The 476,500-nt window shown below is 44.2% G+C and overlaps 2 protein-coding genes across 3 annotated transcripts; both read right to left on the bottom strand.

Annotated features, from left to right (window-relative positions):
* Positions 1-12,105: 12,105 nt before the first annotated feature.
* On the bottom strand, positions 12,106-17,718 carry LYSMD4 (LysM domain containing 4). The gene is made up of 2 exons (XM_082839595.1): positions 16,657-17,718; positions 12,106-14,556 (listed from the first exon to the last, which is right to left on the bottom strand). The coding sequence occupies exons 1-2, from the start codon at positions 16,936-16,938 to the stop codon at positions 13,945-13,947; spliced, it is 894 nt and encodes a 297-aa protein (XP_082695721.1). The 5' UTR covers positions 16,939-17,718; the 3' UTR covers positions 12,106-13,944.
* A 61,348-nt stretch (positions 17,719-79,066) lies between these two features.
* On the bottom strand, positions 79,067-431,218 carry ADAMTS17 (ADAM metallopeptidase with thrombospondin type 1 motif 17; the record flags this gene model as incomplete). 2 transcript variants are annotated; one of them, XM_082841528.1, is made up of 23 exons in its annotated part: positions 79,067-79,233; positions 80,431-80,608; positions 97,157-97,309; positions 101,323-101,527; positions 141,278-141,413; positions 143,563-143,722; positions 146,887-147,044; positions 155,558-155,638; positions 171,253-171,373; positions 183,099-183,226; positions 191,889-192,055; positions 206,577-206,722; positions 207,734-207,835; positions 230,941-231,091; positions 233,048-233,188; positions 264,198-264,303; positions 328,578-328,621; positions 336,090-336,247; positions 336,955-337,038; positions 354,388-354,560; positions 418,546-418,699; positions 430,303-430,673; positions 431,140-431,218. In XM_082841528.1, 23 exons carry the CDS (start codon positions 431,216-431,218, stop codon positions 79,067-79,069), a joined length of 3,363 nt encoding a protein of 1,120 aa, XP_082697654.1. The 2 variants fall into 2 exon arrangements, with proteins under 2 accessions (XP_082697654.1, XP_082697655.1); XM_082841529.1 differs by lacking the exon at positions 155,558-155,638.
* Between the last annotated feature and the right edge of the window lie 45,282 nt (positions 431,219-476,500).

Raw genomic sequence — 476,500 nt, 5'->3', positions numbered from 1 at the left:
AAGAAAAAAGAATGAAAAGAATGGAACACAACCTCAGAGACCTCTGGGAAAACACTACATGCACCAACATTCGAATTATAGGGGTCCCACAAGAAGAAGAGAAAAAGAAAAGGTCTGAGGAAATATTTGAAGATATTATAGTTGAAAACTTCCCTAATATGGGAAAGGAAATAGTCAATCAAGTCCAGGAAGCACAGAGAGTCCCATACACAATAAACCCTAGGAAAAACACACCAAGACACATATTAATCAAACTAACAAAAATTAAATTCAAAGATAAAATATTAAAAATGGAAATGGAATGGAATGGAAAACAAAAATAACATACATAGGAATACCCATAAGGTTATCAGCTGATTTTTCAGCAGAAACTCTGCAGGCCAGAAGGGCATGTTAGGATAAACTTAAAGTGATGAAAGAGAAAAACTGACAACCAAGATTACTCTACCCAGAAAGGATCTCATTCAGATTCGATGGAGAAGTCAAAAGCTTTTCAGACAAGCAAAAGCTAAGAGAATTCAGCACCACCAAACCAGCTTTACAACAAATGCTGAAGGATCTTCTCTAAGCAGGAAACACAAGAGAAGAAAAAGACCCATAAAAACAAACTCAAAACAATTAAGAAAAAGGTAATAGGAACATACATATTGATAATAACCTTGAATGTAAATGGATTAAAGGCCCCAACCAAAAGACACAGACTGGCTGAATGGATACAAAAACAAGACCATATATATGCTGTCTACAAGAGACCCACTTCAGACCTAAGGACACATACAGACTGAAAGTGAGGGGATGGAAAAAGATATTCCATGCAAATGGAAATCAAAAGAAAGCTGGAGTAGCAATACTCATATCAGATAAAATAGACATTAAAATAAAGACTATTACAGGAGATAACGAGGGACACTACATAATGATCAAAGGATCAATCCAAGAAAAAGATATAACAGTTATAAATGTTTATGCACCCAACATAGGAGCACCTCAATAAATAAGGCAAATGCTAACAACCATGGAAGGAGAAATCAACAGTAACACAACAATAGTAGGGAACGTTAATACCCCACTTGCATCAATGGACAGATCAACCAAACAGACAATAAATTAGGAAACACAAGCTTTAAATGACACAATAGACCAGATAGATCTAATCGAAATTTATAGAACATTCCACCCCGAAGTGGCAGAATACACTTTCTTTTCAAGTGCACATGGAACATTCTCCAAGATAGATCCCATCTTGCATCATAAATCAAGACTCAGAAAATTTAAGAAAATTAAAATCGTATCAAGCATCTTTTCTGACCACAACACTATGAGATTGGAATCAATCTTGTGAACATGATTATACTACCCAAAGCAATCTACAAATTCAGTGCAATCCCTATCAAACTACCAATGGCATTCTTCACAGAATTAGAACAAAAAATCTTACAATTCGTATGGAAACAAAACGAACCCCAAATAGCCAAAGCAATCTTGAGAAAGAAAAACGGAGTTGGAGGAATCAGGCTCCCCACCTTCAGACTATATCACAAAGCTACAGTAATCAAGATAGTTTGGTACTGGCAGAAAAAGAGAAATATAGATGAATGGTACAGGATAGAATGCCCAGAGATAAACCCATGCACATATGGGCACCTAATTTACAACAAAGGAGACAAGAACATACAATGGAGAAAAGACAGCCTCTTCAATAAGTGGTGCTGGGAAAATTGGACAGCTACATGTAAAAGAATGAAATTAGAACACTACCTAACACCATACACAAAAATAAACTCCAAATGGATTAAAGACGTAAATGTAAGACCAGACACTATAAAACTTTTAGAGGAAAACAGAGGAAAAACACACTTCGACATAAACCACAGCAAGATGTTTTTGACCCACCTCCTAGAGTAACCGAAATAGAAACAAAAATAAATGGGACTTAATTAAACTTAAAAGCTTTCACACAGCAAAGGAAACCATAAACAAGACAAAAAGACAACCCTTAGAATGGGAGAAAATATTTGCAAATGAAACAACAAAGGCTTGATCTCCAAAATACACAAACAGCTCTTGGAGCTCAATATAAAAAAACCAAACAATCCAGTTAAAAAATGGGCAGAAGACCTAAATACACATTTCACCAAGGAAGACATACAGATGGCCAAGAGGCACATGAAAAGATGCTCAACATCACTCATTGTTAGAGAAATGCAAATCAAAACTACAATGAGGTATCACCTCACACCTGGTCAGTATGGCCATTATCACCATTATCAAAAAAGCTAGAAACAATAAATGCTGGAAAGGGTGTGGTGAAAAGGGAACCCTCCTATACTGCTGGTGGGAATGTAAATTGATACAACCACTATGGAAAACAGTACGGAGGTTCCTTAAAAAACTAAAAATAGAACTACTATATGAACCAGCAACCCCACTACTGGGCATATACCCTGAGAAAACCATAATTCAAAAAGAGACATGCACCACAATGTTCACTGCAGCACTATTTATAATAGTCAGGACATGGAACCAACCTAAATGTCCATCAACAGATGAATGGATAAAGAAGATGTGGCACATATATACAATGGAATATTACTCAGGCATAAAAAGAAATGAAATGGAGCTATTTGTAGTGAGGTGGATGGACCTAGAGTCTGTCATACAGAGTGAAGTAAGTCAGAAAGAGGAAAAAAAATTCCATATTCTAATGCATATATATGGAATCTAAAAGAAGAAAAAAATGGTACTGATGAACCTAGTTGCAAGGAAGGAATAAAGAGATAGACATAGAGAATGGACTTGATGACATGGGGTGGGAGTGCCAAGCTGGGGCGAAATGAGAGTAGCATCGACATATATACACTACCAAATGTAAAACAGTTGGCTGGTGGGAAGCAGCAGCATAGCACAGGGAGATTGGCTCGGTGCTTTGCGATGACCTAGAGGGGTGGGACAGGGAGGATGGAAGGGAGGCTCAAGAGGGAGGGGATATGGGGACATGTGTATGTATATGGCTGATTCGCTTTACTGTGCAACATAAACTAACATGGTATTGTGAAGCAATTATACTCCAATAAATATCTATTAAAAAAAACAATGAAGCCCTACCATATAGAATAGAGAACTATATTCGATACCTTGTAATAAAACAATAATAGAAAAGAATATGAGAAAGAATATATATATATATATATATATATAACTGAATCACTTTGCAGTACACAAATATTGTAAATCAACTGCACTTTAATCAAAAATTAAGAAGAAAACAAATAAATAAAACTTTTAGGCCAGGAATAATATATTCAAAATACTGAAAGAAAAAACTTTCAGCCAAGAATTCTATACCCAGTAAAGCTGTCCTTCAGAAATAAAGGAGAGACAAAGACTCTCCCAAACAAACAAAAGCTGAGGGAGTTCATCACCACTAGACCTGTCTTACAAGAAATGCTAAAGGAGTTCTCTGAGTGAGAGTAAAAGGACACATATTAACATCATTAAAACATAGGAAGGTAACATAAAATTCACTGGTAATGGTAAATATATAGTCAAAGTTAGATCCTGTAATATGGTAATGGCATGTAATTCACTTGCAGCTCTAGTTTAAAAGTTAAAAAACAAATGTAGTAAAAATAACCATAACTACAATAATCTGTTATTGGTTTACACAATATAAAAAAATGTAAACTTTAACATCAATAACCTAAAATGTGAAGGGGAGAAGTAAAAGTGTAAACTTTAAAAATCCTATAAAAGTTAAGTTTTCGTCAGTTTAAAAGAGTGTTATAATTTTAAGATATTTTATGCAAGCCTCATAGTGATCACAAGGGAAAAACCTATCGTAGTCACACAAAAGAACATGATAAATAAGTCAAAGCATAATGGTACCAAAAGACACCAAAACATGAAAAAAGACAGAAAGCAGGATAAGAAGCAAGGAAAAATGGATCTACAAAACAGTCTGAAAACAATTAATGAAATGGCAATAGTAAGTCCTTACCTATTAATAATTCCTTTAAACATAAATGAATTAAACTCTCTAATCAAAAGACAGAATGACTGAATGGATAAAAAACAAAAACAAGATGCTTACTTTAGCCTTAAAGACACACATAGACTGACAGTGAAGGGACAGAAAAAGATATTTCAAGTAAACCAAAACCAAAAAAAAAAAAAAAAAAAAGCAGGGTTAAACTAAAAATAGTAAAAAGTGACAAAGAAAGTCATTATTTAATGATAAGGGCTCAATCCATCAAGAAGATATGAAATTGTAAATATTTATGCACCCAATATCAGAGCACCTAAATGCATAAAGCAAAAACTAACGGAGCTAAAAGGAGAAAGTACAGCAATGCAATAATAGTCACAGACTTTAATATCTGAATCACAATGGACAGATCATTCAGACAGAGAATCAATAAGAGCAGATTTGAATGATGCTATATATGGATCTAAGACATATATAGAGAACATTATATCTAACATCAGAACACACATTCAAAGCACCCATGGAACATTTTCTAGGAAGACCATCTGTTAGGTCACAAAACAAGTCGTAGCAAGTTCAATAAGAATGAAATCACACCAAGTATTTTCTCTGAATACAATGGTATAAAACTAGAAATCAATTACAGGAAGAACACTGGAAAATTCTTGAATACATGGAAATTAAACAACACTCTCCTGAACAACCAATGGTACAAAAGAGAAATTAAAAGAGAAACAGAAATTTCTTGAGACAAACCAAAATGGAAACACAACATACCAAAATGTATGGGATGCAGGGAAAGTAGTTCTAGAGGGAAGTTCATAGCAATAGACACCTACATTAAGAAATAAGAAAGAGCTCATATAAACCACCTAAATTTACTCCTCAAGGAACTAGAGAAAGAAGAGTAAATTAAGCTCAAAGTTAGTAGAAGGAAGGAAATAAAGATTAGAGGAGATTAAATGAAATAGAGACTAAAAAGTTAACAAGAAACTAAGAACCAATCACAAGCACTGAAATTGAAACTGTGATTAAAAATCTTCCAACAAAGAAAAGCCCAGGACCAGATGGCTTCACAGGCGAATTCTATCAAACATTTAGAGAAGAGCTAACACCTATCCTTCTCAAACTCTTCCAAAATATAGCAGAGGGAGGAACACTCCCAAACTCCTTCTACGAGGCCACCATCACCTTGATACCAAAACCAGACAAGGATGTCACAAAGAAAGAAAACTACAGGCCACTATCACTGATGAACATAGATGCAAAAATCCTCAACAAAATACTAGCAAACAGAATCCAACAGCACATTAAAAGGATCATACACCATGATCAAGTGGGGTTTATTCCAGGAATGCAAGGATTCTTCAATATATGCAAATCTATCAATGTGATAAACCATATTAACAAACTGAAGGAGAAAAACCATATGATCATCTCAATAGATGCAGAGAAAGCTTTTGATAAAATTCAACACCCATTTATGATAAAAACCCTGCAGAAAGTAGGCATAGAGGGAACTTTCCTCAACATAATAAAGGCCATATATGACAAGCCCACAGCAAACATCATCCTCAATGGTGAAAAACTGAAAGCATTTCCACTAAGATCAGGAACAAGACAAGGTTGCCCACTCTCACCACTCTTATTCAACATAGTTTTGGAAGTGTTAGCCACAGCAATCAGAGAAGAAAAGGAAATAAAAGGAATCCAAATCGGAAAAGAAGAACTAAAGCTGTCACTGTTTGCAGATGACATGATCCTATACATAGAGAATCCTAAAGATGCTACCAGAAAACTACTAGAGCTAATCAATGAATTTGGTAAAGTGGCAGGATACAAAATTAATGCACAGAAATCTCTTGCATTCCTATATACTAATGATGAAAAATCTGAAAGTGAAATCAAGAAAACACTCCCATTTACCATTGCAACAAAAAGAATAAAATATCTAGGAATAAACCTACCTAAGGAGACAAAAGACCTGTATGCAGAAAATTATAAGACACTGATGAAAGAAATTAAAGATGATACAAATAGATGGAGAGATATACCATGTTCTTGGATTGGAAGAATCAACATTGTGAAAATGACTCTACTACCCAAAGCAATCTACAGGTTCAATGCAATCCCTATTAAACTACCACTGGCATTTTTCACAGAACTAGAACAAAAAATTTTGCAATTTGTATGGAAACACAAAAGACCCCGAATAGCCAAAGCAATCTTGAGAACGAAAAAAGGAACTGGAGGAATCAGGCTCCCTGACTTCAGACTATACTACAAAGCTACAGTTATCAAGACGGTATGGTACTGGCACAAAAACAGAAAGATAGATCAATGGAACAGGATAGAAAGCCCAGAGATAAACCCATGCACATATGGACACCTTATCTTTGACAAAGGAGGCAGGAATGTACAGTGGAGAAAGGACAGCCTCTTCAATAAGTGGTGCTGGGAAAACTGGACAGGTACATGTAAAAGTATGAGATTAGATCACTCCCTAACACCATACACAAAAATAAGCTCAAAATGGATTAAAGACCTAAATATAAGGCCAGAAACTATCAAACTCTTAGAGGAAAACATAGGCAGAACACTCTATGACATAAATCACAGCAAGATCCTTTCTGACCCACCTCCTAGAGTAATGGAAATAAAAACAAAAATAAACAAATGGGACCTAATGAAACTTCAAAGCTTTTGCACAACAAAGGAAACCATAAACAAGACCAAAGGACAACCCTCGGAATGGGAGAAAATATTTGCAAATGAAGCAACTGACAAAGGATTAATCTCCAAAATTTACAAGCAGCTCATGCAGCTCAATAACAAAAAAACAAACAACCCAATCCAAAAATGGGCAGAAGACCTAAATAGACATTTCTCCAGAGAAGATATACAGACTGCCAACAAACACATGAAAGAATGCTCAACATCATTAATCATTAGAGAAATGCAAATCAAAACTACAATGAGATATCATCTCACACCAGTCAGAATGGCCATCATCAAAAAATCTAGAAACAATAAATGCTGGGGAGGGTGTGGAGAAAGGGAACACTCTTGCACTGCTGGTGGGAATGTGAATTGGTTCAGCCACTATGGAGAACAGTATGGAGGTTCCTTAAAAAACTACAAATAGAACTACCATATGACCCAGCAATCCCACTACTGGGCATATACCCTGAGAAAACCGAAATTCAAAAAGAGTCATGTACCAAAATGTTCATTGCAGCTCTATTTACAATAGCGCGGAGATGGAAACAACCTAAGTGCCCATCATCGGATGAATGGATAAAGAAGATGTGGCACATATATACAATGGAATATTACTCAGCCATAAAAAGAAACGAAATTGAGCTATTTGTAATGAGGTGGATAGACCTAGAGTCTGTCATACAGAGTGAAGGAAGTCAGAAAGAAAAAGACAAATACCGTATGCTAACACATATATATGGAATTTAAGAAAAAAAAAAATGTCATGAAGAACCTAGGGGTAAGGCAGGGATAAAGACACAGACCTCCTAGAGAACGGACTTGAGGTTATGGGGAGGGGGAAGGGTGAGCTGTGACAGGGCGAGAGAGAGTCATGGACATACACACACTAACAAACGTAGTAAGGTAGATAGCTAGTGGGAAGCAGCCGCATGGCACAGGGATATTGGCTCGGTGCTTTGTGACAGCCTGGAGGGGTGGGATAGGGAGGGTGGGAGGGAGGGAGACACAAGAGGGAAGAGATATGGGAACATATGTATATGTATAACTGATTCACTTTGTTATAAAGCAGAAACTAACACACCATTGTAAAGCAATTATACCCCAATAAAGATGTTAAAAATAAATAAATAAAATAAAAAAAAAATAAGAAACTAAGAGCTGTTTCTTTGAAAAGATAAACAAAATTGACAAATCTCTGGCTAGACTAACCAAGGAAAAAAGAAAGGACCCAAATCAATAAAACTACAAATGAAAAAGGAGACATTACAACTGATACAAAGATATATGAAGGATCATAAGAGGCTACTACAAACAATTATATGCCAACAAACCAGACAACCAAGAACAAATGGAAAAATTCTTAGAAACATACAACCTACCAAGACTGAATCAGGAAGAAATAGAAAATCTGAACAGACCAACTATTAGTAAGGAGATTAAATTAGTAATCAAAAATCTCCTAACACAGAAAAGCCCAGATGGCTTTTCTGGTGAATTTTACCAACCAATTAAAGGGGAATTAATGCCAATCCTTCTCAAACTATTCTCAAAAATCAAAGAGGGAAAACTCCCAAACTTATTTTACATGGCCAGCATAACCTGTCCTGAAAAGGACACTAAAAGAAAAGAAAACTACAGATCAGTGTTCCTGTTAACTACAGATGCAAAAATTCTCAATAAAATATTAGCAAACTAAATTCAGCAGCACATTAAAAGGATCATTTACCATGATCAAGTGGGATTTATTTCAGGGACTGAAAAATGTTTCAACATTCACAAATCAATGTGATACACCTCATTAATGAAATGGATAAAAATCATGTAATCATCTCGACAGATTCTGAAAAAGCATCTGACAAAATACAACATCTGTTCATGATAAAAACTCTTAACAAATTAGGTATAGAAGGAACATACCTCAACATAACAAAGACCATATATGACAAGCCCACAGATAATATCATGATCAATAGTGAAAAGCTGAAAGCTTTTCCTCTAAGGTCAGGAACAAGACAAGGGTGTCCACTCTCAAAACTCCTATTCAATATAGTACTGGAAATCCTACCCAGAGCAATCAGGCAAGAAAAAGAAATAAAAAGTATCAGAAGTGGAAAAGAAGAAATAAAAATGTCAATACAAAATTCTAAAGACTCCACCAAAAAACTGTTAGATTTAATGAACAAATTCAGTAAAGTTCCAAGATACAAAAGTAACAGTAGTGTTTCTATACACTAACAATGAATTATCTGAAAAAGAAATAAAGAAAATGATCCCATTTACAGTTGCATCAAAAACAATAAAATACTTAGGAATAAATTTAACCAAGGACATGAAAGATCTCTACACTGAAAACTATCAAAACAAGACATCAATGAAAGAAACTGAAGTAGATACAAATAAATGCAACGCTATCCTGTGCTCATGAATTGGAAGATTTAAAAAATTTCCATATTACTTAAAGCCATCTATAGATTCAATGCTATCCCTATCAAGATTCCAATGGCATTTTTTACAGAAGTAGAAAAAACAACACTAAAATTTATACAGAAGCACAAAAGACTCTGAATAGCCAAAGCAATCCTGAGAAAGAAGTACAAAGTGGGTAGCATCACATTTTCTGATTACAAGCTATATTATAAAGCTACAGTTATCAAAACAGTACGGTAGGGCTTCCCTGGTGGCGCAGTGGTTGAGAGTCCACCTGCCGATGTTCATGTCCCGGTCCAGGAAGATCCCACATGCCGCGGAGCGGCTGGGCCCGTGAGCCACGGCCGCTGGGCCTGCACGTCTGGAGCCTGTGCTCTGCAGTAGGAGAGGCCACAACAGTGAGAGGCCCACGTACCGCAAAAAAAAAAAAAAAAAAGTATGGTAACGGCATTAAAACACACACCAATGGAACAGAATCAAGAGCCCAGAAATAAACTCAGTGATATACAGTCAAGCAATATTTCACAAGGGAGCCAAGAATACTCAATGGAGAAAAGACAGTCTTTCCAATAAATACTGCTGGTAAAATTAAATATTCACATGCAAAAGAATGAAAGTAGATGCCTATCTTACACCACACACAAAAATTAACTTGAAATGGATTAAAGACTTGACTGTAAGACTAGAAATGATAAAACTCCTAGAAAATAATATAGGCAGTAAGCTCTATGATATCAGTCTTTGCAATGATTTTTTGGATATGACAAAGCACAAACAAAATAAAAAATAAACAAGTGGGACTACATCAAAAAAAAAGCTTCTGCACAGCAAATGAAACCATTAACAAAAATGAAAGGATAACCCACAAAATGGGAAAAAAATATTTGTAAACCATATATCTGATAAGAGGTTAGTATCTACAATATATAAACAACTTGCAACTCAACAGCAAAAAATAAATAAGTAAATAATAATAATCTAATTAAAAACGGGCAAAGGACCTGAATAGACATTTCTCCAATGAAGAAAGATATGAAAGGCCAACAGGTACATGAAAAGCTGTCACCATCACTAACCATTAGGGAAATACAAACCAAAACCATAATGAGATACCACTTCACACCAATCAGAACGTCTTAACATCAAAAGGACAAGAGATAATAAATGCTGACAAGGATGTGGAGAAAAGGGTACCCCTGTGTACTGTTGGTGAGATTATAGATTGGTACAGCCACTATGGTGAACAGTATGGAGGTTCCTCAAACAATTAAAAAACAGAACTACAACATGATACAGCAATTCCACTTCTGGGAATATATCTGAAGTAAATGAAAACACTATGTCAAGGAGGTATCTGCACCTCCATGTTCATAGCAGCATTCGTTTACATGGAAACAACCTAAGTGTCCATCAAGGGATGAATGGATAAAGAAGTTGTGATACATACACACACACACACACACACACACACAGATGTTATTCAGCCATAAAGAAGGTGGAAATCCTGGGACAACACAGACAGATCTTAAAGGCATTATGCTAAGTGAAATAAGTCAGTCAGAGAAAGACAAATACTGTATGATCTCATTTATATATGAAACCTAAAAAAAAGAAAAAAACCAAACTCGTACAAAAAGAGATCAGATTTGTGGCTACCAGAGGCAGGGAGTGAGGTGGAGGGGAAATTGGAAGATGTGGTCAAAAGGTATAAACTTCCAGTTATAAGATAAATAAGTACTAGGGAAGTAATGTACAACATGATGACTATAGTTTACACTGTTATATGGTATACATCAAAGTTGTTAAGGGAATAAATCCTGAGTTCTCATTACAAGGGAAAAAATTTTTTCTTTTTTTTTTTTTTTTGTATCTACATGAGATGAAGGATGTTAACTAAACTTGTGGTAATCATTTCACAGTGTATCTAAGTCAATTCGTTATGCTGTACATCTTAAACTTATATAGTGCTGTATGTCAATTTTATCTCAATAAAACTGGGAAAAAATGTTAAAATCCCCTTTATAAGCCATCATCTCAGGGCGCATAGCATTCTCCCTCAAACTCAGGCTTTCACAACTAATTCAGAGGCAATGTAAAGAACTAGATTGCTGAGGAGGGGCTGTTTCATGGCTGTGGCTGGGTAGTCCTGCTCTGGGTGACCCTGAGGCTTCTGCTTCGTTTCTGCAGCCTTGTCTCCCCAGAATAAAATGGGAGCATCATTTGCCTGATGACAGATTCCCTAGGCTTTTGCAATATTAGGCACTACAGTTCAACAAAAAGGACTGAAGACTATCTAACAAATCTAATTATTCCTTTACAACATTAACTCCCAAAACACGCTAAAAATGCAGTAAAATACATAGAAAATGAGCTCCATGGTATCTCTTATGTATACCTAAAACAATTTTAATATTTATTTATTATTTGGCTGCGTCAGGTCTTAGTTGCAGCACATGGGATCGTTTCTGTGGTATGCAGGATCTTTTGTTGTGGCACATGGGCTCTTCTTTGCAGTGCCTGGGCTCAGCAGTTGCGGTGCACAGGCTCTCTAGTTGTGGCATGTGAGCTCCAGAGCATTCAGTGCAGTGTACAGGCTCTCTAGCTGTGGCGTATAGGCTCCAGAGCGTGTGGGCTCAGCAATTGCAGCACACAGGCTTAATTGCCCCCCAGCATGTGGGATCTTAGTTCCCCAACCAGAGATCGTGTCCCCTGCATTAGAAGGTGGATTCTTAACCACTGGACCACCAAGGAAGTCTCCTTAATAAAAGTTTTAAAGTATGTTATGCAGACCAATCAGCAAGACTGTACTTGTTACTACCTGTTCTTCACCTGCTGGGGTAACCTTGGGCCCAAGCCCTGGACAGGCCTCATCCCTTGGATATGGACACTTCCATTTTCTCCAACATCATCCCACATCTTTTAACTCTGAATTACCAGCTCCCTTATTAAAAAGGAGGAATCAATTTTCCTTCACAGAAGAAATTATTTTATTCCATTTGAAAAAAAGTATACAGATATTCATTCTTTGCCTGGCAAAAGTCATTTTCTCATGAGAGTCTGAGTCCTGCGTGGCGAATTTAATGGTGACAAATGGTTAGAGAAACCTGTGGCCCTCAGGGGCACAGTGCACACAAACGTTTGGCTGGAAAAGCATTTACATGATCAAAACATTTCCTGTAGCAAAGGCTGATAAGTTCATTTTATCCTGAAGACCATTTGCTTTTGAAGAAAACATTTAATTTTGAAGATAATTTAAATTTGCTAATTGAATCCAGGGCAACATAGTTTTTCACATAACTGAGAGGAGAATGAAACTGGAAGCCCATCTCAGGTACTTCTTCGCCACATTCCCCTCCTCTTACATGATGAGCTCTTTTAAATTGATCTCTAGGCTGAATGTGTCAAATGCCTTAAACCTGCCTAAAACCCAAGAGCAGCATGTTTTCCTCCCTGGAGACAGACCTCCCTAAGGCTGAGCCACCAGCCACCCTGGCCAATTTCCACTCCTTCAAGGGACCGAGGCAGGCTCCTGCCCTCACCCCATTCACCCTTGCTCCACCAGCAAGGTCTCAGAGGCCAACCCATGCCCTCCACGAGCCTCTGAACTTAGCACCACTGCTGCCTTGTCATAGAAGGAGACGGGCAAACCCCCAGGCCACTCTTTTTATGGTCTTCCACAGCAAGGGTCACCTCTAGGCCCTCCATTAAGTGTTCAATATTTTAACATTATGAGCTACACTGTATTCACTCAAGGAAAAGTGACTGAGCACCGTTCCTGTTCTGTGGCTCTAGAAGTCCTAAGGATGGAGTCAAGGAAGCAGCAGAAAGCAAGCCCATTCTCCCTGTACCACTCTTCCAGACACATATAGGGGCCAGCAAAAGCTGGATTGATGACTGTTCAGCCTTAGAAGTGTCACATGTTGGGACCTCGGTGAGAGGCACTCATCCTTCTCCCTATACCTACTCCACTCCAGACACTGACCAGAAAGAGCTCCTTCCAAGAATGCTGACTTGGGGGCTCCAGTTAGCAATCACTGTGGAAATGCTCCTCAGGTGAAACAGGGCCATGGCCTCCAAATGTCCTGGCCAGGAAGTGCTTAAAACATGCCTGCGTGTCAGATTAAGGAGCTCTAAAATTACAAGGAACAGAAGTGCTATTTATTCAGTATTATAGCAATTTAGATTTAGGGCTTTTTAAATTCTAGATATGACATTGCCTCAAAAAGGCTGTCTGAGGGGGCAAATGTGAAGCAGGGCTTATTACAATGTCATGTGTCACACTCTGAAACAGGGTGACATCCCATCTCTATTGCACAATACCTTTGTTGGGGGGGACACAAAACTTCATTTGTCACAGCCAGTCACTCCTCCACAGCAGGCAGGGGACAAAGCAAACATCCAGACAACCAAAGCTGATACCACGGGCTCCCATACTGCAGGTCCATCTGCCAAGGCCATTCATCTCCCTCCAAGCATGTCCAGCTTGGGGACCTACACAGTGCTATTGTGAAGACACTCATGGCCAGTCCACTAAATGCCTTCAAGGAACAGCATCTGTCATGTGTAAATGTCTCTCCTGCCGCTCCTGTTTAGATGTAGGAGGTTGAGGACGCTGGTGTTTTGGCTCCCGCAGCCTTGGATTAGGCGAGTCTATTCCCCATGATGACTGTGATTGACATGATGGTGGCTTCTGAAAACGTGTCCATATGTCACAGAAAAAATGCAGCACGCTAAGATATGGCCAGTGTCGACTGATGCACATTAGGAGCCCAAGTGCTAAAGCTGCCCTGATTCCTTAGAAACAACAAGAGCTAGTTCTTCCCGTGGGTGGTCTGACTGAACTGGCTGTCTGAAGAGGGGATGGTTGGCAATGGAATCGCTAATTTGGGGGATTGCCCTAGAACTGCACTCACTGCCATCGAGCCATTAGGGACAGCAGTTGTATTCAAGATACTAGGGATCTCACTAGTAGTTTGTATTTTAAAATAGACCAAATAAAACACTGGTAAAACAATTCCAATCAGAAGCATGATAAAAACAGCATTCCACCTCTGAATTCCACAGTCTGCACCGTTTGTAGGTATCTTCGGAGGAGTCGGAAGCAATGGCTGACTGGAGGTCTCTATGCAGCAACTTTCACTCAAAAAGATTTCTGACTGCACTGTATGCTCAATATTCTGGTCAATGCCCTTAAAGAAATCCGTCAGTGTGTTAGACGAGGCACCGGCACTGACAGCTGCTCTGTCTGGGTCTGGCTGCTCCTCGAAGGTCACTCTGGTCTCTGTAGATGAGCTCAGGAGGGGTCTGAGTTCTTTGTGGGTCTCTGTTAGTATCCCGTGGTTTTTCACTGGAATCTTAACAGATTTCAAAGCATATAAGTCTTGTTCTCTGATGAAGTTGTTGACTTTCTTGATATCTGCAACCTAGGGAAGCCATGAAGACAAACATCACGAAATGATGTAAAGCTCCTTAAAACTAATATCCAAAAAGTGGTGCTTAACCTTTCTGCGTGATGGTCCAAGCCCACACAGCTTAAGAATCTGATGAACACTGGAAAACTGTACCTACACACAAAATTTAGTTTAGGCTGAATAACTTCGTTTTTTTGGCTTTAACTCAGCCTTAATGTATAGCTTAATCATAAGATTTTTTTATAGACTTACAAGTTTGAACAACTCAAGATTAGTTTTGGAAAAGACTTTGTTTGTTTAAAGTGTGCCTTCAACAAAATGCTTTTAGGTGAAACACATCATGGTAAAAGAAGGCTGTACCCTTTCTACATTTAACTTTTGAGAAAACAGTGCCCCCATCTGGGTGACTCTCTCCTGCATCAGAACTTAATTTAGTAGCTGTAGTAGACATTAGCATTCAGCAAACACAAAGCCTCAGCCAGCTCTACAAACACTAGAACCTAGTTCACCTGTAACAACATTTTAAAAGGTGTGCCCTCATGATTATACGACGTTTTCTTCCCCAGAAGCACTGTATGGCCTATAAACTTATTTTTAAAATAAAAGCTACCTAGAGTTAATTCACTTCAAGGATTTCACAACACTTCTTTTCACTAAAAACATGCAGAGAATATGCATCAACTTGAAAACTATAGATTGAAATCTTCTATTCCAATATTAGGACTTGAGGAGAAAGGAACACGACTGTGAGTTTTAAAAAGTAACAAAGTTTATGACAAATTCCTCTCATAATCAAACCTTAATTTTTAAAAAGTAGGGGGAAATATAAGTCAAAGATAGATCCTCCCTCAAGTTATTGTTTGAAAACTTACCAAAAGCATCAGAGATGGACTCTAAGGTTCTAACTCCTAAGTCCACTTAAACTAGAGTGTAAATACAGCCAACAGACTTTATTCAAATCAATCATCTTCATTATTTTCATTACTTAGCAAGTGCTTTTATCATTTAATTGAATTGGGGTGGTGGACATTTTTAATTTATTATATCCCGAAACTTAAGGTGCTTGAGATATTTTTGTTTTTGATCCTAATAAACTAACATTAAATTTATTTACTTCAAATAGGAAAACTAATCACTTCTTAGATACATTATATAGTCCTTTTGGATTTATTAAACATCACTGTTCCAAGAAGCCCACTGCATCTATTCAGGTCTTTGTAGGAGAGGATTCAGTTTTCAACCCTTGCTCGATAAACCATATAGTATGTCTACAGAAGCTGATTATAAGAGTCAAATATAAATCTCAGTACAGTTTACAGACCACTATGTGTCCCTGGAGACCAGTTTATTTCCCTGGGAAACAACACCTCCACACAACATGTTGAGTCATTTGATCCTTGTTAGGTAAATGACAGACCCTTCAAGGATGAAAAGATTTTTTTAAATAAGTAGCTTATATAGCCTTAGAGAAAGCCATAGTAGCAGCACAGTGCTAGCAAATTGAAATAGTTTCTATCTAGGAGAAAATGCAGCAATTCAATAAATACCTTCCTACTTACTTTGCCATTGTTAATCACGCTGAATGCTAAAAATATAATTAAAGAGAGAAACAGGGTTATATAGATACACAGCATACAAAGGATAGATCATGCAGTTCTAAAAGAGAGAAGGCAAAACTTTACCAATCAAATAAGCTAAAACCAGCAAGAAAGGTTTAGAAAAAGAAAAGTAGTAAAAAAATAAAGCAAGCATACCAAAGAAATCTTGGATAAACTCTGCGTGGCATCTCTGGCCCCATTAGGTCTTAAATAAAATGTGCTCAAAAGGAAAAAGGTTTCAGAATTTCATTTTGGAGGGACAAGGAAGAGGTGCAGAGAGGGAACTGCCCTGTCACCTGAAATTCCTGACTAATTCCCTCTCTCTCTGAGGAACGGAAGGTACTTCCACCTGCCTTCCATCTCTAGCTAGACAGGGGTATCTTTTACTCTAGAGCAGGCTTCTTCCAACCACCTCTGGGGTCAGAAAGGGTCCCCACCCTTCAGTGAGCTCCTCTGTTCCTCTAAACACAGGGGCTGAAGGGCAGGTGGCGCCTTCACCTGTGGAGTTTCTTACTTTGCAGCCATACTGAAGAGCGAGTTTGTTGAGGCTGTCCTCCTGGGCCAGCTCCCGCTGCAGCAGCACCACGTCCCCTGCTCCTGGCTGGTGAGGGTGGTGGGCACCCTTCTTCTGGCGCTCCTTGCCCCGGGGCCGCAGAGCTACTTGGTGGGACTCTTCCTCAGAGGAGTCCCCGGAGTCCCCAACACCATTCTCAAACATGTAAATGTGGCTGGTCGGAGTCCTACAGACCATGGCTGGGCCTTGGAAGGTCTTGGCTAACACTTCCTTCTGCCTCATTTTCTTAACTGAAAACCAAACCCCAGGGTTAATTCCACACAAGGCATATTCATTCCTCTGTGGCTACACTGAAGATAAGTGTCTTCTTGTTAGAGATGACTCCTTTCCCTAATATAAATACTCAACACATACCATCGGCACAAAAAATGTCAAAACGTGTTTACGCTGGCTGAGATGAAGGGAGAGAGACAGGCAAATAAATACACTCTTTTTTTTCTAATTGCATACTTTTTACGCAGAAAACAAGAGAGTCCTCTTTCTTCTCCCCTTATTCCTCATCCATAGCTACGTCTCCCCAAAACCCACATATGCCGATAAACAACTTCTCTTTTCGGTCCCAGAGTAGTAAAGAAGCAGCTGGGATCACTGCGATGAGAGGTGAAGACTGTTCCCAACTTCCTTCCTTGCACAGACCCTTTGTACAAAAAAATTCTTGCTCAACACTTCAAGCATTCCAAAGTAGCTTCACTTAAGGTCAAGACTAAGGTCACTTACTTAGAAGAACAATGAGACTAAATAATCTTGATTTTGAAACGACTTGAATTATATAACATGTGAGGCAAGCTGGGGGAAGATTTCTGCCAAGCTAAGAAATTCGTCCGGTTTCTCACAGGTCCCTTGGCCTTCAGAACCTCCCCGTGTCTGGTTATTTTCACTTCCCGGCCAGTGCGGAAGCCACAATACAAGCCTTTCCCCTCTCCAAGTTGCTCGAATGAACTTCCAGAAATGAAATCTCCAACCCGGGAACGAAAGCCTCAAAAAGAGTTGGCTCCGGGTTTCTTCGGAGCCAGGAAGAGATGCGGCCCCCTCGGGACAGCGTGGCCACGGAGCGACCCCCCCCCACCTCGCCCCAGCCCCCTCCCCGCACTCCGGGGGCTCCGCCGGCCCGGATGAGGGAGGGAGGAGGCGGCTCTCCGGGTGCCCGAGGGTCACCTGCGACGGCCCGAGCTCGGGCGGACCCTCCCGTCGAAGCTCAGCGCCTGCCAGGAGCCCCGGCGGCTCGCAGGCCTCAGTTTCCCTCGGAGCTCCTTCCGCGAAAGGGAGCTGACTATAAAAAGCGAGAGCGGCCCGCCTCTATGCTTAGACGGGTGGGGCCCCAACATTCCACAAAGGCACGACCTCCGACCTCTGACCTCCACCCCAGAAATCTCGGGGCAGTCCTCGACGGTCTGGGACGCTGCACCTCCAGCTGCAGGACGCTGACCTCAGAGACCCAGGAGTGGCGGCTCGCCACCCAGCCGACGAGCTGTGCGACGCCGCAGCACCGCAACAGGCGCACGCAATTCCCCCTCCCACAAGCCGGGTACCTCAGCGTCCGGGATCCGCCGAGACCGATCGCAGCCGCCGCTGCTGCGCCTGCCGATTGGCTGCGGAAATCAGCAGGTTCCCGGGGGCGGGGACGGCGAGGCAACCAATGAAATCAGCGGTGGGCAGGGACTGGGACGAGCCGGGCAGTGCTGAGAGGTCAGCACAGGACCTGCGGGGAGCGAGGCCCCGGGGGCGGGGCCGGGGCCGGGGCCCTGGGTCTGGGGCGGGGCCTCAGCTCCTGGACTGACGCTTGCCACACCCGCCCGCCTGCAGCTGCTGCACCGGCTAGTTCTGGCTCCAGTTTGTGCCTCTGCTCTCTCTCCCAGCTTTCCGCTGAGCCTCGGCTTTTTCACCCCGCCCTATGTCCATGGTCTGTAACGAGAGCTCAGATACCCAGTAGAGTCGGTGTCACCAGCTGAGGCCTCCGGCGGAAAAGGAGCCCCTCTGGCTCGGTCTAGGAGGGTGAGGGGTCTCCGCATGCTGAGCCATCTCTGGCCAGAACACAGGAGGAGTTTGCTTCGCCGCGCCCCGCCCAAGAGGATAAAAAAGAAAAGTCCACCAATGTAAAACACTGAACCACGCAAACACGGACCAAGGAAACATAATTTATCAAGTGTCAGATGGCAGAGGACTCCTTAAGCTTAAACGTGCTGGATGAACTCTTTCACACACTAAAGCACAAAAGTTTAAAACTGCAAAAGATTAAAATCCTTAATTGAGAGAGACCTCATTGAATTAATAAGAAACACACTAAGATTCCGGTAGATAAATAGATGAAAAGCATTGAGTACACAATTCTGCAGAAGCAGAACACAAATGGCTATCAGGGAAGAGAAATTAACCCTCACTAGCAATCAAATTAAACCACAAAGCAAAAGGATTAAAACAGTAAGATCTCAGAAACCCCTTCTATGGCTTTCCATCCCACTTAGAATAAAAGTCAAGTTCTTTATCTTGGCAGACAAAGTCCAGGGTGGTGTGAGGGCTCCAACACAATCTACCTGTTCCTTTCAGCTATGCCCCACTTTTCTCTGGCCTTTAAACACCCAGATCTCCCACCTCTGGCCCTTCACAGGAATGTCCTTCTCTCAGCTGCTGGCATGGCTAGACCTTCTGACCCTCAGGCCTCAGATAAGTCACCTTCTCAGCAGGTGTCCATCCTATATACATGTGTGCTCCCTCCGTGTTCTGGCAGATCAATTTGTTTCTTCATTGCACTTCCCACTTAATTTACTTGTTTTATTGCCAGAATCCTCCTGCCCCTAATTATCATCTCTGTTTTGCTCACCACTCCCAATGCCCAACTCTGCTTGCACTTAGTAGGTGCTCATTAAGTAGTGGTTCAATAGGAGAGACATTAAGTGACCTCAGTAAAGTACACAGGAAGGAAGTAACAGCACCAAAATCCAGTTCCTTCTGTGTTTGATTCCAAAGGCCCAGCTGTCTGGTCCAGAGCACCTAGCCATGGCCTGGTAGATTTGGCAAGCCTAGGAGTCAGAATTTAAAAGTGTGATTAATGGGAGAGGAGTCAGAACAGAACGTGCAAATCTGAATTAATATAGTCACACTCTGATCAGTTATAGTTGCTTCTTTCATTCAGCTGTCCAATAAAAAACAAATCCAGATTCAGGAGGGACTTTTTTCAAAAGGATTACTGCCAGCAGAGAAAGGGACTGTTGCAGTGGGGGAGGAGGACTATTGCAATAGAGAGAAGGTCTATAATGCCTGCAAGCATCTAAGAGTTAGGCAGAAAGGGTTGCTCTTTTACAAAGAGGAATAAACAAGACTAGAAAGAACCAGGTGTGGGGAAGTGGGATGAAAGGGTGGCAGGACTGGATAGTAAATCCAGCCTATTCTCAGGTGGGACTGTATGCTGGCTCAGGCTGAGGCTGGGCCAAAGTTCATTCAGGGGCCTGGATGATGGAGAGAGGCTTAATGCAAGTTTGGTTAACAAGCATTTGTTTCCAATTGACCAATGGGGACAAGAGGCTCAGCTCATCATTTATGAGGCAAAGAAAAGAAATTTGTTTCTGACCTTGTCTTAGGTAAACAAGGGGGGCATCTGTGAGTCTTTAAGTCATATGGGGAAGGAAGGGTGGTTCTTTGCAATAAGCCGTTTTCCAGAACACAAAAAGTTTGGGAGGTTGGTCTTAACCTTCATTGCTTTCCAGGAGCACATGGCTTGGGTAAAGTTCAACATTGTCCAGCTTATATCAATGAATCTCTGTCTGCGTGTTGAGCACTGGGGCACAGTAGGAAGTAAAGCTGGCAAGTCCTAATGGGGCTTACATTTCTAGAGGGAAGATGGGCAAAAACAAAGATATATACAGAAAAGAGCACTACAGATTTCACTAGAGCTTCGATGGTCGTGTCTGTTAACAAAAATTATCCAAACTTCATAAGGGCAAAAGGATGGCTGTGTATCCTCTCAGCACTAACCAAGTCCCAGCTTGGTTAGCAGACCTGTGCAAGAATTATCTGATTCTCTAAGGCAGAGGTTCCCGAAGTGTGGTCTAGGGACTCTGGGAATTCCTGAGACCTTTTCAGGAGGTCTGTGAGGTCAAAACTATTTTCATAGTAATGCCAACATTATTTGTATTTTCCACTTCATTCTCTCTTGATAACCAGTAATTGAGCTAAAGTATATTGAGTCCTTCCTGAGTACCAAGTAACACAACAACAGTATATGTAGGTATTATTATAATCCCCAATTTCCAGATGGAAAAACTGAGTATGAGAGAATTGCAAGTTGCATATCCAGTATCCATTCTAACCTTTTACTTAGGAACAAAGCCCTAACATTATTTGGGGAAACAATGTGCCAAGCTGAGACTACATTTCCCTTCCTTGCAATGGGGTGTACACATGTGAATAAGTGCCAGACAATGAACTGTAAGAGGAAAATGTTGGATGGGACTTCTTAAAATGCTTTTTAAAGGAAGACATCTGCAAAAGCTCTGTAAAATATTTTTACCCTTGCTCCTGCTGCCTGGAATGTGATGGCTAGAGCACCTACAGTCATCTTGGATCATCTTGGCAACATTGGAGGTGGAATCCATGTGCTAAGCACGCCAAAGCAGAAAGATGGAAGGTGTGTGAGGAAGAAATAAATACCTCTGTTGCTTAAGAGGTTGTGAAGATCTCTGTTAGTAGCAGTTGAAGTATTTCCTAATTTATATACTTAGGCACAGAGGTTAAGTTACTTGTCTAAGATATCATAGCTAGGAAGTACAAGAGGCAAGATATAACCCCAGACAGTGACTACAAAGCCCACGGTCTTATGAAAGCTTCTGAGCAGGGTTCAGTTTTGCTTTATCTGCTGCCCCAGCCCAGCCAAAGAGACCTGCTAACCTGGTTAACAGTTTCCTCTGAAACATACCCTAGTTTGGTTTCTCCCCTAGTTTTTGCCCCAGGCCCTTGGCTAGACTGGTTGAGATGCAGTTCTTCAGGGCTGAGTGAAGCCAGATAGGAGGTGTTGGAAAAACATGGCTCATCTACTGAAGTGTGCCAGAGTCACATCCACCAGAGACAGTCCCACTTCTTCAGCCCTGAAAAAGCTATGACTGACCAAACATCCACAAGCAAACCTGCCTGCTCAGATGTCCCTCATACTCCTGCCAAACCTAGGCCATCATGTCCCTGTGTCAGCCTGCTATGGACTGAATTGTATCTCTCCCCTAAATTCACGTGTTGAAGCCTTAACCCCCAATGTGACTGTACTTGAAAATTGGGCCTATAAGGAAATAATTCTGGTTAAATGAGATCCTAAGGGTAGGGCTCTGATCCAATATGATTAGTGTCCTTATAAGATGAGACCCCCAGAGAGATCACTCTCACTCTCTCGCTCTCCCTGCTCACACTCAGAGGAAAGACCATGTGAGGCTCCAGCAAGAAGGTGGCCATCAGTGAGCCAGGAAGAGAGCCTGCACCAGAATCTGAACCCTAATGGACCTTGATCTGGGACTTCCAGACTCCAGAACTGTGAGAAACAAATTTCTGTTGTGTAAGCCACCCAACTGTATTTTGTTACGGCAGCCTGAGCTGACTATGACACTGACCTTGTCCCCAGGACGCCCCAGCGAGGGCAGGAGAGATGGATGGGAGCAGATGCTATGTGGCTGTTTTCCTGGATGTTTCAAAACACCAGTGAGTACAGAGCAGAGAATTGTATTTGCAAAGCCATTAGAATTTCTTACATCACAACTTCTTATTTTTTAGAGAGGAATTTAAGATCTATAGACACAGGGGACTTGCCTGAGGGTGCGTAGCTGGTTAGCAGTAGTTTTGAGGCACTATGGAAAATGAATGGAGTCCTACGCCAGCTCTGCATTTACCAGCTGTGCAACGTTGATCTTCCTGTAAGCTTTCTGGACCTTTGTCCCCTCTTCTACTGTGTTGTCCCCTATGCCCAGGATGGCCATGCATTCCCTCTGCCTGGAACAATTCCAGGTTATGCCTATTGTCTCAACACAATTATAATTAACACCCCTTCCCTTCTCATAGTGTCTGGACACACCCTCTACCCCTGTGGCAGTTTTCAAAGCACATACTCTCCACCCACCACCTGGCAGACATTGCTAGTTCATCACTGAAGCCCAGACAGCTGTTAGGCCTCTGCATGGAATATACAGGACAGCCATGACCAATCAAGCAATATTGTCAGAGGAGGTGAAGTTGGTTTTCCATGCCTACTCTGTGGAATCTGGTAGTCTTGATCTGGTTTCTTAGGTTGTGGTTTCTCTAGTGACACAGGAAAATCCATTGGTCATTGTGGCTCAGTCTCCTATCCACAAAATGGAAAAATCAAAACCTCCTGACTTCTTCCACATGTTGTAAAGTCATCGTTAGAAAAGAAGCACTTGGAAGAAACATGGCAATGAGTGTTAAAGCTCACAGCTCCAAAGATGTCACCAACTATAGGAATTCATGGGAAAGTGTAGAAAAAAGGTTTAAGAAATAGATTGCATTTGGTACAGCAAAAAAGTCATTAAAAAGTTAAAAGGCATATGACAAATCAGGTAAAAAATTTGTTGTCTTTGATATGTTAATATCTTTAATATATAAAAGGCATTCAGACCTTAATAAGAAAAAACAAACATTCCGTGGAATAATGTTGTAAACAATTCACTAAAGAAATACACATAGAAAAAGGGTGTTAACTTTACAGATAGTCAAATCAGTAGAAACTCAGATAGCTGCAAGAAGCTGAAAAACTCAAACCTAAAAGGATTGTATAGTTGCACAGGTTGGGATAGGGTACTCTCAGGCCCTGCTTGTGGGAATGTCCACTGGGACATTTGTAGCAATAGCTTTTAAAATGTGCATATTCCCTGATTCTGCCTCCCACGTTTAGGAATTTACCAAGGAAATAATTAGGACATGTAAAAAGATTTGCTATAAGAGTATTCTTAGTGGTGAGAAATGAGGGGGGGAACCCAAAAATGTCCAATAGAAGGGGATTAGGTTGAACTCATTTAGGTCGTTTATGAAATGGAATAAAATATGTACACTCATTTAAAATACTCTTGTAGAAGAGTAGTTATAGACATGGAAGGATGTTTATGAATAAAAAGCACTGTTTTAAAAATCTCTAGAAAACAAAGTAAGGGGCAAATACCCAAGCATCACCCTACATCCATCTGAGGTTGTAAAGCAGAATGTTCCTAGTAGTTCTTCCTAGGTGACTTTAATTGCCTTATTTGTGTGCATTTGCATTTTTAAACTTGTCTCTGCTCCACACATTTATCTTGTTATGAGGAGGTGATGGACCTGCCAAGCAGCAGCTGAAGCAACAGGTACTCAAGTTAGTCGTCCAACTTTGAATCTAGAGCCATACCTTAGGACCTGTAGGAAAATTCTGTGACCTCCACAAGCCTCAGTTTTCTTGTTTATAAAATGGGATCTGAAAAAGAATATATATATATATATATATATATATATATATATATATATATATCACTTGCTGTACACCTGAAACTAACACAACATTGTAAATCAATTATACTCCAAAATAAAATAAAATTTAAAAAAAAGGATCTGTGATAGACCCTGCTGTTCTCCAGATGACTGGCATACAGTGAGCATTCCGGGAATGTGGCTATCATTGTTACCAAGGGGGAAACCATAAAGGCATAAAAGTCATTTTTCATTAAAAAGTACATTCCCACCCTAACTTAGGTAGCTGGAGGTGGTTTGTGAGGCTCAGAACTGCTCTGATCTGGAGACAGGTTTCTCAGGTGAGTTTTTGTGTTTTCTTAAATAAATTTATTTATTTATTTTTGGCCGTGTTGGGTCTTCATTCCTGCTCACGGGCTTTTCTCTAGTTGTGGCAAGTGGGGGCTACTCTTCGTTGCGGTGGCTTCTCTTGTTGCGGAGCATGGGCTCTAGGCACGCGGGCTTCAGTAGTTATGGCTTGTGGGCTCTAGAGCACAGGCTTAGTAGTTGTGGCACATGGGCTTAGTTGCTCCGTGGCATGTGGGATCTTCCCTGACCAAGGCTCGAACCCGTGTCCCCTGCATTGGCAGGCAGATTCTTAACCACTCTACCACCAGGGAAGCCCCCAGGTGAGTTTTAAGTCTGTTTGTCAACAGCTTTATTTGTGTCAGATTTCATATCCCCGTGGGCCAGGGTGTGGGGAAGTGCCTGCAAACTGCAAACAGGGCTCTGACGAACCAGGCAGGCTGTCATAGGCAGCGTCAGCGGGGACACCGCCCTCAGACCCAGTGAGCGCCTGCCTGAGAAGACCAGTGCCTGGCCCGAGCTCCCAGGCCATCCCAGGCTGACTCCCACCTGGGGCTGCTCTGTCACCTCCACCTTGGCAGGAAATTTGGTCTCCAGTTTTGGTTTCCCAGAGTAGCAACACCCACAAGACCTTGGTGTATACAACAGGGTGTTTAAAATTTTCATAGACACATCTTAACACCTCTCAGGAGCAAAACCTCAGTACTCCTCCACCCTCACCATTTTCCAATCTCCTTGCTTTCTCTGGTGCCAACCTTTAAACTCAGCTCAGGCTCCCCTGGGCATACCTGGGAGTTATGCCTAGGGTCAGAGGGCCTGCTCCACACCTCCATGGTCCCCATCTCCTCCCAGTCCCCTGGGGTTGGATGGGGGACAGTTCTCGTTTATAATTTTTAATATGACTTACATGGTAAAATCACACTATATTAGATATATTAAGTTACAGAAAATATTAAAAACAACTTCACCTCTTAGTTACTTTTTAATGTGGCTACTAGAAAATTTAAAACTGCATCTGGTTCACCTTATATTCCTATTGGACAGTGCTGCCTGCAGTGCCTGAAATCCAGTGTTCAGAGCCTGCATTTGTCTGGAGGCCTCCGTGTTCTCTAAAGGTTAACATGCAGGTGTCCTGACCATTCGAGTCAGTTCCAAGCTTGGCCAGAATGTCAACAGCGGGGCAGGGATGAAGGGAGGCAAGGATGGTGCCAAAGGGACTTCTTTGGCATGCCCACCCCCTCCCTCCCCAGACATTCCAACCAGAACCCTTTGACCTGAAGTTCCGCTCAGGTGGTGGTAGGCTGGGAGCAGCAGGGCTGGCTGGGCAGGTGGGAGGTCTCTCAGATCAAGACTCAGGGCACCTGTACCGGGGGAAGGTCCAGGAGGAAGCCGCACTCAGTGATATTTCAGACTGCAGAGTGAGAATGGGCCACCCAATTAGAGTGGGGGGCCAGGGGCAGCTGTTGGAAGCAGCGCCTGGAGCCAGGGTGTGGGACTGAGGGAGACGAGAGGCCAAGGGCAGCCAAGGTAGCTGAAGGAGGGCCCTGGACTCCCCAGCCCAGCATTCTGCCCAGAAGCTTCCTCATGGTGCCCTGGTGGGACCACCAGGGTTTTCTGCCTAGAGAGACTTTTCGGCTAGTGTTCTGTGTTACTGCAGGTCAGAGCATGAACCTATGGAACTGTAGGCACCTTTGGTAATGCCGCTCCGCCAGGACCCCTGGGCTACAAAAGCTTTGATCACACACATGAGCATGTCGGGCCCCTCAGCAGGACTGTTCTCACCTCCAAACAGACATCAAACTAATGCATCCTGTATGTACAAAGTAGGTGCTTAAAACCAGGTTGTAAACATCTTCTTAACCCCATGATTAGAACCCAGAAGGGGCTCAGCAAAACATCTATGTAACTGATTTGAATATGTACCTGACTAATGCTCCTAAAGCATGAAGCTACCATCGACTGAGGGGCTGCTGTGTCTCTAACCAAACCTTTCAGCATCATTTCCAGCCTCAGGTCCTTTCAGGAACAGTGGACCTCTCTACAGTCAGGATTTAACCAAGAAACAACTCAGAGTATTCACATTAGAGGGAACTGCATTCAGGGATTGGGGTCACTGGTAATGGATGAACCAGTGGAGGGCATTAGCCACCATGGTGGAGCCACCATCCCCCTAGGCTGGGGGGCATTAGCAGGAGGTGATGTCATGGGAGCCTACGCAGTGGGTGCCGGAAGCTTGGAGGAGACAAAAGTGCTGTGGAGCTACCTCGTGAGGCAGCGAGGGAGAGTAGAACAATGTCTTCAAAATTTTAAAGAGAAATGGCTTTCAATCTAGAATGTCTAGATCCAGCAAAACTATCAATGAAGCGAAAAGATGAAATAGAAGTATTTTTGAATATGTGGGATCTCCCAGAATTTACCTCCCGTATACCATTTCTCAAGATGCCACTGAAGGATTTGTTACTCCGAAAACAAAGGAGTAAAACAAAAGTGATGAAAAGGCATCCAGGAAACAGAGACTCCATCACAGAAGGATGGGTGGTGGTGAAGGGTATGCATGAGATGGCGGGGGGAGCGGGGGTGGTCACCCAGTCTAGACTGAAGCAAGTCAGATATGTCTCAATGTATTGAAAGAGATTGGGAGAGAGTTTAGGATTAGATTATTGATAAAAACATAGAAAACTAAATAGATGTTTAAAAAATCCAACAATCATGATTCAAAACGACCCATAGAAACTAGTGCAGGATCTAAAATTAAGAGTGTCATACTACATGACTCAGTTGTGAGGAGTGTGCTGATCCAACCCGGTCATAACCCTACCTGACGTGGGGGTGAGGAGGGTCTCTGTGGCATACTGGGGCACAGAGGACACCCACACTGCACAACGTCAACTGCCATTTGCGGCAGACAGTGGACATGGTACGTAATGGGTTGAATTATGTCCCCACAAAAAATATGTTTTTTGGAGTCCTAATTCCCAAAACCTGAGAATGTGACCTCGCTTGGAGACACGGTCTTTACAGAGGTTACCAAGTTAAAATGAGGTCATTAGGGTGGGCACTAATCCAATATTACTGGTGTCCTTACAAAAAGGGGAAATTTGGGCACAAAGACAGATGTATACAGAAGGAAGACAACGTGAAGAGACACAGGGAGAAAACAGCCATCTACAAACCACGGAGCAAGGCCTAGAACAGATCCTTCCCCCATGGCCCTCAGGAAGAACCAGCCCTGCTGACGCCTTGGTCTGGGAATTCTAGCCCCCAGAACTGCGGAAAAATAAATTCCTGTTGTGTCAGCCACGCAGTTTGTGGTACTTTGTTACAGCAGCCCTAGGAAACTAATACATGATATATTGGGAAGTTGCTATAGACTGAATGATTGTGTTACCACAAAACTCATATGTAGAAACCTAATCCCCAATATAAGGGTATTTAGAGGTGTGGCCTTTGGGAGGTGATTAGGCCATGAGGGTGAAGCTTTCAGGAATGGAATTAGTGTCCTTATAAGGAGAGACAGGAGAAAGAGGGTCTCTTTCTACCATGTGAGAACAACAGCAAGAAGACATCTGTCTGCAAACAAGGAAGAGAGCTCTCACCAGGAACCAAATTGTCCAGCCCCTTGATCTTGGACTTCCCAGCTCCCAGAACTTCTGAGGATCTTGGGGGAAGGATCTGTTCCAGACTCTCTCTGTGGTTTTTTTTTTCTCCCTGTGACTCTTCACATCATCTTCCTTCTGTACGCATCTGGCTTTGTGTCCAAATGTCTGTTGTTTAAATCTGCCAGCCTATGGTATTTTTGTTAAAGCAATCTGAGGTAATACAGTAACCCACCCATGACAGTTGCCCATTGCACCGTAGCAGCACGCCAGAGGTTACTAGCGCTCCAGCTCCCACCAGTGATGTGGTCTTCGTCGCTGGCCAGAAGGTGATCCAGCTCCAAAATTCCAGGAAAAGAGACCCACCAAAATCTTGAAGGATGAAATGAACTTACCACACAAATCCAGTGGACCCAAGTGACACAAGGAATAGACAGTAGTGGATGCTATGGTGCCCCCCACCCCTCCAACTGCCAGGATTATTGGTCAGGGTGGCTCACAGCTGAGTTTCACTCTGCGGATTGCTGTCTGCTGAAGGTTAAGTCCCATCCTGGGGGCATCCAGGTTAGTGGTTAGTGTGGAGGTGGGACAGGCTGGGACCTGGGACCTGGGACCCTCTGCTGCAGTGCTTGCACCTGGACAAACATCTCCTCAAGCAACAAAATACAAAGAAACTATACAGGACTAAGAATACCTGTGTGCATGCACGGTTGGGGCAAATTGTGAACAACAAGATACAAAAATACCAAAAGCCCAACTGCCACTTCTGAGGAGCCAGGAGCAAAAGCAGGGTACTGTGCGTGCCCCCCTGCACACACCACCACCTAAGCCAGCCCACTTGCCCGACCCCTGGACACACCCCCACCCTCACCCCACATCAGGAACCAGCTCGCCCCCCACTCAGTGAGCAAGCATGGGAAATTTTACTTGTTTTTACTCCCCCATGCTGCAGCAGGAATCCCAATAAAGCCTTGCCTGAATTTCTTCTCTGGCCTCTTATCAATTTCTATTGATTAAGGAGGCCAAGAACCCTGGTCAGTAAGAGAGGTACAAAGGCCTGTCCCCTTGAGCTCAATTCTGGGCAACGCTGAAAAGCCTGTCCAGCGCCAGCCCTTTGTGGATGGCAGAGACTTCTCTCACAGGGTAATTCCCAAGGGCATTTCCCAGTAACCTTCCTGTTCGCCAATCCCAGCCTTAGAGTTTATTTCCTGGGGAATCAAACCTGAGACGATGTTATTCAAGTTGTGAATGAACCGTAAGTCGTCCAACCATCTCCCTGTCAATAGCATTCACTTTGTCTCCTATTTTTCCAATATAAAGTTAATATCCATGCAAATATAGCCCTATATATATATGGATTCCTTTATCACTCTCATTCCCAGGAATGGGATTGCTGAATTGAAGAGTTAATTTAATTTTTCTAATAAATTGAATTGAATTGAAGTTAAGAGTAGATTTAATTTTACTAGGTATTACCAAGTTGCTTTGCAAAAATGCCACAATTCACATTTCAGCAACTCCTTTCAGAGTACCCCTTTCCCTGCATCTTTGCCCACAATACACATTAACACTTATTTTTTTTAAATCTATCTGTTGGTTATAAAGTGAAATGTTGTTTCTTTAATTTACATTTTTCTAATTACTAACAAGTTTGAGCACCTTTTTATGTTGGTCATTTAAATTTGCTCCTCTGTAAATTGCTGTGTTAGTTGGGTTAGGTTCAGCTGCATACAGCAGAAAACCCCCAAAATAGCAGAGGCTTAAACTGGATAGAAATTTATGTGTCTCCTATAAAAGGATTCTGGGGCTTCCCTGGTGGCGCAGTGGTTGAGAGTCCGCCTGCCGATGCAGGGGATACGGGTTCGTGCCCCGGTCCGGGAAGATCCCACATGCCGCGGAGCGGCTGGGCCCGTGAGCCATGGCCGCTGAGCCTGCGCGTCCGGAGCCTGTGTTCCGCAACGGGAGAGGCCACAACAGTGAGAGGTCCACGTACCGCAAGAAAAAAAAAAAAAAAGGATTCTGGAGGTTGGAAGTACATGGTTGGAATCATGACTTTACAAACTTGTCAGTGAATCAGATGTCTTCTGGTGCTCTGTTTTGCTCTCTCCAGTATGGCTGTGGTCCTCAGCCCCCTGTTCCAAAATAGCTGCTGGTATCATACCCTCATTCCAAGCAGCAGGAGACAGGCAGGCACAAAGGATGGCACACTCCCTCCCTTTAAGGAGATTTCCTGGACATAACACACAATACTCCTGCTTGCATATATTCAGTCAGAACTTAATCCGGTGGCTACACCTTGTTGCAAGGAAGGTTGGGAAATTTAGGTTCTGAGTTACTACTCTGAGTAAAATCAGAATTTTATTACCGAGAAAGATGGAGGTTTAGGGAGATGGTAATTGGAATAAGCAACTAGAAATCCCTGCTATAATTGCCTTCTTTTTGCCTGTCATTTCCATTTTTTCTTTTGCCTTTTTTTCCTGTCAATACTGTATTATGTTGAACTGTATGAAATTGTTAATATTTTACTGTTATGACCAATGAAAACAGCAAGTTCATATGATTCACCCTAGTAGATATGAACGTTTTGCCTTTTAGCATGGCAAACCTTTTTTCTAAAATTGCTGTTTGTATATCAAATTTGTTTGTGGTGCCTTTTGCCATTCAAAATTTTTTAATTTTTATATAATCAGATGTGATTTTTTTATAGCTTCTGGGTTGGCTGTTTTGCCAGATAAATTTTCACGTAGATTTAATCCCTTATATTTTCTTCTAAGATTTGAACTGCATTAGTATTTCTTTTACATTTAAATCTTTCATTGTTCTGGAATTAATTTTTGTGTATGATGTAAAATAAAGTCCAACTTGATGGTCTTCAGCTGGATGGCCAACTGTGCCAGACCCATTTATTAAGTAGCTCATCCTTTTCCTGCTGGGTTGAAATACCATCTTTGGTGAACATTAAAATCATATGCACAAGGGGATCTATTTGGAGACTTTTTCGGTAACGTGAACTTTTAAACTTTATGACTTATTTGAAACGAACGAGCTTCCCGCCCTCCCTTTCTGCCTCATCAAAGGGTGGCTGGTGTGAGACTGGTGATGCTCTGGAGAAGGTCAGATGCGAGTCAAGCAGCCAGCTTCTTAAGTCATCCATGGCTTTCTTTTTTTCATAACCTGATTTAAATCCTTGGCCCATGTCATAGATAGTTTTGCAACAGGCCATCAGTTTGTGTGATGAATGGCCCATTGATTCACATTCAAGTGAATCACGCTCTAGCTTCCTTGCAATGCACCCCCCAGCCACCCGGGGCTCCATTGTTAAAGGGTAGATGGGCCTTGTCAATGTGTGTCTACACTGCAGCAATGGTAGCGAGCACCAGCTTCCTCTATCCTCATAACAGCTGTCCGAAACAGGCCTTCTTGTTGTGATCTCCATCTTACAGATGAGGAAACTGAGACTTGGGATCACCCAGAGGCAGAGCTGGATGTCTAACCACAGAGCCTGGGCAGTTAACTCCATGCCAGGCTTGCCTGTTCACCATGAAGACAAACAGGCAGGAGGGACCCAGGCCCTAGTCCAAACTCAGGTCAGGTTGCCGTGTGGCAAAACAGGGGGCAGAAGTGTTACAGAGCCCTGAAGGAGATGCTGACGTGGCTCCTTGTGTTTGCTGTGTGGAAGAAAAGTAGGAGAGGAAAAGAAAGAGGGTGACCGGCCTGCCTATGGCCATGCTCAGCTCAGGCCTGCATCACGTGTGCTGGGAGACAGTGGCCCCGGATGTCCTGGGCTCTGGAGCATCACACCAGCCTCTCTTGTTCCCCTGCTGAGAAGCTGCTCTGCCATCCCCTCCCCAACAAGCCTGTGTCCCATTGGGAGACACTTCTCAAGGAGTTTCTCCCGATCTTGCACATCTTGTGAGCAGCGGCACCCATAGTCTTTGACTCTGGACTAACTTTTCAAAGACGTTTGTAAACATCCTTGGAAGATGGACCTAGTGTCTCTCTCAATCAAGCAAGGGCAGACATGTGCTGCTGTCCAGTATAATGAAGATGATTTCTCCCTCTGCAGATTGGGCAGAATTGCTTGCAGCTCATTACAAAAGAATGAGGATTCCTGAACTCAGGGTTCCTCAGCTGTGATGCAAACCCACTAGATGCACAGAAGCCACCTGTACCTGCCTTGGCATCACCCTGTGGAATCTGTGAGTATAGTGGGTTGAATCATGTCCCCACAAAAGACATGTTCAAGTCCTAACCCCCAGTACCTGTGAGTGTGATCTTATTTGGAAATAGGGTCTTTGCAGATGTAATCAAGTTAAAATGAGGTCATGGTGGATTAGGGTGGGCCCTAATCCAATGACTGGTGTCCTTATGAGGAGAGCCGTAGAGGCGATGCAGGGGCAGAAAGCCATGTGAAGACAGAAGCAGAAACTGGAGTGATGCCAAGAAGTAGCCAGTAACCTCCAGAAACTAGGATGGAGGCATGGAGCAGATTATTCCTCAGAGCCTCCAGAAGGGCTCAGCCCTCCTGACACCTTGATTTTGAACCTATGGCTCCAGAACTGTAAGAAAATTAATTTCTGTTGTTTTAATCCACAAAGTTGGTGGTGATTTGTTGGGGCAGCCCTGGGAAACTAATACAGGAGGGCAAGAGAAATGGTGCCAACATGAAGTTTATGGTGCTGCTGTGCTGTGAGCAGCAAAGCCCCTTTCCTCTGATCCAGAAGGCTTGTATCTTTGGCCAGCATGTACGTAATTGTGGCAGGTTGACTTGTTATCTTGCAAGTAGTGTGAAATCTCAGACTCTTGTATAGATCTGGACAGTTTTTGGTAGTGAGGATGGGATGACAACAGAGACAGGGCTTTCTGAAGAGAAAGGACCAGAGCCTCTGTGGCCTGGGTGAGGGGACATGAGGAGGCTCCCTGGGGTCCAGTAGACACTCTCCCCCAAGTGATGGGTGAGGGTCAAGGGAGTAAGGGCCCCCACTGCTCTACCTGTTAATGAATGTTTAGCAGCTGAGCAGTGATGGGGAGGATGGGAAGAAGCAGCTGGAATAATATGCTGCTTGTTGTTGGCTCTCCTCTGGGAGGAAGGAGGAAAGGAGGTGATCATGACACTGGGGCAGCTCCACCCCCCAGTCAGTGTGGTTATGGCTGCTGAGTCAAGGAGTCCCCAAAGCTGAACACAGCAAGAGGGAACTTGCTCTGCAGTGTAGAGCTTTGGGTAGACCCCAAACAAGTTCCTTTAGTTGATCCTAGTCCACTATTGGCCACTTGAACCTGAAAGTAAATGTAAAACCTTGCTAACTGTGCAGAGCACTCTCTCCCTCTGTGCCCCCACCCCCTCCCATCCCCTCTACTCTGACCTCAGCCACTTTAAGGAAAAAGCTGAGTATTTGGGGGAACTTCCAAGGGGGGAGGGACTCAAACTTTTATGGCTCTATTGGATAAATGTGCTCAAGTCACCATCACACCTGATCCTGTTGCGGAAGGAGGTGCCCATATTCCACTGATGGGGTTTGGAGTCTTCTTCATCGAGGAAAATGCCTGTCCTGGTGTGGTTCTCCCAAGTGCCTTAAATTTAACTGATGCTAGAGGTGCCATCCCTTGCCAGACAGCCCTAACCACGATTTGATGGCTGCTCCTCTAAACCTTTGTCTTTGTTAACAGCGGATGATGGCCCAGCTACTGCATTTTGGGGCAGTCATGAGTTAACTCAGCAGGCCTTGGTTGCCCAGACTCTGCACATTCCAAAGGTCTTCAGAACTGGCCCTTGACCAGCTCCTGGGGGATACCCTCTCAGCCCTTGAATACTCTACCTGAAAAAAGTGTCTTTGATTACCCGGGGCCTGGGGCCACAGCAGGCGGTTGGTGCTAACAATGTGATTTATGGTGGGTGCTTGGGCCACGCTGTATCAGTCTGACCTCTGGGAGGCTGAAGAGTGAGTGACTAAGGTCAGTCACATGGACACTCCATGCCTACGTAACTGGCCCCCAGTAAAAACCCTGGACACCGTGGTTCAGGTGAACTTCCCTGGTTGGCAATACTTTGCACCTGTTGTCACATGTCATTCCTGGGAGAATTAAGCACCGTCCGTGTGACTCCACTGGGGGAGGACAATTGGAAGCTTACACCTGGTTTCTCCTGGACTCTACCTTATGCACCTTTTCCTTTGCTGAGTCTAATCTATATCCCTTTGCTATAAAAAATTGTAACTATAACAGCTTTTCTGAGTCCTGTGAGTCCTTCTAGCTAATCATTGAAACTGAGGGTGGTCTTGAAGTCACCCTGACACAATACCCCATGCCAACCACTTCCCTAGATGTTCATTCGGTGGAGTGGACAAATGCCACCCAGTTGGTGGTGTGGACAAATAGGACACATAAGACAGGTGGCCTGAGGCCAGTCATCCCTCCAAAACAAGGGCTCACTCAGTTATTCAAATGGAACTGGGACCTGGAAGACCATGTTGGAGGCTCTGCCCCCTGTCCCCTGATTGACGGAAGTTTCACTTGGATTGTTGGTAACAATTATAAACACATTTTCTCTTCAGGGACACCATGCACACCTCGGAATCCTGCTTATGTGAAATCCAGGCATTAACTTGTCTCTCTTCCCCAAACACAGGCACTTGCACCCTAGAGGTGTTCATAAAAGACTCCAACTATTTAAGGGAACACCACCAGCAGAGCGTGTGGCCCTCCAATGACTTCAGAGATCTCTCCAAATGAGATGACCCTTGGTTTCTGAGGGCAGCTTCCTGGAGGGATTAGTGATCATTATTCAAGTACAGCCTGCAGGCAGTTTTCCCTACAAGGAGTGCATCCGATAGAAAGGGTGGTACAAAATTTGCCCCTGACTTTAGCTGAAATGATAAGTGATGCCACCTCTGCCCTGGAAGTGTTCAGTCTCAATGTTGGTGTGCCTGGGACAGCTCTAAGTGACTTGAGCATCATTTCAACAAACTTATCCTAAGATACTTAGGGAGGGACCCCAAGACCACCTCTGAAGCCTTGGGGCCAGATACACTTTAGAATTCTAAAATTTTGATTTTAGACATGATTTTAGAAGCTTTTATTATATAAAACCCTGGCAGGATCCAGAAGAGCAACTTGTTAAGCACATTCATATTTTTGCAGCAAACTTATGAATAGACATACCAAGTGGGATTAAATGAGGGATATTAATGTCCTCAGATCAATGTAGTGAGGTCTTCCCCAACTTATTACAACCTTTTTCATTTTTTTGAGACTTTTTGGATTTCGAAATTTTGACCTGTATTATCACCCCCATTTTACAGATGAGGAAACCGAGACACAGAGAGGTGAAGTAACCCCTCAAGGTCACAGAGCTGAGGCCCAAGTCAGGATTCATTGTAAGATGCTGGCAGTCTGGCCCAGAGTCCTGGATTTGTCCTCTTTAGCGACATGCTGCCATTGCAATGGCACAATCGGCGACAGGCCCATCTCTGGCCAGAAGACGTCCCCTCAGCCCCTCCCAGCTAAGAGTGAGCCCTCTGGCCTTGTTGCACATGCCTGGCTCCAGGCTGCAGGACCTCTCAGCTGGCTGGCTTCTGGGGGAGCTCTGTCCTCCTAGGAAGAACCAGCCCAGCCTGAGGGTTCAGGGCTCACCCGATCCTGTAAATCTGTGCTGTGGAAGCCCCAAGCAGCCTTAGGCAGCCCCCACCCTTGGAAACATGCTTCCCAGACTCTGGCTTCCACCCCTGGATTACAGATCGATGGTGTTCCCAGCACCAAGCCCAGGTCATTTGCTTTGCTCAGAGGCCATATATATTTACTTAAACCACTGCTTGGGCTTTTAAGAAACTTAAAATTCCCTCATCCCACAGCCCTTTTCCTTTGTGACTCTGCTGGGGACAATGGCAGTAAAAAGGGTGAGTAGACCCTTAATCCATACAGGAACACAACCCTGTGCTCTGGTTCCTCTACCAAGAGTTGCTCCTCCTCTGGTCACACCCTCTGCTGGATGGAAGGGTTTCCATCCTCCTTCTGGGTGCCTGCAAGTGGTCCATGACTGCTCTCAATGAGCCCATTCTCTGAGCTTTCTCCATTTATGATTTTTTTTAGATCTGGATGCCAGAATTGGCAAGGTTATTGCTAAAGTACAACACGGCAATAATTGGGGTTGGGAGGAATATTTATGACACCTTCCACCCTCCCCACCCACCCCCACCTCCGCCTGCTACAATCCTGATGACATTGCTTTAGAAACCTAACCTGGTGGTGTCAAGTAGAAACTTATGGGGCTCTCACGGAGGAGTGGGCGGGGGGGGGGGGGCACCCAGGCAGACCACGGCCTCCCAAGCACATGCCTGCAGTATCCCAATTGGAAACAGTGTTTTTCAAACTGTTATGACCATGTCCCAACCATCCTTTCGACCTGGGACTCATGTCCACACCAACAGAGATCTGTTTGAAAGAAACCATCCCTCCCCTGCCGACATGTGATGGTGTCCTTTGTTCTTTTCTAGCTCATCATTTTCCATTTTGTAAGATGCCGGCTGTGACCCACTCATTCAATTTCATGGCCCAGAACTGGGCATGTCTGCAACAGCTTGGAAAATACCACCCTTGGCTGAGAGCCCTCTGAGGACAGAGCCCTCTGTGACTGGCCCTAGGCCTGGCACACAGTAGGTGCTCAGTGAAGGTTTGAGGATGTCAGTGAACAAGGAGGGAGGCCAGGGGAGGAATCTTTGAGGTGTTATCGTAATGAGAATTATGAAACTTGGGATGTGTCCCTTGTTGCCCTAGCTGCCAGAAAGTTCAGGGCAAAACCTAAAGCTTAACCCAGAGACTAACTCTCATAGCTTTTTGTTTTTTAATTTTATTAACCAATTATATGTCAATTTTATGAGTTGCCTCATGTTTTTTTGAAAAAACTGGGTATTTATAAGCAAACACACACACACAACAATAAACAAGTGGATATGTTGCCAATTTGGAAGCACATTCCTGGATTTCTATTTGGACCTATTTCTCAGTCTGGCAAAGGCCAGGTTCCCAGGCCTCCCGTGTAAAAGAGGATGCCTAACTGAGGCCCTTATCTACGTTAGAAAAGGCAGGATTAATCTCTATCAGATTAAACCCCAAAGGTTCCAGCTTCCACTGGGGCTGCTTCTCTGACAATAAAACTCAGAGAACTTCCTCCCGGCACCAAGACAAGTAACCTCGGCTAGTTGCAGCCCCTGAATTGCCCCAGCACAGTCTGGAGCTGATTCACAAAGCTGTTCAATGAACCCGGAGGCTGGTCCACACCCCTTGCCTGAATGTTCCCTACACCCACTTCCCCAGATTAGCTCAGATGTGGTAAACACTCAAGCTTAAAATCAGGTCAGTGTCACTGGCCCAAGATGCTTGTATTTTAATGAGAGACAGTTGTGGACATGATCCAAAGGGTGAAATGTCAGGATCTAGTGACCAGCTAGTAGCACAGCTTAGCACCCTGCAAATTAATCCACAGAGGCGGCTACCTTCTCAGTATGTTTTAAAACTCATTTCTAAGTAAATGGAAATGAGTTTATCTGTGTTAACGGAAATTATGCATCTTAGTATACCAAATGAGCCTATTCAGATGATGGTATCTAATATTATGGCAAACTTCCATTTCTTGAGATTTGCACTTGGAAGTAAACACAGCTTTTACAGAGGGAAACCTCTCATTGGCCAGCCCAGCCCCCAGCATGTCCCCCTTACTTCCTTCTCCCTGGGTCCCCCTCAGGTAGGGCCCCGGCCTCAGCAGTCCTGCCTGCAATTCCTCCTCTGCCAGGCCCTGCCTTCTTGCTTCAGCTGGACCTTCTCATGCCTTTTCACATCTCCCTTTTGTTCTACCAGGAACACCCTTTGCCTTTGGTCTGCTGGAGGGGTTCTGATTTCCTTCTCAAGACTCAACTTAACTGATGTTCTCTGAAAAAATCCCTGAGCCCTCCAAGAAGAGTTAACGCCTCTGCCCTGGGCTCCTATTAAAGCATGGGCCACAGAGCATTGGGCAGGAGGGGGTGACCTGAAAAGGCCTGTGGCTGCTGCTACTGCTGCTGCTGCTGCTGGGGGAGGATTTGGCTGTGTGCCCTCTGGGGAAGATGACCCAGCACGGATCAGTGGGCTGGATGGACCTGGACTCCAGGGTACCCAGTTGCCCCTGTCAGCTGGCCCCACATGACCGCTGTGCATTGCAGACACTGAGAAGGAAGCAAAGCCTGTCCAGAGATGGCTGGACAGCCCAGGACACACAGATCATGCCCAGGGCCTGTGGTCCCACAACTGTGGGAGGAAGCCTGGCCTAGGAGAGTCTGTCCTTACTTGTCCCTTCTTCATGATGGGAGCTGATGCTGGCAGGAACCCCACACCTCCTTCCAGTCAGAAAGAGGGTGGCCCCATTTCAGAGTTGCTGTTCTTGTCATTCTCAACACTCCCTTTGTCATCTGCACAAAGCCCAAGTTAAGATATTAGATGTCCTTACTGATGGCACCTGGGCTAGGCTGATAGCCCTTAGTTAGTATCCCCATCCAGGGGTCTGTGCTGTGCCTCTGTCATGGCTACAGCTGTCGCACAGACCACCTATATTCACATCAAGCACAATCCACAGCTTTCCCTTCTACACTTCCAGGGCCCAGCCTGGGGCCTCAATGATAAGCATAGTAAAGGTTTGTTGACTGAGTGAGTGAATGAAAAGTTTCAAAACTTCCTGTTGCCTCAGGAAATTTCCACCAGGAAAAGCAGCTTTAACACATATCTGTTGGAGGATGGCCTGCTCTGTGTCTCTGGCTCCAAGACTTACATGGCTAAGGAAGTCTGTCTGTCTGGGGTGTGTTACTGGTTCTCCTGTCTGCAGATGTAAGCCACATTTTACAATTATGGTGACATTTTTACTTCCTGTTGGTTGCCTCCTCTGGCTCTCAACAAGTTCTGGACTTGGGCAAGATTGGAGCAGCTTAATGGGAGGAGGCCCCTCCTCAACCCCAGCTCCTGGAGGGCTGTTGAAAGGAGAGAGTCTGGCACAAGTAGCTGCTTGGCAGATATTATCCTGCTGTATGCGATTTTCCCTGTGCAGGTCCTACTGCTGATGGGATAAGCGACTCCCTTTCCCTCCTGCGGGTCTCATGTGACACTCAGGGGCATCTGTGATTCTGCTGGAATGGCATCTTCTGGCTGGGAAAGGGGCCTTTGTGGAGGGAGGTGTTAGCATGCCCTCTGTTTGTGAGGGAGTTAGGAGCAGATGCCGGGGTCTGCAGTGGGGACCATGGGTGCCTCTGCAGTCAGGGGAGGGGGTGGTGTGTAAGGGAAGGAAGCAGGCTGAGGTGGGTGCAGCATCTGGCCCTGTGGAGGAGGGCCCGCAACGGGAGTGCAACATGAGAATCACCCTCAGAGCACCTGGCAGGGCAGCAGAGGGTGGGCACCGTCCTCCTTGACCAGGTCACTGAGCCCTTACATGTGCCAGGTGGTGCAGGGCCACTACATGAGTTACTTCACTCTGCATGTGAGGCTGGCATTATCCTCCCCAGGTTGCAGATGAAGAAACTGAGGCTCGGAGGTTTGCTCCAGCCCAATCCATCCATGAATGTGTCTCTAGCCCCACAGGCTGAGGCCTCAGAGAAAGAAATGACAGTGTCTTCCGTGACACTTGCCGAAGATGTGGAGACCGTCCCACAAAATGCTTTGTAAACATCCTAATTTTTTTTCATAGACTGGGGATTTCCCAGAGAAAAGCCACTTAATATGGATTCCCAGGTTTTACAACACTTTCTCTAACTCTGCTTGGGTCAGTGGTTGTGGAATTTATGTCATAAAACCCACCTTTCTCAGATCCAGTTTCTCCTGGGGGAGGGGCAGTCCAGATCCTTCCTTCACTGTGATGCGTTGAATTGTGTCTCCCAATAATTCATATGTTGAGATCCTAACACCCCAGTACTTCAAAATGTGGCCCTATTTGGAGAAAGGATCATTGCAGATGTAATTAGTTAAAAGTCATACTGGAGGGCTTCCCTGGTGGCGCAGTGGTTGGGAGTCCGCCTGCTAATGCAGGGAACACGGGTTCGAGCCCTGGTTTGGGAAGATCCCACATGCCGCGGAGCGGCTGGGCCCGTGAGCCACAACTACTGAGCCTGCGCGTCTGGAGCCTGTGCTCCGCAACGGGAGAGGCTGCAACAGTGAGAGGCCCGCGCACCGCGATGAAGAGTGGCCCCCGCTCGCCACAACTAGAGAAAGCCCTCGTGCAGAAATGAAGACCCAACACAGACAAAAATAAATTAATTAATTAAAAAAAAAAAAAGTCATACTGGAGTGGAGTGGCCCCTAATCCAATATGACTGCTGTCCTTATGAAAAGGGGATATTTGGACAAAGAGACAGACATGGACAGAGGGAGAACACCGTGCAAACATGAAGGCAGAGACTGGGTGATGATTCTACAAGAGAAGGACTGTTGAAGTTTGCCAGCAAACCACCAGAAGGCAGGCAAGTGGCCTGGAACAGAGTCTCCCTCACGGCCTCAGAAAGAACCAACCTGCCAACACATTGGTCTCAAACTTCCAGCATCCAGAACCGTGAGAGAATAACTTTTTCTTCTTGAAGCCACTCAGTCTCTGGTACTTTGTTCCAGCAGCCCTAGGAAATGAATAATAATCTTATCACACACTCCATGGGCCCCTCAGGCCCTCAGGCTCCCTGCACAGTGTTTCTCTGCTGTGGACCCAGGAAATGCTGTGTTGCTTCTGGGAGGTGCTGACAAGGCCTCCTGTCTGCTCTGGCTGCCTTTCCCTCTTTGACTTTTCCCAAAACAAACTTGGCTGTCTCCCAAGGCTCATTAATCTCTGTGTCTAGAAAAGCTCAGCATATAAATACTCCCCTTGCTGTTGAAAGTGCTGTTTCTTTTACCTCAGGGTCCTTGTGTCAAGTTGATTATCCTGAGGAAATTTCCAGGCTCTCCCTTTCCAAACTGACTGTTCAGCAGCTTCAGTGTGCAGCAAAGCCTCCCCGGGCACCCCCCAACAGTGAAAGGGGCTGAGAGGTACCCTCCTCCTTGCTAACAGACGGAATTTCGGAGAATGTTGTACATTTCGGCTAGATGCTTTAACAAACATCACTACTGCTGAGAGTCCTTCTGAACTGGCAAAACTGAAACCACAAGGTTCCCCAATTGTCAGATAGGTCTAGAGGACCCATCCCACAGGCATTGTAAGAAACGACATGCACAAGGTGTTACTGGTTAGTGTCCCTCCCCAGGGGCTGGTATAACAAACTGCACATCCATGCAGTGCAGCTTATAAACAGAAGAAGCGTTTTAGGAGCAGATGAACAAACATCACCCAGGGTATTGTTAAGTGAAGAAACAAGGTGCAGAACAGTGCATAGCGTATGCACTTCCCAACTCACATAAGAGGGGAAGTTGAAGTATAAATTTGTATTTCCTTCTACTTGAATAAAGAAATAGTGAACGGTCAAGCTGAAAATTAATAAAAGGCATTATGAAGGTTAATTTTGTGTGTCAACTTGACTATGCTCTGGTACCCATGGTACCTAGCTGTTTGGTCAAACATTAGTTTAGATATTGCTGTGAGGGCATTTTTTAGATGAGATTAACATTTACTTTTCATTTATTTATTTATTTTAAACACGTCTGTCTCTTTTTTAAAATTTTATTTATTTTTGGCCGTGTTGTGTCTTCGCTGATGTGCACAGGCTTTCTCTAGTTAAAGCGAGTGGGGGCTACTCTTTGTTGCGATGCGCGGGCTTCTCATTGTGGTGGCTTCTCTTTGCTGCAGAGCACGGGTTCTAGGCACACGGGCTTCAGTAGTTGTGACATGCGGGCTCAGTAGTTGTGGCTCACAGGCTTAGTTGCTCCACTGCATGTGGGATCTTCCTGGAGCGGGGGTCGAACCCATGTCCCCTGAATTGGCAGGCAGATTCTTAACCACTGTGCCACCAGGGAAGTCCTGAGATTAACATTTAAATCAGTAGACTTTGAGTAAAGCAGATTATGCTCCATAATGTGGGTGCAAAGACTGAGGTCCCCTGTGGAAGAGAGGATTCTGCTTCCAGACTGACTTTGGATTCAAGCTGCAACATCAGCTCTTCCCTAGAGTTGGTCTCTAGCCTACTGGTCTACCTTGCACAATTTGGACTTGCCAGCCCTCACAATCGCATAAGCCAATTCCTAAAACTCTCTCTCTTTCCCTCTCTCTCTCTCCTCTCTCTTTCTCTCTCTCCCACTTGCAGAACACTGACCAGTACATGCATTACCTAGAGTAAACTACTGGGGTCAGGGCAAAAAGTGGGAGTGGGATCGAGGAGGATTGCTCAATGTATTCTTTTTTATATCATTATTTTTGAAGCTTATGCATGTATTTCCTATTAAAATTTTAATTATGAAAGAACTTAACGGATGAATGGTTAAAGCAACTGTGGTATATATATAATGGAATATTATTCAGCCATAAAAAAGAAGGAAAACCTGCTATTTGTGACAAACATGGATGAAACTTGAGGGCATTATGCTAAGTGAAATAAGTCAGACAGAGAAAGATAAATACTATATGATCTCACTTATACGTGGAAGCTGAAAAAGCAAAACTCATAGACACAGAGAACAGATTGGTGGTTGCCAGAGGAGGGGTGCGGGGTGGGTGAAATGGGTGAAGGTGGTCAAAAGGTATAAACTTCAGACATAAGGTAAATAAGTCATTGGATGTAATGTACAGCATGGTGACTGTAGTTAACAATACTGTAATTGCATATTTAAAAGTTGCTAAGAGAGTAGATCTTAAAAGCTCTTATTACAAGAAAAAATTTTGTTAACTATGTGAGGTGATGGATGTTAACTAGACTTATTCTGTGATCATTTGACAACGTGTGCCTATGTCAATCGTTATGTTGTACACCTGAAACTAATACAATGTTATATGCCGATTATATCTCAATTTTTTAAAAAGGGGAAAAAAAACTTAAGAATGATGGGCACACAACTTGTTGAGACAAAGCTGTTCTGGAACATGTCAGGAGGTAGGGCAGCTTTCCTTGTTTTATGGCAATCTGGGATCTTCTCTAGAGCACATGATGAACAGAGGTGGGTGGTTTTTGATTCTATTTATCAAAAGGGGCCCCAGGCAGGCTGGGCTCAGTGGGAAATGAAGAACCCCAGGACTGTGGCCTTGGCTTATGTAGGGCAACACATAGGCTCTTTCATCCTCCATTTAGAGAAGGTCAGGCATACCACCAAACACGTACCTGTCTTGAGTGTTTTCAGAGGTGTCAGCCAGCACCCTTCCATTTCAAAATATCGAAACAATGGGCCATGATTTTGCCTGACATCATCGCAATGCATCCTACCCTCGGACCCACCAGCAACTCCTGAGAACTTGCCACAGGCTGGGCACTGCACTAAGCCCAGGGACTCAGCAGCATGAGAGAGACCACTTATCCTCACGGAGCTCACAGACTAAAGAAGAGGACAGGAGATAACGTAAACATGATGGATGGTGAGGATGATGATGCTCCAGGAAGATGGAAGACAGGCTCCAGGAGTAAGAGGAGGCTCTTTTACGTAAGGGAGGAGAGGGACAGCTTACGTGGGCAGAAGACATGAGAAGATGAGAAGGAGCCAGACTGGTGATGATTCCAAGGAGCAGGGACCCCCTTGCTGCAGGTTGAGGGATGCAGAGGAGGTGCAGACACCTGTCCCCTTTCTGCTCTCCAGGTGCCTGAGACATCAGGGTGATTGAGGACAGGGGAGAAACCAAGGCCTGGAGGAGAAATGAGCTGTCCAATGTTCCTGGGCTCCCACCCACACTGGATGCGGGCACCCTGTTGTGTTTACTACTAATTTCAACAGAGGAGTGGTTCTCTGCTCATGTCCTTTTGCAGCTTCTGGAATTTTCCTGAAGCCACAACTGTGCACACTTGAGAGGCTGGGTGTGGGTTCTAGAGCCAAAGCTGCATGGGTTCAAACCCTGGCTCTGCCACTTCCTAGCTGTGTGCCCTTGAGTTGGTCATGGGTCTTCTCTGGGCTTCAGTTTCCCCACCTGAGAAATGGAGGATTGTTAAGAGGATTAAGTATGAAATCGCAGTGTATGATATGCCGTGGGTCTTCTCTGTGCTTCTCTTGCTCTGTTCATGTCATTTTCATAGAAAATAAAATGAAACAGGAGAGGGAACATGTGTGAGGGGAGGGCATGGGAGATGTTTTGTAGGTGGAATTTTGAGAAGAGATTTCAATTGGTTCTTTGGAGCCTCTGAAATGGGGGATCCCTCCAAGGACAGTTCTGGGGGCAGCATCCCTGGCATCCCCAGGAAGTTAGAAATGCAGAACCTCTAGGCCCCACGCAGAAAGGTGAACAAGAATCTGCATCTTAACACCCAGGGTGGATGTGCACCTTAATTATAGCTGAGAAGCCCTGCTCTACTACTGGAACTGTTACCCATGCACTTTGGCCTTGGCTGGACTGGCGCCTGTGCGATCTCTCCACTGAGCCAGCATACCCAGCTCCTCTCCGGTTTATTCTCAGGAGTATTTTTCTGCTTCACTTGGTGTTGCCTCATGCATGCTCTAATTCATTACCCTTTGCAGATCCCTCCCTCCCCAAGCAATATGAATTGGAGAGTGGTGAGAGAAGGAGGGGCCTCAGCTGTGGGGACCATGGTGAGTGTGAGTAGAGCCCATTTCCTCCTCTCCTGGTGACGAGAGAGTGGGCGGGAGATGTGTCCCCTGAATGGGTCCATGGATGAGGAGCCTCAGGCCTTCCTTGGTCTAAAGGGTTTTGGAGGGAGGTTCCCTAGAAGAAGTCATGCCCTCAAGGCTGAAAAATAGGGGCATGGCATGTCTGGGAAGGAAATGGGGGACCCCCCCCACCACCAGCCCAGCACTCTAAGCCCTCAGAGGGAGCAGAAGAATTCCTCATGAAGGAACTTGGGCAGAGGGACAGAAGCCATGGGGCCACTGGGGTGGAGAGGAGTTTTATATGGGAGTTTGAGAGTAAAGATGTAACAAATGAACAGGATTGAATCAAAATCCTTAGAATGAGTAACTAAAGGAGGCCGAACGGTTATAGCTCCCTAACAACATCTTAAGGAGCTGCTATCCAGTGGGAATGGGGGTTCTGCAGTTGGTGGCAGGTGCTGGAGGAAATAAACCATTTCATGTATAAACTAAGGGAATAAGGACTCCTCAACCACATGGCCTTGCTGACCTGTGGTGAGCATGAAATAATGGATGAGGACTGAGGACCCTGTAACTGGATCAGTAAATAGCTCTGCCCCCTCAGGGCAGTGTCCCCTCCTCTGGGCCCCTTCCACCTACTATTTCTCCTGTTCAACTCTTCCATCTGTCCACAGAGCCCTTTCTTTCAGCCTGAAGAAAGGCTTTATCTTCCTACCACTACCATTCCCTAGGACCCCCTGTATTAGTCAGGATTTTTCAGAGAAACAGAACACACACACCACACACACCCCCAATACCACACATATACATTATAAGGAACTGGCTCACACAATTATGGAGGCTGATATCCCCAAATTTGCAGTTGGCAAGAGGAGACACAGGAGAGCTGATGGTGTGGCTCCAGTCCTAAGGCCAGCAGGCTTGAGACCCAGAAAGAGCCAATGTTTCAGTTCAAGTCTGAAGTTGAGGAAAAAAACCCTCCAATGTCCCAGTTTGAAGGCAGTCAGGTAGGAGGAATTCCCTCTTACTCGGGGGAGGGTCAGCCTTTTTGTTCTATTTAGACCTTCAACTAATTAGATGAGGCCTACCCACATTGGGGAGGGCAATCTGCTTTACTCAGTCTACCAATTTATATGTTAATCTAATCCAAAAACATCCTAATGCACACATTTAGAAAAGTGTTGACCAAATGTCTGAGTACCCTGTGGCCCAGTCAAGTTGACACAAAAAATTAACAATTACATCCCCAAAACAACCAAGCAAAACCAAAACTAAAAACTTTTCCCTAATCATGGCTTCCTGCTGGCCACTTCCCCTCTCTACTCTTGGTCCTCATCAAACTTCTGGAAATGTTGTTTTCCCTTGCTCATCCACTTCCTCACTCCCTGCCCCTACTCTGGACTCCTCAGCCCACTCCATTCAGGCTTCTGCCTCCAGCACTGTCCTTGAGAGAGTGGCTCATGGCTCATTGCCAAAGACAATGGACATTGGCAGCCTCATCTTATTTGACCTCTTTGAGGCCCTTGGTCAAACTGACCATACCCTGCCTTGGATCCCTTCCTTCCTTTGGCCCTTGAGGTACTGCTCCCTTTCCCAGTGTTCTAACTATGCTGATTGCTCCTCTCTGGCAGTCCCCTTCAGCTCTTTTGCTGGCTCCTCTTCTTGTGTTCAAACTTTAAACATTGGTGTTACCAGAGGTGTTTTAGGTTCTCTTCCATCCATGGCCTTTTTCCTGGGGTGGGTCACACTCCTTCTGCTTATACACCAAAGGCTCTCAAACCTGTCCCCATCCTTGACTTCTTCCCATGTTCCCAGTCTGTGTCTCCCACTGTCCACTGGATATTTCTATCTGGATGCTTCAAGACACCTTGACACAAAACCTGCCCCAAATCTAAGTCCTCTTCTTCCCCTTTCCTCTCCCTTCACATGACTAATGGCACCACCACCAGCCCCATCACTCAGAAAATCCAGTCATCACCACCCTGTCCATCTCCCTCTCCTCAGGGTCAATGGTGCATCAACCCTGCCAACTGGGCCTCTAAATCCCCATCATACACATTCCTTCTCACCATCCTCACCAATACTGCAAGACATCCACTGCTACTTCTTGTCTCCTTTCTCACCTCCCTCCCACACATTTCCACACATCCACTGGAATGATCTTCCTAAAATATAATTCATTTGTACATCCCCATCCTGCACCATTGGTTCTGCACTGTCCACTGGACAAAATCTAGACTTTTCCTTGGCATTGACTACAAAGCTCTTCCAGATCCGCTTTTCCATCTCCATTTCCCCCCTTTCTTCCTACTAAACTATGGAACAATTACACAGAATTTCCCACCATTCTATGAAAGTGTTGTGCCCTTTCACATATCTACATACCCTTAGCTCATGCCATTTACCCATCCTGGTATGCCCTTTTAACTTTTCTCTGCCTTGATGTAAATGCCTAGAAATAATAAAGATTGGAGCAGAAAAAAAAGAGAGAAAAATAGAAGAATGATAGAGAAAATTAATGAAATCAAGAGTTGGTTCTTTGAAATGATCAAAAATGACCAAAATTAAGCTAAGCTGACCAAAAGAAAAAAGAGAAGACTCAAATTACTAAAATCAGAAATAATATAGGTGATTTGACTACCAGCCTTCAAAAATAAAAATGATTAGAAGGGAAGAGCATGAACAGTTGTATGCCAACAAATTACATTAACTAGACAAAATGGACAAATCCCTAAAATGACATGAACTGCTGAGACTGACTGAAGAAGAAATAGAAAACTGAAAAGACCTGTACACTTGAAGAGCTTGAGTCAGTAATAATAATAAAAAAGCTTCCAAAACAACAACAAAAATCCAAAGCCAGATGGCTTCACTGTTGAGTTCTATCATATGTTTAAAGAATAAATAATGCAAATCGTTTATAGACTCTACCAGAAAATAGAGCAGGGAGCTCTTCTCAAGTCATTCTATGAGGTCAGTATTACCATGATACCAAAACCAGACAAAGACTTCATAAGAAAACTACAAACCAATGATACTTGTGATTGATGCAAAAATCCTCAACAAAATATTAGCAAACTGAATCCAGAAACTTATCAAAAGGATTACAGACCATGTAAATTTGGGATTTGTCTAAGAATCAACATATTAAAATGTTGATTCAACATATGAAAATCAATCAATGTAATATCATATTAATAAAGGAGAAGGCCCACATGATTATTTCAATAGACACAGAAAAAGTATTTGATAAAATTCAACACCTTTTCATGAGAAACACTTTCAACAGACTAGGAATAGAAGGGAACTTCCTCAACCTGATAAATGGCATCTATGGAAACCCTATATCTAACACCATATTTAATGAGGAAAGACTAAAATCTTATCCCTTTAAGATCAGGAAAAAGACAAGGATACCGGCTCTTGTGGCTTCTATTCAACAATGTAGTGGAGGTTCTGGCTAGGGGCAGCTAGGGAAGAAAATGCAATAAAATGCATTCAGATTAGAATTAAAGAAGTAAAACAATCTCTATTTGCAGATGACATGATCTTGTATATAGGAACAACCCCCCTCAATCCATGAAGAAACTATTAGAACTAATGAGTAAATTAAGCAAGGTTGCATAATACAAGATCAATATGTAAAACTTGATTGTATATCTATATACTTGCAATGAACATTCCAAAAATGAAATTAAAAAACAATTACACTTACCATTAGCATCAAAAAGAATAAAATACTTAGAAAGACTTGTACACAAAAACCACAGAATTAAAAAGGGCTTAAACAGATGGAAAGATACCTTATGTTCATGGATTTAACGATTTAATATTTTTAAGGTGGCAATTCTCCCCAAATTGATTTATGGATTCAATGCAACCCCTCTCACAATTTCAACTGTCTTTTTATTGTAAATATGGACAATCTTATAATTCATACAGAAATTCATGAGACCAGAAGAGCCAAAACAATATTGAAAAACAAGGACAAGATTGGTAGACTCACAATTCTCAATTTCAAAACTTACTACAAAGTTACAGTTATCAAAATTGGCATAAGAATAGACATATAGATCAATGGAATAGAACTGATAGTTCAGAAAAATCCTCACATTAAAGGTCAATTGATTTTTGATGAGGGTGTCAAGGTCATTCAATAGACAAAATAATAGCCTTTTCCACAAATGGGACAATTGGATATCCACATTAAAAAAGAAATTTGCATCTCTACTGTACATCATACATGAAAAATTAACTCATAATGGATCAAATATTTAATTTAAGAGCTAAAAGTATAAAATTATTATAATAAAACATAGGTTAGAAGATTTGTGATTTTGGATTAGGCAAAGTTCTCTTAGATATGACACTAAAAGGATGAGTAATCAAAGAAAAAATAAATTGGAGTTCATCAAAACTAAAAACACTGTATATCAAATAACATTATCAAGAAAGTGGAAAGACAATACACATTCTAGAAGAAAATATTTGCAAATCACATATCTGATAAGTACCTAATAGCCAGAATATATAAATAATTTATACAACTCAATAATATAAAAAGATAAATAATCCACTTAAAAATGGACAAAGGATTTGAATAGACATTCCTCCAAATACAACATAGAAATTATCAATAAGCACATTAAAAGATACTCAACATCACTAATCATTAGGAAATGCAAATCAAAACCACAATAAGTTACCACTTCATACTCACTGGGATGGCTATAAAAAAAAAAGTGTTGACAAGGATGTGGAGAAATTGGACCCATCATACATTGCTGATGGAAAAGTAAAATGGTGTAGCAGTTGTGTAAGTTTGGCAGTTCCTAAAAACATTAAGCATATAGTTACTATGTGACCCAGCAATTCCACTCCTAGGTTTAGATCTAAGAGAACTGAAAACAAATGTTCAAGTGTATATGTACATATGTATAAAAACATGTATGTGAATGTTTATAGAAGCATTATTCACAATAGCCAAAATACAGAAAAAAATCCAAATGTCCATCAATTGATGAATGTATAAATAAAATGTGGTAAAACCATAGAATGGAATATTATTCAGCCATAAAAAGATATGAGGTACTAATAAAATGCTACATCATGGATGATTTTGAAAACATTAATGAAATGTTCATGAAAAAGAAATGAAAGAACCCAGACACAAAAGGCCGTGGATTGTATGATTCAATTTATGTGAAATTTCAAGAATAAGCAAACTCCTAGAGGCATAAAGTAGATTCATGGTTGGCAGAGCTTAAGAGGAGTATGGAATGGGAAGTGACTTCTAACAGGTAAAAGTTGTGGGGTTTTTTGGCGGGGAGTGATGAAATATTTGGGAATCAGATAGTGATGCTGTTCATACAACTTGGTGAATATACTAAAACCCACTGAATTTTATCCTTTAATATGATGAATTTTATGCTATGTAGCTTATATCTCAAAAAAAAATCTAGAATCCAATTTAGGCTCACACATTGCATTCACTTGCCATATTTCTTTAATATTTTCTAATTTAAAACCTCGCTCTCTCTCTTTCTACTCATTTTTTTTTATAACTTTGACATTTTTTAGGAGTCTAGGCCAGTTAGCTTATAGAATGTCCCACAGTCTAGATCTGGCTAGTTTCCTTATGATTAGTTTCAGTTTAAACATATTTTGAGGAAGATTCTTATTTTCTTAATACTTGTTATTGGTATACAGAAATACAATGTATTTTTATAGTGATTGTATAGCCAGTGACCTTGATGAATTCTTTTATTAATTTTAATGTTTTACCTGTTTTGTTAAATTTTTATGCACATAATCATGTTATCTGTAAATAATGACAGTTTTACTTCTACCTTTCCAAGCTTTACATTTTAATTGCTTTTCTTGCTTTATTGCAACAGCTATCTCCCCAGTCTCCTAATACTAACCACAGGCAACCACTGAGTTGTTTTCCATCTCTGCAATTTCATCATTTCAAGAATATTATATAAATAGAATCAAATAGAATGTAACCTTTTGAGATTTTTGTTTTTCTTACTCAGCATACTCCCCTTAAGGTCCACCCAAGCTGTTGCATGCCAATATCCATATGATTTTTAGAAGCATATTGCACAGATCTATTTGAGGAGAATTGATACCTTTCAATATTGAGTATGCCAACTCATGAACATAGTATGCCTCATGAATTTATCTTTAAATTTTTCTCTCAATGTTAATTATCATATGATTTTTCTTATTCTTTTTTCCTGTTAATGTGGTAAATAACTGGTTTTATTCTCTCTTTTCCTATGCTTTGGAAGATTTTGTAAAAGATTAATATTTTTTCTTCCTTAAATGTTTGGAAGAATTCACTGGCAAAATTGTCTGCATCTGATTTGTGGTAAGATTTTTAACTGGAATATCTTTGTAAAAGTTTCTACTGGTAATGAGTTTCTTGGTGCTTTTCGTCTTTAAGCCTCTTTTTTTCTCCTTCATTCTTTAAAGGATATGTCACTGGATATAGAATTGGCAGCTATTGTAAGTTGTCATTCCTTTGTTTTCTGGTTTCCATTGCTTCTATTTCAGTCAGTTATTAGCATTAGTATTGCTCCTTTAAAGGCGATTTTTAAATTGCTTTCATATATTTTCTTTTTGCCTTTGTTTTTCATCAGTTTATTGTGCCTAGATATGGTGTTGCTTGTTTTCATTCTTCTTGGGAATTATAGTGCTGCTTTAATCTGTGGCTTGATATCTTTTATCAGTTTTTTCAAATTCACTGCTTTTATCTTTTCAAATAGTACTTCTGCTCCACTCTCTTTTCTCCTTTCTTTCTTGGATTCTAAATTACAAATATACTAGATATTTTCACATATCCCAGATGCCTCTCACATTCCTTTCTCTGTTTTCCAATTCTCTGTCTTCCTATGCCTCAGTATGGATGTTTTCCTCTAATCTATCTCCCAGTTCATTAATTCTTTCTTCAATTGAATTCAAACTCCTGTTACACCCATCTATCAAGGTCATAATTTTAGTTATTTTTAAAACTTCTATTTTGAACTCTTTTTATACTTTGTAAAATTCTGCTAAAATTCTGTGTATTTTAATTCTTTTTTTTTTTTTTTTTGCGGTACACGGGTTTCTCACTGTTGTGGCCTCTCCCGTTGCGGAGCACAGGCTCTGGACGTGCAGGCCCAGCGGCCATGGCTCACGGGCCCAGCCGCTCCGTGGCATGTGAGGTCTTCCCGGACCGGGGCATGAACCCGTGTCCCCTGCATCGGCAGGCGGACTCTCAACCACTGCGCCACCAGGGAAGCCCTGTATTTTAATTCTTGAACCAATTAATCATAGCTATAAAGAGGTTTGTTTCTGATAACTTCCAATCCTGGATGATCCAATGGCCCATTTCTACTTTTCATTGATTATCTTGTGTTTTAATGATATCTTCTTTTGTTATGCTTGGGTCCTTTTGATTGAATGCTGGTCATTGTAGGTAAAAAATTTAAGAAGTAATTTGAGGCTCTGGGTTATTGTATCTAAATTTTGAGAGGATTACTTTTTCTGCAGGCAGCTAGACTAGAGGCACTAGTGATCTCAGGTCATCTTAATCTAATCAGGGATTGGCATAATTTTTGAAGCTAGGCTTCAGTTCCTATGAGGAGTAGTCTCTTTTTAGTATCCCATGGTCAAAATGGCCTCAAATTCTGGGCTGTCTTCTCTGGAATTCTCTCTTTTCCCCATAGTTTCTCACTGACTTGTTGGCTGTCCAGTGATGTCAAGATCTCCTATTGTTATCAGAGAAGAGTTGGTCTGATCCACCTGGTCTACCATTACTGGACACACAACCTATCTCACAGCAGTTTGTTTCTTCATATGTTTGTGACTTTTTTTGTTTGTTTGTTTAGATAGTTACTCTCTTTTTATTTGTTTATTTATTGGCTGCCTTGGGTCTTCATTGCTGCTCAGGGGCTTTCTCTAGTTGCAGAGAGCAGGGGCTGCTCTTCGTTGTGGGGCGTGGGCTTCTTTTGCTGCGGAGCACGGGCTCTAGGTGCACGGGCTCAGTAGCCGTGGCACATGGGCTCAGTAGTTGTGGCGCGCGGGCTTTGTTGCTCTGTGGCATGTGGGATCTTCCCGGACCAGGGCTGGAACCCATGTCCCCTGCATTGGCAGGCGGATTCTTAACTACTGCGCCACCAGGGAAGTCCCTGTTTGTGACTTTTGATTATGAAGTCATGGTCTTTGAAAAGTCTTTAAGGCCTGGACTTAAATCTTCCCCAGAGAACTTACATTTACTTTTGCTAGGTGCCTGGAAGCACTACCAACTTCAAATCACTCTCAACTAAAATTTCCATTTTGGAGTGCTTCAGTTTTCACAGAGAATGTGAATTCTTACTACCTACCCACTTGAATACGTACAGTCAAGGATTTCTCAGGGAGAATGTTGTACTACCTTCTTTCTGTGTTCACCCACTGAAGGTGGTGACTTTCAAGAGTCCTGGCTTTACACAAGGGACTCTGACTAGAATTCTTCCCCCAACCAACCCACTACTTTTACTTTTGTCTCTTGTGTCCAGCATAGCTCTGTGCAACTGTGGCTCTAGACTACCAGGAATCAGTGGACGCCTTCAGCACAAAAGTTAGTTCACTTCTATGAAATTTTGATTTCATTGTGATTCCTGCCCTCTGATTGTTTTCCTTACTTTATTGCTAGCTCTGCCAAACTTTCAATATGTGTAAGCTAAGTAATTTTATTTGTCATTTTAATATGTAATGATCTGGGAGGAATTCTTGAGCAGATGTAGTCTGCCATTATGCTGTATGAATTTCATGATGTTAACTCATTTAAAATTAATAAAATAAAATTAAGAACAAACATGGTAATAGTGGTTTCCTTTGCTCCTCTCTACTTTATCCAGTAATCAGCATATTGTGGGGGTCAGCACTCGGAGCACAGGATTTGGAGTCAATAAACCTGAGTTTGCCTCCCAACTCCACCGGAAACAGTGGAATAATTTCATGCAAACTACTTGCAGTTTTAGCATCTATAAAACAGAGAATATAAACCCCTCAATATTAAGGGAAATTTGAGGGATAAGTCAGATTACTAAATCGTGAACTCCTTCAGTCAATAAATACTAACTGAATACCTACTATTTCTAAGGCACTTTTCTTAGTGCTAGGGATACAATAGAAATGTGTGTGTGCACACATGTGTGGTAACAGATATTAAAATGAGAAAAAGCAAATTAAATGATATTTTAGATGGTAATAAGTGCTATGTCAAAATATAATGCAGATGAAGTAAAGGGGAGAGGAGTATGTGTGTGTGTAGGCGTGCTCGTTGTCTCTGCATCCCAAACACCAGAACACGACCTGGCACGGGGTAGAATCTCAATGAATGCTTGATAGATGAATTACTAGCTCACAAGATACCTATTACTTGTATGGCAAATAACAGTAGCATTTGTTTATAGAATGGATATAATTGCTACTGGACTCCCTCTTTATGCCCAGTTGATGGCAGGTTTAGGGGTCCATTGAGGCTCACAAATCTGTGCTTGGCTCAGAAGTTATCCTGATGAAAATTGGGGTAGAAATCCAACTCCCTTCCTCCTGTCCACCGCCCTGCAGGACTGTTGAAGAGCCCCCTGTAGCTTTCCTCCCTCAGGGGCTGACACCTTCCTGTCTGTGTTCTCTCTTCCCTTTTAGGCGACGCGGGAAGACTTAGGTCCAGGTTGATGGCCCTGACGTGGCATTGCGTGTCCTGGTGCTGGCTCAGGTGTGGGCCCAGGTGTGCGCCCAGGTGGATGGAAGGCGGAGGAGCGTGGCGACTCAGCCTGGCCGAGAGCACGGAGTGAGGGCGCCCGGCCGGCAGGGGGCACTGTGACGTCGCGGTGGGTCCAGCCTGGCAGAGCCTCCTCACTGCCTGCTTTTGCTGGAGATCAGGCAGCTGGTGAGTAGCAGATCTTGGATTTAAACTCGCATATCTTTGATACCAATGATCGTGGTTTTCCTACTGTCCATGGCTCAGTTTCCTCCAAGGTAGGCTGCGGCTTGTCACTCAGAAGGCTCCGGGTTCCAGCACAGGCCTTCCTTGTGAGAGACGCAGGAAAGCTGACAAAGGAAGCTCCACCGGTTTTGCCAGACCTTCTATGCTCCTTCCCCTGGATCTCACCTTTAAACTGGGAACTTTCAAGAGATGTGTTTCTGAGCAAGCCCCTGACCTTTAGGGCCTCTGATTTCTTATGTGTTCCCAAGTCTCATGCTGGGCAGAGACTCACGTGCTTGAAGGCTGCAGGTTGAAGCTGGAAGCACGGAGGGATTTAAGGGCAGCAGCTCCAAACATCTGGCCCACAGGGTCTGAAGGTGTCCCGCTGTGGCCCTCCCTAAGCCAAGATCCTGGATTTAAATCTGAAATCTCTGTTGTGGATCTCATAGATGAATTGGTCCCAAGCCAGGGAGACTTGTGACACTCTGATGCTCCCATGAGCAGACTGGGGAGCAGAATAATGCTCTGCTAGGGGAAGGTCACAGACTCTGCCTCAGGTTCTACAACTAATTGCCCTGGGCCCAGCCAGGGGAATGCCCTTGTTCTTCTGCAATTGTTGGCCTGGCTCTTTCTCTTTCTTCCCCTGCCTCCCTCTCCCTTTCAGTTGTGGAAGCTGCCTACCACCCCCCCAAGTCACTGGGTCCGAACGTCAGAGGCCAGAGGAGGTTCTGGTCTCAGCTTAGCCACTCCCTGGAGGCAAATCACCTGACTTGCAATGAAGGTTTTCATCTTTTCACACCCCTGTCTTTTACGCGGGCTGCTGTGACCATCAGATGGATTCCTGGGCAAGGGAGGAGGATTTGAAGGCTTCTCCTGATGGCTCATTGTAGGCTATACCTCATCTCTCTCCTGGTGCAAACTGCAAAAGCCACTGTCCCTCAGATGCCAAGTGTGTCGTGGGGAGGGAGTGCAGGGGGATGGGAATGTTTGGGGATGAGGAGAATTCTGTCCATCAAGGAAGATCCTAGGATATAAAAAGATGGGACAGGATGTCCACTCAGAAAATGCCACCTTTCAGGAGAAGAATGGCAAGAGCAGACATCCTTGTCTTATTTCTGATTTTAGGGAGAAAGCATTCAGTCTTTTACCATTAAGTATGATGCTAGCTGTGTGTTTCAATGGATGTCCTTTATCAGGTTGAGGGAGTTCCCTTCTCCCTAGATTATCAAGTTGAGGGAGTTCCTTTATCAGGTTGAGGGATTTCCCTTCTCCCTATATTATCAGGTTGAGGGAGTTCCCTTCTCCCTAATCCCTAGATTATTGAGTGTTTTCATCATCGAAGGATGTTATATTTTGTAAAATGCTTATTCTGAATTTATTGAGATGACTATATGTTTTTTTCCCTTTTATTCTATTAATATTTACTTCCATCAATTCTATCAATATCTAATAACATTCTATTGATATTATCCTATAAGCACGTGGTATGCTAAATAATGACACCTCAAAGGTGTCTGAGTCCTAGTTTCCAGAACATGTCAATATGTTATTTTACATGGTAAAAGGGAATTTGCAAATGTGATTAGGTTAAGGATTTTGAGATGGGGAGATTTTCCTGGATTATCTGGGTGAAACTAATGTAATCTCAAGTGTCCTTATAGAAGTAGCGTAGGAGGATCAGAGTCAGAGAAGGTGTTGTGATGATGAACAGAGAGAGAGATATTTAAAGATGCTTAATCAATTTGTGTTGTTTTTAAGCCACTAAATTTGTGGTAATTTGTTACAGCAGCAATAGGAACTGATACAATTACACTGACTAATTTTTGTATGTTGAACCAACCTTGCATTCCTGTGATAAATCTCACTTGGTCATGGTGTACAATCTTAATATACTGCTGGAATCTGCTAGTATTCTGTTGAGGACTTTTGTACCTGTATTCATAGGGAATATTGATCTGTAGTTTTTCTTGTGACGTCTTCATCTGTTTTGGTGTCAAGGTAATACTGGCCTCATAGAATGAGTTAAGAAAAATTTCCTTTTCTATTTTTTGGAAGAGTTTGTGAAGTATTAGTGTTAATTCTTCTTAAACATCTGGTCCTAGCCTTTTCTTTGTTGGAAGTTTTTGATTACTGGCTCAATCTCCTGTAGATCTGTTTAGATTTTCTACTTCTTATTGAATTAGTATTTGTAGTTTGTGTCTTTCTAAAATTTTGGCCATTTCATCTAGGTTATCTAATTTTTTGGCTTTCAATTATTCATAATATTCCCTTCTTAATTCTTTGTATTTCTGTAAGTTTGGTAATAAAGTCACTTCTTTCCTTGTTTTAGTTATTTGAATCTTCTGTTTATTTGTTTATTTTTTTTGGTCATTCTAGCTAAAAAATGTCAATTTTGTTAATCTTTTCAAAGAATTTTTAAGTCTTGATTTGCTCTTGTTTTTATGTTCTTTGCTTTGTTTATTTTTACTTTCATTTTATTGTTACCTTCCATATGATTGCTTTCAGTTCAGTTTGCTCTTCCTTTCTATTTTCTTTCCTTTTTTTTTTTTTTTTTTGGCCATACCATGTGGCTTGTGGGATGTGGAGTCTTAGTTCTGCAGCCAGGGATTGAACCCAGGCTTAGGGTATTGATTTGAGAGCTTTTTTCTTTGTTGACATAGACATTTGTAGCTATGAATTTCTCTCTGGGCACTACTTTAACTGCATCCCATAAGTTTTGGAATATTGAGTTTTCATTTTCATTCATCTCAAAGTATGCTCCAGTTTCCCTTTTGATTTCTTCTTTAACTCTTTGTTTTGTTTTGTTTTGTGGTATGCAGGCCTCTCACTGTTGTGGCCTCTCCCATTGCGGAGCACAGGCTCCAGACGCGCAGGTCTACGCAGGCTCACGGGCCCAGCCGCTCCGCAGCATGTGGGATCTTCCCGGACCGGGCCATGAACCCATCTCCCCTGCATCGGCAGGTGGACTCTCAACCACTGCGCCACCAGGGAAGCCCCCATTGGTTATTTTTTTTTAATCTATTTATTTATTTGGCTGCATCGGTTCTTAGTTGCAGCATGCGGGACCTTCGTTGCAGTATGCAGGATCTTTTGTTGTGGCATGTGAGCTTCTCTCTAGTTGTGGTGTGCAGGCTCTAGAGCGTGGGGGCTCAGTAGCTGTGGCAGGTGGACTCTCCAGTTGTGGCGCATGGGCTCTAGACTGCGCGGGCTTAGTTGCCCCATGGCATGTGGGATCTTAGTTCTCTGACCAGGGATCAAACCCGCATCCCCTGCATTGGAAGGTGGATTCATAACCACTGGACCATGAGGGAAGTCCCCTCATTGGTTATTTAGTAGTGTATTTAATTTCAACATATTTGTTGATTCCCTAAATTTCTGTTATTGCTCTCTCATTTCATTGTGGTAGGAGAACATACTTTGTATGATTTGAATCTTTTTAAAATTTACTTAGACTGTTTTTATTGGCCTATTGGTCTTTCCAATGTACACATATGTTCCATATGTACTTGAGAACAATGTGTAACTGATTTTGGGTGGAATATTCTATAGAATTTGTTAGATTTAGTTGATCAGTAGTGTTGTTCAACTCTTCTATTTCCTTGCTGGTTTTATATATAGTTGGTCTATCCATTATTGAAAGTGGAGCATTGAAATCTGCAATTATTATTGTTGAATTTTCTGGTTTTACTTATATTTTGTCAGTTTTGCTTCATGTATGTTGGGACTCTTGTTAGGTGTGGATATAACTGTTAGATATTCTTGATGGACTGCCCCTTTTATCATTATAAAGTTTATTCTTTGACTCTAGTAACAGTTTTTGCCTTAAAGTCAATTTTCTCTGATATTAGTATAGCCACTCCAGCTCTTTTATGGTTACTCTTTGCATGGTTTATCTTTTGCCATCCTTTTACTTTCAACCTATTTGTGTCTTCGAATCCAAAACAAATCTCTAGTAAGATTTATATGCTGTAAATCTAACATATAGCTGGATCATCTTTTTTAAAAAAAAATTTAGTCTGACAATCTTTGCCTTTTAATTGGAGAGTTTAATCCATTTATATTTAATGTAATTACTGATAGGGTAGGATTTATGCCTTCCATTTGCTGTTTGTTTCCTATATGTCTTATGTGTTTTTATTCCTCAATTCCTCCATTGCTGCCTTCTTTTGTGTTAAAAAGATATTGTCTTCTAGGATTTTTATGGCATCATCTCTTATGTTTAAGTCTTCAAGCCATTTTGAGTTTACTTTTGTGTATGGTGAGATCACAGGCAAAACATTCTCTGACATAAATCATACCAATGTTTTCTTAGTTCAGTCTCCCAAGGCAATAGAAATAAAGACAAAAATAAACAAATGGGACCTAATCAAATTTACAAGCTTTGGCACAGCAAAAGAAACCATAAACAAAATGAAAAGACAACCTACAGAATGGGAGAAAATATCTGCAAACAATGCGACTGACAAGGGATTAATTTCCAAAATATACAAACACCTCATACAACTCAACAACAAAAAAATAACCCAATTGAAAAGTGGGCAGAAGACCTAAACAGACATTTCTCCAAAGAAGAAATACAAATGGCCAATAGGCACATGAAAAGATGTTCAACATCACTAATTATTAGAGAAATGCAAATCAAAACTACAATGAGGTACCACCTCACACTGGTCAGAATGGCCATAATTAAAAACTACAAATAACAAATTCTGGAGAGGGTGAGGAGAAGGGAACCCTCCTATACTGTTGGTGGGAATGTAAGTTGTACAGCAACTATGGAAAACAGTATGGAATTTCCTCAGAAAACTAAAAATAGAATTACCATATGATCCAGCAATCCCACTCCTGGGCATATATTCAGACAAAACTCTAATACATGTACCCCATAGCAGCACTATTCACAATAGCCAAGAAATGGAAACAACCTAAATTGTCCATTGACAGATGAATGGATAAGGAAGATGTGGTACATATATACAATGGAATACTACTCAGCCATAAAAAAGAATGAAATAATGCCATTTGCAGCAACATAGATGGACCTAGAGATTATCATACTAAGTGAAGTAAGTCAGACAGAGAAAGACAAATATCATGTGATATCACTTATATGTGGACTCTAAAACATGCCACAGATGAACATATCTATGAAGCAGAAACAGACTCACAAACATAAAGAACAGACTTGTGGTTGCCAAAGGGAAGAAGAATGAGGGAGGGATGGACTGGGAGTTTGGGGTTAGCAGATGTGATCTATTACATATAGAATGGATAAACAACAAGGTCCTACTGTATAGCACAGAGAACTATATTCCATATCCTAAGATAAACCATAGTGAAAAAGAATATATATATATATATAAAACAATGTATGTATATGTATAGCTGAATCACTTTGCTGTAGAGCAGAAATTAACACAACATTGTAAATCAACTATACTTCAATTAAAAAAAATGTTTCATACTTGGAAAAAAAGATATTATCTAGTGTACCATTTTAATTCCCTTGTTTCTTTTATTATATATATTTTGAGTTATTTTCTTAGTAGTTGCCGTGGGAGTTACCATTAACATCATAATTTATAACAATCTAGTTTGGAAAAATACAAACTTAATTTTAACAGTATGCAAAAACTTTGCTTCTACATAGCTCACTTTCCTCTTCCTTTCTTTATGCTCTTGTCACAAATTACACCTCTATACATTATGCACCCATCAACACAGACTGAAAATTACTGTTTTATGCAGTTGCCTTTTAAATTATATAGGAGAAGAAAGGAGTTACAAACAAACAAAAAAAATTAAATTCTACTGTTGTCTTAGTCAATGCAGGCTGCTATAACAAAATATCATAGACTGAGTGGCTTAAAAAAACATTTATTTCTCACAGTTCTGGAGGCTGGGAAGTCCAAGATCAGGGTGCTGGGATGGTTGGGTTTTGGTGGGGGCCCTCTCTCTGGCTTGCAGATGGGCACCTTCTAGTTGTATCCTCAACATGGTGGAGAGATCTCCTGTCTCTTCTTTTTTGTATAAGGGCATTAATCCCATCACGAGGGCCCCACCCTCATGACCTAAACTAATGCTAATTATCTCCAAATATGATCCCATTCCACTGGGGATTAGGGCTTAACATATGAATCCTGGAGGGATACAAATTTCCATTTCATAGCAACTGCCTATTATATTTACCTATGTAGTTACCTTTACCAGTCCTCTTACTTCTTCATGTGGATTCATTTCTTTGCCATCTGCCTCTTCTGCCTTCCTGTTCATTCCTCTTCACTACTTCATCTTCTTTCCCCACAGCTTCAGGCATCCTGTGGGGCTATAAGAGTTTTACTTCCTATCTGTGCAACCACTGACCTCTGCTGGTTTCCAAGGCTGCCTTCTCTCCCTGCCTCATCCCAAGTGCCATGTGAGGACATCTATTTCCCAAGCTGTAGGAACATAACCCACTTGAGGGAAAATTGACTTTAAAAATATAGTATTTTCCATCTTGTCTTTAGAAGGCTGGGGCAGTAACCTCTACATTGTCTATACTCCTCTAGCCAACTGCACATATTTAGTAACCATTAAATAAAGCATTTGCCCCCTTTAGTAGATATTGGGCTCCGGCAGGGATGCTGTAAAACACAGGGTAGACTTAGTAATGGGTTTCTGGTAGGAGCAGACCACCAGGGCTGGCCATTAACACCACATTATTCAGGGCCATTGTTAAAGAACTAATCAATTGTATATTAGAGTTTGAGCCATGTATAACTTATTCATGGCATGGTGTCACCATTAATCATGTTCCTGAGTGCTGAGAAAAGACTAAAATGAGCTAAAAGTTGAAGGTTTAAGGTTTCTTGAAACAAAGCTCATTTAATGATATTCATGAGTAGATGACGTATTGTGGTAACCAGTCCTTGGTATTAGTCCAATTCCATCGGTGATCCCAGGGGCTAGATAGCTGCCCAGATGCTGAGTTTTCTGGAAAACAGTGATTAGTATTCAGCATGTGTCTGGGGAGAAACCATATACAGCATATCTTATATATTCAAAGCTCTAAATGGAGACCAAATGAGAAGGAGTGGTTTAAGATTTCCACATAAAATTCAAAAGTTGTATTAGGCTGGAGAGAAGGGCCAGATTTCCTTGCAGTTGGGGACTTAATTCCTCAGAGCCCCACAGGACCAGAAACTTTGGAGTGGCAAGACACAAAGCAAGCTTGGAGTTGCATACTGCTAAGGCACTTTTTAATGCTACTGGTCTAGCTATGATTATTATCTTGAACAATAACACCGACAACCATCTCTTTGGATCTGCTGTGTCAGGCTCTGTCTTAGGCTTCTTTACCAGGCTTTTGTACACATCAACATATGTAGTTTAATTTTCAGAGCAATCTTTCATGGTAGGTTGTATTATCCCCATTTTAAGATGAAAAGACCATGCACCTCACATACCTGTGGCACACAAAAACTCCATGGTTGGGGTGATCATGAAGCATCTTACTGCTGCCTCTTCACTGTTTCTGTAAATCCACTCTGTGGGGCTCATTCTTCCCATGGCCCTGGATGAAAATTTTGGCCCATGAATTTTCTAGTCTCTCCTAGGTAATAAAAACAGTTTTCCAGTCACTTTCTCAAGTCAATTTAAGTTGCAAAATATGGTCTCAATTCAGTAATAAAAATATCTAGTTCCATTTAATAATCCAAGCTCTGAACTTATTTAAAGTTGAAACGACTCCTCCTTCTCTGGTTTGGGCCGCAAACCTGCTTGGGGGAGGGGGTCCATGGTAAGTCTCTTTGAGCTTTCCCCACCTGGGCATTCTTTTTCCTCTGTGGACATGGGGAGGATGGAGAGAAAAGGGAAGCAGGAAAGTTCCTACTGATGCAACTATGGGGTAGAAGCATTCTTTGAGCCTTGCAGTCACTTAAGGCTAGCCTTTCTCCTAGAGCACATTCACGGGTTGTTTGGAGATACACACCTATCACCCCATCATCTGCTGGGATTTCTCACCTGTCCAGCTGTGTGGGAGACATACTTTTCTCCTCTTGTGGCTGACATTCCTTCTTCAGCTCCTGGGATGTTGACAGCTCACAGTTGGACCCTTGTTGTGGTCCCCTCACAACACAGTCTTCTTGGACAGGATCCATGGCCCCTACCCTGGCCCTCTTTCATACAGAGCCCACACATTCTGACACTCTCTGGAAATGCAGGCTGATCTTGGTGCAGCTGCCTCTCATTTGCTCTGCCATCAAAGCAGCTGGCAGCCTGCTATGAACTGAATTGTGTTCCCCTGCCCCATTCATATGTTGAAGTCCTAAGCCCCAGTATGACTATATTTGGAAATAGGGCCTACAGGGAGGTAATTAAAGTTAAATGAGGTCATAAGGTGGGACCCTGATCTAATAGGATTAGTGTTCTTATAAGACAAGATACAGAGCCCTTGTTATACCCCTCCCTCCCTCCATCTCTCTCTTTCCCGCTCTCTTTCTCTCACAGCACACCAACAGCTCTCTCCAAAGAAATCCTTTAGTCATTAGTGCTTTTAGCTAGATTAAGTAGGTGAGGGGTTTAAGAGACATGTAACTGGTTTTGCCTCTTGGTTTGACAATTTTGGTCAGGCATCTGGTCTTTCTAGCAACCCAAACTTCCATTATAACACTATATAATAAATAGCTGTAAGAAGCTAGATCTGTGTCTTGAATCCAGGTCTTTTAAGATGTGATCTTTCCACTATATTGCACTGACCCTCTGAAATGGGAGGATTTCAGACCATAAGCTCATGAGGCAGGACTATGCTTGTCGTATTTCCCATGTATGCTCTGACTCCTAATGCCCTTAGTACAGAGCCTAAACTATTGTGCAGGTGACATCAGCTAGCACAGTGCCTGGCACACAACAAGCACTCAACGAATATTTGTTAAAATTATTGAGTGGAACTGGGCAGCCAGCTTTCCAGCGCCAGAATGAGGGATTGGGAATCACATAAAGATGCTGGAGCCTTCCAGAGGGTCCAAGGAGGTGTTTGTGAAGGGAGCCTCCACGGGACACAGCTGGGAAATGTTACCACCTGAACATTGCCAACAGGGCTGGGCCAGGCCCATAGTCACTTGGGTCCAGCTCACACCTCTCCTTGCTTTTTTCCAGACATACGTGAGCCATCTCCTCTCCCTTCAGGGGCTGTAGTCCCACCTGCCCCCAAAGCAGACAGTCACAGAGGACAGAAGCACACTGCTGTGAGCTGGGGGAGAGGGACACTGTGCCGGGCCTAGACGTCAGATAGGACCTTGGCCATGGTTGGTAGATCAGCCTTGGCCCTTGGCTGAGGCAGGGGAAAAAAACCAAGAGAAGCATAGTTAAGATAGAGGCTGAGGATCTTTGCTGCTTTTACCCCTAATGTGCTGTGTGACCTTGGCAAAAATCTGTACTCTCTAAACAAGCTGGGGAGTGGGAGTCTGCTGGCTTATGCTTTGCATGTGTATTTTGCAAGGAATAATGAGACAAGTTCCATGAACCATATTTTGTCCTTGAGGGACAAACAGTACAAGCTATTTATTTTAGGGACATGGCTTAACCAGCTCCCCTCACTCAGCCCAGAAACACGCATGGCTATCCTGGCATGGGCTCTCAGAAGCAGCGAAGTCTAATCAGGTGTCCTTTTCTGCCTGGAGCCCAGCCAGCCTGCTTCACGCAGAAGGCAAAATGCTGTTGCTCAGGCATTCATGATCCCATGTGTCTGACCACAGCCACCTCTTGTCCTTGTTCATTTATCCAGAAGTCTTTATTGAGCCATTCATCTGTGCCAGGCCCAGTGCTGGGCCCCAGGGGTGCAGAACTAGGAACATACTGGTCTTTGCATCTCCAGGTTCAACTCCTGTCACGTCCACAATACTGCAGCCCGAGTTCCAGCAACTTTCCATCCATCTCCGTTCCCCAGCACGGTCTGTCCTTTCTGCCCAGAATGCCCTTTCTTCTCCTCTGCCTGCCAAATCCTTACTTCTCCTTCAATAACCTCTCTGTGAGGTTTTTCACATATTCTATTAAGCAGAGCAAATCAGTCTCCACTCTCGTTGTTTTGTGAGAGGTAAAGACAAGAGCGCCTCCCTGGTTGGGGCATCCCTGCTGGTGAAGGTGGTTGCATCCACTCTTTCTGTAGAGTGATGGATGCCCTGGGTGTCTCTTTATTACTCAAAGCTAATAGGACTTCATTTTGAGGTGCTTTCACCCAAAAATCTATCTCTAGACCTAGACCCAGCAGCCAGAATTCCTTCAGGCCTCTGGGGGGCGGTTTTGAATTCTGAGAAGTGCATTGTGGCTTACAGGTGGCTGGAGTCCAGGGTGGGAGACAGAAGGTTCAAAACACCAGGAAGCTTGCATGATAATGAGATAGAATAAATATTTTGGTATTATTTATTAGTATTTTCTCTTTCAAAGGAGAGCCACCACGGCTCAGGTGCATTTCTCATACCAAGAAGGAAGTGCAGGCCATGGGTCAGCTGAGACCGGGTGGGCTGAGCGTGGCAGGGCAGGAGGTGGCTGTTGACCACCTGCTTAGACACAAGCCCTTGACCCTTCTACTTCCCTTCCATGGAACCAGGCAAACAGGCCCAGAGTGTCCACCTGTGAGTCCTGTCTTCATCCTCCCAAGAGTCAGGACCACTTTCCTCTTTATGTCCTGTTGTAAAATACAGTGTATTCCCAGAATTCGTGAGGTACAGCAAGGCTGACAGATTAGATGATTGCCAATGACAAGATAGTTTGTGACTCACAAAGTCACAAGAGGAGGGAGCAGGCTATGCCACTCAGGGCTACATGGGAAGCACCGGGGCTGGTCAGGAGGCAGAGGGTGTGGGGGGCAGATAAGGGATAAGCCTTTTTTTTTTTTTTTTTTTTTTGGCAAAACCCTTTATTGTGGTTTCTGTAGGAAGGAACAGGGGAGGCAGGGTAAGCAGGCTTAGGATTCCCTGGTTAAAATAATATCAGCTGGGAGTGTCTAAGGGCTGTCCCTAGTTTTCTAGTACCTGGCCCTGCGTTTTAGGGCAGGTGGAGAGTGGCCCTGAGTGTGAGAGCCTGATAGAGGAGGTGGCTGGGGGTGTGGGCTCTGGACAGGTTGGTTTGCACGTGAGGAGCACGCTCTCAGACTAGTCTAGGAATTGGCCAGCCCTGGGAGGGGCAGGCCCTCCAGGCTCAGCAAGACCCCAGATGTCAAAGCACCAGAAAACAGAAAAGACATGGATAATACACGTCTCACACTGAAGCACACGGCTCTCTGGCACTGCACCTCAGCTCTGGTAGCCTGGACATCCTTCACGGACAGGCACAGTCCTCAAGTCACTCCCCAGCTGTGCCTTGAATGGGGGGACCTGGGGCCACGCCCCTACCTTGCCCAGCACCTGCCAGGCTGTGGCCTTTGAGATACTGGAAAGAGGAAGGGGTGGTTGTGGTGCCGGGAGGGCCATGAGGAGGGGCACACAGGGCAGGAGTGTGTGTGGGCAGAGGGGTGGGGGGCAGCATTCAAGGGAACAGGTGAGAAGTTGTGCCCCTGCCTGGAATTATTATGCCTCACGAAAAGATCAACTTATGTGGAGGTAAAAATATATCGCATGAGATTCTCAGGAGTCAGGATAATTGTAAGTATTGTACCTAGCGTTACCTAGAAGCTCGTGCTGAGAGCAGTGGTGTGGCATCGCTGGGCACCAACCCACAGCCAGGGGCTGGGCAGAGGGCACGTCCAAATAGGCTGCAAGAGAACGGAAATAGGCAGCATCTGTGAGGGAACAAGGCTTGCTTTCTTTAACCATCTTTAACCCTGTCACATCTCAGTTAAAGGTCTACAGGAAGCTGCCTCCACTGGAGTCTGCAAGGATGAGGTGTTACTGGGGGGTAAAACTGTTATCTCAGGAGCCACTCTTGGACTGGTGACCCTCATAGTCCAAGCTCAGACACATTTCCCACTGTGTCATTAAGAACAGGACAGAGAAAAGGAGGCACCATTGCTGACCCGGGAGCCTGGAGTGCCCAAGTGTTTCAGCCAGTGGAAGTGACCAGAGACCCACCTGGCGTGACAGAGACACAGGCCCAGTACCTTCCTGAACGCTGAGCTCACAGTGCCACGGTGACAGATGCCAGCAGCCCGTCCCTGGAATGACTGTCCTCTCTCTCATGCTCTCTCTCCTCTGCCAGTGGGTTCTCGCCCACCCAGTGTCCCCCTGGGCCGGGAGCTGAGCCCAGGGAGGCCCAGAACCAAACCCGTAGCAGCTCGCGGCCTCATGGGGAGATGATGTAGCCACCGGATGGAATGCTGGGATCCGAGCACAGCGGCCAACGCAGAGCGGCCACACGGGGGGCAAGGGCACGGGGCCGCGCAAATGGGCAGACAGAGGAGAGGCAGTTCAGGCTGAGGGGACAGCCTGTGGAAAAGCTGGAGATTTCAGAGCGCTTAGAGTGGGGCTGGCAGATATTTTCTGTGAAGAGTCGCACGTTATGTATTTTAGGCTTTGCAGACCGTCCAGTCCTCCTACTGGGCTCTGTCTGCTGCACACAAGCAACCGCAAGAGGTACACAAACAGGTGGGCGTGGCTTGTTCCAAGTAAACTTTATTTATAACAAAAGGCGGTGGGAAGGAATTGGCTGGTGGGCCGTAGTTTGCAGACTCCTGGCTTGGACAGTTGGGGGTCCACAGACAGGCCCAGGCAGGGTGCAGGAGGGGGAACAGAGGGACCAGGCTGCTATGAAGCTGAGCCAGGGATGGGCTTTGAGCAGGGAAGCAATAAAGGGAGCCCTTATTAGACAGTGGTCTTCCAAAGGTCACTTTAGTATTGGTGTGGTGGCTGGAGGCTGCTGCCATGGGCCTGAAGCAGAACAGTACCCCCGTGGGGGTGGGGAAGAGGGACAGACTAAAGAGAGTTTTAAAGACAGAAAGTGACAGGCCTTGGGGATGTTCTGTCTCTGGGTTGATTCTCAGGTTTCTGTCTTTTGTATGAATGGATGGATGGGGGGGCCAGGAACATGAAGATGGACCCCTGTCGATTATTGGAGACTCTGGAGAAGGACGGCATTCGTTTCCCACCGTGTGTCCCATGGGACCCTAATGGAGGACTGAACAACAGTGAAGTCACCCTGGCTGCTCTCAGCCCTTTAGAGATATGGCTCCATCCCCTCCCAGCATCTGCTGTCAGCTAACTGTTGTTCCTTTGCGGTTATCCCTCTTTTTTGTTTGGTTGCTTCTAAGATTTCCTCTTCATCCTTGGTTTCTGCAGTTTCACTACTATGTGTGAGGTGTGGATTTCTTTCTATTCTGTTCACTATTTGTGATGTCTTTTGGTATAAGGACTCATGTCTTTCTTCAATTCTTGGACATTTTCAGCTATTATCTTTTCAAATATGGCTCCTCTGCTATTTCTTCTGTTCTTGTCTCTGGAGCCCCTATTAGACAAAAGTGGATACCTTTCAACATATTTCACTCTTAGCTTTCAAAAGTTTCATTAAAAAAATTCCTTTGTTTCTCTGTACTGCTTTTTGGCTAAAATTCTTCAACCCGACCTTCCAATGATGAATCCTCTCTTTGATTCTTTATCTCCAGAGTTTATCCAGTGTTTTGAGTTTTTCATTTTCATTTTTGACTTTGCTTGTCAGTTCTGAGTTTTCTTGTTGTTTTTTTTCTTATCTACTTGATTTTGCTCATGACCTACTGTTTCTTTAAAATGTATGTTACTCTTTGATTTATCTCTTTGAAAATCCTAAAATAGCCGTGTGAGAGTCCAGCTCATAGCTGCGACTGGCTGTGTGTGGACAGATATCCATCACCATGGCCAGGGAACTTGGTCTGGACAGAGAAAACCACCCAGGACTACTCAATATCGTTTGGCCCCTAATATGCTTGGGAAGCCCAGGTGACGTCATTATGAAGTGTGGTCAATGCAATGTCAGAGTCACAGCATGCTTTTGAGGGAGCTTATGAGGGAGGCACTCCAATTTTGAGAACTTGGCTTTGCTGAGTTAGACCCATCTGAAAGGCAGAGGATCTGATTTCTCCTTGGGCAGAGGTTTGTTTACCCTGAATTCAGAGCCAACAGCCCTAATAGTTTTGAACCGACTTAAATATTTTTCCACATTTGGGCAAAGCCTCTATTTGCCAAAAGAAGGTACAACGACATATTGTTATGATTCTCTGAGGACAGGGGACTGTGAATCATTCATCTTTCCCTCCACCCTGCATAGACCACACTGCTCAATAAAAATTTATGGGCTTATGTTGTAAAATGATTGTTTAATATATAAGTCATGATATGAATAAATTTTATATACCATAACTTATAAATTCAGATGGGTGTTGCAGCTGCCTTGGGGTCCTCTGTCCTAACTGAGTGATGTGGATGCAGGGATGCTGCTGAATTTCTCTCAGGCCATGATATAGGCCACAACAGATTGTCCCAAGATACCCTGTGGTCATACTTCACATGCATGCATTATATGTGTGTATGGATGTCCATTAGGTGTATATAGAATAAAAATGGAATATATCATAATGTAATATGTGTGGATAAATTACATACTTATTTTGTAAAAACAATATTGGCAAAAACCATTAACACATCAAACCAGCCCTGTTGCAACACTTGCAACAGGCTCTCTTCCCTTTACCGTATTCCAGTTTAATAACACGGCATTTGGCTTCCAGCGAGGTTTCCAAATCTTTCAGTATTTGATAGGTCAACAATTACAATCGTATGTTGACTTTGCAATATACTATTTTAATGATGTGTTAATACATAGCAATCCTTGGACGGAACTTCCAGAATGCTGTTTTATAACTATCAACTGGCACATTAAAACTAACCTCAGTGATAAGAAAGCCAATAGCTGGAGATACATCATTAGCCAAAGGATTGCTGAATGTGTGACTGGCACACACAGAATTAAGCTGGAAGTGAGACCCCAGAGACCTCTAAAACCTCTAAAGAGCAGTTAGTTTGCAAGGATCCTGGGTGAGTGGTTTGAGAGTGAATTTTTAAAGGGTACTTCATCATCTAAAGGCTCAGTGGAAATTCAGCCCCTAGAGGAGCTCGTCATTCCTTGGGGACCTATGAGTGGGCCCTTGGTGGAAGTTCCTACATGGACACTAGGTCCAAAGTCAGAAGCAGAAAATCATCTGAAATTGGAGAGAGTGGGAAAAAAATGCAGGCAGTGGAAAGGGATGGAAGAGAAAAGGAGAGATGGATATAGGGAGGGAGAAAGAGAATAAATAAATACTAGCCCAAGAAGGAGACAGAAAGTGAGATAGCAAGGTGGAAAGCATGAATAAGAGAGAGAAGGAGAGACAGATTATGGAAGAAGTAGGAAGGAGCCTGTTGGAAACTGGAGGGACATGCCCATTTTCCCTGAGCCTCATGTAAGCTGACCTCCACATCTGTGTGCATAAGTTCTGTGCACTGGACTGTAGTAGATAAATATCAGAAACTGGGCAGGTCCCCAGGCAGCCCTGGTAGTGTGCTGGTCCTTCTCATAGCTCTGCCAGAAAAGAGTTTTGCTTTGGCTCGACTGGGCTCTGTCTACCGAGGGATCCTTTGATTAACTGGGTCATTTACATTTTTCTTACAGTGGGATGGATTCCTCAGACCTGAGTATCTAGTCTTTTCCAAGGGAAATCCCAGTGTTATAAGAAATTCCAGGAGGAAACCTTCTAATTTCTTGGTCATTTTTGAATGCTATACCCTACAATGCTGAAGCTGCTCAGGATCTGAAAGGGGTTGTTAGAACTGAGAAGGGCTTCAAAGCCAAGGGAATGACAATTTCGTAGTGCATGGGGGGTGGGTGGTAAGAGGGGTCCTGGTCACGGGAATCCCACAGCGAGCACTTCTGTCACACTAGAACCCAGCCAGGCACAGGGATTTGTCCTGATAAGTCCATAAACCCTGTGGTTAAACTTTAATTCCAGAAACACCAGATGGTGGTGCCACCACAAGCTTTACAAAATCCTCAGCAAACCAGGGACTTTCTCGGCCTCCTGATCTGTCACTCTCCTCTTCAAAAGATAAAATGAAAAGGAGAGAAAACAGCTTCTAGATCACCATGGAAACCACCTGAAAATACCTGTCTCTGTTGGCAAGGGGTGGTTGACAAGGGGGAGAATTTGAAAAACAGCCAACATCTTGTTCTCATTGACTTACAGCTAGTTGTCCAAATATTTGTATCATTTAAGCCATATGCAAAAGAATCATTGAATTTAGAGTGCACTTTTCTTATCCAGTATAAACATCTTCTGGTACAATCGTGAACTTATCTGAAAAGAAACAAGATAAGTTGTAACCAACAATGGATAAGCATACTCACTTGGGACATGCATGTGCTGGGAACCAGGGATCCAGCCATACCCAAGAGGGACCTGTTTTCTCCCTGGTGGAATTCGCTTTCTAAATGGGAAAACAGACAATATGTAAGTTAAAAAGTTAACAAAATAGTGATAGGTTATGACAAGTATTGAGGAGGGAGAAAAGATGGCTGCTGGGCCTGGGAGGGAACATCTGTCTAAGGAATAACATTTCAGCTGTGACACAAAGGATACAGATAACCAGCCACGGGAAGAACTGGGGGCAGGTGGCAACATTGCAAAGAGAGGGAAAGACACCTGCAAAGGCCCAAGGGTGGGGACAAGGGTGGAGGATTTGGACAGAAAGTGGAGTGTGTGGGGTGGGAGAGGACAGCAGGAGCCGGATCACACAGGGCTTGAGATGAGAAAACTCCAGGGGCAAATGAAAGGTTTTAAGTGGGGAAGGCCATGATTTATGTTTCTGAAATCTTACTCTGACTAGGGTGTGGAGAGAGAGTCAGGAGGGAGGGAGGTCGCTGGGAAGCTTTTGTGTAGTCCTGGGGTGAGGTTTGTGACTTAGCACACAGTGGTGGCCAGTGAGACAGGAAGAAGCGGACAGATCAGAGACTTAATTTGGAGGCAGAACAAATGGTATTTGTGGTTGCATTGGACTGGGTGGAGAGCAAAACTGAGGAAACAGGATGACTTTGAGGTTTTGATGTCAGACATTAGTGGATACTGGTGCCCTTTACTGAGATGGGGAAGCCTCTGGAGTAAAAAGAGTGTGTGAGAGGGAGGAGATTGGGAATTTTGTGTTGCAAAATCTAGGTGTGAGGCATGCAGTGGATGCTGTGGTGTGTCACGCTGATGCCCCTTATGGCCCTCATGCCCCCAGCTGCCAGCAGCATTGGCTGACTCACGGCTGAGCCCATCCCCAGCCTCACTCTCAATATAAGGGAACTGACTCTCGAGATTACACCCCTTTTCCAGAGCAGCTCGCAGACAATGATACTCCAAGGCCTTGCCTCAACTTTGAAAGAGCATTCCAGCTCCAAAATTCCCTACGGGATCATTTGAGCCCCTGTTACGGATGTAGCCATTCTACATTCATGCCCAGCCTGCTTCTCTCACTCCATCAGTGTTCCTGAGGGCACCTCCCAATGAACCTTCTGCCCAGACATCTCCACACATCTTAGTTTGGGTTCCCAAGAATGCAAACTAAGACAGCTGGTACCAGGAATAGTCCTAGGAACTAGAAATCCTAGGAATCTAAAATCCTATAGGATTTTAGACCTGCGTCACCTGCCAGCTACAAGGACCCCATGCCCCTGGCATCCGAAAAGGGTAATGGTTAAAACTTTCACTGGTAGTGCAGTATCTCAGTCATTTGAAAGAAACAGGGAAATAGAAATTATAAGGTAAAGAAATTCAATGGCTGTTGCTGAGTGTTATGGATGCACTGGAGAAAGATAATAAAAATGCTGAGAATGATTAATCATTAATCAATTTACCTGCTGCACACAGGATCCAAGTTGATATTGTTGCTGAGGTCCCAGAGTGTTATCCTGGTCCTTCTTAAAGAGTGAAGGGCGGTGGAGTTCATGTAATAAATGGAGTCCTGATTCATGTTTGGTTCACAGTGGACCCAGTGGGCCCTTGTGGTCAACCAGTGATTATTTCCCCTGTCCCTGAATGTACACTTGGAATGGATGAAAGCTGGTCCTTGGCCAGTGGGATAGAGAACTGTCATAGGAAGACACACGTTATACTGTGAAACTGCCTCCCTCTCCTCAGGCAGGATAGTAAATCAACAGCAATGTTGTAACCCGGTGAGAATGGAGTATTTTAGTGAAACACTTAAAGACCCCATTATATCCCCTTGTAAGTCATCAGTCTGGCCCCTACAGAATTTAGATTGGGTCCTGTCACATGACAGTGGACTAGCACAATCATAACCAATAATTAGCCCCAAACGCACTGCTGTGTCAGATTAACAATGTTCAGACACAAGATGTATGACTGTTGAGCTGGCGAGTGCTTTCTTTTCCATCCCTTTAGAAAGGAGACCCAGTTCACATTCATGTGTGACAGACACCAGTACCCACTTATGCTCAGTCTTCCCCAGGGCTATGTTAACTCTCCCACTCTGTTACAGTGTAGCCCCAAAGGGCCTGGACTGTACACACCCTCCACAGAACCTGCATTGACCCGCTGTGTCCATGGCATTCAGTTAATCAGACCAGGCGAGGAAGAATAGGCCTTAGTACAGTATCTGCACTCTAAAGGGTGGGAGATAAGCCCCAGGACGAATCAAGGAAACATTACATCAGTGAAGTTTTTTAGGAGTCCAGTGGTCTGGGGCATGTCAGGGTATCCTCTCCAAAGGAAAGGGCATTTGATTGAATCTTGCTTCCCTTTCCATTAGGAGTGGATTACAACAATCAGCAAGCCTCTTTGGGTCTGGAGGCAGCCCAGGGAGAATCATTCCCAGGCAGCAGGGCTGAGCCTAATGGGACTGGCCACATGCACCGGGCTGGACTTCAGAACTGTTACGGAAAGGGACTGCGATGTGCTTCCCCTCCTTTTTAAGTAGGGAGTGTTGACAGCAGTGCTCCCATGCTGTCCCACCATTTTCTCTTCGGTGTTGGGAACTGGGTGGAGATCATGTCTCTTTTGAGTTCACTGATCTTCCGATTGAGAGAAACTGCTCAGGAAGCTGTATCTGAGGATCCACGGGAGGAAGCCCGTCTGCACGCACCTGCACTTGACTTAGATGATGCAACCCTGGATTTTGAGTCTGAACATAATGCTGAAATAGGATGAGACTTTGGGGGTAGGATGGGAGAGGGGTGAGTGTATTTTGCATATGGGGGTGTGTGAATCTTACCCCAAATGACCACAACAATTTTTCCCATCTCACCTGCTCATCCAGAACGTTTCCATTCTCTCGGTAAGAGGTTGACTCTTTGTCCCCTCCTCTTGAACTTGAGTGGGCCTTTGTAAGGATGGTGGAAGTGATGCTGTGTAACTTTTGAGTTGTCATATGAGGTGACACGGTTCTCATGAGTGTCCCCATCTCTCTCTCTCAGGGTGTTTGCCGCTGAAACTCTGCCATCATACTTCAGGGTTGCCAAGCAGCCCCTTGGCGATGCCACTCGTAGGTGTTCTGCAACAGTCCTGGCTGAAGTTCTAAAGGCTGGTATCAGCTGCCAGATATGCAAGTGTGTGAGTCTTCTGATAATCCCAGCCTCTACTTGTCCTTGGAGCCACCCCAGATGATCCCACATGGAGGAGAGGTGAGCCATCCCCACTGAATCTCAGATCTGGAATGACTCGGAAGGGCTGTCCCAGTCCCAGGGCTTCCCATGGGATTGACTGTGCATATGGAGAGGTCATGTATGAATACGGAGGTCGAGAGAGAGGCCAGGACAGAAGAGGTTAATTTTGGAGATACCAGAATGCACCTGGTTTTAAAAGCCTTGAGTCTGGCTCAAGCCTTGAGCCAGACTCAAGCCTTGAGCTTGAGTATACTTTCTCAAGCCTATATACTTGAGAAAGTATATAGAGAGAAGGGAGTGTAGGGCTTAGCTCTGGAGTGCTCTGTCATCTAGAGAGCTGCCAGAGGAAGGGGAGCTAGGAAGGAGGAGGAGAAGTCAGGAGAAAAGGATGTCCCAAGGGAGAGGGCTGCTGAGAGGTGGAGAATAGGACCCTAAAATGTCTGCAAATGATACCCAGAAGGTCACTGGTGACCTGTCAAGAACAGTGTCAGTGCAGTGCAGGGGGCAAAAGCCAGGGGAGAGGTCTGGAGAGTTAATGAAAGTTTGGAGATAGAGACAGAGTGTAGAGAAGCAATGGGGGATGAATTAAAGGTGTGAGGGCTGGCCTTCCATGAGGATGGGGTCAGTTGTCAGACAGAGAAGGAGGACATAGATGCAGGCAGATTTGTGTAGAAGTACAAACACAGGGGCTTTTGCCAAAAGCCTTTGCGGAGGGCGAGCGTCACTGTAAAGGATTCCAAGGCCGAGCCTCCTGGCCTGTATCCAGAGGGCAATCAACAGACCCACAAGGGAAGTCCTGACCTTTCTTTTTTTGAGTTCCTGCAGCTCTCACTCATTCTCTGTTGTCCAGGACTCCAGGCTTGTCTGAGGGGCTGTGGGCTCCAGAGCAGGTCTTGTGTCCATTTGTGTTCTCGGTGGCTCCAGGAAGTGCTTGTCCTAATAGAAGCTCACTCAGCACTTGCTGATTGATTGCTTGTCAATTTCGTCTAACAAACTGGAATCCAAGCAGCTTATAAAGAAATCACATAGCATCAGGGCTGTTAGAAGTTAACCCAGAAGAGCGATCAGAACTCTCAGAGCGAGGAAAGGGTTCTAATGGGTCCCAGAGGCAGGTGGCTGATGGTTCTTGGGAATTAACACAAACTACAGGTTTCTTGGTAACCAGGGGGCCATGGGCAGTTAGTCGTCGATTAAACAAATGGTCTTTATTTTGTGAAATTTCTGGGTGTTGCTCCAACATTAAAAAGAGGCGCTCCATCTAATGAACCTCCAAGTTCTTGGGTGGGGAGCCCTTTCCCCTTGACACCGGGAGGAGACAACCCCCTCCAAGAGCAGGAGCTGTGACATCCCTGCTCCATGTCAGGTCCAGATGGGGTCCAAATGGCTGCAGTGGTCCTCATTATGATGGTGTGGTGCCCTTGCTGTGTTCCCAGACTGGGAGGTAGGAAGGGCCAGGTCTGGCTCACACCTGCAGGAGTGGGGAAGCTGTTGGGCTGCCAGCAGGATTGGGGTGGGGTCTAAAGCTTGAAGAGGCAAGGTTGTAGAGAGCAGGTACCCATTCTGGCATGATAGAGGCCCCCTGCAGAGGGGTCACTGCACCCCCATGGAGCCTGGGCAGCTCCACCAGTGAGGTAGCTGCTCTGTATCAGACTCACAGACTCACTGTACAGCTGTCACACTTTCATGTCCCCACCCAGGGTTTTGCAACCACACAGGGATGAGACCCAGGACTGAATGATTTGTTAGCACTCACTTGGGGAGATGCAGCCACCCGCCAGAACTGCATTTACCAGTGACCTTTGACACTGTCCACAGCTGTGGTCGGCAGGCTACAGTTCTTGCAGCCAAGTCCTAGGCAAGTGGTGTGACCACTGCAGAAGGAAAGGACACAGCCTCCCTCTGTCAGCCCTTGAGGACTGGTTTTTATCTTTTACTTCACAGACAGCTTAAAATTGTTATGGAAGAACATTTTATTAAACATATTCAACTCACTTCCAATGAAATGCTTAATTTTTCATTTACAGTGGTGTCCAATGTTTGTCTTCTGTTCTTTTTTTTTTTCTTTTCTTTCAAACCAGCACCAAAAAGTAAAACAAAAATACCATGGGTACAGTACGTAATGTAAGTTAGCTAATGGAAAATATATACATTTGACTCTGAAATGAAGAAAAGAGAACAAAGCAATGATATTACTGCCATTGAGGATCTTTCCCTGTGTTCTGATAATATCAAGCCATGGTCAACTGAGAGGGTTTCATTTGCACCAATGAAAATAGCACCATAAGATTGTGAGACTCTGTAGTTAGTAACACATTTGTGCAACCAAAAAGGTACAGTACTTGAGTGACAGTACAGGGTATTGTTAACCATAAAGAAACATCACTGTTGTAATGACAGGGTTTCATTGTCTTCTGTACAAAGTGGAGCAAGAGTGCTATGATGGCTTCACTGAAATTGATCATTGCTTGTGAAGGGAACAGAAGGCGGGCTGGTGAATTTCAGAGTGACAGTGCCAGCATGAGCTAAAAGAGCTCAGAAAGACCCAAACTTTGGGGAACCAAAGGGATGTTTAACAATAACTGAATCAGTCATTTGCATTCTGAGGGTGTGGGGCCCTTGCCAGGGGCGTCCAGTTGATACCGTCAAGGTGGCCAGGGGGGAGATTCAGAGGCACCAGGCAAAGGGCTTGCCTCTGGGCATGTGCATATGCTTGCCCAGCTCAGGTGGGCCCATGGTTCCCATGCAGACAGTAAGCAAGGCTGCCCCGGCTTCCTTAGCTTGCTGCCCCGACTCTGCTCCTCAGCCCCCGAGGCTGAGAGCTTTCTGTTCATCTGTGGTAAAGTACAGCCCATTTGGGGCTGGGGGAAAACTGAGCCCTAGCTCCCCAAGACTTTGAGGGGCCTGGGGAGTCTGCTCGTGGCCAAGCCAGAGCAGGGAGGACAGCGTTCTGCACAGGCCCTGGGCAGCCGCTGGAGGTTACCTTGCAGGTGGGCTGCCCCAGCCTGGTACCCTCTGGGGTCTTTCCACAGAACATCTAAGGGGTTTTCTCAACACTTCTCACAGATTCAAGTGGAACTGAATAGATTCCCTGCCATCCCTACCACTTCTCTGCCTCTGGGGCAGTAAAAAATCACAAACCAAAACACAGCCCATAAGACGGGCTTGGGTGGCAGAGTGTTTCTTTTTCTTTCTGATTTAAGCTGACTCTAAAGTTGTGACATCAAAAACTCAAACACAGATACATAAACACAGCACCAGTAAATCAAGAAGCACTTGGAGATGATCCCATGGAGATTAGCCTAAGTAAGATCCCCTCTGAAATAAGGGAGGAGAGGGTGGGTTTCTCATGATAAAGTCCTTGAATATAAGCACCCAACAAAGGCCCACCGAGTTGGTCAGCAGACCAGACCTCCCAGCATGTCGGGTCCCCTCCTCCCAGCTCCCGGGCGGGCAGGGTCCTACCATCTTCTGTGCTTTCACAGAGGACACTCTTTTCATATCCCTGGGCTCCAGAGAGGGCACAGTTCTGTTTTGAGGGGTGAGGTGTCTGTAGGAGGCAAATACCTTCTTCCGAATTTTCTGAGTGTCATTCTTGCCCCACTAAGACGGGTCAACAACGACAGCATGACAATGACGAGCATTGCAAGGTCTGGGCCACGGGAAGGCTGGGTGGGTATGTGGCCATCCTGGCCATGGGCCACTCCTCCACCCATCCTGGCACTAGGCTGAGCAGTCCTGGAGGAAACCTGCCCCGTGCCAGGGTGAAGGGCCAGGCCTGAGCCTGAGTCTTCAGAGGTTCTAAGAAGAATCAACTTCAGATAGATGGCCAAGGTTAATGGGAAGCCATCTCTAAGGTGCAAAGCTTTATGAAGTACTGGCTAGAACAGAGGTCCCCAGAAACAGAGGGGGAGCCCCTCCACCCCTCCCAAAGCTGCCCTGAGCTCACCTCTATGCCAGGAAGCAATTCCAAGGCCAAAATTAGCACGTGCCTCCTCTCACAGCACCTTGAAGAGAGGCTCTTCTGTTTCCCTGTGTGGGGGACAACAGAGATCTGAAAACTAGATACGTCCCCAAACCCAAGCCCTTCTGGAATATTCTCCCCCACATAGGTGGTATGCAGAACTACACAGCCCTAGCGTCCTTTTTAATTCACACAGACTCAGACTCTCAGGGACAAGACCTCCAAGGAAAAGCCGCGATCTAGAGAGCACGTTCCTTGACAGGGTGGAGGGGCCACGTGCTGGTCCTTGTGGTGTCAAGGGGGCTCCAGCAGCCCGGCCTCTCCAGAGAAGCCTCCTTCCATCCAGGGTGTCACGGGCTTTCAGAATAAAGCCTGCTTTAAAGTAAAACGTCTCTGTTTTTGGATATCCTCCCCCTCCCCCGATACACCAAGCACTGGGAATTCAAACGTCAGAGGAAAGCCAAGACAGGGGCGCCTGTGACGTTTCTCTTGACGATTTCTGTCAGAGGTGTTCCCTTTGAGGTACGTGGAACCTTAGAAATTACAGCTATTTTGTGACTCATGCCTATTTTTTCCTTACCGTAGAAAGCCATCCAGTGGCTGTTAACAATATATTAAGTATAAAAGCACTAAGCAAACGTCAAGTCCACTCTCAGGTTCTAAGCAATTGGGTTCTTGGGACAGCCTCCTGGGTGAGCCGTGGTGTGCTTTGGGGGTCCCAGCCGCAGGACTGGTGTGCTCTCAGGTGGGTGGGCTTTCAACTAGCCATGTCGTCAGGACTCAGACCTCATGTCAGAGCATCGTGGGACCACTGGCTGCCTGTCATGAACTTGGTGGCGGCAGTGGCTGGCGCATCTTGTTTGCATAGAAGTCCCTGCATGTCTGGCAGCAGCGCTGGTACCACCGCATGTCCTGGCAGAGGTTCTTTTCTCGGATGACCCTGCAATACACTGTCCACTGGTCCCGTGTGCATTTGTAGGTCAGAGCAGCTAGGGGGACAGTGGAGAGAGAAAGCCCAGAGGTTATGGGTGGCCTGGGGACGTCATCATGTGCACACAGATGGCCTGTAGTCTGACATAGTCGGGGTTGCCCTTACCCATGTGTACACTGGAGCCTTGCACAGACCGGGGAAACCATGCCCCTGCCAGAGCCACTGTGGATGTGGCTTTCTTATACAAGGGACACACTCTGGGTCCAACCTGACCACTTGGCAGAGTTCAGTGGTCTGGCTGCCTCCTCAAGGCGAGGGAACTGCCCCCCCCCCACTTCTGAGCTAAGTGGTGTATACTTTTATTTTATGGTGGAGAATGTTATCTGTTGGCATTGATAAAACAGAATGGCACAGGGCAGTAGATATCAAAGGGCCCACAAAAGTACAAGGTCACAGCACAGGCAGGTGGTCTGAATCTCCTTCAGGCTCTTGGTAGTGCAGAGAGATGGTCCAGCCTGAGGGCATGCAAAAGCCTGGTGTACACCTCTGCAAGCTCAAAGACCCCCCCAGTGAAGCTGCTTAGAAATCCCCTTCATGTTGGTGGCATTCTAGCATTAGGGAAAGGGACACTGGGTGGGGAAAAAGTTCCCTAGGAGTTTCTAATTGGAAAAGCAGAAACTCTTTTCAATAGAATCATCAGATCAGTGCTAGATATTCTTCTTTTTGTGCCACCACTGGCCGGGGATGTGGCCTGGTAAAGGGCTGGGTTTGGAACACTCAGGTCCAAGCTGCTCACACAAAAGCTCCCTGCTGAATTAAATAAAGACTCCAACCTGTCAACACCTCTGTTTTCTTCTCAAGCATTAGCTTGAGGAACATTCCATGCACACATCACCAAGATTTCATGAATGACACCCCCAGATCCTTCATTTCCTGAAGGATGCACCTCCCTTTGCCTCCTTCATGCACAGGAATCCCAAAACACTTGAGGAACATTCTCCTGTGTTCCTCATTTGTTGGCAGAGGGGCTCAAGTGTTTGAGACCACACTAAACAAACATCTTTTTCATGACAAGGATGAAATTCCATCTCTGAAACCTCAGATCCTCTACAAAACTGACACGTTAGCCTCTCCAGAACTCAAATAAGCCCCAAGGAGGGGGCTTTTTGGCTTATAGAACTCCCACTGCCAGTGGGGATTTGCTGGCCAGGGGATGCAGCAGCCCCAGGAGCTGGGGGCCAGCAGAGGCACTCACCGAGGCGAGGGGAAGTGATGGTGTTCACGTTGATCTTGTCATTGCAGACTTCTTGGTGGCACTGTTTGTAGGCTGCTGGCTTGGAGAGCGTAGGGCACTCATTGCCATGGCGCCCAGTGACCTTGTGCATGCACTGCACCACACGGGACTGCAGGCCCTTCCCACAGGTCGACGAGCACTGCCAGAGACAGGGAGAGCTAAGCTGGGGACAGCTGAGCTAGGGGCCCATCCCGGGCTGAGGGGCTTTGACAATGGCCTCACATCATAGCACCCTTGGGTCAGGGCCCTGCATGTCATTCCTACGTGCTAGAAATAATTGCAAGACAAGAGAGCTTGGCTGCATACCAGCTGCCTGATGGAAAACTGTGTCAAGATGTTAGGGACTGCATGTTTGTGTCTCCCCAACATTTACGTGTTGAAGCCCTAACCCCCAGTGGGATGGCATTTGAAGGTAGGTCCTTTGGGAGGTAATTGGGTTTAAATGAGGTCATGAGGGTGGGGCCCCCATGATGAGATTAGTGTCCTTATAAGAAGAAGAGAGATCAGAGTTCTCTCCCTCCACCACATGAGGACACATGACAAGTCAGCCATCTGCAAGCCAGGAAGTTGTCCCTCATCAAGAACCAAATATGCCAGCACCTTGGCCTCAAACTTCTCAGCCTCTAGAACTGTGAGAAATAAATGTCTTGTTGTTTAAGCCACCCAGCCTGTGGTATTTTGTTACAGCAGCCTGAGCTAAGACACAATTGTTGAAATATTAGTTTATGCTGGTTGCATTTCACCTCCCACCCTCTCATGCCTGTTCCAAGCAGAGAATCATCTGGGTTTTGAAATTCTCCAGTGAGCAGGGTGGCTTGCTGGCACCCAGGAGGGACTGAACCTGATGGCCACAGGGATCTCCCTGGCACTGTGTGCCACATGAGGCTCCTGGGCCTTTGTCCAGCCCTGGGTGTGGAGAGGAGCCCAATAATGATGGGGCTGAATTTCCACAAGCCTGGAGGGTTGGGGGTCAGAATTAAGTAAAGTTACAGAAAATGAAGAAGTGCAACCTTTCTTGCATAACGGACTCATGGACTAATATTGGGGCTAACAGTTTTAATTTAGACACCCAATCCCTAGTTGGCATTTCCAGCATTTGCAGATGTGGGTGTGCTAAAACCAAACCAATGTATTTAGTTCAGCAGACCATCCTGCATTCCCAGTGAGTGGCCTTTTAAGACTTTACTATGTGTTCTGTCTCCTGCTCTTCTTCCCATTCTTCTTCAGGCTCCTTTAAAGTGTTTGACAGGGAACCTGCCAGGTATCCAGCACCACTCCCCCATCCTGCTTGCTAGCCCCTTGGCCCTTGTTTGTTTTCCAGGGAGCCGTTGGAACCGTCTCTCCATTAAGTTGGTCTCCTCCCAGCCAGAGAGCCTGGTCCACATGTGTACTCTCTCCACCTGGGGTCCCCCAGCACACATGCTCACAACCCATGATTTACGGGGTTCTGAGAGCACTCTGCAAAACTTTAATAAAGCAAAGACCACAGGTGTAGTAGCCCAGCTGGAGTTAACACTGGCACCTCAGGGTAGAGAGAGGGGAGCAGGACCTTTCCTCTGAATGCCACATGTGGTGAGGATGCCAGGTGCCATCTGGATCATGTGCCTCCCTCTCTCCTCCCCTTGGGTCTGACCATGGCCTGTGCCGGAGGAAGGGCCTTCCCTGGGGGTCTGTGAGGGGTTACCCTGCACAGGCTCAGCATGGATCCCTTCATCCATGAGAAGTGGCCATCAACTGCGCTCCCAAAGGGGCTTTTGTGTCGCAGGTGAATTCCTCTGCTTTCTAGTCTAACAAGCAGGATCACATTTTTTTTCACTTTAGAAGGATAAAGAGCTCAGAGGGCATGGTGCTCTGATGGGGCCCAGTCTTTTCAAATCACAAAAGAGGTAGGAAAACCACAAGTGCCCCATCGCCTCCACTGCCAACGCCCCCACCCCCCTTGAGAGTCCTGGCATGTTCAAACCAGAATGGGCTCTCCATGACAGGCAAGGCTGTGTGCCTGGCTTCATATCCATCTTCTGGATAAATCCATCAAGGGCTGCTCACAGCCTTGAGAATCCTTTGTGTATGATAAACGCACATTGCTGGGTTCCACCCCAGACCTCAGGAGTTGGTACTGGAGCATTTGGAAATTTGAGGGGTGCTGCAGTGGAAGAATGATGTCACATGAGTAGGTTCCCACCAACTGGAGACCTGGAACATGGGACAAGTGTCATAGCAACGTGATTTCCACCTGGAGGGCGTCTCGGAGGGAGTGGCTTCAGGTTGGGATCTGCTGCATGGGATTACCTGGAGAGCGTTGAAAGGTCTTGATGTCCCAGACCAATCAATCAGTATCCCTGGAGGATGCACTGGGCATCAGTATTTTTCAAAGCTCTCCAGGTGACTGCAACAAGCAGCCAGAGCTGAGAAACTCTGACTTACCCTGAACTTCTTCCCTGTGTCCTGTGTAGGGTGTGAGGAGCTCTCTTTTCTTATGATGAAGTAGTCAAGTATTTGTATACAAATGTGTAATTAAGCAAGAACAGACATCCGCCTGCAGCCCCAACTGCTGAGTTTATATACAGGCGACAGGTATGCTCAAATACAAGAGATGAAGCCTTTCACTCAAAATTATTCTAGGAAAAGAATAAGTTGCCTTATAATTAAGTAAAAATAAAACCTCTCATAGTTCAGGGGCGAGGTAAGGGATACCCTCAATTATTTGTAGCAAGACCACCTGGGGGTTAAAAGAAAAAGGGACACAAAGAAATTTAACTCTCTTCTCCTGGAAGTAGAACACCATAATCATAAATGAGGGAGGATGGTGTAAGAAATTTATACTCTCCAGGATAGATCACATCTTTGGTCACAAATCAAGCCTCGGTAAATTTAAGAAAATTGAAATCATATCAAGCATCTTTTCTGACCACAATGCTATGAGATTAGAAATCAGTTACAGAGAAAAAAATGTAAAAAACACAAACACATGGAGGCTAAACAATATGTTACTAAGTAACCAAGAGATCACTGAAGAAATCAAAGAGGAAATTAAAAAATACATAGAGACAAATGACAATGAAAAGACAATGATTCAAAACCTATGGGATGCAACAAAAGCAGTTCTAGAGGGAAGTTTATAGCAATAAAATCTTACCTAAAGAAACAAGAAAAATCTCAAACAAGCAATCTAATTTTACACCTAAAGGAACTAGAGAAAGAAGAACAAACAAAATCCAAAGTTGGTAGAAGAAAAGCAATCATAAACATCAGAGCAGAAATAAATGAAATAGAAACAAAGAAAACAATAGCAAAGATCAATAAAACTAAAAGCTGCGTTCTTTGAGAAGATAAAGAAAATGGATAAACCTTTAGCCAGACTCATCAAGAAAAAGAGAGAGAGGACTCAAATCAATAAAATTAGAAATGAAAAAGGAGAAGTTACAACAGACACCACAGAAATACAAAGCATCCTGAGAGACTACTACAAGCAACTGTATGCCAATAAAATGGACAGCCAGGAAGAAATGGACAAATTCTTAGAAAGGTATAACCTTCCAAGACTGAAAGAGGAAGAAACAGAAAATATGAACAGACCAATCAGAAGTAACGAAATTGAGACTGTGATTAAAAATCTTCCAACAAACAAAAGCCCTGGACCAGATGGATTCATAGATGAATTCTATCAAACATTTAGAGAAGAGCTAACACCCATCCTTCTCAAACTCTTCCAAAAAATTGCAGAGGAAGGAACACTCCCAAACATTCTATGAGGCCACCATCACCCTGATACCAAAACCAGACAAAAGTACTACAAAAAAAGAATATTACAGACCAATATCATTGATGAATATAGATGCAAAAGTCCTCAACAAAATACTAGAAAACAGAATCCAACAATACATTAAAAGGATCATACACTGATCAAGTGGGATTTATCCCAGGGATGCAAGGATTCTTCAATATACTCAAATCAATCAATGTGGTACACCATAGCAACAAATTGAAGAATAAAAGCCATATGATCATCGCAGTAGGTGCAGAAAAAGCTTTTGACAAAATTCAACACCTGTTTATGATAAAAACTGTCCAGAAAGTGGGCATAGAGGGAACCTACCTCAACATAATAAATGCCATATACGACAAACCCACAGCAAACATCATCCTCAATGGTGAAAAACTGAAAGCATTTCCTCTAAAATCAGGAACAAGACAAGGATGTCCACTGTCGCCACTATTATTCAATATAGGTTTGGAAGTCCTAGCCACGGCAATCAGAGAGGAAAAAGAAATAAAAAGAATCCAAACTGGAAAAGAAGAAGTAAAAATGTCACTGTTTGCAGATGACATAGTAATATACATAGATAATCCTAAAGATGCCACCAGAAAACTACTAGACCTCATCAATGAATTTGGTAAAGTTGCAGGATACAAAGTTAATGCACAGAAATCTCTTGCATTTCTATACACTAACAATGAAAGATCAGAACAAGAAATTAAGGAAACAATCCCATCTACCATTGCAATGAAAAGAATAAAATACCTAGGAATAAACCTACCTAAGGAAGTAAAAGATCTGTACTCAGAAAATTATAAGACACTGATGAAAGAAATCAAAGATGACACAAACAGATGGAGAGATATACCATGTTCTTGGATTGGAAGAATCAATATTGTGAAAATGACTATATGACCCAAAGCAATCTATAGATTCAATGCAATCCCTATCAAATTACCCATGGCATTTTTTACAGAACTAGAACAAAATATCTTAAAATTTGTATGGAGACATAGAAGACCCCAAATAGCCAAAGCAATCTTGAGGGAAAAAAAACGGAGCTGGAGGAATCAGACTCCCTGACTTCAGACGATACTACAAAGCTACAGTAATCAAGACAATATGGTACTGGCACAAAAACAGAAATATAGATCAGTGGAACAGGATAGAAAGCCCAGAAACAAACCCACACACCTATGGTCAACTAATCTATGACAAAGGAGGCAAGGATATGCAATGGAGAAAAGACAGTGTCTTCAATAAGTGGTGCTGGGAAAACTGGATAGCTACATGTAAAAGGATGAAATTAGAACACTCCCTAACAGCATCCACAAAAATAAACTCAAAATGGATTAAAGACCTAAATGTAAGACCAGACACTATAAAACTCTTTGACATAAATCCCAGCAAGATCTTTTTTGACCCACCTCCTAGAATAATGGAAATAAAAACAAAAATAAACAAATGGGACCTAAAGAAACTTAAAAGCTTTTGCACAGCAAAGGAAACTATAGACAAGATGAAAAGACGACCCTCAGAATGGGAGAAAATATTTGCAAACGAATCAACGGACAAAGGATTAATCTCCAAAATATATATGCAGCTCAAGGTTACAAAAAACAAATAACCCAATCAAAAAATGAGTAGGGCTTCCCTGGTGGCTCAGTGGTTGGGAGTCCGCCTGCCGATGCAGGGGACATGGGTTTGTGCCCTGGTCCGGGAGGATCCCACATGCCGTGGAGCGGCTGGGCCCATGAGCCATGGCCGCTGAGCCTGCGCGTCCGGAGCCTGTGCTCCGCGGCGGGAGAGGCCACAGCGGTGAGAGGCCTGCGTACCGCAAAAAAAAAAAAAAAAAAAAAAAAAAAAAAAAAAAATGGGTAGAAGACCTAAATAGACATTTCTCCAAATAAGACATACAGATGGCCAAGAGGCACATGAGAAGCTGCACAACATCACTAATTATTAGAGAAATGCAAATCAAAACTACAATGAGGTATCACCTCACACCAGTTAGAATGGGCATCATCAGAAAAGCTACAAACAACAAATGCTGGAGAGGGTGTGGAGAAAAGGGAACCCTCTTGCACTGTTGGTGGGAATGCAAATTGATATAGCCACTATGGAGAACAGTATGGAGGTTACTCAAAAAACTAAAAATAGAATTACCATATGACCCAGCAATCCCACTACTGGGCATAAACCCAGAGAAAACCATAATTCAAAATGACACATGTGCCCCACTGTTCATTGCAGCAGTATTTACAATAGCCAGGTCATGGAAGCAACCTAAATGCCCATCGACAGATGAATGCTTAAAGAAGATGTGGTACATATATGCAATGGAATATTACTCAGCCATAAAAAGTAACGAAATTGGGTCATTTGTAGAGACATGGATGAACCTAGAGACTGTCATACAGAGTGAAGCATGTCAGAAAGAGAAAAACAAATATTGTATATTAATGCATATATGTGGAATCTAGAAAAATGGTACAGATGAACTGGTTTGCAAGGCAGAAATAGAGACCCAGATGTAGAGAACAAACGTATGGACACCAAGGGAGGAAAGTGGGGCGCTGGCGGGGATGGTGATGGTGGGATAAATTGGGAGATTGGGATTGACATATATACACGAATATGTATAAAATAGATAACTAATAAGAGCCTGTTGTATAAAAAATAAATGAATAAAATATAATTCAAAAAAGAAAAAAAAGAAAGACAAGTAATCTGGTAAGTGGCTATACCCAGAGACTGGGGGTCCACACCAGCAGGGTAAGTAAAGGAAATGGCCAAGGGTCCTAATGCAGTGCAAAATCCTATAAAAGTAAAGCAAAGTCTTGCCTATGCAAAGTCATGCCAACACAGAGCAACATCATGCCATAGCTTGCAAGGCAATATCCAATGAGAACAGTACATTCAGAAAAGGCGGCATCTCAGTGAACTGGGATGGCAGTGCCCTGTACACTCTGGCAAACAGGTGTGAGTGATGACGAAGACAGATGCTGCAAATATTAGGAGGCACTTTACAAAACTGCTTATATTCAACCGTTTTCAACCCCACAGAAACAGGAATTTTATCAGGTTCAACTTCATAATATGATAAAGACAGAAAATAGTAATATTTTTAAATTAAAACATAATATATAAACTTTAAATATGAAATACAACTACATGAATAAGTTACATATTTTAAGTAGGCATTTGACTAGTCCACCTACACCATTAAAGACTTTTATATCTAAATTGGTCGTAAAATTTTTAAAAAGCCCTGCTCCCTGGGAAAGCATGTACGTGGGGCCTTATTTCTGTGACTACTGGGCACTTGGGGAAGAAGGGGCCATGTGTCCTGCTCTACAGACAGCACCAGCCCTTGTCTTCCCATCTTGACTTGGCTCACTGGCGCCACCTGCTGTGGGAGACACACCAGGAAGAAGAGCGGGGTGTCTTCATAGTCCTTCCTGGAGAAAGGGTGCATCCAGGGTGGGGCAGGTAGTGGTGGGGTTTCTGGGTCCCCAGGAAACTCTGCACAGGCTAACAGAGAAGGATCTGGGATTATGGTCTCGCTCCCATGGGCCCCCCTGACCATGAGGTCTGCAGACTCTGCCGGCGGGGCAATTAGCCTGGCTGGGTCACTTCCTGCCCAGGAACACCAGGTAGGGTTTCAATGTCTTTTGCAGGTGTTGTTATTATTTATGTGAAATCAGAGCAAGGGCTCAATCCTATAGATCTACTAAAACCAAATGCAAAATTGACAAGGTCTCTGGCTGGAAAGGATCAATGACCATTGTAAAACTCAAGAGTTTGGGGTGACCTCAAAGACTAGTCTCCCCTCTGAAAGTTCTTAGTCTTGTTTAACATGTTCTGTGGTTGGGTGGGGGGAGAGCATTCATGACACCTCCAGACTATGTGGGCGGCATGCTTGTTCTGTCTGTAAGCTCACCTGTAGGATTCCACGACAGTGTGGAACATTCCACAACCATCCCAAGGGGCTGACCTTGGCCACTGAGCTTGATGGGGGTCAGTGTCTTGCCCAAGGTCACAGATTAGTGAGTGGCAGAGGAGCGACAGGACCCCAGCTGCCCCATCCCAAGGACTGAATTCCATCCTCCTGTATGAATTAGAGGTTGAACTGGATGGAGCTTCTATGGGAGGCCACGAATTAAAAAACCAGGTCACTGCCCAGCTCCACCATTTCTTCATCATCTTTCCCAGCCTGAGTCACCGGTTTTTAATTTTTCAGTCTGTAAACAAACCTGCCGCATGAGATCATGGAGGGTGTCTCCAAAGTTCTGCAGAGACTCAAGCGTCTGTCCTCATGGCTTTCCAACACCTCTGAGAGGCAGGGCTGGGCCTGGTGAGAGGCTGGGGCTGACCCTCAGCTGCTGTCGGGGCCATGTGAGACCCTGCAAACTCTGCCCCTGGGATTAGGTTTTACAGAATTTTAGCTGCAGTCCTGGGGGCTGCCATTCACACAGCTCTGGGCTGTGAATGGCTTGTGCTCACTTGGAAGAACCTTTGAGAATATCGGGTATTTGCTTAGCCAGCCCCACAGAGGCTGCTTCAGAGCATCAGGTGAGGAGACAGGTTACAGAGTAGCACGTACAGAAACCACCCCATTTTTTCTAATACCTGTGTGCGTGTGTGTGTGTGTGTGTGTGTGTGTGTGTGTGTGTGTGTACCTATATAAAAGTTTGGAAGACAAACCATTAAAAAAATTTACTGTGCTGTCATCTGGTTTTGTAGGACTAGTTTTTCTCTTCTGTGTCTTCCCAAGCAAGATAGAATTCCTATGTAATTAAAAATAAAAGTGGAAAATTCCACCAATGACCCTTTGGTGCAGCTGCCACCTTCCAGGCCTGCTGCATTTTCATTTGAGCCGAGTTGGTGCCTAGCCTGCCCCTGGCCTAAAATCCATGCATAACTACCCACTCCTTGGCCGGAGTTTCAGCAGGACAGTGCAGTGGCGACAGGACAGGCCTGTCAGTATGCTGCATCCCCCTTTACTAGCTGTGTGACCTCGGGCAAGTTACTTAACCTATACGAGCCCCAGCTTCTTTATTTGTAGCTTGAGGATAATAAAATCTTTTTTGCAGGATGATTTCCAGGATTAGAGACAGCTTAGAGCAGGTGCCTAGCAGGGAGTCTGGGAAGGACAAACGCTGCTACAATTATTAACAACAATAAGCACACGGCCAAGAGCAGAGAGAGCTGGCCCGGGGTCCCTGGAGGCCGGGAAGGCGCCCTGAGTCACCTGGCCTGCTTAGCCCTCCCTGGGCTGCCATGCCAGTCACCAGGCAGGTGTGGACATCCACCTTTGCCAGGAGCACAATTAGAGATTGATTTGGCCCTGAAGACACACGTGATTCCAGAGAGGCTGCAGGGCTGCATCCTCCTTGTAACCTGAGCTCGCTGCATTAAGGGTAGCACAGGCACAGACAATGAATCTCACCTCCATCGGCCTCCCCTCAGCCTCCACTTTAATTCAACAGTGAGGAGACGGCAGTGTCTCCTGATAGCATCAAATTAGCCCCTAAGCGTTGCTGTGAAGCCATTTCTCAGGCTTTTAAAATCTAAGCAAATAGATGTATTAAAAAACAGATCTGGTCTTCTTTGAAGCACACTGTCACTGTTGGGTAGTTTTTTCAAGCCACTCATGACATTAACATTTAATGTGGTTCCCCGAGACTCAGGAAACCAAGACAAAATGGAGCAGTAATAAATCCGCCAGGAAAGCTCCTTGCCAGATGACCTGGAATAAGTGCAGCCCCTCTCCAGCAAGTGCCTGCAGCTGCACATCACACACAAGGTCTGGGGACCTGCCACCCATCCCATGGGTGGTGATGATGATGATGATGATGGTGGTGATGGCAGTAGTAACAGCAGCAGGGTCCACCTTTTGCCTGCCTCCCGGTGCTGGGCACTGGGCTCACACCCATTCTCATGAGTCCTCATTAATCTTCACACTAACAGCCGCTGTGGCAGGGCCAGGTGCTCAGAACACAGTGGGTGCAGAATACATGTGCACAGACTGCAGGAATAGTGTCTGCAGGGCACAGCACCGCCTGCAGAGAGGCGGAGCGTGAGGCTCAGAGGGTCCACGCTCTTCCCCATGATGTAGCCCCCGGGCCTCCCATCCCGGCGGCTGCCCGGAGGCCTGCACTCCTCTGGAGCCATGCGGCTCTCCAGCAGGGAGGAACCAGGCCTCTGTCACCATGTGGAGGCCCAGCGCTGATGACGTGCTCCACCACGGCGTGGACCCCCTCCTCTTCACTTCTCCCAGCTGTAAAATCACGACTATAAATGACACCAGATTCCAAAGGGATGTTTTGAGAATTAGCTAAAGGAAGTTGTAAAAATCTTGGGAAGAGGAAAACGTGACAGGAATGTTTAATACACACATGAGCGTTGGTTCCTACAGAGTGGAGGACGGGCAGGGGCTCCCTGCACAGGCTCTGGGGTAAGCAGGAATAGGGTTAGGGTGAAATAATGCAAAGATGAACCCTCACTGCACAGTGTGCCCACCCTACGCTCTCACAGAGCCATCCTCTGAGGGGCCAGCCTGCCTCTGAGGGGCAGCATGGGACAGCCCCACATGACAGTCAGGGGGGCAGGGAACCCCCTAAGGGAACTCCATTTTCTGCTCGTGTCTGAAAGGTACTAGGCTGGTAAAATGTCAAAAGCTCCTCAAAAGCATTTTTGACAGATTTCCCGCAAAACTTGGCACGAGCAATGCAAATCTCGGAAGCTGTTGAAACCTCAAATAGTAGGCTTAAACAATGATGAAAATCCCCACCGTCTTTGCTCCAGCCTTGAAACTGTAAATGCTTTCTTAGACACACACACACACACACACACACACACCCCTTCCCCCCTCAACTCATACTTTCTTTCAAACTGTTTTTGAAATCCTCAAATCCTTGAATCCTATCCTCAGCCTTAGCTTTGGGCTCCCCTCAAACTCTCTGAATTCGCAGCCTGCTGACCTACAGGTTCTGGTTGGAACGTTATAGTCAGGGAACCAGAAGGCCCAGGTGACTCCCCGTGACTTGCAAGGGCTGGCTGTCCCAAGAGCTCTTGCTTCTTGCTTCAGATGGGCACCAGGAGCACAGAGAAGGCTACAGGAGCTGTCTCACTGCCTCCCCTCGGGCAGGAGCTGCTACCAGTTTCGTAACTTAGCTCTCCCAGCTTATCAGAGACTGTTTGAAAGACCCCCCACCACCCCCACCGCCCCGCAGAAGGATGGCCTACATGCCCAGCAAATACTGCACAACCGTCTCCTGCCCTGAGCCATGCTGTCATCACGCGAGCCCCAGGTCAGGGCACGTGCTGTTTCATGGGGTCCACACCACATTCAAAGAACTCATCTCCTGTGACATAAATATTTTACAGGCCTGTGTAAGAAATGCAATTCTGATCAGAGATAAGAGACCTGTGACTGTACTGGATGATGATGGTGAAGAAAATGATGATAAAAATGAGCACCTATGCCAAGCACTGCACTAAGTGCTTTACATGGATGCCCTAGGAGGTAGGTACCCCTAAACTCATCTGACAGAGGATGATGCTGGTTCAAGGTTAGATGAGGTCACTGCAGAACAGGGACGTGCACCTGTGTTGTCCTGACCATGTGCCCTGCTCTGAGGTCGCTGATAGCGTGTGTTGAAACCAAAGTGTTCCTTAGGGATGACAGCTTCTCTGATTCAATGGTCATGTCTAGGCAGTGGTTAAAACTTAGACTGGCATGTGGGGGAGGCATCCCCACTCTCTGATCTCTCATTCCACACTAAGGCAGCTGATTTGAGGAAGGACACTAGGTGAATGGAGGGGCAGCAGGGAAATGGAGGGGGCAAAGGCATTGGCCTTTAGACTGCAGCTGACCCTTGAACAACTCGGGGGTTATTCTAAGTGTAATGTACAGTCGGTCCTACGTATCCCCAGTTCCTCTGCAACTGAGGATGCAACCCCGGACCACATACACTGTAGAATTTACTATTGAAAAATACCCACGTATAAGTGGACCCATGCAGTTTAAACCTACGTTGTACAAGGGTCAACTGCATTCAGTTCACTCCCATGCAGGCACCTCTCCTGGCAATTTCTGGGGACCCCACTGCTCTACAACCAGTTCATTTCTCTCCTCTGAGCAGGTGTGGGCCCTGGACTTTAACTCCATGACTCAGTGGCAGGCTCTGTTCACCCACACAAAATGCTCCAGACCAAGGGGATATCTGCCCCCTCTCCCTCCTGCCCTACCCAGAAAAGTACTTAAGTTTGATGACCCTCCTTTCACTGCAGCTTACACTCCCAAGAGTAGTACGGAATGGAGGATTTGCTGATCCCTATCTGCATGCAGAGTGCTGACTGCCTGTGTTGTATGGTTTCAGTCCCAGAAAAGGGCCCTGATGTCCCCAGTGTCTCTTATGTTTGCTCCTGGATGCTCAAGTTTCTTTTATTAAGGACTCAACTTTTTATTTCACAAAGAAGGGGAGACAACATGCATGATCTCCTATAGAGACAACAGATTTATACCACAGTGTAAGTGATTAATACAAAGCCCTTGGGAGAGAAGGTTTTGATTGGTGGGCTGGAGAGAGAGTAGATAAATACTTGACTTTACAACAAGCTTATGCCTATGATGGTTACACCTGAGGCATATAACAGTTCATCTACTTCCCATTTCAAATTAGAAACCTAAGCCTCTGACATTATTATGTACCTGAAGGAAAGGTGGATTAAGAGCCAAAAGGCAGGGACCAGACTCCTAGCCCTTCCATTTACTAGTTTTGTGACCTCAAGAAAAAAGTCACGTTGCCACACTGAGCCTCAGTTTCTTCACCTGTAAAATGGGGATAGGGTCAAATGGGAGAATGTGAGTGAAAGTGTTTTATAAATTCTAAAGCACTGGTGAATGTCAGGGCCACTGTCACTGATCCCAATAGAAGTAGCATCACTCTCCACCAGCACCCTTGTTCGGGGCTGCCCCTGGGAGGGGCTGCATTCATACCTGCCCAGTGGGACTTAGCGTGGCCTGGTGTCTGCAGCTGGCTCCACCTGTCTGTATCTAGGCTGGGTCATTGTCCACTCTTGTACCCTCAGTGCTCAGCACAGGTTGGCACAGAACAGGAGCTCAGGAAATGCTGATTGAATCACAGTGACTTGGTTGCAGGCCCACAGCAAGTGGGAGCCCCAGCCGGGCTGGCTGCCCAGCCTTGCAGGGTTGGGGGGAGGGGTCAATCCCCACCAAAGCAAGTGTAGGCTTCAGAAGTGGTGCTGGGGCTGAAAGCTTTCTGGAACAAGCCCCTGTAGTGACACAAAGTCTGTTCATTTCTGAGGCCATGGAACTTGAGCTCCCATCTCTGCCCACAACACAAGAAGGCAGCTAACAGCAGTCCTGGGAATGCACCGACACAGCCATGTTTGAATGGGAGGCTCTCCCTGGCTTCTTCCTAGGGCTCTGCAGCTACAGGTACGTGCATGCTTATGGCTTCATTTGATCTCCTAAGGCCTCTGGGAAGTGCTGGGGCTCAGGTATGAGGGGCACATCTGGGGCTTGACTGAGGCCTCGCAAGTGAGGTCAGTCCCCTTCCAGGGGACCTCCACAGGCACCAGGAAGTCAATGACCACTTTTGATCTTTTCTGTAAAAGGGAACGCCATACTCTTAACACAGAGAGCCAATGGTTTTCTTTAAAAACACTGTCTATTATAATCCCTCCAGAATAATTTGCTTCTAATTAGAAACATCCCATCACTTCAGTGGTGATTAATGCCTCTGGTCTTGAAACTGAAACATCTCAACTTCTGATTAAAAGACACGCTGTCCTAGAATGAAATGTGATTTCCTCCTCTCCCAGTTTCAGTGACACCTCCCTCCCCACCCCACCCCCAGGTTGAATACATGGGCCCAGCATTTAGTGGGAGAAAACAATGATTTGCACAGATCTGGAACTAGCTAATATCCCAGGAGGGCAGGCAGCTGCATGGCAGTTTCCAAACAGAGCAGAGCAGTAATACTGCCCTCAGCAGGGTTGGGAATGTGAAGTCGGTCTCTCGGATGGGATCCTGGTTAGGGTTCGGCCATTTGCCGAGGCTGGGGGAGGGAGAAGGGGCTCCAAATCCCCTCCAAGCCTGCCCTGCCTCAGCAAGGTTCTGTACAGGAAGGGCTGGATGCCAGACCCCTCCCGAGGGATGCTTGGTCCTCTCACTTCAGGAAGTGCAGGACAGCACATGTGTTGCATGTATTTGGGCTGGCCTGTCCATCATCTCCCTGGAGATAGGCTTATCTTTCTCAACAGCACCTTAGGGCCAAGTGATAGGAGATTGCTTGGAAGGAAGATGTCAAAGTGTCCAGATACACTGGAAATCTGACAGTGTTCAGACTTCTTTCTACTTTCCTTTTGGGCAACTTGTTTGCTACCTTCAAAGCCTGGCATGTGGGAGGTTTGGATGCTGGTTACAGGAGCGTCATCCACGCTGATTGGTTTAAAAGTGCACTGACCCCAATTGTGTGACAAGGGCACAGCAAAAATAACACATCGATCAGAAAGCAAATCCAGTCTGAACAAGTGAAAATGTCAGGGGAAGATCCATCCCCTGGAATCCACTTCTGTCGGCCTGGTCACGCAGTGAGTGAGGATAAGGGCCCCATGGGACCGGTATCCGTTCCAGTTCTCCAGAGCAGGCACAGGGAAAAGCAACGGACAGATTTCTGCTGCTGTGCTGGGGTGGGGGTGGGGGGCGTGCCAGCCTACCCAGTGATGGCGGCTGAAGAAGGCAGTGGCAGTGAGGTGAACAGCTGGCGTAGGGTCTCTCGGTTCAGTTCTATGCAGTCCCCACCACCGCCAACCCTCGTTTCCAGTGCGTGCACACGTGCACACACATATATACACACACGCTGACTTCCAGGTCAGTGTCCCTGCAGTTCTCAGCCGGGAAGAACTAGTCTGCCCTGGGCCCTGGCTCTGGCCAGACCTGCTTGGGGGGGAGCAGCTGGCACCAGTCCAGGCCCAGTGCTCGTCCCAAAGGCTGGATGCACACTGATTGGATGCCAACCCCTGACAAGAGCCCAAATCTGTACATGCCCTTGATCTTTCTTGTTCTTACTTCCAGGGATAGCTGATCAAGCTGGCTGTGGCAAAAGCAGGCACTGCGGCCTTCCAAAGCCCTACTGTCCTGAAGGCCAGGAGGTATTATTCTCTTCGGCTGGCTAGGAAGAGGAAGGCCAGCTAAAGGCTCTATTTTCCTGGAAGCCATGCCCGATAGGCTGTGGTGGGGGGAGTTTGCTAGAATGTGTGCCCACGTCCTCGGCAGAGGAGGGGGCCAAGTGCTGCATCGAACTCCTCAGGCACTATTCACATCCTTCCTTGGATGTTCTGCTGCTCCCAGGACCAGGAAGTACAAGACACTTAGGAAAATAAAAGTGTCCACCTGGTCCTCAAAACCAGAACGATTAGGCTGGAGAAACCCAGGTAACGCCCATCTGCAGGGCACCACCCCATTACGGCGACTCTGGAGCCCTCACTCACTCTGTGTCCACCATGTGGACGGAGCTCTGAATTGGGGTTCAGAAGCTGGACTCTGTCAGAGAGGAGTGGCCAAGTCACTTAACCTCTCTGAACCTCTCCTCCCTCTTCCATAAAATGGGGATAAGCACCCTCAAAGGAGAGGGCTGGTGCTGGGCCGCACAGGGGTCACTGCAAAGAGAAACCAATGCTGGGGCCCCAGACCCCCCATGGGTCTGTGCAGCCCAGGCCTGAGCTGACCCCTCTCCCTCACCTCTGCTCCCTGCCCAGGGACACCTGTGGCCACGGGAGTCACCCTTTACTAGTACAGGCTGTATTTAGGGTGTGACCACAAAGACCCCTCAACTATAATGACAGCTTTATTTTAATTCACACCTGCACATATGGAATCCAGGCAACATTATTCTGCCTGGCCAGGCAGGTAAATAAAAGCATAAAGTGGCTGAAGGAGTCAGGGGAGCTGGAGGACCGCAGTCTGCGGAGATGCACCCGCCCCTGCCAGGCCACAGGTCACAAAGGCCATGTGTGGATATAGGCCATGTTGCGAGATTTCTGTAGAAAGTTCCAAATCCAGATTTTCAGGTGAAATTTTCCCATTTTTAAATGCTAGCAATAAATTCCAAACTGTTTAAGATATTGCACAGGCCACACAAAGCCAGTGGCTCTCAGGCTGCCAGTGTGCAGCCTTCGAGCACAGGTATCAAGAGAAACAAACGGGGAGCTTCCAGTTGCTGAGACCAAAGGGAAACACACTCTAGGCTCTTGTTGGAAGTTTTCATCAGAAAATCAGACATCAGAAATTTTACAGTGTTTGGGAAAAGGCTCTAGAAGACCCACTGGATGGTTCTCAGGGGTGACAATGGTATCTATCTCAGGTATGGGTCAAATATATCAGGTGAATGAATAAAGCAAGGGTTAAACAGCAGAGAACAAATGCTGTTTACTTAAATTCTGTTTAACTCTCCTGCCCCAAGGCTCTGGGAGATGCTGTCGTCAGTCCTCACCCCAAGGGCCCTTTCTCCTCCTGCATCCTCCAGGCCCTTGACCAAGGGTCCTGGAAACAATGAAGTGCTATTTGCCCATAGCCCCCTCTGCATCTGCTTGAGGACAGACTCCCACCACTGAGTCTCTCTCAATGGCAGGGTGGCCAAGCCCACTGCAGGATGCACACGGGTCCCAGACTGGCACCCATTGCACCCCTTCCTGCTTTGGGGGCACTCAGTGCCCTTCTGAAGGCACACCATGTGGGGTCACCAGCAGGTGCAGAGTTGGGAGAGAAAGTGAATTCACCTGGTGAGACTGGGACCACCTTGTTAACTTGGGGCCCACGGTGAGAGAGCTGAGTTCCTTCCTCTTGAGTTGCAAATGCTGCCCAGGGCAGGATGGAAGCGCACACACCACACTCACCTTGGACCAGCCCCCTGTTCTCCACTCATAGCAGCCGGAGTAGTCCTCACAGGGCTCCTCAGCTCTTGGCCTCATGGATGCGTCGCATTTTCCTTGCGAGTTGGTGCATGTCACAGTTCGTTTCTTTGTCCCTTTACCACAGCTGGCAGAACACTGCAAGATACCATTCCAGAGACTGAATCCAGTCCAATCTGGTCAAGTCCATCAACACCTGAATATCTGTTAAGTACCTACCATGTACCAGACCCAGTGCTGAGAATGCAAGGATGGGGATGCTACGTTTCAGACCTCAGAAAGCTCCTGGTCTTTTAGAGTCTTATGCACATGTTCCGAGCTGGCTCCTCCCAGCTGGCCTCTAGGTACCCATGCTGAGCCAGCCTGGGGCAAAGGCACCAGTTCAGGGGGGAAAAGGAGGAGATGGAAAGCAAAGACACAGGTGACTCTGACATAAGGCGGTTGGCAAGCCCTGAAGAGAGCTCTAGCGATGGTTTTAATGTCAATGCCAAGAATGGTAACAGGGCAATGTTCCCTGTGCTATTTTTCTTCCTGGGAAACATAGCAAGAGATGGTGTGGGGAGGGGACCTGAATAGTGTCTGAGGGGTGACAAATGATGTGTGAGCCCTGAGAGTTCAAGATTCCCATGACATCAGGCAGCACGATCCACAGAAACAGTGACAAGAGGTGGAGGGGTGACAAGGCATAAACATGGCAGACTTGGGGGTGGGTCTGGAGCCTGTTCCTGGAGTGTTCCCAGCCTACCCGCTGGGCTTGGGGAGGGAAGGTGCCTGGCTCGCAAGAGTGAGTGCTGAGTGCTTACCCACTTCAAAACAAAGCACAAGGAAGAGTGGACCCTTGACCTTGGGAGAACATGACTGACTTGACCAGCAAGCAGAGGTGACATGGCCTGGGAACCTGGGGAGCCCACCCTTTGATTTATTGTGTGCGGAAGCCTAGTCCCTACCATGGAAGCAAATACGTAGCTCGCAGAGATGGTGGGCTGAAGGCTGGATTCCACCAAATGCACTGACATGATGAGACCCACTCTGCCTGAGGAAATTCTGAAGGGGATTTCCTCCCAGCAGCTGGGTCCCAGAGATACCATGGGGGGTGCCCAACAGCCGTAGTAGCACAAATGGAGCCCCAGCAACTCTAACTTCTGTTTTTACACTTGCTTGATTTACCAAAAATATGGGAGGCTACAGCAATGATTTTTCTTGAGCTACAACAAACTTGACTTTTAAAAAGTTCCACTATGCCCACTGAAAAAATGCACATAAAGGACAAATGTCATTCTTTATATTTGTTATTAACATTTACCTCAAAATGCTATCTAGCTTTATTTTTCCTATGAATTCAACCTAGCTCTTCATCTGCTGATCCTGTTCTTATTTATTTATTTATTTATTTATTTATTTGAGACTAATTTAGACTAGTTTGTTTTAGAAGAAATACACATGCTTCAAAGGCAGTTGTGGTATAACCTGGGGGGAATTTGGAGAGCTCACGTATTTGATCTTCTGTGTGGGTTTTAAAGGGACTTCCTTGGTGCTCCATTGGTTAAGAATCTGCCTTCCAATGCAGAGGACGTGGGTTCAATCCCTGGTCGGGGAACTAAGATCCCACATGCTGTGGGGCAACTAAGCCCGCGCGCCTCAACTAGAGAGCCTACGTGCCGCAAACTATAGAGCCCACGTGCTCTGGAGCCTGCGCACCACAACTACAGAGCCCACATGCCGCAAGTACTGAGCCTGCACACTCTGGAGCCCACATGCCACAACCAGAGAGAAGCCTGTGCGCTTCAACAAGGAGCCTGCGCTCTGCAACAAAAGATCCTGCATGCTGCAATGAAGATCCTGCATGCTGCAACTAAGACCTGACGCAGCCAAAAATACATAAATAAAATATATTTTTTTAATTAAAAAAAATAAAACAAAGGGACCTCGAATGCAAGGAGTCAGTCCCTGGCAGGCTTTACCCACAGGGCCTCCCAGGGCAGAATGGGTGGGGCCTGGAGGGCTGCTGCAGGAACCCCTGGGTTACTGCACTGAAGGCCCATCTTTCTGCTTCTCTACGCGGCAATGCTTTCTGACCATTTCATCAGCTCCACGCTCACCGTCTGCCTCACGGGCTCCTCCCTGGCAACAGCACCCATACCACTGGCTCCTTATGCAACTAGGGGCCTACTCACCACTTCTGCCTGAGTTTCTGCTTGGTCTCTCTGTACTCTGTGTTCCTTGCCTCTTCCCTTGAATTTTAAACCCTCAATATCCAGCCTGTTTCTTGACCAAACCCTGGGCTGGCCCCTTTTGACCAGAAGCCTATTGGTTGGAAGCCTTCAGGAAGGGCAGTGCTGCAGGCTGGGGTCACCTTGGAAGGGACCTAGGAGGGTCATGTTCTGCTTCTCTCTTGGCTTCAGATCCAGGGATGGGAACAAGAAGTCGAGGACAGGAGAGAGCTGCTACCTTTTGCTTCCTTCTCAATATTTTTTTCCTCATTCTAATGAAGTTGGGAAGAAGTTGGGGAGTAGTGGTGACAGTGATCAACACTGCTGGCTGAATACAGGCAAGCCCATCAATAAAAACTCACCCACGAGAAATTTAAACCCATTCATTTCCAGAAGAAGAAATGTTAGAGGGGCTTCTGTACTTGGAAAAGTGGAAGGAATACCAGTTTTGTGAGCATCTCATGGAGGAAAGATTTGATTCTGAGTCAGATGTTTAGAAAAAAGCATTTTGCTTGAGCCTGAGCTGAGCCAGAATTAGACTGATTGGTGTGGATACTATTTCAGGATTAGGATTAGGCAACACATAGATATAGGAATAGGGATGGAGATATTTCTTTAAATCTTGCTCCAATTGCCTCACACTTTCCAAAATGGTGCTCTTCAATACTATAATGATAGTTGATTATGTCAGTCTCATTTATTTTGTTAAGGAGGCATTTTTCCCCCATAAGAGACCTATAAATGGAAAATTTATGGTTTTGATCTGATAAAGCATAAATCTTGTTTGGATCAAGAACCAGGTGATCAAGGCCCTAAGGCTCATGGAAAGAGAGAGAGACTGCACACCTGCCCCTAACCTTCTAGCAGGCATCCCCCTCCCCAAAAGTCCATTGAATGTTAAACTTATGAACCTAGGTACATGTAAAGAAAAAAATTTTTTTAATGTTAAAACTCTGTCCTTTTTCTAAAATATCTTAAAGGATAGGCAAAAAACGCCCATCTTTAAATGGGTACATGTCAAGATCTGCCTAAAACGTAAACTCAGTTTTAGTACAGCCAAGGGCAGACTTTTCGTTCATTAAAAATGGGCTGAATACTTTCTTATTCAAAATAATTCCAACTGCTTGGCAATAAGAAGGAACTTTAAAAATATTTTCCACACTGAAGAGTGTCTTGGATTTAGCCTGACTTTCCTAGAACACGTTTGATGGAGGACCTGAGGGAAGCTTGCCCTTTATTCAGCTATTTTTTTTGTTTCATAGCCAAACAATCAAAATCATTAATGCAAACTCAATGCCAAGCCTTGAAGGATGATATTACCGAAGATAAAATATTTCTAGGATCAATCTTCAAAGTTAAAAATTAAGGCTTAATTGACCTCTTTCCAAAATGTGTTATGGCATGAGATTTGTAACCGGCTCACACACTAAACGCTGTCCCTCCCAACATCCTCCTGCCTCTTGCAAAGGCAGCTCCACAAAGACTGCCATGAAACTGCAGGGAAGCCTTTGAAACCACCTTCCCAACCTGACCACCCTACAGTTCCAAAGTGCACAAAAGAGATTAAAAAGTGTCTATTTGTCTACCTGCCTACCTACCTATCTCCTATGTATCTATCCATCCACCCACCCATCCATCCATCCATCCATCTATATTTACATGAGAATCTTCACAGGAAATGGGACCAAACAGTACTGTGATATACATTATCAAAAAAACACACTATCCATGTTTTTTGGCCACGTTGATATCTCTCATGGAATTTGAGAATATGTGACTTAGAACATGGCTTTGCGCTCCTCTGGGGTCTGGCTAGGACTGTGATATGTGGGGGTTTGTCAAAAACAGCAGGGAGGGAAAGGAACCATTTTGGGGTTGCTACAAACAAGGCCCCGAGGCCCTGGTAGTGGTTTCAGCACTGGCAGCAGCCCAGGCACCCACCTGTGACCACTCTGACGCCTCCCAGATGGACAGGCAGTCCTGGCCTTCGCAGCTCTGCACTGCCGATGGCCGGGGCACTGGGCAGTAGAGGGGCCGAGTGGCGACGTGTGTGCCATTCTGCAGCTGGTACATGCAGGTCACTTCCCGGTGCTGGATGCCCTTCTCACAGGTCGCTGAGCAGGGGCTCCACGGGCCTGCCACCCACCTACCCGGAAAGAGAAAAGACAGTGAGAGAACAAAGGGCCTTCCAGACAGATGGTGGAATTGTGGGCCTGCTGTGGGAGGGAAAAAGACAGACTCAGCTTTGTAGTCGGCTTTGGAAATAATTCTGGAATATCAGAGCAGAATATCAGAGCTATCTGAGTAGAGTGGTTCAGTGGCCTACTCAGTACAGAAATCTTTCTGCAACTGCCCGCATCCCCCGCCCCCGCCCCACGCCACAACGGCAGACTGAGTTATTGTCCCTACGTCCCCCTCTTGCTGTCTTGTGCCATCTTTGTTCAGTGGGGTGTGAGTGGATACGAAGCTGGCCACATCCCAGCAGAAGCTGTGAGTTACTATGTGGTTTGTCTCTCACTCTTCCTGTCCTCTGCCATGAGAACAGCAGGTCCAATACAGGGGCTTCCTGACTGCTGGGCTCTGTAATAGCATGATGCTGTTGTGCCCCACAGAGATATTGGGGTTGTCACTGCAGCAAAAGCTGACTGGCACAGCCCTCGACAAAGGACACCCCAGTCCCAGCTTAAACACACCAGGACTCCCTGCTTTCCAAAGGGTGGCGGGCCCTCCTAAGTGGGGACTGTCATTCTTGAGGAGGCAACCTGTGGGCCGTGGGAAGACTAGGCTGCTGAGGCCATCAGCTGAAAGTGCTCAACTAAGACTTTGTCTACCTGCCTAATATTTCAATGATCCCAATTCTCTGTTGGCCTTAGGGTGCTGGAAAGGGGCTAGGCAGTTTGGGAGTGATGATTTCTCAGGACACAAATAGGGCTTTGAACGCCCTTTTAAAGACTCTCTGTGCTCTGGTTCCTGGACGAGCCTCAAATATTCCCAGCTCCCAGGAGCTCACTACTTAACAAAGCAGTTCCACCTGGATGGTCAGCCCTGATAACCACTCAGTTCTCACATTAGTCAGACTCGTCCTAAATTTCACTTGAAACCAAATCTAATGAGGCTATCCCACTGTTTGGAAACATCTAGGTTCTGATGATGAGGCAGTGAATGAAACAAAGCCCTGCCCTCTGAGTCTTCCTATTCTAATGGGGACAAACAGTAAACGGATGAACAATGTACAACAGAATACAACATAATGTAATAGAGTGTATATAACATATATGCAGAGAGAATATGCAACACCATAGTAAGTGCTTTAGAGAAAAGTAATACAGCACAGGGCAGATCTGCGAGGAGATGAGGGAGGTTGGCACTATTTTATTCAAGGTGTCAGGGATGGCCTGGCATTTGGGCAGCGACTGGAAGGAAGTGAGGCACGAGCCCTGTGCTCTGTGGGAGAAGACTTGCAGGCAGAGGGCATAGCAGGTGCAAAGGCCCTGGTGGAGGGGTGTGCTGGCAGGGCCGAGGGGCAGCCGGGAGTCCAGTGTGGCTGGGGGAGGGGGTGAGCAGGAGAGGGAGCAGGGGGAGAGTACACAGGGCCTGGCTGGCTGCTGTGGCTCTTGCTTGAATGAGATGCAGTCCTGGAGGGTTTGGAGAAAGGAAGACACGCCTTCCAGGGCCACCCTGACTCTGTGTGGCTACCAGCCTACAATGGGTAGGGGTGGCAACGGGAAGAGTGGGGAGGAGGCTACTGCAATGGTCCAGGTGGGAGATAAGGGTGGCTTGAACCAGCTGGGGGTAGTGGAGGTGTTGGACTAATTGTTGAGAAGATGGGGCTACCCAGGCCCCTCCCTTCATCCCGACATGGTTTCTCCTTGTCCATTAGGGCAAGCTCAGGCCACCTCATCCAGAGCTCATCTCCAGTCCCCTTGGCAGAGCTCATCACTCTGCCCTTCATGGCCCAGGGACTAATGCTAGTGAAGCTCCTCTTGTCAGACCCCTTGCTCATGCTGCACGGGATGGAAACACAGTGCTGGCCTCGGGATATGAGGACAAGTAACATACTGCCTGCAAATTGCTTATGGCAGCACCTGGCACACATAAGCCCTATAACATAACTAGTATTGTCATTATTTTGTGTTTCCTTGGTGGGAAATGGAGACTTCCCACATGCATGCAGCCTTGCTCCCATTTCAGTACCTGACAACTGCTTAAACATCACCGAAAGAATCAAACCAACTTCTACCCATTTTGTTCCCCTTTTAAGTTTTCTCTTCTCTTGATCAAAATAATTTGCAGATTCTCAATCCGTTGTAAGTCTCTAATCAGTCACTACTGTTCTTAAAATTGACTGATTTGTCATGGACAGTATGGTCCAGATGTGATCTGAAAGCAGCAAGAGAGAATGTGATGATCTTTAAATGGGGACTTGTTTTCATGAATACTCCCCAGCTCTGTACTATTTCTTTTCTTTTTTTAAAGCAAGCACATTGTACCTCTGTTAGCGCCTACTGTTTTTCTCTCTCATGAACTGACTCTCAGCCAGATCTCCTTTGTCCTGGCCTTTTACAATTAACTTTGTGAATATAAATGTTAGGTTTTAGGTTGAGACCTGTTTGGCATTATTGTGCTGACCCCAACTGTGAAATGGCTTAGAATCCTGCTCCTGTCTTTTGTATTTCCTGTGCTTCCCAGGGCCAAGCCTCGGAAGTGGGACCTCTATGTCACACACATGGGACTGTCACTGCCCTGGGCATGCGTGCCATTGCCATAGGGTACCAGCATCTCCATTCCTGGCCACACAATCAGAGCATGTGTTCTAGGGAATGTAGACGCCAACTCTGTTCACACAAAGGTCACATCCAGGACACCTGGGGGAATGGTGAACTGCTGGGAGGACTCAGCAGTCCTGCCTCAGGGGCTCCTCCAGCCCCATCACTGGCTGGAAAAGTCAGATCTGTGGGGGTCAGATTCCCGTAGAGCTGGGAGGGACCGCCAGCCCTCCAGGTTCTCCTTTCCTTTACCTCTGGTGTCTGGTGCTTTGCAAAAGGATGACAGAATGGAAAAGAGCCCATGCATCCCTCCTCCTCTTTCCAGAAGAATCCTCAGACCTATCCCCGCCTGAAACGCGTGACGAGCCGCCGACAAGAGGGCTCTTTGTCACAGGTGCACCTGCTTCAGGTTATCGGAGCTATTTTTCAGCTGGACCTTTTTGCTTCTGATCTTGAAAAACACCTCAGTGAGGTATGGGGAGAAAAAGTGGCCTTCCTAAAACTTCATTTTTGGTGGCTGAAAGAATCCACTTCCCCTGAAGGACCTTGGCTGCAGGAGGCCCATCTAGGGCAGTGGGATGATGTCACACACCCAGACATCAGAGTAAAATCCCATTGATCCCAAGTCTAGTAACTTGGGAAAGGCCTGCAGTTCCACACAACAATGTATATTACAATTACAATGTAAGCCTGAGCTTTTTTCACTCTTATCCTCTAAAAACCTTAACAGCGACATTCATTAGCCAAGTTTGAGTTAGCAGTCCTTCTTAAAAGCAATGAAACTGTAATTCTTGCTGAAACCACCATTAACACTTCCCTAATCCAGGCCCCTCCCCTGTTCCCACGGGGTCAGGACAGCTTCTCCTGTCCAGCACAGGTGTAGCTCCTCTGTACATACTTCAAGTTCAATCCTTCTAATCAGGTACAGTTTTCCACCATTATCTGTGGTTTCACTTTCCCCAGTTTCAGTTACTAGCAGTCAACCACGGTCTGAAAACATTAAATGGAAAACTCCAGAAATAAACATTTCATAAGTTTAAACTGCATGCTGTTCTGAGCAGTGGGATGAAATCTCCCACCATCCCAATTGGTCCTGCCTGGGATGTGAACCATCCCTTTGCCCGGCTTATCCATGCTGTATAGGCTCCCTGCCGGTTAGCACAGGAAATACATAGTATATAAGTATCTATAGGGTTCAGTACTATCCTGGGTTTCAGGCATCTACTGGGGGGCTTGGGATGTATGGCCCACAGATGAGGGGGGACTACTAGGCTTTGGACAGCTCTGTCACTACCTGAGACCCTATATTCTTTTTTAATTGCTGCTGTAGCAAATTGCCATAAACTTAATGGCTCAAAACAGCACAGATCGATTATCTTACATTTCTAGAGGTTGGAAATCTGATGTGGGTCTCACTGGGCTAAAATCTAGGTGCTGGCAGGGCTGTTCCCTTCTGGAGACTCCAGGAAGACTGCTTCCTTGCCTTTTCCAGCTTCTAGACACTGCCCCAATTCCCTGGTTTGTGGTGCCTTCTTCTGCCTTCAAAGCCATCAACTCAGGCCAAGTTCTTCTCACATCGCATCACTCCAAGCTCCTCTTCTGCTTCCATCTTCTGCTTTTAGGACCCTGTGATTACACTGGACCCACTCAGATAATCCAGCATAAGCCGGCTGATTAGCAAACTGTATTAGTTTGCTAGAGCTGCCGTGAAAAGTACCACATGCTGGGTGGCTTAAAACAACAGAAATTTATTCTCTTACAGCTCTGGAGGCCAGAAGTTAAAAATCAAAGTGTTGGCAGGGTGGGTTCCTTCTGAGGACTCAGAGGACCCTGTTCCATACCTCTCTCCTGGGTTCTGCTAACATCTTTCACGGGAGACCCATAACAACCTAATTCCACCTGTAACTCTAAGTTTCCTTTGACAAGTAACCTAACATTTTCATCCCACTGCTCAGAACAGCGAGTTCCAGGGATTAGGATGTAGACATCTTTGGGGGTCATTATTTTGCCTACTACACGCATCACATTAGCAGTCCTGAGAAATTTTATCTTACGTTCAAAATTCAGTTTCTATTCAAGTCTTGATTTGGCTGAGACTTAAACTAGGTAAAGATCTCATGAAATCTGCTGAAATGTGACAGTCTCACAAAGAAACAATGGCATCTTCAGGATCGCATTCTTCTAACACAGTTATTTTATGTTGAATATAAAGTGAATCTCAAGTATAGATAACCAAAAAGAGTACACTGGTGGGTCATTTATTTTCAACAACTTCAAATTGTAAAAAAATGTGAGCTGTTGTATTTCAACACAACAAGTGTTCAAGATAACAAGTGGTCTGTCCGTGGTGTCAACTTTATCCATCTCCAAAATGGGTCAGTAGTAAGGATCTGGCATTGACTGAGCACCTAATCTGTGCCTATCTCTGAATCAGGAATGTTCCTTACATTAGCTAAATTAATCAAAGTAAGGAAACTAGATGACTGTATGTGATTCTCTGAGCATCTGTTATAGAGACATGCAAATTCCAAGCATATCATCAAATATGCTTGTAAAATACCATGTATTTTACATGTAAAATGTAAAATACCACAGCATGAAAAGAAGGATATGAAACAGTTCAAAAGCTCCAGAAAGCTGCAGGGCAGGTTAAAGAGATTTCTGCTACTGGGATGGTTACTTTGTCCAACCTCATCTTATCTGTCCCCCAGACACATGGGTATCAACTTCACACCAAGCCCTGAATCAAGGGCCAGGGCACTCAGCTCAGCGTCCCACCTTCACAAAGCTCAGTCAAGTGTGTGGTCCTTGGGGGAGAGGGAAGCGTATAAACAGGCAATGTCTTCACTATCTGCTAAGTGCAGTGGAGGAAATGGAGCTTGAGTTGGGTCCTGAAGTCAAAGTGAAGTTGGCCAACCAAAGAAGCAGGGCTCAGTGCTCTGACAGAGAGCCCCTGCCCATGAAATGTTGAGGAACAGCTGCGAGTTTGGGATGGCCAATCCTTGGAGGGTACTTCTGGGTGGGTAGGAGGGAGGTTTCCTTGGGTGGTCTCCGTTAATCATGGGCTCTGGGGCAAGATGATGGCGTTCATGAAGGCAGTGGAGAAATGGGAAACAGGCACCGATACAAGACTATGAAAGGGTTTTGACAGGGCTTTGGGTATGTGGGGTCATGGAGAGAAAGGAGGCAAGAATCAAGCTCAGGATATTGACTGGCCCAGAGGATGCTGGTGGTGCCTCCACTGGGAGGGAGAACACAGGGAGGGGAGTTGGCCTGGGGGCAGAAGGGTGGGCACCACTTTGAAGGCGGCGCTGGGTCGCTGAGTGGTGCTGGGAAGGGTCTGCAGGTGCAGTTCTGGTGTTCAAGGGTGCTGCCTGATTGGAGACACAGGGTTGGAAGTCAAAAGCAATAAATCCTGGTAGACATCAAGGGTAAGAACAACTCACCCAGGGAGCTTATACAGGAGGACACAGGGCAGGGGCAGGGGCTGGGGAATACAAGCACCTGGGGTTGGAATCAGTCATGGGAGGCTCTGAGGAGCAGAAGAGGTGACAAGCAAGGCTAGGGAGGGCAGGAGGACAGTGCAGGAGATGCCAGGAAGGGTGGGGTTGGATGAGGCCTGAAGAGCATCCCCAGGATTTAGCCATGAGGACAGGTTGCTGACCCAGGGGAGAACTGGGGAGAAGGGTTGCCAGTGCTGTAAATGCAGAGAGGAAGGAGGGTGAAGAGGAGAGGCCTTGCGGGCGCCCCTTAGCAGATTTGGTTTGATGCCTACAGAGTGGGCTCCACAGACCCTCAATCCTGGGGTGACACCCAAGCTTTGGAAACAAGACCTGATGCGAGCTGTCTCATGACTTGGGAGCCTCTGGTCAAGCAGGCTGTGCGTGGGCGGGAAGCATGAGTGAGAACGTGAGAGGGCACATCTGCGTGAGAATGAAATGCTGAGAATGGCTGAGGGCTGGAAGCAGTGGCTCCGGGACAGACAGGGAGCTTCCTCCTGTGGACCCATCTGTCTAGAAAGGTCACCCCTGCTCACTGGCAGTGCCTCATGGAAGTCATCTGGGTCAAATGGCAGAGCAGATGACCCGTGGGAGACCTGTGCCACGTCCGAGACTCTGGAGGCCAGCAGGGGAGGGAGGCCAGGGACCTGGCGGTGGGCAGCATGTGTGAGGGGAAGGCTCGGCCTCAGCCAGGGCTTGGCTGCTGTCTCCCCTTGGGATTTGGTGACCTGGGTCAGTGGGCCAGTGGGTCAGTGCATCTTGATAAAGAGTCTGGCCTGAAGAGTGATCCTGTCCATTCCTAGCCCAGGGAGGCTCAGGCAGTCTGATTTGGAAAGCAGACAGATCAAAGATCTCACTTCTCATTTCTCCTCTGCCAAGAGAGAGTTTGAAGGAACAGGCCTGCATCTCCCCCTGTGGGTCAGCCCCATGTCTCCAAGGTGTCCCTCCCGTTTGTGCCCAGTCCTTTCCCACCACCATCTTGCCTTCACACCCACCTGAACTCCCAGAGGAAGGTGGCTCAGGGCCTGCTGGTCTTGCTTCACGGATGGGGAAACCAACTTGGAGGGACAGCAAGACTGGCCTAAGGCCCGCTAGCTATTAAGTGGGTGGGTCCTCTGTGCCCCAACCCAGAAGCTTCCTTTTTGTATTTATACAATCTTGCTCTGGTTAGGGAACACCTGACCAACCTCATCAGGATGCCCCGAGAGTGAAAGGTGCCCACTTACTAGAATCAGACATTCTCAAAGTCTCAGAAGGTCACATTCAGGACGCTGGTGTCAGATGCGCCTGGACTTGAGTCCACTCCACCAACTTGCCAGCTGTGTGACCTTGGACAAGTCAGTACTCAAGCCTCTGCCACACAGTCAGCACAGGCCTCACACTCTATGGGCCTGATAACTAGCAGCTGTTATTATTGCTGTAACTATTATTCTCAGTCTAGGCATCCATCTTATTCAGAGGAGCTGCTGTTCCTCAAAGCCCTCTGGAATGGGCAGTCTATGTGGGCATTCGGAACCAAAACAAATTAGTTTTAATTTTTAAAAAATTTTCAATAAATTTGCATGATTCAGATGAGAGGAATATGAAAAACCTGTTTGAATGCTGAGTCCTATAACTTGGTGCGAGTTATCTCTCTCCTCTGAGCACCTGGCCTTCATCCATAAAGCAGGGGCAAGAACTGGGCGCACAGTTGTAAGGACCTGTTGATGACCTTACGGCAGGTAAAGGCCCCAGGGAGAGGCCTGCAGGGGAGCTCCAAGGATGGGAGTCTCTTCCCTCTCTCCCTGGTGCAGGGCTGCTGGCCCCTAGGCTGTGAACATCTGGCCAAGGTCAGGCTAACACCGCTCTGCCTTCCCGTGGATGACAAGGTCTCTCCCAGGGCACCCGGGCTGTGGTCACCACGTGTGCCGCCAGCCTGGGGTGAGGAGACGTGGCAGAGGCTGGCTGGCCAAGAGCCGGACCTCCTGGGCCTCGTCCCAAAAACACCACGGAGGACTCGGCAGCGACAGACTCTCTGTCTGCCCGAGCCACTCTCACAGCTCAGGGCAGATTGGAGCCAGCAACTCCGTTATGAGAACAATCAAAACACATGTGCCATTTAAAGTCTCCGAAGATACGTGGCTGCTTTTATTGAACAGATGTCTGTGAAAGGAGTGGGGTAAGGAGGTACAACTGGGACTTAGCAAGCTGGGCTGTGATGTTCTCCCAGGGGACAGAGGGGGACGCTTTAGAGCTACACACGAAGTTTCAATTCAGCATTTCTCCATTTAAAACTCGAGAATTATGAGTTCTCATATATATTTCCCTGAAAAGTAATATTATTCACATATTTGTTTTTTATAGGAGGAAATGAGAGCCTGGAGTGCATGATGAGGAACGAATACATCGGCCTATGCATGTGAGCTTCTGCTGGAGGACATAATTCCATCCTGAAATCAGGCTGGGTCAGGGTCTGAGAACTTGCTGTGTTTTCCTGAAAAGGTTCTTGAGTCACTGTGGTTAGTTTTCATGTGCTGGGGAAAGGAAGAGAAAGGAAGGAAGGAAGGGAGGGAGGGAGGGAGGGAGCAGGGAAGGAGGGGAAGACTTCAATGCTTTGCTAAAACATGGCTTAAGGGAAAATGTTTTAAGAATGGTTTCTCTAGATATTGTACCAGCTAACCGTTTTGGGAGCTTCCTATGTGCCCGGCATGTTCTCAGCACTTAACATGATTCAAATTATTTGATCCCTGTAACAATCCTTTGGTGAGCCATTCTACAGGTGAGGAAATCAAGGCACAGAGAGGTTAAGTGGCTTGCCCAAGGTCATACATTAGCAAGTAGAAGAACTATTTTAACAGTTCCATTGAGACATAATTCACATACCATACAATTCATCCATGTAAAGAGAACAATTCAGTATATTCTGAAATATATTGTGGTGGTGTGAAATCACCACCGCAATCAATTTTAGAATATTTTTATTACCCCCAAAAGAAACTCCACACCTCTTAGCTGTCATCTCCAAATACATGCCCCCCTCCTATCCCTCTCAGCCCCAGGCAATCACTAATCTACTTTTTGTCTCTATAGATTTGCCTCTTCTGGACATTTCATATAAATGGAATCACATAACATGCGGTTCTTTGTGCCCAGCTTCTTTCACTTAGCATAATGTTTCCAAGGCTCATCCATGTTATAGCATCTATTAGTATTTCATTCCTTTTTGTCATTGAATAATACTTGATTGTATAGATACACCATGTTTATTTATTGGTTCATCAGCTGACGGACATTTGGGTTGTTTCCACATTTCGGCTATTACGAATAATGCTGCAATGAGCATCTGTGTACAATTTTTGTGTGGACATATGTTTTCATTTTTTTTGAGTATATACCAAGGAGTGGAATTGCTGGATCGTATGCTAACGCTATGTTTAACAATTTGAGAAATGCCAGACTGTTTCCAAAGCAGCTACACTATTTTGCATTTCTACAGTAGTGTATGAAATTCTAAATTCTCCACACTCTCATAAATTTTTTCTATTATCTATCATTTTGATTATAGCCATCCTAGTGGGTGTGAAGTGATATCCCATTGTGGTTTCATTTTACTGTGGTAAAATGTATACAAAATTTACCATTTTTACCACTTTGCAGTGTACAGTTCAGTAGCATTAAATACATTCACATTGTTGTATAACCCTCACCATTCTCTCCCAAACTCTTCATCTTCCCAAACTGAATTCTAGATTCATTAAACAATAACCTCCTATTCCCCTCTCCCCCCAGCCCCTGGCAACTATCATCCTACTTTCTGTCTCTATGACTTTGACTGCTCTAGGTACCTCATATAAGTGGAATCATACAATGTTTGTTCTTTTGTGACTGTCTAATTTCACTTAGCAGAATATCCTCAAGGTTCATCCATGTTGCAGCATGTGTCAGAATCTCCTTCCTTTTGAAGGCTGAATAATATTCCATTGTACACATGTAACACATTTCATTTATCCATTTGTCCAGAGAGGGACATTTGTGCTGCTTCCACCTTTTGACTATTGTGCATAGTGCTGCTATGAAGATGGTTGTACAAATTTCTGTTTGAGTCCCTGCTTTCAGTTCTTTTGGGTATATACCCAGAAGTGAAATTTCTGGATCACATGGTAATTCTGTGTTTAATTTTTTGAGGAACCACCATACTGTTTCCCACAGTGGCTGTACCATTTGACATTCCATTCAACAATGTAGAAGGGTTCCAATTTCACCACATCCTCACCAACACTTATTTGCTGTTTTTTAATAATAACTATCTTCATGGGTATGAAGTGGTTACCTCATTGTGGTTTGATTGGCATTTCCCTAACGATTAGTGATGATGAGCATTTTTTCATGTACTTATTGGCCATGTGCATATCTTCTTTGGAAAAATGAGTAAACATGTTCTTTGCCTATTTCTTAATGGGGTGCCTTTTGTTGTTTAATTGTAGGAATTCTTTATACATTCTGGATATTGCTTCTTTGTCAAATATATGATAGCAAATATTTTCTCCCATTCTTTGGGTTGCCTTTTCACTTTGTTGATTATGTCCTTTGATACAAAAAAGTTTTTAATTTTGAAGTCCAAATTATCTATTTTTCCTACTGTTGCCTATGCTTTTGGTGTCATATCTAAGAAGTCATTACCAAATCCAATGTAATGAAGATTTTTTCCTATGTTTTATTCTGAGTTTTAGCTTTAACTCTTATATTTAGGTCTTTGCTCCATTTTGAGCTTATTTTTGTACATGGTATAAGGTAAAGGTCCAACGTCATTCTTTTGTATTTTGATATCCAGTTTCCCCAATACTACTTGTTGAATTTCATTGTGGTTTTGATTTGTATTTCCCTGATGGCTGATGATGTTGAGCATCTTCTCATGTGCTTATTGGCCATTTGTGTATCTTCTTTTGAGAATGTCTGTTCAATTTGTGTTCTACTAAATGTGTGAAAAACATATGTTTCCTATTGTTAGTGACTCAATACTGTTTTACTAAAGAATTGCATAATCTGAGAAAGTTTCAATAATAAAGAAAATTCACATTAGCAAAAAAAAAAAAAAGAATGTCTGTTCAGATGATTTGTCCATTTTTTAGTCGGGTTATTTGTTTTTTTTATTATTGAGTTGTAAGAGATTTTGATATGGTCTAGATAAAATTATTTTTTCAGATATATGATTTATGAAAACTTTTTTTCCCTTCCTTGGGTTATCTTTTCATTTTCTTGATGGCCTTGAAGAACAGAAGTTTTACATTTTTATAATGTTTAGTTTATTTCTTTCTTTTGCTGCTTGTGCTTTTGCTTTCATATCTAAGAAAGCATTGCCTTTATAGCTTTAGCACTTACGTGTAGGTGCTTGATCTATTTTGAGTTAATTTTTTAATCTATGGTATAAGCTAGGGATCCAACTTCTATCTTTTGTATGTGGACATCCAGAGTCTCAGTACCGTTTATAGAAAAGATGATTCTTTCTCTATTGCATTGTTGAAAATTAACTGATAGTAAATGTGAGAATATTTATTTACTCATTTATATTACATTGTTCTATATGTCTCTCTTTATGCAAGTCCCATACTGTCTTGATTACTCTAGCTTTGTAGTAATCTTTGAAACTAAGAAGCATAAGTCCTCCAACTTTGTTCTTGTTTTTAAAGATTGTATTGACTATTTGGAACCCTTTGCAATTCCACATAAATTTTAGGATCAGCTTGTTCATTTGCACAATAAAGACAGCTGGAATTTTGATAGGGATTTATGTTTTATCAGTAGATCAATTTGAGGAGTATTGCCTTCTTAACAACACTAAGCCTTCTAATGGGATGTATTTAGATATTTATTAACGTCTTTCAATAATGTTTTGTCATTTGCAGTGTATAAGTCTTTTGTTAAATTTATTCCGAAGTACTTTATTGGTTTTTTTTTTTACATCTTTATTGGAGTATAATTGCTTTACAATGGTGTGTTAGTTTCTGCTTTATAACAAAGTGAATCAGTTATACATATACATATGTTCCCATATCCCTTCCCTCTTGCGTCTCCCTCCCTCCTGCCCTCCCTATCCCACCCCTCTAGGTGGTCACAAAGCACTGAGCTGATCTTATTGTTTTTGATGCTACTGTAAATGGAACTATTTTCTTCATTTACTTTTCAGACTATTCAGTGCAAGGGTATAGAAAAAGAATTGATTTTTGTATAACATTCTTACATCCTGTAACCTTGCTCAACTCATATGTTTAAAACAACAAGCCCAATGTGGTGTCATTTGCTCCCCATGACAACAAACAAAGACTTAATTGCAGCTTCAATCCCTTCCAGCAATATGACCTTTAAGAGTCAATCTGAAATTTCCTGATCAACACTAGTGAGGTAATGTTATGATAAAGCCCTTCCCGTCCCCCAGAAGAAGATGGTCTGGATTGAAGCAATCTTTTCTTTTGTTAATACTTTTCTTGCCCACCCTCTTTCTGCCAGTAAACATCTCCCATTTTGTACAACCCCTTGTGCTCTTCTAGTTGCTAGATGGGATCCTGACTGATTCATGAATTGATAAATAAAGCCAATTAGATCTTTGAATTTACTCAGTTGAATTTTGTTTTTCCAGCAAATATATTAGTTGTAGTAGCTTTTTACTGGATTCTTCAGAATTTTCTATATGGAAGATCATGTCATCTGCAAATACATATAGTTTTACATCTCTAACCTAGATGCCTTTTTTTTTTTTTTTTTTTTCATTTTCTTGCCTAATTGCCCTGGCTAGAACCACCAGTACAATGTTGAATATAAGCAGTGAAAACAGACATTCTTGTCTTGTTCCTCTCTTAGGGGAAAAGCCTTTAGTCTTTCACCATTAAGTATGATGGTTCCTGTGGGTTTCTTGTAGATCCCTTCATGAGGTTGAGGAAATTCCCGTCTATTCCTAGTTTGTTGAGTGTCTTTATCATGAAAGAGTATTGAATTTTGAAAATACTCTGTGTGTGTTTGTGTTAATTGAGACAATAATGTGGTTTTGTCTTTTATTCTACTGATGTGATATATTATTTGATTTTCAGATGATAAATGGACCTTGCATTCCCAGCATAAGTTTCCACTTGATCATGGTATATAATCCTTTTTATATTGCTTGATTCAATTTACTAATATTTTGTTGAGGATTTTTGTGTCTATATTCATAAGCAATATTGGCATGTAGTTTTCTTGTGATGTCTTTGTCTCGTTTCGTTATCAGGGTAATACTGGCCTCATAGAATGAGTTGTAAAGTGCTTCCTTTTCTACTTTTCGGAGGAGGTTGTGAAAAATTGATATTAATTCTTCCTTAGATGTTTTGTAAAATTCACCAGTAAAGCCATCTGATCCTGGGCTTTTTTTCTGTGGGAATTTTTTTATTACTAATTCAATCTCTTTACTTGTTATGGGTCTGTTCAGGTTATCTGTTTATTCTTGAGTCAGTTACAGTAGTTTGTATTTCTAAGAATTTTGTCTGTTTCATCTAATTAATATAACTTTTTGTTATACCAGAATATTTTTGGTTTTTCAATATAGTAACACCAAATCTCCAGATAATAAGAGGAACAAGTAGAGGCTGTTTGAGGGTCACATGCACTAAGGGCACTGTGTTGTTTGGGAAGAGGCTAGCGATTCTGAATACTCTGGACTCTACTGAAACCATTATAGTTAAGGTACCTGGGTCACATTTAAGGATAACCATCAAAAGAATAGAAATATAATCCACAGCTTCCCAAAAATAGGGAGAAAAAAAGAAATGTTAATTGTTAGTTCTGAAAATTTTGTAATTTCCAATATCATTTCCTCCTAACCCATGAGTTATATATATTTTTAATTTCTAAAAATATAGAGAAAAGTGGGTCACTATTCTTTTTACTGCTTATTTCCAATGTAATTTTCTTGTGGTCAGAAAGCATGGTGTGTTTTGTTATCTTGGTTACCATAAACACAGCCTTATCAATCAGTGGGAACGGGGTGAACTAGCCATTACATATTACAGAGGAGAGGCACAGGTTATCATATGGAAGAAATTAACTCATTGTCTCAACTCATACTATACAGAAAAAGACATTCTGGATGTGTTAAAGTCTTCTTATATGCAAGAAAAGCCAAACCTTAAAAGTTCTGGAAGAACACACAGGAAAACATATTTGTAGTTGAAAAGTCAGGAAGAAATTGTCGAACAAGACAAAAGAAGCACAATTCCTAAATTTAAAGTTAACCAATTTAACTAAATTAAAGATAAAAGCTTCTACTCAAAGATACCATAGGTGAAAAAAGAGGCCTCAAATAAGGGAAAATATTTATAATCCAAGATGTATAAAGAATGCTCGTAAATCAATTAGTAAGAGATAAGTAGCCCAACAGGATAATGCGCAAACAACAGGAGGATAAAACACAGAAAAAATATAAATATCCTCTTAACATATGAAAACGCTCAACCTCACTACAGCACAGGGGAATTTAAAAAATCAAACAATGAGGCACCATTTCCTCCCCATCAGATGGCAACACTATAAAGTCTGACTAAACCAAATTTGTTCATGACTGGAGCAATGGGAGCCCTTACCGTGCTGGTGGCATGGTAACGCTAGGTTAAGCCTTTGGAGGAAAGCTCAAGGTGTGCAGACCTATGACTGTGTAATTACTTCTGGGATACAACTTGCACATGTGTCTAAGGAAATTGGAAAAGGATGTTCACTGCATAATTGTTTACATAAGCCCCAATTGGCAAACAACTCAAATGTCCATCAATGGCAAACGACTAAATACCTAAGATGAAATCACATAGAGCAAAGAAAATGGGTGTACCAGAGCCACAGTGGCAACGTGGCTAGATCCCAAAGGCAAGATGAACATACATATGCTCAGAGCCTGTTTAAATGCACCAAACAATACTCTCTTGTTTGTGGATATATGCATATATGGTAAAAGTTTGAAAATTAGCGGGGGAAGCATACCCACTAATGGAGGAGGGGAGAAGAATAGCGCTGGGAGGGGTCAAGGGGGACTTTTAATGTATCTGTATTATATTATTTTAATAACATGCTATTACTTTAGATTACTTAAAATATGGCAATCATGAAAATTTGTTAAAATTGGGAGGTGCAGGCATAGTTGTTTATTAGTTAAACTCAGACTTTTCTGTACATATAAACATTTTTGTAAGAAAAATGATTACACAACCCAGAGCCAGGTCGGTATGTACTAACTGACCTTGACTTCTGAGAGTGGCAGCGACTGTGGTCAACTGAGAATGAAGACGGTGCCTGTCCCGGGAGCCACCGGGCTCCAGCCCACAGTTGCCATGTGGGTCAAGTATTGCCACATCTTTCCTTTTTAAAAGTAATGTTGAAAATTCAGAGTCTTATGAAATCTGGTTTTAAAATGTTGGAAATGAACTCTAAAACCTTAAGACGCCTGTGCAGGCCAAGCCATGTCTGCTGTGGAATTTGGTTCCGCAGCCTCTGGTCTAGGACTTCTCACTTTAATTTTCCAAGGAGGGAGCTATGGTGGTTCTGAACCTAAACCAGAGAGGCTGGATGTGTGTCTTCCTCTGGCTCTGACCTGAAGAGGCCACTCTATACCACTGGCTCGCCACACGGGTCCTCCGTCAATGCTTTGACCCCACCTTCCTGTAATTTGTCTTTTGGTTGGCTTAATAGGTGAGTCCCAAGAATTTTGTCCTAAAAAGATTAGGAAAAAAAGACTCCCCAGATTCATGATGTGACATGGTTTTCCCAAGACAGCAGTCTGAGTGGTACCAATTCGAAACCAACACCAAAATCCTGAAGAGTGGGCTGTAGAAATACGCAGAGGTCTGAGTAATGCCAGCAGGAGCCCCTGCCCAGCTGGCCCAGCTGCCCAGCCCCACAAAATTATTCAACATGAAAACATGCAAGCAGACCTCCCTGACATTCCATCCCTGCCACTGCCTCGCTTTGGCTATGAAAATGCTCAGAATTTCACAAGATTCTCTGAAAATGTTCCTAGGGGGAGTTCTCCAGAGTTAGAGTGAGCCAGCTCTGTGTCTTCTGGAAAGGGTACAGAGGGGAAAGGCCGTTGTGTTCAGAGGGGCAGGGGCAGGGCTCCAACACGACCAGCCTGAAAAGCTGGCTGACTCTGTCTCTGAGCTCGCCCTGCAAGGGTTCTGGCGTGCAGCTTTATGAGCAAGGGAATTTACAGCTCTGCTCGCTTCCCCACACACGACTATCTTTAATTGCAAGCCTCACATTTGCTCCCTGTGCCCCTCCTGCCAAAGGCGCTTCTGGACACCCCCAGAGCAGACAGGAGCCAGCCAGGCCCCTGGACAACAGCCTCCACGGTTACACTTTGTTGGTCTGTTTCGAATCCCTGGTGCCTCATAACATGCTGCTGTATTAGAAGTGGTGGCCCTGCTGGTGTGGCTTGTAAAGGTCATGTCCACAGTGAGCCTGGGAAGAAATTCCCCAGGGGTGACAGACATCCAGGCCAGAGCCATGTGGAGATGGCCAGTGATGCGGGGCCCCAATCCTGCTTGGTGGCTGGCATCCTGTGGCGTCTTCCTTCCCGCATTAACTAAAATGACTAAGGGTCTTTGGTGAGCATAACTTGTCATAACAATCCTTAGTGTAGATGACAGCTTTGACACTTCTGACCCTGGCAACAGCTCTGCCTGATTTTTGCTCGTTCCTCCTTGACTTCTCAGGTGCTGGGAGCTCTTGCCCCCTGCCTTCTGCTTCTCTGAAGCCTCCTCCTCCCCTGTTCTCCAAGGAATCTCAGCCCTCCCCTTGTTCAGTCTTGGGCTCCTTTGTTCCCATGGCCCTCCTTTCCTTCCCTTCCCTTCCTCTTTCCTTTTCGCAGAGCTTACTTATGATTTCCATCAGTATTTTGATGCACAGGCCTCCTGACTCTCCACCTTGGGAACTCCAGGCCTGTGTGATTGACAACCTAGAGGACAGCAGGGGTCCCACCACACCTCTGGTTCTGGGTGGGCAAGGTCATAAACCATTCCTCTTTGCCCCACTGCCAAAACTGGCGGCCCCTCCTTTTCCAGAGACCAGCCATGCAGGGTTATAGGGCAGCTTGGACTGCTCCCTGAGCCATGTCCAAGCAGCTGCTAAGTCCACCAAGCCAACTCCCATAAGGGATCTCAAATCTACCTCTCTTCCCCATTTCTGTGGCAACCCTTGCCTGGGGTATTGTAACAGTCTCCTAACTGGCCTCCCCACCATGGGATCTCTTTTTCCTTCCAAGTAGTCTGTGCACCTCTGCCATGGCTTCAGTCATGTGACTTCTTCACTCTAAAACCTTCGATGGCTCCCTAGTGCTTACTGTCTTTCACATCCTGAAGACCCACTCAAGGGGCCAGTTGCACTCAAGGCCCAGTCCGATAATTTAGTCATTCCTTCATCCCATGCTCCTCCAGCATCCCAGTAGGGATTGCAGATGTTTTCATGAATATATGAAAGCAAACAAAATAAGACTCTGCACTAAGGAAAAGAAGACTTAGGACAGATCAAGGTAGGAGGACCAGCCTTACCACCCTGGCTTTGGTTGGCCCCATGTGCTCCTCCCTCTCCAGACTGCTTGATATTCCCAGACCTGGAGACTCAGACACTATTCTCTCTGCCTGCACAGCCTCCTCACTTCTCTCAGTTGTCCAATCTCAAGTACTTGCCCCTCCAGGAGCTCTTCTGGTGGTCCTGGATATGCCCTCTTCTGCCCCTGGTTCCCAAAACAGTGTGAAGGATATTGTTTCCCCTAAGAATATCCTCACCTCGTCATGGCCAGGAGCCTCCTAGGAGGCAAGAGGCTCGGTTCTAGTCTGGGCTCACTAAGTCTTTGATGACCTTGGCTGCTGAACTTCTGAAACTTTGTTTTTCCCTCTGTGAAATGGCTCCTATTCATTTCTCACATGGATATGCCAGTGATTGGTCATATATGGTCAACCTGTTATCAACTTGTGCCCCCTTCCAGATGGACCTGGGTCTTAGCAGGCACATCACAGAACAGTCCAGGATCTGCACCCCCCGCTCCCAAACACTGACTTAGCCACATATTTCACAGACCCACCCACCTCCTCCTCAGGGGCAGATCTCGCTAAGGCAGTGTGTTCTGAGTACACCCTAAACCTTGGCTCCAGCAGGAGAGACACTGTCTATTAACGCTGCTGGCTAATAAAACAACCAGCAGTTTCCTATAAAAAGTTACAGTGGGATAAATCCACAATAAAATATTCATGCCCCTTATTTCACTTCACAGAAAAATTCAAACATCCCAACCAAATGGAGTCACAGCAGATGCTGGGCAGATGTTCTTCAGGCAAGGCAATGAGAGATAATAATTAGTCTCAATTAAGTTCTCAATAAATTACGTAACGGATTCCTTTAGCCACTCAACCCTGAGTGGCTTGCTGGGCCAAAGTCAGTGAACCTGGTCCAAAACTATTTAGAAACTTTGGATTGCTTTGGACAATTCATGTTCTGAGTAGACTAAAGAGAGTCTTGGCATGAGAGGAAATAATGAATACCATAACCACTTTCAATTGAAAATAATAATTTGTTAATAATTTTAATAGCTAATGAGCTACAGAAACCATGTTCCTGAGGCTTCCAAGCAGAAAGTAAAGAGATTCATTTTATTTCTGGCATTATTAAGTCTATGGCATGAAATCCCCCTGCATGCTTTTGAGATTTTTATTCAGCAAGTATCCTGTCAGAATGATCTATTTTCACTAGATCATTGTTGCTTCTCCTTGATTTGTAAAAACAGGTTCCTAAGTGTCTGTTCTGCAAAGGTGTCTCTGTCTAATTGGGCTTTAAGGATTTCCCACCAACACGGGCATACGAGACTGGCCGCCCCCCACTCCACCATGGAGAACCAGAGAGAAAAGACTTCTACAGCAAGTTTTGTTGGACTGAGTTCTGTGACATCTTTTCCCCCCTCCTCCAAGCGTTGCATGTTGTCAATTTTTACTTTTAGGAAAACGAAAGAAAATTTTATTTAGAAAATTGTAGGGAATGTCCCAGTCCCTGGCAAAATATTTGGAGTCACTCAGAGTTCAGACTCCCTTCCCTTCGCCCTCAAAGGCCTGGTCACGTTTTGCTGTGAATGATCCTTGTCTCTGGCTCTTCTGAATGAAAGTTTCTAGCACAGAGCCTTGTGCTTGTTAAGGATGCAACAAATGTTTTCTGATTTTAATTGAATTCCATGGTTGTCAATGAAGAAAACTGAGAAGTGATCCAGAGCTTCCTAAAATTATCTTTGTGCTGGTCCCCAGGGTATCTCTGTCTACACTTGCACTCATTTTAGGAATCTCTTCTAGAGCTATATTTTTTGTTTACTTAGTAGAAATGATAAGTATAATTCATGCAACATTGTAGAAAATCTGGAAGGTACATAAAAATATAAAGCAAGAGAACCAAAGAACATACAGGATCCTAATCTTCTAAACATATTTTCTTTAATGATGTCATACTATAAACAAATCATTTACTATTTTGCCTATTTCACTCTTGATAGCAGAAGCAATTCCTATGTGATCAAAAATATTTTCTCAAGAATGATTTTTAATGCTTGCATAACACTCCATTGTGTAGATAGAGCCATATTACTTAACTAGTGCATACTTGTTGGACATTTGCGTGGTTGCCAATTTTGTCCATTATATTTTGGATGATTTCCAAAGGGCAGAAGTTGAAGTCCTGGATCCAAGGTGATGAGTGATGCATTCAGAAGACCAGCAGGGGCTGCTCAGATCTGTGTATGACAGGGAGCTCATTACACTATGACTGGGATGTCTGTCCCACTAGCCTGTTGAAGCACCAGAGTAGGTATGCTTGTTCTCAAGATGATGACACAAAGTATGTAAAGGCACCAGGGCAAGAAGGTCTCTGAAATCCTTCGAGGTCCCTTTAGTCTTCTTCTTTTTTTTTTTTTTAATCAATGTACATACCCTTTGTTGTTCTTCATGAGGCAGCAGTATCCAGGCCATTCACCCTTGACCCCCATCTCCTGCTGTGGACATAGCCAGCCAATGTTTCATTAGAATGTGGCCCTAACAAATACACTCTCCAGTTATAACCTGACCAGCTTCAAGTCAATAAGCAGTAAGAACACAGTAATTGGACCCTTCTCCATGCCAGATGTTGATTCCCAGTGAGATGAGGAAAGGGGGGGGCTCCTGTGAAGTAACCTGCTCAGGGTCACACAGCCAGTGAGAAGTGAGGGGGGCTCTCCCCCACATTCCACCCAGTCCTATTGTGATATGGCACAGCTACTGCTTCCTGGTACCTCAACACATCCACACGAATCCCAGCTGGGCATCTGTCTCATGCCCTAGTCACGAGCTCTCCCACAGGGCTGGAGCTGCCTTATTTTCCTATCAGTCTTTCCTACCCAAAGCAAGCTCTGAAAGGCAGAGAGGAGCCTCTTCATCTTCAGTTAGTCTCAACTGTTGCTCAGTTAAATCTGTTAAATGAGTGAATGAAGGAACAGCTTTAAATGCTCAGGCTGAGCTTAATGTCAGTGGACATCTCCAGGTCTCCCCACTTTTGAGTTACTGCCAAATGTGGGTGTTGTATCCTGTAAATTTTTATTTCCAGGTAGAGGGGACTTCTGCACTTTAAAAATCTTTTTTATTAATTTCCAACTCTATTGCTTTGTGATCAGAGGCTATTGTTTTTACTATTTCTACTACTAGGAACCTACTGATGTTTTCTTTGTGCATTTGAGAAAAAGGTGTGTTCTATATTATCAGGGTGTAGTATTTGATATATCTGATTTATCTTACTGATTATGTTGTTTAGGCCTTTTATATCCTTCCTTATTTTTTATTTACTTGCCACTTGATCTGTCTTATACTAAGAATCACATATACCCAATAAATTTCTATCTATATTTCTTTGCACGTCCTGTGGTTTAGGCTTTACAAAGTAGTTGCTGTGTTATTTGGGGCATAAATATTCATTACTGTTATATCTTCATTGTTAAATATTCCTATCTCCATCTTTGCTTTAGTTTTACCTCTAGAATTAAACATTTTAAAATGTCCACCATCAGCCCTTTTATCAAAGTGTCCCCAGCCATCTCTGTTAGATGAAGAGCATCCTATCATACAGGAGTTGGCAAACTATGGCCTGAGGGCTCAATCCCTTCTGACACTTGTTTTTGTAAATAAAGTTTTATTGGAACACAGCCCTGCCCATTTGTTTATCTATTGTCTATGGCTGCTTTTGTGCTACCATGATAGAGTTGAGTAGTTATGACAGACATCACATGGCTTACAGAGCTAAAATATTTAATATCTTCACTTTAAAGAAAAAGTTGCTGAGTCCTGGTCTGGCAGCTTCCTCAAGAAGGGCTCATGGGCTCAGTATCCTAAGTTTCTGCATATTTAAAACTGTTTTTCTAAAGCCTTGATACTTGAAGGACAGTTTTGCTAGCTATAAAAACTTCAGTGCACATTCTTCTTCCCTGTCTTCTGTCCTGTATCAACACACCCTTATGATCACTGAGAACTGGGAGTCTGTGTGCCCCCCACTGGAACCACAAGGAGTGGGTGGGGGATGGAAGGGAGGGAGAGCAGAGTGGGTGCCGGGTTCTGGGAGGAGCCCTACGACTGAACAGCCACAGGTTTCTGTGGAGCTTCCTGATCGCATGGCAGCCCCCACCATGGAGCCCTGACCAGAAGAGTCACATGACAGGAGGCTGACAACTCCACAGGCAGCGCTGCAGACAGACCCACCGGGGCCACCCTAGACACAGATGGAGGAGATCTGGGTCTAGTGGCAGCCCCATGGTGATAGGCCATCAGCCCGCCTGTTTTCCTGCTTCATCCACAGCCATATCATGGAGATCTGCTAAGTGTTCTGCCAACCTGACCCATGCCCCAATAACACTGTCTGACAGGCACTGAGTGTTCTCATTAACGCCTTCTTTTCTAAAGTGCACACAAACCATCCGTCTAAATTGTTGATTTGTCCTCCAGTTGTGCCAGGGATTGACAGCAGGCTGACGCTGCATTCCTCGGACTTGCCCATTTATCCAGTTGGGAAATTGAAACCCACCCTCAGATTTCTGGCTCTTCTTTCATCAGCCACAATTTCACAGAACCAATCGGCAGAGCCTTGGAGGTAACATCTGTAGAGTTCTGTAGCATCTTGGATTGAATTTCTTCCTGGAATGGGGTTTTGGACACTTCTGAAGAATCGTGATGATGACAGTGATCATAAAAAAGACATATTTAGCACTTACTGTGTGCCAAGAGCTCTCCTAAGCAATTTATTTCTATTAACTCATATAATTCTCATGACAGCCTTATGAGGTGGGTGCTATCTATGTCCCCTGTTTTACAAAGGCTGATTGAGGTCCCCCAGTGGCAACTGTGAAGCTGGGATGGGAACCCAGCAGCTGAGCCCTCATTCTTGAACTTGGATACAAACTGTTTCCTGGGGCTCAGGCTCCACCTTCTCTGTACTGCTCCTGGCCGCCATGCTCTGGCACTTTCTTTTACCTGTCCTGGTTTTAATTCCATTCTCTTATGTTGAAAAGCAGCAGTGGGTTGGAGCAGGATTTTGGCCTTCCTTGGCTTATCTTCAAGCATTTCTTACTGTGAAGGTTAATTTAATAAAAAACAAAAAGCTATCTTTGTAGACACTTTGTAAGTAGGGCTCAGCTTGCAGGCCTCTGCCTGTCTGGCCTGAGCTGAGCTATCTGCTGAGGTTCCAAACTGTTTTCTACCTGCCCTTGCCCTCTGCCCCTTTCTCTGGTGTTCTTGGGCCTTTACATCTGACTAATCCAGGGCTGTCAGGTAGCCCCTGGCTCTGCGTCTGTCTCCCCCTTTATGTGTTATTGGGTCTGTCCATGATTATGGCATCTGAATTGAATCTTCCAGAATTTCCCCTACCTGCTGAGCTGTGTTGACTTTCTTTAGCTACGGAATCAGAACTAGCTCTACTTTGACCTTTATTTATTCTCTTTTCTAAAAGCAGAGGGGTCTGTGCTGAATCTTGCTCAGAGTTCCCTTTCCTTGCTGTGGCAAACTGCAGAATGATACAATCAGTCATAGCTTCCCAGGTTTTGGTCACTGTCCTACCAATGACTCCTCCTTCCTGGTTTGTAAGAATTAAAGTCAGAGTGATGAACATTTTCACAGCATCCTTTATATTCTGAGAGAAGAGCAAATGGGGAGTGCTTTGTCTATAAACTTGGGCGACCAGCTGCCTGACCCCCCATCTCCATCTCCAGTCATGGGAGCCTCTGCTGTGTAAGTCCTGGAGCCTCCTTGATAATCTCGCCTGTATTTCACTTTGGTAGGGTCTCTGGTTCCAGCTGCCCTCTCCCCTCAATGGTCTGGGCTCCGGACCTTCTAGTCCTCCAGCCCCCAGAAGATAAGATAACTGATTACCTTTCCTTCCCAGATTAGCCACACACTTGTTCTACTGGAGGATTTTTGCATCTGCTGTCAAGTTCCAGTCACAGGATCCAATTCACCAATCTTGATTGTTTCATCATACTTCTTGAGTTAAAATTTCAAGTAGCCTTTGTTACCATATGCCAGTGGCTCTTGGTATGGTACCTGAACCAGCATCATCGGAAGGCTTGTTAGAAATGCAGAGTCTCAGATCCCTCCCTAGATCTGCTGAATCAGACACTCTGGGGGTGGGCCAGGCACTCTGTGGGTCAACAAGACCCCAGGGGGTTTTGGTGCAGGAGAACCACTGCGTGTGCTATAGGATCATCACCTGAAGCCCACACTTGTTTCTGACTAGCTCTTGGAGCATGGTTGTCCCTTAGGTCAACATTTGTCCTCCTTGACAACTCAGTGAGCAGGTGCAGCTGAAAGTTTTTCCCTCCCTGCTCTCAAGATTTAGTGTCAAGCTCTCTCCAAGTGGCCAGGGAATGCTCCCTTCCAAGGAAGCAGATTAGGAGTCACAGAAAGGAAACACGCCTGAGCCATGTGCTTGGTGTGGGTCAGAGCACATTCATTACCTCTGTGGTGTTAATTTCTGCTCTGAACGCCATAAGGAGTTCCTCTTGGAAATTATGTACTTATATTTCACCAGGCTCCTTCCTTCAGTGGTATTTAAATTCAAATATAGGTTAGCAGGCAGAGGTGCTGGCAGAGGCCAGCATTTCACATCCAACCACATCAAGTAGGACCTCATCACTCTCACTCCCACTGCCTCTCCAGCCCGCTTTGTACTGAGCCACTGAGGGGGACACATCTGTGAAGCTTCCAGTCACTCACTAAGCCATAACCCAACTTTGGGGTTTGAAGGATGCTGAAACCTTTCATAATCCCTTTTCCTCCCCAAGTCCTACCCTCATCCTGCTGACAATATTATCTGAAGTCCACAAATACAGAGCTCAGAAATATTCATAAGGTTAGAAATGAACCACTCAAGACGGTTCTGCTGTTTTACTTACCCTAAAATACATGTAAATTATATCAACTTGTTCTGACAAGGGAATGTTAGCATAAACTAGGACCTTCCCCCAAACCTTCATTACCTGGAAAATACCACCATGGGTTATTTAAATTGTGTAGTTATACACTGTATTAAAAGTCTGTGTGTGTGTGTGTGTGTGTGTGTGTGTGTGTATGTGGTGCCTTAAGAAATGATGGATAACACATAAATGCTGGGGTCCAACAGATGGCTGATGTTTATCATTAATAGAGTTTTGTAGCTTAGCAGGGATGATGGTTTTGGCTAGCATTCATCGAGTACTTACTCAGGACGGAGGAATTTATAGGCATTACTTCACCTAATCGTCTCAAGATTTCTATGAGAGAGGTTCTAATTTCCCAATTTATAGGTGGTAAGATCAGGTAACCTGTCCATGAGTTTGCCTGTAGCTAGTGGTGGCTCTGGAACCTGAACCCATGCTTGCCTCGACAGAGTCCATGACCTCAGTAACCCCCCCATGTGAGGCCACCTCTGGGTAATATGGAGAGAGCATTTCACTCTTTTTCTGATTAGCTACTGAGCCTAACAAATTGTGTGCCTTGGTTCCTCCACATAATAAGGATATAATGCTCTTTTGTTCCCAACTTTGAAACAAATCTATTTAAATAAAGGCCATAGTAAAGCATGATGGGTGAAGGAAAGATTTAAGAGATTTCTGCAGGAACTGATGCTAAGAGAATGGAATGGGAAGGGCTACTGGGAGGGTTCAGGGTCGAGTCAAAGTCAGAGTCAGATCAAGATCAAGTCAACGTGGGCGGGGGCAGGACACAGCATGGATAAATCCACCATGACTGTGCTGAGGCAAGGTGAATGATTTTACCAGGGGGTCCCAAGCCAGCCTCTGACTTCCACCCTCTGTCAATGGAGCATCTGCCCCCGCAGTGTGTAAACGCTCACGGCCCTGGAATGAAACCTCATTTTCAACACAATGCCACTGACCATGGATGTGAGCAATTCTGGGGTGGCTGAGGCCCTTTCCCTCCACCGGTGCTAAACAATCCGTCCATCTGTTCAAATGACTCACCAGCCCCCCTAAACCCTGGATGCTACTGGGCACTGGAGAGACAGCAGCACACCCAAGTTTCCAGTGCCCACCTGGCACACGGCAGGTGCTCTACAAATGTTTGCTGAGTGAATGGGACACTGACAAGGTCCTTGCCCTTGTGAGGAAGAAAAAGAAGGCAAACAATAAACAAAGGGGTGACACAGGTGTCCTGCCTGTACATGGCGCCCAGCCCAGGGGAATTCATTGTTCAGCCCCAGTGGGCACGTCGGAGGTGTCAGAGGCTATGGGTTTGAACCCTGAATAGGCAGGTTTAGTTTCTTACCCAGAAAATCTTGGACTTGTGCCATAGACGACCTCTCACCTGTCCCGTCCCTTTAACTTGTGCCACTGCTCCCTCGGGTCTGAGGGTCCCTCCCAGCCTCTCTGAGCCCAACATCACCTGGCTGGGGGTCAAGAGGGAGCCATCATGGTATTCACAGGATGGCACGCCTGCAAGCACAGCTCCCTGCACCCCAACACTCCACACACACACACAGGCCTCCTGGGAAGCCACCTTCACATTGAAACCCCTCATCTTAGACAGCAGAATTCCTGAATTTTAATTTCTTTTCCAGCATGGGTCCAGATAACACTGAGAATAAGCCAGAAAACTGAGCAGCTACAGCATTTAGCAAAATTGCTCTAATGTTTAATTTTAAAACCATGTGTTTCACTTCCAGATAAGGCAGCCACCACGGCTTCCCCTCAACCCCCCTCTGAGCCGAAGGCCACTACAATGCCATCTGCTGACTTCTCCAGTCCCATTTTAAAATATCTATTTACAGGTGCCCTGGTCAAAAAGGGTTCTTTTTTATGCCATGGTAGAAGCAGGTTGTACTACTTTTAAAATGAGAATGGTGTAGCAGAAAGTACGTAAGACTTAAAGTAGGAAAACCTTGGTTTGAGTTCTACTTGCTATGGGTATGACCTTGAGTAAGTTACTTAACAACCAACTGTCTCGACTTCTTCATCTGTAAGATAGGGTGATGACTCCAACTTCCAGCTCCTCTCCCTTCTCTCCTTACTGCTGACAGGCAGGAACGGACTGGCTCACTCCCACCCTGCCCTGGATTTCTGCCACCTCCATAATTTACATCTTAGCATGAAGCACACAGGTCCTCAGTTTTAAGATTCTCTGTTTCTACAATAAATTCATTTTCAAATATTCTTTTGAGAGGAAAAAACGTTTCTCTGGGATTTATAGGAACAAACTGAATTTGCAGTAGGGAAGCAGAAGGACAGTGAATAGAGCTTAACCAGCAGTTGATGAGATCACAACCTGGTGGCATTTCTTTTCAGCCATCACACCTGATCAGGTTACACTCCAGGAACTGGCACTTTTGTTGGTACAATTTTGGGGGTAAAATAACCAGGAGAAGCCTGGGTTTGGTAACAGGTTGTACCACACCCAGGAACTGAGAGTTTGGAAAAAAACTCTCATGCTTTGAGAATCATATGGCTGCTGATGTTGAAAGTTCACATCCAAGAGTAACATTCCCGTCAGGCTGCCTCTCTCACCAGGACACAGGAATTTTCCAGTACAGTAGCCCTCCTGCTAATAGACTTGCCGGCACTCGTCCTAGCTGGACAGCGTCCGCTGGATGGTCTTTCCTAGTCTTTCTTTGATCATGACGTCAGCATGTCTCTATGTGTTCAGGGTGGAGGACACGTCTGCTGGTTTTTACTGCCCAGTGTCGTCTTTTTTCTGGTAACAACACGTCGGTTTTCCTTTGGGTGTCTACACCATGCTGCTGGAGAGCATAGGTGCCAAGCCAGGCCCATCAGACCTTCTCCATGTGGACTCTCAGTGGAGAAGCTCCTGGAGGGGAGGCAGTGTCTTGTCCACTGGAGGTGCCTCCGAGATCCCCTCCCCAATATGCTTTTCAGCATCTCTTCAATTTTGGGAGCTACTCCATATCTTTTCTATATACTCTTTTATCTTTTTGGTACATTTTTAGATTCAGTTCCTGTTGCCTGGGATCAAAGAACCTCAGATGTTCTTGAGTCTAGCATTTGCTTTACCAAAGAAAAAGCCCAGTGAGCTTTAGAAGTTGGTGGTCCCAGGGCACCTCTTTCACATTTCCATGCTACAGCCAAGGCTTCAGAGCAGGTGGGAGGCTGGTGGAGCAGGAGTTCTGTTTGCAGCCATGTCCTTAATGAATCAGGTGGTCTCCTGCCTCCCACTACACTTGATCATCTTCAATGGGAGGAAGAGGTTGGTGGAATGTACTTTTCTGGTGCAGGTGTAGGGGCACCCTGGGCAGTTCACCTTGCAGGGTAGGGGCACGTTGAGCCTCCTGCTGGGAGCACCTGTCTCTAGAAGCTCTAGGAAGGGTGGTTTCTAAGACCAAAATTCTACTGGGGAAAAAGCACAATTCTCATAGTGATTCACAGGACATGGTGGCACATCAGAAGTGAATTGGTGAGGGACCATGCAGTCATAAGCCCCACACGGAACCAGCACTTCCCTTTCTGACATGACCATGGAGAACTCCCTCCCTCTAAGCTTGCTGTGGGCCCTACTGTGGCAAGAACAGATATTGCACCTTATTCTTGACCTTAGGGTAAAGCATTCAGCCTTTCACCATTAAGTATGATGCTAGCTATGGGTCTTTTGTAGATACCCCTTACCAGGTTTAAGAAGTTCTCTTCCAATCCTGGCTTGTTGAGTGTTTTTATCATGAAAGGGTCATGTATTTTGTCAAAGTCTCTTTCTGCATCTACTGAAATGATCATTTTGTTTAAAAAAATATTTTATTGATAAAGTGTATTACTTAATTGATTGTTCAGATGATACACCAACCTTGCATTCCTGGGATAATCTTAATTGGTCATGGTGTATAATCCTTTCAATACGATGTTGGATTCAGTTTGCTTGAATTTTGTTGAAGACTTTTGCATTGATATTCATAAGAGATATTGGTTTGTAATATTCTTTTTTGTGATGTCTGTGTGTGGTTTCAGTATCAGAGTAGTACTGGCTTCACAGAATGTGTTGGAAAGTGTTCCTTCCTATTCCACCTTTTGGGAAGAGTTTGTGAAGGATTGGTGTTAACTCTGCTTTAAATATTTGGTAGAGAGGGCAGAAAGCAGAAGGAAGAAGAACTACAATCCCGCAGCCTGTGGAACAAAAACCACATTCACAGAAAGACAGACAAGATGAAAAGGCAGAGGGCTATGTAACAGATGAAGAAACAAGATAAAACCTCAGAAAAACAACTAAATGAAATGGAGATAGACAATCTTCAAGAAAAAGAATTCACAATAATGATAGTGAAGATGATCCAGGACCTCAGAAAAAGAATGGAGGCAAAGATCGAGAAGATGCAAGAAATGTTTAACAAAGATCTAGAAGAATTACAGAACAAACAAACAGAGATCAATGATACAATAACTGAAATGAAAAATACACTGGAAGGAATCAATAGCAGAATAACTGAGGCAGAAGATAGGATCAGTGACCTGGAAGACAGAATGGTGGAATTCACTGCTGTGGAACAGAATAAAGAGAAAAGAATGAAAAGAAATGAAGACAGCCTAAGAGATCTCTGGGACAACATTAAATACAACAACATTCACATTATAAGGGGTCCCAGAAGGAGAAGAGAGAGAGAAAGGACCCCAGAAAATATTTTAAGAGATTATAGTTGAAAACTTCCCTAAGATGGGAAAGGAATTATCCACCCAATTCCAGGAAGCGCAGACAGTCCCATACAGGATAAACCAAGGAGAAACATGCCGAGACACATAGTAATCAAACTGGGAAAAATTAAAGACAAAGAAAAATTATTGAAAGCAGCAAGGGAAAAACGACGAATAACACACAAGGGAACTCCCAAAAGGCTAACAGCTGATTTCTCAGGAGAAACTCTACAAGCCAGAAGAGAGTGGCATGATATACTTAAAGTGATGAAAGGGAAGAACCTACAACCAAGATTACTCTACTCAGCAAGGATCTTATTCAGATTCAATGGAGAAATCAAAAGCTTTACAGACAAGCAAAAGCTAAGAGAATTCAGCACCACCAAACCAGCTCTACAACAAATGCTAAAGGAACTTCTCTAAATGGGAAACACAAGAGAAGAAAGGACCTACAAAAACAAACCCAAAACAATTAAGAAAATGGTAACAGGAACAGACACATCGATAATTACCTTAAACGTGTATGGATTAAATGCTCCAATCAAAAGACAGAGGCTTGCTGAATGGATACAAAACACAAGACCATGTATATGCTGTCTACAAGAGACCCATTTCAGACCTTGGGACACATACAGACTGAAAGTGAGGGGATGGAAAAAGATATTCCATGCAAATGGAAATCAAAAGAAAGCTGGAGTAGCAACACTCATATCAGATAAAATAGACTTTAAAATAAAGAATGTTACAAGAGACAAGGAAGGATACTATGTAATGATCAAGGGATCAATCCAAGAAGAAGATATAACAATTATAAATATATATGCACCCAACATAGGAGCACCTCAATACATAAGGCAACTGCTAAGAGCTATAAAAGAGGAAATCGACAATAACACAATAATAGTGGGGGACTTTAACACCTCACTTGCACCAATGAACAAATAATCCACACAGAAAATTAATAAGGAACAAAAGGTTTAAATGACACAATAGACCAGACAGATTTAATCGATATTTATAAGACATTCCATCCAAAAACAGCAGATTACACTTTCTTCTCAAGTGCTCATGGAACATTCTCCAGGATAGATCACAACTTGGGTCACAAATTAAGCCTCAGCAAATTTAAGAAAACTGAAATCATATCAAGCATCTTTTCTGACCACAACGCTATGAGATTAGATATCAATTACAGGGAAGAAAACGTAAAAAAGACAAACACATGGAGGCTCAACAATATGTTACTAAAAAACCAAGAGATCACTGAAGAAATCAAAGAGGAAATCAAAAAAGACCTAGAGACAAATGACAATGAAAACACGATGATCCAAAACCTATGGGATACAGCAAAAGAGTTCTAAGAGGGAATTTTAAAGTTATACAAGCCTACCTCAAGAAACAAGAAAAATTGCAAATAAACAATCTAACCTTACACCTAAAGGAACTAGAGAAAGAAGAACAAACAAAACCGAAAGTTAGCATAAGGAAAGAAATCATCAAGATCAGAGCAGAAATAAATGAAATAGAAACAAAGAAAACAATAGCAAAGATCAATAAAACTAAAAGCTGGTTCTTTGAGAAGATAAACAAGATTGATAAACCATTAGCCAGACTCATCAAGATAAAGAGGGAGAGGACTCAAACCAATAATATTATAAATGAAAAAGGAGAAATTACAACAGACACCGCAGAAATACAACGCATCCTAGGGAGACAAAAGACCTGTGTGCAGAAAACTATAAGACACTGACGAAAGAAATTAAAGATGATACCAACAGATGGAGAGATATACCATGTTCTTGGATTGGAAGAATCAATATTAGGAAAATGACTATACTACCCAAAGCAATCTACAGATTCAATGCAATCCCTATGAAATTACCAATGGCATTTTTTACAGAACTAGAACAAAAAATCTTAAAATTTGTATGGAGACACAAAAGACCCTGAATAGCCAAAGCAGTCTTGAGGGAAAAAAATGGAGCTGGAGGAATCAGACTCCCTGACTTCAGACTATACTACAAAGCTACAGTAATCAAGACAATATGGTACTGGCACAAAAACAAAAATATAGATCAATGGAACAGGATAGAAAGCCCAGAGATAAACCCACACACCTATGGTCAACTAATATATGACAAAGGAGGCAAGGATATAAAATGGAGAAAAGACAGTCTTTTCAGTAAGTGGTGCTGGGAAAACTGGACAGCTACATGTAAAAGAATGAAATTAGAACACTTCCTAATGGCACACACAAAAATAAACTCAAACTGGATTAGAGACCTAAATCTAAGACCGGACACTATAAAACTCTTAGAGGAAAACATAGGAAGAACACTCTTTGACATAAATCACAGCAAGATATTTTTTGATCCATCTCCTAGAGTAATGGAAATAAAAACAAAAATAAACAAATGGGACCCAATGAAACATAAAAGCATTTGCACAGCAAAAGAAACCATAAACAAGACGAAAAGACGACCCTCAGAATGGGAGAAAATATTTGCAAATGAATCATCAGACAAAGGATTAATCTCCAAAATATATAAACAGCTCATGCAGCTCAATATTAAAAAAGCAAACAACCCAATCCAAAAATGGGGTAAAGATCTACATAGACATATCTCCAAAGAAGACATACAGATGGCCAAGAGGCACATGAGAAGCTGCTCAACATCACTAATTATTAGAGAAATGCAAATCAAAACTACAATGAGGTATCACCTCACACCGGTTAGAATGGGCATCATTAGAAACTACAAACAACAAATGCTGGAGAGGGTGTGGAGACAAGGGAACCCTCTTGCACTGTTGGTGGGACTGTAAATTGATGCAGCCACTATGGAGAACAGTATGGAGGTTCCTTAAAGAACTAAAAATAGAATTACCATATGAACCAGCAATACCACTACTGGGCATATACCCAGAGAAAACCATAATTCAAAAAGACACATGCACCCCAATGTTCATTGCAGCACTATTTACAATAGCCAGGTCATGGAAGCAACCTACATGCCCATCGGCAGACGAATGGATAAAGAAGATGTGGTACATATATACAATGGAATATTACTCAGCAGTACAAAGAACGAAATTGGGTCATTTGTAGAGACATGGATGCATCTAGAGACTATCATACAGATTGAAGTAAGTCAGAAAGAGAAAAACAAATATCGTATATTAACGCATATATGTGGAACCTAGAAAATGGTACAGATGAACCAGTTTGCAGAGCAGAAATTGAGACACAGATGTAGAGAACAAATATATGGACACCAAGGGGGGAAAGTGGCGGGGGGTGGGGGTTGTGTTGTGATGAATTGGGAGATTGGGATTGACATGTATACACTGATGTGTATAAAACTGATGACTAATAAGAAAATAAATACATAAATATTAAAAAAAATAATAAAAAAAATAAATATTTGGTAGAATTCATAAGTGAAGAGTTCTAGTCCTGGGCTCTTCCTTGTGGAAAATTTTTGATTAGTAATTTAATCTCTTTGCTTGTTATAGGTCTATTCTTTCCATTCTTTATTTAGTTTTGGTAGTTTGCATCTTTCTAGGAGTTTGTCCATTTCATGTTCATTATCTAATTTATTGATGCACAGTTCATTGGCATATAATTGTTCATAGTATTCCTTTACAATCTATTTTATTTCTGCAAGCTCTGTAGCAATGTCTCCTCTTTCATTTCTGATTTTAGCAATTTAAGTGTTCTCTCATTTTTTTCTTGTCAATTAAGCTAAATGTTTGTCAATTTTTTGTTCCCTTCATGTAATCAACTTTTGATTTCACTGATCTTTCTCTAATATTTTTCTATTCTCTATGTCATTAATTTTTGCTTTAATCTTTATTATTTCTTTCCTTCTGCTTCTTTTAGGTTTAATTGCTGTTCTTTTCCAGTGTCTTAATGTGGAAGGTTAATTATTGACTTGAAATTTTTATTTAATTTTATTTTATCTTATCAGCCACACCATGTAGCATGCAGGATCTTAGTTCCCGGACCAGGGATCAAACCCGTGCCCCCTGCAGCGGAAGCGTGGAGTCCTAAGCAGTGGACCACCAGGGATTCCTCATCTTTTTTAATACAGATGTTTACAGCTGTACCTTTCTCCCTAAAGATTGCTTTAGCTGCATTCTCTAAACTTTGTGACTTCATTTTCATTGATCTGAAAGCACTTTCTGAATTTTCTATGGTTTCTCTTTCACCCACTGGTCATTTAGGAAGTGTTTTGTTTAATTTTCATGAATTTGTGACTTTCCAAAATTTCTTTCTGTTCTTGAATTCTAATTGTATTTTTTCCTTTCCTGTAATTGTGACATAAAAATCAAATGCAAATATTGAGTGCTTAATAACTCGGAAAAGAGAAGGACCTCTGTTTTTTTTTTTTTTTTTTTTTTTTGTGGTATGCGGGCCTCTCACTGTCGTGTCCTCTCCCGTTGCGGAGCACAGGCTCCGGATGCGCAGGCTCAGTGGCCATGGCTCACGGCCCCCCCACCCCCACCCCGGACCGGGGCACGAACCCGTGTCCCCTGCATCGGCAGGCGGACTCTCAACCATTGTGCCACCAGGGAAGCCCAAGAGAAGGACCTCTTAATGGGCCCCAGGGTCCACAAGCAAAGCATTACTGAACGGGAGAATTTGGTTACCTGTGAAACTGGTATCTGGGAATTCTCTTGTCCTCTGTAATGATCAAAGGGAGGGATGTTCAAATGATCAAAAGGTTTAGGTATGGAGGAAAAGAAGAAAACAGAAGTTTTAAATTCAAGACAAGACTCTGAAATGCTTTCTTTCTCCATTTGGAATGTTTCCTACTTTAGACAAATAAGTAAAGGCTTCAAAACTTTACTATTTAATTTAAATACAAGTGAGGTTCTAGAATTTGGGTAGTATCAGAAAGAAGTTCTGGAATTCTTTCAACTAAATTTTTCCTCACCATTCACATACTACCTATTAGCCATATAATAGATCACTAATGCTATTCATTTTTCCCCTCAGGCACTTTTTCTTTATTTCACATGGACTGTGGGGCACCCCTTATCCCAAACCTCTGGCCACATGTCCGAGTATCTGGAGAGTGGGCCGAGCCTGAGAGATGGGAGCCCCACTCTAGAGATTCCTAGGCTCTTACTGCTGACCTGTGGGGACATACAACCCTAGGCCTTGCCCTCCCTACTGGTGAGCAGTCCTGAGTTGCAGGCTCCTGTTCTGAAACATGGGGCAGGCAGTGCCACCAGCGGCCTCCTCCAGACTCCCACATTCAAGGCATGGTGAACAGAGGAGTGACAATTAGATTTACCTATTTTATTTTAGAGGAAAGCAGGAAAGAAAAGCTTTAAGTTTCATACCAGCTAGAAATGGATTAAACAATGGTATCTTTTCAGATTTTGGCAGTCCCTTAAGAGCCACGTGTTACAGGCTTCATTCTTAAGTCAGGAGCACATACACACACAGACCATGCTTTCATAAAAACATGAGGGATTCCATTTGGTTTTAACCTAAAATAAGGCAAACTGAGCAAAATTGAGCAAAGAGGACAAATTTAAAATCCAAATACACTTCCTTGCAGACAACTATTCAATTCAATTGCCAGTAAGATATTGAATATTCTTTTTTGAATCACCCTAATTCAATGTACAGTACCGTATATACTGCCTAGGAAGAAGTTCAAATCATAAATATGATAGGGAAATATCTAATGGCTCAGAATGGCCTTTTCAAGTAGCCAATAAGCTCTAAAAGACTGCAAAATATTAAATCTGGTGAAGCATGAGCTATATGTTCCAGAATGAGCCCATCTCCCTGTCATAGTCCCCCTCCTTGCTCCAGGACAACCTGGAACTGGGTCTTAAGGAGCTAGCACACAGGGCTACTCTCCGGATGCCAGATGATGGCAGGGCCACTTCCCTGCAGACAGTAGTCAGCAAGGTGAAGGCTGCTGGCCGTAGTCATGACAGCTGAGCTGATCTGTGATTTCATCCTCTCCTGCCAATGTCAGGTCCAGGTTTGTCGATATGTTTGTGCTGCTGTACAAGATACTGGAGAGAGGCCATCTGCCCTGTGTGTCAGATTCCAGACTCCACATGGTTATGGCAGGGTTTGAGAGAAGTATCCACAGAGTGAGGAGCAGGATTAGAATAAAGAGGTGTTAATGGTGTGAATTGGGAAGGTAAAGGAAACTGTTGGGAACTCAGTGGAAAAAGAGGGTTGAAGAAAATTAAAGGGGGAATCAGGGGAAATAAAGAAAAACAAGGGAAAAAGACAACCATCTCTGTTTGCTTAAAGGTCAAAGACTAAAAATAATATAGAAACCTTGCCAGGTTCATCTTGCCAGGTTCAACAGCGTGCTGCATTTTGGCTTTTTAAATAAAGTTTACACCATTGGGTTCTGGGCTCTTCTTCCAGCTGACAGGCTCTGTCTTCCAATCATGTCCACCCCCAACCCCCTGAAGCACCCATTTTTTCTCCAGACCCCACACTTCTCCAAACCCCACCCCCGACCCAAGTTCAGTTTCCACTTATGGATTACATCTCTGTCTGATTGTCTAGCACTCATTTTCTAAGATCAATCTCTTTACTCTTTTTCACTTACTAGCCTAAATCCATATTACTCTATAGTTTTAAGAAAGATTCATGACAACTAGATCATGCTATTCAGTAACTCAAGTTTTACTGTCCAAATATGTTTGTGTGTGTATATATATATATAATATCTGTACATAATATATATACACATATATGTATATTGTGTATATATGTGTGTGTATATAAATAAATAAAACTCGCATTTGCAAGAGCTTTAAAATCTATCAGACTGCATGTTTCTTTAGCCAAACAATAAATACTCTGATGAGTCATGACACTTCACTTCCATGTGTCCACTTTAAGAAACAGTTACAAAGTCAGATGGTTCAAAATAAACAAATAAACAAACCAACAAATAAAACCAGACTAGAGTAGGCATCCAGGCATTTCTTTTCTAGGCTCTGAGGCAAATTCCAGGTGCTGTCTTCTCTTTTATCAATTTTATTTTCTCCTCTGCTTTTGGAAATTCCATTCATTCTTTAAGTCTGATCCACATGACTTTACAGAGTTGGGAAGGGGATGAAAGGGGGTGGAACAGAAAGGAGAGTGGTGGGAGGGAGAAACCTAGTATTTATCAAGTTACCTGAGAGTAAGGACCTTGCCTGTCTTTCTCACCTCTAAATACCTTGGTACCGAGAACAAGATCTAGTGAATGAGAAGATGCTCAATAAACACGTTTTGAATAAATGAAATTACTGACTCTGTACTGTGTGCTGAGGGCCATGCTGGATGGTTTTAAAAACAGTACTGAATGATTGCTCAATAAAAAGTAACTCAGTATAACAATGTGCCCTCCTTTGTGTAATAAGAGAATGCATTCCCTGAGGTGGTACCTTCAGAGCTTGGGCTCATGCTGAGGCTGTGATCCCAACATCTCAGTGGGCAAAACCATGGTAGATAATAACTTAAGGCAGTGCCAGCAAACTATCACTCATACGCCAAGTCTGGTCTGCAGATTGTACAGCCCAGGAGCTAAGAATGGTTTTTATATGTTTAAAAGGATTATAAAACAAAATGAAAAATAGACAGCAGAGATCAAATATGGCCTACAAAGCAAAAATATTTACTATCTAGCCCTTTACAGGAAAAGTTTGCTGACCCTTGTTCTAAGGAGACACTAAGAATGTGCTTCTGAAGTTAAGTTTTAATCTAAAGTGTGTTTGGCTTGAACTTGTGTTCAAACATGGTGAGACTGCAGGCCTGGGCTCTGTGAGCACTCTGGAGTCACACACACAAGCTCGACGTTCTTTGTCCAAGCTTAGAGCAGCTCCATGGCACCAATATGTAGAGTCTGCACCTTTGTTAACTCTTGCTTGTTCATGTGACTCTTCTGTAGGTGTTTTTCTACATAATTTTCTGGTTAGTTTTGCAGTGCAACAAAGTCTTCTCCTAGAAAATCTATGGGTGGCAAAATCATAAAGGTGTTTCATCAACCCACTTAGTGTAATGATTAGAGAGCTTTGTTATGGAGCTTTGAATTCATCTGGCTCTAGCTGAAGTACTCAGGATGTGACCTCTCTTCCGTCTTTTATTAACTCTAGGTAATTTTTGGTTGTTTTTAATTCATTGATGATTTTCTGGTCCATTCTTCCTCTCCTCTCCTTCTGTGATTCCAATTATACTTATTTAAAATGGTTGATATTTTCCCACAGGTAAATTATCAACAATCTTTTCTTTCCATTTTCCAGATTGGATAATTTCTATTGTTAGACCCATCAAGTGATTTTTTAAAAATTTCAGATACTGTATTTTCTAGTCCTAAAATTTGGTTCCTGTTTAGTGTCTCCTTTTTGCTGCTAAGATTTCATATGTGTTCATTGATTATGATCATATTTTTCCTTATGTCTTTGAGCATAATTACAATAGCTGCTTTGAAATTCTTGTCTGCTAATACCAACATACATGTCATTTTGGAGTCAGTTTCCATTAATTGCCTTCTCTCATGACTATGGGTCACATTTTTCTGTTTCCTTGTATGTCTAGTAATTTTGAATTGTATCCTGAACATTGTACATGTTATGTTAATCTATAGCAGTGCTGTTCAATAGAAATAAAACATGAGCCACATATGTAATTTTAATTTTCTACTATCCATATTTAAAAAGTAAAAGAAACAGGTGACTTTAACATATTAATAAATTTTAATAATATATTGTATTTGACCCAATGTATTCAAAATGTAATTATTTCAACATGTAATCAATATTAAAAATTATTAAGATATTTTACAATATCTTTCTATATTAAATCTTTGAAGTCTGGTATGTATTTTACATTTAAAACACATCTTGATTTGGACTAGCTAGTGGCTACCATATTGATCAGCACAGTTCTAGAGCATCATTCTAGGAGAATACTGAGGTTTGGTCCAATACGAGCTACTCCATCATTATGGGAAGCAGAATCATTGACTGCCAGTTTTTAAACTTTATTCCTTGGTGTTTCACAGAGGTCCTGTGGGCCTCCTGTGAGATGAGGGGAAGGCCGAGTACACTGGGCTACTCTTCTCCATTATATATACATCTCAATTCAATCAGAGCAACTCTGATTTCATGTTTCATATATTTCATTTCTGTGCCTAACTTAAAAATATTTTGATACTAAAACAATATAAAAACATAAATGACTGTAAAATATGATTCTTGAATGGGTCCCTAGGATCTTTCTTGCTCAAATCATGCCCTTGAACCCATGCTGACCTCTCCTCTTCTAGAGTCACTTATTCTCCTTTCTAATCATATCACAAGAACCAGCTGTTTCTGCTTTCAGGAAAAGCGACTGTGGTTTGTCTGCTATTTAAGTCTTCATGCTTGCAAGTCCTTCCTTCTTTGGCCCCACATGTGTGTGATTGATTGACTGATGGATAGATTGATCAATCAACTGATAGGTTTGCTGGATGGCTGTTCACACCCAGCATGCTCAGGACTTGCAGAAGTGAGCTGTTCCTCATGGCCATCAGCATTAGGGTAGGATTTCATTCTTAATTTAAAAGGACCACATAAAATCAATGAAACAAGTCTCACCTCACTTTCCTTCCTGTCTTCCCGCTTTCATTCATACACATTTTACCAGTTTGACAAAGAAAAGAAGGTCAGCACGAAAACTAAATGCTTTGTGAAACCTTTTCACCAGGCAAGTGGTACGGATCAAGCTTAAGAAACCCAAAAAACTGCCAGGTTAAAAGTCCAGCCTCCTTACAAAAGCTAAACATGCCTAACCTGATGCACAGAACCACAAAACAAAATCCATGCACCTCAACCCAAGGCAGAACGGGAGGCCAGTGATATTACATAATATAACAGAGTCAGATGCAAAGACCCACTAAAGTGGAAATAAGGAGGCTTAACTGATGAACACATTTCACACAATTCTTCTCAGCTGACAACTCAAGAGAATTCGCTTCAGAGCACACAAGTACACGGCCATGAAAGCTAGGGTTGGAAACAGAAGTTCTGATGGATCCCAAACAACAAATAACTTACTGACATTAATTTCAGCCACTGAAATAGACCAATCACAAACACTAACTTATGTACACCTACTCACGGGTGCTCATACTATGACACTGATTTCCTTTTTCTCCAAGACACGGTAATTTGCAGGAGGAGTTGACACGTACCAGTTGAAAGTGTGCGGGATGGCTATTTCTTTTTTCACGAGATGGTCTTAATGGCCCCCTATGAGACGCCTTCCAGTGAGCACTGTACATTTCTATCAAAGTTCTGGTTTAGCCAGAAATTCAGTATTTTGAGCAAGCAGAAATCACTCAGCAACAACAATGGAACACAGACCAAGACTGTGGTATTAACTGTGCATCACCATCCCCCATTCATGGGCGTTGCTGTTTTACCCTGGAGGATCCAAGCTTGAGAACACAGCTCCTTACCGTGACTGGCATGGGTGCAAGTTGCACCTTCGGATCTGGGGCTCCGGACGGCTGGCTTGAGGGCAGTCACTGTCGTTCACCAGAGTCGTGGTCTTGTTAACAATCCGTGTGCAGGACACGATGGTTCTGCGTTCCCCTGGAAACCAAACCACACAGAACTGAGAGGTCGTGGTACACACACCTGGTAAGGCCATTTATTCACCTTATGGAGGAGTGTTCAGGTGCATCTTTTGATCAGTTTGTCATTTAAAGTGACTGTTGTAATGCCTTGTTGTTTGTCAGAGAGGGAGAACCATAATCTTTGGGATGAGGGTGTGTAAGACATGGCAGGGGCAGCATGGGGCAGGAGAAAGATTCTAGAACAGGATCAGAAAGAAGCAACACTTTAGATCAGCCATGTCCTTGGAAAGCTTGGGGTTCACTGAGGTCAAAGTTGTGATTTGGGTCTTTAATTTCCAACAAAGATTGCCAATCTCTGTATCTGTTCATTTGATGTTTAAAGTCTATGGAGATCTGGTCTTGATTAAACAACTGTATATCAGCCCTCACCAGAGATGATGGCTACTTATTACAGAACTCCTACTTGCTGGAGAGAAGTGAGAAACAGGAAGGCTAGTCTGAAGGACACAGACCCAACCTGAGAATTTGTCTCTCCATCAACTGCCGCTCGTGCCTAAGCCTCACGTGCTCTTGGGAAGCTTCACTAACCGGCCACCCGAGCTGGATGTAGTCATTCTTTTGGGTGTTCCCAAAGCACCCTGCACACTAGTTGACCATGACTTTGTTAGGAGTGGGGGCGAATGATTGGGAGCTAGAAGGGCGGCCTTTGGAGCCAGGCTGTCTGGGTTCAGACTTGGCTTACTCACTAGCACAGTGAGCACAGGATTGCTACTTAGCCCTCACGTTTCTGTGCCTTTGTTTCCTCCACTGGACTGACTCGCTTAACTTCCCTATGCCTTAGGGTGCTTTAGGGATGGTTAAAATGAATTGATACATATAAAATGCTTAGAACAGAACCTGGCAGGGGTTAACACTTCCTGTTAGCTATATTCCTATTGTTATTATTTGGGAAGTGTCATAATAAAAGATTAACAGGAAGTCAAGCACGACTATATGGATCCCACACTCCTAAATCAATCTGTCTCCTGGGGAATTTGTCATGAAGAAAGGACTCAAAATTATGGAGCCCTCAACTTGTGTAAGCATAGAAAGCACGGAGATGCCTCAAGCCAGATTTCTGTTTGGACTGCAGGTCAGGGAGCTGGCAGTCAGGGAGCCATAAAAGGATGCCAGTAGCGACAGCAGCAGAACAGTACCCCCTTCCCCCCCAGCCAACGGAGCCTGCTAACTCTTCCATTTGGGCCACGCTTACTTTGTAGCAAGCTGCCCCAGTGGAAAAGGTCGGTGCCATCAGCTCCGCAGGACTGAGTGTCGGTGAGGCCATGCCCAGGTCCCACCTGCCAGCCCACCCTCTGGGTTGGCATTCCAGAATCCAGGTCAACCTTCTGTTCTAACTCTGTGTCCATCAAAATCCACCCATCCTGCATCCATCCCCCATCACCCCCCTGTGTGTCCCGTCAGGGTGATAGAGTACGCTGTACTAAGGGGGCTGCTGGCTAAGAGTTCAGAATGCTTCCAACCGCTCCTCCTAAACAACACAGTAATGACTACGATGCCTTTTGTTCATATTGATTTTTGCAGTATTTGAGTCTCCTCCCTGCAGTGGGCATGAGGGCTGATCAGTATAGAGAGAGTAAATCATCTGCTAATATATGGAGGCAAATCATGAAGCCAGGACTCAGGCTCTGAACGTTTCACTGGAGTTGGAGGACTTTTTCTTTCCATTGTATTACTGTCGGTCCCATTGGTTTCCCTGTATTTCCATTGGCCACTGGGGCAAAAAGGAAAGGGTATTTGAGGGTCAGAAACATCTTCCAGTGCCCCTCTACCAAACAGCAACAGATGGAAGTCTGTTCTGTTCATTCCCAGGGTCACCTGTCACACTTGTGACACAACCATTCATCGGCCAAACCTCCACTCGGATCAGCATCCAAGGGCCCCATGCCATAGGCAAAGCTGGGCACAACTCCAGCATGGAGGAGTTTGGAAGACTCTGCCCAAGTGTTTTGCAGAGAGATTTGCAGTGGGATGTGGTTACATTCCATGGAAATACAGGTTATGTGGCCAGCCTTTCCAAGGCTCTGTGCACCCGCCACGGAGTGCCCTGAATTCACTTCTGTTTGACAAAAACCCACACCCCATGAGCCCATGACCCTACTGCTCACCTCCTCCGCACTGCACACTGCAACCTTCCCAGCTGCTGTGGGTCCAGATGAACAAGGAGTCCTGCGGTTTTTCTGGTTCACTTTGATTTTCAGCAGTGTAGTTTACAGGAATGGTGTATTCGTAATGAATTCCATAGTTTTGGTCATGAAATAACAACACCTGGATCAGCAGCAAAATAAAAGACCATTTTGAAATAAAGCGAAAGCTCCCAGGATTGCTGAACTTGCAAGCCAAGCTGTGCTGTGGCTGTCTCCCTACCAGGGGTAACCTGTTCTTTTCAGGGTTTCAAAACAGGTTCATTCCAGGGGCACACCTTTATTTCAGTCTTGGGTTCCCTAGATACTCAAATTCAGGGCAGGAGCCTATGTAAACCATCAGCAGGGAGTTCTACTCTTTTCCACTGGAGAGAGGACTGGTTTAGAAGAGGGATTGGGGATTAGCAAATCTGTGGGCTCTAACTGCACTTTACATGGAGAGCTGCTCCAGGCAGAGCAAAGTACCCGTTCCCACAGTCACCCACGAAGCTGCCCTTACAGGGAGAAAGACACAAATATACTGCTTTTCTTAAACAGGCATCTGAACCAGTAGGGTTACTCTACTTTGAAAATGAACACCACTCTTCACACCCCGAGCACCAGTCACTGCTATGTGTAAGGCAGGCTCAAGAGTAGACACAGCCCCCTGCAGGGGAATCTTGGGGATGCCCGTCAAGGATGTAGGAGCCTTCCTGCTGCCATGGGAGCTAGGATGATGACGATGCCCATGGGGTGGCACAGCCTGGCGCAGGGCTTAAAGCTGGGAGTGAGGGGAGGGGAGCCATCATCGTGCAGCTTGGGGACCCCTGGTTCTGCAATCCTGGTAAGTGGGAACTGGAAGGGCCTGCTCTTTGTTTGGTAATGCATGTTTCTAGCCCTGTAGAGAGAGACGTGCTCTACTGGCTTTATTTCACTACGTGTATGTAATGGTGCAAAAGAAGCACTCTTGTGGGAGCTTCAAGTGGCCTGGCTGTGGGTGGTATGTCCTTAGGCTACGCTTGGAACCAGGGGGCAGTCCTGGGTCTAAGCAGCTAGCAACTTCACTTCCAGCCCGGGGTCTGGGAGAGCCGGCCCGCAGGAGCTGGAGGCAGAGGGTGCTCCACCTGACCTGGGGAGGCCAGGTGGACGGTGTGCTGGACAACAGGAGCCGTCCTCCCTCCCAAGCATCTCCCAGCCCTCCAAGGGCTGCAGTTGCAGGCGGGGTGGGGTGGGGTGCTAAGAGCAGCCCAAACTGAATAAACATCCACTTCTCCAAGAAAGAGACTTGCAGTAATGCATTTGGAAAAATGCCTCCAGTTTAAAAAAAAAAAAGGCTTTAAAAGAGATCTTTATTATCTCAGTATGGGAATAAGACTGGTGAATTGAGAATCCATATGAAACCAATTTCATGCAATTTTGTAGCCACGTATAATTTGTATGCGTGTGCATAATTGCTTTCAAATGCAGGTCCCCGTGGCTCTACGGGCGCTCCTGACCCTACAAGCAATGTGCACACCTCAGTTAGGGGACAATGGATTTTCCTTCAGAGGCAGATGGGCTCCTCTCGTTTCTAGGTTTAAAAACTGGTAGTAACAATTATATTTCAAGAGAGAAAAGTGATTAATGTTCAAGAGGGCAGGAACTTCAGCTTGGTAGTTATTGCTTTCCCAGAGTTTTGTTTATTATGGTCTGAATGAATCCAGGCTGTGCATTTGCTTTAATGGGCTGACGATTCACTCACAGTTTATGAAAGCTTTTGGGAAAGAAAGGAAATAGGCCCATCTTGGTGTTTGCTAGAAAAGCAAATTCACATGCTAAAGGTGATGCTGCTATCTTGGGTTTTATCTTGTCTTTTACTTCCTCTTTTAGTCCCTCTGAATGACTGCTTTTAACTCAGGACAGGAGGATTTGTTCCAATGACTTAGATTAGGAAACAATCTAATCACAGAGAAATGATTTAGGTACCGGTCCTTAGGTCCCAGAAATCAACTTGCAAGTATATACCTGCAGTAGATTTAGTGTGTGGAGTGTTGCACTGATAGATTTCTGGACAGTTTATGTCATCTGTGGAAACTGGCTCCCCTTACTCTTATCAGGAATTGTAACAGGGTTAGGGCCATTGTGGGTGACATCTCTGCTCACATGTAGAGCTGGTCTCCTCAGGAGAGTCCCTGGGAAGTGGTCTGGGAATCTCTTGGGTGTCACCTAATCTTGAACAGCTGCAGGTTGCCAGTGACCACAAATTAATGGGGAGATAAGAACTTCCAAGTAGAGACTTTGGCAGGCATGGAGGACAAAATGTGCTTTGATTGCAGACACACAAGCTGTCACAACTCCCATTCTTTGGAAGGAGACATGGATTCACTAATTACAAGCTATCAAAAGTTAGTCACGAGAAGTCCTAAACCCTGAGAAGGCAACGGTGGCATTCCTGTCCCTGGAGATCTTTCATATTCTTAAAAGGCAGCATAACCGGATGTTTCAGTGGTTTGCATGGGGTCCTCCCTGAGACAACACACAAGACCAGAGTGCCCTGATCTGGCCTTATTGTACAATTTCTCGAGACCACCTGGGGACTGAATAGGCCTGTAGAATCTGGTTCTCCCTTGATTCCTGAATCCTTGTTGCAAGCAGAGTCTGGAAAACCTGAGTGGTATTGGTTTGGAAACAGTGTCAACAGTTCATTTCCAAAAGGTAGTTTCCGATGTGGATATACAAACTGTGGGGCAAATCTAAGCCATCTGATATTAAAACATAGACTGTGGGGCTTCCCTGGTGGTGCAGTGGTTGGGGGCCGCCTGCCGATGCAGGGGGCATGGGTTCGTGCCCCGGTCCAGGAGGATCCCACATGCCGCGGAGTAGCTGGGCCCGTGGGCCATGGCCGCTGGGCCTGTGCGTCTGGAGCCTGTGCTACGCAACGGGAGAGGCCGCAGTGGTGAGAGGCCCGCGTACCGCAAAAAAAAAAAAAAAAAACATAGACTGTGAGTGGGGCTGTCTGCTTAATAATGTCAAGTCTCCCTGGCGGCCACATGGCTAAGCATTTCCTTCCTGGAGGTGGTTCCTTTTGGAAAAGATGGGAGTTCTGCCAGTAAAGAGCTAGGGCAAAATTTTGAGAGGGCAGAATTTTGAAGCATGTGGCAAAGGGATTAGATAAGAAAAGACCAAGAGAGAGACTTGAGCAGCAGGTGGCCAGGCAAACCACCAGGAACCAGGTGTACCTCCTGCCCACAGGGTCTCAGGGAACAAGTCAACTGGTAGACCTCTTGGAGCCGGTGGTCTCAAGACAAATGCAAAAGCACGGCAAATTACCATCAAATGCAGAGGCATTTTGGTTGGTCCCTTGGCGGAAATTTTCTCCCACAGGCCCCTTCTAACATAGCGGACGGTCGTGCCTGCAATCTGGAACTCTCCGGGGAGCTCTATCTTCCAGTCACTGTTGATGGATCTCTTGCTGGAGTCTTTGAGAGCTAGAAAGAAAATGGAACACCATGGAATCAGGGGAGTCAGTCTGTCTTTGAAGGAAGTCAGGGTGTCCTGAGCGGTGGGTTGGAGGTCTCACTCTCTACCTCCACAGGGGAGAAGAGGGAGGCCTGCAGTGAGAGAAAGGGAGCTTTCTTTGAGAACAGAAGCCTGGCTCACAGGGAGAGAACAGCTCCTGACCCCAGGACCCTCCGAGAGAGAGCTGTCGTGACTCCTGCACCTCTTGAGCATGGGCCGCTGTCTCAGAATCAGCTCACTCCGTGGGGGGTGCCGGGAGGAGTGCCAGAGAATGGAGACAGCCACAGCCCAATCACATTTCACGAGATTTACAGAGTAGGGGGTTTTCTACCAGATGAACAGATTCTATTTTAACGTGTCCAAGGCTACAAAACAGGATTTGTAACTTTAGCAAAATTCATCCTTCATTTTACTCTTACCCACCTGGGGCTTTTTAGAGGGCAGCCTAACTCCAATGCCCCTCAAGGATTTGATAGCCCTGGATTAGTAAAGCAGATGCTCCTTCAAGAAACAAGTGTCATTCTACCAAACATGAGCGTCTGGAAGCCTGAGCTGCCTACAGGCGTGGCAGTAACAGTGAGCTGATGTCTTGTGGGTGGTGGGGGCCCTCCCACCCTCAGCTTTGTGGCCTTTGCTGGGTTCACATTTTGCTCTCTCACACTCCGTACAAAGTGTGTTGGAACTGACAAGGAATTGACATCTTGCTGATTGGCCATAGCAAAGATTTGGTTTTCCACACAAGCTATTATTATCTGAGTGCTCACCAGTGACTTTCTTTGTTGTTTCCTCACTTAGGTTTTAGAGTCATGTGGTTCTCATGAGGGAGCATTCTGCAGTGAAATTCTGTTTTTTTGTGCTGTTTTGTTATTTAGGAAAGAAAGAAATAACTAGAACCTACTCTGGCATTTTGGAGGAGGTGGCAAATGAAAATGGGTGACAGTAAGTCTTTATGTCACTCAAAAAATAAAACTTTCTGTGCACCCCAAGTCCAATGCCATGCTCTCTGCCAGTGCAGCTAGAGTCCCCTGAGAACCAGATGCTCTCAATCACCTTGGGACCCTGCTCAACCCACAATCAGCGAAATCAGGTTCTATCCCATTCCCTACTCTCTGCTTATGAGGCCAGAAATATTAATAAAATGCCCACATTTAATACCAATTTTGGATAATGAGACTTGAAACCCAAAAGTGGTTTCGGTTAACCCTGAGTCCACGAACCCCTGGCTGGGTTAGGACCTGGTGGGTCCAGTCCTGGTCAGGCCACAAGCAGCTGGGGGATGCTGGCCTCCGCTTCCTCGTCTGCAGGACACAATGGTCCCAGCAGGCTCTCCTGGCCAGTAAGGGGGAGGTGCATGCTCAGGACTCTGTGCTTACAGGAACCGCCAAGAGAAACCGAGGGACCTGGGAAGGGCTGCTTTCCAGCAGGATGGCTTCCAAGAGGGGGTTCATACTCAGGGTGGCTGCCCAGTGAGTGGCTGGGGATTACAGGACTCCAAGGAAGGCTTCGAAAAGAGAAAGCTCTACCACTTAGAATCGAATGCTTCCCTTCAAGAAATTCTACCTACTATCGAGATTTCCTGGCTACTGGAAGGAAGTGAGACTGTTGGGATGCTCACAATTTCTGAGCCTTTTTCTCTTCCTCAGCCACTGCCTGCAAGTCCCCATTTAAGGGGCACATTCTCTGGTTTAGCTCCTCCATATGCTTTTACCCATTTAACCTTCCCAACAACTCTCTAAGGTAAAGGATTATTTTCCTGTTTTCACAGATGTGGAAATGGGGGCACAGAGAGGTTAAGTAACCTGCCTAAAGTCACACCGCTATTACATCGTCATGTGGAGACCTGAACCTAAACACACCAAGCTCCCACATTCTTTAGGTTATAGCATCAGTCTAGAGTTTTATGACAGACACTGAAATGTGCAAATGTCATATTCTCAAAGAGAACAAATTCCAAGCTCAAATTGCTGTGGGGGGTGTCTCACGTTCTACATACCTTCATAAAAATAACTAAACTTATGGTTTTCCACAGCTTCCAGTGAACTAATAACCTAAAAATACGTTTGGTCATGTTAGCTACTCGGGTATCTAGGCTAAAGCTGTATGGGTGTTCATTGTTCTTTCAATTTCTCTGAAGGTTTGGAAAATTGTTTCTTGCACATGCATATGTAAATCTGGTTTTCAGAATCAGTATGGGCTGGTGGGAAGTAGCAGACAGACAAATGCGGGAACAGACGCCTTTAAGAAAAGCCTCAGTAGGGGCTTCCCTGGTGGCGCAGTCGTTAAGAATCCGCCTGCCAATGCAGGGGACACGGGTTCAAGCCCTGGTCCAGGAAGATCCCACATGCCATGGAGCAACTAAGCCCGTGCGCCGCAACTACTGAGCCTGCGCTTTAGAGCCTGCGAGCCACAACTACTGAAGCCCGTGCACCTAGAGCCCGTGCTCTGCAACAAGAGAAACCATGACAACCAGAAGCCCGCACACCACAACGAAGAGTAGCCCCTGCTCACTGCAACTAGAGAAAGCCTGCGTGCAGCAACGAAGACCCAACACAGCCAAAAATAAATAAATTAAATTAAAAAAAGAAAAGCCTCAGTAAAAACAAGTCAGGGAAGCACAGGGAGCAGACACATCCTTACACCAATCCCTCACCTTTATCTGAGGGCCTTGTAGCTGGTGATGGAGGCACAGCTCCTGCCCTTGGGAGCTCAATGTTTGAAAGGGAGACTGGTGAGAAGACAGATAAACACGATACACTTCCAGAAGCTCAGTGACAGAGGCCAGTCTGGGGCCCGTGCACAGTCGTGTGGGCAGAGACTGGGGCAGCTGGGGAAGGCCTTCTGAAGGAGGAGCCCTGAGCTGAGACTGAAAGAAAAGCAGGGAGAAGAGGTGGCCTGGAGCGTGTGGGCAGCTTGGGCTGTTGCTCCTTGCCTCCTTGTTAAGCTTAGTTTCTGTGCAGGGTGGTGGAGGGAGAAAGGTGCCCTGCCCCGTGTGGAGAAGCAAGTGGAAGGTGAAGGAATACTGGAAGTCTGATTGGGAAGAGGAGGTGACAGAGAGGGGCTATGGAGGTGGAGAAGGAAAGAGAAGGCTCACTGTCATTGTCATTGGGGTGGGGACACAAGCATGTTGAGAACCCTTGAAACTGAGAATCAGAGAGATGAGCAGAATGAGTTTCTGTAAAGCTGTCTGCTGACCCCCGTCATACTGGGGTCACCCCACAGAACTCATTTCCCACACAGAGACCAGGGGCACCTTGGGGTGGCCCTCTCCTCCTGTCTCAGCCCACACGTGTGCCCCAGTCGACTCCTGCATTCAGTGCCCTAGGCTGGGCCCTGGCCTTGTTCTGTCTTAGGGCTTCTGTGAGCATCTAGTGTGTTGCTGCCTGCCATCTCTCTCTCCTTCTGCAAGTAACAACGTCCAGAGAGCTTTTGGGGATGTGTTCTTCCCCCAGTCACGTGGGGCTGACCCCAAACTCCACCCCAGCTCCAAGAGTGCGTCCATCACCCAACCCTGGAAGGTAAGAGTCAATTCTAAGACTTTCATTCACCTTGGGAAGAAGGAGCTTTCTTTCCACAGGTTGCCCAGAGACTTGATGTAAGTCTTGCCAGTACATGGCAAGAGGTCCCTAGATTAAAGTCAACTGAGAAAGGACAGCAGTGCCAGGACAGAGACTATTTCCCATGATATCATTTTAAGCCCCTGGATCCAGCAGTGTCTGAAGCCAATAACACAGAAACTGAGAACTGGGTTTAGCTTTCACATGTCACATTTGGAGGTTGGTTTTTAAAAAATACTAACCATGATGGGGCTAGGGCAGGCTGAGAAAGAAAATTACTAGTATGGATTCCTAGAAATCACGCTAGGATCCTCACTAATGTCAGCTTAGTACCCCCTGAGATTCAGAAGGCCTGGTATACTCTATCCAGGCTCTCCTGGGCCCTGCTCCTGTCCGGTGCTTTGTTCAGGATGCGCGGCTCTTTCTCACTTGGCCTTGTTTCTAAGGTGCTCTAAAAGGACTTTATTGGATTATAAACAGAAAACCACCCCGCCTCCGTGCCAAAAGTCAAACACCTGTGAGGTCAAGAGTGGGAAGGACTGGGAAAAGTGCAAGAGGGCACACCTGGGGCCGATCATAAACCCATCCACAGAAATGCCCGCGCAGAGGTGTGGGGGCCGCCTGGGGAAGCCCCACTTCTGCCGGCAGAGGCACTCGCTGTGAGTGACACAGGGGACAGACGAAGACCCCGCTGGGCCTGGTGGCATGCCACCCTCTCACCACCAGGGGAGTGTCCTGCTTGGCAGCAGGGGTTGGGGGAGGCGACATTTCAGGAGGTGGCCCGCAGGGTGGGTGGGGGAGGCCGTGGAAGAGTGAGTATGGTCAGAGAAGGGGGGAGGGCAAATGAGAGAGGCAGGCAGTGGCTCACCGGCTCTTCCAGAAAAGGCCAGCAGCAGGATGGGGAGGAACACGCCAGACAGTGCAGTGCTGGTGGCAGGTTCTCTGGGGAAAGCAGCCTAGATTTATAGTGCTTGTCACTATGGAAGGTGTAAATGTGCCCACATGACAGGTTTCAAGTTATCCACGTGAGCTCTGTGAAGGCAGAGATGGGAAGAGATGCGAACCGTGACCTCTCCAATCCACATACCGCTGCTGGGCACTCCCAGGACTTCTGAAGTCACCTGTCTTTGCAGTCACCTGACCCCCAGGTCTTGGCCTGGGGCTGCTGAATTGGCAAAATCTCATACTGTCACAGCCTCAGGGTATGTGTGTGGTCGGGGTCGGGGCTCTCACGGTTCCAGAAAGCATCTACTTTGCTCGTCCAAGCTCTGCGGCTGCCATCTGCACGACGGCTGCAAACTTCCAGGCACCCCAGTCTCAGCTTTACAACTGCCACTTGACCCCTCGTCTGAAAGCCGGAGCCCCTTCCTCTGGACAGTGTGATCGTGATGACACCCCTTCATGCATTTTGCAGTGGGATGAAAACTCAGAGGCAGAATTATAAGTAGCAGGCCAGCAGTTCCAAGAATCATGGGGATCTCTGCAAGCCTGTTGACTCTGGGGTGAGTCATTTAGTCAGCAGGATTCAAAATTTGCAGGTTGCCGTGGTCCATGCTGAGAAATCAGAACTTCCTGCTAAAATTGGAGTTTAGCACCTGACATCCCTTCAAAAGGGTAAGACTGCAGCCTCAGAAGGTCTGTTGGAACATCAAGATCTGAACATCACTGACAGTGAATTGATAGGTTCAATGCGGAGTCTGATGAGAAAGCCACCTTGTGGGGCCATGTCAGCCCCAAAGAGAGAGTGTACAGGTCACTCCTGGCCCATCTGTAGCGGCCTCCACCCCGGAGCAAGCTTCACAGAGCAGGGTCTGTGAGAGCCGGGGAGGCTGAAGCTCCGGGGCCCCTCTCGTGCACCAGTCCTTTCCAAGGCCCTATACGTAGTGTATTCTTTCCCGTAAAGAAGGCCTTCCGGGCTTCCCCGGTGGCGCAGTGGTTGAGAGTCCGCCTGCCGATGCAGGGGACACGGGTTCGTGCCCCAGTCCAGGAAGATCCCACATGCTGCGGAGCAGCTGGGCCTGTAAGCCATGGCCGCTGGGCCTGAGCGTCCGGAGCCTGTGCTCCGCAACGGGAGAGGCCACAACAGTGAGAGACCCGCGTACCGCAAAAAAAAAAAAAAAAAAAAAAAGAAGGCCTCCCAAATTAAATAAGTTTTGGGCCCCAGAAATTCCCGTTCCTCTCCATCCTTTGGCATCAATGGTATATGCAAGCCCCCTTCGTCTGTAAGTATTTTGAGATTAGTTTATATTTGAAATTAGAATTTTTAGGCCTAGAAACTCAACAGGGGCCATTAAGATGATGACAAATGCTCTGCTTTGATAGGGAAATATAAAGTTAAGAACAAAGGGAATTCCTGAGCGACTTGATCCTATCTGTAATGTCTGTAGTTCTGATTTGCTGGGGAGGATATTTTCACTTGCTGATCCTGCCTCAGTCAGAGGGTGGATGTTTTAAACCCTGTCACAAATATAGCAGCACTTGCTTTTGTGTGTGTTGCTTAGGAGCCTTCAGAAGCCTCTCAACAGCTGGAGAGACTTCTGCAGGGATGAAGATGGCACACGCTCTCCCTCGTTACCACAGCAGAACCAAACCTCCTCAATGGCCTGGAATGTGAGGTCATATGGTGACCGTCTGTTTCCCTCAGGGCCCTTCTATCTCTCTGTGGACATTTATACAATGTCCCTGTAGTTCCCGGCACTGTGAGAGATCCTGAGCCTTTCCAGGGAGCAGGGAGGGGGCATTCCTGCTGGGATGGCTCGGCTCCTCTCTGGAGCTGCTTGGGGGCAGGCACAAGAGCTCGGATCCTGTCTGCATGCCCACTCCCTGCATGGCGCTGTGAAGAAGCCAGGCTCCTTTCTGTCTCTCTCCCTCCTGGATTCCACTGGAAGACTTGACCCACGTTCAACCTGCTTCTAATCCTGGCGTTGAGTCAGCTCCTTTTATTTCCACTCGGAGTTCTGCCAGCTCTGCTCTCAGCTATGGATGCAAACTGCAGAGGCATTTCCTGTTCCAGGTGGTTTTGAGCAGAAAGCCAGGCAGCATGGGTTGAAGGTAGGTGGGGTGAATTCTTTAGGAACTGCTCCCGCAATGTGAGAGTAATTCAAAGTTACACAGGGTTGACTTCCAAAGCACCCAGCCCCGAGTGGAAACAAGGCTTGTTGAGCTAACTTTAGAAACATAACAAGCATGGACCACCTTCGGATTTCCCTTGTGCACACACCAGACCCTGCGATTTCCAGATAAGAGGACAGAGGCTGGCTCCAACCTCCCAGGGAGGTCCAGTGCTTCTGGGGAGCTGAGAATTCATCCTGAGACATTCAACCAATCTCTTCGGGATGGACATCTGCTTCTCTGAAATCCACACACCAAAGCAGTAGCAATGGGCAGGTTTAACATATGTTCTCCAGTGAAAAATCGTCCCCACTGCATCTCTGGCCATGACTGACACCTCAGAGCAATTCTAGGAGGCTCCATGAGTTGCAGCAGACCCAGCTGCAGTGAGGAGCTTGGACAAGCTGGTGAACTCCTAGAGCCTCATTTTCCTCCTCTGTGAAATAGGCACATCAATTCTCTGCAGTACATTGTGGGGTTAGGGGTCAGATCTGCAAAGCAGAGCAGGGCTCAATGACTGGGAGTCACAACGTCGATGTCACTGTTATTATTGGAATGTGTGGCCCTCAGACTTCAGGAGCGGAGAGGGACCACCGTGAGAGCTGGCTCCCCGGGGCACCATCCACTAGTTGTTATTTGTTGGCCCTAAGATGGGTTCCAGTGAAAAGTCATTTTTACTACAGGAATTAGGTGTTGAGTGATCTAAGAGATTCTGACATCCTTCTGTCATTCTTACATCACGCAGAAACATAGCAGTTAAAATAATGTTCCCATTTTCACCAGATACCTTGGGCTGGAGGAACAGTGCTGGGAAGTCTCGGAGGGCAGGACTGGAAGCTGAGGAACTTATTTGCAGGGCACCTACTGGTGCTTTATGGAAGGGCCAGTAAGCCGACCTCGGAATTGCCCCAGCACCTGAGATACTGGGATCATGATTTTGAATATGATAAGGGTCAAAGGTGATGGCAGACTCCCACAGAGGCCCAGTGCTTCTGGGGAGCAGGAATGTCATCTCCAGGTCTGGGAGGGCCAGTGTACCAGTTGGAAAGGCTAACTTTGGGGGTGACACTGGGTGATGGGGCTCTGAAGCAAATGCTGGTAAACTTGACCAAATTTCCTGAGGTGGGCAGAAAGGAGGGGGACTCTTTGAGACTTTAGTAAAAAGGCCATCACTTTGAAGAAGGTGCCGAGAGCAGCACAAGGCCCAATTTCGGAAAGCATTTACGAGCATTGCTCTAGTTGTAGAACAACAGCTGGGACAGTTTCAGAGAACAGTGCCAGGCGGGACTGGGCCAGTGTCCATGCCGGGGAGGTGGAAAAAACCACAGACGGGGCTGATGAAAACTGACATGGATGTCAACCCGAAGGACAGCAAGGTCCTAGGCTGGCAGCAGGAACAGCAGCGGCCATTATGGCCTCCAGGACACAGGTGGATGGGAGGCAGGTAAGAGAATTGGGAGGAGGGGGCAGGGCTACCTGAGCTCTCCTGGGGTTACTTTGGGGACTTAGGCTATCCCAATTCCTCACAACTTCTTTCACTCACTCTTCTGTCACCCGCTTTCCTGTCCGAAGCTGGTGGTTCTTACTCACCCCTTCCCCTCGCCCCTCATCTACCTTGGGGATGGCTGCACTTGAGCCAAATACGACAGCACTGTTTGGTCCATGCTGATTAGTGATAGCATTACACCTAAAATATGGGTATAAAACCAATGGCTTGAGAGCACCCCTTCAGCATTTTGCTGAACCAAATTAGTAGCCTGATTGTCCAAATCAATGCTCAGAACATAAACTATGAGTCAAACAATTTTTTGTTTTACCCAGAAAACTGTGGGCAGGTTTATCTTCCACCACGCGAATCCTTCGAGCTCCAGCTGGAATGATAGCAGCTTCAATATAACCTGTAGTGACAAGATAACACACAGGTGAGCCGACCAGACCTCTACCCTCCATCAGAGGCCCCGCAGCACCCCCCCCACCAAAACCCACACTGCTGCACCCCCATGGTAATTTCAGAGCCCGCAGGCTTGCAGAGCTCTGAGAAATCAAGACAGTCAAGAAGTGTGCTAGGGCCAGAATCTCCTGGCTGCCCAAATTCCAGAGAGCACCACTTGCATGTATTATGAGTTGAACTGTGTCCTCCCACCCCCAAATCCATATGATGAAGTTCTAACCCCCAGGACCTCAGAATGTGACCTTACTTGGAAATTGGGCTGCTACAGATGTAATTAGTTAAGATGAGGTAATACTGGCGTAGGGTGGGCCCCTAATCCAATATGACTGGTGTACTTATAAAAAGAGGAAATCTGGACACAGACATGTACACACGGAGAACACCATGTAAACATGAAGCAGAGATCGAGATGATGCATCTTACAAGCCAGAGACTGCCAGAAAACCACCAGAAGCTAGAAGAGAGGCACGGGACAGATTCTTCCTCACCTTCACAAGGCGCCAACCCTGCCGACAACTTGATCTCAGACTACTAGCCCCCAAAACTGTGAGACAATAGGTGTCTCCTGTTTATGCCACCCAGTTTGTGGTACTTGGTTACAGCAGCCCTAGCAAACTAAGAGCCTGGAGTTCTTTGTGAAGAGCACCTCCCTAGAGCACGGGTGTAGAGTGCCCCTGGCTGTGTCATCTATTGGATTCCTTCACTCTTTGCTGTACTTTGAACTTTTTCCTGATTCCATGGGATGCCAGCAGAAGCTAGGCTACTTGCCCTATGACAAAACCACTGCCTCAATACTGGGTACCATTTCCTGCTTTCAGTGCCGTTTGGGTGTTTCTGCAACCGTTGCAGTATGTACTTTTGTCCATTTCCTTGAGTACTTCCAAGTATAATGGGGTCCCTCAGAGGCCAGGGCCTTCTGCCCATGCTCTGACCCCACATGTGCCCAGAATGGCAGGTGGTTAGCAAAGATTCAGGAGGAAATGATTGAGGCTGTCAGGGAGGAGGTCAGGGGCTGGCTGATGCCTGGTTAACTGGGCAACTGTGTCAATTAATGAGTCCAACATAATGGTGAGATTCTGAAATGCAGGCTGGTAATCATTTTGTTTTGGCTTACATTTGGGTTTTAGACAAAGGTAATGTGCATTTGCTTCAGTGATTTAGATGATGATACCAAATTAGATGATAAATCCTACCCCTGTGGTTCCCAAATGTGATCATCAAAATCAGCAGGGGAGTTTTAAAAATGAGAGATTTCTGGGCCCAGGTATGTAGAGATTATGGAAATATCTATTTTGAGGAGTTTATTTCCTCATTTTCTCATAGTAAAAATGGCTTTATTTTCATTATAAATATAGTACATGATAATTCAAACCACAAAAGGGGAAAAACTAAAACCAACCTATACAACATAGCACCAAGAAAATTACCCATATTTTTGATGACCAGCCTTTTCAGCATCTCTTAATGCATATAAACATACACACATCATTTTATGCCAATAGGGTACTATATATGGTTTTAAAAGATCACGGATAACTTTAAAATAATTAAACAGTTTTGCTAGGCAATGTGTGCCCAAGGTGTAAAATTCAAAAGTTATAAAAGGATATAGTAGAAAGTAGATTGATCTGATAAGATACATCCTGTAGCTGGCTGTCTTTCTAACACTCTTATTGTTTACAATAATTTGTTATTTTTTGGCTAGGTTTCTATGTAATTAACTGAAATGTGCCCATATGACAGTTTTGTTTCTTCCTTTCTGATCTTTATGCTTTGGATTTCTTCTCCTTTCACCATTCTGGTTGGAACTTACAAAACCACGTCGTATGCCACATGAGATAGTGGCATCCTTGTCTTATTCATGATGTTGGAGAAACGCCTCCAGAGTTTTCCCACTGAAAATGATGTCAGCAGTGAGAATGTGATAGGTATCATTTATCAGGTTAGGGAAGTTTTCTTTTACCCTAGTATGTTAAGAGCTTTTGTTATGAAGAGGTATTGAAGTTTATCAAGTGCTTTTTTGCATCTACTGAGATCATCATATTGTTTTTCTCCCAAACAATACAAAGACTTCAGAGCAGTTTAACTGTAATCACACTTGTCATGGCTAACATGGTGTGTGGGTCGGTATCTCAGTCTTGTTTTTCCTTCACCAATACATTTTAGTTCATTGTTATTTCTTCTTTATTCTGATGTTTTCCTGTAAACCTTTAATTATATTTATATTTCTATTATGTGACTTAGCTGTAAGTAAAATATTTTAATCTCTGGATATTAAAAGATGAGGAAATCAGCATAAGTATACCGCCCTCCACTCTCTTACACCCCTCTTCAACTTTTACTGAATCATTCCTACATTGTATTAGTTTATGACATTTATCTTTTGGTCTCTAAGATAATTCCTGCAGTTGTTTTAGTTTTAGTTCTACAAATTAATTTAATGTTTACTATGTGTCTTTTTTCCAGCTTTTCCAATAAATTCCTGCTTTCCTCAAGTTTGTTCTGAGATGGGCTCAAAGAAAATTACAGTTTCTGAATTGTAATATAGTGAAAAAAAATACTGTTCATTATCCTGATACTTGAATACCAGTTTGGCTGGTATAAGATCCTTGAGTCACACTTTCTTTCTCTGAGGCTATTATTTGAATTGTTCCATTGAATGCTAGTGTGGAAAAGTCTGAGTCCAATCTGATGTTTTCCCTTTATTAGCTTACCTAAAATTTGGATCAGATACTCAAAAGATTCTTAACTCTAAAATCTAATAACTGTTAGGCTATTCATAGTTTTGTGTAACTTCTTCCTGGGACACAAAGCTATATTATTATTATTAGACTTAAATATATATATATATATATATATATATATATATATATTTATTTATTTATTTATTTATTTATTTATCAATTTGTTTGGTGTTCTTTTTTCAGGGATACCAAATTATTTGTGTTTGACCCCCCCTTTTTTTCCATAGTGCTCATTTAATCTCTTATCCTTCTGATTCTTTGTTTCCATTTTGCTTTGCTCATTTTTCTCAGTCCTGTCCTCCATGCTTCTCATTGTGTTCTCAGCAGTGAGATTTCCTTTGCTTCCATGCAGACTTGGTTTCTGTGATGGACTCATTTTCTTCTTCTACACTTTTCCTCAGCTGAGTCACATTTCATCTCCCTTTGTTGCTTCACTGCTTATTCCTTGAGATCTCATATCTTATCAATGAGTTCTTCTTTTATTGAGGGTATTATTTAATCAGTTTTTGGAATTTATGGCAATAACGTTTGGTCAAAATTTTCATCTTCTCCTTGGTAACATTTTGCTGGTGAGTTTTTTTAAATCAGTCATTTGTTCTCCTTGTCCCTTTTATCCTTTTCCTATTGCAGTATACGTGTGTTGATCCTGTACTAATTTTCTTTCTAAATTTATTACTAATTTTTAAGTGACACAGGTTCTAATTGTACCAGCTTCCTCTATGTTTGTGTGGGAAGAACAGGACAATGTTGTGGGCTAACAGAACTTTCCCTTAGTTTACAGTAAAATTTGTTAGGACATGGGTTTGTGTGTATCAGTGAGTTAATTTTTATGTTTGTAAACATTTATGTATTTTAAATTTACAGAAATATACATGTGTATTTTCCCATTATCAAAATTTTAATAATACAGGTAAATCTCAAGTCCTCTTAATCCCACTCCCCTTCCCTGTGGGAACTGCCACTATTAGTTTGGTATATATTCATTCAGATATTTTACTATTTATCCAAATATCTACACAAATATAAATATGAAAATATCACATGGTATATTTTTTATTTGTCTATATTTTATATAACTGTTAGGAATAACATTTATGACTACTGTATTATACTACAATTTTTTAAAAAAGCACGATGTGTCTTGGAAAGCTCTCCATGTGAGTATGTATAGCTCTCCTTATTTTTCATTTAAATTGCTATGTAGTTTATGTAACTACGCCCCTACTGATTTAGGTTATTTCAAAATTGTCATTTAGAACATTTAGGTTGTTTCAAAATTGTCACTTTTGGAAACAATGCTGTATCATGTATGAATAGGCACACAAAACCCCTCAATTAAATACCAGCAACCTATTCCAACAACATAAAAAAAGATTATATACCATGATTAAATATAATTTATCCCAGGAATTCAAGGTTGGTTTAACATATAAAAACCAATCAGTGTAATTTATTCAAAAAAGGGCAAAACCCACATGGTCATTTCAGTGGATGCAGAGAAAGCATTTGGCAAAATTTAATACTCTTCCATGATAAAAATACTCAACAAACTATGAATAAAAGGAAACTTCCTCAGCCTGATAAAGAGCATTTACAAAAACCCCACAGCTAATATCAAACTTAATGGTAAAATAATGCTTTCCCCCTAAGATCAGGAAGAAGCAAAGGATGTTCACTCTTGCTATTTCTACTCAACATTGTACTGGAAAGTTCTCTCTATGTCAATTAGGCAAGAAAAAATTTTTTAAAACGCATCCAAATTGGAAAGGAAGAAGTAAAATTATCTCGATCTGCAGATGTCAAGATCTTATATATAGAAAAATACTAGAAAAGCCACTAAAATCTGTTAGAACAGGTTCAGAAAGGTTGCAGGATATAAGATCAATATACAAAAATCAACTGCATTTCTATACATTAGGGGTAAACATTTCCAAATAAAATTAAGAAAACAATTAGAATTAAATAACATCAAAAAGAATAAAACACTTAGGAATAAATTTAACAAAAGATGTGCAAGATTTCTACACCAAAGACTGCAAAAACACTGTTGAAAGATATTAAAGAAAATCTAAACAAATGGAACAACATTCCAGGTTCATGGATCAAAAGACTTAGTATTGTTAAGATGGGAATACTTCAAAACTGACTTACAGATTCAAAACAATCCTTACTAAAATTCCAGCTTGTTTTGCCCAAAATGACAAGATGATCCTCAAATTCATATTGAAATGCAAGGGACCCAGAATAGCCAAAACAATATTTAAAAAGAACAAAGTTGTAGAAGTGACAATTCTTGCTTTCAAAGTTTTCTAGCCAGCTCCAATCATCAAGACAATGTGGTACTAGCATAAGGACAGATATTTCTATCGATGAAATATAATTGAGAGTCTAGAAATAAGTCCCTTATTGATTTTTTAAAACAAAGATGTCAAGAATATTCAATGGAGAAAGAATATTTTCAACAGTGTTGGGATAACTGTATATCCACATACAAAGGAATGAAGGCAGACTCTTACCTCAAACCATACAAAAAAACCTAATCTAAAATAGATCATGGACCTAAATCTAAGAGCGAAACTATAAAACTCTTAGAAGAAAACATAGAAGTAAATCTTTGTAACCTTGGATTGGGCAATGGTTTCTTAGATAGCAAAAGCACAAGCAACAGAAGGAAAAAAAATAAAGTGGATCATATCAAAATTTTAAACTTTGTGCTTCAAAGGACACCATCAAGAAAGTGAAAAGGCAAACTCATACATTGGGAGAAAATACTTGCAAATCATTTTGATGAAAGAACTGCGTCCAGAGTATATAAAGAAAACTTACAACTCAATAATAAAGTGACAATCCAATTTAAAAATGGGTAATGGATTTTAATAGACATTTCTCCAAAGAAGATATATGAATGGCCAGAAGCACATGAAAAGATGCTCAACATCATTAGCCATTAGGGAAATACAAATCAAAACCATAATGTGATACCACTTCACACCCATTAGGATGCCTATAACAAAATGATAAACAATAAGAAGTGCTGGAGAGGATGTGAAGAATTTGGAACCCTCACTTATTGCTAGTAGGAATGTAAAATGGTGCAGGCATATTGGAGAAGAGTTTGATAGTTCCTCAAAAATAGAATTACCATATGACCTACCAATTCCACTTCTATGTATACACCCAAGAAGAATGAAAAATATGTCCATGCAAAAACTTATACACAAATGTTTATGTCAGCATTATTCATTCTAACCAAAAAAGTAGAAACAACTCAAATGTCCATCAACTATTGAACGTATTTTTAAAATATGATATAACCATACAATGGAATATTGTTCAGCAAAAAAATAAAAAAGGAATGAAACATTGATAGACGTTTCAAGGAAGAACCTTGAAAATACTATGCTAAGTTACAAAAGCCAGTCACAAAGGACCACGTATTATACGATGCGACTTATATGAAGTGTCCAGAATAGATAAGTAGATGGACAGAGAAAGCAGTTGCCTAGGGCTGGGGTAGGAGGGAGATGGGGAATGACTGCTAATGGGTGTGGGGTTTCTTTCTGGGATGATTGTGGTCATGGCTGCAAAACTCTGTGCATGTACTAAATCTCCTTGAATTGCACACTTTAAATGGATGAATTTTATGATGTGTGAATCATATCTCTACAAAGGTACTAAAAATAATACTGCAATGAACAGCTCTGCACATGTCTTCTTGTGCATATAAAAAAATGTCATACCAGGCCAGCTGTGAGAATTGCTGGGTCAAACACACATGTAGTTTAAATGTTAAATGTACATCTAAATCGCCCTCCATTATGGCTTAACTAATATAGAAGTCAGCCAATACTACAGGAGAATACATGTTTATTCACAGGCTTCTTAATACTTGATATTATCAATCCTCTGGATATTTGCTAGTTCAAGACGTGAAAAATTGTTACATCATAAATATAATTTGTTTTTCCCTCATTATCAATATGGCCGTGCATCTTAGCACATATTTATTGGTCGTTCGCATTCACTCTTCAGTTAACTGTCTTGCTCATAAGTGTTGCCCATTTTTCTACTGGCTTTTTGTTTTGATTTAATTGATAAGCAGGAGTCTTGGAAATATATGTTAATATCTATTAATATGTATTTAATACATTTTAGACTCAAACTCTTTACTCACTAGACTTGTTGCACACATTTTTTTCTGTCATTTGTCATTTGTTTATGGTGCCTTTTATTACAAGGTTTTAATATGATAGTCATAGTTTTAATATTTGAGATCTTTTTGTTTTCTGATTGCTTCTTCTCATGACATTCTGTATTGGTTTTATGCATAAACTCACTTCTCAAATCTGAGAATAGTTAATACAGATTTTGAACTTCTATTATTTGAGTTATCCTGCTTTTCCCATGGGTCATCTTTTCAGTTATCTTGGTCTTTCCCATTTGTGTTGCAGACTCTTTCAAGAAGGATGCCACAGATGGGTTGTCTCTATATACAGTAGCCCCCTTATCTGCAGTTTAGCTTTCTGTGGATTTAGTTACCTGTAGTTAACTACAGTCCAAAAATATTAAATGGAAAATTCCAGAAATAAACAATTCATAAGTTTAAAATTGCATGCCATTTTACTAATGTGATGAAATCTCACACAGTCCCACTCCATCCTGCCCAGAACATGAATCATCCCTTTGTCAACCATATCCTGCCTGTCAGTCAATTAGTAGCCATCTCAGCTATCAGATTGACTGTTGTGGTATCACAGGGCTTGTGTTCAAGTGACCCTATTTTACTTAATAACAGCCCCAAAGCGCCAGAGGAATGATGCTGGCAACTCGGATGTGCCAAAGAGAAGCTGTAAAGTGCTTCTTTAAGTGAAAAGGTGAAAGTTCTAGACTTAATAAAGAAAGGAAAAAAAAGTTATATGCTGAGGTTGCTAAGATCTATGGTAAGAACGAATCTCCCATTTATAAAATTGTGAAGAAGGAAAAAGAAGCTTGTGCTAGTTTTGCTGTTGCACCTCAAACCGCACAAGTTATGGCCATGGTGCGTGATAAGTGCCTAGTTAAGATGGAAAAGGCATTAAATTTGTACCATAAGATATTTTGAGAGAGAGAAAGACCACATTTACATACATTTTATTACAGTATATTGTTATAATTGTTCTATTTTATTATTAGTTATTGTTAATCTCTTACTGTGCTTAATTTATAAATTAAACTTTATCACAGGTATGTATTTGTAGGAAAAAAGCATAGTATATATAGGGCTCCGTACTATCTATGCTTTCAGTCATCCACTGGGGATATTGGAAGTTATCCCCCAGGGATAAGGAGGGACTATTGTATATGGGCGGTGTTTGCTGATGGTCAGGAGTGGCTTTCAGTTAGGGGGCAGGGAGTGTTTTATGTGTTGGCAACCGAAATACCAGAATGAAGAAAAGTTTGCTATAGGTGATGTGTCATGATGCTGGCCACTAAATATTTCCAGGTCTCTCTCTGGAATCATGGTAGGAATGCATTTCCTTGCCCTCTTAAAATTGTGTGACCATGTAACTTACTTTGACCCTGAAAATGTGGGTGAAAGTGATGTGTACATAGAAGCTTTAAGAGCACCAGCACCTGATTTGCCGTGTTCCCTTTTTCCTGCCAAGGTGACTGTGGCAGTGTGTGGACAATAAAATCTCTGTCAGCCCAGGTCCACGAGTGGTTACGGTATGCAGAGCTTCCTGCCAACCCATGCTGGACATGCAGCGTGAGCAAGAAATGAACTTTTGTGTTAAGCCACTGATTTGGGGGGTATTTACATTGTGTTTTGTTTTTTTGCTTGTTTACCACAGCAAAACCAAGTCTATTTATTCTGATTCAAACACATATGAACATCCACTTGAGGTGTCCTTGTTCTCCCTAGATCTTTTAAAAAGTTCCTGTTTCAGGGGGTGGGGGTGGGCAAAATGGGTGAAAGGAGTCAAAAGGTATAAACTTACAGTTATAAAATAAATAACTCATGGGATGTAATGTACATCATGGTAACTGTGGTTAATAATAGTGTTGCATATTTGAAAGTTGCTAAGAGAGTAAATCTTAAAAGTTCTCATGCCAAGCAAAGAATTCTGTAACTATGTATGGTGAAAGATGTTAACTAGACTTACTGGGGTGATTATTTCACAATACATACAAATATAAAATCATTATGTTGTACATATGAAGCCAATATAATGTTGTATGTCAACCATATCTCAATTAAAAATTAAATGGTCTTTGATAATGGAAAAAAAAAAGTTCCTGTTCATTCATTTTAAAGTGATCTTGAGAAGCCAAGGAGATAAACACCTGTGTTCAACCAGCCATTCTGCATGGAAAGTTTAGCGGGGTCCTTTAGTCTTGATAGCAAATGTTTTGGTGTTGTTACTACAGATCCAGCCTCGGACACTTACAAATAAATGTTCTACTTGAAGACTTCACAGGTGGCAACATAGTCCGGTTTGAGTTGTTTACTTCTTATGCCCTGATCCATCCTGATTCCCAAGCAGGATGACTTCTTGAACCAGATGGGAGTGTGGTCCTCCAGGGGATCCCTTCCAACCACCTCTGACTTAGAGAAAGCAGCAGCACTAACATGCCCACACAGTCCCTCCACTGTCCTTATAGTGTGAGGCAAGGTTTTTTGATTAAAAATAGTTTTTGCTCCAGGAATATTTCTCTACTTAAAAAGGGTGGCCACAAAAAACATCTTTGAGAATCACAGTACTGGATTTTGTACCATAAATTTCTCTTAGAGAAATCCACTTCTTCTGGGAGAGTTTGAAGAATTATTGGATTCCAGGCATACAGGATTGTGAATTACCAAAAACAAAGACAAAATTGTCTGAGTTCAGTGGTGATTAAAACCTTTTTTGGAGGAATCTCCACTTAAAGCACAAAACTGACCTGGGAACAGAATCTGCTTGGGGAGCTGAATTATTCTCTGAGAGCTACTGCTGTTACAAGGACTTTTCCTATTTTGTGACTAACAAACCTTGGTGTTAGCGTCACCAGGCTGCAGAATCTAAGGCAACAGACATATTCGCCAGGGTCCAAATTAGTTAATTTTCCACATTCCACAGCAAGGGGCATCTGCAACTAGTGCACGCTCACCATGCCTATTTTTAAGCTTAAATTTGGCACAAGTAGCAACACTGAAAATGTACCTGTTTCCTCTCCTTTCTCATATACCCTCTGGGGCAGAGGCAGATGAACAGTAAAGAGCTCAGCGTAGACACACAACTCAGGTGCAGCACATCCTCAGGTGAACCCTGAACAATGGGTCAGGTCATTGTTGTGCCTGGGCTCTGCTAACCTTTCTTTCTAAGATGAGCCTCTCTGCTCAAGATATGGAGGGAAGTAATGAAAGAGAATATCCCTGAAATGAAATGCGGGGCCTCTGTCCTCAAGCCAAAGAAACCATCTGTCACTCACTGTCCTCTTTCTAATGGCCCCTACCCTACCCAGAGCTCAGAGCCCACCCTGAGGTTGTTGTGAAGAGTGACCAGCAAGGGAAAGAGCCCTATCACCAAGTCCCAAAGCACCTTGTCATCCCTCATACCAGATGTCCCCCTATGCAGATGCCAGACATCACCATGTTGACTGGGCATGAAATATAATTAAAGGGGGGGCTTTACTCTAAGAATTCACAAGATAGAGTCATACTTTAGGTAAGATAGCTAGACTATCTTTGGAATGATTTTTCATTCTAGTCTCTGCCATCAAGCAGGAGAAATCCAGTTAGAGGGACACGATTTGGGGTCATGAGGAAGCCAAGGATAAAATTCAATACTGTTGCCATTATTCTAGGAGAACACGTAATTTTTGCCATAAGGACAAGTAGTCAGAAGGAACTTCAAAGTAATGTTGACCTTAAACCTGCCTCAAATGTTCTGAAAAATTAATATCATCAGGCTATATTTCCCTGCAAAATACTTTTTGTCTGAATTTCACAAGTAGATGATTTAGATCATATTTTTCCCTTGTTTCAGGTTCAGCAGCAATAACTTTCCTTGGAAGAAAACCATTGAGCTGGTAAGGTACCATGATGGAACATAGGTAACATCCTGGCTATGAGGACTGGGCTACTTTCAAAAGGTTGTATCAAACACATACAAAAAAAAAAATCAAAGTTCTTTTTTTTCTGGTAATAATCTTTAAAAATGCTTGTTGGAGGATTTGTATAAGTTTCTAGTTTTCTCTTTTTACAAAAGTTGTTTATGAGAGTATTACTGTCTTTATGTTTATCCCTAAAGGTTGTTCTGATTTCAGTGGAAAAGGATTTGGGAAGCCCAGGAGTCTAGACTAATATTCTGGTTCAGTTCTCAGAATGTGAGGTCAGCACAGGTGGGCCAAAGCAAGGCCATGGTTTTTATCTCTAGCACGAAGACCAGGAGGGTCTTACCAAGTGCTCTCTGCCCTTTGGGAAGCCCAACCCTGTAATATGGAAACTTCCTTATGGAAGAAAGCATCATCTGTGGCTAAATTCTCTGGCATATCTTAGCATTTTCTGCCGAAGTGCCAGGTGGGGCTGAGGAGAATGAAGATGCATCCCTGGCACACTAACATGTGTTTCTGTATGGCCCCTAATCTCATGACTCTTTATCTTTCGCAGCCTTAAAATTGGTTTTATTCTATATTTTTTCTTTTTGGTAATCAGTCTTAAACATCAATTACACATGAGCAATAAATGGCCTCAGTGTTTATCCGTGGCTTCATGCATGACTCACTCCCACTGACTCTACTCCGCAAACATTCAGGCACGTAAGTGAGGTAAAAGCCCCACACCAGGCATGTCACCACTAGTTCTGCACAGAACAGCCAAACATCTTACATGAGAAACACCTGGGAACAGCCTTTGCCATCACACACGTGGACACCTTGGTACAAAGGTTATTCTTGACTAAGAAAAAGAAATACATTGTAATTGGTTTACATGCACATTGCAGGAACTGATACTGTAGTCTGTAGTCAGTGCAGAGAAGAGTCCTGTGTCACCATCAGACAGTGGTAAATTTCCCCATGGAACCTCCACACCCCATACCTGAAGACTGGAGCACAGAACTTGGCACAAGGCAGAGGTTCTAAAGCTAATTATTGAACAAACGTGTGACATGTGGATCTGTCCCTATTCAATTGGGATAGATCACGTCACTCTCCCTTTTAAGAATTGATTGTTTGAGAAGGTTCTCTTTGCGAAAAAAGTGCAAAGGGATTCAGAGCCCATGGGGCATCATGGCCAACGGTTCTCGGTGGGGTCTTCAGTCCAGGTATGTTCTGGACTGAGTGTCCATGGACACCAGTCACCTTTCTAGTGTCAAAGAGCAGCATGAAATAATATGAAAATGACACCTTAATGAAACAAAAGCATCCTATCAAGAACTTTCAAGTTACTAAATTTAAAGAAGTTCAGCTATTTCAACTCAGCCAAAGGCTTGGGCATTTTGAAGCCCATCCATCAGAAAAGTAATATGATAGCCAATTCAAGTTGATTCCTCCTAGAGATGAGTGGCCCAGGACCTCATCTGTTCAAAGCTGGGAGGCAACAGGCCAGAGGGCAATAAACAACCTCACTCAGGATGCTACACTGGGACCTCTCAAGGACACCCTGGGGGCGTGGACACTGTCCCTGTGTGGGTCTGCTCTGGGTCCTCAGCTCAAGTACTTGGGTTAAGGACCCAGAAGAGTTCAGGCAAGGGTCAGGGCACATATATAATTGGGCACAAATCCTGCATTTGATTCCTCTTTATCTTTCTGGTATGGTATTTTCTTTGATATTCACCCTCAGGGTGATAAGGCATTCCTCCTCTTCCCAGTCTTTCGAGCTGGGCAGAGATGAAAGTTACCTTCCTATCTAAACTGACAGGATTCTGAATCCATCCGGCTGCACTTGGAGTCACCTAGATATTACATGACCCGGGCGCTTTATACCGTTTCTAAGCTGGGTTTTTCCTTCAGCCTGAAATGTCCTTCTCCCACCCCCACTGCCAGTTAATTCCTACTTGTCCTTTAGGGCTTGGGGGCCATTGTCATCTGCCCATAGGGCTGGGCGAGGAGCCCCACCAGAACTTGGGGCCCCACAGCACACCCGCTGAGCACCTCCCTTGACTGTGACCAACTCAGTGACAGTTAACTTTTATTTCTGCAACACCTTGCTCTGAAAATACAGCAGTGCTGAATGAATGTTTACTGGGTGAATGGCCACCTGGGTGAGCACGAGCAGTATCTCTCGTACATGCCTTCCAGAATGCCAGACCTGGGTTACAGGCTAGTGTTTGATGAAATTTGTTAGCTAGTGATTCATTCACGTGTGAGCGAGCATTCCACGGACATCTTCAATAAACAGCATCCACAATGACATGAGCTTATGCTCACAGACCCCAACCACAAGGATTTGGAGAAAACAGCTTTAGACTTCAGAATGAAGGTGCGACATTTGGCAACTCTTCAGAAGGACAGAACTTTTATAGGTGCGTGAAGCTAACTGAGCTTATCTTTCTCTGAAGGTTTCCTAAGGCTTTTGTGAAGGAACACTAAGCTGCATGTCAGGGTGGGGACCTCCCCCTGGAGGATTCCAGCATCTGCCATTCTATGGGGGACTGGCTGCCACAGCCCCAGAGGCCTGATCTCCCCAGGAGGAAGCCTGCACATTCACGCCCATCTCCCTTCTGTGTATGGTTGGGGCCAGGAATAGGGTGGGATGGAGAAGGGAGAGAGCAGAGGAAAAGGACATCGCTGTGATCGGAGGAATGGATGTGTTCATGCCAAGATCAAAGGCCAACAAATGGATTAGACACTGGGGGAATGCTTTTGCCCTGATCTGGGTTCTCTTGAAGTTGTCTGCTATGTGGCATACAGTGGAAGTTTACACAGGTGTATGGTGGAACCTTCCTTAATGCTCTACAGAATTGCCCAGGGGGCAGAAGTGGGCACGGCTGTGCTTGACCTGCCTTCCACAGAATAGAGCAATTGTAGTCAGTCCAGTTTATTAGAGCTCAGCACAGCATTCAGTTTACATAAAAGGTTCTAATGCTGCTTTTTTAAAAAAATCAATAGTAAACACTTGCCAGCTGCTGAGGTCTCGGTCCTAATAACTGTCCTTGCTGCACAGTTGCAGCAGGCAAGGTCAGTCTCATGGCAAACTGGAGTTAGGGTCCATATAGAGAAAGTAGCATCAGACAAAACAAAGAGCAGACGTTACCAAAGGTTCAGAGCAGTGCTGTCCACGAGAACTTTCTGTAAGGAAGAGTTCTCTCTCTGCATCATCCAACATGGGACCCCCCCCCAGTCACATGTGGCAATGGGGCACTTGAAATGTGGCTAGCGGGACTGGTGGCTGAAGTTTTAAGTTTGTTTAACTTTAACTAATTATATTTAAAATTTGAATCAATGCCAGTGGCCTGTGGCTACTGTCCTGCATGGTGCAGCTTTGGAGGGCACCTCCCCCACACCGACTTGTTCCAACATCAGCTCCTTTAGCTTTCCTCGGGAGCCGGGCAGCAGGCACAGGTTCTCACTCAAGCTTCCTGTTCCACAGCCTGGGCACCTATCTTTAAGTCCTGAAACCAGCCCTTACGGGGCCCGAAGTGTAATTTTTAATGTCATTTTGTATTTGCATTTGCCCCTGGTTTTGCTTTCACAGGATCCTGCAAAGCATCTGTGCAACAGGCCGCCCTTTCCAAAGTATCTAGAAGGAATGTTTCCTCCAGACCAGGTCTTCTGTCCAAATAGAGAAAAGGGGGATGTGCACAGGCTTCTCCTCTCTGCCTTTCCTAGAGGCCCACTCTGTGGGACAGGGAGGAACAACTGTGATTCTATCCCCTTGTTGGGTGGAACTGGACTGAAACACTTCTCTTCAAAGCAGTTGTGGGAATTAGAACAGAAGCTTTTCAGCCCAGCTCCACTCAAGAAGTTATCTTGGTGATGTCACTCTTGGTGACGTCGGATGAGGGGACACTCGCCCTCCGGGTGACTTGCCCGCCTCACGCTCCCCTCATTGAGTATCAAGCAGGTACTTCCCTGTACATCATAAGCTGGTGGCCATCAGGACGGGAAATCAGAAATGCTCTCCCACCTCTGGGCGAAGCAGCCCACAGCTGTGAGGATGGTTCCAGCGGAAAGACTGTGAGGTCCATCAGCTGAACCCCGCCGACCTCTCCACGCCCAGAGTTGGAGAAGGTCTGCATCTGGGACACGGGAGATGCAGCGACTCTGCAGCCTCAGCTGGTGGATGCATCGCAGACGTCCCGGAACATGAGGCTTCACGCACGTTTTAGGGATCTGTGTAAACGCTATTCTACTCTTACTGACAGAAAACTCAGAAACAGAGAAAACCTCTTCCATCCATAGGTAAAAATGATGTGGCAAAGTGTCTTCATCACCGCCTCTGTGTGCCGGACAGACGAGGGGCTGGCACATGCTGAGGGGCGGGGCTGGTGGGACAGGGCCGCTACTGTGTGAGAATGGACCTCGGGGCCGAACCCAGAGGGCCACAGCCAGACTGTTCATGTCTAGGAACCTAAAGATGTCATTCTGGCTAAAATGTCTTCTCTGCCTTTCAGAAATCCTAAGACGGTGGTGCTGGGTGCCCTATCTACTATTAATTACTCCTTAAACGTGAGATGCAGGGAAGGCATGTGATCGTTGGCTTTTGGGTAACATAATATACAATAAGATTGGCTTTGGGGCAATAAAATATACCACACTTGTAGGAGGCCCAGTAGCTGCAGCAACACCTTGGGGCCCACACTCACCCGTCCACCAGGCGTGGCCCAGGCCACCTTTCCTCGGGCCCTGAGCTCACCTGTGCCCCGAGAGTGGCTGAAGTCACCCTTCACCACGCGGCAGGTCTTGCCGTCCCCGCTGCAGACCCCACACCGGTCTTCTTTGGCCGCAGACCCAATGATTCCGTCACAGCCGATTTTCTAAATAAGCAGAGCGCTGGGTTATTCTGGGTATAGGACTCAGAGACACACCCTGCAGGGCTGACTTCTCCATGAGGCCCAGCAGGCTGGCGCATGGGGGCCCATGATACCTCCAGAGGCCCAAGCAAATGTTTTAATTTATTTTAAAATCAGAAGAGAAAAAAGAATACGATCCAACTAGTATTATATTTGTCTTTATACCCACAGAGTCATCAAATACAGGTTTTAGTATTTGTTATGGAGGAGAGGCCTGCGAAGGCCCAAGTGCCCAGAACTCACACTGAGGCCTGAGCCGGTCCCTTCCAGAGCTGCCTGAGGCGGGGCTGAGGGGAGGGAGGGAAGCCGGCTCCCACACCTTCTGTTGTGGCCATAATTTCACACAATCCATGATCCCCTTGGAGCTGCGTGGGTCCTTGGTTCTATCTCAGTTGGAACAGCCAACAGTCTCAGAAGACACAGCAGAGACCACAGTGACTTTTCTGCTGAGGTCGGGAAGCCCAGAGCTCACTCAGGCATGGCTGGGAATGAGCACCCTAGTTCTCAGTTAGGGGGATTTAGCCCAAGAAGATACCCTGCTGCTCAGATTTTTTCAACAAGGCATGTCTGAGGGCAGAGGAGGGTCGCCCTGACCCTGGGTGGCTCCGGGCAGCACAGCCCACATCAGTTCATAAAAAGTGGGAAAAGGTTGTGAACTCCTGTTTTTCCTTAAAAAAAAAAAAAAAATGCACGAGACTTTTGTGGTCTGCAAAATAACATACCTAAGTTTATGTTATGGTAAACACTGGTGTGTTTAATTATTTGCAAGCTAAATTGCTAAAATGCCTCTCCACATTTCTCCCCTAAAGTGAAGAATTCCAGAACAAGAACTGGGTCTTCCCCACTGCCCTGTACCCTGCACTAGGTACTGGTGCCTCAAGCTGTGGAGGGTTCTACAGCCAGATAACCCAGGCCAAGGTGATTGTGCTCTTTCCTCCCTCCTTACACCCCACTCCAACCGGGGCAGGGCACGGGGCAGAGCCGGCTGAACAGCAGACCTCCTGGAGGCAAAGGCTTGGCCCCATGGCTCACCAACTGAACCCTCTGCTTCATAAAGGCAGTGCTTCTTCAACATAAACGTGCATCCGCCTCACCAGGAGGGCTGTGAAAACACTGATGCGGGATCCATCCCTAGAGTTTCTGATCCAGCAGGGCTGGGTGGGCCTGAGAATCTGTATTTCTATGAAGTTCCCAGGTGATGCTGCTGTTGCTGGCCGGGACCACACTTGGAGAACCCTGGCACCGCGGAATGCTACACGAAGAGCAAGTGAGTGTTCTTCATAGTCAACGGTCCTGAAGTCTCACCCTTGGATCCTTTTGTTTCTTTGGGAAAGAATTAATGAGAAATTACTATCGTGTGTACAAAATTGATAGCATCACTGAATATATTTCAGTGAAGACTTGAAGATATGCTAAGTGCAGAGCAAATGTGGTCCCAAAATGACCATTATGAAAACTGAAAAAGGGCAGCATTTAAAAAAAAAAAGAAGCTCAAACGTGTTCAAAGTTAGTATAAAAACAGGTAAAGGGCAAGATCGGGGGCTTTAGCAGCTAGAGGCCAGGCAATGAGCAAAAGGAGAGAGTGGACGTACGGGTGATTTAGTGACACATGGAAACCCGATGGTAACTGGCATTGACTGTCACACCTTGCCAGGGCAGACCACCAATGCGACCTGGAGGCTGCCACAGGGTACCTGGAACTTGGATCATGTGGCAGGAGCTGGCTAAGTTCACGATCTGGACTGCTGGCTGATTGCTATGAAGATGCTTAATGTAAAATTACAGGCGCTAAGAATACAAGGCAGCCAAGATCTGAAATTTTGCTCAGCCAGCATGCTCAGCAAATGCCCTGGGGCCACGTCTGTGTGGCCACATGTGTGCTGCCCATCTTCGTGTCTCCTCGTGTCCCAGAGCCCAACGTCCCAGTCTCCAGCCTGTTTCTAGTGCTGCCACAGGGCTAACACCCATAGAGCCAGCCCCTGTACCTTGGCCGCTTTCGTGTCACCCTGACCTGTCCCCACGTGGCTTCCCCATCTCCCAGGCACTCTCAGCTCTAGACTTCTCTCTCACTGGCTTTTTATTATTTTTTAATCACACTCCTGCCCAGCAATAGTGGGTCTCTGACTTGAGCAGGTAGCATCCGATACCTTAGTCAGGGTTTCTTGATAAAAGTTTTCTAGATGCTCTAAGTTAACAACCCACTTGTTCTAGACAGCTTCCCCCAAGCCCAACGATGACACCTGACAAATCTGGGGCCACATAGCAAGTGACTGGCAGGGCCAGGAACAGTCCCCCACCTCCTGCCTCCCAGCTCCAGGCTGGCTGGATATCTCCCCTGACTGTCCTCAGCCTGGCGAGGCCTTCTGGACAAAGTAAGGCCTCTCCCCAAAGTATGCTGGCTTTGTGAGAATTTGGAAACGTTCAGAATAGAGAAGCTAAAAGAACACCAGAAACACTACCTTTGGGGAAAGGAAATGTGAGGGGAGAATCCACGCTAGAATTTCAAAAGGCTACCTGTTGTCTGGCTAAGAGATCATGGCTAGGAGGCACAGTTTGCATTTGAAATCTGCCAGACCAAGAATTCACCTGAATGCAGGAAGGACAGGTGTGGGAGGTGCTTCAGGGAGCAGCACGACAAGGGACTCACTGGGAGGAAGGGCCTTTAGCAGGAGAGCACACATTTTCCTAGATGAGCAAACCGCTTTCCCTCCAAAGAGTCCCCTGAAAGAAGGATCTTGGTGGGAAAGAGAAAAGTGATAGTGAGGAAGGGCAGTAGCTTAAGTGAGTGCTTATAAAGCCCCTGCACAGCCAGACCAGCATTAGGTGTCCTCGGGATGTTGCTCCAGACAAGCAGAGGCAGGTCAGGGGGGCAACTGTCTCCCCTCACTGTGATTCTCACCATCGCTCCTAAAACATAATATAAAGAACATGTACACGCTTGCTCAGTAGCAAGGCCCCAACTGGCACTGAGATAGACCTCACGGGATCTAAAGTTTAAGTACATGCAATGTTTGGAATTGATTTCCTTTTTTTCGGGGATGAGGTCACCATCAGTTAGGAGCCCAGCAAGGCCTTGATATCTGCAGGACTGCCGGAGTGCGCTGCTGCCTTGTGACACTTGGGCACACTTGGCCTGCAAAAGCTAGCCCTGGCCTCTGTTCCTAGAGTCCAGGTTATTCACAGGTAAGTCCAGGGGCCCACTGTCATCTATTTCTCTCAGGAGGTGCTGCATGATCCTTTCCGAAACATGAGCCACCTGCTTATTTTTCCATTGGGGTGATAGGTCTTGAGCGCTAAAATTCGTCTATTAAAATGTTACGCCTTTTCACACAATTCTTGCTCTGCACTTGCTAAAGGGAATAATACCTCCTGGTTTGATCATCTGTGGTCAATTTCTAGGGCAGACAGATAATCTCCTGGGCCCAGGAACACAGATCATGCAGGATGGCACTTATTAAACTCCAGCACACTGCAATCACCTGAAGGCCTAGGTAGGTCACACATTGCTGGGTGGGGCCCAAGGCTTTGTGTTTCCGCTGAATTCCCAGGTGATGCTGCAGGCCTAGGGCTTACTGGGAGACCACTGGGCTAGGTTTAGAACTCAGAGAGAGACCTTCCTGGAGATGGCCACGGCTGTGAGACTCCAGCCCTGTGTCCCGAAGAAGTGTCCTTTCTCCCTCTGGAAAGGCCCCATGCATGGAGCTCCCACTGGGAGCTCTGTCACCCCTGAGTCAAAGCAGTTCTGGGCTGAGGTATCCTGGAGGGATGTGGAGGACAGTGCTGACGCCTCTCTGCTCCCAGGAACTGGGGCCCTCTTACAATGGTGCTCAGGTCAAGTAAACAATCTATGGGAAGCTCCATCATGACAGAACGTCTAGTTATAAAACCCCAAATGCCTTCAAATGAGGGCCTAACAGATTACCTGAACGCTGGTTTAAGGGCTGTTCAGAACTTCCTACTCACAGGTCTCCTCCACCCAGGAAACAGAGATCCAGACTTCAAAAGCCTTATTTGCAGGATTCACATCGTCTTATGCGTTAAACTGTCAAAGGCTGGATACAGGGGGAAACTCCTCTGCTATTTTCTCCTCTTTCCTTACCCAGCATTTTTTTTTATTTTAAAAACTAGTTTCTTTTGTTAAAATTTCACCTCTCAGAACAAAAGTATCCTCAGACATGACTTAAGATTGTAGCTAACTGGCTTCTGGACTAGGGCTAAGTTACCCGGCAGGTGGGCAGTCAGCTTCTCTTCCGTCAATGTTGTGCTCAAAGTTGAGGTTCACCATGTGTGTCCTGAGGATCGTTACAGATTTGGACATGAGCCTCAGTTTCCTCATTCTAAAAATGAGAATATTAACCTCAATCTCAGAGAGTTGTTGTAAAAATTACCTCTTCTCTGGTTCAAGAAACCCAGGCTCACCACTCAGGCCCTGGTGAGAGGTTGGCCCTTTCAGGATGGATGGAGACTGTTCACAGGCCATCTTCCTTCTAAGGGGCTGGGGGACACACCCCCTCCCCTCTCTCTATTTGAGCAGAGCAGGGCTCAACATATAATTGTCCTCTATCCCTCTTCTGCCACAGAATCCCTGCCCCTCCAAAAAAGGCAAAGGGGAAGGAGAAGGTATTGATAGGTAGGACTGCATCTTACCTCCGTCCCTCTTGGGGGTGATGCATGAGAGCTGTGTGCAAAGGCCCATGTGCAGGTGGGCTTTCCCGTGATGTTAAGCAGCCCCACCTGCAGCGGGTCATGGTCTGTCCCAGTGGGCTTCTTAGGTCAGGTGCAAACAGGGATGCTTGCAGGGTCACCCTGTATATTAATTCTCTGGGACACCCAGGGGCTGGGACAGTTTTGTGTGCTCTGCTCTCTGCCTGGTATTAGATGCCAAGATGAATTTAAAGGGAGAGCACACAGGGAGGTCTGTGTCTGAACAGCAGCAAATCTGAGAACCAAGGGGCAAGAGCCAAACTAATCTGCCAGCAGTGGCATTTTCTCCCTTTGCTACGCAGTAGTGCCAGCAACATACGATATTCTTGGAAGGGGCTGGGATTCTTTCTTTCCCCCAAAATACTGAATGTTAGAGGAGATTTAATGTCTGTATTTATGAGGCTTGGTGTTCCAGAGGACAAGAAGACAAAATTAAAGGAAACTCCAAACAATAAACTCTTGAATCTTCCCATGTTATCTTAGTGATTCCCGGCGGTCACTTTTCTACATACACTAGGAATTCCTGCTACCCATTTCTGAGCTTCCAAAGCAGTTCCTACTCAGCATCTGTTGGTCAGAGCCCTGCTCTGCTGAAGTCAGAGTGTGTGTGACACCAAGGGGAGGACACTGTCTGGAGAATAATTAATCAAAGGCTCAGGATGGTAGGGACCTGGCAGGAAAAGCACAAGTTCTTTTGGTAGAGACAGTTCCTGTGAAACATGCAAAAAGACTAGAAAAGCATTAGTGCTCAGAACTATGTTCTGGAGGAGGGGGAGGGATGGACCATGAACAGGACAGAAGTGAAGAATATCCATCTTTAGTGATTTGAAACCTGGATTCTGCCCCCAGAATCCTGCCGCTGCTCGATGGGCCATCACCAGTGACAGACAACCTCCTGGTCACCACATCCAGTGACCATTTCTCCATCCTCATCTTTGACCTGTCACTCTGTAGCATCTGATGATGCTACATCATCAGATGTAGTTTTATGTGAATGTATGCACAGCCGCTACCATCTGCGGCTGTGCATACATTCATTCACCCAAAGCACGGTTACTGGACTCCTGTTACATGCCTAACCTGGAATAAAGACGCTAAGACAGAGGCCGAGAAGGGAGCGGGCATCCGAACCGTCTCTTGTGTGATTCTCTACTGATCCCTTGGACAGTTCTGCCTCCCTCGCCTCTCTCCGAAAGCGGGCAGCTCTCGTGCCCCTTCTGCTTCTGATTTTTCTTGGTAATGTCACCTTCTCCTTAAGCTGCAACAATCACTCACATGCAGACGGCTCTTAAACCTCACACTCGCCCTCCCACCCAGGCTCACAGAGGGCCGGTCTGCTGACAACACCCCTAGACTCTCTGGCCAGGACACTGACCTCAATGGGGCCACACTGAAACACCGGCTCCTCCTCTAAAGCTGCTGGCTCCTGACTTCTCAGTTCTACTGTTGGATGCCTCTTGCTGCCCTCCTGGAGCTGACAGACATGGCTGCCTTCCCGGCCCTAAGCCTGAGGCCTCCAGGCCATTTCCGACCCCTTCTTGATATACTCACTTAGGTGCCGGCCCCGTGGCTTTGTCCCCTGAAACCTCTCTAGTGTCTATTTCTTCTCTGTGCTCATGGCCACTGCCCAGTTTAGACCCTCTCATTACTCAGCAAATGACTTATCACACTGGTTTTCTTCCCCGCTGCTGCCAGATTGATCTTCACCTGGTCATGGCTGTGGACCCCACTGCCTATCAAGTGTGCCTGCACTTAGGAACCTGGGACCCTCCCCGATCTCATCCCAACCGCTCAGTCCCCCAGCTTTCCTCCCTCTTTCTCCAAGTGCACACTGAGTCCAACCACCTCCAGCTCCCGTGAGCTCCATCACACCCACAGTCAGAATAAACCCAGATTCCAGCCACAGCCTGCCCAGCCCTGCCCGGCCCAGGCCTTGCCTGGAGCCTCTGCCCCCTGCCCTCCACTGTTTCTGGAATGTGCCAGCCTCGCCCCTGCTGCCTTCTGCTGGGAGTGTCCCCCCCCCCCCCCCATGTCTCCGCTGGGCTGGCTCTGTCTCCTCGGAGGGCCCTGCTGCACCACTCGCAGCCCACTGTCTACGACACTGTTTCGTCCTCACACGGGCCAGTCCCAGGAATGACCAGGTCTGTGAGTTTACATGTTTCTTGTCTGTACGGTGCATGGGGACAGGAACCCTCTTGGTCCTGCTGAGCACTGCATGCCCAGAGCACCTTTCAGCGTCCAGCACATGCAATGTTCTTTCTGCTCTGTCTAAACCCAGTCTCTCACTGGCTCTCAATCACACCTTCACCTGTCGTTGTTAGGGTTTCACGAGTCAGTCTCATCTTTCCGACAGACGCACCATAAGCATGTGGAGGACAGTGTCTTATAATCCTCTGTACTCTTGTCCTCAACCCAAACACAGTGGCCAGCACGGTGCTGAGCACAGAATACGTGTTCAATAAACACATAAAAATGCTGACCTCTCATCAAGCTGGGCCCTGGGCCAAACTGGGAATAGGAGACTTTGGTTTCCAAACCAGGCTCTCTGCACCCCCAGCCTGACAGCAGAGTCACCCCTCCCACAACAGCGCAGTTTAACTTTCTCATTTTTGAACTGGGACTTCCTCACACAGGTTTCGATGGTCTTGTTTGTGTTTATTTTTCTGGCTGAGAGGAGAAGCACTTCCTTTCTTCAACTTAATAGCTATCTTCCAACTACTCCCTCTCTCTCTGCTGTTAGAGGGACACCACTGACTCCTTGTTTTAAATTTAATTGCTACTTTCAGCCAGCGATGCAGCCCCCATCCCAGCATTGTCTGGGCTCCTGGATCAGCTCCACCAAGTCCTGCTGGGCTCGTCTTCCTCATTCCGGACTTCACCCTTGTCTTGCTAAACTACATGTCATTTCTTCAGAATGGATGCATGGGAAATAAAATTTCTGAGTTCTTCCATGTCTCAAAATTACTTTATTTTGCCTGCATGCTTGGTTGATCATTTGGCTGCATACAGAATTCAGTAATTATCTCAATTTTCTGCCAGGGTCAGTTTTCCTGTTTGTTTTTCTTGGTCTTTCTCATTCCTGCTGCTGGTTTTCTTCAGAGAGCTGATGATCTCTGGTTGACCACTCGTATTTGAGAATGAGGCACAGAAGGGCCAACTGATGGAACTCCAGATGCGAGGGTGGCAGTCTTCCATTCGGGACTGGCGGGAGGGAAGCTGGGTTCTGCCCCGAGTCCCAGAGGGTGGGCGCTATGCTAGAATACTAGGGTCCCTCCCCTGCTTCAGCTGTCCCTGAACAGCTTATCACACAACTTCGGAAAAGAGCCTGAAGATAACTTCCTAACAGCCCGTCAAGCTCCCAGTGCCAGGCTGGGCATGGTCAGCAATGGTAACTCATTATTTTCAGCCAACTCCTCCCTCCCACTCCATTCCCAAGTACTAGACTTCCTCAAGCATCTTGCTTTCTTTCTGGTTGTGACCCTCCATCTGTTCCAGTTTTGGCCTCTGTTTCTTCAGTGAAACTTCCATCCACTTCTGCCCTCTTGTCAAAGGGTGGCCTCTGCTTCTCTTCACCACCATGGTTTGTGCTATGCTGCCTTAACCACTGGATTAGTGGAGTACTGGGATGGAAGAGGGGTGAACATGTGGCTCAGTCTGCTGGCTTAATCCAGAAGTTGCTATGGGAGGTTAATCAGATAAAAGGGATACAGGGAATGACTTCAGAGTTTTAAGCACTGCTGTGGATAAAGTTTCAGCACTGTTGAAAGGCCCATGCATGCATAAACACCCGGTACAGATTCCTGCATGCTTGTTACCCCTTTTCACACAGGGGGACTCTTGAGGCCAGAACCTCTTATAATTCTCCTAGATTCTAGCAGTAATTCCATTTGCCTAATAGACCACAAAATAAGAGGCCAATAAATTCTGGGCAATGAAAATGGTCCATTGAAATAAGCTCCAGATTCCAGGATCGCTGAAGTCCTAAGAGCAGGGGACCCACCCACTCTTTTTTTCTGATTGCAAAATGCAATCAGAGGCTGTCAGTTCTTTAAGCCAGCCCCTTGGAGAACACAGACAATCAGACACAATCCCTCCACTGAATAAGCTTATAGGCCCTGAAGGTGTTTTGTTTTGGTGTTCATCAAGCCAGGGATATGTACACAAGTTAGGGTCCCAAGGAAATGTGACTGTAATCGGAGTACATTGGCTGCAAGTGTACGTTAGCTGATGAGGCCTTAAAGAAAAGCCAAGCATATCTGGTCCCAGGTCCATGCAGACATGTCCATCCATTTGACTCACCCACTGCCGGTCAGCAGCTTTGAGGCAAGTTGCACATTAGAGGCGTATTAACTTGATTTCCTTGCTTCTGGAGGCCAACAGTAGGAATCATTAATGATGGGACTCCTGATTTATAGGGACTTGCTGAAAAATAGACAATGTTTGTGTTTCTTCCCCCAACTCACTCCCACTTTTATGAGCGCTGTTAAGTTTCATTTCAGCATGTTAAGTAATTTGTGACTCACTGAAATGAAACTTAACTCAGTCCTCATAAAACAGAGTAAAATGGTATTTTCGTGTTTCATGTTATGGTTTGAATCAGCCTGCTATTTGGAGCTTAGTGGAATCTTCTCAAAATGCCATTTTGGAGCCTCTCGTCCCTGCCATTCCCCACCAACTAGTCACCATGTTTCTCAGAATTTCCCAGAACTCCTTCTGCTACCCCAAAATAGCAAAATTTATAGCTAAAGGGAACAGTGGGAAAAGCTAGCAAGTAAACCATGGCAACATTTCTGGAAGTGCTGTCTTACATAAAATTTGGATGATTTCTACCTTTTATCCACTATGATAATGGATAGATAACGACATTGATGAATAGGTACAGACCCTCTGCTCACAAAACCCCTGAGATATCTTTTTATTACTATTACTCTTCTTCTCTTTAACCAATATTCCTTGCCTTACTCATCCACAAGGACCACAGAAATCCAGAACTTTCCACTTTGGCAATCACTGTAACTAGGCATAAATACTGTATTTGTACTTAATTTCTTAGTCTTATTTAAATATGCTCAATGTTATCATAAAACTTCATTAACTCTGACTTTACTAATTTGGATTTTTGTGAGAATTGAGTTAACCTTGGGCTAAAGTTAACCTTCACAGATTCTCTCTGAAGAATGAGCACTCTTAGAAAAATTACAGATGGGATTTTTAACTTCCTTCAGAAAGCAAGTTGTTTCTCTCATGAGGTGCTTGCTGGCAGGTGTGCTGCCATGTCCCAGGACAGTGGTCCTTTCGCTAGGACTGGTGGGCGGCCTGGAGGCAGTGGGTCACTGGGATGCTTCCAGGTACAGGAGATGGTACTTCCAAGAACTGGCAGGCAGCGGTCTCCCCATTGTCAGGGTGAGGCTCTAAGGAGCGTGAGCCCCACCTGCTGTACAGCACTGTGAAAGGGGCCACCGTCTGCACCGCCGTGCTCTAGAGCCCCCTGCCTTGAGGGGTCGTGTTTGGTTAGCACTAAGTCTCAGCGCAGGATGAGTAAATGCAAATGATGAAGATGGTGGTAGAGGCAGTTGAGATGGACTAGGGGGTGGAATGGGATGGGGGTGGGAATGGGAAGGCGAGTGTACACATGTCATTTGTGTCACACCCAAGTGCAGGGCAGGCTCTGGTTTGATGGTGCCCTGATGACTGCACACTTAAGGCTATTGAAATATCTTGAGTGGCATCTCAAAAACCCTGCTGTACTCACTAAAGGACTGAGAGTTTCACTGTCATGGTATGGGGGAGATTCCCTAATTGAAAAGGCTGCAGTTAGAACCAAAGTCACGGAAGGGGCACACTGGCACTGATCGCTTAGAGCTGAAATCATGTCTGGCCACTTAACGTGGACCGCACTGGCCAGAAAATTTCAGGATTCTTAGAAATGTTTCCACATTGATAAGAACACTGCAGAAGATGCTGGTGAGAGGCTGGAGGTGGCTCAGCTGGTGCTGCTCTAAAGAATACAAGTGCTTTTAACTTGGGAAATGTTTGCTAAAGGAACATACGTCATTGGGCTGCACCACGGCCCATGCAAGTGTATAATTTAGGACAGAAACAGATCTTGCACTTGGCTTGCTAGCAGGTTTACCAAAGAACCAGAACCATCAGCCATTTTTCTTTCAATGATAATGCTAAGATCATTGTTCACATCTCCGCCAGAGGCTCTGCCCATTCTTTGCTACAGTGCAGCAGCCCTGAGGGCCTGTCGCCCCTCCTTCCCTGGGAGGATGCCTGGCCAAGACTCTGGGGCACCAAGTGTCTATCACCCCTACATATTCGTATTTGATAACAAAGCCAGGCAGTGCCAAAGGAGTCTGGATACTGTCAAATTTTTCCCTGAAAAATCCTAGTCTTAGACTAGTTTGGACTTTGCAGGGAAAAAAATCCACTAGGGTTGAAATGGTCGGACACCCTCCCTCCCTCCTTTCTCTTTTTGTCTTCTTAAATGACATCTTTCATCACGCTAATGAATCACAGACATCCAACATCAGGATGGGTTTGGGGATTATATTCCAATGGGTGGAGCAGTCCCCAAAAGCCAAGCACAGTCACATCCCCAGGTACCACCTGTGAAGGCATCTGCTCAGTTTTACTATATCTTTTATAGCTAAACAAGCACAGCTTGTCCAAAAACATATGTTCGTATACATCTTCCAGTCCCACCTAGTAGTCTATCTGCTCTTCCCTTTGTCATGATGTCTAAAGTTACTCCAAATTTTTTGAGATGACCCATGTTGCCACTACTCTTTCAGCACCTCAACTCTTGGTTGGCCTGCACTTGGGCCTCATGCTCAGTCACTGCTGAGGGAGGAAGGGGTGCCAGGCTGCAGGTGGCAGCACCACCGATGCAATTCCTCACCCAGGCCCCCGCCACCCTGAGCCCCTCTGGAGGGAGCCTCCCCTCCAAAGCCCTGCCAAGGACACAAGGAAAACACGTCACCTGGCACCTGCCGTGCACACAGAGGTCGGTCTCGTAGGGCCCGCAAGGCGTGCCGTCCAGGACCCTGTCGGCCACCAGCAGCGGGGACTCCTTCCCGAGGGGCGAGCAGTAGAGTTCACACGGCTTATCTAAGGAGGGAAAGGGGTGGACGTTGACGTGGGATGGGGTTTGGGGGCCATGCAGGGTGCAGATGCACATGAGCGACAGGCCAGCCCAAGAGACGAGAAGTCGGCATGGGATCAAGGTCACAGGTACATGGCACATGTTGCACCCAGCCCTTGGAACGCGTGAAACAGAAAATGGAGAAATCAGGTGAATGACATAGAGGTGAGGTCACTGTGGGCTTTTCTGTACCTTGTTCTCTTTATCCTTTGCAAAGACACAGTATTTCTTTTTCCTTAAGGTATTAAAAATACCAGGCAGAACAAACATTTTGTGGTGTGCTAACCTCTAAGCAAGTTGACTATGTATGAAGGGTGAGCCTGGGGTGGGAAAGGGGGAGGAGGCGAACAAGAAGGCCTCCCAGTGAGGGGAGCAGGCCCAGGGGTGTCTCCATGGCAGTGGCTTTTGCTAAAGCTTTAGTGCTCCCCAGCCTCTGGATAAAAGCCGCAGGGCTGTGGTATGTGGTAAGAAGGCCCTGGAAGAAACGGAGCAGGAATAAGGAACAGAAAGGGGACACAGAATCCTCTAGGACAACTTGTAAGAGCCATGTCCCCAGGCAGGATGGAAACCCTGGTTTCTGCTGCTGCTGGAACGAAGTGAGCTCCCAGAACATGCCAAGATCTCACGCCTTTGCCTAGATTGTTCCCTCTGCCTGGAAATCCCTCCCTGCACTTAGCTTTCTGGAAGATTCCTGGCACCCCAGAAACTTCCACTCCAGAGTTCTCTCTTCTCATGCCACCTCTGACTTGGACTCTCTATCTGCACTTTTCACACTCCTCCATTAAAGCCCTCAAATCCTACCGTCCTATAATTGTTTGAGCAACTCCCACATACAAGGGGATTTCTTATAAGGCAGACCCTGTTGCTACAGGAGTTTGAAGAGGATGGATTGTAATTACCTTTAGATTGAAGAACTGATGGAAATGGGAGCCCTTGGAGGACAAGGAACTGAACTTTCATCTTTTGTCCTCAGGTCAGTCCCAGGACCTGGCTCACAGAAGGTCTTGGTAAATATTTTCATCTTTCTATATAAACTTTAGAGTCAGTTTGTTGATATACCTAAAATAACTTGCTGGAATTTTCATCAGGATTGCCCTGAATCTCTATATCAAATTGGAAAGAATTGGCATCTTGATATCTTTCCATTGATATGGAATATCTCCCCATTTTTATAATTGTTTTAGTTCATTCATCAGAGTTTTGTAGTTTTCCTCATATAGATCTTATACATATTTTGTTAGACTTACACCTAATTATTTCATTTTGGGGGTGCTAATGTAAATGGCATTGTGCTTTTGTTTTAAGAATTTCAGCAGTGTTCCTTTTATTTTTTATTTTTATTTTTTGGCTGCACGGCACGGCATGCCGGATCTTAGTTCCCCGACCAGGCCTCTGTAGTGGAAGCGCAGAGTCTTAACCTCTGGACTGCCAGGGAAGTCCCTGGCGTTGTTTTTTTAATTTCAAACTCCACTTGCTCATTGTTGTTATATAGGGAAGCGACTGACTTTCGTACATGTACCTTATATCCTGCAACCTTGCTATAATCCCTTACTAGTTCCAGGAGGTATTTTCTGTTGATTCTTTTGGATTTTCTACATAGATGATTATGTCATCTGCAAATAAAGATAGTTTTCTTTCTTCCCAATCTGTATACAGTAAGTCCCCTACATATGAACCTTTAAGTTGTGAACTTTCAAAGATGCGAATGTATTATAAACCTATTTCAGTACAGTACTAAATAGCCGATTGTGTTAGCTGGGTAACCTAGGCTAACTCTGTTGGACTTACAAACAAATTGGACTTATGAACGCACTCTCAGAACTGAACTTGTTTGTATGTGGGAGACTTACTGTACCTCTTATTTCCTTTTCTTGTCTTATTGCATTAACTAGGACTTCCAGTATGATGTTGAAAAAGTAGTGGTGAAAGGGGACCTCCTTGCCTTGCAATTGATCTTTGTAGGAAAGCTTCAGGATTATTTATTTTTTAATAAATGAATGGATTTTGTTCTTTCGTACACAATTGAGAAAGATAAATGCACCTTTTCTCTCTTTCTCTCAGTCACCTAATTCTAATGTGGTTTATACAATTATTTTGCAAAGGAACTTCCAGAGAGAGAAACACCAACATCTTTGTGCTGTCTCTGCAAGACCCTTTGTCTCCACCATGAAACTTCCCCAGTGGGTCCTTCTGGTGGTCTCAGGTGAGCAAGGGCAGGGGTGAAAAAAAAAAGGCTTCTAGAGCTGACTTGGCCTCAGTAGACCACGGCATCCTAGCTGGAGAGTTCTTGTCAGAGCAGACGTGTTGTCTTATCCAGGTTCTGGAGCTTTTGTGATAGGGGGACATTCACTAAACTGTCACTGTGGTCAACAGCTTTCCATAGAGCTCCTCTCCCATGGAGCGCTGCTGATCAACATGATCAACAAAATAAGTCTTGTCTTAAAACACTAGAAAGAAGCTACAGGGGCACAGTGGAGATGTTCAACTTGGCTGTTCCAGTTAGCGGTGGAGGGAAAAATCTGCTGTGAAGGGTAGATTCCCAGGTAAGCAAAGTAACAATGATTTGTTTATTCATTTAACAAACATGGATGGAGCCCCTCTCTCACACAAGGCACTCTTTTGGCACTGCTTGGGAAAGAAAGATGAGTCATGCATGCCTTTCAAGGCCCTGGTGGTCTTATAGACAAGTACACAGCAAATCCCCAATGAGGCAGACTGTGAAAAGCCTCATGGGTCTGATCTGAGCTGTCAGACGACAGGGCATACTAGAAGGAATGATCCATTTCTCCAGCTGGCAAGCTGGGGGCAGTTGTCCCTCCATTTAGATGGAATAACCCAAGATGGTAGCCAGTGAAAGGAGAACTATGGGAGACTGAAATGTAAACTGAGATCAGGTTCTGGGAGGCTAACTTGACAAGATTTTGGAGGTGCTCTTTAGGACCCTGAGGTTTCCTTTGAGCATCTCAGAGAGCCACTGAGACAGAGGCAGCACACAGCCCCCATCTTGAATGGATGGGTATACCTTCTCCACATACTGGGCTTCCTCTAGTGTTTCACTGTAAGGATGGATCCCTTGGACAAAGCAGTTTCAAAACTATGGATTACATTTAAACTGAAGTGCTGCCTCAATATCTGGAGTCACTGAGCTTTGAGGAGATTCATTCAGTAGCAGTAGTAATGATGATGGTGCCATGCAGCATGCTAAGTAGTGTCTACACATTTCAGGTGGGTGCTGTCATCATTCTATCTTACAGACGAGCGCACAGGCTCAGAGAACGTGCATGGCTGCCCAGAGTCCCTCAGTTGGCAGAGCCAGACCCTGGCCTCTTCGTCCCATCCTGGTTTCTTTCCACCATCACTGTTTTCTTTCTGAATGGAGAACTCTGGGGGTCAAAGATACCAAGGGGGCAAAATGGTGCTGTTGAAAACAAACCGCCAGTTTTATGAATGTTTATGAATGTATACTCTGATTTAGGCAGAGATGAAAATGGGATTTGGGTAGAAAAGTAGAGGCTCTTTTGAGGTAAGTTAGAAAGACCAGACTTGAAAGGGATGAAGATCCCTTTCTGGGCTCTTTGGTGTGGACATCAGGGAAGTAGAGACTCTGCAAAGCAGGTGGTCCCAACCTCAGATGGAGGGGATTCTGACCATGACCCCAGGCAACAAGATACACTCAACTCCACCTGTATTCCACTCTCCCACCTGCAGACACCATCCCCTGTGGCTACAGTAGTCTGGGAGCCCCAGGCCCCACAACAGAGTCCAGAGGTAATACTTCCTTCCTCTGCTCAGCTGGAATTCCCTCCATTTGTCCATCTCCTTTCCTTAGGATTCTGCTCAGAATTCAGGGCACCTCACACCTCTAGGAAGGTGTAGCACTATGTCCCAAAGCAACTCAGGATAAACTTTATAAAACTCGAGGCAGCTCAGAACCTCTCGAAATTCTCTGAATATTCCCCTCCAAGCTGCCCTGGGTGGGCAATTAATCTCCTGATAAATGACATGAGGTGTTGGATTTCAGCTTTGGGCAGTGTCAACACTCCTACATCCACAGTTGTACAGAAGGAGGTCAAATCTTCTTAAAAGTTATACAACCATACACTCTAAGGAAAGAAGCTTGGAACATCCCTCTTGCCTGGCTGATGTGTGCTGAGATTAAATTCGGATTGAGGCTGACTGTTTGGGGTGGGTCCCAGCTTCTCACTGGTTCACTTGTCATCAGGACTTACACTTGGATGGGGAAGCCACAGACAGGGAATGTGAGATGGACTTGGGGTCTTAAGAGCCACACCACCACATCTGCTTGGTGGGGGCTTGGAGGGCTCCCCCGCTGTGATCCAGGATGAGGATGGTGCAGACAATACTTGTGGCTCTTAGTGCTCTTGTTCTTTCTCTGCCAGTGGTTACAAACTCTTACTAAGGTGGAGACACTAAGGTTGAGGTCATCACAGGTGCTCACCCCAGCCCTTCCTGGCCCTCTGTGGGGTATACACGCTGAGGAGGCTGCTCAGCTCCCTACCCCCAAAGCTGCTCACCATGACCCCATAGCCAGGCCTCACCTGATTGGACCAGCAGTGGCCACATGACTGTGGCTGGGCCAATCAGAGTCTTTCTCCCCACCACAACCTCATAGGCAGGCCTCATGGGGCCTCAGTTGATTGGACCAAGAATGGCCACCTGACCACAGCTGGCCCAATCAGTCTCTCTCTCCTGGGAAATCAGCACTGAAATTAGATAGAGAGGTTCTGTCTGCTCATGGTTGATGATGGGTCTCTAAGAAGTCTACACTCCCTCATCCACAATTCAGAAATTCAAAAGCTCTTAAAACTGAAAGCATTTTTTTTTAACATATTTGGCAGATACATTAGACAGCAAAATTAGCCTTGACTGACATGAGACTGTTGGTAGTACTCAGTATCCCACACAGAGACTGTTCATGGGTTGCCTGGTAGAGATGTCTGTGTGTCTGACTGTGGGGTGCTTCCCAGGACCCCACTGGGATATTAAATAATATATATTTGATGCATGTTGTTATTTTTCTAACACCTAAAATGCTCTGGACTCCCAACCACATCTGGCCCCAAAGGATTTGAATACAGGATGAAGACTTCATAAAAGGTGCAGTGGGCTGCCCATCAGCCTGTACGCGGACAAGTTGTGAGAAAGCCAGTCTATAGCAGGAGCAGGAAGAAATGGGTCACAAACGTAGGCTGTGGTGAACACGGAGAGAAGGTTGTGACATCTTCAGAGGCCCTGGCCCCAGACCTTCATCCCGGCCCTGGGGACCTGTGAGATACCCTGCATCTTTGCAACCACTCTCTTTTTCATTAAGCAGATCTAGCCGGAGTGGTCAAGCTGGAGTCAGAGAGCCCTGACCATCAGACCTTCCATCCCTTGGGAGGCTCAGACCCAGAGGGGGTTCCACCATGTCGGGGAGAGGCAGCTGGGAGAGGGAGCTGGGAAAGCACCTCCACGTCCAGACACAGCCTTTGCCAAGGCCTCTGACACTTCAATGGGCACGTGGCCTGCTGGCCTGGGCGGGGAGGACTAAACTCTTGAAGGCTTCCACTTAAATGAGATTCCACAGGGAAAGCAGAAAGGGGGTGGGTTTGGCAACAGGCCATCTCAATGGGTTTCTGTCTAAAGGCTTTTCCACTTAGAAATATTTTCTAAGGAAAGTCTTTGTCTTCTTTTGGAGGTGGTACGAATTTGTGGTCCTGAGCCCTCCCTTGGAAAATCTACCTCTGCAAGAATTCCCTTTTTTTTTTTTTCAATAAGAGGAAAAAGAAAAAAATATAGCTTCCCCTTTCTTGAACTGTGCGTCACTCGCCAAAGAATTCCACAGCGATAGCAACGCTATGAATAGGGCAGTCATAATGGGCTTCAGAAGAGCCCAGAGCCCAACCACAGGAATCGTTCCTCTCATGGCTGAGCTAGAATTGTGCCTTTTATAAACCGAGTTGTGAGAGGAACACTTATAATCTCTATTCTCCCCCTACCTTCTGAATTGGGCATTTATTATTTTGTTTTTATCCTCATGAAACGCTCCTTAAAACAAAACAAAAAAACCGCTGGCTTCTGTTTATATTTGAGAAGGAAATGAAACCAAATATGCAAGAAGTCATGACAATTCCACCCCAGAGGGGGATGTGTCAAGCTACCCTTGCAAAGCCCTGTACTTGGGGTCTCTCCTTCAAAGGCAGAGTGCTTACTGTCCTTATCAAGTAGGGTTCCACTTTTCAGATCAAAGGTGGTGGCACTCTGGCTGTAATTATTTATTGCTTTGGCAGAAACAAAAAGCGAGTGGGTAAAAACACATTCTGAACACAATGAGCTTCCCCAAATAGCTGTACTTGGAGGCTTCCTGTAAGGGGGATCTGGGCAGACATCAGCCTCAGCCTCTGTAATGATAAGGAACCAAGGAGCTCAGTGATCCAAAAGTGGTTAGAAGTAAAATAGAAGTTTAATCTGGACTTGGAGAAATCTGTGGAAAAACAGACATTTCAGTGGGATTTCTGCATTGCATAAATGAGGCAGGAAAACTGAAAACTGGAGCAAGAGACCAAGGAAAGAATAACAAGGCCTTGCACATGGCAGAGAGGAAATGAGAGTGGGTGAGTCCGTCTTAGACCTGACCTCTTCTTGCTCCCAAGACGTGGGAGAGGACAGACAGGGGACCTAAACCATCCTTATCTGGTAGTCTGGGGATGGTTGAAGGTTTGGAAATGAAGCTGCTTCTCATCAAAACCTGCCACTGCGCTGCAAACACGGCAGCCCCTGCCAGCAATATCTTCCTTCCGATTAGGGGTCCGAGTGCGCCTGGGACGTCTAGAAGCCTCAAATGTCTTCCTGCATCAGACGAATACCCAGGCAGAGCCACAAGGCTCTTTTGTGAGCCCCAGCTTCCAGCTGCCTGTCCCTGTTTGGGAGCACGGGTCTCCCTCTCCCTAGTCTGCAGGGAAAGCCGAGGGTGTGAAGGCTCCATCTCCCTGGAAATCTGCTGGTTAGGCAACAGGGTGGCTATAATCACACAGCTCCCAGAGGTAGTGGTCTTTGTAAAAAAAGGAAAACGTCTGGGGGAGCTCCCCGATGCTTTAAAATGAGCCCGCGGCTGGGTGGGCTGGGATTCTCTGCTCTGGTTTAGAACATCCCACGTCAGTTTGAAGGTGATGGGTCAGGTTGTTGGGTTAAAAGCTGCGGATCTGAGGCCATTATTCCCTGTGCTGCCTGGGTCTACCCCCGTCATAGTTATGCACGCTTGAGCTTGTAACAGAGTGTATATTTCAGAGGTTCTTCAGATCACAGGGAAGAAACCTAAGTCCTGGCACAGGAACCTCATTCTCCTGCAAAGTATTCTGCCTCCTGCAAAATACTTCAGAGGCTGTGTAAAAATCAGGCCCAGTTGCTCGAGTTCTTATTGAAGCATCCTCACTCAGCACTCGTGAAATCTTTCTGTCTTACTGGAAGCCAGCTGGTTATCTTCTGAGTCAGCTCCTCCGGAACTGAGCTCAGTTCCCTCCCTGCTACTCATGCAGCAGCTTAGACATGTCACGTAACCTGTAACCTCTCACCTTCTGCACGGGTGGTTTTGCATATTTAATGAGTTGATATAAGCAGAGCTAACTTGAGCCTGGCACATGGTATGCTCCATAAATGGGACCATGTTGTCATCATTATAACACACTCTTGTTTCCTGAAGATGAACAGAATTTTAAGCATAAAAAACCCTGAACTAGGCCCTGGGAGATCCTTATGGACAATAAACAAACATCACATATCCTATAGACCTGATACCCCACCTCGAATTTTATCAGCCACTGGAAATGCTTGTAATGTCCAGTGGGCAGAGTCTCTTGATTTGGGAGAAAACTCTGGGAAAGAAAATGTGACCTGTGCTTATTATCATCTTCCCCAAGTTGTAAACTGTCCTGGAACAAAACAAATACAAACACATAGATACAATAAACAGAGTAGTGGTTACTAGAGGGGAAGGGAGGTAGGGGGAGGGTAAAGAGAGTCAACTGTATGGTGATGGATGGAAACTTAACTGCTGGTGGGGAGCACACTGTAGTGTATACACAAGTGAAAAATATAGTGTTGTACACATGAAATTTACATAATGTTATAAACCAATGTTACCTAAGTTAAAAAAAAAAAACAACTTTACCCAAACACTCCAGTCAAGGAGTAAGAGCCAACCCAAGATGAACCAAGAAAAGAAATGCAAGAAAGCGTCACCACTGGAAAGAGAAACAGCAGACACACAAACCCGCTGTCCTGCTCCTGCAGAGCCTCGCTCTCCTCAACGCTGGCCTGGGCCCAGCAGCACAGGGTATTAGATGGCAGGCTGCCAGCGCACCCGCCTTGCTATGAACAGAACGGGGGTAGGGGGCGGGCAGGAGGTAGCTGGTCCACTGCCTGCCTCACAGCTGCTTTTGGGAAATCTCAGAGCTGGGTCATCCAAGTTCAACTCCCTGTGGGTCCACGGCTGAGCTGGGCAGGATTGGAGTGTCCTCTTGGGTGGATTGTGGGGGTGGGGATGCCCTGTGGGTTTTCCTAGGAGGTGTTTATGGTCTTGGGGAGCGGGGGAGGGAGGCCGCTCTGAAAGGATGCGCCATATGCCTTTACCGTCAACCACCACTGCTGTCAGCAGGCCCTTCTTCTTGCTGCTCAGCCGGTCATGCATCTGGCACTGCTGGTCACGGAAGCTGGGCAGGCCCTTGGGGCAGGGCAAGTTCTCACAGACTGCGTGCTCCACACTTGCGCCCAGGCAGTGCGTGCCTCCAGGCCCCGGGCTAGAAGGAAGAGAGTGGTCTGCGTTAACCAGACAGGCTGCGGAAATAGCAGGGGTGCTCGGGGTTCGGCCTCTCTTTCCGGAGGGGGAAGGGGCAGGCGAAGTTTCCAAAGTAATCCCCCTCTCCTCTTACACACCAACTCTCAGCAATCCCAGGCCCACGATGATGACATGTTAAGTGAGCCATCAGAAAAATGCATCCAAGAACTGTAAATCAAGGTCATCTGGAATTAGAATACAGTGAGGATCAATCAGTTCACCAAGATGCACAAATTGTGTCTTTCATCTGAACTTACAACTTGACCATCTGTAACACTGAAAATCCCAAGGGGAATTTTTGGTGTGTGTGGGTTTTTTGATTTTTTTGTCTCCTACAAAATGAAGACCTTTAAGTGGCTCCTAGCTATACTCCAGAGGTCACTAAGTTTCAGGATGGGTAAATAAACAGCTCTCATTTACTCTGTAATGAAAAGAATAAGAATGACTAATTCACTTGTTCATGGGCTTTGGGTAGAGACCAGCCGGATCCCAGTTTTGCACCCTTTACCTGGCAAGCGTGAGACCACACGTGCTCCATGCTGTGGTCTTGGGTCCTAGATGCTCTGTGCTTAGTCTGGGGCTTTAACCAGTGCTGGAGACCCAGTTGTGTTCTCTGGCCATGTCTGCACATGGGAGGGGCACTAAGGAGGAGCAGCAGGACCCTGGCCTAGCTGGCTGACGCTGTCTCTGCCCAGCTCTTCCACGAGGCCCTGGATGTCCTCTTAGGACTCTGACCTGGGCAACCTCAATGGTACCCTTCACCTCCACGATGCCAAGAGCATCACGATGGAGTAAGACTGTCCCCACCCCCTCGCACCATTCCCCCCGGCACATTTTTATTGAAATTCAGCACAAATCACACCTGCTCCACTCAATGACTTTTCACAAACTGTACACACCTGTTAGCAAGGTGACATTTTTTTGATACACTATTTCATTTTGAATATTTCCTTTCTTCTCTCTGCCATTTCTTGTGTTCAGACAGTAAGACCACCCTATGATGATTGCCTTATGGAAGAGATATGACAGCAGAAGGGGGCAAAAGTCTTTAGGCTTTTGTGTCACAATAATCTACACCAGGAATCCACAAACTTTCTCTGCAAAGGGCCAGACAGTCCATTTTTTTGGCTTTGTGGGCCACGCAGTCTCTGTTGAAATTACTCAATTCTGCCACTGCTGGCCAAAAGCAACAAAAGACAATGTGTAAACAAAAGGGTGTGGCTATGTGCCAATCAAACTTTATTTACAAAACCAGTGGTGGGCCAGATTTGACCCATGGGCCATAGCTTGCCAGCCCCTGGTCCACATAAATGTGTTCAAGGAAACATCTGGAGTAGGAGGAAAGGCGCCGCTCATACCTCCATGCCCACCTCATACACCCCAGACAACAAACACCTCTCCCACCTGGGAGTGGAGGCAGCCTTGAGAGATTACATACGCTAGGGGCTCCACAGAGGGTTCTGAGTTTTGATCTCAAAGTTAGGGAACAGCAAAACCTCTCTAAGACATCTGAGAAGAGAGGGATCCTTTGTTCGTTTGCCTGCCCATAGTACCAGGGAGGCAGCTAGAGCTCAGGAAAACGACTGCATTGCATGCTCGGATGGGTGGAGCCTCAGACCACCTCCCCAAGAGCCCCAGGCCCAAGTGCCAAGTGTGGGTAGATGAATGTATTTCTGTGCCACAAACCATGGTGCAGAAGGAACAGAGAGGGGCTGGCCCTGATGAACCATGTGGACCAGCAGGAGGGACATCTTTTCTGCAAGAGGCGAGTTGCACATCCCATGGCTGGGACCAGAGAAGAAATGGGTGAGGCAGAGATGCTCTATGGTAAGAAGTTGTGGGTTGAATTATGTCCTTTCTAAAATTCATACGCTGAAGTCCTAACCTCCAGAGCATCAGACTGTGACCTTACTTGGAAATAGGACCACTGCAGATGTAATTAGTTAAGATGAGGCCATACTACAGTAGGGTGAGCTCCTAATTCAGTGTGAATGGTGTTATTATAAAAGGGGGAAATCTGGAGACAGACACCCACAGGGAGAACGCCATGTGAAGATGAAGACAGAGATCAGGGTGATGATTCTACACTCTAAGGAATGCCAAAGATTGCCAGTAAACCACCAGATTCTCCCTTACAGCCCTCAGAAGAAGCCAACCCTTCCAAACCTTGATTTTGGACTTCTAGCCTCCAGAACTGGGAGAATAAATCTGTTGTTTATGCCACCAGTTAGAGGGTTGTTACAGCAGCCCTAGGAGATGAATACAACAGACATCACAATAACCAGATGCATCCTCAACCGAACTTAGATGCGGACTCAGGGAAAATGGGGCAAAAACTCCTGAAGTGATCAGGAATCCAACATGGACTAGAATGGAGTGCAAAACTACAAATTAGGTTGTTGCTAAAAAAATAAAGGAAGCTACATTTCCTACACACCTTAGGGTATGGACTGAGATTTGCACATGTCATGTAATTAACTTCCTGAATTGTCATCAAGCTTTGTTTTAGTTTCCTTTTTAATTTCCTCCATCAATTGAGTTTCCCAGATTTACGTCTGACTGACCCTCATATACCAACTACCTTTATGCCTCACAGCAGGTAGGTGGAGAGTAGATTAGATGTGACATAAGAGAACTCCTGGATCCAGCAGAGAGTGCGCCTGAGAGGGGGCAGCCCATGAGATACCACACGTGCCTCAGGATGCTTCCCTCCTGAACTTATCCTCTTTCTTCTCCACGTCCAATCTTCTCCCACAGGCAAGTCTCCTTTCAGCCCCCATCTGGCTCACTGCCCCATCTTCCCCACTCCCTGATCCCTAACTCTCTGCCCATCCTTAAGGATACCTCCATCCTGCAGCCTATTTTTCTTTCCTACCTGGAACCTCTCCTGACCCTGCTTGGGTCTCTGCTATGCTGCTTATCATCAACCTTGTGAAATAGTCAGCTGAGTTCCTGTTTTCCTCTTATTCCTCTGCATCCTCAAGCAGAGAATCCTACACAGGCTGGTCTTTAATAAACAGTAGTTAGACTGAATTGAACTATATTATCAGAATTTATCTTAAAAGGATCAAAAGACAAAGTGATGTCAGGGAAAATGGTGGAGTAGGAAGCACCAAGAATCTCTCCACCTGTACCAGAACTGTACTGGCAAAAACTGCCTGAAGTAACTATTTTGAAACTCTGGAGTCTATCCGAAAGCTTGTAGCCTCCAGAAGAAAGCTTGGCTGGTAAGCTGCGGCTAATTTTGGTCAATTTCAACCTTGAGTGTGGTAGTGGCTATCTGTACACCATGTCCCAGCCCCATGGCAGGTAGCTGTGCCTACATTCCTGGTGTGGCTTGCTGGAGCCAGGGTGGACAATAAGGACCTTGTCCTCCAAATATCAGAGTTCTGTGTTCTGATTGCTCAGTGCTGCTTTTGATTTCTGAGGTACGGGCATAAGGGCTGGCCACCACTGCTGCAATCCCTACCAGCTGCAGCCCCTACCAGGGAATTTCAGTGAGCAATACATTAAAAAAAATTCTTTTTCTCCTTTTAGGAGCCAGATATTTAAGGATTAGGTTATTCAGAAGCAACTGCATATATGGGAAAATTTAGAAAGCCACTAGGTTTTCCCAAGAAGAGATGAAGGTTCAGAAAAGGCCAGAGAAGACCTTACACTTCTTCAGTTTGATCCCCAACACAGAGAAATTTTCCAGTAGCAAAGAAATGGTAAATCCGGGAAGAAGGAGGAGAAGCTGATTTCCAGAGGTACATTGTAAGATTCAAATGTCCAGTTTTTAACAAAACAATCACAAGGCATATAAAGAAACAGGAAAGTATGGCCCATTCAAAGGAACAAAATACACTGGTAGAAACTGAAGGAAGCCCAGAGGTTGGGCTTACTAGACAAAAACTATAAAACAACAGTCTTTAAGATGCTCAAAGTGCTAAAGGAAGACATAGACAAAGACAGGAAAATGATACATGAAAGAGTGAGACTATCAATAAAGAGATAGAAATTATAAACAGGAAAAAAACCTCTGAAGTTGAGAAGTACAATAACTGAAATGAAAAATTTACCAGTTGAGTTCAAAAGCAGATTTGAGAAGGCAGAAACAAAAATCAGGAATATACATTTGTTCTATGAATTTGTCCTATGAATTGAAATATTGAGTCTGGGGAATGAAAAGAAAAAAGAATAAAGAAAAGTAAGCAGAGGGGATCTGTGGGAAACCAGTAAGGGGACTAAGATACACATTATGGGAGTCTCAGAAGGAGAAAAAAGGAGCAGAGAGATTATTTGAAGAAATGATGGCTTAAAACTTCCTGAATTTGAAGAAAGACATGAATCTACAATTCAAATAGCAAAAATTCACTGAGATGCACTATAATTAAACTGTCAAAGGACAAAGAGAGAATCTTGAAAGCAGCAAGAGAGAAGCAACACATCACAGACAAGAGATCCTCAGTAAATTACAAGCCTATTTCTAATCAGAAACCCTGGAGGCCAGAAGTCAGTGGGTTGATACATTCAAAGTTCTCAAAGAAAAAAAAAATCTATCAACTAAGAGTTCTATACCCAGCCAAAACTGTCATTCAAAAGTGAGGGAGAAATTAAGATATTCCCAGCTAAGCAAAAGTTGAGGAAGTTTTTTACCATCAGACCTGCCCTAAAAGAAATGCTTCAAGTTCAAATGAAAGGACACTAGATGGTAACTTGAAGCCATATGAAGAATTAAAGCTCTCCAGTCAAGCAGCATGATGCGAAGCTTTATCAGAACCAGCTACTAGAGAGACCCTAGAGGAGGGACAGGCTTTGTCTCTGGTTCTGATATGTGACTTCTCCCTGTAGGCTCCTGTGGCCTGTGATGCATGCCACCTCCCTCTAGGCAGCTTCCGAGGGCAGCTTCTGAGCACACCAACACTTTGGGAAAATTCTCAGCCTGGTCTCACATGCAGTTTCTCCTTTGGACGGTTTTCCCTGACACCACTAAGTGTGACTTCCCAGAGATTTCCACCAGTGCAGCACCTCTGCAAACGTCTCCCTCATCCAGTGGGCCCTGGTTGTACCCTCTCCCACAAGTCCAAGGAATTTCAGCCCTGGGTGTGTGTGTGAGGGGGGCACCCTCATCCATATTTGTTCCTTCCTTGGGTGCCCTGCCTCAGACCTGAAGATAGGGGCTGCTTCCTGTATCTGCTCTTCCTGTGTCTCTAGAGTTCTTTACATCTTAGCAGCTAATTCCCCAATACTACAATCACCTGTTACAGCTAATGCTTTTTTACATTAAACTTTCCCTGTTCAAAAAAAAGACCAAAAGAGTTGATTTTTCTAGTTTTCCTTTGGGTCACTATTTTGAACAACATGGGAAAAGGGAGAAGCAATCCACAAGCAGCATGATTTTCTACCCAAATCATCCCAGTTTCAATATGTTGATCTGTGGCAGGACCCTGTACTCAGCCCACTCACTCCTTAAGATGGTGTCAATAACATAGGCCATCTGAGTGTTACCGTGACACCAGTGAGGGCCTCCTGGGTATACACTGGTGCTGAGACCACAGAAAGAGGCCCCCTATACATGCCATAAAGAAGACGGAAGAGAATCTTTGCAGGAGGAAGGCATGTCTGACAGGAAGGTCCACAAGTAGCTTATGAACAGAAGTTCTGGGGGAAGACTTGGAGGAGGGGCCAGCTTTACCAAGGAACCCACGCTAGGTGAGTGGACCAAGCCTGAGTTGTATGGACACAGGGCCTTCAGGAGATGCTGTGTTGGGGCTGCAAACACAGGCAGGAGAGATCACCCTCCCAAAGTCTGAGGAGCAGAGGGCTGGGGTTCTCACTTACCCTGAGTTATACAGTGTGGATAAAATACAAAGCACCTAGGAAGGCCAAAATAACAGAAACCAAGCTTGACATGGCTAAAATGAAGGATGGTTACCATAATAGGATTGGTGGTAGAATAGAGTCGTCTGTTTCTGAGAGCTAGATGTAGGTCCATGACCGACACTCAGCCTTTCCCACAATGGCTGGAAGGGCTCCAAGCCTCCATGAGGACCCTTGGAAATGCAAGGGGAGGTGGCAGCACATTGAAATCTCATCCTTGAGGACATAGGTAAGAACAGAGGCACTTTCACATTAACAGTGATCATACACTAATATGCCCAGAGGGCTTACACTCTGCCTGCTCTCCATAACCGTTACCTCATTAAGTCGGCACAAAGAATCAGAAGGGGGATCCTCACTGCATCCTTCAGATGAGGAAACCAAAGCTCCAATATGTTAAATGACGCACAGCGGGGAAGTGAGTGGTGGAGATAAGAAAGCGTGACTCACAAGTGCTCCTGGTTGCAGCAGGAGCAGGTTAGGGATGGGGGCTATCCACTGGCTCCTGTGAGGTGAGGAATGCCAGCCTCACCCACTGAGACAGGCGTGGGGGGGGGTGTGATGGATTTTCAAGATGCTTCTCCAATATCAATCCCCAATTTCTATTTGTACTCTATCAGGACTTTCTTAATATGAGCAAATTACAGTTAGGGGAACCACTGTCAGAAACCAGTGTCAGAACAGTGTCAGAACCACTGTCAGAAACCAGAAACCAGTGCCTGCGCCGGTCAGGCACCACAATAACCACCTGCATGAGTTATCTTACAACACGAGGTCCTGGTAAGGGATGTAGAACTAACAAGCTACCACCATCCAGAAGAATTCGGGAAAGGTCAGAAGGAGAGAGGAGATGCCATTCCATATGTCCTGCCAACCTCCCAGAATCCTTCTCGCTGGAATCCATCTTGGCTGAGCAATGCACGTGCCACCAGGAAGGACCCTGAGTCAGAATAATTGGCCAGAGACAACCCGGAAACTAATTCCATCACCCTAAAACCCAAGACTGCGAGCCACATGGCAGAGCAGTCCTCCTGGGTTCTCTTACCCTGCTGCTCTCCGCCTGGGCACCCCTTCCCAATAAAGTCTCTTGCTTTGTCAACATGTGTGATTCCTCGGACAATTCATTTCCGAGTGTTAGACAAGAGCCCACTCTTGGGCCCTGGAAGGGGTTCCCCTTCTTGCAACAGTAGGAGTTTAGACATAAACCCAAATGACTGGAACAGGCAGGTCACAGGAAAGGATATCCAAGTGGCAACTACAGACACAATCAGATGCTCAGCCTCACTGCTTATGAACGAAACGCACAGGACAACCTCAACAAGATACCACTACACACCCACCAGAACGGTCAGAGTGGAAAAGACATACAGCACCGAGCACTGGGGAGGCTGGGGGCAGGTGGAAGCTTACTGCTGCTCAGGGCAAGGGGATGGCATGGCCACTCTGCAAACCAGGCCCTCAGCCTGTCACACACGCACCAGGAGCCAACACGCACCTGCATGCATGCCCAGCACATGCGCTCCACCGTGATGAGCAGTGCTGTGCTGGGAGCCACATACTCAAGGGTAGGTGCCCTTTCTGCACATTACACCATCAGATAGATGTTTAAAACAAGGAAAAGCATAAGGTAGAGAGGCTGGGGGGAGAACCCGGAAAGCGGAGAGAAAATTCAGAGAGAAAGCCGAGTCCCTCTGAGCTCCTGTTGGGTAGGACCGGCTCCTGCCAGGTGGGTTCCAAGGGCCCCAGGCAGACCCAGCACAGTGCAGGGAAGCACGAAGGTCTGCTCAGATGATCAGCATCACAGACAGCAGGTCTGCCCTTTCCCTGGATGACAGGCAGCATTCAGGTGGAAGGAAGAGCAAGAGGCAGCTGAGCGGCAGCGCTTTTGGGTTTTTTGCTCTGCTCTATTGAATGAAGGTAGATCAGAAGATAAAGCCACCACAGTGGTTAAGGCCTGCTCACCACCCAGAGACAGGGTGACTTCAGCGGTTCTGCCTCCTGTTCTTGCACCAAGAGCGCCGAGGAGCAAGCAGGGCACAGCCGCGGGATCAAAGTGCTGCAGGGCTACTAATGCCCCCGCAGGGCAGCCGCCGTCCCAGTGTTAAGGCCTCCTCTGAAAAGCACTAAGTAACACATGGAACTTAGGCTCAAGTGCAGAAAACTGTGATTTTTAAAAACTATCCCTGTGAGTACCTGATACGTTAAAAGCACACGTATGGGGGTTTCACTGTGGAAGCAAAAAGCCATTACAGGAACATAACTTCACTCCCCAAGGTCTTGGGAGGAGGTGGGCTGCTTTCCTTCCTGATGCTCAGGGTGTGGACGCTGTGTGGTGACCCTAACGCACTCCTGCTTCTAAGATCCACTCACCTCCCCATCCTTCCTGTGCAGAGCTGGCTTTTCACACAAGATCAATGGAGCCTTTTCTCCCCACCCTACTCCCCAGCCATCCCCCAAACACAAGTCTCCTGATGGGGTACCAGAACTCACATTAGAGATGAACTCACTGCATTGCAGTCTTTTGGCAAAATCTCCCACTGACAGCGACACAAATTATGTCAGGAAAGGACAAGCTTAGGAAGCTGGATTAAAAACACGGATGGTCCCCAAAGCCTTGATGTTAGTTGGCAAGAAATAAAAATTCCAATAGCTGTAAAGACCAAGACTAGAGAAAAAAATGGGGGGACTCTTTTGCCAGTATTTTGGACAGTGAATAAACCAGCTGCAGAAGATGGGAAAGGTGCCAGGAATATAAAGTGAAGGGGGTGGGGAGAGGGTGGTGGGAGAGTTCCAAGTAGGAGATGTACATAGCAGTGAGATTTGGACATTCTTGGGAAATCTCAAGGCAGTGAGCCTGGTGATTTAAGGAGTGAGCCGGGAGAGGACATTGTTTTGGTCAGAGCTTGGCTTGGGGCCTCCATCAGCTGTGCTTTGTAACAATCACCACCTCAGGCCATTCTGCAAAAGCAGGCTGACAGCTACTGCCTGGACTTCAGCAAACCCTCTCTGCTCCTGCATCTCCCTGGGAAGGAACCAGGACTGCTGCAAAGCTGCCCCCCAAGGCCAGCCCCTTCTCTTCCCGTTCACCTGGGTGGTCCATGAAGGTGAGAAACCTTGTAGAAAACTACAGGGGAAAAAGAGCCTGTTGCTTCAGAACAGGAAATGGAGCTACACTCTTATTGCAAAAGACCGGACCGACTACCAAGGCGTAACTATGATAGGAGCAAAAACATATTGTTTCTCTCACTTGGCATAAACAAAGCCAAATTATGTTTGGAGCTTGCTCTTGAGATGGCTCTGAGCACCTCTAGCTGTGCGCACAGCCTCACTGGGGCAGGGAAGGCACAGGTGAAGATGGCCCTCATACCCAGGGGCACCTGGACCCCATTCCTGGCTGTTCACAGCTTGTGGGCCTCAGTGAGGCTAGATGGTGCAAGGGAAGGGGCCTACCTGGTGACCCACCTCCTTGGCATAATAATTCACAATAACTTTTGTGTTTTTTAAGGAAAGACAATATTAGATGTGTGTTTTGCAGCACTGGAAGATCAGAAAGTTCGCTTTTTCTCAGCAAGCATGTGTCTAGACAGTCAGGTGGTCAAGTACACATTACAGAGGCCTAGTCTGTTGTGGGCATGGAAGGAGGATGGGGCCCAACAGCTCAAAGGTCACTGCGGGAGGACACAGTGAAAACAAGTGAGCAAATGCATATGAGTAATTATAAATCATTATAATACCTGTAACATTAGGAAAGGGTGCAGAGAGAGTGTGTAGAGCAGGCACCCACCTCAGGCAGGGTGGTCAGGGGAGGAGACCTGTCTGAAGAGAAGACACAAAGAGGGCAAAGGAATCCTGGAAGAGGGAAAGGAGCACCGACCCAGGTCCGGAGGTTGGGGCGTTGTGTCTGACAACAGAAAGGAGGTGCAGTAGGTTGAATAGGGTGGTGCCTTCCCCTGCAAAGACAAACCCACCCAGAACCTGCAAATGTGACCTTAACTGGGAAAAGGGTCTTGCTAGATATCATCAGGATCTCATAATTATGAGATGAGATCATCCTGGATTAGGGTGGCCCCTAAACCCAATGGCCAGTGTCCTGAGAAGAGAAGAGGTAGTGAGGAGAAGCACAGAGAAGACGTCCACATGAAGGCAGGGGCAGAGGCTAGAGTGGTAAGTCTATAGGGCAGAGAAGGCCGGCAGCCACCAAGGGCAAGGGGACAGGAGAGCAATGGATTCTCCTTCAGAGTTTCAGGAAGGAATCAATCCTGCTGACACCTTGACTTCAAACTCCTGGTTTCCAGAACTGTGAGAGGATAAATTTATATTGTTTTAAGACACCAAGGGACTTCCCTGGTGGTGCAGTGGTTAAGAATCCGCCTGCCAGCGCAGGGGATACAGGTTTGATCCCTGGTCTGGGAAGATCCCACATGCCGCAGAGCAACTAAGCCTGTGCGCCACACTACTGAGCCTGTTCTCTACAGCCCGCGAGCCACAACTACTGAAGCCCATGAGCTTAGAGCCTGTGCTCTGCAACAAGAGAAGCCACCGCAATGAGAAGCCAGCGCACCGCAATGAAGGGTAGCCCCCACTCACCGCAACTAGAGAAAGCCCACGCAAAGCAACGAAGACACAACACAGCCAAAAATAAATAAATAAAAAATAAAATAAATAAAAAAAAAAAAGACACCAAGTCCTGGTAATTTATTATGGCAGTCACAGGAAACTAATACAGGGGCCACGGTGAAGAGCATGGATTTCATTCTAAGTGCAGCGGGGAGTGAACAAAAGGGCTGAAGCAGGAAGAGGTATAATTGGCTTTACTGGTAAGTGGATGTCTCTGGTTTTCTGTGGAGAATGAATTTGGGGGCCGGGGGGATCATGTGGGAAGCAGGGACGCTGATGCTGATCGTCCAAAAGGACACTGGAGCCTCGCCACTGGGTCCAAACCCGACCGGCCGTTGCCCAGCTGTGTGACCTGCAGCAAGTTACCTAACCTCCATATGATTCAATTTTTAACATGTGCAAAGGGGACAAAAAAGACGCCTCTCCCTTATGACAAATTTAGGTGATTTACTATGTGCAAATGTCTAGAAGGGAACCTGGCACCTAGACAGGGCCCTGCGTGCCCTGTTCTTATCATTATCAGAGATGGAGGAGGAAGAGAGGGGACAAGGGGCCATGCATGCACTCAGGGGCTTTGAACTCGACCTGTGCAACAGCTGGTGGTGCTATTTACTGAGGGGGACGTGGGCTGGGAGGGGAGTTTGGGGGAGGAGAGATCGCAGCTTAGGAACCATCAGGTTTGAGGTGTCCAGGAGAAAACCAAGGGCAGTTGGTGGGACCGTGCCCCTATAGGGGGGCGGGGACTTTATCCAGTTTTGCTTATCTTAAGTGTACACCAAGCAGGGTCCCTGGCCCTGAGTTAGGGCCCTGTGCAGGTTTACTGAAGGCCACATGTTGGAGAGGCATCTCCGAGGAGGGTGTTCTCTCTCGGGTCCTTCTCCAGTTGCCCTGCCCCACGGGGTGTTGCTGGAAGACTTCCCTCCTGGAGATGTGTCAGAGTCCACAACCACCTGATGTGCTGAGACCCATAAAACCCCTCAGCTGTCTACATGCAGTAGTCCTACAGATTCCCCATTCCTCAATGATAAGATGTAGGAAGGGGACAAGGAGAGATGAAGTTCATGACCGCCAGTTGGGGGCCACCTGATAAAGCAGAGGAATGGAAGAAGGTTTTTAAAACAACTTTGGGATTTCCAGAACAGCCTCTTTATGGGGCCAATGGGCCTGGAGGGGTGGGGTGAGGATGCAGCATGGGAAATCCCATGGCAGTACAGGCCAGGGTGGGGGGTATGTTCACTCAGCCCTCTGAACTCAGGGGTCTTTAGGAGCCTCCTATCACAAAATGCCCCTGTGCCCAGAACAGAGAAAGCAGCTGGGGTGGGGACAATGGGCAGAGCCGAAGCATGGTTGGGGGGGTGGGTGCGCCTTAGCCGACGTCATCTTCACAAAACACAAAATCAGGTCCCATGAAAATTGTGCCTAACACATTTGCTCAGCATTGATAACATCTGATTCTTGCAAGGATGCCTTCACCTAAACACAATCCTATTGTTGACCATCTTGGGACACAGAGTCCTTCCAGAGGTATTTAAAGGGTCAGATATTCCCCTACTATGACATTTACTGGGTGTCACCTGACCTGGGATGATGTATGTAATGTGCCAAAGGAGAGCAGTCCTTGGCCAGAGCACCTGAGCTCCAATCACAAACATGAAGCACCCGTGACAGCCACAGCCTTTGCAAACTGTGCTCTGCACTTAACAAATCCTTTCTCCTCTGAGCCTCAAAACAGTGCTGCGAGGTAGGAGGTAGGGCATGTGGTCTTGCCCCTGTTCTTCTCCTGGTGCTAATATCAAGAGGGGCCGTGTAGTAAATACAGATCATGTACTTTACATGCATTCCCATGGATTTTTCCAATTTTTAGATGGATAGGAAGGTAACAGCTGCCTGTTGCTATAAAAAGTGGCCCTGAGGGCTTCCCTGGTGGCGCAGTGGTTGGGAGTCCGCCTGCCGATGCAGGGGACACGGGTTCGTGCCCCGGTCCGGGAAGATCCCACATGCCATGGAGCGGCTAGGCCCGTGAGCCATGGCCACTGAGCCTGCGCGTCTGGAGCCTGTGCTCCGCAATGGGAGAGGCCACAGCAGTGAGAAGCCCGTGTACTGCAAAAAAAAAAAAAAAAAAAGTGGCCCTGGGATTTGAAGCTTTGTCTGTTCTGGCTTTGAAGCCTGGCTCTTCCTACTATACCATGCCAGCTCCCTGTAAAGGAGGAAGCTGAGGCCCAGAGAGAGAAGGGTCTTCCTTGAAGTCATACGACCAATAACCAACCAAACCAGGCCCAAATCTCCAAACCACGATTCCAAACACAGAGCTCTCTTCTTTGGGCGAGAGGTGGAACTATTTTAACATCATCACAGAGAAATGGAAAAACTGAAGCCACTATTAACCTCTCACCACTTAGCTAAATAGGTTTTCTAATCATCTACCCATCTATGATGGCAAATTTTATGTACCAACTTGACTGGCCATGGGATGCCGAGACTAAAAATTCTTCCTGGGGGTGTTTGTGAGGGTGTTTCCAGATGAGATTAGCATTCGGATTGGTGGACTCCTAGAGCAGTTGCCCTCCCCAGTGTGGGTGGGCATCATCAAATCCACTGAGGGCCTGATTAGAACAAAAGGCAGAAGGAGGCCTCACTGTTTGGGCTGCGATGTCTCCTCTCATCTTCTCCTGCCCTTGGACTGGGATTTACATCATGGGCTCCCCTGGTCCTCAGGCCTTCAGACTCAGACTGAATTATACCTGGGCCTTCAGCTTGCATGTGGCAGATCACAGAATTTCTCAGCCTCCATAACCATGTGAGCCAATAATAAATCATACGTATATGGCTATTGGTTCTGCCTCTCTGGAAAATCCTAATATACCACCTATGCTTTTAATTAAGAATTCACTTCTAAAAGATTAAATACCTACCTACTATCTGTCAGGCACTCTGCTGGGTGCTGGAGGGAAAAGTTTTAATAAGACAATACATAATGCCAATGCTTACAGCACTACCAGAAAATACAGTGTTCCTGACATTGGCTAAACTGTGAGCGTAAGTTTTCCTTTAATCTGGAGGTTCTCAGCCTTGGCTGGTCGTTGGAGTCGCCCAGAGAGATTTGGCACATCTGATTCCTGGGCCCCACCTGCAGTTTGTGATTTAATTGGTTTGGGATACACATTGGACATTAGAATTTTTAAATACAGGAAAGGTTTGCTAATTATTCATCAATACGATTTAATTGTAGATATAAACCATTTCCTTTTAGTCATAATTTATAACTTGCTCATTTTCAAAAATTAATGTGATGGCACACAAGATGTAAAACAGATAATTTAAAGAAATATTAAAAATGGGAAATTTCAAGAGAAAAGGAGAAAAAATAAACCTGTGATAAAGGAATTATTACAGTTAAGCATAAGATCTAGCCCTGAGTTTTTTGGAACAAATGTGTAGAGGTGAACAAGGATTATGGCATCATCATAGTCAATGAAAGGAAGCCTATGAGGAAACAAAACTAAAAAACTATTTTCTGTCAAACAGTTCTAACAGGACAGGTGAAAGATATTTGGATACAAAAGAGTGGAACCCACAAATGCTTTGCAACTTATCAACAGCCAGGCTGCTCCCAGATTAGCTCATAACCAATTTGAAGGTCAGCCTCACTTTTCCGAAGGTCTGCCAGCTTCCCTGGGATAACCCTTGTCTAAGGCAGCCAGGAAGCAGGCCAGGAGGGATTCTCTTCCAGCTGGATGAGAAACAGTTCTACCAGGGCCCACGCAAGGAAGGGTAGCCAGCTCCCCACAGGACTTACTGCATCTCTGTTACAGAGAGAGTTCTGTTTGAGCTGAGATGCCATCTGATGCACACAATGCCCGGCAACCTGGACCTTCGGTTCAAGTTCACTTTCCTTCAGCTCAAATCAACAGCGGGAGACAGACCCTGCTCTGCAAGGCAATGCTAGCTGCAGTTTGGAAACCCCGATCCACGCACCCTGGAGAAGGCTGGTCAGGGGGACTTACGGAGGGTTGTCGCATTTCCTCTGCCGGAAGCGGGCTCCCGTGCCACACGTGCGGCTGCACATGCTCCAGCTGCCCCACAGGCTCCAGTCTCCATCCACGTGCTCCGGGATGGGCGTCTTGTTCACACACTCCCCCGCGCGGCACCACTGAAACACAGCAGGGCAGCAAACCTGCTTACTCACTAAAAACTGAGATCCCCTCCATGTGAGAAAACACCACGCCTCCGAAACCCAATTTTTGTTAATTTACACAAAAGTAGACTATTTCGGGGTGTGTTAAGTTTGCTAACTCTGGTGACATTGGTGACATTCCTTCCATATCCAACCTGACACTGCTATGGCTCTGGGGTTTGGATTTTGCCCTAAACTTCCACGTGAATGTGTTCAGTGGAGGTTCTCTAAATTCCCAGAAAAAGGATGAATTCACATGGCTCATGGAGAAACCTATCTTCTGCAAACTGTTTAATGTGAGTCTCTTTCTGAAAGGCAGTATTTCCTGGCTCTGTAGTTTTGAACTTCAGGGTTGGGATTGGTGCTTGGAGATGATACAGCTGGTGCCACGTGGGAGAACCTCGGCTCTTTCTGAGGATAAGAGAAAGCCAATCCTCGAAAATAATTTCCCAACGTGTGTGGCACAAACCCTGGGGCAGGAGATGTGACTTAATGGTCCTGATCACAGCAACTCTTTCAGTTCGTACAATAAGACTAGAGAGAAAGCCTTAGGCTGTGGCTGCTGGTCCTGAACACCTCTCCTAACACTTGCCAGTCTCTCCTGTTAATGAAGATCAGGCTGAAGACTGGCGCTCTTAACCGCTAGTATTGTTCTCATTAAAATCATCTTACGACAGCCTTTTCTGCACGGCAAGTGATCCTGTTTTTCCATTTACGGTCTACTGATATAAAAGTTTTAAGTAAATTCACTCATGTGACAAAAGGAGTTAATTTAATAAAAATATTGAGTAAATGATTCCTGTATAAGAAAAACAGGAGAGAGCTGAACATATCCCTCTGTGCCTTAAGTGGGCTCCATGGAATTTCTGGGGTGGCCCGGGGGTGCTTCAGGGGCTCCTGAGTGCAGTGCGGACCACCTTTCAGAAGAGGTGCCAATGTGCAGGGGATATGGGGTTGCCCGCTGGGGGCAGTGAGAAGCTGGGTTACCTTGTCTGCCCCACACTCTGTGCCATCCAGGGGAGGGTCCAGTTTGGTTTTGCAGGATGTATCTCCTTCCACCAGGCACCACAGTCCAGCGCACATCAGATGCTGCTGACAAGGGAAGGAACATGACTGCCGAGAACTCCGCACACAGGTCACAATGGGGCCGGAAGGTGGGACTCCCTGACCGGTTTGGATTTGGGATTTGAAACATGAGGGGAAGAAGGAGGGTCATGTATCTGGATATCAAAAAAAATAGATGCATCATTTCAACTAGTTCATTTAGCTCAACAAAATTCCATGCATTTACTCCTAGGAGGGCTCACCTCCTGGAGGTTGAGCTCAGCAGTTCCTGCACTAGCTATTGAGGGCCTAGGAGGCATCCGATGCAGGCTGGGGCCTGGGAGCCCTTAACAAGCAGATACATTCAATGTAGGAAGGTACAAAGCAGATTCCCACCGGTCCTACAGAGCGCATGGGAAAAGAACCTCAGCAACCAAGCCTCCTCAGGGCGGGCTCGCTCTGGAGCTGAGGCTGGTGCAGCTGCTATGCGGCCTCAGGAGTGAGAACCCAACAGGTGATGTAGGCTCAGGGCTGCCCTGGGGTTAAAGAGGCAAACTTCAATCCTCCCTGAGGTCACCTGCTTGCTAGCTCCGCTGAGCCACCTGTGATTTCTTATAGTATTTCACCTAGAGAGTTTCTTACCATCCACGAATATACAATTAAAATAATTCTACTAAAACAGGAAAAAGCATTTAAAAACACAGACTCCCATTCTCCCATTTGTATTAATGGGAAACTTGGACATGGGTAAAGTACTCAGAATGAGACACTTTATCAAAATAACTGAAGCAGACATGGCTGGTGTCCTCCCCATCTGCCTCGGTCTCCCCTGCAGGACTCAGGGCAGACACCGTCCCCCCACATGTCCTGCTGCTTCCCTGATCTGCCTGTTAGAAGCTGTTCTCTGGCCACGGAGCAACCCTTAACCACAAGGGATGGGAGCTGGACACCCGTCCCTGGGTGGAATGGCTCTGAGGCAAGGTCCCAGGGGTGGTCTGTTGTCCGCCCACCAGTGCACCTTGCTTGATCGCCCCTCATTTCCCTGCCCCCTCACAGTGCTTCCTGGGATCACTTCCCAGATAAACTCCTTGCACCCAAATCCTCGCCTTGTGGTCTAAAAATTGAGAACAGATGTACTTAAGGCTCTTTGAAAGATGCAGTGCTTCCAGGATGCCAGACCCAATCATGGCGACAATGCCTGAAGGCTCCATCCTCCAGGGCGCGGCCGTAGACCGGAGGGTACACCTCAGGCAGGGTCCCCACGTACAGCTCAGGGCAGTCCCTGCGGGGCTCGTGAGGGTGTGAGGACTCAGTATAGAGGCCGGCTGTTCCAAGTAATCGTGAACATCTGCGCAGAGGAGACGCGCAACTGTGCTGTCCAAAGTTGGAAAATGTTTAGATGTTGAAGGGACAGAAACAAAGGCGCAAAGGGAGGGAAAGCAGAACCGCAGGCTTGACAATGAGCTCAGAACAGCCCACAGCCCTTTTTCATTTTTCAAGTATGTCAGAGCTGCTCTGTGCCCCTAAAGAAGTTGATGAGTCGAGTGGAATTTTGCACATTTGGGTTCAGAAAAGCCTCCACATTCCCATTATTGTCCGCCTCTCAATGGAGTGGTAACAGGATGAGTGGCTGGAGCACAGCACCAGCTGGTCCCCATAAAGACCAACGGCACCTTGTTAAGTGTGCGATTTCATGCACTTTGACCTAAGATCTCTTCCAGAGCATGGTGTCAGTGTGTGGACACGTATTTATGAGACAAGGCGGGCCCAGGAGGTGAATTTATGGGGTAGGAGTGTTTAGGATTAGGAGACCTAATTGCCCCTTAGGAGAGAGAGGAAGACAGTGGTGTGTGAGCTTTATAGACAGTGTTTTCTCGTAACTTTTCTAATCATCAAAGAAAAGGAGAATGAGGTCAGGCAAAGATTTCTTAAACAGAACAAAAAAAGTACTAGCCATAAAGGAAAAAAAATTGTGAATTATACTATTTATTATACTATTATACTAATTATACTATTAATCATACTATTTAATATTAAAATGAGCTGGAGTAGGGAAATGTTAAAATGAAGAATTTTTTTTTTTGGCTGCGCTGGGTCTTCATTGCTGCGTGCAGGCTTTTCTCTGGCTGCGGCGAGCAGGGGCTACTCTTTGTTGCAGTGCGCAGGCTTCTCATCACGGTGGCTTCTCTCATAGTAGAGCACGGGGTCTAGGTGCGCAGGCTTCAGTAGTTGCAGCACATGGGCTCTGTAGTTTCGGCACACAGGCCCCAGAGTGAGTGGGCTTCATTAGTTGTGGCGCACGGGCTCAGTAGTTGCAGCTCGTGTGCTCTAGAGCACTGGCTCAGTAGTTGTGATGCACGGGCTTAGTTGCCCTGCGGTATGGGGGATCTTCCCGGACCAGGGATTTAACCCGTGTCCCCTGCATTGGCAGGCGGATTCTTAACCACTGGACCACTAGGAAGTCCCAAAATGAAGGACTTCTGTTTATCAAAGACAACTGTAAGAAAGTGAGAGATGTTTGCAATGGGAGAGAGATTTGTAAGGCACAGAACCAACAAAGATTTGTATCCAGAATATATATAAAACAAACCCCTAAAACTCCTATTGATCAATCAAGAAAAAGACCCAATAGAAGAATGGGCAAAAGATTTGAACAAACATTTCACATAAAAGGATACATAAACATACAGGATGGCCAGAAAACATGAAAAGATGCTCAGTTTCATTAGTCATCAGAGAAAAGCAAATTAAAACCAACCAGCTAAAAAATAGAAACAAACAAACAAAACCAACCAGCCACCTCTTCACACTGACCAAAATGGCTAGAACGAAAGAGATGGAGAATACCAAGTGTCAGCAAGGATGTAAGAATACCAAGTGTCTCATAAATTGATGATGAGATTCTTAGTTCCACAACTTTGGAAAACCCTTTGACAGTACTTACTAAAGCTGAAGAAATGCAATACCAGCAATTCCACTCCTAGGTTTGTATCAAACAGAAATGTGTGTGTACGTTCACCAAAAACATTGTCAAGAATGTTCACAGCCACAGTATTTGTATTAGTTCCCAAGATGGAAACAACCCAAGCACCTACCAACAGCAGAACAGGTAAATTATGGTCTATTAGAACAATGGGATACTATACGACTCCATGTATATGAAGTTCAAAAATGAGTAAGAGAAAACTACAGTGTTGGAAGTCAGTTTAGAAACAGACAATGAGGATGAGCAGAAAAGGTGACTGTAAAGCTGTAGCCTCTGACCTCAGCTTGGCCACCAGCATTGCTCTGTGCGCCCAAGCCAAGCAACTGCCTTTCTGTGATTCATTTTCACAGCTGAACAAATGGGGTGGACCACACCAATGCTTGTCACTGTGATGACTTCTAGATGGAGAGCTGGCATTCACATCACGCTTTACAAATGACAAAGTGCTCTGACGTCTGTCATCCTGAGGCTCATGAAAGCCCTGGGAGGCAGGGCTTTCTCTATTTCTTCCCACTTTTTGTTTTCTTTTTCTTTTTTTGAAGTAGATGAGTTTATTACTCATAGGTCCTGCAATAATTAGAGCAAGTCTTAAAGGCTCACCCAGGGAGGCCAAGGCAAGATGCAGGCAGAGTGAGTGGCAATACTTGGACTCATGCCTTTATTAGTGACCATAGGTGAAATTCTTTGGGTTTCCCCAGTTGAGTGTGTACTGTTAAATTAGAACCAAAATGTGCAGTATTTTCTTTCTTTTAAAAAATTTTTTTATTGGAGTATAGTTGATTTACAATGTTGTGTTAGTGTCAGGTGTATGGTAAAGTGAATCAGTTATACATATACATATAGCTACTCTTTTTCAGATTCTTTTCCCATATAGGTCATTACAGAGTACTGAGTAGCATTCCCTGTGCTATACAGTAGGTCCTTATTAGTTACATATTTTATATATAGTAGTGTGTATATATCAACCCCAATCTCCCAATTTATCCACCCCCCTTTCCCCCCCAGTAACCATAAGTTTATTTTCTACACCTGTGACTGTATTTCTGTTTTGTAAATAAGTTCACTTGTACCATTTTTTTTTTAGATTCTACACATAAGCTATATCATATTTGTCTTTCTCTGTCTGACTTCATTCAGTATGATAATCTCTAGGCCCATCCATGTTGCTGCAAATGGCATTATTTTGTTCATTTTTGTTGTTGTTGTGTTGGGTCTTCGTTGCTGCATGTGGGCTTTCTCTAGTTGCGTCGAGTGGGGGCTACTCTTTGTTGCAGTGCGCGGGCTTCTCATTGTGGTGGCTTCTCTTTGTTTCGGAGCATGGGCTGTAGGCGCGTGGGCTTCAGTAGTTGTGGCACACAGGCTTACTTGCTCCACGGCATGTGGGATCTTCCCGGAGCAGGGATCGAACCCGTGTCCCCTGCCTTGACAGGCAGATTCTTAACTACTGCGCCACCAGAGAAGTCCCTATTTTGTTCTTTTTATGGCTGAGTAATATTCCATTGTGTGTGTGTGTGTGTATATATATCTTCTTTATCCATTCCTCTGACAATGGACATTTAGGTTGCTTCCATGACTTGGCTATTGTAAACAGTGCTGCAGTGAACATTGGGGTGCATGTATTTTTTCGAATTATGGTTTTCTCCAGATATATGACCTGGAGTGGGATTGCTGGATCATATGGTAGTTCTATATTTAGTTGTTTAAGGAATCTCCAGACTGTTCTCCATAATGGTTATACTAATTTACATTCCCACCAACAGTGTAGGAGGGTTCCCTTTTCCCCACACTCTCTTCAGCATTTATTGCTTGTAGATTTTTTAATGATGGCCATTCTGACCGGTGTGAGGTGATAACTCATTGTAGTTTTGATTTGCATTTCTCAAATAATAATAGTGATGTTGAGCATCTTTTCATGTACTTTTTGGCCATCTGTGTGTCTTCTTTGGAGAAATGTCTATTTAGATCTTCTGCCCTTTCGATTGGGTTGTTTGTTTTTTTTGATATTGAGCTGCATGAGCTGTTTGTATATTTCCCATTTTTCCAACAAGGAGGCAGATGTTTGTGGACACCAAGGGCCCTGAGCGGGGTCAGAAACACAGGACTGGGAGTTTACTTATCAAGGTTCATATTCTGGTTCTTGACCCATGTGGTGCCTACACAGGTGCATTCACTTTATAAAAACTGATCAAGCTCTAAACTTAGGGATTTATGTACTTTTCTGTATGCATGTTATAATTCAATAAAACTATTAAATAAGTAAATAAATGCTTAGACAGTGATATAAGGTTATCTGGACTCAACTTATCACAAGGTAAAAGCAGGGAAATCAGAGCTTCACAAGGAAATATAAGGATAAAACATACGTGCAGGAAGTCATACCTCAAACAGGAGAGAGACTCTGCATGGTGAGCAGTCTCTGTAAGTTGGGACACACACACACACACACACACACACACACACACACACACACACACACACACCCTCTCATAAGGAGAGTTTGTGATAGCCTGGAAGCAGCCCTCCTTCTCCCTGACGTGAACATCCTATAAATAGCTGGTCCAGGAATAACTCAGAGGTGAATAGTAGAAAAGAAGCAGTACAGGATCTATACTAAGATACTGTAAATAAAAAAGGGAGAAAAAACAGGAGGGAGAAAGCAGATGAAGAATACTCATCAGACAATATGATCATGGAATGGCTAAAAATAATGTGCAAGCATAGTACTATTAATGTTTTAAAAATACAGTAATTGTGTCTTTTCTTTTGCATTTGCAAAAAGCTAATACACAAGAACTAAGGGAAAAGACAGTCATGTCAAAGGAGATAAAATATGAGCTATTAGAACTTGATCAAGAAATGTAACAGAAAATAAAAGCAGATGACCAATGATAACTAAAGTGAAAGCAGCATAAAGAAAAGACACACTACTGAACACACAGGGAGGTACATGGAGTTGATGATTGAGAAAAAGTGAATACAATAAAAATAGAAATGAACAAATAATTCAAAACAATTAAGAGGAAATGACAGATATGGAAGACACATAAAGGAGAGCTGACATAAGCATAAGTAGGAAGCAGGCAGGATGGACTTTCTCTATTTTTCCACTTTTCCAGTGAGGAGGCAGATGATTGTGGAGGTCAAGGACCCCAAGCCGGGTAAGAAGCATGGGACTCCTAAAGAAGAGAACTAAAGTAATGTAACAGGAGAGGTATTTGAATATAAATTCAAGACCTATCCTGAAATGAAAGAAGATCTCAGACTCAGATTGAAAAGCAAAGCCCTGTTCCAGGGAAAAAGACAAAGAATGATGGACACAGAGGCATGTCCCAATAAAGTTACTGGATCTCAGATAAAGCAAAAAGATATTTAAGGCAGCCAGCCCACCGCCCCCTCCCCCCAAAAAAGAGACCAGGTCACGGATGATGGGAAAAGATATTAAGCTACAAGCACATTTCTCAACAGCAGCATTCACTGCCAGAAGGCAGTCATGTTTAGAAAGATACAAGGAAACAAAATGTGACCCAGGAAGTTACTAGCAACTGAACTGTTGCTCAAGTATTTAGGTAACAGAAAAACATTTTGAACATATAAAGAGTTAAATCCTCTTTTGGAGAAAATACTAAAGGATGAACTTCTGTCAACAAAGAAATGGATGGAAAACTCATGATAAAAGGATTGGAAGTGAGCACTGATCAAAGCATCGAACAAAAACAACGGAGGGTTGAAGCTGGAGAACAGAATGCAGATGATACACCCCAGGTGAGGCAGAAATAATATTGATAAGAACAGCCTGGAAAAGAAGGTGCAGTGGGGTGGGGGCAATAGGAGATTGTCCATATATCCCAATTTTGTCATCTTTTCTAGCTGGGGGAGGAGAAAACATAACAGATAAACATAACTGAGATATAAGAAATTTTAAAGGTAAAATGTTAACCATTAAGAAAAAGAATAAAATTGAGTGGTGGAGGGAATGGAAAGGAAGGCTTGGAGGTGGAAATGCATTCATTTCATCATGTTCACGGAGTTAGGAAACAGTAGAAACTCTAAAGAGAAGTGTGCCTGAGGCACTTTTGCTTCTGGCAAATGTCAGAATAGATACCCTGAGGGAGGCTGGGCTGCTCCTCCACTATACAAATAGTGAGGTGTTGTAATAAAACACAATTCTTATTGCTGAGCTCATCAGAAGTAAAAAGAACTATTCAAGGAAGCAAATACAAAATACACACATGGCTGTATTTATACCTACTTACAAACATATTCCAATCTGTGCTAAGCACATACAAGGGGTGCATTTCCCTGAGGGCCAGCACTGATCTTGAAACTAGAGTTGGCAGAATAAGTTTTGGGCTGGTGGCAAGGTCACAAGCTCTACCTGAGACACCCAGATTAGACCAGGGAATCTGGAAGACTGTTTACCAGTCCTAGAAGGATTGGTGGCATCTCCTGGCTTTCATTGAGATAAATACAAATTCTCCCTGAAGAAAAGCAATCACCACTCAGGCTCTCAGAATTTCATGGTTATCATCAATAAAATGTAAACTCACAATCAAGCATGGAAACATGAGTGACAGATGGCAGAAACAACAAGAAAAAGATTTAAATTCTCATAGTGTTTTGATAATAGAGTTATCAGATACTGAATATACAATAACTCTATAAAATGTCTTAAAAAATAGAAGATGAGATCACATAAACAAGCTAGCAGCAAGATACTATTGAATATGATCAGGCAAATTTGGAAAAAAAACTAGAAAGAACTTTAAAAAATCAAATATATAATTGTTGAAGAAAATCAATGGTTTTTGGCACCACTGAAAGAGAGATTTAGTGACTAGGAAATAGATATGAAGAAATTATACAGAATGCAGCATGGAGAGAAAAGGAGGAGGGAAATAAAAAAAGTGGGTTAAGAGATATGATAGACAGAGTGAGAAATACTGATGGATGTGTCTAATCATAGTCCTGGAAAAAGAGAATAGAAAGAATGGGACAGAGGCAACATTTGAGAAGAAACTAGCTGATGTAGAAGATATACCATGTAGAATAAAGAGTTCCCTGACTTAGTGATAGGAGACAGTCTCAATATCCCTGTCTCCTGATATTCATGCCCTGTGTAACACTTTCCCCTTGGCATGAAACAAATGGCTTGCTTTTAATCCACAGCATGCAGTAAAAGCAATAGAATCTCAGTTTAAGCAACTCCTGGGTCAAAGGGAAAGTCGTAACCAAAGTTGCAGATAAAGAAAATAATAAAGGTGAAAACATAGATATCGTGACAAATGGAGTGCTTTAAGGAATATTCAGAGTCTCAAATACTCATATCAATAAACAAGAAGAAAATAAATTAAGTGTCCATTTCAAGAAGTTTGAAAGGGGACAATATTTTCTTATAGAAAACAATAAATTAATAAAGATAAAAGGAGAAATTTATTACTTAGGAAACAGAAAAACCATAGAAAAATATAAGAGTTGGCTCTTTGGGGGGAAAAAGTGACTGGATAAACCATAATAATCATCCAGATCGCTCCATGGATGCTAAAAAGACATTTAATAAAATTCAATCACAATCTCTTATTAAAACTCTTAACAAAATAAAATATAAATAAATGGATATTTCCTTAACTTGATAAAATATCTATCTCATGGGGAAACATGAGAAGCATTCTTATTAAAGTCAGGAAGAAGAAAAAGGTGTCCATTATCACAACTGTTAGTGTTATTTTAGGTGAGAGAAAGCATTAGGGGCTAATATGGAGTTATATAACTAGAAAACCCAAATGACTCAACTGTTATAATCTCTAAAAGAATTCAGTAAGATGGCTAAGTATAAAACTAAGATACTGTAATCAAAGCTCTTTATGAATACAAAATACAACCAATTTCAAAGATGGAATAAAAGACCCATTAAATAGGAAAAAAACATTCCATAGGAATAAATATATTAAGAAACTTGTAAGATCTACATTAAAAAAAAAAACAAAAAACTTTAAAATTCCCCTGAGTCAGGGAGGGAAGTCATCTTGAATGGATGTAAAGGAACACTATGTAGAAAGACTTAAAGTACAAAATTATATATTTTTCCCTAAGTTAATCTATAAACTAATGTAACGGAATTTAAAATACCAATGCAATTTAGAATTAAACAACCAGATTCTAAAGACCATATGGAAAAATAAACAAGAAATAATAGCCAGTACAATTGTGAAAAAGCATATGTTTAGTGTATTAAAATATTTTATAAAGCCACAGTATGTAAATATTAAGAGGTACATGATTACACTAGTAGAACAGACTGGAAAATCCAGAAATATTAAAAAATATAAAAATATATTTAAAAATGAGACATACAGAAATGTATATTATAAAGATGGCATTTCAAATTTATGGGGAGAATTAAATTATTCAACAAATGGTATGGAGCCACCTGAGTAGCCATCTGGAAGGAAAGTGAGGTTGGACCCCTACCTCACACCCTACCCTAAAATAAATGACTGCTGGATTAAGGATTTAAACATAAAAATTAAACCATAAAAGTACTAGAAGAAACCATAAGAATTCAATTTATTTACAGTTTAGGAGCGGGAAAGACCTTTCTAAACATGGCACAAAACCAGAAGCCTTAAGAAGAGACATATATTTCACTTTACACGCACACACACACGCACACTTCTGCCTGACATAAAATATGATAAACAAAATAAAAAACAAATAAACTGGAAAAAAAGAACATTTGCAACTCATATTTCAGCTAAAGAGCCAATTTCTTTAGTAATTAAAACTTCTAAAAAATTACTAAAAAAAATCAATACAATATAAAAAAGATTTAAGAAGACAGTTCACAGAAAAGATAACACAACTTTAATTTTTTATATATTTTTAATATATGAAGAAATGCTCAAACTTATTACAAGAGAAATGCCATTCAACTTGCAACAGGCTCATTTCTTGACTGTTCAGATTGGCACAGCTCAGATAGACTGGGAGAAGGTGTGGGAATCGGGCACCTCCAAGTGGTGTTTGTGGGATGGTAAACAGATAAGCTTTTGCGGGAGGTCAATCTGGCAACATCTATCAACAATGGAGGCATGAACCTGATTTCACATAAAGTTAAAAGACAGGCAGACTAATCTGTGGGATCAGAAATTAAGATAGTAATTATCGCTGGGGGTTAGTGAACAGAAGGGGGCTTTGGGGGGCTGCTGGAATTGTTGAAACGCTGTACTTCTTCATGCTGGTTATGCTGGTGTGTTCAGTTTGTGGGCAATGAATGTGACTGTACATTTATGATTTGAGCACTTTTCTGTGTATTTCACATTGTGTTACAGGTGAATAAAATTACAAAAATATATGTATGTGCAAAAATGACCTTTAACCCACTTCTAGGTATTTACCTTATACATTAATGGCTTTCAATTGGGGGCAATTTTGCACACACACCCTCCACCCCACCCCAGAGGAATTTGGCAACATCTGAAGACTTTTTTCGGTTGTCCCAAATAGGGGGATGCTCCTGACTTATAGCCGGTAGAGACTAAACATCCTACTGGGCACAAAATAACCCCACAACAAAGAATGATCCAGCCCCAGATGTCAATAGCACTGGGATCAGGATACTCGGATGCAGATGAACTCAAAAGTAATAACACAAGGAAAACCAGTAAGTTACAGTGGAGAAGACTGCAAGACACCACCTTAACCAGGTGACTGAGAGTAACAGCACCAGTAATAAGACCATGGCATCTCTGTGGTCTCCTTGATAATGCATAACTCCAATCTAAGACCAAGAAAACATCAGACAAACCCAAACTGGTACTCTTCAAGTGTCAAGGTCATGAGAGACCCAGAAAGACTGGGGAACTGCCACAGATTGGAGGAGACAAAGGAGACCTGACAACTAAATGCAAAATGGGACCCTGGTACAGAAAAAGGAGAATAGTGAGGAAACTGGTGAAATCTGAAATGTATGTTAGTTAATATCATACCACAGTAATTTCCTGACTTTGATAATGTAAGATGTGAACAGAGAAGGAAGCTGGGTAAAAAGTGTATACTTTCTGTACTATTTTTGTAACTCTTCTTTAAGTCTAAAATTACCTCACAATAAAAAGCTTTAAAAATAACACGATCTGTGGTAAAAAAATAAAAAAAAAACATGGGGCAACTCAATTTTCATTTGTATTAAACAACTCTAAAATGTACTGTTAAGAAAAAAAAGCAAGATGCACATCAGTATGGTAGCATGCTAATATTAGCATGAAAAAGGAAACATATAAATGGTTAATTTTGGATTTTATACCTTGGGCATATATTGATTATTCAGAAAATAATTCTGAAAAGTCACACAGATAACCAACCAACCATCTGTGGTAGAGATGGTCTTTGTTGTAATTATTTAGTGCTCACAGTGCATATTTACAAAGAATTGATTAGACAAATTAAAAATGGCAAATGTGGATTTTCCAGAGTGAATTCTTTCTTTTCACCCTCAATGCCACTGCCTTGTTTTATCCTCTTCCTCTCTCAGCTGGACAGCTGCAATAGTTCCTCAAAGGTCTTCTTGACTATAATCTTTTTGATGCTCAACACACTTGCAAAATCTTCTGAAAACACAGATCTTGACTTAAACCATACATCACTCCCTTCAGGACTAAAACCCCTACGACACAGCTCCACCTTTGTTTAGCTCCTGCCCTTCACTTTTCCCTGTCTGCACCTGACTACCCATAGCCCACAGACACTCGGTGACCTCGCTGGCCCTGCTCCAGGCCCACCTCCCTGCAGGCTGTTCACTCCTACTGGAGACAGAGCATGGAGAGTGAGCATGACCTGCTGCCTGCCCTCAAGAGAACTCAGGCCAGGGAAGGGACCAGGGCTAAATTATCTTAACAGAGAGCCAGGAAATCACCTGCCATATTCTTCCCCACCCTTGTGAAGTCTTTCCTCCTTTTCTCCATTCCCACCAGGAAGAACCCTGATGGGTTCTAAGAGTGCTCCAACCTAACTGGTCCTGTGGCTGACAGTCCCATGTGTCTCACCTCCCACACCCTCACCCCTTGATCCTGAACTCCCAGGGGGCAGCAGCTGTGTCTTATCGCCTCCTCATCTCATTAGCACACATCTGGCAGCACATGGTACAGACCCAAAGAAGACATGCTGAGTGAATCAACCAATGAATGAATGAACAAATAAATTCATATGTCAAGCAGTGCAAGGCTTCAGCAGAGACAGAGAAAAGCTGACACATTCTAAGCATTTACCCAGCCCAGGCATCAGGCTAAAAGCTTTACCAGAATTCCTTACTACTACTCACACAACTTCATGAGACAGAAACTATCACTACTCACGTTTTGCAGACGAGGAAATAGAATTAAGTGACCTGCCCAAGCCACAGGGCTGGAACCTGTCCTGACCCCAGAACACACTCTTACCCATTGGTTATACTGCCTATGGGTCCCCAGTTTCCTCTCCCCACTCCCCCCCCACACCTTCTATCTTGCATCCTGTCAGCCGGCCCTCAGAGCTCATCCTTGTCTCTTATTTGCGGTGGAATGGACTGCTCTGTGCCCTCTGCCTAAGGTGTTTTATCAGCAAGCATTGTTGGGTAGCTTAATCTTTGGCTTAAATGAAATGGAAAGCCGTGGGTCCAGTCCAAAGAGCAAGGAAAAGAAAATGGCTCCCTGGTTCTAGCATCTGTTACCTCACTAACCACATTTAAGGTTTGTTGAAAGTCGTGCGGAGAACATTTTGCCGCAGAAGTCCTCAAGGTGCTGCATGACAAATAAGGCTGGGCTGAGCTTCCTTCCTTGGAGTACCATGGAAATGCGGGGAAGGTCTGAATTTCCCAGGACAAAGACATGACTGCTCATGCCTTCAAGGCTTTGTCGTTTTCTTCACCTGGTGGTCTCCCTCCTAAGTACTCTCAAGGTTATCTTGACACTCTTCATGCACTGTTTGGAGAGCAGCTCTCATTCAAGACAATACTGAAGGGAACGGTTATGTAAAAGTCCTCAGAAATCTGTTGCTGATAACATAAGCCAAAAGGGAGATAAAATGCTAAGAGCTGGATGAAAAATTATTCATCCAAAATTTCCACACATAACTACTGTGGTTTGAAGCCTTAACCCAGGCCAGCATGCCAGCCCCACTTCTGGAAGGCCGGTCACTCCTTCCATGTTCCTGAAGGTTGCAGAGTCTGTCACCTGGCTGGGGACACTTGGGGTGGGTGCTGCTGGGTGAGGGTAGGGCTGGGGCACTGGTCACTCAGCTGGCAAGGAGGGTGGGCAAGAAGTGAAGGATAACACACAACTTGCAAAGTCTGGAGAGCTCTGTGAGGAGGCAGTCCACTGCAAAGGTTCAAACACTTCCGGAAAATTGGGGCCATCTACTGCTGAAGTTCAACAGTTCTGAGAGAGGTGGCAGATGCTGGGCAGGAAGCCGAGACTGAGGCAGGCAAGGCGGCTTTCGACCTGGTGTCCAGCCAGGCCCTGTCTCTCTGAGAGGAGCAGGGCAAGGCTCCTGTTCCACCAGCCACCCCACCCCACCGCCCCCGGCCAGGTACACTGGCATTAAAGGGGCAGGTTTCATTTAGATCAGAAGTTCCCAAACCAGGCTGAGCCTGAGAATCTCCGGGGAAGCTGAATAAAAAGAAATAGCTGAAGCCCGTCCTCCAGAGATTCTAACACAGAAGGTCCGGAGTGAGGCACACACACTGCTGCCATTCTCCAGAGGAGATTCTAATGACCCACCAGGTTTAGAAATGACTAACATTAGAGAAAAGAATACTGTTGGTTCCAAGGTGGAATTCCAACACCCTGAGCTTCCTGGACACCACAGGGATCTCCATCCATCAAGATGACCATGAGAGTCTCCCTGGGACTTGGGAAAGGACAGAAAGAGGCTTCCCAGCCTTGGGACTGGAAGCACACCAAGAGAGAGATACTGGACCCTGGAGAGCAATTCCTGGAGGTTACAGGCTCCCAGAGTGGCAGGAGGAGTGGTGAGGACAGACAGGGACAGATGCAGAAAAGGACCAGGCAACGAGACTGTCAGCTAAACAGCATCTCCTCTACCACTGACTCCAGGAAATGAGTTGATGGAAAAAATGATATAGCTAACGTTTACTGAGCACCTACTGTGTGCTAAGTGCTCTAGTTCATTTGTTACTTAACTCTCATAACAACTCTATGCTCTGTAAGTAGAATTATTTTTCCCATTTTGCAGATTAGAAAACGGAGGCATAGAGAGACTACGTAACATGCTCAAGAGATGGAGGCAGGACATGACCCTGGGCAGCATGACTGGAGAACCCATCTTTTTAACCACTGTGTGATATGGACAGCACCTCCATGGTGTGCTGAAGGCCAGGAGAAATAAATGGAAAAGAGCAAAGGAGCGAACATTAGGTAGAAAAGAACGCATAAGACCCTCTAATGCTGATTACCATTCTAGACACTGTTGCCTTCCTGCAACAACTGGCTTATAGCTTCTGTGCTCAATATTTTTTTTAAAAAACAGCATAATATGCACATCTCAGTCCACTGTGCACGCCATGACACATTGGCACACCCCTGCTCAAGTCAACCAATGAGGCTGTTATGCATCACTTCTCAGCACCTTCCTTTCCCTGTGGGGCAGTCAGGCATGGGCTTTGGAGCAGTGATGGTGGCATGTTTTGCTGAGATGCAGGAAGGATGGAGGGACGAGTGGTCATTACATAGCACCTTTCAACTAAGAATCTCCAGGAACCAGGTGAGGAGGGGGGACAGATAAATTTCTCTTTCATATTGAAAAGGGTTGAGGGCTTTGTGATGCCATGATCCTTGGCAGAACGTGGCCCTAACTCCCCACTTCTTGCTTCTGTCTCCAGTAGCAATGGCACACTCTTCCTCTCAGCTGATAATAACTACTTCCGGCCTTCTCACCCTCTGTTTCACCTGGCAGAATATCTGAGCTTAAATAGCTTTAAGTCTTGCTAAATAATGACTTTGCTTTGCAAGTGACTTTGCTGACGTAGACAGGAGGAACTTGTAATCATAAAAAAAGATGGATTGGGCTAATTGCATAAAGTTCATTTCCCCTTTCTAATAAATATTTACCATCCAATGTTTATAACTTTTAATGTTTGGACTTTCTTGAAATGCTTTATTGAATTAAAACCATCACATTACCATTGGCTAAAAGAGGAGACAGCTATATTTGCCAATAACTTCTGCAACAAATGCCAGCTATTGATGCCAATTTTTTTTTCCTTTGGTAGTTCATATTTCCACACACAGCTCTGTGCCTTACAATACCCGCATTCTGCAGACAGACATGAAAGATGCGATGATGATGGTGTGGGGATCTCCAGAGCCCTAGAAATGAAAATGGACTGTATCTTAATTTTTCTTCATTCTCTGGTACGCAAATGTTTGAGAGAGCAGAAATATTTGAAGCTAGGCTGCTCCCAAAGCAACTGTAATGTTTTTCCAAAGTTATTTACCCTATACCCTTGAATAAGGAAGTGGCTCTTAATTTTGTCTGGTCTTAAAATGGTTACGAATTATGAATGCCAAAAGAAGAACACACACAGAAGCCCAATCAGAAGGAAGTTCAGTATTGGAAATTCCACCTAAAGAAGAGGAATAGTCACAGAATGGCAGCCCTTCCCTTGGGGAGCAAATGCTGACTGGCCACTGCCTAGCAACCAGCACCTGGCCTTGTACTTTGAAGTATATGGTGGAGCCTGTGAACCCTTCTCAGAATAATATTGGTCAGTGAATAATTATAAAATACATAAGTTTAGCAAAAAAACAATTAAGTTCAAATATAATGCAAAATACAAATTTTTAATATAGTAACACATGTGTTTCCTTGTCAACACATTATATAAGATCTGGCCCTAGGTCTAATAACGACTGTAATTTTGAACTAGTCATGAGTGTAAATGATAATTCCAAATAGCTGCTACAACTTTCATGCAGTATGAAAAGGATCTGTGATTCCTAATCACATGACAGTCACAGGTACTGCTGAGACTGCTGTGGCTTGTTGCCCACACTCATAATGGAAGGAAATACTCATTTTGGTTACAGGTTGGAGAAAAATAAGGATGTGATCTTTTCCCTATCCCTATTCACAAATCCTCTGAAATCTATCTGCAGACCCTAGCTCAGAACCCCTGCTTTTACACAATAACAAAGATGCGTCCATGAGAAACGTGATCCCCTGAGACCGTATCCTCTACCTTCCGCCAAGGATAAGATTTTGTTCCTCATAAGAGGCAGCAGCAAAATGAAAACTGCCCACCAGTAGTCATGGTGGTTAGTATTTTTCTCAAAATACAATCTATCCAGTTTCTTTTCTTCTTATTTTTATGGTCTGTATTCCAGAAAAAGAAAAAGAAAATGTTCAACTCCTGAAGCAACAATGTGTTTTGTGGTTTCATTCCCTTGGCAGTGTCCACACTGTGTTACACCCCATTATTATTTTCTTTTCTGTAATAGGCTTATAGTTCTAGAAATGTTTTAAGACAGAAGATTCACACACATGCACGCACACACAACCCACTTGCCTCATTAATGTTTCGGTGCTTTTCCAAGCTACCCCCGAAGGCCCGGTGCAGGAATGCAAGCTGAGGGGGTTGCCAGGGAAGTCCTCCTCATGGACACAGCCTTGGGGGAGCCAGGGCTTGGGAACACAGACAGCAGCGTTCCCAACTGGCATGCATGTGTGTGGTTTTTAAGAAATTCCTCCAGATTTTTGGAGTTGTAATGTCTTCACGATATTCATTCCCCTAAAACTCCTGGCTATGAGTGTTGTCCTTCTTTTTCATGGCATCTAGTTGGTAGTAATTTTTTTTTCCTATTAAAAAGGTATAGAATTCTAAGGTGGCAGGCTTTTATTCTTTCAGTGCTTTAAAGATGCTGCTCCATGGTCTTTCTTCACTTGCGTTGTTTCTAATGAGAAATATGTTGTCGTTCCTACCTTGGCTTATCTCTACATAACTTGTCTTTTTTCCTCTGGCTCTTTTAAGATTTTCTCTTCATCACCACTTTTAAGCAATTTGATTATGATGAGCTTTGGTCTGGATTTCTTCATGTTTCTTGGGGTTCATTGAGCATCTTGGATCTGTGGGCTTGTGATTTTCATCAAATTTGAAAAAACTGTCAGCCATTATTACTTCTTTAAATATTATTTTAGTCCTCTCTCACCTCCTTCAGGGCATCAATCACATGTCTTAGGCCACCTGAAGTCCCACAGTTCTCTTCGTTTTCAGTCTTTTTTCTCGTTGTATTTCACTTTGGTTAGCTTCAATTGCTTTATCTTCAGCAGTCATCTCTTCTGCAATCTCTCATTTGCCAGAAATCTCAAGCAGGGTATCTTTCATCTTAAATATTGTAGTTTTCATTTCTAGAAATACCAGTAGGATCTTTTCCATATCTTCCATATCTCTACTTAACATGTTCAATCTTTCTTTTTGCTACCTTCCTGAACCTGGAATATGGTTATAATTATTGTTTTAATGCCGTGGTCTACTAATTCTATCACCTGTGTCATTTCTAGGTCAGTTTTGATTGATTTTTCTCCTCATTATGGATGTATTTTCCTGTTCCTTTGAAGGCCTGGTAATTTTTTATTTGATGCTAGACATTGTGAATTTTATTTTGCTGAGTGCTGTTTTTGTATTTCTATAAATGTTTCTGAGCTTTGTTCTAGGACTTGTCTAAATTACTTGGAAACAGTTAGATCCTTTCAGATTTTGCTTTTAAGATTTATTGGGTGGGACCAGATCAGCATTTAGTGTGGGGCTAGTTTTGCCACTCTACTGATACAACACCCTTCTGTGTACACTACCTGATGCCCATGTGAGCCTCAGAGATTGTTCCCTCTAAGATTTTCAGATGGTTCTTTTCCTGGCCTTGGGTAGTTTTCTCACACACGTGTTTCTCAGTACTAAACTGAAGATTCGTGCAGATCCTGTGCAGATTTCTCAGGTTCTCTCTTTGTAAAGCTCTTTTGTCTGTGGTACTCTACTCTGTGAATACTAGCTGCCTCAGCCCCCCAGTACTCCTGGCTCTGTTTCTTCAACTCAAGAAGTCTGCTGCTTCTTCACAGCCCTCCCTCTCTATGCCACAGCCTGGAGACGGCCCAGGCAGTAAGCCAGGACAATCAGAGGGTTCACCTCATTTGTTTCACATCTCCCAAGGATCACAGTCCTTCCTTGCTTGATGGCCACTGTCTTGAAAATTGCTGTTCCATATATTTCATCTGATTTCTTAGTTGCTTCAGGTGGGAAGATAAATCTGGTCCCTGATACTCCATCTTGGCTGAAGGCAGATGTCAGGATAAGAAATTTAAAGGCAATATTGGGACCATGATCATTTCATTACATGATATCCATTTCAATCCTCAAAGGCATTAAAGAATAATGATGGTTATAGAGATCAGTTGGATTACACGACATTTCGGTTGGCGCTGAAGGTCTCTGGAGTTTTGTATAATGTTTAATTTTTCATGGCCCTGAGCAGTTCAATATAGAAAAATGCTGATCCTGGAGATGTATAAAGATAGATTAGTTCTGTGCCCCCATAGTGGGGAGCCAGTGTTATCCAGAAAGGTAACAGCAACACATTCATCAGCTCATATGATTGGGTGCTTACTTTGTGATAGACTCAGTTCTCAGCACCTTACGTGTATTAATTCACCAGGAGTCTCAGATTTTAACAATGAGGGTATTAATTAATGCACAGAGAGAGACACGGCCATTAGGAAGCAGGCTGCAGTCTCTCACTATCAGACTCGTACTGTCTTGGGAGGAAGCCACAGGAAAGGTTTGTATGAACGCTTGCAAGATATCTGACAGAGTCTTACATGTATATTGGTGAACCAGATGGAGAAATGTGGACTCAGGCTTAGAGAGCCAACTCATTTTACGGGGAGGCCTGTAAGGGTTCCTCCCTCGCCTGTGAACGTGTCCAGTATTATCAGTGGTTGGGTGAAGTCACATAAGAACTTAAATTTACTGTTAGGGTCATGACTGGATTTCAGAGCAACACATACTTGAATATCTACTATGTGCCAGGCACTGGCTGAGGCAGTTGGAAAATACTGTTGAGGAAAAGTAAGATTATTACCCTTGAAGGATTTAAAATCTAGAAGAGAGAGATTATCAACACAATAGTCATATAAACAAGCAAATTATATAGCAGGTTAAAAGATGATAAATTTATGAAAGCAGGGTTTTCCCTTAGGGGATCAGGAGATCTGGGTGCCACAAAGGTGGCAGGGGAGAGTTATCTGATGGAAATTTTAAATAGGGTGGTAGGCTTCCTTGAGGAGGTTACATATGAACAAACAAACAGACAAACAAAAGACTCAAAAAAGATGAGGGGCTCAGTCATGTGGACAATTGAGAGAAGACCGTCCAAGTAGAGGAAACAGCCAGCAGGAAGCAGAGTGCATCCCCACCAGGAGCGTGCCCTGTGGGTTCGAGGAAGAGGAGGAAGGCAAGTAGAACTGGAACAGAATAGATGAAAGGGAGTGAATAAGGGGATGAGGACAGGAGGAAGAAAGGAACAGTACAACATATGTGTGCCTCCTGTTATGCTGAACATCAACTGAAACACAGACCTATAAGCGCACAAATGAGCAAAACACCAATCAAGCGAGCTTTAGAATCCCACAGGGTGGTGCCTGGGTGAGATTCCAACGAGGTGTCCCAGGGCTAGGGCAGCATCCCCAAGTCCTGGGTCCCAGCAGGCAACTGCCTCTCTCATCCACCAGTGTCTCGTTGATATTAGTATGACATTTTCCCCAGCATGAGAAGTTACCGCTTTCTAACTGGTATATTTGTGCTGAAGGAAGCACCACCAGCCTTGCAAGCAGGATGATCACCACCAGCTAAGGCTGATGCTGAGTCAGCTGAGCACCTCCACACCTCTAAGGAGTCACTCCTGCTGAGACAGGCTGGGACCTGGGACCTGGGACCCTCTGCTGCAGTGCTTGCACCTGGACAAATGTCTCCTCAAGCAACAAAATACAAAGAAACTATAAGGGACTAAAAATAACTGCGTGCAGACTTCCCGGGTGGTCCAGTGGCTAAGACTCCACGCTCCCAATGCGGGGGGTGGGGGGGCCCAGGTTCAATCCCTGGTCAGGGAACTAGATCCCACATGCCGCAACTAAGAGTTCACATGCCGCAACTAAAAGATCCCGCATGCAGCAACTAAGACCTGGCGCAGCCAAATTAATTAATTAATTAAAAACAAACCAACCATGTGCATGCGCAGTTGGGGCAAATTCTGTACAGCAAGATACAAAAAGACCAAAGCAAATCAACTGCCACTTCTGAAGAGCCAGGAGCAAAAAACAGGGTGTCGGGAGCAGAAGCAGGATACTGCACATGCCCCCTGCACACAACACCACCAAAGGGGTGGTCAAATCACCTAGGCCACCCCTCCAGCCCGACCCCTGGATCCATCCCTACCCTCACCCCATATAATGAAACCTCAGGGAGCGAGCAAGCAAAGGAACCTGTTACTTGTTCTCACTACCCCCATGCTGTAGCAGGGGCCCCCATAAAGCCTCGCCTGAATTTCTTGTCTGGCCTCTGATCAGTTTCTATTGATTAAGGAGGCCAAGAACCCTGGTCGGTAACACTGCTAGGATTTGGGGAGGAAAATGTCAACTTTGTTTTGGTACTGGTGGAATTCTCAAGGAAAAGGCAAGCAGGAAGGCATATTTTGTGGTTCTTGGTGAGCTGTAGGAATAAATGTTCAGCTGCATTTTAACTTACAAACGATCTCACTTTATATAGTTGTATTTTGAGCTTCTAGGGAGAAAGGAGCAACACAGCTGAGCTAAACATGCTTTGCTGACCTCTCACTGTCCTCTTCAAACAAAAAGTTGCTAATGAAGGAAAATAAAATACCAGGTTACCTTTCTCTCCTTTGGAATCTGTCTTTGAATGAATGGAGCCTGCCTTTTCTCCTGCAGGAATAGTCACACCTGGGCTTGGTCTTCAGCCCATCCCTTTCTGGCTGAGTGACCTTGGTCCATTACCAAGCCTCTCTCAGCCTCTGTTTTCTCATCTGCTAAGTGGAGTTCAAAGTCCCTGCCCTCAAGGGTTGCAGTCAGGGTTTCATGTGACAGTGCATGGAAAGAGTCTAGCCTAGAAGATCATGAGCCACCAGTAGTGGTACCTCCCTCCTCCTAACTCTCCTCACCCAACTGATGTGCAACAGCCTGGCTCCTAGAAGGCAATGGCTGTGGCTCTTTGGGAGGAGGTGGCCTCTGTCCAGCTCCCACCCCAGTTAATCCTGTTGGCCAGGGAAGACTCCACAGTGGGCAGAGTGGCCACTGTGTGTCCGCTGACTCAGCTGGGCGCTTCCCTCTTCTCCGTTCTGGGTGCCCGGGGCACGTCTACCCTTCTCGAATGCTCGGCATCCTCTACTGGGGTACCACGCACATGGATCTCCTGGTGTCACCACACCATCAAACGACCCTCTGAAACCTGCCCTCTCTGTAGTTCTGTGCCATCATGCACTTTAAGTGACTGAAGGCTGGGACAGACAAACAGGATGCCTCTTGGCCAGCCTACGGTACATGAATGAGTGCCACAATGGTCAAGCCTCAACGGTCAAGGCTGATGGTGAGCACCAGACATCGTAGCAGACCACTGGGGATGATCGGATCCGGGGGCTGGTCCCATCTCCCCAGGGAGGTGTCCTTCAACCCAGCCGTGGCTGGGTGTGAAGTGGGAGACAGCTTCCTGTTCCAGGGCCTGGAAGAGACCCTTGCTGGCACCTCCACAGGGGAACAGAAGAGGAAGACTCAGGACAACCCTGTGAATAAATGCCCTTTGAGGAAACAGCTAGCAGGAGGTGCTAGGTTGGTTGTGAGGCACGGCCCTTTTCCATACTCCACACAATGGCAGGCAGTGCCCCACCTGCAGATTCCACCCAGATTTCCTGAACCAATTCACGCATAGCCAGGAAACGCTCAAGAGGCAGCATCCCGCCTCCTGGAGTCCAGGCTGACCTGCTGTGCTGGCCGGGATCCCGGGGTCTCATTTTGAAGGCACAGTCCGGGTCTATCCATCTGTCTTGGAGTTGCTCCCGTCCTGAGTTCTTGCCCTGGGCACCCATCCAGCCCTGCAGGCTGCCTCCCTGGGACTAGATGCTGCCCTGAGCTCCAGGCCGACTGCCACTGGGTGGCTCCTGAGTCCCACACATCCCAGGCTGGTTCTCCTGCTCCTGTCCTCCTGTCCCATGATGGTGCCGGCTCCGCATCCATCCCTGAGCCAGCTGCCAACTGCTGGCTGAGCCACAGGCTGCTCTGGCCCTCCCCTGGGGCTCCAGCATGGAGACAGCCTGCCCCAGGGCCTGAGCACATCCCCCCCACCCACAGAAGTGGCCCAGCTGTCTGCAGTACGGTGAGAAAGTGCACGCTCTGGGGGTGAACAGACTTGAGTCAAATCCTCTACTTATCTACTGGCCAAGCCATTCTGAATGATCAGTTCACCCCTGAGGCTTGATGTTATCATCTGTACCCTGGGAGTAGTAAGTACCCTGCACCCTGGCAGTAACCTCGGGAGTCTGTGGTAAGGGTTAATTGATATCAGGCACATTGGAAGCTTTAGGGCAAAGCATGTGGGCATTGTTCAGTAAATGGTAACATTTTAATGAGGTTATTAATACTATTATCATATGATCAATTTATTATTTGTTAAATGTTCTCAATATGACACTCTCCAACGTCCAGTAGTTTTTAGCTCTCTTCTATATCTGTGCCGGGTTTGATATCACCTCCAAGAATAGGCTAATTTACTTTTTCCTAGTGTCTTACTGTTTCCATGTTAAGACAGGCTACTAAGAAAGAAATACCTTTGGATTAAAAAACAAAACAAAATAAAACATTAGGCTACTGGTGTCAGCAGTAACTCTGAACCATCCCCCTGCCTATGTGTGCATGTGTGTGTATGTGTTCATGCACATGTATGTGTGTGGCTCACTCTGGGTGCCCCGTGAAGCTGTTCATGAGGTATATTCGTGTGCATGTATGTGCATGCACGTATGCACATATGTTTATGTGTGTGTGTGTGGAGTGTAAATGCCTGTATCCTCCCACAGAAGCCAGGTGCTCCTTCCTGAGCCAGCCTTCCCCTCCTGACGCTGCTTACCTCCATGTTTCTGCAGAAGGTGGCGTTGGTGCCGAAGAGGATCTGGCACTGCTCGTTGGCGCTGTAGTGCATGCCTGGCAGCTTGTGGGGCAGGCGCACTGCGTGCTGGCTCCTGGGGTCTGTGACCAGCAAACAAGTGCTAACTTTTGACCTGAAACAGCCGAGAGGCAAGTTGGTTTGCAAATGTACCACCCAGGTTTTTGTCCTGCTTTTTCAGTCACTGAGAAGCAGGAACCTCCAAATTATTTATGGGGAGATGACCAGGCACCAGACACATGGGCTGCACTTTTTGCTCTTTTTCCACATAGCTGAATGCAGATCTTTACTCTGGAGGCCATGAGAACTGGGCAACTAGGAAAGGGCCTGGGCTTATCACCCACATGGCTAATGTATTTTTGTCAGGGAGTCTGAGTGCTTTCTTGGATGAAAATGCTTTTGAAATAGAGTCCTATGATATTTTCTTAGAATGTGGCTTTAGCAAAAGTCACTATGAATAAAGAAACAATTGGAGTAGGGTTGTTTTCTTTTAAATAAATAAATAAATAGGCAAGCTTATTTCCAATTCTGTAGATTTTCTTGGGGGGCCATGGCTGCTGGCTGGTCCAGATGCCCCACCTGGCCATGAAAGTTGGCTGGTGGCACACTGTGCAAAGGACTTGGGGATTTCAACCAGGATGGAAATGTTCAGAGATGTTGAGAACAGCTCTGAAAAATTAAACTGGGGGTTGTGTGGCTGCGGCTCCATTAGGAGTTAAATACTTGAATGCTTTTATTTTTTAATTCCTAAAACAAGGCAGATGGTAGTAAAAAGAAAACCCAGCCTCTTGCCAAGATTCTTGAAGAAAAGAGTTGCACGCACGCAATACACACAGGCTGATACTGGTTCACCTCTCCTGGGCTCAAACTCATGGGACACTTCAACAAAGTCAGTGGGACCAGTACTGTATATGTGAGCAGATGAAAATACCTTTGTTTCACTGACCCTTCTGGGTAAAATGAAATAATGTCAAGTGGCTTCCAACATTGCATTATGATTTGGTGACACAAGTACTCAGTAGGAAATAGACTACATTAAAACTAACGAGGCAATTTTTAAAAATTATTATTTTTATTTATTTATTGGCACACCAGGTCTTAGTTGCAGCACGTGGGATCTTCGCTGTGGCATGTTTAGTTGCAGCATGCAGGATCTTTAGTTGCAGCATGCATGTGGCATCTAATTCCCCAACCCTGGATTGAACCTGGGCCCCCTGCATTGGGAACGTGCAGTCTTACCCACTGGGCCACCAGGGAAGTCCCTAATGAGCCCATTTTTAAGCCCTGTGTACCACTTAGTTTCCCAACCACAGGAAACCTCATGAAAGAAGACCCAGGATGAAGCCAGAGTGATGCCTTTGGTCCTCCTCCCTGAGTTCACTGGGCACTCCACTGTGTTGCTGGACAGCTCTGTGTGTAGGAGAGACTCACTGACCCCTTCAGTCACCATGGGGTGTAGAGATGATGCAATTAAGTGGTGAAACAATCAGGGTCTGCCTGTCAAACCTGTAAGTTCAGCCCTGAGGCCCTGACACTAAGGGATCCACATTGTATATGAGCACAGACTGTTTGACAAAGTTCTGACATCAGATGGCCAATTCTTCCACGGAAGTCTGAGAATGGAGTGATGCAGACACATTCTGGAAAGAAAGTGGCTATGAGATAAACTCATCCCAGTCCCACAAGTGAGGAAGGTGAGCAAGCCCTCCTCCCAGCAGATGGACTCCTGTCCAGGGAAGCAGCCTGAGTGTTGTGGAAATGCCCTGTTCTACAGTAGCCAAAGTGTGTCACTAGGGTGGTGCCCACCCACAGTCAAAATAATGCAGAGAAGTGAAATGAAATCTTGTCAAGATACAGTCACTGCATTGACATTTCCATCGATAAGTTTTATGATCACCAGCTGGGTGCCCAGTGTCATACCAGATGCACACTTGGGAGGAAGCTTGACCAGCTGAGAATTCTAAGAGATTCACTTCTGCTCACACTGACTGAGACTCCAACTATCGTGTCTTTAGGAAGTATTGTAGTACTTTCTATTGCATTGATTGTACAGAACAATTCAAGGACTTACTTGAGGAAGTTTTCAAGGTCATCTCGACTGCAGGAGGACCAGGAGAGGTCGCTGGGGTTCCGGCCTTTCACCCACTCTCCCGACATGATGTGGGACCTGCCAGCGCAGGAGGAGTGGTCATCATCGTGGTTCATTCCCAAGCTGCCCGAGGGAAAGGAGGGGAGAGGACACTCATTACAGGCTTCTCATCTCCTCATCCAGGTTCTAGCACACTATGCTAACCTAAATCATGTCTTAAACACAAAAGGTGGCACAGGTGATACCTGCTTCTCTGCCACTCTCACAGAGCAGACCAGGAGTCACAAGCTTAAAGAGAAATAGAGAGGGTGATGACTTGCTTACCCAGTGAATGGAGACTGATTGACCATGTAACAGACAGCATTCGCAAAACGAATAATAAATGAATGAACCAATTACATTAACTGCAATATTATAGTTCTGATGATTGGACTTGCTTTTCCACATTAACATATCCTAGCATTAATGATCTAGTGTTTCACTGCCTGCAGAGAAGTCACTATGCTAACGTGTAGTGGGAACCAACCAAGACTTTGACTTATGAAAACTCATGAACAATTATGGCTTTTCTTTCATATCACTATAGCTGGGTCCACCAAGATCATACCTGTCACCTTCCCACCCAGTTGTACCTGGAAGACACCAGGATGCTGGCTTAGACGAGGGAGGCTGACATGCAATGTGAGCTGAACAATGATCTCAGTTCACATACACGCTGTCAGTGGGGTAAAGCCGAGACACAGAACACACGTGATCAGGTGGCCCACAGTCTGCTGACCCATGACTTCCAGGGGAGAGACTCACTGTGCATAAGGATTGCTCACTCTTTGTCAACAGCCCCGTGGAAAACACACACACTTCCATTCATTCAAACATATTTATGAGAGGTTTCTCGAGTGCTGGGAATGGACTAGAAGGAGAAGAAACAATGGTGTACAATAAGCCATCCCTGACCTCAAGTCAGCATGGGAGAGGAGACAGACACAAACAGAGGTAATTATGAAAAGAGGTTCTAAATGCTTCTCTGCAGTCATATTTTCCCAGTTTTCCTCATACGTCTCTGACCATCTTTCATCAATTCCTCTGTGTTCTTGCTCTGCACACCCCCAGGCCACTCCATGCTCCTACACAGAGAGGCTCCCTTGGCCACCCCCATGTGGAGCTGGATTAGCTGATGCCACCCCCGTCCCTGGAACAACACGGCCTGGCATCCGAGCTCCTGCTCCAGGCAGGCAGGGCCCCCTCTGGTCACCCACACGTGTCTGTTCCCATAGTTGAGGGTACGCTTACCAAGGGTCAACAGTATTTATACTCAAACCTATTTATGTCAGTAGTTCTGTTACTTCAATCAATACATGTGGCTACATGTTGTGTTAACCAAGGAAATATGAGAATAAAAGTTAAGTTGTTTTCATGAAGACTAATTTAGCTACTAGCTACAATAGGCTGCCAAGTTGGGTGTGGGCAGACAACTGTAAAAGATGAGGAAAAAAATCACAAAAATCTGCCCCTAGACTGCTTCACATGGGTCTTTCAAATTCTGCTGAATCTAAAAAAGAAGAAAAGAAAAAGAAAGAAACTGGATTTAAAGTCATCACATTATAGTTGTGGTTTCTGTGAAGGTTATGGAAGCCCAATCGGCTTCCTTCAAAGAAAAGGCTTTCACTCCCACCACAAAACCGGTGAAAAAAATGAACGTTTTCATGGCTTAAGTTAAAACAAAATGACAAAATGTTTAAGAACATAAGTATAATTTCTTTACATTTCCCCATTTGAACCAATTTTTTGGTTAATGGGTCAGCTGACCAACAACTATGCTGCTATCTTGTCAGAAAGGAAAGCTTCTGCAGTGCCGCCTACATGTTGGCTCCACCTTCCCCTCAGTCCAGGCCTCTCCTGCCAAACCTCTCCCTGAAAAATGCCCGCTCCTGGGATTTCCCACAGGCTCTTCCACCCCACCAGGTGCCCTCAAGGCAGCTTTCCATCCCAGCCTATCCACGAGTGACTGGCACAGAGCAAGCACTCTGTAAATATTTATCAAATGGATTAACTATTTAATGCAGCAGTAAACACCAAAAAATCGGAGGATCCTCATGCATGGTATCTAGGGTGGCAGCAGCTTGCTCAACAGAAAAATGAAAACCATCTCTGGGTAGATGCAGTCTTGCTCTCCTGCTTAGATGTCAAGGATCCATCCAATTAGGGTTAAGTAGAGAACCAAGAAATTATCAGATACATCTGACCAATAAGAATAATTTTTCAATGTCATTACTCAGGTTTTTATTTTTTTTCCTGCTTGATATCTATATCTTTATCTGTACCTGTATCTGTATCTATAGCTACATCTATACCTATATCTATATCTATATCTATACCTCTATCTCTGTTTCAGGAAACATAGGAACTGACTGGTTTTTCAATTGCATGTAGCAAAGGATATTAAAAGTCAGCTTAAATTTGATTTAGGGTTTGACTTGGTATCTATAAATAAAAGTGGTGATAGTGTTTTCAAATGGGTAGATCTGAAAATGTTGATGGCTTTCAGGGAACTCTGCTGTACGTGTAGAGGTTACAGAAATACAATGTCTCATGAGAAAAATGGCTCCAACCTCCATCTCTAAGGACATAGTGTAAGCACAGCATGTGGAGCAGGTCAAACTGCATCATTGCAGACCCTGGAGAATCCAATCCCAGGGAGAATCAACACACTATCCTAAACCCTCTCCCACCGTCCTGAGCAGCCACCAGATGCTCCCTGTTGTTTGGGAAACCACATCAGAGGAGATCCAAGCCCTGGCAGAATGGCCTCGCCACACATGGAGGAATGTTTCACTTGTGACATGCTTCCAACTTTTCTCCGGTGATCAAGCTGCTTGTAAAATCAAAGAGGTTCTTTCGCCCACATTCCAGACTCTGCTGGCCAGAGAACCTGGTCTCTCCGGAGACAAAACTATGTTTACAAAAGTGCTGAGAAACGCTGACTGCGCCCTCGACACCCCTATGCCTGCAGGGTGTTGTGTTAACGGTTCATTCTGCCAGCCCCCAGAGAAGGACTTCCCTAAGGAATGTTCCAGTCAGCAGGATCAGCCAGGAGTGCAACTCTTGGGCTTTCTGGAGCTTGTCTCTAATACAGATTGTGCTTGATCTGGTTTAAAATGTTCAAATGCTAACCAAGTGCCTCATAAATTTACAGTTTGCTGAACTCGCATTGGGGTGGGAGTCTTGATATTTGAGGTCTACATAAACTACAGTTTAGGCTATTTTTAGTTTAAGTTAAAGATCACTTGACTGAAAAAATTCATGTTATTTTAGGTTTATGTCTGTGGTAACATTATATTTAACAAAAACATGTAGCATTAAGCACACACAGTAAGTGACTGAGATTAAGGACACAGACGGGCCTCATGTCACATGTGGTCCAGATTTATCAGACACAATAATAACTTAATGGCCTTGAGTAGATTTTATCTTAAAACAAAAGAACACATTGCTCTGAAATTGCTTCAGGAAATCCAATATATACCATGTGGGGATTCTGAAAGGCAATGCTCCCCCTGTACTAGGTTCACTCCAAACCCTGGAAGGCATGGGGGATACTAGGTGTTCTGGGCCTGGTACCTGTGCCATTTTGGACGCTTCAGTTTTACCTGGCTCAGAGCCTGTCTGTCTGTCTTTTGGACACTTTGGTGTTTTGATGTCAGGTTTGCGAGCCAGGTCTGCCTCCCCTCAAAGTACTCTTGGCTGTGTTTGTAAAACGAGTGCTTGGGGTGGAATGAGAAACCCAGGAAATGGCTCCCATGAGGGGACCCTCTCCAGTGGAGGGGTCAGGGCTGGCCGGAGTCCTGCTTCAGTTGCCCTGGGGGCATACTGCCTGCTAGTCCCTTTTCAATAAATGTTTACTGACTCTGTAATAACAGGAATGGCCCATGGCAGTTTCTAGGAGAGGACAGGCAGGTTTGTATTCATTATTGTTAATTAATTAAATAATAATTAACACCTCAGCATTACACTAGAAGGGAAATTCTCTACTGCCACTACCTCTTTGCCAAGAACCAGACTGTGCCCTCAAACTGTAGCTACACAGAAACTTTATCTACAAGGGTCAAAAGTCACCAGGGGTACCAGGCTACACTCATTTATACAGGCTGAATAACAGGGTTAATTGTCAGGATCATCAATAACCCCATTTATAGGGAACATAGCATCAACATTCTCTCACCTTGGAGAATTTTTTCCTTTTATTTTTATACAGGAAACTGAGCTCACCAGCTTGTAGGGACTCAGGAACACTGCAACTACCAGAGTAGATCTAGGGCCTCCACCTCCACCACATACAGGACCATCATAATACAAATAATCTTAAAAAACCATGGAATTCTGAATCACTACTGGGTAAATAACAACCAATATAGTGTTGGTGTTCAGTTGCATTTTGCTATAATGGATAACATCATAGTAGGTGAAAATGGATAAGGCACATTACAGTATATAGTATATATCTCTCTTAGCTAACCAACGTACTGAAATCACAAAAACACTCACGTTTTCAGGTTTATATAGATGGGATTTTGATGTCAAGTATATGAGTCAGGTCTGGCCTTCCCTCAAAGTAGTCTTGCCTGGGATTGCATGTGTTTGTGTATAAGTATATGCATACACACACACACACACACACACACACACACACACACACACACACACACACACACACACACACACACACGAGATCCACTTCAAATGGGCCTTAAACTTTTAATTTAACAAAAATTCAACTCACTGGGATGAGAGATAGAAAAAGAGAGAAAAAGAAAACAAAGCATGGGCAATTCTATCCCCTACTCTGGTCAATGAGCACGGGTGCGTGCATGCGTGCATGCATGCCTGTGGCCGTGTACCCTCAGGAGGATGGTATGAAATCCCCCTTTTCATGTAGAAGTAGAGCACTGTATTTGAAAAGGCCTGGCTTGGAGTCAGACTAACCCGAATGAAAATTCCAGCTCTGCCTCTTGAGGGAACAGCGTTACACCTCTGAGCCTCTGCTTCCTTATCTATGACTAAATAGGGCTCATGGTATTTAATGTCATTCATTCATTCAACAAATATGTGTCAAATGCTCTCTATGACAAGATGCTGTCCCAGATGCCTGCACAGGCAAGGCCCCTGCTTCCAGAAAGTTTACATTCTGAAGGAATGGGGATGAGCATTCCTCATGGTCAAACAGACACCAAAGCGCCTGGCAAGTAGTGGGATCTGGAAGAGATGAGAGTCTTGCTGCTTCTAAGCACATGTCTGAGTGAAGGAATGCTGGCTGTGCCCAAGCTGAAAACTCAGGTGCCCTCAGAGAGCTGGGAGTTAATGAGGGAAGCGGGGACAGGTCACACAAAAGGGAAGGGAGGCTCATGGCAAGTTGAACAGTTTTTACCCTATCATATGCCTTTAAATTCCATTTCTCTTCTGCAACGAGCTAACTGAACAGACCAGGCCTGTTCTGGCAGATATGGCCCAGGGACTGAGAGGATGGGAACCCTGAACAGAGGCTTCATGGAAGCCTTAGCAGCCCAACTGCTCTTGGCAGGCGGTCACCCCATCCAGGACAGCTGTGAGGATAATCACAGACAACCACCAATCTACACCATGTGTTGCCTTCACAGGAAAAGGGTGATGGTTGTAGCCTGTGGCATAGCTCCCTGTTTCTCTTTGTCTCCCAGCAGCAGGTCCACTCCTGCTCAGCTTCCTGTGCATCCCACAGCCTGGGGTTGGTGAAGGCCTGAGGGATGCAGGCCCTGGGGTTACAGCTGGGTCATCTCAGTGAAAAGCTGTCTCCTGGCCCAAATAGCTCCTATGGGCTCACCAGCCCCTGCAGCTGTGGTCCTGCTCCCACATGACGAAGGTGGTCCTGATACAGTGAGATGGTCTTGCCCTCCTCTGCTCCACCAGCTCTCAGGGCAGGCTGGGCACACGGTAGGGCTCAGTTAATGGCTGTGAAGTGAAAGCAGCACACGAGCATCTAGGTCTACATAACAGCCCACTAGCACACAGAACAGAGGCTACCTTTGGCGCCCTTCCCCCCACTGCCTCATTGGCATTCATCATTGGCATGAGGGGATGGCCACCTCCTCGGGAGGCTCTCAGCCTCTTCCTATGATGCCCCCACTGCTCAGAGCATTCCATCAGCCCATCCAGAGCCAATGCACGCAAACATGTGTGTTGTTACTTCCATAGACTTGGAAGTCAAATGACATTTGCAAATTTTACTAAAAAAAAAAAAAATCCATAAAGCCATGTTGATTTTTGCCTGGGAAAGTAGTCTATAGAAGGGGGGAGGGGGGTGTCTGAAGCTGTTTCCAGGTAGAAATTCCAAAGCAGTTTAGAATGATGGCTACATTGATGAAATAAGGATATACCCTCCCAAGGTGAGTGACTATTTCGGAGGGGACAATACTGATTCAGGTGAAAAGGCTGTAGGGTGTTAAGAAAAAACTCTGCCTCTGCCAAGGCAAGGAGAGTGAGTGGAAGGAATAAGCCAATTCTCCTTCCCTCCTTTCCTTAGTCTTCTTTTTGGAGGACTTTACTCTTCCATATGATTTCGGTTTGTCAAGTCCTTTTAGTTTAGGATTGTACTGATTAAAATTGATTAATTTGGGGAGAACTGGCATCACTGAAGTTTTGAGTCTTGCCATCCTGGGACATTAGGGCACCTTTTCACTTTTTCAGGCTTTCTTGAATGCCCTTTGGCAAAGTTTTGTAGTTTGCATCATCAAGGTCTTCCTTTTTTTTTTTTTTATCAGGATCATTCCTGGGTATTTCCCACCTTTGGCTGAAGTTGTGAACGAGGTCTGCTTTTTATTCTTCTGTAACTGATTACTAATTGTGTATAAGAAAACCATGGATCACTGTATGTCTTGTGATTTGCACCCTGATGAACACTCACTGGCTCCAACAGTTTGCCAGATGATTCTCTTACAAAATGCAGATAAAGACCACTTTGCCTCTTCCCTTTCAAGATTTACATCTCATTCCTTGCCTTATGAAGTTTGAGGGACTTCAAAAACAATGCAAAATATTAGTTAGAACATGGGAACCTTTATCCTGTTCCCAAAACTAATGGAAATGCTACCAATATTTGCACACTGGATACAGCTGTTCTAGATTGCTTACAGCTAGGTTAACTGGGTCAGCTTAAGGACACTTTCTTCTAAATAATCATTTTAAGTGGGCTTCCTTGTTAGCATTTCAAAGGAAACACTAAAGAAAGTCTGACAAAGTGGACAGAGCGATGGTCCAAAAAGACAGAGGCCATGGTTGATGTTAAAGACCTGCCCAGATTTTTCTGGGGAGCTGAGGCAAAGCTCCTAACTCCCCAGGCCTGTCCTCCTAGCTGGGAAGTGAGGGACTTGAACCAGGGGTTCAAGGGGTTTTCCAGTTCAAAATGGAATCATTTTGTGATTCTGATCTAGAAGACTGAGCACAATGGTAAGGCAGAGTTGCTATTCATTCTTCCAACAAGAGCTGGGTGGGCCCTATCTTGCACCAGCACTTTCAGGGCACCAAGTACACAACAGTGAGGGGCACAAGCAGCCCTGCCTGTAGGAAGCACACAGTCTGGCAGTGATCACAGACAAGTCAGCAAGTGCTGACCAGCACTGTCCAGTATAACCTTCTGCGATGATACAACAGTCCCTGTGTGACTATCCAATACAGCAGCCACTGGCCACATGTGGCCATGGAGCATTTGGAATGTGCTAGTATGACTGAAGAACTGAAACTCTGATTTTATTAAATTTTAATTGAGATAAATTTAAAGGCCCACATGTGGCTAATTGCTACCACACTGAACTATACAGGCAGAGACAAGAATCTGATTCAACTAACCTGAGTACCACCATTGTGCTAGGAGCTGTGGATGTCATCACGTTGGTACAGGAGTATATCCAGGCCCACAAATTACTTACAGGCTTACAGATACTTAGAGAAATAAGACAACCTGATGACACAACTGGAGAAGACTCAGTGCCAGGTGTAGACATCAGAAGCTGAAAGCCATGGGCATTCAGAGGGGGGAGACATGTTGTCTCATACTGACTCTTTGTATGACCTCATGCCTATTTTTCCTCCAGAATGGTTGTACTAACAGTGCCATCTGTGCTCAGACCTCCAAAGCACAGGGCTGTGGTGTGATGGATTAGAAGGGAAGAAACTAGAGATCTACAAAGGCTTTATAGAACATCCAAGAAAATGAAAGAACGTCAGCCTAAATTGCTTCAGACCATGATATCTGAAGAGAGGGATTCTCTAAATGCCTTCCCACGGAGGCCTCTTATGTGCCTTTAAATCTGGGACATTCTCAACTTCAAATGAATTTCGTCAAAGAATGGCATAAGATCATGTGCCTTCACTAACTGAAAAAGTGAACGGTGGGTTGTAATAAGGCAAAACAAAGGAGATATTCCTATTGCTAAAAAGTTCTCTGAGGCTCTCCTTAGCTCCTTAAAGGAAGATAATCTATTGAGGAAACATTTTTATTTCAAAAGAAAACTTCACGAAAGCACTAAGCTCTTCTAAAATTAACCACTGACACAGTGAATGTCATCCCGGCCCCACAGCCGTCATCCCTTCTGTGGCCTGCTCTGGGCCTGGAGTGCAGAAGGGCTCCCGGGAAAGGGCCTGACATGACCTGCTGAAGTCCGGAATGCCATGAAGCCGTGTAGACGCTATAGCAGCACCAACAAGGCTCAGCCCCCCTCCCAAATTGCACGATGATTCACTGGGACCCCTGGTCTCCTTCAAGTCTGCAGTGGGCCTTCCTTTAGGCCCAGATGCACTAGACGGAGGCCCATGTGAGGCATGGAGAGGGTTCTGAGGACACAGGCTGATGCAGCATAAGTGGGTCTGAGCTTGTGGCTCCACTCACCCCTTGCCAGTCTGCCAACAGTGTCCTGCAGTGCTGGGGAGACCAACCCTGAATTTTGGTTCCAGGTTGGCTCTCTGAGAAGACCACATGCCTGGCTTATCAAGCAAGAACACAGCAAGGGAGCTGAAGAGTACGAAGTGTTTCCTTTCGTGCAATGTGCTTCCAAGGTTCTGCCGAGGAAAGTCTGCCCAAAGAGAGGGCTCACAGAATCACGGCACTTAGGTTGTTGAAGGAAACTGGGAAATTGGGTGAGAGTCAGAAGAATATGCTTTCTGCTTCTTAGCCTAAAGTGTAATTCATCTAACGGTCCTGCAGGCACCAGACTGAATAGGGCAGGAAATGGAAAGATGGCTAAAACCTTCCAAAGAAGTGAATCTCGGGCTAACACAGACTACCCTCCAGATGTCAAGAAGGAACTTTCTGTGCACAACGGAAAGAAAACTGATGTGTAAATGGGGAGTGATCTCTCAGTTTCAGGGAAATCTATAGCTGCCACGAATCGGAGTAGCTGTCCCCTGCGGAGTGCTTCAGAAGGCCAAGGTCAAAGCTCCTGGTCCCTCTGGGGCCCACACAGCAGAGCTCTGCAGTGAGGTGGAGAAGGGCAGAGGGTGGCGACTCTTTCCCTTCCCCCACCATGTCCCGGGCGCGGGGTTACCTGTCTGCTCCTGCCCTCCTCATGAAGTCCCTGGTTCAGAGGAACATTCCTTTCCTAGTCCCCAAAGTACTTTGCATTTTAACACCATCAGCCTCAGCATATCCATCCAGAGGAGTGACTATCATGGCAGGTGTGTCGGGCATTGTGGTGGCAGATGGAGCAAAGAGGGGCAGAAATGACGTTGGTATCACCACCACGGGCTATGTGCATCTTAGGGGCGGGAATTCATACACTCATTCATCTGCTGAAGGCTGCTGCTCACTGAGGTCTGAGCTGGGGAAGCCTCAGAGGATTTGGAGGGCTGGAGCAGATACCCTAATCCCTTCTAATCATGCCCTCATTCATCCAGACTCTGCTTCATCCAGACTCTGCTATGTGTCACGTGCCAGGCACAGCGCTGAGCACTCGTGTGCCCACAGGACACATATCTAAGGTGCAGACCAAGGTGGGTCCCTCTCAACACAGATGCTGAAAGGCACACTAAGAGCAGGAAAAATATTGAGAGAGCAGGGGAAGGAAGTGTGATACACAACAGAGACCTCATACCCAAGAGTTGCGGGGGTGGCGTGGGGCGTGCCCGGAGAGCAGAGAAATAGCGTTTTCAGCATACCAGGCAGTGCATGTTGCATACATCAACTATTATCATCCCCACTTCACAGATGAGGGAACTGAGGCAAAGAGGTTGAGAAGCTCTCCCAAGGTCAAACAGCTGATAATGGCCAAGCATAACTTGAGCCTGGACAGTCTATACTCCAAATCTCCATGCATGGCCTGGCTCTTTGAGGATGAAATCTGCCCCCAGATCCAAAGGAGGGCAAAGGATGGGAACCAGCTAACCCCTGCCGGAGTGGCTGTCTTAGAGGTTGGAGGCCAGCAGGAGCCCTCAGGAGACCGTGGATGGCACGGAAAATTCCTCTTAGGGTTAGCAGCGGAGAGCCTGCAGACCTGGAGGGGCTCAAGGTCTGCTCTCAGGGCACTGAGACTTCCAGCAAGACAGTGTGGAGAGGAGAGGGGCTGCCAAGTATGGACATGGCTTCGGGGAGCAGAGGTGCTGGGGAGCGGCCAAGAGCTTTTTCCTGGACCCAGCTTGGAGGAATCACACCTCTGTTCTCCGGGCACCAACTTGGAGCTCCTGTGACATTCAAGAAGGGGATTCAGACTTGGTCCCCATCTTCTTAGATGCCCCCCCGGATCTTTATCTAAAGCACAACTCTGAGACATTACTAGCAACAGTCCTACCCTCCCACCTCCCATTTACACCTGAGGCTCAGAGTGTGAGGGTGGGAGAGGAAACAGATGTACCTGGGTCCATGAGATGCTGGGTGGGCGCAGTGTGTTCTGGGAATAACGCCCAGAGTGTGGGGTCAGGGTTGGGAACCTCGAAGTGCTCTGCAATATTCACCCTGCCTCTCCTTTTTGGTACTTGAAAATTTTGCACATTAAAAACATACTGCCAGGAAATTGATGCTCAGGATATTAATTCCTTTTCTAGTTGAGACTCAGGCTCTAAAGAACCACAGGAGTTGAGACGTTAAGGGCTCTTGAAACCCTTCTGTCTGCATCTAAGTGGAATCTGGAGCCCAGAGAGAGGTGACCACCCAACACCACACAGCCAATTGCAGCAAGTTCTTCCTGGAACCAAGGGTCTCCCGCGTTCTGGTCTGAAATCGGATTTCTGGTCCACCTCACAGGTTCTGCCTTCGTCCAACCCAGCCACCCTGTGAATGGGGATTCGACCTGGGTCTAGAGGATTGAGAAGACAGCAAATTGGAAATCATTCAAAGGTCATCTACAGACTGCAGGATGAAATTTGGTTTGGTTTTGAAAAACCTCACAGTCAGCCCTCAAAATGACGATCTTTTAGAAGCATTTACTTAAAAGAAATGCTCTAAATTCATTAGTTTTATATTGACCTTTTTCCCCCCAAAGAAACAAAAGGACAGTGAATATTCATTTCCTTTTTAACCACTGACATCTCTTAACCAGACAAGATTATTTTCAATTCCACGTAGACTTAGCAACTTTGCTTAGAAGTGTAGATTTAATAAGCTTTCCACTCATAAACAATAACAACTGCCTGATTTCTCAGGGAGGGTTTTTCTCAGCCAATAGGAGAAGGCCTGGTGTGGAGTAGCTAAAATAACTGTATGGTAGAAATTCAGAGACAAAGGGGTATAAGTTGAAAACTGAGTCCCCCCTCCCCCATAGTAGTTTCCTAGGCCCCCCTACGTCCTCCCACCACCCCCACCTGAAGGCAATCTCTGTCCCCAATTCTTCCAGGGGCCGGTGTTTTAATGGGTGTTGGAAACCAGCCCCCAGCACTTCCTACCCCTTCAAAGGCGTTGCAGAGGAGAGGATTAGTTGACTGCAGGGGAGACCTGCTGCTCAGAGAGAACCTGCAGCTTCTTAAATTTCAAAGACCCCTCAGGGACCCCAAAGGACCCAGGATGTCCAGACAGCAGAAACCCCAAGGACAGGCTGTTTCCTGCTCCCTCCTAATGACCATCACTCCCTTCCTTCCCTGAAACCACACATATCAGGAGGGGCTTTATGGCCACATTACTTGGACTCTGCCTTTTCCTCTTTGACCAGGAAGTGGGGTGTGGTGTGGTGGGGCGATGGGGTAGGGTGTGTACTCCATCCCACCTCCCAGCCATGAAACACACGCCATGGGTCAGCAGGTTGAGGGGGTGCCGCCCCAAGTGACCCTGGCTCCAGACCCACAGCAGGTGCTTGCATGATGCCGACAGGACCCCACTACCCCAGTGCCTTTGCCTGCCCTCTACCTCTGTGTGGACACCCCTCCCCACTCTCCCTGCCAGCCAAAATCCTCTCCTTCCTGTAAGGCCCAGATTGCAGGTCACTTTCTTTCTGAGCAGCCTCGGCCCTTCCCAGCTAAGAGGGATCCCTCCCAAGCACATGGCCATTCTCTCAGGGCCTCCCTGAGGACAGGACTTGCCATTTTTTGCACCTCAACATCCAGAACCTCCCCGCAGCCTGGTCTAGCACCAGCCACACAAAGCTGCTGCTGAGTGTTCGTAAATTGACAGAACAGACTGAACAAAACCAAATCAGTTGGGTGGTATCTGGGAATTCCTCTTAAAAGACTTCACCCCATGGCTCTATGGTCTCTGTTCCTATCATGCAGGCGGCAGGGAGAGCTGGTAGCTTCACCTCATGGCAGAGCCCCGTGAGCCCTTCTCTGAGCAACAATATCACAAGCAAGCAACCACCTCTTCCATCGGAACAAAAGGGGCTCTGTTATCCCTTCCCAGATCTAAGGCAGGTTATATCCTGCCTAATGAAACTTAACACTAGAGAGACAGGACAGAATTTCAAAGGCAAATTCTAGAATCTTAAGACTAAGAGGGACGTCGCTCAATTCCTATAAAGCACTGGTTCTCAAACACGGCCGCACTGTGAGATCTCCTGGAGAGGAAACCCCGATGCCCGCTCTCACCACCAGAGGTTCTGATTTCATTGGTACGAGGCATGACCCTGAGTATCTGGATTTTTGAAAGCTCCCAGATGATTCTAAAGTCCATTAAAGTCTGAGAACTGCTGCTACAGTGTTGACCAGTGGTTCTCAGACTTCAGTGCCTGCTAGAACCCCCAGTGGGCCTGTGAAAACTCAGAGGGCTGGGTTCTGCCCCAGAGTTTCTAATTCAGTAGGTCTAAGGAGTGGGGGTCAAGGGCAGGATGAGAATTCGCATTTCCATTAAGTTCCCTAGAGATGTTGAAGCTGCCGGTCCAAGGAGCACACCTGAGAGCCATTGCTGATGGTTTTACTAGTAACCGCCCCACCTTGGCTGCAGGTGAGAGTCACCTGACAAACTTTGAAACACCAATACCTGGGGCTCACCACACACCAAGTAAATCAGGATTTCCAGGGGAGGGGACGGGCACCTGTATTTTACAGGGGTTTCCAGGGGTGTCTAATGTCCCCCCTGGGCTAAGAACATTGCCTCTAGAAACAGGCCATCCTCAGGAAGGGCCAGCGCCCAGCTCTTTCTTATTGCGAGCTGAGATGGGCCTTCATGCATGCACGACCCAGGCCCGCCTTCTGAGCATTGATCAAGCCCCCTCCCTTCATAAATATGACAGAGTTCAAGTATTTGAGCTCACATTCTTGTTCCCCTTTGCTCTTCTCTCCTTCTACCCACAACTTTCAGGGAGAAGTCCAAGTTCATAACAAATGGCAGGACTTCTCATCCCGCTTTCAGCCAAGCAAAAGGACAATCACTTCCTGGTTAGCAAGGTCAAAATCCTGACGCTGCTCTTTATTTCTGCCCAGATTCCGAATTTGGGGGTGAAGCCAGGAAGGGCATTACTGTTGGTAGGTTCTGGACACACACAAAGTATATGGCCCAAGTGTTTCATCTACAAATTCTACCCTGATGGTGAATATACTAAGGAACAAATTTTGGGAACAGTAACCACCTTGTTGCTAAATTATTAAATGCTAGTTTGTGTGACTCTCTGTGAAGTACCCTGGTTATTGAATATATGGACTCACGGTTTCTCTAACTCAAGGGTTTGTTTTTCAAATTTCCACAAAATTGAGACTTTGGGGGTTTGTAACTGCTATTTGTTTTCCCCTTTATTTTTTTGAGGCTCTTCTTAAGCAATACTTTTTATCTTAAAAAAAAAGTCTTCGCTTCCCCTAGTGTAAATTATGCCTTCTTGCAGTAATCACTACTGCTTAACTGGCATTCAATTTACAGGATAAAAATATATTCTTTTGGCTGTCCAAATGACTGCGTACACAACTTGTCCTCAAACCCACTCTGAATTTTGGCTCAGAGCAACCATCCTGTTAAGAGGATGGAATGTGGTTTCAAGCAATGCCAGAAGTATTGCATAAGCGATAATTGATATTTTTACTAGCGGCAACTTTGTAGTTGATAATGGGTTATTAAAACAGGAAAAGAGGCCCTCCCCACAGAATCCCATCTGAGATGTAAAGGGAAAAGGTGTCCCAGACAAAAAGCCTCTCAGTGTCAATAAAGGGTGGTTCCAGAGCCCCATATCTTCCAGAATGTGTGGCCCCAGGCAGAAAGCAGCAGAGGAGAAGCTCTCTTGTTGCAGGACTCCTCTGCCACAACCAGGGGAGCTAATGGCCCCTCCCCCATTCCCCCCCTCCAGCCACAGGCCACCAAGCCCCGGTGGAACTCTATTGCACTTTTGGAGTGAAAAAGGAGCCAAAATAGCAAGGGTACCAAGTGCCCTGTCATCCTGTTCCTTTTAAAATATAATCTTGATATTGGCCTTTATTTAAATGTCTGCTTTCGACTTGTGTTTACAGAAGAGATTAGTGTCAAATTTGGCAACCCTGACAGAACAGAGTCTAGCTGGTTTGAGCTGTGAGCTGTCAAAGGTGCAGCTGCCTGTCCTCGTCTTGGCCATTCCCATGACCAAAGGCTTTTCCTCCAGGTGAGACGTCAGGGTGATTTCACTGAAGGCGGCAGAAGGCTCATGTATGACAAATATCACAGGTTTATCCCTCCTCCATTTGGAGATCTTCAAGAGAACACTAATTCTTTAGGAAAAGGAACTAACACTCTAATCCTTAATGCATAAAAGGAGACTGAGGCCCGGACGCCAGCGGACCTGCAGGGGATGGGGCGGGAACATGTACCAAGCAGGATGGAGACTTGAGACTTCGGGGGTCACCTCACCCTTGGGTCACTTTTGCCCCTTGATTCTCAGCCTCGTGAGGCCACCAGCTCCCTCTCAGCACTCACATCAGCACTGATTCCAGCTCCAGGGGCAACAATCACTGTATATGAGATTGGCGCCCCCAGAGGAGGGCAATGCTCCGAGGCAAGATTTCACATACTTGCTTCCTCCTCGCCCTCCAGCCCCAACAGATTCATTCTTGTCAACGTCACAGGAATATAAATATTTTTGTCAGCCAAGGATTTTCTTTTTAGAGCACTAGAAGGAAGACAGCAAGGGCAGGGGTAAGAGAACAAGCGCTGAAGGCAGTGGAAACAGTGACAGGCTGACCTGCTATGATAAGTGTTCCCTGGAACAAGGCTGTACTGTCCTCCAACAGGATGACAGGACCAACCCCAGACAACAGCCTGCCCTGTGATTCACCTTCCAGGCCCTGCTGCCTGGGCTATGAGGTCAAAAAAGGCAAACAGACCCACACAGGTATGGACTTTCTCTGCTTCCACATTGTGATTTCTTTCTGCGCCACCCTAAGTGTCCGTGAATGTCACAGGCACTAGCGTTTCCAACAAGCCGTATCTATGGCTGGTCAGGTCCCCGGGGCTGAGTGCTCACGCCCTCTCGCTCCACATCTCCCCTGCTCCATTGGCCATGGTTCCATATGGCACCATAACCCATCAGCACAGATGTGTCCAAACCATAAAGGACCCTCTCCAAGTGGGAGGAAGACAAATGTGAAAACTCAAAGACTACAGCGAGTGAAGGCTTCCCAAGGCCCACTCATCCCAACCCGCTTCTGCAACAGGAGTGAGCTCTTGAGAAGCATGAAACACACCCAAATAACACCACCGTTTCCCTCCAATCTCCAAGTGCCTTTTCTCTTTCATTACAGGGAAGAGTCAGGGAGATGGCACCAAACCAGAACCCGCTCAGGCTCCTTTTCAAAATGAGGTGAGTGTGCTGCCTAAGGATGAGGAAGCTCTGCATTTTCTATGTTTCCAGAGTCATCAGACAGTAGCTGGTCCACAGCAGGGAAGGAGACCTAATAATGGCAGTAAATGAAGAATAGCGGTCAGTATCGATGGTGAAATGAGGTGATGGATGCAAAGTGCTTCAAACAGCACACAGAAAGATGGAGGGCTCTGCTCCTGCAGCTGTAACAACGATGACCAGGAGGATGACAAATGCTCACATGAGTGAGGACAGGCCCTCAAACTTGGCTGTGTGTTCAGATCACCTAAGGAAGTTTAGAAAAATCTGGATGCTTGAATCCCACCTGCAGAAATCCTGACTTAATTGGTGTGAAGTGTGGCCTGGACACCTGCATTTCTAGAACACCTATAAGAAGAAGGTATTCTCTCTCTTATTTTAGACTTTTAATTTTGAAATTATTATAGATGCACAGGAAGCTGAAAGGAAAAATACAGGGGGGTTCTGTGCACCACCTGCCCAACCTCTCCCAACGGTAACACCTTGCATAACTACATTGCAATATCAAAACCAGGGAGTGAACATTGGTACAACCCATAGTGCTTATTCAGATCTCACCAGTTACATATGCACTGTGTGTGTATGTGTGTGTGTGTGTAGTTCTAGGCAATTTTATCACACCTGCTGCTGCCTGTAACCATAATCACAGCCACAATCAAGAAGTCGTGGCATTACCACAAGACTACCCCTTTGTGGCCACACCCACCTCCGCCCCATCCTTCAAACCCTAACAACCACTAATCTGTCCCCCATTTCTATGTTACATGATGAATGTTATATAAATGGAATCGGGCAGTATGCATCCTTTTGAGACTGGCTTTTTTCACTCAGTATCATTCCCTTGAAGTTCATTCAGGTGGCTGTGTGTGTCCATAATCTCTTCATTTTTTATTGCAGAGTAGTATTCCATGGTATGGATGTATCAGTTTGTTTAACTACTCACCCACTGAAAGATATTTGGGTAGTTTCAAGCTTTTGGCTGTTATGACCAAAAGCTGCTATAAACATTCATGTACAAGTCTCTGGGTAAAAATAAGTTTTTATTTCTCTGGGATAAATGCCCAGGAGTACAACCAGTGGGTCTTAGTTTTAAAAGGAACTGCCAAACTGTTTTCCAGAGTGGCTATGCCATTTTACTTCCCCATCAGCAGTGCATGAGCAACCTGGTTCCTCTGCATCCCGGCCCATGTTTGGCGTGATTGCTGGCTATCTTGGTGAGTGTTCCATCAGCACCTGAAAGGAATGCCATCGGGCCTCCTGTTCATTCCCTACTGGTGATATCTGTGGGGCGGAAGGCACTCCCATGGGTTGCCTGGTGTCGCCAGGCCACCTTGTGCCGGGAGGCGTATGGGAGGGAGAAGCTGCTGAACCTGGGTCTCCTTTTGCCACTGGGACAAGGGCAGGGAGGCACAGGCCTTCGCTGCTGCTGCTGCAGCCAGCAGATTCGGTTGCCCGCTGTGTCCTGGCTGTGGGACAGGAGATGGGGTTCACTGCTGCAGTGGCCCGCAGGTCTGCCAGCCCAACACATCCTGTGTATGGAACGGGTGTAGCGGGCTCCCCACAAGGTCTCGGTGGGCTCGCCTTTCCCAGTCCACCAGCCAAGAAGCAGGCTGCTCTTGGGGTTTATGTTTATATCTGTTGATGGTTCCAGGTCGCAGACCTCTAGGTACCAAGTCCAGGATACATGGGAGGTATAAAGAAAGCCCTGGAACTCACCATGCTGTCATTCCTCAGGTCCTAAGGTCCCCAGCCAACCTGGCTTCTTCTTTCCAGCTTTCATAGTCCTTTTGTTATTGTCTGTTGAATCATTCCTAAGGTATTTGGTTGCATTTAAAGGAGAGGAGCAGGGAAAAGTTGAGTCTATACCAGCTCATTCCAGTACCAAAGCCAGCACTGGCTCCTTGAATGCTCTTAACCATGCTATGATGGAGGGAAAGTCAGTGTGCCCATTATACAGATGGGGAAGCTGGGGGCACAGGGAGATTAAGTGATTTGCTTAACCTGCAGCAAAGTTGCCTTCAGGCTTTACTCCCTGAGGACCTGCATTAAAGCTGCAGGCCTGGGCTGCACATTTGGGCAGAACCTTGGAGGCCTGTGCCCTAGGGGACAGCATGGGCCCTGCCTTTCCCATGTGCCCCTTGACAGTCGCTGGCTGCACAGATGCCAGAGTACATGCTCTCCGGCAGAGCTCCTCCCTCTCTGGACTGTCACCACCTTCTCTCCATCCACAAGCAGACCAGGCCTCCCTAAGCCCCCTGTCACAGTCACTTCCTGCAGAGGACCTGCATCCTGTCCCACTGTGTCCCTGGCTCCCCCCACCCCACTCGTCCCTCCTCCACCGTCTCATGCTGATGCAGCTCCTCCAAATGCAGACCCCTCCCTCAGTGCCCATTCCCCAACTTCTGCCTCCTCTCTGAGGACTCTCAACATGGCCCTTTTATGGGGTTGACTGCCCTGTACTTCACGCTCCACAACAAATAGCCTGTTACATATGATCCTACTTCCAAATGCACCATAACTTTATATTATGATAATCCTGGTTCCATCACCTATAAGCTCCAGGGCTGTGGTGAGTTGCTTAACCTCTCTGTGCCTCAGTTTCCTTACCTGTAAAACGGGGAGAATGACAGTACTTACCCCACTGGATGGTGGGGAGGACTGAATGAACTAATGGCTGTAAAAGTGGAAAACAAGCTTGTATAATAAATCTATGAAATGGACTACTGTTCAATGGGGGTGTATCTGCGCTGCCAGCTTTGTCTTGGGGTCTGGGCACTACCCAGATCCCGGTCTATTTTGTCCTTTATGTTGTGCAGGGGTCACAGGATCAACAAGAGGGTTTCATGTGAGTTCAGAGATCAGCTCAACCCTCCCCATCCTCCAAGAATCTTTCCTTCAACCCCCAGGCTGCAAGGAACTAGCTCTGTGCAAATACCCCAGAGTGAGGAAATCAACACTACCTTGCGTGTTTCCAGAGAGCTCAAATTTTATGAACTTTCTTCACTACTAATAATCATGCTTTGAGTAAGGTTCAAGTTACAAGTTCAAATAACTGCAGCAGTATCCAGCCCACAGTCCCCCATATTTCCCATGAGGAGTGTTAAGTGTTTTGCAGAAACCTTGGTGAAATTTGCATTTTACATTCTCTGCCTCTGTATGACCTGTTGGGGATGACTTGTCAGTAGATTATCGACTGACTTCTAGGACTGCCTCTTTTAATTCTGAGCACTCACAAATTGTCTGATAAGCTATCTGGAATCCTTCCGACAAACATTATTAATATCCTAAGTCTAAACTGTATGCCATTTGTCTCATTTCCCTCTTGCATGACAGCATTTGCCTATTTTAGTCTTTAGCACCCCCGCTTTCCCTCATTGCTCCTCCAAGGTTATCAAAGCTGTTGGTGCTCTCATTTGCAAACAAGCTCTCTCAATCTGGGCCTAGAGAGCCCAAATCATGTGAAACACCTGGTTGATCTCTCATCACCTCCTCCATTATCTGGGTCTTCAGTTCCTACTGGTACAAGGTGTAGTGTACCACCTCTAAAGGGGTGCATGAAAACTGGGTGGGACTCTCTGGGCAGTCCAGTCATGATGAGTGTGCCCAGTGATAAAGGCAACTAAGTTACCAAAGCCAGCATCCCTCAGGTCTGGCTCTTCAAAACACAACATGACCTTGGCTTTCAAAAGGGGTATCTTTACAACCCTCTGCAAATCTGCAAGTTTGAAAGTAGGATCACTTTGGGGGGCTCTTTAACTTTCTTTCCAGTTTGGTAACCAGCCCTCATAGTTTTCTTTCCTGAGCCATTTTTCACAAGAAAATGAATTTTGTAATCACCATGCAGGAGCTGTTATATACACAACAAGGACCAGAGAAGAAGAAGTTCTGAAGACCAATGCTGGGCAATTGCCAGGCTAAAGCCCCCAAGGCCCAAGTGATTCAATTTCATGTTGCAGCCAGAAGTGACCAGGGTCCTGGACTTCAGGGCTCGCTCTAAACTCTCATATTCCAGAAATTTCCACATAACATTTGGGGGCTGCACTTGTCTTCCAGACCTTGGGTAATATCAGCAAATGTGGAAAGAGAAAACAACGTCTTTGATATTAGATACAAAAACAATCAAAAGGCTGACTTGCCCGCTGTGTAATTCTACCAACGGGGCAACCCTGGGATGGACTCTGCACATGCAGGTCACCTCGCAGGCAGCGAGGCTGGGAAGAAGTCGCCCTTAGGAAAAGCACAGACACTCATGGCTTCTGCCTCCAAACTGAGAATAAAAACTGAAAGGGAGACTGGAGGGGGCAAGACAGGAATGCCAGGATTTCCAGGCCTTGGGCCAAGGACCTCAGCTGCCCTTTGGGGATGTCAAAGACGACCACTTTGGGGGCTTTTCAGGAGTGTTTGACATTTTTGTTCAGTGTTTCAGTCCTGTTACTTCCTTCCATCTTTTTCATGAAACCCCCCATCTCACACGCAAACCAAATTCTGCTTGACCAACATGTTCCCGAACAGGTCTGTTGATAGCCATGAGTTTGACCTTCTGGAATTTAGCCAAAAACTTACCAGATTTTATGATACATCAAGTTAAATGTGTAGATTAGAGTGGGGTCTCTCTTAACAAGTAGTTTGTACCAACCATGACTACAAGGAAAGCTGGTCTCCAATGGAAACACAGCATCGGCTCTGGAAGCCCGCTGAAGACTAGTCAGAGGCTGCTGGCACTGTATGGGTGGTAAATGAAGCACGGGTGAAAAGGGACCACAGAAAAGATTCCAAAGTCACGGGAAGAAAGCTATTCTAAAACCTCCCCCATAGACCAAAATCTTAAAAATGAAGAAAAAATAAGGTTTCTCCCTTCAACTCCATATTTACAAATCTACGTTTATATGTGTACACACACGCACACACACACAGGTACAATATACAGCTAGAAGCGAGCACTGCACTAAGATGGGGCCGGCGGAAAAGGCTCCCGCTTCGACATGCTTTAACCGTTCTTCTCAAAGTATCACGTGCACAGGCATCATCCAGCTGGGCTTGGACCCTGCATTTCTAACAGGCCCCCAGGTGACAAGATGCTGCTAGTCCTGGGACTCCCCTCTGAAGAGCAAGGTGCTGGTGCAGTTGTAGTTAGTTTGTTTTTCCAGTCTGTCCCTGGTGCAGCGCCACACATGGGGCTGCCTCACTCTTTGCCAGATTCTGAATGGGGCATGGGATGAGGGAGCTCCAGGTGATAACCGTCAAGTCAGTAAGAACAGTTCAGGTTGGGGTGGCTGGAGGGGGGAACAGGAAAGGAGAGGGGTTCTGGGAGCCTGCTCTGCTGAGTAAGCCAAGCTCTACATGGAGCAAGCAGCCAGCAGCAAGCCGACCACCTTTTCCTTCATGGCTCTCTCCTACTGCCAGAGCAGCTTCTGCCCCTCCTTGGTGACGGCAGAGCACAGGCCACAGAGATGTACAGGGCCTTAGCTAATCCCGGTGCTCCCCCTACCACAGAGCCACCAACGCGGCCAACCACGGGTTTGTTAGGTGTCATTTACCCAGTAAGCACGTGCTCCTGCCTGGAAGGCTCCTCTGACCAGAAACCAATCTGAGCGGTTATCGGCAGGCCACCTGTCACTTGGCCCTCACTGTGTCTGAAGCTGTCCCGTGGCAGGGGTCCTACTGGACCCACCAGGTCCTTGGTGTGAGTTTGACTTGGAGATCCACTGCTGTTTCTCTGCCCGCTTCTCTTTAACAACTTACCCGGTTATAAGCTAGCTACACCATGGCCCTGGTGTAGGCGCAGGTTCACCCCCTGCCCAAGTAACACTTCAGCCCCCACGTCACGGGGCCCAGCTTCTCCAGTGGCTGCCAGCCCCATGCCAGCATCAGCCTCTCCGGGGACTTTGGCAACCCCAAGATTTGTCCCAGCTCAGTTCAGAACTGACCAAGCCATCTTCTTCTCATTCTCTCTTTGCTCCTGATAATAGTGTCAGTGAATCACCAGGCTCACTTCATACCTGACCCTTCTTCAACACCACAGAAGCGAGCTGTGGTTAACAAGATGACGCCTTTGTCATGCTTCCAGTGACTCTTGGGGAAATTTAACAACCTCCCACATTCTATATCTATCTACTTATTTATGTTTTCTCCAAGACAGGCCATTCCCAGATCCTCATGCAGGCCCCTGACAACTACACAGGCCCCTGTGCTCTGTTTTGTTGTCAGGAACAAAGTACATGATTTCATGGCTCCCCCAGACCCCTCAAGCCCCTCTGCTGGTCCTGTCTGCCACCACCATCATCTGGCAAAACTATCACCTCCAGGCAAGGTGGGAGCACGCCCTCTGTGCCTAAAAATGGATTAGGAGAGGAGGGCTCTTTCCCAGAATGTGCCATTGACTGGGGTGGTGGCAAAGTTCCCAGGGACTCAGAGATGTGCAACTGCCCTCAGGTCTTTGGAATTTTCCATCAGCAGTGGGCAGTGGATGAATAAGGATTTCAGGCATGAAACCAAATACCTTGGGAGAATGTGGGCATGTGTAAGCCACAACAAAATACCATAAACTGGGTGGTTTATCAACAATAGAAATTTGTTTCTCACAGTTGTAGAGGCTGGAAGTCCAAGATCAAGGTGCCAGCACAGTGGGGTTCTAGTGAAGGCTCTTTCCTGGGTTGCAAAGGCTGCTTTCTCGTTGTTTCCTCACATGGCCAAAAGACAGCTAGTTAGCTCTCCAGCCTCTTCTTACAAGGGCAATAATCCCATTCATGAGGGCTCCACCCTCTTGAGCTAATTACTGCTCAAAGGCCCCACCTCCACGTACCATCACTCTGGGGATTAGATTTCAACATATGAATTTTGGGGGACACAAACATTCCATCTATAACAGAGCACTCCATCTGTGGAGAAATTTGCATCCTATCACACCTCTGCCACCTCCCACAGTACTTACAAAACCCCAGTCATGTAAGCAAAAACTGTCTTTCCCAGTAAGGGTAAATCCAGTTACCAGAAGAGCCACATGGGGAGGGCTTGGCCTCAGCACGAGATCAGTTCAGTTGTATAAAAGGCACCACGCCACAGGAAAGGGAGGCCGTCTGCAAAATGAGGCTGAGATGACTTTGGACATCCCTTCCAGCTCTGAGAACCAGGAGAAAAGCCACTTAAGAGGAGCTGCCAGAAGCTCTGGTAATCTAACGAGGAAACTGCATCTCGTCTAATTCCTGGAATAGTCTGTAACGTAAAGAAGTTCTGAGGGGATTTCAAAATTTGGTTCTTCAGCCAAACTCAATTCACACACCCCCTCATTCCCCCTCCCCGCTCCCGCCCCACCATCTCCTCAAACACCATCTCGAACGACATCATTTCAGGTAAGGAAATCCACCAATAATTAAGGGCAAAGAATTCCTGGGGTAGAGACAAACATCCACACAGCTTGTGTAACCTTTCCTATCACAGTAACAAAACTCTGGGAGCAGCAGACATCCCAGATCCAGCTGTATTTCCCATCACGGCGATAACATCCAGCCAATAGCTGCTCGGACTGGCCACTCAGAATGCAGGTGGGAACACATCTGTCTGCTTGCTGAAGAGCTTTTAATGGTTTTCCCTTTGTTTGTCTTCCCTCCCAGGCCTGGCCTGGGCAGATTTGGGAAGACTGTGGTCAAGGTACTCTTAGGAACAGTGGCTCTGGGCTTTCCAGTCAAATGGAGGAAGTGTTGTCTCATCACATTCAATCCAAGTCAGGGGTAAGACTCCAAAGGAAATCACGATAATTTCCCTGCAACTCTTCTTAATGCTGGGCAATGAGAAATCGCTCCCTAAGGCAGAGAAGCCATTTACACAGGGCCACCAGTGACAAAGTTCCCTGCTGTTCTGGACACTGCACCTCCCATTGAAAATCATTCATCTGGGAGGGACCGGAAGGAAATTCTGCTTTTATGTGTCTGGGGTCGGGGCGGGGGGTGGAGAAAGGAGGAGAAAAAGGAAAGGAATAGCTGTTAGGAAGGACTCACTCAGGGCAACACGGAGCAGGGCTAAGAGATGCTGTGCCAGGTGCAGCTCCACTGTGGCCACCCCGCAATCCTCCAGAAGTCACAAGTCATTCTAGCTCATCCAAGACTTGCGAAGGTGGGTGGCTTGTAAACTAATGTCAAAGACCTTACAATTTTCAGCAGCACATTTTTAAAAATAATAAGGAAAGTAAATGAGGCCTGGGTGTTTGATACAACTCTGGAATCCGGATAAGGCAGCCGAGCCAGGGATGCTCATACACCTAGGAGATGGCACTCAGAAATCACTCCAAGCACCTCCGCGTGAAACCCAAGAGCCCTAAACACCACTGGCACCACCAATTAAGCTTCTGTCTGGGAGGGGAGCCTGCAGGAGGCCGTAGGAGCTGAGTAGGGATGGAAGGTAAGACCCAGAGAGCCAGGGAGGAGTCCATCTGAAAACCCAGTGTGGGACTTGCTTGCCCTAGAAGCAGCCCTTCCTGTAAACCTCCTGGGCTGGAAGGGTCCACCCTTTCTGTTCTGCGAGAAAGGTTGACCCATACATGAACACAACTGCCCTAATTCCAAACTAGAACAAAAGCACCCTTGCCCTCCTCCTGGGATTTCTAACCGGTTATGACATTTGCAGAAATCCTCTCTCCGCTGCACCTTCCTTATAAGGCCAGCCCATCTGATGTCTGTGCTGTGCCCGCCGGGTTACACGCCCAGGCAGAGGACTCGGCAGGCTGCCTGGCCGTCCTCGGGGGCTACCTACCTGCTCACATCCTGCCCATGTGCACACCGCGTTCCCCTGTACCGTACCAGGCAGCTCATTCTTAACATAGATCACAGGCAAATACTTCCCCTCTTCACAAATCTAGATAATGGCTTTCCTTACTTCCTGTTCTGGGATTGAGACAATTCCTTTCAGTTTGAATTGTGTTGACTACAGTTATGAGAACATTTCCCCCAGAACAGCTGTCCCCTCCCTTTTCCTCTACTCCCCAGACACCTGCCCACCCTCTGCCCATAAGCCACGATCCCCAGGAATCGGACTCTGTCCGTGTTCCATGCTGCACCCCAGGCGAGCGTGTTCCCAGGCACACTTCAAGAGGACATCTTTCCCACGTCCACTGCCCTGAACTCATTTGCACAGCGTCACGTTCTAGCCGGAAACATCCGGAGTGCCTGGATCTAGCTTTTGATGGGTATCTTTATTGGGGGATACCAAGCTTCACCTGTGACCTGCCTGGACCAGGGATCCCACTTGTTACTTCAGGGCACGAGGTGGCCACCCACCTGCCCTCTGTCCTCAGGACTGAGCAGGAGGACAGAGTCCCTCCTCCAAGTGACATCAGCCAGGGCAGTGCTTCCACAATTGTGGGCTTGGTTCCGGGGCGCGAGGGGCGTTTGTGCAGGTCTGAGAACCCAGCTGTGCACCACACACTGTTGCAACTGGGTCTGCCTATAACTAACTGCATGTCTGCAGGTGCACAGGTGCACCAAACACAGTTCCTGGTTGCCAGGGCATTTGTATTGTTAAACCCCAGCCCCATGGTTCTCTCCACTTGGGAGTGTCTATGTACTCAGTACCTCAGCCCCCTGTGGGCCCTGCCTGTCCCCCTCCTTCTGTTCCTCCCCTTCCATTTCCAGGTCTCCCAGGAGGTGTCAGGTGAGAGATGACAGGACTACGCTTGCCTGTGGTGGCAACTTTCAGGAAGGCTGGGCCTTTCCTCACTTGACTCACCAGCCGTGAGCATATCTGCCTGGTACAGCTGCAAGAAGCACGGAATTCAGGGTGACCTAGAGAGGGGCGAGCTGGAGCCAGGAAAGCAGGATCGTATCTAGCACCACAGCTCAGCCCTGAGGGTGGCCTGGAGGGACAGGGTCTCGGAGCAAGAGATGGAAGCAGGAAGGTGGATGAGGCCGAAAGCAACAATAAAAGGTCTAGACCTCATGCTGGTGGCAGCTCCACCCTGGCTGCACCTGGCATCTCCTGGAGAGCTTCCGAGATGCTCCCTCCCCCAGAGGGGGTGGTTTAACTCATTAGGCTGAGGCTTCCAAGTGCCTCAGAGGCTCCTCTCCTGAGGCGGGGCCCAGATGTCACATCTGCTGGGTTCCCAAGCTTCCATGAAGACAGCATTTTTCAGAGGCCACAGGCAGATCCAGCTGACCAGAGGAGAGGTAAATTCCAGAATGGAAAGACCCAAGAAAGGGCATATGGAAGTCAGGAAAAACCCCAGGAAGAGCAGGTGGGGAGAGGCGCAGCCCCCGTACAGGTAGTGAGGGCCTGAACATGGGGTGTGGCTCTGGGGCCTGTCTGGAGCTGGAGAGGTCACATGGTTTGGACTGACTCTCAAGGCAGGTGTTGATCTGGCTCAGGCTTATCTAACAGAGCCTCCTAAATCCGACAGAAGCAGAGATTTATTTTCTGCAAGGGAAAGCTCTTTGTTTTTCTGAGTGGGTGGCCGAGTATGCATTAAGTGGAGTCCCTCCCCTCTCTCCCCACCCCACCTGCAAGCCCTGTGCTTAAACACCTCCCAGGTACTGTCTTACCTGATTGAGAAGCACGCTGGGTTTCCCCAGGCACCAAACAACCAGTTGAGACTTGGTTCTGTGCCCTCCTGGCCTCCAACTGCACTAGGGAGAGCTCTTGTCAATCAAATATCTCCCCTGGGCCTTATCATGCTGTATTAGACCTACTTTCCCCAAAGCAAAAGGCACTCTAACCAATTTTCATAGAACCATTTACTTTCTTTCTTACACTATAAAAATTCCAAATCATAGCAAACAATATCCTCTAAAAACAATATCCTCTAAAAATCCAACAGACGTATTAGGCACAGTCACTTTAATGCTATACTAACGTCACTACCTAAGCTCTCCTTGATCATGTCACTACCTAAGCTCTCCTTGATCATTAGGGTGTCACTGATTTTGTTTTTTATTTTTCTCATGGGCAGTCAGCATGTACCTGAGCTTCTGAGGAGAGTTCTTCCCATGAGCAATCAGGGTTGAGTTTGCCTGAGAAAAATGAATGCTTCGAGCTCTCCCCCTTTCTCTCTAAAATCAAATAGTGATAAACATCTTGGACACTGAGGTCCACCACAAGGCATCCTGGTTTCTTGAGGGAAAAAACCTGGGCAGAGTTGGCCCAGCTGGGCCGTTTCCCGCATGTCACTGATTCCATCATAACCAACAACAGCGGCAACTACGGCCCCCTAAAGTGAAAGAGGTCCATCGAAGACATCTTCTCATGCTCAGGACCATCACTTTCTCATGGTCACTGTGGGATGAAGAAAGGCACAAAAACAGCTTCATTTTCCGCTGGGTTTCCCAAGCTACCACAACAAGACAGGGAGACAGGTGCCTTCCAAAGCTCACACTAGGTGAACCAAAAGGTGGGGGGCAGCCGCCTATCTGGCAGCCTTTCATGGGCAAGAAGGTAACTAAGGTCATAGGTGCTCATTTAAAAACTCCAAAGCTGCTGTCAGCAAGGCTGCCCCACAGACCCAGCTCATCCTCCAGGCAGGAACACAGAACAGCCCCTTCCCAGGGTCTCCTCCACGACTGCCATTGGGAATTGCAAATCCTTCAGTTCCTGTCTAAAGCCACGGCTGGAGTCTTTTCTACCCTACTTCTTTACCAGGGTAGATATTCAGAAAACTGCCAGTCTCATCCACAGTACTTGCATTTCCTAGGGAAACCCCTGTTGAGGACACATTGGCTTTCTTCAGCCAGCTGTATCATGCCATTTTTTGCCCTCTCTGCCTAAGCTGCTGACAAACTGAAAGTACCTTGGTTTTTGGATAATAACAAGCTCTCTTCTTTATTACCTATATTTTGTAATTTGGATCCTTATTTTAATGGCCCTGTTGCATGGGTATATTATCATACAAGTGATCCCAAATCATTTTAGGTAGAGACTAGAAAATTTTTTAAAGTAATACTAGTTTCCTAATCTATAAAGTAAAAGCTAATAATACCTGCCTCACAGGACTGATTCAATAATACAATGAATGCACAGCATCTAACATAGTACCTGGTACATAGCAGGTGCTCAGTAAATGAGATCTGATTTGACTTAAACATCATTACTTTATAGTTAACCTACATCCAAAGCAGCATTATTGATGTTACCATGGGAAGAGTTTTTCATTTAATTTATAATTTAGAACTTATTTTACTGCAAATTGGATTGGAGCCAGTTCACAGCACCAAATAAATTATTTTTGAACTACAATATTTGAAATAAAACCATGCATACAAACAGATGCTAGAAAGAGGGAGAAAAATTCCATACTACAATGAGTTAAATGTTAAAAATGAGCCTTACACTTAGCTTTGTGTTTTCTGAAAGCCAGAGCAAAAATGAAATCATGTTAACTTACGCAACTCTCATCATCTGATAAACGGCATGTGTAGCTCCTACGGAAAGTGACTTTTTCTCCTAACATTGGGATCTGAGGGTAAGTGCTCACACTGCTCCTTACAGGAGGTATATTGAGTACAGAGCAGAAGGGCTGCACCCATGCATGCCCACATGCAAAGGCACACACACACACACACACACACCCCCTTCAAAAGAGATCTTTACTTTTCAGTATTAAATGGTTAGGAACTGGAGGGTGAGCTCTCTGGGGATTTTCCAGGGTTACACAGAGGGGTGTTCTTTATTGTTTTCTAAAACTTTCACCAAGAAATTTTGTTGGAGAGCATGGACCAGTGGCTCAGATCCACAAAGAAAACCATCCATCCTATCTCAGTTCACACACACTTAAAGAAACATGGAGTTAAATTACTCCTCCCTATTCCAAAATATAGACAGTTTCCAGGTTCGCATCTGTGAAGGAGCCTGGCCAGTGGCTTTCCTGAGAGTGCAGTCTGGCCTCTACCTTCCCAAGCCTCCGCACAGCCTCTCTGGCTGCTCTGAGCCGGGTGACCAGAGGGGTCCGTGGATAGGGAGACTGTGGCTTCATCCTTGGGGGATCTGCTTCCCAACACTTTCAAATAATCAGAGACAAGAGACTTCTCTGGGAAAACCATAATCGCCCAACTAGGGGCAGGACCAAATGCTACCAGGATTTCTTGGCTTTGATTAACAATACGGTGTTTGTTTTTGCAGGTAATTAGAGTTCAGTAGCAAGCTATAAAGAGTCCTCCAAGAAATTCTAAACAGACTGTAGCTAAAGGCTACTGGAATATGACTGAATCTAATCATTCATCTGCAGACCTCCCGTGTTAAGATGCCAGTGTTTGATACAGCACAACCGCACAGATCAGGGAGGAACGGCACTCTTTGTTCTTAGTGCCCAAGGAGAAAAGGCAGCCCCTGTGTGCTCACATGCGGAGGTGACTGCTGCCATGGGATGCAGCAGTTCACGTAAATATATCTCTTCAAAGGTCCGCACAACCTGCGTGTTGGGAAATGTTTTGACAACTCTGCATTCTCACAACTGTTAGGGGTTGATTCCGCTGTACTATGATGGGCTGGGTGGGGCATTTGATAGTGAGAAGATGTTTGCCAAAGCCATACTCATTTGTACTTTTCTTTCAGCAACCACTATTGGGTGGGGTTTTCTAGCTGGTTTTTTTTTTTTTAACAAATCTGAGATATGAATACAAATTTGATTACCAATAATTTTTAAAAATTATTTTCTAGTAGTGTAGGCAAACTAGTTTGGGTATTTCTGAAATACTGTCAAGATGAAATAAATGTGTACGTAGAGATAACCACTTATCTTGCTTCTCTTGGCCAATAACATGTTATTTTCCCCTTAGTCCCAGGAAATACACACAAGATTATTTTCATTCTCTGTACTCACATCATGATAGCCAACAGGTACAGAAAAGTCAACAACAAACCCATCTACAGGAGTGAAAAAAATTAAAATGGGACCAGATAAACAAAGCAAGGTAAAAACATCAAGCCACAGATATGGCTAATACTAGGGGAAAACAACCGCTTTTGTACTCCTTATTCATTGCCTCTACTCTTCCAGAAGCTTGAGTTCACCTTTAGGGTTCCAGGCATCTTACTATCTCGGGCACTGGGAAAACTTTACAATATATATTTTTCCCCAAGAACTAGATTTCCATTTAATTTTGTTCTCTTCGGTCCAATATAAATTTTTCCATTGTTTTGCATGCTTTGGCCTCTTCAATTTATTTATTTAAAGTTCTTAAGCAGTCATATCACAATGTTTCCTTCAGAGAAACATAAAACAGACACCTACTCCAGGAGAAAGAGTAAACCCTCGGGCCACAGTTTGAGAGTCAGCTGGTTTTCTGCCCCCTGAGACTTCCTGCAGGTGATCTCAGCCTTGGGCCAGCCATTCAACCCCTCGGACCTTCTTTTTCCTCATCTAAAAAAACCAGGAGGCTGCCTCGGATTCTCTCCACATCATCTTTGGGCTCTAAGGTTCTGTGGTTCTTTCCTCCTCAAGGGAAGAATTTCCATGTGCAAAGGCAATAGCTGATGATTCTTTAAACTAAGACACTGACTTCTACCTTCAGAAAGTTGGACTTTGAAACTGGCTGAAAAAAAACAACAACCCAGAAATTCAATAGCACAAAGATAAATCCCATTATTTGAACGGCATATTTAGAGTGGATCAAGATCATGATGGCTCGGGAAAGGGGATACAACTCACGACAACACTGAGAAAATCTCTTCCCTTACAGCATGTGCTTTAAGAACAGACTTAAAGCAAACATCAAATGAGCATTTCCACACTCAGAGACAATCTGTTCCGTGATCTCTTGGGTTCCCTGAAGGGTTGGGACCCAGGCTTGCTGGCCTAGGTCCTTACTCTAGAGGAAGCAAAGGCATTCAGCGCACTGTTTTAGAACTTCCAGAATTTGAGTGAAAAAAATATGTATTCAGAAAAGCATTTAAAGAGGCAGAACAATCCAGAGTCTGATACTTACTTGTGGCCCAGCTCATGAGCGATGGTAAAGGCCAAATTGAGGCCATTGTCTTCGGCAAGCACACATTTCCTCTTAGCACTGCACACACCTCCTAAGTAAGCAATTCCTGCAGCAGAGACACAAAACACATCCTCTTCAGAATGTGCGAGGCCCTGACCTCGCAGGGCAAATCCACATGGTCAACATCACACATCATCAAGAGGGGCAAACGGGGGCGAGGATGACCATGGGACTGGACCTGTCATTCCAGAGCTCATATGGAGACTGGCTGGTGTGTGATGCTTTTGTTTTCGCCTAATAATAATAATAATAGTAATAATAACCACAAACATCTCTCAAGCATTTAACATACGTCAGGCAACGTGCTGAGTGGTTTACACAGATTATCTAATGAAGTCCTCGTTACCCGGGATGGAGGCAACAGAGAAACTGGGGTTCAGAGAGAAAAGGTAACTTTCCCAAGGTCACCTGGACTGGCACCTGGTGCTGGGATGCTGAGCCAGACCTGTCCAACTTCAGCATCCAGGGTTGGGACCAGGTGAGGCCAAAAAGTCGAGGCACCCAGTGCACAAGGTTCAAGGAGGGTGTCCCTCTCAGGGGCCGACCTTGAGAGGGATGGAGGGCCTCCTCAAATTTCGTACCCTGGGCACCTCCTTCTCTCACCCCAGTCCCGGCCCTATTAGGGTTAATGCTCTCAGGGGGTGAGCTGGGATCCGGACCGGGACTCACAGAGAGCAGAGGCCACGGAAGGTACAGAATGTTCAGAAAAATGTTTCAGGAGCCCTGAGGAGGACGAGACCGGGGCCCAGGAGCAATGAAAGATGCTGGAAGAGTAAGGGCCTGGAAGCCATTCGGGAGGATGGGTCCCACGGCCCAACTCGCTCAACTCTGCACAAACATGACGGGGCCCAAAGACCTTCCCTGAGATGGGAGGATCAAGGCAACCGGGGGGGTACCCTCAGGAAAATGGTGTGAGCAAGGGGTCTGGGTACAGAGGACAGGAGGCTGCCAGCCTCTGGTGGACGATGGCAGTGCTCCAGAGGAGAGAGATTATTATGGCAGAGAGGCGTGTGTGAACAGGATGGGGGCCGTGGACGGACCAGGCACAGCTGAAGAACGCTGGGCATCAGCTGTGCACAGGCCACACATCTCCAGGCTGACACTCCAGAGCTAATACTGCCCACGGCAGCTCTCCACACTCCCTCTTAGCTCTGCACCCAGGAAGGACATCACTACGACCCAGGAATCCCCAGGATATATCTCAACAAAGCCAGAGTCCAGGAACCCCGAAGGGCTTGGGATAGAACTTGAGTACTGGTGGCGTCTGACTCCTCACTATGTCCTGTGAAATGAATGAGTGGCTGGTGGCACAGGGGGCCGTACGCCTGAGCAGGCTCAGTGTTGCCCTCGCTGTGAGCTCACAAGGGGTGTGGGGCGGGCAGTGGCTCTGCTGGCTATTGGTGTCTGGTGACCAGGTGGATAGGGACTCTGCCCGCCAGCCCAGTGCCCTGGAAGGGCTGTGGCCACCCGAGTGAGGGCACCTGTTCTCCACCCAGAGACACTACCCACTGCCAGGCTGCACGCTACTCCCTTTCACTAATGTGCCGGAAGTGTCTCAGAAGCTGACAGCGGCCCTGCAGGCACAGGAGCTGAGGAGGGAAGGAGCTGGCACAGGAGAATGAACAGGGGGATTAATTAATTAAAAATGAACCTCCCTCCCTGCTCCCAAAGAGCTAAACCAACATCCTATTTGTTGACATCAAAATCAAGCTGGGGCGGACCTCAGCCACACACAGGGCACTCCCCCGCAACCCCTGCAAGGGGCAGACAAGCTTGCACACCCCGGCTCAAGGGCTCAACTCACACTCAGCAAACTGAGCTGGGCACCACAGCACGTACCTGCTTTTATTTGGAAGCATGCAACACGCTTGGCCAAGGTTGAAGAATTTTTTTTTTTTTTTTTACAAAAAAAGAAAGAAAAAAAGGAAATGTTATTTGGCCTCAAGATGTGTTTTTTGCATATGGGCATCATAATTCAGCAATACAGACTATGGGAAGGAGGAAAATACAACCAGAAAGGACATGATCTGCCCTTTCTGATATCGTTGAGGTCATTATTACAGTTTTGTTTAAAAATGCTTTGTGGGTTGCTGCAGAAAGTCCAGCAGTGAGTAGTCGGAATGCTTCCACACGGCACTGATGGCATACGCATGCCACGCACACACACTCAAACGCACACCCAGCCATACCCAGCCTCCTGGGTCAATGAATCAATCAGAAACAATCAGATGTGCTCGCCCCGGAGGAGTTGTCTGGTGAGGGGGAAAGAGAGACATCCAAGGCCAGCTGTGCTGAGCTTGCTGTCCCAAAAGTGCCTGCTGAACCAGCAGACTTTAAATGCCACAGAAACACATCCCCTGGCCTCGGCTACACTCGGCACCGGGAACAGGCATCCTGAGTTTCCACTCTAATTGGGTAACATACAACACTAGGGAAACAGCTAAGTAGAAGGCCTTCCAATAACTGCATTTTCATTTTTCCAGGTGCATATGATTTTATTTTCTTACTAGAAAACAAAGCATTAGTTTATTTATAAGAAATGCTTTCACACAAAGGTGGATTAAGGTCTAGTGCTTTTAAAGGTTTATTCCAATCGTGGATAGCCCAGTCATAAAACCGAGCAAGGCAAAACACGTCAACAAAAACGGCCCAGAAAATGGAGCACGGGAGCTTGTGTGTTTATGCGCGACGGTGTGAAAATGCTTAGAACTCACAAAACAAAGTCTGGACAGAATCCCAGATTGTTGTAAAAGTAAGAGCGGCAGGGAATAGATGGTAATTAAACCAGGAGCTGCAGCGGAAAAGAAAGCCCACCACTACTCCATGTTTTCTGGAAAGAAACAGCAGTCTAGAGAGGAGAGTGTGATGGAGACACAGAGAAACCCCAACTCGTCAGGCTGCAAAGGCACCAACCTGGAAACCCCGCCCAATCCCACCTCAGCACTTGTCAAGAAATGAGGAAAAACCAGTTTTCTCTGCATTGATTTTTTTCTTTTAATTAAAAAAAGGAAGTCTGTAAACACAGGTTCTGCTAATGTCCATGCTGAAGCTGTGGAAGCAGAGGGACCTTCTTAAGTAACTGGAATTCCCCACACAGATAGCAAGGATTTCTCAGACCCTAGAGTGGTTCTTTCAATGGTTTCAGTCTTCCATGATTTAAAATTCTCCACCAGAGAAATAAGAATAGAACTTATTTTTGAAATTTTAAAAAAACATCAATTCCACATGTTTACAGAGCTCCTTGGAACAAAAGTGAAGCAGAAAGGCAATTGGCATTTATTACGGTTCTCTTCACAGGCAAGCGCTGCTCTGCATGCTTGGTCCTCCCTTATTTGGAAGGTATTACTGGCCCCACTTTACAGACAGGGAAATGAAGGTTCAGCATCCAGTTACGTAGCTGATCAGGGCCCAGACTTGGGTACAAATGCAGGGTTATCTTTCTCCAACACCCATGGTCCCCCAGTTAAACCCTGGGCCTCCTGCACCAAAGCTTTGGTAACCAGCGACGACGATAAGCTTGGAGGATTTAGAAGATTTTTGTAAATCGTAATGTGTATTTATGCTGAGATGTGGGTGGGACACAGTAAAGGTTTCATGTGTTTAAGTCCAAATATTTTTAATCCTAAAGATAAAAAGACTCGAGGGATATGTGCAGCCACATTAACAGTAGTTACCTCTAGGACATGGTGAAGTCATTACAGATCTTTAATTTTTTTCTTCTTTTTTTGACTTAAACCTAGTACAGTGAATATGTACTCGCTATGAAAGTTAAAGTTATTGGTAATATTTCATTTATTCAAGGTGACATATAGCAGAGGCCAAGGTGGGAGACTAATAAAAAAAAGTAACAACAACAAAAACCCTCCGGATTTTGATTCTGAGTGTACAGCCCTTAAGGCAGCAGATAATGAAGGAAGTTTATAGTCAACACATAATTGAGTGTGTGCTTGTATCCTAAGGGCAACTCTCTCCACCTCTACTATAACCCTGGCACAGATTAGGTAAGCAAAAGTCTGAAATACTGGAGGTAGAAATGGACGGCTGTAAAGTGTTTTTCTGATGCCTGAAGAAGTATATTTAATTCATCCCAAAGCAGATCACATCCACCAGAGCCTCCTGACCCACCTTCCCAGGCAAATCAACTCAGTGTGGACACTCTCTCTTCTCCATTCTCTTCTTTTTCTTGGTAGGAGCACAAGCTTGGGGAGCAAATTGGGCGAGGAGGTTTAATTATTTTCTTTTTTAGTAGAAAAGTATGTGGTGTAAGCACATAATTCTTAAATTCAGAGTTGACCATATGATCCTTTCTAGATTTAAGGTATAAACAACACCCAACTGTATAAACTCTGGTTTATCCAGCAAATTGTCTGTGTAAACAGTTTACAGCTGTTGGCCCTGTTGCCCATTACTCAGACCTTCTCAGGCTCTGCCTCCGAGAAAGACAGTCAACTTGCTTCCACCAGCTGCTCAACAAACCAACACCATCATGGTTATCACTGGTACACCACGCTGCCTATTATGAGAAGGCAATTTACATCTATTCTCATGGCAATCACAGTGGTTGAGATTGAGTTTCATGTTCAGGCTCATCCACAAGTTCTTGTGCTCTTGGAAACTCACTAACTGGTTGGAGGTATGATTTGAATTTGTGAACGGCATTAGAAACAAATGTCTTAGAGCCCAGGATGTGACAAATGAAAAGTAACTACAGTCTATTCTTGTTACTCACGGTACTTAGATTCTAAAAATTCACCATGAACCAGGCGAACCATGCTGGAATACAGAACCATTGGTCCTAGGGGAAATACAGGATTTGGTTCCTGTGAGCCTCTGGTCACATTTTTTCAAGTGACACATAACCTTGTTTTATGCGTGTTTCTGTATAAAGACACCTTACTCAATATAGATCGTTGATTCATTAACATTGAACTTAGAGCCAACAGTCCTATAACTCACGCCTGAATGAAGCTCATCTAGTATTTTTCTCTGCAAGGCGCATGGCAGCCTTCTTGAGCTTCAAAGCACTAAACAGCACTTCAGCACTATCTTTGGAGGCCATTCAAAACAGCAAAATCACCACAAAAAGCATAAAAATACGAAAAACAAGGTGTCAGACAGACCTCAAAAAGGATGTTTATTCACAGCATGAGAGCTGAAACAAGATGGCAAAATACTGCCTTGTTTGATATCTGCTGGGAACGTGCCTGTTGGGTGACTCAAATATTTCACCACTCTGCATGTGTCTGCAAATGACTACAAAAGTGCTGTAAGTATTGATTTTGGAGTTCCAAATAAACTTTAATGAGTAGGTGAATTCACACATGCAGAGTCCATGAATGAGTAAAATTAGCTGTATTCTCAAAAATCGTGTCCTATTCTCAGGCACAATGAAGTCTTTATCAGTTGCAATAAGGAAATTCAATTTTCATTTAAGCTTACATTTCCTATATATCCTGCTTATATTTCCTGACTCTATACTATCTAAATTATTTAACTGACTCAGGCCCTTCTCCTCTGCAATTTTGCTTCTGTGTTCTCTGAGATCAGTGGTTCACAGGGTCACTGTAAGTCACTAATCCCCTAAAGGATTCTGCACAGAGTGGACAGAGCCCCATATATGCTGAAGGACAGGTATAGTTTCTAACAAATTGGGAAAGAATGTTAATGGTAAGGGCAGGAGAGAGTGGTCCCACCACTTGGGACTGTGGAGCACTGCTTTCCAGACCAGCCTGTCCATGGCTTTCTGCCCCAGCTCAGTGTCTCCATCCCCCAGGGGCATAGCTGGATAATCCCTCCCAGACCCAGCCTTGTCTTAGCAATTCCACCATAAGTAGGAATCCCTGTCTCCCTGCTTCTCTTCTTCTGGGTCCCTTGGGGTTGGTCACAGTGGAAGGAAGATGAGTTAGTCAAGACCTTTGTCTCTACACCATGGACAGGGGAGGCGGCAATGGCTTAAAAAGAGGCATTGGTTCCCTTCTTAAACACGGGCACTGCAGAAGCTGCCACTGCAATTCAAAAATGTCCATGCCCATCACCTATCTAACCTAGAAGAACACTGACAAACTGAAAACTCAGCAACTTACTCAAGGTTAAATGAAGTGGTAAATAGACAAAGCGTGACGGTAATAGCTTCCAAGTCTGATCATTGAAGGGCTCACATGCTCAGTTTTGAAACTTAATACCAAGTTAGAGCAATCAAAGCAGTGTGCTACATGCATAAAGATAGACATTTAGATCAACTGAACAGAACCAAGAGTCCAGAAATAAACCTTCACATTTATAGTCAATTGACTTTTGACAAGAGTGCCAAGACCATCCAGTGGGGGGAAAGAAGAGTCTTTTCAACAAATGGTGCTGAAACAAATGCATACCCACATGCGAAAGAATGATGTCAGATACCCTTCTTTAGATCATATACAAAAATGAACTCCAAATGGATTATAGACCTAAACATAAGAGCTAAACCATAAAACTCCTAGAAGAAAACAATTAAATCTCTCTGACCTTGGGGAAGGCAAAGCCTTCTCAGATGTAACACCAAAGGCATGAGTGAGGGAAAAAAATCCCACGTCAGTGTGTTCACCAATGCAGAGAGGCTCCCCTTGCTGCCCCACCCCAAAGGAAAATGGCCGGGTCAGGGCTGGGAGTGAGGTGGGGAGGTGCAGAGTCCCAAGCCAAGCAATGAATGTGCTGATACATCCCCAAGGAAGCTGCCCAGCCATCCCCCCTGCATTATGATTCCCTGCTAACTGGGAACCATCCCAGCAGCCTCTGTGCCACAGGCTACCTCATGTAGCCAATTCAAATGCCACATGAGTTGCTGCTTTGTGTGTATGGGGGTGTGTGTGTGGGGTTCTTGATTGTGGTCAGAGCCAGGAAAGACCACGTGTGCTGTGTTGCACTCCCGCTTAGAACAAACATGCCCTCACTCTGGGCGTCCCAGGCATCTCCAGGATCTAGAGCTTTAGGAAGAGATGCCACCCCTGATGAGGGAAGCACACAGAAAGTCCCCACAGAGGACTCAAGGGTAGCTGGGCTAAAGCTGCAGCTCCTACAAGATGAATTGAGTGAGTGAAGTATAAACGGAGCAGTCAATTCCCCCTGGGGTTTACAAATTGGAAGCAAAAAAGTTTATCCCAATGGTTTGCTGCACTCTGTGGAAACCAAAACATACTGGGAGATGGGGAGGGAAGAGAAATAAATAACTGTTGACATTCAACAGACCACAGCCAGCTTGAGCCAAATGCACGGAGACGTCGTGCAGATTTCCTACCTTCCAGGCAGGATGGCACTTGTGTCTGGGGGGGAGGGGATCCCCAGGGAGCAGACAGGATTCCTCAAATGACCAAGGTGCCACTCCTTGGAGGGCCCCACAGAGGCTCAGTGGCTTCTGCACCAGGACCGGATGCCCACCAGAAAGGGCCCCCAGCAGGTTCACCTCAGGACATCAAAGGAGGGAGGTCTGTGCGGAGATCCTTGAAACCCTTTTATTTTGACGAATACTTCATGCAGTGTTTCCTAACTGCCTGTATGTTACAGCATCATGCCAGGCACGAGATCCTAAGGTGAACAAAAGCAGTGCAGGCCAAGGGAAAACAGCCCCAAGAATACCATTCCAGCAAGAAGACAGGGAGGCAGGTGGAAAGGTCAGCAGAGACTTTATAAATCAAGCTCAGGGCCTAAAGGGTGGGTGCTGGGGTCTCTAAAAGACCCCTGCCCCAGTGACCTGTGTCCAGATCTAGGCTCTTGGGAGAGCAGACAATGGAGACTAGAAATGGAGCTTGCCCTGAGTCCCCTGCTGCTCCCCTGCACCCTCAGTTCCCTGCTCTGGGTCGACTCTTACAGCAGAGGGCCATCCCCCTCACAGAACTGTGCCCTCGTTCTCACTTTTGGTCACTTAGCAAACATTTCTGGGTACCCTGGCCACAGTTAACTCCTCATGTGGGAGTTTGCTGGCAGCACCCATGAGTGCAGAAGTGATGCAAGCCTTCGAGTTCCATTTCAAAGACCTCTGAATCCCTGAGTGTGCTCCCTGAGCATGAGAGAGGGTAACACGTCTTCTAGCTTTTGCCATTCTATAGCATGATACCTACCAAGCCTGCTTGGTGTCTGCACCTCGGCAACCTCTCTCGTGTGTGTACATGCACGCATGTGGGTTTCTGCATGTGCACACATGAATGTGCATGCCTACACATGGTCCTGGGCAGCCACCACCAGATCATATTTCTGTAAACTGGAGCTATGAAGTGGACATCCACACTCCTACAGTAAGGGACCCTAGTGAATTTTAGAAGTTTTAATACAGTCACATTTTCTCATCAACTTCACCATTTAGCATTTATTTTTGTCAATAATTCACAAAGGAACTGTGCTAGTCCTCCTTCCACAGCTTTAAGACCCCTCTATCTCCCTCTCTCACTATCAAATTTTCCCTTCACTGGGGGTTAGGATGTCCTCCCTCTCCCTTGGGAAAGTTGGGGTTTGGGGAGCGGGGGGCATGATGTGTTTTCCTTAAAAATTATCTCGGGGGGCTTCCCTGGTGGTGCAGTGGTTGAGAGTCCGCCTGCCAATGCAGGGGACACGGGTTCGTGCCCCGGTCTGAAAAGATCCCACATGCCGCGGAGCGGCTGGGCCCGTGAGCCATGGCCACTGAGCCTGCATGTCCGGAGTCTGTGCTCCGCAATGTGAGAGGCCACAACAGTGAGAGGCCCGCGTACCACAAAAAGAAAAAAAAAATTATCTCAGTCATGTGCGATGTGGAAAATGAGACAACTAAGGCTTCCACAGGGCCAGATATCCCACAAGCATATCTGAGAGTGTATGTAAGTGTGCCCTGCAGAAACTCAAGTGCTACCTGGGAAGAGGAGCACTCAGACTGTGCACTTTGAGTCATAATCTCTCTCAACAGTCCTGTCTGAATTAAATTTGTAAGAGCAGCCATAGGCAGGGAGTGAGGGAAGACCACCAAATCATGATGACAGCTGGAGCTGGGAAGAAGGCAAGGTGGCTGGCAGCTGGTAAGAATGATGTCATGCATTTTAATCATGCCCAGTGTTGTGGACAGCACTGTGTCACCCCCAAACCTAGATGTTGAAGCTCTAACCCCCAGTGTGACCGTGTTTGGAGATGGGGCCTTTAAAGAGGTAATTAAGGTTAAGTGAGGTCATGAGGGTAGGGCTCAAATCCAATATGACTGGTGTCCTTATAAGAAGAAAAGACATCAGAGCTCTCTCTCTCTCCCCCACACACACAGAGCACATGTGAGGACACAGTGAAAAGGTGGCCATCTACAAGTCAGGAAGACAGGCCTCACCAGAAACCAACCCTGATGGCACCCTGATCTCGGATTTCCAGCCTCCAGAACTGAGAAAATAATGTCTATTGTTTAGGCCACCCAGACTGGGTATTTTGTCATGGCCACCTGACCTGACTAGTACACCCAGGGTGTAACCTGGGTACAGACAGATGTGCCCTGTGTCCCCCTGGCTCACGTGGGTAAACAGACAAGAACAGTGGCCACCAAACTCTCCATCCTCATGTGCTACAGGACACCAGAGCTGCCCAACACACCGTGGGACCAGGCTTGCTGTTTAGAACATAGTTTAATAACAAGAAACTGATCTGGAGAGTTGTACAAGCATGTGGTTGAAAACAGCTACAAAAACGCTTGGTAGAGAAGTTCCAGGGGGAGCTCTGGGAGTCAAAGAGGTGTTGATAGCTCTGTATTTAAAATCACAAAACATCTCAACCAGCTGCATTTGGATGCACGGAGGTGACATCCTCAGCCATTTGGCAACAGGGTGCCATGAGAATTGGAGCTGGGATCCCTGTGGAGACACCTGGGAGAGACGTGGGAAGATGACGATGTGTCAAATGTAGATGCACATCATTCATAGCACCAGCACCTCTATTTGCAGGGGACTCTTTGGAAATTCCCAGTCCCCACAAAATGTTTTTAAAAAGCTCATAAACACAGCCTTTGAGGGAAGAGCCAGTTTCAAAAGAATTCCAAGGAGGCCCTGGTGAGAGACAACTCTCACAAGGAGAACCAGCCTTCTGGGTCTCAGTGGGAAACTGAGCCTCACCAGGAGCACAGGAATCCCCCAAATTGCTGTCAAACAAGTGAAAGGGAGTGTTGCTGCTGGTTCTGCTCAGTGACTCTCAATAAAAGCAGAACCAGTAGCAACCAGTATTCTGGGTGTAAAGGGCCAAACTGAGCAAGCCAGGAACACAAACACTGCTGCTCTTTTCACCTTGACTCATTCAAAAATCACAAGAGCACAAAGTTGAAAACACCAAGGGAGCTGTCACTACAAACGTCGAGTTACCTGTGGGAAGAGAGGGGAGCCTGGGGTGGGGCCCAGGGAGAGGCATCCTCATGGCTGATGGAGTGCTTGCCCGGGGGACAGTCACATAGATGTCCCTTATAGAAATCCACCATGTGATTAAAACGCTCAGGTTATGGTTTCCCCAGAGGGAGTGGACACCAAAGTGGCATGAGTGAGTCTTCCCAGGGGCTGGTACTGTCTGATCACTGGATCTGGGTTCTGGTTACACAGAGAGCTCAGTTTCAAATATTCATTGAGCAGTACACCTAGATATGCTTGTTTTTATGTAAATTATGCTTCCATAAAATTTTAAAATAAAAGAGGTGCACATACAAGTGAAAAAGGAGAGTATGGACCTGACTAAACAATCTGAAATTGGTCAAGATTACTGGCCAATTTAGATGATAGGAGTTTGTCTTCTCTGAGGAGCTAATGTATAACATGTTGACTATGGTTGACAACACTGTATTGTATAATTGAAATTTGTTTAGAGAGTGGAACTTAAAAAATGTTCTCACCCACCCCCCACCCCCCAAAGTAAATATGTTAAAAAACTCCATGGGGGGAATCCTTTCACAAATTATCAAGTGGTACACTTTAAATATCTTACAGTTTCATCAATGATAGCTCAAAAATGCTGGGAAACAGACAGTTTGTCTTAAGAGGATTCAAGGTCTTAGGTTGATCAAATCATAGTCCTATTAATTAATTAGTTAAAGTGGTATTAACTAGTCAAGATCTGCTTTTATCCGTATCACCAGACTTTACCTGTATTACCTGTATTTCTTAGACCATACGAGCTGGTCCTATAAGTCTCCTTTACTGTCTTCCTGTCTTCCAATGACCCTTGCAACTTATGTTCTTGAAACTTGCCTGAAGCGGACTTGACAACAGCTTCACTCCCTCTCATACTAATAGCTGTATTTCTACAGGAAGAATAAAATACAAGGCCATGCATAGAAATATTTGCCAAGTTAGTAAAGAAAAAGAAAAGCTTTCTCAGAATAGTTAAGAAACCATGTCTCTTGCTAAATGCTTAGCCCAGCAAAATCATCCTCTTGGGGGTGAAATGTGGAATGTGAGTGAGACCCTGGGATGAAGGTCTCAGCAGCACCAAGGGCACTTCCAATCTGTGCTTTGTTCTAGCCCCCTCTAGGGAGGGCTGGCTCTCAAGCTAGGGTTGGGGGAGGTCAGGCCAGGCCCCAGGGTAGTTCTGGGCACCAGCTTCTGAACACAAGTCTGTAAATCCCCTGCTGGCAGGACACCACAGCCCCTCAACTAAAGAAGTCACCCTCACACAGGAAGCTGGCTGTCATTTGGGTGTTGACTCAGCGTTTGTGAGCTAAAGTCAACCTACCATGAGAAACTCCCCTTCGGTTGGCCTAGAGAGGCCTGGGTGGGGCTCTGCCTCTGCTGACAAGATGCAAAAATGATGGCATTCCATTTTACTTAAAAACAAAACAAAAGTTAGCCACTTAGAAAGGAATGTTGATGAAAGCAGCACCATGAAGTCAGGTGGGCCCCAAGCACAGTGAGAGGAAACAGGCGAGTCTGTGGCAGGAAAATCAGCAGATGAGGAAGACATCCAGCCTGGGGAGCTGTCCCCAGGACATGGCAGAGAGTGGATGGTATGGCTTTGGGTTAAACATTTCACTGCATTACATTTATGGACACAGGCTCATTACCAAAGGCTACTTATCTTAGTCCCTTCAAGCTGCTGCAACAAAATACCATGGAAATGTATTACTCACAGTTCTGAAGGCTGGAATTCTGAGATTAGGGTGCCAGCATGGTTGGGCGTGAGGGCTCTCCTCTGGGAGAGAGTCTTCCTGTTGTGTCCTCATATGACAGAAGGGGTAGGGAGCTCTGTGACGTCTCTCTTATAACAGCACTAATCTCAACCATGAGGGCTCCATCCTTATGACCTAATCAGCTCCTGAAGGTTCCACCTCCTACTGCCATCATCTCGGGGATTAGGATTTCAATATATAGATTTGGGGGAACATAAACATTCAGATCAGAGCAACTACCTTGGATTTCAAGATTATCCCGGACTACATAAAAAGCATGAATGTCAGGTCTGTCTTTGAATAAACAACGTTCTTCATCTTTTAAACAATTTCATACATTTCCATTTTATCTCCATGATGATGATGGTCCCCATATTCCATCCCCAGGACCAGGTGATCCTTCGAGCTCTGCTGTGGCATCCCACCAAGGATGGCCAGCCAGCAGTCCTATACTTGCCCCAGACTCAGGTCACACCAAACAGGATTCACCACCCCAAACTGAGTCTTCTCAAGTTTTCCACCCCTCGAAGTTCAAAAGCTTGCAGACCTGGTCAACCTCTCTTTCTCTCTCTCTCCCTCCCATTCCCCTTCCACCACATCTCAGTAACTGCCATTTTATGCTGCTCAAAGACTCTGGAATATGTTCCTTTCTCCTTGGTCCCAAGTCCAGAACTTTGTCACCACTTTAAGCTTTGATTATTGTGGTATTTCCTTAGAGGTCATTTCTTCTGTTTCTCCCCACTCCAATGAGTCCTTTAAAGTCCAGATTCAAGTGTCCTCTCTTCCACTGATTCCCCCCTGATCCTGCCTGGACACACTCCCTTCCCCTTCTAGGTACTCAGAGCCCATCATGATACTTTTACTGAACCAGGAGCCCCATCTTCTTGCAGTCCAGGCATCTGACCAAATCTTATGTCTGCAGGGATGCTAAACATCTCTGAGCCAGCACCCATACACTATCTCATAACTGACATGGGCTAATGTAGGTTGAACAGTTCCTCAATAAGTTCCATGAATGAGTGAATGCACACCAACCCTACCAACTTATAATCTTCATAAAACAGTACCCTCTGCTGCTTAAGAAGTTGACTGAAACAAGAAGGAATAAATGGTGAGGATGAAGATGAGGATGCTGATGACACTAACATTTATCAAACACTTACCATGTATGGACCTAGAGACTGTCATACAGAGTGAAGTAAATCAGAAAGAGAAAAACAAATACCGTATGCTAACACATAGATATGGAATCTAAAAAAAAAAACAAAAAACAAAAAAGAAGGTTATGAAGAACCTAGGGGCAGGACAGGACTAAAGACGCAGATGTAGAGAATGAACCTGAGGGTTCATTCACGGGGAGGGGGAAGGGTAAGCTGGGACGAAGTGAGAGAGTGGCATGGACATATATACACTACCAAAATAGCTAGTAGGAAGCAGCCGCACAGCACAGGGAGATCAGCTCTGTGCTCTGTGACCACCTAGAGGGGTGGGATAGGGAGGGTGAGAGGGAGATGCAAGAGAGAGGAGATATGGGGATATATGTATATGTATAGCTGATTCACTTTGTTATACAGCAGAAACTAACACACCACTGTAAGGCAATTATACTCCAGTAAAGATGTGAAGAACAAACAAACAAAAAGCAAAAAAACCCCACTTACCATGTGTGTACCAGACCCCATGCTAAAGATTTCCCGTCATTATCTCATTTTATACTTACAGTCACCTGATGAGGTAAATACTATTTATTATCCCCATGATACTGATGAGAAAATAAGGCCCTAAGAAGTCAACAACTCACCCAAGGTCAAAGAGTGAGTGATAGAGCTCGGATTCTGTCTCAGGTCTTTTGGACCAGAGGCCTCTTGCTAAACTTACACCAGAGGCTGCAAATTGGTGGCCACAGAAGGATTTGGACTATAGAAATGTTCTGTTTGGACTATTAAGTATGTAAAAAGAAAAAAAAATTAACCAAACACCAACAATTAGAAGTTAGGAGATGCTACATAGAATTCAGATTTCCTGACTCTTCTTAAAATATCTGATAACCAGAAAATGATAGACTAGTCAATTAATGGTGCTGGGACAATAGTTGATCCACACAGAAATAAGCTAATTAAATCCCCCACCTCAAACCACACACACAAAAATAAACTCTAAATAGAGTAAATGTACAAATGTGAAAATAAAATTTTGAATGGGTCAGAAGAAAATATAGGTGAATGACATTATTATTTTACAATAGTGAAAGTATTTTAAAACAAGACCTAAAAAGCAAAAATCAGAAGGGAAAGGGCTGAGTTATCTAGCTAAATCCACAAAGAAAATGTCTGTGTGACCAAAGTCATAAGCAAAGTTAAAGACAAAGGACAGACACAAGGAAGATATTTTCAACTCATATGACCAAGCAAAGATTGAAAAGATACTCTTCCTTACTAGTAGTCAGAGGCGTGCAGGATAAAATCCCTAGAAGATAGCAATTCACACTCAGCATGCTGGCAAAACCTAAAGGTTATCAGCCTTAAAGACCCAGATGCTGTGAACCTAAAGGTTATCAGCCTTAAAGACTCAGATGCTGTGAACGAATAGAGTATAAACTGGTATAATGGCCGTTTGAGAGAGATCTGGCTTGTCTCGAAAATTTGAGAGCTGTGAAGGCGTTGAGGAGTGGTTATACCCCTGAAGCACCAGGCTGTATTTCGGCGAGCCCCAGCCAACTGGTCCTGCTGACGGGAATGCCTGCGACCCCTGACACACACACAAACACGTGCATAAACGTGTGCATAGCCGTGTCCGCACACATATGCACACACACATGTGTGCACACGTATAACTACCACCCTTTGAAGAGATGTTACCCTCATCCTCATATACAGGTAAGAAAATGGAGGCATGAAGAGGGTGAGTCACTTTCCCAGGCTTGTGCTGCAACCAGGAAGGACGACAGGCCATCTGGCTGCAGATCCTCCCTCTAACTACTCTGAGGGAGGGGGGCCCTGCCTCAGGGAACGGGAGGCAGGCAGGGGAGACAGACACACAGCCAGGACTGTGCATAATGCATTCCAGGGGCTGAAGGAGAAGTCTGCCAACTACTGTTCAAAGTCCAGGGAGTTTTCTATTAAAACATAAACCCAAAAGACTCTAACACAGATGTCTTTAACCCTTGAAACTGTGCAAAGTTTGGTATGTATCTGTGTATTTCTTGCAAGAAGGTTTACAGCTTTCATCAAATTTCCGAAGGGGTCCATAACCTCAAAAAAGTTAAAAACACTAAAACACAGGAATCCCGGAATATAATCAAGGACATTCCCTAGGAAAAAAATCCTCTCTGGACAGCCAAGTCAGAGCAAAAGGTCCTGGGAAAATTATCCTTCAGCCCTCAGGGGTTACCCAAGCATTCCTCAGAAGGTGATAACCAACGTTTTGTAGAATGTGCTTTCCTTTGCCAGATCTCAACTGACTGGCTCACGGAGTAAATGAGTAAGGGTCTAGCTGCCATTATTCACCAACAACATTACTTTTAATGGGGGTATACACATCCCCTGTCCTGCACAGTAGTGCAGTACCCATGAAAAGCTATCAGTTTTAGAGTCAGTGGAGAGGACTGACCTCTCTGAAGCTCAGTTAATAAGCAACATCGCTCCTCAAAAAATTAAAAATTAGAAATTACTATATGATACAGCACATCCTCTTCTGGATATATCCAACAGAATTGAAAGCAGAGTCTTGAAGAGATAGCTGTATATTCATTAATCATAGGAGCATTATTCATAACAGCCAAGAGGTGGTATCAACATCAATGTCCATTGGCAGATGAATGGATAAAGAAAATGTGGTACATACACACAATGTAATATTATTCAGTCTTAAAGAGGAAAGAAATTCTGACGCATTACCTTGACATTATGCTCGTGAAATGAGCCATTCACTAAAAGAAAAATGCCTTATGATTACACTTAAACTCCTAGAAAACAGAAGGTAGAATTGTGGTTGCCAGGGGATGGGAGGGGGAAAATGAAGTTGTTTAATTGGTATAGAGTTTCAGTTTTGCCAGCTGAAAAGTTCCAAAGATTGGTTGCACAACAATGTGAATATATTTACCACTACTAAACTGTACACTTAGAAATAGTTAAGATGGTAAATTTTATGTTATTTGTACTTTACCACAATTAAAATAATAATAAAGTAACATCCCCACCAAAAAAAAAAAAAAAAAAGAGCAGGCAAGGTAACACAAGGGTGAAAGGTGGACTTCATTAATTAGGTGCCTGTGCTTTCTTGAGAAAACATCCTGAATTAAGTATTCAACTTAAACTGGACACTGTGGTTATAAAGAATCTAAAGACAAAAAAAAAAAATCTGAGGGACATGGGATATGCATATATGCATATTCATACACATATATGATTTACAAGTATTTAATCCTGAGTGTTACAATATACATACAAACTCTAAAAAGAAACCACTCTTCTGTTTTGACACGGGCCCACCTCTTCCCCTGGGGCTGCCTTTAACTATAGGACCTTTATTATATCTTGGAGCTTTTTATTGGTGTCTAGGAATTAAATGTGGAAGTGGACTTCACTCAGTAAAGTACACACTGACGTTTGTTATAAACTATCTTTGTTTTCTGAAAATAAGTATTCCTAAAAAAATAGATTTGGGCTTCCCTGGTGGCACAGTGGTTAAGAATCAGCCTGCCAATGCAGGGGACATGGGTTCGAGCCCTGGTCCAGGAAGATCCCACATGCTGCAGAACAACTAGGTCCGTACGCCACAACTACTGAGCCTGTGCTCTAGAGGCCATGAGCCACAACTACTGAGCCTGCGTGCCACAACTACTGAAGCCCTCACACCTAGAGCCCGTGCTCCGCAATAAGAGAAGCCACTGCAATGAGAAGGCTGTGCATCACAACAAAAGAGTAGCGCCCACTCGCCGCAACTAGAGAAAGCCCGCACACAGCAATGAAGACCCAACACAGCCATAAATAAATAAATAAATTTATTTTTAAAAAATGGATTTGTTTGGAGTTAATAAGAGTAAAAACAATATAAAAGCCATTTGTTGATTTTGTTCTCCACAAATTGCCATTCTCATTCAGAAAATTTATGTCAACATCCACTCTGTCAGCTTCAAGTTGAAGGTCAAGGGAGCACTTTTCCTGCTTCATCCCCTCCATAGCACACACCCCCTGACGACACCTCACAGCAGTGCCCACTAGCACAAAACAGAGCAGAGCTTTGTCTTTCCATAAATCGTTCTCAGTCTTGGTCTAACAAAAACAACTAAACAAGACTTGGAGACAACGCAGGGAAAATCCTTCTAAAAATAGATACATCTTTCAAGACCATCTTCTGAGAGAACATGGCATTGCACACATTTTTTCGGCATCTCTTAACCAAACTGTGGGCCTGGCTACCATCCACTCTTCCCAGTACTGAAAACCACAGAACATTCTAGGTTCTGCCTAGGCTGCCACCCACATAGGATCCTGAAATCGTTTTTTTTTTTCTTTTTTCTTTTTATTTATTATTTTTTAACATCTTTATTGGAGTATAATTGCTTTACAATGGTGTGTTAGTTTCTGCTTTATAACAAAGTGAATCAGCTGTACATATACATATAACCCCATATCCCCTCCCTCTTGAGCCTCCCTCCCACCCTTGCTATCCCACCCCTCTAGGTGGTCACAAAGCACCAGCTGATCTCCCTGTGCTATGCGGCTGCTTCCCACTAGCTATCTATTTTACATTTGGTAGTGTATATAAGTCCATGCCACCCTCTCACTTCGTCCCAGCTTACCCTTCCCCCTCCCCGTGTCCCCAAGTCCATTCTCTACATCTGCATCTTCATTCCTGTCCTGCCCCTAGGTTCTTCATAACCATTTTTTTTTTAGATTCCATATCCATGTGTTAGCATATGGTATTTGTTTTTCTCTTTCTGACTTATTTCACTCTGTATGACAGACTCTAGGTCCATCCACCTCACTACAAATAACTCAATTTCGTTTCTTTTTATGGCTGAGTAATATTCCATTGCATATATGTGCCACATCTTCTTTATCCACTGAAATCGTTTTCTTAATGACACCACCCTTAACCAGTCACCCCCCAATTCCAAATAAGCTTCAGACTTCCTCTGAGATGGGCCTAGATTTTCACCATGGGAACAATGACATCATGGAGAAGTGTGGGTTTGCTGTGACATTGTTTCGTGACAAGTTCATTATTCTCCTGCAAACAGTAATTGTCTCTTAGGGGGATAGAACTGCCCCATTCCATTCCACTGTTCCATTGATCTTTTGCATCTCAGTTTGGTATCATGAAATAAATATTAATTCCAACCCTCTAAACAGAAGATCTTCCATTCAAAAACATAATAACCCAAAAATGCAAATTGCTATTTCCTGACCCCCACGCTGTGCTGGGCAGGCTCTGGCTATAGCCACAGACAGCCCCCATAACTGCGTTTGGAATAACAGAGGCAACAGTAAACCAGATGGACTAGTGAACACAAGAATCAAACCAGAAGGTGGTGGGGCAAATTTCCCAAAGCAAAGCAAGATGTTGACGCAGAGGATCAGCTGTTCATGAGATGAGATGACGATTTTCCTGGACTCCTTTTTAGATTTCATGTCTGGATCTTGTCTGGAACATCTACCAAATGGCTTCAAGCCCAAATATCTGGCATTCCTTTTATAACTACAGCCCTGTGACTGCCTCAATGTCACAGCAGTGGGAACCTCATTTCTAGCCTTGATTTCAGATTATGACTGACTCTCCTTCTTCATTATCTGAGCTCCTCCAGCATAGATAACTCCACAAGGAGTATTTACACAGCCATCAGGGAGTGTGGAGGCCTCTAGGAGGCCTGTACAGGTCATCACTGTCCCTCTAGCTGAGAGCCAGGGAAGTCTTTGGCTGATCTGGTGTGTGTGATAAAGGCATCAGAGGTCCCTCCTCAGATGTAAAGGATGGCTCACAAGGCCCCTGGGCTGCTCTATAACTGAGGACCTCCCTTAAAGGAGCTTCTAGTAGATTTCCATTCTCCTTCTAGAAGATACAGATGTCAAAGACGTCATGTGCCACTGGCAGGATAGCCAGTGAACCCCTCAAGAGACCCCATTCCTCTGAGGATTGGTCTCAAACTCAGAGTTATGAATTCACAATTAAGGGTGTCGCCTGACTCCCTCCAAGAGAACCAGGGTTGTGCTGATTCAGGCAAAGCTGACTTAGCAGTCACTGCTTCCAACATAACCTTGGCTCCCTTGGCCATTCTTAGGGATGTAAACCACAGGTAAATTTTCCTTTGGGCCAGCAGATCTGAGGGGGTGAGGCAGGCAGGCTCTGGACTCGGGTCTGTGTCTGAATCCCACTCTGCCACTTACCACCTGGGTGATTATGGCATTTACTTAATCTCTCCAATCCTTTTTCCCTATTTGTAAAATGAGATGAATACCTACCTCATGGGGCTAGGGATTAAATGAATAAGGCAAGTAAAGCACTTTTCACACAGTAAACACTGAACAAATATTATCTATCAAAGCAATTATTTTGACCAAGTCCAAATTTTAAAAAAAGAGGTTAACAAGAAGTATTTATCAAGCAAAAACTCTGTGCCAAGAAGCATGTAACCATTTCACAATTATCGGCAGCTTTAGCTGCCAGTGTAAAGATGTGCTGAGTCTCTAAATGCTTTTATCAACATGACATTTGGAAAGCTGAAGACAGAAGAATAACCAGCTGGGGACTTGGAAAGCACCACCTTCAGTGATCTCAGGGGCCACTCTCTCTATATGTGTTGGGGGCAAGGATGCAGCTGGGCCACAAGAGCCATTATGTGCCCTTAAAATATTTGGAATCATGCTGTATCTCCTCACTCTTGCTCTGGTCTCCCTCACCCAACCCAGTTTCAACCTGGATTTTGGACTGACTCCCTTCAAAAATAGGTTCAAGGAACCCCCTTTTTTGGATGCTTTTACCTGCCCTGACACTGCCTGTGTCTGCCAAGGTACCTGGATGCCTCCAAGGGCAAGCTCTGCTGGGTCGTGGTGCTCCAGGCAAGCTTGATAACTTCCCTGTGCTTCAAAGGGAAAGAGAACTTTTTACACAAAACTTTCTCATATTTAGAAATAGGTGAATTCATAAAAATTGAATAAATATATTTACTAAGATTAAATCTACAATGCACTCCTTGGAAACATTCATGTTCTTCTGTTCTCTTCTGAGATCATGTTGTCTTCATGCTTTAGGCCACCTGTGTATTTCATCAAACGCAATTCTAAAAATTAACAAAATTAGTTTCCTGAGGCAGAAAACACTATTTTCAAGAGGAAGAGTTAATAAGTTTATAACTAGTCAATGGGGACTTATCCTGGGGGTGAATTAACCTGATTATAGTTCAGAAAACAACTTTTTGAAAGGGAAAAAGAAATAAGATGCCCCATATTCCACTGGAGAAAATAACTGTCTGGGTTTTCTGACCAAATTGTCATCCCGGCCAAGATAATTCAAGGGGAAAAAGAAGAGTCTTTTTAACAAATGGTGCTGGGCCAATTGAATATCCACATGCAAGAAAATGAATTTAGACCCCTACCACATTCAGACACAAAAATCAACTCAAAGTGTACCATAGACTTAAATATAAGAGCTAAAATGATAAAAATCTTAGAAGAAAACATAGGAGTAAATCTTCACGGCCTTGAGTTAGGCAATGATTTCTTAGGTCTGATACCAAAAATACAAGTGAGGAGAGAAGACTGATAAGCTGAACTTCATCAGAGTTAAAATCACCCATGCTTCAAAGTATATGATGACTAAAACAGAAAGACAACCCCCTCAGTGGGAGAAAATATTTGCAAATTATTTATCTGATAAGGGACTTGTATGTAGAATATATAAAGGATTCTTACAACTCAATGATAAAGAGAAAATGACCCCATTTAAAATGGGCAAAGGAGCTAAGTAGACATTTTTTCAGAGAAGATATACAAATGGCCAGTAAGCACATGAAAAGATATTCAACATCATTAGCTATCAGGGAAACGCAAATCAAAACCACAATAAGATACGACTTCACACCCACCATCAAAACTATAATTAAAAAGGCAGGTGTTATCAAGGATGAAGAGAAATTAAAACCTTCCTTTACTGCTGGTAGGAATGTAAGATGGTACAGACACTTAGGAAAACGGTTTGACAGTTTCTCAAATGTTTAACATAGAGTTAGCATATGACTTAGCAATGCCACTCCTAGTTATAGATCCAAGAGAACTGAAAACTTGTCCACATAAAAACTCATACATGAATGTCCACAGAAATGTTATTCATAATATCCCCAAAGTAGAAAAAACCCAAATGCTCATCAACTGAGAATATATAAACAAAATATGGTATATCCAAGCAATGGAATATTATTCAGCAATAAAAAGAAGTGAAGTGCTGATACATGCTAAAACATGGATGAACCTTGAAAACATTATGCTAAATGAAAGAAGCCACCAAAGGCCACATAGTGTATGATTCTATTTAGACGAAATGTCCAGAATAAAGAAATCCAGAGAGACAAAAAGTAAATTAGCAGTTTGTTGAGGTGAGAGTGGGGAGAGAATGTGGCATAACTTCTAACAGGCCCAGGGTTTCTTTTTAGGGTAATGAAAATGCTCTAAAACTTAATTATGGTGATGGTTGCACAACTCTATGAATACACTAAAAAGCAGTGAAGTATATAAAATGGTGAACTTTATGGTATGTAAATTTTATTTCAATAAAGCTGTTTGTAAAATGTCATCCCACACGCAAAGTCAAAATATTCTTAAAAACCTTTTTCCTTAATGAAAAAAGTAGTAGTAATTCTCAAAAACACTGAAGAACCAGGAAAAAAAAAAACCTCATAACTCTGCCCCTACATAAGGCGACTACTGTCCTTAGAGAGGGCTTTTTCCATTCAAACCCAATGTCTTGATGGCAGATAGATGCAAACTGGCTCCCAGTGTGCCAGATTCCCAGAACTGTCTTTCAGGTGTGCTTAGTCCACACCCTCCTGTGGGTCGAGGGAGGCAGATACAGAAAGAGGCCAGGGAGAGATCATGGCAGCTTCACTTTCAGGAGATGGCCAAGGGAAGAACACTTTGTTCCAGGTAGAAGTAAAAGGCCTCTTCATCTAACCTGGGGGCCACTAGAGTTCCAGAAGAATTCTGAAGTTACAAATGCTCCTTTCATGCAGCATATGAGCCATTCTGTTAATTTCCTTCTCTCTCCATCCCTTTCTTTCTATCTTCCACTGAACATTAGGACATAACACCTTTTTAAATAATGTATGCCAGAAATTATGATAAGCACTTTACACATGTTGCCTCACAACAATTTTTTGAGGCAGGTACAATTATTATTCCCACTGTGCAGAGGAGGAAACTGAGACCTACGTGCATGTCCTTGTGTCCAAGTTTCATAATCTATTCCTAATGCACTGCCATGATAATTTCTAATGCACAGGGTCTTATCGTCCAACCATCCATCCATTCATTTGTTTAACCAGGACTATTAATCTGATGGACTGAGAGTGTGGCCTTGAACACTCTTCATAAAGGAAAACGAACATATGTCCATGCCAGGCCTCTCTACCAGGAGACTCCTCAACTATGGTCAGACTAACCCCCAACGAAAATGGGAAACATTCAGTTCTCTGAGGGTCGACCAGTTCCTCCTGTGTCTTTTTTTTTTTTTTTCAGCTCAAATAAATCCATCCCAAATGAGGGTGCCTCAGTGGCTGCAGCCAAAACATACAGTATCTTCAGTATCTTGTCTTTGCTTTCTTTTGGCTTTTCGCCCCTGAGTCATTCATTGTGAATATATTCAAATATAGAAAAGTTGAAAGCACAATAATATGATTAGCCCTACTCTTTCCACTAGAATCAATAACTGACAACATTTCATCCTATTTGCCTTACTAGCCTTTATTTATTGAGACTTACGGTATTCACATACCATAAATTTCATCCTTTAAAGTGTGCATTTCAATAGTTTTTGGTGTATTCACAAAGTTGTACAATCACCATGATCTAATTTTAGACTATTTTCATCACTCTAAACAGAAACTCTGTACTCATTAGAAATCACTAGCTACCCCTTCTCCTTCTAGCTTGGACCAACCTCTAATCTACTTACTATCTCTGATTTCCACGTTCTAGACATTTCCTCTAAATGGAATCACACAATATGTGATCTTTTATGCCTGACGTCTTTCACTTTGCATGACTTTTCCAGATTCATCCATTCTGTAGTCTGTATTAGTACTTCTTATTGCCAAAAAATATTCTATTATATGGATGGACATCAATTTGTGTAACACTTGGGTAGTTTCCACTCTTGGGTTACTTACAAACAACACTACTATGAATATTCATCTACAAGTTTTTGTGAGGACATATGTTTTCAATTCTCCTGGGTATATGTACCTAGGAGTGAAATTGCTGGGTCTTACAGTAACTCTATGTTTAATCTTTTGAGGAACTGAGCATATGCTTCTTGATTTCAAATTTAATTTCACCAATTTGATGGGTAAATGCATGTGTTTTTCTTAAAACAGTGGCTCACAAGATGTTTACAAATCTTCTCAATTAAAATAACGCAAACAGCTTCTTGATATACACAAAAATACACTGGAAATGGTTTATGCCCACTGAAACCAATAAAGTCTAGTTTGGTTTTTACAACAGTGACACAAGGTTGTCTCACTGCCTGAAGATTTTAAAGGAGAGAAAATAAAAAAAATATTTGGCTCAAGCTATCAACAGCTCATATAGTTAATCACATAAAGTGATTTTGTAATTATTTGTACAAACTATATATGAATAAAGCCATTGTAAAAATTTTGTTCTACATTTTTTATTGTCCTTTTGAGGTCACAGAAGCATTGTCCTGAGACAACGGACCCTCCCAATGGACTTACACCTTCCCCTTTAAATATATTAATTCTCACTTGTTCTAAAACCTATCCGAACAAACCAGTCAGTCATGACTACTTGCTAAAGACCTGGTATGTGTACAAAATTTCACGTAATTGTCAAGGGGATCACAAGTCCTTCCAGAGAATTGTTTTTAAAAGAGGTGGGTAAAGAGTGTCTCTCTAGGTTGAGGAGATGGTCTAAGAGCTGGTGTGCAACTGTCCAGAATTCTATCTACTTCCAAGGACCTCAGCTTCCATTAGCAGGGCCTGAATTAAGGTCCCACTGTTTACTTCTGTTTGTGCTCAGGGCTGGCCCAGCCAAGAGACTCCTTCAGCCCTCAAGCTGGCCCCTCTGCCCATGGTGGCTCAGGATCTCTGAGAAGCACCGTGCAGGCTCTATGTGAGGGCCTTGGAGATGCTGTTGGCCCCACCACACCGGGGCCCAGTCGAGATCCTTACAGAGTCTGCAACCTAGTCAGCCAAATGAGGTTGTGTGCCCCAAACCATCCTAACAAAGTAAATTGCGCCTTACCCTTAAGAGTGCTTTGATGGCAGTCTGACTTCACCGCAGCGAGCAACCCAACAATTGGCGCTGCGACCCTTTCCTTGTAACAGCTGCAGACTCATCCACAAAGAACAATGTGGACTGTGGCATAAACACCAAAATAGATCCCAGGGAGGAAGCAGAGGGCCAGATAACCACTGAGGTGGGGCCATTTTGTGCAGACCGTTCTCTGCCTTAAGTCTGGGCATCTGTGGGCTTTGGATCACTCTTAAGACCACGCTGGAGGCCGAACCAGATGTGCCTGTCAGCTCACCTGGATCGAAGGGATCGCAGCACGTTTGAACAGAAGGGGGGATAAGAACAAGTGGCGGGGGGAGCTTCAAGATGGCGGAATAGTAAGGCTTGGAGATCACCTTCCTCCCCACAAATACATCAGAAATACATCTATGTGTGGAACAACTCCTAAAGAACACCTACTGAACGCTGGCAGAAGACCTCAGACCTCCCAAAAGGCAAGAAGCTCCCCACGTACCTGAGTAGGGCAAAAGAAAAAAGAAACAACAGAGACAAAAGAATAGGGGCGGGACCCGCACCAGTGGGAGGGAGCTGTGAAGGAGGAAAGGTTTCCACACACTAGGAAGGCCCTTCCCGGGCGGACACTGCGGGTGGCGTAAGGGGGAAGCTTTGGAGCCACGGAGGAGAGCGCAGCAACAGGGGTGCAGAAGGCAAAGCAGAGAGACTCCCGCACAGACGATAGGTGCCGACCAGCACTCACCAGCCCGAGAGGCTTGTCTGCTCACCTGCCGGGGAGGGCGGGGCTGGGAGCTGAGGCTTGGGCTTCAGAGGTCAGATCGCAGGGAGAGGACTGGGGTTGGCTGCATGAACACAGCCTGAATGGGGCTAGTGTGCTACAGCAAGCCGGGAGGGAGTTCGGGAAAAAGTCTGGAGCTGCCGAAGAGGCAAGAGACTTTCTTGCCTCTGTTTCCTGGTGCACGAGGAGACGGGATTAACAGCGCCGCCTAAACGAGCTCCAGAGACAGGCGCGAGCCGCGGCTATCAGCGCGGACCCCAGAGACGGGCATGAGACGCTAAGACTGCTGCTGCCGCCACCAAGAAGCCTGTCAGCAAGCACAGGTCACTATCCACATCTCCCCTCCCAGAAGCCTGTGCAGCCCGCCACTGCCAGGGTCCCGTGATCCAGGGACAACTTCCCCGGAAAAACACACGGCACGCCTCAGGCTCTTGCAACGTCATACCAGCCTCTACCACCGCAGGCTGGCCTTGCATTCCGCACTCTTCCCCACCCCCCCACCCCGGCCTGAGCGAGCCACAGCCCCTAATCAGCTGCTCTTTTAACCCCATCCTGTCTGAGCAAAGAACAGACGGCCTCAGGCGACCAACGCGCAGAGACGGGGCCACATCCAAAGCTGAACCCTGGGAGCTGTGCGAACAAAGAAGAGAAAGGGAAATCTCTTCCAGCAGCCTCAGGAGCAGCAGATTAAATCTCCACAGTCAACTTGATGTACGCTGCATCTGTGGAACACCTGAATAGACAATGAATCATCCCAAACTGTGGAGGTGGACTTTGGGAGCAATGATATAGATATATTTTCCCCTTTTTCTCTTTTTGTAAGTGTGTATGTGTATGCTTCTGGGTGTGATTTTGTCTATATAGCTTTGCTTTCATCATTTGTCCTAGGGTTCTGTCTGTCCTTTTTTTTTTTTTAGTATAGTTTTTAGCACTTGATATCATTGGTGGATTTGTTTTCTTGGTTTGGTTGCTCTCCTCTTTCTTTCATTCTTTTATTACTTTTTAATTTTTTTAAATAATTTTTTTATTTTAATAACATTATTTTATTTTATTTCATTTTTATTTTATCATTTTCTTTCTTTCTTTCTTTCTTTTTTTCTCCCTTTTATACTGAGCCAAGTAGATGACAGGCTCTTGGTGCTCCAGCCAGGCATCAGGGCTGTGCCTCTGAGGTGGGGGAGCCAAGTTCAGGACATTGGTCCACCAGCGACCTCCCAGCTCCATGTAATATCAAACGGCGAAAATCTCCCAGAGATCTCCATCTCAACACCAAGACCCAGCTCCACTCAACAGCCAGCAAGCTACAATGCTCGACACCCTATGCCAAACAACTAACAAGACAGGAACACAACTGCACCCATTAGCAGAGAGGCTGCCTAAAGTCATAATAAGGTCACAGACACCCCAAAACACACCACCAGACGTGGATGTACCCACCAGAAAGACAAGATCCAGCCTCATCCACCAGAACACAGGCACTAGTCCCCTCCACCAGGAAGCCTACACAACCCACTAAACCAACCTTAGCCACTGGAGGCAGACACCAAAAACAACAGGAACAACGAACCTGCAGCCTGCAAAAAGGAGACCCCAAACACAGTAAGTTAAGCAAAATGAGAAGACAGAGAAACACACAGCAGATGAAGGAGCAAGGCAAAAACCCACCAGACCTAACAAATGAAGAGGAAATAGGCAGTCTACCTGAAAAAAATTCAGAATAATGATAGTAAAGATGATCAGAAATCTTGAAAATAGAATGGAGAAAATACAAGAAACATTTAACAAGCACCTAGAAGAACTAAAGAGCAAACAAACATTGATGAACACCACAATAAATGAAATTTAAAATTCTCTAGAAGGAATCAATAGCAGAATAACTGAGGAAGAAGAACGGATAAGTGACCTGGAAGATAAAATAGTGGAAATAACTACTGGAGAGCAGAATAAAGAAAGAAGAATGGAAAGAATTGAGAACAGTCTCAGAGACCTCTGGGACAAAATTAAACACACCAACATTCGAATTATAGGGGCCCCAGAAGAAGAGGAGAAAAAGAAAGGGACTGAGAAAATATTTGAAGAGATTATAGTTGAAAACTTCCCTAATATGGGAAAGGAAATAATGAATCAAGTCCAGGAAGCACAAAGAGTCCCATACAAGATAAATCCAAGGAGAAACACTCCAAGACACATGTTAATCAAACTATCAAAAATTAAATACAAAGAAAAAATATTAAAAGCAGCAAGGGAAAAACAACAAATAATATATAAGGGAATCCCCATAATGTTAACAGCTGATCTTTCAGCAGAAACTCTGCAAGCCAGAAGGGAGTGGCAGAACATGTTTAAAGGGATGAAAGGGAAAAACCTACAACCAAGATTACTCTACTCAGCAAGGATCTCATTCAGATTAGACGGAGAAATTAAAACCTTTACAGTGAAGCAAAAACTAAGAGAATTCAGCACCACCAAACCAGCTTTACAACAACTGCTAAAGGAACTTCTCTAGGCAGAAAACAAAAGAGAAGGAAAAGACCTACAATAACAAACCCCAAACAATTAAGAAAATGGTAATAGAACATACATATAGAAAATTACCTTAAATGTAAATGGATTAAATGCTCCAACCAAAAGACATAGACTGGCTGAATGGATACAAAAACAAGACCTGTATACATTGCTGTCTACAAGAGACCCACTTCAGACCTAGGGACACATGCAGACTGAAACTGAGGGGATGGAAAAAGATATTCCATGCAAATGGAAACCAAAAGAAAGCTGGACTAGCAATTCTCATATCAGACAAAATAGACTTTAAAATAAAGACTATTACAAGAGACAAAGAAGGACACTACATAATGATCAAGGGATCAATCCAAGAAGAAGATATAACAATTGTAAATATTTATACACCCAACATAGGAGCACCTCAATACATAAGGCAAATATTAACAACCATAAAAGGGGAGATCGACAGTAACACAATCATAGTAGGGGACTTTAACACCCCACTTTCACAAATGGACAGATCATCCAAAATGAAAATAAATAAGGAAACACAAGCTTTAAATGATACATTAAACAAGATAGACTTAATTGATATTTATAGGACATTCCATCCAAAAACAGCAGAATACACTTTCTTCTCAAGTGCTCATGGAACATTCTCCAGGATAGATCATATCTTGGGTCACAAATCAAGCCTTGGTAAATTTAATAAAATTGAAATCATATCAAGTATCTTTTCTGACCACAACGCTATGAGACTAGATATCAATTACAGGAAAACATCTGTAAAAAATACAAACACATGGAGGCTAAACAATACACTATTAAATAAACAAGGGATCACTGAAGAAATCAATGAGGAAATCAAAAAATACCTAGAAACAAATAACAATGAAAACACAATGACCCAAAACCAAGGGGATGCAGCAAAAGCAGTTCTAAGATGGAAGTTTACAGCAATACAATTCTACCTCAAGAAACAAGAGACATCTCAAATAAACAACCTAACCTTACACCTAAAGCAATTAGAGAAAGAAGAATAAAACAACCCCAAAGTTAGCAGAAGGAAAGAAATCATAAAGATCAGATCAAAAATAAATGAAAAAGAGATGAAGAAAACAATAGCATAGATCAATAAAACTAAAAGCTGGTTCTTTGAGAAGTTAAACCAAATCGATAAACCATTAGCCAGACTCATCAAGGAAAAAAGGGAGAAGACTCAAATCAATAGAATTAGAAATCAAAAAGGAGAAGTAACAACTGACACTGCAGAAATACAAAGGATCATGAGAGATTACTACAAGCAACTACATGCCAATAAAATGGACAACCTGGAAGAAACTGACAAATTCTTAGAAAGGCACAACCTTCCGAGACTGAACCAGGAAGAAAGAGAAAATATGAACAGACCAAATACAAGCACTGAAATTGAAACTGTGAATAAAAATCTTCCAAAAAACTAAAGCCCAGATGGCTTCACAGGCGAATTCTATCAAACATTTAGAGAAGAGCTAACACCTATCCTTCTCAAACTCTTCCAAAATATAGAGAGGGAGGAATACTCCCAAACTCATTCTATGAGGCCACAATCACCCTGATACCAAAACCAAAGATGTCACAAAGAAAGAAAACTACAGGCCAGTATCACTGATGAACACAGATGCAAAAACCGTCAACAAAATACTAGCAAACAGAATGCAATAGCAGATTAAAAGGATCATACAACATGATCAAGTGGGGTTTATCCCAGGAATGCAAGGATTCTTCAATACACACAAATCAATCACTGTGATACACCATATTAACAAATTGAAGGACAAAAACCGTATGATTGTCTCAATAGATGCAGAGAAAGCTTTCGAGAAAATTCAACACCCATTTACGATAAAAACCCTCCAGAAAGTAAGCACAGAGGGAACTTACCTCAACATAATAAAGGCCATATATGACAAACCCACAGCCAACATCATCCTCAATGGTGAAAAACTGAAAACATTTCCACTAAGATCAGGAACAAGACAAGGTTGCCCACTCTCACCACTCTTATTCAACATACTTTTGGAAGTTTTAGCCACAGCAATCAGAGAAGAAAAAGAAATAAAAGGAATCCAAATTGGAAAAGAAGAAGTAAAACTGTCACTGTTTGCAGATGACATGATACTACACATAGAGAATCCTAAAGACGCTACCAGAAAACTACTAGAGCTAAGCAATGAATTTGGTAAAGTAGCAGGATACAAAATTAATGCACAGAAATCTCTGGCATTACTATACACTAATGATGAAAAATCTGAAACGGAAATTAAGAAACCACTCCCATTTACCACTGCATCAAAAAGAATAAAATATCTAGGAATAAACCTACCTAAGGAGACAAAAGACCTGTATGCAGAAAATTATAAGACACTGATAAAAGAAATTAAAGATGATACAAATAGATGGAGAGATATACCATGTTCTTGGATTGGAAGAATCAACATTGTGAAAATGACTATACTACCCAAAGCAATCTATAATTCAATGCAATCCTTATCAAACTACCACTGGCATTTTTCATAGAACTAGAACAAAAAATTTCACAATTTGTATGGAAACACAAAAGACCCCGAACAGCCAAAGCAATCTTCAGAAAGAAAAACGAGGCTGGAGGATCAGGCTCCCTGACTTCAGACTATACTACAAAGCTACAGTAATCAAGACAGTATGGTACTGGCACAAAAACAGAAATATAAATCAATGGAACAAGATAGAAAGCCCAGAGATAAACCCACACACATATGGTCACCTTATCTTTGATAAAGGAGGCAAGAATATACAATGGAGAAAAGACATCCTCTTCAATAAGTGGTGCTGGGAAAACTGGACAGCTACATGTAAAAGAATGAAATTAGAACACTCCCTAACACCATACACAAAAATTAACTCAAAATGGACTAAAGACCTAAATGTAAGGCCAGACACTATCAAACTCTTAGAGGAAAACACAGGCAGAACACTCTATGACATAAAGCACAGCAAGATCCTTTTTGACCCACCTCCTAGAGAAATGGAAATAAAAACAAAACAAATGAGACCTAATGAAACTTAAAAGCTTTTGCACAGCAAAGGAAACCATAAACAAGACCAAAAGACAACCCTCAGAATGGGAGAAAATATTTGCAAATGAAGCAACTGACAAAGGATTAATCTCCAAAATTTACAAGCAGCTCATGCAGCTTAATATCAAAAAAACAAACAACCCAATCCAAAAATGGGCAGAAGACCTAAACAGACATTTCTCCAAAGAAGATACACAGATTGCCAACAAACAGATGGAAGAATGCTCAACATCATTAATCAATAGAGAAATACAAATCAAAATTACAATGAGATATCATCTCACACTGGTCAGAACGGCCATCATCAAAAAAAATCTACGAACAATAAATGCTGGAGAGGGTGTGAAGAAAAGGGAACCCTCTTGCACTGTTGGTGGGAATGTAAATTGATACAGCCACTATGGAGAACAGTATGGAGGTTCCTTAAAAAACTACACATAGAAGTACCATACGACCCAGCAATCCCACTACTGGGCATATACCCTGAGAAAACCATAATTCAAAAAGAGTCATGTATCACAATGTTCACTGAAGCTCTATTTACAATAGCCAGGACATGGAAGCAACCTAAGTGTCCATCAACAGATGAATGAATAAAGAAGATGTGGCACATATATACAGTGGAATATTACTCAGCCATAAAAAGAAACGAAATTGAGTTATTTGTAGTGAGGTGGATGGACCTAGAGTCTGTTATACAGAGTGAAGTAAGTCAGAAAGAGAAAAACAAATACCGTATGCTAACACATATATATGGAATCTAGAAGGGAAAAAAAAAGGTCATGAAGAACCTAGGGGCAAGACGGGAATAAAGATGCAGACCTACTAGAGAATGGACTTGACAACACGGAGAGGGGAAAGGGTAAGCTGGGACAAAGTGAGAGAGTGGCATGGACAAATGTACACTACCAAATGTAAAATAGTTAGTGGGAAGCAGCCGCATAGCACAGGGAGATCAGCTGGTGCTTTGTGACCACCTAGAGGGGTGGGATAGAGAGGGTGAAGGGAGGGAGACGCAAGAGGGAAGAGATATGGGGATATATGTATATGTACAAATGATTCACTTTGTTATAAAGCAGAAACTAACACACCATTGTAAAGCAATTATACTCCAATAAATACGTTTAAAAAAAAAAAAAGAAAAAGAACAAGTGTGGCTTTGTTCTGCCAAACCTACTGGAAAGCCCAGCAGCCCTGCCTTAGGAGGAGGCAGATCTGACAGGCCTCGGCACTGCACTGGGAAAGCGCGCGGCCACTGCTCACCTGGACAGCCCCCAATCCCTTCCCATGCCAAGCGCAGGGGTTTGGTCCACCCACTCTTGCCCACGGTGATCCCAGGCACACCCATAGTGTTCTGCCCCTTCCAGTCGGCAAGCCCTGGAGGGCAGTGTTTCTCCACTGGGAATGTTTGTAAATGTTGGGTTACCACGACTGATAGGTCATGGCCTGAAGCGCACCAGACAGTCCTGCACAAGGAGAGACCATTCTGCCCCTGGGGCCAATACAGCTGCCATTGAGTAATGGTCCTTTTAGGACAAGGTCACAAACTCAAATGCCAGTGAAGGCCAGGCAGATATCCTAAGGGTGATGCAGGCTCCCTTAAAATGGTCTTTTTGAGGCAGGAGATAGATGGGCTCCAGGTTAGGCATTTACAACTGGCCTTATGTTTGCATTTCCTGAGACAGGAGATAGGTGGGCTCCAGGTTAGACATTTAAAATCAGCCCTCCTCTTTGCTCTCCAAGATAGAAGCTACGACAGGGACAGGGTAAATAGCCAATCTTTGTCTCTTGTGGATGCCTTAAGATAACAGTCATGGCAAGAACAAAGAGGGGCAAAACCTTGTTTGAGTAAAGGATCAAGGGATCTCGCTTTTCCCCTCCTTGGGGTAAGGGAGACAATACACATGCGCAGAAAGGCTCCTTGGGGGTCAAAAGTCAGGGAACAACCCCAGGCCACAGTGACTCTTGCTTCTCCCAGACACCTTCATGTCAGGACCCATCTTGGCTGAGAGGTGCATGTGCACCTAAAGGGAGGGTCCTGAGACAAATTAGCCAGGGGGGACAAAGTGAGATGATTGGCCAGAAGGGAGACACCCGGAAAACTGCCCCCTTATAAAGGATTTAAACTTCCCAAAGGCGCAACTCTCTGACTTCGCCTGTGCGTCTTTCCGCATGTACTTTGCTTTTCCAATAAACTTTTAGCTTTTCTCTTTACCTTCTGCCTCCTCGCCTGAATTCATTCTTGACAAGGCAGGCAAGCACTGGGGGTTTAGGCCCTAGCTGCTGGCCTCTGTGGTCTAGCAGTTAGATTCCCGGTCCGGGAACTAAGATCTTGCTTTCAGCTACTGCTCGCTACTGCTTGCTGCAAGCTGCTGCTTACTGCTGTGTGCGACTGAAATCATTTTGAATTGTGTTCTTTGACATAGACACACTTTGTTGCCATTTTAAATCACAAAGGGGTGTTTTCTGTGATTTAATTCTACAAAGAAAGGTGCTCTCACATTTTTTTCCTTGAAAGACTCAGCCATCCTACCCTATTTTTCATTTTCCCACTTTTTATGAAGATGTGGGTAAAGAAACATTTCAGTCTCCTCTTAACTGCACCACAAGGAAAGCAACAGCACAAATTTGAGGATAAAGGGCACTTGCCACTTAGCACCAGAGAAGAGAGCCAAGAGGACATGGTGCAGACTGTGGCAACCTGATATATGACCACAGTTCAAAGTGCTGTCCACCTGCACTGGCCCTGAGCTGCTCTCATGAGGCCAATGGCTGGACCCTGCATTCCCAAGAGGTCAGGAACAGTGCAAAGGAGGCAGGCACCCAACCCCCAAAGAGGAGACCCGCAAGAATTACAGTGACTTCTGTCCCAGCGACCCAAGTAAGTGGGGATGTCTACACTGACCAGAGCCCTTCAGTTCCACTCAGCAGTTACACAGCAGAGACATGTTAGATGTGAGTGTCCAGGTGGGGTGAGCACAGAGCACCTGAGAGGGGCTGTCACAGATGGGGAGGTTTTCATGGGTGGCAGTTTCTTCCTCTGTAGCCATTTGTGACTTGGGCAGCAGATGCTGACAAGGGTAAAAGAAGTGGTTGAGATACAGACATGGCTACTATGTATGTCATAAATTCCTCCGTCATCACAAATTCCTAGGAAAGGACTGAAAAGGGATTTGATTTGAGAGAGAAAATGCTTACCATTGTGAAGAGACAAAATTCTCCTTTCTTACTAGGTCCCGGCTCTTCACCCCAAATGCACAGGCTAGGAAAAGACATTGTTTTCCCAGGGTCTCCTCTGATCTGCCTTAACCTCCTAGGCTTACATTTCCGAGGCAGCAGAGACGGACACAGAAAGCCCTTTGTCCGGCACTGACTGCCTCAGGCACTGACATTCTCAGGAGAGGGCCTCCCTTCAGCTCCAGAGAGACCCCGAGGGTGTGACCCTAGGGCTCTTGACAGTTCTGTTCTTTGTCAGGGACAAGACCACCCACAAGTTTTGGGGTTAGGAGCAGCAAAGGAATCTGTGAGACTGGGCAGACAATTTCAAAAATCCCACAAACTTAACCACCAAAGTTCTGCTTGGGCCCAGGAACACCCAGATCACCGGGTCCCAGGTGACGTATGGGTCTACAAGGCAGACCCACCCATCCCTCTCACATCCTTGCAGGGAAAACCCACCAACTTCATGGCCCTGGGGAATGTGTGCTTTGTAACCTGAATTCCACAAGAAAAAAATTTTCTTCCATTTGCAGCAAAACATGCAGCCACGACTGATCCAGTGCTGGAAACATGTCTAACCACCTTAGCAAAAGTCTCCTGAGCAAAGATTTTACACAGGAGTCTTAAAAATTCCTTTTCTCTTTTTAATGGTTGCGGAGGATTATAAAGAATTTTCTATCTTGTCAAAAAATGTATATGGTTTCATTAAAACAATCTTCTTTCAGAGCATGGCCCACACTAGGACCCAAGAGGGAACAGAGGGGACCTGGAGAATCTTCTTGGCTGTTTCAGAAACAAACCTGAAGCCTGCTGCATCTGGGGCAGGGCGGGGAGCAGTGCCAGCCCAGTGCAGGAGGTTCAAAGACAGAGGACAGGACAGTGCTAGGCTCCAAAGACAAGCTGGAATCAGCCTGTGGTAGAAGAGGGTGGGGCCTGTCAGGCCAGAAGCCCAGAAACTCCAAACATGGAAACTGGTGTAGTCTGAAGGACCATTACATCGAAAGCACAAATGGGTACAAACCACTACTAGATCTTCAAATGAAGAGAAAACTTCCAGTGCAACTGAACTTGTGCTCTGAAGAAATGCACAAGAAAGACAGGATGCCCAATGGAAATGGGATTCTGAAGAAATCCTGTAACCCCTCTGCTGCATTTGCCAATCTGGGGCATGATCTGGCTGGAGAGTAAAGTGCAGGAGGCTTTCAGCAAAAGATGAGTCCGGAGAGATGGTTGAGGGATGGATGACAAAAGGCCTCAAAGGATAATCTGAGTTGGGATTTCACCCTGTAGGTATGGAGGAAATGAGGGGTGAGTTTTATGCAGGGCAGTGACATGAGTAAATTTAAATAGAAAATAACCCATGAAATATTGATGTGCTAGCACAGTATCAGGTACAAATATTAGGTTAAATCACCTAAAATTGCTGATAATCAATGATTTTGATCTATAAAAATGAGAATTTCACTTGGTTCAATCTATGTGATTTGACGCAATTAAGTGACAAATAGGCAATGTCTATCGTTTCAAAGGACACCAAAATGAACACCCCAGGAGGACTGATGAGAAAAGCAGGAGCTGTCTGCACATGGCCATCTCCTCACCTCTCTGGCTCCTGCTGAAGAGACTTGATGCTCTGGTAGCTGCAGAACATCTGACAGTGAATGCCAGATTCTACTCCTACACTCTGGCACTGAAACATATAAATATGAAGCCATTTGAAGTGCCCTTCCTATAGTTTTAAGGCCAAAGGGCAGTGGCCATGTTTGTGTAAACAGAACAATCAGGCCTCCTTCACTAAGACTTTGTATTCATCTCAGTTTACTGTAGATTTGAAATCAGCTTTTTCATAAAATAAAAGCAACATACAATGCAAAAAAAAAGAATCCCTTCCCACAGCTTCAGGCCTGAATGCTGATGAGCCCTAACTGCCAACTCAGCCATACCTCTCTTTGAAAATCCAGACCCATGTATTCCATGTATCATGCCCCCTGGACCCCTCCCTCCTGGCTTTCTCATCATCGAAAACTGAACCTCAGTCTCAGACCCAGCTCCAGATCAAAGATGTTTCACCTCGACCCCAATGAATTACTGTCTACCATGACGGGAGCTAGGTTATGGCTGGTGAACAAAATGGATCTCCTTCAGTCTCCCTTCTGCTCATGCCAGAAATTCTAACTAGTCCCTCTCCATCCCTCCCCATTCACCTCCAATTCATCAATAAGTCATATCAATTTGGATACCTTAGACCCACCCTCTTTTTTCATCCCCCTGACATATGAATTAGGATACAAGTAATAGAAAACCTGGCTAAGGTAAGTACAGCCTAATCATAGAGATAACAACCATTGCACAAAACAGAGGTATGGAGGTGGGTCGTTTGGGACAGATTAGGTAGGCCCCTGATGGCACAGCTCTGGATGGGCAATTCTCTGACTGTTGGCCTTTCCCTCATGGTTCCAAGATGGCTGCTGCAGCACCAAGCACCATCCTCACACAGCAGCTTCCCAGGGAAGAAAATGTTTCTCTGAAGCTTTCAGCAGGCCTTCTCTTGGGCTTCCCAAGCCAAATTTGGTCACATGACTACTGCTGCAAGGGAGGTTGGACAAGTGATTATCTAGCAAAAGAAAACAGGACTCATACCCCTGGGTGGGGCACCCCCAAAACTGGAGAATAATTATACTGCAGAGCTTCTCCCATAGAAGTGAGAGTTCTGAGCCCCACATCGAGCTCCCCAGCCCAGAGGTCCTGTACCAGGAAGATGGCAGGGCATATGGCTTTGAAGGCCAGTGGGGCTTAATTTCAGAAGTCCCACAGGACTGGGGGAAATAGAGACTTCACTCTTAAAGAACACACACAAAATCTCACACACTCTGGGACTTTGGGCAAAAGCAGTAATTTGATAGGAACCTGGGCCAGAACTACCTGCTGGTACTGGTACTGGAGAGTCTCCCAGAGAGATGGTGGGGGTGGGGGGAGGGGAGAGGCTGTTTGGCTCACCCTGGGGACACAGACACAGGTGGCAGCCATTCTTGGGAGCTTCTTCTACTGTGTCAACACTGATGCTGGTGGGTGCCATTGTGGAATCCTCCCTCTAGCTCATTAGTGCCAAGACCTGGCCCCACCCAACAGCCTGTAGGTGCCAGAGCTGGGACGCCTCAGGTCAAGCAACTGAGTGGGGACACAGCCCCATCCACCAGCAGACAGGCTGCCTAGAGATTTCCTGAGCCCACAGCCACTTCTAGACGTGTCTTTAGACATGGCCCTGCCCACCAGAGGACCAAGACCCAGCTCCACCCATCAGTGGCCAGGCACCAGCCCTGCCCTACAGGAAGTCTGCTCTAGCCTCTGGACAGCCTCACCCACCAGGGGGCAGACACCAGACACAAGAAAACGACAGTCCCACAGCCTGTGGACCAGTCTGCCCACAGCAGGCAAGACGCTGTCCTGGGACCAGCTAGGTCTCAGCCCTGAGCACTAGCGGCCAACACCAGCTTTGGGACACCCCAGACCCCATAACCAACTGCATCAGGAACTGCCCCACCCCAGCAAACTGACATGAGCTCTGTTATCCCTGGGCCCTGCAACCAGACTCCAGGACCCAGCTGTGCCTGCCAGTAGTCTGGCACTAACCTCAGGACCTGGCTTCACTCACCAGTGGGCGGGCAACAGCCCTGGAGTCTTCTGGACCCTGACTTCCCCCACCAGTGAGCCAGCACTGGCCCTGGAACCCCCTAGGGTTCTGCAGTCAGCCACCTTGTGAACAGGCTCCATCAACCAGCAGTCAGCAGCCTCCACACAAGGAAGGGTCTGGCAACCACTAGACTAGGGGCAAAACCAAGCCTACCAGACCACCCATGTAGTCAACCTGCCACAACAGAAGGACCCATGCAGCACTCATAGAGGGACTCCCTAGAGCATATAGCTGGGGTGAAAAGAAAGGAGTGCACTGCTAGGACACATGTCTCCTACAGAAGGCCACTCCTCCAAGATGGGGAAACATAAATAACCTACCGGATACACAAAAATACAAACAGCAACTTAGGCAATATGAGGCAACAGGGAAACATGCTCCAGACAAAAGAACAAGATAAAACCCCAGAAGAAGAACTAAGTAAAGTGGAGATAGGCAATCTACCCAAGAAGGAGTTCAGGGTAGTGATTGTAAAGATGATCAAAGAACTTGGGAGAAGAATGGATGCACAGAGCAAAAAGTTAGAAGTTTTTAACAAAGAGAAAATATAAATAATAGCCAGAGATGAAGAATACAATAACTGAAATGAAAAATACACCAGAAGGAATCAACAGAAGGTTAAATGATACAGAGGAATGGATCAGCAAGCTGGAAGACAGAGTAGTGGAAACCACTGCCACTGAACAGAAAAAAGAAAAAAGAATGAAAAGAAATGAAGACACAGTTTAAGAGACCTCTAGGACAACACCAAGTGCACTAATATTTGCATTATAGGGTCCCAAAAGGAGAAGAGAGAAAGAGGCTGAGAACATACTTGAAGACATAATAGCTGAAAACTTCCCTAACCTGGGAAGGGAAACAGTCACCCAAGTCCAGGAAGCACAGAGACTCCCATACAGGATCAACCCAAAGAGGAACACACCAAGACACATAATAATTATAAAATAACAGAAATTAAAGATAAAGAGAGAATATTAAAAGCAGCAAGGGAAAACCAACAAATAACATACAAGGGAACTCCCATAAGGCTATCAGCTGATTTTTCAGCAGAAACTCTGCAGGCCAGAAGGGAGTGGCACAATATATTTCAAGTGATGAAAGGGAAAAACCTACAACAAAGAATACTCTACCCAACAAGGGTCTCAATCAGATTAGATGGAGAGATCAAAAACTTTACAAACTAGTAAAAGCTAAGGAGGTCAGCACCACCAAACCAGCTTTACAACAAATATTAACGGAACTTTTCTAGGTGAGAAAGAAAAGGCTGCAACTAGAAACAAGAAAATTACAAAATGAGAAAGCTCATCAGTAAAGGCAAATATACAATAAAGGTAGGAAATCCTCCACACACAAAGCTAGTAGGAAGGTTTAAATACATAAGCAGTAAAATCACCTATATCCACATTAAGCAGTTAAAAGATACACAAAACAATCGGATATAAAATATGATATCTAAAACAGTATTCAAGAGGTGAGAAGAGAACAAATGCAAGGTTTTTAAAACGTATTTGAAATTAAGAGATCAGCAACTTAAAACAATCACATATATCTATAGATTGCTATATTAAAACCTCATGGTAGTGATTAACCTAAAATCTATAAGAGGTATACACACAAAAAGGAAAAAGGAATTCAAACATAACACTAAAGATAGTCATCAAATCACAAGAGAAAATAAAAACAAAAGAAGAATAAAGGGAAAAAAAGAAAGACCTATAAAAACAACCCCCAAACAATTAACAAAATGGCAATAAGAACATACATATCAATAATTACCTTAAATGTAAATGGACTAAATGCTCCAATCGAAAGACAGAGAGTGGCTGAATGGATACAAAAACAAGACCCATATATATGCTGCCAGAAGAGACTCACTTCAGAGCTAAAGACACACACGTACTGAAACTGAGGGGATAGAAAGAAGTATTTCATGTAAATGGAAATCAAAAGAAAGCCAGGGTAGTAATACTTATATCAGACAAAATAGACTTCAAAATAAAGACTGCTACATGAGACAAAGAAGGATACTACATAATACATAATGTAGTATCATACTACATAATGTAGTATACATACTATATATGTAATACATACTACATAATGATCAAGAAGATATAATGATTATAAATATATATGCAACCAACATAGGAGCACCTAAATACATAAAGCAAATATTAACAAACATAAAGGGGGAAATCAACAGTAACACAGTAATAGTAGGGGACTTTAACAAACCACTTGTATCGATTGACAGATCATCCAGACAGAAAATCAATAGAGAAACACTGGCCTTAAATGACACATTAGACCAGATGGACTTAACTGATATTTATAGAGCATTCCATCCAAAAGTAACAAAATACACATTCTTTACAAGTGCACATGGAACATTCTCCAAGGTAGATCACATGCTAGACCACTATAACCAGGGCACTGTGCTCAAACTTGACTAATGAACACTACTGAATTCATGACTGATTAATTAGTGAGTAAACAAACTGGTCTCTGAAAGATGGACTGGCCCAAGGGAAAGAGGAAGCCTCAAGGGCAACAGTGGATAGAGTACTTTCTGCAGGAAGGCAAGGTCTAGGACACTGGCTTGGCTGAAGTGACCGTCTTAATATGAGAGACAAGAACTACTGAACAGGTAAGGCAAAGGTGTGGAACTCTGAATGCCATGCTCACTGTGTTCTTTTAGAACACTTATTCTCTACCCCTCATGTTTCCATGTGGAAAGACCTCAGCTGCAGTAAGGCTATACCCAGTAAGTGGGGTGACTGGTCTGCCTGGGAATCTGGGGGAAAGAGCTGGTGTGCTCACCAGCCCCTCTGCCTGCAGGAGGACGAGGGCCCTGAGGTGGGCTCCTCACCCACAGCACTGCCTGCCCCTGTGACAGAGCCCTCCCCCTCCAGCTCTGTCCATGACAGCTGCAGGGGGAGAAGCTACATAATTCTTGGGTGAAATCTCAGGGGCTGAAATGGGCGATTTTTGAGTGCAATTCTTCTAGAGCAGGAGCCATGACTGCCATTCGCTCTAAGCTGGGGAGAGGAAGATGGCTATTGCATGTTAGCCCTGAAGATCCCAACTCAGCAGTTTACCATTTATTTGGTCAGCAATGACGAGTCAACATAGTTTAAGTCCTGTGCAGTCCAACAGCTTGAGAACAGAACCTGAAAGATTGTTTCAGGCTATCAAAACACTTTCCGTCCTAAGTACCTCCCCCCGCCATTCCCAACACTGACTGAAGAGGTGAACATGGGCCAAGCTTCCCAGGCCCACTGGTTTACATTCTGCCCTGCTCCTCTGACCAGAAGTGTGAGTCTTGTTGATGCTTCCCCTGCAAGCCCTGCCTTAGTGAGTCTCTGCTGATGCCCTGGTCTGTAGCACAGTCCCTCTTATCTCAATGGCTTTTGCTCTCCGAAGCACACAGTATACTGACCTCACGTGTGCGAGGACGCTCCCCGGATTGCGAAGCACAGTGAATCTGGCCCACTAAACTGGTCAGTCTCCTGGCCTGCAGTCCAAACAGTCCACTCCTGTTGACCACACAAAACCACACAATGTCCCTCTGAGAGGCAGCCACTCAAAGGTCGCGTGTGCCGGTGAAGCCGCTGACCCCCCCGCCACACCAGAGAGAGCGCCCTCCATCCAAGCAAACGCACACGCCCACTTTGTAGAGCAGTTAGGCAACGCGAGGAAAGCTGCATCGAAGTGGTGCTGAACTGAGCTCCCTGAGCAGGTGCAGGGCTGAAACAAAAGGCTCACAGTGGCTCGAAGTCACAGGAAGTAACCGCCCAGGGAAACACGGCTGTGCCTCCTCCCTTGACCAGCCAGGCAGACAGGCTGGCAGGCACACCGGTGGGCTCCAAAAGCTTCAGCTCCCCCTGCTCCCCTCTCCAGCTGCCCTGCCCATGCTGAAGTTCTAGCAGCTTCCTGGTCAAGCCCGTGGGAGCATAAACAAAGCAAGGCGTTTAAGGAGAACTAGGCGGTGTTCACAGAGAAAAGCCCTCAGTATCATTTGAAGAGGAGCAGAAACACACCAGCAATGACACCATGGCTGCCCAAACTTTCTGGCTACGGCCTTCTGATGCCCTGCGTTCTGATGCCCTCATGGTGATCTCTACATTCTACAGAGCACGGCGGACAAGTACAAGGACTGAGGGCAGACTGAACAGTAGCAGATTCTAGCGTATAACTCTCCAGATACTGGTACAGAGTTGGGGGGGAGGCAGTCAATGCCACGTCGCACATGAGTGAACTCCAACCCCCCCAGCAGGAGGCACCTGAGGCCAGCAATGGCTCGAGAGGAGACCAAGGGGAGAGGAAGACAGTTTTGACTGAACGGTCTGAAAAGAGCAACAGCATGTTGGTCAAGAAGCCCCTGAGAGACAGAGGGTGTGACTGTCCAGAGGCATCACCTTAATGTCTACCACTGGGTTAACACAGGAGAGACTGATATTTAACACTTTGTCAGCTTTAGCTATTCGGCAAAAGCTTCGCAAGTTTTGGATTTTTAACAGAAGTTTTTATTGTTTAAATGAAGGTACCTCATGGATAATGATAACACTTGGAAGAAAGAAAATTACAAAAATAGATTTAAAAATACATACACACAGAAACATATCTTAGCAGGAGAAGCAAAGCCCTTGTTTCTATCAAACACCTCCAGACACAGGTATTTTGACTCTGCATGGCAACCCAATTAACAGGCCATCACAAACACTCTCTCACAGCAGCTAGGGTACAAGAAAGGTCTGTGGGGAGGAAGAGGGGGTTTGCTGTGGCAAGGTAAGTTGTGGAAGGAAGCCACACTATCCTCCCAGTGCTGAGAACTCTGTTGGCACCAAAAGGAATTTCGAAGTTGGAAATCCTTCCCATCAGAGAACAGATGGAGAACCCGCACATCCTGAGGGGAAGTAATCTGAAGCAGTTTTTAAGATAAATACTTCCAGGGACTTTCCTTGTGACGCAGTAGTTAAGAGTCCGCCTGCCAGTGCAGGGGACAGGGGTTCCAGCCCTGGTCCGGGAAGATCCCACATGCCGCAGAGCAACTAAGCCCATGCACCACAACTACTGAGGCTGCGCTCTAGAGCCCACGAGCCACACCTACTGAGCCCCCATGCTACAACTACTGAAGCCCATGTGCCTAGAGCCCCTTCTCTGCAACAAAGAGAAGCCACCACAATGAGAAGCCCGCACACACAATGAAGAGTAGCCCCCACTAGCCTCAACTAGAGAAAGCCCGCACGCAGCAACGAAGACCCAACACAGCCAAAAATAATAAATATTTTAAAAATAATAAAAAACATTTTTTTAAGATAAATACTTCCATAGGGTAATTGAAGTGGTTTGTATCTAGTGATGGCATGCCTCACTATTTCCAGCACTGTGTTGTGTTAGGACTATGTTGCCTTAGATCCTGAACCTGTGCCATTTATCAAAGACAATAAAATCCAAAAGGCACAACTACTTATCATCAGATAATCCAATGGAAAGTTTAATTGAGGCTTCAGTGTAATGCCTCTTGGCAATGACCCCTACATCTAATTCTCTGGCTAATTTTCATTTCATTAAAGACATTTCCCAGTATGCCTAAGCTTATTACTTCAAAAAGCAGCCATTGGAACTATGCAGACAATAATTGCCTTCTTGGGGTGGGAGGGAGAGGCAAGAAGGAGGAGATATGGGGATATATGCATACATATAGCTGACTCACTTTGTTATACAGCAGAAACTAACACACCACTGTAAAGCAATTATAATCCAATAAAGATGTTAAAAACTGATAATAATAATGAACATTGCTTTGCAATCAAAATAAATAAATAAATAATTGCCTTCTTACCAGAACGACTGGCACCTCTTATCTGCCAGCCTGGCCTGGATGAGAGAAGAGGACCCGGCCAGCTACTGACAGGAGAACTTGCTCTCTTCTCCGTGGACCATCTGTAATCAAATGGGCCATATTTCTAAGTGTTTCAGCAGCTGATCTCTTAGTTTAGGATTAAAAGGCCTTCTCCAGAGCTGACATCACATGATGAGTAATTTCCCGGCATGTCCAAGGCTTCCTTAGGGCTGGAGGTGTTTGGAATCACTTACTTGGCTGGTTAGGTGCCGGCTCTTCCTGAACTCACTAAGTCTTGTCCAAAAGGGTCTTCTATTGTCTGCTTTCTTCTGAGCTTTGAGTGTACATTTTCTGGCCTTAGACGCATCCATGATTGTATTATGTAATCCTACAGTAATCCCCTGGAGACTTGAATGATGTGTAGTAATTTCTCATCATTTTTCTTCTTTTGAGCCCAAATTTGGGCTAAGCACAGACACAGAAAAAATCTTTGGCATCATTCTCCTCCCTTAGTCTCTATGTTTAATTCCTGAACCTTCATTTTACTTATAACTGCACTAGAATGTAATAGATTAACAAAAATGAATCAAGGAGATCTTAGCTCCACTTGGATTACTTTGGGAGTCAAGACTTGTTTTCCCTCAGCTGAAGTAATGAAGAAATTTACGCTCAGAATAAGATAAGCAGAAAAATCAGGTTGAGCTGGGATACCTGGCTAGAAGGCAGTTCCAGATTTCATTACAAATCTCAGAAGGTAAAAATTTCCTCAGCAGAGCCAACATAGCCCCACTTCAGCACAGGAGGCCAATCCCTCCAGGTGGGGCTCTGCCTGCAGGGCGGAGTCAGGGTGGGAGGCTTGGTTTCCCCCTGCAGCGACCTCCCCACTCCCCAACGTGCATCATCCCCCCCAAAGGCAGAGATGACATTCAAGTCCTGGGTGTGGACCATCCATGGGCTTTGGAAGCCTGGGAGAGATGAAAAGAGTGCCAGATATGTAACGAATACTCTGGTATTCCTAGACCAACATCAAGTCATACAGAGAGGTTATACACTCTCTCAGTAAGCCCGCTTTCTTCTTAATCAAAAACATGCTGGTGGGACACAGATGCTCCATTGGCTACACCCCTCCCTACTTGTTCTAGGAAACAAGAACAAGATGGCAAGGGAGGAAGAGGCCAGAGGCCAGCATGGCTGGCACAGGTGAGCAATGCCATGAGCAGTAGGAGGTGAGGTCAGGGGAGAGCTGCGGGCCATGTGTTCTGGAGGCCATTGGAGGATTGTGAGCAAGGAACTCACATGATGTGATTTGTGTTTTGAAAGTAACCCTCTGGCTGTCATGTAAGAACTTGCTGTTCAGGAGGCCACTGTGGAGGCCTGGAGACACTGTGGGTGAGGGTGACAGAGGCCTGGACCACAGGGGGAATGGCAGGTGTGGCTAAAAGATTAAGAATATGTTCTGAGGTCAGAGCGGGTAGGAATTGTTGGTGGATTAGAAGTATCAGGCATCTTCTGAAACAAAAGCCATATAATGGCCAGTCAACTTTTAGAAATTGCTAATAAAAACCACAACCACCACTTCCCACAAGGAAGGCAGGGGCTGTGCCCAACGCTTTGTATTTGTTCCCATACTTAATTCTGACAACACCGACAGGTGTGCAGCAGTCCCATCACCATCCCATGGTGGGATGGGAAGGTCTCACCTTGGGGAAAGGTCTCACCTTGCTAAGGAGGAGAGCCAGTGCCCCAGAGCCCCTTCTTCTGCTCCCTGACCTGCCTCCTCAGCACGAGCACAGTCCCTGCATCCCCAGCTCCCTCCCACCTTCACACGCAGGCCTGTGCAAATCTGAGTGTGGAAGAGAAGGACTTCTTGGCCCAACACGGAGACTGTCTTATTGATTTCTTTTTCCAAGATGAAGACATCTGGGGGTCCACTTTATCTCAAAATGTATGTTTGGGCTTCCCTGGTGGCGCAGTGGTTGAGAGTCTGCCTGCCAATGCAGAAGACATGGGTTCGAGCCCTGGTCTGGGAAGATCCCACATGCTGCGGAGCAACTAGAACCCGTGCACCGAAACTACTGAGCCTGCGCGTCTGGAGCCTGTGCTCCACAACGGGGGAGGCCACGATAGCGAGAGGGCCGCGCACCGCGATGAAGAGGAGCCCCTGCTCACCACAACTAGAGAAAGCCCTCGCACAGAAACGAAGACCCAACACAGCCAAAAATAAATAAATTCATTAATTAAAAAAAAAAAAAAAGAATGGGCAACCTCCATTTAAAAAAAAAATGTATGTTTATCTTGGCAACTGGAGCCCTGTGGCAAAGGAAATGCTACAACCAGCCCATAAGGCCGGCCGCAGGGGCTCCTGCCCATCCCCTCACCCTGCCTCCCCAGGAACCCTTCCATCTAATCAGCAGCTCAGCCAAGGTGGAGAGAAGCAGGCCACCCTGCTGCTCCCGAGGCACCCCTACCGCAACCCCTGCACAGCTGTTTGGTCCCTTTTGGTTTTGTAACTCTGGGGTACAGGAGACAATGTTACAGGAGAACATTGGGGTACAGGAGAAAAGCAACTTGAGGGAGGAAGCATTCAACTGAATTGCCTTTTCAAAAAACAAAACGAAACAAAACAAAACCCACTAATCATTTTCATGGAGGAAAACCCTGGAATGCCGTAGGAAAAGGGAAAGGACACCTGTGCTGTACAAGCAGCACCTTTAAGCAATTCAAGAAGAGGAAGGTCTAAACAGCCCTGAGATAGATGCCAGAAGATCCTCAGGGGGTGGGAAATGTAAGGGAGAAATGATATTCAGGGATACTCTCATCTGTCAGCAGTGATATGACCAAGATTCCATTTGCCAGAAAAGCCATGCCTGGAGCCTGGGCAGGAAGTAAGCGGTGCTGACGGTGGGGCTAGGAGTCTATCATGCTGCCTCGCCAGTTACTTAATGCAGCTTCTGGGCGTCTAGCTTCCCCACGCTCTCAGGTAAAGCTCCCCTTGCCCCCTCCCACACTCCACACACACACACAGAGCCAGGAGAACTAAGTCCTCCTGCTTCTCTGGTACTGCCAAGGCTTAGATCAGTAGTTCTCAAACTTGAGTGTACATCGGAATCCCCCGAGAGCTTATGAAAATACAGACTGAGCAGAGAGAACTGATGCAGAAGGGCTTGGATGGGGCTTGAGCATGTGCCTGTCTAGCACCGTCACAGGTGGTGCTGATGCTGTGGTCTGGGATCACCCTTGGAGAACCATTAGCTTCCAGCATCCCTCTTCCCAAACAGCACCATTGAGGACTTTCAGGGTCTTGTTCTGCACCTGTTGGGCAGGGGGCACTGAAACAAGACCACCACGGCCGGCGGTGATGGAGCATTTACCATGAGTTCTAGGCCCTCTACCTATAATAAATGCCTCACTTCCTTTCCACGACTACTACCCAAGTAAGAAATTACTACTATCCCCATTTTACAGATTAGGAAACTGAAATAAGAGGACAAGCAAACTGCCCAGGGTTCTATCTACTGTGAGCAGCAGAGCTGGGATTTGAACCAGGCAGAGGAAAACTAGAGGCTGTGCTGGAAACCTCCACTCCCTCTGCCCCTCTTAACAACCAGTACTAAGTTCATGGAAAATCTGATGAGGTGGCAGAACATTTGGGGCAAGTCTGATTCCTTGGCTGACAGTCAATATCCTAATTATCACAAATGTCCACAGTCCCCAGCGACTGACTCAATTACCATCCCTAACATGGGTCAGCTGTTAGTGTCCTACAGGCTCAAATGGAGAGAACATAGGAAGTAACTCAGAAACCCACATCGTCACAGCTTTTTGTACAAAAGTAAATTTTTAAGATGTTTACACAACATCTATATTCATGTCACTGTGCTTTTTTTGTTGTTGTTAATTAACAAACCATAACAAGCAAATCAAGGACCCTAGCCACAACCACATAAGGCAGCGGTTCTCCAAGCATGGTCCCCAGACCAAGCATCAGCATCACCCAGCCCACCACAGACCCACTGAATCCAAAGCCTGGGGGTGAGGCCCAGCCATCTGCATTCTAAGGAGACACCCTAGTGATTCCCATGCATGCTAATCTAAGAAGCCTATCTGACTTGGTTCCATACAGTTTACATGCACCCTCTTTAAATCTTTATTATATAAAAATATCAACTGCCTGTCCCATGCTCCACCCCCTCCTTCTCCAAGAACTGAGCCAAACCTGGCTCTGTCACAGGAGGGAACTTTGTGGTTGGATGCCTGGATCCCAGCTCCAATTCCTCTCTTCTTCTCTGCAGACAATGTGGGATAAGCTCACTTCGGTGGCTCCTGTTACCACCAGACTCAAATTCAAACTTGCGAGCCAGGCTCCCCAGGGCCCCCAGGCCTCCAAAACTCTGCCCTAGAGTCACATTACCCCTTCCAGCACAAGCATAAGGTGGGTGCCAGGTCAGCCCACATTTGCTCACTGTGCAACTTTGGGTGAGTAACTCTGCCTTGGTTTTTCCATCTGTAAATTGGAAGCTGTACCTTCCACACAAGGCCCCAGCACAGCATCTGGCAAGTGGGAGGCCCTCAATAAACATCAGGCCCCCTACCCTCAGCCTCTACCTTCTCCTCCCTGTCTTTGCTCACACTGAGACTGGAGAGGCCTGGAGAGCCTTCACCCCAACCTGTTGCTGAATCCCCACCCCAGCGCCCTTCCCAGAAGACCCACACAATGACAGGATGGGGGTGGCTGGGCATAATGTCCTGTGGCCACCGAAAGGAAGCAGAGACAAGATGTACAGAGCAGTCACCCTGCACTATGGTTTCCACAGGCATTTTCTCAGAGCAGGACTGCAGGGGGATGTTGATATCTCATACAAACAGGGAAACTGAGAACTGATGAGTTTATTAATTGATATGCCCAAGGTCAAGTAAGTGGCAGCATGAAGACTCAAATCCAGGTCTGACTGTGGCTGAGACGCAGAGCTAGGAGTACTGTACGGGGAGAGGGCCCAGGGGACACCACACTTGTTCCCACTGGGGAACAGCTGTCCACCCTGGCTGCTTACCCTGGGGACCCTTCGTTGGCTTTCAGAGATTCATACTGACAACAGAGTTAACCTCAGCACTTCTAGAAGCCCTGGCCTGCCAAAGGCATTACAGGTGGAGAGTCTGATTTCCAAGCCACCCTCAGAGCAAAGTCTTCAGCCACTCAAGCTGAAATGTGAAGTCCCGCCCCATCAGCTTCCTATCCCCCTTCTCTGCTTTGTTTCTCCACTTTATCACTTTATCCCTACTCTGGAGTTTACTTACTGATAGTACATATCCATCCCCTCCACTAGAATGTCAGTTCCACAAAAACAGGGACATTTATTTTGTATATTATGCATCCCCAGGGCTGGAGCAGTGCCTGGCCCACAGTAGGTTCTCAAAGAACGTTTACGAGTATGAATGCTGAAAAAGCAAGATATAGGAGAGGACAGAGATCCATTCTGCAAATAGTACATATGATAAAGACAATGAAAAGAAGAAAATACTGGGTAAAAATAATAATGGGTGATATATACTTGCAGAAAGAGAAAAATGAATGGGCACAGATCTGGCAGGAGGAGAGGTGGGAGTTAAACTCTCAGGCTTTACAGTGAGTGAGTTCAGGGCCAGCTGTCACTAATTAACAGTATAATTTCAGACAAGAAATGTATCCTTTTGGAGACTCAGTTTCCCATCTGCTAACAGGAATAATAGCTCTCTTAGAATGTTATTGAAAGGCAAGATATAGTTAGGAAAAAAGTACAGGTAAGAAAACAAAAGACTGAAACTGAACTGTCCTGGGTCAAATGCTGGCTCTACCTCTTACAAGCTATGTGGCTTCAGGCAAGTTATTTACCTCTCTGTACCTCAGCTTCCCCGCATGTGAAGTGGGGATTACAGCAGCACTTCCTAATAGAAATGTGAGGATTACATGAATTAAAAACATGAAGTATCTGACACAGGAGTTCTCAACAAATGGGAGCTGCTCTCAGCATCACCTCCATCACCACCCAGGATGACAGGACAAAGAGCGGCACTGGTACCGTCCATCAGGCAGGGAAGGTGGAGGGCACAGCAGAAGGCTCCGCTGGAAGCAAAGCTCTTCAACTTTCTGAGGCTAAGTTCTAAGAAGGCCTGGATCTTGGCACCACCCCCAGGCCTGTGAGACGTTACACTGCATTGATACCTGCTGTGGACTGCATGTTTGTGTCCCCCAAATTCATTTGTTAAAGCCCTAAACCCCAAATGTGATAGTATTAGGGAGGTAATCTGATTTAGATGCATCATGGGGTGAGGCCCCACATGAGGACACAACAGTCATCCTTAAAAGAAAAGGAAGAGAGACCAGAGCTCACTTGCCCTCCACCACAAGGACAGAGCAGTCGTCTGCACGCCAGGAAGAGGGTCCTCACCAGACACTGAGTTGACTGGCACCTTGATCTGGGACTTCCAGCCTCCAGAACTGTGAGAAATAAATGTCTGTTGTTGAAGCTTCCCATCTGTGGTATTTCCTTATAGCAGCCCGAGCTGAGGAAAATGATGCCCTTGACCAACAGAAGATGTAAGGAGGCAGAGAAGCAAGAAGAGGCCACCCCTTGTGCAAGTGAGTGGAGAAGGGGGCCTCTCAAGCGCTGAAGGAGGGAGCCTGGAGAAGTGCTCCAAAACCACAGAAGCTGGCCCCTTGGCCACCCGTGGACATCTACCAAGCTATCAGGTTCCTTGGCCTGCTTAGTGCTATGGAAGTGAGGGCCAGGGCACTGCAGAGAGAAAAGGCTGATGCAGCTAGGAAGAGGGTGGACAAGGACACATCGCCTTCGTGTAGTTGACTTGACAAGAAGTCAAACGTGAATCCCATCAGAGCCTTACAACCTTCCAGCAGGGAAGCAGTAAACCCTCTGGTGAAATGAGCCCCACCCTCAGGATCGCCCCCTTCTGGCCAATGACGGAGGGGGTGGTCTCCAGGCTAAAGCTGACACTGGGCATCTCTCTAGTGCTCAATCACAGCAAAACCAGAGCATGCCCAACACCAAAGTTCAAGGCCATCCAGGATCATCAGTGAGCCTGCTCCCCTCACACTGGGGTCAAGAAAATGCTGAGGGTGGGTGGTCCAGTTGTTACAGAACTCCTCATGTGCCTACCTGCTGCCTGGGAGACACATGAGGGGCTCTGGGCTCCACCTCACACCCAGGACTGGCGCTGGGCCCCTGATCAAGGCTAAGAAGCTGCTGGTCCATATCTAGACCACATCTGTGCAGCAGAGCTGTGCAGTACCTGTGAGTTCCCCGTCCTCAGCACTATTCTCAAGGAGCGGCAATCTTTGGGCCTCTTTTCCCTCCTCAGCCCTAAATATCTTCAGTAATGGAAGGAATTTCCCTCAAGATTCCAGAGAAGTCTGAAGGGTCGCAGAACATGCCACCTCAAAATGTGCCACTTTGGCATAAGGATTATTTTGAGCTGGAGACAACTGAGACTATACAGGTACAAAAAAGCTCTCTGCCCTCCCCTCATCTGCCTAAAAGCAGGTCATAAGTTTGTAAAGGTGTCCCCCCATGCCCTCTCTACAGAAGTTAATCACTGGAGATAACCCTAGACCCTTATCAGCCGAGAGATGGCACCAGAGGACTCTAACAAACCTTGCTTTACGTAGTCCTTATGTATCATTAGGTCTCCCACATATATACTTTCTTACAATTTGCCACCTGAGAAACTCAAAGTCCTTTTCCTTTGTCCATTTACTTCTTTAAAATTTACTGTTCTTTTTCAAAAACTTTCACAATTTGTATGGAAACACAAAAGACCCCGAATAGCCAAAGCAATCTTGAGAACGAAAAATGGAGCTGGAGGATTCAGGCTCCCTGACTTCAGACTATACTACAAAGCTACAGTAATCAAGACAGTATGGTACTGGCACAAAAACAGACATATAGATCAATGGAACAGGATAGAAAGCCCAGAGATAAACCCACGCACATATGGTCACCTTATCTTTGATAAAGGAGGCAAAAATATACAGTGGAGAAAAGGCAGCCTCTTCAGTAAGTGGTGCTAGGAAAAGTGGACAGGTACATGTAAAAGTATGAGATTAGATCACTCCCTAACACCATACACAAAAATAAGCTCAAAATGGATTAAAAACCTAAATGTAAGGCCAGAAACTATCAAACTGTTAGAGGAAAACATAGGCAGAACACTCTATGACATAAATCACAGCAAGATCATTTTGACCCACCTCCTAGAGAAATGGAAATAAAAACAAAAATAAACAAATGGAACCTAATGAAACTTAAAAGAGCAAAGGAAACCATAAATAAGACCAAAAGACAACCCTCAAAATGGGAGAAAATATTTGCAAATGAAGCAACTGACAAAGGATTGATCTCCAAAATTTACAAGCAGCTCATGCAGCTCAATAACAAAAAAACAAAAAACCCAATCCAAAAATGGGCAGAAGACCTAAATAGACATTTCTCCAAAGAAGACATACAGATTGCCAACAAACACATGAAAGAATGCTCAACATCATTAATCATTAGAGAAATGCAAATCAAAACTACAATGAGATATCATCTCACACCGGTCAGAATGGCCATCATCAAAAAATCTAGAAACAATAAATGCTGGGGAGGGTGTGGAGAAAAGGGAACACTCTTGCACTGCTGGTGGGAATCTTAATTGATACAGCCACTATGGAGAACAGTATGAAGGTTCCTTAAAAAACTACAAATAGAAGTACCATACAACCCAGCAATCCCACTACTATACTGGGCATATACCCTGAGAAAACCATAATTCAAAAAGAGTCATGTACCAAAATGTTCATTGCAGCTCTATTTACAATAGCCAGGAGATGGAAGCAACCTAAGTGCCCATCATCGGATGAATGGATAAAGAAGATGTGGCACATATACACAATGGAATATTACTCAGCCATAAAAAAAATGAAATTGAGTTATTTGTAGTGAGGTGGATGGACCTAGAGTCTGTCATACAGAGTGAAGTAAGTCCGAAAGAGAAAAACAAACACCGTATGCCGACACATATATATGGAATCTAAGAAAAAAAAAAAAGGTCATGAAGAATCTAGGGGTAAGAAGGGAATAAAGACACAGACCTACTAGAGAATGGACTTGAGGATATGGGGAGGGGAAGGGTAGGCTGTGACAAAGTGAGAGAGTAGCATGGACCTATATACACTACTAAATGTAAAATAGATAGCTAGTGGGAAGCAGCCGCATAGCACAGGGAGATCAGCTCGGTGCTTTGTGACCACCTAGAGGGGTGGGATAGGGAGGGTGGGAGGGAGGGAGATGCAAGGTGGAAGAGATATGGGAACATATGTATATGTATAACGGATTCACTTTGTTATAAAGCAGAAACTAACACACCATTGTAAAGCAATTATACTCCAATAAAGATGTTAAAAAAAAAAACTTATATTTGGAGACAGCATAATAAACATTTATGAATGTAGGTCATTTGACAGCCAAAAAAAAAAAATTTACTGTTCTTTTTTAAGATGCTATACAAGCCCAAGTTCTAAACACCCCTTAAAGTTACTCCCCACTGGGTGTTCCCATGTGTATGCATGATGCATGCATTAGTCAACCTGTGTTTGCTTTTCAGTTGTTAATTTGTCCTTTGTCAGTCTAATTTAAAGGGCCCCAGCTAATGCACATAAGATGGGTAGAAGAAAATAAGAGTTAAGTTTTCCTCCCCTCCAAGTCCAAGACTGCTTTTTAATTCTTCACTAGAAACTTAACAAGATTCTGGGCCCTGCTCCTTGTTCCACCAGGCCCCGTGGGTCACCTGCCAAAGCTGTTCTTTCAGCCTGAACGTGGAGATGGTGCTGCCGTCCTCTCAGTCCCCGCAGAGATGAAGTCTTCGCTGCCTTGAGACCTTAAAGTACCTCAAGGGTAGGGTCTTATATTCAACTCAGCCTTCGGCGTTTCTGATATTGGAGGTAAGTGCTGGCGCAAACAAAACTTCAAATCTCAGTGTCTTCAGACACTTTATTTCTCACTCACATAACATCCAATGTTTCAGGGCCTGAGGATGCTGGCTCCTGGTCGGGCCTTAGCCAGTCAACCAATAGAGGAAGAGCCTCAAGCACCATTTCACAGGAGGTTTGTAGGGGCCAGGCCTGGAAATAGTGCACATCACTTCTATTCCCATTCCAGTGGACAAAGCAGTCACTTTTGCCACACCTAATGCCAGGACGGTAGGGAAATTTAATCATCCAGGAAGAAAATAAATAGGCGTGGATATCAGTTAGCAGTCTTTCCATAACACCCTGGACTGTGTCAGCAACATGTGCTAAACACAGCTCAGCCCTTCCTGTCCATGACGTAGTGTTCTCCTCACCATAACTCAGCCCTTCCTGACCATGACTCAGTGTTCTCCTTACCATGACTCAGCCCTTGTTCACCATGACTCAGCCCTTCCTGACCATAATTCAGCCCTTCCTCACCAAGACCCAGCCCTTCCTCACTATGACTCAGCCCTTCCTCACCATGACTCAGCCCTTCCTCACCATGACTCAGCCCTTCCTCACCATGACTCAGCCCTTCCTCACCATCACTAAGCCCTTCCTCACCATCACTAAGCCCCATCCTGACTATGACTTATCCCTTCCTCACCATGACTCAGTGCCCTCCTAACCATGACTCAGCCCTTCCTGATGAACTCAGCACTTCCTCACCATGACTCAGCCCCTTCCTCACCATGACTCAGCCCTTTCCTGTACTTCCCCCACAACAGTACTTGTCAGTAACTTCTCATCCAAGTTGCCTATGCCAATAATTCCAAAGGCATTTGGAACCCAAACCCAAAATAACAGCCAGGCCAAGATCTGGTCTCTGTGCAACAGAACAGACCAATAGATTGGTCTGACATACCTCCTCTCTCCTTCCTAAAGCACTCCTGTCTCTTAAGCTGCATATTTGTAGAAACTGAGGTTAAAAACTCAGAAACAACCTTCACATGGGAGAGCTGGGGGTTCTTCAATTAATGAGCTCACAGACACCACAGAATCCCAGTGAACTGCCTGAAGTATGCAAGCAGCAAACATTCTCCCCTAAATTGCATTTCTACCTCCAGAGGGTCACACACGTTGTGTCCCTGTGGTTACTTCTGAGCATCACATGACTTGAGTGTGACCAACCCTAGCTCTGTATACCATGAGTGCAACAACTGAGCAGTCACTGGGAAAGTGAACTCTTGGCTTGACTCTAAAGTGATGATTTTAATGCCAGACGTAGATGAGAATGGCCCAAGGTCCAAAAATATCAGCAGTAACTTCACTAAGTCTCAGTGCCTGCAAGGTCCAATCTGGCTCTGGAATCTAAGCCAAAGAAGCACAGCCTAACAACCAAAAAGGGCCTCCTAATCCCTACTTGCATCTCTCTGAGAATATCAGAAAGGGCCGTCTAATTCAACCCACCAGCAACATTTCTTCATATGCCCTCTTCTCTCCTCACTCTCTCTCCACACCCAGAGACTCGCCCTCTCCCAGCCTTCCTTTCCTCCCTCCTTTCCTGCTCTGCCCCCCACACCACCCCAGGGCCCTGCAGCTCTTGCAGCACCTCACTACCACCCAGCCTCCCAGGGAGGGAAGCAAGAGGACCCCATTCTCTGGAAACTGTACTTTTTCTCTCGTCTTCACCATTTTTCTTGGAAGAAATCTTTGAGAAGAAGTACTATTGAATAAAAGTAATTACTTTGCTTCCTTGGTCAATAGCATTTAAAAAAAAATCGTGGTAAAGTATATACAACATACAATTTACCATTTTAACCATTTTTAAGTGTACAGTTTAACGGCATTAAATACGTTCACATTGTTGTGCAACCATCACCACCATCCACCTTCAGAGCTTTTTCACCTTCCTAAACTGAACCTCTGTATCCATTAAACACTAACTCTTCATTATTCCTCCCCTCCAGCCCCTGGCATCCACTAATCTATTTTCTGTCTCTATGAATTTGACTCAGGGACTTTAGGTGGAATTACACAGTACTTGTCTTTTTGTGACTGGCTTATTTCATTTAGCATAACATCTTCAAGTTTTACCCATATCTAAGAATTCCTTTCTTTTTTAAGGCTGAATATTATTCTGTGTATATATAAAAGGACACTTGGGTTGCTTCCACCTTTTGGCTATTGTGAATAATGCTGTTATGAACACAGGTGTACAAATATCTGTTCAAGTTCTGTTTTGTTGGGGTAGATACCTAGAAGTGGAATTCCTGGATCTTATTTCTTGAGGACTCACCGTACTCTTTTCCATAGTGGGTACACCATTTTACATTCCCACCAGCAGTATACAAGTGTTCCCGTCTCTTCACATCCTCACCAATACTTGTTATTTTCTGCAAGCTTTTTGTTGTTATTGTTGACAATATCCATCCTAAGGGATGCAATTGATCATCTCATTTAACCTTCACAATAACTCTGGGTATCATTATCCCCATTTTACAGAGGAGAAAACAGAGCCAGAGATATCAGGGGACTCACACAGGACAGTGGTGGTAGCAGGATCTGAACCCCGGTCTCCCCACAGAGACAATGCTCAGACTCCTGGCCTGAGCCAAGCCACAGCCCAAGGAGATTCAGCGTTCACTGTGCAGAGGAGGGGCTGCAGGTGGTCAACGGGAACCACCCTGAGGGCCACTGGAAAGGAAGCCATGGTGGGGGCACTTCTCTGGCTCAGGGCCCTTGCCAGCCAGGGCAGCACCCACTGCAGAGAAGCCTGGCCCCTCACTTCTCCTGCCCACTCCTCCTGATCTCAGAGAGAGGCTGCCCAAAGGCTCCAGAGGGCTTTGGGACTCACAATTACATAGAAGGCATCTCAGAAAGGTCTGGTTTCCCATTTGTGACTCTACTCCCCCACATTTCCCCCACGCCGGGAGGGGTTTTGTGTTTCTAGCAAATTGCCTTGGCATCACATGAGTGAGTAAGAGCTGTCCGGCAAGGCAGAGAGGCTCCCACTTCTCTCCATGCTAATGATAAAGTGCTCTTGGGCCATGAGGGTGGAAGCATCAGGGAACAACAGAGACACAGTCCTTCTGCTGATGTCATGCCGAGGCCTGCGCTAAACGAGAGGGCGGTGGTCTGTGGCCTGACACCGATGTCACTGATATCTCCCGCAGGTTAGGGACCACCTAACTGGAAGGGCATCTGCTTCAGAGCTGCCTCCGTTGGCAACCCAAGCACAGAACCCACAATGGTGCAACTCAGCGGCCTCCAGAAGGAAACTCTCCCACAAGCCACCCACTTGCCGACCTGAAGGTGGGAGGGGGCTCTACAGCCTACATCTGAAGGGCCATACCTGGAAACCCTGCAGAGGTCAGTTCCTTCTTGCTCAGCTCTCTTGCTCTCCATCTCAAAAGGCATTCAAGCATCACCAAGTGTTCTGTGGTCTCCCATGTAGTGCCAGAACAAAGGTACCCCACGCAAAAACATACCCGCATATTTTCACCATTTTTAAACGTACTTCAGCCATTATGTAACCTTAGTCATGACCCTGGCATGAGGAAGAAGAAAAGTTGAACTTGGTCCCCTGGGGCCACTGGTTTCAGTATGGACTTTCTGCTGAGCCCCAAACAGAAATCCTGCCCTGGTTCTTGTTGTGTTGTCCCTTCTCCGGAGGGCTCCCTTCTGGGGAACTTACAGGAACAAAGAAAGCCCTCCAGACTTTAAGGTACAGAGATTGTAAACACCACACACTTCCATGTGCAGACATGCACCTAGGCATGTGTATATGTACATATGTAATGTGCATACACATACACACTCACATTTTTATTCACCACGGTCACTATCTTCAAGCCAAACCATAGGACAGCCATACAAGGTGACCAGGAGGAAACTCCACGTGGCCACCCCTTTCTTGCCCTCACTTTTTTTCCCTCAGGCAACAGCAGCTCCTACAAAGGGTCTTTTAAAAGACCATCTCCAACATCCAGACAGGACTTAATTGGCATTTTTCATTAAATACTCTTTACCTACGTTTAAGGCCTAACAGTGAGAGAAAAAGTTAGTTTACTCAAGTACACTCAGCCCTTCCATCCACAGTTGATTGACTCTGCAGATGCAGAACCTGAGGATACACAGGGCTGAGTGTACTAGGCCACTTTATATAAGGGACTTGAGCATCCGCGGATTTTGGTATCCACGGGGGTCCTGGAAACAATCCCACAGATACCGAGGAAAGACTATATATACTTTTTAGCTTTCACAGTAACTCTATTTCCTGACTCTCTTAAGGGAATGACCTATTTTTTTATTGTATGATGAGGAAGGCAGCAGCACTTGCCCAAACAGTCTGAACCCCTGATTGCTAGGTGCATGCATATTTTATTCCCAAAATTAAAATTGTTCATAAAACCTCTCAAAAATCACAGAATGGTCTAGAGCATTATTATAAATACCAATATAACTTCTGACAAATAGATGAATTTGCTGAAGACCTCAGGTTGTCTGATTTGGGACAACTAATATGTCATTGAATGTTAAGCCTTCTCCTTTGTAAGCTTCTCAGAGTAGACACAAAAGACATGGTGTGGATAAGCCTGAAACTGAAGCAGGGTGCACCGTGCCCAACATGAGATGGGTATGAGGTAAGGAGATGGACCCCTCAGGACCTGTTCATTCAATGGGGCAGCTTCCCCTGAAGGCAATCATCTGAAACAACTTCTAACAATCTTGAAGCAAAAGTGAACCGTGACTTCTGTAAGGTCCCAAGGAATAACAAGTAAAGTAAAACGAACATATAGGAAAGCCCTCAGAAACAAAGAAACCTGAAGCTGACTAATAAAACTTGTATTTTTACCTCAAACAATATTTTTCAGCCTCATTCAGCGAATAGAACATTTGACACCTCCACAATTCAAAACCACTCTCGAAGAATGAAGACTGACCAACACCATGAAAAGATAGAAGATGAATGCTCACTCTGAAGGAAATCCACAAGGGGGTGTCCACACTTTCTGGCCACAGCACTGGGATTGGAACAAGCAAATGGCCGCCCAGGGTGACCACTGTAAAGGGGATAATGTACAGCCAGACAGATACATTTTGATGGGTTTTTTCTTTTTGCGGTATGCGGGCCTCTCACTGTTGTGGCCTCGCCCGTTGCGGAGCACAGGCTCCAGACGCGCAAGCTCAGAGGCCATGGCTCACGGGCCAGGCCACCCCGCGGCATGTGGGATCTTCCCGGACCGGGGCACGAACCCGTGTCCCCTGCATTGGCAGGCGGACTCTAAACCACTGCGCCACCAGGGAAGCCCTGATGTTTGTTTTTATACATAAAACTTGGCCTTACTTTCTTGTCTGAGCCCTAAATTATGACACATTCAGTGAATAAAAACCCAGCCGAGGCAGCATTGCAGCACTGTAGCCCCAGCCTCCCTCGCCTCTCACTGGCTCCCCAGCACATTTTACATCCATGGCCTCATGGAGGGCTGGCCTGAAACAGACTTCTGAAGGAGATGCTTCATTCCTGGACACACTCATCCTGTCAGTGATGCTCCCTTCGTCCCTCACAGATGGACCTGCTGCATGGAGGTCGACAGCCACATTTATGAAGTGCCCCCTGGCCCGGCCTGACCTCTCAGGGAGCTCAGCTCCAGTGCTGTGGGCCACGCAAGGAAAGGTCCTTCCACCCAAGTTCAGGGACAGCTGTGGAAAGGGACCCTCATGTCAGAGCAGCAGGGTCCCAGGACACCAACCGGGCTTGGACCCCCTTGACAGCCTCTCCCTGGCCTTCTGTGTGACACATTTCACGAGGCTGTGGAATATATCCATTTTCCTTTGTGTAGGACCATCACATCCCTCTCCTGGGGGAGGAAAAGGAAGGCTTTTCCAGTAATTAAAAACTATTATGAGACCAAGTAAGGAAAATGATAAATCCCGATAATTAAAACTAAATTCATAAAGCCTGAATTAGGCTGTCAAGAAAACATCACCATAGCTCAGCCTGCAGCCGAGCGTAGGAGCAGGACAAACGCACCACACCCCCTGACCATAAGTAAGACATGTCTGGTCAGCCAGGCTGTGGTTAGACATGGCTGCTCAGGCCGGCACCTCAGAGAGGCCCCGGGGTGTGGGAGGAGGAGGGCAAAGGGCCAGCAAAAGCCTCCAGAGGTCTCCAGCCTCCACGACCCTGGAAGTCGGGCACCCTTTTCTCATGTAGGAGGCTTCCTCATTAGGATGGTGGCAGGAAAGCAGATCACACAGGATGAAGCAATTCAACAGAGGAAAAGCCCACACCCGCAAAGGCAAGTCTGAAATGTGCACAGTGGGAACCACAGTAAGAGGGCAGCTGCTTCTGTTAGGGAAGAAGGCTGTTTTCCCAGATCCTGCTGCCTTAAGTTCTCCTTGTGCGTGTCTTCCCCCAAGGTGGAGATGAGCAAGACCTCTAAGCGTCACCCCTTCCCCTTCCATAGTGGCCCAAGAGGAAGGGAGGGTCTGTCTGGTGTGAATCTTTAAAAGTGTGTCCACTTGTCTGCTCAGTCAAGCCGCCAGCCAGTGTGGAGGAGCTTGGTGAGGCCTCTCTCCCACAGGAGTCAGGACCACCTTAGAATCAGGGCCAGGGAAGCCCCCTCACCTGTGTCAGCAGGACCCCTGTCAAGTGCACAGAGGATGTGTCGGTGTCTCGGGTTTCAATCTTTACAAAAAGATCAGGGATGTAGTGGATATTGTCGTTCTGAGCTGTCCAGCTTCATCCTTCCTCTGTAAAGCACCCCCTCTACAGACCCACCTTGCATGCACTCGTTGTGGGAGGTGCCGCTGCCTCCCTGTGGAAGCTCAAAGGGCCAGAGCCACCCTCACCCCCACGCAGGTGGGGGTAGAAAGAGGCAGCCACGTGACTGAGAGCAAGACTCGTAACGGGGAGCCGGTGACACGGTGGCTGTGGGGCAGACGGCGCCATTCCTCTCAGCCCTGATGCAGACCTCTGCCTGGGGTCCGCAGCCTTCCCCCGCTCCAGGGTTCCCTCGGGTGCTAGCTGTGTTCCAACCTGGTCCTCCAGCCTCAGGGGCAGTCCCCCTTCGGATCCACGCCCTTTTTGCTTGTTTCCACAGTCAGGAATCCTGTCTGATGAGCTGGGCTAATGCAGACTGGGCAGTGTAGAGGGGAAGTATCCATATTATTCATGGAACCCCAAACTCCACCCACTACCTCAGAGATTCTTCAAATGAATCATTCAAATTTAACTTTGAAATTTACTTTAAACTACTTTTTAAAATTAAACTATTATAAAAACAGTGATTAAAACATTTACAACAGTAGGTTACCTTTGGGGGCATATCTCTGGGGGACTTGGAGGAGGCATGAGGGAACCTTCTTGGGGCTGAGAACATTCCATATCTTAATCTGAGTAGTTGTCTGAGAATACAGGCATATGATTACACAACAATGTGGGCGTACTTAATGCCACTGAACTGTCCACTAAAAAAATGATTAGGATGGTAAATTTTATGTTATATATATTTTACCACAATTTAAAAAAATAGATTAAAACAGAATTCAAAACACTCCTTTAAAACGATTTCAATAAATAAGAGATAAACTAAAAAACAAGGATAGGCATAAATTTTTAAAATCCATCAAAATTTGTACTCTTTACTATCTGTAAGTTTTATTCTAATTAAAACAACAAAGCAAACAAAAAACACTATTATATACCAAACATAAGATGTTGATAACCCCCAAGTTTTCCCAGTTTCTCAAGGTACCAGATTATCTCATTTTCTAAAAAACTCAGGGCACAGCCCTTCCTGCTAGAGTTGGATCCTGAGATTTGAAGGCAGCTGTTCAAAATCTCTTAGCATTGGCAACCACATATTTATGTGATTCAGATTATTTTTCCATTCTGTGGAATCAAAATACAAAAATAAATTGGATGCTGGAATGACAAAATTACAATGATGGATTACAGATAAGTAGTAACCAAGGTTAGGGAAAGGGAGGGAAGGAGAGGGTGATTCTATAAGGCCAGCCCGAGGGAGCTGCTTGGAGGGGATGGACCAGTTTTGTTCCTGATTGTTAAGGTGGATGGACAAATTCACACATGTGATAAAATGTCATGGAACAATAGGTAAAAACATAACCAAAAATAAGTGCATGCAAAACCAGTGAAACCTGAGTAAGATCTGTAGTTTAGTTGACTGCATGGTGCCAATCAATTTCCTGGTTTCGGAAACCCACTATAGTTACATAAGATGTTACCATAGAAGCTGGATGATTGGTATGAGACTTCTCTGTACTATTTTGACAACTTTAAGAAATTCTATAATTATTTCAAAACATAAAGGTAAAAAAATACAGAAATAAATTGGATGAGACTGCTATAAGATTGCCATAAGCCCAGTTTTTAAATTATTTTTATCAAGTTACCCATTGTTCTTACTGACTTGATAATATGTACAAGTAAATTACGACACATTAAGACAAATGTGTACTAACAAAACACCATGTAGGTTTTGTGATTGTTTTCCCCAAAAAACCGTAAGTTGAAGCCATAACCCATAGTGTGAATGTATTTGGAGATGGGGACTTTGAAGAGGTAATTAAGATTAAATGAGGTCATAAGAGTGGGGTTCTGATCCAATATAAGTGGTATCCTTATAAAAAGAGGAGATTAGGACACAGGCATACATAGAAGGAAGACCATGTGAGGACACAGGGAGAAGACGGCCATCTACAAGCCAAGGCGAAAGGCTTCAGGAGAAATCAACCCTGCTGACACTTTAATTTTGAACAAGCCCCCAGAACTGTGAGACAACAAACTTCTGTTGTTTAAGCCTCCCAGCCTGTGGCATTTTGTTATAGCCACACTAGCAGACGAATACAAGTAGTGTGGTGATGTGGTTTAGAGGAGGGAAGGATGCTTGAGAGAGCTAGCTGTCTGCACAGATATGAAAGTTACATGTTCAAAAGAAAATTAAAGCTGGCTCTAAATCACATGAAAGAAAACCAGGTCATTAGATGCACACTACTCAAAAATACTGTAGTTCCTTCATCTGCATTCATTCGTTTATTCCTTCATTGGATCAACAGTGGCAACTCAGCCTCTCCAGCCCTGTGCCAGGCGCTGAAGGATACGACACATGGGTTAAAGCCGGACTCTGCTCTGTGTAGCACAGTCTTCCAAGGAAGATATGCAGATAAGGGCAGTACGACGGATTCATGTCTCCGCAGGGGCAAGCATAGGGAGAGGAGGGGCAGGGAGCAGAAGCCCCTCCTGGGTGAAGTGTGGAGGTGTCAGAGCTGAGCTGTGAACACTGGGAAGAAGTAGCCAGTCCTCTGGATAGCACCGGCCTTGGCAGCCATGGCAGTGGACAGATATGGACATATACCAGTCCTCTACAGCCCCAACTAGACTCAGGCATCAGCTAACCCTCTATCAAAGCTTACTTCACGTTGCATTTGCCTAGTAATTCTGTTATGGAGACAGCCCCCAAATAACGAAACACAGATTGGTTACTTGGTTTTTAACACCTAGTTCTCAGATTTGTCTAGAGGATTGCCAAAGTATAGTATAAAAAATCATTTTGAAACTCTAAAATGTGACATAAATGCTAGCTATCATTCTACTAGATTTGGAAAGACCTTGTAAGTCACCTAGTCCACAGTGACCATTTTATGGATTATGGAGATTTACTGAACGTCACCCAGCTTGTACCTGGCAGAGCCAGAGAGAAGGCCTGGGATTACCCGCTGCCAGTACTCCACGGGAAGCACAGGTTTTTAACGTTTGAATTCCATAATAATATATATTCAATCCTATACTGTTTTCCTTCAATTTTCCTACAATTCTAAGCGCATTCAATTCCAAACCTTGCTTTTGGTGGTGCAATATTTCAACCTCTTAGTGAATAGAGGTTTGTGCTATAGCAGACAAAATTGGTTTCTGTTAACCAAGTGCTCTATTCCTACACTCAAAGACTGGTTCCAATTTGAAACCTATTAGAGCTCAAGAGCAAGCCAGATATAACTGAAGATAGGAGAGAAAGGAAATGGCAAGTGAAGGGGAAGGTGGGGGAGGAGGTGTAGGTAGAAGGGCAGGGGGAGAAGGAAACTGTGTTTGCCAGCACTACGTGTCAGCATCACTTCCGTTTGACCAGAAAGCGATGAGCCTGATGCCAAGGCTGTGGAAGGACACCAGTCCCACAACCCTGCAGTCACACTTCACCTCTTATGACACTTGGTGAAGCTTATGTCTCATGACAATCGTGTAATTCAGCGAGGTCCCCCTCCTGCACTGGTGATCAAGAGGCTCAGAGACAAATGCAACCCAACTACAGTCACTTCGGGACAGCCTGAGGGTTCCTTCCTTTGGTTGAACTTTTCATATCTTCCTTACTAACCCTTTGTCTAGATGCCTTCTGCCATAAGCAACTACAAAACTTTTTAGGAAAGAAGAAAAGTAAAATAAAATCAGAAACCAAATTTACCAAAAAGAGGTAACAGAAAAGGCAGAGTTTGTTTGAGGATGGCTCCTTCAGACTGTGTTATCAAGTGTCCACATTATCACAGGGTATAGAGTTACTATTTTAACTCTAAACTTACCAACAGTGTCACAAGGTTCATCTTTGTGTACGCAGAAATCTGTCCTAAAAAATTTTAAAAAAAGAAAGTCAGATGTGTAGTACCTCCAAGAATGGGAGAAGAAAACATTGTCAATTAGTCCAATTAATCTTGATTACTCATCTTGCCCATAACAAAGTTATCACTTTAGTTGCCACCTGTTATAATGAAAAATAACTAGCAGCGTTTGCCAAGATTAACCACATTTCCAACTGGTAGGCCCAGTTACCCCATGTAAGATCCTCCTTTCATAGCTGAAATATTCCATAAATAATACTCAGTTGCTGGAAGGACTCCTTCCAACGCTGAAAGTTTCAGAAGATGTTTACCAAGTCATGTATCAGAGATAATTATTAGTCAATATCATCAAACTATAGTGACTTCCTAAGTTACTCTACTTGGGCAGCAACTGGTTTTAGATGCTGGAATGACCATGTATCACTTACATGAGAACACAACAAAAAAGTCTTTTCTAAAACTTACATTCTTTAAAGCTCCCTAGGATCTCCCAGGTGTGTGGCTGTGGACAAATGAAACAGCAAAGATGCTCGAAATCTGTTCCAGCCTCGGTTCTGCAAGTATAAGGGCCTTCCTCTGGCCTGTGAGGTATGAAATGAGGAATCTGGGCCATTCTTTTCCAAAACCAGAGCATTCCCACTATTCTGCCCATAAGTTCCCTAGTTGGGAGCTGACCAGAGCGCTGGCTGGGGAGGTATCTTGCCCAGGACTGGGTGAGGACAGCAGTGCCTGGCCCCACGTTCATCTTCTCATGGCATACCATGGGGACTGGTAGAAAGCACCCACTCATCTGCATCTCTCTAAACACACTCCAGTGCAGCTTCAGGTTGAAAAGGTGTGTTCTGAAGGCACCTCTTCTCATTTCACTTTTAAAAAATTCTCTGGGAAGAAAAATGGGTCAGGCTGGCACTAAGCAAAGTTGTCAGTGAAAGTGGCAGGTCCTGGATGGGTCACACATCGCCTTCCCTCATGAGATAATACCTTCCCCTTTCTGACACTCCATCCCCACCTCGGCATTCAGTGTCCTCAATTCCTCTCCTACTCTCTGTCAAAAATCTATTCTCACGGAAGGATCTGATCTGCCATTCACACTGGGGACAATGACAAGAAGGTAATGTAATATCATCAGCTTTCCTTTTACCTCCACTCCAAACCACAGCACATTCTATCGTATTTGCCTCCATAATGTAACCCATGTCTAACGCCTCTCAGCACTATGTGAATGTCCATGTGAGTGGAGCAAAACCTGCTTGTTCCCAGCCCTGGCTCTGCTTCAGGCTGGCCTGAAAGTTGTCAAAGACTCTACCCACCCACTAGACCCGCAGAGGCCAGATCTGTAGGTTTATAAGATTCCACTTGGGGTTCTGATGTACAAAATTTCCTGGTCCAGGCCACTGCCTCAGGCCAAGAAGTCTTGCCAGGCACCCTGGACATCCTGTGAGCCCAGAGGAAAGGGCAGCTGGCATGGGTGTGACAGCTTTGAAGAGGTGGCCCTGAAGCTGGCCAGAGAGACAGCTAGAAGGAGCTGGGCCAATCAACTAAGCAGCCCATATGGGTTTCGCTGACTGCGTCTCTAATTTTTTCATAATGAACGTATATATTTTGGTAATCGATTTTAAAATAATTTTAACAAAGGAAAAAGGAAGGCTTCAAGACCCTCAGGCTTTTCATAACCTCCTCCAAGATCAAGGAAGCCTCCATAGAAATGGAGATGGAATAGCCATAGGAAAATGGAAGATTCGTGCCTTGATTTTTCTGTCAAGGACGACCTTTCAGAAGACTAATTAACAGGCAGTAGAGGGTGGCAAGGAAGACACAGAGGCAGAGAAGAAAACAAACAAATAAAATTAGGGACATAAATATGTTCACTGGTCTGGTATCTAACTAACCCCAACTCAACATTCTTGATCTGACACCCTTCCCATTGGAATGTTTTGGGCGTGTCACACACGCGCGCGCGCGCGCGCACACACACACACACACACACACACACAGACCAGACTGGCCTGAGATCTTGCTCCAGGGTTTCCCAGATTGAGCAACTAAAAGTGTTGAAAGCATCATCGCATTGCCTCACCTGGGCAAAGGGAGAAAGGGTGTGTGGCCATCAGTCCCACAGAAGAGAACTAAATAGACTGAACAGGGCTGCTGAGGGGACTGGCCCCAGCTCCTTCTAGCTGTCTCTCTGGCCAGCTTGGAGGAAGATGGCTGACAGGGCATTGTGTGTTCTCTCATCCCCCGGCTTCCCTGGAGGGAAACGTGTGGTCTCAAGTGATGGACCCTGCAGCGTCACCCACTGCTTCTCCTAAGGAAGTGGGAGGACATATGGTGGGCTCACCATATGTGAGTCAAGCTCAATTAGAGGCCTGGCTTGACAGGGTCGCCAAAATTTGAATCTTCTCTCCCCTGCCTGTTCAAGGTCCTTTCTCAGAAAAAGAAAAGCAAGCCTTCTGCCTGCAGGGTCACCTTCATCTCCAGGTACTCTGGCTCCCACTGCAAACTCATGCCAAACCCACATGTTGGGGCTGCAGGGGTCAACTGGGGAATCAAAAAAAAGGTCCCAGTGCAGCTCTCCAGCCTCTCAGTCTGTTCACATTCACATTCTGCTGTTTGTTCCTCAACAGAAGGAAGGCTGCGCGGATCTACAGGCCAGAGAGGGCTCCGTGGATGTGTGAGCTGCGCCATCACGCAGGCCCCTCACTCAGAAGCCTCCCATCCCCCAACCTGCTTTACCGCTCTGCTCTCAACATCTTGAAATTCTTAAGAATTTTTTAACATGGGGTCCCGAGTTTTCATTCTGCACTGGGAACCACAAGTTACATAGCTAGTCCTGTGCATAACCTATTGCCTGGCATACAGTTGGGGTTTAATAAATACTGGCTCCTTTACTAAACGACCGGCATACATTTCCAGATCACTTTCAACGTGCCCTGTCAGCTCATCAGTGGCCTTGTCTCTCCCCTGTGTTTGGAAACCCAGAAAAACGTAACACCACAGGTACCCACCAAGCTGTCACATGAGCAAGGCCAAAGGTTGAGGGAGGACCGTCCCTGGGACTGGGTGGAATTACATGGGAAGGGAAGGTGGAGGGACAGCTGGACGTCCTGGTGGTCGCACTCTGGGCTGGCCATGCATGTCGCTCCAGGTGTCTCCCAGGAGAATAGACCTGGGTTTGCGGGGTAAAATTCCTGGCTTTCTGGAGGACATGTGGAGCCAAAGGCAAGGCCGTGCCAGGTGTTGAAGTCCCCTGAAGTCCAGTCTGTGCGGGTCCCATATGGCCCCCAAACTCAGTCTACTAAGAGGTCTTTGCTGGCCCTACACACGGCTGCAGCTGCTGGATATGCAGCTCTCGCCGCTCCCTGCTCAGCAGCTTCTGTTGGACACGATGTCATGCTCACATCTTGGCAACTGGCCATCTGTATGGTTGGTGGGCGTCCAGGAGGATACACTCTCGGGCTCAGCCACAGGCCGGAAGGAAAACAAAAAGAGAAGAAACCCTCACATCAGCCAGTCCCAAGACCTGAGGACGCCGGCCCCTAAACACCGTTGGCCTGTGCGGCCTCCAATTAGACCCTCAGCTTGGATTACTCTGGGAGGAAAGGACTGCTTCTCCAGAGCAGCAACTGCCTCACACCCAATTTCCCTGTGAAAACATCAGTCCATTATTATCCCAACCTAAGGAATTGCAGCTCTCAGCCTCTAATTATTAAACGATGCTTCTCAGCCAAATTGGCTTCCAGCCCCGACTCCATCACTGCCACCCCATCCTCATGGGAGGTCTTGAGCTTAACGTCTCTGAGGACCCAGAGGACAGACGGCACCAATCAGTTCAGTCCAGCAGCTCCCCACAGAAGTGAGAGGGATCAAGATGGCTCGAAATGGAGAGAGACAACACAGGGTCCTGGGCTGGCCGCAGGTGACAGAGCGGGATGGAGGCCTTCGCATCGGCTCTGCCTGCATCTGAAGAAACCTGGCTTTCCCGGGCCACAAGGCATCTGCCTCCCCGGCCTCCCCACTCAAAAACACCCGCTTGCAATCAGGACCACCCCCTTCAATGTGCTTAGTTAGAAAAGAACATTTTAAAAGTTTTTTACTGTGGTAAAATACACGTAAAATTTACCATCTTAACCATTATTAAGTTCACAGTTCTGTAGTGTTGAGTATATTCACATTGCTGTTCAACTAATCTCCAGAACTCTTTTCATCTTGCAAAAGTGAAATTCTATATCCATTAAACAGCTCCCTATTCTCTCCTCCCCACAGCTCCTGGCCACTACCATTTCTGTCTCAATGAATTTAACTTTCTAGGTATGTCATATAAGTGGGATCACAAAGGATTTGTCCTTTTATGACTGGTTTATTTCACTCAGCAAAATGTCCTCCAGGTTCATCCACGTTGTAACTAGTGTTAGAATTTCCTTCCTTCTTAAGGCTGAATAATATTCCATTTGTATGGAAACACCACATTTCGTTTACTCATTTATCCACTGATGGACACTTGGGTTGCTTCCACATTTTAGCTATTATTACTAATGCTACTATGAATATAGGTATATGAATTTCTTCAAAATCCTTTTGGATTTATACCCAGAAGTGGAGTTGCTGGATCATATGGTAGTTCTATTTTTAATTTTTGGAGGAATTGCATACTGTTTTCCACAGTGGCTGTACCATTTTACATTCTTACCAACAGGGTACAAGGGTTCCAATGTTTCCACATCCTCACCAACACTTGTTATTTTCTGTTGTTTGAGCTTTTTTAAAAACTCAGGCATCCTAATGGATGTGAGATGTAAAGAACATTTTTATGCAAAAATATTTCCAGTATGGTAAATAAGCTGTTAGGAGACAGGAAAAAGAGAAAGGAAAATATAAAGCCTAATGGACAGCATTCTCAGGCTGAGGGTGCCTTCAGTCTCTCTGATGGTGTTTTGTAAAAAGGCTAATCCAGAAGTTTTGTCTACACTAATTTTGGTAACATCTACTGCCTCTGGAAAAAAGTTAGTCGTTCCCAAACCAAGATCACTTGCAAGTGTTTTCTCTACCCAGACAAGAAAGGAAACAGCAGGAAAGCAAAGAAGCAATACAGGGAAAATTCCCATAGGTTATTATTTTTAACAAAACACCAGAATTTATACATTTGATATAGTATTTACACAAACCACTTTCAAAGTAATAACCTTGGAAGTTTAGCTGCATATTCCAAAGATGATGTTATTTAGAGCTCCTCTCTAGGAAAGGTCTTTAGTCCTCATTTAATTATCATTTGGAAAATCAATCACATTAATTTATAGTCACATATAGATATGGTTTCCAAGGACTTCTGCCTGCCCCACAAATCAAATCCACTCTCAAAGGGTGGTAGCCATAAGACTAATACTGTAATCCTCAGTGCTTTATGGAAAGCCCCATAGGCTCCAAAAGCTATTTCAAAGTGCCTTGAGCCATGGCAGCCTCTGGCCAGTGAGTGTGGGAGCCAGAGCTGCTGGGAGAGGTGGTACCTAGGGCTTCCCAGCACTCACCAGGGTGGGCAAACCCAGATCTAAGGCAAGTACAAGGTCATGCTCACGCCTTGTCCTTGGTTCCTAGTAGACCACCAGCCAATGTTGGCAATCAGAATTATTGAATAGACTTCTCAAATGTTCCATTATACATTTAATCACATCCTGTAGAAGCAGCAAGTGTTCTCATAATGGATCAGTGAGCTACAGATCACACTTTAACCCTTTAGGGTTGGCATTTGATGAATCATCTACAAGAGTGATTAGGCATCTAGTTGGTGTCTGATGGTGGCAATGTGCATGTTCTGGGTTTTTTTAAGAGGAGAACCCTGGGGTGCTACATTTCCTGGTACAGGGTGCCTGAAGCTGGGGTCACAGATCATCCCCAGCTACCTTCAGGATGTCATCAGGCCAGGGGCTTGTTGTTTATGGCCCAAGAGATGCAAAATAAGAGCCCTTCTGGACTCAAAACCAAAGTCTTAAACCAGATTTAACTCTTCTTAGAAGGGCAGGCTATCTTTAAGCTAAAGACATGGTAAACTGTTCCCTTTCTCTGAACTCGGAGAAAAAGAAAGCATGTAATTTTGGAAGTAGTTTCCGTAAATTAAAAAAAAAAATCTTAAAATTCAAAGTTGATATATTCATTCAAAAAAATAAAATTTTGTATTTTAACCTAATGGATTAAATTACCACAAAACATTTCCGCATATTTTCTAAAAGGGGATTTTGGTGTGAACACATAACACATTTTATTTACATCTTTGAAGTAAAACAACCAAGGAAAATCCATTTTTCTAACAGAGATTTGAGACATAGGGAAAAAATGAAATAGCCACATCTATACCTATCATGGGTTGAACTGTGTCCCCCAAAAGATATGTTCAAGTCCTAACCCCACACCCAGTCCCTGTGAATGTAATCTTATTTGGAAAGAGGGTCACTGCAGATGTAATCAAGTTAAGATGAGGTCACACTGGATTAAGCTGGGCCCCAATCCAACGACTGGTGTCCTTACACGAAGAAGGAAATGTGGGCACAGGGAGAACAGCATGTGACGAAGGAGGAGACTGGAGTGATGCATCTACAAGACAAGGGATGCCCAGGATTGCAGCAACCACCGGGAAGTTAGGAAGAAGGCGGAAGGATCCTCCCCTCCTGAGCCTTCAGAGAGACACGGCCCTGCCCGCACCTTGATTTCAGACTCCTGGCCTCCAAAACTGTGAGAAAATAAATTTCTGTTGTTTAAGCCACCCATTTTGTGGTAATTTGTTACTGCAGCCCTAGAAAACTAAAATAACATTGCTGCTATCTGCATAGAAAGCTGCCTTTGGTTTCTATTGTCCACTGCCAGGCTCCTTGGCTTCCCTCTCAGTCAGGAAGAGTAAGTCCAGCTCTGTAGCCTATAAAGAAACTCAGCTTCTTGCTTCAAATGGAGCCTCTACGTGAATTCCACAGGCATCTCTGCCCACTGCTGTTGTCCCAAGAGTGCCCATGGATGGGCTGTGCACAGCACCCACACGCTTGCATGGACTTCTCTCCACAGGAAAATCAGGGTATTCACTTCTCCCACTTTGGAAGCAGCCTCAAACACAGATGAGCTCTTTCCAGTAAGCATTATATTTGGTGCTGGGAAGAGATAGTAGATGAGTTTTCTTGGAAGTTTTAAGAGTCTTGGGTAACTAGGATTTCCGTAGTTTTATATTAATGATAAGAATAGCAATAATAATAGCTAACACTTGTGTCCTTACTTTGGGCCAGGCACTGTGAGAAGTGCTTCCTGTGCTCATTTAATCCTCACACCTTGGAGGTAGGACTATCATTTATCCCCATCTTACTGAAGAGGAATCCAAGGTTCGGACATGTGACCCAAAGTCTGATTTCCAAGCCTGAATTCCTAGCAAATTGCCATCTGTCCTCTCCAATGGAAAATGCCCTCCCTTTCTCCTTTGCAGCTCCGGGCAGAGTCTAGTTTTACCTGGTCACGAATACAGCGGCATCCACGGGGGGCGTATCGTCCTTGCCTCCTGGAACCTGATTGTTGCCGAGGTACCGTGCGCCTCCATACTCCTCATTCTGCCAGTGACAGAAGCTCTCCAGGGACCGCTCACCATGATGCCCAATGGACAATTTGGCCTAAAAGAAATCAGGGGGGCAGTTACAGAAGCAAATGCCCAGGGAAGCCAGAGTTCATGCTCAGACCACAGTGTGGATGTTAAGGTGGAGACAGTTGCTCGCCGGGGCGTCATTCAATGTCACCTGCCCACAATGCTGGTAGGAAGATGCAGAGACCCAGAGAGAGGCCATCAGGGGCCTTATCTATAAGTTCGAATGAAGACTATGTCATTAAAGAAAAGCTTTCTTCTTTTTGGCAAACTGAACAGCATACCCAACGTTCTCACATTCACTGCTTAACTCTGCAGGTAACACTTTCATAAGGAAATGCACTCAATCAAAAGACCAGAAAATGATGCTACAGGGCACCCAAATTTGGCCTGAAGCTCAGGTATAGCTCCAGAAGAGTAGCCATGATTCCAAAGACCTCACCATCAACTTTGCACCCATGAAACATGCGGGAGTGAAGGAGGGAGGCACACAGGCCCACTGCTTAGGGTTCCCCTGAGATTCTGAGCAGATTAACTGCACACCAAGCCTCCAGTAACAGCACCTGTCCTCCTCGCACCAGGCATCGCTGGTCCCTGGCCCAGGGCACAGTGTTGCCATCTGCAAAGCCAGGGAAGGAGGATAAAATACAACACTTGGACTCCTCCTCAGCACTCAACAGCAACTAGGAAGCCTGGAGACCAGTTACATTTTCCATTACTGTGCTGATGGGGACTTACAGGACGCTGTCGTAGCAGGACAAGCTTGGTAACTTGAATGTTAACTTTAATTCCAAGGCTCTGGTGCTGAAACATATTGAATACCTGTCAAGAGAGAAAAAAAAGAAATAGATAGAGATATAAATACAAAAATAAAAACAACAACAACAGCGGTATCCTGGATGGGATCCTGGAACAAAGAAAATATAGTAGGTGAAAACTAAGGACATCTGCACAAACTATGGACTTGAGTTAATAACAATGTAACAATATTGGTCCATTAGTTATAACAAACATACCATACTAATGTAAAATGTCAATAATAGGGGGAATTGTGTATGGGAACTCTCTGTACTACCTGTTCAATTTTCCTATAAATCTAAAACACAAAATATAAATGAATAAAATATAAATGTATTTATTTATAAAATGAAATATAAATTCTATTCATTAAAAATTATATTAATTAAAAAAAATTTTTTAAACTGTGTTCTTGCAGTACAAAATAATCTAAAGAGTAATTATATGAAATTCAAATTTCAATGTTCATAATAAAGTCTTATTGGAACAAAAAAATACATATATGTGAGATATATAGCCCAGATTTTATTTAAAAGGCCTTCTGAGTCCAAAAAACTCCCATAAATATAAATTCCTCAAGAGAAACAAGTAAAACAGAAAACTCTGGAATCACACACACGTGTGCATACAAACATATACATGCAAAGATAAACTGGAAATCAGTTGGTTGAAAAAAATGTATAGGACAGGTGATTTTGAAAAACAGAAATGGATGTCTGCTGATTCTGGTGTTTCCTGCGGGAAGGTGAAGGGGCTCTTTATGAAAGGATGGGGGAGGTCCATGCCTGTGGCCATCTGTCACGTGTCAACTTGTATCTTCTCTAACCCTCATCACAACCCGTCAAGGTTGGTGTCTCCACCAAACTCGACTCAGTGACATAAAGCCACCAGCTCAAGACCCGCTGCCAGTCAACTATGACTACAATCCATATCCAGATTGTCCAGCCAAAAAGGCCATATTCCTTTTTTCCCTGAATTTGTCATTCTAACCAAAGTTTGTCAGTGAGATAAAGTTATAGTAACAGAAAAGGATATGCCCCTCTCAGTTTTGCACCTCTTGTTGGTAGAACTTAATTATAAGGATCTCAACATCAAGAAATCAAAGGATTCAAGGAGAAGAGAGATAGGAAAACTCAAGTAAGGCAAAGGAATGAAAGGTGACGTAGACAGAAGAGAACCATAGGATTTGAGGATCCCCAGATCATTACGATCCTCCTGAGTTCCTTCTCAGGAGACAGCAGGATTCAGGGAGGTACAATGGAGTAGGTGATGAGGGTAGTAGTGTAAGATATAGAGGGAAGAGATAAGAATCTTTTAAATATTCGCTTTTCTTTTTTTTTGTTTTGTTTTTTTGTAGTACGCGGGCCTCTCACTGTTGTGGCCTCTCCCGTTGCGGAGCACAGGCTCCGGACGCACAGGCTCAGCGGCCATGGCTCACGGGCCCAGCCACTCCGCGGCACGTGGGATCTTCCCAGACTGGGGCACGAATCCGTGTCCCCTGCATCGGCAGGCGGACTCTCAACCACTGCGCCACCAGGGAAGCCCCCTTTTCTTTTTAAATTGGGAAAATATTTTGTTTCATTATGTCTTTTTCTTCAGTGTTATTGATATATAATTGATATACAACATTGTATTAGGCTCAGGTATACAACATGATTATATATATTATACTATATATCACACTATATATAATATATACATATCTCAAAATGATTACCACAATAAGTTGTTAACATCCATCACCTCACATAATTACAATTGTTTTTCTTGTGAAATAACTTTTAAGACCTACTCTCTTAGCAACTTTCAAATATACCATACAGTACTGTTAACTATAGTCACCACGCTGTATCTTACATCTCCAGACCTTATTTATCTTACAAATAAAAGCTTGTACCTTTTGACCACCTCTACCCCTACCCCCCACCTCTGGGAACCACCAATCTGTTTTCTGTATCTATGAGTTCAGGTTTTTTAGATTCCACATATAAGTGAAATCATACGGTGTTTGTTTTTCTCTGTCTAACTTATTTCACTTGGTTTTGAATATGCTTTTTTTTCCTGACAGGCATAATCCAGAGGGAGAATTTTCTAGCAGGGGCATTAAAATTTTCTCTCCAGTACATCAGCAGCAACATAAAGCAATGACCACAGCCAACAGCGTGGCCACAGTTAATTCAGGCCATGTGAAGCTGGACACGGCGTCGGGCACACAAGCGGCAGAAGCCAGGCACGCACAGTGCTTGAGCATCTGTGTGACAAAGGAATTAGCTGTGTCAGTGCTTGGATTTTTCTCTTTGAAAACTATTATTAAAGCAAAACAGAATCTTTGTGTAATTTAATATTCTTTCCCACAAGGAAAAATACAACATATTCAGTTCTTCTGCTCTCACTACCCCCTCCCAAAACTTTTTCTTTCCTCAAGGACAAAATTGCAGTCATTCTTTTTATACTAGACCATCTGTAGGCCAATTCTGAAGTCATACCTTAACTACCTATCCTTAAACCTGGGTGAAGAAGTTTTCCCTTCTTCACATAACTTTTTCCTTTTTTCTGAGAACCACCCAACGGCTGTAAATCAAATTTTTCCAGAAATATTCAGTCTTAGGATTGGGCCCAAACTGGAAAACCTCAATTCAAAACATGAAAACTAGAAAGAATGAAAACTTGAAATTATGAGAGAGAAAATTCAAGTCACACAGCGTTTCAAGGTGCAATCTAAACAATGCCTGTAACAGCAATGGCAGCCAAAGACATTAAAGAATATTGTGGGTTTAAAGCAATAACACAGGAAAGCAATTCTCAGTGATGTTCTGACACGCCCCCTGAAAGCAGCATAAAGAACAGAGCCTGAATGGAATGATGCAAGTTTCAGGAAGGACAAAGCTATAGAAACAAACTCCCTCGTCCCGCTCTCCGGCTGAGGACAGTTCTGCACATCCCATGTACCGTGACCCCAAAGGGCTCAGGTACTTTTCTTGGAGCAAATACACAAAAAATATGTGAGCTGGAGGGGGAGAAAAGCTTCATGCTCTAGAGGCTGGGACGGAGGGTGAGATGGGGAACTGTTGTTTAATGAGTGTAGAGTTTCCGTCTTGCCAGATGACAAAGTTCTAAGGTTTGATTGTACAACAATGTGAATATAATTAATGATACTGAACTGTACACTTAAAAATGACTATATGGTAAATCCTGTTATGTGTATTTTACCAAATTAAAACTTTTTCATTAATTAATTTAAGACGAGAAGCTTCATGCTCTGAACAACGTTCTCTAGTAAGCCTGCTAGAAGGTACCCCCCTTGATGTGTAACTGGGATGCCCACGTTCAGAAGAGCAGGCAGAAGCGACCACAGCTAAAGCACCTTGTCACCTGAGCAGACCACGCTCCCACAAAGCCCAGGAGAGTGCAGGGCCAGGCAGACACACAGGATCTCCCTCAAGGCCCAGTGCCGAGCCGGGCGAGCCGGGCGAGCCAGACGAGAATCTGACGACAGCCACAGAACACAAAGCAGCAGGCCTCAAAGACATGTAAGGAAGTCTCCCTGTTCTCCTCTGCCATGGAAATTCACACTCAGGAGAGTCTTGGAGGGAGGCAGCGGCCCCATGATGTTTAGGGAGACACCTGGATGGGCAGGGATCAGCACAACCAATTGTCTGGAAAGTCTGTCTCCTGTATCCAGCTCTGGCTGCATCCTGGCAAGTGTTCAGAGCCCCAGCTTCATTTGTCACATTTCCTTGGCAGCCTGGGGGCCAAGTGGGTGGACCCACTGCCAGCAGCACACTGCAGGGCTCCCCTGGCTGGGCAACAGGGGACACGGTCAGGGAGGGGTAGACAGGGACAGGTGATGGGGGCACGTGGGGAGGAGCTGTTCGCAATGCCAGGTGGGGTTTTCACATGAGCACCACCTACCTGGTGACTTAGGGCCTCCCCAGGGACAGATGGGAAGTGGAGGTGACTCCCTCACATCGCAGGCCGCACCCATCCAGACCCGCACCCTGGAGGGGGCTATATTCTCTAGGAGTCCCTCTGAGAGGGGTCCCTGAAGCAGCAGCACCAACATGGCCTGAGCACATTTTGGAAATGCATTCTGGAGCCCACCCCAGACCCCATGAATCGGAACCCGGTGGAGGGGGGTGGGCCCAGCCATCTGCATTCCACAAGGCCTCAGCAGCTTCCCATCATGGCCACTGGGGTGTGGGAACCAGTGAGCGCTCTAGCACTGCTGCTAGTTTCTCTGCTCACCAGAGAGGCTTGTTGTCTGTTTCACATGGTAATTGAGTCAAATTGATGTCATTTTTCCTCCAAACAGAACTTGCCTGGAGCGGCTCAGGTTTTCATTCCATTCTGTGGTTGTTAAGGAAGCTAAAAACAACCAAAGCTCTTTCAAGTGGTCCCATTTTCCAATTTGGCTGCCCAAACCCACGGCTTCTAGTGTCAGCACCACCTGTTTCCATCTGCAATTTGTTCTTTAAAATATTCCTGCTTCTGTGTCACCACCACCCCCAACCAAAGGAAAATAAAGTCACATACATAAAAAGGCACTACAGCATATTTGGAAAATCAACCAAAGCCCACTCAGGGCATCCACTGCGGCTTGCTGACAGCTCAGAGACACAGGTCTGGCTGAAGTTTCTCCCTCCACACATTTCTGCACAGGTGAGCGGATTGCTGGGAAACATAGCCCAGTGGGACTCTATACCCCTCTGAGCCAGGTGGAGGGATCTTTTAAAACACAAATCAGTGTATACCACTCTTCTACTTGACCCCTGCACAGCTTCCCCGTCGCACATGCAGTGAAGCCGGCTCTCCATGCCCTGACCCCTGAGGGGGAGGCCGGAGCACCTCTCACTGTGCCCCACCCTCCCCATCACCCACCAGGAATCACCTCTCCCTGTGCCTCCCAAATGCCAGACTGACTCCCACTGGCTGGCTCCTTATGTCAGTGTAATGCCTTCCCTTCTAAGTGGAGGGTCACTCATCACAGAGGTGTCCCTGACTGCCCCAGTCACTTGCTATCACCTGGATCTTTGCATAGCAGTTTATAAAATTTGCACACAAATCCCTGATTTGTGTGTTGAGTACTGCCTGTTGGTGCCACCACATGAGCTCCATGAGGATGGGACCTGTTGTGGTCCCTACTCGATCCCCAGTCCCTAGGAAGTCCCCAGCGCACATTAGGTACCCAATAAATATAACTGAATGGAATTAGTGAGTGCATCTCATTTTTTTTATGGTGGTAAAAAACATATAACATAAAATTTACCATCTTAACCATTTTTAAGTATACAGTTCAGTAGTGTTAAATACATTGTCATTATTGTGCTACCATCACCACCATCCACCTTCAGAGCTTTTTTATGTTCCCATACTGGACCTCTGCACCCATTAAACAACAACTTCTCATTCCCCTCTCCCCTCAGCCCCCAGCAACCACCACTACTTTCTGTCTCTATGAATTTGACTACTCTAGGCACCTCTTATGAGTGGACTCATACAGAACCTGTCTTTTTGTGATTGGCTTATTTCCTTAACATAATGTCCTCAAGGTTCATCTATGTCATAGCATGCATCAGTTTCTTTCCTTTTTAAAGTTGAATAATATTCTATTGTGTATATATGTACACATATATATTTTTGTTTATCCTTCAATGGACATTTGGGTTACTTCCTCCTTTTGTGAATTATTTGTGAATAATGCTGCCATGAACAAATATCTCTTGGAGACTCTGCTTTCAATTCATTTTGTGTATATACCCCAAAGTGGAACCACAGAATCATATGTCATGTGAGTGAACCTCTTTTATGCTTTGGTCTGTGTAGTGTCTGGACACTTTGCTGGGATTTTTAAAATTTCCTTTTCTCTTTTGGCTAAAGATGTTGTTTTCATTGGGGAAAGTTCCCCACTGGGTGAGCTCTGGAGAAAGGAAGGAACCCTCTTTCCACTGTAGAAACCAAAGCAGGTGGAAACTCACTCTGCCTGCCACAGAAGCCCTGGAGGGGCACTGGCAGTGGAGAGATGGTCCCAGGACACAACAGTGGCAGCAAGACTGCAGCCCATACTCCTGGCCGGAACTCAGCCTTGCTCTCTCCTGCTGCCTGGCCCCTCTCCCTTGAGTCTCCTGACCCTTACCCTCCCCCCAGTTCTGAGGCTGGTGACCCAGCCTTCCTTTTGATTCTGGGCTCCTCCGTATACGGCTCCAAAAACATGTTTCCTCTTCTGCTTCAGTTATCCCAGATCTAGTTTCTTCTGCTTATAATCAAAACCCCTGACTGATACAAAAACCAAGCTCACTGCTCTGTGATTTACAAAGCTCCTTTATTCCTTGTTTTAAAACGGGACCACTCTGCATGATGCTGGTAGGGGAACCACTGACCGAAACCGCCCATCCTGGCCAGGCACCACAGTAACCATCTACATGAGTTGTTTTACAACAGAAAGTCCTAGTAAGGAACATGGAACTAATAAGCCACCACCAACCTGAAGAATTCAGGAAAGGTCAAAAGGAGACGCCAGTCCATATGTCCTACCAACCTCCCAGAATCCTCCTCGCTGGAATCCATCTTGGCTGAGCGATGCACACACCACCAAGAAGCATCCTGAGTCAGAATGATTGGCCAGAGACCACCCGAAAACTAATCCCATCACCATAAAACCCGAGACTGCAAGCCATGTGGCAGAGCAGTCCTCCTGGGTTCCCTTACCCTCCTGCTCTCCACCCGGGTGCCCCTTCCCAATAAAGTCTCTTGCTTTGTTAGCACACATGTCTCCCTGGTCAATTCATTTCCAAGTGTTAGACAAGAGCCCACTCTTGGGCCCTAGAAGGGATCCCCCTTCCTGCAACAATGCCAGGGTTGTTTTAGTACTGGCTTCCATGCTTTACAAGTCCTCAAAAATGACCAAAGTGACTCTGCTCTCACAGCAGCCACTTCTTCTGTTGCTCTAAAGACTGATTTAACAGGGCTCAGAGGTGAAGTCGTTTGTAGCAGCCAAGCATGCTCTCAGAACAGTTCTTTCCCACCACGCTTGTTTTATCAGCTCCATCTTGATACCTCCTCCTTGAAGGACAAGATGTGAGAGGGGCTGAAGGGGACCACCCATAGCACAGTGGGCTGTGTGGGAGGTGTAAATATGTAATTGAATTTATGTAGAAACACTTTCTACCAGAGTTTAGGACACCACATCTGTGTGACATGCTTAGAATACAAAAGGCTTTTCAGAAGTAAATTAATTGAGGAATTAAAAAAGGAAAGCCAGTGTTTACACAACTTCAGCACTAAATCCTTTGCAAAGGATGTTAGAAAATGGCATTAGTCACTCATTTATGAGTTCACAGATGCCACAAAAATTTCTTGATCACCTGCACATGTACAAGGCACTGGGGAAATAACGACAAAGGTGTACACACAGTCCTACCTTGATGAGCTTACAGATGGTGCAAAGACAGTAAGCAGGGTGGGTTTTTAAAAATTCTGTTAAATATGCATAATATGAAATTTACATTTTTAAGTGTATGGTTTAGCGGCATTAAGTACACTCAGATTGTTGTGAAACAATCACTACTATCCATCTACAGAACTTTTTCATCTTCCTCAATTGAAATTCTGCAGCTATTAAACACTAATTCTCCATTCCCCATCCTGCTCTAGCCCCTGGCAACCACCATTCTACTTTCTGTCTCTATGAATTTAACTACTCCAGGCACTTCATTTGAGTGTAATCATACAGTATTTGTACAGTATTTATACTTTTGTGACTGGCTTATTTCATTTAACGTAATGTTCTCAAGGTTCATCCTTGTAGCATGTGTCAGAATTTCCTTCCTTTTTTAAGGCTGAATGATAGTTAATTAAGTGTATATATCACATTTCTGTCTACCTATTCATCCTTCAGTGAACACTGAGTTGCTTCCTCCTTTTGACTATTGTGAATAATGCTGCTATGAACATGGGTGTACAAGTTTCTGTTCATGACCCTGCTTTCACTTCTTTGGGGTATATACCCAGAAGTGGATCATATTAAAATTCTATTTTTTTAAGAACCATCATACTGTTTTCCAAAGGAGGTGCACCATTTTATGGTCCCAAGAACAGTACACAAGGGTGCCCATTTCTCCATATCCTTTGTCAACACCTGTTATTTTACAATTTTTTTTAGTAACAGCATTTTAATGAGAGTAACATAATATCTCATTGTCGTTTTGATTTGCATTTCCCTAATGATTAGTGACACTGAATATCTTTTCATATGATTACTGGCCATTTGTGTATCTTCTTTGGAGAAATGTCTATTCAAGTCCTTTGCCCATTTTAATATCAGGTTGTTTAGTTTTGTTGTTGTTGTCGAATTTTTGGTGTTCTCTATATATTCTGGATACTATCAGACATGTAATTTGCAAGTATTTTCTCCCATTTTTTGAGTTGCCTTTTTACTCTGTTTATAGTGTCCTTTGATGCATAAGTTTTAAAATTTGGTGAAGACCAATTTGTCTACTTTTTTCTTTTGTTGCCTGTGCCTTTGGTATAATATCCAAGAAATTATTGCCAAATCCAATGTCAGGAAGTTTTCCCCTATGTTTCCTTCTAGGATTTTTATAGTTTTAGCTCTTACATTCAGGTCTGTAACCCATTTTGAATTAATTTTTGTATATGATGTTAGGTAAGGGTCCAACTTCATCCTTTTGCATGTACATATCCAGTCTTCCCATCACCACTTGTTCAAAAGACTGTCACTTCCCCATTGAATGGTCTTTGTAGTCTTGCTGAAAAGCATTTGACCACATATGTCAGAGTATACTTCTGGGCTCTCTATTCGATTCCACTGGTCTATATGTTTGTCTTTATGCCAGTATCACAGTGTTTTGATTACTATACCTTTGTAGTAAATTTTGAAATCAGGAAATGAGTCTTCCAACTTTTTCTTTTCCAAGATTGTTTTGGCTATTCAGGGTCTCTCGAGATTCCATGCAAATTTTAGAATGAATTTCTCAATTTCTGCAAGGAAAAATGTTGTTAGCATTTTGCTAGTGACTGCATGAATCTGTACATTGCTTTGGGCAGTACTGACATCTTTATTATAAGACTACTAATCCATGAACATCAGTGTTTTTCCATTTATTTATGTCTTCTTTTTCTCCATCAATGTTTTGTAGATTTTAGTGTACAAGTTTTTCACCTCTTTAATTCCTAAGTATTTTATTCTTTTTGACACTATTGTAAATGGAATGGTTTTCTTAATTTCCTTTTCAGATTGTTCATTGTTAGTTACAGAAATGCAACTGATTTGTGTATACTGGTTTTGCACCCTGCTAATTTGCTGAATTATTTTATTAGTTCTAATTTTTGTGTGTAGGATTTCATGATTTTCTACATGGTTCATGCTATCTGTAAACATAGATAATTTTACTTCTTTCCTTTCCTTCCTTTTTCTTGATTAATTGCTCTGGCTAGGACTTCCAGTACTATGTTGGATAGAAGTAGTGAAAGTAAGCATCCTTGTCTTGTTCCTGATCTTAGAGGAGAAGTTTTCAATCTGTCACCGTTGAGTATTACATTCACTATGGGTTTTTCATATATGCCTTTTATAATGTTGAGGTAGCTTCCTTCTATTCCTAGTTTGTTGAGTGTTTTTTATCATGAAAGACAGATGAATTTTATCCAATGCTTTTTCAACATCACTTGAGACGATTATGTGATTTTTTGCTTCCTTCTGTTAATGTGGTATATTACACTGCTTGATTTTTGTATGTTGAACCATCCTTGCATTCTAGAAGTAAATCCCAGTTTGTCATGGTGCACAATATGATTCTGGTTTGCTAGTATTTTGTTGAGAATTTTTGTAATAATGTTCAAAAGGGAAATTGTTTTCTTATTCATAAGGAACTACAGTTTTCTTTTCTTGTAGTGTCTTTATCCGGCTTTGGTATGAGGGCAATGCTAGCTTCATAGAAAAGAGTTAGAAAGCATTTTCTCCTCTTCAGTTTTTTGGAAGAGTTTGAGGAGGATTGATTAATTAGTTCTCCTTTAAATGTACGGTATAATTCACCAGTTAAGCTGTCAGGTTCAGGGCTTTCCTTTGTCAGGAGGTTTCTGATTACTGATTCAATCTCCTTACTAGTTATAGGTCTATTCAGATTTTCTAGATCTTTGTGATTAAGTCTTGGTAAGCTCTGTGTTTCTATAGGTATTTGTCCAGTTCATCTAGGTTATCTGATCTGTGGGCATACAATGGTTCATAGTATTTTTTTTTGAATTTTTGAATTTTATTTATTTTTTTATACAGCAGGTCCTTATTAGTCATCAATTTTATACACATCAGTGTATACATGTCAATCCCAATTGCCGAATTCATACAGTATTCATTTATAATCCTTTTTGCTTCTATAGAATTGGTAGTCATATCCCCACTTTCATTTCTGATTTTAGTAATTCAAGTTTTTTTTAATTAATCAGTCTAGCTAAAGGTTTATCAATTTTGTTAATTTTTTTGAAAACTCAATTCTTGGTTTTGTTGATTTCTCTATTGTTTTTCTATTCTTTATTTTATTTATTTCTGCTCTAATCTTTATTATTTCCTTCCTTCTGCTAGCTTTGAGTTTAGTTTGCTCTTCTAGCTCTTTAAGGTGTGAAGTTAGGTTATTGATTTGAGATCCTTCTTTTAATGTAAGCATTTTACAGCTATACATTTCCTTCTGAGCACTGCTTTCACTGTTCCATAAGTTTCGGTATGTTGTGTTTTCATTTTAATTCAGCTTTATGTATTTTCTCATTTCCCCTGTAATTTCTCCCTTGACCCACTGGTTGTCTAAGAGTGTGTTGTTTAATTTCCACATATTTGTGAATTCTCCAGTTTTCCTTCTGTTACTGATTTCTAACTTAATCCCATTGTGGTTGGAGAAGATACTTTGTATGATATCTTTTAAATCTGATGAAACTTAATCTGTGAGCTAATATACAGTATATCCTGGAGCATGCCCCATGTGCATTTGAAAAAAAAAGTAATATCCTGCTGCTACTGGGTAGAGTGTTCTGTATATCTTGTTAGATCTAGTTGGCTTATTGTGTTGCTCAAGTCCTCTATATCCTTACTTATCTTCTGTCTAGTTTTCCTATCCACTACTGAGAGTGGGGGGTGGGGGCGGGGGTGAAGTCTCTAATTATTATTATAGAAAACTACATATTTCTCACTACAGTTCTACAAATTTTTGCTTCATATATTTTAATGATTTGTTATTAGGTACATAAATACTTGTAACTGTTATATCTTCTTCCTGTATTGAAACTTTTATTAATATACAGTATCCTTCTTTGTCTCTTGTAACTTTTTTTTACTAAAGTCTATCTTGTATCATATTAGTATAACCACTCATGATCTCTTATGGTTACTATCTGCATGGAATATCTTTTTCCATTCTTTTATTTTCAATTTATTTGTGTTTTTTGATATAAAGTGAGCCTCTTGTACACATTGGAGCATTTTTTTATATTCACTCTGCCAATCTGTCTTTTGACTGGAGAGTTTAATCCATACATTTAAGATAATTACTGACAAGGAGGGACTTACCTGTGCATTTTGCTATTTGTTTTCTATATGTTTTATAGCTTTTTTTTTGGGTCCCTCATTTCCTACATTACTGATTATTTTGCATGCTGAATTTTTTATGGTGAAACTTTTTAATTCCCTTCTCATTTCCTTTTATGTATATTTTATAGCTATTTTCTTTGTGGTTACTATGAGCATTACATTTAACATCCTAACGTTATATAGCACTCTGATTTTATACCAGCTTAAATTCAATAGCATACAAAAACTCCGCAGCAAGATGATTTTTAAAAAGGAAATAAATGTGGAATTATAAATCAAGATAAGAACCACCAAGTAAAAACCAGACTGCTATGATAAAGAAAACAGGTGGCCTTCTCAGAGGAGTCAGCAAGGAGGGCCCCTCTAAGGGGACATTTACACAGAGACCTAAAAGACAGAGGAGCTAGCCATGTATGAAGCGGGGTGAAGAACATTCCTGACAAAGAGTTACCACAAGTCAGAGAGGAGCTGGGGCCCCTGAGAAATGGTGGCCCACATGGCAGGAGTCTGTGCTAACGTGGAGAAAGGAATGAAGCCCAGGAGAAGCAGGCGGACCCCAGCCACACGGTCTGGGAGTGCAGAAGGGGAAGGATTTCCATATCCACAATGATGAAAGCCACAGAGAGTCTCAGAACTGCCTAGTGACAAGGTCCTAATCCTGTTGGAAGAATATCTTGCTGGCCATTCTACATCAAGGATTCAAGGGGGAAGAAAATGGAAGTGAGGAGCCCAGCAAGAAAACTCCTGCAGTTGTCGAGGTAAAAAATAATGGCAGTCAGTCCAGGGTGGAGATGGAGAGAAAAGGCAGATTTGAGATATGCTCATCACCTTGACAAGGTGGTACAGGGGTCCCTCAGCCCAGGTCTGAGTCCTCACCCTGCTAAGTACTCACTGGGTCTGCACCCTGTACTCCCCACAAGCCTCTCTTTCCTTTACTGTAAAATGAGAATGATGAAATCCACCAGGTATGAGGAGGAAGTGACATGAAATCAAGAAGCTTCCATTTGGACTGGTCAGTGCATCACAAACACCCTTCCTTCCTTCCTCTCAAACATGGGCCATTGGGCTACTGATTGACATAGATCTAATACACCACAACTATAAGATGCTATGAAAACTGTGAGCACTTGACACCAAATTCTCCCAGCTGTGGATGTGCTACAACACACATAGGTCCCGCAAGCCCCCTGGCCTGCCTTGGGGACAGGAACTTGTCTGTGTTTAGCTCCTGGGGTCAGAGTGGCACATAAGAGTTGAGTCGGTCCCCTGCCCACAGAGACCCAAGTGGGAGGGCAGGGAGGGGTGGGCGCCTGGACACTGGCACCAGATGATGCTGGAGAGAAACTGGTTGGAATAAAGGTGGCAACCACTCCAGCAGATTTCCTTCCAAATCCAGAGGAGCTAAGGAGACAGAGCTGTTTCAGTCCTACACAGCCACAGAAAACACTGTCCGACAGGAAAAAGAGGGGTTGGCTGGCCTCACCTTCCTGCTGGCTGCACCCGGGGGCCCTGTCTAATGATAGGGGTCCTTGGCCCAGCCACAATCCTTTCCCATCTGCCTGGCTTAAAGATGATCTTACTAACAGAAATCCCTTTTCTGAAACAGCCACAGGCAGGATAGAATTCTTTGGATTTTCTACACTAGAGTTTAAGAAATTGAAGGACGGTGATGACGGTGGAGGGCGGCCTTGTTTAAAGTAAGGTGCATTGTCTGAATGTAACTTGTTTTTAAATATGCTGAAGAGCGACCCACAGCTAGAGCAACAGAAACAGGTTGCCAGTAGCGAGAGTCTGTAAGTGGATCAGACACTCTGCTTTCATTTGCTTTCTGGCCTCATCAGACTGGCCAAGAAACTCCAAGGGCAGATGACTGAAGGGCTAAGTGTCAGTGTACAAATGCCACATGCCCTTCACCAAAGTGCCACTGCTCTTATTAGGTAGGCCTCATTAAGAAACATGTAAATCCAAAATTAATGTGATTGGCCCCAGATTTGCCCTCAGCAGCGGGATCTGGAGCCTCCAACATCATAGTACCAGCAGCTGAAGAGGACTGAAGAGGGTCAAATTAAAGCCAAGCATCACCACCACTCAGCCCCTGTAGTTCAGTCCTTACAGCCCATGGCTCGTGGGGAGAACAATGTTCCCACGTACAACCCCTCTCCCAGCCTGTGATAAAATAGCTGCCCTTGTCCAGATGATAAAATTAGGAAAGCAAACGCCAAACTAGGAGCTTTGCCTTATTATTACTTTAGTTGTTGTAATGAATGTTTATTCTTTGGACTTGTGCCCTGGACAAAAAATATAAATGAGATAAAATTACCTACAGGTGAAAGAGTCTGGTGCCAAGCCAGGCCCCAGCAGCCCACTCCTGGGCTTTCTCTGGGCAACTACAGCATTAATCAGCCACTGGGGAGACCTGGGCTTGTGCAAATGTGGAACTCAGAAATATTTCTCAAATCAGGGACAAGAACCATTAAAAGTTAACAGAAGCAATTCCACTTCTGGGTCCATACCCAAAAGAAGTGAAAGCAGGGACTGAGATAGACTGTACACCATGGTCACAGCAGCATTGTGCACAGAGCCTTAGGAGGAGGCAACCCGAATGTTCATCCATGGATGAAGAGACAAACAAAATGTAGTCTGTCCACACAGTGGAATATTATGCAGCCAAAAGGAAGGAGATTCTGACACCTGCTAAAACATGGACCAACCTGGAGGACATCATGCTGAGTGAAATAAACTAGTCACAAAAGAACAAATACTGTGTGACTCCACTTATATAAAGTCCCTAGAGTTGTCAAATTCATAGAGACAGAAAGTAGAAGGTTGGTTGTCAGGGGCTGGGTGAGGGGAGAATGGGCTGTTAGTGTTTAATGTGTACAGAGTTTCAGTTTTGCAAAACAAAAAGAATTCTGGGGATGAATGGTGATGATGGCTGTACAACAATGTGAATGTACCTAAATGTCATAGAACTGAAGACTTAAAGGTGGGTGAGAGAGAAAATTTTACGGTATGTATTTTTTAACCACAAGTTTTAAAAATCTGAAGAAAGAAAGAGAAAGGAAGGAAGGAAAGAAGCGAGAGGAAGGAAGGAAGGGAGGGAGGGAGGGAGGGAGGGAGGGAGGGAGGGAGCGAGGGAGGGGGAAAAGAAGGAGGGAGGGAGGAAGGAAAGAAGTTAATGGAACTCCCAGAGTTGATGACTTTGAAAGGGAGGGTGACCAAGTGCCTCATGTTGTGCTCATGTCTTGAAAACAGATAAGTCCTGGATCAGTCCCACAGGGGGTCCACATCTCCATTTGCTTTTCAGAAAAGCCCATCCTATAGGGAGGTCTGCGGGTCCAAACAGCAACTCACCTTAAAGACTCTAATCTCCACGCACCACCAAAGCAGCCTCAGCTTTAGAGCACGGCCTGTCTGAGGGCGTGTGGACCAGACAGATGGAATTTCCTGCAAATTGATACGTGTCCCGAAAGCAAGCACTGGCAAGTCACCCTGACAGAGGTCAAAGTACCAGAGCCTTGTCTTCACAGGGGCCAGGACTGCCATGAGGCTCACCACCCCCATTAGCCCAGGGTGGGGTTCACGACCATATATTTCCCTGTGGCCAGTTATAGACAGGCTTGGCCTGATGGTCACAGCCCCACCAGTGACTTCCTGTGTGACCTTGGCGATGTCTCTAGCCTCCCTGCTCTTGGGCTGCCTTCAGCCATCTCTCACCCCCAGCAGCACAGCCCAGGGACTGGCCTTCTCTTCTCACTCTCTTTCCATGAGCCTTACGTGCCTTCGCAGCCAGGCACAAGGCCCTCGGGGTGGCTAAGCCCCTGCCTCGCTACTCTTCCTGCAGGGGGAGTCAGCTCAGAGCGGTTCTGACACTGCCAGCCAGCTCTGTGCTCAGAGCAGGAGTCCTGGTCCAGGCCTGTCTGGGCCTAAACCCCACACTTGTAATCCCTGACCCCTTTCCCTCTCCAAAGTCCTCCTTGACCCTGATTCCACCTAGCGAGGCTCTTTTCTCTTCTCCCTCAGCCAAGATCTTCTGCGATGCTGTTTCTACTTCTTCACTTCCTAGTCTCATTTCAGTTTGCCCCTACCCAGCTGCCACCCCCAACAATTCCGAAAGCTATCCCTTCGGGGACCCGGCTGCAGCATCTGGCATTGTTAACCACTCCCTTCCTGCACCTCTCACCTCTTTCCTTAGGGACAACCTCTGCCCAGTCTGTCTGCCCTTCTGCCAGCTCCCCATCCTCTGCCTGCCCCCCTGGGACTGGCATTCCACTGGGCCATCTGTGGGCAGCTTCTCTTCTCCCCGATGTGCTCCACCTGGACATGGCTGGCCACGCCAACAGCTGCAGCTCCCAGCTGTGTGCCGATCAGCCCCAGTCCCTACTTCCAGCCAGGCCCTCCATCCTGAGCTCCCGTGGGGAACTCGAAGCCAGGCTGTCCAGACTAGAACTCCTCGCTGTGTCCCCAAATGCTCTCTTCCTTCTTTTCCCATCCAGTGGCCCACCATCCACCCAGCCACCCAGGTTATAGCCCAGGGGTCCCCTGGATTTCTCTCGCCTCCTCCTCCTGCCTCTTCAAGCCAGGCACCAAGTCCTGTGGGTCTTTCCTCCCAGCACATCCTCCTCTCTGCATGAATGTCTCCTCCATCTCCACTCCTGCCCCTTAGTTCACACCCTCTCTCCTCACACACTCCATTCCCAGTGCTCCTTCTTGCCCTTCTCACTCCAATCCACGCAAGTGCAGCTGCTGGGGTTGCTCTTCCAAACCTCGCTCCAGACATGTTTCTCCCCTCCCCGTCGGCGGCTCCGCTCCTAGGGATGCCTTACCCCCCGCCAACATCCTGACCCTATGCACGTCCCCACATTAAGGCTGCTCCACTCCCTACTGCAGCCACATCACACCACCTGCCCTCCCCCAGATGCAGCTCCTGCGGCATCCCCTGCATGACCTGCCACCGCTCCCCCATCTGGCAAACACAGTTGAAGGGTCAGCTCTTTCATGAAGCCTCCATGCTGTGGGGTGATCACTCCCCAGCCCTCCACCCAGCCCCCAATGCTCCCTGCAGAGATGTCTACTGAAACACAGACACTCCACCCATCTGTGACACCACTGCCTCCTGAGGGAAGGACCAGGTCTTTTGGCATTTGTCCCCCCAGCAACTAACACAATGCCAGGAGGTCTTCAAAAATGCTTGTTAGGAGAGTGGATAGATGGGTGGAGTTGGGATGCACACAAACATCCTTCTGTGCAAACAACCACCTGCATCTAAAATCTGAGGCATGAGGTCCCTCCCCAACCTACTCACCAAGTGAAGGTCTCCCTCACTCCTCATTCAACAAATCAGATGTAGACATAGGTTGCTTCCTTGGTTCCCTCAACTAGATAATCTCTCTTCCTTGCGCACGACAAGCTCTGTTTTATATTAAAGTCTGATCTTGATTCCTCCTATGAGACTGTTGGCTCCTTAGATCAGGGACTGACTTAGCGTTGCATCCCCTTGGAGGGGCATTTACCCATAGAAAGGGTCTTGGGAGGCCTCTGGTGAGGAGTGCAGACAGACTCCCATCACTGAGCAGACTCGGGCGCTGACCCCACACCAGCCCAGGCTGGCGAGTCAGGCCTCTCCCTGGGGGCACCTCCCAGCCCCCTGCACTCCATGTTGCCCAGGGGTCACAAGGCTGTGTATGTCCCCATCCCTCCCCGCCAGGAGAAGATGGCCAGCACCCACATGCAGAGTGCTCGTCCAAGAGGAAGCAAAACCCCTGGTCAGGTGCTGGTCCCGGACTCACCATGTTCATAACAGTGAGGATGAACCTCTGGGCGGCCTCGGCCCCATGGTACTGCACCATGTCAGCATCGGCCACCACCAGCGTCTCCACTGTGTGCTCGGTGGTCAGCCGGATGGCATTCCTCCGCTCCCGCCAGTCTCGTGATGGCCAGCCCCTCCTCGGCTTCTTCTTTTCTAGAAAACAATAGAGACATCTGTGCAGCCCTTTAGTGTATTGGCTTCCTGTCCACTCAGTGAACAGGCCTTCCATCAAGCCTCCCCAAGAGAATGGTCAGTCTTCCCCGGCCAGTGGCCAGGCCCAGCGTCCATTGCCCTCTGCTGCCGAGGCTGAGCCTGCATGCCTGGGGGCCAGATGTCACGAGGGTCACACCCACCCACTGTGGCAGCGATGGGGCAGATGGGGCCAAAGAGTACAGAATAGAAAACCTGTCCCTGCAGGGAACAGGGAGAACAGCACAGTCTGTGGAGGAAAAGGAAGCCTGGGCCCAGCGGGTAGGGTTAATGATACAGACCCCCAGGCTTTCTGAAAGCACCATGACCCACTGCTGGGCCAATGAGCAGGGGCCTGGAAGAGGGCAGTCCAGAGACCACGCTGAGAGTCACAAATAAGGAGCTACAAACTTTAGCAGGCACAAAAGCAGTATTTCAAAAAAAACAGGACACACACATCCAGGCCAAGATTGGAGTTTGTTCTTTCCTTACCACAGGGAAGGTATTAGTAAACAGTAAGTAATTCTCCACTGACTTCCCTCAGATTAACTGATTTCCTAGAAGATCTTACTTGCTAAACAGCTATGGTCATTATTTTGAGCCCACGTCAGGATGTCTGGACGCTCAAAGCTGCCATGTGAGGACTGACACACAGATTTGTGGGTGCAAACGCCTCTGACTAACATCAAAGGTTGATATGAATAACGTGCACTTTCAGAATCCGAATGTGAATAGAAAGGCAGTTCCTTAATTTGATAGCGATTTTTTCCATCTTTATACCAGCTCACACGGAAGCCAGCTCTGCTACAACTTCCATGCAGTAAACCCAACCCTCATACAGTGACCCAATCATTCCAGAACCAAAGATGCATACTATAAGAAAAAACTGAACTATGGGTCATAGTGTACAAACAAGAATAGTCCGTGCAGTGAGACAAACTGAAAAACAACCTAAAATCCAACCACAGAGAAAGCCAACAATGGTAAAACAGCAGGCAGCCATGAAAAGTACAACTGTGAAGATTATTTAGTGATGTAGAGAGAAGCAGATATAAATCTATATATATGTCTTGTCAACCTGCAGGGTGGTTCCCTCCTCCCCAAAGCCAGGCCCACCTCCCATGGAGACTTCCAGGCCTCAGGAATCGAATTCGGGAAGGCAGGGTCTATTCTAAGTTAAAAGGTAAGGTGTCAGATGGTACTGCCTTTGTACATGGCCAAAATGAAAGAGGCCCCTCTTTGAGGATCTCTCTCTGGACCTACACCCATATTCACCAACGGGTCGTCTCGGAACACGAGGAAGGTGGACCATGGGTGACCTCCAAATCCTGGGCTCAGCATGCCTGCCAGGTGCTCACTGCCTGGATCAGGCCAACCTGTCCATCTTGGAATTTGTGATGAGCCATGTCAGCCACATTTTAAAGCAGCAGAACTAAAGGGCCACCCAAGCAGGAGCTTTGCTATAATGAGCTCACCCACATTCTCCCAGGCGACCACAAGCCAAACTGTGCCTCAGCTCCTCCCAAAGTTGGGATTTATTGCCCATCTCTCAGCATCCCAACTCATGAACTCCTCTGCAGCTCTTCCCCACACTGGCTGCTTGTTTTCACACCATGTCTATATTTTCTGGTTCCTGTATGAAAAGAGCTGCATTTTTAGCAGGGTCTAAAGGATGCACTACTGACATTTCTCTGGAAGATGGCGAGCTTAAACACGTAAGAGGGGAGTACTAAGAAAGGTAGCCCAGCACTCGCCACCAGAGGAGCAGATCACCCCCTGGACATTTCACACATCAAAATGATGCACTGGGCATCACCCTTTCAAGTAGAAACAAACAAGACCTGCCCCTCCCTCCCTGATGGACCTTGGAGAGCTAATAAACAGGGTATCATAAAGGGTAAAATGCTGCATGTTAACATATGCCCAGAACACTCAGTCACAGGTAAAACACAACAGTCAGGTGCTCTGTGGTTTTTAAAGGGTTTGCACTACAACTACCTCATCTGTCCCTTTCACTGCCCCCAGCCCCAGGCCCAGCAAATGCTGTGAAATAAACACTCACTGAATGAATGTATACTTGAGTGAGTGAATGAATGAATACATGGATGAATGAGAGAGTGAAATCCCTCTTTCCCACAAAGCTGAAGTCAAGCACTGGGCAGGGGTAAATTCGGCCCTAGAACTCAGGCTTCACCCAGCAGCTCTGACTCTCCCGCTTGCATTGGCTTTGGGTGCGAACATGCTCCTCGCTGTTGTCTGAACTTAAAACATGGGGATGGGAAAGGCCACAGAAAACTCAGCGGGAAAGGATGCTGTATACCAACTTGGCTGCTGCAGGGCCTGACCAGGAGAAGCAGCCTTCAGTGACGGCTCCTTCCGCTCAGATGGCCTCCACTCGCACCAGGCCCTTGAGCAACAGCAGCAACTACACAGCCAGCTCCCGGGCCATGTGTGCTCTTACCTGAGCCCCCCTCACCAAGGACTGCTAACTGGGGCTGTCACGTCACAACCACGCTAGGCTGGCTGGTGACCCCCACATACCCCAGGGCTCTGTTCTGTCCCAAGCACAAGAGGAGAGGCCCCAAGCCTCGATTCAGAGCCCCACTGCTAGGTGCGTTTCAGGAGATCAAAATTTTTCAGATTTCAAAAGGCAATGCGGTGCCCGGGCCACATACTGAATACCCACTCCAGTGAAGTCTAGGGCAACAAGCCCTCATCAAAGGCACCACTCTTTCTGCAGTGAAACAATAAAGATGCTCAACAGTCTGTCCAAAAGCCTGGATTGGGTAATAGCAGGTAAGAGACCGAGGACCTGCATTCCCTATCCCTGCAGGTGGGAACAGGGGTGGAAGGGGAGGGAAGCTCACCCTCCTCTTCTCTCCCTGCTCCCAGCAACACCTCCACCAGCAAAGCTCTAGAGCCATCACTTCTGATGGTTCTTCCTTTCCTACAGGGAAAACCGAATCATAATCTATTTTCACTTTTAATTCCATGAACTGCATAAATATACCCTAATAAACAAAGTTTCATCAATACAAATATTCACAGATTATAAGCATATTGAAAAGCAAGAAGAAAAACACCAATTTCATAATAACATGGGTGCTGGATTTAGACCTCACAGGAGAAGTCAAAGTTCAGGCCAGGCAGGCGTGCAGCCACCTGGGGGCCCTCCAAGCTCACTCGGTCATTAGCTGTCTCCCTCCACTGTGGGAACAAGGGAGGCGGCCCTCACCCCACTGATGAGGACAGACCACAACCTGCAAGGCCCCAGGCCCTCTCCTGTTGTCACAGACACTGGGGATCATTCCCAAGTCCAGCCCAGCAGTTTCTTTTGCCAGCACATTGCTGGGGTTTGGTGCTGACTTGGTAGATTTTCAATCTCTGGCTTCATATTTTTCTTACATTTATTTTCCTTTTGCCTCAATTATCCATTAAAAAGAAAACTGTGTGTGTTTATGCAAGTTACCCTGAATCTTGTTTGGAACAAGATGCGGGAGAGAAAAAGACAAGGAAGAAAACAATGGCATTCTAAATGTTGTACTTTTAGCATATTCAAATTATATATTACTTATTCTAAGAGTTTGGAGACTGATGAAAATGCTGAGCAAATACATAATTTCCTGTAGTTGTTAGTTCTGCTCTTGGTAAAGTAAAAAATAAGCTCAGTTATGAACTGCCAAGCTCTATATAGTATAGATATTTCTTTAGTTTAACAACAATAGAGTATTTAGGTATTCACTAGGGAAAACCAATGCATAAATCACAAAATATTTGGTATGAGAGTTCAAACGGCAGAAGCCAGCCCTGAAATTACTCTACGTCCCGCTGCACAAGGAGGATCCTTGCATGTCTGATTCTATAATGTCATCACCAGAGAAGACCTCAGGTTACTCTTTGTGCCAAAGGAGCACTGCCAGCTGCAGAAGCAAATTAGAGGGAAAGCAGACATGGTGGAGGAAGTGGAGACAGCTTCCCAAGGGCACTGGGCTCTTCAGGCTGAGAAGACAAAGATGAGTCTCCACCACTAGGAACTAGGTAGCAGGTGTCAAACATGCTTACAGAGTCAACAGGGAGATGCAGACTTAACCTGAACTTGTCATTCAAGACAGAAAAATAAACATTTCCCACACACAGCACTCAAGGTCCAGATCAAGAACGTCCCCACCTGGGTACACTAGCACGGTGGACAACCAGAACCTGGGGAAGAGTCCAGAATCACGTATTCTTTTAGCTGCATTAACCATGGGTTTTCTCCAGCTCTCTAGTGGGCAGGACAAAGGCAAACCCATCAGAAGCCTCAAGTGATCCCTCAGTCCCTTCTATAACACTGAAGGACGGAAAATTAAAAACACTCATCAAAGGGAATTCCAAAGAAATTCCACTGCGTGTTCCAAGTCGGCAGCCTCAAGTGATCCCTCAGTCCACAGGGGAGGGGGCAGTGAGAGCACCCAGAAGGACCAAGGGCCCAGCAGCCAACATAACAGGAGGGCAAGAGTGGGGCAGCAGAACCAAGAAAGGGGGATGACAGGTGGTCTGAGTTAGAAAGAAGAGGTGAGAGCACAGATGGTGACACTGGCTTCCGGAATAAGAGGGGTGCTGCTCGGCAGGCAGGGTCCCCTTGTTCACTCGGTGGCACAGCCCACCCAAGGCACAAGGGTCTACAGCTCCCCCGCCTGAACTGGCTGGGCTGCCATGCAGGACACGTGGATGGGACTTTTCTTTTTTCTGTACCTACCGAAAACTAATTCAAAACTAGAAAACAGAAGTAGCCATGAGAACAGTAAAACCTCTCAGACCAGACTAAGCAGGAGACTGGAGCTCTGGGGTCCATGCAGCTTGCCCAAGTGACCGCCCCCCACCCCCACCATGGCCCACTGCAGGTGGAGGACCTGGACAGCCAACTCTGAGGTGCTTGGAGTGCCCCCTGAATCCCCTGCAGCAATCCTGCAAACTCCAAACTCCCATCCATGTTATAGTCTAACATGGGTCTATGCTCGCCTTCTGGGCTAGACTGTGAGCTTAAGGACCCAAACATCACCCTCTGGACCCACCAAAGCGCCGAGCACTGCCTGGTGCATAGTAGGAACATAACATTCGAGAATTACACTTAATTGAGTGAATTTTTTTAACTCTTTGAAATTCCTAATTAATAACAAGATTAAGTTTCAAGGAACTTAACCTAAATGTCCTAAAATTGAATTCTCACACAGTACTCCCTCCACCTAAGGAGGAGGGGACAACTCTAATTGTGAGGAGCCCAGCTGTGACATCCAACAGAGCTGGGTAGAGTCTGCTCGTGCTGGGGTGGCCAGGGGCAAGCTTCCTCATCTCTAAAACAAGGGGATAATTATTCTGTTCTCTTAGGGTGGATGTGGGGAAACTAACACAGGGTCAGGTATATAATAAGCACACTCAAATGATGCTGTTAGTCTTATTTCTATACTTATTATTACATTACTATTATTGCTGTTAACTACTAGGGTCTAAATGCTAATTTTTAAACTTTGCATGCATGACCCAGAACCAATAGTGGATTTTTTTTTTTTTTTTTTTTTTTTTTTGCGGTATGCAGGCCTCTCACTGTTGTGGCTTCTCCCTTTGCAGAGCACAGGCTCTGGACGCGCAGGCTCAGTGGCCATGGCTCACGGGTCTAGCTGCTCCGCGGCATGTGGGATCTTCCCGGACTGGGGCACGAACCCATGTCCCCTGCATCAGCAGGCGGACTCTCAACCACTGCGCTACCAGGGAAGCCCATCTTGTATGCACCCTACAGGGTCTGATCAGGACCTCTGGTCTAGACACTCACCAATCAACTTGTTGTCTTCGACATTTCTTACTGGGTAGGGGCATGAAAGAGTTTCTCTAAGGACATCCTCAATCATGCAACAATAAGTTATAATTATACAAAAATATCAGTTTCAAGAGGAGTGGCTTATAACTCCTGCTCAACATCCCAATGTAACCTCCCAACATTCCAGAGGGCAGAATATTTTAATCATCAGAAATATGATAGAACACAAAACATGACTGTACATGAAATCAGCTATTTAAACCATGAAACATTAATGACATTTCACACAGGATAGAAGAATGGAAATCAAATGTTTCTCATTAAGATGGAAAACAGACAGTCACACTCCTTGGAGGAGAGACCGATTGTCGCCACAAGCGAGATTTCTGTGTACAGACACCCCCGCCATGGCCACACCAACCCATTTTCAAGGAACCAAAGCCACCGCTGCCACAGCATGAAAAATGGTAAGATGTGTGGTTTCAACTGCATGTCCAATAGCCCCACTATCTTTTGTCTTTAACTCTCCCAAAATAAGCAGCCATGAGATGTAATAAAAATACCTTCAGGGTGGGAGTTGGGAACTCTGAAAATTCACCTGGGCCTGATCTTGATGCCGTTGAAAGTGCCACTTAACAGAAAGGTATCCATTTCCTGTGCACCAGTTATTTGCCCTTTTTCTCCCAGCCCTCTCTTCTGTGCTCCACTCTGGGGTTGGGGGCCTGTAAACTAGTTCCTGGACTCCCTTGCTAGCTGGCTTCCTGTTCAGCTCTGCCAACAGGAGGCGCTGGAGGGAGACTGGAAGGCAGGAGATGGGGAGAATGGGCTCCTGTGTTTCAGCTCAGGGTGGCATTGTTCCAGCAGTATTCGGTAGCTGTGGCTCTAGCCTCCAGCTCCTGGGGAACTCCCAGACAAGCCTCCTCATCTCCCTCAGAGGTACATCCATAGAGACACCTGCTTGGTTGTACCTCATTGGTGGTCTGATGTCCCTCACAGGTCTGAGCCCCAGTCCCACAGACCACTGCTGCAAGCCCTGTGGTCTTGGAAATGCCACCTTTTCTCTTTTCTTTCCCCAGCCCTGGGGTGATAACTATTACCTGGGTTACCTCAGCTCCACTTTTGCTCATTCAGACTTTGACACTGAAGTAACCAATTCCCTGTGTTAAATCTCATAATTAGAAATACCTAGCACAGTTTCTGTTTTCCTAACTAGACACAAACTGATATAGCCTAAAATGAGAGGGTCAGTCCTAGAACTAATTCCTATATTTCATTCAAGCTTCAAGGACTCCTCCCAGTTCTCGAAATAAGGATTTATTTCTTCACCATGGAAATATTAAGATATTGGATATGCACTTCCACACTGCAGAACCCTGCCATAGACAGGAATGCTGCCCTTCATCCTGAGTCATCTTTAACGAAAACCAATCAATGGGGTGCCCTGTGAAGGAAATGCAAGCATCAGTGTGTGCCATAGATTTCCCAACAACCTATCACTGCCACATCCAAAGACCCGAGGACAGCACCTTACAGATTCATAGTCAACATGGAGAAAGTACTGGAGGAGGAAGCATGAACAACAAGTCTCGTTTTTTGTTTTTTTTTTTTTTAACATCTTTATTGGAGTATAATTGCTTTACAATGGTATGTTAGTTTCAGCTTCACAACAAAATGAATCAGTTATATATATACATATATTCCCATATCTCTTCCCGCTTGCGTCTCCCTCCCTCCCACCCTCCCTATCCCACCCCTCCAGGCGGTCACAAAGCACCGAGCTGATCTCCCTGTGCTATGCGGCTGCTTCCCACTAGCTATCTACCTTACGTTTGGTAGTGTATATATGTCCATGCCTCTTTATCGCTTTGTCACCGTTTACCCTTCCCCCTCCCCATAGCCTCAAGTCCATTCTCTAGTAAGTTTGTGTCTTTATTCCTGTTTCACCCCTAGGTTTTTCATGACATTTTTTTTTTTTAATTCCATATATATGTGTTAGCATACGGTATTTGTCTCTCTCTTTCTGACTTACTTCACTCTGTATGACAGACTCTAGGTCTATCCACCTCATTACAAATAGCTCAATTTCGTCTCTTTTTATGGCTGAGTAATATTCCATTGTATATATGTGCCACATCTTCTTTATCCATTCATCCGATGATGGACACTTAGGTTGTTTCCATCTCTGGGCTATTGTAAATAGAGCTGCAATGAACATTTTGGTACATGACTCTTTTTGAATTATGGTTTTCTCAGGGTATATGCCCAGTAGTGGGATTGCTGGGTCATATGGTAGTTCTATTTGTAGCTTTTTAAGGAACCTCCATACTGTTCTCCACAGTGGCTGTATCAATTTACATTCCCACCAACAGTGTAAGAGGGTTCCCTTTTCTCCACACCCTCTCCAGCATTTATTGTTTCTAGATTTTTTGATGATGGCCATTCTGACTGGTGTGAGATGATATCTCATTGTAGTTTTGATTTGCATTTCTCTCATGATTAGTGATGTTGAGCATTCTTTCATGTGTTTGTTGGCACTCTGTATATCTTCTTTGGAGAAATGTCTATTTAGGTCTTCTGCCCATTTTTGGATTGGGTTGTTTGTTTTTTTGTTATTAAGCTGCATGAGCTGCTTATAAATTTTGGAGATCAATCCTTTGTCAGTTGCTTCATTTGCAAATATTTTCTCCCATTCTGAGGGTTGTCTTTTGGTCTTCTTTATGGTTTCCTTTGCTGCGCAAAAGCTTTTAAGTTTCATTAGGTCCCATTTGTTTACTCTTGTTTTTATTTCCATTTCTCTAGGAGGTGGGTCAAAAAGGACCTTGCTGTGATTTATGTCATAGAGTGTTCTGCCTATGTTTTCCTCTAAGAGTTTGATAGTTTCTGGCCTTACATTTAGGTCTTTAATCCATTTTGAGCTTATTTTTGTGTACGGTGTTAGGGAGTGATCTAATTTCATACTTTTACATGTAGCTGTCCAGTTTTCCCAGCACCACTTATTGAATAGGCTGTCCTTTCTCCACTGTACATTTCTGCCTCCTTTGTCAAAGATAAGGTGACCATATGTGCGTGGGTTTATCTCTGGGCTTTCTATCCTGTTCCATTGATCTATCTTTCTGTTTTTGTGCCAGTACCATACCGTCTTGATAACTGTAGCTTTGTAGTATAGTCTGAAGTCAGGGAGCCTGATTCCTCCAGTTCCTTCTTTCGTTCTCAAGATTGCTTTGGCTATTCCGGGTCTTTTGTGTTTCCATACAAATTGTGAAATTTTTTGTTCTAGTTCTGTGAAAAATGCCAGTGGTAGTTTGATAGGGATTGCATTGAATCTATAGATTGCTTTGGGTAGTAGAGTCATTTTCACAATGTTGATTCTTCCAATCCAAGAACGTGGTATATCTCTCCATCTATTTGTATCATCTTTAATTTCTTTCATCAGTGTCTTATAATTTTCTGCATACAGATCTTTTGTCTCCTTAGGTAGGTTTATTCCTAGATATTTTATTCTTTTTGTTGCAATGGTAAATGGGAGTGTTTTCTTGATTTCACTTTCAGATTTTTCATCATTAGTATATAGGAATGCCAGAGATTTCTGTGCATTAATTTTGTATCCTGCCACTTTACCAAATTCATTGATTAGCTCTAGTAGTTTTCTGGTAGCATCTTTAGGGTTCTCTATGTATAGGATCATGTCATCTGCAAACAGTGACAGCTTTACTTCTTCTTTTCCGATTTGGATTCCTTTTATTTCCTTTTCTTCTCTGATTGCTGTGGCTAAAACTTCCAAAACTATGTTGAATAAGAGTGGTGAGAGTGGGCAACCTTGTCTTGTTCCTGATCTTAGTGGAAATGCTTTCAGTTTTTCACCATTGAGGATGATGTTTGCTGTGGGCTTGTCATATATGGCCTTTATTATGTTGAGGAAAGTTCCCTCTATGCCTACTTTCTGCAGGGTTTTTATCATAAATGGGTGTTGAATTTTGTCAAAAGCTTTCTCTGCATCTATTGAGATGATCATATGGTTTTTCTCCTTCAGTTTGTTAATATGGTTTATCACATTGATAGATTTGCGTATATTGAAGAATCCTTGCATTCCTGGAATAAACCCCACTTGATCATGGTGTATGATCTTTTTAATGTGCTGTTGGATTCTGTTTGCTAGTATTTTGTTGAGGATTTTTGCATCTATGTTCATCAGTGATATTGGCCTGTAGTTTTCTTTCTTTGTGACATCCTTGTCTGGTTTTGGTATCAAGGTGATGGTGGCCTTGTAGAAGGAGTTTGGGAGTGGTCCTCCCTCTGCTATATTTTGGAAGAGTTTGAGAAGGATAGGTGTTAGCTCTTCTCTAAATGTTTGATAGAATTCGCCTGTGAAGCCATCTGGTCCTGGGCTTTTCTTTGTTGGAAGATTTTTAATCACAGTTTCAATTTCAGTGCTTGTGATTGGTCTGTTCATATTTTCTATTTCTTCCTGATTCAGTCTTGGCAGGTTGTGCCTTTCTAAGAATTTGTCCATTTCTTCCAGATTGTCCATTTTATTGGCATAGAGTTGCTTGTAGTAATCTCTCATGATCTCTTTTATTTCTGCAGTGTCAGTTGTTACCTCTCCTTTTTCATTTCTAATTCTATTGATTTGGGTCTTCTCCCTTTTTTTCTTTATGAGTCTGGCTAGTGGTTTATCTATTTTGTTTATCTTCTCAAAGAACCAGCTTTTAGTTTTATTGATCTTTGCTATTGTTTCCTTCATTTCTTTTTCATTTATTTCTGATCTGATTTTTATGATTTCTTTCCTTCTGCTAGCTTTGGGGTTTTTTTGTTCTTCTTTCTCTAATTGCTTGAGGTGCAAGGTTAGGTTGTTTATTCGAGATGCTTCCTGCTTCTTAAGGTGGGCTTGTATTGCTATAAACTTCCCCCTTAGAACTGCTTTTGCTGCATCCCACAGGTTTTGGGTCGTTGTGTCTCCATTGTCATTTGTTTCTAGGTATTTTTTGATTTCCTCTTTGATTTCTTCAGTGATCACTTCATTATTAAGTAGTGTATTGTTTAGCCTCCATGTGTTTGTATTTTTTACAGATCTTTTCCTGTAATTGATATCTAGTCTCATGGCGTTGTGGTCAGAAAAGATACTTGATACAATTTCAATTTTCTTAAATTTACCAAGGCTTGATTTGTGACCCAAGATATGATCTATCCTGGAGAATGTTCCATGAGCACTTGAGAAAAATGTGTATTCTGTTGTTTTTGGATGGAATGTCCTATAAATATCAATTAAGTCCATCTTGTTTAATGTATCATTTAAAGCTTGTGTTTCCTTATTTATTTTCATTTTTGATGATCTGTCCATTGGTGAAAGTGGGGTGTTAAAGTCCCCTACTATGAATGTGTTACTGTCGATTTCCCCTTTTATGGTTGTCAGTATTTGCCTTATGTATTGAGGTGCACCTATGTTGGGTGCATAAATATTTACAATTGTTATATCTTCCTCTTGGATTGATCCCTTGATCATTATGTAGTGTCCTTCTTTGTCTCTTCTAATAGTCTTTGTTTTAAAGTCTATTTTGTCTGATATGAGAATTGCTACTCCAGCTTTCTTTTGGTTTCCACTTGCATGAAATACCTTTTTCCATCCCCTTACTTTCAGTCTGTATATGTCTCTAGGTCTGAAGTGGGTCTCTTGTAGACAGCAAATATATGGGTCTTGTTTTTGTATCCATTCAGCCAATCTGTGTCTTTTGGTGGGAGCATTTAGTCCATTTACATTTAAGGTAATTATCGATATGTGTGTTCCTATTCCCATTTTCTTCATTGTTTTGGGTTTGTTATTGTAGGTCCTTTCCTTCTTTTGTGTTTCTTGCCTAGAGAAGTTCCTTTAGCAGTTGTTGTAGAGCTAGTTTGGTGGTGCTGAACTCTCTCAGCTTTTGCTTGTCTGTAAAGGTTTTAATTTCTCCATCAAATCTGAATGAGATCCTTGCTGGGTAGAGTAATCTTGGTTGCAGGTTTTTCTCCTTCAACACTTTCAATATGTCCTGCCACTCCCTTCTGGCTTGCAGAGTTTCTGCTGAAAGATCAGCTGTTAACCTTATGGGGATTCTCTTGTGTGTTATTTGTTGTTTTCCCTTGCTGCTTTTAATATGTTTTCTTTGTATTTAATTTTTGACAGTTTGATTAATATGTGTCTTGGCGTATTTCTCCTTGGATTTATCCTGTATGGGACTCCCTGTGCTTCCTGGACTTGATTAACTATTTCCTTTCCCATATTAGGGAAGTTTTCAACTATAATCTCTTCAAATATTTTCTCAGTCCCTTTCTTTTTCTCTTCTTCTTCTGGAACCCCTATAATTCGAATGTTGGTGCGTTTAATGTTGTCCCAGAGGTCTCTGAGACTGTCCTCAGTTCTTTTCATTCTTTTTTCTTTATTCTGCTCTGCAGTAGTTATTTCCACTATTTTATCTTCCAGGTCACTTATCCGTTCTTCTGCCTCAGTTATTCTGCTATTGATCCCATCTAGAGTACTTTTAATTTCATTTATTGTGTTGTTCATCGTTGCTTGTTTCATCTTTAGTTCTTCTAGGTCCTTGTTAACTGATTCTTGCAATTTGTCCATTCTATTGTCCATTCTATCTCCAAGATTTCGGATCAACCTTACTATCATTATTCTGAATTCTTTTTCAGGTAGACTGCCTATTTCCTCTTCATTTGTTAGGTCTGGTGGGTTTTTATCTTGCTCCTTCATCTGCTGTGTGTTTTTCTGTCTTTTCATTTTGCTTATCTTACTGTGTTTGGGGTCTCCTTTTTTTTTTTTTGCAGGCTGAAGGTTCGTAGTTCCTGTTGTTTTTTGTGTCTGTCCCCAGTGGCTAAGGTTGGTTCAGTGGGTTGTGTAGGCTTCCTGGTGGAGGGTACTAGTGCCTGTGTTCTGGTGTATGAGGCTGGATCTTGTCTTTCTGGTGGGCAGGTCCACGTCTGGTGGTGTGTTTTGGGGTGTCTGTAGACTTATTATGATTTTGGGCAGCCTCTCTGCTAATGGGTGGGGTTGTGTTCCTGTCTTGCTAGTTGTTTGGCATAGGATGTCCAGCACTGTAGCTTGCTGGTCGTTGAGTGAAGCTGGGTGCTGGCGTTGAGATGGAGATCTCTCGGAGATTTTTGCTGTTTGATATTATGTGCAGCTGGGAGGCCTCTTGTGGACCAGTGTCCTGAAGTTGGCTCTCCCACCTCAGAGGCACAGCACTGAGTCCTGGCTGCAGCACCAAGAGCCTTTCATCCACAGGGCTCCTTAATTTGGGATGATTCGTTGTCTATTCAGGTATTCCACAGATGCAGGGTATATCAAGTTGATTGTGGAGCTTTAATCCGCTGCTTCTGAGGCTGCTGGAAGAGATTTCCCTTTCTCTTCTTTGTTCTCACAGTTCCCAGGGGCTCAGCTTTGGATTTGGCCCCGCCTGTGCGTGTAGGTCGCCGGAGGGCGTCTGTTCTTTGCTCAGACAGGACGGGGTTAAAGGAGCCGCTGATTCGGAGGCTCTGGCTCACCCAGGCCGGGGGGGTAGGGAGGGTCACGGAGTGCAGGGCGGGCCTGCAGCGGCAGAGGCCGGCGTGATGCTGCAGCCTGAGGCGCGCCGTGCGCTCTCCCGGGGGAGCCGTCCCCGGATCCCGGGACCCCGGCAGCGGCGGGCTGCACAGGCTCCCCGGAAGGGCGTGTGGCTAGTGACCTGCGCTCGCACACAGGCCTCCTGGCGGCGGCAGCAGCGGCCTTAGCGTCCCATGTCCGTCTCTGGGCTCCGCACTCTTAGCCGCGGCTCGCGCCTGTCTCGGAGCTCTCCCAAGCAGCGTTCCCAATCCCCCCTCCTCGTGCACCAGAAAACAAAGAGGGACGTAAAAGTCTCTTGCCTCTTCGGCAGGTCCAGACCCCTCCCCAGACTCTCTCCCGGCCAGCCGCGGCGCACCAACGCCCTGCAGGCTGTGTTCACGCCGCCAACCTCAGTCCTCTCCCGGCGCTCCGACAAAAGCCGGAGCCTCAGCTCCCAGTCCCGCCCGCCCCGGCGGACAAGCAGACAAGCCTCTCGGCTGGTGAGTGCCGGTCGGCCCGATCCTCTGCGCTGGAATCTCTCCGCTTTGCCCTCCGCACCCCTGTTGCTGTGCTCTCCTCCGCGGCTCCCAAGCTCCCCCACTCCGCCTCCCGAAGTCTCCACCCGCGAAGGGGCTCCTAGTGTGTGGACACTTTTCCTCCTTCACAGCTCTCTCCCGCTGGTGCAGGACCCGTCCCTATTCTTTTGTCTCTGTTTAGTTTTTTCTTTTGCCCTAACCAGGTACGTGGGGGGTTCCTTGCCTTTTGGGAGGTCTGAGGTCTTCTGCCAGCGTTCAGTAGGTGCTCCGTAGGAGTTGTTCCACGCGTAGATGTATTTCTGGTGTATCTGTGGAGAGGAAGGTGATCTCCGCGTCTTACTCTTCCGCCATCTTCCCGGAACTGATCAACAAGTCTCGTTTTTAAGTTTGCACACACACAGACAAACAACATGCTTTCCAAGAAAATTATCAGGTCCAAAAAAACTATTTTCTGATCACTTTTATTTTCTTCAACCAAAGGGTCTGCTTATTTAAAAACAAACAAACAAACAAAAAAACTACCTTTTCAACTAGAAACGATGGTTCCACATGTGCAGAAGCACTCCCAGCCAGGTGAACTTTTGGCAGCTGCATAAATCCAATATCCTTGAAAAATAATGGCCTTCTCTCTCTTTTTTTTTTAAAAGGAAAAAAATAAGTTTTGCGCTCCAAGTATGAATTCTTTAAATAACTTCCCCCAAGGCCAAGTCACTTTTATAAAAGGCATATTTTTTTCATGTAAATTCCTTACAAAGAAAGGTGGAAAATAGGGTTTTTTGTGGTTAAGATGCTGAATGAAGAACTGATCAACCTTGGAGTCCAAAATCAGTCCCTTCATTAGGCAGGAGGTGTCCCCCACACACACACCCCCCACCCTGGGAGGCAGCAGGACCAGGGGTAAGAAGGCTGAGCTGGCCCTGCCAGACCTTTCCACCCATGGTCAGAGCCACGTGGGCACCAAGCAACCAGGCACTACTGTCTGTGGGTGAGGTGGGAAGATACTCATTTGATCACCAAATATTGAATTGTGAAGATACTCATTTGGTCACCAAATATTGAATTGTGAAGATACTCATTTGGTCAACAAATATTGAATTGTGAACCTACTATGTGCTAGGTAATGTAGGTGACCACCTAGGAGGAATAAACATTAATCAAATGAACAAATGAATATATAAAAATTACAAATATAACAAATGTTTGCAAGAAAGAATAGATAATACTATGACAGGATAAAAAGAAGGGGGTTCCAATTTAGATTGGGTTCCATCAGGAAGTGACACTAGGGCCAAGATTAGGAGCATAAGCAACAGTTAATCAGTGGCAGTGAGAAGAGAGGAGATGGGAGCAGTCCAGGCAGTGGGGACAGCAGGTACATAGGCCCTGGGGACAGAAGAAAGCATGGCATGTTCTAGAAACCACAGGGATCCAAGAGAGAGTGTGGCTGGCCAAGAGGCTTGAGCAATAAGGCAGGGGCACACTTGAAGGGTCAAATGCAATGTGCTCAGAGTTTTCTTCTTTAACCCCAGAGCAGTGGGAAGCCATCTAGGGCTTGTGTTTCCAATGTGTCACCCTGGCTGTTATGGGTAGAACAGATTCCAGGGGGACATGGAAGTGGGGACACTAGTTGGATGACCACTACAGGAGCTCAGGTACATAGGGACCACAGCTAGACAAAGGGGGCAACTGCCAGTGAAAGGAAGCAAATAGATTCAGGAGGTACTTAGAAGGTGAGACCAAGAATACTGGGGATATTTGGGTGGGTAAAGAAGGGCTATCAAGGATAACTCCTGGTTTGTATGGTTGTGCTAACCACTGAATTAGGGACCCCTGGAACAGGGCCAGGTGTGAAAAAAAAAGCACTGCAAGTTTTGGCCTTGTTAGTTTCAGGTGCTTTTAAAGTACCCAAGTGGAGAGGTCAAGTTGGCTGTCGAGTGTGCAGACTTGGCACTCAAAAGCAAAGGCAAGATCAGAGATAGGCATCTAGGAAGCAACTATCCCAGACCGATCCTTCCGGGACCTCCAAACTGCATGACTGGAGAGAAGAAATGGAACCAAGCGGGGGGAGGATGGCAAGGTGCGGGGGGAGGATGGCGAGGTGCAGGGAAAGCAGAGCACGGCGTCACAGGAGCAGGGAAAATAAAGTCTCAGGAGGAGGGGCTGCTCAGCTCCTCCAGCACAGCAGAGGGCCAGGTCCAGACCCAGGTGGGTCTTACGGAGAGTGCTGCTGAGGACAGGGGAGCAGAAACCAGACCAGGGAAGGGAAAAAAGTGAGAGGTGAGGAAATGGTACAGACTTTGGTGAGGTCTGGGGAGGAGAGAAACAGGAACACTGCTGGAAAATACTAGAATTGAAGGAAGCTTGAGATGGAAAAAACTCACACATCCAATAAGAAAACCCAGGCTCACAGAAGACTGCCATCTTCACTCGGTTTCTACCACTCTCCCTGTCCAGTCACAGACTGTCAGCAAGGAAGAACAAGGCTTCTAATACGCCCACCTCACACCAACTGAGAAAAGACGATAATTGTTCAACAGGTGCCAGTCAAACCCTGAATCTGTGGCTGGCCGGGCGCTGGGTGCTCCCCTCAAGGGAGGGAGAGAAGCATGTAAAACTTTAACAGTCCTATAAATACCCCACAGATGAAAGAACCGTCAAGGAAACAGCCCAGACTCCTAGGGAAAGCAGGCTTCCAACTGGAAGGAGAGAAGGAAGAAAAGCACTATTCATTGTATCAGGAAAGGGCAGAGCTGTACAACCAGAAAAAAAGAAGCAGGAAAAATGGAAAATGCAAGGTAGCACCATCTAACAAAGACGCTGGGCCTATTCCAGTAAGAATGTTTCACAATGGCTGTCATAGGGTTCCCTGAAGGTAAGGCAGATGGCTGCGTTTTCTGGTTTATTTCACATCAGTCTAAAACCTTGTCTCAACCTCTATTAAATATTAAATGTTTCCCGTAAAACATACTGCATTCGTCAGCTAGGGTTGCCATTACAAAGTAACAGACTGGGTGGCTTAAACAACAGACATTTATTTCTTCACAGTTCTGGAGACTAGAAGCCAAGACTGAGGTGTCGGCAGGGTTGGTTTCTTCTGAGGCCTCTCTTCCTGATTTGCAGATGGCTGCCTTCTGTCTTCATCTTCACAGATCTTCCCTTTACCCATCTAAGTCCAAATTTCCTCTTCTTACAAGGACTCCCTAATGACCTCATTTAACTATAATCCCTTCTTTAAAGGCCGTATTTCCAAACACATTCCTAGTCTGAGGTGCTGGGGGTTAGAACTTCAACACAGAGATTAGTGGGGACACATTTTAGTCCATAACAGATGCCCATCTTCTTTCTTGCCTTAAGAAGTGTGGACTGGGCAGGTCACCTTCACATGAGTTGAAGTGTGTATAGCCACATAGTCAGGACAATCAGGACAACGTGTGATTCCCAGAAAGAACAGTCATCTCAGAGGTCCATCAAGATACATTTGGCAAATTCAAGAAAACATGCAAATGTTTGGAATTATCATGTGCTTCTCACCACCACTTTTCAGTTAAGTCTATTGCTGAAAGATTACACTAGCCTACTGGAGCTTGATGATTTTATCTTCTAAATTGATGGAAGAGAAAAAAAGAACATCCCCCAAATACATAGCTTGGAGAGAGAAATTAATTAACGTGCCATGTTTCGGCCAGAGCAAGACGGGACAAACAAAAGCCTGAAAAGAAATCAACTTGTCTTCTGCACCTGGAATCCCCCACAGGGTTCCTGGATATTGTTTCTTTTGACAGATAGCCTTTCATCTTTGGCAAAGAAGTACAAGAAACTTCAGACAGCGCAGATATTCCTCCATCTTTGCAAGGAGGGCAGGCCATATCTTTGGACCAGGAACTCTTCATTGCTTCAACACAAAACTAAAATATAGGTGAAGGCTTCTTCCTTCCACCCCTCCCCTGATACCCGATAGTGCTCAGCATAGCCTCGGGTCGTGGGCTATACATCTCCACAAGTATCTGGGTTTTGAGGGTGGGGACTGCCCTTCTCGCCTCTGTATCTCCCACACTGAGCAGGGTGGTACATACGTAGTTGGCATTCAGTCATTATTTTTGAATGTGTAAGTGAATGAGAGAATGAAGTCCATAAACAAGGAACAAAAGGATCAAAAAATCCTTTGCCCTCTTTTTAGAAGCTTAGGGAAAACAAATTTATGGTTCTGTCTTGGATGTCACGGGTTCTTCCAAATATATTGGATGCCCACATATTTCCAGAGCAGTTAACAATCAGACATCCTTCACTCCTCCAAAGGCCCCTTGAGTTTCACAGAAGCCCAAGATGTCCCCTAACAAATGGAGAGAGAGCTCAAATAACCCACCAGCAGACCTAGAGGTGGTAAAATAAGTCAAGTGCTCCTCTTTTGGCCTAGACCCAGTCACCAGACTATGACTCTTTCCCAAAGAACCCCCTTCCCGAATGCCGAGGACACTCCAGGGCCAAAGAACCTGCCCAGAAAGGCACATTCATCTGAGCATGGCTGCAGTTCTCCTGATACCCTTACTAGTGGGGTTCCCAAACTTCCAATGTCCCCACTGGGTCACCAAGAGGTGAGTGGTTCCTTTATGGCCACGTCAGCCATTCCTTGGACTTCCACATGTAAAATAGCCTTGGGCTCCACCAGGATGAGCAAACCAGTCAAACAGCAGAGGGAATGGAAACCCTCGTTACGCCAACTCGCAAATTCACTAAGACCCCCCACTCCCAATTTCCTGTGGCCTCCCTCTGTCGTCCTGTGGCTTCCCCTAAAGTCCAAGTAGGGAGCAACCACATAATCACACTGGCCTTCATGAGTTCAAGCACTGAATCTCCTCCCCACACCCTGGCCTCTGAACATGCAATAGCTCCATTTGGTAAATTCTTTTCCAAACAGCCACCTGACTGACTTGTCCTCACAACTCAAATGCCGTTTCCTCAATGAGGATGTCCTTGGACCCCTTCACCTAAGTCACCAGAGCACACTTCTCTTTTCCTTGGAGCACTTAACCACAATTTGAAATAATTTAACTGCTCTGTGTTTAATAACAGTCTCTTCCACTCTACAGGAAGCTGTGAGAACAGGAATCATGCCAGTTTATTCATCGCTCCATACCTAGTGCCTAGCACATTGTAGATGTTCAGTAGATAGTTTTTTTGAGGGGGGAGTGGTCTTACCACTACCTCATTTTATTTTATTTACTTTCATTTATTTTTTTAACTTAATTGAAGTATAGTTGATTTACAATGTTGTGTTAGTTTCAGGTGCACAGAAAAGTGATTTAGTTATACATACACATGTATTCATTCTTTTTCAGGTTCTTTTCTCATATAGGTTATCACAGAATACTGAGTAGAGTTCCCTGTGCTATACAGTTAAGTCTTGTTGGTTATCTTACATATAGTAGTGCGTGTACGTTAATTCCAAGCTCCTAATTTAAGCCTCCCTGCCATGTTTCGCCTTTGGTAATCATAAGTTTGTTTCTGATACCTGTAAGTCTGTTTCTGTTTTGTAAATAAGCTCATTTGTTTCTTTTCTTAAAATTAGATTAAAAATATGGAATGCTTCATGAATTTGTGTGTCATCCTTACACAGGGGCCATGCTACTCTTCTCTGTATTGTTCCAATTTTAGTACATGTGCTGCTGACACAGCACTAAAGAGTTTTAAAATAAGTGAAAGAAGAAATGGAAGAATATTAGACTTTTGTAGTACTATGATAAGTATTTCCTCGATTTTATCACTTTTTGTTTTTGCGGTACGCGGGCCTCTCACTGTTGTGGCCTCTCCCGTTGCGGAGTACAGGCTCCGGACGCGCAGGCTCAGTGGCCATGGCTCACGGGCCCAGCCGCTCCGCGGCATGTGGGATCTTCCCGGACTGGAGCACGAACCTGTGTCCCCTGCATCGGCAGGCGGACTCTCAACCACTGCGCCACCAGGGAAGCCCCCTATCACCTTTTAATTGTATTTGATGTTTAAATCTTTACCCATGCTTTTACCATAACTTTTTGGTGTCATTTCTGAGTCTCTGTCATTGAATAGAGGGTTTTAATGCCTTTATATTTATTATAAAAATGATAATTTTTTATCTTCTGTCATGTTTTTAGTTCCTTTTCTCTATTTTCCTACGTGAGCTATATTTCACTGAGTTTATCATCTCCAGTACTTAGGAAGAAATTCTACAATAAGCTATCCTTACAATCTTAGGAAACATTCTTTCCATGTCAAGAACATAGTAGAACTTTCGCTTTCCCTTTGGGCAGAGAAGAATTTAACATCCCTTTTTTTCTCCCAGATTCCTTTCCACTTTTCTTTTCTTTCTTTCTTTCTTTATTTATTTATGGCTGCGTTGGGTCTTCGTTGCTGTGCGTGGGCTTTCTCTAGTTGCTGTGAGTGGGGGATACTCTTTGTTGCGGTGTGCAGGCTTCTCATTGTGGTGGCTTGTCTTGTTGCAGAGCATGGGCTCTAGATGCGCAGGCTTCAGTAGCTGTGGCACACAAGCTCAGCAGTTGTGGCTCACGGGCTCTAGAGAGCAGGCTCAGTAGTTATGGTGCATGGGCTTAGTTATTCCACGGCATGTGGGATCTTCCCGAACCAGGGGTCAAATCCATGTCCCCTGCATTGGCAGATGGATTCTTAACCACTGTGCCACCAGGGAAGTCCCCCACTTTTCTGATTTGTAAATATTTCTTAAATTTGAGATACAGAATATTATTAAAGTACTTTATATTTTACACCTTTCCTTACTTTTTACAACAGCTTTATTGAGATATGATTCACATACCATAAAATTCATCCATTTTAAGGATACAATTCAATAGCTTTTGGTATATTCTCAGAGTTGCACAACCATGATGACACAAATAGACCATTTTTATCACCCAAAATGAAACATTATACCCATTAGCGACCACTTCCCATTTCGTCCTCTACCACCCCCACCCTAGGAAATCACTAGTTACTTTCTGTCTCCATAGGTTTGCCTATTCTGAACATTTCATATAAATAGAATCATTTAATATGTGGTCTTTTGTTTCTAGCTTCTTTCTCTTATGAAAATATTTTCAAGGTTCATCCATCCAGCATGTATCTGTACTTTATTCCTTTTTGTTGCCAAATAAGATTCCATTGCATGGAATACCACTTTGTTTTCCATTCATCAGTTGATGGACATTTGGGTTGTTCTCATATTTTGGCTATTGTGACTAATGCTCCTATGAACATTCACGTATAAGTTTTTATGTGAATAAATGTTTTAATTTCTCTTGGGTGTATACCTTGGAGTAGAATTGCTAGGTCATGTCGTAACCCTTTGCTTAAACTTTTGAGGAACTGCCAACCTGTTCTTCAAGTGTCTGTACCATTTTATATTCCCAGCAGCACCATATGAGGGTTCTAATTTCTCTACATTTCCACCAACACTTGTTATTGTCCATCTTTTTTATTGTAATTATCCAAGTGGGTACGAAATGGTATCTCACTGTGGTTTTGATTTGCATTCCTCTGGTGTCTAATAATGCTGAGCATTTTTTCATGTGATCACTGGCCAATTATATGTATATTCTTCAGAGAATTATCTTTTCAAGTCCTTTGTCTACTTTTCAATTGAATTGTCTTTTTATAGTTGAATTATAGGATATATCCCAGATACAAGTCCCTCATCAGATATATGATTTGGAGAAATTTTCTTCTATCATGTGAGTTATCCTTTAACTTTCTTGATGGTATCCTTTGAAGCACAAAATATTTTAACTTTGATTAAATCCAATTTATCTTTATTTTCTTTGGTTGCTTGTGTTTTTGATATCATTCATATCTAAGAAACCATTGCCTAATTCAAGGTCATAAAGATTTATTCCTATATTTTCTTCTAGGACCATGATAGTTTTAGCCCTTACATTTAAGGGAAGGTCTTTGAGCTTAACTTTTTAATTAACTTTAATTAACTTTTTAATTATTGCTTTCCATTTGGAACTGTATTTGCACCAATTAGTTAGGCTTAACTCTGTTAAACCAGTTTCAATCATCCACATCAACTCTTTATATCATGCCCTCCCTATTTCTAATCTTTTAATTTTGCTTCAGCTCATAATCAACTGCAATTATGTTTTAAAGAAATCCTTCCTAGAAGGACAAGCAGGGTGTATGGTTTCTAACCTCTTACATATCTAAGAGTATCAGGTGCCCTCACAGGTGAACAACAAATTGTCTGAGTGTCATATTCTTGGAGCACAGTCACTTTTTTTTTTTAAATAAATTTATTTATTTATTTTTGGCTGCACTGGGTCTTCGTTGCTGCACGTGGGTTTTCTTTAGTTGTGGCGAGCAGGGGCTACTCTTCGTTGCGGTACGTGGGCTTCTCATTGCAGCGTCTTCTCTTGTTGCAGAGCACAGGCTCTAGGCACGTGGGCTTCAGTAGTTGCAGCATGCAGGCTCAGTAGTTGTGGCTCATGGGTTCTAGAGTGCAGGCTCAGTAGTTGTGGTGCACAGGCTTAGTTGCTCCACAGCATGTGGGATCTTCCCAGACCAGGGCTCGAACCTGTGTCCCATGCATTGGCAGGCAGATTCTTAACCACTGCGCCACCAGGGAAGGCTGCACAGTCACTTCTTGTCCCAACACTGCAGTCCTGGCTCCACTGTCTTCTAGGACTTAGTATCATGGACAACTCAGGCCTGCCAGATTTTTGTTTCTTTTAAGTAACCTGTTTTGTCTGCTTGAATACTGGTATAACTTTTCCTATTATTCTTATAATTCACAAATTTTGCCAGAATAAATAACTGTGGGCCTATGTATATGAATTTTGATCAAAACACAGTAAGCCTTTTATCTGGTAAACTGAGATTTTTTTAAACCTTCCAGAAAGTCTTCATTCATTAAAAATCTTTGATGAATGCCCCTATCCTAACTTGAGCAGAGGGGTTCCTTCTACAGAGATTCTAAAATTGGACTTACATTTTCTGTATCCCATTTCTATCACTTCCTTTCTCACCACTCTATTCTTTCCTTCCTTTGCCCCCAAAGAAGCATGTCACATTTATTCTCTACATCACTAATTCAAATGTGTAACGTTGTTTCAATTCCGTAGTGCCTCCCTTGTAGATTTTAATTCTGCTACAGCAAACTAGTTTTATAAGCTTTCATTATCTCACCAGTTCCCTTTTATTTTAAGTTTACTGTTTTTACATCTCATTCTGCAGTTCTTATGGCTTTTGCTTCTTAAAGTCCTATCTTCTTTTTTTATGACTTCTGACATCTGTTTAGGTCCAAATGTTCTCTTTTTTATTGAAGTATAGTAGATTTACAGTATTGTGTTAGTTACAGGTGTACAGCAAAGTGATTCAGTTATATATTTTCAGATTATTTTCCATTATAGATTATTATAAGGTATTGAATATAGTTCCCTGTGCTATACAGTAAATCCTTGTTGCTTACCTATTTTATATATAGTAGTGTGTATATGTTAATCCCATAATTTATCACTCCCCACCTTTCCCCTTTGGTAACCATAAGTTTGTTTTCTATGTCTGTGAGTCTGTTTCTGTTTTGTAAACAAAATCATTTGTATTATTTTTTAGATTCCACATATAAGTGATATCATACAATATTTGTCTGACTTACTTCATTTAGTATGATAATGTATGATAATGTCTAGGTCCATCCATGTTGCTGCAAATGGCAATGTTTCATTTTTTATGGATGAGGAATATTCCATTGTATACATACACCACAACTTCTTTATCCATTCACCTGTTGATGGACACTTAGGTTGCTTCCATGTCTTGGCTATTAGAAATAGTGCTACTATTAACATTGGGGGGCATGTATCTTTTCAAATTAGAGTTTTCATCTTTTCTGGATATATGCCCAGGAGTGGGATCACTGGATCACATGGTAGTTCTGTTTTTATTTTTTTAAGGAAACTCCATACTGTTTTCCATAGTAAAGCCTTATCTTCTTACATCCCATTAGGATACCGGTTTTCTAAAATTTATTCTGGTCCTGAAATAAATCCTTTCCAAAGATATGTTTTCTCTGCATATCCTTTCCCTTATAGGCTATAGTATTTGAACTCAGACCCTCAAATGGGTTTTCTGTACATACTCAAATTGCAATGAGGAGAGGTCTACCTAAAGCCAGCACCAAGACTTGGGTGAACAGGTCTCCCTTGATCACAACAGTCAGCATCCCATCTCAGACCTGCTACTAGAGGACAGGCAGACAAGCACGATGTTCAGTAGGCATCTGTGTAGTTGGCTCTACCAGGCTGTGGTGGGATCCTGTACCTCCCCAGGGAGCAGTACTGTACATTCTGAACTGACAGGACACTTAAATAGGGATCTACAGGCCTCCTTCTGTCCACAGGGCAATGCTAGATACAAAGTACCAGCAACATACCTCCCGCCATACCTCTCTCCAGGGCTGCCCTGGAGTTAGCTGTAGAATGGCTATAAAACAATGGCTAATGCCAAACCAAGAAGGACAGCCAACAAGTTTCCTAAGTATCATAAATCTTCTAAAATTCAAAGCCAAGGACAAACAAGAGATGGGAAAATATTTCTTCCGGCTCTCTTTCAGACAGGTAGGATTTAGCCACTCTGAAAAGCCCACTGACTACCCTTACCAATCCAGGTCCACTGTTCTTTATAGTTAGTGGAAAGTCCTTGCCAATTTTGACAACAGTTTGCCTATCTCCTTCATTTTTCTAAATATGTTTTTGCCTTTTTCTGTCTTCATACGGGTTGTAGTGGAAGGACTGCTTGATAGTTGCAGGGTGAAACCCGAGGCCATGCTGTAAGCAAGCTTTGCAATGCGCGCAGTGCCCTTGTCATCCAGAGATTAATAAGATAGCATTTCTATGGTCTCCTAATCTGAATGTGTCACCACATCCTGGGTGATTTATTTTAATCTGCTGCCACTGGTCTCCTATAACAAACTCATTTGGACTGTCCTAAGCTCTGTAGCACAGTCTTTACAAGAAGCTCAATGAGCCATAAGTCCACCAACCTCAGCATTCAATTCCTGAGAAACAACGTTCCCACGTGGCAAGTCCAGACACTGACAACATGTTGGGAGCTGAAATGCCCCAGTACCTCCTCAGGACATTCAGAGGAGTCACACGCTCTCTCTTTTTATGGTACTGCTCTGCCCTATCTTTTAGAGACAGGATAGCCCCTTCACCTCCTCCGTCCCCCACCTTCTTGTCCTTTTCACCCATATTTATTGCACGTCCTTTCTGAGCCAGGCTCACATCACTTCTGCTCTGATCCTGGCACACCTGAGCCAACCAGTCACTGCACAAGACTGGCTCGTACTGAGTGGCCCTTGGGCCATCCTGTTGTGAGAGGATGCCTCCCTCCATGAGGTGCATGGTCAGTTTCTTTGTCTGATATGATTCCAGTTACTGCATCCCTGGAAACCAGACCCATCACACTGATTTTCTGCTCTAGAAGCGTGTAAGGGCAGACCAACATAAAGTCACCAGCCCAGCAAGCCATCTTCCAGGGCAAATTCTGCCACCATAGAATCCTGATCACTTGTAGCAGGATCCTGACCCATGGGGACCACACTGCATCATCAATCAGTACAGTGGTCTGAGATCAGCTCTGGATATGCCTTTGATTTGAAATCATATCTGCCTACACATGCCCAGCAGGAGCTTTGGACAGGGCACCAGCAGCTACATAAGCCCACCAGTTGTGGCCCTGATCCCATCACAGGTCAACTCACTCCCTGCCTGGATGCTGCATGAGAGATTAAAGTTCAGCCAGAGGAATCCAGAGGTCAGCTGCTACTGCCATGACCAACTTGTTTCCCAGCTCTGGGAATAACACCAATTAGTTTTCTTTCTGGAATGTCCCCTTTCAGGGCCACTTACCCTGGTCAGCATTAGAAAAAACCCACACTCCCTGTCACGCCCAACAGTAGGCCTCTCTTGCTTTGAGAAGTCTTCAAGGAATCTTAGATCATAGACTGCACTTCCAGAAGATCCATTTCAATGCTGCCCAATTTCAGTCAATCACCTTCACAACTATGCTGCCACGGCAAGCTAACCTCAGATTTCTAGAGTTCCTGCCACAGCATGAAAGAGCCATTTTATGACAACTGTGGTTCCCAAACTGACCACTTTTCTCTTGCAGCCCATGAGTTCCACTTTCAGGACAAGAGTGAAAACTGACATTTGAGCCACTACTCTCTCATTCCTTCCCATCCTAGCTCAGACTGATGGAAGCTCCACTCCAGATGAACATGACAAAGAAGCAGAGCTCCTCCTCCCCTCAGCTGCCAATCAAAGGATATGGTGCTTTACCAGGAGGGGTAGGCCACCATCATTTCTCATCTCCTCCAGTCCAAACTGAAGACTCTAATTTCCTGATGAGTGCATCTAAAAGGTTAAGATTCCATTCTTTCAACCAGCTCCCCTCATAAGAAGGAGGTTCTAACCCAGGAAAATACTGGGAGCACCAATCACCCTCATATAAGCTTGCTCACAGGGCAGATATTCTATGTCAGGAGAGGCAACCTGAGAAGACCAGAGACTACCAACTCTGCCTATTGTCCAGAGTAGTGGCCTAGAGATTTTCCCCAAAGACAGAGGTAGTCCATAAAATCAAAGAGCTTCTATGCTCTCCCCAAAAGTACTGGCATTATTTGAAATAAAGTGTGGGAAGTTCAAGCCTACAGGCACTCTTGAAAACAATAACAATTTTAGCGATAAGCAAATATGCGGCTGGCAGCTCCTCTTAATAAAGAGCAATAAATGACAGGTCAGGTAGTTCATCAGAGAAAACAGGAAAAGAGAGCCCTCTTGGGGTTAGAACAGACCTCAGATACTTGCCACAAAAATGACCCCTTACTGAGTTTAGTTGGGCCAAACGGCAGAGCCATGTATGTCTCAGGCACTGTTGAAAACAATAGAGCAATCAGTCAGCAATTAATGAAGCACACCAGCTGGATGTGATACCAAAAAAGGCAGACAGCTTAATAGAGAGATTAGGGAAAGAGACAAAGAGAACCCCGATTAAACCACTGTCATGTAGGGTGACTGTACATATATGCCCCAGGTTGCTCCCTCTGAGAGTGGCACTAAAGGAAAAAAGACATCACCAAAATAGTCTGAATCACTAAACAAATAAATAAGCAAACAACAACAAAAGAAGACCTGAAGAAGTGATAAGGAACCAGTATCCAGGTTCCTGAAATTATTATAAAATGTCCAATTTTCAACAAAAACTATGAGACACAAAAAAGAAACAGGAAAGTGTGACCCACATGTAGGGAAAAAAATCAGGCACAGAAACTGACTGTGAGAGAACCCAGGTGACAGATTTAACAGGCAAAGACTTAAAAACATCCACAATAAAAATGTTCAAAGAACTAAAAGAAACTATGCTTAAAGATGTAAAGAAAGCTATAATGACAACGTCTCATCAAATAGAGAATATCAATAAAGAGACAGAAATTACTTTTTTTAAAGAAGTAAACTGAAATTCTGGATTTGAAAAGTACAATAACAAAACTGAAAATTCACTACAGGAGCTAAAACTATATTTAAACTAGTAGAAGAAAGACTCAGCAAATATAAGGCTATATTGATAGAGATTATACAATCTGAAGAAAAGCAGAGAATGACCAGAGCCTCAGAGAAATGTGGGACACCATTAAGCACACCAACATAATTCAATGGGAAGGAAAGGAGAAAGAGAAAGGAATAGAAAAAATTTGAAGAAACAATGCCTGAAAACTTGCTAAGTATGATGAAAAACATGATTCATCCAAGACACTCAACAAAATCCAAGTAGAATAAATACAAAGAGATCCACACCCAGACATACGGTAAAAATGATGGAAGTCAAAGAAAAAGAGAAAATCTTGAAAGCAGTAAGAGAAAAATGTCTCATCATGTACAAGGTGCCAATAAGATTAGCACCTGACTTCTCATCAGAAACAATAAGGCCAGAGACAGTTGGATGACATATTCAAGGTGCTGAAAGAATTGTCAACCAATAATCTTATATTCAGCAAAACTATCCTTCAAAAACAAAGGTGAAATAAAGATATTCTTTGATAAGCAAGAACAGAGTTGTTCCTAGCAGACATTCCATGCAAGAAATACTAAAGGAAGTTGTTCAGACTAAAAGAAAGTACCCCAGGGGCTTCCCTGGTGGCGCAGTGGTTGAGAGTCCGCCTGCCGATGCAGGGGACACGGGTTCGTGCCCCAGTCCGGGAAGATCCCACATGCCGCGGAGCGGCTAGGCCCGTGACCCATGACTGCTGAGCCTGCGCGTCCGGAGCCTGTGCTCCACAACGGGAGAGGCCACAACAGTGAGAGGCCCGTGTACCGCAAAAAATAAAAATAAAAAAATAAAAGAAATAAATAAAAGTACCCCAAACGACAATTCAAATCCACAAACACAAGGAAAATAATAGAGTTGAATATGTAATTAAAAGAAACAGTATAATTGCATATTTCTTCCCCTTTTTCTCTTAACTGATTTTAAAAGAAATTGTATAAAACATTATTTACATAGCTGTATTATCAGGCCTTTCACATAGAGAAAGATAATGTGTTTGACAAAAAAAGTACAAAAGAGATGGGTGTTAGCAAAGTTGTCTTGGGGTAGGAAAATGATAACAGATGATAACTCAAATCCACAGGAAGAAATGAAGAGAGCAAGAAATGATGAAAAGGAAGGTTGATATAACAAACTCTATAGACTTGCTCGATTTTTCCTTTCTCAGCTTCTTTAATACACATAAAATTATGTGAATTAAGAAAAATTATACTAACAACAATTCATTGTTGGGTTTGTGATATGTGTATAATATATAAACATAAAATATATATTATGATATATATTTATAAACAATAATAGTTCACAAAAGAGGAAAGAGAATAGAGCAATATAGGGGTAATGTTTCCATATCTCACTGGAATTAAGTTAGTAAATCTGATGTAGATTCTGAGAAGTTAAGATATAATATGGTGGAGTGAGACCTTCAAGATGGTGGAAGAGTAAGACGTGGAGATCACCTTCCTCCCCACAAATACATCAGAAATACATCTACATGTGGAACAACTACAGAACACATACTGAACGTTGGCAGAAGACCTCAGAGTTCGCAAAAGGCAAAAAAAGCTCCCCATGTACCTGAGTAGGGCATAAGAAAAAAGAAAAAACAGAGACAAAAGTATAGGGACGGGACCTGCACCTCGGAGAGGGAGCTGTGAAGGAGGAAAAGTTTCCACAAACTAGGAAGCCCCTTCACCGGCAGAGACGGGGGTGGACAGGGAAGAAGCATCAGAGCCATGGAGGAGAGCGCAAGCAACAGAGGTGCAGCGGGCAAAGCGGAGGTATTCCCGCACAGAGGATCGGGGCCAACCAGCAATCACCAGCCCGGGAGGCTTGTCTGCTCACCCACCAGGACGGGTGGGGGCTGGGAGCTGAAGCTTGGGCTTCAGAGGTCAGATCCCAGGGAGAGGACTGGGGATGGCTGCATGAACACAGCCTGAAGGGGGCTAGTGTGCCACAGCTAGCCAGGAGGGAGTTCGGAAAAAGTCTGGAACTGCCTAAGAGGCAAGAGACCATTGTTTCGCGGTGTGAGAGAAGAGGGGATTCAGAGCACTAGCTAAACAAGCTCCAGAGATGGGCGTGAGGTGCGGTTATCAGCATGGACACCAGAGACGGGCATGAAACACTAAGGCTGCTGCTGCAGCCACCAAGAAGCCTGTGTGAAAGCACAGGTCACTATCCATACCTTCCCACCCGAGAGCCTGTGCAGCCCACCACTGCCAGGGTCCCGTGATTGAGGGGCAACTTCCCCGGGAGAATACATGGCGCTCCTCACACTGTTGCAACGTCATGCTGGCCTCTGCCACCACAGGCTTGCCCTGCATTCTGTACCCCTCCCTCCCCCTGGCCTGAGTGAGCCAGAGACCCCTAATCTGCTGCTAGCTTAACCCTGTCCTGTCTGAGCGAAGAACAGACACTCTCAGGGAACCTACATGCAGAGGTGGGGCCAAATCCAAAGCTGAACCCCAGGAGCTGTGCGAACAAAGAAGATAAAGGGGTATTTCTCCTAACAGGCTCAGGAGCAGCAGATTAAATCTCCACAATCAACCTGATGTACCCTGCATCTGTGGAATACCTGAACAGACAATGACTCATCCCAATATTGAAGTGGTGGACATTGGGAGCAATGATATATTTTTTTTTTTCCTTTTTCTCTTTTTGTGAGTGTGTATGTGTATGCTTCTTTGTGTGATTTTGCCTGTATAGCTTTGCTTTTACCATTTGTCCTGGGGTTCTGTCTATCTGTTTTTTGTTTGTTTGTTTTAGTACAGTTTTCAGCATTTGTTATCATTGGTGGATTTGTTTTTTGGTTTGGTTTCTCTCTTCCTTCTTTCTTTTTTTTTTCTTTTTTTATTATTTTAAAAATTTCTTATTTTTAATAATTATTTTTATTTTAATAACTTTATTTTATTTTTTCTTTCTTTCTCTTTTTTTCCTCCCTTTTCTTCTGAGCGGGGTGGCTGACAGGGTCTTGGTGCTCCAGCCGGGTGTCAGGCCTGTACCTCTGAGGTGGGAGAGCCGAGTTCAGGACATTGGTCAACCAAAGACCTCCCGGCTCCACATAATATCAAACGGTGAAAGCTCTCCAAGAGATCTCCATCTCAATGCTAACACCCATCTACACTCAATGACCAGCAAGCTACAGTGCTGCATACCCGATGCCAAACAACAAGCAAGACAGAAACACAACCCCACCCATTAGGAGAGAGGCTGCCTAAAATCATACTAAAGTAACAGACAACCCAAAACACACCACCGGACATGGTCCTGCCCACGAGAAAGACAATATCCAGCCTCATCCATCAGAACACAGGAACTAGTCCCCTCCACCAGGAAGCCTACACAGCCCACTGAAACAACCTTAGACACTGGGGGCAGACACCAAAAACAATGGGAACTACGAACCTGCAGCGTGCGAAAAGGAGACCCCAAACACAGTAAGATAAGCAAAATGAGAAGACAGAGAAACATACAGCAGATGAAGGAGCAAGATAAAAACCCACCAGATCAAACAAATGAAGAGGAAATAGGCAGTCTACCTGAAAAAGAATTCAGAGTAATGATAGTAAAGATGATCCAAAATTGTGGAAATAGAATGGAGAATACGAGAAACGTTTCACCAGGACATAGAAGAACTAAAGAGTAAACAAACAATGATGAACAACACAATAAATGAAATTAAAAATTCTCTACAAGGAATCAATAGCATAATAATGGAGGCAGAAGAATGGATAAGTGACCTGGAAGATAAACAGTGGAAAAAACTACTGCCGAGCAGAATAAAGAAAAAAGAATGAAAAGAATCGAGGGCAGTCTCAGAGACCTCTGGGACAACATTAAATGCACCAAAATTCGAATTATAGGGGTCCCAGAAGAAGAAGAAAAAAGAAAGGGACGGAGAAAATATTTGAAGGGATTATAGTTGAACAACTTCCCTAATATGGGAAAGGAAATAGTCAATCAAGTCCAGGAAGCACAGAGAGTCCCATACAGGATAAATCCAAGGAGAAATACGCCAAGACACATATTAATCAAACTATCAAAAATTAAATACACAGAAAACATATTAAAAGCCACAAGGGAAGAAAAACAAATAACACACAAGGGAATCCCCATAAGGTTAACAGCTGATCTTTCAGCAGAAACTCTGCAAGCCAGAAGGAACTGGCAGGACATATTTATAGTGATGAAGGAGAAAAACCTGCAACCAAGATTACTCTACCCAGCAAGGATCTCATTCAGATTTGATGGAGAAATTAAAACCTTTACAGACAAGCAAAAGCTACGAGAATTCAGCACCACCAAACCAGCTTCACAACAAATACAAAAGGAACTTCTCTAGGCAGGAAATACAAGACAAGTAAAAGACCTACAATAACAAACCCAAAACAATTAAGAAAATGGTAATAGGAACATACATATCGATAATTACCTTAAATGTAACTGGATTAAACGCTCTACCAAAAGACACAGACTGGCTGAATGGATACAAAAACAAGACCCATATATATGCTCTCTACAAACACCCACTTCAGACCTAGGGACACATACAGAATGAAAGTGAGGGGATGGAAAAAGATATTCCATGCAAATGGAAACCAAAAGAAAGCTGGACTAGCAATTCTCATATCAGACAAAATAGACTTTAAAATAAAGACTATTACAAGAGACAAAGAAGGACACTACATAATGATCAAGGGATCGATCCAAGAAGAAGATATAACAATTGTAAATATTTATGCACCCAACATAGGAGCACCTCAATACATAAGGAAAATGTTTACAGCTATAAAAAGGGAAATTGACAGTAACACACTATCACCAATGGACAGAACATCCAAAATGAAAATAAATAAGGGAACACAAACTTTAAATGTTACATTAAAAAAGATGGACTTACTTGATATTTATAGGACATTCCATCCAAAAACAACAGAATACTCTTTCTTCTCAAGTGCTCATGGAACTTTCTCCAGGATAGACCATATCTTGGGGCACAAATCAAGCCTTGGTAAATTTAAGAAAATTGAAATTGTATCAAGCATCTTTTCTGACCACAACGCTATGAGGCTAGATATCAATTACAGGGAAAAGTCTGTAAAAAATACAAACACATGGAGGCTAAACAATACACTACTAAATAACCAAGAGATCACTGAAGAAATCAAAGACAAAAGAAAAAAATACCTAGAAACAAATAACAATGAAAACATGATGACCCAAAACCTAGGGAAGGCAGCAAAAGCAGTTCTAAGAGGGAGGTTTACAGCAATACAATCCTAACTCAAGAAACAAGAAACATCTCAAATAAACAACCTAACCTTACACTTAAAGCAATTAGAGAAAGAAGAAAAAAAACACCTGCAAAGTTAGCAGAAGGAAAGAAGTCATAAAGATCAGATCAGAAATAAATGGAAAAGAAATGAAGGAAACAATATCAAAGACCAATAAAACTAAAAGCTGATTCTTTGAAAAGATAAATAAAATTGATAAACCATTAGCCAGACTCATCAAGAAAAAAAGGGAGAAGACTCAAATCAACGGATTAGAAATGAAAAAGGAGAAGTAACGACTGACACTGCAGAAATACAAAGCATCCTAAGAGATTACTACAAACAACTATATGCCAATAAAATGGACAACCTGGAAGAAATGAAAAAATTCTTAGAAAAGCCCAACCTTCCAAGACTGAACCAGGAAGAAATAGAAAATATAAACAGACCAATCACAAGCACTGAAATTGAGACCGGGATTAAAAATCTTCCAACAAACAAAAGCCCAGGACCAGACAAATTCTATCAAACATTTAGAGAAGAGCTAGCACCTATCCTTCTCAAACTCTTCCAAGATATAGCAGAAGGACGGACACTTCCACACTCATTCTACGAGGCCACCATCACCCTGATACCAAAACCAGACAAGGATGTCACAAAGAAAGAAAACTACAGGCCAATATCACTGATGAACACAGATGCAAAAATCCTCAGCAAAATACTAGCAAACAGAAACCAACGGCACATTAAAAGGGTCATACACCATGAACAAGTGGGGCTTATCCCAGGAATGCAAGGATTCTTCAGTATAGGCAAATCAGTCAATGCGATACACCATATTAAAAAATTGAAGGAGAAAAACCATATGATCATCTCAACAGATGCAGAAAAAGCTTTCAACAAAATTCAACACCCATTTATGAAAAAAACCCTACAGAAAGTAGGCATAGAGGGAATTTACCTCAACATAATAAAGGCCATATATGACAAACCCACAGCCAACATCATCCTCAATGGTGAAAAAGTGAAACCATTCCCAATGAGATCAGGAACAAGACAATGTTGCCCACTCTCACCACTATTATTCAACATCGTTTTGGAAGTTTTAGCCACAGCAATCAGAGAAGAAAAAGAAATAAAAGGAATCCAAACTGGAAAAGAAGAAGTAAAACTGTCACTGTTTGCAGATGATGTGATACTATACATAGAGAATCCCAAAGATGCTACCAGAAAACTACTAGAGCTAATCAATGAATCTGGTAAAGTAGCAGGATACAAAATTAATGCACACAAATCTCTGCATTCTTATACACTAATGATGAAAAATCTGAAAAAGAAATTAAGGGAACACTCCCATTTACCACTGCAACAAAAAGAATAAAATATCTAGGAATAAACCTACCTAAGGAGACAAAAGACCTGTATGAAGAAAATTATAAGACACTGATGAAAGAAATTAAACATGACACAGATGGAGAGTTATACCATGTTCTTGGATTGGAAGAATCAACATTGTGAAAATGACTATACTACCCAAAGCAATCTATAGATTCAATGCAATCCTTATCAAACTACCACTGGCATTTTTCACAGAATTAGAACAAAAAATTTCACAATTTCTATGGAAACACAAAAGACCCTGAATAGCCAAAGCAATCTTGAGAAAGAAAAACGAGGCTGGAGGATCAGGCTCCCTGACTTCAGACTATACTACAAAGCTACAGTAATCAAGACAGTATGGTACTGGCACAAAAACAGAAAGATAGATCAATGGAACAGGATAGAAAGCCCAGAGACAAACCCACGCACAGATGGTCACCTTATCTTTGATAAAGGAGGCAAGAATATACAATGGAGAAAAGACAGCCTCTTCAATAAGTGGTGCTAGGAAAACTGGACAGCTCCATGTAAAAGAATGAAACTAGAACACTCCCTAACACCGTACACAAAAATAAACTCAAAATGGATTAAAGACCTAAATGTAAGGACAGACACTATCAAACTTTTAGAGGAAAACATAGGCAGAACACTCTATGACATAAATCACAGCAAGATCCTTTTTGACCCACCTCCTAGAGAAATGGAAATAATAAAAAAATAAACAAATGGGACCTAATGAAACTTAAAAACTTTTGCACAGCAAAGGAAACCATAAACAAGACAAAAAGACAGCCTTAAGAATAGGAGAAAATATTTGCACACAAAGCAACTGACAAAGGATTAATCTCCAAAATTGACAAGCAGTTCATGCAGCTCAATATCAAAAAGCAAACAACCCAATCCAAAAATGGGCAGAAGACCTAAATAGACATTTCTCCAAAGAAGATATACAGATTGCCAACAAACACATGAACGAATGCTCAACATCATTAATCATTAGAGAAATGCAAATCAAAACTACAATGAAGTATCACCTCACACCAGTCAGAATGGCCATCATCAAAAAATCTACAAACAATAAATGCTGGACAGGTTGTGGAGAAAAGGGAACCCTCTTGCTCTGTTGGTGGGAATGTAAACTGATACAGCCACTATGGAGAACAGTATGGATGTTCCTTTAAAAAACTAAAAATAGAACTACCATATGACCCAGCAATCCCACTACTAGGCATATACCCTGAGAAAACCAGAATTCAAAGAGTCATGTACCGCAATGTTCATTGTAGCTGTATTTATAATAGCCAGGACATGGAAGCAACCTAATTGTCCATTGACAGATGAATGGATAAAGAAGATGTTCGTTGCAGCTCTATTTATAATAGCCACAATGTTCATTGCAGCTCTATTTACAATAGCCAGGACATGGAAGCAACCTAAGTGTCCATCGACAGATGAATGGATAAAGAAGATGTGGCACATATATACAATGGAATATTACTCAGCCATAAAAGAAACAAAATTGAGTTAGTTGTAGTGAGGTAGATGGACCTAGACTCTGTCACACAGAGTGAAATAAGTCAGAAAGAGAAAAACAAATACCGTATGCTAACACATATATATGGAATCTAAAAAATAAAATGGTTATGAAGAACCTAGGGCCAGGACAGAAATAAAGATGCAGACATAGAGAATGGGCTTGAGGACACAGGGAGAGGGAAGCATAAGCTGGGATGAAGTGAGAGAGTGGCATAGACTTACATATACTACCAAATGTAAAATAGCTAGCTAGTGGGAAGCAGCCGCATAGCACAGGGAGATCTGCTCAGTGCTTTGTGACCACCTAGAGGGGTGGGCTAGGGAGGGTGGGAGGGAGACGCAAAAGGGACGAGGTATCAGTATATATATGTATATGTATAACTGATTCACTTTCTTATAAAGCAGAAACTAATACACCATTTTAAAGCAGTTATACTCCAATAAAGATGTTAAAAAAAAAAAGATAATATGGTAAGTCCTATAACAACCATTAGGAAAACATTTCAAAAACATATAGTAACATAATAATTAAAAGCATTAAAATGTTACCCCTAGAAAATATTCATTAAATTAAAAACTAAAGCAGAAATGGAGTTATAGAGGAATAAAAAAGGTAACAGACGCATAGAAAACAAAAACTTAAATGGCAGACATAAATGCAGCTATGTCAATAATAACATTAGATGTGAGTGGATTAACCAACTGAGACTGGCAGAATAGATTTTAAAAATCCAACCATATGCTGTAGACACCGTACACACATTACATTCAATGATACAAATAGGTTGAAAGTAAATGAATGGAAAAGACATATCATTCAAACAGCAACCATAAGAAAGCTGGAGTAGCTGTATTAATATCAGACAACTTAGATAATAAAACATAAAGTGTTATTGGCGATAAAGTGGATGTTATTAATGATAAAAGAGTCAATTCATCAGGGACATGAAACAATTATAAACTTACGTGCACCTGACGGGACCCCATAATATATGAAAAACAAACAAAAAAAATTTGAAGAAAGAAATAGATAATTCAACAAAATACGTAGAGACTTTAAATCAATAACTTAACCTTTTACCTCAAGACATTAGAAAAAAGAAGGGCAATCAAAATCCAAAGAGGAAGAGGAAGAAAAGAAAAATTAGAGAAAAAAATTATTGAAATAATAGAAAAATAAGAGAAAATCAACTAAACCAAAAGTTGCTTCCTTAAAAAATCAACAAAATTATCAACATTTAGCTACAACAAAATTAACAACATTTAGCTACAATGACCAAGGGAGAAAAAAAATAAAAGACTCACATGTGAAAGAGGGAATATTACCACTTATCTTACAGAAATACAAAAGATTATAAAGGAATACTGTGAACAACGTATGTCAACAAATTAGATAACATAGATGCAACGAACAAATTCCTAGAAAGACAGAAACTACAAAAACTTACTGAAGAAAAAACTACACTCTGAATGGACCTATTATAAGTAGAGTTTGAATCAGTAATTTAAAACCACCCACAAAGAAAAGCCAGGCAAAGATGGCTTAGCAGTAAATTCTACCAAACATTTAAACAGGAATTAATACCAATTCTTCACAAATTCTATCAAAAAATTAGAAGAGAAGGGAATACTTCAAAACTCATCTTATGAGGTCAGTATTACTCTAATATCAAAAACAGACAAAGACATCACAAGGAGAAAAAAAAAACGCTACAGACCATTATCTCTAACAAATATAAATGCAAATATCCTCAAAAAATACTAGCAAACTGAACCCAGCAAGATATAAAAAGGAATATATACTATGACAAATGGTATATATAATGGTAATGGGATTTTTCACACGAGTGCAAAATTGATTTGACATCCAAAATCCAAAAAATGTAATACCAATCTAATACCAGTAAAGGACAAAAACCACATGATCATCTCAACAGATACAGAAAAACCATTTGACAAAATTGAACACCCTTTCATGATTTAAAAAGAAACAAAAAAAGACAAATACTCAACAAACTAGGAATAAAGAAAATGTCCTCAACTGAAAAAGAGTATCTACAAAAAACACACAACTAACATCATCCTCAATGGTGAAAGACTGAATCCTTTCCTCCTAAGACCAGGAACAAGAGAAGGATATTGTTTCTTGCCATTTCTATTCAACATTGCATTGAAGGTTCTATCCAGGGCAATTAGGCAAGAAAAAGAAATAAAAGGCATCCAGATTGAAAAGGAAGAAGTAAACCATCTCCATTCACAGATGGCACAACCTAGTATACAGATACTGCTAAGGAATCCACTACAACTATTTGAATTAATTAATGAGTTCAGCAAGACTGAAGGATGCAAGATCAATAAACAAAACTCTATTGTATTTCTATAGTAGCAGTGAACAAACCAGAAATGTAATTAAGAAACAACTTTTTACATTAGCCTCAAAAAGAATAAAGTGCTTAGGAATAAATTTAACAAAAGAAGTGAAAATCTTATTCTTTGAAAGAAGTTAAAGAATACCTAAATGCACATGTTTATGAATCAGCAGACTTAATACTGTTAGGATGGCAATACTTCCCAAACTGATCTACAGATTTAATGCAATCCCTATCAAAATGCCACCTGGCTTCTCTACAAAAATTGAAAAGCTGATCCTAAAATTCATATGGAAATTCAAGGGACCCAGAATAACAACAACAGCAAAAAAAAAAAAAAAAAAAAAAAAAGAATGACTTCACACTTCCCAATTTCAAGTCTTACTACATACCTAAAGTGATCAAGACCATGTGGTACTGGCATAAGGATAGTCATATAGATTAGTGGAAGAGAACTGTGAGTCCAGGAATAAACCTATACATTTTGGGGCAATTAATTTTGACAAGAGTGCCATACCACTCAATGGGGAAAGAATAGTCTTTTCAAGAAGTGGTGCTGGATATCAACATGCAAAAGAATGAAGTTGGACTCCTTCCTCACATCATATATAAAAAATAACTGAGAAAACCTAATTGTGAAAGCTAAACTACCAAACATAAATGTAAATCTTTGTGATCTTGGATTAGGTAATGGTTTCTTAGATATGATATCAAAAGCATTAGACTTCACCAAAATTAAATTTGGGAGCTTCAAAGGATATCATCAAGAATGTAAAAAGCAAGTACAGAATAGAAAATGTTTATAAATCACATACAGTCACTTTTTATTATTTACGTATTCCATGTTTGCAAATTCACCTATTTGCTTAAATGTATAAGAAAACCCAAAATCAATACTCATAAAACTTTCACAGTCATTCACAGACATCTGCAGAGTGGCAAAAAAATCTGCGTCATCCAACATGCACATTCCCAGCTGAGGTCAAACAGCAATGCTCTGCCTTCTGATTTTGCTATTTCAAATGGCTCCTAAGGGTAAAGCTGAAGAGCTATCTAGCATTACTAAGTGAAAGAAGGCTTAGCACATCTATGATGTGCTTTACAGATAAACTTCATTCAGACATGAGCTATAGTGCTGTTGCCCATTAGTTCGATGTTAATGAATGAACAATGTACATTAAATAAGGTATCTTTAAACAAAAACATACCTAAGACAAAGTTATGTACGGATTGGTTGATGAAAATGTGACCAGAAGCTCTCAGGAACCTAACCCTGTATTTCCCCCAGGAGCAATGGTTCAGTATCTGGTAATTCAATGTTCACAGAAACTTTACAGAACTTAACTACCACAAATAATGATAATTAACAGTATCTAATAAGAAGCTTGTATCTAGAATACATAAAGAACTCCTACAACTCAACAATAAGACAACCCAATTTTAGAATGTTGCAAAGGATCTGAATAGGCAGTTCTTCAAAGAACATATGCAAATAGCCAATAAGCACATAAAAAGATGCTCAACATTGTTACACAGCAGGAAAATGCAATTCAAAACCACAGTGAGATACCAGTTCATACCCACTAGATTGGCTCTAATCAAAAAGATGGACAATAACAAGTGTCAGCGAGTGAAAAAATTAGAACCCTCATACATTCCAGGGGGAAGGTAAAATGGTGAAGCCATTTTGGAAAACAGTCTGGCAATTCCTCAAAAATTTAAATGCAGAGTTACCATATGACCCAGCAATTCCACTCCTATGCATATACCCAAGATAAATAAAAATATATGCCCACACAAAAGCTTGTACATGAATGTTCATAGCATCATTATTCATAATAGCCTTAAAGTTTAAGCAACTCAAATGCCCATCAATTGATGAATGGATAAACAAAATGTAGTATATCCATACAATGGAATATTATTCGGCAATAAAAATAAAGTACTGATACATATTACAACATGGATAAACCTTGAAAACATCATAAGTGAAAGAAGCCTGTCTCAAAGGACCACATATTGTATGATTCCATTTATATGAAATATCCAGAACAGGCAAATCCATAAAGACAGAAAGTAGATTGATTTCCTAGTGCTGAGGGGTTTGGGGATAATGGGGAGTGATAGTTAATGGATACAGAGTTTCTTTTTGGAATGATGAAAATGTTCTAAAATTAGTTATGGTTGCACAACTCTGTGATATATGGAATTGTACACTTTAAGTAGGTAAACTATATGGTACATAAGCTATATTTTTAAAGCCCTTATTAAAAAAATCTACCAAAATAACAGGAAAAAAGGGCTTCCCTGGTGGTGCAGTGGTTGAGAGTCCGCCTGCCGATGCAGGGGACACGGGTTTGTGCCCCGGTCCGGGAGGATCCCACATGCCGCGGAGCAGCTGGGCCTGTGAGCCATGGCCGCTGAGCCTGTGCATCCGGAGCCTGTGCTCCGCAACGGGAGAGGCCACAACAGTGAGAGGCCCGCATACCGCAAAAAAAAAACAAACAAAACTGTATGAGCTCAAAAAAATATTTGCCAAACATTTATCTGATAAACGACTTGTAGGCAGAGTATCCAAAGAACTCCCAAATCTCAACAATGAGAAAAAATGGGCAAAATATTTATGCAGACACATTGCCAAAGAAGAAATATGTTACAATCACATGAGATACTGCTACAACTCTATCAGAATGGCTGAACCTATAAAGACTATCCCAAGTGTTGAAAAGATGTGGAGAACTGGAATTCTCATAAAGCACTGATGGGAATATAACATGGTATGACTACTCTGGAACTCGGTTTGGTAGTTTCTTAAAACGGTGAACATACACCTACTTTATGATCCAGCCATTCCTCAACTACATATTTATCCAGGAATTATTTTAAGTCTGTAAAAAGACTCAAATATTCATAGTAGCTTTACTTGTTATAGCCAATAACTGGAAACAACCCAAATGTTAATCAACAGGTGAGCAGATAAACAAACTGGATCATCCATGTGATGGAATACTACTCAGCAACAAGAAGGAATAAACTGTTAATACAAACAAGAACTAGCAGTTGGTAGTTCTACCTTCAAGTCATTCACCCCCAGTGCCAGACATGTGAGTGAAGGAGTTTCCAGATCACTCCAGTCCCCAGACCTCAGGTCTTCCCAGGTGAGGCTGAGACACTGGAGCAGAGACAAGTTAGTTCCTCCATGCTCTGTCTGAATTCCTGACCCACAGAGCATATTAAAATGGCAGTTTCAAGCCACTAAGCTTTGGGGGTAATTCGTTACATAGCAATAGAAACTGATCCTGGGGTAAATGTAGTAATTTGCTGGTTTTCTCCCATGCTGAGCTAGGTAGAAACTCATATGTCCTACCACATTTCCAAAGTCCAAAGCACCTACCTACACTACCTGAGCCAACCTGGGTTTATGCACCTGAGCCTCCTACAAGAGCACAGCCTCTTTTAAAGCAACACTCTTAGAACAGCCTCTCACCTAAGCATAGCCCCCAGCTTGAACATGACTTCTTTCCTCCACTGCCCTCGGGAGAATGGAGAAGGAGGCTAAGAGAGGACAGAGTCAGGGACTGAGCAGCACTTCACAGACACCCCTGGGTAAAGGCCACCTCGGGAGTCTGCTCAGGAGAAAAAGGCAGAGATTGACACATTGATTTATGCCATCTTAGGGGGCATCTGTAGCTTTGCCCTATCATGACAATAGAATGCCTCCTTGCCACTTGGGACCACACAAAATCGATGGGGCTTCTATCAGCAGCCCCACCCAACTACCACATGCTGACCACATTATGTGGACAGAAGAGAGAATGCCACTCTTCAGACGGTGACTGGGTCCAGGGATGGGCATGTGACCCAAGCAGGACCCTGCAAGTCATTTTATGAAGTCTGATGTGACTGAGTTCCTGGACACTAAGAACTGCATAAGTTGCAGGGGACAGGAGCCACTTTTCGTATTGTCAGAGATCTGCCTGAGAATGAAACCAAGATAGAGGGAAACAGAGGCAAGTGATGGCAGGAGAAAGCAACAAAGTTCCAGCTACAGTACTAAAAAAATCCTGGGTCCAGTCATGACTGAAGCTCATATTACCTGATACACTTTTCACATGAGGCAATAATTTTTTTTTTCTACCAGTTAAACCTGGCATACAGCCATGCACACCTGCTGTGGTCACACCTGAGTAATAATCTTGACCATACATAAGAATGCCCTAACAGGGCCCAATAACCATAGATCTGACCTAGATAAACAATTATGCTCTTTTATGAAAAATACAGAAGCAACCAACAAGCACATTATGAGAAACTGGTCCACACCCTGCCAAAAAGTTCTCCCCTTTACAGAAGGATTCACTCCAGATTTCCTTAAAATGATAAGTTCATGTACTTAATTTAAAATTTGGTTCACTTTGCAAAAATCTCACTTTTTAAACAACTTTTCAGTGACATGTATTACCAAAAACATTACACCCTGGAAGAGAACGATCTCCTACTTTTTTCTCCACATACACAGACAATTTACACACACACACACACACACACACACACACACACACACGTACACACACCCCACAAAATGTTTTATAGTAGAGCTTTGTCAAAAAGTTATTTTAAAACATTTTATTTTATCTGGCAGCCAGAAATGATGTTCAGTTGTCTGGAACATAGGCTGTAACAGGCTGCTTGTCACAGACAACTGGAAGGGAAAAAAGCAGAAGATGACAGTTGTAAATCTCAGACTCCCCAGAGACAAAGCAAGTGGCCAAATGCCATCACTCAACGCTGCTCAAAGTCTCAGCCTCCTAAAGAAAGTGCCTGCATGATTCACACTGGCGGTAAGTAAATGAGCGTTATATTCTTCCTGCAACTTGAACAGTTTCCTTCTTTTCTCGCTATTGCTAGATGCCTTCCCTTTTTAGGTAGTTACTGGTGTATCAGAACTCCAAGTAACTACTCTTTAATATGGTTGAAACTGGGGAGATTGGGATTGACATATATATACTAATATGTATAAAATGGATAACTAGTAAGAATCTGCTATATAAAAAAATAAATTAAATAAAATTCAAAAAAAAATATGGTTGAAACTGGAATATCTTCAAGAAGTCTGTATTGTCAGCAATGGAATCATGAAGGAAAAAAAAGCCCTGGGAAAGGAAAACAGAACCCTGGCTTAGCTACCCAGCTCTGCACTGCTTCCCCTCCCAGCTGACTTCCTCCACTGGATGATCCAGAATGGAGTCCCCACTGCAGCCGAACAGGGCAGCAGGAAACACCACCCTTGGGATGCAGGGACAAGTCTCACCCACCTGGGCACACACCCCTTAGATGCTCAGCATCCTGGTCAGATGAGGTGAAGAAGCCACACTAGATTCAGGGCCATAAGTCCCTGCTCTTGTTTCATCCCAAGTCACTGTGTCCCCAAATCTAGCAATTGCCAGGCCTTTACTACAAGTAGGGCATTTTGCTGGGGAACACTGATTTTTCACAACACAGATGTCCCCAAACAAGGGACGTTTATCACCACACGATCTCCATTTTCCACCAGGGCTAGAAGCTGCATACCAACAGAACTTCCCCCTGCTGCTGCTGCCCCCCAGCTGTCTGCCAGTGACCATACTATGGCCAGCCTCAGGATGGCGTCTCTGTGACAATCTCAGAGGGGGCCCAAATCTGAAGGAGAGGTACCTGCTTAAGATCACATGATATGTGTGCATTTTAAGCCAGGCCTCGAGGGCAGGCCTGCCTGACTCTGGTCTCTGCACTCACTACCCTGGCCACCATGGAGCCCTCTCCATGGCTACAAGATCTCTGAGCCCCAGATCTTGAGAAGGTGGCAGGCATGCAACAGTGTATGAAGGGACAGACAGCATGAGCTGCCCCCCTTCTCCGGAACAATCTGCCCTGTAAACCCACTGAAGTCCAGCCACATTCACAGCTCACCCCATTCCCCAGTGAGTTCCCAACCCTCACCCCATCCTCTCAGAGCCCTGGGCCCCCCTCCTAGCCCACCCTGGGCCAGGGTGCCCAGAGTCTGTGGGACTCAGACATTTCCTGGAGCTCTTTCTCCACGCTCCCCCACTATCCACCGGAGTGTCCAGGATCACGTGAACACAGAGGGAGAAGAAATGCACTTGGAACATCTTCGGATGGGCTCTCAAATGGACTCCCTAAGTGCCTCATGAGGGAGTGTGCCATTAAAACTGGAGAAAAGAGTAGCTGTACTGTTCCTCGGAGTCTTCAGGTGATCAGTGAAAGATCTCTGTCTTCATCTGGTACGTGCAGGGACCCAAAGATCCATCCAGAAGCAGCCTCAGGGAGGGGCATTAAGGAGAGGAAATGGGGGAGACTGGGGGCAGACGGCCTGCTGGCAAGGGACACATTTCCCTCTAGGGTTTGGAACGTAGATGCTCACATCACTGGAACAGCAAGACGTTCGTCACCACCAGGAAATGCATATTTATACTGAAAAGGCAGTTTTTAAATTCAGGACCAGCCAACAAGGCCCCAAACAGACATTAATTGAGGGCCTCTACCTCCATGTTGCTCTGAAGACTCCATACCAACAGAATGATTAACCGCTGCTCAGAAAGGGAACCAACAGTCCAAATGTGACTCAGTGACACCCTCCAGGACAGAACAGGCATGAAACCCAAGTGCTCAGCAAGCGCTCCCACCATCAACGGTCACCCCCATACAGGGAAGAAGTACCTCCGTGTCAAGGTCAGGAGGTAAGAGGCGGTCGATGAAATCAAAATTCCCCTAAAAGCAGAGTCGGAAAAGCAGCAGCCACCCTTGGCAGTGATGGATAACAGTTTATTTTCTGGGAGAAAGTTGTACTTCTTTAAATGTTGACATAGAGAATGCTCATCCCTCTTTCAAGGGCCCAGAAGGCCAAGCACAGATTCCCTAAGGGATCCACGGGACCCTGGACTATAAGCTCTGTCTCTAAATAATGGCTGTCTCCTTGGAGAGAAGAAAAGCCCCTTGTCCCCTCTCCAAGCATCCCCGAGCATGGGGTGTGAGATCCACACCCACGCCAGATGTGGGCAAGGCCTCTCCTGGGGCCTTTGGCCCCTCACAGCTGGTCCCAGGTTGCATCCACGCCACCATCACTGACCACCAATGACGCCTGATATTTTCTGCTCAACTGGGCGGGAACATTCCCAGCTTTCTTGGGCTTTCCCCCTCCGGTTCACTGTCCAGCTCTGTCCAAACCCAGTGACAAGGAGTTTGATCTATGACTTGCTAATGGATTGAGAAAGGTACGCGCTCCTTCAGCCCGAAGGCAGTTTATGCAACCCCACACCGGCTCCAGCAAGCGCATTCCCTGTCTGGTCATGCACAAGAAATTGCCCGTTACTTTAAAAGAAGGCTGTGCAAAATGAACCCACTGCATTCATGGCTGGAAAACACCCGAAAAAACTGGGCAGCAGATGTCCTGAGGAGATATTTTTTTGCTGGGCTTTTCCATGAGAAATTAGTGCACTGAAAAAAGGCTAGACCTTTCTGTGGAGGGGGAAAAAAATGCAAGGCTAAAGTCATTTCTTAAAAAAAAAGCGAACAGTCACTCCAGAGTGTCTGTTCCCCTTCCCTTTCTCAGTCTCGGACTTCCTGGCCCACGTCCTCCTGCTGGGAGGGAAGCCGGCGCACTCCTCCACTCAGTCACACGTTCTCTCCTGCTCTCTCCCTTGGAGGGAACAGGAAGGCTGCTGATTCAAAAATCAGACACTTCTGCGGGAGCTGGCAAGGGCCGCGCTCTCCACCCCCACCGGCCCTGGAACACCAAGTCAGCACCTCCGCCGCTGTGAGCACTCAGCTGCCTGGCCTGCGCCTTCTGGGGGCCACCATCCCTCCTCCAGCCTCAGGCTTGGACCAGCTGCCAGGAGCTTCCTTGAGCCACCTGGACAGCCCCAGCCAGCATGGACTTTAAATAATAAACTATGCATTCTTGATCCGTCTGTAGCTGGAGGCAGATTTTCCTATTTAAGCTGGAGGCCTCCTCTGCTTTGAGTTACTAAAGTAGGGCGGGTGTGTGTTGCATAAGAGCACAGGAGAGAACTGGGAAAACACAGCACTGCTTCTCTTGCAATTCCCCTGCCTGATGGGACTGCATGTGGGAAAAGGATTCAGCCACACGCACAAAAAAATATCAGGGTGTCCTTTCCTTTTTGGTCTCAATGTTTAGTTTTAGACTTTCTTTCTCAATCAAGTAATGGGAATATTCAAGAAGAGGTCTGATATGTTTGCCCTAAACTGAATTTTCTGTTCTCACGGAGAACATGTCCAAAAGATAACTGAAAGAGGAAAAATAAAGCATTATTAAATAGTGACTGTGATTGCAATGCTTAGACTTATGGGAGAAACATATTTATGAAATATGTTTATAGGAAACATAGGAAATATAATAATGAATGTGATAAGTTGAATAATGGTCCCCCAAAGTTGTCCATGTCCTAGTGCCCTGAACATGTGAATGCATTAACTTATGTGGTAAAAGGGGCTTGGCAGATGTGATTAAGTCTTGACATGGGGAAATATCCTGGATGACCCTGGTGGGCCTGATGCAATCACACATGTTCTTATCCGAGGGAGGCAGAGAGAAATCTGACTACAGAAGAGACCTGTCAGCGTGAGAAAGTCTCTACTGCCCACGGCTGGCTTTAAAGATGGAGGAAGGGGCTGAGAGCCAAGGAGTACAGGCGGCTTTGAGAAGCTGGAAAAGGCAAGGAAATAGATTCTCCCCTAGAGCCTCCAGAAGGAATGAAGCCCTGTTGACATCTTGACTCTAGCCCAGTAAAACCAATTTCAGACTTCTGACCTCCAGAACTGTAAGATAATACATTTGTGTTGTTCTAAGCCACTAAGTTTTTGTGCTAATTTGTTACAGTGGTGACAGGAAAGTCTTGCCTTCCACCTGGAGTGCCTTGGAGGACACAATGACAACAAACAGCAGATAGAGATAAATGTGATATTCAGAATGCAATTATAGCACCTTGAGATTCCAGAAACTAAGTGAGGCAATTAGGGTGGACTTCCTGGAATAGGTGACATCTAAGTTGGCCTTCCAAAAACAAAATGGATGTTCAAAAGCAGTAAAAAATAGGCAACAAAAAAGTTCATTCCGTACAGTTCCATAAGCCAAAATATACCTTTAATATACCCAAGGCCTGTGACCTAGAAACCTGGAATCTAGTTTAATCCACATTAAATATCTATTTAATACAGCAAGTAAGAGGGGACTTAAATTTGAAAACCTAGATGAAATTTGCTAGAAAAATACAACTTACCAAAATTGATCCCATTAGTAATACAAAACTTAAACAGGCCAATTTTTATAGAAGAAACAGTTATGAAGGAACCACAGCCACAAAAAAAACATCAGGCTGAGATGATTCCACAGGGAATTCTACCAAACCTTCACAGACCAGACAACCTCAATGATTCATAAATTGTTCCAGAGCACTGAAAACAAAGGAAAACTTCCATATTTTTTTAAAAGCTAGTATAACTTTGATAACTGAGCACATACACAAAAAAGAAAATTATAGAGCAATGTCATGCATGAATATGGATGCAAAAGCCTAAATAAAACATTAGCAAATAGAATGCAATATCACTTTAAGGAAATAATGCACCACAACCAAGTGAGATTAATACCAGGAATTCAAGGTTGGTATAATATTAGGAAATCCATTTACATAATATGATATTAAACTATCTAAAAAGAACAATCCCATGCATGTCTCCACAGTGCTGCAAAAGTCTTTAGAAAATCTAATACTTGTATCTAATTTTAAAAATTTCTCTCTCAGAGGCTTCCCTGGTGGCGCAGTGGTTGAGACTCCGCCTGCCGATGCAGGGGACACGGGTTCGTGCCCCAGTCCGGGAGGATCCCACATGCCGCGGAGCAGCTGGGCCCGTGAGCCATGGCTGCTGAGCTTGCGCATCCGGAGCCTGGGCTCCGCAATGGGAGAGGCCACAACAGTGAGAGGCCCGCGTACCGCAAAAAAAAAAAAAAAAAAAAAAATTTCTCTCTCAAAGGCCAAATCTGAGACCACTTGAGCATCAAAAGAAATAAATAAATAAATTAGTATACATGGAGTAAAATAAGAATCTCCAAGTCCACACAGATATAAATAAATAAATGGGGGAAAAGATAAAGCTCTCCTTGCTGGAGAGCACCAATTAAAAATGTGAAGGAAGTAATGGAGTTAGAAATGCACCATTCTGAAGCCATCACAATAAAAACTGAGTCTGCCGAGAATAAAGAGATATTAAAATTAGTGAGTGAGGGCTTCCCTGGTGGCGCAGTGGTTGAGTCTGCCTGCCGATGCAGGGGACACGGGTTCGTGCCCCGGTCCGGGAAGATCCCACATGCCGCGGAGTGGCTGGGCCCGTGAGCCATGGCCGCTGAGCCTGCACGCCCGGAGCCTGTGCTCCGCAATGGGAGAGGCCACAACAGTGAGAGGCCCGCATACCGCAAAACCCCCCCCCCCAAAAAAAAAATTAGTGAGTGAAAGTTTAATGAAGAACAGGATATTTATATATACTCAAAACATCCTACAAATAACTCACTAATTACATATGGGGAAATAATGACTTTACAGCAGATTAAACAGCGATTACAACCTGAACCAAGTAATGAAAATTGACATCCCCAAAAGACAAACTGGCAGCACGTGCCTCCTGATAAGATGCACTGAGAACAACACAACATCCCTTTTGTGGTATTCCAGACAAAAATGCATTACCTAAGTCCACTTATGAAGAAACAGCAGACAAAACCAAAAGTAGAGGCTTCCTACAAAATAACTAGACCGTACTTGTATTTTTGAAGAAATTTGATGATCATAAAGGATAATTCTAAGTAACTGACCTAGATTGGGGGATATCAAGGAGACATGACAACTAAATGCAACGTGTGATTCTAGAATGGATTCTGGGCCAAGAAAAGAAAGCTATAGAAGACATTACTGGGACTACTGACAAAATTTAAATACGGATGGTACATTAGACAACAGTATTGTGTCAATGTTTCATATCCTAGGTTTGATAAACATATGATGGTTAGTTAGAGTTCTTAGGAAATATAAATGACTATTTATAGATAAAGGACTATGATATCTGCAAATTACTCTCAAGTGCTTCAGAAAAAAAGTGTGTGTGGAGGGGGAGAGGGTTGGGGAGGTTGGAAGGAAGGTGGGGAGGGAGAGAGGGAGAAGACGAAGAGGAAGGCTGGGGAGAGAGAGTGAGAAAGCAAACTACAGAGCAAGTGCAGGAAACTGTTAACAAGAGGTGAATTTGGGGACTAACAAAGGTCCTTGCAATGACAGCAAAATAAGAAGGCAACAATAAGATCAGGGAATTCAAGTTAAGGGTGCAAGGATAAGAGAGGAAACAGGTAATTTTGAGTCGGGGTAACTGAAAAAACTTGGGTCAGAACATTTGTATTGGGCTGGTGGAGGCGGGCATCGTCAGACAAGGATTTGGTTCAGAAACCCCAAGTTATGGGGAGCAGGCAGCCACCCCTGCTGGCCACTGGAGATGTGCAGATGGAACACGGAAAGATGAGGGTCTCAAGACAAACTGGGAAGACAGTGAGGGGGGATTACTGCTCCAGGATAGAACCAGATAAGGATCCCAAGAGAGAAAAAAAAAGCAGCAGCGACCACAAATTCAACTTGGAAAGCGTTAGCATCTGGAGGCAGGGGAGGAAGGGAAGCTGGACCGTGCCAGGAATGAAGAGTCCCTGCTGGCAATGCTTCCATGACGCCAGAAGATACGGCCGAGAACAAGCTCCAATGGCTGGAACCATGGTTGGTTTCTGAGGGGGACACCCCAGTCCCATTGAGCCCATCTGGTTCCAGAGGCAAAGAGAAAGCAGAGAACTATAAAAGGAGGCTGGAGGCCATACCAGAGGCCAGCAGGTGGCAGGCAATATGGGAAGTGAGACTTCCACCCTTGCACCTGGTTCCAAATGCAGGAGCAAGGTACCACTCAGAACACCATCCTGTGTTTGAACATCCCTGCTTCATGCTGCAGAGTCACAGCTGTCAGTCTGGTGGCTTGGTTCTCACTCTCTTTATCTCTCCACCCAGCCCAGCAAACCCCACTGGGAATCAGAAATTCCTTCCAATCTGGGCTCCCCATAGGTTGGCACAGGAGGAAAGGATGATTAGGGGACTGGGGAACCACTTCCCTAGGGCCCATCTAGAATGAGACTGGTAATCAGCTTTCAATCCTTGTGTCAGCAATCACCCATTGGAGTGTCAGCTCCATGAGAACAGGGAATTTTATCTCTCATTCACTGCAGGATACCCCATGCCTAGGACTGGCCCTGACACACAGTCAGCATCAAATAAACACTGGCCGAGTGAATAAAGCACTGCCTTGAAAAACAGAGAATATTACAAGTTTAAATACAGAGACCTGAAAGTCTCACTTCCTATATTGCCTGAAAATAAAATATACTCAAGCCAATTTAGAGAAAACACACACACAGTCATTGAGCGCATAGAATAAAATTAATATTTACATAAAGATTCATTCAAACACTGCCCCCAGGCCTGGTTTATCCATTTTTCCTGATTCTCCAGCAATCGGCCCAGAAAGTAGAGCCTCCAGAGGGAACCACAAGAGCACAGGTGGGTCCCCCCAGGCTAGAGTTCCCTTCCAGACAGCCCTCACCAAGCCTCCAGGAGGCCTGTGTCTGCAATGCTCTATGTACTCCTTTAGAGATCTCAGAGCTACTTTTGCTGAATGAATAAATGTTTTAAAGGATGGAAGAGGGAAGGGAGGGATTATCATAGATAAATTTATTGTTCACACAGGAAGAATTTTTTAACTGAATATACAGGAATTTTTAGAAGGTAACAAGTTTTCCTAAACTGTTAACATTTTTAAATGGTTAGGGATCCCTAACACTGGGCACTGTCTCCCAGCCAGGACGCCTGCAGGATCCTCTTTTGGTGCCCTCCCTGTAGTGCCTCCTGCTCTATTCCACTGGATTTGCTCTTCCCTGTCTCTCTCTCTCCTGCTTCCTGGGACCCCCTCCCTGCCCTAAACTAACCACCTGCATCCAAGTCCTCATGTCAGGTCTGGCTTTAGGCCCACCCTATGGGCCTTTGCTATAGAGACGACACCTTATTTTTTGTTTAACTTTTTTTTTTAATATTTATTTGGTTGCACTGGGTCTTAGTTGCAGCAGGTGGGCTCCTTAGTTGTGGCAGGCAGGCTCCTTAGTTGCGGCACGCGGGCTCCTTAGTTGTGGCATGAGAACTCTTAGTTGTGGTATGCATGTGGGATCCAGTTCCCTGACCAGGGATCGAACCCGGGCCCTTTGCATTGGGAGCATGGAGTCTTATCCACTGTGTCACCAGGGAAGTCCCAAGAGATGACACCTTATGTTTTAATAATACTTTCTACTTAATGAAAAACCATTTGTATTAGCCCATTTAACTCCCGGCAACCCGGTGAAGTAAAATATTGAGAAAAGTATTAGCCCTCTTTTACAAATGAGGAAACAAAGGAATAAGAAAATTAGCTGACTTTAAGAACCTGTGCATCCTGGGAAGCAGTGTCAGACCCTGCCCATTGCCGGCAAGGCCCGGTCCAGGGTGTGTTCACCCCCAGGACACTCAGGCAGCAGTGTCCATCTTACAGGGTCCAAATCCAGGGAGTCATACAGCCTCAGGGAATAATAATGATAATAATAATAATAATTTTATTCTTCCCAAACAGTGATTAATGCACATCCCCCACCCATCCAATCACCTCAAAAGAAAATCCAAAAGATTTCCTCAGTGCCTTGTCTTAAAAGGAAATAAAAATGAGATCAAAGGGACTTGGATGAACACATGGTTCATATAAAGCAAATGGCAGGATCAGAGATTCCCCTCAAAGCTTGTGAGAATTAAGCCTGAAAGACAACAGCAAATGCAGAAATGATTATTACTGAACACTCACACTACAAAAGGTGCCCCATGGGATATTCCAAGAGACTCTGATCCAAGAAACACTTACCTGGTGATCTCAGAAGTGTTCCCCCTCCCCTGAGCACCAGCAGCCACAGAAGTGGGTGTGGGCTCCTGGCCCCAAAGGGGGCAGGTGAGCCTGACCATCTGGTTTTCCAGGGAGATCCTTGCTCAGCCAACTGCTAACATCTGTGCCAGAATCCTCCACATAAGGTGGTGGACACACATCAGACATGCCACAGGGCACCCAAGAAACACTGCCAGGAGCATGACAGATGCCTCCTATGGTCCAAGGGAACAAACTCAAGATCCATCCTACGGAATTTGAGATTAAATCATTGAGTACTTTCTTCAGACAACAAGGAGACACTGCTTGTACTTGAGGTCAGTGAAAGAAACAGTGAGTGACCTCGGTGTGTTGATTTACTGAGGCATTAATGTGGTTTGTTCTTATGCTATTGTCATAGGTGGCCTTTGCATTCCTTTGCTGAGGGCACTTTGTAGGGCCCAAGGTGTATAACAGGGAAGAGCCAAATCTGACTACATGTTGGATCTGTTTCTTTTACTTTAACCTTTGCTTTCTGCTGCTTTTGTTTACTAAAAGGATACAGTCTATACATAATAACCTGCCTCGGGGAACCCTGCCCCTTTCAGGGAAGCATCCTGACAGCTGTCCACCTATGGATGGTTGCAAGAAAGAAGAAATTAGCACATCCCCTCCCTGAGGCCGGCCATTCCAGGGAACATCTGCAAAACTTAAGGCTTTTTTACTTTACTTCCTCATTTTCTCCCCCTCTCTGTGCTATAAAAGAAACTGCCATCCAGACCCCGATAAGATGGTTTTTCCAAGACATTGGTCCGCCACCTTCTCAGTCTGCCGGCTTTCCAAATAAAGTTGTATTCCTTGCCTCAACATGTCTCCGATTTATTGGCCTGTCCTGCGGTGAGCAGAGCGAGCTTGGACTTGGTAACAGGTGGAAGATGTCTGGGCACAGCTGCCATTCCGGCCACAGTATCTAAAACCTTGGCTCCTTAAAAGAATAGCATTTGGGGAAGAGGTGCCCTTGAGACGAGGGGCAGGAGCTGAAGTAGCAAGAGCAGAGGGAGTGACTTCTCCATCCTGGGGACAGGGGGTTTGTTTGGGCTCTCTGAGCCACAGGGAGGCACCTCATGCTTGCAGTCCTCAGGGTGGGGGCAGGCAGCACCACTGAGCTGGGCCTCAGGAGCCACAGCCTCTCTGGAAGGTCCCCGTCATCAAGGACGGCCACTACATTGAGAAGTGTCACAATTGGAATAGTAAACAAGTGCTCTGAGAGGCCCGCAGACATTAGGCCCAAATACTAGCCTAAAAGGTGAGAGGCCAGCTTTACCTGCCACAGCAAGATAAAGAGATCTGGCCAAGACCCTAGCATGACTCGGCACACGGAAGTACAGGGAAGATTGTCTCTGTTCAGACCTCTGAATGCCAGGGGAATGTGGGTGAGTCTCCAGTGCAAATCCCCCAGCCTCTGCCACACGCACAAATACACATCACTCTTACAGTATAGATTTCCTAAGGAAAAACACTAAAGTAGAAATCATGTTTGGACTTGTGAAAAGGTCCTGGGGCATCAGACAGAAAGGTATGTGAAATTACTCGGTGAAGATTCTTCCATAGCCCAGAACGTAGAGCACTCTCATAGAAGATGGGGTAGTGGGGGCTATGAGAGGAGGGGACACATCAGCCTAAACTGAGCTCACAGCATAAAATTACAATCCACATAGGAAAATGGTCCAGTTTAAAAGAGAGTGAGCAAATACAACAAACAGGAAGATCAGGACCCCAAGAAATTCAGAAAGTGGAATAATTCAAAAAAGACTTAAAATCATTATGTTAAAAATAACCAAAGTGATAAAACAAAGGAAAAATAAAATCATAATGAGAGAACAAGACACTATAAAAAGGAAAGAGAGAATTGGAAAAGAATGAAATATAACTTCTAGATGTATAGATTATAATCACTAAAATTAAAAACTTAGTAGGTGGACTAAGTGGAGATTAGACCCAATTTAACAGAAATGTGAACTGGGAGACCAATGAGAAGAATTACCCAGAATACAGAATATAGAGATAAAGAGACCAAACACATAAAAAGAAATTACAAAACATGGAGGAAAGACTAGGAAGGTCCACATCAGCTAGTGGTCCCAGGAGAAGAATAAGCAGATAACAGGGAAGACGCTTTCTTCAGTGAGATGGAGGCTGGGCATTTTCCAGAACTGACAGAGCCATGAATCCTCACATCCAAAAATCACAATGAGTCCCAAATGGGATAAGTATGGGAAACCCACCATAGATATACTATAGAACACAAAGATAATAACATTTTTTAAACCTTCACAGAGAAAAGACAGAATCTATTTACACAGAATCTAAAGTTGAAATACCTTTTGTAGCAAAACTAGAAGACACTGGAATAAGATCTTCAAAGTGTTAAGAAAAGATAAGACTCAACCTAGAATTCTATATTCAGCTAAATCATCAGTAAGAGTACCAGTGAAATAAAGACAGTTTTGGAAAAACAAAGATAATAATGTAACCACTCAGAAACCCTGATTAAAGTGTTCTTTAAGAAGGACATTAAATACAGAGACATGGGTTGCAAGAAATAATACTGAGCAAGTAAGTTGGTAAATATATAAATAAATCTAAATAATTTTAACTGTAAGAATATATAATGATGATTAAATGGGAGGGGACAAAAATATATAATTAAATTAACAGATAAAAATAATAAATAAAATGAAAGCATTTGAAGGCTCTTATATTATGAATGAAAGACACCTGATACTTTTAGACTTCCTTAGGACAATTTTTTTTTTAATTTTAGGGTAACAACAACAAAAGAAGTGAATAGATTATAACATTTTCACACCAGTGGAAGAAAAAAGGGGGAAGAAAAGCTGATGGAACCAACAGAAAAAAATGAAAACAACAACAAAAAGAAACAGAAGCAAAGAAAAACCATGGTATTGTAAATGGAAAACAAAAGATGGTAGAAATACATGTAATTATATCAGTAACACCATAAATATAAAAATGCTAACCTTGCCAATGAAAAGACAGATGTTCTTAAATTGGACATTTTTAAAAATTCAGATACATATTATTTTTAAGAAACTATATAAAACATCATTACAGAGAAGGATTGAAATTAAAACTAAGGAAAAATAAAAATCAGGCAAACATTGAGGAAAATAAAAACTACTGGTAATATTAATATTAGATGAAAATGCCAGAAGGCCAAAAGCTTTACCAGGGATAAAGATGGTTTATTACACGATAATAAAAGAAATAATTCACCAGGAATACAGCTCCTAGACCTGTATGCAACAAACAATACTGCCTCATAACCTATACAGCAAAAATTAATGGAATTAAAGGGAGAAATATGCCAAACTACAATAAGTTATGAGATTTTTAATATACCTCTAATTAAAACAAGTCAAGCAAGACAAAAATAATGAGGATATGAATGATTTTGAGATCACAACAATTTGAACTAATGAAAATATATAAAATGCTGTTCACAACAATTAAAGAATACACATTCTTTTAATTACATATAAAACATTTATTAAAACAAAAATAGCTATGTTCTAAACCACAATTCAAATCTCAACCATTACCAAAGAATCAATATCATATGGAATGCAGTATGGCCAACAAGCTTCTAACAGACCTAAACCTCCTATAGAGAACTTAAACAAAATACAAAAATCCACTGACTGGATTACTGGAAAGTAAGCCAATGCAGGAAGATGTTGGTGGGGAGTCAAAGCTTGGAAGAACAGAACAGCACAGGGGACTGAAGGCAGGCCTGGTCAGTGCTATAGGGTGGCTTATACTCCAATAGAATGCCCACAATCCTCAGGCCTAAAGAACCAAAGGACAGAGTTCAGAGCACAAAAGTGACTAGAAACTAAGTGGGGGCATATTAGAAAGGAGAGCTCCAAGAAGGGGAAGCCCAAAATTCTGTATATCAACTATATCAAACTCTCTAAATGATCCCTATGTGGAACAGACTCTAGCTAAGGATAAAAGAATGGAACTGAGATTTGAGATGCTGCCTGAGAGACAAATTTTGCAGTTTGAGTCCAAGAAAATTAATTGTCAGCTAAAATACTCCAGAGGAATAGAATCCACTTCAAAATATTACATTTACATCCAGAACACATTCCATATGTTATTCACATTGACATTTGAATAACTAGGACAATGTGACCCATTTGCAAGAGAAAAGACAATAAATGGAGAAAAAAATCCCATGACGACCCAGCTGTTAGAAGAGCAGACAAGAATTTTAAAGCAATTATTATCACCATGCCTAAGGACGTAAAGGAAAATATGCTCTTGATGAATGAAAAGATAGGAAATCTCAGCAGAGATCCTGAAACTATAAAAAAAGAACATGATGGAAAACTTGGTATGGGCCACATTTTTTAACTGCTAAACAGAGAACTATAAATCAGTTTTGAACGATGGCAAAAACACATGATAAAAATTTATAAATGTAAAGCTGCAATGATAATAGATAATAATACAGAATACTTTGTGCTAAACGTTGTAAGTGCATTATATATTAACTTATCTAATCATCTTAATAATTCTATAAAGTACATGCAATTATTATCACCATTTTTAGAAATAAAGAAATTTAGGCACAAAAAGATTAAATAAATTACTCAAGGTCATTCAAGCCAGTAAGTGGTGGAGGCAGGAATTCAAACCCAGTAGGCCAGGGACTTCCCTGGTGGTGCAGTGCTTAAGAATCCGCCTGCCAATGCAGGGGACATGGGTTTGAGCCTTGATCCGGGAAGATCCCACATGCCGTGGAGCAACTAAGCCCATGCACCACAACTACTGAGCCTGCGCTCTAGAGCTGGCAAGCCACAACTACTGAACCAGCGTGCCACAACTACTGAAGCCTGCGTGCCTAGAGCCTGTGCTCCATAACAAGAGAAGCCACCGCAACTAGAAGCCCGTGCACCGCATCGAAGAGTAGTCCCTGCTCACCGCAACTAAAGGAAGCTCACGTCCAGCAATGAAGACCCAACACAGCCAAAAATATAAATAAATAAATAAATAAATAAATAAATAAATTTATACAAACCCAGTAGGCATATCTATAAGTTCTTAAGTACCTACATTGTACTGCCCCTCTAGGAAAAAACTATTATGGAACTTGGAGAATACTTAGAACTGGATACTGGAAATATTACATATCAAAATTTGTATGCAGTTAAAGGTATGCTTGCAGGAAAATGTATAGCCTCAAATATATACATTAAAAATTAAGAAAGAGTAAAGTTTAATGAGCTAAGTATTCTAAAAAAGTTAGGAAAAAAGCAACTTGATTAAATCTAGAGAACATTATAAAAAAAGGAACATGGATAAACCTAAAAAACATTATTGTAAGTGATAAAAGCAAACTGCACAGTATGAAGCCACTTATGTAAATGTTAAAACATACAAAACAACACAACATGCAGTTTATGACTATATATCACAAATGCCATAATAGTTTAAAAAAACATGGATAGGAGAGATTCACACCAACCTCAGGATGGTGGTTTCTTCTGGACAGTAAGCTAGAGGGATGATAAGGGGTGAGGTGGAAGGATACTCACTCATACCCATAAATGTTAATTTCTCTCAAGAAAAAAATGTTCCAAAGCAGATGTGACCAGATCCTAACATGGGTTAAGTCTGAATGCTGGGTATGTGGGCCTTCAGTTTTTGTTTTGTGCTCTTTTTCCCGTTTTAAATATTTTACAAAAATAATTTATACCTGCTACCTCTGTTTACTTCTATCCCCGCTACGAGCTTCCTGGAGGCAGGGACCATGCTGTGTCATGCTCACCACAGTATGTTGTCTAGAGGGTCAATGAATACTTGATGACAGAATAAACAAAAACGAGAGCATATGTCCTTTAAGGGTAACTTCCAGTCTGGAAACACTAAGATTCCCTGATTGCATTACAGATTTTCTCAAGAGGCAAGAATGACAGATTCAAGAATAATAATGAGAACCTTTAGCTTTCACTCAGTGCTCTCATAGAGTTTCTCTTTCTTTCCCACTTAATACAGAACAAGGGCACTGAAGTGGTCCTCTGATATTAAAGAATGGGGATACAAATCATAATTATAACCACAGCAGCTGCAACTAATATTTGTTAGTTGCTAAGTGACAAGTATGCATTATCTCATTTAAAACCCACAAAACTCCCAAGAGGTAGATGATATTAGTCAGGTGCAGATGATGAAACTGAAGCTCAGTGGCCCAGTCCTTTCTAAAGTTGCCTGAGTCTACACAGCTCCTTTTCTATTTATTTATCAAGAAAAAACTGTAAATAGATGATGACCAGCCAACTATGATATCTATTCTTATAGAAAGGGACCCTTTATACAGCCCATTTCTAATTTCCTCTAAGTTTGTTTTTTGCCTCTTAGGCATTTGTAAGTGTTCTTATGAACATTCCCCCCACCAATGTGGCTGGAAGCGGTTCCATCACCCTCTCACCTCTCTGTTCTTCAGCAATAACCCTGAGAAGCAGACAAGACCTGCATCATATCAATGTTACAGATGAGAAAACAGAGGCCGTTGTGGGCTGAACTGTGTACTCTAACCCACAGTACCTTTGAATGTGACCAAGTTTGCAGATAGGGGATTTAAAGAGGTAATTAAGTGTAACTGGGATCATTAGGGTGGGCTCTAATCCAATATAACTGACATTCTTAAAAGAAGAGGAGATTAGGACACAGACATGCACAGACCATGAGACAATAAGAGGACACAGGAAGAAGACTGCCATCTACAAGCTAAGGAGAGAGGTCTCAGAAGAAACCAACCCTGCCCACACAGTGATCTCAGACTTCTAGACTCCAAAACTGTGAGGAAGTAAATGCCTGTTGTTCAAGCTGCCAGGTCTGTGGTAGTTTGTTCCAGCAGCCCCAGCAAACTAATACAGAGGCACAGAGATGCCAAGGGACACTTCTGGGGTCACACACAAGGTAGATGGAGTTGGGTCTCTGCCATCATACTTCTTTCTCTTTCTCCAGGAATAATAATTCTTAAAATATTGGTGTCTCTTTTTGGATTTAATATTTTTATATGTGAATACATACTTAAAATATTAACATGAAAAAACTCAAAGTACAAATTTAATTCCATTTCCTTTGGGTTCTTCCTCCACTTAAGATGCAGAAAAACATGGAAGACTATCACCACCACTGAAACAACAAAAAACACTGGATAAACAACGAAATCATATTTTGCTTTACCCACTGGAGACCTAAGGTCTCAAAGAAGTTTAGAGGAACTAAATTTCAGAGGGATTGAGCCCTTCCTAATGAGCAAAAACCAGTAGCCATGTTTATCCTGGGCACAGGTGGGATGAGGAGTTAATTAGCATCTGATGAGGACCCTGTGAAGGAACCAGCCAAAGTCTTATCAACCACATGGGCTGGAATGATGGATTCTATCTGGATTAGAGGTGTCCTGAATCTATCCAACCAGACTTTTTAGCTGACTTTCAGGAAGTCAGGACAAGGATGGAAGGCAGAGTGACATCTCCATAGTTATGTGGGGACTGAGCTAAGCTCTTCTACTCTTGCCTCAAGACGCTTGAAACCAGTGGTGAACTGAAAGGAACTCAAGTCATGATCCAAGTCAACCCTGATTAAACAGAAGAGTTTATCTCCTCAGCCCAGCTGCCTCTTTATCACCAGAAGAGAAGCCAGCTGAGGACAAAGCTGTCAGATACAGAACTGCTGTGGCCAAGGCTGACCTGAGGTCCAACCTCCTGCTCTGCTCCTCAGCTCCAGGAGCCCATGGCTGTGATGTCATCAGTACTGAAGCCGGTTTGATTTCTGTCATTTCCAACCAAATGAATCTTAAGTGACACAAAACACAAGTCCCAACCATTTATTTATTACAGAGTATATACAGATATTATTACACATGCAAATTATTGCATAAATTGGCAATACACAATTTCTGAATCGTTATGATATCCTCTACTCACTAAAATTAACTTCAGAATGCTATGAATTAATGAAACAATACTATAAAATTACTGCACTGTTTTTTAAAACAATCATAACAAAACAAACAATAAAGTAGACATCAGTGACTTCACAGGCACCACTGCTGAATGGCATTGGTGTATTTGTGTTCTAAAGAGCCCACCACCATGCAAAACGTTGCAGGATTCCTACTTTGACAGTCCCTCATAGGAAACTAGTTTCATTATTTTACAATCTACTTCAACCATCCACATGTTACATCCACCATAGTGGATGAGAAGAGATTCAAATTGTTACTAAAAACCACGAAAGTGCTAGTGAGAAGATTCTATAATGAATCTGAATAGAGAAATTAAAATAAGCATAGCAGGCAGACAAAAAGTTTTGAAGTCAAAATAACCACTCAAAAAAATCAAGAAACAGGGACTTCCCTGGCAGTCCAGTGGGTAAGACTCTGCACTCCCAATCCAGGGGTCCTGGGTTCGATCCCTGGTGGGGAACTAGATCCCACATGCATGCCACAACTAAGAAGTCCACATGCCGCAACCAAGAGTCGGCATGCCGCAGCAAAGACCCAGCACAGCCAAAATAAATAAATATTTTTTTTTAAATCAAGAAACATTTCAAAATATCCAAAGTACCATTTTAGTACCATTTAGTTTGAGAACAGCCAAAAATATCTTCAAAAACTCATGCTCACCAAAATAAATAAATAAATTTTATTTATTTATTTATTTTATTTATTTTATTTTTTTTATTTATTTTTTTATTTATTTTTATTTAAAAAGGCTCACAGCCTCCATATTTTCATGCAAAGTTCCAAGCTGGAGTGATTTTTTTAAATTAATTTATAAGGTCCTAGAGTAAGAAGCTGTAAAGGAAATAGGATCCATCTGTCCCCTCTCTGGAAGCCCCGAAGACTGCTAGAAATGCAACCTCTATAGTACCAAAGAGAAGGCAGTGATTCCTCCCAGGTGGCCTTTCCTGTGTCAGTCCCTCTAGACAACATGGCAGCTTACCCAGACTCAACTCGCAGGTAAATTGAGTGCTTCATGGAGAAGAAAGAGTTATCAGACTGCTCCTCACCTGTGTCAGCCAGCTGGCTACCCCAAGGCCATGTCCAAGGTTGGAATAACACAGATCAATGACAAGGCACAATTACACCTATGGCTGCCATGCTCAGCCATAAAGAACAAGTTCCCATGGGAAATCGTGGATTAATCTAATTAATCTTTCCAGGAAACTTCAAGAATGTATTTTGCTGGAGTCCCAGTAAATTAATTTTCCCAGTTTCTAAACCCCAATGTTTGAAAGTTAATCCAAACTAGATAGGGTCTAATTGACTGCTTATTAGCTAAGCCTCTTAGAAGGCCTGCTGTCTTTCCCAACACAGCAACAAAGTTTACTGACTATTTCACACAAAGAAAGAAGGACCAGAAGCAAAGTCTATACCTTTCTCCTATGTCTGTGTCCCTACCCAGGACAGAGCCTGAGTTGGCACCACCTTAAATATACACGTTGCTCCTGCATGGCAGAGCATGTTGATGTGAGATTTGGGGGCTGGGAATAAACCCCCTGGTTTTGTTCATTTTATTTCCTTCACTAAAGGCAAAAGAGTCTCTCAGAAGAGTGCCTCCAAACTAGCCTTAGGGACAAAAATGCAAACACAAACACAATTTATCATTTTGTCAGCAATCCTTGGTATCACACCCCTAAAGAGGATGGCAGCTGGTAATTAGACAAACATTCCATGATATCATCCACAGGCACCCGGGGTTTCTGGTCACTGACTAGCAGCTGACAAGCACTGGCAGGAGCAAAGGGAAAGTAAGAATAAAACATATCTGTCCTTGGGTTTCACTGTGTGGCCCTGCTTGGTGATTCTCACCTGAGAAAACCCACTTCCGATGGCCCACAGGTGCTATTAATCATGTCTGAAACTTAGCGCAGCAGTTCTCAGCACCAGCTGAATGTTAGAACCACCTGGAGAGGTTTCAAATCGCTAGATGCCCAGGCTGCACCCCAGACCAATAAAAGCAGCTCTCTGGGGGCAGGAGCTGGGTGTGACTAGTTGTTAAAGTTCCCCAGGTGATGCCAATGGACAGCCAGGGCTGAGAACCTCTGCCTTAGAGTCATCCCCCTGCCTCTGAAACAATATGGTCAGATCAGTTGCAGAAAATGCACAAAGATTTAAAATGACCACTAGTCATTTACTCTGAGAGGAGAGAGAGAAAAAAAATCCACCGATTGACCCAGATAGGGGCAGCTGGCTAACGTTTAAAATAACACACCAACATCAAGCCCAAACACACAACCAACCATCGGACTTACCAAAACCCATGCTTCCTATTAAGGGGTAAATTTTAGTTACAATACCAGGGTTTCCCTGGTGGCGCAGTGGTTGAGAGTCCGTCTGCCGATGCAGGGGACACGGGTTTGTGCCCTGGTCCAGGAGGATCCCACATGCCGCAGAGCAGCTGGGCCCGTGAGCCATGGCCGCTTGAGCCTGCGCATCCAGAGCCTGTGCTCCGCAGCGGGAGACGCCACAACAGTGAGAGGCCCGCGTACCGCCAAAAAAATTTTAGTTACAAGTAATTTTTTGCTGAGACCTCTCTTTCCTGTTTTTGTAAGGGTGCAGGAAGGAACACAGCAAAACCCTAATGTATGGTGGCATTCTTTCTCCTGGAGTTGCAGAGATGACCCTGATCCAGCAAAATCACCTCTAATAACTCCCTGCTGAATGCAGACTAGGCTAAGGAGGGTGGCTATGTGGATAGGGTCAGGACTGCATGCACCAGCGGAGCTAAGCTGCAGGGCTCGCTTATACATAACAAAGCTGTTCAAAATACAGTCATATAATCGATTTACTTCCAAGGTCATTGGAATACTAAACTGAGACACTGTATTTTTATTCAAAGTCTTTAAACTACAAAAGAACAACTCCCAAAGGTCAGCATGGGGTCCCATGCTCTCCAGGGAGGAAGTGACACCTGTGAGCAGTAGGATATCATCTTCATCAAGGGACACTCACAGGCAGACTGCTAGTGACACAGCATGGTGAAATGTCCTTAAACACTTAACAGGTAAACCAGAGGTTGCCCACAAGAGGCACAGAATACAAGAACCCTGGGTTCTCAGCCCAAGCTGCTTATTAGAACCACCTTCAAAAACACACCCAAGTCACACCATGGACCAATTAGATGAGGATTTGGAGGGACTGGCTAGTGCATGGCATTTTTTAAAGCAGTGGCCCTCACACTTAAGCATGATCAGATTTACCTGGACCCACCCCCATGGTTTCTGATTCAGGAGGTGGGGGCTGGGAGAGAACATGCAGTTCTAACAGAGTCCCAGGTGATTCTGATGCTGCTGGGGTCACACTCTTAAGAGCCACTGCTTCATAGGTCCCCCAGGTGACTCTAATTAGTGCAGACAAGACCGAGGACCACTGTATAAGGAAAGCAAGCTCTGGCCAGGGTGCCAAGGGAAGGAATTCTCATCCTAGCTCTACCACCAACCTCGGGCTTGATAACAATAAGCCATTGAGGTTTTTCAGGCCTCAACTTGCTCCAGATCTATAAAATTGAGACACTACACAAAAGAGATCCTGGGTTCTTTCTAGAAACACCTTTTTCAAAGGGCTGCTACACATGAAACGCTGATATTAATACACATAGAAATGAAAAGAAAGTGGCCTTATGGGCAATTAAAAAAAGCTTTCAAAATACAGGGAAAGGTAAGTTCTTGCTCACAAGATTTCAGCACACTTGGAGACACAGCAATGGGGATGGTCTAGGGATGTGCGATGGCACCAAAAGCCAAAAGGGCCTGTGTTGTGAGTCATTCACACTATTTCCCGGACTCACCTGTTAGGACCTTGCAGAGCTGCCCAGATATCTGGGTCTCGGCAGAGGGGCTGGGTGTCAAGGACCATCTGCGCCTGATCAGATGCTCTTGTCCCTGGGAATTGTTGAGGGGCTGGATTAGCACCTGCTCCTGCCCAAGCTGGATGAGGCCAACCTGCCCAGAAAGAGGAAAACAGTTGTCAGTCATCCTCATTCACATTTGCCCACGACCCCAGAGCCAGAGGGTGGAAAGGCCACCTAGCTATGGCCTGCTTCCCCTGCCTGGGCTTTTTCTTTGCAGCTTGCACCAATTTACAGAGTCCAAGAATGAGCTCTTGCATGACTTGAAACATCTCACCCAGCAGTTGTGTTGGGGGTCAGGTGACAGAAGGCGGGTGTGGGGGGGGATGCGGCAACAGCACCCATTTTCTGGGTTAACTTTCAAAGATATCTTACTTTAGTGTTATTTTTTAATATTATTTTTCAGGCAAGGCTTTATTGGGGCCTCTGCTGTAGCAGGGGGGAGGGAGAACAGATTCCCTTGTTTGCCTGCTCCTATACACTTACTTCTAATTAAAGCCCATTTAAAAAACTATTTTTTATATCATCCCCTAAAACTCCACCTAAGGAGGTACCTCCAAAAGTGTTGGGAATGAATGACAATTATATCCTTAATGGGAAAAAAATATATCTTATTCCTGGGCAATATTTAGAATTAAATAGAGAGGATGGAGTCAGACCTGTAGTGTTAATAGTTTTGTGATAGTGGATTTTTTTCAGTGTTTAAGAGAACTTGGAAGAGTATCTAATGGATTCAATTTGTGATTCTAATTTAAAGCACAGCAATGATTTAGACCTGTAATTTAAAAATCTTATTAGGCTTATAAACAGTATCAGAATGTATAAGAGAACTTAAGACTTCCCATGTTTATAAAACTAGTTAACTAATTATTTATAAGAACCATTTAAGTACTTGCAAAGGGTTTATTTTTTAATCAGACAACAGAAGAACTTGAAAATGAAACTGAATATGATAAATTTCTACATACAGTTTTAAAGGTTTAAACGTTGTTAATCACCAATTTGTAAATAGGATTAAATGTTATCCAAAGGCCCCTTAAAAGGTATTTCAAAAACTTGCTAGATTATAAATAGAACATGACTTGTAAATTGAACAAAAAACTTAAGGACTGGGATTCTTAATTTGTCGCTTTAACAGAGTGAATATTAATTCTTAAAAATATATACACAATGCAGAGAACTTTTCCTTTCATTTGGAACCAATGCTAACAGCATTTAAACAATTTGCCCTCCTTCCCCAGGATACCTGCTGCTAGCTTCTCTTCTGAGACATCAACAAAACAAGGTAAACCGCTCACAAGGATCCTGACTCGGCCAGGGCTGAGAATTATCTATGTTTGCATACTGGGCCCTGCAGTCCACAGCCCCTGCTCTGCGTTCATGGTCAGGACAACCTTTACTAGCACAGATTCAGGAGACTGGGCCAATCTGTCTTAGGCTGTCACGAACATCCTTTGTTCTCTCTCTCCCCAATACTATTTTCTAAAAGCCATGACACTGTTTTCTTTTCTTAAAAAAAAAAAAAATTATTTAGTTGGCTGTGCCGGGTCTTAGTTGTGGCATGTGAACTCTTAGTCGCGGCATGTGGGATCATAGTTCCCTGACCAGGGATCGAACACTGGGTGCCCTGCACTGGGAACGAGTCGTCTTAGCCACTGGACCACCAGGGAAGTCCTGACAGTACTTTCTAAAAGCAGTAGTTCTCAAACTCCAGTGTGCATCAAAATCACCTGGAGGTCACGGATGCTCACCAAGAACGTTCATTTCTAACAAGTCCCCAGGTGATACTGATGCTGCGTGCCCGAGCACCAGGCTTTGAGAAGCACTGCTCTCCAGCACAGCTCAGCAATTCCTCAGGTCTCAGGTACAGAGCTCACTCAAACCAAATGATACAGACTCCTCTACCTTCTGAAAGGATGCATCAATACCAGTCCTCTGAAAATAAATCAGATCCACTAATGAGACCGCCTACAACATTTAGTCCCCCAAACAGGGGTTGAGACGGTACTTACTGCTGTAAGAAGATTTCAAGGTTTCCATTTCATTAGAACTGCTGCCAAGAACAACCCAGAGATTTTACTGCCCAAATAAAACTGTCTTAAAGTGGCACTGCATGACCTGCCGGGAAGCATGGCTTTCTCCCCTCTCCTTTGAAGTTAAAACTTGAGTTTGTTCACTATGATACTTTGGGGAGACTGAAGAAGCGGAGGCAGAGAGTGGCTGTGGGAGGCTGTGCAGATCCACCAGAGCTGTGTATATAGAAAGCCTCAGTGGAACCCTCCCGCACTGTTGGTGGGAATGTAAGTTGATACAGCCACTATGCAGAACAGTATGGAGGGTCCTTAAAAAACTAAAAATAGAAATACCATATGACCCAGCAATCCCACTACTAGGCATATACCCTGAGAAAACCATAATTCAAAAAGAGTCATGTACCACAATGTTCACTGCAGCTCTATTTACAACAGCCAGGACATGGAAGCAACCTAAGTGTCCAACGACAGATGAATGGATAAAGAAAATGTGGCACATATATACAATGGACTATTACTCAGCCATAAAAAGAAACGAAATTGAGTGATTTGTAGTGAGGTGGATGGACCTAGAGTCTGTCATACAGAGTGAAGTAAGTCAGAAAGAGAAAAACAAATACCATATGCTAACACATATATATGCAACCTTAAAAAAAAATGGTTCTGGGGCTTCCCTGGTGGCACAGTGGTTGACAGTCCGCCTGCCGATGCAGGGGACATGGGTTCAAGCCCTGGTCCGGGATCCCACATGCCGCGGAGCAACTAAGCCCATGCACCACAACTACTGAGCCTGTGCTCTAGAGCCCATGAGCCACGACTACTGAGCCCACATGTCACAACTACTGAAGCCCATGCACCTAGAACCCATGCTCCACAACGAGAAGCCCCCGCAATAAGAAGCCAGCGCATCACAACAAAGAGTAGCCCCGCTTGCCACAACTAGAGAAAGCCCGCGCACAGCAACAAAAACCCAACACAGCCAAAAATAGATAAATAAATAAATAAACTAATTTTAAAAAGACACAGACGTAGAGAATGGACTTGCAGACACGGGGAGGGGGAAGGGTAGGCTGGGACGAAGTGAGAGAGTAACACTGACATATATACACTACCAAATGTAAAATAGATAGCAGTGGGAAGCAGCTGCATAGCACAGGGAGATCAGCTCGGTGCTTTGTGTCCACCTAGAGGGGTGGGATAGGGAGCGTGGGAGGGAGATGCAAGAAGGGAGGGGATATGGGGATATATGTATATGTATAGCTGATTCACTTTGTTATAAAGCAGAAACTAACAAACCATTGTAAAGCAATTATACCCCAATAAAGATGTTAAAATAAATAAATAAATAAAATCTAATTAGTAAATTCAAAAAAAAAAAGAAATCCTCAGCGCAGAAGTCCTTGATGACCGTTTCAGTGGAAACGTCTGTGGTTGAAATAAAGTTGGCAGATACAGCACAGTGCATGGGATGGGCCCCACGCTGTAGGAGGGCTGTGCTCCCTGGGGGACACGCTCAACCTTGACAGGGGCCGGAGTCTTCCTGAAATGCTCCAGCTCTGGGAGGTTAAAGGCCCCCTTGAGTCTAGAACTTTCAAACCCAGTTATCATTCACTCAGCCTAGCATGCAAGCCACAGGGTAAAGGCCAGTTAGCCAGTAGTTCTAATGTGACACAATATAGGGAGAATCTCACCTTGGTGAGAAAGCCTACAGGTACATACATGCACACACACAAGCATGGTCCAGCCCCTTGGGGGAGGTTTTGCTTTAGGTCTTTTTTGGAGGAACCCACATGCTGGTTTCCATCCATTCAGGAAAGAGAATGGCAATGCTGGTGAGAGACAGACACATGGACTAATGGCCTATACTCTACCTGGCAGCCACTTGCCCTCTTGGGAACTGACTTTCAAGCTGGCCTGTGGCCAAGATTAGCACCTGGGGGGAGGGAGCAGGGCACAGCCCTCCCCCTCAGGAGCCACCACAAGGAAGGAACTTGCCCCTGCCCCCTCCACGTGCTGTCACTAGGCACCCTGAAGCCTCGCTAATATTCACCAGGTCATCACAGTGACAAAACGTTCTGTTGAAAAGTGCCGCTTGTCACCACCTCCCCCTCCCCCCGTGCCACACACACACACACAAACACACAATCTCATCCCAGGATAAAAACTTGTCAGCCCTCTTGATCTTTTCCTGACCTTCCTTCTCCCTCCCCTCTCCCCAATAAAAAAAAAAAAAAAAAAAAAATCCCCCTTCCCTGACACTCTATGTCCCAGCCCACTATCCCCTGTGTTATGGGGCATCTGTCACAACCTAAAAAGCAGTTTGTTCCTTTGAGGCAGGATCGGAATTATGCCTTCTTATTTTTCCAATGTCTGCCACATAACAGTTACTCAAGAAAATGTGAATGAACTGTACTGTAATGGAATGGATTCGAATGGAATGGAATGAACTGGACTGGACCGGCTTGGAATAGAAGGCAATAGCATGGCCTTCCCGCAGTCCCCCTTGCTCAGAGGTCCTCATCCCTGGCTGCACACTGCAGTCACTTGGCAAGCTTTGAAAACTCAGGCCCAGGCCCCACTCCAGGCCATGTGAATTAGAATCCCTTGGGGTGAAACTTAGGCACTGGTATTTTTTTAAAGCTCACCAGGAGATTTCCATGTGCAGCCAGGGTGGAGAACCACTTCCCTAGCTTTTAACTGGGTGCCAGAGATGCTTGATTCCAGCACGTGGAAGTACCCTAGATGCAGACTACCTGCACCAACCTGGGCCTTCCTCTGACTATGGGGCTCTGCCCTGGCTTCTAGCACATTGCTGCCCTGTGGTCCCAAGAGCTAAGCAGGGTTGCTTGGGTTTGCATTATTCCTCTGGTCACCATCTATGCTGAGAAGTGAGACACATGGAAATGCTCTTCCAAGGCCTCCCTGTTCCACAGATGGCAGCAAGGAAAAGCCTCAGGTTGCATTAGATGCAAGAGAGCTGCAAACACCATCTGGAGAGAACTGTGGGGAACTAGATGCCCACGGCAGACAGGACTGGAAGCCCTGAGGCCACTTGGTCTCAAAGGAGACAACAATCCTCAATGAAATGGTGCTCTTAGTAGAGAAATCTTACATATTCTAAAATTTGGTATCCTACTAAAGAAGTTTGGGTCAAATAAAGTGTATCAGGTATAACCTGATATTATGACAGTTCTGAGTGGTTCCCTTTTAATTCTCTTTATTCTGGAAGCTGGCTTTGAAGGGTTTCTGTGCTGCTTTAAGAGAGCGTTATAAACTGGGTATTGTTAATCCCACCCCATCCCCTGAAGCAGGACTCGCTCTCCTGCAGCTGGAAAAATGTGTGAAGGTCAGAAAGATTTGTACCACTTCCTAACATGAGCACAACTTCTCAGCATAATGCGGCAAATGCTCTTAAGATAAAGAAACCCTGTTGTATCCATGCTCTGGAACCATCTGATGCTCTGTCCTCCGTTTGAGGTGACCTGCCTCGTGACTGCTGACCTCACCATCCTACAAAGGCCACACTTTTTTCAGTGCCCAGGGAGCCCTCCAAGCCTCTCCTCTTCGGGAGACTGCGGCTCCCGGGTTCACTGGACCAGGTCTTAGGTAGCCTTCTCCCCGTGGACAGGTGACCGTAGGTGGTTGGAGAGGCGGAGCAAGTCTGCTCTCCGGAAGGAAAAACAATCCTGTGATTGCAGGCCCTCCTGTACCTGCCTCTGACTTTCTGGGGGGCCTCAGCAGAGTTTGGGGGGCTTGAACGTGTCCCAGGGAAGGAGCATCCTCAACCTGGCACAGGCGTGAGGGGCTTCCCAACCTCTACAGGGAGTCCCCCTGCCCCTCCCAGAGTGCTATCCAGAGCCCCCTTTTCAAAATCCTGCTGCTGCCTCTGCAAATGTCAAAGGCCTGAACACAGATACTTGGTCTTCGTTCCGAAGCCAGACTCCCCCTTTCCCATCACTAGATAGAGTTAGTCACAGACTGTCAGCTCCTCCTTCAGACCCCCTCTCATGTAGTCTTCCTTCCTTTCCATTTCCACCATCCAAGGCTTGAGGCCCATCACCTCACCCCTCCAAATGCTCTCCTGCTTCAGTCCTCCCCACACTTCTCTGACCAGGGGCTCCTCCCCGGTCAGTAGCCAGAAATGCCCCCCCATTGCCTCTAGGCCAGTGATCCTCAAAATGGTCCCAGACCAACAGCAGCAGCAGCACCTGGGAACCTGTCAGAAACTCAAGTGCTCAGGCCCACCCCCAGACGGACTGGATCAGAAACCCAGGAGGTGGGGCCCAGCAATCAGTGTAGCAAATCCCGCAGGGAACACTAATGCCAGCTCAAGGTTGAGAACTACTGGTCTAGGATAAATTCTAAATGCCTTATGTTGGCACCCAGGGCCCCGCCTCATCTAATCCAGACACCTGTCCGTCCAGTTCATCACCCATCTCCATCCCACAGTCGGCTCGTGGGCCCCTTACCTCGGGAAGGACCTGGCCAGGAGGCTTTGCCATCACTCCTCCCACCTAGAACCTGAGGCCCACTCCCTTCAGCTCTACCCGAAGGACCTGCCCCACCCCATCAGACCCCAGAGCCACTCCCTGCTCTCCCCACCAGCCACCCTGCAGGCTCCAGCACACCTTCCTTCCCCTGCGAACCCGGACTGCCTTCCGAGACAGGGCCCACATCGTATTTCTCTTTGAGACTCGTTGGGAGCCTACCAGCGGGTCCTACACATGGCAGCTGTGTGATAATGATCTGTTCATTTAGTCAACTATGTTGACTGATTGCTTGATTTATAACTGGAAAAGCCTGGGAATGGCCTGTGGGGCAAGAGAAGAAATGTGTTTTCAATGCCTTAATGTGCCAGGCTCTCACTAAATGATTTCGGACTTTATCTTACTTCATTCTCTCAACAGCCACACAAAGCCAATGTTATTTACCCTTGTATGGCTGCAGACAGGGAGGTTCAAAGGAGGTAAGCAACTTGCTCAAGATCACAGCCCGGAACGGCTGTTCAGTCTCACTTGCTAAAGAACAGGAGTGTGACGGTGCAATTGTGTGCCCATGTGCAGAAGTGTGCACGGGGAAAGGTTAACCGCTGACTCCGAGTGGTTCCCTCAGACATACTGGCTGCAAAAACATCTCCTGTTGCACACATCCAAGGTCAGGCAGCTGCAGCGTCTCAGAGTTCAGGAAATAAGCTCCAAGAATGCAATCAGTCTAAGAAGACGTCTTCAGTTCATCCTCCCATCTTGTATTTCTTTTTCTTTTATAAAATGTTGCCAACTAAATAAAAGTTCAGGTGGGAAACTCTAGTTACGTACCCTAGGTAAATAATGAGGTAGGGTTAGGTATCCTAGGTGACAGTCATGGGCAACCTGATGCACATGAGCGATGGGTATAGAAAGTCACCGTGAGGCAGAGTGAACGTCCTTCCAGAGGAGGCTGTGGGAGCCCTTAGAATTCTCTGCTCCAAATTCTCCCCTTTAATTCTTCCACATCCCAAATTTCACAACTGTTGTTTCCCTTCCTACTTTCCTTAACATCCACTCAATTGTTTCTTTTTACAAAGTTTTAAAAAATATACTTTGCATTTAACAAATATATTTATGCTGTGCATGACAAATTCTTCAGTAATATTAATTGATGAATGACTAAGGACTATGTGCCTTCCCCACACCTGTATCAATATAATGATGCAAGATAACATGGCTTGGTTTATTTGCTCCCTTTCAAATGGTCTCCCCATCGTATACTTTTTGCCAAGACCAATTCCTACTCAGCTGTCAGTGATCGAGTGATGTTGCATTAAAAAGCTGGGCAATTTTGGGTCAAGGAAAAGTGAGTTGGGTAGCTCTAAAGGGAAAGGTAGCAACCTCCCAAACCAGCTCCTTCATCGTTGAAGTCAGGCTGCCCTCTTGAGAACGCGGTCCCCCAACTCTTCTAAGCCACCTGTTCACTGCCTGGCTGGACTCAGCCCCCCTGTTCTTACCTAGACTACACTTCTTCCCCTATGGTAAAGGTGAGCATTCTTACAGACTGGGAGGAAGAGCTATGGGAACTAAGACTGTGGGGAGCAGCACAGGTGAAGGACGACCACAAGGGCCCCCGCGCTGCGGTCAGGCACCAGACAGAGCCAGGGCAGCCGGGCCATCAGGACCCCAGTGAGTGGCCTGGGTGAGAGAGACCACAAGCCAGCCCCCTATGGAGCATGGCTGTGACTCCAGAGAAGGCACGCTGGGACTATCCTTGACCTTCTGTCCCTCCAGGGTGGCCTGGAAAATGGGCCACAGCCCAGAGCTCCTGGGTGTCCTCTCTGGTCCCGACATCTCACCCATAGTGCACCCCTGCAGGCCGCGGCCTCAGCCAAGAAGGGGTGGACAGACTCTGGGCGGTGGACTCCCCTGAGCTCAGTATTCATGAAGGAAGAGTGGCCACTGCTCAGCAGACCAGACCCCTCCTCTCTGTCCACCTCTCCTCACGTGTGGGGATGAAAACAGCCCCTCCAACCACTCATTTCAGACAAGCAGCATAGAGAGTCTTTTCAGAGACTGACACTCACTCTATCTCCGAAGTTCCACCTCCACTGCCTGCTCTGGTGAACTTTAACCTGAAGTTTCTTCGAATTCTGCTGGCCTTCCATGATCTGGTCCCATTCACACGAGGCAGCTGATCCAAACTCACATTAATCCTCTGGGAGGAAAAATACCTTCCTCATATGCCCAAAGTTCATCGCTTTGAAGTTATACGGTTACAGAAACTCTTCCAAAAACCTATGTTATGTCTGAGGACTCTCTGAAATGTAAATAAAATGAAGATGCATAAACATAAAACAGTTAATACCTGAGCCCACGGTCTCTGAAGATCCAAAAAGTGCAGCTTGCACAGCTTTTCAAGATAAGATACAGGGTAAATACCACAGACCCGCCCCTCTGCCCCCTGTCAAAAGCGGGGCGTGGGGAGGGAGCAAAATGGAGCATGAGATTTACTTCCCCTGACCCATAAACAATTAAGTAATGATCTAATCATGTATCTCCTTTAAACAGGTACCAAATGTCTCTGGAGACAGACAGCACAGGGAACAGAGCCTGCATGCCCTGCCCCGCAGGCAACACTCCTCACTAAGCCATTCTGGAGATGTGAGATGCAGCAGGATTTAATTCATACTCAACATTGGAATAAAGTTTTATTGAACACAGCCAGGTCCATCTGTTTCTTTACCTTCTATGGCTGCTTTTGCACTAAAAGGGCAGTGTTGATTAGTTGTGACAGAGACCATATGGCCTACAAAGTCGAAAATGTTTACTACTTGGTCCTTTACAGAAAATGTTTGCCAACCCCTGCTCTACATGATTCTTTAGACACAAGGAGGCTTTGGAATGCTCCCAACTGTGGGCACCAAAACTCATCTACTGGGCATCACTCCTCCCCTACACCTCGTGGTTGAGCCAGTCCTCAAAAACACACAACAGGCGTGCCACATCTCTATGGTGCTTCCACCGTGGTCCAGAAGGACTAACACTGCATTACCGCCCAGCTGAACTGTCTCAAGCACGTTGTGGAACCAAAATCAAAGTAAGGTGGAGTGCGATGCAAACCTGGTTAGCCTATGTTCTGTTGCTTTCTTTTCTAGAAAGGCAGGACCACCTTGTCACCAAGAGGTCCACTCCAAATCACCTGCTGTCTCTGGCCTCCTGGCCTTCTGCCCTTCCTCTATAGGGTGTACTTAGGAAGAAATGTCCAATGTCCAGCTTACACAAATGGGATGATCAAGGCAGACTAAACAACAGAAGTGTCTGCTCAAGCAGAAATTAAAATCTAAAGTCTTAGAGGTCCCTCCGCAGTTGGCACACACTGAACTCAGCCTCTTGGCCTCGTTCCTTTATCTAAAGCACAGCGCCCTCACATGGTGCCAAAGGGAAGGACAGTCTTCCTGAAAACCTGGATGACGGAAGGGAACTCTCACTGCTCAGATGCCATCTGTGAGAGGGCCCAGTACTCACTCTGAGGATTTTAAATCAATGTTATCCAGATTTCCACCCTCGGCTCCTTCACAGATAGCGCCTTGCTGGAAACTTTACACCAAGAAGTATAAACTCTGACCTCTACAGAAACTCACTAAACCGCAGCAAATGGGATTCAGATGTTTCCATGTTCAGTACAGTGATGTGACCTAGACTTTAAACACTTTGGCAAAAACAGGAAAAATGATGTGGGCCTTCCAGTCCCTCCCAGAACATGATACAGCCTTGACCCGAGTCCTTCAGTGACCTGAGCCTTTTTCACCCCTACTTAAGCCTCCTCACCCATAGCCCACATTCCCCGCCCCTGTTCCACATTAGCTCCTACTAGGCCCCCTCCACGGTCCATTTTCCTTGTTTAACCAAAGAAGCCAATTTCTCCCAGCCCAGCAAAAGGAGATCACATTCTGATGAGGACTCAAAAAATCCTAAAAGGGGAACTGGTGAAGGCCAAGTCTTGGGAATTACTTCCCAAGTTCCCCTACACTGCTGGAAAGAGAGCAGAAGTCTCATATAAAGACTTGGACCCTCAGGGTTTCTGGCTTTGTTGCAGACTCGTGCCAACTTGTTGCACACTATGTGGATAAGAGCTAGAGAATTCTAGACGGTGGAGCAAGATAAGGTGGAGGTGGGGGAAGCAGTTTCTTGTGCCAGGGAAGGACAGACACAAAAGAATATCAGAAACCACTTCCCCAGACGATAGAGGAACATTCTCTGAGCCCATCCCAGGCTCTGACGGGTGGGGGCAGCCCATCTGCCAGCCATCTGCGCTCTATGGGGGCACGATGGAGAAGCTGGGAAGTGTTTGTCTGGGCACCAGTGTAGCCAAGTGAGCCAGTGTGAGCACAGGCAGGGTAGAGGCGCACAAGAACTTCCTCCACCCCTCGGAGCACTGCCACGGGTGCCGCAAATGCAGCAGGGTGGGGTGGCGGAGGAATTACTGCCACATTGAGGGAGCTTCTGGGGATGACATTGTTCATCACCAATGTAAGCATTCCTCAGGCCTGGCTGAGGGTGAGTGCCAGACAAATGTCTGCTTGCAGTATAAGGTAAAAATATTAGAGACACTCTCCCTCTTCTGGTTCTCACGTTTCAACTAAGAAGAGTAGGTTAGTGGCCCGTCGGGGGACCCCTCCAAATATCCTTTTCCAGGTACATAAAGACTCAAAAGGACAGAAAGGAGGTCAATGCTCCATCCCCACATCCAAAAATAGGTGAGCTATACACATATAGATAGGTGTTCCTCATGACACGCACACATACACACCTGTGCAGAGGCAAATAGCGTTCTCTCTACACCTGGGTCAAGCGCACCTCTCAGTCTAGGGGCTTGACGGATTTCATCTCTGCTGAACATGTGCTCCCTGGGCGGGCTGCGGCGTATCTCGCTATGCAACCCCATATCGGCGCTGGCCTGGCGCACCTCTGAGGCTTAGGACGGCCAGTGGAAGGTACTGGATAACAGGTCGCTTCCCCTTTCTAGCTCTCTGCTCATAGACCCTCTGGAAGGTTGGGGGTGCTCTCTCCCGCCAGCGGCAGAGCACGCCGGAGGCCCCACCCCAATCCCAGCCCTCCCCGGGAACCACCCCTCACCCCCACCCTCGGCGCCGCGACAGATCGCCAGGCAGACCCGGAGGGGGAGCGGGCAGTACCAGGCCACCGGCGGCGCCGCAGGCGCTAAGCGAGACGAAAGAGCCGGGGTAGCCGAGCACGCTGCCAGAGTAGAAGCACAGCTCTGTGGGGCGTCCGCGGCGCCCGGCTGCGCCGGTCTCCTCCACCTCGAAGCCGCCGGACAGGAAGCGCAGGTCACGGCGCAGCTGCAAGTACAGGTCGCGCCCAAAGGCCGGCAGGTGCAGCAGCAGGGCGCGCTCGCCGGGCCGGGCGCGCGGGACGGCTGGGGGCGCGCGGGGGCGCCGGCGCCTGCGGGGCCCTGGAGCGCCGGGCAGCGGCGGCAGGTGCACGTCTTCCGGGAGCACCCGCCGCGGGAGCACCACCTCCACGTCGGCCGCCGCGTCGCCGACAGCTGCGGGGAGAAAGGAGACGCGTCAGCGCGGCGGGGCCCGCCCTCCGGCCCGCCGGGCGCAGGGTCCAGCGCTGGGCATCCAGCTCCAGCTCGGAGACAGCGCGGCCCCGAGCCGGCGCGCTCTTCCATTCCCTCGCCCCAGCACCTCCATGCCAGCCAGAGCCTCCGCCCGTGCTCCGCGCCACCGCCGGAACGGTCTCCGGCGCGGCCGCCCAACCACCTCCGGGAACGCGGCCGCGGCATCGGCGTCCGGAGAACCGGCGGCGGCGCGGCCTCCCGGCAACCGCCCGGAGCCCAGTCCTCCGGCCGCGGCCCGCGCCCACTCGACCCCGGAGCTGTCAGCGGTTTGCCGCCGGAGCCGGGCCGCGCGGGCAGGCGGAGGCCGCCAGGATGCCTCCGGAGGGCAGGGGGAAGGTGGCCGCGAGAGGCACAAGCGAAGAAGAGGCAGTGGGAGAGGGAGCGCTACCTGTGCCCGGGTCCAGTCCCCAAACCAGCAGCAGCAGCAAGGGCAGGACGAGAGGAGGCAGCAGGGCGCCGTCACACATGGTACTTGGGAGGAGTAGCCCCCCCCCCTCCCCGGACGGTCGCGGCGGAGTAGGAGCGCGCGAGGCGGCGGCGCCAGCCGGAGTGAGCCCTCCAGTCTTTGGAAAAAGTAATTAGCGCTGCGGACAAACCCAACGTGGTAAATCCCAAGCCCCGCCTTCTCCTCGGAAAGCGGGAGGTGATTGGACTCTCGCTTTCCCCTGCCCCGCCTCCCCCTTCTCTATTGGCTAGTGTGGGTCTAAACCAGGGTGCGTAGTTAGGTTGCAAGCACTTTCTTACACGTGGTTTCTGGGCAGTGGCGGGGATGGGACACCAGGTGGCGCAAGGGAGCCGTCTGGAGCAGCGCGATCCCAGAGGACCCGGGAAGACACCTGGCTGGTCTTCAGAGTTTGTCCCCATTTTCGAAACCCTCTCTGATCCTGCTGCTCAGCTTCCCAAGAAGACAGGCCACAAATCGTCCTAGCCAACCGAGTTCACCTGTAAAAGCACCTTCTCTCTGCATCTAAAGTAAAACCAGTTTTGGTTGTTTGTGGGTGGGCACTTTCATGCACAATGTGCACAACTTTGCGCCGGATGCTACCTCCAAAGCGCAGTGTTTATGCAAACCCTTCACACCCCTGTCGTCTTTATTCTCACGGCAGCCCGTGGAACAGGCGAGATCACACCCTCTTACAGACTGAGAAACTGAGGGAGAGAGAGCTTAAGGAGCTTACTAAGTTACCCAGTGAGTTTCTGTTAAAACAAGAGCTAGAATTTGTGGTCCAGATTTCTGGCCCGGTGCTGCTCACTACAAACAAGAGCCCTCCAAGGCAGGCAAGAAGGAACATTAGCCCGGTGTTACAGGTTAGGAAACGGGCACAAAGTGGCAAAGGCCGGACTCAAACCCAAGTCTTCTGGCAACAGAGTGAGTTCATTCTTTTCCCACCAGGGTATAACTGAGGTCTGCAAGAAAGGTGATTCCCTTAGCTTCCTGAGGAACGTCTTGTAGAAAACAAAACAAAACAGAATGAACTGAAGTGGTCGCTCCCCTTCCTTCCCTGTCCTGCCCGTTTCTGTTTTCTCAATGCAGAGGGGCTACAGCACTCCTATTGGACTCTGCTGAGGGCCTCTCAGAATCTAAAATTCATCACAAGGATTACATGTCATCAGAAGGAATCCAGAGGTGAACACTGTCCAGCTTTCATGACATTTAATCAACCCTAGCAGTGGACTGTGTCACTGATTCTCAATAAAGCCTAGCACTCTCACTACTGCAAACTTGCTGCTCTGTGTTTTCCTGGGGTGTGGCTGGTGGAATCATTTCCTGCTCTGTCGACCCCACCCTCCACTGCTCCAGGGGCTGCCACTCACTGCTGGGCATCTAAAGTTCCTGGAAGCCTCCACACACGTCCTGCTCATGGACAGGTTTGGGTCTTTTTTCCTCTCCTTTGACAGCAGCCTCAGCCAACTGAAATTTCAGCAGCATCTTCTGGTGGCACAAGATATCATGGTGAGCTTTTTGGTGTAGGTTTGTTGGCCAAAGAGCCACCTCAAAGGCCTGCCACTGAAAGCCAGGGAGTAGCAGCCCCACTGCCTCGCAAGAACAATTTTGCTATTGGAGTCCGCCTGAAGTAATAGTCATCAACCTATCAGATAGATGATGCTCAAATGCATTAGTCCGTAGGGACACGCAAACTGAAACAACAGCAAGATGCCATTTCATCTTCCAGCCTGTCCAAAACTAAAGAGCTTGGAAATATCAAGGATTGGAGAGGACACTCTCCTGCCCATGGGTGGGGGTGTAAATTGGCATGGCCACTTTGAAGAACAAGTGGGCAAACTGCAGTCAAGTTTAAAATGTACACACCCTAGAACTCTGCTATTCCACTCTTGTTAACTAACACAGTTAGTGGTAGTTAGCAAGAGTGGAATAGCAGAGTTAACTGGCATGTGTAGAAGAATGCTCACCACAGCACATTATTAAGAGCAAAAAACTGCAAAAACCTGAATGTTAATCATTAGATAAATGGCTAATTGATTCCAGAAATAAACCCATGCATAGAAAATCAACTAATATTTGACAAGGTAGCCAAAAATACTCAAGGAAAAAGGGTAGTCTCTTTAATAAATGGTGGTGGGAAAACTAGATACCCATATGCAAAAAAAAAAAAAAAAAGAACTTGGACCCCATCTTACACCACTCACAAAAAAAGAAAACACAAAAACTTGAAATAGATTAAAGATAAATGTAAAACTTGAAACTGTAAAATGTGTAGAAGAAAACAAAGGGAAAAATCTCCTTGACATTGGTCTTTGTAACAATTTCTTAGATGACAACAAAAGTGCAAGAAACAAAGCAAAAATCAACAAATGGGACTATATCAAATCTAAAAGTTTCTTCATAGCAAAGGAAACCATCAACAAAATGAAAAGTCTACCTACAGTATGGGAAAAAATATTTACAGACCATATATCTGATAAGGAGTTAGTATCCAAAATATATAGGAAATTCATACAACTCATTAGAAAAAATAATAATAATCCAGTTTAAAAAAGGGAAAAGAACCTGAATAGACATTTTTCTAAAGAAAATGTCATACAAATGGCCAACAAGTACATGAAAAGGTGTTCAAGATCACTAATCATCACGGAAATGTGAATAAAAACCACAATGAGATATCACCTCAAACCTTTTAGGATGTCTATTACCAAAAAAACAAGAGACAACAAGTGTTGGCAAGGATGTGGAGAAGAGGGAACTCTTGTGCACTTTTGGAGAGAATCTAAATTGGTGCAGCCACTATGAAAAGCAGTATAGAAAAAAAATTCCATGGTACTACCACATGATCCAGCAATTCCACTTCTGGGTGTATATCTGAAGGAAGACATTAAACTAAGTTAAATAAGTCAGTCACAGGGCTTCCCTGGTGGCGCAGTGGTTGAAAGTCCGCCTGCCAATGCAGGGGACGCGGGTTCGTGCCCTGGTCCGGGAAGATCCCACATGCCGCGGAGCGGCTGGGCCCGTGAGCCATGGCCGCTGGGCCTGCGCGTCCGGAGCCTGTGCTCCGCAAGGGGAGAGGCCACAACAGTGAGAGGCCCGCATACAGCAAAAAAAAAAAAAAAAAAAATAAGTCAGTCACAAAAAGACAAATACTGTATGATTCCACTTATATGAAGTACCTAGAGTAGTCACTTTCATAGAGACAGAAGAGAGAATGGTGGGTACTAGGGGCTGGCAGGAGCAGCAGCAAGGATTTAGTGTTTAATGGGTACGAAGTTTCAGTTCGGGAAGATGAAAAAGCTCTGAAGACGGATGGTGGTGATGGCTGCACAACAATGAGAATGTACTTGAAGCCACTGAACTGTACACTTCAAATGGTTTAAATGGTAAATTTTATGTTATGTACATTTTCCCACAATAAAAAATATTGCTTAAAAAAGGAAATCATTACTATTTGCTATGATCTCATGTCATCATAACACACAAATTTCCTGGTCTTAATTTTGTGGAAGGGCAGGACTTAATCTCATTTCACAGATGGAGGAGGGCTGGGGGTGGGGGTGGGGAGGGGATAAAAAGCAAGCAAACAAGCAGGCAGAAGCCCTACAGGTGACAATGGCAGTCTGAATGTGATGTAAGGGAAGCCCTCTTTTTTGTCTGGGAATCAAAACAGTTTGTTGTGCTCACGGATGAGAAGGATCCTAAACTTTTCAGCTTGTCCACTGCTTTTTCTGAACTGCCCCTTTCTGGTGGGCAGTGACCTTTTCTGATCATGTTGTCTGGAACTGACCCCCAGTAAGTCGATTATATTGACTCTCCTGGCCTCTCGGATACTCCCTGTTTGGACGCTGGTCACCATAATCATGACCACTGCTATTGTTAATGAAAGCAAGACAGTCCCAAAAGCAGCACAGATTCTGCCAAGAGACACCATGTTCAACTGCCAAAGTTAGAAATAGAGGGCCAAAGACACAGACTGGGCAGAGCACAAAGAGGACTGCAGGCACTTAGGCAGAACGCGACCCTCCGTAATCCCCCCACTCAGAGCTTTCTTGAGCTGGTAATTGATGGGTCTAGGTGTCAAGACTCACGTGTAAACTAGATCTGCGTGTAGATGGAAGGAGACCCTGTGCCCTAGATATCACTAGGCATTGGTGGGGTGGTGAGGAGAGAGGGGGATTCCACATGACAGCCTCCCCTTACTAAATTCACTTCCTTTTGAGGCAAACAACCTTCCTTCCTGGGAGCCAGTGAGATGCCACATCCTCTCCAGCAGGGGGCGTCCAGCATCAGTCCTGTCTTCCCACAGCAGGCCCCAGCTCCTTGCTTACTCCAAAGACCTGGTTTTTCTAATTTATATTTTACTCTTTCCCTGTTGAGCTTGGATCCCAAATTTCAGCTTCTTGGCTAGCATCCCAACCCCCTGAGTGAATAGTGCCAAACTCTCCCTGTGGGGTCTCCAGGCCCCTCCCTGGTTCCAGGAATTCTGGCAGTGTCAGTTCACTATGAATGGGTGCCCCAGCTGCATGAGGCCATTCCTGCCTGACTCTAGGAATGGCCCTGTCTGGGAATTCCTGCTGCCCTCCATTCCTGCTCACCCAATCAAGTCCCTGTTCTGATATTGCTGAACAAGCCCAAGTTACTACCCCTTTGAACACTGATTTTTCAGTCTAGCTGTTACTTGTTCAGTCAGGGTTGTACTAAGGTATTTCTAGCCCTTACCCTTTCCCAACATCTTGGCTCTTCCCCTCCTCCAGAGTGTGCCTCTGAGGTCTCAGCCTGCCTTGGAACTGAGTGTCCATGGCCTTCAAGTGTCCCCATTGTTGAAAATACAACTCCATCCTCAAGTCCTTCTGAAGGTCACCAGAGGCACCATCTGACCGGGAGGCAGCCCTTGCAGCCCCCATGTCTGAATGAGCAGGATAAGGGCCTTTAGTGCTAGACTTGAGCTCAGAGCTCTATCCCAACCAACTCCTCTTGCCCAAGGACAATTGAGAAAAGCAACATATTTTTCATTGTTCTGCAGCACACCTTTCCTTTCTTCCATGTCTTCCCCTTCTTTTAGCATTTCCCCTCAAGATTCCTGAGCCCTTTCTCTCCTAGTCCTTCCTTTGCTCAAGGAAAGCACCTTGTCTGGTATACAAGGCTAGGCTAACACATAATGCAAGTAAAGGCTGAAAAACAGGATAGACACAAATCTATATTTGATTTAGTAAATGCAAATGGTGATGGCTGAAATTGGTGTGATGATAGAATATTCAATATGTGGGACTGGATGGCTGTCTAGAAACTTGGGCAAAACCTACATTAGATTCTATGATGGTTTTTAAGTATATCTGTTAATTATGACCCTATTCCCTTCAACAGGTGGAACCTAATTCTTCTGCTTAGAAAGTGTAGAGGACTTGCTTCTAATGAATAGAGTGTGTTAGGAGTGATGTTCTGTGATTTCTGGGGGTAGGTCATAAAAAGAATGCGCCTCTGCCTGTCTTTCTCTCAGATTATTTACTTTGGTAGAAACCAGTGGCATGAGGACACTCAAGCAGCCCTGTGGAAATGCCCATGAAAAGGAAACCAATATGCCAGAACTAAATGACTAGCCATGTGAGGGAGCCACTTCGGAAGCAGATCCTCCAGCCTCAGTCAAGTTTTCAGATGATTTCAGCCCCCAGCCTTAAGAGTCTGCCCCAAACATGTGAGCAGAAACAAGCCATCCCCACTGTGCCCTGGCTGAATCCATGACCCACAAAAACCAAAAGAAAATAAATTATAATTAGTTTTTTAAGGCTTTAAGTTTTTTGGTGGTGTATAATTTGTCATCCAGCAATAGCTAACTAATACAGACTCATAACACATACTAAAATTAATTCCAAAATAGATTAAAGATTGATATGAAAACATTCATATAAATGTAGGAGGTGGCCATCAGGAGTTCAGTGTACTTAGAAGGAAAATGCAGGGTGAGCAAGTTGACTACATTCACAAGAGCAGCCAGACAATTGGTTGGTCCCTGTGCATGGCTCCTACACCAAGACTTGACCCAGGTCCATGGATGAAACTGACCAGCTTGCCTTGGAAGCAATGAGTGTGGATGATTGGATGCATGAGCACATGTGTTAGGCACCATCAGAGAGAAACTGGGAGTCCTAGTACCCAAGGTAAACAGAAACACTTTTTTAAAATGTCATACAAGAAGGAAATATATTCATAATATGTGCTTGGCTCTGCAGAGAAAAACTTTTACATACCTATCATAATGTAAACACTGTGAGATTTTTTTGTTTTGTTTTGTGAATTTTTGAATTTTATTTATTTATTTTTTTATGCAGCAGGTTCCTATTAGTTATCTATTTTATACACATTAGTGTATATATGTCAATCCCAATCTCCCAATTCATCCCACCACCACCACCACACCCCCGCCACTTTCCCCCCTTGGTGTCCATACGTTTGTTCTCTAGATCTGTGTCTCTATTTCTGCCTTGCAAACCAATTCATCTGTACCACTTTTCTACATTCCACATATACACGTTAATATACGATATTTGTTTTTCTCTTTCTGATTTCCTGGGTTTTAACTGTTCAAATCAACCAGAAAGAAATAACAGAATAAATCATTCTGGCTCCAGAACCAACTGTAAAAGTTATTGCCCTTCATAATGAAAAAAATGAAAGAATAGAAAACAAAAGAGAAGAGATGGAAAGCAAAAAAAAAAAAAAAAAAAGATAAAGAAAAGTGTAGAGGACAATTACCCTCATCTTCCAAAGCGAAGAATCTAAAGAAATCATCTATGTTTGATAAAATAAGAAATACATATATTTTTTGAATTCACAAAGGTAACCAATAAAAGAAGTAAAAATCTCTCATATTGGAATAAGAATGTTATAAAAGTGAGGTAAATCCTTATCCATCATAGCAGTAAATCAATTGCTATATCTAATCTTGATATATAGAAAATATTGGTATAGTAACAGTTTTTTAATGATATGAAGGAAACCATCAGAAGAACTAAGAATAGAAATAGTTAAAAGGGAATGAGTCTGGAGTTAAAGAGAGTTGGGGGCAGGTGTTGTAGTCTCACACTTCAAGAATATCTTTATCATTTGCTTTCTTTAACTATTGAATGCAGTATTTTTTAAAAATTGAACCTTTTTAAAAATTTCAATGTCTTTCCACATTTAATATACTTAAACATATTGCCTTTGTTTTTTCAAGTAGGATGCATTTGTATACCATAATATACACAAACTACTTAATCCTTGCAATAACCTTGTAAGGGAAAAAATATTATCTCTCATTATAAAATAGGGAAAGTTAGCTAGAAATACTAACAATTTGCACAGATGACTTAATAAGTTATTGCCTTAAAAGTTATAAATCCTTAAAACGTTGACCATTTCTCACACAAATACCATGAGAAAAGAGTTCCACTTTATGGATGAAAATGTAATGGCAACAAAGATAAATAATTTTCTCCTGGATCCCAAGGATGTAGTAGATGAGCATGGTTCCCACTTCCTTCTTGCTTTGTCTGTAGGAAGTGGTGAGCATCAACACATGCATCTGAAAGCAGGAAATAAGAAGGCAAGAAGCAAGGCCTCACCATTACCCTTTGACGTGGCTGTTATTAACCACATTCTACAGGTGGGGCCATAGTGCTAGGGAGAAATAAGCATCGTGATTATCAGGGTCACACAAATGGTCAATGGGGCAGCTGTGATATGACTCAATGTTGGGGAACCTCTGTCACGATGGGGGGGGGGGTGGATAGGAAGAAATAGGAAGTTCAAATAGGAAGTTCTGTGAATTTCTCTTCTCAGAGCCTCGGTCTTCTCATGTGTAAAAGGAGAGGGCGAGTTTGGTCATCTCCCTTTCAAACTTAAACTTGATTTTAGCCTACCAATTCAAACAATCCTTGAAAATGTAAACAAAGGCTTAGGGGTGTCCTGGTACATTATAGGCACTGGGTTCTGTTAATTGAATAAATAAAACAGTTGTATAAAATCAGAGATTTCTGAAGCCATGAAGACTTGGTAGGTGGTCAGAGATAAAGAAGCATCAAAACCTAGATTCATTTATTGTCATTCTTCTCTGGAGTAATTTTAATTCAACAGGTTAATATAGGTTTGAGTTTTAAAAAACACAAAGGCCTGGATATCAAAAAGTTTTCCACACTAGCTAGAAAAGGAAGGCCTCTATTAGTTAAATAATACTGGTATTTCTTCACAACAATCCCTGGCTGGTCATCTCATCTCATGAGTGTGTATTTCAGCACCCAAGACGTTGACATATACCACAGCTCGACATATAGCAGGCACTCAATAAATATTTGCCAACTTACCAATAAATTATGGGTTTCTCCCCTTTCTTATATGTCATCCAAAACTTTCTTCCAAGATTAAACTTTGAAATACAAAGCTTGGCAGAGAAATTATAATCAGATCTATTTGTCAAAAACCTTTGGTTGGTAGGATCAGAAACCCACAGAGTTCAAGTGAACACAAAGAGGGTGTTTGTTACAAGGTATTTAATATTCTAAAATCAATCACTACAACTCACAATATTAACAAACTGAGAAAGAAAAATCCCATGATCATCTCAGTAGACATAGAAAAAGCATTTGATAAATGCCAACACTCATTACTGTTTTTAAAAAAAGAATCTCTCAGGGAGGGGGAGCAATATAGGAGTAGGGGGGAAAAGGTTATTATGGGATTATATAAAATCACGTATGTGAAACTTTTGAAAATTGTAAAGCACTATAGAATTTTATAAATCTTTCATTCAAAAAAAAAGAAAAAACTCTCAGCAAACTAGCAACCTGATAAAGGACAGATAACCTACAGATGACACACACTTAATAGTAAAAAATTTAAATACTTTCTCCCTAAGATCAGGAAAAAGTGAAGGATGTCTGCTTTCATTATTTCTTTTCAACATTGTACTAGAAATTCAAGCTGATGCAATCAGGCAAGAAAATAAAAGAACCCAGATGGGAAAAGAGAACTAAAATTGCCTTTGTTCACAGATAATATGATCATCTTTATAGAAAATCCTATGAAATCTATAAAAAAAGTTATTAACACTAATAAGTTCAGGGAGGTTGCAGGATACAAGACCAAATAAAAATTTCATTTGTATTCCTATATACCAGCATTGAACAAACAGAAATTAAAATTTTAAAAAATACCATTTACAACAGCATAAAAACCATGAAATACTGAGGGATATGCCTGACAAAAGATGCAAAAGTCCTGTACACTGAAAACTACAAAACATCACAGAGCAAAATTACAGAAGACTGTGATAATTGAGGAGATATACAATGTTAATAAAACTCGATATTTCTAAAATGTCAGTTTTGGGAATACCCTGGTGGTCCAATGGTTGGAACTCTTTGTTTTCACCACTGTGGGCCTGGATTCAATACCTGGTCAGGGAACTAAGATCCTGCAAGCCACACAGCATGGCCAAAAAAAAAAAAAAAGAAAATGAGCTTTCCTCAAATTGACTACACATTCAATGCATCCAAAAAAAAAAAAAAAAAAACTCTGGAGAAATTGACAAGCTAAGTATAAAATTTATGTGGAAATGCAAAATCCTAGAAAACACTCTGAAAGAACAATTTGCTGAACTATCTGATTTCAAGATTTATTGTAAATCTACAATAATCAGGGCAGCCTAATATTTGCATGATGTTAGAATATGTCAATGGAACAGAATATAGAGTCTAGCTATATCCACATGTATGTGGACAACGGATTTTTGGGAAAGGTGAAGAGGTAATCAAGTGGAGAAAACACACTCTTCAAACAAATGGATTAGAAAAATTAGATATCCATAGAAAAAAAAATTAACATGTATACCTTGCATCATATATAAAATTAACTCAAAATGGATCATAGACCTAAACTAAAACATGAAACTTTCAGAAGAAAACACAGAACAAAATGTTTATGACTTTGGTTTAAGCAAAGATTTCTTAGATATGACACCAAAAGAATGATCAAGAACATACTGAGGGGCCGAGCCAAGATGGTGGACTAGGAGGACGCGGAATTTGTGTGTCCACAGAACTAGGACACCTACCAGGCACCAGTGGGGGACCACAGACACCTAAGGGGATGCGAGGAACACCCAGCAATCCAGCTTGCGGGATCTTGGTTCCCAGGCCACAAATCAGGCCCAAGCTCCTATGGTGGGAGTTCCAAGTCCAAACCACTAGACTAACAGAGAACCTCAGACCCCAGGGAATACTAATCAGAGTGAGGCCTCCTGGAAGTCTTAATCTCAGCACGAGGACCCGACTCTATCCAACTGCCTTCAAACTCCAGTGCTGGACGCCTCAGGCCAAACAGCCAGTAAGACAGGAATACAGCCCCACTCATCAAAAAAAAAATTTTTTTTTTTTTGTGGTTCGCGGGCCTCTCACTGTTGTGGCCTCTCCTGTTGAGGAGCACAGGCTCCAGATGCACAGGCTCAGCAGCCATGGCTCATGGGCCTAGCTGCTTGGTGGCATGTGAGATCTTCCCAGACCGGGGCACGAATCAGTGTCCCCTGCATCAGCAGGCGGACTCTCAACCACTGCACCACCAGGGAAGCCCAAAAATTTTTTTTAATGACAAAAAGTTACGTTACAGATGAAGGAGTGAGGTAAAAGCCTACAAGACCAAATAAATGAACAGGAAATAGACAACCTACCTGAAAAAGAATTCAGAGTAATGATAGTAAAGATGACCTAAAATCTCAGAAACACAATGGAGAAAATACAAGAAACAAAAAGGATGTAGAAGAACGAAAGAGCAAACAGTGATAACACAATAACTGAACTTAACTGAGGAGAAGAATGGATAAATGAGCTGGAAGATAAAATGGTGGAAATCACTGCCAGGGAGCAGAATAAAGAAAAAAGAAAGAAAAGAATTGAGGAGAATCTCAGAGACCTTTGGGACAACATTAAATGCACCAACATTCAAATTATAGGGGATATATAGAAAATATATAGAAATATATAGAAAATATTTGAAGAGATTATTGACGAAAAATTCCCTAACATGGGAATGGAAATAGTCAATCAAGTCCAGGAGGTGCAGAGAATCCCATACAGGATAAACCCAAAGAGAAACACACTGAAACATATATTAATCAAACTATCAAAAATTAAATACAAAGAAAAAATATTAAAAGCAGCAAGGGAAAAGTAACAAAGAAAATACAAGGGAATCCCCATAAGGTTAACAGCCCATATTTCAGCAGAAACACTGCAAGCCAGAAGGGAGTGTCAGGACACTTTTAAAGTGATGAAAGGGAAAAACCTACAACCAAGATTACTTTACTCAGCAAGGATCTCATTCAGATTCAATGGAGAAATTAAAACCTTTACAGACAAGAAAAAGTTAAGAGAATTCAGCACCACCAAATGAGCTTTACAACAAATTCTAAAGGAATTTCTCTAAGCAGGAAACACAAGAGAAGGAAAAGATCTACAAAAACAAACCCAAAACAATTAAGAAAATGGTAATAGGAACATACATATCAATAATTACCTTAAATGTAACTGGATTAAATGCTCGAACCAAAAGACCTAGACTGGCTGAATGGATACAAAAACAAGACCCTCTCTCTCTACAAGAGACCCACTTCAGACTTAGTGACACATAAAGACTGAAAGTGAGGGGATGGAAAAAGATATTCAATGCAAACGGAAATCAAAAGAAAGCTGGAGTAACAATTTTCATATCAGACAAAAGAGACTTTAAAATAAAGACTATTACAAGAGACAAAGAAGGACACTAAGTAATGATCAAGGGATCGATCCAAGAAGAAGATATAACAATGGTAAATAGTTATGCTCCCAACATAGTAGCACCTCAATACATAAGGTAAATGCTAATAACTATAAAAGGGGAAATCGACACTAACACAATAACAGTAGGGGACGTTAACACCCTAATTTCACCCATGGACAGATCATCCAAATGAAAATAAATAAGGAAACACAAGCTTTAAATGTCACATTAAACAAGATGAACTTAATTGATATTTATATGACATTCCATCCAGAAACAACAGAATACACTTTCTTCTCAAGTGCTCATGGAACATTCTCCAGAATAGACCATCACTTGCATCACAAATCAAGCCTTGGTAAATTTAAGAAATTGAAGTTGTATCAAGTATCTTTTCCGAGCACAATGCTATGAGACTAGATATCAATTACAGGAAAAAACTGTGAAAAATAAAAACACATGGAGGCTAAACAGTATGCTGCTAAATAACCAAGAGATCAACTGAAGAAATCAAAGGGGAAATCAAGAAATAACTAGAAACAAATGACAATGAAAACACGAAGAAGCAAAACCTATGGGTTGCAGCAAAAGAAGTTCTAAGAGGGAAGTTTATAGCAATACAATCCTACCTCAAGAAATAAGAACCACCTCAAATAAACAACATAACCTTAAACCTAAAGCAATTAGAGAAAGAAGAACCAAAAAACCCCAAAGTTAGCATAAGGAAAGAAATCGTAAAGATCAGATCAGAAATAAATGAAAAAGAAATGAAGGAAACAATACCAAAGATCAATAAAACCGAAAGCTGGTTCTTTGAGAAGATAAATAAAATTGATAAACCATTAGCCAGACTCACCAAGAAAAAAGGGGAGAAGACTCAAATCAACAGAATTGGAACTGAAAAAGGAGAAGTAACAATTGACACTGAAGAAATACAAAGGATCATGCGTGATTACTACAAGAAACTATATGGCAATAAAATGGACAACCTGGAAGAAATGGGCAAATTCTTATAAAAGTACAACCTTCCAAGACTGAACCAGGAAGAAATAGAAACTATGAACAGACCAATCGTAAGCACAGAAATTGAAAGAGTGATTAAAAGTCTTCCAACAAACAAAAGCCCAGGACCAGATGGATTCACAGGTAAATTCTATCAAACATTTAGAGGAGAGCTAACACCTATCCTTCTCAAATTCTTCCAATATAGAGCAGAGGGAGGAACACTCTCAAACTCATTCTATGAAGCCACCATCACCCTGATACCAAGACCAGACACAAATGTCACAAAAAAAGAAAACTGCAGGCCAAATTCACTGATGAACATACTTGCAAAACTGCTGAATAAAATATTAGCAAACAGAATCCAACAGCACATTAAAAGGGTCATACAACATGATCAAGTGGGGTTTATCCCAGGAATGCAAGGATTCTTCAATACACACAAATCAATCACTGTGATACACCATATTAACAACTTTAAGGAGAAAAACCATATGATAATCTCAATAGATAAAGAAAAAACTTTTGACAAAATTCAACACCCATTTATGATAAAAACTCTCCAGAAAGTAGGCATAGAGGGAACTTACCTGAACATAATAAAGGTCATATATGGCAAACCTACAGCCAACATCATTCTCAATGGTGAAAAACTGAAACCATTTCCTCTAAGATCAGGAATAAGATAAGATTGCCCACTCTCACCACTATTATTCAACATAGTTTTGGAAGTTTTAGCCACAGCAATCAGAGAAGAAAAAGAAATAAAAGGAATGCAAATAGGAAAAGAAGAAGTAAAGCTGTCACTGTTTGTAGATGACATGATACTATTCATAAAGAATCCTAAAGATGGTACCAGAAAACTACTAGAGCTAATCAATGAATTTGGTAAAGTAGCAGGACACAAAATTAATGTACAGAAAGCTCTTGCATTCCTATACACTAATGATGAAAAATCTGAAAGAGAAATTAAGGGAACACTCCCATTTACCATTGCAACAAAAAGAATAATATACCTAAGAATAAACCTACCTAAGGAGACAACAGACTTGTATGCAGAAAACTGTAAGACACTGATGAAAGAAATTAAGGATGATAAAAAGAGATGGAGACATATACCATGTTCTTCGATTGGAAGAATCAACATTGCGAAAATGACTATACTAACCAAAGCAATCTACAGATTCTGTGCAATCCCTGTCAAACTACCAATGGCATTTCTCACACAACTAGAACAAAAAATTTTCACAATTTGTATGGAAACACAAAAGACGCTGAATAGCCAAAGCAATCTCAAGAAAGAAAAACAGACCTAGAGGAATAGGCTTCCTGACTTCAGATTATACTACAAAGCTACAGTAATCAAGGCAGTATGGCACTGGCCCCCAAACAGAAATATAGATCAATGGAATAGGATAGAAAGCCCAGAGATAAGCCCATGCACATATGGTCACCTTATATTTGATAAAGGGGGCAAGAGTATACAGTGGAGAAAAGACAACCTCTTCAATAAGTGGTGCTGGGAAAACTGGAAAGCTACATGTAAAAGAATGAAATAAGACCACTTCCTAATGTCGTACACAGATGTAAACTCAAAATGGATTAAAGACCTAAATGGAAGGTCAGACACTATAAATCTCTTAGAGGAAAACAGAGGCAGAACACTCTATGACATAAATCACAGAAAGATCCTTTTTGACCCACCTCCTAGAGAAATGGAAATAAAAACAAAAATAAACAAATAGAACCTAATGAAACTTAAAAGCTTTTGCACAGCAAAGGAAACCATAAACAAGACAAGAAGACAACACTCAGAATGGGAGAAAATATTTGTACACGAAGCAACTGACAAAGGATTAATCTCCATAATTGACAAGCAGCTCATGCAGCTCAATATCAAAAAGCAAACAACCCAAACCAAAAATGGGCAGAAGACCTAAATAGACATCTCTTCAAAGAACATATACAGATTGCCAGCAAACACATGAAAAGATGCTTAATATCACTAATCATTAGAGAAATGCAAATCAAAACCACAATAAGGTGTCACCTCACACCATCAGAATGGCCATCATCAAAAAATCTACAAACAATGAATGCTGGAGAGGATGTGGAGAAAAGGGAACCCTCTTGCACTGTTGGTGGGAATGGAAATTGATACAGACACTATGGAGAACAGTATGGAGTTTCCTTAAAAAACTAAAAATAGAACTACCATATGACCCAGCAATCCCACTGCTGGGCATATACCCTGAGAAAGCCATAATTCAAAAAGAGTCATGTACCACAATGTTCATTGCAGCTCTATTATAATAGCCCAGACATGGAAGCAACTTAAGTGTCCATCGACAGATGAATGGATAAAGAAGCTGTGGCACGTGTATACAATGGAATATTACTCAGCCATAAAAAGAAACAAAATTGAGTTATTTGTAGTGAGGTGGATGGACCTAGATTCTGTCATACAGAGTGAAGTAAGGCAGAAAGAGAAAAACAAATACCATATGCTAACACATATATATGGAATCTAAAACCAAATGGTTCTGAAGAACCTAGGGGCATGATAGGAATAAAGATGCAGACGTAGAGAATGGACTTGAGGTCCCGGGGAGGGGGAAGAGTAAGCTGGGACCAAGTGAGAGAGTAGCATTGACATATACACGCTACCAAGTGTAAAATAGATAGCTAGTGGGAAGCAGCTGCATAGCACAACGAGATCAGCTCAGTGCTTTGTGATCACCTAGAGGGGTGGCGTAGGGAGGGTGGAAGGCAGATGCAAGAGGGAAGGGATATGGGCATGTATGTATGCATCTAGCTGATTCACTTTGTTAGGCAGCAGAAACTAACACAACATTGTATAGCAAGTATACTCCAATAAAGATGTTAAAAAAAAAGAACATGTTGATAGACTGAATTTTATTGAAATTAAAAGCTTTTGCTCTACAAATAAACACTGTTAAGGAACAAAAAGACAAGACACAGGCTGGGAGACATAGTTGCAGAGCATATATCTTATAGAGTATTTGTATCCAAAATATATAAAGAACTCTCAAAACTCAATAATAACCTGGGGCCTTCCCTGGTGGCACAGTGGTTGAGAGTCCACCTGCCAATGCAGGGGACACGGGTTCGTGCCCTGGTCCAGGAGGATCCCACATGCCGTGGAGCGGCTGGGCCTGTGAGCCATGGCCGCTGAGCCTGCGCGTCCAGAGCCTGTGCTCCTCAACGGGAGAGGCCACAACAGTGAGAGCCCCACATACCACAAAAAAAAAAAAAAAAAAAAAACCCTGATTCAAAAACAAGCAAAAATGTTCACTTTGTTATAAAGCAGAAACTAACACATCATTGTAAAGTAATTATACTCCAATAAAGATGTTTAAAAAAAAACGGAAAGAAAAAAACAAACAAAAAAAACAAGCAAAGGACTTGAATGGACATTTCTCTGAAGAAGATAGACATATGGACAATAAGCACATGATAAGATACTCAATATCACTAATCATTAGGGAAATGAAAATAAAAACCACAATGAAACACCACCTCACCACTCATTAGAGTTAGAATGGCTACTACCAAAAACAATGGAAAATAACAGTTGTTGGTAAGGATGTGGAGAGATTAGAATCCTCATACATTGCTGGTGGAAATGTAAAATGGTACAGTCTTTGTAGAAAAATATATTTCCTCAAAACGTTAAACATAGAATTACCATGTGGGTCAGCATATAGAGTAGGAATTATAGGGTTGGAGAGTTATTGCTTAATGGGTATAGAGTTTCTGTGTACAGCAGATGATGAAAATATTTCAAAAACAGTGGTCATGGTTGCACAATGTTGTAAATGAATATAATGATATTAAATAGTATACTGAAAAGTGGCTAAAAAAAAGTGGCTAAAATGGTAAATTTTATGTTCCATATATTTTACTATTGATAAAAATCTCAATAATAATGAAACACACACTCCATTTTTTAAAAAATGGGCAAAATATTTGAGTAGACATATTACCAAAGAAGATATACAGATGGAAAATAAGATTTAAAAGATATTTACTATCATTAGTCTTTAGGGAAATGCAGATTAAAAATCACAGTGAAATAGCCACTATATATCTATTAGAATGGCTTTTTTTAAACTGACCATATCAAGTTTTGGAGAGGATGTGGAGGAACTGGAACTTTCATATACTACTAATAGGAATATAAAATGAGACAACCACTATGGAAAACATTTTGGTAATTTCTGTCGTATTGCTGTCTATTTCTCCCTTCAGGTCTGTTAATATTTGCTTTATATTTTTAGGTGTTCTTATGTTGAGTGCATGAATATTAAAATGTTTTATCCTTTTGCTGAATTGACCCTTTTATCTTATAATGACCTTCTTTGTCTCTTATTACAGTAATTGTGTTAAAGTTTATTTTGTCATATAAGTAAACTACCCCAGCTTTCTTTTGGTTTCCATTTGCATGAAATATTTTTTAACCATCCCTTTGCTTTAGGTCTGTGTCTGTCCTAAAAGCTGAAGTGAGTCTCTTGTAGGCAGCATATAGATGGATCTTGTTTTTTCAATCCATTCAGACACTCTATGTCTTTTGATTGAAGAATTTAGTCCATTTACATTTAAAATAATTATTAATAGGTACTGATAGGTATGTACTTACCTTGCCATTTTAACTGTTTTATGGCTTTTTGTTTCCATTATTCCTTTCTTCTCTTGCTGCTTTTCTTTGTGATTCGATGATTTTCTGTAGTGGTGTGCTTAGATTGCTTTCTACCTTTTGTATATCTACCATAGGTTTTTTTTTGTGGGTACCATGAGGCTCACATAAAGCATCTTATATATATGAGTCTATTTTAAGCTGATAACAACTTTGGATGCATACTAAAGCTCTACATTTTTACTCTCCCCATCATTTAACTTGTTTGGTGTCACAATTACACTTTTTCACCTTGTGTATCCAATAACAATTATTGTAGTTATTGTTATTTTTAATGCTTTTCTCTTTTAACCTTCAAACTAGATTTATAAGTTACCCACAACCATTACAAAATTAGAGTATTCTGAATTTAACTGTATATTTACCTTTACGAGTGAGATTTATACTGTCATATGTTTTCCTGTTACTAATTAGTGTCCTTTCTTTGCAGCTTGAAGAAGCCCCTTTAACATTTCTTGTAAGGCTGCTCTAGTGGTAATGAACTCCTTAAGCTTTTACTTGTCTACGTATTCTTCATCTCGCCTTCTATTCTGAAGAACAATTTTGCCTGGTAGAGTATTCTTGATTGGCAGGGTTTTTTTCTTTCAGCACTTTGAATGGATCACGCCACTCCCCTCTGGTCTGCAAACTTTCTGCTGAAAACCTGCTTATAGTCTTATGGGAGTTCCTTTTTATGTAACAAGTATTTTTCTCATGTTGCTTTTAAGATTTTCTCCTTGTGTTTAACTTTTGACAGTTTAATTATAATATTGTTTCAGTGTGATATTCATCTTATTTGGAGCTCTCTGGGCCTCCTGAATGTGGATATCTGTTTCTTTCTCCAAGTTAGGAAATTTTTCAATATTATTTCTTTGAATATGCTTTCTGCCCTTTTCTCTCTCTGTGTTTTCTCCTTCTTGGAGCCCTATAATATAAATATTGGTCTACTTGATGGTGTCCCATAAAAGTCCTTAAGCTCTCTTCACTCTTTTTCATTCTTCTTTCCTTTTGTTCCTCTGATTGGATGCATTCCACTGCCCTGTCTTCAAGTTTGCTGATACTTTCTTCCACTTAATCTAGTCTAGTTCTGAACCCCTGTATTAAATTTTTCTCTTGAGTTTTTCTATTCTTCAGCTCTGTGATTTCTGTTTGGTACTTTTTTCTATCTCCTTGTTGAAATTCTCACTTTGTTTCATACATTGTTATCCTGACTTCAGTGATCATCTTTATGACCATTATTTTTAACTCTTCATCAAGTAAATCACTTATCTCTCTTTCATTAGGGTCTGTTTCTGGAGTTTCATCTTGTTCTTTTGTTCGGACATATTCCTCTGATTTCTTCACTTTTCTTGACTCTCTGTGTTGGTTTCTGTTCATTAGATAAAAGAGTTATCTCTTATGGTATTGATGGAGTGGTCTCCCATAGAAAATGAATCTTATCATTCAGCCCAGCTGGAACTCTTGGTTGTCGCTGAACTCTGTGATTGTCCAAGAAGCCTACTTTATTTTTCATGGCTCCTAGTCATTGAGGGTATGCCAAGACCTCTCAGTGTCTCAAGGAGAGGATTTCAGTCAGCACCTAGATGCAGGCTGTTTGGAAGATGGACCCTCAGGCAGCAGCTCTCAAAGTATGGAAAAGACCTTTCAGGGAAAGAATGGGAAATGAGCATTCTCCCATTCTTTCTCCCATAAGAAACCTGGGGAGATAGCCGATTAAGGCTTGTTTCTTTGTTTGCTACAGTCCATGGGACCTGAAATGCAAGCCCCACTGGCCATCAGAGCCACATGATCAAGGGGTGCATCTCCTGGGTGGCAGCCACAAAAGTCAGATGTGCACAAGTTCTTCCCAGGGAGACACTGATGACTCTAGCCTGGAGTGAGCCAGAGGGAGAGCACAGACACAGAACTCACCAGCCTCCCCAGTCTCCACAGAGGATCACAGTCAACCCCTAGATGCATGCTAAATTAGAAGCTTGACTGACCCACAAGCAGCAGCTTTTGAAGTATGCAAAATACCTCTTTCAGGGATAGAGTGGAGAAGGGCATTTCTGTCTGCTCTCCCTGTGCTGAGCCCTGGAGGGATAGCCATAGTGAGTCCTTTCTAGCCTGTTAAGAACTATTTCTTTGTTTGCTTTAGCCTTATAGGTCTGGTTGCACGCCATCCTCAGGTGGAAGTCCTCAAAGTTGGGATGTTAGATGTTGGGTCCAAACCTACTCCTCAGGAGAAGCTGGGACTTGTGAGTTCCCTTGAAATTGTGTGTTGCTGTGCCAGGGGTGGGGTTTATGGTGAGAATGTGTCTCAGTCTTTCCTATCCATTTAAAAAAAATTATTAAAATGTTAATATATTTTATTTATGCAATATACATTTTATTTCAATCAATTTCACATTACTGTTCTCCTCAGATGAACTGCTAAATTCAAATGTTAACTCTAGAAAGAACAACATACGATCATCTAGGACTAAATATAAATACTTGAAAGAGTGGAAGAGACTTCTAGTTATTCCTAATTTTCATTTTCCCTTTCTTCCTCAATAATAAATGCCCTGAATATTAGTTGGGTTCATGGCAATATAGATACCATGGTATTTCTTAGTCCCTTTTCCAGCCAGGTTTGACCATAAGACTGAGTGGCACCAAAGGGAAATAGGAGGAGGTGAGGTCTGTCACTTCCAGGTGGTGGTCTTCAAGTTAGAGGACATTCCCTTCTCCTTGATATCTTTCATTCTGATGGCTGAGTGGTGGAGATGAAGAATGGATCTGGAGCTATTATCTGAGATCAAAAGATGGAAGCTAGATGTCCTATCCATTTTGATGTGGGTATTTTCTTGCTCATGCAGTGTGCAGGAATCACTCAGCTAGTTTCTGGATTTCTTTCAGAGGTAACTACTCTTTGTGTGGCTATAGATTCTGTGTGTTCATGGGAGGAAGTAAGTTCAGGAGCCTCCTATGTTGCCATCCTTGGCCATTTCCTTAAAAGTTAAACATACAAGTACCTGTAACAGAGAAAAGCAAATTCTGACTCCACGTTTGATCTGTTTCTTTTACTTTAACCTTTGCTTTTCGTTGCTTTTGTTATTATAATCACTGTCTATAGCTGTAAGTATACATAATGGCCTGCCACAGGGAACCCTGCCCCTCTGCCTGACTGTTAAACTAAAGTGCCTTTGCTCAGCTCACAGAGAGACATTCTGACCCTGCCTACCTGTGAATGGCTGCAGAAAAAAGAAATTAACACATCCCCTGCCTGATTCTGGCCAAGCAGGAGATATTTTGCAAGGTAAATGGCCCTTTTACTTTACTTCTTCACCTCCTCTCCCTCTCTGTTCTAGAAAAGAAACTGGCATCCAGACCCCTATAAGTTGGTTTTTTTGGGTACACTAGTCCGCCATCTTCTCGGTCTGCTAGCTTTCTGAATAAAGTTGCTATTCCTTGCCTCAACATCTGGTCTCCTGATTTATTGGCCTGTCGTGCAGCAAGCAGAGTGAGCTTGGACTCGGTAACATACACAGCCATTCTACTCTTGGGTATGAAAGTATATGTTCAAAGATTTGTAAATGAATGATCATGACAGTTTTGTTTGTAATAGCCAAAAACTAGAAACAACCCAAATGCTCATCAACAGGTGAAAGGATAAACAAATTATAGAATACACTATACACAATGGTATATACAATGAAATACTACTTAACAATAAACAAGATTAAACTATTGATTACATATGACAATATTAATAGATCTCAAAGCAATTATTGAGTATGATACTGAGCAGGACCCTGGGTCTGTGGGGCTCCTGGGCACTAAACCTTTCTGTGTTGCCCATTTCTTTGATTACAGGAAATAGCCATAATTCAGCCTCCATGAACTTCTCTGAGTTCCAATGGGCAGTTCCAATTTGCTAATTAGGGAAGGGAGCAGATGTGAGACCAGCAAGAAGCAGGCAAGAGAAAAAATAGCGCAGCCTTGGGGCAAGGTGTTTGTTCCCCATCAACAGATACACCCAACAATATCTTTGAGCTGTTTTGCAGATACTGAAACCCCCTCCAGGTGGGAGAAGTTAACAGTTAATGATGGTATGCTGCCCACAAGCCTGTAGACCCCAGACCAGTTGAAAGCTGAAGGTTGATGATGCTGACTCTTACTTACCTCACCACCAACCCATCAGAAGAATGTCCACGAGCTGATCATGCCTTCTTTGAACCATTATTATAAAATTTCTCACTATCCTCTCCAAGTTGGGACACATAATTTTTCGATCCAGGAGCCCACTCTGCCCCCCTTTGCCTGGCAAAGTAATAAAGCTATCCTTTTCTACCTCACCCAAAACTCTGTCTCTGAGATTCGATTTGGCCCTGGTGTACAGAGAAGTTGAGCTTTCAGCATCAAGTAGAGGAAGCCACACTAAAAAGAGTATAGGATGGGATTTTATTTATATAAAATTCTAGAAATGCAAACTAATCTGTGGTGACAGATCACTTGTTGCCTGCGGGAAGGGGTGGGTGCAGGTATATGGGGAAGGAATTACAAAGGGACAGGAGGGAATTTTGGAGGTGATAAACATGTTCACTCTATTGATTGCAGTGATTGTTTCATGAGTGTATAGGATGTAAAAATTTATCAAATGGTACACTTTGTGTGCAATTTGTTGTATGTCAACTCTATCTCAATAAAGTTGCAAAAGCCATGTTGAATTTAAAATGCAAATAATGGGATAAAATTTTGACAATACTTTTATGTAATTAAATCTCAAAACATCACTATTTTGAAGACAGAAAGTGGACTAGAAAAACTTACATTAAATAGGTAGATTGGATTCCTCTATTGGGGAGTGGAAGATGAGGGATCAAGGGAAAATAATGGAAGAAAACAAAGGAGGGTCTTTGGGTGGCCCTGTGATGATACCATGCAGAGTATGATTAAATCAAATCTGTCCAATTAAGATTCTGTGGACTGGGATGAATTGGGAGATTGGGATTGACATATATACACTATTGATACTATGTATAAAATAGATAACTAAGGAGAATCTCCCTGTATAGCACAGGGAACGCTACTCAGTGCTCTGTGGTGACCAAAATGGGAAGGAAATCCAAAAAAGAAAGGATATGTGCATACATATAGTCGATTCACTTTGCTGTACAGCAGAAACTATACTCCAATAAAAATTAAAAAAAAAAAGATCCTGGGAGCAGGGAGGGTGGGTGCTGGGGGGAAAGCTGGACGGAGGAGAAGAGAGAAAAAGAGAATTGTAGGGAGGGAGGCAGAAAACTAAAGGGGGGAAAAAAGAAGGGTGGGAGAAACGGACAGACACATCAAGCTGAAAGATAAATGGATTTTGTAGAAATGACTCTCCAGTTCGGCTTTGCAAACATGCACTTGGCTAAGGGCCAGACAAGGCCTGCGCTATCTACGGGTGAAGTTACACGGTTATCAAATTCCCCTTCCCTGGAGACTTTCAAAGTTGTTGCCAAGAAGAGGAGGGGAAATCCATCCCTTTGTCTCTTTTCTTCCTTGGACCAGATTTCGTGTTTCCTCGCCTTATTTCTCCCCGGGGACCCTCCAGCCCCCGCTTCCGAGGATGAGACATGGGAGTTGGGCAAAGTGTGGGATGAAAAAAGCGAGGAAAGCGCTTGGTCCTGCGGTTTCACAAAGCCACAAATGGGCCCCCCAGACCGGGTGGGAATCCAAGCCCCCGTCAAAGCTATTTCCTTAGAGCCTGGGGCCAGGTGCGCAGGGTCCTTGCCCTCACCTTCCTTTCCCCCCTTTCCCGGCGCCGTGAGGAGAGGAGCCCCGGGGTGGCCCTTGCCCCTCTTGCGCCCCAGGGCGTGGGCTTAGGCAGGGCTCTCCTGGAACCCGCGTCTTTCAGTGGGGGCGGGGGCGGGACAGGGAGTTCCCTCGCTGGCCCGAGACCCTCTCCAGGCACCTCCCAGCCTCTGGGCCACCTCCCACCCGCTGGGCCCTGGCAGTTTCGCTGGGTCGCTGGGTCGGAGAGCAGGAAGTTCACAGCTTCAGGGCAGCGCGTGGAAAGTCTTCTCCGGGAGCGGTTTTACAGCCCTCCTCCACCTGGGTGAGGGAGGGCGCGCGGTTGGGGTCGCCGGAGTGGGGTGTTGGGGAATAGGTGGGGGTGGGGGGAGGCCTTGAACTTGGCCAGCGCTGGTGCTTACTCTAGCAGGGGCATCCGCAGGTCCCATCCTTTTCAGACTGGAAATACTTTATTATGATAAAACTGAGTTCCCAGAGCAAAGGGCAAACCTGCGGCCAAAGGCACGCGGGGATCTTCAGGTGGGCAGAGCCACCAGCTCATCTAACTGGGGGTAAATTACATCACTGAAGAGAAAGGGGTCGTGAGGGGCAGGGGGTGGTGAGGGACTTCGAGTGGGGGTGGGGTTAGGAGAAGAGGCTGAGGGGGTGGAGGTGGGCGAGCAGGGATGAGATGGACGGCGGGGAAACAGGGATTGGGGGTGGAGAGAGCTGGGGTAGGGGTTAGGGGTTGGGGGGGTAGTTAGGCAGAGCCCAGAGATGGGGAAGAGGAAAGGGGACTTTCTGCCCACTCCACTCAGAGACCTGCGCGCCCTCCCCTTCAGCTTGCTCTTTCTCCCCCTCCCCCCTCCCACGTGGTGCCTGCAAGGCTGAGCAGGCCCTGCGGGAGACCACAGACTCCTTCCCACAGTAGACCCAGCCAGGCATTTTCCCTGAGAGCTCTATTCAGTGACCACATTGACCACTGTGTTCTTGGATGTCCCTCCTGGACCCAAAGCCCATAATTTGACTTGGTTTATTGAATTGTTCCAGGGTTTGTGTGGGGTTTTTTTTGTTGTTGTTTGTTTGTTTTGTCTTTTTCCTTTTAGAGACAGGTATAATGAGATCGTCCTCGTGGCCCATTTAAGAGAATCAGGGATCAAAAACCAGCCATCATTCAATCCTATCTAGTTGTTACCCTAAGCTGAGTTCCATTGCTGGGAGGGGAAGGAGTTAGCCCTCCCTGTTATTACTTAATCTGCCAGAATCCCAGCTTCTGCTTAGACTTGACAGCTGTGCTGCCTTTACAGTTATTCCCAATTTATAACCAAAAAAGCTGAGCTTCGATGGGACAAGAGAAACTCACCAAGACTCCAGATAGTGGAGAGCAGAGCCTGGATTTTTCTGACTCCAAGCCTTTACTCATTTTTGCCTACTTATTTTATTTTTAAGTGTAGAAGGTATCACATGTACAGAAGAGTGCATAAAAGGTATATGTACATTTAACAAATAATAATGAAATGAATACCCATGAACCTATCACCCAGGCTAAGGAATAGAATGTTACCAGTACCTTAGAAGCTCCCATCCCCATGCTCCCTGAATTACTGCACCTCATTCCCCACCAAGAGACAACCACTCTCTGGACTTCTGCATTCATCTCGTATTCCTTCTAAGTAGGTGTGAATAAAAAATGTCACCTGCCATATCAATAAATAAAGGATGTTGCAGCCATCAAGCAACCACAGCTGCCCAGACAGTGAGCCCAGAGGGAACTCAGGATGGGAAAGAACAGGATTCTTGCCCTAGATACCTAAGGTGCATATCAAAGGAGTGATTTCAATGAGCCCAGACTTTTGCATCTTCCCATACATAGAAAAGTGCTAAATTCATTTACTTGAGGAACCTGGTTTTCTTTAATTAATGGTAATCTTTTGGTGTTCTGACTACCTGTTTTTTGTTGCAAAACCTCTATGTATCCTTGGCTCCTCCCTTACCTCTTGGGAGCCGTCATTTAGAACTATCTGAGAGGCTGCCTCCCGGGCTTGAAGTCCTCAGAAAGTCTGCCAAATATAACATAATTCTCAACTTTTAGGTTGTGTTGGGTTTTTTTTATTTTGGTGGACAGTTTTGGCCAACTACAAAGGGAGCCAGAGCAGACTTCTCTACTTCGCCTGAACTCTACAAGGATCTGGAGGCTGGTACCAGTAGAGGCCGCTTGTGCCCATCCACCTCCTTGGAGAGTCCAGATGAATTTGGCTGAGTCTCTCTCTCCTTGTTCTTAGATCTCCTGATTATTGGTTGATGATCCTGAGTTTTATTTGGCAGTATCTAACAGATAACTGGCTCCTCAGTCGAAAGATATTGTGGAGTGACCCCCCCCCCCCAGTCGAAAGATACCAGGGAGTCCAGCTGAAAGAAACTGGGAAGATTTTTGCTTAGTTTAGACACTGAGTGGTTTCATCCTCAGTTGAAAGACTGAGGAGACTTTGCTCAGTTGAAAGAACACTGAGTAGGGTTGGACTGGGTAATTAGGGGGAAGACTGGCCTGTCATTTTTCCTTGAATTGGCTACTACACTAACGATTTTATTTCAACAAACCGACCTTTGAATGGGGAATAAAGCTTTCAAAACAAAAGAAAAAAGAACAACAGATTACCAGCCTTCAACGAATACCCCAGCCAGGTTTATGTGCATACAAAACTTACACTTAATTGGGAATTAAAGAAAATCTCTCCCTGAAAAGAACTAAGATGGGGGCTCTTTTATTGCATATGCAGTTATGTTAAAAAGCAAGCCTGATAAAAACATCTTTTCAGAATATTGACCTTAAAAAAACAAAAGCCCTTCTGGGGGAACTTACATTTCTCTTCCTGTGCCTTTGAAATGTAAATGTTCTACCTGATTGGGCCTGCGTTTTGTGTGTGTGTGTGTGTGTGTGTGTGTGTGTGTGTGTGTGTGTGTTTATAGGTATGTGTTTTGAAAACTTGGTCTTTGCCATCTGAAATGTACATTTGGCAGCCAATAAAATAGACTGGGTTTCTGAGCAGTCTTTTGTCTGATTGTACCAACTAACTCTCAGGGTTTTTTTGTCATCTTAACCTTTGTTGTGTCAGCCTGTACAACGTAGGCGTTTACTTTTCTTGGGCTATTTTTGGGAGTAAATTCTCTAGGTCTTATTTAGGCAGCATCCTCCCCACTCTGTTGTGGGGAAGCCTCTTATGTCTTATTGGTTTGAGTCACTGTTAATATATATCTCATTAATGGCCAGATGATGGATCCTTTAACTTGGAGAAAATTGGTAAATTTTTTGATAACTATATAAAAAATCAAATTAAAAGGTGGAAAATATAAATGTATATTCAAAAAACATATATATATATATATATATATATATATAGAGAGAGAGAGAGAGAGAGAGAGAGAGAGAGAATGGTTAACCTAAGAACTCCCTTAGTTTAAAACAAACAGGAAAACCAGTTTAGGAAACTTTATTTGTGGTCTCCTCTTCCCCTCAATGGGTCTTACAGATGCTAATAAAAACATTAAATAATTACTGTTATTTAGGTTGATTAACAGAAAAAAAAAAAAAACTGTAGGGAAAGTCTAGAGACTCTTTCCCAATAAGGTAGAAACTTTAAGGGGACTTATCCCAAATGGATAAATAAATCTCTAGATGGTTATTTTTATTTTAAAATTTATTATTATTATTATTATTTGCTGCGCTGTGCATCATGAGAGATCTTAGTTCCCCAACCAGCGATCGAACCAGTGCCCTCAGCATTGGGAGCATGGAGTCTTAACCACTGGACCGCCAGGGAAGTCCCTAGACAGTTATTTTTAAATGGGATAAACAAAACAGACATTTAAAGGCTGGAAGAAAATTACACTGAGATACCTGACCAACAATTACTTGGGTCAGCAGTTATGCCAATTAAGCAAGTTTAAAGATTGACAAAGGGCTTGAAGTCCTCAGAAAGTCTGCTAAATAAAACATAATTCTCGACTTTTAGGTTGTGCATTTTTTTCAGTCAACATGTGTGTCCCCAAGTAATATATTGTTGAATTTTGGGAAACTAAATAGCAGTAGAGCCTCTGCTAGGGAAAGGTTCTCAGGAAAAGAGAAGCTGAACAGAGTCCCCAAGTCTTAGTCTGGTTTCAGCTCATCTGAGAGTTTCCCAAGGGCTTTTTCTGGGAAAGTATGAGGGCAAGATTATGATCAAGTCCTGGAAACACAGGTCTTCCCACGCTCCATGTACCTAGAATGGCTCGATTGTGGCAGGGATTGGTCCTCCCTCAGTCATATGCAGAAGGAGAGAATGTGATGCTTAGTAACTTTTATTTCTAGGCTTGCCACAGTTGTTGGAAGAGAATTCTCATGGGCCTTTTTCACTTCTGCAAGTCTTGTCAAGAGACATTGATCACTTTTGCTCCAGATTATCTTTTAAAGGATATTTATAAAGTGAACAGCCTTGGGAGATGAAATGAGTGTCTCCCTATCAAATGGATGTGTTTGCTAACCAGGATAATAAAGATAATGTCTTCCTCTGGGACTAAGGTCAGGCAGGTTTGCTAGCAGCCCCCTTGTTAATTTTATGTCAACCTTGACTGGCCACAGGGTGCCCCAGATTAAACATTGTTTCCATGTGTGTCTGTGAGGATTCCGGATGAGATTAGCATTTGAATCATTGGGCACCATTTAATCCACTGAGGGCTTGAACAGAACAAAAGGTAGAGGAAGGAAGAATTTGCCCCTTTTTTTTCCAGGCTCACAGCTTCAGCTGGGGCATCATACCTCATCTTCTGCCCTTGACCTGGGATTCACACCATAGGCTTCCCTAGTTCTCAAGCCTTCAGACTCAGACTGAATCACACACTAGCTTTCCTGGATCTCCAGCTTGCAGGTGGCACATCATTGGACTTCTCAGCCTCCATAATCATGTGACCCAATTCTACTGTAACACAGGCCCACTGTGTGGGCAGCATCCACCTGGGCTGCACAGCATCACCCTCTTGGGCCCTGGGGAGCAAGGGGAATCCATGCTGCCTGCTGTACCACAAGTAACAAAGTCCCTTGTCTCTGAGCCAGGAGCTGGGTCTTCTGCCAGCATCTATGAAACTCTAGCAGTTATTGACAAATCTATCTCCAAATCTTAAGAGTAAGTCAAGAAGAACACTTCTATGGGATGAAATGAGTGTCTCGGCAGATCCAAGCAGGAGGGCAAGGAGGGGGAGCAGGACTTTAATCAGCACGTGGTCAGAACAAATGAAGAACAGATAAGAGCTTGGGCCACACCCTTGGGTATTCTGTGCTCAGGTTACAGAGATACTACAGTGGTAACACTGTGGTAATGACAGCATCTCATGAGTCACATGCTACATCCAGTACTCAACTCTCATCCTGGTATCTCTATAAACTTCCTGGGTGTCCCTTTGTAACAGGGAAGAACATAATCTGACTTCATGTTGGATCTGTTTCTTTTACTTTAACCTTTGCTCTCTGTTGCTTCTTGTTACTATAATCACTAAAATGATGTCTATAGCTATTGGCATACATAATGGCCTCCCTTGGGGAACCCTGCCCCTCTGCCTAAATGTTAAATTAAAGTGACTTTGTTCAGCTCACAGGGAAACATTCTGACCCTGCCCACCTGTGAATGGCTTCAAGAAAGAAGAGATTAACACATCCCCTCCCCGAGGCTGGCCAAACCAGATATTTTGTAAGACTTATGGCATTTAGGTTGTTTCCATGTCCTGGCCATTGTAAATAGTGCTGCAGTGAACATTGGGGTGCATGTGTGGTTTTGAATTATGGTTTTCTCTGGGTATACACCCAGTAGCAGGATTGCTGGGTCATATGGTAATTCTAGTTTTAGTTTTTTTTTTTGTTTTTTGTTTTTTAGTTTTTTTAGGGAACCTCCATACTGTTCTCCGTAGTGGCTGTATCAATTTACATTCCCTCCAACAGTGCAAGATGGTTCCCTTTTCTCCACACCCTCTCCAGCATTTATTGTTTGTAGATTTTGTGATGATGGCCATTCTGACCGGTGTGAGGTGATCATTGTAGTTTTGATTTGTATTTCTCTAATAATTAGTTGAGCATCTTTTCATGTGCCTTTTGGCCATCTGTATGTCTTCTTTGGAGAAATGTCTATTTAGGTCTTTCCCCCTTTTTTGGTTGGGTTGTTTGTTTTTTTGATATTGAGCTGCATGAGCTGTTTGTATATTTTGGAGATTAATCCTTTGTCAGTTGCTTTGTTTTCAAATATTTTCTCCCATTCTGTGGGTTGTCTTTTTGTCTTATTTATGGTTTCCTTTGCTGTGCAAAGCTTTTAAGTTTCATTAGGTCCCATTTGTTTATTTTTCTTTTTATTCTCATTACTCTAGAGGATGGGTCAAAAAAAGATCTTGCTGCGATTTATGTCAAAAAGTGTTCTGCCTATGTTTTCCTCTAAGAGTTTTATAGTGTCTGGGCCTACATTTAGGTCTTTAATCCATTTTGAGTTTATTTTTGTGTATGGTGTTAGGGAGTGTTCTAATTTTATTCTTTTACATGTAGCTGTCCAGTTTTCCCAGCACCATTTATTGAAAAGGCTGTCTTTGCTCCATTGTATATTCTTGCCTCCTTTGTCATAGATTAGGTGACCAGAGGTTCATGGGTTTATCTCTGGGCTTTCTATCCTGTACCATTAATCTATATTTCTGTTTTTGTGCCAGTACCATACTGTCTTGATTACTGTGGCCCTGTAGTATAGTCTGAAGTAAGGGAGCCTGATTCTTCCAGCTCCGTTTTTTTTTTTTCCTCAAGATTGCTTTTGCTATTCAAGGTCTTTTGTGTTTCCATACAAATTGTAAAAATTTTTGTTCTAGTTCTGTGAAAAATACCATTGATAATTTGATAGGGATTGCATTGAATCTGTAGATTGCTTTGGGTAGTATAGTCATTTTCTCAATATTGATTCTTCCAGTCCAAGAACATGGTATATCTCTCCATCTGTTTGTGTTGTCTTTGATTTCTTTCATCAGTATCTTATAGTTTTCTGCATATGGGTCTTTTACCTCCTTAGGTAGATGTCCATCAACAGAGGAATGGATAAAGAAGATGTGGTACATATATACAATGGAATATTACTCAGCCATAAAAAGGAATGAAATTTGGTTATTTGAAGAGAAGTGGATGGACCTAGAGACTGTCATACAGAGTGAAGTAAGTCAGAAAGAGAAAAACAAATATCATATATTAACAGATATATGTGGAATGTGAAAAAATTGGTATAGACTATCTAATTTAAAAGCAGAAATAGAGCCACAGATGTAGAGAACAAACTATGGATACCAGGGGGGAAAGGGGGGGATGGGATGAATTGGGAGATTGGGATTGACATATATACACTATTGATACTATGTATAAAATAGATAACAAATGAGAACCTATTGTATAGCACAGGAAATTCTACTCAGTGCTCTGTGGTGACCTAAATGGGAAGGAAATTCAAAAAAGAGGGGCTGGGGCTTCCCTGGTGGCGCAGTGGTTGGGAGTCCGCCTGCCGATGCAGGGGACATGGGTTCGTGCCCCGAACCGGGAGGATCCCACATGCCGCGGAGCGGCTGGGCCCGTGAGCCATCGCCGTGGGGCCTGCACGTCCAGAGCCTGTGCTCCACAACGGGAGAGGCCACAACGGTGAGAGGCCCGCGTACAGCAAAAAAAAAAAAAAAAAAAAGAGGGGCTATATGTATATGTATAGCTGACTCACTTTGCTGTACAGTAGAAACTAACACAACATTGTAAAGCAACTATACTCCAATAAAAATTAAAACAAAAAAAGACTTATGGCCTTTTTACTTTACTTCTCACCTCCTCCCCCGCTCTGTTCTATAAAAGAAAGTAGCATCCAGATCCCAATAAGATGGTACTCTAGGACACTAGTCTGCCATCTTCTCGGATGCCCGGCTTTCCAAATAAAGTCACTATTCCTTGCCTCAACACCTCATCTCCCTATGTATTGGCCTGTTGTGCAACGAGCAGAGTGAGCTTGGATTGATAACACCCTCACTAATCTCCTCTCTTGGATCTCCTGTTTCATGAATCCCATTTTCCTCTGTCTTGCTTTCCCCTCTTATTTTGGTGGAGCACATCCCCAGTAGTTTCCTAAGAAGCATGCAGAGGAGAGAGAGTTTCTGAGACCTTGCGTATCTGAAAATGTTTATTGCTTTTTCTTCCTATTTGACTGATAGTCAGTATAGATTTTGAGTTTGAAGATCATTTTCTTTCAGAACTTTGAAGGCATTGTTACCTTGTCATCCTGTGTCCAGTGTTGTTAAGTAGTCCAGAGCCATTCTGATTCCTGATTCTTTGTATGTTACCTGCTTTTTATCTCTGGAACGATACAGTGTTCTTAAATTTCATAATTTTTTGCCTTGGTGTGGGTCTGTTTTCATCCAGTGCACCAGACACTTGGTGGGCCCTTTCACTCTCACAGCACTTACCCTTCAGTTTGGAGAAATTTTCTGAAATTATTTTGTTTTGTAGTTGAACACATTTTTAATAGACTTTATTTTTAGAGCAGTTTTAAGTTCACAGAAAAATTGAGCAGAAAGTACAGAGATTCTCTCCTACCCCTCCCCTCTACACACGAATAGCCATCCCACTATCAACATCACACATCAGAGTGGTAAATTTATTAAAATTGATGAACCTTCATTGACAAATTGTTATTACCCAAAGTCCATAGGTAAAATTAGGGTTTACTCTTGGAGTAGGACAGTCTATGGTTTTTGACAAATATATTATGACATGTATCTACAATTAGAGTGTCATACAGAATAGTTTCACTGCCCTAAAAATTACCATGCTTTGCCTGTTCATCCCTCTCTTTCCACTAACCCCTGGCAACCATAGTTTTACCTTTTCAAGAATGTTGTATGGTTGGAATTACACACTATGTAGCCTTTTTATATTGGCTTCTTTCACTTAATAATTTAGATTTAAATTCCTTCATGTCTTTCCATAGCTTGATAGCTCATTTCTTTTTAGTGCTGACTAATATTCCATTGTCTTGATGTAACACAGTTTATCTGTTCACCTACCGAAGAACATTTTGGTTGCTTCCAAGTTTTGGCAATTATTAATAAAACTGCTATAAACGTCCATGTGCAGATTTTTGTGTGCATACAAGTTTTCAACTCATTTAGGAATGAGAGTTCTTGTTGTTCCACATCCTTGACAGCGTTTGGTGGTGTCAGTATTTTGAATTTTGGCCATTCTAAGAGGTGATATTTCAGTGTTTTAATTTACATTTCCCTGATGACATCATTCTAGTGAATGATATGGAGCATCTTTGCATATGATTATTTGACAATATCTTCTTTGGTGAGGTGTTTGTTAAGATTATGACCTATTTTTAAATTTGGCTGTTTGTTTGCTTATTTTTAAATTTTAAGAGTTCTTTGTATGTTTGTGGTAACAGTCCTTTATCAAGTGTGTTTTTTTGCAGATATTTTCTCCCAGTATGTGGCTTAAATTCTCATTCCCTTAACATTGTCTTTCACAGAGAAGAAGTATTTAATTTTAACGAATCCCAGCTTATCAATTATTTCTTTCATGGATCATGCTTTTGGTTTTGAGTCTAAAAATGTCACCACCAAACCCAAGGTGATCTAGATTTTCCCCTACATTATCTTCTAAAAGGTTTACAGTTTTTTGTTTTACATTTAGGTCTATGATCTATTTTGAGTTAATTTTTATGAAAGATGTAATGTCTGTGTCTAGATTCATTCTTTTGCATGTGGATATACAGTTGTTCCAGTACCATTTTTTGAAAAAACTGTCTTTTCTTCATCTTAGTACCTTTGCTCCTTTGTCAAAGATCAGTTATTATATTTGTATGAGTATATTTCTGGGCTCTCTATTCTGTTACACTGTCTATCAATAATTCAATGTCATATTGAGTACTGTAGCTTTATAGTAAATCTTGACACCAGGTAGAGTCAATCCTCCAAAGTTGTTCTTCTCTTTCAATACTGTGTTGGCTACTCTGGTCTTTTGCCTCTCCATATAAACTTTAGAATCAATTGTCAATATCAGTAAAATATCTTGCTGAATTGCATTGAATCTGTAGATCAAGTTGAGAAGAACTTGATGGGCATTTTGACATTTTGACAACATGTGGGCATTTTGACAATATTGAGTCTTCCTTCATATCCTAAGAGATATGAACATGGAATATCTCTTTATTCGTTTAGTTCTTTGATTTCTTTCATCAGAATTTTACACTTTTCCTCATAAGTATCTTGTCCATTTTTGTTAGGTTTATACCAAAATATTTCATTTTGTGGATGCTTATGTAAATGGTATTGAGTTTTTAACTTCAACTTCCACTAGTTCCTTGCTGTTATATGGGAAAGTGATTGACTTTTGTATATTAACCTATATCCTATAATCTTGTTATAATTGCTTATAAGTTCTAGGAGTTTTTTGTTGAGTTTTTTGGATTTTCTACCAATACATAATCATGTCATCTGAGAACAAAGACAGTTTTATTTCTTCTTTCTAAATCTATATACCTTTTATTTTTTATTTTCTTGTCTTATGGCATTAGCTAGGTCTTCTAATATGATGTTGAAAGGAGTGGTGAGAGGGAACATCTTTGCCTTGTTCCTGATCTTAATGGGGAAGCTTCTAGTTTCTCATCTTTAAGTATGATGTTAGCTGTAGCTCTTTTCATTTGTTTGTTTTGTTTTTGTTTGGTTTTTTTTGTTTTTGTTTGTTTGTTTGTTTAACTGCACCATGCAGCATGTGGGATCTTAGTTCCCCAGCCAGGGACTGAACCCATGGCCCCTGTGGTGGAAGCACAGAGTCTTAACCACTGGACCGCCAGGGAAGTTCCAGCTGTAGCTTTCTGTAGATATTTTTTATCAAGTTGAGGAATTTTACTTATATTCCCAGTTTGCTGAGAGTTCAATACAATTTGATAAGGTATAACTACCAACAATAAAATGAACAAATCTTAAGTTTCATTCTGAAAAATTTGACAATAGTATACACCTGTGTAACTGCCAAACATGATATGGAACATTTCTATCACCCCAGAAAGTTCTATCATTCCCCTTTCTAGTCAATTCCCCCTACCCCAGAGGCAACCATTTTCTGATTTCTATGATCTTAGATTACTTTTTCCTACTTTTTGAACATCACATAAATGGTCTTATGCAATATGTATCTTTTTTGTCTAACTTCTTTTCCCCAGCATATTTTTGAGATTCATACATGTTATAACATGTATCTCTAGTTTTATTCCTTTATATTGCTGAGTAGATTCCATTGTATAAATATGCTTCTGTGTATTTATCAGTTCTCCTATTGATGGACATTTGGAGATATTTCCAGTGTTTTGCTATTATATTGATGTCTTCTTTTTTAATATATAATTCTTTTCTAATTTATTTATTTATTTATTTATTTATTGGTTACATTGGGTCTTTGTTGCTGCATATGGGCTTTTTATAGTTGTGGTGAGCAGGGACTACTCTTTGTTGTGGTGTGCGGCCTTCTCCTTGCAGTGTCTTCTCTTGTTGTGGAACACGGGATCTAGGTGCATGGGCTTCAGTTGTTGTGGTGTGTAGGCTCAATAGTTGTGGCTTGTGGGCTCTAGAGCACAGCCTCAGTAGTTGTGGTGCATGGACCTAGTTGCTCCGCAGCATGTGGGATCTTCCCAGACCAGGGCCCAAACCCATGTCCCCTGCATTGGCAGGCAGATTCTTAACCACAGCACCACCAGGGAAGTCCCAATATTGGTGTCTTCTAATGAGCAGAGACTTTTAATTTAATATTTAACTTCATGGCTTGTGTTTCTTATGTCCAATCTAAAAATCTTTGTCTACACCACAACTGAAAACATTTTTCTCTTTTATTGTAGTTTTATTGTTTTAGCTTTTACATTTAGATCTATGATTAATTTTTGTCTCTGGCATGAAAACGTTTATTTTTTTCCCATATGGTTAATTCTTGCAGCATCAGTTGTTTTTTTTAAAGGCAAGGAAAAGTTCCTTTCCCCATTGAATTGACTTGTCACCTTGATTTTTTTTTTTTAATTAAATAATTTATTTATTTTTGCTGTGTTGGGTCTTCGTTTCTGTGAGAGGGCTTTCTCTAGTTGTGGCAAGTGGAGGCCACTCTTCATCGCGGTGCGCGGGCCTCTCACCATTGCTGCCTCTCTTGTTGCGTAGCATAGGCTCCAGACGTGCAGGCTCAGTAGTTGTGGCTCACGGGCCTAGTTGCTCCGCAGCATGTGGGATCCTCCCAGACCAGGCCTTGAACCCGTGTCCCCTGCATTAGCAGGCAGATTCTCAACCACTGCGCCACCAGGGAAGCCCCGTCACCTTGATTTTTTAAAGTAATTAACCATATATGTAAGTAACCATGACATATGGATATTAAATTTGTCTGTAAGACTCTTCCTCCTCCCACAGCTCTACCCAAGATGAAATCAGCTGTGGGTATCTTCTCTCTTAAAAAGGACGTATGACTTTCTGGAATTTAATTCATTTTGGTTTCTTTGTACACTCAGCACTTTGATCAGATTTTTAAAACCATGAGTTTGTAACTTATCTTGCTTCTTCTCATAGTTAGGGTGGGAGTGATGGTCTTTGAGACATTTTACAATTTAACCAGAAGGGAATTCTTGTAGTTCATGAGCTCTTTCCTTGGTGATTTCCTCTCTTTGTTTACTCTGTACATTCTTTGTGGAAATCCTACTATTTGGATATTGGACTTCCTGAATTGGTTTTAACATTTTCTTAAACATTTCATCCTGTTTTCCAATTCTTTATGCTCTACTTTCTAGAAGATTTCCTCAGATTTATCTTCCAGTTCTTCTATTGACATTTTCATCTCAGCTATTATGTTCTTAACTTTCAAGAGCCCATCTTCCATTCTCTGATTATTTCTTTTTTATAGCATCTTGTTCTTATTTAATGGATGTGATCTCTTCTCTTATGTCTCTAAGATTAATAGGTTTCTTGTTCTTGTGCAGTGTTTTCTTCCGTTGCATTTTTATTATGGCTTCTTTTTTGGTCTCTATCATCTTATTATGGGCTGAGTTGTATCTCCCTCAAATTCATATGTTGAAATCCTAACTCCCAATACCTCAGAATGTGACTGTATTTGGAGATAGAGTCTTTAAAGGGGAAATTAGTTAAAAAGAGGTCATTAGTATGACCTAATCTAATATGACTGGTGTCCTTATAAGAGATTAAGACACAGACTTGCATTGAGGGAAGATACCGTGAAGACACAGGGAGAAGATGGCCATCTCCAAGCAAGGAGAAAGGCCTCAGACGACATCAACCCTACTGACACCTCAATCACAGACTTCTAGTCTTCTAAATTGTGAGAAGATAAATTTCTGTTGTTTAAGCCACCCAGACTGTGGTACTTTGTTATGACAGCCCTAGAAAATTAATATACCTCTGTCTGAGGTATTTCTCAGAAGTCTGATAATGTTTCCCCATCTGCTCCTAATTAAGAGGAACTAAAATCATCACTGAGGCTCTGGGTCTGTAGGTGGGGCGTGTTGACTTTGAACTTCACTGTTCAGTGGTATGACAGGAATATTTTGGGGGAACTCCTGAGGTCAGTATCTAGAAGTCTTTCTTGTTGACCTGATTAAATTCTCCGAAGTGTTCTCTAATAGCCTGACTGGAAGGTGAGATTTTGGTTGCAGCATTCCTGGAGAGAAAAAAGTTTGCCTCTACATTTATCATTCAATATGCATATGGTCACTTAATCCCTGTTTCTAGTCCAGTGCCCCCTTTCAAGATCTTCTGTTTTACCCACTCCAGAGAATAAATGTACAGACTTCTATAGGGGTTGGGAGAAGCAGTTTCCCAGTAGCATGAAATGGGAAGAAGCATCTAGAGATAAACCTGCTCTCAGCATCATTCATCTACATTATCCTTATTTTAGGGTAAGACCCTCCTCACTTTCAGCTCCAGAGGTATCTGATGGTGCCATTTCTTGTGCATTGTAAAGATTCAGCAATATAATTCAACTAGCCACAGTTTTCCCCACTGCTGTCTAGGGGTTCAGTGCTCTTGTGTCCATTAAGTCAGTTTTGATTCATTTATCTGCTTTTCAGCTTCCAAAATGGTGTTGCTATGGACTCCTATCTTGCTCTCCCCATCCTGTGGGTTTATGTCTTTTTTTAAAAATTCTGTTAGTTTTAGTGGACTTTTGAGAAGGAATGAAATTAGATGCATGTGTTCAATCCAATATTTTTTTTTCAATCCAATATTAATACAGAAGTCAAGTCCACATTCTTTCTCTTGTGTAAAAGAAATTTTAAAATACAATAGTAAAGTTGATTGTAACTACTACTTATCTCCTTATAATTGATTCAAATATTGTACCCAATGACCAAGCCAATCTCATACTAGCATGTGGTTTATCTTTAGAAAAATAAAGGAAGATGATAGAGGAAAAAAGGGATCAGAACAAAGTTGTACATAGGTTGATGCATCTGACCATTTCTGGAAAATCTGCACATAGATTGAATTCTTCCTAACTGAATTGTGCTTTAAGTGCAGTTGGGACTATGACCCTTTAAGGGAAAGCTACAAGGGAAGTTTTCATAGAGTGAAGTTTGGAAATTGTCCAGATTTCCCCTTCAGCTAAGTCCCCAGTAGCAGGATTTCCTTCAAATAGAACTCACCTGTGTTGAGAAAATAAATAAACTTGAAATTTTATTTATTTTCAGGTAGAAATATATTGTGATAGAGTGATTTTGGTACTACAAGCTTCGTGAGATGAGATAGGAAATGTCTTGGGCTAAGTCCTGCCATTTCTGAGCCCTGCTCTGTTTACTGAACTGGGTTGTTTTTGACCAATGATTCTGTTTCTAGGTTTTAGCTTCCTCTTTATTTTATTTTTATTTTAAAAATTTATTTATTTTTGGCTGTGTTGGGTCTTTGTTGCTGTGCACAGGCTTTCTCTAGTTGCGGCGAGCAGGTGCTACTCTTCCTTGTAGTGTGCGGGCTTCTCGCTTTGGTGGCTTCTCTTGTTGTGGAGCATGGGCTCTAGGCACGTGGGCTTCAGTAGTTGTGGCTCATGGGCTCTAGAGCGCAGTCTCGGTAGTTGTGGCCCAGGGGCTTAGTTGCTCTGCAGCATGTGGGATCTCCCCAGAGCAGGGCTCAAACCCGTGTCCCCTGCACTGGCAGGCGAATTCTTAACCACTGCGCCACCAGGGAATTCCCAGCTGCTTCTTTAAAAATGAGAGAGTCAGGTAGTCAAGGTAATGGCAGCTGCATAAATTCAGATCTACCAACACCTCCAAAAAATAATATAGAACATGAAGAACAAATACAATTTTAAAAACATAAGTGTGCAGCTCAATGAACCATTACAGAATGAAAATCAACATAAAGATTAAAAAAAAAAAGTTACCATCGTATCAGAAGCCCCATTGGTACCTGCCATCACTGCTATCTTAACTTTAACACTATGCTTAATTTTGCTGATTTTTAAATTTTACATAGATGGAATCACATGCTATTTTTATCTGGCTTTAAAAAAAATTATATATATATATTTATTTATTTGGCTGCGCCGGGTCTTCATTGCTGCATGCAGGATCTTTAGTTGTGGCATGTGAACTCTTAGTTGCGGACTGCATGTGGGATCTAGTTCACCCACCAGGGATTGAACCTGGGCCCCCTGCATTGGGAGCATGGAGTCTTAACCACTGGACCACCAGGGAAGTCCCTGTATCTGTCTTTTTTGACTTAAATCACGTGTTTGTGAAATTCACCCATGCACACACCATATTGTGTACTGCAGTGGTTTATTCATTTCATTGCTATTTATTATTTCATTGTCTAAAATGATCACAATTTATGTTTGACAGCTTTATTGAGATATAATTCACATACCACAAAATTCATTCTTTTAAAGTATATGTTTCGGGACTTCCCTGGTGGCACACTGGCTAAGAATCTGCCTGCCAATGGAGGGGACACAGGTTCGAGCCCTAGTCGGGGAAGATCTCTCATTGCTGAGGAGAAACTAAGCCCGTGCACCACAACTACTGAGCCTATGCTCTAAAGCCCGTTCACCACAGCTACTGAGCCTATGCTCTAGAGCCCGTGAGCCACAACTACTGAAGCCCGCATGCCTAGAGCCTGTGCTCCGCAGCAAGAGAAGCCATGACAGTGAAAAGCGTGCGTGACAAAACGAAGAGTAGCCCCTGTTCACCCCAGCTAGAGGAAGCCCGCGTGCAGCAATGAAGACCCAACGCAGCCAAAAATAAATAAATAAATTTTAAAAAATAAATAATGTATATGTTTCAAGTTTTTAAGGGCATTCACAGGGTTGTGAAGCTATTACCACTGTCTACTTTTAGAACATCTTTGTCCCCGTCAAAGAAATCCTGTAAATTAGCTCTCACTCCCTACTCCCCCATCACTCCTGCATACTGAGGATCTAATTTTTGTCTCCATAGATTTGCTTATTCAGAACATTTCATATAACTGGAATGAGTCTTTTGCAACAAACTTCTTTAACATGGAATAATGTTTTCAAGGTTCACTCATGTTGTAGAATGTATCAATACTTTTTTTTTTATTGCCAAACAATACTCCATTGTGTGATTGTACACGTTTTATTTATTAATTGATGAACATTTGAATTGTTTTCATTTTGTGTATATTATGACTAATGCTGCTATGAACATTTGTATACAAGTTTTTTTGTGTTTCTGGACAGAAACACACAAAAAATATTTTTAACATGTCAGTTGTTGTGTAGGCAAGGTGATCTACAGATTCAATACAATCTCTATCAAAATTCTAGTTGACATTTACAGAAATCAACCAGCTGATCCTAAAAGTCATATGGAGATACAAGGGATACAGAATATCAAAACAATGTGGAAACAAGATTAAAGGAATCACACTCCTGATTTCACAACTTACTACAAATCTATAGTAATCAAGACTAAAGTACTGGCATCAGGACAGACACATAAATCAGTGGAGTAGAATTGAGAGTCCAGAAATAAACTCAGAAGTAACTCTTTAATGTTAGACATTAATAGCGTTTCCAATGTCCATGTCCCTAATGACTAAAAAATTAGCAACGCTTTAGATGTTTCTTGGCCACTAAGAATTTTTTGTAAAGTGCCAGTTCAAGTCTTTTGCCCATTTTCAATTGAGTTGTCTTTCTCTTGTTGATATTTAGACACTCTTCCTATATTCTGGATACTAATTTTTGGCCAGATGTATGTATTAGAAACATGTTCTCCCACTTTGTTGGCTTTCTTTTCACTTTAGTTTAATAGTGTTTTTTGAAGAACAGGTGTTTTAAATCTAAACATAGTCCAATTTACCAATTTTTGCCTTTATTTTTAGTGCTTTTCATGTCCTACTTAAGAAATACTTGCCTATTACCAAATAATCAAGATATCACCTATGTTTTCTTCTAAAAATCTGGAAAACATTCTGAAAAGCTAGAAAGCACTCTGAAATCTAGAAATTTTTCTAAAAATCTATGTTTTCTTCTAGGTTATTTTACCTTTAACACTTAGATTCATTGTCTATAGAATTAATTTTGCACATAGTGCGGGAATAGGGAAAGTACATTTTCCATATATATTTCCAACGGAACCAGTACTATTTACTGAAAATAATTGTACCAGTTATCAATTTATTGCCTCTCAGCCCCTATTGCACTTTTCAGTGCTCTCTCTGCAACAGTGGATGTAGCTCCTTAAGCAGCTCTCCATTAAGTTAGCACCATGGTAACCTTTCTCAGTAGAGAGCGCTGGAGGAAGACTGCAAAGGAAAGGTGCTCTCCTGGCTGCTTCCAGTGGCTGTACACTGAGTCAGCAGTGTGAGGGGGCACACCCAGTGGTGCTTGCCTAAACCACATGCCCAGTATGTGCAGTGTCTCAGCAACTTGGCAAACCCAGCCCAGCCTTGTTCTCACCTCCCCATGGCTTTCTTGGACACTATGTAGTACTGGCCTCACATCTATGCCACTGCCTCCACTCTCCCTGCACACTTGCCTGCTCAGCTTCCAGCTGTGGCTCACCTGCTCCCAGTGTTGCTTCCTGCTTGCTCAGCAACTGTGGTCCAGCTCTTCTCTGGACAAATCAGAGAACTTCTCTGCCAGGGGTGTGAGATAGGCTGGGACCTGGGACACTCTACCGGAATGCTTGCACTTGCATATAGACATCTCCTCCAGTAATAGAATACCAAGAAACTATAAGGGACTAAAAATAACTGCATTCATGTGCAGATGGGGCAATTATGAACAATAAGATTCAAAAAGGCCACAATCCAACTGCCACTTCTGTGGTGCCAGGAGCAAAAGCAGGGTACTGCGCCTGATCCCTGCACACAGCACCACCAAGGGGGTGAGCAGACCACCTTAGCCACCTCTATGGCCTGACCCACCAATCCACCCCTACCCTCACCCCATTTAAGGGACCAGCCCACCCTCCTCCAAGAATGCATAAGAGCACCTCTTACTTGTTCTCACTCCCTCGTGCTACAGCACAAGTCCCAGTGAAATCTTACCTGAATTGGTCATCTGGCCTCTTAATTTCTATTGATTTAAGAGTCCAAGGACCCTGGTTGTTAACACTTCCAAGTTTATTCCCACTTGGGCACTCTCCCTCAGCCCTAGGGATCCCCTATAATTTATACTTTCTCTTTTATCGTAGCTTAATAATTCTTTATGTTAAACTTCCCATGTTTAAATCACTGTGTGGTTTCTGTCTCCTGATTGGACACTAACTGATACACTACCATCATTTCCTCATTGCAGTGCGGCATAGGTCCCTAGATCTGTGTTGGTGGGTGGGTGGACTCTGATCTATTTCATTTGTCTTTGTCTGTCCTTGAGGCACTACCACAATAATGTTATGAGGTTTACAGCACTGAGGTCTCAGAAATTTTTTGTTATATTTTTATTCTTAGGAATTTGATTTTTTGCATGTCATAGGAAGCGGTTTAAATTTTTAAATTTTCATTTTCTCTCTTTGTTGCCGGCATATAAAAATTCAATTGACTTTGGTATATTGACTTTATATTCAGATGTTAGTAAATTCTCTTACTAATTCTAATAGTTTGTAAGTAGACCTTCTTGAATTGTCTATGTATATAATCATGTCATTTGAAAATGATAGTTTTATTTTTTTCTTTCCATTTCTTTGCCTTTTAATTCTTCATCTTATCTTATTCACCATCTAGTACCTCCAGTACAATGTTGAATAGAAGTGCTGGTGAAGGACATCATTGTCTTCTTATGGATCTAAGGGAGAAAGTTTTCAGCATTTGGAATTTAAGATGTACTTTATCAGATCAAGAAAATTTAATACCCAATTTTCTAAGAACTTTAAAAAAAATCATGAATGGATGTTTGAATTTTGTCAAACGCTTTTTCTACATCTAATAATATCATTTCTCAATGTGTTTTTTCATCATCTACCTTACTCTGCCAGAGTCTTTTTTTTTTTTTTTTGTGGTACACGGGCCTCTCACTGTTGTGGCCTCTCCCGCTGCAGAGCACAGGCTCCGGATGTGCAGGCTCAGCGGCCGTGGCTCACGGGCCCAGCCGCTCCGTGGCATGTGGGATCCTCCCGGACCGGAGCACGAACCCGCGTCCCCTGCATCGGCAGGCGGACGCTCAACCACTGCATCACCAGGGAAGCCCTGCCAGAGTCCTTTAAACATATTTTTTTCCTAATTGCTGCCCCTCCATTAGATTTAAATGTTACATACATACTGTATATCTGGTTGTATACTTATATATCTGTGCTTCCCACTTAACGAATATAGGCTTTTTTTCACTTCCCACAAGCCAATTTTCATCCCTTTGAGAGCAATATCATTTCTACTAAGAAGGTGTATAGTATGATGATCATATGATTTTCTCATTTTTTTCCTTCAGTATGATATGTTACATTAATTCAATTCTGAGTGTTAAACCATGACTGCATTCCTAGAATAAACCTCAATTAGTCATGATGTATTACCTTTATATATCACTGGATTGGATTTGCTAATATTTTATTAAGGATTTTGCATTCATGTTCATCAGAGAGATGATGTATAGTTTTCTGTCTCATATTGTGCATGTTAGGCTTTGGAATCAAGATTATGCTAGTCTCTCAAAAGTGTTAGAATGTTTCGTCTTTTTCTATTATCTGAAAGAATTTTATGTGAGATTGGTTTTATTCCTTAAATAATTAGGAAATGTAATCAAGAAAATTGTTGGGGCTTGGGATTTTCTTTGTAAGAGGAAGATTCATAACAACAGATTCCATTGCTTTAAGAGACATATGACTATTATGATTTTCTGTTTCTTCCTGTCAGCTTGAGTAATTTTTATTATTTGAAGAATCTTTTGTCCATTTCATGAAGATTGTCCAATTTATTCACATAAATTTATTTATAATTTCCTCTTTATTATCTCTAATGTTTATAGAAACTGTAGATAATCCTCTTTCATTCCTATTACTAGTAGTTGGTGTTTTCCTTCTTTTTTTTCTTGATTAGTTTTTCAAGAGCTTATCAGTTTTATTATTCTTTTCAAAAGACCAATATCTGCCCTTGTTAAGTTTTCTAATGCACATTGATTTACTAGTTCATTAATTTCTGGCTTGGCTTTATTATTTTGCTCCTTGTATTTTCTTAAGTTTGTTTTTCTTTCTTTATAGCTCTTTTTTTTAAAATTGGCATATAATTGCTTTACAATATTGTGTTAGTTTCTGCTGTACAATGAAGTGAATCAGCTATATGTATACATATATCCCCTCCCTCTTGGACCTCCCTCCCATCCCCCCCTTCCCACCTGACTAGCTCTTCACAGAGCACCGAGCTGAGTTCCCTGTGCTATACAGCAGGTTCCCACTAGCTATCTATTTTATGCATTGTAGTGTATTTATATTAAACCTAATCTCCCAATTCGTCCCACCCTCCCCTTCTCTCCCCCTCCCTGTGTCCACATGTCTGTTCTCTATGTCTGTGTTTCTATTCCTGCCCTGGAAATAAGTTCATCTGTACTATTTTTCTAGTTCCATATATACATGTTAATATATGATATTTGTTTTTCTCTTTCTGATTTACTTCACTCTGTATGACAGACTCTAGGTCCATCCACATCTCCACAGATGACCCAGTTTCGTTCCTTTTTGTGGCTGAGTAATATTCCATTATATATATGTCCAATGTCTTCTTTATCAATTCATCTGTCAATGGACATTTAGGTTGTTTCCATGTCCTGGCTATTGTCAATAGTGTTGCAATGAACATTGGGGTACATGTGACTTTCTGAATTATGGTTTTCTCAGGGTATATGCCCATTAAGTAGGATTGCTGGGTCATATGGTAATTCTATTTTTAGTTTTTTAAGGAACCTCCATACTGTTCTCCACAGTGGATGTATCAATTTACATTGACCAATGACCAAAAGAGCATTCCCTTTTCTCCACACCCTCTCCAGCATTTGTTGTTTGTAGATTTTGTGATGATGGCCATTCTGACCAGTGTGAGGTGATAACCTCATTGCAGTTTTGATTTGCATTTTTCTAATAATTAGTGATGTTTAGCATCTTTTCATGTGCCTCTTGGCCATCTGTATGTCTTCTTTGGAGAAATGTCTATTTAGGTCTTCCACCCATTTTTTGATTGGGTTTTTTTTTTTTCATATTGAGTTGCGTGAGCTGTTTGCATATTTTGGAGACTGCTTTGTCCGTTGCTTTGCTTGCAAATATTTTCTCCCATTCTGAGGGTTGTCTTTTGGTCTTGTTTATGGTTTCCTTTGCTGTGCAAAAGCTTTTAAGTTTAATTAGGTCCCATTTTATTTTCATTACTCTAGGAGGTGGTTCAAAAAAGATCTTGGTGTGATTTATGTCAAAGAGTGCTCTTCCTATGTTTTCCTCTAAGACTTTTATAGTGTCTGGTCTTACATTTAGGTCTTTAATCCATTTTGAGTTAATTTTTGTGTATGGTGTTAGGGAGTGTTTTAATTTCACTGTTTTACATGTAGCTGTCCAGTTTTCCCAGCACCACTTATTGAAG

Source organism: Leucopleurus acutus (genome assembly GCF_964270905.1).
Source record: "Leucopleurus acutus genome assembly, chromosome: 1".
NCBI lineage: Eukaryota > Metazoa > Chordata > Mammalia > Artiodactyla > Delphinidae > Leucopleurus > Leucopleurus acutus.
This window is presented reverse-complemented; position numbering and strand designations above follow the sequence as displayed.

Bases quoted from the DNA above. Each gene is read 5' to 3' on its own strand.
- LYSMD4 (XM_082839595.1), bottom strand. From the start codon at position 16,938: ATGAGGCAGAAGGAAGTGTTAGCCAAGACCTTCCAAGGCCCAGCCATG. The intron at 14,557-16,656 runs GTAAGAAACTCC...TGGCTTCCCTAG, and splicing joins CTCTTCAGTATGGCTGCAAA to GTTGCAGATATCAAGAAAGT.